General features: G+C 43.6%; 16 protein-coding genes, 1 long non-coding RNA gene and 4 pseudogenes across 56 annotated transcripts; 13 read left to right on the forward strand and 8 right to left on the reverse strand.

Annotated features, from left to right (window-relative positions):
• Positions 1–18,726: 18,726 nt before the first annotated feature.
• On the forward strand, positions 18,727–37,959 carry LOC147998951 (disks large homolog 5-like). The gene is made up of 7 exons (XM_087595390.1): positions 18,727–18,828; positions 34,050–34,155; positions 35,186–35,345; positions 35,811–35,954; positions 36,588–36,754; positions 37,466–37,571; positions 37,690–37,959. The coding sequence occupies exons 1-6, from the start codon at positions 18,727–18,729 to the stop codon at positions 37,528–37,530; spliced, it is 744 nt and encodes a 247-aa protein (XP_087451516.1). The 3' UTR covers positions 37,531–37,571; positions 37,690–37,959.
• Positions 37,960–74,148: 36,189 nt separating this feature from the next.
• Positions 74,149–78,157, forward strand: LOC147998952 (disks large homolog 5-like). The gene is made up of 6 exons (XM_087595961.1): positions 74,149–74,335; positions 75,370–75,529; positions 75,998–76,141; positions 76,775–76,850; positions 77,660–77,765; positions 77,889–78,157. Exons 1-5 carry the CDS (start codon positions 74,209–74,211, stop codon positions 77,702–77,704), a joined length of 552 nt encoding a protein of 183 aa, XP_087452087.1. The 5' UTR covers positions 74,149–74,208; the 3' UTR covers positions 77,705–77,765; positions 77,889–78,157.
• Positions 78,158–91,708: 13,551 nt separating this feature from the next.
• Positions 91,709–95,681, forward strand: LOC147998953 (uncharacterized). Its single transcript, XM_087596005.1, has 4 exons — positions 91,709–91,865; positions 92,899–93,058; positions 93,523–95,288; positions 95,414–95,681. Exons 1-3 carry the CDS (start codon positions 91,739–91,741, stop codon positions 93,668–93,670), a joined length of 435 nt encoding a protein of 144 aa, XP_087452131.1. The 5' UTR covers positions 91,709–91,738; the 3' UTR covers positions 93,671–95,288; positions 95,414–95,681.
• Positions 95,682–122,768: 27,087 nt separating this feature from the next.
• LOC147998954 (disks large homolog 5-like) lies at positions 122,769–247,623 on the reverse strand. Of its 5 annotated transcripts, XM_087595896.1 has the most exons (9): positions 246,993–247,071; positions 240,246–240,327; positions 232,919–233,085; positions 231,054–231,221; positions 228,794–228,907; positions 207,123–207,282; positions 205,810–205,953; positions 205,015–205,177; positions 203,805–204,299 (listed from the first exon to the last, which is right to left on the reverse strand). In XM_087595896.1, the coding sequence occupies exons 6-9, from the start codon at positions 207,131–207,133 to the stop codon at positions 204,270–204,272; spliced, it is 348 nt and encodes a 115-aa protein (XP_087452022.1). In that variant the 5' UTR covers positions 207,134–207,282; positions 228,794–228,907; positions 231,054–231,221; positions 232,919–233,085; positions 240,246–240,327; positions 246,993–247,071; the 3' UTR covers positions 203,805–204,269. The 5 variants fall into 5 exon arrangements, with proteins under 5 accessions (XP_087452018.1, XP_087452020.1, XP_087452021.1 ...); XM_087595895.1 differs by lacking the exon at positions 240,246–240,327 and having other exon boundaries at positions 203,800–204,299; positions 232,919–233,031; positions 246,993–247,623; XM_087595892.1 differs by lacking the exons at positions 203,805–204,299; positions 205,015–205,177; positions 205,810–205,953; ... (4 more) ...; positions 240,246–240,327; positions 246,993–247,071 and adding exons at positions 122,769–123,275; positions 123,620–123,782; positions 124,413–124,556; ... (2 more) ...; positions 141,012–141,078; positions 142,304–142,521.
• On the forward strand, positions 134,072–134,281 carry LOC147998955 (U2 spliceosomal RNA; annotated as a pseudogene).
• Positions 147,330–169,429, reverse strand: LOC147998956 (uncharacterized). Its single transcript, XR_015643862.1, has 3 exons — positions 169,310–169,429; positions 154,317–154,405; positions 147,330–151,781 (listed from the first exon to the last, which is right to left on the reverse strand). It is a non-coding gene; the product is annotated as an uncharacterized LOC147998956 (long non-coding RNA).
• Positions 176,988–180,997, forward strand: LOC147998957 (disks large homolog 5-like). The gene is made up of 6 exons (XM_087595711.1): positions 176,988–177,180; positions 178,213–178,372; positions 178,841–178,984; positions 179,618–179,784; positions 180,503–180,608; positions 180,727–180,997. Exons 1-5 carry the CDS (start codon positions 177,054–177,056, stop codon positions 180,565–180,567), a joined length of 663 nt encoding a protein of 220 aa, XP_087451837.1. The 5' UTR covers positions 176,988–177,053; the 3' UTR covers positions 180,568–180,608; positions 180,727–180,997.
• Positions 192,065–193,189, reverse strand: LOC147998958 (DNA-directed RNA polymerase II subunit GRINL1A pseudogene; annotated as a pseudogene).
• On the forward strand, positions 192,373–229,761 carry LOC147998959 (disks large homolog 5-like). 8 transcript variants are annotated; one of them, XM_087595687.1, is made up of 10 exons: positions 192,373–192,417; positions 213,293–213,451; positions 219,635–219,751; positions 222,587–222,687; positions 222,782–222,872; positions 226,253–226,412; positions 227,591–227,734; positions 228,366–228,532; positions 229,253–229,358; positions 229,476–229,761. In XM_087595687.1, exons 4-9 carry the CDS (start codon positions 222,649–222,651, stop codon positions 229,315–229,317), a joined length of 666 nt encoding a protein of 221 aa, XP_087451813.1. In that variant the 5' UTR covers positions 192,373–192,417; positions 213,293–213,451; positions 219,635–219,751; positions 222,587–222,648; the 3' UTR covers positions 229,318–229,358; positions 229,476–229,761. The 8 variants fall into 8 exon arrangements, with proteins under 8 accessions (XP_087451813.1, XP_087451817.1, XP_087451815.1 ...); XM_087595691.1 differs by lacking the exons at positions 222,587–222,687; positions 222,782–222,872; XM_087595686.1 differs by lacking the exons at positions 192,373–192,417; positions 213,293–213,451; positions 219,635–219,751 and adding an exon at positions 216,080–216,416.
• Positions 247,624–253,838: 6,215 nt separating the features above from the next.
• On the forward strand, positions 253,839–258,578 carry LOC147998960 (uncharacterized). The gene is made up of 6 exons (XM_087595767.1): positions 253,839–254,027; positions 255,065–255,224; positions 256,412–256,555; positions 257,188–257,354; positions 258,071–258,176; positions 258,300–258,578. Exons 1-5 carry the CDS (start codon positions 253,901–253,903, stop codon positions 258,133–258,135), a joined length of 663 nt encoding a protein of 220 aa, XP_087451893.1. The 5' UTR covers positions 253,839–253,900; the 3' UTR covers positions 258,136–258,176; positions 258,300–258,578.
• A 12,338-nt stretch (positions 258,579–270,916) lies between these two features.
• On the forward strand, positions 270,917–403,936 carry LOC147998961 (disks large homolog 5-like). Of its 5 annotated transcripts, none has more exons than XM_087595748.1 (6): positions 270,917–271,109; positions 272,136–272,295; positions 401,774–401,917; positions 402,549–402,715; positions 403,436–403,541; positions 403,659–403,936. In XM_087595748.1, the coding sequence occupies exons 1-5, from the start codon at positions 270,983–270,985 to the stop codon at positions 403,498–403,500; spliced, it is 663 nt and encodes a 220-aa protein (XP_087451874.1). In that variant the 5' UTR covers positions 270,917–270,982; the 3' UTR covers positions 403,501–403,541; positions 403,659–403,936. The 5 variants fall into 5 exon arrangements, 4 of the variants coding, with proteins under 4 accessions (XP_087451874.1, XP_087451873.1, XP_087451871.1 ...); XM_087595747.1 differs by lacking the exons at positions 270,917–271,109; positions 272,136–272,295 and adding exons at positions 356,220–356,376; positions 357,410–357,569; XM_087595745.1 differs by lacking the exons at positions 270,917–271,109; positions 272,136–272,295 and adding exons at positions 356,220–356,376; positions 400,434–400,593.
• Positions 273,251–275,638, forward strand: LOC134483476 (uncharacterized). Its single transcript, XM_087596051.1, has 4 exons — positions 273,251–273,620; positions 274,251–274,417; positions 275,139–275,244; positions 275,362–275,638. The coding sequence occupies exons 1-3, from the start codon at positions 273,520–273,522 to the stop codon at positions 275,201–275,203; spliced, it is 333 nt and encodes a 110-aa protein (XP_087452177.1). The 5' UTR covers positions 273,251–273,519; the 3' UTR covers positions 275,204–275,244; positions 275,362–275,638.
• Positions 280,511–282,298, reverse strand: LOC134483475 (DNA-directed RNA polymerase II subunit GRINL1A-like; annotated as a pseudogene). The gene has a single exon (XR_015643786.1). The product of XR_015643786.1 is annotated as a DNA-directed RNA polymerase II subunit GRINL1A-like, transcript variant X2 (transcript).
• Positions 281,737–319,514, forward strand: LOC134483588 (uncharacterized). 2 transcript variants are annotated; one of them, XM_087595720.1, is made up of 6 exons: positions 281,737–281,781; positions 316,740–316,899; positions 317,365–317,508; positions 318,142–318,308; positions 319,020–319,125; positions 319,244–319,514. In XM_087595720.1, exons 2-5 carry the CDS (start codon positions 316,889–316,891, stop codon positions 319,082–319,084), a joined length of 387 nt encoding a protein of 128 aa, XP_087451846.1. In that variant the 5' UTR covers positions 281,737–281,781; positions 316,740–316,888; the 3' UTR covers positions 319,085–319,125; positions 319,244–319,514. The 2 variants fall into 2 exon arrangements, with proteins under 2 accessions (XP_087451846.1, XP_087451845.1); XM_087595719.1 differs by lacking the exon at positions 281,737–281,781 and adding an exon at positions 315,517–315,712.
• Positions 292,059–307,946, reverse strand: LOC147998962 (disks large homolog 5-like). Of its 10 annotated transcripts, XM_087595837.1 has the most exons (10): positions 307,750–307,946; positions 307,178–307,245; positions 306,456–306,522; positions 299,500–299,631; positions 298,910–298,969; positions 296,693–296,798; positions 295,466–295,625; positions 294,070–294,213; positions 293,277–293,439; positions 292,060–292,560 (listed from the first exon to the last, which is right to left on the reverse strand). In XM_087595837.1, exons 5-10 carry the CDS (start codon positions 298,919–298,921, stop codon positions 292,531–292,533), a joined length of 615 nt encoding a protein of 204 aa, XP_087451963.1. In that variant the 5' UTR covers positions 298,922–298,969; positions 299,500–299,631; positions 306,456–306,522; positions 307,178–307,245; positions 307,750–307,946; the 3' UTR covers positions 292,060–292,530. The 10 variants fall into 10 exon arrangements, with proteins under 10 accessions (XP_087451969.1, XP_087451963.1, XP_087451964.1 ...); XM_087595838.1 differs by lacking the exon at positions 307,178–307,245 and having other exon boundaries at positions 307,750–307,842; XM_087595841.1 differs by lacking the exons at positions 298,910–298,969; positions 299,500–299,631 and having other exon boundaries at positions 307,750–307,919.
• Positions 327,757–332,481, reverse strand: LOC147998963 (disks large homolog 5-like). 2 transcript variants are annotated; one of them, XM_087595857.1, is made up of 5 exons: positions 332,336–332,481; positions 331,111–331,270; positions 329,772–329,915; positions 328,977–329,139; positions 327,757–328,262 (listed from the first exon to the last, which is right to left on the reverse strand). In XM_087595857.1, exons 1-5 carry the CDS (start codon positions 332,415–332,417, stop codon positions 328,233–328,235), a joined length of 579 nt encoding a protein of 192 aa, XP_087451983.1. In that variant the 5' UTR covers positions 332,418–332,481; the 3' UTR covers positions 327,757–328,232. The 2 variants fall into 2 exon arrangements, with proteins under 2 accessions (XP_087451983.1, XP_087451982.1); XM_087595856.1 differs by having other exon boundaries at positions 332,303–332,430.
• On the reverse strand, positions 373,005–454,515 carry LOC147998964 (disks large homolog 5-like). 12 transcript variants are annotated; one of them, XR_015643831.1, is made up of 7 exons: positions 426,486–427,110; positions 419,743–419,824; positions 408,237–408,403; positions 405,237–405,404; positions 402,977–403,090; positions 393,179–393,399; positions 390,850–390,918 (listed from the first exon to the last, which is right to left on the reverse strand). XR_015643831.1 is itself a non-coding variant. In XM_087595940.1 (5 exons), exons 2-5 carry the CDS (start codon positions 375,987–375,989, stop codon positions 373,468–373,470), a joined length of 348 nt encoding a protein of 115 aa, XP_087452066.1. In that variant the 5' UTR covers positions 375,990–376,138; positions 426,486–427,119; the 3' UTR covers positions 373,005–373,467. The 12 variants fall into 12 exon arrangements, 2 of the variants coding, with proteins under 2 accessions (XP_087452066.1, XP_087452065.1); XR_015643837.1 differs by having other exon boundaries at positions 390,851–390,918; positions 408,237–408,349; positions 426,486–427,118; XR_015643829.1 differs by lacking the exons at positions 390,850–390,918; positions 393,179–393,399 and adding an exon at positions 382,619–383,157 and having other exon boundaries at positions 426,486–427,128.
• Positions 409,471–410,757, reverse strand: LOC134483585 (zinc finger CCCH-type antiviral protein 1-like; annotated as a pseudogene).
• On the forward strand, positions 410,121–437,962 carry LOC147998965 (uncharacterized). 2 transcript variants are annotated; one of them, XM_087595772.1, is made up of 6 exons: positions 410,121–411,039; positions 434,448–434,607; positions 435,789–435,932; positions 436,565–436,731; positions 437,449–437,554; positions 437,678–437,962. In XM_087595772.1, exons 2-5 carry the CDS (start codon positions 434,597–434,599, stop codon positions 437,511–437,513), a joined length of 387 nt encoding a protein of 128 aa, XP_087451898.1. In that variant the 5' UTR covers positions 410,121–411,039; positions 434,448–434,596; the 3' UTR covers positions 437,514–437,554; positions 437,678–437,962. The 2 variants fall into 2 exon arrangements, with proteins under 2 accessions (XP_087451898.1, XP_087451897.1); XM_087595771.1 differs by lacking the exon at positions 410,121–411,039 and adding an exon at positions 433,222–433,414.
• Positions 454,516–460,616: 6,101 nt separating the features above from the next.
• On the forward strand, positions 460,617–465,876 carry LOC147998966 (uncharacterized). The gene is made up of 6 exons (XM_087595740.1): positions 460,617–460,788; positions 461,805–461,964; positions 463,151–463,294; positions 463,927–464,093; positions 464,815–464,920; positions 465,044–465,876. Exons 1-5 carry the CDS (start codon positions 460,662–460,664, stop codon positions 464,877–464,879), a joined length of 663 nt encoding a protein of 220 aa, XP_087451866.1. The 5' UTR covers positions 460,617–460,661; the 3' UTR covers positions 464,880–464,920; positions 465,044–465,876.
• A 14,663-nt stretch (positions 465,877–480,539) lies between these two features.
• Positions 480,540–484,543, forward strand: LOC147998967 (disks large homolog 5-like). The gene is made up of 6 exons (XM_087595967.1): positions 480,540–480,729; positions 481,763–481,922; positions 482,388–482,531; positions 483,164–483,333; positions 484,044–484,149; positions 484,273–484,543. The coding sequence occupies exons 1-5, from the start codon at positions 480,723–480,725 to the stop codon at positions 484,106–484,108; spliced, it is 546 nt and encodes a 181-aa protein (XP_087452093.1). The 5' UTR covers positions 480,540–480,722; the 3' UTR covers positions 484,109–484,149; positions 484,273–484,543.
• The last annotated feature ends 16,066 nt before the right edge of the window (positions 484,544–500,609 follow it).

The following is a 500,609-nucleotide window of genomic DNA, read 5'->3' on the forward strand; positions in this document are numbered from 1 at the left end:
TGCTGCCTACGAGCTCTCTGCGGCGGCAGCAACCAGGAAGATCTGCGCCGCCGTTTCCAGGAGCCTCTGTGCACCAGGTTTCCAGATGGCGTTTGGTGTTTTCCTCTGACGTCAGAGATGTGTGCAGAGTGCAGTCACTTCTGGTTTCCCAGGCATGTCTGCTTCTCTGTAGGTTTAGCTCTCCCTCCCACGGGATTTGGGTGCAGAGAACTGTTTGTCCGGTCTGTCCCTTCAGGTTCCGGCGGTGTCTCTACACCAGACTTCTCAACAGAGAATCCAAAAGCCAGGAAATCCTGGACATATGTAATGCAGACCCAGGATCCTATACCCAGCATAATTCTCATTCATCATGAATGGAGAAACCAAGATATTTCTTGAGAAATCCAAATTTAAACAATATTTTTCTCTAAGACAGCATAACAGATGACAATAGGAGGAAAACTTAAAGACAATGAGCTAAACGGTACCCCCAAAAAGTAAGAAATTAATCACCTCGCAATAATTTCAAAAAGAAAAAAAGACAAGCACACAAACATAATTTCACCCACAATCAGAAAAAGAAGAGAAAGCAGCAATCATTGGTCTTTAATAGTTAAGTAGTCTGTCTGTCACCAATTCCCCAGCTCCTAGGGACTACTTTTGCCAGCCAAAGTGTATCCAAGAATGGGTCTATGGTTCTAGGTCCCTGTGTAGAATAGGATTGATTGACTTACCTGGCATTAATGCAGTGGTAGGCCCTTGGCTCTTGTGAAACCTGTTGCCCACCAAATTGGGATCCTAGAGGTGTGAGGTGGGAATGGATATGTGTGGTCGGGGAGCACTGTCATATTGGCAAAGCCGAACAGAAATGGGGAGTAAGGTTTGATGAGGGGATACTGGAAAGGGGGCCACAGTTGAAATATAAGTAAATAAAATAGCAAATTAATAAAATAGCCAAAAATAAAATAAATAGTAAAAAGGTAAAAGAAAAATTAAACCAAAACAAAACAAAAGAATTCCCTGTAGTGTATTGGCCTAATTCTGCTTCTATTTTAATTCTAATTTGGAGAACTCAAGACTGGCTACCCCAAAAAAACTGACCCTGTTCCCAGATAATTGTGATTATAAAGAAGCCAACAGCCAACAGCTGCACAGCAGAGAGATGGGGGAGGTGAGCTTTGAGGGCTTTGCTAGAGAGGATCATGAGGAGGGAAGAAGGAAGAAGAAGCGGCCAGAGAATAAAGGAAGAAGGTGTGTGATGGAGAGGAGAGAGGAAGAGGACAGCAGCCATGGTTAAGGGAGAGGAGAGCCTGGTCCTGAGGGCTGTCCAAGTGCAACAAAGAGCAGCCAAGATGCTGCACAGTCAGTAAGAGTTGAGCGTTATTGTTTGGAAAGTAGATCTGATACCACGGAGGGCAGGCAGCTGCCCAGCTACTGTGCTGACTAATGCACACTAAAAATAAATTTAACACAATATGTATAACCAGTAAGACAGCTCTGTAGAGGATCCTAAAAGGAATACTTTAGTTTGAGGGAAGGATAAAATACCAGAGAACACAGGGGATAAATTTACAAAACTAGGACAGTTAATCAAAGAAGACTGTGAAAACCACAAAAATTTACATAATGACAAAATTTAATACATAACTTTATAACAATAATTACATACCACTAAACAATATCTGGGATGATGGGGCATGAATTCTGCCATGGACTGAACTCAGAAACGTGGGGTTGGGAGAAAGATGCATGGTTAAATAATCCACCAGGTTCACATTGTGTCAGCTTGATTTAATCTAAGGACAAAGAAGTGGAGTATCTCTGATGGCTTTATTCTAACCCCTTGAAAGGATCCCTGGGGATTGGCCTCAGTACATCACACTTCTTGCTGGGTCAGCGACACTCAAGGAAGCTTGAGATTGTCATAGCACAGTATTAGGCTAGATATACTGAGTAGATGATACTAAGATATTCAGATGGTGATACCTGTTTGCATGCATTTTTAATGTGGACCTAAGGAAAGAGAGATCAAGGTCCTCAGAATAGAAAGATCATTTCCAGTTCTTTTCTACCATTCCAGAGTGAAAGACTGGTAGGGAGAGAATGGTAAATAATAAAGAATTCGTAGATGATGCTTTGAATGAAGTGTGGGTTTCTGTGCTGGTTTTAGACGGGGTCTCAAGTATCACATGTTGCCTTCTACCTGGCTGGCCAGGTTCACTTTGAGCTCAGATAAACCTGCTTCCACTTTCCAATAGATAGACTTACAAGAGTGACCTCCAAGGACTGTGAGGACAGCATTAGCCTTTGACAGTTGAGGTGTGTAACCCACAACTATAGTTTTAGCCACGTTTTCCCATGTCTACCAGCTATTTCAGATTGTTGCTGTTCTATGCCTGACAATCAGGGACACAGAAAAATAACCTGAAAGAGAGCAAGGACATGGTGATCACATCCTTGCCTGTTCTGTATGTTCTGGATGAGGTTTGTTAAAATTCCAATATTGCAAAAAGCTTTATATAGGGCCCAGCACATTAAGGGTCACTATGCACTGTTCTATCTAAAATGTCTAATCAGAACTGAACACCAGACAACACTTCCTGCGAACTTCATATGAGAAGCTTAAGTTTTTTTGTGTTTTTCCCTTTCTTTTTTCTATCTTTATCTCTTTCTTCCTTTCATTCTTTCTTCCTTCGCGTTATAGGTTTAGAGGGATGTATTTTGGGCCATTGATATGCCCCTAGTATCTTAGCTGTGGATGTGATCAGTCAGTGTTAGTGTATGCATTCAATAAAATGTACATTTTTGACTAAGGTAGATGCTTCTGCATTTTGTGGGGTGACCCATTGTCAATGTCTAGTGAATTGGGGGCCCTGGGTATGGTCGCATACCACCAGGACACAGGGGGTGCAGAGCAAAGGCAGAAGCAGCTGCACACAATTGCAAGCTTTATTAATCCCTATGTAGCTGGGAATGTGCATTGCTACAATTTCCGTTTTGTCAAGATTCCATAAGATCATTATTCCCAGGATACCAGGAGCAACTGAGGGAAGACTAAACAAAGAAATACGAATAAACAAAGGCTTCTTCTCAAAATATTCATATAACAAATCACCTATCTTATTATAATCAAAATATACTCACCATTACTGAGAGAGCGTTAGAACCACTTCCACAGAAACAGGACACAGCAGAAGATAGCTTAAGGCCAAGTGAGAAAACATTTTATTCTCCAGGGTGGCATTCCAGCCCCTACGTGAATCTGTCACCAGGCCTTTCTTGACCCTGCCTGGGAGCTGCATCTCTATGTCTTAACAATTCCTTCTTTTTTCTTTTGTTTTAAAAGTAATACTTTCCATAACATAGCTACATGTCCTTGGAGGGGTTTAATCATGTAAAAATAAAGCAACATAATACATAATGTACATAAGATTATGGCAAAACTAGCTCCTCCCAAGCTATGGAAAATCCTTTGAAGCCAAGCCTTGGATCTAATCCTGTCAATTGATCAGCCAAGAATTTCACTTTTTCCATAGGGGTAGTATCTTCTAGCTATTTAACAAAAGATATTCGAACATCATATTTCAAGGCATTAATTACTTTTGTAGCACTTTCATTACCTTCTAAATAGGCTTGAATTAACTTCCAATCATGTTCGGTATCATTATCCATATATTTATTAACATAAAAGTAGTAGGATTTCAATCATATCTTAAATCCTCATATTTTTCAATGGGTAACATCTTTTGACCCAACCATTCTACTGTTTGTTTTGAAACATCTACTTGATGTTGAAGTCTAGTATCAATTTAATTTGCTCTATCCATAACTCATGCGAATCTTTAGGCCAGTCTTCAACAAAATGCTTTGTCTCCATAGATGTTTTTAATGCTATGCTGGAAATGGCTGCCGAAGTAGCAACAGAAATAAGGCTTAAAATAGTAGCTACAATGACTCCAATAATTCCTTTACTTCTCTTCAGCAGATATTAAAAAAAAACAATAATCACATGATTAAGAGGATCTTGAGACCAATGACATCCCAAATTAACAAGCATCCATATATATATTTTTGCTGCATATATTAATAGAATCTTGATTCTTAGTAAACTGAACAGATAAATTAATACATGAATACTAATGACAGTTAGTACAAGCAAATCCATTAGCAAAATTAAATCTACCTATTAAAAAGAAATATGGCATAGGAATACAAGTAGTAACCTTGTCTTTCTTAAATGTTGAAACTTATACTGAGAGGCAGATTGAGTGTCCCAGAAAAGCTTCCATTAGCAAGCACACCTTCTTTTAATGCAGTGACAATCTTCCACAAATGAGCTTGAAACGCAGTAGGATCTTCCACAGAGGCCAGTCGGTTATCACCAATGCCTCCATCTCCACATTCCATCAGCAAGCATCCATTAAGGCGTTCATTCTCCTCTCAGTTCATCCTGGTAACATTTGACAAATCACAAGTGGTAACATTCCATTCTGAACATGTATTAATAATTGGCCATAAGGACACCAATTTATTCATTTATCTTGAATAATTTTTCCAAACATGCCAGGGCAGAATTTCGAAATGCATGGGAGATATTTTAAGCCTACATAAGTAAACCAAGCACAAATAGGATATACTGGCTCGCTAACAAATGTAATGTTATTCCAATTTTGGTTATAGACCAAGCTGTCAATCCTGGAGCCTATAATAATTATTCCTGGTAATCGCCAATTTTGATAACCCATTTGTAGGCCTGGTCTCTGTCCTACACACAAAGGCATCTTTATTCCAGCATAAGGAAAATTATACAAAGCTCCATCATATCTATTCAAAAAGTCAAATTATTCCAAAGAATTGATAAAATGCTTGGGGTGGTGTATAAAACCACACCTGTCTCCTCCCAAGTAGCAGGTTCACATAAAGGTGGACAAGGAATATAAGCCTGATAACTCGCATTGGCTGCAACAGAAGAAACCGTGAGTAAAGCACACATTGCTAAGAATAAGTGCTCAGCAGGAAAGGACTTTTCTGAAGGAGACAACATTTTTTCCTTTCAGGGCTTAATCGCTTCACTTGACCCCACATAGGTAATGGGGTTGTCACTGCACGGATCCTTATCCATTGTCGTTTGTCGACACTAAGAGAAGCCAGGGCCTCAGTAATGGAGGACACCTCCTTCATCTCTGGAGAACATCCATCAGGAGAAAATGTAGCTGGTTTAACTGGATTCCTCTGAGGGTAGGGAGTGGTTCTTATCATTCTGTGCTTGGATCCATCTCCGGGAAAACCAGAAATGTCTCCCATCCTGTAATGAGACAAAACCCTCTCCCCTACATACAGTAAGGTCCCTTCCTGTCATTCAACATCTCAGTCAATTTTTATCCATACTGTCTGTTCCATGCCTTCTGGGGGGAAGTTCAACAAAGTGTCTATCGGCTATTGATATAACTTCACCTTGTGGTAAATTAAGAAAATTAATAACATATAATGCTTGTGCCAATATAGCGCTGGGACTGGTCTGCAAACTCCATTCAGGCTGTGTAAGGCCATCTCTTTTCCTCCTTTTTAATTTTATAATTTGTCATTTCAGGGTAGGGTGAACTCTTTCAACAAAATTTTTCCTTGGGGATTGTATTCTATCCCAGTAATATGTACAATATGATATCGTTGACAAAATTGTTTAAATTGATAAGAAATATATATTGATTCATTATCAGTTTTAATTTTAGAGGACAGTCCCATGACAGCAAAAGTTTCCAATAGATGCTGTATAACATGAGCAGTGCGTGAGCAGTGAGTAACATAACACTCCTGGCAATGGTGTAGCCAATACAAATTTTGAAAAATTATCTATGCTTACATGTATATATGAAAGGCGACCAAACTCAGAAAAATGGGTTCCATCCATCTGCCACGATGTATTAGGTTGCATCCTTCTGGGATTAATTTGAGATGGAATACATTTTATAAGTGAAGGCTGACACATAGGACAATTAGCAATAATTTGTTTGGCTTGAGAATAAGGAATCTTATATTTAATATGTAAATATACTGAATTGGCATGATTATGACTATTTTCTTCTGGGGTAGCAAATTACACTAATTGATCTACCATATGATTGCCAAATGTTAAAGATCCTGGCAATATTTAATGTGATCTAATATGTGTAATGAATATTCTAGAGTTTCATAGTAACAATAGTCCTTTAATATGTGAGCATAACATTTAATATCGGCTTAGATGTAGAAACAACAGCAGTCGCAATATTCTGTACTACTCCTACAACATAAGCTGACTCAGCTATAATATTTTTACATCATGAGTAAAATCCTGCAATACATTAATTACTGCTAATAATTCATTTTGTTGTTCTGACCCAAAAGAAGATTCTTGTCCCCAAAATTTATCTTTGGTCTAATAAGCATCTTGGTCTCAGAGCCATCTGTAAACACAGTAAAGGCTGATGGTAATGGATCCACAGAAATTAGGGTATTTATCAATATTTTTTTGTTTTCTAAAGCAATCCCACAATTTACTATGGGGAGGATGAAATTCAATATTTCCAGTGTAAGAAATCATGGCTAATTGAAAAACCTCAGACATCTGCATTAAATATTCCACTTTATCTTTGCTTAATGGGAAAACAAAAGCAGCACAATCATATCCCCACAGAGTAACAGGTCTTTGTATGCCTTGCTGAATACTTAAAGAAATTTGTCCCTCATAATTTGTTAATGTTTTGTTAAAGTTATATTTAATATATATATGTTAAAGACATTCTAAAGACAACTCATCCTGAGCAAAAGTGCCTGTAGGATATTCAAGATTATTTAAACATGGGGCTGGGGATTTAGCTCAGTGGTAGAGTGCTTACCTAGGAAGCGCAAGGCCCTGGGTTCGGTCCCCAACTCCGAAAAAAAAGAACCAAAAAAAAAAAAGATTACTTAAACATATAATTTAATAACTCTATCTGGATCAATACGTGCCAAATATGCATCTTTCCATTTTCAGAAAAGATATTCTTCCATGCCTTCATATAAGCATAAATATCCCCAGTTTCCTTTATAGGTAATAATGCTCTCCTGTACTCTTAATTAGCATTTTCAAAAGCAAGCATTTTCAGCAGTTGTCCTCCAGCTTCCTGTCCTACCACTGTTCTTTCCGATGTTAATTTTAGTATACATAAAAACTTAATATATGGCTCATAGAAAGCTACTGCCTTTTCAACCAACCACTATCATCCTTTATAATAAGTCGTCTAGGCCACACCTTGAACCGATGCTGGCCTAATTATAGGAAAAGGAAAAGCAGGTGAATTCGTCATCATCATTGTCTGAATCTAATCGTTAACATGCCATCCTCGGGAAATGACATAATAAAAACTGCTTCAGGCAGTGGTGCAGAAGGCCAAACTTTTATTTTCGCTGTCGTCTTAATGAAGCTGTAGCTTCTTGTTCTATATTCCTTATTACCCTGTCTGCATTCATGGCCTTGAACACAGTAAAAATAACAGCCCAAATAGACCAGGATTTGAAATCTTTTTGCCCTGCCTGACAGCCTTTTCCACCTTAGCTTTCACTCTGACCCAGATATCAGAATCCCTGGAACCCTCGTCAGGGAACCATGGGGTGTACTCTCTTGCTGTCTCTAAACACTTTTCTAAACCAGACTGAGAGACATGAATTCCCTGCACCTTTAAAAGATGCTTAAACATAGCGAGATGAAGAGAAGATTTATCTTGTCCCATTTCCTTGTAATAAAATATACTTACCTTATCTGACTGTCCTGACTTACCTTCAGGGACCCTGTTCGGGCGCCAAAAGTCAGTGTTTACTCTGTTGGGAGCCCTGGGTACGTTCCCATACCACCAGGACACAGGGGGTGCAGAGCAAAGGCAGAAGCATCTGCATGCAGTTGCAAGCATTATTAATCCTTATATAGACATGAATATGCATTACTTCAATTCTCGTTTTGGCAAGATACCATAAGATCGTTATTCCCACGAAACCAGGAACAACTGAGGCAAGACTAAACAAAGAAATATGACTAAACAAAGGTTTCTTCTCAAAATATTCATAAAACAAATCATCCCTATTCTTATTATCAAAATATACTCACCAAACTGAAGAGAGCATGAGAGCCGCATCCACAGAAACAGGACATAGCAGAACACAGTTTAAGGCCAAGTGAGAGAAACATTTCCTTCTCAAGGGTGGCATTCCAGCCCCTACTTGCACCTGTCACTCGTCCTTACTTGGTCCTGCCTTGGAGCTGCATATCTCTATGTCTTAACATAACGCCTCCCAGAGAAGACTAGAAATATCCACAGCAGTTCTATAGCAACCAGTCACGGAGACATGGCCTCACGGCTCAGGATACAGATGTATGCTCTAGTTCACCTCTTCACTGTGAAGGACGTCTTTCAGCTTATATTAACTGTCAGCGGCTACTCTGTTATTTATTTTTAAATAGGTTAGAGACCATTTTACTCCACACACAGCACAGGCAGGCTTTAAACTTGGAATAACATCCAGGATGACCAGAGCATGCTCCTGTGCTCCACCACCCAGGCCATCACAAGATAGCATCGCTCTTCCTTGAACACAGGCACTGCAGTCCAGGCCATTGGTTGAAGACTGAGTAACTCATAGGCAGGTAGACTCCATCTCTCCAGAGGAGCACTGCACTCAAATGACACCTCAGTGATGAAAACTATCTGTCCCCAAAGGCATGCACCTCTGCCCATCCCCAGTTCCTCGTGTCAGTAACTCAACCCTTTCATGAACTAGATGGCAATACTTGAGGCAGGATCATCAGTAGTTTACTGGCCAGTCTGGGCTCTATGGGACGCTCTCCCTGAAATCAGTGCCAGCAAGAAATTCAGCATGAAAGCTCTTTGTAAAGAAGCTCAATGACCCGGAGCAGAGCCTGGGACCCTGCACGGTAGGATAAAGTGACTCCCATGGCTTTTCCTCCACCTTCAACACTCATACTTTGGAATGCACACCCCTACAAGGAGATCAATATACATGGAATAAAAAATTAAACAGAAACATTAATGAAGACAATGCAGAAACTTTTTAAAGGATCCTGGGAGCCCTCACTTTGTACTGCCCTTTCTTATGTCCTGGGACCAGCACCTGCACCAGAGGCTGGAGGCTTCCTGCAAAAGAGAGAGAGGAGAGATGCACTGTTCATTCAGCTGGAGAGCTGTGCAAGGACCAGAGCCACCTGTCTTTTTCTGACAGTGGGAGCTGGGCCCAGTGTGGGCTGCTCCTACTATTGGCACCACAAGAAGAGGACCACCTTCCTCGAACCTTCCTGGAAGTCAGAGCACGGGCTATGGACTTCCCTCAATCCTCAGATGACACAATTTCAGCGATGGCTCAGAACCTCTTAGGACAGAGAGGGACCAGAACTTCCCCCCAAAGTAAGATCCCTGTCTTATCTGACAGGTATGAGGGCTTAGGGATGGGACAGAGGATTTGACAAGGTTACATGTAGCACAGGGGCTAGGTTAATAAGGCAATCAAAGAGGAAAGAGACCTGGAACATTCCTCATCTGTTCTTTTTGCTCTATTCATAGGGATGAGGAGGCAGTATGGGGTAGAGGACTATGACACAGCACAGCCTTCTCTGCTCATGGTGAGCTTTCTAGGCTGCCTGGTCACTCTGACCAGCAACTTTTCAACTGTGCCACTCTACTACCAAGGCTGCACAGCTGGTGACCATGTAGCAATAGGACTGTACTGACTTAGTGACAGCTAGAATCTCACAATGATCATGTGTCACAGAAGAGGTTTTTTTTTTTTTAAGAAAAGGATTTAACAAAATATTTATTTTGTCCATACTAGTACACTGTCTCTGTTTTCAGACACAACAGTAGAGGGTAGAAGATGAGATTAGAAATGGTTATAAGACACAGTGTGGTTGCTGGGAATTGAACTCAGATCCTCTGGAAGAGCAGTCAGTGGTCTTAACCACTGAGCCTTCCCTCCAGCCCCAGTATATTGTATTTTCAATATTGTTTGTTTTTATTTCCTTTCTCACCTATGTCTGTATAGCGTTTCTGTGAGTACAGGTACTCATGTGCTTGTGTAAAAGTCAGGGACAACCTGAGCACAGGTCCTCACCTTCTACCTCTCGTCCATGGCTGTGTATGCTAGGCTAGCCCTTCCCCCTAACCCTAGAGACTGTCCACTTTAGGCTCCTGTCTCCCTGTGGGAAGGGCTGGATGACAGACTCTACTGCATCCAGGTTTATGTGGCTTCTAGGGACCTAAACTGTTGTTAGCTTGTTCAGATGAAAATAAACACCATTTCACAGCCCTGGCTGGGCCAGGCAGCGCACAGGTCTTTGCTGCTCTTGCAGAAGACTTGAGTTCAGTCTCCAGCACCAGGGTCAGGTGGCTCACAACCACCTGAGGCTCCAGGTCCAGGGACTTTCAACCTCTTCTGGATAAACCTACATGGCAAAAGCAGGGCTGGGAGCTGGAGGCTTCTGGTGTTGGCTTCTCCCTGCAGTAGGGGGCAAATCATGGGCATATGATATAACATGTAACCCTGTAATTCTACAAAGTGCAGAAGCTCCTGATGTCCCTCATGGTGCCCCAGAGCCTGCCCATCACACATGGAGGCTTCAGTAACATGGCCTTGTCCTGACCTGTGTGCACTGTGCATCCTCACTCTCTACCCCCTGCTTTTCGTGGTTGGAAGTCTCAGGTGTAGGAGGCGCCTACCATAGGCCTCTTCCCTTAGCATTTCAGCATTTTACATTTTATGTAGTTTGTGGTGTTCCTGTACCATGATATGCACATGGAGAGCAGAGGACACAATGTGGACTCAGTTCTCTAGTTTCACCAGATGATTAAACTGAGGCCATGAGGCCGGGTGGCAGAGCCTTTACCTGCTGATCTGTACCCACTTGACCTTCACCAAGCATCCTTTGCTGTACACAGTTACATCAGCCTGTGACCCTCATCCTCCAGACTCTTATGAAGCAAACCCCATAGGTGTGGAGCTCTCATGTTAGCCAGGCCTAAAGGGGAAGGCAGAAAGCCCTTCAGGAACTCTAGAAAAATGTCTATACTGGGCCTAAACTCGTGCTGCCATGTAGGGCTACATTTTTCCTTTAAAACAGGAGGATTTGTGGTGGTGGTGGTGGCACAGGCCTTTGATCCTAACACTTGGGAGGCAGAGGCAGACAGATCTCTGTGAATTCTAGGCCAGCTTCCTCTACAGAGCTAGTTCCAGGTCAGCTACACAAAAGAAACCCTGTCTCCAAGAGTAAAACAAAGAAAGATTAAGAAAGAAAGAAAGAAAGAAAGAAAGAAAGAAAGAAAGAAAGAAAGAAAGAAAGAAAGAGAAAGAAAGGAATGATTTATATTTTGCATACAATGAGATGTCTGCATGTCTATGCCTGAACCATCATGGTAACTATAACTCTTGTCACATCTGCATTAATTCAAATACTGAGGGCTAAATGGTTAAATCTTAATGACAATACAATTGGGGGTGATGCTGAAGAGATGGATGGTTTAGTGGCTAAGAGCAGAAGACCAGGGTTCAGTTCCCAGTGCCCACATGGTGGCTCCTAATAGCCTGTAATTGCAGTTCAATGGAATCGTTCTGGACTTCATGGGCACCAGACATACCACATGGTGCAAAAGAATTTATTAGGTGAAACACTCAGGCCCATAAAAATAAGTAAATAAAATATATGGTTAACAGACACTGTGATTCTGGAAGTTCTTAGTGGCTTTGGTTATCATTTCTCTCTCCTGGAGACCTGTCTTCCTCATGCTCAGCCTCCCTGGCTTCTAGGACTTTTCCTAGCTCTGTGGAGCATGAAGTACTCAACACCATAAGCCAAGCATTGCAAAGCCATCTGCACCTTCACTGCTACACCTTCTCCATGGCTGTGTCTAAAGGGAGAGACTTGGAATCCCACAGATGCATGGCCAAACCTGTTGGGCTATGTGAGCCCAGCCACCCAATAGTCAGATCTACTCCTGTCCTTGGCTATGGCATGAGCCTCTTAAGACAAATTAATCTGAAGATCTCAACAGCTATGCTGTTAGACCTCTCATTGCTCTGCCCGACCTACAAGCTCCTTTACTGGCTCAATTTCACACCCGAACTCCTCTCCTGCCTCAGCCACCATCAGCTCTTCTACTCCTCTCCACCTGTGCTCTGAAGAATCCACACTAAGGTGGACGTTAACCTCTCCATGGACCTCCAGACGTATGCTTGTGATTACTCTTCATTGGCTGTTTTGTATGGGTAGGCGGGTTCTTCTAGTCTCATGCAGAACACTGCTCACACATTTTGGATCTTACAACACCCTCTTGATTGAGAATCCTGACTAATGAATGACTGAGCCTTCCATGCCTGAAGTCACCCTCTGTCTCCCAGTCCAAGATGAGAATCCCCACCCTAACCCCATAGTGTCCAGTTTCATCTCAGAAGCTAGGCTCTGCACTACCCAATATCATTTGGATCTCAGCCTCTAATTCTCTGTTAAATCGTTCCTCTCTTCTTTAAAACAAATTCATTTTGTTGTTTATTTTTTGAGACAGGGTTTCTCTGTTTGGCCCTGGCTATTCTGACATGCTCTCTGTAGATCAGACTTGTCAGGAAGCCAGATATCTGCCTGCCTCGGCCTCTTAAGCACTGGGATTACTGGATTGTGCCAGCATGTTTAATTAAAAATTAATTAGTGGCAGTGCATGTTGGCACATGCCTTTAATTCCATCCGTTGGGAGGTAGAGGCATTGTGAGTTCCAGGACAGCCAGGGCTATAAATTAACACCTTGTCTCAAAGAAAACAAGCCAAAAATGAAACAAAAATGTTGCAATATGGTCTTAGGTATGTAACTGAGTCTGTTCTTGAACTCTGAATCCTCCCACTTTCACTCAGGTGCTAATCAGCAGGCTTCTGTCTTGACTTTCACTGTGCACTCAGGGCTGCCAGGACTGTTACCTCTCCCAGTGTAACTCCTGACTCTCTCATCAGCATCATCACAAAACTCCTGCTAAGAATTAAGGAAACCTGAATTCTAAAGAACAGTCGGAGCTCCAGTATTTCCAAAGCTCACTCTAACACAGATGTATCCTATGCTGAAGTAAAATGGTGACAGCTGAAGGTCTTAATTCCAGGACTTGGGACAGAGGGGTTGGAGGATCTTGAATTCAGGGTTGCTTTTACGTTTCAGTGTTGGTTAAAGCAGGTTTGTGCTGCTACAAGATACCCTGTCTAAAACTATACCAAACACACCTAAAATGAGACAGAGGAGTTTGAGTGGGCACAGATGGGAAAGCTGGGCACTTTGTGGCTAAGCCACCTGCTGCCAGCACCAAAGTCCATGCACAACCCTGATTCTGAGTTGCGTCTGGGACCCTGCTCAGGAGAATGCAGCAAAGTAGCTCAGATCCAGGGCTTTTGGTCTAAAAGGAATTCAGGCAGTCACACTTTGGATGCCAGTTCTCCAGCTCAACTGCCTGTCAGCCCAGGATCTGGTCTTAGTCATGGCTTGACACCCCTAAATTCCTCCCAGCTGTGCTCTGAACTCACCCTGTGCCCCGTTCTGATGAATCTGCCATTCTCCATGGGAGCAGCCTCAAAAGTCCCTCACATCTGAAGCACCACTCTGAGTGCACTAAATACTGCAGGGGAGGGGCGTGGCCAGCAGAGCACCCACCCCTTTCAGCTGTAGAACATTTAGCTCTAGAGTGAGCACTGCTGTGCATTGTGGAACTTAAGCAGTATCCCAGCCTTGGCCTGGGAAGAGCCGTTGACACCATCACTTTCTGAGGTGACATTGTCTCCTGAGGATAGAGTCAGGTCAGGAGCAGCAACTGATGTTCACGAGAGACAAACTTTCTTCACCACCTGCCCATGCTGGCCCTAGGATCTGGGCTTTTTGGGTGACATGAGTGCTGAGCCCCCCAGGTAGACGGGTTTTCAGAGGTCAGGTGGTTATTGTCACCAAAGGTATCCACAAGTATAAGTCATACTGTTCTAATTCCCATATTAGATCCCTTCTCACGGGTCACAGAGGCCATGCTGGGTCCTAAATGTGACCCAGGTTCCTGCACACTTTTGAGGAGACTGGTCAGGGCGCAGGCTTCAGGACATTTTGTTTGAATTATTTTGGGGGATTTTATTTTTACTGTTGGGGACAAACCTAGGGCTGTCATGTGGTGGGAAAAGGCTTTGCCACAGCTGTAGATCATCCCTAATTATAAACTCCTAAATTCTCCCAATCCTGGAACTTTCTAGGTCCCTCACATGATGCAACCTTTGGGGGATTCCTCACATAGAATCATGGGGTGGATTGCATCCCAAAGAGAGACAGTGGGAAATGTTCCCCAGTGTCTCCCTCTGCCTGTGGTGATGAGAGTGGTGACCAGTGGATAGCAGGGCCCATGTGAAACCCTTTTGGTTTCCACTTGAGTGGAATCTTCACCATGCCTTTTTTTTTTTTTCTTAAAACACAGGTTGGCCTGGAACTGACAGTCTTCCATCATTCTGACTCAGTTTCCCATGACTGGGATCACAGGCTTAAATTACTATGCCCATCTTTCTTTTGTTGTATTTATAAATCTTCTAAAAGCCAGAAGGATCTAGAATTTAAAATTTTGCAGTCCAAGGCATTTCCAACAGGGGATTCTTGACCTAGGAGTGTCCAGACCAGTGTTTATTGTGTGGCTACTTCATTCCCATAACAGCTTATGTTTGACAAAGAGTTCCAAGGTGTGATGTCACTGGGCATCAGGCGGTGTCCCAAATAGCAGCACTGACTCAGGTTGTAATTTAGGCTGGAGAACCTTACTAGGACCCTGGTAATCCTAGCACCCTGGGGCCTCACATGTCCTTAGTCTGATCTAGTGATGAATCTACTGCTCTTGAGGGTGGATTGGAATTCTAGTCACTGTGAGGCAGGAGCATTAGTATCCTACAGCCACTCTGGGCTCCATAGGAAGACCCTGTTTCAATAGTAAAAGGGGTCACCTGGGAGTTCTTACTGTCTTCCCTGAGGCCTTCCTGCTGGAGTTAGAATAGCTGTCTCACCAAGTTGAAGTAGAGGGCAGAATGTTGGTGCCTTCTATAATGAGGACTAGTGACAGATAGTCTATGGAAATTCTAGAAAGATCTACAGGTATGTATGTCCTGTATATGGGAATTGCTGGCTTCCCTGTGTCCTTTCCCTTTAATTTGCAGTCCATGGGGCACCTGGGAATGTCCCAAAACCAGGCTGCACACAGGGCTTGTCCCATGATTCTCACTTGCACCCAGTGCCTGCCTGATTGTCATAAGTCTGACAGAACCACTGTATGCTCTCCTGACACCTGCAGAGAGCAGTATATGGGACCCTACAATCCCCACACTGCCCATCAGGGTCTAAATGTCCCTATATGGCACTGAGATGGTCTAAGCTGCTTCCCGCCTATATGCTGCATCAGAATCTGACCATTCCTAATTTCCTCCTCTCACACCCACACTAGAAGCCCTGTACCCACACTAGCCCCAGCTGGCCTGTTGCCTACTGACATCTCATGGACTCTGCTCCAATCCCCTGCCCTGCCCTGCCCTGCCCTGCCCTGCTGTGCCCTGCCCCAAACCCCTGCCCTGCCCCAATGCCCTGCCCTGCCCTGCCCTGCCCTGCCCTGCCCTGCCCCACCCTGCCCCGCCCCAAAGCCCTGCCCTGCCCCGCCCCAATGCCCTGCCCTGCCCTACCCAGCCCAGCCCTGCCCAGCCCTGCCCTGCCCTCACTCAGCTGAAATTGTGGACATCTCAAGACAGTCACTGGACAATGGCTGACACACTTGTCTGAAGACTGGAAATGTTTCTCGATCTTGGAGAGGAAAGAAGGACCCTCCAACTACACTGTCCTCTAAGGAAGGTTATTCAGGTGAGGGATGACAGGGACTGTTTTGTCTCACGTCACACATGTCAGTAGAAAATATCCTAGGTATTGGATGGCGCTGTTAGCATTAACAGAACAAAGCACATAGTGTTGGGAAGATTAATAAATTATGAGTAGGATTAGAAAACCCCAAGCCTCTTCCAGGTTCTAGGAGAGAAAAAAAAATACCACGGAATACAGCTTTAATGTGATAGTTTGGTTAAATCTAGTTACTAGTTTCTATTGGGATACCTATTGTCAGTGCCTGCGCCGACAGTGTGTGAATATCGGATGTAGGTTTGTGGGGTTGAAAGAAAACAGGTACACGGGTCACCCCTTTTTAGCGAGTGCCACCAAGGCTTTACTGAGATCTCCTTATATACCAGAGGCAAAGCCCTGGAAAAACAACAAGGCAGGTGAAAATCCCCAACCAGGAAAATAGGACAAGTCTGTGTGGTGAAAGTTCCAGCCCAATCAGGGGCATAAACAGCTTCTTAAAAACAAGAAGCAGGAAAGCTCAGTGGGGAGGAAGGGTGCCATGGAAAATACCCAAATCAGGGGCTAAGAGCAGCTGTCAAAGGTGTAAACAATTTCGTGCTATAACAGGCTGAAAGGCTCAGCGAGGGGGCAGGGAAACACCAAGGTAGGGCCCAACAGGAGCCTTCACTGGTGGCTCTAATGTTTCACTTTCCTCTGCCAACTGGCCTCCACACTGTTTCTAGCACCATAATGATTTCAAGTCTTCCTCCTAAGGAATTTTGTGGCAACCTTTGAATGCTAAGCACAAGGCTTCATGGGTGTTCCCCTAACACACACCCATGTTGCAACCTTCCATGCAGGCTATTTCTTGATGTGATTTCAAGCACCTGTACATAATAAGACAGGAGAACATTTTGACTGCATATTCAAACTGGTATTATTTCTCAGGAATTTTTAATGGCTAATATTGGTGAAGGAGGATAATTTGAGTTAGGATGAGACATTTTTGGGCAGGATTTGGAAGGAAACATTCATTTAGATGCATAGGAATTATTAAGGTTTTTATAATCAAGCCTTGAGGAAAATTTAACTTTGGAAGCAGGAGGTGCTCAGTGGCACTGCCCCGGGAAAGTCTCCTGGAAAGGACACCTCAGCTCATGCTCAGTACAGGGAGAACATTAGCAGGGAGTTAAAGTCTGTTCCCCATGACATCAGCTGTCCCTTCTTGGACATTCTATTGTCTCCTAGAGAGTCCTCTGCTATGTCACCAATGTTGTAGTGACAACCAGTGCCCTAGTTTGTCTCAGTCCGAGTCTGGCAGATACATCCTAAGACATGTTTTCCAGTCTTAGAAGTGTTTTGGGAGGGGGGATGTGGATTGTGGAGAGACTAGGGTGAAGGAGTCTGACCTTTCGTCTCAAAGAAATGATGGACCAAGATAGTGGTTCTGGGGAATGTGGAGTAAGTTCTGGGCAGTGTCTTTTGAGCTTTCTGTGGAGGCGGGGGGCGGGGGAGGGATGGTGGGGGTCCTGCAAGCTTAAGCTGACCTTTCTAGCAATTGGCCACAACAACTGGAGCATCTGCAAAGGAATTGAATTTCCATGAATATCACAATTCCTGAAGGTCAATGATTTCAGAACATTAATTTTCCCATCCCCAAAGAAAGGATATGGTAAGGCCAATGCTACTATTCTGTGAACTTCTGGCCTTTACTTTTAAAGTTGATTTGTGGCTTGTTTTTTGTTTGTTTATTTATTTATTTAGTGGGTAATATTATTTATTGCCAAATTCAAACATCTGGGTTACATCCTGGGACCCACATGACAGAAGGAGAGAAATGGCTCCTGAAAGTTGTTTGGTCATGTGGTGCAACAGACACACACACACACACACACACACACACACACACACACTCATACTCATACTCACAGTCATACACACACAAACTTTAAAGCAAAAGTAATTTTTCTTAGAGTCTGATATAATTGGTTCTAATAAAAAGAGAGCCTTGGGTGTAGTTACTATATAATTAAATAGTACTCATGCTCTCAGGCAAAGAGTTTAAAGTTTATAGGTACCTAATAAACTAGCATTGGGACATATAAAGAACATTTAAATGTTCAGCAGAAATACAAAGAATAGCTCATTTAATTTGTTAAAAGTGAAAGCATACATAATTGTGAAGGTTTTTATACTAGTTTTATTATACATGTAACTATGAAACGGAAAGCATACATATTTGATCAATTAAATGAGGAAGAGTGATTTAATGAACAGAAAAATGGATGGTACTTCAAAACTTCCATGATTACATATTATCTATTTAATTCCCTCCACAATAGCAAGAAACGGACATTATTATTTATGCGACATTACAGATACTTAAACCGAGAAAATAATTGTTTGGCCTGATTTTCTTAGCTTCCTTAAGATATAGTTAATTGACAGAGCTGTGCTTTAAAATTAGGGTCCATATTGTTCTGTTTTAAATGTGTGCCTTTTCTTTCTATTTTTTTCTCCATCTTTACTAAATGGGTATTTCTTATTTACATTTCAATTGTTATTACCTTTCTGGGTTTCCAGGCAAACATCCCCCTAACCCCCCCTCTCCTTTTATATGGGTGTTCCCCTCCCCATCCTCCTCCCATTGCCACCCTCCCCCCCAACAATCCCTTTCACTGGGGGTTCACTCTTGGCAGGACCAAGGGCTTCCCTTTTATTTCTAGTGGGTGCTGCTCTCCCTGCTCCGTGGGAAGTGGATGGGGGGAACGCCGGGGCCTGAGGTGAGTTGGAACTGGGGTAGAAAGGCATAGGGCCTCCTAGGTGAGAATGCCAAACCACCACTGCTGCTGCAGCCACCATGGAGAAGCCCTTGTTCCTGCTGCAGGGAGGAGAGTCTGGTGCCCACAAGATGGCTGAAGGGAAGCTGAGAGTGGACAGCTTCATCACCCGCCTGCTGGAGGTATGAGGATATCGTCCGGGAAAAATTGTGCAGATGACTGAAGCAGAAGTCCGAGGGCTGTGTATCACGTCTCGTGAAATCTTTCTTAGCCAGCCAACAGCTGTGAACAAAGGTTTCTTTTGGAGAGCAGGCCTGTGCAGGCCCAGAACCTAGGTGGGACAGTTCAAGCTACCCTTTTTTCATGGCCAATCTCAGATCATATTCAGAAAGTATTTCTTGGGCTACAGAGATGGCTTAGTGGTTAAGAGCACTGACAGCTCTCCCAGAGGTCCTGAGTTCAAATCCCAGCAACCACATGGTGGCTCACAACCATCTGTAATGAGATATGATGCCCTCTTCTGGTGTGTCTGAAGACAGTCATGGTGTACTTGTATATAATAAATAAATAAATAAATCTTTAAAAAAAAAGAGTATTTCTTCCAGGTGATGGATTTCCAATTTATGGAATTGAACTAACTTACTGATGGTGGAAGTGACACAGAGAGTTAAAGTACAGAAGGAATAATCCAGAATGTCCACCAACAGTTGCTGTCACACCAGGGCTTTTAAAAGCTCAGCTGCTAGAGAAGCAATGTACTCTTTGGTTATTCTCAAGCTTAGGTCTTCTAGTCAGTACAAGCTGACCATGACACAAAAAGAGTCATCTATATCAAAATAGAGAATAGTAACTAGATTCACAACACACTATCACATTGCTACTGTATTTGAGGTTCTCAGTTAATATCTAAGAACCTGGAAGAGGCCTGGGTCTTGCTACACATACTTATAATTTATGTCCCCATTGTCAGCTGAGATTCTTCATGCAGCCTGGGATCAAGGAGGTCATCCCACAAAGCACAAAACACCCATCTCAGATAAACATGTATGGTTTATTGAATCCAAAACATCCATGAATTTCAGGACACAATTAAATGTTGAAACCTAAGGATAATAGATAGAGAAGAGAATTAAGATTTCTAGTTCATAGATCCAGTAAACACCTTCAACAAATCATAGCAGCAAACTTCCATAAGGTAAAGAAAGAAAAGGCCATAAAGGTACAACAAGCCTACAGAACATCAAACTAATTGTACCAGAAAAATTCCTCCATTCACATAATAATTAAAAAGCTAAATGCACAGATCAAGAAAGAACATTAAAAGGGGTAAGGTATAAATATCTAGTAACAAATAAATTCAGACGTATCTGAATTGCACCAGACTTCTCAACAGAGATTCTAAAAGTCAGAAAATCTTGGGCAGATGTAATGCAGACACAGGCTCCTATATCCAGCATAATCCTCAATCACCATAAAAGGAGGAACCAGGATATTTCATGACAAAACCAAATTTAAACAATTCTTTTCTCTAAGAAAGCACAACAGAGGCTAATAGGAGGAAAACTCCAAGACAATGAACTAAACTATACCCAAGAAAAACCAAGAAATTAATCTTCTCTCAATAATTTAAAAAAAGAGAAGCACACAAACATAATTTCACCTATAACCAGAAAAAGAAGAGAATGCAGCAATCATTGGCTTTAATATCTGGACAGATCTTCTTTCCCTAATCCCCAATCTCCCAGGGGCCAAACTGCCAGCCAAAGTGTATGCAAGGATGCTCTATGGTTCAAGGTGAGGCCTGTTGCCCACCAAAGGGAGATCCTAGAGGTGTGAGGTGGGAATGGATATGTTTGGGTGGGGGAGCACTGTCACATAGGCAAAGCTGAGCAGAAAAGGGATGTAAGGTTTGATGAGGGGAGTGTGGAAAGCAGGACAACAGTTGAAATGTAAATAAATAAAATAACCGATTAATAAAAAATAGCCAAAAATAAAATAACAAGTAAAAAAGTAAATGAAAATTAAACCAAACCAAACAAACAAACAAACAAAACCCCTGTAGTGTATTGGCCTAATGCTGCTTGTATTTTAATGCTAATTGTAGAACTCAAGACTGGTTAACCCCAAATAACTGACCCTGCTCCCAGTTAACTGTGATTATAAAGAAGCCAACAGCCAACAGCTGCACAGCAGAGAGATGGGGGAGGTGAGCTATGAGGGCTTTGCTAGAGAGGATCATGAGGAGGGAAGAAGGAAGAAGAAGCTGCCAGAGAATAAAGGAAGAACGTGTGTGATGGAGAGGAGAGAGGAAGAGGACAGCAGCCATGGTTAAGGGAGAGGAGAGCCTGGTCCTGAGGGCTGTCCAAGGGGAACAAAGAGCAGCCAAGATGCTACACAGCCTGCAAGAGTTAGCGTTATTGTTTGGAAAGTAGATCTGTTACCATGGAGGGCAGGCAGCTGCTCAGCTACTGTGCTGACTAATGCACACTAAAAATAAATTTAACACAATATGAGTAACCAGTAAGACAGCTCTGTAGAGGATCCTAAAAGGAATACTTTAGTTTGAAGGGAAGGACAAAATACCAGAGAACACAGGGGATAAATTAATAAAACTAGGAAAGTTAATCAAAGAAGACTGTGAAAACCACAAAAATTAACAAAATGACAAAATTTAATACATAGGTTAAAATAATAATTACATATCACTAAACTCAATATCTAGGGTGGTGGGGCATGAATTCTGCCATGGTCTGAACTCAGAAAGGTGGGGTTGGGAGAAACATGTCTGGTTAAATAGTCCACCCACATTGTGTCAATGTGATTTAATCTAAGGACAAAGAAGTGGAGCATCTCTCACGGCTTTCTTCTAACCCCTTGAAAGGATCACTGGGGTGTGGCCTCAGTACTTCATACTTCTTGCTGGGTCAGCGAAACTCAGGGAAGCTTGAGATTGTCATAGCACAGTGTTATGCTAGATATACTGAGTAGATGATACTAAGTTGTTCAGATGGTGATACCCATTTGCATGTGTTCTTAATGTGGACCTAAGGAAAGAGAGATCAAGGTCCTTAGAATAGAAGGAACATTCCCAGTCCTTTTCTACCATTCCAGACTGAAAGGCTGGTAGGGAGAAAGTGGTAAATAATAAAGAATTAATAGATGATGCTTTGAATGAAGGGTTGGTTTTTGTGCTGGTTTTAGACAGGGTCTCACGTATCCATGTTGCCCTCTCCCTGGCTGGCCCGGTTCACTTTGAAGTCAGTGCTTCCACTTTCCTATAGACAGTCTTACAAGAGGGGCCTCCGAGGTCTCTAGGACAGCATTAGCCATTGACAGTTGAGGTGTGCAACCCACAACTATAGTTTTAGCCACTTTGTTCCATGTCCACCAGCTATTTCAGATTGTTGCTGTTCAATGCCTGACAATCAAGGACACATAAAAATAACCTGATAGAGAGCAAGGACATGGTGATCACATCCTTGCCTCTGCTGTATGTTCTGGATGAGGTTTGTTAAAATTCCAATACTGCAAAAAGCTTTATATAGGGCCCATCACATTAAGGGTCACTATGCACTGTTTCATCTAAAATGGCCTAATCAGAACTGACCGCCAGACAACACTTCCTGCGAAGTTCCTATGAGAAGCTTAAGTTTTTTGTGTTTTTTCTTCTTCCTTCCTTCCTTCCTTCCTTCCTTCCTTCCTTCCTTCCTTCCTTTCTTTCTTCCTTTCTTTCCTTCCTTCTTTCTTTCTTTCGTTCTTTCGCTTTAGAGGTTTAGAGGAATGTATTTTGGGCCACGGATTTGCCCCTAGTATCTTAGCTATGGATGTGATCAATCAGAGTTAGTGTATGCATTCAATAAAATGTCCATTTTTGACTAAGGTAGATGCTTCTGTGTTTTGTGGGGTGACCCATTGTCAATGTGTAGTGAGTTGGGGCCCTGGGTATGGTCGCATACCCCCAGGACACAGGTGGTGCAGAGCAAAGGCATAAGAAACTGCACACAGTTGCAAGCTTTATTAATCCTTATTAAGCTAAGAATATGCATTACTACAATTTTCATTGTGTTAAGATACCATAAGATTATTATTCCCAGGATACCAGGAACAATGAGGGAAGATTAAACAAAGAAAGACGAATAAACAAAAGCTTCTTCTAAAAATATTCATATAACAAATCACCTCTCATATTATAATCAAAATATACTCACCATTACCGAGAGAGCGTTAGAACCACTTCCACAGAAACGGACACAGCAGAACATAATTTAAGGCCAAGTGAGAAAAACATTTTCTTCTCCAGGGCGGCATTCCAGCCCCTACTTGAATCTGTCACCAGGCCTTTCTTGACCCTGCCTGGGAGCTGCATCTCTATGTCTTAACAATTCCTTCTTTTTTCTTTTGTTTTAAAATAACACTTTACATAACATAGCTAAAGGTCCTTGTAGGGGTTTAGTCATGTAAAAATAAAGCAACATAATACATAATGTACATAAGATTATGGCAAAACTAGCTCCTCCCATGCTATGGAAAATCCTTTGAAGCCAAGCCTTGGGATCTAATCCTGTCAATTGATCAGCCAATAATTTCGCTATTTCCATAGGGGTAGTATCTTCTGGCTGTTTACCAAAAGACATACGAACATCATATTTCAAGGCATTAATTACTTTTGAAGCACTTTCATTACCCTCTAAATAGGCTTGAATTAACTTCCAATCATGTTCTGTGTCATTATCCATATATTTACTAACAGAAAAGTAGTAGGATTTCATCATGATAAGCAATATAAGCCCGATAACTGGCATTGGCCGCAGCAGAAGAAACCATGAGTAAAACACACATTGCTAAGAATAAGTGCTGAGCAGTAAAGGACTTTCCTGAAGGAGACAAAATTATTCCTTTCAGTGCTTAATCGCTTCACCTGACCCCACATAGGTAATAGGGTTGTCACTGCACGGATCCTTATCCATTGTTGTTTGTGGACACTAAGAGAAACCAGGGCCTCAGTAATGGAGGACACCTCCTCATCTCCTGAGAACATCCATCAGGAGAAAACGTAGCTGGTTTAACTGGATTCCTTTGAGGGTAGGGAGCAGTTCTTATTATTCTGTGCTTGGATCCATCTCCCAGGTAACCAGAATAGTCTCCCATCCTGTAATGAGACAAAACCCTCTCCCCTATATACAATGGTGTCCCTTCCTGCCATTCAGCATCCCGGGCAATTTTTATCCATACTGTCTGTTCCATGCCTTCTGGGGGTAAGTTCAACAAAGTGTCTATCGGCTCTTGATATAACTTCACCTTGTGGTAAATTAAGAAAATTAATAACGTATAATGCTTGTGCCAATATAGCTCTGGGACTGGTCTGCAAACTCCATTCAGGTTGCATAAGGCCATCTCTTTTCCCCCTTTTTAATTTTATAATTTGTCATTTCAGGGTATGGTGAATTCTTTCAACAAAAGCTTGTCCTTGTGTATTGTGTTCTGTACCAGTAATATGTACAATATGATATCGTTGACAAAATTGTTTATATTGATAAGAAATATATGTTGGTCCATTATCAATTTTAATTTTAGAAGGCAGTCCCATAACAGCAAAAGTTTCCAATAGATGCTGTATAACATGAGCAGTGCGTACTCCTGGCAATGGTGTAGCCCACACAAATTTTGAAAAATTATCTATGCTTACATCTATATGTGAAAGGCGACCAAACTCAGAAATATGGGTTATATCGATCTGACACGATGTATTAAGTTGCATCCTTCTGGGATTAATTTGAGATGGAATACATTTTATACGTGAAGACTGACACATAGGACAATTAGCAATAACTTGTTTGGCTTGAGAGTATGGAAGCTTATATTTAATATGTAAATATCCTGTATTGGCATGATTATGACTGTGTTCTTCTGGGGTAGCAAATGCCACTAATTGATCTACCATATGATTGCCAAGTGTTAAAGATTCTGGAAATTTTGAATGTGATCTAGTGTGTGTAATGAATATTCTAGAGTTTCATAATAACAATAGTCCTTTAATATGTGAGAATAACATTTAATATAGGCTTAGATGTAGAAACAACAGCAGTCGCAATATTCTGTACTACTCCTACAACATAAGTGGACTCAGCTATAATATTTTTACATCATGAGTAAAATCCTGGAATACATTAATTACCACTAATAATTCATTTTGTTGTACTGACCCAAAAGAAGATTCTTGTCCCCAAAATTAATCTTTGGTCCAATAAGCCATCTTGGTGTTAGAGCCGTCTGTAAACACAGTAAAGGCTGATGGTAATGGATCAACAGAAATTAGTGTATTTATCACATTTTTTTTTGTTTTTTAAAGCAATCCCACAATTTACTATGGGGAGGATGAAATTCAATATTTGCAGTGTAAGAAATCATGGCTAATTGAAAAACCTCAGACATCTGCATTAAATATTCCCCTTTATCTTTGCTTAATGGGAAAACAATAGCAGCACAATCATATCCCCACAGAGTAACAGGTCTTTGTATGCCTTGCTGAATAATTAAAGAAATTTGTTCCTCATTATTTGTTAATGTTTGGTTAAAGTTTTATTTAATATAAACTCATTCTAAAGGCAACTCATCCTGAGCGAAAGCGCCTGTAGGATATTCAAGAGTATTTAAACATATAATTTAATAACTCTATCTGGATCAATACGTGCCAAATATGCATCTTTCCATTTTCAGAAAAGATACCCTTGCATGCCTTCATATAAGCATTAATATCCCCAGCCTCCTTTATAGGTAATAATGCTCTCCTGTACTCTTCATTAGCATTTTCAAAAGCAAGCATTTGCAGCAGTTGTCCTCCAGCTTCCTCTCCTACCATTGTTCTTTCCAATGTTAATTTTAATATACATAAAAACTTAATATATGGTTCATAGAAAGCTACTACCTTTTTCAACCAACCAGTATCATCCTTTATAATAAGTCGGTTGGGCCACACCTTGAATCGATGCTGGCCTAATTATAGGAAAAGAAAAAGCAGGTGAATTCGTCATCATCATCGTGTGAATCTAATGGTCAGCATGCCATCCTCGGGAAAGGACTTAGAAAAACCTGCTTCAGGCAGTGGTGCAGAGGGCAAAACTTTTACTTTCGTTTTGTCTTAATGAAGCTCTAGCTTCTTGTTCTGTATTCGTTATTACCCTGTCTGCATTCATGGCCTTGAACACAGTAAAAATTACAGCCCAAAGAGACCAGAAATTGGAATCTTTTTGCCCTGCCTGACAGCCTTTTTCACCTTAACTTTCACTTTGACCCAGATATCAGAATCCCTGGAACCCTCGTCAGGGAACCATGGAGTTTACTCTTGCTGTCTCTAAACACTTTTCTAAACCAGACTGATAGACATGAATTCCCTGCACTCTTAAAGATGCTTAAGCATAGCGAGATGAAGAGAAGATTTATCTTGTCCCATTTCCTTGTAATAAAATGTACTTACCTTATCTGACTGTCCAGACTTACCTTCAGGGACCCTGTTCCAGTGCCATAGGTCGACGTCTGGGGTGTTGGGAGCCCTGCATCAGGTCGCATTCCTTTCTGTGTTTCCCGATGCTCAGTGGCCATGCCACTCCAGCATGCTTTGAAATGAACCAGTCCGCAAACACCACCACCACCACCACCACCACCACCACCACCACCAGCACCACCACCAATTTGGATTTGTAAATAAAGTTTTATTGACATCGCCATACTCAGCATTTACATCCTGTTCAGTGCTGCTTCTGGCTGCGGCTTCAGGGCTTAGGAGCCACAGAGCCCTTTAGGCTCCCAGAGATGAGAGCATTGACCTTTTGCCTTGTTTGTGAAAGAGGTGACTGACCCCTGTGCTCGAGGTGGCCTTTCCGTGCCCTTTAACCCATAGCATAGGTCTCTGTGCCATCCTCTCCCTTTGCTATGGTGTGCACTTCCTGGTACATTTCCGTTAGCTCTTGACATTTCCAGAGCATTGGGTCTTGCAAATTGAATTTTCATGGCACCAGGAATAGACTTGATAGCAGGGTGTGGGACACTCCCTATGGGGACCCTGCCCAGGGGCATAAGCTTACTTTTCCACTCAACTCCCTGAACAGTGAGCCTTTGTGGGACAAGGTACTTCACGACATGACTTGACCTCTCTGCAGTGCACCCAATCCCTGCTTGGCTCAGATGTCCCCCAGAGAGGTTGTGTGAGTGTCCCCAGTAGAGGCAGCACTCTGTGTGGTGGCATTGACATGGCATCCAGGAAAGTCAAAACCAGAGGGACATGTTGGGCAGTTGGAAGCAGATGTCTGCGTCCATGGAGAGAAGGATGGACTAGACACTCCTACAGGGGGTGAGCTGAGAAGCACTTCCTTGGCTTTTTCACAACCATACATCCTGCATGCCATGCTGTGTACCCATGCTGAGCTGAAGCCCCAGGCTTTGAGTCTCCCACAGCTGCTGTGTCCTGGGTCCAGGGTAGGATTAAGCAGACTTCAGCAGGAGAAAGGTGAAAACCCTGGTTGCAGGGTCGGGATGGCACAGTCATAACGCACCTGCGCATGAGGCCCCTGACTTAGAGCCGTATAGCAGCTGTGACAAGCCAGCTCTGGTGACACTCATCTGCAATGCCAGGCCATGGGGGGTAGAGGCAGTAGGATCAGTTGTTTAATTATCCTTGGCTACACGGCAAGTTCGAGGCCAGCCTGGGCAACTTTGTCTATGAAAATAAGACAAAACAAGGTCTTGACTCTGAGCATCACTGCCTGTACCTGGCATGGTTGCCCCACCCCAGGTAAGAAACCCTTCTGTCCAGAGGCCATAACTGCAGGAGACCCCTGGCCAAGGGTCTATACAGCGCCTTGTTTGACTGGTCTGTGCTGAGGACCAACCACACTCTCCTCAACAGGAAGGACATGGGAGAGGCTGTTTCTGTGAGGTCCCGGGCCCTGAGATGGCCAAGAATAAACCCTGTCCTTGGGAAAGCCATGGAGAGTAGGAACCCACGGGATCTCTGCAAACACCAGGGCTTGCAGGGGACTGTGATCCTCTACAGCAGCTGCTATCAATCTGTGGGTTCTACATCAGAGCTCCTGCACACCAGACATTTACACTACAGTTCCTCACAGTAACAAAGTTACACTCATGAAGTAGCTCTCCAATAAGTTTATGGTTGGGATCACAACATGAGGAACTGAAATAAAGAGACACAGTGTTAGGAAGGGTAAGAACCGCCATTCTATAGGAACCCAGGCATCTGCACTCGGTGTCTGGAAGTGTGATAGGCTAGACTTCACCCTCAGCGATGCCAGCATGTGGGCACCAAGCCCAGGTTCCACCCCAATGCTTACTGGATATGTGCAGGCCTGGTTCCATCAAGAAGTAACAAAGGAAGCCTTGGCAAAAAACACTGGGTACCAAACAGGTCAGGAAAACACACCCCTCTGCTGCAACTCCTCTCAGGATGGCTAGTCTTCCCAGGAGGCCCCGGCAATAACCAAACCTTGTCTCCCAGTGCTTGCCCATTGGTGTCTTGGCCATATTCAGATTTGAGGACTTTGAACAGAATAGTTTCCAGTAGATTTGCATCAATGAATCCAACAAGTAGTTGCAGTCCTACTTCACCCAGCGCATCTTCAAGCTGAGGCAGGTGAGAGTGGACACCTATTCCCCAGCCCAGCCCAGCCATCACCCTGAATGTCAGCTGTGTCCCTCAGTATCAGCGGGATGGGGCCTGGGCACCATAGGTTCCCCAGGACCTAAAGCTATGTCCTTGAACTCAGTGCCATGCTCAGCCCTTCCAGCCTCTTTCAACCCTTCTGGAAGCTCAACTGCTCCTGCAGCAAGGCAGCAGTGTGCACATTCTGTCACGTCATTTGTGTGTGTCTACAGGAGGTCAGAGCCTGTCCCCTCTGGTCCTTTCTTTTGCTGTATTTGCCTTTCTGAGGAGGCAGCACCCACAGGTATGGGAGGCAGCCACATGCATATTCTGCAGCCATGTCTGATTCCTCTGAGGCTCAGTCCCACTTACACACCTACCCTCCAACCGCCCCACTCCATGTCACCCCTAGGGCTCTGTAAACCTTCCTGCTTTCTGTCTTTATATAATTGGTGACACTGCAGCCCTCAGTGGTGTCATACAGTGTTAGTTTGTCTTTGCACTGCCTGGAGGTCTGACTTAGGAGAATGGCTACCATTCTCATTCCTGTTCAAGGGTCAGAATCTGAATCCTATGTAAGGCTGAATAATATTCCAGCACATGGCTGGGCCATGTTGAATTTACACAGTCACCTATGGATCTTATATTTTGGCTTGTAAACACACACATATAAGACTCAAGTGACACCCAAGTGGAGAATTGCTGGAGTCCTCCATGGCTTTCTGAACCGTCTGAGAGACCATCCTGTCCACAGTGTATAGGGCACCATCTACTCATAGCTCACACAGGATGAGAAGATTAGGGAGGGTTAACCTGGCTTCTCTGTCTCCTACTTTCTGCCACACTAGCCCTAGCATCTTTCTGTATTGCAGTGAATGTTTAGAACCCAGGAGGATTCCAGCTTCCTTGCTCAAATATAGCAAGTTCCTCCTTGCCTGCTTTGAGACTGAGTCTCATGCAGCCCAGGCTGGCTTTGATCTCACCATTAGTTAAGATGGCCATGAACTCCTGGTTCTCATGCCTCAGACGTCTCTGAGTGCTGGGTGACAGGTATGCACCACTCTTAAGTCCTGCCACTGGGACAAGAGTGAGCAGAGCCAGCTCTGAAGCACACACTTTGCTGGTGTCAGTGATGACTGACTTATGTTTCCTGTCCTCCTTGCCCATGGCCCTTCTCCTTGGTGCATGCCATTCTTCCTCCCTGTGACTCATGGGGGACACCAAGCCTGAGGATGTCAGGAAGAAGTTTACTTACTTCACTGGGTTGGGGGCTGTTAGGTTCCTGCGTCAGTAGGTGAGATTCAAGCTAGAAGGTTTGTGGCATGAGAAACGGGAACAGAACTGGAATGGCAGGAACAATCGTCGCCTGGCTCTGAGAAGACCAGGTGGGCAGAAACTCATCGTTGGGCAGGTAGTGAGCTCAAGACCAGGCTGGGCATTGCTTAGCACATGTGAACAGGTGTGCTTACATGGACATGTGTTTCCCCCACATGGTCACCACTTATCAAGGCACGGTGAATACTCCAAGGAGCTTTTTATGTTTTAACATTGTGTGTGTTTGTGTGTCCATACATACATATACACACATACATTTGTACATATACACGAATACACGTACATGAAAACACATGCATATACATGACTATACACATTCATGCTCACACACACATATATTCACACCTACATGCATACACACATACACACACACACATACACACACATACACACATACACACATACACATATACATACACACATACACACATACACACATACATGCATACACACATACACATATACATACACACATACACACACATACAATACATATACACACATACAAATACACCTATACACACATATAGACAGACATATACACACATATACATATACACGTATACACATACATGCATACACACATTCATATCCACACGTACATACAGACATATACATATATACTCACATACATGTAAGCACAGGAGTGGAAGCCAGAGGACAGCTTGGCCCTTGTTTCTCTCCTTTTTACTACGTGGGTCCTGGGGATTGAGTCAAGCTCATCAGACTTGACAGCAAGCCCCTTTAACTGTAGAGCCTTCTCATTGGCTGTCAGTTGCCTCTTTCCACAAATTCTATCCATGGTGGGATGTTTAGAGTTGTTATTCTCATGATTCCTTCAGCAATAGTGCAGACATCATTTACACTGCATTAGGAGTTATAATTCATGTAGATGTCAGGAGAGCTGGAGGCGTGGATCAAGAAGAGAGCCCACTTTCAATGTCATTATGTGGTATTGCCTTAGGCCCTTTTATACACTCCCCTGGCTTTGTCTGAGTATATATTTTAGGTCTCTCTATGACTGTGCAAAGATGTAAGAGATAGGGCTGGGCCACAAAATAGGAAAGTACTTGTTCATCCAAAAACAAAAACAAAAAACAAACAAACAAACAAACAAAAATAGCTCTAGAGTGAAATATTGGTGCTAGTGCTGAACTACACAGCCAGAAGGTATTTTTCTAAGTAAATAACACAATATTGGGGATGACAATATGATCAAATATCCTACAACATAAGTTTGCAATGCTACCTACATTTTATAAATCAAGTCTGACCACCGTTTTGGTTGTTTCCAATCATGTCTGAGTGCATCATCACGGGAATCCCAAGGAAAATCAGAAATGGGTTCTTGAAGCTGTTGCACAGGGCCAGTATAGACCTAAATACCATTGAGGAAACCTTGATTCTTATCTTAAGGGATCATTCACCATCCCTCTTGTCACATAACTTATGACAAGAGGTCACCTTTCCTAAACTTAGCCTTTTTCCCAAGTGCTGCAGAAGGGAAGATCTGGTGTCAAGGGGTCTGGATTCAAACCACAGGACACTGAATTCATTTAAATAGGTGTAGTTTATTAATGCACACACCAATACAGTTCAACCAGAGCAACAGCTCACAACTGTGTACTGGACATTGCTAGGCCCCGCTCATTGCAAAATCCACATGGGCTCATGCACAAGTGTTGGAAATGCTTCGGTCTATGGGCCCTGACTCAGGCCATTTTACACATAATTGTTCCTATTTTCCTTGAATCTATTGGGTCCTATGTGAAGAATACACTTGGGGAACTTGTTAAGATTAACAAACCTCATAACATACAGAACATAACAGGGTATGTGACCAGCACCACACAGTTCAACGTCAGAGATTTTTGTTCTTTGTTAGTGTTTTTCTTGGCATCCATGATGTGGAGGCGTATTACAGAACTATAGGAAAGACCTGGCTGCTGTGTAACAAATTCGCTGCTATTAAGGTATGTAGGGGGGCAAGACCTCAGCAGTAGCCCTTAAGATGGGAAGGAGATGATGTGTTTAATAACTGAAAGGAGCTGCCTCAGCTGTGTTTCTCTGCCTGCTCAGTGCCCATTCAACATCACTCTGTCCCTGAAGAGGAACTCAAGGTCTGCCCCCAGCTGCCTGTGAGCCAGGAAGAGGCACAGAAAGGCAAGGCCACAGCACTGGTTTCCAATCCCTCAGTAATGCTGGATTTCCAATAATGTACTTGTATACACAAATACACTGTGGTAAGTTGCAATAGATACTAATCATTTCTCACATAGGGCAGCAGTTGATTGCCTACAACTAATTCTATTAAAAAAAAAGAAACCTGGCTCTTGTAGAAATATATAAAGAAATATCTAGGATGGTGGGGGATGAATTCTGCCATGGACTGAACTCGTGGAAGTGGGGTTGGGAGAAAGATGCATGGTTAAATAGCCCACCAGGTTCACATTGTGTCAACTTGATTTAATCTAAGGACAAAGAAGTGGAGTATCTCTGATGGCTTTCTTCTAGTCCCTTTAAAGCATCACTGGGGTTTGAACTCAGAACTTCACACTTCTTGATGGGGCAACTACACTCAAGGAAGCTTGAGACTGTCATAGGGACAGTATTATGCTATATATACAGAGTACATAATACTAAGATGTTCAGATGGTGATGTCCATTTGTATGCACTCTTAATGTGGACCCAAAAAAAGAGAGATCAAGGTCCTTAAAATAGAAAGATCAGTTCCAGTTGTTTTCTACCATTCCAAACAGAACGACTGGTAGGGAGAGAATGGTAAATAATCGAGAATTCGTAGATGATGCTTTGAATGAAGTGTGGATTTCTGTGCTGGTTTAAAACAGGGTCTCAAGTATCACATGTTGCCCTCTACCTGGCTGGCCAGGATCACCTTGAGCTCAGATAAACCTCCTTTCAGTTTGAAATAATTAGGCTTAAAAGAGTGGCCTCCAAGGACTGTGCACACAGCATTAGCCTTTCACAGTTGAGGTGTGTAACCCACAACTATAGTTTTAGCCATGTTTTTCCATGTCTACCAGCTATTTCAGATTGTTGCTGTTCTATGCCTGACAATCAAGGATGCAGAAAAATAACCTGATACAGAGTAAGGACATGGTGATCACATCTTTGCCTCTTCCGTACATACTGGATGAGGTTTGTTAAAATTCCAATATTGCAAAAAGCTTTATATAGGGCCCATCACATTAAGGGTCACTATGCACTGTTCTATCTAAAATGGCCTAATCAGAACTGACTCCCATATAACACTTCCTGCAATCCTCATATGAGAAGCTTGAGCTTTTAGTTTTGACTTTGTCTTTTCTCGTTCTTTCTTATTTTTTGCTATATAAGTTGAGACAAAGGTAGTTAAGGCCATGAACTTGCCCCCAAAATTTGAACTACTGATGTGATCAATCAGTGTTAGTGGGTGCATTCTATAAAGTATTCATTTTTTACTATTATAAATGTGTTTTACTATGATAAATGTGTTACTACTTTTGTGTTTGGTGTGGTGGCCATTTCCCAGTGTACAGGTGCTGGGACCTTGCTCTATCCACTTAATGATGTTTATAGCCTCATTTTAGACATTTCTGTGCACCCTCTATATCTCTTGTTTATTTTATTTTTCTGATAGAAGCTCATGGTACATCTTACTCAGGCCTGTGATCAGTGCTCCTTTAGCGACATTGGTGCAGAGAGCAGAACCCCACAAGCAGCATGAGGTTCCCTTCACTGGTGTCTCCAATATTGCATTTTCCTCTGCCAACTGGTCTCCACACTTTTCCTAGCACCTTAAAGACTTCAACTCTTTCTCCTAAGGAATTTTCTGGCAATTGTCGATTGCTAAGCACATGACTTCATGAGTGTTCCCCTAATACACACGCATGTTGTAACCTACCATGTAGACTATTTCTTGATGTGATATAAAGCACCTGTACATAATGAGACAGGAGAACTTTTGACTGAATATTCAAGCTGGTGTGAAATCTCAGGAAGGTTTAATGGCTAACATTGGTGAATGAGGACAATTTGAGTTAGGATGAGACATTTTTTGGGAAAGATTTGAAAGGAAACATTCATTTATATGCATAGGAATTAGTAAGGTTTTTATAATCAAGCCTTGAGGAAAATTTGGCTTTGGAAGCAGGAGATGCTCAGTGGCTCTGCCCCAGGAAAGTCTCCTGGAAAGGGCCCCTCTGCTTATGCTCAGTACAGGGAGAACATTAGCAGGGAGGGAAAGTCTGCTCCCCATGACATCTGCTGTCCCTTCTTGGACATTCTATTGTCTCCTAGAGAGTTCTGGAATCCTCTGTGATGTCACCAGTGTTGTAGTGACAACCAGTGCCCTAGTTTCTCTCAGTCTGAGTCTGGCAGTTACAAGCTAAGACATGTTTTCCTGTCTTCGCAAGCGTTTTGGGAGGGGGAACGTCGATTCTGGAGAGACTAGAGTGAAGGAGTCTGGCCTTTCATCTCAAAGTAATGATGGACAAAGACAGCACTTCTGGGGAATGTGGAGTAAGTTCTGGGCAGTGTATTTTGAGCTTCTTGCCAGGGTGGCTGCAGGCTTACGCTGACCTTTCTAGCAATGGGCCACAACAACTGGAGCATCTGAAAAGGAATTGAATTTCCACGAATATCACAATTCCTGAAAGTCAGGATTTCAGAACTTTAGTTTCCCCATCCCCACTGGGAGGATATGGTAAGGCCAATGCTATTATACTGTGGACTTCTGGTCTTTACTTTTCAGTTCATTTGTTCTGTTACATTGATATAATAACACCATCAGTGGTCTTGGAGGGTCCACCTTTTCTGAGTTTAGACAGGGCAGCAATGTATTTCACTATCATTGCTTCTTTAAATACAGTGGGTATCTGACAGTAGTAACAGGGAGAGATTGTGCTCCAGGCAATAACCTTATGTTCTTAGACCTTCTCTGATTTCTTCTAACTGGCACGGTCATCGTTAGCTTTATATATTAGAGTGTGTGTTACAAACATGTTTCTAAAATACCAAAACTATTTGGATCGTGTAGACCAAGATTCAGCCTGTAACCTATTCGCACTTCTGGGGCATTTGGTATTTCACATAGAGACACTGATAAGTCTGTTGAACATATCCTCCCCGGAAATGCGTTTTAAATCCAAAGTTGTTGGCTTAGAGTATCAGGGTAGGGCATCTGAGTGTCTCCAATCACTCAAGTTTTCTGGATGGTGAATTTATCATCTGAGTTCTGAAGCCACAGGAATGAGGGTCCTGAAACCAAGCTGTACCCTGTTCAGCTGATGATAATCCTGGAGAAGCCATCTCCGTGGTACATGTAAGCACGTGATGTCCGGCATAGGGAACACCTGGCTGCTTATGTCTCTTGGTATCTATAGAGTAGTGGGAGAACTGAGATCCACTGAGGAGGCCTCTTAAGCATAGACCAATCGCCTAGCAGTGACACTGGGTTCCTGGCTTATTCTCCTGTTTAGGCCTCACTGAGGTCTATGAACACTCTATGCATTCTCCCCATGCAGGTTCACTTGTGTTCTTCTACCTACAGACGCTGGGAGAGAAACATCATCCCCTGGCACTGAACTAAGCGAGAATCAGGCCAAGAAGGAAAAGGAGAGGCTGATTAAAGAGCTGCAGCTCATTACCGAGGAGAGAAATGACCTGAGAGATCGCCTGAGGTTTCTGACAGAGAGATCCATGAAGAACAGGTATGAATCGCTCCAAATGCTCTTGTTTCATTCCTGGGTCTGCAAGGTCACCTTCTTATCCTATTAAGGTTTTGGGTTCTAGAAAGCTGTGCCTCCCTAACCACCCTGTGCTAAACCTCACCTCCCATATAGTGGAGATTCAGAACCTGACCCTTCCTGAGGAGTGAGATTGAAAATGGACTCATCTGCTTCCATTTATTTTAAAGCAGAACTTGTGGTCTGAATGAAGAATTCAGGGATAAAGTCAGGGAGAGTGAGTTCCCAGTGTGCATTTGCAAAGCCCTTGACAGCTGGTGGCTTTGCAAGATTGTAATTGCAGTGAGTTTATGGTGAGTCTCTGTACTTGCTAGGCAGGTGACTGAGTGCTGGAAGATCCAGGCAGCAGCCTGGGGTAATTTAGGACCCACCCTGAGTTCATATATTCCTAAATGCCGATGTTCATTGTATTCTATCATTTGGGGCCAGGTCACACTTCAGGCCAAATCCATATTATGAAGACCTGGAGAGAATGGAGGAGGCAGTCATGTCAATTCTGCACAACTTAGAGATGGAGAACACTGAGGTCCATGAGAACAACCATAAGCTGAAGAAGGAGATTACCTTCTCTAGGTAAGTCCTGGTCAGAAAGGCTATCACTTGTGGAATGGCCATTTCTGACTTTCTTTGTTCTGGATTGGACGGTCTTCAGCTCTGGTTCTATCTCTTGTGCTATTTACCCATCAGTGTTCCAGGGTCATTAGGACTCAGTTTTCAGTTCCATAAAAGACTGTTCCTCATCCCAGGATTGTCGAGGCATCTTCAAAAGGCTCTAGAGAGAACAGCACTGATTGAAGTCAGCAGAAGTTTATTAGGCTGACCTGGACCTATGGTGTCACACCAGGTTTTACAACACTCAGTGCGTGGACCACATGGTTAGCATGACCTTCTCTTGGTTCTACTGACCTCTTTTGAGGGTGTTGGCCCAGTACTAATTCATGTTGCCCCCATGCATTGGGCTTTCATGGATAGTTGTGGATCCATGTTCTTTCTCAGAGGTGTGGACACTAATTGGTGTCAGGCCAAGCAAACAATTTATTCTTCCCCGAATTAACTCTTTATGTTTTGTGCAGCAGCCTTATATGTATCAAGATGCATTTTATTAAGTCTTCATGGGTATCTGGGACCTGGTAGAGTTAGTGGGACTTGGGAGTAGGAATGGGAGAAAGGGGCAGCATGATCTTACTATGCAGACTGTATTTCCAGAAACCTGCTCAGCCAGCTCCTGATGGAGAACACAGGTAGGAAGAAGTTGGTCCCACTGAAGCAGGAGAGCAAGGAGGTACATCTTGATTGTGCACTGAACCAGAAATATTTGGTTGACTTTAACAAGAAAGATAAAGACCATCAACGGCCAGAACCAGCATTATCAGGTAGGGACCTGTTAGCTTAACAATATCTGATAAAATTTGCCAATTTGATACATCTTTGCTTCTCTTACCACCTTTCTAATTTACACTCACAACCAGCCAACCACCTCATGTAATGGAATTGTTCATTGCTCTGCCTATGCACAAGTATTCTGGGAAGTTAACCACTTTTCAGAAACTGAATTATTGTGCAAGCATATTTTGCTGCTCCTTTTGAAGCTGCAGTCTAGAAATGGTGACAGATGAATAACATATCATATTATTGCATATCCATGTGATACATTGGATCCTATGTAGAGTTTTGAACAAGTTCTTGGTTCTTTGACAAATGACACTCTGTGGTCATGTGATCTCTTGTGTAGGAAGCACCTTTGGGATAAGAACCAAGTGCAAATGTCAAATTAGTACTTGTCATTGGCTTTATCCTTGGTGACATATGGACATCTCCTTTCTTCCTGCAACCTGATGAGGTCTCTTGCCATTGCCCTGTTCTTGTTTTGCACTGGTATAAGTCTGGGTCCCATATTGTCAGCCCACATTACTGTGAGGCTCTCTGGAGATTTTGCCCTGCCCACAGAGTTAGCAACAATGATATCACTTAAAATGTCCATGTCGACTGTCCAATAGAACTGAGGTGGTAGAAGGCAGCATTCTGACAGCTGGCTTGCATTTCCCCACCAAATCAGTGTCTGAAAAACTGCCTTCCTCTCCCAGGTCTCAGAAAGTGCAAGAGAGCTGGAATTGGACACACAGCAGTAAGAGAGCTTCCCGAAGAATAAGTTGCTTTCTCAGGAGTCCCTGATGACCAACATCCTGAATGGTAACAACATTTTTTGGATGAGTATTCATCCTCTGAGTTAATTTGTCATTTCTTAGAGACGCTAAATTTATATACCACTAAGCCAGCCTGACTGATTGAAGTCTTACTTTCTTCTCAGAAAACAGCACTTGAGAGACAACTTGGGGGACTGCCTTTCATTATGTGGGCTAGAGGAGAAACAGCAATACATCTGTGCTTCTAAATGTTCCTTAAGAATATGCTTTTAGAAATATTTTTGTTATGATTTTAATTGAAGTTTTCTTTTTGTTGTTTCATATTTATATGTTCTTGTTACTATTTTTACTTTCAAATATTTTTAAATATTTTTATTCATTTTAATCCTGTTTTGTTGTAAAAATGTATTTGTTATGAATAAAAATTGAATTCTATCTCTTGACTCTTAAGACCATCATTCTTACTCAAGGGTTCTGTCCCCTCCTGTGGACTTAGAACTGACAGCTACACATGGATCTCTGCATGTTCCATGGATCCTGGGCTAATAAGTGAATTCAAAGTCACCAAGGGGTACTCAGTGTGACAGTGTCTTTTGTGTGGAGAATGTGGCTGTTCCTCGGACACACACTTTATGATGTAATCACTGACACACTTTACCCAATTGTTAGGGTCCATGTGGTTATTCTGAGAGAGCAGCAGGTTCTCTACCCTGTGAGTCATCACCACATCTCCTGCAGGTGGCTTTTGTTATTCCACATGAGGTGCTGTATTAGGTGGACAGGATCACCTATGATTAAATAGAGAGATCTCAGGAGATGTGTGTTCACAGGGAACTTACTGAGCTGTGCGTGCTCAACGTGTTAGGTTGCCAGGCATCCCTACAGGGCTCTGGTGTCCCCACTGCTCATTGTGGGTCAGGATCGTCCTCCAGCATCACTTAGTGTCCATATTAGAGCAGATCATTCACCTGTTATCAATGATGACCATATGTATTCTGCACATCTGATAAAATACAGAATAGAAACTAGCTTCTTGTAGGCCAGCTTGGCATAATCAGTTTTTTGATTGTTAGCAAGAAAATTATTGTAATCTAAGCAGTTTAGGAAGGAACCTCAAGAGCATCCATAGTGAATGCAGCCTGCAGCTGTGAACACAGGTTTCTTCTGGAGAGCAGGCCTGTGCAAGCCCAACCTAGGTGGGACAGTTCAAGCTACCCTTTTTCCATGGCCAATCTGGGATCATATTGAGAATGTATTTTTTCCAGGTGACTGATTTCCAATTTGTGGAATTCATCTAACTTGCTCAGAGTGCAGGTGACTCAGAGAGTTAAAGTACAGAAGAACCAATCCAGTATGTCCACAAAAGCTTGCTGTCACCCCAGGGCTTTTAGAAGCTCAGCAGCTAGAGAAGCAATGTAGTATTTGGTTATTCTCATGCTTAGGTCTAGTCATTCACTATAAGCTGACCATGACACAAAAAGTGTCATCTGTGTCAAAACTAGTTGTAACTAGATTTACACCACACTATCACATCACTACCGTATTTGAGGTTCTCAGTTACTATCTAAGAACCTGGAAGAGGCCTGGGTCTTGCTACACAAACTCATAATTTATGTCTTCATGACACTGTGTGCTTTGTTCTGTTGATGCTACCATTGGCATACAATACCTTGGATACTTTGTGCTGACATCTGTGACATGAGACAATAGTTCATGTCATCCTATCCTGAATAAAATGTCCTTAGAGTACAGTGTAGTGGGAGGGGCCTTCTTTTCCTGTGAGATAGCAAAACATTTCCAGTCTTCAGTCAAGTCTGACAGCCATTGTCCAGTACCTGTCTTGAGTTGTCCACATTTTCAGCTGAGAGTCTTCATCCAGGCTGCTCTATAATTCTGTAGAAGATTAATAGGGTTCCAGCCCTAGGATTTAATTCAGTGTGACTGCACTTGCCGAACATGCTCAAAGCCCTGAGATCCACCCTAGCCCTCTGTGCTTTAGAGAAAGAAAATAAAGAACCACATTGCAGTTGAAGTTTCTCATCCAACAAAAGGAGAGCCTGCATAGGGCCTTTAAGTAACTCTAAACCCCAGCTTCTGCCCACAGCTCCCTCCATCAATTCCATGATTGGTGTGTTTTCACTACTACTCACTTTCTTCTGTGTGCAAAGAATGTGCACCATGTCAGTAAGTGTGTGTGTATGTGTGTGTTTGTGTGTGTGTGTGTGTATGTGTGTGTGTGTGTGTGTGTGTGTGTGTGTAGTCCCTAGTGAAAACTGTCGAGATACATGCAGACTCATGCTCCTACTGTCCCATGGCACCTTGCAGGGAACCCTGAAATGGTGGCTACTTTAATACAGTCTAAACCGTGTGTGCATGGTTTCTGTAAGGTCACCACTACAGAGAGCAGGAAAAGCTTCAGTAGTCACATGGATGTGATCAATCAGTGTTAGTCATGCCCTTACAGCATGGTAGACTGCAAGTTGTCTGTCCCCAGCACTTTGCTCTCTTGTGCCCAAATAATGCCAAGGTCAGGGCCGTTGAGCCGTGAGGCAGAGGCTCACCACCCTCAGTGCTGCCTAAGACCCCTAAGACTGTCTCTTTTGGGTGTGTGCGTGCTGGACACTCATGGATCCTGAGATCTCCGCAGCTGAGGTGAAACAGTACCGGAGCCATTGCAATGTGGGCACACATTTGGTTTTGGAGCTGGGCCACTCTTTGACTTTTATTGAGTGGAGAGACAACTGTTGGCTGAGCCTTTGGTGAACCGGATGGCCCCTGGCCACGTCAGCAGTCAGCAGTATCAAAGCTGAGCAACCAGTGTTTTATGTTTCATTTTGTCATCGCTGGTCAGTGTTCTGACGCCACAGCACATGGCTGGTCTCAATCTCCCCATGTGGCCACAATCCCTAATTGATATTGCCTCCACTTCCCAAGTGCCACTGGGATTTCTGTAGAACCCCTAAGGCAGCAGCAAGCAGGAGCTCCTGACTATTCCCTCCCTGCTCTCTGGATCTGCAAGTCGTTCTGTGTACATATGGCTATTCCCTCATAAACCCTTGATGCCATGATACCTTAATAAACACTTGAATCATGCCCTGATGGCCAGTTTTCAACTGCTACCTGACACCATCTATAATCGCCTGGGAAATGAGGGACAGTCTGGATCAGACTGGCCTTTGAGCATGACTATGCGTGACTGTCTTCGTTGCTGTGGGAGATGCCAGGCAACCTCTTTTCTGATCCTAGAGTCCCTATACCCAGCCACTTGTCCCCTCTACAGCCAGACCCTACTTCTGCTCCTAGGCACTGTCTTGGACTTCCTTCTCTCAGGTGGCTTCTTTCCTTTGGTTGCTACAGAAACCTGTTATGAGGAAAGGAACAGGGAGTTAAGAGTTCAAAGCCATCTTCCCACTGATGTTCTTTCTCAGAGGTCAGTGGGACACTTAAAGAGTTTTGTGTATTCATTTTATTAAGCAAGGGACAATCATGCATCAGACACAGGAAACTAACAGCACATCTACTGGACCTCCTTCAACACCTGGGCATCTCTTATGGCCTGTGCTTCTGTGTGCTGAAACCTGGGGACCAACTTCCTGTGGGGTTTCCCAGGGTGACTATGCACATTACTACACTGGCATAAATCCTCAAAACTCACAAACATCAACAGGACTGCCATAGGAACGGTTCTACATCAACAGATACCACAGATCAGCAAGCAGAAGCATGGGAGGGTGGTGCTGTGGCTCACACACTTCTCTTTCCTCACTAGGGCAGGTGACCCGCTGAAGAAAACAAGGAGGCAGCAGGATAGAACAGGAAAACTACAACCCAGTCCTTGCATTAAACACCCAAGCACATTTAGACTAGAAGAGAGAAGTTTGCCAAGAATGAGGGCCACTTTGGACATCCATCATCAATAGCCCTGGCTGTCTAGGCCAGCATCAGATCCAGCAGTCTCCAGGCAGCTTTCCGCCAGGCCCTCAAGGGTGCTAAGAGCATTAACCATGAAAAATAGAACAAGATCTCGGCCTCTTGCCTGACTGACAGCCAAGCATGTGTATGCCCTGGCTATGCTCACGCTGGGACCCCTTCTAGATATTAAGATATAGAGACCTGATAGTTGATTAGGACCCTGTTCGAAAAGGAAGACACCGGATATTTCCCTCTGGCATCCATATGTGCATGCATGGTTGTACAAGCTGGTAGAATCTCTCTCTCTCTCTCTCTCTCTCTCTCTCTCTCTCTCTCTCTCTCTCTCAAAGTTTTGAAGCACAGCAGAAGAATCTCTGGGACTCTAAGCCTGAGCAACCTCATCTGTGAGCCACAGCTTCTGTGTGAGAGCTCCTTTGTGTGAGAGGGGTAGGGTGACTGAGGAAGTTTGCTGGTGTCCATCCCTGGCCTGCATGTGCATGCATACAGAGACATGGACACATGCACATGCTGAGTACCCCTCATCCAATCCTGAAATCTGAAAACATTGAATTTCAAATCCAGGCGTTCTCCTAACCTACACCTTCCCTCAGGAATTGGAGATGAGGCCTTGCAAGAATCCTCAACCAGTGAGACTGGCCCAGACCTTCTGAGATCCATTCTGCCCCAGGAGAACACAGCAGGTGGTATCAGGACAACACAGAAACTCAAGACTCCAGCCTGATGCAGGGACCGCCTGCTGGGTTAGAAGACTCAGCATCAGGTTCCTGAAGGAAAACATCACCTCTGAACACACAGGGTCGCTGTGGCTATGCCTTCAAGGCATCTTCAGCAGCAGCTTAAATGGACTAGAAATGACTATGGGAATCTGCCTGCAGGGTGATGTGAGAATCCTTTTGCTCAGGCTTGATCGCTAGATGTTGCCACAGAAAACCTTGAACTCTTCTTGGAGTACAGTCCAGGCAGAGGCTGAACACAAAACATTCTGATTATGAACTGAGTTTAACAGGTAATCCGGATCCTGAAGGCCACAGGCCCAAAGGTCTGCACTGCAGGGGTGAGGCATCACTGCAGGGATGACCACACAGTGCAGGGGTGAGGAGTCACTGCAGGGATGACCACACAGTGCAGGGGTGAGGAGTCACTGCAGGGATGACCACACAGTGCAGGGGTGAGGTGTCACTGCGGGGATGACCACACACTGCAGGGGTGAGGTGTCACTGCAGGGATGACCACACACTGCAGGGGTGAGGTATCACTGCAGGGATGACCACACACTGCAGGGGTGAGATGTCACTGTGGGGATGACCACACACTGCAGGGGTGAGATGTCACTGCAGGGATGACCACACAGTGCAGGGGTGAGGTGTCACTGCGGGGATGACCACACACTGCAGGGGTGAGGTGTCACTGCAGGGATGACCACACACTGCAGGGGTGAGGTATCACTGCGGGGATGACCACACACTGCAGGGGTGAGGTGTCACTGCGAGGATGACCACACAGTGCAGGGGTGAGGTGTCACTGCAGGGATGACCACACACTGCAGGGGTGAGGTGTCACTGCGGGGATGACCACACACTGCAGGGGTGAGGTGTCACTGCAGGGATGACCACACACTGCAGGGGTGAGGTGTCACTGCGGGGATGACCACACACTGCAGGGGTGAGGTGTCACTGCGGGGATGACCACACAGTGCAGGGGTGAGGTGTCACTGCGGGGATGACCACACACTGCAGGGGTGAGGTGTCACTGCGGGGATGACCACACAATGCAGGGGTGAGGTGTCACTGCGGGGATGACCAGCAGTATCCCAGCCTTGGCCTGGGAATAGCCATTGACACCCACACTTTCTGGGGCAACTTTGTCTCCTGAGGATAGAGTCAGGCCAGGAGCAGCAACTGATGTTCACGAGGGACAAACTTTCTTCACCTCCTGCCCATGCTGGCCCTAGGATCTGGGCTTTTTTGGTGACATGAGTGCTGAGCCTCCCAGGTAGATGGGTTTTCAGGGGTCAGGTGGTGATTGTCACCAAAGATATCCATAAGGATAAGTCATACTGTACTAATTCCCATATTAGATCCCTTCTCACAGGTCACAGAGGCCATAGTGGGTCCTAAATGTGGAGTCAGGTTCCTGTGCACTTTTGAGGAGACTGGTCAGACATTTAGGCTTCGTGATATTTTGTTGGCATTATTTTGGGGGGATTTTATTTTTACTGTTGGGGCCAAACCTGGGGCTGCCATGTGGAGGGAAAACTTTGCCAAAGCTGTAGATCATCCCTAATAATAAACTCCTGAATTCTCCCAATCCTGGAACTATCTAGGTCCCTCACATGATGCAACCTTTGGGGCATTCCTCACATAGAATCATGGGGTGGACTGCATCCCAAAGAGAGACAGTGGGAAAAATTCCCCAGTGTCTCCCTGTGGCTGTGACGATGGGAGTGCTGACCAGTGGAATGCAGGCCCCATGTGAAAGCCTTTTGGTTTCTACTTGAGTGGAATCTTCACCATGCCTTTTTTTTTTCTAGAAACACAGGTTGCCCTGGAACTTACAGTCTTCCATCACCCTGACTCAGTTTCCCATGACTGGGATCATAGGCTTAAATTACTATGCCCATTTTTCTTTTTTGTATTTATAAATCTGCTAAAAAGCCAGAAGGATCCAGAATGTAAAATGGTGCGGTCCAAGGCATTTCCAACAGGGCATTCTTGACCTAGGAGTATCCAGACCAGTGTTTATTGTGTGGCTACTTCATTCCCATAACAGCTTATATTTGACAAAGAATTCCAAGTTGTGATATGACTGGGCAGCAGGTGATATCCCATACAGCAGGACTGACTCAGGTTGTAATTAAGGCTGGAGAAACTTACTAGGACCCTGGTAATCCTACCACCCTGGGGCCTTTAGATAGCCTTAATCTGATCTTCCCCTCTGTGCTATTAATCAATTGCTCTTGAAGGTAGATTTGAATTTACAGTCACTGTGAGGCAGGAGAATTAGGACCCTACAGTCACTCTGGGCTCCATAGGAAGAGCCTGTTTCAATAGTAAAAGAGGTCACCTGTGAGTTCTTACTGTCTTCCCTGAGGCCTTACTGCTGGAGTTAGACTAGCTGTCTCACCAATTGAAGTAGAGAGCAGAATGCTGGTGCCTTCTATAGTGAGGACTAGTGACAGATGGTCTATGGAAATTCTAGAAAGGTCTACAAGTATTTATGTCCTGTGCATGGGAACTGCTGGCTTCCCTGTGTCCTTTGCCTTTATTTTGCAGTCCATGGGGCACCTGGAAATGTCCCCAAACCAGGCTGTACACAGGGCCTGTCCCGTGACTCTCACTTGCGCTCAGAGCCTGCCTGATAGTCATAGGTCTGACAGAGCCCTGACACCTGCAGAGACCACTATAAGGGACCCTGCAATCCCCATACTGCCCATCAGTGTCTATAATGTCCCTATACGACACTGAGACGGTCTAAGCTCCTTCCCATCTTTATGCTGCATCAGAATCTGACCATTGCTACTTTTGCTCCTCTCATACCCACACTAGAAGCCCTGTACCCACACTAGTCCCAGCTGGCCTGTTGCCTACTGACATCTCATGGACTCTGCCCCAATATTCCCTCTTTGCCTGGGTCCCTGCAACTGTGTCCAGTTCTGGCTGCTTCCCTGCCTCCCCACTTCCATTTTCCAAATGGCCACATTGACACATGGGTTTCTGGGTGTCCCACTCCTCGGATGCTGGGAACAGGTTCCTTCTTTGCTGTTTGAATGGTTGTCCTAACACTGGAGGACCTTGCTTCAAGTAGTGGCAGTCAAACCTGGTGCTGATCGCGTCAGATCTGTCTAGGCTGTCTGTGTGACTGTGGCAATGCGCCTCTGTTTTGGCTGAGTGTTATTTACCTCCCTCATGGCCATGTGATAACCAGACCATGAGCATGTTCATTGTTTGGAAAGAAGGGTGTGGAGGACATATGCTCCTCATCCTAGCATTAGTGGAAAAAAGACATAGGCAGATGATGCATTCTAGACCATCCTGGGCTATAGAAACTCTGCCTCGAAGAATGCAGGTGGAGCAGGGCTGGGGTTCAGTTGGTTGCCTAGCAGCCTACCACATTGAGCAGGCACTGCTCAACCACCTGTACATACACATCTCCTGAGACTCTCTCCTAAATGGGAGGTGACCGTGTCCACCTAGTACAGCACATGCCCTGGAAGGACAAAAGCTACCTACAGGAGCTGTGGTGATGACTCCCAGGTTAGAGCACCTGCTGCTCTCTCAGAAGAACCACATGGTCCCTAACAATCATCTACAATGGGGAATGCTATTCCCTCTTTTGGATCATGAGGGAAATGCACTCAGGAGTGGCCCAGACATACATTTGAAAAAAAAAGATCCATTGAGTTAAATGATAAAAATAAATATAATCAGCAACAATAAAAAACACAGCATATGAATGATCAAGTGAAACAGCACCTATAAAAACCTATTTCCCAAAATGACGTTGATGGTCATTATCTTTGTGGTTTAATACTAATGCTGTATTGTAAGAAAAACTGAGGCACATGGTTCTCGATTAGGATTATTCTATATTCCTTTGTGAAAGTTGTCATTTTTTCTGCAGCTCTACAGGCATGAGTGTGTGTTACTCAATATCTGGTGCACACAGTCAATAAGGAATGTGTGTTGTAGACTGATATAGACTAGGATGAGCAGAACACATGACAGCATGGATACAGTATGTCAGTGATTACATCATAAAGTGTGTGTCCATAAAAAAAGTCACATTATCCACACAAAAGACACTATCACCCTGTGTACACTTTGGTGGCTTTGAATTCCCTATTTACCCATGCTGCCTGCACCATGCAAAGATCCATATCTAGCTGTCAGTTCTAAGTCTACAGGAGGGGAAAGGACCCTTGAATAAGATGGTCTTAAGAGTCAAGAGTTACAAATCAATTTTTATTCATAAGGAATACAATTTACAAAAAACAGGCATAAAATGAACAACTAAAATGGTATAAAAAATGAAAAACAGTAACAAGAATATATAAGTATGAAATAACAAAAAGAAAACTTCAATGAAAATCATAACCAAAAACATTTCTTAACAGCATTTTCTTAATGAACATTTAGAAACACAGTTGTAGTGCTGTTTCTCCTCTAGGACAAGACGTCAAGGCAGTCCCCTCAGATGTCTCTCAAATGGTGTTGTCCGTATGAGAAAGGAGAAGGACCTCAACCAGACAGGCTGGCATACGGATACATAAATTTAGGGTCTCTATACATTGAGGAAATTATCTTAGAAGAAGAATATTCCCCCAAAAAGTCTTTGACTGTGAGGATTGTCGTCACAGGGAACTCCTGAGGAAGAAACTCACTCTTCAGGGGGCTGACTTCCTGGGATCCGTCCTATGCCATGTCTCCTGCAGTTTCTGAGACCTGGGAGGAGAAGGCAGCTATTAAGACACTGATTTGGTGGGGACATGCATACCAGCTGTCAAGTTGCTGCCTTCTGTCCCCTCAGCTGCATTGGACAGAAAGCACTGATCTTTTCACTGAAATCATTGCTGATATCTCTGCAGGCTGGGAACATCACCAGCAACCCTCACAGTACTGTGGGAGAACAAGCTGCTCCTCAGACTCTACCAGTGCAAACCAAGAATGGGGAAATGGGGAGAGACCTAATTGGGGTGCAGGAAGAAAGGAGAAGGCCACATGATACCCAGATCAAAGCCAATGACCAGGACTCATTTGCCATTTGCACTTGGTTCTTATCCCTACAAGGTGCTTCCAACCATAACATGACCCCTGTATGACCTTTGTCACACGACCAAGAACTCGTTCAAAACTCTTCATAGCATCCAATCTGTGATAGGGAGATGCAGTCATATGATATGTTATTCCTCTGTCACCATTTCTGGACTGCAGTTTCAAAAAGGGCAGAGAAGTATAATTGCCAATAACTCAGTTTCTGAAGAGTGGTTAACATCCCAGAATACTTGTGCATACACAGAGCAATGAATAACTCTATCACATAAGGTGGGTGACTGACTGGGTGTGGGGAGATTAGAAAGGTGATAGGGGAAGCAAAGATGTATCCAATAGGCAAATGGTATCAGACATTGTTAATCTGACTCAGCTGCTTGTTCCTACCACATTTTGCTGGGTCTGGAGGTTGCTGGCCTTCTCCTGTTCATCTTCATCATTCGGGTTCAACTCAAACAAATATCGCTGTAACTCCTTGCTCTCCTGCTTCAATGTGACCAACTTCTTCTTCATACATGCCTGGTCCATCAGGAGCCGGCTGTGCAGGTTGCTGGAAACACACTCTGCATAGTAAGATCCTGAAGCCTCTTCCTCCCATTCCAACTGCCAAATCCCACAAAGTCCACCAGGACCCAGATACCCATAAAGACTTCATAGAATACATCTCCATACATGTAAGGCTGCTGCACAAACAGCAAATGGCCAATCCAGGGAAGAATAAATTGTTTCTGTGACCCAAGCACCAATAAGAGTCCATGTCTGTCCAAAAGAACAAGGGATCTACAACTACCCATGAGAGCCCAATGCATCGGGACAGCATCAATTAGTAGGCAGCAAATAACCACAAGAGGACAGTATGACCAAGGGAGGTCATGCAAACCATGTGGTCCACACATTGAGCTTTGTTAAACCTGGTATGACCCCAGAGCCGCAGGTTGGCCTAATAACACTCTGATGCCTGAATCAGTGTAGTTCTATCCAGGGCCTTGTAAAGATGCATAGACACTGTGGTGAGAAGTCACAGTCTCTTAAAGAACTGAAACTGAGTCCAAAAGACCCACAGCACAGTGATATTTAAACAGCAGAAGACATGGACCCAGAGCTGCAGGCTCTCCAGTCCAGAACAAAGAGAGGCAGCAATGGCCATTCCACAAGTGAGGGGCCCTTCTGACCAGTACTTACGGATAGAAGTTAATCTCCTTCTTGAGCTCCTGAAATTTCTCACGATGTTCAATGTTCTTTGTGTCTAAGTTGTGCAGTAATGACATGACCTCTTTCTCCTTTATCTTCAAGTTTTCATAAAATGGATTTGGCCTGAAGTAGGGGCTGGCCCCAGGAAGATAGAACCCAATGAACATCGAGGTTTAGGATTATATAAACTCAGGCTGTGTCCTGTACTACCCCAGTCCTGGAAGGACACTTTCTGAATTCTACATATTTGAATTCTTCAGCTTCAGAAACTTGGAATTGTGTGCCCAGGACAACAGAAGCTAAGCACCCAGATAAAGGGTTCCCTGGCTCACTTTTTTCAATCAGGAGGGCTGGATCTGCATTCAAACCTGTTATGCTGTCAAGAGCCTAGGCCACAGAGCTTACCAAACCACACACACACACACACACACACACACACACACACACACACACACACACATCCAGAAACCTCTGATTTCATTTTTCCTGTTTTGACAAGTGGAATGCTACAAGCCGAATAACTAATATTCTAGAGGCAGACAGTACACATAATTCTGGAGATGAGACCAGATATTGCCACAAACTTATAATCTGCTCAAGGCATACAAATGTATAGACAAATGTGACCACACAGGCAAAGAACTGTACTGTTGAAAGTGGGGCTTCCAAAATAAAGTACTTACACCTCCATGAAACTATTATACAGGTATATCCTGAGGTCAAAAAACAGACCCCTAAATTCCAAGGGTGGAGTGACACAGAAACATATAAAAGTTGTGCATATGCATGCAGACCTGTGCACACACAGACACACAAACTGGGACACACCCACAAGAAAAGAAAATTAAACAGACTCAGAGAATGAGAAAGAGAGACAAATATGGAAAGAGCACAATGAGAATCATTAGAAATGTATGCACCATTACTGTCTCAGTGTTTAAGGCACACAGACAAGAAGGAACAGGCCAGAGCCTCAGGCCTTCTAGTTAAGCATGGAGATGAACAATGTGGGACCTGTTACCTAAGGGTGCTGCCATGAGATGATAGCGTTCAGTCACATTCCTAGCAAGTACAAACACTGTCCACAAACTCACAGCACCTAGAACCTTGCAAAGCTGCCACTTGTCAAGGGCTTTCCAATTGTACACTGGGAACTCATGCTCCAGTGACTTTATCCCTGAATTCTTCACTCAGATCACAAGTTCAGATTTTCAACAGGCAGAATCAGAGAGTCCATGTCCAAACTCACTCCTCAGTAAGGGTCAGGTTCTGAATCTCCTCTCTATGGGAGATGAGGTTTAGAACAAGGTCCTTTGTTTGGAGCAATGCATACCTCTTGTTCATGGATCCACCTGTCACATAAAGGAGGCGATCTGTCAGCTCATTTCTCTCCTTGGTAGTTAGCTCCAGTTCTCTATTCAGCCTCTCCTCTTCCTCGTTGTCCTGCACCTTGTTTAGGATATTTTCAGGGGATGACGTCTGTCTGCAGGCCTCTGTAGGTAGAAGAACACAAGTGAACCCGCATGGGGTGAATGCATAGAGCATACACAGACCACAGTGAGGTCTAAACAGGAGAACATGCTTGGAAGCCAGTGTCACTGCAAGAAGTTTGGTCTGTGTAAGAGGCATCCTAAGTGGATCACAGTCCCCCCACTACTATATAGAGACCAAGAGATGTAAGCAGCCAGGTGTTCCCTATGCCCGCCCACACAGGCTTACAAGTACCAGAGAGATGCCTTCTCCAGGATTATTATCAGGTACGCAGGCTACAACCTGGTTTCAGGACCCTCACCCCTCTGGTTTCAGAAGTCAGATCATCAATTCAGCATCCACAATGACTTGATTGATCAGGGAAACTCAGATATCCTACACTGTTACTCTAGTCCAATAACTTTGCATTAAAAAGTCATGTAGGGGGAGGACATGGTCAACAGACTTATTAATTCCCCCTACTGAAATGACAAATGCCCCAGAAGTGCCAATAGGTTACAGGCTCTTTCTCTACCTGCTCCATATAGTTTGGCTACTGTAGAAAAATATCTGCCACACAGAACCTCTAATATATGAAGGTAAGATTGGCCCCGTCAGCCAGAGGTAGTCAGAGGAGTTCTAAGAATATAAGGTCATGGCCAGGAGCACAGTTCTCTCCCTCTTACTACTGTCAGATAGTCACTGAATTGAAAGAAGCAATGAAAGTGAAGTACATTGATGCCCTGTTTAATTCAGAAAAGTTATACCCTCCATGACTCCTGGTGGTGTTATAATATCAATTTAACATACCGAATGCACTGTAAAAGTAAAGACTAGAAGTTCACCCAATAATAGCATAGGCATTGCCATATCCTCCATGTGGTTATGGAGAAACTAATGATGTGAAAACCTTGACTTTCAGGAATTGTGATAATCATGGAATTCAATATCTGTGGAGATGTTCCAGTGGTTGTGGCCCATTGCTATAAAGGCCAGCTGAAGGCCCCCACACTCACCCCTGAGAGGAAGATCAACATAAACTGCCCAGAACTTACTCCACATTCCCCATGTGTCCATCATTACCTTTAGGTTTCGTTTGCTTCACTCTAGACTCTTCTCTATCAACATCAACTCTCCCAAAGCACCTACAAAGACGGGAAAACATGTCTGTGGATATATCCTTTGGACACTAAGAGAAAAAGTAGGGAATTGGTTGTCACAACGATACTGGTGACATCACAGGGATTCCAAGGTCTCTCTAGGAGACAATAGAATGTCCACGAAGGGACGGCTGATGTCATGGATAACAGACTTTGCCTCCCTGCTAATGTTCTCCCTGTACTGAGCAAAAGCTGATGGACCCTTTTCAGGGGACTTCCCTGTGGCATAGCCACTGAGCACCACATGCTTCCAAAGCCAAATTTGGCTCTAGGCTTGATTGGAAAAACCTAAGTCATTGCTGTGTATCTAAATGAGTGCTTCCTCCCCAATCCCTGCACAGAAATGTTTCATCCTACCTCAAATTCTCCTCAGTCAGCAATATTACCCATTAAAGATTACTGAGAAATCACACCAGTTCCTATAAGTAGCCAAAGAGGTCTCCTGTCTCATCATGTGCAGGTGCATGAAATCACACCCAGAAATAGCCTATAGGATAGGTGGCAATGTGGGTGTGTGTTATAGGTACAACCTGAAGCTTTGTGCTTAACATTTGACAGTTGCCACCAGACTCTTTAGGAGAAAGAATTGCATTCATTATGGTCCTGGCAACAATGTGGTGATCTGTTAGGAGAGGAAACTGAAATATTGGATCCACCAGTGAATGCACCCTCAGACTGAGTGTGGGGCTCTCCTCTTTGCACTTAAGTTACCAAAGCAGGATTGCTTACAGGCCTCTCTAAGGTATAACGTGTGATTTCATCTGAAAAATAAAATAGTCAGCAGATGTGGGGGGGGGGATGCAGCCAAAGGAGTAGGAGAAGCCTAGAGACATAACTCAGTGGACAGAGTAAGAAACAAGCATCTTCACTCCTGTTTCATGGATCACCCCACAAAACACAAAAGCATGTATCGTACTAAAAAAAAAAGCCAGTTATTTTATTGAATGCATACACTAATACTGTTTACAGTATTAGAGGCAAAGCTCAGATTTTGGGGGCAGATCCATGACTTGAACTATCTTCCTGACAACATATAAATCAATCAATCAATCAATCAATCAATAAATAAATAAATAAATAAATAAGAAAAAAACCACAAAAATAAAAAACACAAAAAGCACAAGCCTCTCATGTGAAGTTACAGAAGAGTGATCCAGTGGTCACTTCTGACCAGGCCATTTTAGCTATGACAGTGCATAGTGACCCTTAATTTGATGGGTCCTATATAAAGCTTTGTGCAATATTGTCATTTTAACAAACCTCATCCAGAACATACATAACGACACAGGATATGATTGCCATGTCCTTGCTGTGTATCAAGTTATTTTTCTGTGTCCTGATTGTCAGGCATATTACACCACCAATCTGAGATGGCTGGTAGACTTGGAAGAAAGTGGATATGAAAGATCCCCGTTTGATATCAGTACAGCCATTTCTTAAGCATGAGAATCTTTTAAGCTGGCCCTTGCTTAGCACCTAGACGTTAGACAATAGACCAGAAAGTACAGAAAGCACATTCCCACCCACTCTCTAGGAAGCTGCCCGACCATAAGAACAGAGGGTATAGAACATATTTACTGCAGGGCAATTACAAGACAGGAAACATCTCTGGGAAGCTGACTGACCACTATAGAACTGAGATGTCCTTGGTACTGAATGCAGCTGTGCTATAGGCTGACATCGCTATAGCCTTGTCCTGGGAACCCCAGAACAGAAACACCTGCCAAGACAGATATCCTTGGTCCTTGTCCTGGGAACCCCAGGATAAGAAAACATATATCAAGTCAGACATCCTTCCTACTGAAATAGCTACATTGATGTGGTTACCGCCTTATCCCAGGACGAGAAACATCTGCCTAGTTATCCTTGGCACTGAAATAGCTGAGCTAATGAAACTGTGTGATCATAAATGACTGTTTAAGCTGTACATTTCTGTTGTTTGAGGCTCCTCACATCCCTCCTCGTGAGGACCGTGTCGAGCCCCAGTGCATTGGTATCCCAAAGTAAACCTCTTGTTTTTACATCAAGACTGAGTCCTGTGTGTTCATGGGGTGGTGATTGTCCTCAGGACTGGAGCGAGAGTCTCCTCTGTCTGAGGGTCTTTCAGATAAAGCTATAGTTGTGGGTTACACACCTCAATTCTCATTGGCTAATGCTGTCCTCACAGTCCTTGGAGGCCCCTTTGTAAGACTACCTGTTGGAAAGTAGAAGCAGCTTTATTTGAGCTCAAAGTGAACCTGACGAGCAACGTAGAGAACAAGATGGGGTAATTGAGAACCTGTCTAAAACCAGCACAGAAACCCACCCTTCATTCAAAGCATCATCTACCAATTCTTGAATTTTTACCATTCTCTGCCAACCAGTCTTTCATTCAGGAAAGGTAGAAAAAAACTGGAAATGATCTTTTTATTCTAAGGACCTTGATCTGTCTTTCCTTAGGTCCACGTTAAGAACAAATGAAATGGGTATCACCATCTGAACAACTTAGTATCACCTACTCAGCATTTCTAGCCTAATACTGTGCCTCTGGCAATCTCAAGCTTCCCTGAGTGTTGCTGACCCAGCAAGAAGAATGAAGAACTGAGGTCAAACCCCACTTAACCTTTCAAGGGGTTAGAAGAAAGCCATCAGAGATACTGCACTTCTTTGTCCTTAGATTAAATCAAGATGATACAACGTGAATCTATTGGGATATTCAACCATACATCTTCCTCACAACCCCACCTATCTGAGTTCATTGCTTGGCAGAATTCATGCCCCACCATCCTAGATATTTCTTGATTCATTGCTGCCAAGGGCCAGGTTTCCTGAGTTTTGTTTTTTGTAGAATTGGGTGTAGTCAATCATAGTTGCCCTCTGTAAGAAATGACAAATATCTATAATAACTGACCACACTGTACTTGTGTATACAAGTACAGTGGTGGAAAATTCAGCATAACTGAGGAGTGGGAAATCACCACTGTGTCCTGGCCTTTCTCTGCCCATATCACAGCTCACAGGCGGCTGGGGCAAACCTTGAGTTCCTCTGTAGAAACAGAGTGATGTTGAATGGACACTGAGCAGGCAGAGCAACACAGCTGAGGCAACTCAATTCCAGCAACAAATGCATTATGTGTTTCCCATCTTAACAGCTCCTTTTGAGGACTTGTCCCCACACCTAGCTTAAACACAGCAATTTTCATACATGCCTGCCTGCTATTTCATATTGTTGCTGTAATACGCCTCCACATCATAGATTTCAAAAAAGAAAGAAAATAAACCTGACAGTGAGAAGGGTGATGCTTGTCAACATCTAGTGTGTTGGGGGCCCAGGTATGGTCACAAATAACCAGGACACAGGGGATGCAAAGCAAAGGCAGATGCAACTGCATGCAGCTGCAAGTTTATTAACCCTTATACAGGCATGAATATGGATTACCTCACTTTCCCTTTTGGCAAGATATAATAAGATCGTTATTCCCATGATATCAGGAACGACTGAGGCAAGACTAGGCAAAGAAGTGAGACTAAGCAAAGGCTTCTCCTTAAAATATCTGTATAGCAAGTCACCCCTCTTGCTAGTATCACAATCTACTTGTCATACCCCAGAGACCATGAGAGCTGCTTCCACAAAAAACGGACACAGTACAGCATAGTGTAAGGTAAAGTGAGAAAAACATTTTCTTCTCAAGGGCAGCGTTCCAGCCCCTGCTTGCATCTCTCAGCCGTCTTTCCTTGATCCTGTCTGGGAAGTGTATCTCAATGATTCCTCAATTTCTCTCTTTGTCCTTTTGTTTTAAAAGTAACACTTTCTATAACATAGCTAATTGTCCTTGAAGGGGTTTAATCATGCAAAAAGAAAGCAATATAATATATAATGTATGCAACCTTTAATGACTGTATCTATTTTCTTAGGGGTATTATTCAGATACCTTCCCAGATCTGGATTTAACTTTGGTAATTGTTATCTGTCTACAAAATCAACAATATCGAATGAATATTCCAGTTTTCTGGCGTAAAGTCCTCGGGAGTAAGAACTAATGATTTTGGAATTTGCTCGGTGTCTATTGTTATGTCCCTCATTTCATTTCTGATTTTTAATTCATGTATTGTCTCTCTTGTGCATTGTTAGTTTGAGGAAGGGGTTGTCTCTCTTGTGGATCTTCTCAAGAAAAAAAAAAGAGGAAGAAAAGAAAAAGACAGCTCTTGCTTTCCTTGACTTTGTATTTTTCTCTTTGTTTCTAAAGGCTTGATTTCAACCCTGAGTTTACTCCTTTCATCAGATCCTACCAGACTCTCTATGGGATGAGGCTTTGCCTCACTTGGTAACAGCAGCATGGAAAAAATGAAGCTTCTGCTGATCTCTGTTGTGGTGTTGCACATCACAATCTCACCGAAAACCATGCATAGCCTGGTTTTAGGCTCTATTAAAGCAGCCCAGTATTTCAGTGTTACCTGCAAGGTGCCATGGAACGGTAGTAACATAATTCTGCATGCACATCGACAGGTTTCTCCACGGTCTTCTGGGTCATTTGATAATAATTTATAGTGAGTTCATGGATGAACACACACACACACAAACACACACACACACACTTTACTTACATGGTGCATATTCTTTGCACACCAAAAATAAAGTGAGAATTACTGAAAATGCACCAATAGTGCAATCGATGGAGGGAGCTGTGGGGAAGCTGGGGCTTAGAGTTACTTAAAAGACCGGATGCAGATTCTCCTTCTATTGGAGGAGAAACTTGATAGACAATGTGGTTCTTTATTTTCTTTCTCTAGAGCACACAGGACTAGGGTGGCAGCTAGGGCTTTGAGCATGTTTGGCAAGTACTGTAGCACTGAATTAAATCCTAGGGCTGGAACCCCATTAATCATCTACAACAATTACAGGGCAGGCTGGATGACGACACTCAGCTGACAATGTGGACATCTCAAGACAGTCACTGGACAATGGCTGACACACTTGTCTGAAGACTGGAAATGTTTCTCGATCTTGGAGAGGAAAGAAGGACCCTCCAACTACACTGAACTCTAAGGAAGTTTATTCAGGTGAGGGATGACAGGGACTGTTTTGTCTCATGTCACACATGTCAGTAGAAAATATCCTAGGTATTGGATGGCGCTGTTAGCATTAACAGAACACAGCCCATAGTGTTGGGAAGATTAATAAATTATGAGTAGGATTAGAAAACCCCAAGCCTCTTCCAGGTTCTAGGAGAGCAAAAAAAAAAAAAAATACCACGAAATACAGCATTAATGTGATAGTTTGGTTAAATCTAGTTACTAGTTTCTATTGTGATAACTATTGTCAGTGCCTGTGCCGACAGTGTGTGAATATCAGGTGTAGGTTTGTGGGGTTGAAAGAAAACACGTACAGGGGTAACCCCTTTTTAGCGAGTGCCACCAAGGCTTTACTGAGATCTCCTTATATACCAGAGGCAAAAGCCGTGGAAAATCAACAAGGCAGGTGAAAATCCCCAAACAGGAAAATAGGACAAGTCTGTGTGGTGAAAGTTCCAGCCCAATCAGGGGCATAAACAGCACCTTAAAAACAAGAAGCAGGAAAGCTCAGTGGGGAGGAAGGGTGCCATGGAAAATCCCAGCCCCAAATCAGGGGCTAAGAGCAGCTGTCAAAGGTGTAAACAATTTCTTGCTATAGCAGGCTGAAAGGCTCAGCGAGGGGGGAGGGAAACACCAAGGTAGGGCCCAACAGGAGCCTTCAATGGTGGCTCTAATGTTTCACTTTCCTCTTCCAACTGGCCTGCACACTGTTTCTAGCACCATAATGATTTCAAGTCTTCCTCCTAAGGAATTTTGTGGCAACCGTTGAATGCTAAGCACAAGGCTTCATGAGTGTTCCCCTAACACACACCCATGTTGCAACCTTCCATGCAGGCTATTTCTTGATGTGATTTCAAGCACCTGTACATAATAAGACAGGAGAACATTTTGAGTGCATATTCAAACTGGTATTATTTCTCAGGAATTTTTAATGGCTAATATTGGTGAAGAAGGATAATTTGAGTTAGGATGAGACATTTTTGGGCAGGATTTGGAAGGAAACATTCATTTAGATGCATAGGAATTACTAAGGTTTTTATAATCAAGCCTAGAGGAAAATTTGGCTTTGGAAGCAGGAGATGCTCAGTGGCTCTACCCCAGGAAAGTCTCCTGGAAAGGGCACCTCAGATTATGCTCAGTACAGGGAGAACATTAGCAGGGAGGCAAAGTCTGCTCCCCTTGACATCAGCTGTCCCTTCTTGGACATTCTATTGTCTCCTAGAGAGTTCTTGGCGTCCTCTGTCCCCAATGTTGTAGTGACAACCAGTGCCCTAGTTTCTCTCAGTCCGAGTCTGGCAGATACATCCTAAGACATGTTTTCCAGTCTTAGAAGTGTTTTGGGAGGGCAAATGTCAATTGTGGAGAGACTAGGGTGAAGGATCTGACCTTTCGTCTCAAGGAAATGATGGACAAAGAAAGTGGTTCTGGGGAATGTGGAGTAAGATCTGGGCAGTGTCTTTTGAGCTTTCTGTGGAGGTGGGGTGGGGGGAGGGATGGTGGGCGTCCTGCAAGCTTAAGCTGACCTTTCTAGCAATTGGCCACAACAACTGGAGCATCTGCAAAGGAATTGAATTTCAATGAATATCACAATTCCTGAAAGTCATGGATTTCAGAACATTAATTTTCCTATCCCCAAAGAAAGGATATGGTAAGGCCAATGCTACTATTCTGTGAACTTCTGCCCTTTACTTTTAAAGTTGATTTGTGGCTTGTTTTTTGTTTGTTTATTTATTTATTTAGTGGGTAATATTATTTATTGCCAAAGTCAAACATCTGGGTTACATCCTGGGACCCACATGACAGAAGGAGAGAAATGGCTCCTGAAAGTTGTTTGGTCATGTACTGCACACACACACACACACACACACACACACACACACACACACACACTCACACACACACACACTCACACTCATACACACACAAACTTTTACGCAATAGTAATTTTTCTTAGAGTCTGATATAATTGGTTCTAATACAAAGACAGCCTGAGTGTAGTTACTATATGATTAAATAGTACTCATGCTCTCAGGAACAGAGTTTAAAGTTTATAGGTACCTAATAAACTTGCATTGGGACATATAAAGAACATTTAAATGTTCAGCAGAAATACAAAGAACAACTAATTTAATTTGTTAAAAGTGAAAGCTTATACAATTCTGAAGGTTTTTATGCTGGTTTTATTATACATGTAACTATGAAAAGAAAACATACATACTTGATCAATGAAATGAGGAAGAGTGATTTAATGAACAGAAAAATGGATGGTACTTCAAAATTTCCATGATTACATACTATCTATTTAATTCCCTCCACAACAGCAAGAAACGGACATTATTATTTATGCGACATTACAGATACATAAACCGAGAAAATATTGTTTGGCCTGATTTTCTGAGCTTCCTTAAAGGTTTAGTTAATTGACAGAACTGTCCTTTAAAATTAGGGTCCATATTCTTCTGTTTTAAATGTGTGACACTTTTATCTTTTTTTCTCCATCTTTATTAAATTGGGTATTTCTTATTTATATTTCAATTGTTATTACCTTTCTGGGTTTCCAGGCAAACATCCCCCTAACCCCTCCCCCTCCCCTTCTCTATTGGTGTCCCCTCCCCATCCTCCTCCCATTACCACCCTCCCCCCAACAATCCCTTTCACTGGGGGTTCAGCCTTGGCAGGACCAAGGGCTTCCCTTTTATTTCTAGTGGGTGCTGCTCTCCCTGCTCCGTGGGAAGTGGATGGGGGAAGGCCCGGGCCTGAGCTGAGTTGGAACTGGGGTAGAAAGGCATAGGGCCTCCTAGGTGAGAATGCCAAACCACCACTGCTGCTGCAGCCACCATGGAGAAGCCCTTGTTCCTGCTGCAGGGAGGAGAGTCTGGTGCCCACAAAATGGCTGAAGGGGAGCTGAGAGCAGACAGCTTCATCACCCGCCTGCTGGAGGTATGAGGATATCGTCCGGGAAAAATTGTGCAGATGACTGAAGCAGAAGTCCGAGGGCTGTGTATCACGACTCGTGAAATCTTTCTTAGCCAGCCAACAGCTGTGAACACAGGTTTCTTTTGGAGAGCAGGCCTGTGCAGGCCCAGAACCCAGGTGGGACAGTTCAAGCTACCCTTTTTCCATGGCCAATCTCAGATCATATTCAGAAAGTATTTCTTGGGCTAAAGAGATGGCTTAGTGGTTAAGAGCACTGACTGCTCTTCCAGAGGTCCTGAGTTCAAATCCCAGCAACCACATGATGGCTCACAACCATCTGTAATGAGATATGATGCCCTCTTCTGGTGTGTCTAAAGACAGTCACGGTGTACTTGTATATAATAAATAAATAAATAAATAAATAAATAAATAAATCTTAAAAAAAAAGAGTATTTCTTCCAGGTGATGGATTTCCAATTTATGGAATTGAACTAACTTACTGATGGTGGAAGTGACACAGAGAGTTAAAGTACAGAAGGAATAATCCAGAATGTCCACCAACAGTTGCTGTCACACCAGGACTTTTAAAAGCTCAGCTGCTAGAGAAGCAATGTAGTCTTTGGTTATTCTCAAGCTTAGGTCTTCTAGTCATTATAAGCTGACCATGACACAAAAAGAGTCATCTATATCAAAATAGAGAATAGTAACTAGATTCACACCACACTATCACATTACTACTGTATTTGAGGTTCTCAGTTAATATCTAAGAACCTGGAAGAGGCCTGGGTCTTGCTACACATACTCATAATTTATGTCCCCATTGTCAACTGAGATTCTTCATGCAGCCTGGGGTCAAGGAGGTCATCCCACAAAGCACAAAACACCCATCTCAGATAAACATGTATGGTTTATTGAATCCAAAACATCCATGAATTTCAGGACACAATTAAATGTTGAAACCTAAGGATAATAGATAGAGAAAAGAATTAAGATTTCTAGTTCATAGATCCAGTAAACACCTTCAACAAATCATAGCAGCAAACTTCCATAAGGTAAAGAAAGAAAAGGCCATAAAGGTACAACAAGCCTACAGAACATCAAACTAATTGTACCAGAAAAATTCCTCCATTCACATAATAATTAAAACGCTAAATGCACAGATCAAGAAAGAACATTAAAAGGGGTAAGGTATAAATATCTAGTAACAAATAAATTCAGACGTATCTGAATTACACCAGACTTCTCAACAGAGATTCTAAAAGTCAGAAAATCTTGGGCAGATGTACTGCAGACACAGGCTCCTATATCCAGCATAATCCTCAATCACCATAAAAGGAGGAACCAGGATATTTCATGACAAAACCAAATTTAAACAATTCTTTTCTGTAAGAAAGCACAACAGAGGCTAACAGGACGAAAACTCCAAGACAATAAACTGAAGTATACCCAAGAAAAACCAAGAAATTAATCTTCTCTCAATAATTTAAAAAAAGAGAAGCACACAAACATAATTTCACCTATAACCAGAAAAAGAAGAGAATGCAGCAAACATTGGCTTTAATATCTGAACAGATCTTCTTTCCCTAATCCCCAAGCTCCCAGGGGCCAAACTGCCAGCCAAACTGTATGCAAGGATGCTCTATGGTTCAAGGTGAGGCCTGTTGCCCACCAAAGGGAGATCCTAGAGGTGTGAGGTGGGAATGGATATGTTTGGGTGGGGGAGCACTGTCACATAGGCAAAGCTGAGCAGAAATGGGATGTAAATATGATGAGGGGAGTGTGGAAAGCAGGACAATAGTTGAAATGTAAATAAATAAAATAACCGATTAATAAAAAATAGCCAAAAATAAAATAACAAGTAAAAAGGTAAATGAAAATTAAACCAAACCAACCAACCAAACAAACAAAAATCCCTGAAGTGGATTGGCCTAATTCTGCTTGTATTTTAATGCTAATTTGTGGAACTCAGGACTGGTTAACCCCAAATAACTGACCCTGTTCCCAGTTAACTGTGATTATAAAGAAGCCAACAGCCAACAGCTGCACAGCAGAGAGATGGGGGAGGGGAGTTTCTGAGGGCTTTGCTAGAGAGGATCATGAGGAGGGAAGAAGGAAGAAGAAGCTGCCAAAGAATAAAGGAAGAACATGTGTGATGGAGAGGAGAGAGGAAGAGGACAGCAGCCATGGTTAAGGGAGAGGAGAGCCTGGTCCTGAGGGCTGTCCAAGTGCAACAAAGAGCAGCCAAGATGCTACACAGTCAGTAAGAGTTGAGCGTTATTGTTTGGAAAGTAGATCTCGTACCCTGGAGGGCAGGCAGCTGCACAGCTACTGTGCTTACTAATGCACACTAAAATAAATTTAACAAAATATGTATAACCAGTAAGACAGCTCTGTAGAGGATCCTAAAAGGAATACTTTAGTTTGAAGGGAAGGACAAATTACCAGAGAACACAGGGGATAAATTAATAAAACTAGGAAAGTTAATCAAAGAAGACTGTGAAAACCACAAAAATTAACAAAATGACAAAATTTAATACATAGGTTAAAATAATAATTACATATCACTAAACTCAATATCTAGGGTGGTGGGGCATGAATTCTGCCATGATCTGAACTCATAAAGGTGGGGTTGGGAGAAACATGTCTGGTTAAATAGTCCACCCACATTGTGTCAATGTGATTTAATCTAAGGACAAAGAAGTGGAGCATCTCTCAAGGCTTTCTTCTAACCCCTTGAAAGGATCACTGGGGTGTGGCCTCAGTACTTCATACTTCTTGCTGGGTCAGCGAAACTCAAGGAAGCTTGAGATTGTCATAGCACAGTATTAGGCTAGATATACTGAGTAGATGATACTAAGTTGTTCAGATGGTGATATCCATTTGCATGTGTTCTTAATGTGGACCTAAGGAAAGAGAGATCAAGGTCCTTAGAATAGAAGGAACATTCCCAGTCCTTTTCTACCATTCCAGACTGAAAGGCTGGTAGGGAGAAAGTGGTAAATAATAAAGAATTAATAGATGATGCTTTGAATGAAGGGTTGGTTTTTGTGCTGGTTTTAGACAGGGTCTCACGTATCCATGTTGCCCTCTCCCTGGCTGGCCCGGTTCACTTTGAAGTCAGTGCTTCCATTTCCAATAGACAGTCTTACAAGAGGGGCCTCCGAGGTCTCTGAGGACAGCATTAGCCATTGACAGTTGAGGTGTGCAACCCACAACTATAGTTTTAGCCACTTTGTTCCATGTCTACCAGCTATTTCAGATTGTTGCTGTTCTATGCCTGACAATCAAGGACACAGAAAAATAACCTGATAGAGAGCAAGGACATGGTGATCACATCCTTGCCTCTGCTGTATGTTCTGGATGAGGTTTGTTAAAATTCCAATATTGCAAAAAGCTTTATATAGGGCCCATCACATTAAGGGTCACTATGCACTGTTTCATCTAAAATGGCCTAATCAGAACTGACCGCCAGACAACACTTCCTGCGAAGTTCCTATGAGAAGCTTAAGTTTTTTGTGTTTTTTCTTCTTCCTTCCTTCCTTCCTTTCTTTCTTTCTTTCTTTCTTTCTTTCTTTCTTTCTTTCTTTCTTTCTTTCTTTCTTTCTTTATAGGTTTAGAGGAATGTATTTTGGGCCACGGATCTGCCCCTAGTATCTCTGCTATGGATGTGATCAATCAGTGTTAGTGTGTGCATTCAATAAAATGTCCATTTTTCACTAAGGTAGATGCTTCTGTGTTTTGTGGGGTGACCCATTGTCAATGTCTAGTGAGTTGGGGCCCTGGGTATGGTCGCATACCCCCAGGACACAGGGGGTGCAGAGCAAAGGCAGAAGAAACTGCACGCAGTTGCAAGCTTTATTAATCCTTATTGAGCTAAGAATATGCATTACTACAATTTTCATTGTGCAAAGATACCATAAGATCATTATTCCCAGGATAACAGGAACAATGAGGGAAGATTAAACAAAGAAAGATGAATAAACAAAAGCTTCTTCTAAAAATATTCATATAACAAATCACCTCTCTTATTATAATCAAAATATACTCACCATTACCAAGAGAGCGTTAGAACCACTTCCACAGAAACGGACACAGCAGAACATAACTTAAGGCCAAGTGAGAAAAACATTTTCTTCTCCAGGGCGGCATTCCAGCCCCTACTTGTATCTGTCACCAGGCCTTTCTTGACCCTGCCTGAGAGCTGCATCTCTATGTCTTAACAATTACTTCTTTTTTCTTTTGTTTTAAAGTAACACTTTACATAACATAGCTAAAGGTCCTTGTAGGGGTTTAGTCATGTAAAAATAAAGCAACATAATACATAATGTACATAAGATTATGGCAAAACTAGCTCCTCCCATGCTATAGAAAATCCTTTGAAGTCAAGCCTTGGGATCTAATCCTGTCAATTGATCAGCCAATAATTTCGCTATTTCTCTAGGGGTAGTATCTTCTAGCTGTTTACCAAAAGACATTCGAACATCATATTTCAAGGCATTAATTACTTTTGAAGCACTTTCATTACCCTCTAAATAGGCTTGAATTAACTTCCAATCATGTTCTGTGTCATTATCCATATATTTACTAACACAAAAGTAGTAGGATTTCATCATGATAAGCAATATAAGCCCGATAACTGGCATTGGCCGCAGCAGAAGAAACCATGAGTAAAACACACATTGCTAAGAATAAGTGCTCAGCCGTAAAGGACTTTCCTGAAGGAGACAAAATTATTCCTTTCAGTGCTTAATCGCTTCACCTGACCCCACATAGGTAATAGGGTTGTCACTGCACGGATCCTTATCCATTGTTGTTTGTGGACACTAAGAGAAGCCAGGGCCTCAGTAATGGAGGACACCTCCTCATCTCCTGAGAACATCCATCAGGAGAAAATGTAGCTGGTTTAACTGGATTCCTTTGAGGGTAGGGAGCAGTTCTTATTATTCTGTGCTTGGATCCATCTCCCGGGTAACCAGAATAGTCTCCCATCCTGTAATGAGACAAAACCCTCTCCCCTATATACAATGATGTCCCTTCCTGCCATTCAGCATCCCGGGCAATTTTTATCCATACTGTCTGTTCCATGCCTTCTGGGGGGAAGTTCAACAAAGTGTCTATTGGCTCTTGATATAACTTCACCTTGTGGTAAATTAAGAAAATTAATAATGTATAATGCTTGTGCCAATATAGCTCTGGGACTGGTCTGCAAACTCCATTCAGGTTGCATAAGGCCATCTCTTTTCCCCCTTTTTAATTTTATAATTTGTCATTTCAGGGTATGGTGAATTCTTTCAACAAAAGCTTGTCCTTGTGTATTGTGTTCTGTACCAGTAATATGTACAATATGATATCGTTGACAAAATTGTTTATATTGATAAGAAATATATGTTGGTCCATTATCAATTTTAATTTTAGAAGGCAGTCCCATAACAGCAAAAGTTTCCAATAGATGCTGTATAACATGAGCAATGCGTACTCCTGGCAATGGTGTAGCCCACACAAATTTTGAAAAATTATCTATGCTTACATCTATATGTGAAACGCAACCAAACTAAGAAATATGGGTTATATCGATCTGACACGATGTATTAAGTTGCATCCTTCTGGGATTAATTTGAGATGGAATACATTTTATACGTGAAGACTGACACATAGGACAATTAGCAATAATTTGTTTGGCTTGAGAATAGGGAAGCTTATATTTAATATGTAAATATCCTGTATTGGCATGATTATGACTGTGTTCTTCTGGGGTAGCAAATGCCACTAATTGATCTACCATAGGATTGCCAAGTGTTAAAGATTCTGGAAATTTTGAATGTGATCTAGTATGTGTAATGAATATTCTAGAGTTTCATAATAACAATAGTCCTTTAATATGTGAGAATAACATTTAATATTGGCTTAGATGTAGAAACAACAGCAGTCGCAATATTCTGTACTACTCCTACAACATAAGCGGACTCAGCTATAATATTTTTACATCATGAGTAAAATCCTGGAATACATTAATTACCGCTAATAATTCATTTTGTTGTACTGACCCAAAAGAAGATTCTTGTCCCCAAAATTAATCTTTGGTCCAATAAGCCATCTTGGTGTTAGAGCCATCTGTAATCACAGTAAAGGCTGATGGTAATGGATCAACAGAAATTAGTGTATTTATCAAATTTTTTTTTGTTTTTTAAAGCAATCCCACAATTTACTATGGGGAGGATGAAATTCAATATTTCCAATGTAAGAAATCATGGCTAATTGAAAAACCTCAGACATCTGCATTAAATATTCCACTTTATCTTTGCTTAATGGGAAAACAAAAGCAGCACAATCATATCCCCACAGAGTAACAGGTCTTTGTATGCCTTGCTGAATGATTAAAGAAATTTGTTCCTCATTATTTGTTAATGTTTGGTTAAAGTTTTATTTAATATAAACCCATTCTAAAGGCAACTCATCCTGAGCGAAAGTGCCTGTAGGATATTCAAGAGTATTTAAACATATAATTTAATAACTCTATCTGGATCAATACATGCCAAATATGCATCTTTCCATTTTCAGAAAAGATACCCTGGCATGCCTTCATATAAGCATTAATATCCCCAGCCCCCTTTATAGGTAATAATGTTCTCCTGTACTCTTCATTAGCATTTTCAAAAGCAAGCATTTGCAGCAGTTGTCCTCCAGCTTCCGCTCCTACCATTGTTCTTTCCAATGTTAATTTTAATATACATAAAAACTTAATATATGGTTCATAGAAAGCTACTACATTTTTCAACCAACCAGTATCATCCTTTATAATAAGTCGGTTGGGCCACACCTTGAATCGATGCTGGCCTAATTATAGGAAAAGAAAAAGCAGGTGAATTTGTCATCATCATCGTGTGAATCTAATGGTCAACATGCCATCCTCGGGAAACGACTTAGAAAAACCTGCTTCAGGCAGTGGTGCAGAGGGCAAAACTTTTACTTTCGTTTTGTCTTAATGAAGCTCTAGCTTCTTGTTCTGTAATCGTTATTACCCTGTCTGCATTCATGGCCTTGAACACAGTAAAAATTACAGCCCAAAGAGACCAGAAATTGGAATCTTTTTGCCCTGCCTGACAGCCCTTTTCACCTTAACTTTCACTTTGACCCAGATATCAGAATCCCTGGAACCATCATCAGGGAAACATGGAGTTTACTCTTGCTGTCTCTAAACACTTTTCTAAACCAGACTGATAGACATGAATTCCCTGCACTCTTAAAGATGCTTAAGCATAGCGAGATGAAGAGAAGATTTATCTTGTCCCATTTCCTTGTAATAAAATGTACTTACCTTATCTGACTGTCCAGACTTACCTTCAGGGACCCTGTTCCAGTGCCATAGGTTGACGTCTGGGGTGTTGGGAGCCCTGCATCAGGTCGCATTCCTTTCTGTGTTTCCCGATGCTCAGTGGCCATGCCACTCCAGCATGCTTTGAAATGAACCAGTCCGCAACCGCCACCACCACCACCACCACCACCACCACCACCACCACCACCACCAGCAGCAGCACCACCACTAATTTGGTTTTGTAAATAAAGTTTTATTGACATCGCCATCCTCAGCATTTACATCCTGTTCAGTGCTGCTTCTGGCTGCAGCTGCAGGGTTTAGGAGCCACAGAGCGCTTTAGGCTCCCAGAGCTGAGAGCATTGACCTTTTGCCTTGTTTGTGAAAGAGGTGACTGACCCCTGTGCTCGAGGTGGCATTTCCGTGCCCCTTAACCCATAGCATAGGTCTCTGTGCCATCCTCTCCCTTTGCTGTGGTGTGCACTTCCTGGTACATTTCCGTTAGCTCTTGACATTTCCAGAGCATTGGGTCTTGCAAATTGAATTTGCATGGCACCAGGAATAGACCTGATAGCAGGGTATGGGACACGCCCTATGGGGACCCTGCCCAGGGGCATAAGCTTACTTTTCCAGTCAACTCCCTGAACAGTGAGCCTTTGTGGGACAAGGTACTTCACGACATGACTTGACCTCTCTGCAGTGCACCCAATCCCTGCTTGGCTCAGATGTCCCCCAGAGAGGTTGTGTGAGTGTCCCCAGTAGAGGCAGCACTCTGTGTGGTGGCATTGACATGGCATCCAGGAAAGTCAAAACCAGAGGGACATGTCGGGAAGTTGGAAGCAGATGTCTGTGTCCATGGAGAGAAGGATGGACTAGACACTCCTACAGGGGGTGAGCTGAGAAGCACTTCCTTGGCTTTTTCACAGCCGTGTAGGCTGCATGCCATGCTGTGTACCCATGTTGTGCTGAAGCCCCAGGCTTTGATTCTCCCACAGCTGCTGTGTCCAGGGGCCAGGGTAGGATTAAGCAGACTTCAGCAGGAGAAAGGTGAAAACCCTGGTTGGGGGGTGGGGATGGCACAGTCATAAAACTCATGCACATGAGGCCCCTGACTTAGAGCCGTATAGCAGCTATGACAATCCAGCTCTGGTGACACTCATCTGCAATGCCAGGCCATGGGGGGGTAGAGGCAGTAGGATCAGTTGTTTAATTATCCTTGGCTACAAGGCAAGTTCGAGGCCAGCCTGGGCAACTTTGTCTATGAAAATAAGACAAAATGAGGTCTTGACTCTGAGCACCACAGTCTGTACCTGGCACGGTTGCCCCACCCCAGGTAAGAAACCCCTCTGTCCAGAGGCCATAACTGCAGGATACCCCTGGCCAAGTGTCTATACAGCGCCCTGTTTGACTGGACTGTGCTGAGTACCAACCACGCTCTCCTCAACAGGAAGGACATGGGAGAGGCTGTTTCTGTGAGGGCCCGGGCCCTGAGACAGCCAAGAATAAACCCTGTCCTTGGGAAAAGCCATGGAGACTAGGAACCCAGGGGATCTCTGCAAACACCAGGGCTGGCAGGGGACTCTGATCCTCTACAGCAGCTGCTCTCAATCTGTGGGTTCTACATCAGAGCTCCTGCACACCAGACATTTACACTACAGTTCCTCACAGTAACAAAGTTACACTCATGGAGTTGCTCTCCAATAATTTTATGTTGGGATGACAACGACATGAGGAACTGAAATAAAGAGACACAGCATTAGGAAGGGTCAGAACCGCCATTATATAGGAACCCAGGCATCTGCACTCGGTGTCTGGAAGTGTGGTAGGCTAGGCTTCACCCTCAGCGATGCCAGCATGTGGGCACCAAGCCTAGGATCCACCCCAATGCTTCCTGGATATGTGCAGGCCTGGTTCCATCAAGAAGTAATAAAGGAACCCTTGGCAAAGAACACTGGGTACCAAACAGGTCAGGAAAACACACCCCCTCTGCTGCAACTCCTCTCAGGAGGATTGGTCTTCCCAGGAGTCCCCAGCTATAACCATAGCTTGTCTCTCAGTGTTTGCCCATTGGTGTCTTGGCCATATTCAGATTTGAGGACTTTGAACAGAAAAGCTTTGAGCAGATTTGCATCAATGAATCCAACAAGTAGTTGCAGTCCCACATCACCCAGCGCATCTTCAAGCTGAGGCAGGTGAGAGTGGACACCTATTCCCCAGCCCAGCCCAGCCATCACCCTGAATGTCAGCTGTGTCCCTCAGTATCAGCAGGATGGGGCCTGGGCACCATAGGTTCCCCAGGACCTAAAGCTATGTCCTTGAACTCAGTGCCATGCCTAGCCCTTCCAGCCTCTTTCAACCCTTCTGGATGCTCGGCTCTTCCTGCAGCAAGGCAGCAGTGTGCACATTCTGTCACGTCATTTGTGTGTGTCTACAGGAGGTCAGAGCCTGTCCCCTCTGTTCCTTTCTTTTGCTGTATTTGCCTTTCTGAGGAGGTAGGACCCACACGTATGGGAGGCAGCCACATGCATATTCTGCAGCCATGTCTGATTCCTCTGAGCCTCAGTCCCACTTACACACCTACCCTTCAACCTCCCCACTCCATGTCACCCCTAGGGCTCTGTAAACCTTCCTGCTTTCTGTCTTTATATAATTGGTGACACTGCAGCCCTCAGTGGTGTCATACAGTGTTAGTTTGTCTTTGCACTGCCTGGAGGTCTGACTTAGGAGAATGGCTACCATTCTATTCCTGTTCAAGGGTCAGAATCCCATTCCTATGTAAGGCTGAATAATATTCCAGCACATGGCTGGGCCATGTTGAATTTACACAGTCACCTATGGATCTTATTTTTTGGCTTGTAAACACACACATATAAGACTCAAGTGACACCCAAGTGGAGAATTGCTGGAGGCTGCCATTGCTTTCTGAACCGTCTGAGAGACCATCTTGTCCACAGTGTATAGGGCACCATCTACTCATAGCTCACACAGCATGAGAAGATTAGGGAGGGTTAACCTGGCTTCTCTGTCTCCTACTTTCTGCCAGACTAGCCCTAGCATCTTTCTGTATTGCAGTGAATGTTTAGAACCCAGGAGGATTCCAGCTTCCTTGCTCAAATATAGCAAGTTCCTCCTTGCCTGCTTTGAGACTGAGTCTCATGCAGCCCAGGCTGGCTTTGATCTCACCATTAGTTAAGATGGCCATGAACTCCTGGTTCTCATGCCTCAGACGTCTCTGAGTGCTGGGTGACAGGTATGCACCACTCTTAAGTCCTGCCACTGGGACAAGAGTGAGCAGAGCCAGCTCTGAAGCACACACTTTGCTGGTGTCAGTGATGACTGACTTATGATCCTGTCTTCCTTGCACATGGCCCTTCTCCTTGGTGCATGCCATCCTTCCTCCCTGTGACTCATGGGGGACACCAAGCCTGAGGATGTCAGGAAGAAGTTTACTTACTTCACTGGGTTGGAGGCTGTTAGGTTCCTGCGTCAGTAGGTGAGATTCAAGCTAGAAGGTTTGTGGCATGAGAAACGGGAACAGAACTGGAATGGCAGGAACAATCGTCGCCTGGCTCTGAGAAGACCAGGTGGGCAGAAACTCATCGTTGGGCAGGTAGTGAGCTCAAGACCAGCCTGGGCATTGCTCAGCACATGTGAACAGGTATGTGTACATGGACATGTGTTTCCCCCACATGGTCACCACTTATCCAGGCACGGTGAATACTTCAAGGAGCTTTTTATGTTTTAACATTGTGTGTGTTTGTGTGTCCATACATACATATACACACATACATTCGTACATATACACGAATACACGTACATGAAAACACATGCATATACATGACTATACACATTCATGCTCACACACACATATATACACAACTACATGCATACACACACACATACACACACATACACACATACATGCATACACACATACACATATACATACACACATACACACATACATGCATACACACATACACATATACATACACACATACACACACATACAATACATATACACACATACAAATACACCTATACACACATATAGACAGACATATACACACATATACATATACACGTATACACATACATGCATACACACATTCATATCCACACGTACATACAGACATATACATATATACTCACATACATGTAAGCACATGAGTGGAAGCCAGAGGACAGCTTGGCCCTTGGTTCTCTCCTTTTTACCACGTGGGTCCTGGGGATTGAGTCAAGCTCATCAGACTTGACAGCAAGCCCTTTTAACTGTAGAGCCCTCTCATTGGCTGCCAGTTGCCTCTTTCCACAAATTCTATCCATGGTGGGATGTTTACAGTTGTTATTCTCATGATTCCTTCAGCAATAGCACAGACATCCTTTACACTGCATTAGGAGTTATAATTCATGTAGATGTCAGGAGAGCTGGAGGCGTGGATCAAGAAGAGAGCCCACTTTCAATGTCATTATGTGGTATTGCCTTAGGCCCTTTTATACACTCCCCTGGCTTTGTCTGAGTATATGTTTGAGGTCTCTCTATGACTGTGCAAACAAGTAAGCGATAGGGCTGGGCCACACAATAGGAAAGTACTTGTTCATCCAAAAACAAAAACAAAAAACAAACAAACAAACAAAAATAGCTCTAGGGTTAAATATTGGTGCTAGTACTGAACTACACAGCCAGAAGGTATTTTTCTAAGTAAATAAGACAATATTAGGGATGACAATATGATCAAATATCCTACAACATAAGTTTGCAATGTTACCTACATTTTATAAATCAAGTCTGACCACCGTTTTGGTTGTTTCCAATCATGTCTGAGTGCATCATCACGGGAATCCCAAGGAAAATCAGAAATGGGTTCTTGAAGCTGTTGCACAGGGCCAGTATAGACCTAAATACCACAGAGGAAACCTTGATTCTTATCACAAGGGATCATTTCACCATCCCTCTTGTCACATAACTTATGGCAAGATGTCACCTCTCCTGACCTTAGCTTCTTCTCCTAAACGCTGCTGAAGGGAAGATTTGGTGTCAAGGGATCTGGATTCAAACCACACCAACACTGAATTCATTTAAATAGGTGTAGTTTATTAATGCACACACCAATACAGTTCAACCAGAGCAACAGCTCACAACTGTGTACTGGACATTGCTAGGCCCCGCTCATTGCAAAATCCACATGGGCTCATGCACAAGTGCTGGAAATGCTTCGGTCTATGGGCCCTGACTCAGGCCATTTTACACATAATTGTTCCAATTTTCCTTGAATCTATTGGGTCCTATGTGAAGAATACACTTGGGGAACTTGTTAAGATTAACAAACCTCATAACATACAGAACATAACAGGGTATGTGACCAGCACCACACAGTTCAACGTCAGAGTTTTTTGTTCTTTGTTAGTGTTTTTCTTGGCATCCATGATGTGGAGGCATATTACAGAACAATAGGAAAGAGCTGGCTGCTGTGTAACAAATTTGCTGCTATTAAGGTAGGTATGGGGGCAAGACCTCAGCAGTAGCCCTTAAGATGGGAAGGAGATGATGTGTTTGATAACTGAAAGGAGCTGCCTCAGCTGTGTTTCTCTGCCTGCTCAGTGCCCATTCAACATCACTCTGTCCCTGAAGAGGAACTCAAGGTCTACCCCCTGCTGCCTGTGAGCCAGGAAGAGGCACAGAAAGACAAGGCCACAGCACTGGTTTCCAATCCCTCAGTAATGCTGGATTTCCAATAACGTACTTGTATACACAAATACAGTGTGGTAAGTTGCAATAGATACTAATCATTTCTCACATAGGGCAGCAGTTGATTGACTACAACTAATTCTATTAAAAAAAAGAAACCTGGCTCTTGTAGAAATATACAAAGAAATATCTAGCATGGTGGGGGATGAATTCTGCCCTGGACTGAACTCGTGGAAGTGGGGTTGGGAGAAAGATGCTGGTTAAATAGCCCACCAGGTTCACATTGTGTCAACTTGATTTAATCTAAGGACAAAGAAGTGGAGTATCTCTGATCGATTTCTTCTAGTACCTTTAAAGCATCACTGGGGTTTGAACTCAGAACTTCACACTTCTTGATGGGGCAACTACACTCAAGGAAGCTTGAGACTGTCATAGGGACAGTATTATGCTATATATACAGAGTAGATAATACTAAGATGTTCAGATGGTGATGTCCATTTGTATGCACTCTTAATGTGGACCTAAAAAAAGAGAGATCAAGGTCCTTAAAATAGAAAGATCAGTTCCAGTTGTTTTCTACCATTCCAAACAGAACGACTGGTAGGGAGAGAATGGTAAATAATCGAGAATTCGTAGATGATGCTTTGAATGAAGTGTGGATTTCTGTGCTGGTTTAAAACAGGGTCTCAAGTATCACATGTTGCCCTCTACCTGGCTGGCCAGGATCACTTTGAGCTCAGATAAACCTCCTTTCACTTTCTAATAAATAGGCATAAAAGAGTGGCCTCCAAGGACTGTGCAGACAGCATTAGCCTTTCACAGTTGAGGTGTGTAACCCACAACTATAGTTTTAGCCATGTTTTTCCATGTCTACCAGCTATTTCAGATTGTTGCTGTTATATGCCTAACAATCAAGGATGCAGAAAAATAACCTGATACAGAGTAAGGACATGGTGATCACATGGTGCCTCTTCCGTACATTCTGGATGAGGTTTGTTAAAATTCCAATATTGCAAAAAGCTTTATATAGGGCCCATCACATTAAGGGTCACTATGCACTGTTCTATCAAAAATGGCCTAATCAGAACTGACTCCCCTATAACACTTCCTGCAATCCTCATATGAGAAGCTTGAGCTTTTAGTTTTGACTTTTTCTTTTCTCGTTCTTTCTTATTTTTTACTATATAAGTTGAGACAAAGATAGTTAAGGCCATGAATTTGCCCCCAAAATTTGAACTACGGATGTGATCAATCAGTGTTAGTGGGTGCATTCTATAAAGTATTCATTTTTTACTATGATACATTCTTTTGTGTTTGGTGGGGTGGCCATTTCCCAGTGTACAGGTGCTGGGACCTTGCTCTATCCACTTAATGATGTTTATAGCCTCATTTTAGACATTTCTGTGCCAACCTCTATATCTCTTGTGTATTTTATTTCTCTGATAAAAGCTCGTGGTATATCTTACTCAGGCCTGTGAGCAGTGCTCCTTTGGCGACATTGGTGCAATGAGCAGAACCCCACAAGCAGCATGAGGTTCCCTTCACTGGTGTCTCCAATATTGCATTTTCCTCTGCCAACTGGTGTCCACACTTTTACTAGCACCTTAAAGACTTCAACTCTTTCTCCTAAGGAATTTTCTGGCAATTGTCGATTGCTAAGCACATGACTTCATGAGTGTTCCCCTAATACACACCCATGTTGTAACCTACCATGCAGACTATTTCTTGATGTGATATAAAGCACCTGTACATAATGAGACAAGAGAACTTTTGACTGCATATTCAAACTGGTGTGAAATCTCAGAAGTTTTAATGGCTAACATTGGTGAATGTGGACAATTTGAGTTAGGATGAGACATTTTATGGGAAAGATTTGACAGGAAACATTCATTTAGGTGCATAGGAATTACTAAGGTTTTTTATAATCAGGAAAATTTGGCTTTGGAAGCAGGAGATGCTCAGTGGCTCTGCCCCAGGAAATTCTCCTGGAAAGGGCACCTCAGCTTATGCTCAGTACAGGGAGAACATTAGCAGGGAGGCAAAGTCTGCTCCCCATGACATCTGCTGTCCCTTCTTGGACATTCTATTGTCTCCTAGAGAGTTCTGGCATCCTCTGTGATGTCACCAGTGTTGTAGTGACAACCAGTGCCCTAGTTTCTCTCAGTCCGAGTCTGGCGGTTACAAGCTAAGACATGTTTTTCTGTCTTCGCAAGCGTTTTGGGAGGGGGAACGTCGATTGTGGAGAGACTAGAGTGAAGGAGTCTGGCCTTTCGTCTCAAAGTAATGATGGACAAAGACAGCACTTCTGGGGAATGTGGAGTAAGTTCTGGGCAGTGTATTTTGAGCTTCCTGTCAGGGGGGCTGCAGGCTTAAGCTGACCTTTCTAGCAATGGGCCACAACAACTGGAGCATCTGAAAAGGAATTGAATTTCCACGAATATCACAATTCCTTAAAGTCAAGGATTTCAGAACTTTAGTTTCCCCATCCCCACTGGGAGGATATGGTAAGGCCAATGCTATTATACTGTGAACTTCTGGTCTTTACTTTTCAGTTCATTTGCTCTGTTACATTGATATAATAACACCATCAGTGGTCATGGAGGGTCCACCTTTTCTGAGTTTAGACAGGGCAGCAATGTATCTCACTATCATTGCTTCTTTAAATACAGTGGGTATCTGACAGTAGTAACAGGGAGAGATTGTGCTCCAGGCAATAACCTTATGTTCTTAGACCTTCTCTGATTTCTTCTAACTGGCAGGGTCATCGTTAGCTTTATATATTAGAGGTTGTATGTTACAAACATTTTTCTACAATACCAAAACTATTTGGAACGTTTAGACCAAGATTCAGCCTGTAACCTATTTGCACTTCTGGGGCATTTGGTATTTCACATAGGGACACTGATAAGTCTATTGAACATATCCTCCCTTGGAAATGCATTTTAAATCCAAAGTTGTTGCCTTAGAGTATCAGGGTAGGACATCTGAGTGTCTCCAATCACTCAAGTTTTGTGGATGGTGAATTTATCATCTGAGTTCTGAAGCCACAGGGGTGAGGGTCCTGAAACCAAGCTGTACCCTGTTCAGCTGACAATAATCCTGGAGAAGCCATCTCCATGGTACATGTAAGCACGTGATGTCCGGAATAGGGAACACCTGGTTGCTTACATCTCTTGGTCTCTATAGAGTAGTGGGAGAACTGAGATCCCCTGAGGAGGCCTCTTAAGCATAGACCAATCGCCTAGCAGTGACACTGGGTTCCTGGCTTGTTCTCCTGTTTAGGCCTCACTGAGGTCTATGAACACTCTATGCATTCTTCCCATGCAGGTTAACTTGTGTTCTTCTACCTACAGACGCTGGGAGAGAAACATCATCCCCTGGCACTGACCTAAGCAAGAATCAGGCCATGAAGGAAAAGGAGAGGCTGATTAAAGAGCTGCAGCTCATTACCGAGGAGAGAAATGACCTGAGAGATCGCCTGAGGTTTCTGACAGAGAGATCCATGAAGAACAGGTATGAATCGCTCCAAATGCTCTTGTTTCATTCCTGGGTCTGCAAGGTCACCTTTTTCTTATCCTGTTAAGGTTTTGGGTTCTAGAAAGCTGTGCCTCCCTAACCACCCTGTGCTAAACCTCACCTCCCATATAGTGGAGATTCAGAACCTGACCCTTCCTGAGGAGTGAGATTGAAAATGGACTCATCTGCTTCCATTTATTGAAAAGCAGAACTTGTGGTCTGAATGAAGAATTCGTGGATAAAGTCAGGGAGAGTGAGTGCCCAGTGTGCATTTGCAAAGCCCTTGACAGCTGGTGGCTTTGCAAGATTGTAATTGCAGTGAGTTTCTGGTGAGTCTCTGTACTTGCTAGGCAGGGGACTGAGTGCTGGAAGATCCAGGCAGCAGCCTGGGGTAATATAGGACCCACCCTGAGTTCATATATTCCTAAATGCCGATGTTCATTGTATTCTATCATTTGGGGCCAGGCCACACTTCAGGCCAAATCCATATTATGAAGACCTGGAGAGAATGGAGGAGGCGGTCATGTCAATTCTGCACAACTTAGAGATGGAGAACACTGAGGTCCATGAGAACAACCATAAGCTGAAGAAGGAGATTACCTTCTCTAGGTAAGTCCTGGTCAGAAAGGCTATCACTTGTGGAATGGCCATTTCTGACTTTCTTTGTTCTGGATTGGACGGTCTTCAGCTCTGGTTCTATCTCTTGTGCTGTTTACCCATCAGTGTTCCAGGGTCATTAGGACTCAGTTTTCAGTTCCATAAAAGACTGTTCCTCATCCCAGGATTGTCTAGGCATCTTCAGAAGGCTCTAGAGAGAACAGTACTGATTGAAGTCAGCAGAAGGTTATTAGGCTGACCTGGACCTATGGTGTCACACCAGGTTTTACAAAATTCAGTGCGTGGACCACATGGTTAGCATGACCTTCTCTTGGTTCTACTGACCTCCTTTGAGGGTGTTGGCCCACTACTAATTGATGTTGCCCCAATGCATTGGGCTTTCATGGATAGTTGTAGATCCATGTTCTTTCTCAGAGGTGTGGACACTAATTGGTGTCAGGCCAAGCAAACAATTTATTCTTCCCTGAATTAACTCTTTATGGTTTGTGCAGCAGCCTTATATGTATCAATATGCACGTTATTAAGTCTTCATGGGTATCTGGGACCTGGTAGAGTTAGTGGGACTTGGGAGTAGGAATGGGAGAAAGAGCCAGCATGATCTTACTATGCATACTGTATTTCCAGAAACCTGCTCAGCCAGCTCCTGATGGAGAACACATGTAGGAAGAAGTTGGTCCCTCTAAAGCAGGAGAGCAAGGAGGTACATCTTGATTGTGCACTGAACCAGAAATATTTGGTTGACTTCAACAAGAAAGATAAAGACCATCAACGGCCAGAACCAGCATTATCAGTTAGGGACGAGCAGATGTGTTAGCTTAACAATATCTGATAAAATTTGCCAATTTGATACATCTTTGCTTCTCTTACCACCTTTCTAATTTACACTCACAACCAGCCAACCACCTCATTTAATGGAATTGTTCATTGCTCTGCCTATGCACAAGTATTCTAGGAAGTTAACCACTTTTCAGAAACTGAATTATTGTGCAAGCATATTTTGCTGCTCTTTTTGAAGCTGCAGTCTAGAAATGGTGACAGATGAATAACATATCTCATTATTGAATATCCATGTGATAGATTGGATCCTATGTAGAGTTTTGAACAATTTCTTGGTTCTTGAACAATTGAAACTCTGTGGTCATGTGACCTCTTGTGTAGGAAGCACCTTTGGGATAAGAACCAAGTGGAAATGTCAAATTAGTACTTGCATTGGCTTTATCCTTGGTGACATATAGACATCTCCTTTCTTCCTGCAACCCGATGAGGTCTCTTCTTATTGCCCTGTTCTTGGTTTGCACTGGTATAAGTCTGGGTCCCAGATTGGCAGCCCACATTACTGTGTGGCTTGCTGGAGATTTTGCCCTGCCCACAGAGTTAGCAACAATGATATCAGTTAAAAGGTCCATGTCGACTGTCCAATAGAACTGAGGTGGTAGAAGGCAGCATTCTGACAGCTGGCTTGCATTTCCCCACCAAATCAGTGTCTGACAAACTGCCTTCCTCTCCCAGGTCTCAGAAAGTGCAAGAGAGCTGGAATTGGACACACCCCAGTAAGAGAGCTTCCTAAAGAATAAGTTGCTTTCTCAGGAGTCCCTGATGACCAACATCCTGAATGGTAACAACATTTTTTGGATGAGTATTCATCCTCTGCATTAATTTGTCATTTCTTAGAGACCCTAAATTTATATACCACTAAGCCATCCTGACTGATTGAGGTCTTACTCACTTTCTTCTTCAGAAAACAGCACCTGAGAGACAACTTGGGCGACTGCCTTTCATTATGTGTGCTAGAGGAGAAACAGCAATACGTCTGTGCTTCTAAATATTCGTTAAGAATATGCTTTTAGAAATATTTTTGTTATGATTTTAATTGAAGTTTTCTTTTTGTTGTTTCATATTTATATGTTCTTGTTACTATTTTTACTTTCAAATATTTTTAAATATTTTTATTCATTTTAATCCTGTTTTGTTGTAAAAATGTATTTGTTATGAATAAAAATTGAATTCTATCTCTTGACTCTTAAGATCATCTTTCTTACTCAAGGGTTCTGTCCCTTCCTGTGGACCTAGAACTGACAGCTACAGATGGATCTCTGCATGTTCCATGGAGCCTGGGCTAATAAGTGAATTCAAAGTCACCAAGGGGTACCCAGTGTGACAGTGTCTTTTGTGTGGATAACGTGGCTGTGTCTCTGTCACACACTTTATGATGTAATCACTGACACAATTTACCCAATTGTTAGGGTCCATGTAGTTTTCTGAGAGAGCAGCAGATGCTCTACCCTGTGAGTCATCACCACAGCTCCTGCAGGTGGCTTTTGTTATTCCACATGAGGTGCTGTATTAGGTGGACAGGATCACCTCCAATTAAATAGAGAGATCTCAGGAGATGTGTGTTCACAGGGAAATTACTGAGGCGTGCGTGCTCAACGTGTTAGGTCGTCAGGCATCCCTACAGGGCTCTGGTGTTCCCACTGCTCATTGTGGGTCAGGATCATCCTCCAGCATCACTTAGTTTTCATATTAGAGCAGATCTTTCACCTATTATCAGTGATGACCATATGTATTATGCACATCTGATAATATACAGAATAGAAACTAGCTTCCTGTAGGCCAGATTGGCATAATGAGTTTTTTGAAAATTATTTTAATCTAAGCACTTTAGGGAGGATCCTCAAGAGCATCCATAATGAATGTAGCCTGCAGCTGTGAACACAGGTTTCTTTAGGAGAGCAGGCCTGTGCAGGCCCAGAACCTAGGTGGGACAGTTCAAGCTACCCTTTTTCCATGGCCAATCTGGGATCATATTGAGAATGTATTTTTTCCAGGTGACTGATTTCCAATTTATGGAATTGATCTAACTTACTGAGAGTGGAGGTGAATCAGAGAGTTAAAGTACAGAAGGAATAATCCAGAATGTCCACAAAAGCTTGCTGTCACCCCAGGGCTTTAAAAGCTCAGCAGCTAGAGAAGCAATGTAGTATTTGGTTATTCTCATGCTTAGGTCTAGTCATTCATTATAAGCTGAACATGACACAAAAAGTGTCATCTGTGTCACAATAGAAACTAGTTGTAACTAGATTCACCACACACTATCACATCGCCACCGTATTTGAGGTTCTCAGTTACTATCTAAGACCCTGGAAGAGGCCTGGGTCTTGCTACACAAACTCATAATTTATGTCTTCATGACACTGTGTGCTTTGTTCTGTTGATGCTACCATTGGCATACAATACCTTGGATACTTTGTGCTGACATCTTTGACATGAGACAATACTTCATGTCATCCTAACCTGAATAAACTGTCCTTAGAGTACAGTGTGGTAGGAGGAGCCTTCTTTTCCTGTGAGATAGCAAAACATTTCCAGTCTTCAGTCAAGTCTGTCAGCCATTGTCCAGTACCTGTCTTGAGATGTCCACCTTTGCAGCTGAGAGTCTTCATCCAGGCTGCTCTGTAATTTTGTAGAAGATTAATAGGTTCCAGCCCTAGGATTTAATTCAATGTGACTGCACTTGCCGAACATGCTCAAAGCCCTGTGATCCACCCTAGCCCTCTGTGCTTTAGAGAAAGAAAATAAAGAACCACATTGCACGTGAAGTTTCTCCTCCAACAAAAGGAGAGCCTGCACAGGGCCTTTAAGTAACTCTAAGCCCCAGCTTCCCCACAGCTCCCTCCATCAATTCCATTATTGGTGTGTTTTCATTACTACTCACTTTCTTCTTTGTGTGGAAAGAATGTGCACCATGTCAGTAAAGTGTGTGTGTGTGTGTGTGTGTGTGTGTGTCTGTGTGTGTGTCTGTGTGTGTGTGTGTGTGTAGTCCCTAACGAAAACTGTCAAGGTACATGCAGACTCATGCTAGTGCTGTCCCATGGCACCTTGCAGGGAACACTGAAATGGTGGCCTGCTTTAATACAGCCTAAAACGTGCTATGCATTGTTTTCAGTAAGGGTTTCACGTCATCACCACTACAGAGAGCAGGAAAAGCTTCAGTAGTTATACGTTGCTCTTACCAAGATGAGGCCAAACCTGATCCCATAGACTGTCAGGTAGGATTTTATGGCAGGAAATTAATTTAGGGCTCAAATCAAATCAGGCAATTACAAACAAAGTGAAAAACACAAAGAGTCAAGGCAACCAAGACCTGTGGTTTGGGTTTTTTTGTTTTTTTGTTTGTTTGTTTGTTTGTTTTGTTGTTTGTTTCTTTTTTTGTATTTTTGTTGAAAAGATCCACCACATAGGCAACTCCTCCACAAACAAACTGCACACCATAGACAATACTTAAGTTGACATAATTAGAAATGGAAAGAGGGATCTAACAATAGAAAATGAACAAATTCAACAAACATTAGGTCTTATCTCAGAGGCCTTTACTCAAGAAAACTGAAAATCTATTTGATATTGGTATTTTCTAGACAGATAACAACTACGAACATAAACACAGATCTGGGAAGGTACATGGATAATTCTCAGAAGAAAATAGATACAGTCAGTATAGTTTGCCCCTCCAAAAATTAAAAAGTGAAATTTCAGGCCATATGGCTTTAATGCAGAATCCTATCAGACTTTTAATGAAGACCTAATAACAATAGTGCTTCAATTATTCCACTATATTGAAAGAGAAGGAACGATGTGAAACTCCTTCTCTGAGGCCATAATCAACCTGGTGTCTAAACCACACAAGGAACTCCCTACAGAGAGTATAAGCAAGCCAGGGTGCCAGGGGGGGGGTGCTCATGGTGGGAGGGACTAGCAGAGGTGCTGTGGCCTTGGTGTGCACAGGCTTAGGGCTGGGGCAGGGTGCGTGGTGAGTGTCTGTGGCCACTTGAGCTGGGTCCCAGTGGATGCCCAGGGAGGTCACAGGCCAGTTGTGCATCTTCTACCTGTCTGCAGGTCTTCTGGCACAGCCAAGCACAGCCTTCAACCTGGATGTCCACAAGGACAATGACATCAGGAAATCGGGGAATCCCCTGAGCCTCTCTGGCTTCTTTGGCCCTGCACTTGCAGTTGCAGCCAGAGGAAAGCAGCTGTGAGTTCCCCAACTCTTCCCAACCTCTCAGGTCTCCATGCTTTCCCACTCCAGAGAGGAGGAGGGCAGGGCGAGCTCTGCTGCTGCTTGTTCCATGCACCCAAAGCCTATCTTGTGGCTGGAGGTCACTGCTTGCCCCTGACCCTGCCCCTGACCATGAACTTGCCCCTCCCCCTACTCCTGACCCTGCCTCTGCCCTAGGCACCTAGGGGAAGTGAGGAGAGCCTAAGGGACAGACTCCAGGCCAGGACCCCCAGAGACTTGTGTCGCCCATTTCCTAGAAGTGTTATCCTCAATTCTCCACACTGGGTTTCCTTTGCAGGAAAATGGCAGGTGGAGGGCTTTGCTGAGCCTGGGATAGTGGTGGGACTTATGATTGAGGGAAGTCTTTCAGGAAGATGGAGGCCTTTCTCAAACTCTCTGAAATCAGGTACCTTCCCTGATTTGAGCGCCCTGGGGAAGTTGGGAAGCCACTTTCCCTGTCCTGTGTGACTTTCCCTGCATAGTGAGCTCTCCTGCAGGAGATGATTTCACATGCTTCTTTAAAAGCATCTGTTCCTCAGATCTAGCTCAGCTGTGAAAACAGACTTCTTCAAGTCAGGGTGAGAGCTGCCCCTCCCAGCTCAGAGCTACAACTCCATAGGATCCTCCAGTCACAATGCTGGGTGGGTCCCATGGACGAGTTAGAGCAAAGTGCCCCTTCTGAGAGTTGACTTCTGAGAAGAACAGTCCTGAGAGAACAAAGTGCATCCCAGGGGAGAAAAGAGGCCTGAATGATTTTAAATTGGAGAAAAACCCCATATCCACCATCTAACAACGTTAGGGTTTGTGCATGTGTGGACTTCAGAACCTTAAGGTCAGATTTTCTGATAACAGCTGCTAGGTGAAGCTGAAGTCTGCAGTGGGTGGGATTGTCCCAGGCAGGGAGGGAATCTGACTCTGCAGGCCTGGCCAGCTTCTTCATTCTCCTGAAACTAAATGTTGGTCAGCTGTAAATCTGAAGTGAGAGTTGGTTTTTGTCAACAAAAAGGATGACATTTCAAGTCTCACACACTATGTGAGACACATATTTACCCACGGGGGATTTGAACTCACTTCTATAGAAGTGACTGGGAGCCAACAGAGGGAAACATTCTCACCTTTAGCATTCTGTCTGTATCAGAGACGACAGGGACTGAATTCCTGGACAGACATGGCCAAGCAGACACACCGTGTAATGGGGGAAAACTGAGGTAAGAAATGTCCTGGGGACAGTGATTTCAGATTGTGCCTTTAGCCAGGAATATCTGTTGCCATTAAGGCAAGTGGCCTTGGGCCTCCTAACTTGTCACTACGTCAGGGTGTCTCTGCTCTCACACCTGCATCAGGATCTTCTTAGATGAAGGCCTCTCTTTAAAAAAAAAAAATAAAAGTGTATATAATGCAATGTTTCTCAAACTCTGGGCCATGACCACTCACAAAGATTGTATATCAGATACCTTGCATATTATGACTTATAAGAGTAGCAATATTACTTATGAAGTAGTAATGAAATAATTTCATGGTGGGAGTCATCACAGCATGAAGCGCTGTATTACAGGTGTGCAGCACTAGGAGTGTTGAGAACCAATGCCATAGAAGCTGACACATGGGAGCAGACCAGAAAATATTCCTCCATTCATATAACAATTAAAACCCTAAATGCACAGATCAAAGAAAGAATATTAAAAGGGGTAAGGTATAAATATGCAGTAACAAATGAATTCATACCTATCTGAATTACACCAGACTTCTCAACAGAGACTCCAAAAGCCAGGAAATCCTGAACAGATGTAATGCAGACCCAGGATCCTATACCCAGCATAATTCTCAATCATCATGAATGGAGAAACCAAGATATTTCATGAGAAATCCAAATTTAAACAATATTTTTCTCTAAGACACCATAACAGATGATAATAGGAGGAAACTCAAAGACAATGAGCTAAACTATACCCCCAAAAAGCAAGAAATTAATCACCTCGAAATAATTTCAAAAAGAAAAAAAGACAAGCACACAAACATAATTTCACCCACAATCAGAAAAAGAAGGGAAAGCAGCAATCATTGGTCTTTAATATCTAACCAGACCCTCTGTCACCAATCCCCCAGCTCCTAGGGACCACTTTTGCCAGCCAAAGTGTATACAAGGATGGGTCTATGGTTCTAGGTCACTGTGTAGAAGAGGATTGATTGACTTCCCTGGCATTAATGCAGTGGTAGGCCCTTGGCTCTTGTGAAACCTGTTGCCCACCAAATAGGGATCCTAGAGGTGTGAGGTGGGAATGGGTATGTGTGGCCAGGGAGCACTGTCACATAGGCAAAGCTGAGCAGAAATGGGAAGTGAGGCTTGATGAGGGGATACTGGAAAGAGGGCCACAGTTAAAATATAAGTAAATAAAATAACAAATTAATAAAATAGCCAAAAATAAAATAAATAGTAAAAAGGTAAAACAAAAATTAAACCAAAACAAAACAAAAGAATCCCCTGTAGTGTATTGGCCTAATTCTGCTTGTATTTTAATTCTAATTTGGAGAACTCAAGACTGGCTAACCCCCCAAAACTGACCCTGCTCCCAGTTAACTGTGATTATAAAGAAGCCAACAGCCAACAGCTGCACAGCAGAGAGATGGGGGAGGGGAGCTTTGAGGGCTTTGCTAGAGAGGATCATGAGGAGGGAAGAAGGAAGAAGAAGCTGCCAGAGAATAAAGGAAGAACTTGTGTGATGGAGAGGGGAGAGGAAGAGGACAGCAGCCATGGTTAAGGGAGAGGAGAGCCTGGTCCTGAGGGCTGTCCAAGGGGAACAAAGAGCAGCCAAGATGCTACACAGTCAGTAAGAGTTGAGAGCTATTGTTTGGAAAGTAGATCTGATACCATGGAGGGCAGCAGCTGCCCAGCTACTGTACTGACTAATGCATACTAAAAATAAATTTAACAAAATATAACCAGTAAGACAGCTCTCTAGAGGATCCTAAAAGGAATACTTTAGTTTAAGGGAAGGATAAAATACCAGAGAACACAGGAGATAAATTAACAAAAGTAGGACAGTTAATCAAAGAAGGTGGTGAAAACCAGAAAAATTAACAAAATGACAAAATTTAATACACAGGTTTAGATAACAATTACATATCACTAAACTCTGTATCTAGGATGGTGGGGCATGAATTCTGACATGGACTGAACTCAGAAAGGTGGGGTTGGGAGAAACATGTCTGGTTAAATAGTCCACCAGGTTCACATTGTGTCAATGTGATTTAATCTAAGGACAAAGAAGTGGAGCATCTCTCATGGCTTTCTTCTAACCCCTTGTAAGGATCACTTGGGTGTGGCCTCAGTACTTCATAATTCTTGCTAGGTCGGCGAAACTCAAGGAAGCTTGAGATTGTCATAGCACAGTATTAGGCTAGATATACTGAGTAGATGATACTAAGTTGTTCAGATGGTGATACCCATTTGCATGTGTTCTTAATGTGGACCTAAGGAAAGAGAGATCAAGGTCATTAGAATTGAAAATCATTCCCAGTCCTTTTCTACCATGCCAGACTGAAAGGCTGGTAGGGAGAAAGTGGTAAATAATAAAGAATTAATAGATGATGCTTTGAATGAAGGGTTGGTTTTTGTGCTGGTTTTAGAGAGGGTCTCAAGTATCACATGTTGCCCTCTCCCTGGCTGGCCCGGTTCACTTTGAACTCAGATAAACCTGCTTCCACATCCCAATAGATAGTCTTACAAGAGGGGCCTCTGAGATCTCTGAGGACAGCATTAGCCTTTGACAGTTGAGGTGTGTAACCCACAACTATAGTTTTCGCCACGTTTTTCCATGTCCACCAGCTATTTCAGATTGTTGCTGTTCTATGCCTGACAATCAAGGACACAGAAAAATAACCTGATACAGAGCAAGGACATGGTGATCACATCCTTTCCTGTTTTCTATGTTCTAGATGAGTTTCGTTAAAATTCCAATATTGCAGAAAGCTTTATATAGGACCCAACATATTAAGGGTCACTATGCACTGTTCTATCTAAAATGGCCTAATCAGAACTGACTACCAGCAACACTTCCTGCGAACTTCCTATGAGAAGCTTAAGTTTTTTGTGTTTTTCTCTTTTTCTTTTCTTTCTTTCTTTCTTTCTTTCTTTCTTTCTTTCTTTAGCTTCATAAGTTTAGAGGAATGTATTTTGGGCAACCGTTCTGCCCCTAATATCTTAGCTATGGATGTGATCAATCAGTGTTAGTGTATGCATTCAATAAAATGTCCATTTTTGACTAAGGTAGATGCTTCTGTGTTTTGTGGGGTGACCCACTGTCAATGTCTAGTGAATTGGGGGCCCTGGGTATGGTCGCATATCACCAGGACACAGGGGGCACAGAGCAAAGGCAGAAGAAACTGCACGCAGTTGTAAGATTTATTAGTCCTTATAATGCTAGGAATATGCAGTAATACAATTTTCATTTTGTCAAGATACCATAAGATCATTATTCCCAGGATACCAGGAACAATTGAGGGAAGACTAAACAAAGAAATACGAATAAACAAAAGCTTCTTCTCAAAATATTCATATAACAAATCACCTCTCTTATTATAATCAAAATATACTCATCATTACCAAGAGAGCGTTAGAACCGCTTCCACAGAAACGGGACACAGCAGAACATAGTTTAAGGCCAAGTGACAGAAACATTTTATTCTCCAGGGTGGCATTCCAGCTCTACTTGAATCTGTCACCAGGCCTTTCTTGACCCTGCCTGGGAGCTGCATCTCTATGTCTTAACAATTCCTTCTTTTTTCTTTTGTTTTAAAAGAAACACTATCCATGACATAGCTACATGTCCTTGTAGGGGTTTAGTCATGTAAAAATAAAGCAACATAATATACAATGTACATAAGATTATACCAAAACTAGCTCCTCCCAAGCTATGGAAAATCCTTTGAAGCCAAGCCTTGGGATCTAATCCTGTCAATTGATCAGCCAATAATTTAGCTATTTCCATAGGGGTAGTATCTTCTAGCTGTTTACCAAAAGACAGCATCGTATCGTATTTCATTGAGCATCATATTTCAAGGCATTAATTACTTTTGTAGCACTTTCATCACCTTCTAAATAGGCTTGAATTAACTTCCAATCATGTTCTGTATCATTATCCATATATTTATTAACACAAAAGTAGTAGGATTTCAATCATATCTTAAATCCTCATATTTTTCCAAAGATAACATCTTTCGACCCAACCATTCTACTGTTTGTTTTGAAATACCTACTTGATGTTGAAGTCTAATATCAATTTTAGTTTGCACTATCCATAACTCATGCGAATCTTTATGCCAGTCTTCAACAAAATGCTTTGTCTCAATAGGTGTTTTTAATGCTATGCTGGAAACCGCTGTAAAAGTAGAAACAGAAATAAGGCTAACTATAGTCGCAACAATGACTCCAAGAATTCTTTTACTTCTCTTCAGCAGAGTATTAAAAAAAAACAATAATGACATGATTAAGGGGCTCTTGAGACCAATGACATCCCAAATTAACAGGCATCAAGAGAAATATTTTTGCTGCATATAATAATAGAATCTTGATTCATACTAAACTGAACAGATGAATTAATACATGAATACAAATGACAGCTAATATAAGCAAATCCATTATTAAAATTAAATATACATATTAAAAATAAATATGGCATAGTGTTAAGCTTTTCTTTCTTAAACATCGTAAAATTATACTGAGAGGCAGATTGAGCAGTCCCAGAAAAGCTTCCATTAGCAAGCACACCTTCTTTTAATGCAGTGACAGTCTTCCACAAATGAGCTTGAAACTCAGTAGGATCTTCCACAGAGGCCAGTCGGTTATCAGCAATGCCTCCATCCCCACATTCCATCAGCAAACATCCATTAAGGCTTTCATTCTCCTCTCAGTTCATCCTGGTAACATTTGACAAATCACAAGTGGTAACATTCCATTCTGAACATGTATTAATGATTGGCCATAAGGACCCCAATTTATTCATTTATCTTCAATAATTTTTCCAAACATGCCAGGGCAATATTTCCAATTGCATGGGAGATATTTTAAGCCTGTATAAGTAAACCGAGCACAAATAGAATATACTGGCTGGCTAACAAATGTAATGTTATTCCAATTTTGGTTATAGACAAAGCTGTCAATCCTGGAGCTTGTAACAATTATTCCTGGTAATAGCCAATTTTAATAACCCATTTGTAGGCCTGGTCTCTTTCCTAAACACAAAGGCATCTTTAAACCAGCATAAGGAAAATTATACAGAGCTCCATCATATCTATTCAAAAAGTCAAATTATTCCGAAGAGATGATAAAATGCTTGGGGTGGTGTATAAAACCACATCTGTTTCCCCCCAATTAGCAGGTTCAAATAAAGGTGGACAAGGAATATAAGCCTGATAACTCGCATTGGCTGCAGCAGAAGAAACCGTGAGTAAAACACACACTGCTAACAATACGTGCTCAGCAGTAAAGGACTTTCCTGTAGGAGACAACATTTTTTCCTTTCAGTGCTTAATCGCTTCACGTGACCCCACACAGGTAATGGGGTTGTCACTGCACGGATCCTTATCCATTGTCATTTCTTGACACTAAGAGAAGCCAGGGCCTCAGTAATGGAGGACACCTCCTTCGTCTCGGGAGAATATCCATTAGGAGAAAATGTAGCTGGTTTAACTGGATTCCTTTGAGGGTAGGGTGCGGTTCTTATCATTCTGGGCTTGGATCCATCTCCCGGGTAACCAGAATTGTCTCCCATCCTGTAATGAGACAAAACCCTCTCCCCTGTATACAATGATGTCCCTTCCTGCCATTCAGCATCTCCGACAATTTTATCCATACTGTCTGTTCGATGCCTTCTGGGGGAAGTTCAACAAAGTGTCTATCGGCTCTTGATATAACTTCACTTTGTGGTAAATTAAGAAAATTAATAACATATAATGCTTGTGCCAATATAGCTCTGGGACTGGTCTGCAAACTCCATTCAGGCTGCATAAGGTCATCTCTTTTCCTCCTTTTTGATTTTATAATTTGTCATTTCAGGGTATGGTGAACCCTTTCAACAAAAGCTTGTCCTGGTGAATTGTGTTCTATATGAGTAATATGTACAATATGATATCGTTGATAAAATTGTTTAAATTGATAAGAAATATATGGTGGTCCATTATCAGTTTTAATTTTAGAGGACAGTCCCATAACAGCAGAAGTTTCCAATAGATGCTGTATAACATGAGCAGTGCGTACTCCTGGCAATGGTGTAGCCAATACAAATATTGAAAAATTATCTATGCTTACATGTATATATGAAAGGCAACCAAACTCAGAAATATGGGTTCCATCCATCTGCCACGATGTATTAGGTTGCATTCTTCTGGGATTAATTTCAGATGGAATACATTTTATAAGTGAAGGCTTACAAATACGAAAATTAGCAATAATTTGTTTGGCTTCAGAAGATGGAATCTTACATTTAATATGGAAATATCCAATATTGGCATAATTATTTCTGTTTTCTTCTGGGGTAGCAAATTCCACTAATTGATCTACCATATGATTGCCAAGTGTTAAAGATCCTGGCAATTTTGAATGTAATCTAATATGTGCAATGAATATTCTAGAGTTTCATAATAACAATAGTCCTTTAATATGTGAGAATAACATTTAATATAGGCTTAGATGTAGAAACAACAGCAGTCGCAATATTCTGTACTACTCCTACAACATAAGCTGACTCGGCTATAATATTTTTACATCATGAGTAAAATCCTGGAATACATTAATTACCGCTAATAATTCATTTTGTTGTACTGACCCAAAAGAAGATTCTTGTACCCAAAATATATCTTTGTTCCAATAAGCCATCTTGGTGTTAGAGCCATCTAAACACAGCAACAGCAGATGGTAATGGATCAACAGAAATTAGTGCATTTATCAAGTTCATGAAGTTTATAGTTGGGGAACTTGTTAAGATTAAGAAACCTCATAACATACAGAACATAACAGGGTATGTGACCAGCACCTCACAGTTCAATGTCAGGTTTTTTTGTTTTTTGTTTGTTTGTTGGCATCCATGATGTGGAGGCATATTACAGAACAATAGGAAAGAGCTGGTTGCTGTGTAACAAATTCGCTGCTGTTAAGGTAGCTATGGGGGCAAGACCTCAGCAGTAGCCCTTAAGATGGGAAGGAGATGATGTGTTTGATAACTGAAAGGAGCTGCCTCAGCTGTGTTTCTCTGCCTGCTCAGTGCCCATTCAACATCACTCTGTCCCTGAAGAGGAACTCAAGGTCTGCCCCCTGCTGCCTGTGAGCCAGGAAGAGGCACAGAAAGGCAAGGCCACAGCACTGGTTTCCAATCCCTCAGTAATGCTGGATTTCCAATAATGTACTTGTATACACAAATACAGTGTGGTAAGTTGCAATAGATACTAATCATTTCTCACATAGGGCAGCAGTTGATTGACTACAACTAATTCTATTAAAAAAAAGAAACCTGGCTCTTGTAGAAATATACAAAGAAATATCTAGGATGGTGGGGGATGAATTCTGCCCTGGACTGAACTCGTGGAAGTGGGGTTGGGAGAAAGATGCTGGTTAAATAGCCCACCAGGTTCACATTGTGTCAACTTGATTTAATCTAAGGACAAAGAAGTGGAGTATCTCTGATGGCTTTCTTCTAGTCCCTTTAAAGCATCACTGGGGTTTGAACTCAGAACTTCACACTTCTTGATGGGGCAACTACACTCAAGGAAGCTTAAGACTGTCATAGGCACAGTATTATGCTACATATACAGAGTAGATAATACTAAGATGTTCAGATAGTGATATCCATTTGTATGCACTCTTAATGTGTATGCAAGAAAATGGAGATCAAGTTCCTTAGAATAGAAAGATCAGTTCCACTTTTTTCCTAACATTCCAAACTGAACGACTGGTAGGGAGAGAATGGCAGATAATCGAGAATTCGTAGATGACGCTTTGAATGAAGTGTGGGTTTCTATGCTGGTTTTAGACAGGGTCTCAAGTATCACAAGTTACCTCTACCTGGCTGGCCAGGTTCTCTTTGAGCTCAGATAAACCTCCTTCCACTTTGCGATACATAGGCTTACAAGAGTGGCCTCCAAGGACTGTGAGGACAGCATTAGTCTTTGACAGTTGAGGTGTGTAACCCACAATTATAGTTTTAGCCACGATTTCCCATGTCTACCAGCTATTTCAGATTGTTGCTGTTCTATGCCTGACAATCAAGGATGCAGAAAAATGACCTGATTCAGAGCAAGGACATGGTGACCACATCCTTGCCTCTTCTGTATGTTCTGGATGAGGTTTGTTAAAATTCCAATATTGCAAAAAGCTTTCTAAAGGCCCATCACATTAAGGGTCACTATGCACTGTTCTATCTAAAATGGCCCAATCAGAACTGACTCCCATAAAACACTTCCTGCAATCTTCATATGAGAAGCTTGAGCTTTTTGTTTTGACTTTTTCTTTTCTCTTTCTTTCCTATTTTTGCTATATAAGTTGAGAGAAAGATAGTTAAGGCCATGAATTTGCCCACAAAATTTGAACTATGGATGTGATCAATCAGTGTTAATGTGTGCATTCTATAAAGTATTCATTATTTACTATGATAGGTGGTTTTGTGTTTGGTGGGTGGCCATTTCCCAGTGTACAGGTGCTGGGACCTTGCTCTATCCACTTAATGGATAAGCACCATTTAGCAGTTTATGTGCATCCCCTATATCTCTTGACTATTTTATTTTTCTGATAAAAGCACATGATGTATCTTACTCAGGCCTGTGATCAGTGCTCCTTTGGCGACATTGGTACAGAGAGGAGAACCCCACAAGCAGCATGAGGTTCCCTTCACTCGTGCTCCCAATATTGCACTTTCCTCTGCCAACTGGTCTCCACACTTTTCCTAGCACCATAAAGACTTCAACTCTTTCAACTAAGGAATTTTCTGGCAATTGTCGATTGCTAAGCACATGACTTCATGAGTGTTCCCCTAATACACGCCCATGTTGTAACCTACCATGCAGACTATTTCTTGATGTGATATAAAGCACATGTACATAATGAGACAGGAGAACTTTTGAGTGCATATTCAAGCTGGTGTGAAATCTCAGGAAGTTTTAATGGCTAACATTGGTGGATGAGGACAATTTGAGTTAGTGAGACATTTTGGGGCAAGATATGGAAGGAAATATTCATTTAGATGCATAGGAATTACTAAGGTTTTTTTATAATCAAGCCTAGAGGAAAATTTGGCTTTGGAAGCAGGAGATGCTCAGTGGCTCTGCCCCAGGAAAGTCTCCTGGAAAGGGCACCTCTGCTTATGCTCAGTACAGGGAGAACATTAGCAGGGAGGCAAAGTCTGCTCCCCATTACATCAGCTGTCCCTTCTAGGACATTCTATTGTCTCCTAGTGAGTTCTAGCATCCTCTGTGATGTCACCAGTGTTGTAGTGACAACCAGTGCCCTAGTTTCTCTCAGTCTGAGTCTGGCGGTTACAAGCTAAGACATGTTTTCCCGTCTTCGCAAGCTTTTTGGGAGGGGGAACGTCGATTCTGAAGAGACTAGAGTGAAGGAGTCTGGCCTTTCGTCTCAAAGTAATGATGGAGAAAGACAGCACTTCTGGGGAATGTGGAGTAAGTTCTGGGCAGTGTATTTTGAGCTTCCTGTCAAGGGGGCTGCAGGCTTAAGCTGACCTTTCTAGCAATGGGCCACAACAACTGGAGCATCTGAAAAGGAATTGAATTTCCATGAATATCACAATTCCTTAAAGTCAAGGATTTCAGAACTTTAGTTTCCCCATCCCCACTGGGAGGATATGGTAAGGCCAATGCTATTATACTGTGAACTTCTGGTCTTTACTTTTCAGTTCATTTGCTCTGTTACATTGATATAATAACACCATCAGTGTTCATGGAGGGTCCACCTTTTCTGAGTTTAGACAGGGCAGCAATGTATTTCACTATCATTGCTTCTTTAAATACAGTGGGTATCTGGCAGTAGTAACAGGGAGAGATTGTGCTCCAGGCAATAACCTTATGTTCTTAGACCTTCTCTAATTTCTTCTAACTGGCAGGGTCATCGTTTGCTTTATATATTAGAGGTTGTATGTTACAAAAATTTTTCTACAGTACCAAAACTATTTGGAACGTGTAGACCAAGATTCAGCCTGTAACCTATTCGCACTTCTGGGGCATTTGGTATTTCACATAGGGACACTGATAAGTCTGTTGAACATATCCTCCCTGGAAATGCGTTTTAAATCCAAAGTTGTTGGCTTAGAGTATCAGGGTAGGACATCTGAGTGTCTCCAATCACTCAAGTTTTGTGGATGGTGAATTTATCATCTGAGTTCTGAAGCCACAGGGGTGAGGGTCCTGAAACCAAGCTGTACCCTGTTCAGCTGATAATAATCCTGGAGAAGCCATCTCCATGGTACATGTAAGCACGTGATGTCCGGAATAGGGAACACCTGGCTGCTTACATCTCTTGGTCTCTATAGAGTAGTGGGAGAACTGAGATCCCCTGAGGAGGTCTCTTAAGCATAGAACAAGCGCCTAGCAGTGACACTGGGTTCCTGACTTGTTCTCCTGTTTAGGCCTCACTGAGGTCTATGAACACTCTATGCATTCTCCCCATGCAGGTTCACTTGTGTTCTTCTACCTACAGACTCTGGGAGAGAAACATCATCCCCTGGCACTGACCTAAGCAAGAATCAGGCCATGAAGGAAAAGGAGAGGCTGATTAAAGAGCTGCAGCTCATTACCGAGGAGAGAAATGACCTGAGAGATCGCCTGAGGTTTCTGACAGAGAGATCCATGAAGAACAGGTATGAATCGCTCCAAATGCTCTTGTTTCATTACTGGGTCTGCAAGGTCACGTTTTTCTTATCCTGTTAAGGTTTTGGGTTCTAGAAAGCTGTACCTCCCTAACCACCCTGTGCTAAACCTCACCTCCCATATAGTGGAGATTCAGAACCTGACCCTGAGGAGTGAGATTGAAAATGGACTCATCTGCTTCCATTTATTTAAAAGCAGAACTTGTGGTCTGAATGAAGAATTCAGGGATAAAGTCAGGGAGAGTGAGTTCCCAGTGTGCATTTGCAAAGCCCTTGACAGCTGGTGGCTTTGCAAGATTGTAATTGCAGTGAGTTTCTGGTGAGTCTCTGTACTTGCTAGGCAGGGGACTGAGTGCTGGAAGATCCAGGCAGCAGCCTGGGGTAATGTAGGACCCACCCTGAGTTCATATATTCCTAAATGCCGATGTTCATTGTATTCTATCCTTTGGGGACAGGCCACACTTCAGGCCAAATCCATATTATGAAGACCTGGAGAGAATGGAGGAGGCGGTCATGTCAATTCTGCACAACTTAGAGATGGAGAACACTGAGATCCATGAGAACAACCATAAGCTGAAGAAGGAGATTACCTTCTCTAGGTAAGTCCTGGTCAGAAAGGCTATCACTTGTGGAATGGCCATTTCTGACTTTCTTTGTTCTGGATTGGACGGTCTTCAGCTCTGGTTCTATCTCTTGTGCTGTTTACATATCAGTGTGCCAGGGTCATTAGGACTCAGTTTTCAGTTCCATAAAAGACTGTTCCTCATCCCAGGATTGTCTAGGCATCTTCAGAAGGCTCTAGAGAGAACAGTACTGATTGAAGTCAGCAGAAGGTTATTAGGCTGACCTGTACCTATGGTGTCACACCAGGTTTTACAAAATTCAGTGCGTGGACCACATGGTTAGCATGACCTTCTCTTGATTCTACTGACCTCCTTTGAGGGTTTTGGCCCAGTACTAATTGATGTTGCCCCCATGCATTGGGCTTTCATGGATAGTTGTAGATCCATGTTCTTTCTCAGAGGTGTGGACTCTAATTGGTGTCAGGCCAAGCAAACAATTTATTCTTCCCCGAATTAACTTTTTATGGTTTGTGCAGCAGCCTTATATGTATCAAGATGCACTTTATTAATTCTTCATGGGTATCTGGGACCTGATAGAGTTAGTCGGACTTGGGAGTAGGAATGGGAGAATGGGCCAGCATGATCTTACTATGCAGACTGTATTTCCAGAAACCTGCTCAGCCAGCTCCTGATGGAGAACACATGTAGGAAGAAGTTGGTCCCACTGAAGCAGGAGAACAAGGAGGTACATCTTGATTGTGCACTGAACCAGAAATATTTGGTTGACTTCAACAAGAAAGATAAAGACCATCAACGGCCAGAACCAGCATTATCAGTTAGGGACGAGCAGATGTGTTAGCTTAACAATATCTGATAAAATTTGCCAATTTGATACATCTTTGCTTCTCTTACCACCTTTCTAATTTACACTCACAACCAGCCAACCACCTCATGTAATGGAATTGTTCATTGCTCTGCCTATGCACAAGTATTCTAGGAAGTTAACCACTTTTCAGAAACTGAATTATTGTGCAAGCATATTTTGCTGCTCTTTTTGAAGCTGCAGTCTAGAAATGGTGACAGATGAATAACATATCCCATTATTGCATATCCATGTGATACATTGGATCCCATGTAGAGTTTTGAACAATTTCTTGGTTCTTTGACAAATGACACTCTGTGGTCATGTGACCTCTTGTGTAGGAAGCACCTTTGGGATAAGAACCAAGTGCAAATGTCAAATTAGTACTTGTCATTGGCTTTAACCTTGGTGACATATGGACATCTCCTTTCTTCCTGCAACCCGATGAGGTCTTTTCCCATTGCCCTGTTCTTGGTTTGCACTGGTATAAGTCTGGGTCCCATATTGTCAGCCCACATTACTGTGAGGCTCCCTGGAGATTTTGCCCTTCCCAAAGAGTTAGCAACAATGATATCAGTTAAAAGGTCCATGTCGACTGTCCAATAGAACTGAGGTGGTAGAAGGCAGCATTCTGACAGGTGGCTTGCATTTCCCCACCAAATCAGTGTCTGAAAAACTGCCTTCCTCCAGGTCTCAGAAAGTGCAAGAGAGCTGGAATTGGACACACAGCAGTAAGAGAGCTTCCTGAAGAATAAGTTGCTTTCTCAGGAGTCCCTGATGACCAACATCCTGAATGGTAACAACATTTTTTGGATGAGTATTCATCCTCTGAGTTAATTTGTCATTTCTTAGAAACGCTAAATTTATATACCATACTAAGCCATCCTGACTGATTGAGGTCTTACTCACTTTCTTCTTCAGAAAACAGCACTTGAGAGACAACTTGGGGGACCGCCTTTCATTATGTGTGCTAGAGGAGAAACAGCAATACGTCTGTGCTTCTAAATGTTCGTTAAGAATATGCTTTTACAAATATTTTTGTTATGATTTTAATTGAAGTTTTCTTTTTGTTGTTTCATATTTATATGTTCTTCTTACTATTTTTACTTTCAAATATTTTTAAATATTTTTATTCATTTTAATCCTGTTTTTTGTAAAAATGTATTTGTTATGAATAAAAATTGAATTCTATCTCTTGACTCTTAAGACCATCATTCTTATTCAAGGGTTCTGTCCCTTCCTGTGGACTTAGAACTGACAGCTACAGATGGATCTCTGCATGTTCCATGGATCCTGGGCTAATAAGTGAAATCAGAGTCACCAAGGAGTACCCAGTGTGATAGTGTCTTTTGTGTGGATAATGTGGCTGTGTCTCGGACACACACTTTGTGATGTAATCACTGACACACTTTACTCAATTGTTAGCGTCCATGTGGTTCTTCTGAGAGAGCAGCAGATGCTCTACCCTGTGAGTCGTCACCACAGCTCCTGCAGGTGGCTTTTGTTACTCCACAAGAGGTGCTGTGTTAGGTGGACAGGATCACCTCCAATTAAATAGAGAGATCTCAGGATATGTGTGTTCACAGGGAACTTACTGAGCCGTGCGTGCTCAACGTGTTAGGTTGTCAGGCATCCCTACAGGGCTCTGGTGTTCCCACTGCTCATTGTGGGTCAGGATCATCCTCCAGTATCACTTAGTTTTCATATTAGAGCAGATCTTTCACCATATATCAGTGATGACCATATGTATTATACACATCTGATAAAATACAGAATAGAAACTAGCTTCTTGTAGGCCAGATTGGCATTATCAGTTTTTTGATTGTTAGCAAGAAAATTATTTTAATCTAAGCAGTTTAGGAAGGAACCTCCAGAGCATCCATAGTGAATGTAGCTTGCAGCTGTGAACACAGGTTTCTTTTGGAGAGCAGGCCTGTGCAAGCCCAACCGAGGTGGGACAGTGCAAGCTATCCTTTTTCCATGGCCAATCTGGGATCGTATTGAGAATGTATTTTTTCCAGGTGACTGATTTCCAATTTGTGGAATTGGTCTAACTTGCTGAGAGTGGAGGTGACTCAGAGAGTTAAAGTACAGAAGGAATAATCCAGAATGTCCACAAAAGCTTGCTGTCACCCCAGGGCTTTTAAAAGCTCAGCAGCTAGAGAAGCAATGTAGTATTTGGTTATTCTCATGCTTAGGTCTAGTCATTCATTATAAGCTGAACATGACACAAAAAGTGTCATCTGTGTCACAATAGAAACTAGTTGTACTAGATTCACCCCACACTAGCACATCACTACCGTGTTTGAGGTTCTCAGTTACTATCTAAGAACCTGGAAGAGGCCTGGGTCTTGCTACACAAACTCATAATTTATGTCTTCATGACACTGTGTGCTTTGTTCTGTTAATGCTACCATTGGCATACAATACCTTGGATACTTTGTGCTGACATCTGTGACCTGAGACAATAGTTCATGTCATCCTAACCTGAATAAACTGTCCTTAGAGTACAGTGTGGTAGGAGGGGCCTTCTTTTCCTATGAGATAGCAAAACATTTCCAGGCTTCAGTCAAGTCTGACAGCCATTGTCCAGTACCTGTCTTGAGATGTCCACATTTTCAGCTAAGAGTCTTCATCCAGGCTGCTCTGTAATTCTGTAGAAGATTAATAGGGTTCCTGTCCTAGGATTTAATTCTGCATGACTGTACTTGCCGAACATGCTCAAAGCCCTGTGATCCACCCTAGCCCTCTGTGCTTTAGAGAAAGAAAATAAAGAGCCACTTTGCACTTGAAGTTTCTCCTCCAACAAAAGGAGAGCCTGCATAGGGCCTTTAAGTAACTCTAAGCCCCAGCTTCCCCACAGCTCCCTCCATCAATTCCATTATTGGTGTGTTTTCACTACTACTCACTTTCTTCCGTGTGCAAAGAATGTGCACCATGTCACATGTGTCACACACGTGTGTGTGTGTGTGTGTGTGTGTGTGTGTGTGTGTGTGTGTGTTTGGTCCCTAGTGAAAACTGTCGAGATACATGCAGACTCATGCTACTACTGTCCCATGGTACCTTGCAGGGAACCCTGAAATGGTGGCTACTTTAATACAGTCTAAACCGGGTGTGCATGGTTTCTGTAAGGTCACCACTACAGAGAGCAGGAAAAGCTTCAGTAGTCACATGGATGTGATCAATCAGTGTTAGTCATGCCCTTCCCGCATGGTAGACTGCAGGTTGTCTGTCCCCATCACTTTGCTCTCTTGTGCCCAAACAATGCCAAGGTCAGGGCCATTGAGCCGTGAGGCAGAGGCTCACCACCCTCAGTCCTGCCTACGACCCCTAAGACTGTCTCTTTCGGGTGTGTGCGTGCTGGACACTCATGGATCCTGAGATCTCCGCAGCTGAGGTGAAACAGTACCGGAGCCATTGAAATGTGGGCACACATTTGGTTTTGGAGCTGGGCCACTCTTTGACCTTTGGTGAGTGGAGAGACAACTGTTGGCTGAGCCTTTGTTGAACCGCATGGCCCCTGGCCACGTCAGCAGTCAGCAGTATCAAAGCTGAGCAACCAGTGTTTTATGTTCCATTTTGTCATCGCTGGTCAGTGTTCTGATGCCACAGCATATGGCTGGCCTCAATCTCCCCATGTGGCCACAATCCCTAATTGATATGGCCTCCACTTCCCAAGTGCCACTGGGATTTCTGTAGAACCCCTAAGGCAGCAGCAAGCAGGAGCTCCTGGCTATTCCCTCCCTGCTCTCTTGATCTGCAAGTCGTTCTGTGTACATATGTCTATTCCCTCATATACTCTTGATGCCATGATACCTTAATAAACACTTGATTCATGCCCTGATGGCCAGTTTTCAACTGCTACCTGACACCATCTATAATCGCCTGGGAAATGAGGGACTATGTGGATCAGACTGGCCTTTGAGCATGACTATGCGTCACTGTCTTCGTTGCTGTGGGAGATGCCAGACAGCCTCTTTTCTGATCCTAGAGTCCCTATACCCAGTCACTTGTCCCCTCTACAGCCAGACCCTACTTCTGCTCCTAGGCACTGTCTTGGACTTCCTTCCCTCAGGTGGCTTCTCTCCTTTGGTTGCTGCAGAAACCTGTTATGAGGAAAGGAACAGGGAGTTAAGAGTTCAAAGCCATCTTCCCATTGATGTTCTTTCTCAGAGGTCAGTGGGACACTTAAAGAGTTTTGTGTATACATTTTATTAAGCAAGGGACAATCATGCATCAGACACAGGAAACGAACAGCACATCTACCGGACCTCCTTCAACACCTGGGCATCTCTTCTGGCCTGTGCTTCTGTGTGCTGAAACCTGGGGACCAACTTCCTGTGGTGTTTCCCAGGATGACTATGCACATTACTACACTGGCGTAAATCCTCAAAACTCACAAACAGCAACGGGACCGCCACAGGAACGGTTCTCCATCAACAGATACCACAGACCAGCAAGCAGAAGCATGGGAGGGTGGTGCTGTGGTTCACACACTTCTCTTTCCTCACTAGGGCAGGTGACCCGCTGAAGAAAACAAGGAGGCAGGATGGAAGAGGAAAACTAAAACCCAGTCCTTGCATTAAACACCCAAGCACATTTAGACTAGAAGAGAGAAGTTTGCCAAGAATGAGGGCCACTTTGGACATCCATCATCAATAGCCCTGGCTGTCTAGGCCAGCATCAGATCCAGCAGTCTCCAGGCAGGTGTCAGCCAGGCCCTCAAGGGCACTAAGAGCATTAACCATGAAGAATAGAACAAGATCTCTGCCTCTTGCCTGCCTGACAGCCAAGCATGTGTATGCCCTGGCTATGCTCACGCTGGGACCCCTGCGAGATATTAAGATATAGAGACCTGATAGTTGATTAGGACCCTGTTCGAAAAGGAAGATACCGGATATTTCCCTCTGGCATCCATATGTGCATGCATGGTTGTACATGCTGGTAGAATCTCTCTCTCTCTCTCTCTCTCTCTCTCTCTCTCTCACACACACACACACACACACACACACACACACACATATTCAAAGTTTTGAAGCACAGCATAAGAATCTCTGGGACTCTAAGCCTGACCAGCCTCATCTGTGAGCCACAGCTTCTGTGTGAGAGCTCCTTTGTGTGAGAGGCATAGGGTGACTGAGGAAGGTTGCTGGTGTCCATCCCTGGCCTGCATGTGCATGCATACAGAGACATGGACACATGCACATGCTGAGTACCCCTCATCCAATCCTGAAATCTGAAAACACTGAATTTCAAATCCAGGCATTCTCCTAACCTACACCTTCCCTCAGGAATTGGAGATGAGGCCTTGCAAGAATCCTCAACCAGTGAGACTGGCCCAGACCTTCTGAGATCCATTCTGCCCCAGGAGAACACAGCAGGTGGTATCAGGACAACACAGAAACTCAAGACTCCAGCCTGATGCAGGGACTGCCTGCTGGGTTAGGAGAAGACTCAGCATCAGGTTCCTAAACAAAAACATCACCTCTGAACACACGGGGTCACTGTGGCTATGCCTTCAAGGCATCTTCAGCAGCAGCTTAAATGGACTAGGGATGATTATGGGAATCTGCCTGCAGGGTGATGTGGGAATCCTTTTGCTAAGGCTTGATCGATAGATGTTGCCACAGAAACCCTTGAACTCTTCTTGGAGTACAGTCCAGGCAGAGGCTGAACACAAAACATCCTGATTATGAACTGAGTTTAACAGATAATCCGGAACCTGAAGGCCACAGGCCCAAAGGTCTGCACTGCAGGGGTGACGCATCACTGCAGGGATGACCACACAGTGCAGGGGTTAGGTGTCACTGCAGGAATGACCACACACTGCAGGGGTGAGGAGTCACTGCAGGGATGACCACACACTGCAGGGGTGAGGAGTCACTGCAGGGATGACCACACAGTGCAGGGGTGAGGTGTCACTGCGGGGATGACCACACACTGCAGGGGTGAGGTGTCACTGCGGGGATGACCACACACTGCAGGGGTGAGGTGTCACTGCGGGGATGACCACACACTGCAGGGGTGAGGCATCACTCAGGGGATGACCACACACTTCAGGGGTGAGATGCCACTGCAGAGGTGACCACACACTGCAGGGGTGAGGTGTCACCGCAGGGATGACCACACAGTGCAGGGGTGAGGCATCACTGCGGGGATGACCACACACTGCAGGGTTGGGGCATCACTGCGGGGATGACCACACACTGCAGGGGTGAGGTGTCACTGCGGGGATGACCACACAGTGCAGGGTTGGGGCATCACTGCGGGGATGACCACACACTGCAGGGGTGAGGTGTCACTGCGGGGATGACCACACAGTGCAGGGGTGAGGTGTCACTGCGGGGATGACCACACAGTGCAGGGGTGGGGCATCACTGTGGGGATGACCACACACTGCAGGGGTGAGGTGTCACTGCGGGGATGACCACACAGTGCAGGGGTGAGGTGTCACTGCGGGGATGACCACACACTGCAGGGGTGAGACATCACTTCGGGGATGACCACACACTGCAGGGGCGAGGAGTCACTTCGGGGATGACCACACACTGCAGGGGTGAGGTGTCACTTCGGGGATGACCACACAGTGCAGGGGTGAGGTGTCACTGCGGGGATGACCACACAGTGCAGGGGTGAGGTGTCACTGCGGGGATGACCACACACTGCAGGGGTGAGGTGTCACTGTGGGGATGACCACACTGCAGGGGTGAGGTGTCCCTGCAGGGATGACCAGGAAGCTGACTGAGCTCCTCAGGGCTCTCCCTGTCCTGAATGTGCTTCCTTCTAGGTGAGCACTGCAGCTTTCAGGGTGCTGGAGGCCTGTGTGGGCAGCAGTAGAAACTGCTAGCCTTGTTATTCACAGCTGAAACTATCACACAGGACATTCCAGAAGTGACCACCACCAAAGTGGGGCCTTTCACAGCATTCTGGGTAGGATGGCAAAAGCCCCATGACAATTTCGCCTGCGAGCCATACCAAATGTCTGCTGTCAGTGCCTGTCTCTTAGGAGCCACCTGGATGATTCAGGGGATGGTCCTGAAGAAAAGGCTTGGCAAAATTGAGGTCTCCAAAGCAAGAGGAGCAGTGAGGAGGTGCAGGGGCCGTAGACCATGGAGACTGATATATGCTGATGCTAGATACCCAGACTCATCCCTGTGTCCAAGTCTGGATGTCACAGAGGCACCTGGCAAAGGTCCCAACAGTTTCCTTCAGGATTCAGCTGTCTCCCTACTTGCCCTCCACCTAACCCACTTCCTGTGGTTCTGGGAGTCAAGGACTTCATCACCTGTTTCGTTTTCTTGTCATATTTCAGGTACTGTGACTCGACCACTCTTCCTCCTGCAGGAGACACATCATTTGTCACAGAACAGGACTGATGCACCAGGAAGACCCATAGCATAACCAGGACGCTACAATGAAAACATGACTGGCCCTTCATGCTGAATGACAGGAAAAGCACCCGGCCTTCTCTTTGTTGCAGACTGGATTCCTCAGCCTTCCTGTTATGAACAGGGCACTAGTACCCTTCACAGGATACTTAGTGTTTATAAGACATTTATAGAATTCATCTTGTATATAGGCCATTGGGCTAGGAGCCAGCATCAAGGCATCAAGTAGGAGGAAATACAGAAACATTCTAGGAAGGGACAGCCAGGGGCCAGTGGGATGGCTCAGTGATTGAGGACCAGAGTTCAGTTTCCAGCACATGGATGTTCACAGTCATCTACAGAATCAGATCTAGGGGGTCCCATGACCTCCCCAGCTCCCAAGCAGCTACATGTGTGCGTCTTAGACACTTCTCACTCACCGTGAAACAACCTAAGCCACAAAACATCCCACACCTTCTTGGATGGGCCCATCCCTGGGGGAGTCTTGTGTGTTCTGGGCTTCAACTCTAGGAAGGCTTGGCCTTGTTTTATAGGATGTCTTATTCCTTATTTCAGCAGAGAGAAAAAAAATCCAGTCCTGGAACCCTAGAGGACACTGCCATGATGTCACTGCTGTGCTGGCATAGGCTTAGAGATATCTCCATGATCCATCCGAGTCACCTAGAGCTCAGGGAATGATGGAAAAGTACACGTGAGTCTACCCAGAGCTTGCAACCATAAGAAAGCTCGGAAAACACAGGACACTTGTGGTATTCTGATCCTGGGTCAATTCAAGCCTCTTGAGCCTGGAGCTAAGACAAACAGTTACACTGGCCTGAGTGCACAGGCCAGATCTCAGAGCCTGTTTGCCAACCACGGAACACTCTAGATCCCTCCTCTCAGCTGGACCTTGTTCCTCTACACATCTTCTGCCCAAGCTTCTCAAGAAATGAAGCTACCAGGTTAATAGGACAACAAACTGAAGGCAGCAAGAGCCTTCAGGTGCCCAGTGTCAGTGACGTCTTTCTTTCTTTCTCTCTTTCTTTCTCTCTTTCTTTCTTTCTCTCCCTCTTTCTCTCTCTCTCTCTTTCTTCCTTTCTTTCTCTCTTTCTTTCTCTCTCTCTCTCTCTCCCTCCCTCCCTCCCTCCTTCCCTCCCTCCCTCCCTTCCTTTCTTTCTTCCTTCCTTTCTTTCTTTCTCTTTCTCTGTTTTAATCTTGGAGACAGGGTTCCTTTGTGTAGCTGATCTGGAACTGGCTCTGTAGAGGAAGCTGGCCTAGAATTCACAGAGATCTGTCTGCCTCTGCCTCCAAAGTGTTAGGATCAAAGGTATGTGCCACCACCACTACTTATCCTTCTGTTTTAAAGGAAGAATGTAGCCCTACATGGCAGCGTGAGTTTAGTCCCAGGATGGACATTCTTTATCACCAGGTCTCAGGGTGGAACTGGATATGTGACCCCGTGCTATAGCACTGTCCAGAGTGGGCAATGCAGCTTCTGAAGAGGAATGCAGGCCTGGCCTCCAGACCTCCACCTTCAAGGCCTCTCTTGAGAGCCTGATGCCCTGGCAAAAGAGACTCCATCTCTCCAGAGGACCTGTGCAGTCAAATGACACCTCAGTGATGAAAAATATCAGTCCCCAAAGGCATGCCGCTAAGCAGAGATAGCCTCAGTCATGCACCTCTGCCCATCCCCAGTTCCTCATGTCAATAACTCAACATTTCATGAACTAGATGTCAATACTTGAGGCAGGAGGATCAGTAGTTTACTGGCCAGTCTGGGCTCTATGAGATGCTCTCCCTGAAATCAGAGCCAGCAGGAAATTCAGTTTGAAAGCTCTTTGTAGCCGAGCTCAACGACCTGGTTCAGAGCCTGGGACCCCGCACGGTAGGATAAAGTAACTCCCATGCTTTTTCCTCCACCTTCAACACTCATGATTTGGAATGCACACCCCTACAATGAGATCAATACACATGGAATAAAAAATTAAACAGAAACATTAATGAAGACAATGCAGACATTTTTTAAAAAGGATCCTGGGAACCCTCACTTTGCACTTTCCTTTCCTTTGTCTTGAGAACAGCACATGCACCAGTGACTGGAGACTTCCTGCAAGAGAGAGAGGAGAGATGCACTGTTCATTCAGCCGGGGAGCTGTGCAAAGACCAGAGCCACCCGCCTTTTTCAGACAGTGGGAGCTGGGCACAAGTGTGGGCTGCTCCTACTAGAGGCACCACAAGAAGAGGACCATCTTCCTCAAACCTTCCTGGAAGTCAGAGCACTGGCTATGGACTTCCCTCAATCCTCAGAGGACTCTCTTTCAGCGATGGCTCAGAGCCTCTTAGGACAGAGAGGGACCAGAGCTTCCCCCCAAAGCAAGATCCCTGTCTTATCTGACAGGTATGAGGGCTTAGGGATGGGACAGAGGATGTGACAAGGTTACATGTAGCACAGGGCTAGGTTAATAAGGAATCAAAGAGGAAAGAAACCTGGAAGATTCCTCATCTGTTCTTTTTTGCTCTGTTCGTAGGGATGAGGTGGCAGTGTGGGGTAGAGGACTAGGACACAGCACAGCCTTCTCTGCTCATGGTGAGCTTTCTAGGCTGCCTGGTCACTGTGACCAGCAACTTTTCAACTGTGCCACTCTACTACCAAGGCTGACACAACTGGTGCACCATGTAGCAATAGGACTTTACTGACTTAGCGACATTTGGAATCACACAATGATCATGTGTCACAGAAGAGTTTTTTTTTTTTTTTAAGAAAAGGATTTTTAAAAAACTATTTATTTTGTCCATATGAGTGAGTACGCTGTCCCTGTTTTCAGACACAACAGTAGAGGGTAGAAGATGAGATTAAAAATGATTATAAGACACAGTGTGGTTGCTGGGAATTGAACTCAGATCCTCTGGAAGAGCAGTCAGTGGTCTTAACCACTGAGCCATCCCTCCAGCCCCAGTATATTGTATTTTCAATGTTGTTTGTTTTTATTTCTTTTCTCACCTATGTCTGTATGGCGTTTCTGTGAGTACAGGTGCTCATGTGCTTGTGTAAAGGTCAGGGACAACCTGAGCACAGGTCCTCACCTTCTACCTCTCGTCCATGGCTGTGATTGCTAGGCTAGCCCTTCCCCCTAATCCTAGAGACTGTCCACTTTAGGCTCCTGTCTCCCTGTGGGAAGGGCTGGATGACAGACACTACTGCATCCAGGTTCATGTGGCTTCTAGGGACCTAAACTGTTGTTGGGCTTGTTCAGATGAAAATAAACACCATTTCACAGCCCTGGCTGGGCCAGGCAGCGCACGGGTCTTTGCTGCTCTTGCAGAAGACTTGAGTTCAGTCTCCAGCACCAGGGTCAGGTGGCTCACAACCACCTGAAACTCCAGGTCCAGGGACTTCCAAGCTCTTCTGGATAAAGCTACATGGCAAAAGCAGGGCTGGGAGCTGGAGGCTTCTGGTGTTGGCTTCTCCCTGCAGTAGGGGGCAAATCATGGGCATGTGAGGTAACATGGAACCCTGTAATTCTACAAAGTGCAGAAGCTCCTGATGTCCCTCATGGTGCCCTAGAGCCTGCTCACCACACATGGAGGCTTCAGTAACATGGCCTTGTCCTGACCTGTGTGCACTCTGCATCCTCACTCTCTACCCCCTGCTTTTCTGGGTTGGAAGTCTCAGGTGTAGGAGGCGCCAACCATAGGCCTCTTCACTTAGCATTTCAGCATTTTACCCACTTGACCTTCACCAGGCATCCTTTGCTCTACACAGTTACCTCAGCCTGTGACCCTCATCCTCCAGACTCTTGTGAAGCAAACACCCATGTGTGTGGAGCTCTCATAGTTAGCCAGGGCTAAAGGGGAAGGCAGCAAATCCTTCATGAACTCTAGAGCTCCTGAGGCCTAGGAAAATGTCTATACCGGTGCTAAACTCATGCTGACCTGTAAGACTACATTTTTCCTTTAAACAGAAGGATGTGTGGTGGTGGTGGTGGCACAGGCCTTTGATCCTAACACTTGGGAGGCAGAGGCAGACAGATTTCTGAATTCAGGGCAGCTTCTTCTACAGAGCTAATTCCAGGTCAGCTACACAAAAAACAACACTGTCTCCAAGAGTAAAACAAAAAGAGAAAGAAAGAAAGAAAGAAAGAAAGAAAGAAAGAAAGAAAGGAAGGAAGGAAGAAAGAAGTGAAAGGAAGGAAGGAAGGAAGGAAGGAAGGCAGGAAGGATTCATATTTTGTATACAATGAGATGCCTGCCTGTCTATACCTGAACCACCATGTTAACTATAACTCTTGTCACATCTGTATTAATTCAAATACTGAAGGCCAAATGGTTAAATCTTAATGACTATACAATTGGGGGGTGGTGCTGAAGAGATGGTTGGTTTAGTGGCTAAGAGCAGAAGACCAAGGTTCAGTTCCCAGTGTCCACATGGTGGCTCCTATTAACCTGTAATTGCAGTTCTAGGGAATCAGTCTGGACTTCACGGGCACCACACATACCACATGGTGCACAAGCATTTATTAGGTGAAACACTCAGGCACATAAAATAAGTAAATAAAATATATGTTTAACAGACACTGTGATTCAGGAAGTTCTTAGTGACTTTGGTTATCATTTCTCTCTCCCAGAGACCTGTCTTCCTCATGGCTCAGCCTCCCTGGCTTCTAGGACATTCCCTAGCTCTGTGGAGCATGAAGTACTCAACACCATAAGCCAAGCATTGCAGAGCAAACTGCACCTTCACTACTACACCTTCACCATGGCTGTGTCTAAAGGGAGAGACTTGGAATCCCACAGAGGCAAGGCCAAACCTGTTGGGCTATGTGAGCCCAGCCACTCAATAGTCAGATCTATTCCTGTCCTTGGCTATGGCATTAGGCTCTTAAGACAAATTAATCTGAAGGATATCAACAGCTATGCTGTTAGACCTCTCATTGCTCTGCCCGACCTCCAAGCTCCGTTTTATTGGCTCAAATTCACACCCGAACTCCTCTCCTGCCTCAGCCACCATCAGCTCTTCTACTCCTCTCCACCTGTGCTCTGAGTAATCCACACTAAGGTGGACGTTAACCTCTTGTGGACCTCCAGACATAGGCTTGTGATTACTCTTCATTGGCTGTTTTGTATGGGTAGGCAGGTTCTTCTAGTCTCATGCAGAACACTGCTCACACATTTTGGATCTTACAACACCCTCTTGATTGAGAATCCTGACTAATGACTGACTGAGCCTTCCATCCCTGAAGCCACCCTCTGTCTACCAGTCCAAGATGAGAATCCCCACCCTAACCCCAGGGTGTCCAGTTTCATCTCAGTAGCTAGACTCTGAACTGCCCAATATCTTTTGGATCTCTGCCTCTAATTCTCTGACAATTCGTTCCTATTTTATTTTTTTGGTTCTTTTTTTTTTTCCGGAGCTGGGGACCGAACCCAGGGCCTTGTGCTTCCTAGGCAAGCGCTCTACCACTGAGCTAAATCCCCAACCCCCCCCCCCGTCCTCTTTTCTTTAAAATAAAAACACATTTTGTTGTTTATTTTTTGAGACAGGGTTTCTCTGTTCGGCCCTGGCAGTTCTGATATGCTCTCTGTAGACCAGACTTGTCAGGAAACCAGATATCTCCCTGCCTTGGCCTCTTAAGCACTGGGATTACTGGATTTTGCCCGAAAGTTTAATTAAAAATCATTTAGTGGCAGTGCATGTTGGCACATGCCTTTAATTCAATCCATTGGGAGGTAGAGGCATTGTGAGTTCCAGGACAGCCAGGGCTATATATTAACACCTTGTCTCAAAGAAAACAAGCCAAAAATGAAACAAAAATGTTGCAATATGGTCTTAGGTATGTAACTGAGTCTGTTCTTGAACTCTGAATCCTCCCACTTTCACTCAGGTGCTAATCAGCAGGCTTCTGTCTTGACTTTCACTGAGCACTCAGGGCTGCCATGACTGTTACCTCTCCCAGTGTTAACTCCTGACTCTCTCATCAGCATCATCACAAAACTCCTGTCAAGAATTAAGGAAACCTGAATTCTAAGGAACTCCAGTATTTCCAAAGCTCACTCTAACACAGATGTATCCTATGCTGAAGTAAAATGGTGACAGCTGGAGGTCTTAATTCCAGGACTTGGGACAGAGGGGTTGAAGGATCTTGAATTCAAGGTTATTTTTATGTTACATTGTTGCTCAAAGCGAGTTGGGCTGCTACAAGATACCCTGTCTAAAACTATACCAAACACACCTAAAATGAGACAGAGGAGTTTGAGTGGGCACAGATGGGAAAGCTGTGCACTTTGTGGCTAAGCCACCTGCTGCCAGCACCAAAGTCCATGCACAACCCCGATTCTGAGCTGCGTCTGGGACCCTGCTCAGGAGAATGCAGCAAAGTAGCTCAGATCCAGGGCTTTTGGTCTAAGAGGAATTCAGGCAGTCACACTTTGGATGCCAGTTCTCCAGCTCAACTGCCTGTCAGCACAGGATCTGGTCTTAGTCATGGCTTGACACCCCTAAATTCCTCCCAGCTGTGCTCTGAACTCACCCTGTGCCCTGTTCTGATGAATCTGCCATTCTCCACGGGAGTAGCCTCAAGAAGTCCCTCTCATTTGAAGCGCCACTCAGAGTGCACTAAACACTGCTGGGGAGGGGCGTGGCCAGCAGAGCACCCACCCCTTTTAGTTGTAGAACATTTAGCTCTAGAGTGAGCACTGCTGTGCATTGTGGAACTTAAGCAGTATCCCAGTCTTGGCCTGGGAAGAGCCATTGACGCCCACACTTTCTGGGGCGACATTGTCTCCTGAGGATAGAGTCAGGCCAGGAGCAGCAACTGATGTTCACGAGAGACAAACTTTCTTCACCTCCTGCCCATGCTGGCCCTAGGATCTGGGCTTTTTTGGTGACATGAGTGCTGAGCCTCCCAGGTAGATGGGTTTTCAGGGGTCAGGTGGTGATTGTCACCAAAGATATCCATAAGGATAAGTCATACTGTACTAATTCCCATATTAAATCCCTTCTCACAAGTCACAGAGGCCATAGTGGGTCCTAAATGTGGAGTCAGGTTCCTGTGCACTTTTGAGGAGACTGGTCAGATGTTTAGGCTTCGTGATATTTTGTTGGCATTATTTTGGGGGGATTTTATTTTTACTGTTGGGGCCAAACCTGGGGCTGCCATGTGGAGGGAAAAGGCTTTGCCATAGCTGTAGATCATCCCTAATTATAAACTCCTGAATTCTCCCAATCCTGGAACTATCTAGGTCCCTCACATGATGCAACCTTTGGGGCATTCCTCACATAGAATCATGGGGTGGACTGCATCCCAAAGAGAGACAGTGGGAAATGTTCCCCAGTGTCTCCCTGTCACTGTGATGATAGGAGTGCTGACCAGTGGAATGCAGGCCCCATGTGAAAGCCTTTTGGTTTCTACTTGAGTGGAATCTTCACCATGCCTTTTTTTTTTTTTCTTGAAACACAGGTTGCCCTGGAACTTACAGTCTTCCATCACCCTGACTCAGTTTCCCATGACTGGGATCATAGGCTTAAATTACTATGCCCATTTTTCTTTTTTGTATTTATAAATCTGCTAAAAAGCCAGAAGGATCCAGAATGTAAAATGGTGCGGTCCAAGGCATTTCCAACAGGGGATTCTTGACCTAGGAGTATCCAGACCAGTGTTTATTGTGTGGCTACTTCATTCCCATAACAGCTTATATTTGACAAAGAATTCCAAGTTGTGATATCACTGGGCAGCAGGTGATATCCCACACAGCAGGACTGACTCAGGTTGTAATTAAGGCTGGAGAAACTTACTAGGACCCTGGTAATCCTACCATCCTGGGGCCTTTAGATAGCCTTAATCTGATCTTCCCCTCTGTGCTATTAATCAATTGCTCTTGAAGGTAGATTTGAATTTACAGTCACTGTGAGGCAGGAGAATTAGGACCCTACGGTCACTCTGGGCTCCATAGGAAGAGCCTGTTTCAATAGTAAAAGGGGTCACCTGTGAGTTCTTACTGTCTTCCCTGAGGCCTTACTGCTGGAGTTAGACTAGCTGTCTCACCAATTGAAGTAGAGGGCAGAATGCTGGTGCCTTCTATAGTGAGGACTAGTGACAGATGGTCTATGGAAATTCTAGAAAGGTCTACAAGTATTTATGTCCTGTGCATGGGAACTGCTGGCTTCCCTGTGTCCTTTGCCTTTATTTTGCAGTCCATGGGGCACCTGGAAATGTCCCCAAACCAGGCTGTACACAGGGCCTGTCCCGTGACTCTCACTTGCACTCAGAGCCTGCCTGATAGTCATAGGTCTGACAGAGTCCTGACACCTGCAGAGACCACTATAAGGGACCCTGCAATCCCCACACTGCCCATCAGTGTCTATAATGTCCCTATACGACACTGAGACGGTCTAAGCTCCTTCCAATATTTATGCTGCATCAGAATCTGACCATTGCTACTTTTGCTCCTCTCATACCCACACTAGAAGCCCTGTACCCACACTAGTCCCAGCTGGCCTGTTGCCTACTGACATCTCATGGACTCTGCCCCAATATTCCCTCTTTGCCTGGGTCCCTGCAACTGTGTCCAGTTCTGGCTGCTTCCCTGCCTCCCCACTTCCATTTTCCAAATGGCCACATTGACACATGGGTTTCTGGGTCTCCCACTCCTCGGATGCTGGGAACAGGTTCATTCTTTGCTGTTTGAATGGTTGTCCTAACACTGGAGGACCTTGCTTCAAGTAGTGGCAGTCAAACCTGGTGCTGATCGTGTCAGATCTGTCCAGGCTGTCTGTGTGACTGTGGAATGCGCCTCTGTTTTGGCTGAGTGTTATTTACCTCCCTCATGGCCATGTGATAACCAGACCATGAGCATGTTCATTGTTTGGAAAGAAGGGTGTGGAGGACATATGCTCCTCACCCTAGCATTAGTGGAAAAAAGACATAGGTAGATGCTGCATTCTAGACCATCCTGGGCTATAGAAACTCTGCCTCGAAGAATGCAGGTGGAGCAGGGCTGGGGTTCAGTTGGTTGCCTAGCAGCCTACCACATTGAGCAGGCACTGCTCAACCACCTGTACATACACATCTCCTGAGATCTCTCTCCTAAATGGGAGGTGATCGTGTCCACCTAGTACAGCACATGCCCTGGAAGGACAAAAGCTACCTACAGGAGCTGTGGTGATGACTCCCAGGTTAGAGCATCTGCTGCTCTCTCAGAAGAACCACATGGACCCTAACAATCATCTACAATGGGGAATGCTATTCCCTCTTTTGGATCATGAGGGAAATGCACTCAGGAGTGGCCCAGACATACATTTGAAAAAAAAAATCCATTGAGTTACATGATAAAAATAAATATAATCAGCAACAATAAAAAACACAGCATATGAATGATCAAGTGAAACAGCACCTATAAAAACCTATTTCCCAAAATGACGTTGATGGTCATTATCTTTGTGGTTTAATACTAATGCTGTATTGTAAGAAAACCTGAGGCACATGGTTCTCCATTAGGATTATTCTATATTCCTTTGTGAAAGTTGTCATTTTTTCTGCAGCACTACAGGCATGAGTGTGAGTTACTCAATATCTGGTGCACACAGTCAATAAGGAATGTGTGTTGTAGACTGATATAGACTAGGATGAGCAGAAGACATGACAGCATGGATACAGTATGTCAGTGATTACATCATAAAGTGTGTGTCCATAAAAAAAGTCACATTATCCACACAAAAGACACTATCACCCTGTGTACCCCTTGGTGGCTTTGAATTCCCTATTTACCCATGCTGCCTGGACCATGTAAAGATCCATATCCAGCTGTCAGTTCTAAGTCTACAGGAGTGGAAAGGACCCTTGAATAAGATGGTCTTAAGAGTCAAGAGTTACAAATCAATTTTTATTCATAAGGAATACAATTTACAAAAAACAGGCATAAAATGAACAACTAAAATGGTATAAAAAATGAAAAACAGTAACAAGAATATATAACTATGAAATAACAAAAAGAAAACTTCAATGAAAATCATAACCAAAAACATTTCTTAACAGCATTTTCTTAACGAACATTTAGAAACACAGTTGCAGTGCTTTTTCTCCTCTAGGACGTGAGATGTCCAGGTAGTCCCCTCAGTTGTCTCTCAAATGGTGTTGTCCGTATGAGAAAGGAGAAAGACCTCAATGAGATAGGCTGGCATATGGATACATAAATTTAGGGTCTCTATACATTGAGGAAATTATCTGAGAAGAAGAATATTCCCCCAAAAAGTCTTTGACTGTGAGGATTGTCGTCACAGGGAACTCCTGAGGAAGAAACTCACTCTTCAGGGGGCTGTCTTCCTGGGATCCGTCCTATGCCATGTCTCCTGCAGTTTCTGAGACCTGGGAGGAGAAGGCAGCTATTAAGACACTGATTTGGTGGGGACATGCATACCAGCTGTCAAGTTGCTGCCTTCTGTCCCCTCAGCTGCATTGGACAGACAGCACTGATCTTTTCACTGAAATCATTGCTGATATCTCTGCAGGCTGGGAACATCACCAGCAACCCTCACAGTACTGTGGGAGAACAAGCTGCTCCTCAGACTCTACCAGTGCAAACCAAGAATGGGGAAATGGGGAGAGACCTAATTGGGGTGCAGGAAGAAAGGAGAAGGCCACATGATACCCAGATCAAAGCCAATGACCAGGACTCATTTGCCATTTGCACTTGGTTCTTATCCCTACAAGGTGCTTCCAACCATAACATGACCCCTGTATGACCTTTGTCACAAGACCAAGAACTCGTTCAAAACTCTTCATAGCATCCAATCTGTGATAGGGAGATGCAGTCATATGATATGTTATTTCTCTGTCACCATTTCTGGACTGCAGTTTCAAAAAGGGCAGAGAAGTATAATTGCCAATAACTCAGTTTCTGAAGAGTGGTTAACATCCCAGAATACTTGTGCATACACAGAGCAATGAATAACTCTATCACATAAGGTGGGTGACTGACTGGGTGTGGGGAGATTAGAAAGGTGATAGGGGAAGCAAAGATGTATCCAATAGGCAAATGGTATCAGACATTGTTAATCTGACTCAGCTGCTTGTTCCTACCACATTTTGCTGGGTCTGGAGGTTGCTGGCCTTCTCCTGTTCTTCTTCATCATTCGGGTTCAACTCAAACAAATATCGCTGTAACTCCTTGCTCTCCTGCTTCAATGTGACCAACTTCTTCTTCATACATGCCTGGTCCATCAGGAGCCGGCTGTGCAGGTTGCTGGAAACACACTCTGCATAGTAAGCTCCTGAAGCCTCTTCCTACCATTCCAACTGCCAAATCCCACAAAGTCCACCAGGACCCAGATACCCATAAAGACTTCATAGAATACATCTCCATACATGTAAGGCTGCTGCACAAACAGCAAATGGCCAATCCAGGGAAGAATAAATTGTTTCTGTGACCCAAGCACCAATAAGAGTCCATGTCTGTCCAAAAGAACAAGGGATCTACAACTACCCATGAGAGCCCAATGCATCGGGACAGCATCAATTAGTAGGCAGCAAATAACCACAAGAGGACAGTATGACCAAGGGAGGTCATGCAAACCATGTGGTCCACACATTGAGCTTTGTTAAACCTGGTAAGACCCCAGAGCCGCAGGTTGGCCTAATAACACTCTGATGCCTGAATCAGTGTAGTTCTATCCAGAGCCTTGTAAAGATGCATAGACACTGTGGTGAGAAGTCACAGTCTCTTAAAGAACTGAAACTGAGTCCAAAAGACCCACAGCACAGTGATATTTAAACAGCAGAAGACATGGACCCAGAGCTGCAGGCTCTCCAGTCCAGAACAAAGAGAGGCAGCAATGGCCATTCCACAAGTGATGGGCCCTTCTGACCAGTACTTACCGATAGAAGTTAATCTCCTTCTTGAGCTCCTGAAATTTCTCACGATGTTCAATGTTCTTTGTGTCTAAATTGTGCAGTAATGACATGACCTCTTTCTCCTTTATCTTCAAGTTTTCATAAAATGGATTTGGCCTGAAGTAGGGGCTGGCCCCAGGAAGATAGAACCCAATGAACATCGAGGTTTAGGATTATATGAACTCAGGCTGTGTCCTGTACTACCCCAGTCCTGGAAGGACACTTTCTGAATTCTACATATTTGAATTCTTCAGCTTCAGAAACTTGGAATTGTGTGCCCAGGACAACAGAAGCTAAGCACCCAGATAAAGGGTTCCCTGGCTCACTTTTTTCAATCAGGAGGGCTGGATCTGCATTCAAACCTGTTATGCTGTCAAGAGCCTAGGCCACAGAGCTTACCAAACCACACACACACACACACACACACACACACACACACACACACACACACATCCAGAAACCTCTGATTTCATTTTTCCTGTTTTGACAAGTGGAATGCTACAAGCCGAATAACTAATATTCTAGAGGCAGACAGTACACATAATTCTGGAGATGAGACCAGATATTGCCACAAACTTATAATCTGCTCAAGGCATACAAATGTATAGACAAATGTGACCACACAGGCAAAGAACTGTACTGTTGAAAGTGGGGCTTCCAAAATAAAGTACTTACACCTCCATGAAACTATTATACAGGTAAATCCTGAGGTCAAAAAACAGACCCCTAAATTCCAAGGGTGGAGGGACACAGAAACATATAAAAGTTGTGCATATGCATGCAGACCTGTGCACACACAGACACACAAACTGGGACACACCCACAAGAAAAGAAAATTAAACAGACTCAGAGAATGAGAAAGAGAGACAAATATGGAAAGAGCACAATGAGAATCATTAGAAATGTATGCACCATTACTGTCTCAGTGTTTAAGGCACACAGACAAGAAGGAACAGGCCAGAGCCTCAGGCCTTCTAGTTAAGCATGGAGATGAACAATGTGGGACCTGTTACCTAAGGGTGCTGCCATGAGATGATAGCGTTCAGTCACATTCCTAGCAAGTACAAACACTGTCCACAAACTCACAGCACCTAGAACCTTGCAAAGCTGCCACTTGTCAAGGGCTTTCCAATTGTACACTGGGAACTCATGCTCCAGTGACTTTATCCCTGAATTCTTCACTCAGATCACAAGTTCAGATTTTCAACAGGCAGAATCAGAGAGTCCATGTCCAAACTCACTCCTCAGTAAGGGTCAGGTTCTGAATCTCCTCTCTATGGGAGATGAGGTTTAGAACAAGGTCCTTTGTTTGGAGCAATGCATACCTCTTGTTCATGGATCCACCTGTCACATAAAGGAGGCGATCAGTCAGCTCATTTCTCTCCTTGGTAGTTAGCTCCAGTTCTCTATTCAGCCTCTCCTCTTCCTCGTTGTCCTGCACCTTGTTTAGGATATTTTCAGGGGATGAGGTCTGTCTGCAGGCCTCTGTAGGTAGAAGAACACAAGTGAACCCGCATGGGGTGAATGCATAGAGCATACACAGACCACAGTGAGGTCTAAACAGGAGAACATGCTTGGAAGCCAGTGTCACTGCAAGAAGTTTGGTCTGTGTAAGAGGCATCCTAAGTGGATCACAGTCCCCCCACTACTATATAGAGACCAAGAGATGTAAGCAGCCAGGTGTTCCCTATACCCGCCCACACAGGCTTACAAGTACCAGAGACATGCCTTCTCCAGGATTATTATCAGGTACGCAGGCTACAACCTGGTTTCAGGACCCTCACCCCTCTGGTTTCAGAAGTCAGATCATCAATTCAGCATCCACAATGACTTGATTGATCAGGGAAACTCAGATATCCTACACTGTTACTCTAGTCCAATAACTTTGCATTAAAAAGTCATGTAGGGGGAGGACATGGTCAACAGACTTATTAATTACCCCTACTGAAATGACAAATGCCCCAGAAGTGCCAATAGGTTACAGGCTCTTTCTCTACCTGCTCCATATAGTTTGGCTAGTGTAGAAAAATATCTGCCACACAGAACCTCTAATATATGAAGGTAAGATTGGCCCCGTCAGCCAGAGGTAGTCAGAGGAGTTCTAAGAATATAAGGTCATGGCCAGGAGCACAGTTCTCTCCCTCTTACTACTGTCAGATAGTCACTGAATTGAAAGAAGCAATGAAAGTGAAGTACATTGATGCCCTGTTTAATTCAGAAAAGTTATACCCTCCATGACTCCTGGTGGTGTTATAATATCAATTTAACATACCAAATGCACTGTAAAAGTAAAGACTAGAAGTTCACCCAATAATAGCATAGGCATTGCCATATCCTCCATGTGGTTATGGAGAAACTAATGATGTGAAAACCTTGACTTTCAGGAATTGTGATAATCATGGAATTCAATATCTGTGGAGATGTTCCAGTGGTTGTGGCCCATTGCTATAAAGGCCATCTGAAGGCCCCCACACTCACCCCTGAGAGGAAGATCAACATACACTGCCCAGAACTTACTCCACATTCCCCATGTGTCCATCATTACCTTTAGGTTTCGTTTGCTTCACTCTAGACTCTTCTCTATCAACATCAACTCTCCCAAAGCACCTACAAAGACGGGAAAACATGTCTGTGGATATATCCTTTGGACACTAAGAGAAAAAGTAGGGAATTGGTTGTCATAACGATACTGGTGACATCACAGGGATTCCAAGGTCTCTCTAGGAGACAATAGAATGTCCACGAAGGGACGGCTGATGTCACGGAGAACAGACTTTGCCTCCTTGCTAATGTTCTCCCTGTACTGAGCAAAAGCTGATGGACCCTTTTCAGGGGACTTCCCTGTGGCATAGCCACTGAGCACCACATGCTTCCAAAGCCAAATTTGGCTCTAGGCTTGATTGGAAAAACCTAAGTCATTGCTATGTATCTAAATGAGTGCTTCCTCCCCAATCCCTGCACAGAAGTGTTTCATCCTACCTCAAATTCTCCTCAGTCAGCAATATTACCCATTAAAGATTACTGAGAAATCACACCAGTTCCTATAAGTAGCCAAAGAGGTCTCCTGTCTCATCATGTGCAGGTGCATGAAATCACACCCAGAAATAGCCTATAGGATAGGTGGCAATGTGGGTGTGTGTTATAGGTACAACCTGAAGCTTTGTGCTTAACATTTGACAGTTGCCACCAGATTCTTTAGGAGAAAGAATTGCATTCATTATGGTCCTGGCAACAATGTGGTGATCTGTTAGGAGAGGAAACTGAAATATTGGATCCACCAGTGAATGCACCCTCAGACTGAGTGTGGGGCTCTCCTCTTTGCACTTAAGTTACCAAAGCAGGATTGCTTACAGGCCTCTCTAAGCTATAACATGTGATTTCATCTGAAAAATAAAATAGTCAGCAGATGTGGGGGGGGGGGGATGCAGCCAAAGGAGTAGGAGAAGCCTAGAGACATAACTCAGTGGACAGAGTAAGAAACAAGCATCTTCACTCCTGTTTCATGGATCACCCCACAAAACACAAAAGCATGTATCGTACTAAAAAAAAAAGCCAGTTATTTTGTTGAATGCATACACTAATACTGTTTACAGTATTAGTAGCAAAGCTCAGATTTTGGGGGCAGATCCATGACTTGAACTATCTTCCTGACAACATATAAATCAATCAATCAATCAATAAATAAATAAATAAATAAGAAAAAAACCACAAAAATAAAAAACACAAAAAGCACAAGCCTCTCATGTGAAGTTACAGAAGAGTGATCCAGTGGTCACTTCTGACCAGGCCATTTTAGCTATGACAGTGCATAGTGACCCTTAATTTGATGGGTCCTATATAAAGCTTTGTGCAATATTGTCATTTTAACAAACCTCATCCAGAACATACATAACGACACAGGATATGATTGCCATGTCCTTGCTGTGTATCAAGTTATTTTTCTGTGTCCTGATTGTCAGGCATATTACACCACCAATCTGAGATGGCTGGTAGACTTGGAAGAAAGTGGATATGAAAGATCCCCGTTTGATATCAGTACAGCCATTTCTTAAGAATGAGAATCCTTTAAGCTGGCCCTCGCTTAGCCCCTAGACGTTAGACAATAGACCAGAAAGTACAGAAAGCACATTCCCACCCACTCTCTAGGAAGCTGCCCGACCATAAGAACAGAGGGTATAGAACATATTTACTGCAGGGCAATTACAAGACAGGAAACATCTCTGGGAAGCTGACTGATCACTATAGAAGTGAGATGTCCTTGGTACTGAATGCAGCTGTGCTATAGGCTGACATCGCTATAGCCTTGTCCTGGGAACCCCAGAACAGAAACACCTGCCAAGACAGATATCCTTGGTCCTTGTCCTGGGAACCCCAGGATAAGAAAACATATATCAAGTCAGACATCCTTCCTACTGAAATAGCTACATTGATGTGGTTACGGCCTTATCCCAGGACGAGAAACATCTGCCTAGTTATCCTTGGCACTGAAATAGCTGAGCTAATGAAACTGTGTGATCATAAATGACTGTTTAAGCTGTACATTTCTGTTGTTTGAGGCTCCTCACATCCCTCCTCGTGAGGACCGTGTCGAGCCCCAGTGCATTGGTATCCCAAAGTAAACCTCTTGTTTTTACATCAAGACTGAGTCCTGTGTGTTCATGGGGTGGTGATTGTCCTCAGGACTGGAGCGAGAGTCTCCTCTGTCTGAGGTTCTTTCAGATAAAGCTATAGTTGTGGGTTACACACCTCAATTCTCATTGGCTAATGCTGTCCTCACAGTCCTTGGAGGCCCCTTTGTAAGACTACCTGTTGGAAAGTAGAAGCAGCTTTATTTGAGCTCAAAGTGAACCTGACGAGCAACGTAGAGAACAAGATGGGGTAATTGAGAACCTGTCTAAAACCAGCACAGAAACCCACCCTTCATTCAAAGCATCATCTACCAATTCTTGAATTTTTACCATTCTCTGCCAACCAGTCTTTCATTCAGGAAAGGTAGAAAAAAAGTGGAAATGATCTTTTTATACTAAGGACCTTGATCTGTCTTTCCTTAGGTCCACGTTAAGAACAAATGAAATGGGTATCACCATCTGAACAACTTAGTATCACCTACTCAGCATTTCTAGCCTAATACTGTGCCTATGGCAATCTCAAGCTTCCCTGAGTGTTGCTGCCCCAGCAAGAAGAATAAAGAACTGAGGTCAAACCCCACTTAACCTTTCAAGGGGTTAGAAGAAAGCCATCAGAGATACTGATTAAATCTCTTGATTAGATTAAATCAAGATGATACAACGTGAATCTATTGGGATATTCAACCATACATCTTCCTCACAACCCCACCTATCTGAGTTCATTGCTTGGCAGAATTCATGCCCCACCATCCTAGATATTTCTTGATTCATTGCTGCCAAGGGCCAGGTTTCCTGAGTTTTGTTTTTTGTAGAATTGGGTGTAGTCAATCATAGTTGCCCTCTGTAAGAAATGACAAATATCTATAATAACTGACCACACTGGACTTGTGTATACAAGTACAGTGGTGGAAAATTCAGCATAACTGAGGAGTGGGAAATCACCACTGTGTCCTGGCCTTTCTCTGCCCATATCACAGCTCACAGGCGGCTGGGGCAAACCTTGAGTTCCTCTGTAGAAACAGAGTGATGTTGAATGGACACTGAGCAGGCAGAGCAACACAGCTGAGGCAACTCAATTCCAGCAACAAATGCATTATGTGTTTCCCATCTTAACAGCTCCTTTTGAGGACTTGTCCCCACACCTAGCTTAAACACAGCAATTTTCATACATGCCTGCCTGCTATTTCATATTGTTGCTGTAATACGCCTCCACATCATAGATTTCAAAAAAGAAAGAAAATAAACCTGACAGTGAGAAGGGTGATGCTTGTCAACATCTAGTGTGTTGGGGGCCCAGGTATGGTCACAAATAACCAGGACACAGGGGATGCAAAGCAAAGGCAGATGCAACTGCATGCAGCTGCAAGTTTATTAACCCTTATACAGGCATGAATATGGATTACCTCACTTTCCCTTTTGGCAAGATATAATAAGATCGTTATTCCCATGATATCAGGAACGACTGAGGCAAGACTAGGCAAAGAAGTGAGACTAAGCAAAGGCTTCTCCTTAAAATATCTGTATAGCAAGTCACCCCTCTTGCTAGTATCACAATCTACTTGTCATACCCCAGAGACCATGAGAGCTGCTTCCACAAAAAACGGACACAGTACAGCATAGTGTAAGGTAAAGTGAGAAAAACATTTTCTTCTCAAGGGCAGCGTTCCAGCCCCTGCTTGCATCTCTCAGCCGTCTTTCCTTGATCCTGTCTGGGAAGTGTATCTCAATGATTCCTCAATTTCTCTCTTTGTCCTTTTGTTTTAAAAGTAACACTTTCTATAACATAGCTAATTGTCCTTGAAGGGGTTTAATCATGCAAAAAGAAAGCAATATAATATATAATGTATGCAACCTTTAATGAGTGTATCTATTTTCTTAGGGGTATTATTCAGATACCTTCCCAGATCTGGATTTAACTTTGATAATTGTTATCTGTCTACAAAATCAACAATATCGAATGAATATTCCAGTTTTCTGGCGTAAAGTCCTCGGGAGTAAGAACTAATGATTTTGGAATTTGCTCGGTGTCTATTGTTATGTCCCTCATTTCATTTCTGATTTTTAATTCATGTATTGTCTCTCTTGTGCATTGTTAGTTTGAGGAAGGGGTTGTCTCTCTTGTGGATCTTCTCAAAAAAAAAAAGAGGAAGAAAAGAAAAAGACAGCTCTTGCATTCCTTGACTTTGTATTTTTCTCTTTGTTTCTAAAGGCTTGATTTCAACCCTGAGTTTATTGCCCTTCATCAGATCCTACCAGACTCTCTATGGGATGAGGCTTTGCCTCCTCTTGGTAACAGCAGCATGTAATAAATGAAGCTTCTGCTGATCTCTGTTGTGGTGTTGCACATCACAATCTCACCGAAAACCATGCATAGCCTGGTTTTAGGCTCTATTAAAGCAGCCCACTATTTCAGTGTTCCCTGCAAGGTGCCATGGAACGGTAGTAACATAATTCTGCATGCACATCGACAGGTTTCTCCACGGTCTTCTGGGTCATTTGATAATAATTTATAGTGAGTTCATGGATGAACACACACTCACACACACACACACACACACACACACACACACACACTTTACTGACATGGTGCATATTCTTTGCACACCAAAAATAAAGTGAGCGTTACTGAAAATGCACCAATAGTGCAATCGATGGAGGGAGCTGTGGGGAAGCTGGGGCTTAGAGTTACTTAAAAGACCGATGCAGATTCTCCTTCTATTGGAGGAGAAACTTGATAGACAATGTGGTTCTTTATTTTCTTTCTCTAGAGCACACAGGACTAGGGTGGCAGCTAGGGCTTTGAGCATGTTTGGCAAGTACTGTAGCACTGAATTAAATCCTAGGGCTGGAACCCTATTAATCGTCTACAACAATTACAGGGCAGGCTGGATGAAGACACTCAGCTGACAATGTGGACATCTCAAGACAGTCACTGGACAATGGCTGACACACTTGTCTGAAGACTGGAAATGTTTCTCGATCTTGGAGAGGAGAGAAGGACCCTCCAACTACACTGTCCGCTAAGGAAGTTTATTCAGGTGAGGGATGACAGGGACTGTTTTGTCTCACGTCACACATGTCAGTAGAAAATATCCTAGGTATTGGATGCCGCTGTTAGCATTAACAGAACAAAGCCCATAGTGTTGGGAAGATTAATAAATTATGAGTAGGATTAGAAAACCCCAAGCCGGATCCCGGCCCGCAGCAGCTCTCTGCTCCCAGACCCGGTGAGAGAGAGACCCAACCGCCTGGTCAGGTGGGCACTCCTGAGGCTGCAGAGCGGAAGAGACCACCAACACTGCTCACCCCTGCCCACATCCCTGGCCCAAGAGGAAACTGTATAAGGCCTCTGGGCTCCCGTGGGGGAGGGCCCAGGAGCGGCAGGACCCCTGCCGGAGACACCGCCGGAACCTGAAAGAAACAGACCGGATAAACAGTTCTCTGCACCCAAATCCCGTGGGAGGGAGAGCTAAACCTTCAGAGAGGCAGACAAGCCTGGGAAACCAGAAGTGACTGCTCCCTGCACACACATCTCGGACGCCAGAGGAAAAAGCCAAAGACCATCTGGAACCCTGGTGCACTGAAGCTCCCGAAAGGGGCGGCACAGGTCTTCCTGGTTGCTGCCGCTGCAGAGAGCCCCTGGGCAGCACCCCACGAGCGAACTTGAGCCTCGGGACCACAGGTAAGACCAAATTTTCTGCTGCAAGAAAGCTGCCTGGTGAACTCAAGACACAGGCCCACAGGAACAGCTGAAGACCTGTAGAGAGGAAAAACTACACGCCAGAAAGCAGAACACTCTGTCCCCATAACTGACTGAAAGAGAGGAAAACAGGTCTACAGCACTCCTGTCACACAGGCTTATAGGACAGTCTAGCCACTGTCAGAAATAGCAGAACAAAGTTACACTAGAGATAATCTGATGGCGAGAGGCAAGCGCAGGAACCCTATTTCCCAAAATGACGTTGATGGTCATTATCTTTCTGGTTTAATACTAATGCTGTATTGTAAGAAAAACTGAGGCACATGGTTCTCCATTAGGATTATTCTATATACCTTTGTGAAAGTTGTCATTTTTTCTGCAGCTCTACAGGCATGAGTGTGTGTTACTCAATATCTGGTGCACACAGTCAATAAGGAATGTGTGTTATAGACTGATATAGACTAGGATGAGCAGAATACATGATAGCATGGATACAGTATGTCAGTGATTACATCATAAAGTGTGTGTCCATAAAAAAAGTCACATTATCCACACAAAGACACTATCACCCTGTGTACCCCTTGGTGGCTTTGAATTCCCTATTTACCCATGCTGCCTGGACCATGCAAAGATCCATATCCAGTTGTCAGATCTAAGTCTACAGGAGTGCAAAGGACCCTTGAATAAGATGGTCTTAAGAGTCAAGAGTTACAAATCAATTTTTATTCATAAGGAATACAATTTACAAAAAACAGGCATAAAATGAACAACTAAAATGGTATAAAAATGAAAAACAGTAACAAGAATATATAACTATGAAATAACAAAAAGAAAACTTCAATGAAAATCATAACCAAAAACATTTCTTAACAGCATTTTCTTAATGAACATTTAGAAACACAGTTGTAGTGCTGTTTCTCCTCTAGGACAAGACGTCAAGGCTGTCTCCTCAGATGTCTCTCAAATGGTGTTGTCCGTATGAGAAAGGAGAAAGACCTCAACCAGACAGGCTGGCATACGGATACATAAATGTAGGGTCTCTAAACATTGAGGAAATTATCTGAGAAGAAGAATATTCACCCACAAAAAGTCTTTGACTGTGAGGATTGTCGTCACAGGGAACTCCTGAGAGAGAAACTCATTCCTCAGGGGGCTGTCTTCCTGGGATCCGTCCTATTCCATGTCTCCTGCAGTTCCTGAGACCTGGGAGAAGAAGGCAGCTATTAAGACACGGATATGGTGGGGACACGCATACCAGCTGTCAAGTTGCTGCCTTCAGTCATGTGATATGTTATTCCTCTGTCACCATTTCTGGACTGCAGTTTCAAAAAGGGCAGAGAAGTATAATTGCCCATAATTCAGTTTCTGAAAAGTGGTTAATATCCCAGAATACTTGTGCATAGACAGAGCAATGAATAACTCTATCACATGAGGAGGGTGACTGATTGGGTGTGGGGACATTAGAAAGATGATAGGGGAAGCAAAGATGTATCCAATAGGCAAATGGTATCAGACATTGTTAATCTGACTCAGCTGCTTGTTCCTACCACATTTTGCTGGGTCTGGAGGTTTCTGGTCTTCTCCTGTTCGTCTTCATCCTTCGGGTTCAACTCAAACAAATATCGCTGTAACTCCTTGCACTCCTGCTTCAATGTGACCAACTTCTTCTTCATACATGCCTGGTCCATCAGGAGCCGGCTGTGCAGGTTGCTGGAAACACACTCTGCATAGTAAGATCCTGTAGCCTCTTCCTCCCATTCCAACTGCCAAATCCCACAAACTCCACCAGGACCCAGATACCCATAAAGACTTCATAGAATACATCTCCATACATGTAAGGCTGCTCCACAAACAGCAAACGGCCAATCCAGGGAAGAATAAATTGTTTCTGTGACCCAAGCACCTAACAGTCCATGTCTCTCCAAAAGAACAAGGGATCTACAACTATCCATGAAAGCCCAATGCATCGGGGCAACATCAATTAGTAGGCAGTAAAAAACCGCAAGAGGACAGTAGAACCAAGGGAGGTCATGCTAACCATGTGGTCCACACATTGAGCTTTGTTAAACCTGATATGACCCCAGAGGCCCAGGTCGGCCTAATAACACTCTGATGCCTGAATCAGTATAGTTCTATCCAGAGCCTTCTAAAGATGCATAGACACTGTGCTGAGAAGTCACAGTCTCTTATGGAACTGAAACTGAGTCCAAAAGACCCACGGCACAGTGATATTTAAACAGCAGAAGACATGGACCCAGAGCTGCAGGCTCTCCAGTCCAGAACAAAGAGAGGCAGCAATGGATATTCCACAAGTGATGGGCCCTTCTGACCAGTACTTACCGATAGAAGTTAATCTCCTTCTTGAGCTCCTGAAATTTCTCACGATGTTCAATGTTCTTTGTGTCTAAGTTGTGCAGTAATGAAATGACCTCTTTCTCCTTTATCTTCAAGTTTTCATAAAATGGATTTGGCCTGAAGTAGGGGCTGGCCCCAGGAAGATAGAACCCAATGAACATCGAGGTTTAGGACTATATGAACTCAGTCTGTGTCCTGTACTACCCCAGCCCTGGAAGGACACTTTCTGAATTCTACATATTTGGATCTTCTTCAGCTTCAGAAACTTGGAATTGTGTGCCCAGGACAACAGAAGCTAAGCACCCAGATAAAGGGTTCCTTGGCTCACTTTTTTGAATCAGGAGGGCTGGATCTGCATTCAAACCTGTTATGCTGTCAAGAGCCTAGGCCACAGAGCTTACCCAACCACACACACACACACACACAAACACACACACACACACATCCAGAAACCTCTGATTTCATTTTTCCTGTTTTGACAAGTGGAATGCTACAAGCCGAATAACTAATATTCTAGAGGCAGACAGTACACATAATTCTGGAGATAAGACCAGATATTGCCACAAACTTATAATCTGCCCAAGGCATACAAGTGTATAGACAAATGTGACCACACAGGCAAAGAACTGTACTGTTGAAAGTGGGGCTTCCAAAATAAAGCACTTACACCTCCATGAAACTATTATACAGGTATATCCTGAGGTCAAAAAACAGACCCCTAAATTCCAAGGGACAGGGGACATAGAAACATATAAAAGTTGTACATATGCATGCAGACCTGTGAACACACAGACACACAAACTGGGACACACCCACAAGAAAAGAAAAGTAAACAGACTCAGAGAATGAGAAAGAGAGACAAATATGGAAAGAACACAATGAGAATCAGTAGAAATGTATGCACCATTACTGTCTCAGTGTTTAAGGCACACAGACAAGAAGGAACAGGCCTGAGCCTCAGGCCTTCTAGTTAAGCATGGAGATGAACAATGTGGGACCTGTTACCTAAGGGTGCTGCCATGAGATGATAGCGTTCAGTCACCTTCCTAGCAAGTACAAACACTGTCCACAAACTCACAGCACCTAGAACCTTGCAAACTGCCACCTGTCAAGGGCTTTCCAATTGTACACTGGGAACTCATGCTCCAGTGACGTTATCCCTGAATTCTTCACTCAGATCACAAGTTCAGATTTTCAACAGGTGGAATCAGAGAGTCCATTTCCAAACTCACTCCTCACTAAGGGTCAGGTTCTGAATCTCCTCTCTATGGGAGATGAGGTTTAGAACAAGGTCGTTTGTTTGGAGCAATGCATACCTCTTGCTCATGGATCCACCTGTCACATAAAGGAGGCGATCTGTCAGCTCATTTCTCTCCTTGGTAGTTAGCTCCAGTTCTCTATTCAGCCTCTCCTCTTCCTCGTTGGCCTGCACCTTGTTTAGGACATTTTCAGGGGATGAGGTCTGTCTGCAGGCCTCTGTAGGTAGAATAACACAAGTGAACCCACATGGGGCGAATGCATAGAGCATACACAGACCACAGTGAGGTCCAAACAGGAGAACATGCTTGGAAGCCAGTGTCACTGCAAGGAGTTTGGTCTATGTGTAAGAGGCATCCTAAGTGGATCACAGTTCCCCCACTACTATATAGAGACCAAGAGATGTAAGCAGCCAGGTGTTCCCTATGCCCGCCCACACAGGCTTACAAGTACCAGAGAGATGCCTTCTCCAGGATTATTATCAGGTACGCAGGCTACAACCTGGTTTCAGGACCCTCACCCCTCTGGTTTCAGAAGTCAGATCATCAATTCAGCATCCACAATGACTTGATTGATCAGGGATACTCAGATATCCTACACTGTTACTCTCGTCCAATAACTTTGCATTAAAAATTCATGTAGGGGGAGGACATGGTCAACAGACTTATTAATTCCCCCTACTGAAATGACAAATGCCCCAGAAGTGCCAGTAGGTTACAGGCTCTTTCTCTACCTGCCCCATATAGTTGGCTACTGTAGAAAAATATCTGCCACACAGAACCTCTAATGTATGAAGGTAAGATTGGCCCCGTCAGCCAGAGGTAGTCACAGGAGTTCTAAGAATATAAGGTCATGGCCAGGAGCACAATTCTCTCCCTCTTACTACTGTCAGATAGTCACTGAATTTAAAGAAGCAATGAAAGTGAAGTACATTGATGCCCTGTTTAATTCAGAAAAGTTATACCCTCCATGACTACTTATGGTGTTATTATATCAATTTAACATACTGAATGCACTGTAAAAGTAAAGACTAGAAGTTCACCCAATAATAGCATAGGCATTGCCATATCCTCCATGTGGTTATGGAGAAACTAATGATGTGAAAACCTTGACTTTCAGGAATTGTGATAATCATGGAATTCAATATCTGTGGAGATGTTCCAGTGGTTGTGGCCCATTGCTATAAAGGCCAGGTGAAGGCCCCCACACTCACTCCTGACAGGAAGCTCAACATACACTGCCCAGAACTTACTCCACATTCCCCATGTCCTGTGTCCATCATTACCTTTAGGTTTCGTTTGCTTCACTCTAGACTCTTCTCTATCAACATCAACTCTCCCAAAGCGCCTGAGAAGACGGGCAAACATGCCTGTGGATATATCCTTTGGACACTAAGAGAAAAAGTAGGGAATTGGTTGTCACAACGATACTGGTGACATCACAGGGATTCCAAGGTCTCTCTAGGAGACAATAGAATGTCCACGAAGGGACGGCTGATGTCATGGATAACAGACTTTACCTCCCTGCTAATGTTCTCCCTGTACTGAGCAAAAGCTGATGGACCCTTTTCAGGGGACTTCCCTGTGGCATAGCCACTGAGCACCACATGCTTCCAAAGCCAAATTTGGCTCTAGGCTTGATTGGAAAAACCTAAGTCATTGCTATGTATCTAAATGAGTGCTTCCTCCCCAATCCCTGCACAGAAATGTTTCATCCTACCTCAAATTCTCCTCAGTCAGCAATATTACCCATTAAAGATTACTGAGAAATCACACCAGTTCCTATAAGTAGCCAAAGAGGTCTCCTGTCTCATGATGTGCAGGTGCATGAAATCACACCCAGAAATAGCCTGTAGGGTAGGTTGCAATGTGGGTGTGTGTTATAGGTACAACCTGAAGCTTTGTGCTTAACATTTGACAGTTGCCACCAGATTCCTTAGGAGAAAGAATTGCATTCATTATGGTCCTGGCAACAATGTGGTGATCTGTTAGCAGAGGAAACTGAAATATTGGAGCCACCAGTGAATGCACCCTCAGGCTGAGTGTGGGGCTCTCCTCTTTGCACTTAAGTTACCAAAGTAGGATTGCTTACAGGCCTCTCTAAGCTATAACGTGTGATTTCATCTGAAAAATAAAATAGTCAGCAAATGTGGGGGGGGGGGAATGCAGCCAAAGGAGTAGGACAAGCCTAGAGATATAACTCAGTGGACAGAGTAAGAAACAAGCATCTTCACTCCTGTTTCATGGATCACCCTACAAAACACAAAAGCATCTATCCTACTAAAAAAAAAAAAACAGTTATTTTAATGAATGCATACACTAATACTGTTTACAGTATTAGTGGCAAAGCTCAGATTTTGGGGGCAGATCCATGACTTGAACTATCTTCCTGACAACATATAAAGCAATAAATAAATAAATAAATAAATAAATAATAAATAAATAAATAAGAAAAAAACACAAAAATAAAAAACACAAAAAGCACAAGCCTCTCATGTGAAGTTACAGAAGAGTGATCCAGTGGTCACTTCTGACCAGGCCATTTTAGCTATGACAGTGCATAGTGACCCTTAATTTGATGGGTCCTGTATAAAGCTTTGTGCAATATTGTCATTTTAACAAACCTCATCCAGAACATACATAACGACACAGGATATGATTGCCATGTCCTTGCTGTGTATCAAGTTATTTTTCTGTGTCCTTGATTGTCAGGCATATTACAGCAACAATCTGAGATGGCTGGTAGACTTGGAAGAAAGTGGATATGAAAGATCTCCGTTAGATATCAGTACAGCCATTTCTTAAGCATGAGAATCTTTTAAGCTGGCCCTCGTTTAGCCCCTAGACGTTAGTCAATAGACCAGAAAGTACAGAAAGCACATTCCCACCCACTCTCTAGGAAGCTGCCCGACCATAAGAACAGAGGGTATAGAACATATTTACTGCAGGGCAATTACAAGACAGGAAACATCTCTGGGAAGCTGACTGACCACTATAGAAGTGAGATATCCTTGGTACTGAATGCAGCTGTGCTATAGGCTGACATCGCTATAGCCTTGTCCTGGGAACTCCAGAAGGGAAACACCTGCCAAGACAGATATCCTTGGTCCTTGTCCTGGGAACCCCAGGATAAGAAAATATATATCAAGTCAGACGTCCTTCCTACTGAAATAGCTACATTGATGTGGTTACGGCCTTATCCCAGGACGAGAAACATCTGCCTAGGTATTCTTGGCACCGAAATAGCTGAGCTAATGAAACTGTGTGATCGTAAATGACTGTTTAAACTGTACATTTCTGTTGTTCGAGGCTCCTCACATCCCTCCTGCGTGTGGACCATGTCGAGCCCCAGTGCATTGGTATCCCAAAGTAAACCTCTTGTTTTTACATCAAGACTGAGTCCTGTGTGTTCATGGGGTGGTGATTGTCCTCAGGACTGGAGCGAGAGTCTCCTCTGTCTGAGGGTCTTTCAGATAAAGCTATAGTTGTGGGTTACACACCTCAATTCTCATTGGCTAATGCTGTCCTCACAGTCCTTGGAGGCCCCTTTGTAAGACTACCTGTTGGAAAGTAGAAGCAGCTTTATTTGAGCTCAAAGTGAACCTGACGAGCAGCGTAGAGAACAAGATGGGGTAATTGAGAACCTGTCTAAAACCAGCACAGAAACCCACCCTTCATTCAAAGCATCATCTACCAATTCTTGAATTTTTACCATTCTCTGCCAAACAGTCTTTCATTCAGGAAAGGTAGAAAAAAAACTGGAAATGATCTTTGTATTCTAAGGACCTTGATCTGTCTTTCCTTAGGTCCACGTTAAGAACAAATGAAATGGGTATCACCATCTGAACAACTTAGTATCACCTACTCAGCATTTCTAGCCTAATACTGTGCCTATGGCAATCTCAAGCTTCCCTGAGTGTTGCTGCCCCAGCAAGAAGAATAAAGAACTGAGGTCAAACCCCAGTGAACCTTTCATGGGTTAGAAGAAAGCCATCAGAGATACTGCACTACTTTGTCCTTAGATTAAATCAAGATGATACAACGTGAATCTATTGGGCTATTCAACTATACATCTTCCTCACAAACCCACCTATCTGAGTTCATTGCTTGGCAGAATTCATGCCCCACCATCCTAGATATTTCTTGATTCATTGCTGCCAAGGGCCAGGTTTCCTGAGTTTTGTTTTTTATAGAATTGGGTGTAGTCAATCATAGTTGCCCTCTGTAAGAAATGACAAATATCTATAATAACTGACCACACTGTACTTGTGTATACAAGTACAGTAGTGGAAAATTCAGCATAACTGAGGAGTGGGAAATCACCACTGTGTCCTGGCCTTTCTCTGCCCATATCACAGCTCACAGGCGGCTGGGGCAAACCTTGAGTTCCTCTGTAGAAACAGAGTGAGGTTGAATGGACACTGAGCAGGCAGAGCAACACAGCGGAGGCAACTCAATTCCAGCAACAAATGCATTATTTGTTTCCCATCTTAACAGCTCCTTTTGAGGACTTGTCCCCACACCTAGCTTAAACACAGCATTTTCATACATGCCCGCCTGCTATTTCATATTGTTGCTGTAATATGCCTCCACATCATAGATTTCAAAAAAATATATACCTAACACTGAGAAGGGTGATGCTTGTCAACAGCTAGTGCGTTGGGGGCCCAGGTACGGTCACAAATAACCAGGACACAGGGGATGCAGAGCAAAGGCAGATGCAACTGCATGCAGCTACAAGCTTATTAACCCTTATATAGGCATGAATATGCATTACCTCACATTCCCTTTTGGCAAGATATAATACGGTCGTTATTCCCATGATACCAGGAACGACTGAGGCAAGACTAGGCAAAGAAGTGAGACTAAGCAAAGGCTTCTCCTTAAAATATCTGTATAGCAAATCACCCCTCTTCCTAGTATCACAATCTACTTGTCATAACCCAGAGAGCATGAGAGCTGCTTCCACAAAAAACAGACACAGTACAGCATAGTGTAAGGTAAAGTGAGAAAAACATTTCCTTCTCAAGGGCAGCGTTCCAGCCCCTGCTTGCATCTCTCAGCCATCTTTCCTTGATCCTGTCTGGGAAGTGTATCTCAGTGACTCCACAATTTCTCTCTTTGTCCTTTTGTTTTAAAAGTAACACTTTCTATAACATAGCTAATTGTCCTTGAAGGGGTTTAATCATGCAAAAAGAAAACAATATAATATATAATGTATGCAACCTTTAATGACTGTATCTATTTTCTTAGGGGTATTATTCAGATACCTTCCCAGATCTGGATTTAACTTTGGTAATTGTTATCTGTCTACAAAATCAACAATATCGAATAAATATTCCAGTTTTCTGGCGTAAAGTCCTCGGGAGTAAGAACTAATGATTTTGGAATTTGCTCGGTGTCTATTGTTATGTCCCTCATTTCATTTCTGATTTTTAATTCATGTATTGTCTCTCTTGTGCATTGTTAGTTTGAGGAAGGGGTTGTCTCTCTTGTGGATCTTCTCAAAAAAAAAAAAAAGAGGAAGAAAAGAAAAAGACAGCTCTTGCTTTCCTTGACTTTGTATTTTTCTCTTTGTTTCTAAAGGCTTGATTTCAACCCTGAGTTTACTCCTTTCATCAGATCCTACCAGACTCTCTATGGGATGAGGCTTTGCCTCACTTGGTAACAGCAGCATGGAAAAAATGAAGCTTCTGCTGATCTCTGTTGTGGTGTTGCACATCACAATCTCACCGAAAACCATGCATAGCCTGGTTTTAGGCTCTATTAAAGCAGCCCAGTATTTCAGTGTTACCTGCAAGGTGCCATGGAACGGTAGTAACATAATTCTGCATGCACATCGACAGGTTTCTCCACGGTCTTCTGGGTCATTTGATAATAATTTATAGTGAGTTCATGGATGAACACACACACACACACACACACACACACACACACACACACTTTACTTACATGGTGCATATTCTTTGCACACCAAAAAGAAAGTGAGAATTACTGAAAATGCACCAATAGTGCAATCGATGCATTGAGCTGTGGGGAAGCTGGGGCTTAGAGTTACTTAAAAGACTGGATGCAGATTCTCCTTCTATTGGAGGAGAAACTTGATAGACAATGTGGTTCTTTATTTTCTTTCTCTAGAGCACACAGGACTAGGGTGGCAGCTAGGGCTTTGAGCATGTTTGGCAAGTACTGTAGCACTGAATTAAATCCTAGGGCTGGAACCCTATTAATCATCTACAACAATTACAGGGCAGGCTGGATGACGACACTCAGCTGACAATGTGGACATCTCAACACAGTCACTGGACAATGGCTGACACACTTGTCTGAAGACTGGAAATGTTTCTCGATCTTGGAGAGGAAAGAAGGACCCTCCAACTACACAGTCCTCTAAGGAAGTTTATTCAGGTGAGGGATGACAGGGACTGTTTTGTCTCATGTCACACATGTCAGTAGAAAATATCCTAGGTATTGGATGCCGCTGTTAGCATTAACAGAACAAAGCCCATAGTGTTGGGAAGGATAATAAATTATGAGTAGGATTAGAAAACACCAAGCCTCTTCCAGGTTCTAGGAGAGCAAAAAAAAAAAAAAAATACCACGAAATACAGCATTAATGTGATAGTTTGGTTAAATCTAGTTACTAGTTTCTATTGTGATACCTATTGTCAGTGCCTGTGCCAACAGTGTGTGAATATCAGGTGTAGGTTTGTGGGGTTGAAAGAAAACACTTACACGGGTCACCCCTTTTTAGCGAGTGCCACCAAGGCTTTACTGAGATCTCCTTATATACCAAAGGCAAAAGCCGTGGAAAATCAACAAGGCAGGTGAAAATCCCCAAACAGGAAAATAGGACAAGTCTGTGTGGTGAAAGTTCCAGCCCAATCAGGGGCATAAACAGCTTCTTAAAAACAAGAAGCAGGAAAGCTCAGTGGGGAGGAAGGGTGCCATGGAAAATCCCAGCCCCAAATCAGGGGCTAAGAGCAGCTGTCAAAGGTGTAAACAATTTCTTCCTATAGCAGGCTGAAAGGCTCAGTGAGGGGGGAGGGAAACACCAAGGTAGGGCCCAACAGGAGCCTTCAATGGTGGCTCTAATGTTTCACTTTCCTCTGCCAACTGGCCTCCACACTGTTTCTAGCACCATAATGATTTCAAGTCTTCCTCCTAAGGAATTTTGTGGCAACCGTTGAATGCTAAGCACAAGGCTTCATGAGTGTTCCCCTAACACACACCCACATTGCAACCTTCCATGCAGGCTATTTCTTGATGTGATTTCAAGCACCTGTACATAATAAGACAGGAGAACATTTTGAGTGCATATTCAAACTGGTATTATTTCTCAGGAATTTTTAATGGCTAATATTGGTGAAGAAGGATAATTTGAGTTAGGATGAGACATTTTTGGGCAGGATTTGGAAGGAAACATTCATTTAGATGCATAGGAATTACTAAGGTTTTTATAATCAAGCCTAGAGGAAAATTTGGCTTTGGAAGAAGGAGATGCTCAGTGGCTCTGCCCCGGGAAAGTCTCCTGGAAAGGCCACCACAGCTTATGCTCAGTACAGGGAGAACATTAGCAGGGAGGCAAAGTCTGCTCCCCATGACATCTGCTGTCCCTTCTTGGACATTCTATTGTCTCCTACAGAGTACTTGGCGTCCTCTGTCACCAATGTTGTAGTGACAACCAGTGCCCTAGTTTCTCTCAGTCCGAGTCTGGCAGATACATCCTAAGACATGTTTTCCAGTCTTAGAAGTGTTTTGGGAGGGGCGAATGTCAATTGTGGAGAGACTAGGGTGAAGGAGTCTGACCTTTCGTCTCACAGAAATGATGGACAAAGAAAGTGGTTCTGGGGAATGTGGAGTAAGTTCTGGGCAGTGTCTTTTGAGCTTTCTGTGGAGGTGGGGTGGGGGGAGGGATGGTGGGGGTCCTGCAAGCTTAAGCTGACCTTTCTAGCAATTGGCCACAACAACTGGAGCATCTGCAAAGGAATTGAATTTCCATGAATATCACAATTCCTGAAAGTCATGGATTTCAGAACATTAATTTTCCCATCCCCAAAGAAAGGATATGGTAAGGCCAATGCTACTATTCTGTGAACTTCTGGCCTTTACTTTTAAAGTTGATTTGTGGCTTGTTTTTTGTTTGTTTATTTATTTATTTAGTGGGTAATATTATTTATTGCCAAAGTCAAACATCTGGGTTACATCCTGGGACCCACATGACAGAAGGAGAGAAATGGCTCCTGAAAGTTGTTTGGTCATGTGCTGCACACACACATACACACACACACACACACACACACACATACACACACACACAGACAGACACTCATACTCATACTCTCACTCATACACACACAAACTTTAAAGCAATAGTAATTTTTCTTAATAGCTTCTCGGCCTTTTGGCTAAGATCAAGTGTAGTAATTTTTCTTAGAGTCTGATATAATTGGTTCTAATACAAAGACAGCCTGAGTGTAGTTACTATATAATTAAATAGTACTCATGCTCTCAGGCAAAGAGTTTAAAGTTTATAGGTACCTAATAAACTCGCACTGGGACATATAAAGAACATTTAAATGTTCAGCAGAAATACAAAGAACAACTAATTTAATTTGTTAAAAGTGAAAGCTTATACAATTCTGAAGGTTTTTATGCTGGTTTTATTATACATGTAACTATGAAAAGAAAACATACATACTTGATCAATGAAATGAGGAAGAGTGATTTAATGAACAGAAAAGTGGATGGTACTTCAAAATTTCCATGATTACATATTATCTATTTAATTCCCTCCACAATAGCAAGAAACGGACATTATTATTTATGCGACATTACAGATACATAAACCGAGAAAATATTGTTTGGCCTGATTTTCTGAGCTTTTTAAAGGTTTAGTTAATTGACAGAGCTGTGCTTTAAAATTAGGGTCCATATTCTTCTGTTTTAAATGTGTGACACTTTTCTCTTTTTTTCTCCATCTTTATTAAATTGGGTATTTCTTATTTACATTTCAATTGTTATTACCTTTCTGGGTTTCCAGGCAAACATCCCCCTAACCCCTCCCCCTCCCCTTCTCTATTGGTGTCCCCTCCCCATCCTCCTCCCATTACCACCCTCCCCCCAACAATCCCTTCACTGGGGGTTCACTCTTGGCAGGACCAAGGGCTTCCCTTTTATTTCTAGTGGGTGCTGCTCTCCCTGCTCCGTGGGAAGTGGATGGGGGGAAGGCCCGGGCCTGAGGTGAGTTGGAACTGGGGTAGAAAGGCATAGGGCCTCCTAGGTGAGAATGCCAAACCACCACTGCTGCTGCAGCCACCATGGAGAAGCCCTTGTTCCTGCTGCAGGGAGGAGAGTCTGGTGCCCACAAGATGGCTGAAGGGGAGCTGAGAGTGGACAGCTTCATCACCCGCCTGCTGGAGGTATGAGGATATCGTCCGGGAAAAATTGTGCAGATGACTGGAGCAGAAGTCCGAGGGCTGTGTATCACGTCTCGTGAAATCTTTCTTAGCCAGCCAACAGCTGTGAACACAGGTTTCTTTTGGAGAGCAGGCCTGTGCAGGCCCAGAACCTAGGTGGGACAGTTCAAGCTACCCTTTTTCCATGGCCAATCTCAGATCATATTCAGAAAGTATTTCTTGGGCTAAAGAGAAGGCTTAGTGGTTAAGAGCACTGACAGCTCTTCCAGAGGTCCTGAGTTCAAATCCCAGCAACCACATGGTGGCTCACAACCATCTGTAATGAGATAGGATGCCCTCTTCTGGTGTGTCTGAAGACAATCACGGTGTACTTGTATATAATAAATAAATAAATAAATAAATCTTTAAAAAAAAAGAGTATTTCTTCCAGGTGATGGATTTCCAATTTATGGAATTGAACTAACTTACTGATGGTGGAAGTGACACAGAGAGTTAAAGTACAGAAGGAATAATCCAGAATATCCACCAACAGTTGCTGTCACACCAGGACTTTTAAAAGCTCAGCTGCTAGAGAAGCAATGTAGTCTTTGGTTATTCTCAAGCTTAGGTCTTCTAGTCATTATAAGCTGACCATGACACAAAAAGAGTCATCTATATCAAAATAGAGAATAGTAACTAGATTCACACCACACTATCACATTACTACTGTATTTGAGGTTCTCAGTTAATATCCAAGAACCTGGAAGAGGCCAGGGCCTTGCTACACATACTCATAATTTATGTCCCCATTGTCAGCTGAGATTCTTCATGCAGCCTGGGGTCAAGGAGGTCATCCCACAAAGCACAAAACACCCATCTCAGGTAAATATGTATGGTTTATTGAATCCAAAACATCCATGAATTTCAGGACACAATTAAATGTTGAAACCTAAGGATAATAGATATAGAAGAGAATTAAGATTTCTAGTTCATAGATCCAGTAAACACATTCAACAAATCATAGCAGCAAACTTCCATAAGGTAAAGAAAGAAAAGGCCATAAAGGTACAACAAGCCTACAGGACATCAAACTAATTGTACCAGAAAAATTCCTCCATTCACATAATAATTAAAACGCTAAATGCACAGATCAAGAAAGAACATTAAAAGGGGTAAGGTATAAATATCTAGTAACAAATAAATTCAGACGTATCTGAATTACACCAGACTTCTCAACAGAGATTCTAAAAGTCAGAAAATCTTGGGCAGATGTAATGCAGACACAGGCTCCTATATCCAGCATAATCCTCAATCACCATAAAAGGAGGAACCAGGATATTTCATGACAAAACCAAATTTAAACAATTCTTTTCTGTAAGAAAGCACAACTGAGGCTAATAGGAGGAAAACTCCAAGACAATGAACTAAACTATACCCAAGAAAAACCAAGAAATTAATCTTCTCTCAATAATTTAAAAAAAGAGAAGCACACAAACATAATTTCACCTATAACCAGAAAAAGAAGAGAAAGCAGCAATCATTGGCTTTAATATCTGACCAGATCCTCTTTCCCTAATCCCCAAGCTCCCAGGGGCCAAACTGCCAGCCAATGTGTATGCAAGGATGCTCTATAGTTCAAGGTGAGGCCTGTTGCCCACCAAAGGCAGATCCTAGAGGTGTGAGGTGGGAATGGATATGTGTGGGTGGGGGAGCACTGTCACATAGGCAAAGCTGAGCAGAAATGGGATGTAAATTTGAAGAGGGGAGTCTGGAAAGCAGGACAACAGTTGAAATGTAAATAAATAAAATAACCGATTAATAATAATAGCCAAAAATAAAATAACAAGTAAAAAGGTAAATGAAAATTAAACCAAACCAACCAAACAAACAAACAAAAATCCCTGTAGTGTATTGGTCTAATTCTGCTTGTATTTTAATGCTAATTTGTGGAACTCAGGACTGGTTAACCCCAAATAACTGACCCTGATCCAGTTAACTGTGATTATAAAGAAGCCAACAGCCAACAGCTACACAGCAGAGAGATGGGGGAGGTGAGCTTTGAGGGCTTTGCTAGAGAAGATCATGAGGAGGGAAGAAGGAAGAAGAAGCTGCCATAGAATAAAGGAAGAACGTGTGATGGAGAGGAGAGAGGAAGAGGACAGCAGCCATGGTTAAGGGAGAGGAGATCCTGGTCCTGAGGGCTGTCCAAGTGGAACAAAGAGCAGCCAAGATGCTACACAGCCTGTAAGAGTTAGCGTTATTGTTTGGAAAGTAGATCTGATACCATGGAGGGCAGGCAGCTGCCCAGCTACTGTGCTGACTAATGCACACTAAAATAAATTTAACACAATATGTATAACCAGTAAGACAGCTCTCTAGAGGATCCTAAAAGGAATACTTTAGTTTGAAGGGAAGGACAAAATACCAGAGAACACTAAACTCAATATCTAGGGTGGTGGGGCATGAATTCTGCCATGGTCTGAACTCAGAAAGGTGGGGTGGGAGAAACATATCTGGTTAAATAGTCCACCCACATTGTGTCAATGTGATTTAATCTAAGGACAAAGAAGTGGAGCATCTCTCACGGCTTTCTTCTAACCCCTTGAAAGGATCACTGGGGTGTGGCCTCAGTACTTCATACTTCTTGCTAGGTCAGGGAAACTCAGGGAAGCTTGAGATTGTCATAGCACAGCATTAGGCTAGATATACTGAGTAGATGATACTAAGTTGTTCAGATGGTGATATCCATTTGCATGTGTTCTTAATGTGGACCTAAGGAAAGAGAGATCAAGGTCCTTAGAATAGAAGGAACATTCCCAGTCCTTTTCTACCATTCCAGACTGAAAGGCTGGTAGGGAGAAAGTGGTAAATAATAAAGAATTAATAGATGATGCTTTGAATGAAGGGTTGGTTTTTGTGCTGGTTTTAGACAGGGTCTCACGTATCCATGTTGCCCTCACCCTGGCTGGCCCGGTTCACTTTGAAGTCAGTGCTTCCATTTCCAATAGACAGTCTTACAAGAGGGGCCTCCGAGGTCTCTGAGGACAGCATTAGCCATTGACAGTTGAGGTGTGCAACCCACAACTATAGTTTTAGCCACTTTGTTCCATGTCTACCAGCTATTTCAGATTGTTGCTGTTCTATGCCTGACAATCAAGGACACAGAAAAATAACCTGATAGAGAGCAAGGACATGGTGATCACATCCTTGCCTCTGCTGTATGTTCTGGATGAGGTTTGTTAAAATTCCAATATTCCAAAAAGCTTTATATAGGGGCCATCACATTAAGGGTCACTATGCACTGTTTCATCTAAAATGGCCTAATCAGAACTGACCGCCAGACAACACTTCCTGCGAAGTTCCTATGAGAAGCTTAAGTTTTTTGTGTTTTTTCTTCTTCCTTCCTTTTTTTCTTTCTTTCCTTCTTTCTTTCTTTCTTTCTTTCTTTCTTTCTTTCTTTCTTTCTTTCTTTCTTTCTTTCTTCTTTCGCTTTATAGGTTTAGAGGAATGTATTTTGGGCCACGGATCTGCCCATAGTATCTTAGCTATGGATGTGATCAATCAGAGTTAGTGTGTGCATTCAATAAAATGTCCATTTTTGACTAAGGTAGATGCTTCTGTGTTTTGTGGGGTGACCCATTGTCAATGTGTAGTGAGTTGGGGCCCTGGGTATGGTCGCATACCCCCAGGACACAGGGGGTGCAGAGCAAAGGCAGAAGAAACTGCACGCAGTTGCAAGCTTTATTAATCCTTATTAAGCTAAGAATATGCATTACTACAATTTTCATTGTGTCAAGATACCATAAGATTATTATTCCCAGGATACCAGGAACAATGAGGGAAGATTAAACAAAGAAAGACGAATAAACGAAAGCTTCTCCTAAAGATATTCATATAACAAATAACCTCTCTTATTATAATCAAAATATACTCACCATTACCAAGAGAGCGTTAGAACCACTTCCACAGAAACGGGACACAGCAGAACATAATTTAAGGCCAAGTGAGAAAAACATTTTCTTTTCCAGGGCGGCATTCCAGACCCTACTTGAATCTGTCACCAGGCCTTTCTTGACCCTGCCTGGGAGCTGCATCTCTATGTCTTAACAATTCCTTCTTTTTTCTTTTGTTTTAAAGTAACACTTTACATAACATAGCTAAAGGTCCTTGTAGGGGTTTAGTCATGTAAAAATAAAGCAACATAATACATAATGTACATAAGATTATGGCAAAACTAGCTCCTCCCATGCTATGGAAAATCCTTTGAAGCCAAGCCTTGGGATCTAATCCTGTCAATTGATCAGCCAATAATTTCGCTATTTCCATAGGGGTAGTATCTTCTAGCTGTTTACCAAAAGACATTCGAACATCATATTTCAAGGCATTAATTACTTTTGAAGCACTTTCATTACCCTCTAAATAGGCTTGAATTAACTTCCAATCATGTTCTGTGTCATTATCCATATATTTACTAACACAAAATTGGTAGGATTTCATCATGATAAGCAATATAAACCCGATAACTGGCATTGGCTGCAGCAGAAGAAACCATGAGTAAAACACACATTGCTGAGAATAAGTGCTCAGCAGTAAAGGACTTTCCTGAAGGAGACAAAATTATTCCTTTCAGTGCTTAATCGCTTCACCTGACCCCACATAGGTAATAGGGTTGTCACTGCACGGATCCTTATCCATTGTTGTTTGTGGACACTAAGAGAAGCCAGGGCCTCAGTAATGGAGGACACCTCCTCATCTCCTGAGAACATCCATCAGGAGAAAATGTAGCTGGTTTAACTGGATTCCTTTGAGGGTAGGGAGCAGTTCTTATTATTCTGTGCTTGGATCCATCTCCCGGGTAACCAGAATAGTCTCCCATCCTGTAATGAGACAAAACCCTCTCCCCTACATACAATGATGTCCCTTCCTGTCATTCAGCATCCCGGGCAATTTTTATCCATACTGTCTGTTCCATGCCTTCTGGGGGGAAGTTCAACAAAGTGTCTATCTCCTCTTGATATAACTTCACCTTGTGGTAAATTAAGAAAATTAATAACGTATAATGCTTGTGCCATATAGCTCTGGGACTGCTCTGCAAACTCCATTCAGGTTGCATAAGGCCATCTCTTTTCCCCCGTTTTAATTTTATAATTTGTCATTTCAGGGTATGGTGAATTCTTTCAACAAAAGCTTGTCCTTGTGTATTGTGTTCTGTACCAGTAATATGTACAATATGATACCGTTGACAAAATTGTTTATATTGATAAGAAATATATGTTGGTCCATTATCAATTTTAATTTTAGAAGGCAGTCCCATAACAGCAGAAGTTTCCAATAGATGCTGTATAACATGAGCAGTGCGTACTCCTGGCAATGGTGTAGCCCACACAAATTTTGAAAAATTATCTATGCTTACATCTATGTGTGAAAGGCGACCAAACTCAGAAATATGGGTTTTATCGATCTGACACGATGTATTAAGTTGCATCCTTCTGGGATTAATTTGAGATGGAACACATTTTATACGTGAAGACTGACACATAGGACAATTAGCAATAATTTGTTTGGCTTGAGAATAGGGAAGCTTATATTTAATATGTAAATATCCTGTATTGGCATGATTATGACTGTGTTCTTCTGGGGTAGCAAATGCCACTAATTGATCTACCATATGATTGCCAAGTGTTAAAGATTCTGGAAATTTTGAATGTGATCTAGTATGTGTAATGAATATTCTAGAGTTTCATAATAACAATAGTCCTTTAATATGTGAGAATAACATTTAATATAGGCTTAGATGTAGAAACAACAGCAGTCGCAATATTCTGTACTACTCCTACAACATAAGCGGACTCAGCTATAATATTTTTACGTCATGAGTAAAATCCTGGAATACATTAATTACCGCTAATAATTCATTTTGTTGTACTGACCCAAAAGAAGATTCTTGTCCCCAAAATTAATCTTTGGTCCAATAAGCCATCTTGGTGTTAGAGCCATCTGTAAACACAGTAAAGGCTGATGGTAATGGATCAACAGAAATTAGTGTATTTATCAATTTTTTTTTTGTTTTTTAAAGCAATCCCACAATTTACTATGGGGAGGATGAAATTCAATATTTCCAGTGTAAGAAATCATGGCTAATTGAAAAACCTCAGACATCTGCATTAAATATTCCACTTTATCTTTGCTTAATGGGAAAACAATAGCAGCACAATCATATCCCCACAGAGTAACAGGTCTGTGTATGCCTTGCTGAATAATTAAAGAAATTTGTTCCTCATAATTTGTTAATGTTTGGTTAAAGTTTTATTTAATATATATCCATTCTAAAGGCAACTCATCCTGAGCGAAAGTGCCTGTAGGATATTCAAGAGTATTTAAACATATAATTTAATAACTCTATCTGGATCAATATGTGCCAACTATCCATCTTTCCATTTTCAGAAAAGATACCCTTGCATGCCTTCATATAAGCATTAATATCCCCAGCCTCCTTTATAAGTAATAACGCTCTCCTGTACTCTTCATTAGCATTTTCAAAAGCAAGCATTTGCAGCAGTTGTCCTCCAGCTTCCTCTCCTACCACTGTTCTTTCCAATATTAATTTTAATATACATAAAAACTTAATATATGGTTCATAGAAAGCTACTACCTTTTTCAACCAACCAGTATCATCCTTTATAATAAGTCGGTTGGGCCACACCTTGAATCGATGCTGGCCTAATTATAGGAAAAGAAAAAGCAGGTGAATTCGTCATTATCATCCTGTGAATCTAATGGTCAAATGCCATCCTCGGGAAAAGACTTAGAAAAACCTGCTTCAGGCAGTGGTGCAGAGGGCAAAACTTTTACTTTCGTTTTGTCTTAATGAAGCTGTAGCTTCTTGTTCTGTATCGTTATTACCCTGTCTGCATTCATGGCCTTGAACACAGTAAAAATTACAGCCCAAAGAGACCAGAAATTGGAATCTTTTTGCCCTGCCTGACAGCCTTTTTCTCCTTAACTTTCACTTTGACCCAGATATCAGAATCCCTGGAACCCTCATAAGGGAACCAAGGAGTGTACTCTTGCTGTCTCTAAACACTTTTCTAAACCAGACTGATAGACATGAATTCCCTGCACTCTTAAAGATGCTTAAGCATAGCGAGATGAAGAGAAGATTTATCTTGTCCCATTTCCTTGTAATAAAATGTACTTACCTTATCTGACTGTCCAGACTTACCTTCAGGGACCCTGTTCCAGTGCCATAGGTCGACGTCTAGGGTGTTGGGAGCCCTGCGTCCGGTCGCATTCCTTTCTGTGTTTCCTGATGCTCAGTGGCCATGCCACTCCAGCATGCTTTGAAATGAACCAGTCCGCAACCACCACCACCACCACCACCACCACCACCACCACCACCAGCACCACCACCACCACCACCACCAGCACCACCACTAATTTGGTTTTGTAAATAAAGTTTTATTGACATCGCTATACTCAGCATTTACATCCTGTTCAGTGCTGCTTCTGGCTGCAGCTGCAGGGCTTAGGAACCACAGAGCCCTTTAAGCTCCCAGAGCTGAGAGCATTGACCTTTTGCCTTGTTTGTGAAAGAGGTGACTGACCCCTGTGCTCGAGGTTGCCTTTCCGTGCCCCTTAACCCATAGCATAGGTCTCTGTGCCATCCTCTCCCTTTGCTATGGTGTGCACTTCCTGGTACATTTCCATTAGCTCTTGACATTTCCAGAGCATTTGGTCTTGCAAATTGAATTTGCATGGCACCAGGAATAGACCTGATGGCAGGGTGTGGGACACTCCCTATGGGGACCCTGCCCAGGGGCATAGGCTTACTTTTCCAGTCAACTCCCTGAACAGTGAGCCTTTGTGGGACAAGGTACTTCACGACATGACTTGACCTCTCTGCAGTGCACCCAATCCCTGCTTGGCTCAGATGTCCCCCAGAGAGGTTGTGTGAGTGTCCCCAGTAGAGGCAGCACTCTGTGTGGTGGCATTGACATGGCATCCAGGAAAGTCAAAACCAGAGGGACATGTCGGGCAGTTGGAAGCAGATGTCAGCGTCCATGGAGAGAAGGATGGACTAGACACTCCTACAGGGGGTGAGCTGAGAAGCACTTCCTTGGCTTTTTCACAGCCGTGTAGGCTGCATGCCATGCTGTGTACCCATGCTGTGCTGAAGCCCCAGACTTTGAGTCTCCCACAGCTGCTGTGTCCTGGGGCCATGGTAGGATTAAGCAGACTTCAGCAGGAGAAAGGTGAAAACCCTGGTTGCAGGGTGGGGATGGCACAGTCATAACACTCCTGCACATGAGGCCCCTGACTTAGAGCCGTATAGCAGCTGTGACAAGCCAGCTCTGGTGACACTCATCTGCAATCTCAGCCCATGGGGGGTAGAGGCAGTAGGATCAGTTGTTTAATTATCCTTGGCTACACGGCAAGTTCGAGGCTAGCCTGGGCAACATTGTCTATGAAAATAAGACAAAACTAGGTCTTGACTCTGAGCATCACTGCCTGTACCTGGCACGGTTGCCCCACCCCAGGTAAGAAACCCCTCTGTCCAGAGGCCATAACTGCAGGAGACTCGCTGTCCAAGTGTCTATACAGCGCCCTGCTTGACTGTTCTGTGCTGAGGCCCAACCACACTCTCCTCAACTGGAAGGACATGGGAGAGGCTGTTTCTGTGAGGTCCCGGGCCCTGAGACGGAAAAGAATAAACCCTGTCCTTGGGAAAGCCATGGAGACTAGGAAGCCACGGGATCTCTGCAAACACCAGGGCTGGCAGGGGACTCTCATCCTCTACAGCAGCTGCTCTCAATCTGTGGGTTCTACATCAGCGCTCCTGCACACCAGACATTTACACTACAGTTCCTCACAGTAACAAAGTGACACTCATGAAGTAGCTCTCCAATAAGTTTATGTTGGGATGACAATGACATGAGGAACTGAAATAAAGTGTCACAATTTTAGGAACGGTAAGAACCGCCATTCTATAGGAACCCAGGCATCTGCACTCGGTGTCTGGAAGTGTGGTAGGCTAGGCTTCACCCTCAGCGATGCCAGCATGTGGGCACCAAGCCTAGGTTCCACCCCAATGCTTCCTGGATATGTGCAGGCCTGGTTCCATCAAGAAGTAACAAAGGAACCCTTGGCAAAAAACACTGGGTACCAAACAGGTCAGGAAAAGACATCCCCTCTTCTGCAACTCCTCTCAGGACGGCTGGTCTTCCCAGGAGGCCCCGGCTATAACCAAACCTTGTCTCCCAGTGCTTGCCCATTGGTGTCTTGGCCATATTCAGATTTGAAGACTTTGAACAGAATAGCTTCCAGCAGATTTGCATCAATGAATCCAACAAGCAGTTGCAGTCGTACTTCACCCAGCACATCTTCAAGCTGGAGCAGGTGAGAGTGGACACCTATTCCCCAGCCCAGCCCAGCCATCACCCTGAATGTCAGCTGTGTCCCTCAGTATCAGCGGGATGGGGCCAGGGCACCCTAAGTTCCCCAGGACCTAAAGCTATGTCCTTGAACTCAGTGCCATGCTCAGCCCTTCCAGCCTCTTTCAACCCTTCTGGAAGCTCAACTGCTCCTGCAGCAAGGCAGCAGTGTGCACATTCTGTCACATCATTTTTGTGTGTCTACAGGAGGTCAGAGCCTGTCCCCTCTGTTCCATTATTTTGCTGTATTTGCCTTTCTGAGGAGGCAGCACCCACAGGTATGGGAGGCAGCCACATGCATATTCTGCAGCCATGTCTGATTCCTCTGAGGCTCAGTCCCACTTACACACCTACCCTCCAACCTCCCCACCCCGTGTCACCCCTGGGGCTCTGTAAACCTTCCTGCTTTCTGTCTTTATATAATTGGTGACACTGCTGCCCTCAGTGGTGTCATACAGTATTAGTTTGTTTTTGCACTGCCTAGAGGTCTGACTTAGGAGAATGGCTACCATTCTCATTCCTGTTCAAGGGTCAGAATCTGAATCCTATGTAAGGCTGAATAATATTCCAGCACATGGCTGGGCCATGTTGAATTCACACAGTCACCTATGGATTTTATGTTTTGGCTTGTAAACACACACGTATAAGACTCAAGTGACACCCAAGTGGAGAATTGCTGGAGTCCTCCATGGCTTTCTGAACCGTCTGAGAGACCATCCTGTCCACAGTGTATAGGGCACCATCTACTCATAGCTCACACAGCATGAGGAGATTAGTGAGGGTTAACCTGGCTTCTCTGTCTCCTACTTTCTGCCACACTAGCCCTAGCATCTTTCTGTATTGCAGTGAATGTTTAGAACCCAGGAGGATGGCAGCTTCCTTGCTCAAATATAGCAAGTTCCTCCTTGCCTGCTTTGAGACTGAGTCTCATGCAGCCCAGGCTGGCTTTGAACTCACCATTAGTTAAGATGGCCATGAACTCCTGGTTCTTGGGCGTCAGACGTCTCTGAGTGCTGGGTGACAGGTATGCACCACTCTTAAGTCCTGCCACTGGGACAAGAGTGAGCAGAGCCAGCTCTGAAGCACACACTTTGCTGGTGTCAGTGATGACTGACTTATGATCCTGTCTTCCTTGCCCATGGCCCTTCTCCTTGGTGCATGCCATCCTTCCTCCCTGTGACTCATGGGGACACCAAGCCTGAGGATGTCAGGAAGAAGTTTACTTACTTCACTGGGTTGGAGGCTGTTAGGTTCCTGCGTCAGTAGGTGAGATTCAAGCTAGAAGGTTTGTGGCATGAGAAACTGGAACAGAACTGGAATGGCAGGAACAATCGTCGCCTGGCTCTGAGAAGACCAGGTGGGCAGAAACTCATTGTTGGGCAGGTAGTGAGCTCAAGTCCAGGCTGGGCATTGCTCAGCGCATGTGAACAGGTGTGCTTACATGGACATGTGTTTCCCCCACATGGTCACCACTTATCCAGGCACGGTGAATACTCCAAGGAGCTTTTTATGTTTTAACATTGTGTGTGTTTGTGTGTCCATACATACATATACACACATACATTCGTACATATACACGAATACACATACCTGAAAACACATGCATATACATGACTATACACATTCATGCTCACACACACATATATACACACCTACATGCATACACACACACATACACACATATACACACATACACACATACATGCATACACTCATACACATATACATACACACATACACACATACAATACATATACACACATACAAATACACCTATACACACATATAGACAGACATATACACACATATACATATACACGTATACAAATACATGCATACACACATTCATATCCACACGTACATACAGACATATACATATATACTCACATACATGTAAGCACATGAGTGGAAGCCAGACGACAGCTTGGCCCTTGGTTCTCTCCTTTTTACCACGTGGGTCCTGGGGATTGAGTCAAGCTCATCAGACTTGACAGCAAGCCCCTTTAACTGTAGAGCCCTCTTGTTGGCTGCCAGTCACCTCTTTCCACAAATTCTATCCATGGTGGGATGTTTAGAGTTGTTATTCTCATGATTCCTTTAGCAATAGCGCAGACATCATTTACACTGCATTAGGAGTTATAATTCATGTAGATGTCAGGAGAGCTGGAGGCGTGGATCAAGAAGAGAGCCCACTTTCAATGTCATTATGTGGTATTGCCTTAGGCCCTTTTATACACTCCCCTGGCTTTGTCTGAGTATATGTTTGAGGGCTCTCTATGACTGTGCAAAGAAGTAAGAGCTAGGGCTGGGCCACAAAATAGGAAAGTACTTGTTCATCCAAAAACAAAAACAAAAAACAAACAAACAAACAAACAAACAAAAATAGCTTAGGGGTGAAATATTGGTGCTAGTGCTGAACTACACAGCCAGAAGGTATTTTTCTAAGTAAATAACACAATATTAGGGATGACAATATGATCAAATATCCTACAACTTAAGTTTGCAATGTTACCTACATTTTATAAATCAAGTCTGACCACCGTTTTGGTTGTTTCCAATCATGTCTGAGTGCATCATCACGGGAATCCCAAGGAAAATCAGAAATGGGTTCTTGAAGCTGTTGCACAGGGCCAGTATAGACCTAAATACCACAGAGGAAACCTTGATTCTTATCACAAGGGATCATTCTCCATCCCTCTTGTCACACAACTTATGACAAGACGTCACCTTTCCTAAACTTAGCCTTTTTCCCACGTGCTGCAGAAGGGAAGATCTGGTGTCAAGGGGTCTGGACTCAAACCACAGGAACACTGAATTCATTTAAATAGGTGTAGTTTATTAATGCAGGGAACCCTGAAATGGTGGCTACTTTAATACAGTCTAAACCGGGTGTGCATGGTTTCTGTAAGGTCACCACTACAGAGAGCGGGAAAAGCTTCAGTAGTCACATGGATGAGATCAATCAGTGTTAGTCATGCCCTTCCAGCATGGTAGACTGCAGGTTGTCTGTCCCCATCACTTTGCTCTCTTGTGCCCAAACAATGCCAAGGTCAGGGCCGTTGAGCCGTGAGGCAGAGGCTCACCACTGTCAGTGCTGCCTACGACCCCTAAGACTGTCTCTTTCGGGTGTGTGCGTGCTGGACACTCATGGATCCTGAGATCTCCGCAGCTGAGGTGAAACAGTACCGGAGTCATTGCAATGTGGGCACACATTTGGTTGTGGAGCTGGGCCACTCTTTGACTTTTGGTGAGTGGAGAGACAACTGTTGGCTGAGCCTTTGGTGAACCGGATGGCCCCTGGCCACGTCAGGAGTCAGCAGTATCAAAGCTGGCCAACCAGTGTTTTATGTTCCATTTTGTCATCGCTGTACAGTGTTCTGATGCCACAGCACATGGCTGGTCTCAATCTCCCCATGTGGCCACAATCCCGAATTGATATGGCCTCCACTTCCCAAGTGCCACTGGGATTTCTGTAGAACCCCTAAGGCAGCAGCAAGCAGGAGCTCCTGACTATTCCCTCCCTGCTCTCTGGATCTGCAAGTCGTTCTGTGTACATATGGCTATGTCCTCATATACTCTTGATGCCATGATACCTTAATAAACACTTGAATCATGCCCTGATGGCATGATGGCAGTTTTCAACTGCTACCTGACACCATCTATAATCGCCTGGGAAATGAGGGGCTGTGTGGATCAGACTGGCCTTTGAGCATGACTATGCGTGACTGTCTTCGTTGCTGTGGGAGATGCCAGGCAACCTCTTTTCTGATCCTAGAGTCCCTATACCCAGCCACTTGTCCCCTCTACAGCCAGACCCTACTTCTGCTCCTAGGCACTGTCTTGGACTTCCTTCCCTCAGGTGGCTTCTCTCCTTTGGTTGCTACAGAAACCTGTTATGAGGAAAGGAACAGGGAGTTAAGAGTTCAAAGCCATCTTCCCACTGATGTTCTTTCTCCGAGGTCAGTGGGACACTTAAAGAGTTTTGTGTATACATTTTATTAAGCAAGGGACAATCATGCATCAGACACAGGAAACTAACAGCACATCTACCGGACCTCCTTCAACACCTGGGCATCTCTTCTGGCCTGTGCTTCTGTGTGCTGAAACCTGGGGACCAACTTCCTGTGGTGTTTCCCAGGATGACTATGCACATTACTACACTGGCGTAAATCCTCAAAACTCACAAACAGCAACAGGACCGCCACAGGAACGGTTCTACATCAACAGATACCACAGACCAGCAAGCAGAAGCATGGGAGGGTGGTGCTGTGGTTCACACACTTCTCTTTCATCACTAGGGCAGGTGACCCGCTGAAGAAACAAGGAGGCAGCAGGATGGAAGAGGAAAACTAAAACCCAGTCCTTGCATTAAACACTCAAGCACATTTAGACTAGAAGAGAGAAGTTTGCCAAGAATGAGGGCCACTTTGGACATCCATCATCAATAGCCCTGGCTGTCTAGGCCAGCATCAGATCCAGCAGTCTCCAGGCAGGTGTCAGCCAGGCCCTCAAGGGCACTAAGAGCATTAACCATGAAAAATAGAACAAGATCTCTGCCTCTTGCCTGCCTGACAGCCAAGCATGTGTATGCCCTGGCTATGCTCACGCTGGGACCCCTGCTACATATTAAGATATAGAGACCTGATAGTTGATTAGGACCCTGTTCCAAAAGGAAGTCACCGGATATTTCCCTCTGGCATCCATATGTGCATGCATGGTTGTACAAGCTGGTAGAATCTCTCTCTCTCTCTCTCTCTCTCTCTCTCTCTCTCTCTCTCTCTCTCACACACACACACACACACACACACACACACACACACACACACACACATTCAAGTTTTGAAGCACAGCAGAAGAATCTCTGGGACTCTAAGCCTGACCAGCCTCATCTGTGAGCCACAGCTTCTGTGTGAGTGCTCCTTTGTGTGAGAGGCATAGGGTGACTGAGGAAGGTTGCTGGTGTCCATCCCTGGCCTGCATGTGCATGCATACAGAGACATGGACACATGCACATGCTGAGTTCCCCTCATCCAATTCTGAAATCTGAAAACACTGAATTTCAAATCCAGGCATTCTCCTAACCTACACCTTCCCTCAGGAATTGGAGATGAGGCCTTGCAAGAATCCTCAACCAGTGAGACTGGCCCAGACCTTCTGAGATCCATTCTGCCCCAGGAGAACACAGCAGGTGGTATCAGGACAACACAGAAACTCAAGACTCCAGCCTGATGCAGGGACCGCCTGCTGGGTTAGGAGAAGACTCAGCATCAGGTTCCTGAACGAAAACATCACCTCTGAACACACGGGGTCGCTGTGGTTATGCCTTCAAGGCATCTTCAGCAGCAGCTTAAATGGACTAGGGATGACTATGGGAATCTGCCTGCAGGGTGATGTGGGAATCCTTTTGCTAAGGCTTGATCACTAGATGTTGCCACAGAAACCCTTGAACTCTTCTTGGAGTACAGTCCAGGCAGAGGCTGATCACAAAACATTCTGATTATGAACGGAGTTTAACAGATAATCTGGAACCTGAAGGCCACAGGCCCAAAGGTCTGCACTGCAGGGGTGAGGCATCACTGCAGGGATGACCACACAGTGCAGGGGTGAGGTGTCACCGCAGGGATGACCACACACTGCAGGGGTGAGGCGTCACTCAGGGGATGACCACCCACTGTAGGGGTGAGGTGTCACTGCAGAGGTGACCACACACTGCAGGGGTGAGGTGTCACTGCGGGGATGACCACACACTGCAGTGGTGAGGTGTCACTGCGGGGATGACCACACTGCAGGGGTGAGGTGTCCCTGCAGGGATGACCAGGAAGCTGACTGAGCTCCTCAGGGCTCTCCCTGTCCTGAATGTGCTTCCCTTCTAGGTGAGCACTGCAGCTTTCAGGGAGCTGGAGGCCTGTGTGGGCAGCAGTAGAAACTGCTAGCCTTGTTATTCACAGCTGAAACTATCACACAGGACATTCCAGAAGTGAACGCCACCAAAGTGGGGCCTTTCACAGCATTCTGGGTAGGATGGCAAAAGCCCCATGACAATTTCGCCTGTGATCCATACCAAATGTCTGCTGTCAGTGCCTGTCTCTTGGGAGCCACTGGATGATTCAGGGGATGGTCCTGAAGAAAAGGCTTGGCAAAATTGAGGTCTCCAAAGCAAGAGGAGCAGTGAAGAGGTGCAGGGGCCGTAGACCATGGAGACTGACATAGGCTGATGCTAGATACCCAGACTCATCCCTGTGTCCAAGACTGGATGTCACAGAGGCACCTGGTAAAGGCCACAACAGTGTCCTCCAGGATTCCACTGTCTCCCTACTTGCCCTTCACCTCACCCACTTCCTGTGGTTCTGGGAGTCAAGGACTTCATCACCTTTTTCGTTTTCTTGTCATATTGCAGGTACTGTGACTCGACCACTCTTCCTCCTGCAGGAGACACATCGTGTGTCATAGGATACGACTGCTGCACCAGGAAGACCCATAGCATAACCAGGACCCTGCAGTGAAAAGCAGGACTGGCCCTTCATGCTGAATGACAGGAAAAGCACCCGGCCTTCTCTTTGTTGCAGACTGGATTCCTCAGCCTTCCTGTTATGAACAGGGCACTAGTACCCTTCACAGGATACTTAGTGTTTATAAGACATTTATAGAATTCATCTTGTATATAGGCCATTGGGCTAGGAGCCAGCATCAAGGCATCAAGTAGGAGGAAATACAGAAACATTCTAGGAAGGGAAAGCCAGGGGCCAGTGGAATGGCTCAGGGATTGAGGACCAGAGTTCAGATCCCAGCACATGGATGTTCACAGTCATCTGCAGAATCAGATCTAGGGGGTCCCATGACCTCCCCAGCTCCCAAGCAGCTACATGTGTGCGTCTTAGACACTTCTCACTCACCGTGAAACAACCTAAGCCACAAAACATCCCACACCTTCTTGGATGGGCCCATCCCTGGGGGAGTCTTGTGTGTTCTGGGCTTCAACTCTAGGAAGGCTTGGCCTTGTTTTATAGGATGTCTTATTCCTTATATCAGCAGAGAAAGAAAAAAAAAGATCCAGTCCTGGAACCCTAGAGGACACTGCCATGATGTCACTGCTGTGCTGGCATAGGCTTAGAGATCTCTCCATGATCCATCCGAGTCACCTAGAGCTCAGGGAATGATGGAAAAGTCCATGTGAGTTCGCCCAGAGCTTGCAACCATGAGAAAGCTTGGAAAACACAGGGCACATGTGGTGTTTGATCCTGGGTCAGTTCAACCCTCTTGAGCCTGCAGCTAAGACAAACAGTTACATGGGCATGAGTGCACAGGCCAGATCTCAGAACCTGTTTGCCAACCATGGAACACTCTGGATCCCTCCTCTCAGCTGGACCTTCTTCCTCTACACCTCATCCACCCAAGCTTCTCAAGAAATGAAGCTACCAAGTTAATACAACAACTAACTGAAGGCAACAAGAGACTTCAGCCGCCCTGTGGCAATGAGGTCAGTCCATAGGTCTCCTGTCCCTGCACCATCAGTACCTGTGAGACCCATGGCCACCTATTCCCTTCCGAGGTGAGAACAATTATACCCACAACCTTGCTTTCAACAAATCCTGCCTTGGCCATTGGTGGGACCCTCATGAGACTCAATCTGATGCAGGCCTCCTCAGACACTTTGGCTTCCTTTCTGGCTGCTGGAGCTTCGGCCCTCTGGCCTGGCCTAATGTAGGATCAGCAACATCCAACTCTGTCGGGCCTCAGCCATCCCACATTGGGGGCCCTGCTTCACTCCTAGGTGCATTCTTTTCCCACATCTCTCCAGTCTCTCCCTCATCCCTAATTCCCCTCTCAGGCCCAGCCCTTCAGTCTCTGATGGAGACTGTCCTGGAGGGACAGGAGCCCCTCCCCGGAGATATTCCCCTACCCCATGCTGCTGGTCTCTGACAACTCCTCCCTTGGGCTGACTCATCTCTACAGGCACAGCCTGCTACTCCCCTGCCCCTGCAACCCATTTCCTAGCTCTGCTTCACACAAACACTCTGAGATCTCTACACTGGCTTCCCATTCTATTTTGCTCCCTCTCTGTCCTCCAGAAGTTCTGCTGCTCTCTCTCACCACAGCAGGACCCACCAAGACACTGCTCCTGACCCCAGCAGCCACCAGCAGCCCAGGTCATGGGGCTACTAACAGCTTTGGCCCAGGACTCAGGGCTCCTTCCTTCTTCAGTATCGAGTCCAGGCTGAGACCATCTGGCCTGCTGCTGGGTCCTTGAAACCCTCAGTCTCACAGCCTCTGGGCACTCTGAGCCCTAGTCCTTATGGCTAACAAGTAGCTGCCCAGTCAAGCAACATGGGCCTCACTGGCTTCCTGGTGTGCCATGATGCTTTCCCTGCATGGCCGGGGATGACTGCATGCTAGGATTATGTCTGGAACTAGACCTGCAGGTAACACCTGATGGGTTGGCCAGGCTGTCCTCCTACTCCTGTTCTCAGGAGATTCTCCTGACTAAGCCTCCCAAGTGTTGGGATGAGAAGTATGTGCCACCATGCCAGCTAGGGGTCTTCAGGTGTGATGAAAGACTGGGATCTGTGGTCCTGGTTACTTCCAACAGTGGGGACACCAGTGTTCTGAGCATTCTGTCATCTAGGACTTATATTCCATGTACTTCACACGAACACTGTGAGACTTCTGCACTGGTTACCTGTTCTCTTTGAAACCTGTCTTCAGGTATCTGACAGTGGGAGTCTCCATGAAGTTTTTGTCACCCTGAGGATGTGGCTATATTAATAAGCTCAGGCAGCATGCAAACACAGCAGAGGTTACAAACAAGACTACCAGGCTGGGGCCACTAAGTCATAGAGTGCTCCTTTGGCATGGTGAGGGCCCAAGTTCTCTTGCAACCAACATCTGCTGGGGATGTAGCTCAGTGATTAGGCACTTGCCTAGCATATGTGAGGTCCTGGGCTCCATCCCTAGGACTAAACCCTCATCCCCTACCCTGAACGCACCAGGTCCAGGCATCACTGTCAATCCTGAGAGCTTGAGTTTGATCCTCAGGCCCTCTCTGATACAAAAAGAGAAAAAACTCCCTTGATTTGTGTTTGACCCCCACATGTGTCATGCCCGCCCCACTTCGAGTGTACAATTAAGGAAAGCATGAGTAAGTGGTTGAGAGGCACTCACTGCCCTTGCAGGAGACCCCAGTTTGCTTCTCAGCACAACCTGCATGTGACTCAGCAGGTCTCAGGGTGGAACTGGATATGTGACCCTGTGCTATAGCACTGTCCAGAGTGGGGACTGCAGCTTCTGAAGAGGAATGCAGGCCTGGCCTCCAGACCTCCACCTTCAAGTCCTGTCTGGAGAACCTGATGCCCTGGCCAAAGAGACTCCATCTCTCCAGAGGAGTACTGCACTCAAATGACACCTCAGTGATGAAAACTATCTGTCCCCAAAGGCATGCCACTGAGCAGAGATAGCCTCAGTCATGCACCTCTGCCCATCCCCAGTTCCTCATGTCAATAACTCAACCTTTCATGAAGTAGATGGCAATGCTTGAGGTAGGATGATCAGTAGTTTACTGGCCAGTCTGGGCTCTATGAGATGCTCTCCCTGAAATCAGAGCCAGCAAGAAATTCAGCATGAAAGCTCTTTGTAAAGAAGCTCAATGACCCAGTTCAGAGCCTGGGACCCCGCATGGTAGGATAAAGTGACTCCCATGCTTTTTCCTCTACCTTCAACACTCATGCTTTGGAATGCACACCCCTACAATGAGATCAATACACATGGAATAAAAAATTAAACAGAAACATTAATGAAGACAATACATACAATGTTTTAAAGGATCCCGGGAACCCTCACTTAGCACTTTCCTTTCCTTTGTCTTGGGAACAGCACCTGCACCAGAGACTGGAGACTTCCTGCAAGAGAGAGAGGAGAGATGCACTGTTCATTCAGCTAGAGAGCTGTGCAAAGACCAGAGCCACCCTCCTTTTTCTGACAGTGGGAGCTGGGCCCAAGTGTGGGCTGCTCCTACTAGAGGCACCACAAGAAGAGGACCACCTTCCTCAAACCTTCCTGGAAGTCAGAGCACTGGCTATGGACATCCCTCAATCCTCAGAGGACTCTCTTTCAGCGATGGCTCAGAGACTGTTAGGACAGAGAGGGACCAGAGCTTCCCCCCAAAGCAAGATCCCTGTCTCATCTGACAGGTATGAGAGCTTAGGGATGGGACAGAGGATGTGACAAGGTTACATGTAGCACAGGGCTAGGTTAGTAAGGCAATCAAAGAGGAAAGAATCCTGGAACATTCCTCATCTGTTCTTTTTGCTCTGTTCGTAGGGATGAGGGGCAGTGTGGGGTAGAGGACTAGGACACAGCACAGCCTTCTCTGCACATGGTGAGCTTTCTAGGCTGCCTGATCACTGTGACCAGCAACTTTTCAACTGTGCCATTCTACAACCAGGCTGACACAACTGGTGGACCATGTAGCAATAGGACTTTACTGACTTAGCGACATTTGGAATCACACAATGATCATGTGTCACAGAAGAGTTTTTTTTTTTTTTAAGAAAAGGATTTTAAAAAACTATTTATTTTGTCCATCTGAGTACGCTGTCCCTGTTTTCAGACACAACAGTAGAGGGTAGTATATGAGAGTAAAAATGGTTAAGAGACACAATGCGTGGTTGCTGGGGATTGAACTCAGATCCTCTGGAAGAGCAGTCAGTGGTCTTAACCACTGAGCCATCCCTCCAGCCCCAGTATATTGTATTTTCAATGTTGTTTGTTTTTATTTCCTTTTTCACGTATGTCTGTATGGCGTTTCTGTGAGTACAGGTGCTCATGTGCCTGTGTAAAGGTCAGGGACAACCTGAGCACAGGTCCTCACCTTCTACCTCTCCTCCATGGCTGTGTATGCTAGGCTAGCCCTTCCCCCTAATCCTAGAGACTGTCCACTTTAGGCTCCTATCTCCCTGTGGGAAGGGCTGGATGACAGACACTACTGCATCCAGGTTTATGTGGCTTCTAGGGACCTAAACTGTTGTTGGGCTTGTTCAGCATGAAAATAAACACCATTTCACAGCCCTGGCTGGGCCAGGCAGCGCACAGGTCTTTGCTGCTCTTGCAGAAGACTTGAGTTCAGTCTCCAGCACCAGGGTCAGGTGGCTCACAACCACCTGAGACTCCAGGTCCAGGGACTTCCAAGCTCTTTCTGGATAAGCCTACATGGCAAAAGCAGGGCTGGGAGCTGGAGGCTTCTGGTGTTGGCTTCTCCCTGCAGTAGGGGGCAAATCATGGGCATGTGAAACATGGAACCCTGTAATTCTACAAAGTGCAGAAGCTCCTGATTTCCCTCATGGTGCCCCAGAGCCTGCTCACCACTCATGGAGGCTTCAGGAACATGGCCTTTTCCTGACCTGTGTGCACTGTGCATCCTCACTCTCTACCCCCTGCTTTTTGGGGTTGGAAGTCTCAGGTGTAGGAGGCGCCTACCATAGGCCTCTTCTCTCAGCATTTCAGCATTTTACCCACTTGACCTTCACCAGGCATCCTTTGCTCTACACAGTTACCTCAGCCTGTGACCCTCATCCTCCAGACTCTTGTGAAGCAAACACCCATGGGTGTGCAGCTCTCATAGTTAGCCAGGCTAAAGGGGAAGGCAGCAAATCCTTCATGAACTCTACAGCTCCTGAGGCCTAGGAAAATGTCTATACCGGGGCTAAACTCATGCTGCCCTGTAAGACTACATTTTTCCTTTAAACAGAAGGATGTGTGGTGGTGGTGGCACAGGCCTTTGATCCTAACACTTGGGAGGCAGAGGCAGACAGATTTCTGAATTCTAGGCCAGCTTCCTCTACAGAGCTAATTCCAGGTCAGCTACACAAAAAACAACACTGTCTCCAAGAATAAAACAAAAAGAGAAAGAAATAAGAAAGAAAGAAAGAAAGAAAGAAAGAAAGGAAAAGGAAAGGAAAGAAAGAAAGAAAGAAAGAAAGAAAGAAAGAAAGAAAGAAAGGAGTGAAAGAAAGAAAGGAAGGAAGGAAGGATTCATATTTTGTATACAATGAGATGCCTGCCTGTCTATACCTGAACCACCATGTTAACTATAACTCTTGTCACATCTGTATTAATTCAAATACTGAAGGCCAAATGGTTAAATCTTAATGACCATACAATTGGGGGGTGGTGCTGAAGAGATGGTTGGTTTAGTGGCTAAGAGCAGAAGACCAAGGTTCAGTTCCCAGTGTCCACATGGTGGCTCCTATTAACCTGTAATTGCAATTCTAGGGAATCACTCTGGACTTCACGGGCACCAGACATACCACATGGTGCACAAGCATTTATTAGGTGAAACACTCAGGCCCATAAAAATAAGTAAATAAAATATATGGTTAACAGACACTGTGATTCAGGAAGTTCTTAGTGACTTTGGTTATCATTTCTCTCTCCCAGAGACCTGTCTTCCTCATGCTCAGCCTCCCTGGCTTCTAGGACATTTCCTAGCTCTGTGGAGCATGAAGTACTCAACACCATAAGCCAAGCGTTGCAAAGCCATCTGCACCTTCACTGCTACACCTTCTCCATGGCTGTGTCTAAAGGGAGACACTTGGAATCTCACAGATGCAAGGCCAAACCTGTTGGGCTATGTGAGCCCAGCCACCCAATAGTCAGATCTATTCCTGTCCTTGGCTATGGCATGAGGATCTTAAGACAAATTAATCTGAAGGATCTCAACAGCTATGCTGTTAGACCTCTCATTGCTCTGCCCAACCTACAAGCTCCTTTACTGGCTCAAATTCACACCTGAACTCCTCTCCTGCCTCAGCCACCATCAGCTCTTCTACTCCTCTCCAGCTGTGCTCTGAATAATCCACACTAAGGTGGACGTTAACCTCTTGTGGACCTCCAGACATATGCTTGTGATTACTCTTCATTGGCTGTTTTGTATAGGTAGGCAGGTTCTTCTAGTCTCATGCAGAACACTGCTCACACATTTTGGATCTTACAACACCCTCTTGATTGAGAATCCTGACTAATGACTGACTGAGCCTTCCATGCCTGAAGTCACCCTCTGTCTCCCAGTCCAAGATGAGAATCCCCACCCTAACCCCATGGTGTCCAGTTTCATCTCAGAAGCTAGACTCTGCACTGCCCATTACCTTTTGGTTCTCTGCCTCTAATTCTGTTAAATAGTTCCTCTCTTCTTTAAAACAAATTCATTTTGTTGTTTATTTTTTGAGACAGGGTTTCTCTGTTTGGCCCTGGCTATTCTGACATGCTCTCTGTAGATCAGACTTGTCAGGAAGCCAGATATCTGCCTGCCTCGGCCTCTTAAGCACTGTGATTACTGGATTGTGCCAGCATGTTTAATTAAAAATTAATTAGTGGCAGTGCATGTTGGCACATGCCTTTAATTCCATCCCTTGGGAGGTAGAGACATTGTGATTTCCAGGACAGCCAGGGCTATAAATTAACATCTTGTCTCAAAGAAAACAAGCCAAAAGTGAAACAAAAGTATTGCAATATTGTCTTAGGTATGTAACTGAGTCTGTTCTTGAACTCTGAATCCTCCCACTTTCACTCAGGTGCTAATCAGCAGGCTTCTGTCTTGACTTTCACTGAGCACTCAGGGCTGCCAGGACTGTTACCTCTCCCAGTGTAACTCCTGACTCTCTCATCAGCATCATCACAAAACTCCTGCTAAGAATTAAGGAAACCTGAATTCTAAGGAACAGTCGGAGCTCCAGTATTTCCAAAGCTCACTCTAATACAGATGGATCCTATGCTACAGTAAAATGGTCACAGCTGGAGGTCTTAATTCCAGGACTTGGGACAGAGGGGTTGGAGGATCTTGAACTCAAGGTTATTTTTATGTTACATTGTTGCTCAAAGCGAGTTGGGCTGCTACAAGATACCCTGTCTCAAAACTATACCAAACACACCTAAAATGAAACAGAGGAGTTTGAGTGGGCACAGATGGGAAAGCTCGGCACTTTATGGCTAAGCCACCTGCTGCCAGCACCAAAGTCCATGCACAGCCCCAATTCTGAGCTGTGTCTGGGACCCCACTTAGGAGCACGCACCAAAGTAGCTCAGATCCAGGGCTTTTGGTCTAAGAGGAATTCAGGCAGTCACACTTTGGATGCCAGTTCTCCAGCTCAAGTGCCTGTCAGCCTAGGATCTGGTCTTAGTCATGGCTTGGCATCCCTAAATTCCTCCCAGCTGTGCTCTGAACTCACCCTGTGCCCCGTTCTGCTGAATCTGCCATTCTCCATGGGAGTAGCCTCAAGAAGTCCCTCACATCTGAAGCACCACTCTGAGTGCACTAAATACTGCAGGGGAGGGGCGTGGCCAGCAGAGCACCCACCCCTTTCAGCTGTAGAACATTTAGCTCTAGAGTGAGCACTGCTGTGCATTGTGGAACTTAAGCAGTATTCCAGCCTTGGCCTGGGAAGAGCCGTTGACACCCACACTTTCTGGAGTGACATTGTCTCCTGAGGATAGAGTCAGATCAGGAGCAGCAACTGATGTTCACGAGAGACAAACTTTCTTCACCACCTGCCCATGCTGACATCTGGGCTTTTTGGGTGACATGAGTGCTGAGCCCCCCAGGTAGATGGGTTTTCAGGGGTCAGGTGGTTATTGTCACCAAAGGTATCCACAAGGATAAGTCATACTGTACTAATTCCCATATTAGATCCCTTCTCACGGGTCACAGAGGCCGTGCTGGGTCCTAAATGTGGACCCAGGTTCCTGCGCACTTTTGAGGAGACTGGTCAGTGCGCAGGCTTCAAGACATTTTGTTTGAATTATTTTGGGGGATTTTATTTTTACTGTTGGGGACAAACCTAGGGCTGCCATGTGCTGGGAAAAGGCTTTGCCACAGCTGTAGATCATCCCTAATCATAAACTCCTAAATTCTCCCAATCCTGGAACTTTCTAGGTCCTTCACATGATGCAACCTTTGGGGGATTCCTCACATAGAATCATGGGGTGGATTGCATCCCAAAGAGAGACAGTGGGAAATGTTCCCCAGTGTCTGCCTGTGGCTGTGGTGATGAGAGTGCTGACCAGTGGATGGCAAGGCCCATGTGAAACCCTTTTGTTTTCTACTTGAGTGGAATCTTCACCATGCCTTTTTTTTTTCTTGAAACACAGGTTGCCCTGGAACTTACAGTCTTCCATCACCCTGACTCAGTTTCCCATGACTGGGATCACTGGCTTAAATTATTATGCCCATCTTTCTTTTTTTGTATTTATAAATCTTCTAAAAGCCAGGAGGATCTAGAATTTAAAAATTTGCGGTCCAAGGCATTTCCAACAGGGGATTCTTGACCTAGGAGTATTCAGTCCAGTTTTTATTGTGTGGGCACTTCATTCCCATAACAGCTTATGCTTGACAAAGAGTTCCAAGGTGTGATGTCACTGGGCATCAGGCGGTGTCCCAAATAGCAGCACCGACTCAGGTTGTAATTTAGGCTGCAGAAACTTACTAGGACCCTGGTAATCCTAGCACCCTGGGGCCTTAGATGTCTTAGTCTGATCTAGCGATGAATCAACTGCTCTTGAGGGTGGATTGGAATTCTAGTCACTGTGAGGCAGGAGCATTAGGACCCTACGGCCACTCTGGGCTCCATAGGAAGATCCTGTTTCAATAGTAAAAGGTGTCACCTGCGACTTCTTACTGTCTTCCCTGAGGCCTTTCTGCTGGAGTTAGAATAGCTGTCTCACCAAGTTGAAGTAGAGGGCAGAATGTTGGTGCCTTCTATAATGAGGACTAGTGACAGATAGTCTATGGAAATTCTAGAAAGATCTACAGGTATTTATGTCCTGTGCTTGGGAATTGCTGGCTTCCCTGTGTCCTTTGCCTTTAATTTGCAGTCCATGGGGCACCTGGGAATGTCCCAAAACCAGGCTGCACACAGGGCTTGTCCCATGATTCTGACTTACACCAGTGCCTGCCTGATTGTCATAAGTCTCACAGAGCCACTGTATGCTCTCCTGACACCTGCAGAGAGCACTATATGGGACCCTACCATCCCCACACTGCCCATCAGGGTCTACAATGTCCCTATATGGCACTGAGATGGTCTAAGCTCCTTCCCGCCTATATGGTACATCAGAATCTGACCATTCCTAATTTCCTCCTCTCACACCCACACAAGAAGCCCTGTACCCACACTAGCCCCAGCTGGCCTGTTGCCTACTGACATCTCATGGACTCTGTCCCAATCCCCTGCCCTGCCCCGCCCCGCCCCGCCCCGCCCCAATGCCCTGCCCCGCCCCAATGCCCTGCCCTGCCCTGCCCTGCCCCACCCCAATGCCCTGCCCCAATGCCCTGCCCTGCCCCGCCCCAATGCTCTGCCCCGCCCCAATGCTCTGCCCCAATGCCCTGCTGTGCCCTGCCCCAAACCCCTGCCCTGCCCCAAACCACTGCCCAGTCCTGCCCTGCCCTCCCCCAATCCCCTGCCCTGCCCTGCCCTGCGCTGCCCTCACTCAGCTGACATTGTGGACATCTCTAGACAGTCACTGGACAATGGCTGACACACTTGTCTGAAGACTGGAAATGTTTCTCGATCTTGGAGAGGAAAGAAGGACCCTCCAACTACACTGTCCGCTAAGGAAGTTTATTCAGGTGAGGGATGACAGGGACTGTTTTGTCTCACGTCACACATGTCAGTAGAAAATATCCTAGGTATTGGATGCCGCTGTTAGCATTAACAGAACAAAGCACATAGTGTTGGGAAGATTAAAAAATTATGAGTAGGATTAGAAAACCCCAAGCCTCTTCCAGGTCCTAAGAGGGCAAAAAATACCACCAAACATAGCATTAATGTGATAGTTTGGTTAAATCTAGTTACTAGTTTCTATTGTGATACCTGTTGTCAGTGCCTGCGCCGACAGTGTGTGAATATTGGGTGTAGGTTTGTGGGGTTGAAAGAAAACACGTACACGGGTCACCCCTTTTTAGCCAGTGCCACCAAGGCTTTACTGAGATCTCCTTATATACCAGAGGCAAAAGCTGTGGAAAAACAACAAGGCAGGTGAAAATCCCCAACCAGGAAAATAGGACAAGTCTGTGTGGTGAAAATTCCAGCCCAATCAGGGGCATAAACAGCTTCTTAAAAATAAGAAGCAGGAAAGCTCAGTGGGGAGGAAGGGTGCCATGGAAAATCCCAGCCCCAAATCAGGGGCTAAGAGCAGCTGTCAAAGGTGTAAACAATTTCTTGCTATAGCAGGCTGAAAGGCTCAGCGAGGCTGGAGGGAAACACCAAGGTAGGGCCCAACAGGAGCCTTCACTGGTGGCTCTAATGTTTCACTTTCCTCTGCCAACTGGCCTCCACACTGTTTCTAGCACCATAATGATTTCAAGTCTTCCTCCTAAGGAATTTTGTGGCAACCGTTGAATGCTAAGCACAAGGCTTCATGAGTGTTCCCCTAACACACACCCATATTGCAACCTTCCATGCAGTCTATTTCTTGATGTGATTTCAAGCACCTGTACATAATAAGACAGGAGAACATTTTGAGTGCATATTCAAACTGGTATTATTTCTCAGGAATTTTTAATGGCTAATATTGGTGAAGGAGGATAATTTGAGTTAGGATGAGACATTTTTGGGCAGGATTTGGAAGGAAACATTCATTTAGATGCATAGGAATTACTAAGGTTTTTATAATCAAGCCTTGAGGAAAATTTGGCTTTGGAAGCAGGAGATGCTCAGTGGCTCTGCCCCGGGAAAGTCTCCTGGAAAGGACACCTCAGCTTATGCTCAGTACAGGGAGAACATTAGCAGGGAGGCAATGTCTGCTCCCCGTGACATCAGCTGTCCCTTCTATGACACTCTATTGTCTCCTAGAGAGTTCTGGCATCCTCTGTGATGTCACCAGTGTTGTAGTGACAACCAGTGCCCTAGTTTGTCTCAGCCCGAGTCTGGCAGATACATCCTAAGACATGTTTTCCAGTCTTAGAAGTGTTTTGGGAGGGGGGATGTCGATTGTGGAGAGACTAGGGTGAAGGAGTCTGACCTTTCATCTCAAAGAAATGATGGACAAAGAAAGTGGTTCTCAGGAATGTGGAGTAAGTTCTGGGCAGTGTCTTTTGAGCTTTCTGTGGAGGCAGGGGGAGGGATGGTGGGGGTCCTGCAAGCTTAAGTTGACCTTTCTAGCAATTGGCCACAACAACTGAAGCATCTGCAAAGGAATTGAATTTCCATGAATATCACAATTCCTGAAAGTCATGGATTTCAGAACATTAATTTTCCCATCCCCAAAGAAATGATATGGTAAGGCCAATGCTACTATTCTGTGAACTTCTGGCCTTTACTTTTAAAGTTGATTGGTGGCTTGTTTTTTGTTTGTTTATTTATTTATTTAGTTGGTAATATTATTTATTGCCAAAGTCAAACATCTGGGTTACATCCTGGGACCCACATGACAGAAGGAGAGAAATGGCTCCTGAAAGTTGTTTGGTCATGTGCTGCACACACACACACACACACACAGACACACACACTCACACACACACAGACACTCACACTCATACACACACAAACTTTTACGCAATAGTAATTTTTCTTAGAGTCTGTTATAATTGGTTCTAATACAAAGACAGCCTGAATGTAGTTACTATATAATTAAATAGTACTCATGCTCTCAGGCAAAGAGTTTAAAGTTTATAGGTACCTAATAAACTCGCATTGGGACATATAAAGAACATTTAAATGTTCAGCAGAAATACAAAGAACAACTAATTTAATTTGTTAAAGTGAAAGCTTATACAATTCTGAAGGTTTTTATGCTGGTTTTATTATACATGTAATTATGAAAAGAAAACATACATACTTGATCAATGAAATGAGGAAGATTGATTTAATGAACAGAAAAATGGATGGTACTTGAAAATTTCCATGATTACATATTAACTATTTAATTCCCCCCACAATAGCAAGAAACGAAGATTATTATTTATGTGACATTACAGATACATAAACCGAGAAAATATTGTTTGGCCTGATTTTCTGAGCTTCCTTAAAGATATAGTTAATTGACAGAGCTGTGCTTTAAAATTAGGGTCCATATTCTTCTGTTTTAAATGTGTGACACTTTTCTCTTTTTTCTCCATCTTTATTAAATGGGTATTTCTTATTTACATTTCAATTGTTATTACCTTTCTGGGTTTCCAGGGAAACATCCCCCTAACCCCCCCTCCCCTTCTCTATGGGTGTTCCCCTCCTCATCCTCCTCCCATTACCGCCCTCCCCCCAACAATCCCTTTCACTGGGGGTTCACTCTTGGCAGGACCAAGGGCTTCCCTTTTATTTCTAGTGGGTGCTTCTCTCCCTGCTCCGTGGGAAGTGGATGGGGGGAAGGCCCGGGCCTGAGGTGAGTTGGAACTGGGGTAGAAAGGCATAGGCTCTCCTAGGTGAGAATGTCAAACCACCACTGCTGCTAATTTGTAAAACCAAGACTGGTTAACCCCAAATAACTGACCCTGCTCCCAGTTAACTGTGATTATAAAGAAGCCAAAGCCAACAGCTGCACAGCAGAGAGATGGGGGAGGTGAGTTTCTGAGGGCTTTGCTAGAGAGGATCATGAGGAGGGAAGAAGGAGGAAGAAGCTACCAGAGAATAAAGGAAGAACGTGTGTGATGGAGAGGAGAGAGGAAGAGGACAGCAGCCATGGTTAAGGGAGAGGAGAGCCTGGTCCTGAGGGCTGTCCAAGGGGAACAAAGAGCAGCCAAGATGCTACACAGCCTGTAAGAGTTAGCGTTATTGTTTGGAAAGTAGATCTGGTACCATGGAGGGCAGGCAGCTGCACAGCTACTGTGCTGACTAATGCACACTAAAAATAAATTTAACAAAATATGAGTAACCAGTAAGACAGCTCTGTAGAGGATCCTAAAAGGAATACTTTAGTTTGAAGGGAAGGACAAAATACCAGAGAACACAGGGGATCAATTAATAAAACTTGGAAAGTTAATCAAAGAAGACTGTGAAAACCACAAAAATTAACAAAATGACAAAATTTAATACATAGGTTTAAATAATAATTACATATCACTAAACTCAATATCTAGGTTGGTGGGGCATGAATTCTGCCATGATCTGAACTCAGAAAGGTGGGGTTGGGAGAAACATGTCTGGTTAAATAGTCCACCCACATTGTGACAATGTGATTTAATCTAAGGACAAAGAAGTGGAGCATCTCTCATGGCTTTCTTCCAACCTCTTGAAAGGATCACTGGGGTTGGCCTCAGTACTTCATACTTCTTGCTAGGTCAGCGAAACTCAAGGAAGCTTGAGATTGTCATAGCACAGTGTTAGGCTAGATATACTGAGTAGATGATACTAAGTTGTTCAGATGGTGATACCCATTTGCATGTGTTCTTAATGTGGACCTAAGGAAAGAGAGATCAAGGTCCTTAGAATAGAAGGAACATTCCCAGTCCTTTTCTACCATTCCAGACTGAAAGGCTGGTAGGGAGAAAGTGGTAAATAATAAAGAATTAATAGATGATGCTTTGAATGAAGGGTTGGTTTTTGTGCTGGTTTTAGACAGGGTCTCACGTATCCATGTTGCCCTCTCCCTGGCTGGCCCGGTTCACTTTGAAGTCAGTGCTTCCATTTCCAATAGACAGTCTTACAAGAGGGGCCTCCGAGGTCTCTGAGGACAGCATTAGCCATTGACAGTTGAGGTGTGCAACCCACAACTATAGTTTTAGCCACTTTGTTCCATGTCTACCAGCTATTTCAGATTGTTGCTGTCTATGCCTGACAATCAAGGACACAGAAAAATAACCTGATAGAGAGCAAGGACATGGTGATCACATCCTTGCCTCTGCTGTATGTTCTGGATGAGGTTTGTTAAAATTCCAATATTGCAAAAAGCTTTATATAGGGCCCATCACATTAAGGGTCACTATGCACTGTTTCATCTAAAATGGCCTAATCAGAACTGACCGCCAGACAACACTTCCTGCGAAGTTCCTATGAGAAGCTTAAGTTTTTTGTGTTTTTTCTTCTTCCTTCCTTCCTTTCTTTCTTTCTTTCTTTCTTTCTTTCTTTCTTTCTTTCTTTCTTTCTTTCTTTCTTTCTTTATAGGTTTAGAGGAATGTATTTTGGGCCACGGATCTGCCCCTAGTACCTTAGCTATTGATGTGATCAATCAGTGTTAGTGTATGCATTCAATAAAATGTCCATTTTTGACTAAGGTAGATGCTTCTGTGTTTTGTGTGGTGACCCATTGTCAATGTCTAGTGAGTTGGGGCCCTGGGTATGGTCGCATACCCCCAGGACAGGGGGTGCAGAGCAAAGGCAGAAGAAACTACACGCAGTTGCAAGCTTTATCAATCCTTATTAAGCTAAGAATATGCATTACTACAATTTTCATTGTGTCAAGATACCATAAGATCATTATTCCCAGGATACCAGGAACAATGAGGGAAGATTAAACAAAGAAAGATGAATAAACAAAAGCTTCTTCTCAAAATATTCATATAACAAATCACCTCTCTAATTATAATCAAAATATACTCACCATTACCAAGAGAGCATTAGAACCACTTCCACAGAAACGGGACACAGCAGAACATAATTTAAGGCCAAGTGAGAAAAACATTTTCTTCTCCAGGGCGGCATTCCAGCCCCTACTTGAATCTGTCACCAGGCCTTTCTTGACCCTGCCTGGGAGCTGCATCTCTATGTCTTAACAATTCCTTCTTTTTTCTTTTGTTTTAAAGTAACACTTTACATAACATAGCTAAAGGTCCTTGTAGGACCTCATGTAAAAATAAAGCAACATAATACATAATGTACATAAGATTATGGCAAAACTAGCTCCTCCCATGCTATGGAAAATCCTTTGAAGCCAAGCCTTGGGATCTAATCCTGTCAATTGATCAGCCAATAATTTCGCTATTTCCATAGGGGTAGTATCTTCTAGCTGTTTACCAAAAGACATTCGAACATCATATTTCAAGGCATTAATTACTTTTGAAGCACTTCATTACCCTCTAAATAGGCTTGAATTAACTCCCAATCATGTTCTGTGTCATTTTCCATATATTTACTAACACAAAAGTAGTAGGATTTCATCATGATAAGCAATATAAGCCCGATAACTGGCATTGGCCGCAGCAGAAGAAACCATGAGTAAAACACACATTGCTAAGAATAAGTGCTCAGCAGTAAAGGACTTTCCTGAAGGGGACAAAATTATTCCTTTCAGTGCTTAATCGCTTCACCTGACCCCACAGGTAATAGGGTTGTCACTGCACAGATCCTTATCCATTGTTGTTTGTGGACACTAAGAGAAGCCAGGGCCTCAGTAATGGAGGACACCTCCTCATCTCCTGAGAACATCCATCAGGAGAAAATGTAACTGGTTTAACTGGATTCCTTTGAGGGTAGGGAGCAGTTCTTATTATTCTGTGCTTGGATCCATCTCCCGGGTAACCAGAATAGTCTCCCATCCTGTAATGAGACAAAACCCTCTCCCCTATATACAATGATGTCCCTTCCTGCCATTCAGCATCCCGGACAATTTTTATCCATACTGTCTGTTCCATGCCTTCTGGGGGGAAGTTCAACAAAGTGTCTATCGGCTATTGATATAACTTCACCTTGTGGTAAATTAAGAAAATTAATAACGTATAATGCTTGTGCCAATATAGCTCTGGGACTGGTCTGCAAACTCCATTCAGGTTGAATAAGGCCATCTCTTTTCCCCCTTTTTAATTTTATAATTTGTCATTTCAGGGTATGGTGAATTCTTTCAACAAAAGCTTGTCCTTGTGTATTGTGTTCTGTACCAGTAATATGTACAATATGATATCATTGACAAAATTGTTTATATTGATAAGAAATATATGTTGGTCCATTATCAATTTTAATTTTAGAAGGCGGTCCCATAACAGCAGACGTTTCCAATAGATGCTGTATAACATGAGCAGTGCGTACTCCTGGCAATGGTGTAGCCCACACAAATTTTGAAAAATTATCTATGCTTACATCTATATGTGAAAGGCGACCAAACTCAGAAATATGGGTTATATCGATCTGACACGATGTATTAAGTTGCATCCTTCTGGGATTAATTTGAGATGGAATACATTTTATACGTGAAGACTGACACATAGGACAATTAGCAATAATTTGTTTGGCTTGAGAATAGGGAAGCTTATATTTAATATGTAAATATCCTGTATTGGCATGATTATGACTGTGTTCTTCTAGGGTAGCAAATGCCACTAATTGATCTACCATATGATTGCCAAGTGTTAAAGATTCTGGAAATTTTGAATGTGATCTAGTATGTGTAATGAATATTCTAGAGTTTCATAATAACAATAGGCCTTTAATATGTGAGAATAACATTTAATATAGGCTTAGATGTAGAAACAATAGCAGTCTCAATATTCTGTACTACTCCTACAACATAAGCGGACTCAGCTATAATATTTTTACATCATGAGTAAAATCCTGGAATACATTAATTACCGCTAATAATTCATTTTGTTGTACTGACCCAAAAGAAGATTCTTGTCCCCAAAATTAATCTTTGGTCCAATAAGCCATCTTGGTCTTAGAGCCGTCTGTAAACACAGTAAAGGCTGATGGTAATGGATCAACAGAAATTAGTGTATTTATCAAAATTTTTTTTGTTTTTTAAAGCAATCCCACAATTTACTATGGGGAGGATGAAATTCAATATTTCCAGTGTAAGAAATCATGGCTAATTGAAAAACCTCAGACATCTGCATTAAATATTCCCCTTTATCTTTGCTTAATGGGAAAACAATAGCAGCACAATCATATCCCCACAGAGTAACAGGTCTTTGTATGCCTTGCTGAATGATTAAAGAAATTTGTTCCTCATAATTTGTTAATGTTTGGTTAAAGTTTTATTTAATATAAACCCATTCTAAAGGCAACTCATCCTGAGCGAAAGTGCCTGTAGGATATTCAAGAGTATTTAAACATAATTTAATAACTCTATCTGGATCAATACATGCCAAATATGCATCTTTCCATTTTCAGAAAAGATACCCTTGCATGCTTTCATATAAGCATTAATATCCCCAGCCTCCTTTATAGGTAATAATGCTCTCCTGTACTCTTCATTAGCATTTTCAAAAGCAAGCATTTGCAGCAGTTGTCCTCCAGCTTCCTCTCCTACCATTGTTCTTTCCAATGTTAATTTTAATATACATAAAAACTTAATACATTGTTCATAGAAAGCTACTACCTTTTTCAACCAACCAGTATCATCCTTTATAATAAGTCGGTTGGGCCACACCTTGAATCGATGCTAGCCTAAGTATAGGAAAAGAAAAAGCAGGTGAATTTGTCATCATCATCGTGTGAATCTAATGGTCAACATGCCATCCTCAGGAAACGACTTAGAAAAACCTGCTTCAGGCAGTGGTGCAGAGGGCAAAACTTTTACTTTCGTTTTGTCTTAATGAAGCTCTAGCTTCTTGTTCTGTGTTCGTTATTACCCTGTGTGCATTCATGGCCTTGAACACAGTAAAAATTAAAGCCCAAAGAGACCAGAAATTGGAATCTTTTTGCCCTGCCTGACAGCCTTTTTCACCTTAACTTTCACTTTGACCCAGATATCAGAATCCCTGGAACCCTCGTCAGGGAACCAAGGAGTGTACTCTTGCTGTCTCTAAACACTTTTCTAAACCAGACTGATAGACATGAATTCCCTGCACTCTTAAAGATGCTTAAGCATAGCAAGATGAAAAGAAGATTTATCTTGTCCCATTTCCTTGTAATAAAATGTACTTACCTTATCTGACTGTCCAGACTTACCTTCAGGGACCCTGTTCCAGTGCCAAAGGTCAACGTCTAGTGTGTTGGGAGCCCTTCGTCCGGTCGCATTCCTTTCTGTGTTTCCCGATGCTCAGTGGCCATGCCACTCCAGCATGCTTTGAAATGAACCAGTCCGCAACCACCACCACCACCACCACCACCACCACCACCACCACCACCAGCACCACCACCAATTTGGTTTTGTAAATAAAGTTTTATTGACATCGCCATCCTCAGCATTTACATCCTGTTCAGTGCTGCTTCTGGCTGCAGCTGCAGGGCTTAGGAGCCACAGAGCCCTTTAGGCTCCCAGAGCTGAGAGCATTGACCTTTTGCCTTGTTTGTGAAAGAGGTGACTGACCCCTGTGCTCGAGGTGGCCTTTCTGTGCCCCTTAACCCATAGCATAGGTCTCTGTGCCATCCTCTCCCTTTGCTATGGTGTGCACTTCCTGGTACATTTCCGTTAGCTCTTGACATTTCCAGAGCATTGGGTCTTGCAAATTGAATTTGCATGGCACCAGGAATAGACCTGATAGCAGGGTGTGGGACACTCCCTATGGGGACCCTGCCCAGGGGCATAAGCTTACTTTTCCAGTCAACTCACTGAACAGTGAGCCTTTGTGGGACAAGGTACTTCACGACATGACTTGACCTCTCTGCAGTGCACCCAATCCCTGCTTGGCTCAGATGTCCCCCAGAGAGGTTGTGTGAGTGTCCCCAGTAGAGGCAGCACTCTGTGTGGTGGCATTGACATGGCATCCAGGAAAGTCAAAACCAGAGAGACATGTCGGGCAGTTGGAAGCAGATGTCTGTGTCCATGGAGAGAAGGATGGACTAGACACTCCTGCAGGGGGTGAGCTGAGAAGCACTTCCTTGGCTTTTTCACAACCATACATCCTGCATGCCATGCTGTGTACCCATGCTGAGCTGAAGCCCCAGGCTTTGAGTCTCCCACAGCTGCTGTGTCCTGGGTCCAGGGTAGGATTAAGCAGACTTCAGCAGGAGAAAGGTGAAAACCCTGGTTGCGGGGTGGGGATAGCACAGTCATAACACACCTGCGCATGAGGCCCCTGACTTAGAGCCGTATAGCAGCTGTGACAAGCCAGCTCTGGTGACACTCATCTGCAATCTCAGCCCATGGTGGGTAGAGGCAGTAGGATCAGTTGTTTAATTATCCTTGGCTACACGGCAAGTTCGAGGCCAGCCTGGGCAACTTTGTCTATGAAAATAAGACAAAATGAGGTCTTGACTCTGAGCATCACAGTCTGTACCTGGCACAGTTGCCCCACCCAGGTAAGAAACCCCTCTGTCCAGAGGCCATAACTGCAGGAGACCCCTGGCCAAGTGTCTATACAGGGCCCTGTTTGACTGGACTGTGCTGAGGACCAACCACGCTCTCCTCAACAGGAAGGACATGGGAGAGGCTGTTTCTGTGAGGTCCCAGGCCCTGAGACGGCCAAGAATAAACCCTGTCCTTGGGAAAGCCATGGAGACTAGGAACCCAGGGGATCTCTGCAAACACCAGGGCTGGCAGAGGACTCTGATCCTCTACAGCAGCTGCTCTCAATCTGTGGGTTCTACATCAGCGCTCCTGCACACCAGACATTTACACTACAGTTCCTCACAGTAACAAAGTTACACTCATGAAGTAGCTCTCCAATAAGTTTATGTTGGGATGACAACGACATGAGGAACTGAAATAAAGAGTCACAGCATTAGGAAGGGTAAGAACCGCCATTCTATAGGAACCCAGGCATCTGCACTCGGTGTCTGGAAGTGTGATAGGCTAGGCTTCACCCTCAGCGATGCCAGCATGTGGGCACCAAGCCCAGGTTCCACCCCAATGCTTACTGGATATGTGCAGGCCTGGTTCCATCAAGAAGTAATAAAGGGACCCTTGGCAAAAAAACACTGGGTACCAAACAGGTCAGGAAAACACACCCCCTCTGCTGCAACTCCTCTCAGGACGGCTGGTCTTCCCAGGAGGCCCCGGCTATAACCAAACCTTGTCTCACAGTGCTTGCCCATTGGTGTCTTGGCCATACTCAGATTTGAGGACTTTGAACAGAATAGCTTCCAGCAGATTTGCATCAATGAATCCAACAAGTAGTTGCAGTCCTACTTCACCCAGCGCATCTTCAAGCTGAGGCAGGTGAGAGTGGACACCTATTCCCCAGCCCAGCCCAGCCATCACCATGTATGTGAGCTGTGTCCCTCAGTATCAGCAGGATGGGACCTGGGCACCATAGGTTCCCCAGGACCTAAAGCTATGTCCTTGAACTCAGTGCCATGCTCAGCCCTTCCAGCCTCTTTCAACCCTTCTGGAAGCTCAACTGCTCCTGCAGCAAGGCAGCAGTGTGCACATTCTGTCACGTCATTTGTGTGTGTCTACAGGAGGTCAGAGCCTGTCCCCTCTGGTCCTTTCTTTTGCTGTATTTGCCTTTCTGAGGAGGCAGCACCCACAGGTATGGGAGGCAGCCACAGGCATATTCTGCAGCCATGTCTGATTCCTCTGAGGCTCAGTCCCACTTACACACCTACCCTCCAACCTCCCAACCCCCTGTCACCCCTGGAGCTCTATAGACCTTCCTGCTTTCTGTTTTTATATAATTGGTGACACGGCAGCCCTCAGTGGTGTCATACAGTGTTAGTTTGTCTTTGCACTGCCTGGAGGTCTGACTTAGGAGAATGGCTACCATTCTCATTCCTGTTCAAGGGTCAGAATCTGAATCCTATGTAAGGCTGAATAATACTCCAGCACATGGCTGGACCATGTTGAATTTACACAGTCACCTATGGATTTTATATTTTGGCTTGTAAACACACATGTATAATACTCAAGTCACACCCAAGTGGAGAATTGCTGGAGGCCACCATTGCTTTCTGAACCGTCTGAGAGACCATCCTGTCCACAGTGTATAGGGCACCTTCTCCTCATTGCTCACACAGCATGAGGAGAATAGTGGGGGTTAACCTGGCTTCTCTGTCTCCTACTTTCTGCCACACTAGCCCTAGCATCTTTCTTTGAGACTGAGTCTCATGCAGCCCAGGCTGGCTTTGAACTCACCATTAGTTAAGATGGCCATGAACTCCTGGTTCTCATGCCTCAGACGTCTCTGAGTGCTGGGTGACAGGTATGCACCACTCTTAAGTCCTGCCACTGGGACAAGAATGAGCAGAGCCAGCTCTGAAGCACACACTTTGCTGGTGTCAGTGATGACTGACTTATGATCCTGTCTTCCTTGCCCATGGCCCTTCTCCTTGGTGCATGCCATCCTTCCTCCCTGTGACTCATGGGGACACCAAGCCTGAGGATGTCAGGAAGAAGTTTACTTACTTCACTGGGTTGGAGGCTGTTAGGTTCCTGCATCAGTAGGTGAGATTCAAGCTAGAAGGTTTGCGGCATGAGAAACTGGAACAGAACTGGAATGGCAGGAACAATCGTCGCCTGGCTCTGAGAAGACCAGGTGGGCAGAAACTCATCGTTGGGCAGGTAGTGAGCTCAAGACCAGGCTGGGCATTGCTCAGCGCATGTGAACAGGTGTGCTTACATGGACATGTGTTTCCCCCACATGGTCACCACTTATCCAGGCACGGTGAATACTCCAAGGAGCTTTTTATGTTTTAACATTGTGTGTGTTTGTGTGTCCATACATACATATACACACATACATTCGTACATATACACGAATACACGTACATGAAAACACATGCATATACATGACTATACATTCATGCTCACATACACATATATACACACCTACATGCATACACACATACACACACATACACACACATACACACATACATGCATACACACATACACATATACATACACACATACACACACATACAATACATATACACACATACAAATACACCTATACACACATATAGACAGACATATACACACATATACATATACACGTATACACATACATGCATACACACATTCATATCCACACGTACATACAGACATATACATATATACTCACATACATGTAAGCACAGGAGTGGAAGCCAGAGGACAGCTTGGCCCTTGTTTCTCTCCTTTTTACTACGTGGGTCCTGGGGATTGAGTCAAGCTCATCAGACTTGACAGCAAGCCCCTTTAACTGTAGAGCCCTCTTGTTGGCTGCCAGTCACCTCTTTCCACAAATTCTATCCATGGTGGAATGTTTACAGTTGTTATTCTCATGATTCCTTCAGCAATAGCGCAGACATCATTTACACTGCATTAGGAGTTATAATTCATGTAGATGTCAGGAGAGCTGGAGGCGTGGATCAAGAAGAGAGCCCACTTTCAATGTCATTATGTGGTATTGCCTTAGGCCCTTTTATACACTCCCCTGGCTTTGTCTGAGTATATGTTTGTGGGCTCTCTATGACTGTGCAAAGAAGTAAGAGCTAGGGCTGGGCCACAAAATAGGAAAGTACTTGTTCATCCAAAAACAAAAACAAAAAACAAACAAACAAACAAAAATAGCTCTAGGGTGAAATATTGGTGCTAGTGCTGAACTACACAGCCAGAAGGTATTTTTTTAAGTAAATAACACAATATTGGGGATGACAATATGATCAAATATCCTACAACATAAGTTTGCAATGTTACCTACATTTTATAAATCAAGTCTGACCACCGTTTTGGTTGTTTCCAATCATGTCTGAGTGCATCATCACGGGAATCCCAAGGAAAATCAGAAATGGGTTCTTGAAGCTGTTGCACAGGGCCAGTATAGACCTAAATACCACAGAGGAAACCTTGATTCTTATCTCAAGGGATCATTCACCATCCCTCTTGTCACATAACTTATGACAAGACGTCACCTTTCCTAAACTTAGCCTTTTTCCCAAGTGCTACAGAAGGGAAGATCTGGTGTCAAGGGATCTAGATTCAAACTACAGGAACACTGAATTCATTTAAATAGGTGTAGTTTATTAACGCACACACCAATACAGTTCAACCAGAGCAACAGCTCACAACTGTGTACTGGACATTGCTAGGCCCAGCTCATTGCAAAATCCACATGGGCTCATGCACAAGTGTTGGAAATGTTTCGGTCTATGGGCCCTGACTCAGGCCATTTTACACATAATTGTTCCTATTTTCCTTGAATCTATTGGGTCCTATGTGAAGAATACACTTGGGGAACTTGTTAAGATTAACAAACCTCATAACATACAGAACATAACAGGGTATGTGACCAGCACCACACAGTTCAACGTCAGAGTTTTTTGTTCTTTGTTAGTGTTTTTCTTGGCATCCATGATGTGGAGGCGTATTACAGAACAATAGGAAAGAGCTGGCTGCTGTGTAACAAATTCGCTGCTATTAAGGTAGGTACAGGGGCAAGACCTCAGCAGTAGCCCTTAAGATGGGAAGGAGATGATGTGTTTGATAACTGAAAGGAGCTGCCTCAGCTGTGTTTCTCTGCCTGCTCAGTGCCCATTCAACATCACTCTGTCCCTTCAGAGGAACTCAAGGTCTGTCCCCTGCTGCCTGTGAGCCAGGAAGAGGCACAGAAAGGCAAGGTCACAGCACTGGTTTCCAATCCCTCAGTAATGCTGGATTTCCAATAATGTACTTGTATACACAAATACACTGTGGTAAGTTGCAATAGATACTAATCATTTCTCACATAGGGCAGCAGTTGATTGACTACAACTAATTCTATTAAAAAAAAAGAAACCTGGCTCTTGTAGAAATATACAAAGAAATATATAGGATGGTGGAGGATGAATTCTGCCATGGACTGAACTCAGAAAAGAGGGGTTGGGAGAAAGATGCATGGTTAAATAGCCCACCAGGTTCACATTGTGTCAACTTGATTTAATCTAAGGACAAAGAAGTGGAGTATCTCTGATGGCTTTCTTCTAGTCCCTTTAAAGCATCACTGGGGTTTGAACTCAGAACTTCACACTTCTTGATGGGGCAACTACACTCAAGGAAGCTTAAGACTGTCATAGGCACAGTATTATGCTATATATACAGAGTAGATAATACTAAGATGTTCAGATGGTGATGTCCATTTGTATGCACTCTTAATGTGCACCTAAAAAAAGAGAGATCAAGGTCCTTAAAATAGAAAGATCAGTTCCAGTTGTTTTCTACCATTCCAAACAGAACGACTGGTAGGGAGAGAATGGTAAATAATCGAGAATTCGTAGATGATGCTTTGAATGAAGTGTGGATTTCTGTGCTCCTTTAAAACAGGGTCTCAAGTATCACATGTTGCCCTCTACCTGGCTGGCCAGGATCACTTTGAGCTCAGATAAACCTCCTTTCACTTTGTAATTAATAGGCTTAAAAGAGTGGCCTCCAAGGACTGTGCAGACAGCATTAGCCTTTCACAGTTGAGGTGTGTAACCCACAACTATAGTTTTAGCCATGTTTTTCCATGTCTACCAGCTATTTCCGATTGTTGCTGTTATATGCCTGACAATCAAGGATGCAGAAAAATAACCTGATACAGAGTAAGGACATGGTGATCACATGCTGATCACATGGTGCCTCTTCCGTACATTCTGGATGAGGTTTGTTAAAATTCCAATATTGCAAAAAGCTTTATATAGGGCCCATCACAGTAAGGGTCACTATGCACTGGTCCATCTAAAATGGCCTAATCAGAACTGACTCCCATATAACACTTCCTGCAATCCTCATATGAGAAGCTTGAGCTTTTAGTTTCGACTTTTTCTTTTCTCGTTCTTTCTTATTTTTTGCTATATAAGTTGAGACAAAGATAGTTAAGGCCATGAATTTGCCCCCAAAATTTGAACTACAGATGTGATCAATCAGTGTTAGTGGGTGCATTCTATAAAGTATTCATTTTTTACTATGATAGATGCTTTTGTGTTTGGTGGGGTGGCCATTTCCCAGTGTACAGGTGCTGGGACCTTGCTCTATACACTTAATGATGTTTATAGCCTCATTTTAGACGTTTCTGTGCCACCCTCTATATCTCTTGTGTATTTTATTTCTCTGATAAAAGCTCATGGTATATATTACTCAGGCCTGTGAGCAGTGCTCCTTTGGCGACATTGGTGCAAAGAGCAGCACCCCACAAGCAGCATGAGGTTCCCTTCACTGGTGTCTCCAATATTGCATTTTCCTCTGCCAACTGGTCTCCACACTTTTCCTAGCACCATAAAGACTTCAACTCTTTCTCCTAAGGAATTTTCTGGCAATTGTCGACTGCTAAGCACACGACTTCATGAGTGTTCCCCTAATACACACGCATGTTGTAACCTACCATGCAGACTATTTCTTGATGTGATATAAAGCACCTGTACATAATGAGACAGGAGAACTTTTGACTGCATATTCAAGCTGGTGTGAAATCTCAGGAAGTTTTAATGGCTTACATTGGTGAATGAGGATAATTTGAGTTAGGATGAGACATTTTTTGGGCAAGATTTGAAAGGAAACATTCATTTAGATGCATAGGAATTACTAAGGTTTTTTATAATCAAGCCTTGAGGAAAATTTGGCTTTGGAAGCAGGAGATGCTCAGTGGCTCTGCCCCAGGAAAGTCTCCTGGAAAGGGCACCTCTGCTTATGCTCAGTACAGGGAGAACATTAGCAGGGATGCAAAGTCTGCTCCCCATGACATCTGCTGTCCCTTCTTGGACATTCTATTGTCTCCTAGAGAGTTCTGGCATCCTCTGTGATGTCACCAGTGTTGTCGTGACAACCAGTGCCCTAGTTTCTCTCAGTCTGAGTCTGGCGGTTACAAGCTAAGACATGTTTTCCCATCTTCGCAAGCGTTTTGGGAGGGGGAACGTCGATTCTGGAGAGACTAGAGTGAAGGAGTCTGGCCTTTCGTCTCAAAGTAATGATGGAGAAAGACAGCACTTCTGGGGAATGTGGAGTAAGTTCTGGGCAGTGTATTTTGAGCTTCCTGCCAGGGTGGCTGAAGGCTTAAGCTGACCTTTCTAGCAATGGGCCACAGCAACTGGAGCATCTGAAAAGGAATTGAATATCCACGAATATCACAATTCCTTAAAGTCAGGATTTCAGAACTTTAGTTTCCCCATCCCCACTGGGAGGATATGGTAAGGCCAATGCTATTATACTGTGAACTTCTGGTCTTTACTTTTCAGTTCATTTGTTCTGTTACATTGATATAATAACACCATCAGTAGTCATGGAGGGTCCAAATTTTCTGAGTTTAGACAGGGCAGCAATGTATTTCACTATCATTGCTTCTTTAAATACAGTGGATATCTGACAGTAGTAACAGGGAGAGATTGTGCTCCAGGCAATAAACTTATGTTCTTAGACCTTCTCCGATTTCTTCTAACTGGCAGGGTCATCGTTTGCTTTATATATTAGAGGTTGTATGTTACAAAAATTTTTCTACAATACCAAAACTATTTGGAAAGTGTAGAACAAGATTCAGCCTGTAACCTATTCGCACTTCTGGGGCATTTGGTATTTCACATAGGGACACTGATAAGTCTGTTGAACATATCCTCCCTGGAAATGCGTTTTAAATCCAAAGTTGTTGGCTTAGAGTATCAGGGTCGGACATCTGAGTGTCTCCAATCACTCAAGTTTTGTGGATGGTGAATTTATCATCTGAGTTCTGAAGCCACAGGGGTGAGGGTCCTGAAACAAAGCTGTACCCTGTTCAGCTGATAATAATCCTGGAGAAGCCATCTCCGTGGTACATGTAAGCACGTGATGTCCGGCATAGGGAACACCTGGCTGCTTACATCTCTTGGTCTCTATAGAGTAGTGGGAGAACTGAGATCCACTGAGGAGGCCTCTTCAGCATAGACCAATCGCCTAGCAATGACACTGGGTTCCTGGCTTGTTCTCCTGTTTAGGCCTCACTGAGGTCTATGAACACTCTATGCATTCTCCCCATGCAGGTTCACTTGTGTTCTTCTACCTACAGACGTTGGGAGAGAAACATCATCCCCTGGCACTGACCTAAGCAAGAATCAGGCCATGAAGGAAAAGGAGAGGCTGATTAAAGAGCTGCAGCTCATTACCGAGGAGAGAAATGACCTGAGAGATCGCCTGAAGTTTCTAACCGAGAGATCCATGAAGAACAGGTATGAATCGCTCCAAATGCTCCTGTTTCATTCCTGGGTCTGCAAAGTCACCTTCTTCTTATCCTATTAAGGTTTTGGGTTCTAGAAAGCTGTGCCTCCCGAACCACCCTGTGCTAAACCTCACCTCCCATATAGTGGAGATTCAGAACCTGACCCTTCCTGAGGAGTGAGATTGAAAATGGACTCATCTGCTTCCATTTATTGAAAAGCAGAACTTGTGGTCTGAATAAAGAATTCAGGGATAAAGTCAGGGAGAGTGAGTTCCCAGTGTGCATTTGCAAAGCCCTTGACAGCTGGTGGCTTTGCAAGATTGTAATTGCAGTGAGTTTATGGTGAGTCTCTGTACTTGCTAGGCAGGGGACTGAGTGCTGGAAGATCCAGGCAGCAGCCTGGGGTAATATAGGACCCACCCTGAGTTCATATATTCCTAAATGCCGATGTTCATTGTATTCTATCATTTGGGGCCAGGCCACACTTCAGGCCAAATCCATATTATGAAGACCTGGAGAGAATGGAGGAGGCGGTCATATCAATTCTGCACAACTTAGAGATGGAGAACACTGAGGTCCATGAGAACAACCATAAGCTGAAGAAGGAGATGACCTTCTCTAGGTAAGTCCTGGTCAGAAAGGCTATCACTTGTGGAATGGCCATTTCTGACTTTCTTTGTTCTGGATTGGACGGTCTTCAGCTCTGGTTCTATCTCTTGTGCTATTTACCCATCAGTGTGCCAGGGTCATTAGGACTCAGTTTTCAGTTCCACAAAAGACTGTTACTCATCCCAGGATTGTCTAGGCATCTTCAGAAGGCTCTAGAGAGAACAGTACTGATTGAAGTCAGCAGAAGGTTATTAGGCTGACCTGGACCTATGGTGTCACACCAGGTTTTACAAAACTCAGTGCGTGGACCACATGGTTAGCATGACCTTCTCTTGGTTCTACTGACCTCCTTTGAGGGTCTTGGCCCACTACTAATTGATGTTGGCCCCATGCATTGGGCTTTCATGGATAGTTGTAGATCCATGTTCTTTCTCAGAGGTGTGGACACTAATTGGTGTCAGGCCAAGCAAACAATTTATTCTTCCCCGAATTAACTCTTTATGGTTTGTGCAGCAGCCTTATATGTATCAAGATGCATTTTATTAAGTCTTCCTGGGTATCTGGGACCTGGTAGAGTTAGTGGGACTTGGGAGTAGGAATGGGAGAAAGGGGCAGCATGATCTTAATATGCAGACTGTATTTCCAGAAACCTGCTCAGCCAGCTCCTGATGGAGAACACATGTAGGAAGAAGTTGTTCCCACTGAAGCAGGAGAGCAAGGAGGTACATCTTGATTGTGCACTGAACCAGAAATATTTGGTTGACTTCAACAAGAAAGATAAAGACCATCAACGGCCAGAACCAGCATTATCAGGTAGGGACGAGCAGATGTGTTAGATTAACAATATCTGATAAAATTTGCCAATTTGATACATCTTTGCTTCTCTTACCACCTTTCTAATTTACACTCACAACCAGCCAACCACCTCATGTAGTGGAATTGTTCATTGCTCTGCCTATGCACAAGTATTCTGGGAAGTTAACCACTTTTCAGAAACTGAATTATTGTGCAAGCATATTTTGCTGCTCTTTTTGAAGCTGCAGTCTAGAAATGGTGACAGATGAATAACATACCTCATTATTGCATATCCATGTGATACATTGGATCCTATGTAGAGTTTTGAACAATTTCTTGGTTCTTTGACAAATGACACTCTGTGGTCATGTGACCTCTTGTGTAGGAAGCACCTTTGGGATAAGAACCAAGTGCAAATGTCAAATTAGTACTTGTCATTGGCTTTATCCTTGTTGACATATGGACATCTCCTTTCTTCCTGCAACCCGATGAGGTCTCTTGCCATTGCCCTGTTCTTGGTTTGCACTGGTATAAGTCTGGTCCCATATTGGCAGCCCACATTACTGTGAGGCTCTCTGGAGATTTTGCCCTGCCCACAGAGTTAGCAAAAATGATATCACTTAAACTGTCCATGTCGACTGTCCAATAGAACTGAGGTGGTAGAAGGCAGCATTCTGACAGCTGGCTTGCATTTCCCCACCAAATCAGTGTCTGAAAAACTCCCTTCCTCTCCCAGGTCTCAGAAAGTGCAAGAGAGCTGGAATTGGACACACCCCAGTAAGAGAGCTTCCTGAAGAATAAGTTGCTTTCTCAGGAGTCCCTGATGACAAATATCCTGAATGGTAACAACATTTTTTGGATGAGTATTCTTCCTCAGAGTTAATTTGTCATTTCTTAGAGACCCTAAGTTTATATACCACTAAGCCAGCCTGACTGATTGAGGTCTTACTTTCTTCTCAGAAAACAGCACTTGAGAGACAACTTGGGGGACCGCCTTTCATTATGTGTGCTAGAGGAGAAACAGCAATATGTCTGTGCTTCTAAATGTTCGTTAAGAATATGCTTTTAGAAATATTTTTGTTATGATTTTAATTGAAGTTTTCTTTTTGTTGTTTCATATTTATATGTTCTTGTTACTATTTTTACTTTCAAATATTTTTAAATATTTTTATTCATTTTAATCCTGTTTTGTTGTAAAAATGTATTTGTTATGAATAAAAATTGAATTCTATCTCTTGACTCTTAAGACCATCATTCTTACACAAGGGTTCTGTCCCTTCCTGTGGACCTAGAACTGACAGCTACAGATGGATCTCTGCATGTTCCATGGAGCCTGGGCTAATAAGTGAATTCAAAGTCACCAAGGGGTACCCAGTGTGATAGTGTCTTTTGTGTGGAGAATGTGGCTGTGTCTCGGACACACAATTTGTGATATAATCACTGACACACTTTACCCAATTATTAGGGTCCATGTGGTTCTTCTGAGAGAGCAGCAGATGCTCTACCCTGTGAGTCATCACCACAGCTCCTGCAGGTGGCTTTTGTTATTCCACATGATGTGCTGTATTAGGTGGACAGGATCACCTCCAATTAAATAGAGAGATCTCAGGAGATGTGTATTCACAGGTAACTTGCTGAGCCGCGCGTGCTCAATGTGTTAGCTTGCCAGGCATCCCTACAGGGCTCTGGTGTTCCCACTGCTCAGTGTGGGTCAGGATCATCCTCCAGCATCACTTAGTGTCCCTATTAGAGCAGAACTTTCACCTAATATCAATGATGACTATATGTATTATACACATCTGATAAAATACAGAATAGAAACTAGCTTCTTGTAGGCCAAATTGGCATAATCAGTTTTTTGATTGCTAGCAAGAAAATTATTTTAATCTAAGCAGTTTAGGAAGGAACCTCCAGAGCATCCATAGTAAATGTACCCTGCAGCTGTGAACACACGTTTCTTTTGGAGAGCAGGCCTGTGCAATCCCAGAACCTAGGTGGGACAGTTCACGCTACCCTTTTTCCATGGCCAATCTGGGATCGTATTGAGAATGTATTTTTTCCAGGTGACTGATTTCCAATTTGTCGAATTGATCTAACCTGCTGAGAGTGGAGGTGACTCAGAGAGTTAAAGTACAGAAGGACCAATCCAGAATGTCCACAAAAGCTTGCTGTCACCCCAGGGCTTTTAAAAGCTTAGCAGCTAGAGAAGCAATGTAGTCTTTGCTTATTCTCAAGCTTAGGTATAGTCATTCATTATAAGCTGACCATGACACAAAAAGTGTCATCTGTGTCACAATAGAAACTAGTTGTAACTAGATTTACACCACACTATCACATCACTACCGCATTTGAGGTTCTCAGTTACTATCTAAGACCCTGGAAGAGGCCTGGGTCTTGCTACACAAACTCATGATTTATGTCTTCATGACACTGTGTGCTTTGTTCTGTTAATGCTACCATTGGCATACAATACCTTGGATACTTTGTGCTGACATCTGTCACATGAGACAATAGTTCATGTCATCCTAACCTGAATAAACTGTCCTTAGAGTACAGTGTTGTAGGAGGGGCCTTCTTTTCCTATGAGATAGCAAAACATTTCCAGCCTTCAGTCAAGTCTGTCAGCCATTGTCAGTGCCTGTCTTGAGATGTCCACCTTTTCAGCTGAGAGTCTTCATCCAGGCTGCTCTATAATTCTGTAGAAGATTAATAGGTTCCAGCCCTAGGATTTAATTCAGTGTGACTGCACTTGCCAAACATGCTCAAAGCCCTATGTTTCACCCTAGCCCTCTGTGCTTTAGAGAAAGAAAATAAAGAACCACATTGCACTTGAAGTTTCTCCTCCAACAAAAGGAGAGCCTGCACAGGGCCTTTAAGTAACTCTAAGCCCCAGCTTCCCCACAACTCCCTCCATCAATTCCATTATTGGTGTGTTTTCATTACTACTCACTTTCTTCTTTGTGTGCAAAGAATGTGCACCATGTCAGTAAAGTGTGTGTGTGTGTGTGTGTGTGTGTGTGTGTGTGTACTCCCTAGTGAAAACTGTCCAGGTGCATGCAGACTCATGCTACTACTGTCCCATAGCACCTTGCGGGGAACACTGAATTGGTGGGCTACTTTATGACAGCCTAAACCAGGCTATGCATGGTTTTCAGTAAGATTTTGATGTCATCACCACTACAGAGAGCAGAAACAGCTCAGCAGTTACATGTTGCTGTTAACAAGATGAGGCCAAACCTCATCCCATAGAATGTCAGGTACGACTTAATGGCAGGAAATTAACTCAGGGCTCAAATCAAATCATTCAATTACAAATAAAATGAAAAATACAAAGAGTCAAGAGAACCAAGTCCTGTGTGTTGGGTTTTTTGTTTGTTTTATTTTTTTTTGTTTCTTTTTTTGTATTTTTGTTCAGAAGATCCACCAGAGAGGCAACCCCTTCCTCAAACAAACTGCACACCAGAGACAATACCTAAATTGACACAACTAGAAATGAATGGGGGAATCTAACATGAGGCAATGAACAAATTCAACAACCATTAGGTCTTACCTCAGAGGCCTTTACTCCAGAAAACTGAAAATCTATTTGATATTGGTATTTTCTAGACAGATAACAATTACCAACATAAACACAGATCTGGGAAGGTACATGGATAATTCTCAGAAGAAAATAGGTACTGTCAGTATAGTTTGCCCCTCCCAAAATTAAAAAGCAAAATTTCTGGGCCATATGGCTTTAACGCAGAATGCTATCAGACTTTTAATGAAGACCTAATAACAATAGTGCTTCAATTATTCCACTATATTGGACGAGATGGAACATTGTTAGACTCCTTCTCTGAGGCCGTAATCAACCTGGTGTCTAAACCACACAAGGAGCTCCCTACAGAGAGTGTAAGCCAGCCAGGGGGCCAGGGTGAGTGCTCATGGTGGGAGGGACTAGCAGAGGTGCTGTGGCCTTGGTGTGCACAGGCTTAGGGCTGGGGCAGGGTGCGTGGTGAGTGTCTGTGGCCACTTGAGCTGGGTCCCAGTGGGTGCCCAGGGAGGTCACAGGCCAGTTGTGCATCTTCTACCTGTCTGCGGGGCTTCTGGCCCAGCCAAGCAGAGCCTTCATCCTGGACATCCACAAGGACAATGAAATCAGGAAATGGGGGGATCCCCTAAGCATCTCTGGCTTCTTTCGCCCTGCACTTGCAGTTGCAGCCAGAGGAAAAGCAGCTGTGAGTTCCCCAACTCTTCCCAACCACTCAGGTCTCCATGCCTTCCCACTCCAGAGAGGAGGAGGGCAGGGCGAGCTCTGCTGCTGCCTGTTCCATGGACCCAAAGCCTATCTTTTGGCTGGAGGTCACAGCTTGCCCCTGACCCTGCCCCTGACCATGAACTTACCCCTCCCCCTTCTCCTGACCCTGCCTCTGCCCTAGGCACCTAGGGGAAGTGAGGAGAGCCTAAGGGACAGATTCCAGGCCAGGACCCCCAGACGCTTGTGTCTCCCTTTTCCTAGAAGTGTTATCCTCAATTCTCCAGACTGGGTTTCATTTGCAGGGAACTGGCAGGTGGAGGGCTTTGCTGAGCCTGGGATAGTGGTGGGACTTATGATTGAGGGAAGTCTTTCAGGGAGATGGAGGCCTTTCTCAAACTCTCTGAAATCAGGTACCCTCCCTGGTTTGAGAGCCCTGGGAAAGTTGGGAAGCCACTTTTCCCTGTCCTGTGTGACTTTCCCTGCAGGGTGGGCTCTCCTGCAGGAGATACTTTCACATGCTTCTTTAAAAGCACCTGTTCCTCAGATCTAGCTCAGCTGCGAAAACAGGCTTCTTCAAGTCAGGGTGAGACCTGCCCCTCCCAGCTCAGAGCTACAACTCCATAGGATCCTCCAGTCACAATGCTGGGTGGGTACCAAGGAGGAGTTAGAGCAAAGTGCCCCTTCTGAGAGGTGACTTTGGAGAAGAACAGACCAGAGAGAACAGGGGGCATCCCAGGGGCGAAAAGAGGCCTGAATGATTTTAAATTGGAGAAAACCCCATATCCACCATCTGACAACGTTAGGGTTTGTGCATGTGTGGACTTCAGAACCTTAAGGTCAGATTTTCTGATAACAGCTGCTAGGTGAAGCTGAAGTCTGCTGTGGGTGGGATTGTCCCAGGCAGGGAGGGGATCTGACTCTGCAGGCCTGGCCAGCTTCTTCATTCTCCTGAAACTAAGTGTTGGTCAGCTGTAAATCTGAAGTGAGAGTTGGTTTTTGTCAACTCAAATGGATAACATTTCAAGTATCACACATTATGTGAGACACACATTTACCCACAGGGGATTTGAACTTACTTCTATAGAAGTGACTGGGAGCCAACAGAGGGAAAACATTCTTGCCTTTAGCATTCTGTCTGTATTAGAGACTACGGGGACTGGCTTCCTGGACAGACATGGCCAAGCAGACACACTGTATAATGGGGAAAACTGAGGTAAGAAATGTCCTGGGGACAGTGATTTCAGATTGTGCCTTTAGCCAGGAATCTCTGTTGCCATTAAGGCAAGTGGCCTTGGGCCTCCTAACTTGTCACTACGTCAGGGTGTCTCTGCTCTTACACCTGCATCAGGACCTTCTTAGATGAAGGCCTCACTTTAAAAAAATAAATAAATAAAAGTGTATATAATGCAATGTTTCTCAAACTCTGGGCCACGACCACTCACAAAGATTGTATATCAGATACCTTGCATATTATGACTTATAAGAGTAGCAATATTAGTTATGAAGTAGTACTGAAATAATTTTATGGTGGGAGTCATCACAGCATGAAGCGCTGTATTACAGGTGTGCAGCAGTAGAAGTGTTGAGAACCACTGCCATAGAATCTGACAGATGGGAGCAGACCAGAAAATATTCCTCCATTCACATAATAATTAAAACCCTAAATGCACAGATCAAAGAAAGAATATTAAAAGGGGTAAGGTATAAATATGCAGTAACAAATGAATTCAGACCTATCTGAATTACACCAGACTTCTCAACAGAGACTCCAAAAGCCAGGAAATCCTGGACAGATGTAATGCAGACCCAGGATCCTATACCCAGCATAATTCTCAATCATCATGAATGGAGAAACCAAGATATTTCATGACAAATCCAAATTTAAACAATATTTTTCTCTAAGACACCATAACAGATGATAATAGGAGGAAAACTCAAAGACAATGAGCTAAACTATACCCCCAAAAAGCAAGAAATTAATCACCTCGAAATAATCTCAAAAAGAAAAAAAGACAAGCACACAAACATAATTTCACCCACAATCAGAAAAAGAAGGGAAAGCAGCAATCATTGGTCTTTAATATTTAACTAGTCTGTCTGTCACCAATCCCCCAGCTCCTAGGGACCACTTTTGCCAGCCAAAGTGTATACAAGGATGGGTCTATGGTTCTAGGTCACTGTGTAGAAGAGGATTGATTGACTTCCCTGGCATTAATGCAGTGGTAGGCCCTTGGCTCTTGTGAAACCTGTTGCCCACCAAATAGGGATCCTAGAGGTGTGAGGTGGGAATGGATATGTGTGGTCGGGGAGCACTGTCACATAGGCAAAGCTGAGCAGAAATGGGAAGTACGGTTTGATGTGGGGATACTGGAAAGGGGGCCACAGTTGAAATATAAGTAAATAAAATAACAAATTAATAAAATAGCCAAAAATAAAATAAATAGTAAAAAGGTAAAAGAAAAATTAAACCAAAACAAAACAAAAGAATCCCCTGTAGTGTATTGGCCTAATTCTTGTATTTTAATTCTAATTTGGAGAACTCACTACTGGCTAACCCCCCAAAACTGACCCTGCTCCCGGTTAACTGTGATTATAAAGAAGCCAACAGCCAACAGCTGCACAGCAGAGATGGGGGAGGTGAGCTTTGAGGGCTTTGCTAGAGAGGATCATGAGGAGGGAAGAAGGAGGAAGAAGCTGCCAGAGAATAAAGGAAGAACGAGTGTGATGGAGAGGAGAGAGGAAGAGGACAGCAGCCATGGTTAAGGGAGAGGAGAGCCTGGTCCTGAGGGCTGTCCAAGGGGAACAAAGAGCAGCCAAGATGCTACAGTCAGTAAGAGTTGAGTGCTATTGTTTGGAAAGTAGATCTGATACCATGGAGGGCAGGCAGCTGCCCAGCTACTGTGCTGACTAATGCATACTAAAAATAAATTTAACAAAATATGTATAACCAGTAAGGCAGCTCTGTAGAGAATCCTAAAAGGAATACTTTAGTTTGAAGGGAAGGATAAAATACCACAGAACACAGGAGATAAATTAATAAAACTAGGAAAGTTAATCAAAGAAGACTGTGAAAACCACAAAAATTAACAAAATTACAAAATTTAATACATAGGTTTAAATAATAATTACATATCACTAAACTCAATATCTAGGGTGGTGTGGCATGAATTCTGCCATGGTGTGAACTCAGAAAGGTGGGGTTGGGAGAAAGATGTCTGGTTAAATAGTCCACCCACATTGTGTCAATGTGATTTAATCTAAGGACAAAGAAGTGGAGCATCTCTCATGGTTTTCTTCTAACCCCTTGAAAGGATCCCTGGGGTGTGACCTCAGTACTTCATACTTCTTGCTAGGTCAGCGAAACTCAAGGAAGCTTGAGATTGTCATAGCACAGTGTTAGGCTAGATATACTGAGTAGATGATACTAAGTTGTTCAGATGGTGATACCCGTTTGCATGCATTCTTAATGTGCACCTAAGGAAAGAGAGATCAAGGTCATTAGAATTGAAAATCATTCCCAGTTCTTTTCTACCATTCCAGACCGAAAGACTGGTAGGGAGAAAGTGGTAAATAATAAAGAATTAATAGATGATGCTTTGAATGAAGGGTTGGTTTTTATGCTGGTTTAAGAGAGGGTCTCAAGTATCCCATGTTGCCCTCTCCCTGGCTGGCCAGGTTCACCTTGAGCTCAGATAAACCTGCTTCCACTTTCCAATAGATAGGCTTATAAGAGGAGCCTCCGAGGACTCTGAGGACAGCATTAGCCATTGTTGAGGTGTGTAACCCACAACTATAATTTTAGTCAATTTTTTCCATGTCTACCAGCTATTTCAGATTGTTGCTGTTCTATGCCGGACAATCATGGACACAGAAAAATAACCTGATAGAGAGGAAGGACATGGTGATCACATCCTTTCCTGTTCTCTGTGTTCTGTATGAGTTTCATTAAAATTCCTATATTGCAGAAAGCTTTCTATAGGACCCAACATATTAAGTGTCACTATGCACTGTTCTATCTAAAATGGCCCAATCAGAACTGATCACCAGACAACACTTCCTGTGAAGTTCCTATGAGAAGCTAAAGTTTTTTGTGTTTTTTCTTTTTCTTTTCTCTTTCTTTCTTCGTTTCTTCCTTTCTTCCTTCCTTTCTTTCTTTCTCTCGCTTTATAAGTTTAGAGGAATGTACTTTGGGCCACAGTTTTGCCCATAATATCTTAGCTATGGATATGATCAATCAGTATTAGTGTATGCATTCAATAAAATGTACATTTTTGACTAAGGTAGATGCTTCTGTGTTTTGTGGGGTGACCCATTGTCAATGTGTAGTGAGTTGGGGCCCTGGGTATGGTCGCATACCCCCAGGACACAGGGGGTGCAGAGCAAAGGCATAAGAAACTGCACGCAGTTGCAAGCTTTATTAATCCTTATAAAGCTAGGAATATGAATAACTACTATTTTCATCTTGCCAAGATACCATAAGATCATTATTCCCAGGATAACAGGAACAACTGAGGGAAGATTAAACAAAGAAATACGAATAAACAAAAGCTTCTTCTCAAAATATTCATATAACAAATCACCTCTCTTATTATAATCAAAATATACTCACCATTACCAAGACAGCGTTAAAACCACTTGCACAGAAACAGGACACAGCAGAACATAGCTTAAGTCCAAGTGAGAGAAACATTTTCTTCTCTAGGGCGGCATTCCAGCCCCTACTTGCACCTGTCTCCAGGCCTTTCTTGACCCTGCCTGGGAGCTGCATCTCTATGTCTTAACAATTCCTTCTTTTTTCTTTTGTTTTAAAGTAACACTTTCCATAACATAGCCAAATGTCCTTGTAGGGGTTTAATCATGTAAAAATAAAGCAACATAATACATAATGTACATAAGATTATGGCAAAACTAGCTCCTCCCAAGCTATGGAAAATCCTTTGAAGCCAAGCCTTGGGATCTAATCCTGTCAATTGATCAGCCAATAATTTAGCTATTTCCATAGGGGTAGTATCTTCTAGCTGTTTACCAAAAGACATTCGCACATCATATTTCAAGGCATTACTTACTTTTGTAGCACTTTCATTACCTTCTATATAGGCTTGAATTCACTTCCAATCATGTTCTGTATCATTATCCATATATTTATTGACACAAAAGTAGTGGAATTTCAATCATATCTTAAATCCTCATATTTTTCAATAGATAACATCATTCGACCCAGCCATTCTACTGTTTGTTTTGAAGCATCTACTTGATGTGGAAGTCTAGTATCAATTTTAGTTTGCTCTATCCATAACTCATGTGAATCTTTAAGCCAGTCTTCAACAAAACGCTTTGTCTCAATAAGTGTTTTTAATGCTATGCTGGAAATCGCTGCCAAAGTAGCAACAGAAATAAGGCTTAAAATAGTCGCTACAATGACTCCAAGAATTCTTTTACTTCTCTTCAGCAGATTATTAAAAAAAAAAACAATAATCACATGATTAAGAGGCTCTTGAGACCAATGACGTCCCAAATTAACAGGCATCCATAGATATATTTTTGTTGCATATATTAATAGAATTTTGTTTCATGTTAAACTGAACAGATGAATTAATACATGAATACAAATGACAGTTAATATAAGGAAATCCATTATTAAAATTAAATCTACCTATTAAAAACAAATATGGCATAGGAATACAAGTAGTAACCTTTTCTTTCTTAAACATCATAAAATTATACTGAGAGGCAGATTGAGCAGTCCCAGAAAAGCTTTCATTAGCAAGCACAACTTCTTTTAATGCAGTGGCAGTCTTCCACAAATGAACTTGAAACGCAGTAGGATCTTCCACAGAGGCCAGTCGGTTATCAGCAATGCCTCCATCTCCACACTCCATCAGCAAGCATCCATTAAGGCGTTCATTCTCCTCTCAGTTCATCCTGGTAACATTTGACAAATCACAAGTGGTAACATTCCATTCTGAACATGTATTAATAATTGGCCATAAGGACCCCAATTTATTCATTTATCTTGAATAATTTTTCGAAATATGCCAGGGCAGTATTTCCAATTGCATGGGAGATATTTTAAGCCTACATAAGTAAACCAAGCACAAATAGGATATACTGGCTCGCTAACAAATGTAATGTTATTCCAATTTTGGTTATAGACCAAGCTGTCAATCCTGGAGCCTGTAACAATTATTCCTGGTAATCGCCAATTTTAATAACCCATTTGTAGGCCTGGTCTCTTTCCTAAACACAAAGGCATCTTTAATCCAGCATAAGGAAAATTATACAAAGCTCCATCACGTCTATTCAAAAGGTCAAATTATTCCAAAGAGATGATAAAATGCTTGGGGTGGTGTATAAAACCACATCTGTTTCCCCGCCAAGTAGCAGGTTCAAATAAAGGTGGACAAGGAATATAAGCCTGAAAACTCGCATTGGCCGCAACAGAAGAAACCGTGAGTAAAGCACACACTGCTAAGAATACGTGCTCAGCAGTAAAGGACTTCCTGTAGGAGACAACATAGTTTTCCTTTCAGTACTTAATTGCCTCACCTAGGTAATGGGGTTGTCACTGCATCGATCCTTCTCCGTTGTCGTAGGTCGACACTAAGAGAAGCCAGGGCCTCAGTAATGGAGGACACCTCCTTCATCTCCGGAGAACATCCATCAGGAGAAAATGTAGCTGGTTTAACTGGATTCCTCTGAGGGTAGGGAGCGGTTCTTATCATTCTGTGCTTGGATCTGTCTCCCGGGTAACCAGAATAGTCTCCCATCCTGTAAGGAGACAAAACCCTCTCCCCTACATACAGTAATGTCCCTTCCTGTCATTCAGCATCTCGGGCAATTTTTATCCATATTGTCTGTTCCATGCCTTCAGAGAGAAGTCCAATAAAGAGTCTATCTGCTCTGCATATAACTTCACCTTGTGGTAAATTAAGAAGATTAATAAAAAATAATGCTTATGCCAATATTACTCTGGGACTGGTATGCCAACTCCATTCAGGCTGTGTAAGGTCATCTCTTTTCCTCCTTTTTAATTTTATAATTTGTCATTTCAGGGTATGGTGAACTCTTTCAACAAAAGCTTGTCCTTGTGCATGGCGTTCTATGCCAGTAATATGTACAGTATGATATCATTGACAAAATGGTTTTTTTTTTTTGCTCTGATTGGTATTTTATTTCTCCTTTACAAGTTCCACATAATAGACAAAGGCTTTTTGATAACATTGTTATCTTTGCTGGAAATGATCATATAATCATTTTAAAAAGCACAAATGTGCACATACAGGACTGAGGTTTCTACAGCCTGTAAACACCTCTGTGGGTTTAACAAGGAAAAAAAGCAATATACTGACAATTCAACTGTAACTCTTAGAAAAACACCGGTTTCCTTACCAAGCACGAGTGTCCTGTACAGGGACCTATCATCCCAGATGGCAATGAGTTCAAGCCTAGGGCAGCCAGGAGCAGTTCCCCACACCAGCTCAGAAGACCCTCCCCACCCAGCACTTCTTCCAAGTGCTCCTTAACCTCATCACAGGTGACAGCAGTCGCCCCAAGAGAGGACAGAGCAGCAGACACAGTGGTGGTGGTTCCCGAGTGTTGTTTGCGGCATTTCACATCCAGCGTCTCAGGAATGTGTCCATGCAAGCATGCGTACCATTCTTTAGACTGCTCCCCTCATTTCTCGAGTGAGGGGACCAGGCCTTCCTAATTCACTTTAGGTGCCTGGGATAACAAAGTATTTCACCAGAAGGGGTGTAAGCAGTACTATCTGATAAGAATACGAAGAAGGAAAAAGCAGATATCTTAAAGAAAACGTGTGTTCTACTCACACTAAAATATCAGACCAATGCACAATATACTGCAAAACTGTAACACAATACGGCCAAACACAATGTTCAAATATTGAACTGTTCAAGCATGTGAAGATCATCTTCTGAAAGACAAACTGGGTTCTTATTTTGTAGCTACCTTTGTGTAACTTGAACTACTGTCCCTCAACAAGGTCTGACACTCTTGGTACTTGTTAGGAAGTTTGATGAGACAATGTAAGCTCAACAGTCAACTCCCGGGATCTCCCAGCGCTCATTTTCAGCATTCGTCCGAGGACTGGGCATCATCTTCATCCCTCACTTCTCGGTATCTCCCTGAAGACTCCCCTTCTGGATTGTAGCTCTGGATTGTAATATTCAGTCTCTCGGATAGTTTCTGTGCTGCGAGCTTTGCCCGCATCTCCTCATAAATCTGCTTCTGCACTTTCTGCAGAGCCAGCTACTCTTCTACGGAGAGCAGCTGTGCAGGCAGGTGGTGGAGCAGAAGAAGGCGAGCTGCTGTGACATCATCAAGATGCTGCCTACCCCTGTGTCGCTGCTCTTCTGAGGAAGCAGGAGACTGAGCCCTCTGACAATGACTTGGTGAGTCACTCTGTTGTGTGGGTAACACATTGGTCTTAAACTTATGAGGAGGGGGCACTGGGTTTCTAGCTCGCATTTCTAGCACTGTCATGTAATGAGGCTTCTTAGGAGTCTCACTCTGCAGTTCTGGAAAGTTCTCAGTGCTGGTGTTTTCTTCTGAGGGTTCAGTCTGGTCTGCAGTTGTGATCTTTTGCAATTTAGTGATAAACAGACTGTTGACGCTGCTGGAAATCTCTTCCGCTTGACTTGAATGCTGGGGGAGATGTTCATTAACTTCAGATGGGGGAGCCTGGGCTGTGATGCGGACAGATGGGCTGGTACTCACTGTGCAGCTAGTCTCCAAAGTCTCTTCATTGCCTTTGTGAGTGAGCTGTGTAGGTTCCTGTGTTTCTGAGGTTGTTTTAGATGATTCAATGTCTACTGACAAACATTCAGGAACTAATGATGAAGTATCAAGCATCAGGTCAGAATTCTGGGCCTTGTCTATGTCGGTATCAACTCTTGTGGATGCTTTATGCCTTAGCTTACAGTCAACACTGACGGGATGAAGTAGTTCCGTTCTCCCTCTGACCTCTTCACTTTCTGAAATGGCAGCTTTCAGTTTGGCAGTGGTGTCTGAGATCTTTTTACCTTTGTCGGGCAATTTGCAAATGAATTTTTCTTTGCCCAAAAGTCTCTCCTGGCGCCTCAACCTCTCCCACAGCTCCGCCAAACTCTGCCGCCCCACGTCCTCAGGAACTGGGGGCTCAAAGCCACGGGGCAGGGAGCACATTGTGCATGGGCTGAGGCTGGCCCCGCAGGCAGGGTTCCCCAGCAGGGCCCATGGAGGTCACAGGCTCCATGGAGGCAGCAACTCTGGAGCACCTGCAGGAGTCGCCATTTTCCCGGAAGAGCCGACAAAATTGTTTAAATTGATAAGAAATATATGTTGGTCCATAATCAGTTTTAATTTTAGAAGGTGGTCCCATAACAGCAGAAGTTTCCAATAGATGCTGTATAACATGAGTAGTGCATACTCCTGGCAATGGTGTAGCCCATACAAATATTGAAAAATTATCTATGCTTACATGTATATATGAAAGGCGACCAAACTCAGAAATATGGGTTCCATCCATCTGCCACGATGTATTAGGTTGCATTCTTCTGGGATTAATTTCAGATGCAATACATTTTATAAGTGAAGGCTTACAAATAAGACAATTAGCAGTAATTTGTTTGGCTTCAGAATAGGGAACCTTATATTTAATATGCAAATATCCTGTATTGGCATGATTATGACTGTTTTCTTCTGGGGTAGCAAATGCCACTAATTGATCTACCATATGATTGCCATGTGTTAAAGATGCTGGCAATCTTGAATGTGATCTAATATGTGTAAAAAATATTCTGGAGTTTCAGAATAACAATAGTCCTTTAATATGTGAGAATAACATTTAATATAGGCTTAGATGTAGAAACAACAGCAGTTGCAATATTCTGTACTACTCCTACAACATAAGCTGACTCGGCTATAATATTTTTACATCATGAGTAAAATCCGGCAATACATTACTTACTGCTAATACTTCATTTTGTTGTACTGACCCAAAAGAAGATTCTTGTCCCCAAAATTAATCTTTGGTCCAATAAGCCATCTGTCTTAGATCTTTGGTCTTGGAGCCATCTGTAAACACAGTAAGGGCAGATGGTAATGGGTCAACAGAAATTAGTGTATTTATCACATTTTTTTTTGTTTTCTTAAGCAATCCCAGAATTTACTATGGGGAAAATGAAATTCAGTATTTCTAGTGTAAGAAATCATGGCTAATTGAAAAACTTCAGACGTCTGCATTAAATATTCCACTTTATTTTTGCTTAATGAGAAAACAAAAGCAGCACAATCATATCCCCACAGTGTAACAGGTCTTTGTATGCCTTGCTGAATAATTAAAGAAATTTGTTCCTCATATGTTGTTAATGTTTTGTTAAAGTTAAATTTAATATATATCCATTCTAAAGGCAGCTCATCTTGAGCTAAAGTGCCTATAGGATATTCAAGAGTATTTCAATATATAATTTAATAACTCTATCTGGATCAATACGTGCCAAAAATGCATCTTTCCATTTTCAGAGAAGATATACTTACATGCCTTCATATAAGCATTAATATCCCCAGTCTCCTTTATAGGTAATTATGCTCTCCTATACTCTTTATTAGCATTTTCCAAAGCAAGCATTTTCAGCAGTTGTCCTCTAGCTTCCACTCCTACCACTGTTCTTTCCATTGTTAATTTTAGTATACATAAAAACTTAATATATGGTTCATAGAAAGTTACTGCCTTTTTCAACCAACCACTATCATCCTTTATAATAAGTTGGTTGGGCCACACCTTGAACCGATGATAGACATTGTCCCAGGATAGACATTCTTTATCAGCAGGTCTCAGGGTAGAACTGGATATGTGACCCTGTGCTATAGCACTGTCCAGAGTGGTAAATGCAGCTTCTGAAGAGGAATGCAGGCCTGGCCTCTAGACCTCCACCTTCCAGGCCTGTCTGGAGAGCCTGATGTCCTGGCAAAAGAGACTCCTTCTCTCCAGAGGAGCACTGCAGTCAAATGACATCTCAGTGATGAAAACTATCAGTCCCCAAAGGCATGCCACTGAGCAGAGATAGCCTCAGTCATGCACCTCGGGCCATCCCCTGTTCCTCATGTCAATAACTCAACCTTTCATGAACTAGATGGCAATGCTTGAGGCAGGATGAACAGTAGTTTACTGGCCAATCTGGTCTCTATGACACACTCTCCCTGAAATCGGAGCCAGTAGGAAATTCAGTATGAAAGCTCTTTGTAGCCAAGCTCAACAACCCGGTTCAGAGCCTGGGACCCCACACGGTAGGATAAAGTGACTCCCATGCTTTTTCCTCTACCTTCAATATTCATGCTTTGGAATGCACACCCCTACAATGAGATCAATACACATGGAATAAAAATTAAACATAAAAATTAATGAAGACAATGCAGACAAGGTTTAAAGGATCCTGGGAGTCCTCACTCTGCACTTCCCTTTCCTTTGCCTTGGGAACAGCACCTGCACCAGAGACTGGAGACTTCCTCCAAGAGAGAGAGGAGAGATGCACTGTTCATTCAGCTGGAGAGCTGTGCAAATACCAGAGCCACCCACCTTTTCCTGACAGTGGGAGCTGGGCCCAAGTGTGGGCTGCTCCTACTAGAGGCACCACAAGAAGAGGACCACCTTCCTCAAACCTTCCTGGAAGTCAGAGCACTGGCTATGGACTTCCCTCAATCCTCAGAGGACTCTCTTTCAGCGATGGCTCAGAGCCTCTTAGGACAGAGAGGGACCAGAGCTTCCCCCCAAAGCAAGATCCCTGTCTTATCTGACAGGTATGAGGGCTTAGGAATGGGACAGAAGATGTGACAAGGTTACATGTAGCACAGGGGCTAGGTTAATAAAGAAATCAAAGAGGAAACAAACCTGGACGATTCCTCATCTGTTCTTTATTGCTCTATTCATAGGGATGAGGTGGCAGTGTGGGGTAGAGGACTTGGACACAGCACAGCCTTCTCTGCTCATTGTTAGCTTTCTAGGCTGCCTGGTCACTGTGACCAGCATATTTTCAACTGTGCCATTCTACTACCAAGACTGACACAACTGGTGACCATGTAGCAATAGTACTGTACTGACTTAGGGACATTTGGAATCACACAATGATCATGTGTCACAGATGGGTTTCTTTTTTTAGAAAAGGATTAAAACAAAAACTATTTATTTTGTCCATATGAGTGAGTACACTGTCCCTGTTTTCAGACACAACAGTAGAGGGTAGAAGATGAGATTAGAAATGGTTATAAGACACAGTGTTGTTGCTGGGAATTGAACTCAGATCCCCTGGAAGAGCAGTGAGTGGTCTTAACCACTGAGCCATCCCTCCAGCCCCAGTATATTGTATTTTCAATATTGTTTGTTTTTATTTCTTTTCTCACCTATGACTGTATGGCGTTTCTGTGAGTACAGGTACTCATGTGCTTGTGTAAAGGTCAGGGACAACCTGAGCACAAGTCCTCACCTTCTACCTCTCATCCATGGCTGTGTATGCTAGGCTAGCCCTTCCCCCTAATCCTAGAGACTGTCCACTTTAGGCTCCTATCTCCCTGTGGGAAGTGCTGGATGACAGACACTACTGTATCCAGGTTTATGTGGCTTCTAGGGACCTAAACTGTTGTTGGGCTTGTTCAGATGAAAATAAACACCATTTCACAGCCCTGGATGGGCCAGGCAGCGCACGGGTCTTTGCTGCTCTTGCAGAAGACTTGAGTTCAGTCTCCAGCACCAGGGTCAGGTGGCTCACAACCACCTGAGACTCCAGGTCCAGGGACTTCCAAGCTGTTCTGGGTAAACCTACATGGCAAAAGCAGGGCTGGGAGCTGGAGGCTTCTGGTGTTGGCTTCTCCCTGCAGTAGGGGGCAAATCATGGGCATGTGAGGTAACATGGAACCCTGTAATTCTACAAAGTGCAGAAGCTCCTGATGTCCCTCATGGTGCCCCAGAGCCTGCTCACCAAACATGGAGGCTTCAGTAACATGGCCTTGTCCTGACCTGTGTGCACTCTGCATCCTCACTCTCTACCCCCTGCTTTTCGTGGTTGGAAGTCTCAGGTGTAGGAGGTGCCTACCATAGGCCTCTTCTCTCAGCATTTCAGCATTTTACATTTTATGTAGTTTGTGGTGTTCCTGTGCCATGATATGCACATGGAGAGCAGAGGACACAATGTGGACTCAGTTCTCTGCTTTCACCCATGATCAAACTGAGGCCATGAGGCTGGGTGGCAGAGCATCTACCTGCTGATCTGTACCCACTTGACCTTCACCAAGCATCCTTTGCTGTACACAGATATATCAGCCTGTGACCCTCATCATCCAGACTCTTATGAAGCAAACCCCAGAGGTGTGGAGCTCTCACAGTTAGCCAGGGCTAAAGGGGAAGGCAGCAAGCCCTTCAGGAACTCTAGAAAAATGTCTATACTGGGACTAAACTCGTGCTGCCATGTAGGGCTACATTTTTCCTTTAAAACAGAAGGATGTGTGATGGTGGTGGCACAGGCCTTTGATCCTAACACTTGGGAGGCAGAGGCAGACAGATCTCTGTGAATTCTAGGCCAGCTCCCTCTACAGAGCTAGTTCCAGGTCAGCTACACAAAAGAAACCCTGTTTCCAAGAGTAAAACAAAGAAAGATAAAGAAAGAAAGAAGGGAAGAAAGAAAGAAAGAATTTATATTTTGTATACAATGAGATGCCTGCCTGTCTATGCCTGAACCATCATGGTAACTATAACTCTTGTCACATCTTCATTAATTCAAATACTGAAGGCCAAATGGTTAAATCTTAATGACAATACAATGAGGTGGGGGTGCTGAAGAGATGGTTGGTTTAGTGGCTAAGAGCAGAAGACCAGGGTTCAGTTCCCAGTGCCCACATGGTGGCTCCTATTAGCCTGTAATTGCAGTTCAATGGAACGTTCTGGACTTCATGGGCACCAGACATACCACATGGTGCACAAGCATGTATTAGGTGAAACACTCAGGCCCATAAAAATAAGTAAATAAAATATATGGTTAACAGACACTGTGATTCAGGAAATTCTTAGTGACTTTCGTTATCATTTCTCTCTCCTGGAGACCTGTCCTAATCATGGCTCAGCCTCCCTGGCTTCTAGGACATTTCCTAGCTCTGTGGAGCATGAAGTACTCAACACCATAAGCCAAGCATTGCAAATTCACTGCTACACCTTCTCCATGGCTGTGTCTAAAGGGAGAGACTTGGAATCCCACAGATGCAAGGCCAAACCTGTTGGGCTATGTGAGCCCAGCCACCCAATAGTCAGATCTACTCCTGTCCTTGGCTATGGCATGAGGATCTTAAGACAAATTAATCTGAAGGATCTCAACAGCTATGCTGTTACACCTCTCATTGCTCTGCCCAACCTACAAGCTCCTTTACTGGCTCAAATTCACACCCGAACTCCTCTCCTGCCTCAGCCACCATCAGCTCTTCTACTCCTCTCCACCTGTGCTCTGAATAATCCACACTAAGGTGGACCATAACCTCTTGTGGACTCCCAGACGTATATTTGTGATTACTCTTCATTTGCTGTTTTGTATGGGTAGGCGGGTTCCTCTAGTCTCATGCAGAAGAACACTGCTCACACATTTTGGATCTTACAACACCCTCTTGATTGAGAATCCTGACTAATGACTGACTGAGCCTTCCATGCCTGAAGTCACCCTCTGTCTCCCAGTCCAAGATGAGAATCCCCACCCTAATCCCATTGTGTCCAGTTTCATCTCAGAAGCTAGGCTCTGCACTACCCAATATCATTTGTATCTTCGTCTCTAATTTTCTGTTAAATCGTTCCTCTCTTCTTTAAAACAAGTTCATTTTGTTGTTTATTTTTTGAGACAGGGTTTCTCTGTTTGGCCCTGGCTATTCTGACATACTCTCTGTAGATCAGACTTGTCAGGAAACCATATATCTGCCTGCCTCGGCCTCTTAAGCACTGGGATTACTGGATTGTGCCAGCATGTTTAATTAAAAATTAATTAGTGGCAGTGCATGTTGGCACATGCCTTTAATTCCATCCGTTGGGAGGTAGAGGCATTGTGAGTTCCAGGACAGCCAGGGCTATAAATTAACACCTTGTCTCAAAGAAAACAAGCCAAAAATGAAACAAAAATGTTGCAATATGGTCTTCAGTATGTAACTGAGTCTGTTCTTGAACTCTGAATCCTCCCACTTTCACTCAGGTGCTAATCAGCAGGCTTCTGTCTTGACTTTCACTGCGCACTCAGGGCTGCCAGGACTGTTACCTCTCCCAGTCTAACTCCTGACTCTCTCATCAGCATCATCACAAAACTCCTGCTAAGAATTAAGGAAACCTGAATTCTAAGGAAGAGTCGGAGCTCCAGTATTTCCAAAGCTCACTCTAATACAGATGGATCCTATGCTGCAGTAAAATGGTCACAGCTGGAGGTCTTAATTCCAGGACTTGGGACAGAGGGGTTGGAGGATCTTGAATTCAAGGTTATTTTTCTGTTACATTGTTGCTCAAAGCGAGTTGGGCTGCTACAAGATAACCTGTCTCAAAACTATACCAAACACACCTAAAATGAAACAGAGGAGTTTGAGTGGGCACAGATGGGAAAGCTCCGCACTTTATGGCTAAGCCACCTGCTGCCAGCACCAAAGTCCATGCACAGCCCCGATTCTGAGCTGCCTCTGGGACCCTGCTCAGGAGAATGCACCAAAGTAGCTCAGATCCAGGGCTTTTGGTCTAAGAGGAATTCAGGCAGTCACTCTTTGGATGCCAGTTCTCCAGCTCAACTGCCTGCCAGCCCAGGATCTGGTCTTAGTCATGGCTTGGCACCCCTAAATTCCTCCCAGCTGTGCTCTGAACTCACCCTGTGCCCCGTTCTGATGAATCTGCCATTCTCCATGGGAGTAGCCTCAAGAAGTCCCTCACATCTGAAGCACCACTCTGAGTGCACTAAATACTGCAGGGGAGGGGTGTGGCCAGCAGAGCACCCAACCCTTTCAGCTGTAGAACATTTAGAGTTCTAGAGTGAGCACTGCTGTGCATTGTGGAACTTAAGCAGTATCCCAGCCTTGGCCTGGGAAGAGCCACTGACACCCACACTTTCTGGGGTGACATTGTCTCCTGAGGATAGAGTCAGATCAGGAGCAGCAACTGATGTTCACCAGAGACAAACTTTCTTCACCACCTGCCCATGCTGGCCCTAGGATCTGGGCTTTTTGGCTGACATGAGTGCTGAGCCCCCCAGGTAGATGGGTTTTCAGGGGTCAGGTGGTTATTGTCACCAAAGGTATCCACAAGGATAAGTCATACTGTACTAATTCCCATATTAGATCCCTTCTCACGGGTCACAGAGGCCGTGCTGGGTCCTAATTGTGGACCCAGGTTCCTGCGCACTTTTGAGGAGACTGGTCAGGGAGCAGGCTTCATGACATTTTGTTTGAATTATTTTGGGGGATTTTATTTTTACTGTTGGGGACAAACCTAGGGCTGCCATGTGCTGGGAAAAGACTTTGCCACAGCTGTAGATCATCCCTAATTATAAACTCCTAAATTCTCCCAATCCTGGAACTTTCTAGGTCCCTCACATGATGTAACCTTTGGGGGATTCCTCACATAGAATCATGGGGTGGATTGCATCCCAAAGAGAGACAGTGGGAAATGTTCCCCAGTGTCTGCCTGTGGCTGTGGTGATGAGAGTGCTGACCAGTGGATGGCAGGGCCCATGTGAAACCCTTTTGGTTTCCACTTGAGTGGAATTTTCACCATGCTTTTTTTTTTTTCTTGAAACACAGGTTGCCCTGGAACTTACAGTCTTCCATCACTCTGACTCAGTTTCCCATGACTGGGCTCACGGGCTTAAATTACTATGCCCATCTTTGTTTTTTTTTTTGGTTTTTTTTTTTGTATTTATAAATCTTCTAAAAGCCAGAAGGATCTAGAATTTAAAATTTTGCGGTCCAAGGCATTTCCAACAGGGGATTCTTGACCTAGGAGTATCCAGACCAGTTTTTATTGTGTGGGTACTTCATTCCCAGAACAGCTTATGTTAGACAAAGAGTTCCAAGGTGTGATGTCAGTGGGCATCAGGCGGTGTACCAAAGAGCAGCACCAACTCAGGTTGTAATTTAGGCTGGAGAAACTTACTAGGACCCTGGTAATCCTAGCACCCTGGGGCCTCACATGTCCTTAATCAGATCTGGCTATGAATCAACTGCTCTTGAGGGTGGATTGGAATTCTAGTCACTGTGAGGCAAGAGCATTAGGATCCTACAGCCACTCTAGGCTCCATAGGAAGACCCTGTTTCAATAGTAAAAGGGGTCACCTGCGAGTTCTTACTGTCTTCCCTGAGGCCTTCCTACTGGAGTTAGAATAGCTGTCTCACCAAGTTGAAGTAGAGGGCAGAATGTTGGTGCCTTCTATAATGAGGACTAGTGACAGATAGTCTATGGAAATTCTAGAAAGGTCTACAGGTATTTATGTCCTGTGCATGGGAATTGCTGGCTTCCCTGTGTCCTTTGCCTTTACTTTGCAGTCCATGGGGCACCTGGGAATGTCCCAAAACCAGGCTGCACACAGGGCTTTTCCCATGATTCTCACTTGCACCCAGTGCCTGCCTGATTGTCATAAGTCTGACAGAGCCACTGTATGCTCTCCTGACACCTGCAGAGAGCAGTATATGGGACCCTACAATCCCCACACTGCCCATCAGTGTCTACAATGTCCCTATATGGCACTGAGATGGTCTAAGCTCCTTCCCGCCTATATGCTGCATCAGAATCTGACCATTCCTAATTTCCTCCTCTCACACCCACACTAGAAGCCCTGTACCCACACTAGCCCCAGCTGGCCTGTTGCCTACTGACATCTCATGGACTCTGTCCCAATCCCCTGCCCAGCCCTGACCTGCCCTGCCCCAGTCCCCTGCCCAGCCCTGCCCTGCCCTCACTCAGCTGACATTGTGGAAATCTCAAGACAGTCACTGGACAATGGCTGACACACTTGTCTGAAGACTGGAAATGTTTCTCGATCTTGGAGAGGAAAGAAGGACCCTCCAACTACACTGAACTCTAAGGAAGTTTATTCAGGTGAGGGATGACAGGGACTGTTTTGTCTCATGTCACACATGACAGTAGAAAATATCCTAGGTATTGGATGCCGCTGTTAGCATTAACAGAACAAAACACATAGTGTTGAGTAGGATAATAAATTATGAGTAGGATTAGAAAACCCCAAGCCTCTTCCAGGTCCTAAGAGGGCAAAAACTACCACCAAACATAGCATTAATGGGATAGGTTGGTTAAATCTAGTTACTAGATTCTAGTGTGATACCTATGACCCTTTTTGTGTCATGCTCAGCTTACAATGACTAGAGGACCTAAGCCTGAGAGTCACCAATGCCTCTCCCTTGCTTCTCCAGCTGCTGAGCATTGAAAAGCCCTAATGGGACAGCATCTGTTTGCAGACATACTGGATTATTCTTCTTCACTTTATCTCTCTGAGTCACCTCCACTCACAGTAAGTATGTTTAATTCCATAAATTGGAAATGAGGCACGTGGAACATATACTTTCTCAATACAATCACAGATTTCCATGTAAAAGGTGAAACTGAACTGTCCCACCTAAGTCCTGGGCTTGCACAGACCTGCTCTGGAAAAGAAACATGTGGTCACAGCTGCAGTCTGCATTCACTATGGATGGTCTTGAGGTCCTCCCTAAGCTGCATAGATTGAGATAATTATCTTGCTTTCTATCAAAAGAATTCATTATGCCAAGTTGGCCTGTAGAAGGATGCTAGTCTCTTCTGTATTTCAAGAGATGTGCTTAATGTATATAATCATCGATAGTAAGTGAAAGATCAGTTTGGAATTGAAACCGAGTGATGCTGGAGGGTGATCCTGAATGCACAATGAGCAGTGGAGGCACCAGAGCCCGGTGTGGATGCCTAGCAGGCTGCCACATTGAGCAGGCACTGCTCAACCACCTGTACATACACATCTCCTGAGATCTCTCTCCTTAATTGAAGGTGATCGTGTCCATCTAGTATAGCACATGCCCTGGACGGACAAAAGCTACCTACAGGAGCTGTGGTGATGAATCACAGGTTAGAGCATCTGCTGCTCTCTCAGAAGAACCACATGGTCCCTAACAATCATCTGCAATGGGGAATGCTATTCCCTCTTTTGGATCATGAGGGATATGCACTCAGGAGTGGCCCAGATACATTTGAAAAAAAAAAAGATCCATTGAGTTAAATGATAAAAATAAATATAATCAGCAACAATAAAAAACACAGCATATGAATGATCAAGTGAAACAGCACCTATAAAAACCTATTTCCCAAAATGACATTGATGGTCATTATCTTTGTGGTTTAATACTAATGCTGTATTGTAAGAAAAACTGAGGCACATGGTTCTCCATTAGGATTATTCTATATTCCTTTGTGAAAGTTGTCATTTTTCTGCAGCTCTACAGGCATGAGTGTGTGTTACTCAATATCTGGTGCACACAGTCAATAAGGAATGTGTGTTGTAGACTGATATAGACTAGGATGAGCAGAACACATGACAGCATGGATACAGTATGTCAGTGATTACATCATAAAGTGTGTGTCCATAAAAAAAGTCACATTATCCACACAAAAGACACTATCACCCTGTGTACCCCTTGGTGGCTTTGAATTCCCTATTTACCCATGCTCCCTGGACCATGCAAAGATCCATATCCAGCTGTCAGTTCTAAGTCTACAGGAGGGGAAAGGACCCTTGAATAAGATGGTCTTAAGAGTCAAGAGTTACAAATCAATTTTTATTCATAAGGAATACATTTAACAAAAAACAGGCATAAAATGAACAACTAAAATGGTATAAAAATGAAAAACAGTAACAAGAATATATAACTATGAAATAACAAAAAGAAAACTTCAATGAAAATCATAACCAAAAACATTTCTTAACAGCATTTTCTTAATGAACATTTAGAAACACAGTTGTAGTGCTGTTTCTCCTCTAGGACGTGAGATGTCAAGGTAGTCCCCTCAGTTGTCTCTCAAATGGTGTTGTCGGTATGAGAAAGGAGAAAGACCTCAAGGAGATAGGCTGGCATACGGATAAATAAATTTAGGGTCTCTATACATTGAGGAAATTATCTGAGAAGAAGAATATTCCCCCAAAAAGTCTTTGACTGTGAGGATTGTCGTCACAGGGAACTCTTGAGAGAGAAACTCATTCCTCAGGGGGCTGTCTTCCTGGGATCCATGCTATGCCATGTCTCCTGCAGTTCCTGAGACCTGGGAGGAGAAGGCAGCTATTAAGACACTGATTTGGTGGGGACATGCATACCAGCTGTCAAGTTGCTGCCTTCTGTCCCCTCAGCTGCATTGGACAGACAGCACTGATCTTTTCACTGAAATCATTGCTGATATCTCTGCAGGCTGAGGAACATCACCAGCAACCCTCACAGCACTGTGGGAGAACAAGCTGCTCCTCAGACTCTACCAGTGCAAACCAAGAATGGGGAAATGGGGAGAGACCTAATTGGGGTGCAGGAAGAAAGGAGATGGCCACATGATACCCAGATCAAAGCCAATGACCAGGACTCATTTGCCATTTGCACTTGGTTCTTATCCCTACAAGGTGCTTCCAACCATCACATGACCCCTGTATGACCTTTGTCACACGACCAAGAACTCGTTCAAAACTCTTCATAGCATCCAATCTGTGATAGGGAGATGCAGTCATGTGATATGTTATTCCTCTGTCACCATTTCTGGACTGCAGTTACAAAAAGGGCAGAGAAGTATAATTGCCAACAATTCAGTTTCTGAAGAGTGGTTAACATCCCAGAATACTTGTGCATAGACAGAGCAATGAATAACTCTATCACATGAGGTGGGTGACTGACTGGGTGTGGGGAGATTAGAAAGGTGATAGGGGAAGCAAAGATGTATCCAATAGGCAAATGGTATCAGACATTGTTAATCTGACTCAGCTGCTTGTTCCTACCACATTTTGCTGGGTCTGGAGGTTGCTGGTCTTCTCCTGTTCGTCTTCATCATTCGGGTTCAACTCAAACAAATATCGCTGTACCTCCTTGCTCTCCTGCTTCAATGTGACCAACTTCTTCTTCATACATGCCTGGTCCATCAGGAGCCGGCTGTGCAGGTTGCTGGAAACACACTCTGCATAGTAAGATCCTGAAGCCTCTTCCTCCCATTCCAACTGCCAAATCCCACAAACTCCACCAGGACCCAGATTCCCATAAAGACTTCATAGAATACATCTCCATACATGTAAGGCTGCTGCACAAACAGCAAACGGCCAATCCAGGGAAGAATAAATTGTTTCTGTGACCCAAGCACGAATAAGAGTCCATGTCTGTCCAAAAGAACAAGGGATCTACAACTACCCATGAGAGCCCAATGCATCGGGACAGCATCAATTAGTAGGCAGTAAACAACCACAAGAGGACAGTAGAACCAAGGGAGGTCATGCTAACCATGTGGTCCACACATTGAGCTTTGTTAAACCTGGTATGACCCCAGAGGCCCAGGTTGGCCTAATAACACTCTGATGCCTGAATCTGTGTAGTTCTATCCAGAGCCTTCTAAAGATGCATAGACACTGTGGTGATAACTGACAGTCTCTTATGGAACTGAAACTGAGTCCAAAAGACCCACGGCACAGTGATATTTAAACAGCAGAAGAGATGGGCCCAGAGCTGCAGACCCCCCGGTCCAGAACAAAGAGAGGCAGACATGGCCATTCCACAAGTGATGGGCCCTTCTGACCAGTACTTACCGATAGAAGTTAATCTCCTTCTTGAGCTCCTGAAATTTCTCACGATGTTCAATATTCTTTGTGTCTAAGTTGTGCAGTAATGACATGACCTCTTTCTCCTTTATCTTCAAGTTTTCATAAAATGGATTTGGCCTGAAGTAGGGGCTGGCCCCAGGAAGATAGAACCCAATGAACATCGAGGTTTAGGATTATATGAACTCAGGCTGTGTCCTGTACTACCCCAGCCCTGGAAGGACACTTTCTGAATTCTACATATTTGGATCTTCTTCAGCTTCAGAAACTTGGAATTGTGTGCCCAGGACAACAGAAGCTAAGCACCCAGATAAAGGGTTCCCTGGCTCACTTTTTTCAATCAGGAGGGCTGGATCTGCATTCAAACCTGTTATGCGGTCAAGAGCCTAGGCCACAGAGCTTACCCAACCACACACACACACACATACATCCAGAAACCTCTGATTTCATTTTTCCTGTTTTGACAAGTGGAATGCTACAAGCCGAATAACTAATATTCTAGAGGCAGACAGTACACATAATTCTGGAGATGAGACCAGATATTGCCACAAACTTATAATCTGCCCAAGGCATACAAATGTATAGACAAATGTGACCACACAGGCAAGGAACTGTGCTGTTGAAAGTGGGGCTTCCAAAATAACGCACTTACACCTCCATGAAACTATTATACAGGTAAATCCTGAGGTCAAAAAACAGACCCCTAAATTCCAAGTGTGCAGGGACATAGAAACATATAAAAGTTGTACATAGGCATGCAGACCTGTGCACACACAGACACACAAACTGGGACACACCCACAAGAAAAGAAAATTAAACAGACTCAGAGAATGAGAAAGAGAGACAAATATGGAAAGAGCACAATGAGAATCATTAGAAATGTATGCACCATTACTGTCTCAGTGTTTAAGGCACACAGACAAGAAGGAACAGGCCTGAGCCTCAGGCCTTCTAGTTAAGCATGGAGATGAACAATGTGGGACCTGTTACCTAAGGGTGCTGCCATGAGATGATAGCGTTCAGTCACCTTCCTAGCAAGTACAAACACTCTCCACAAACTCACAGCACCTAGAACCTTGCAAAGCTACCACCTGTCAAGGGCTATCAAATTGTACACTGGGAACTCATGCTCCAGTGACTTTATCCCTGAATTCTTCACTCAGATCACAAGTTCAGATTTTCAACAGGCGGAATCAGAGAGTCCATTTTCAATCTCACTCCTCAGTAAGGGTCAGGTTCTGAATCTCCTCTCTATGGGAGATGAGGTTTAGAACAAGGTCTTTGTTTGGAGCAATGCATACCTCTTACTCATGGATCCCCCTGTCACATAAAGGAGGCGATCTGTCAGCTCATTTCTCTCCTTGGTAGTTAGCTCCAGTTCTCTATTCAGCCTCTCCTCTTCCTCGTTGGCCTGCACCTTGTTTAGGACATTTTCAGGGGATGACGTCTGTCTGCAGGCCGCTGTAGGTAGAAGAACACAAGTGAACCCGCATGGGGCGAATGCATAGAGCATACACAGACCACAGTGAGGTCCAAACAGGAGAACATGCTTGGAAGCCAGTGTCACTGCAAGGAGTTTGGTCTATGTGTAAGAGGCATCCTAAGTGGATCACAGTTCCCCCACTACTATATAGAGACCAAGAGATGTAAGCAGCCAGGTGTTCCCCATGCCTGTCCACACAGGCTTACAAGTACCAGAGAGATGCCTTCTCCAGGATTATTATCAGGTAAGCAGGCTACAACCTGGTTTCAGGACCCTCACCCCTCTGGTTTCAGAAGTCAGATCATCAATTCAGCATCCACAATGACTTGATTGATCAGGGATACTCAGATATCCTACACTGTTACTCTAGTCCAATAACTTTGCATTAAAAAGTCATGTAGGGGGAGGACATGGTCAACAGACTTATTAATTCCCCCTACTGAAATGACAAATGCCCCAGAAGTGCCAATAGGTTACAGGCTCTTTCTCTACCTGCTCCATATAGTTTGGCTACTGTAGAAAAATATCTGCCACACAGAACCTCTATTATATGAAGGTAAGATTGGCCCCATCACCCGGAGGTATTCAGAGGAGTTCTAAGAATATAAGGTCATGCCAGGAGCACAGTTCTCTCCCTCTTACGACTGTCAGATATTCACTGAATTTAAAGAAGCAATGAAAGTGAAGTACATTGATGCCCTGTTTAATTCAGAAAAGTTATACCCTCCATGCCTCCTGATGGTGTTATTATATCAATTTAACATACCAAATGCACTGTAAAAGTAAAGACTAGAAGTTCACCCAATAATAGCATAGGCATTGCCATATCCTCCATGTGGTTATGGAGAAACTAATGATGTGAAAACCTTGACTTTCAGGAATTGTGATAATCATGGAATTCAATATCTGTGGAGATGTTCCAGTGGTTGTGGCCCATTACTAAGAAGGCCAGCAGAAGACCCCCACACACACCCCTGACAGGAAGCTCAACATACACTGCCCAGAACTTACTCCACATTCCCCATGTCCTGTGTCCATCATTACCTTTAGGTTTCGTTTGCTTCACTCTAGACTCTTCTCTATCAACATCAACTCTCCCAAAGTGCCTACAAAGACGGGCAAACATGTCTGTGGATATATCCTTTGGACACTAAGAGAAAAAGTAGGGAATTGGTTGTCACAACAATACTGGTGACATCACAGGGATTCCAAGAAGTCTCTAGGAGACAATAGAATGTCCACGAAGGGACGGCTGATGTCATGGATAACAGACTTTGCCTTCTTGCTAATGTTCTCCCTGTACTGAGCAAAAGCTGATGTGCCCTTTTCAGGGGACTTCCCTGTGGCATAGCCACTGAGCACCACATGATTCCAAAGCCAAATTTGGCTCTAGGCTTGATTGGAAAAACCTAAGTCATTGCTATGTATCTAAATGAGTGCTTCCTCCCCAATCCCTGCACAGAAATGTTTCATCCTACCTCAAATTCTCCTCAGTCAGCAATATTACCCATTAATGATTACTGAGAAATCACACCAGTTCCTATAAGTAGTCAAAGAGGTCTCCTGTCTCATCATGTGCAGGTGCATGAAATCAAACCCAGAAATAGCCTGTAGGGTAGGTTGTAATGTGGCTGTGTGTTATAGGTACAACCTGAAGCCTTGTGCTTAACATTTGACAGTTGCCACCAGATTCTTTAGGAGAAAGAATTGCATTCATTATGGTCCTGGCAACAATGTGGTGATCTGTTAGGAGAGGAAACTGAAATATTGGATCCACCAGTGAATGCACCCTCAGGCTGAGTGTGGGGCTCTCCTCTTTGCACTTAAGTTACCAAAGTAGGATTGCTTACAGGCCTCTCTAAGCTATAACGTGTGATTTCATCTGAAAAATAAAATAGTCAGCAGATGTGTGGGGGGGGATGCAGCCAAAGGAGTAGGACAAGCCTAGAGACATAACTCAGTGGACAGAGTAAGAAACAAGCATCTTCACTCCTGTTTCATGAATCACCCCACAAAACACAAAAGCATCTATCGTACTAAAAAAAAAAACCAGTTATTTTATTGAATGCATACACTAATACTGTTTACAGTGTTAGTAGCAAAGCTCAGATTTTGGGGGCAGATCCATGACTTGAACTATCTTCCGGAAAACATATAAAGCAATAAATAAATAAATAAATAAATAAATAAGAAAAAACAGAAAAATAAAAAAACACAAAAAGCACAAGCCTCTCATGTGAAGTTACAGAAGAGTGATCCAGTGGTCGCTTCTGACCAGGCCATTTTAGCTATGACAGTGCATAGTGACCCTTAATTTGATGGGTCTTATATAAAGCTTTGTGCAATATTGTCATTTTAACAAACCTCATCCAGAGCATACATAACGACACAGGATATGATTGCCATGTCCTTGCTGTGTATCAAGTTATTTTTCTGTGTCCTTGATTGTCAGGCATATTACAGCAACAATCTGAGATGGCTGGTAGACTTGGAAGAAAGTGGATATGAAAGATCCCCGTTTGATATCAGTACAGCCATTTCTTAAGAATGAGAATCCTTTAAGCTGGCCCTCACTTAGCCCCGTGACATTAGACAATAGACCAGAAAGTACAGAAAGCACATTCCCACCCACTCTCTAGGAAGCTGCCCGACCATAAGAACAGAGGGTATAGAACATATTTACTGCAGGGCAATTACAAGACAGGAAACATCTCTGGGAAGCTGACTGACCACTATAGAAGTAAGATGTCCTTGGTACTGAATGCAGCTGTGCTATAGGCTGACATCGCTATAACCTTGTCCTGGGAACTCCAGAAGAGAAACACCTGCCAAGACAGATATCCTTGATCCTTGTCCTGGGAACCCCAGGATAAGAAAACATATATCAAGTCAGACGTCCTTCCTACAGAAATAGCTACATTGATGTGGTTAAGGCCTTATCCCAGGAATTCCAGTATGAGAAACATCTGCCTAGTTATCCTTGGCACCGAAATAGCTGAGCTAATGAAACTGTGTGATCGTAAATGACTGTTTAAGCTGTACATTTCTGTTGTTCGAGGCTCCTCACATCCCTCCTGCGTGTGGACCGTGTCGAGCCCCAGTGCATTGGTATCCCAAAGTAAACCTCTTGTTTTTACATCAAGACTGAGTCCTGTGTGTTCATGGGGTGGTGATTGTCCTCAGGACTGGAGCGAGAGTCTCGTCTGTCTGAGGGTCTTTCAGATAAAGCTATAGTTGTGGGTTACACACCTCAGCTCTCATTGGCTAATGCTGTCCTCACAGTCCTTGGAGGCCCCTTTGTAAGACTACCTGTTGGAAAGTGGAAGCAGCTTTATTTGAGCTCAAAGTGAACCTGACGAGCAACGTAGAGAACAAGATGGGGTAATTGAGACCCTGTCTAAAACCAGCACTGAAACCCACCCTCCATTCAAAGCATCATCTACCAATTCTTGAATTTTTACCATTCTCTGCCAACCAGTCTTTCATTCAGGAAAGGTAGAAAAGAACTGGAAATGATCTTTGTATTCTAAGGACCTCGATCTGTCTTTCCTTAGGTCCACGTTAAGAACAAATGAAATGGGAATCACCATCTGAACAACTAATTATCACCTACTCAGCATTTCTAGCCTAATACTGTGCCTATGGCAATCTCAAGCTTCCCTGAGTGTTGCTGCCCCAGCAAGAAGAATGAAGAACTGAGGTCAAACCCCAGTGAACCTTTCAAGGGGTTAGAAGAAAGCCATCAGAGATACTGCACTTCTTTGTCCTTAGATTAAATCAAGATGATAAAACGTGAATCTATTGGGCTATTCAACCATACATCTTCCTCACAACCCCACCTATCTGAGTTCATTGCTTGGCAGAATTCATGCCCCACCATCCTAGATATTTCTTGATTCATTGCTGCCAAGGGCCAGGTTTCCTGAGTTTTGTTTTTTATAGAATTGGGTGTAGGCAATCATAGTTGCCCTCTGTAAGAAATGACAAATATCTATAATAACTGACCACACTGGACTTGTGTATACAAGTACAGTAGTGGAAAATTCAGCATAACTGAGGAGTGGGAAATCACCACTGTGTCCTGGCCTTTCTCTGCCCATATCACAGCTCACAGGCAGCTGGGGCAAACCTTGAGTTCCTCTGTAGAAACAGAGTGATGTTGAATGGACACTGAGCAGGCAGAGCAACACAGCTGAGGCAACTCAATTCCAGCAACAAATGCATTATTTGTTTCCCATCTTAACAGCTCCCTTTGAGGACTTGTCCCCACACCTAGCTTAAACACAGCAATTTTCATACATGCCCGCCTGCTATTTCATATTGTTGCTGTAATACGCCTCCACATCATAGATTCCAAAAAAGAAAGAAAATAAACCTGACACTGAGAAGGGTGATGCGTGTCAACATCTAGTGTGTTGGGGGCCCAGGTACGGTCACAAATAACCAGGACACAGGGGATGCAGAGCAAAGGCAGATGCAACTGCATGCAGCTGCAAGCTTATTAACCCTTATATAGGCATGAATATGCATTACCTCACTTTCCCTTTTGGCAAGATATAATAAGATCGTTATTCCCATGATACCAGGAACGACTGAGGCAAGACTAGGCAAAGAAGTGAGACTAAGCAAAGGCTTCTCCTTAAAATATCTGTATAGCAAATCACCCCTCTTCCTAGTATCACAATATACTTGTCATAACCCAGAGAGCATGAGAGCCGCTTCCACAAAAAACGGACACAGTACAGCATAGAGTAAGGTAAAGTGAGAAAAACATTTCCTTCTCAAGGGCAGCATTGCAGCCCCTGCTTGCATCTCTCAGCCGTCTTTCCTTGATCCTGTCTGGGAAGTGTCTCTCAGTGACTCCTCAATTTCACTCTTTGTCCTTTTGTTTTAAAAGTAACACTTTCTATAACATAGCTAAATGTCCTTGAAGGGGTTTAATCATGCAAAAAGAAAGCAATATAATATATAATGTATGCAACCTTTAATGAGTGTATCTATTTTCTTAGGGGTATTTTTCAGATACCTTCCCAGATCTGGATTTAAATTTGGTAATTGTTATCTGGAATATATATTGGTTATATATTCCAGTTTTCTGGCGTAAAGTCCTCGGGAGTAAGAACTAATGATTTTGGAATTTGCTCGGTGTCTATTGTTATGGCCCTCATTTCATTTCTGATTTTTAAGTCATGTATTGTCTCTCTTGTGCATTGTTAGTTTGAGGAAGGGGTTGTCTCTCTTGTGGATCTTCTCAAAAAAAAAAGAGGAAGAAAAGAAAAAGACAGCTCTTGCTTTCCTTGACTTTGTATTTTTCTCTTTGTTTCTAAAGGCTTGATTTCAACCCTGAGTTTATTGCCCTTCATCAGATCCTACCAGACTGTCTATGGGATGAGGCTTTGCCTCCTCTTGGTAACAGCAGCATGGAATAAATGAAGCTTCTGCTGATCTCTGTTGTGGTGTTGCACATCACAATCTCACCGAAAACCATGCATAGCCTGGTTTTAGGCTCTATTAAAGCAGCCAACTAATTCAGTGTTCCCTGCAAGGTGCCATGGAACAGTAGTAACATAATTCTGCATGCACATCGACAGGTTTCTCCACGGTCTTCTGGGTCATCTGATAATAATTTATAGTGAGTTCATGGATGAACACACACACAAACATACACACACACTTTAATGACATGGTGCATATTCTTTGCACACCAAAAATAAAGTGAGCGTTACTGAAAATGCACCAATAATGGAATCGATGGAGGGAGCTGTGGGGAAGCTGGGGCTTAGAGTTACTTAAAAGACCAGATGCAGATTCGCAGATTCTCCTTCTATTGGAGGAGAAACTTGATAGACAATGTGGTTCTTTATTTTCTTTCTCTAGAGCACACAGGACTAGGGTGGCAGCTAGGGCTTTGAGCATGTTTGGCAAGTACTGTAGCACTGAATTAAATCCTAGGGCTGGAACCCTATTAATCATCTACAACAATTACAGGGCAGGCTGGATGACGACACTCAGCTGACATTGTGGACATCTCAAGACAGTCACTGGACAATGGCTGACACACTTGTCTGGAGACTGGAAATGTTTCTCGATCTTGGAGAGGAAAGAAGGACCCTCCAACTACACTGTCCTCTAAGGAAGTTTATTCAGGTGAGGGATGACAGGGACTGTTTTGTCTCACGTCACACATGTCAGTAGAAAATATCCTAGGTATTGGATGCCGCTGTTAGCATTAACAGAACAAAGCCCATAGTGTTGGGAAGGATAATAAATTATGAGTAGGATTAGAAAACCCCAAGCCTCTTCCAGGTTCTAGGAGAGCAAAAAAAAAAAAAAATACCACGAAATACGGCATTAATGTGATAGTTTGGTTAAATCTAGTTACTAGTTTCTATTGTGATACCTATTGTCAGTGCCTGCGCCGACAGTGTGTGAATATCGGGTGTAGGTTTGTGGGGTTGAAAGAAAACACGTACACGGGTCACCCCTTTTTAGCGAGTGCCACCAAGGCTTTACTGAGATCTCCTTATATACCAGAGGCAAAAGCCGTGGAAAAACAACAAGGCAGGTGAAAATCCCCAACCAGGAAATTAGGACAAGTCTGTGAGGTGAAAGTTCCAGCCCAATCAGGGGCATAAACAGCTTCTTAAAAACAAGAAGCAAGAAAGCTCAGTGGGGAGGAAGGGTGCCATGGAAAATCCCAGCCCCAAATCAGGGGCTAAAAGCAGCTGTCAAAGGTGTAAACAATTTCTTGCTATAGCAGGCTGAAAGGCTCAGCGAGGGGGGAGGGAAACACCAAGGTAGAGCCCAACAGGAGCCTTCACTGGTGGCTCTAATGTTTCACTTTCCTCTGCCAACTGGCCTCCACACTGTTTCTAGGACCATAATGATTGCAAGTCTTCCTCCTAAGGAATTTTGTGGCAACCATTGAATGCTAAGCACAAGGCTTCATGGGTGTTCCCCTAACACACACCCATGTTGCAATCTTCCATGCAGGCTATTTCTTGATGTGATTTCAAGCACCTGTACATAATAAGACAGGAGAACATTTTGACTGCATATTCAAACTCGTATTATTTCTCAGGAATTTTTAATGGCTAATATTGGTGAAGAAGGATAATTTGAGTTAGGATGAGACATTTTTTGGGCAGGATTTGGAAGGAAACATTCATTTAGATGCATAGGAATTACTAAGGTTTTTATAATCAACCCTTGAGGAAAATTTGGCTTCGGAAGCAGGAGGTGCTCAGTGGCTCTGCCCCGGGAAAGTCTCCTGGAAAGGCCACCTCAGCTTATGCTCAGTACAGGGAGAACATTAGCAGGGAGGCAAAGTCTGCTCCCCACGACATCAGCTGTCCCTTCTTGGACATTCTATTGTCTCCTAGAGAGTTCTTGGCGTCCTCTGCTATGTCACCAATGTTGTAGTGACAACCAGTGCCCTAGATTGTCTCAGTCCGAGTCTGGCAGATACATCCTAAGACATATTTTCCAGTCTTAGAAGTGTTTTGGGAGGGGGGATGTCGATTGTGGAGAGACTAGGGTGAAGGAGTCTGACCTTTCATCTCAAAGAAATGATGGACATAGAAAGTGGTTCTGGGGAATGTGGAGTAAGTTCTGGGCAGTGTCTTTTGAGCATCTGTGGAGGCGGGGGGGAGGGATGGTTGGGGTCCTGCAAGCTTAAGCTGACCTTTCTAGCAATTGGCCATAACAACTGGAGCATCTGCAAAGGAATTGAATTTCCATGAATATCACAATTCCTGAAAGTCATGGATTTCAGAACATTAATTTTCCCATCCCCAAAGAAAGGATATGGTAAGGCCAATGCTACTATTCTGTGAACTTCTGGCCTTTACTTTTAAAGTGGATTGGTGGCTTGTTTTTTGTTTGTTTATTTATTTATTTAGTTGGTAATATTATTTATTGCCAAAGTCAAACATCTGGGTTACATCCTGGGACCCACATGACAGAAGGAGAGAAATGGCTCCTGAAAGTTGTTTGGTCATGTGCTGCACACACACACACACACACACACAGACACACACACACACACACACTCACACACACACACTCACACACACACAGACACTCACACTCATCACACACAAACTTTTACGCAATAGTAATTTTTCTTAGAGTCTGATATAATTGGTTCTAATACAAAGACAGCCTGAGTGTAGTTACTATATAATTAAATTGTACTCATGCTCTCAGGCAAAGAGTTTAAAGTTTATAGGTACCTAATAAACTCGCATTGGGACATATAAAGAACATTTAAATGTTCAGCAGAAATACAAAGAACAACTAATTTAATTTGTTAAAAGTGAAAGCTTATACAATTCTGAAGGTTTTTATGCTGGTTTTATTATACATGTAATTATGAAAAGAAAACATACATACTTGATCAATGAAATGAGGAAGATTGATTTAAAGAACAGAAAAATGGATGGTACTTCAAAATTTCCATGATTACATATTAACTATTTAATTCCCTCCACAATAGCAAGAAACGGACATTATTATTTATGCGACATTACAGATACATAAACCGAGAAAATATTGTTTGGCCTGATTTTCTGAGTTTTTTAAAGGTTTAGTTAATTGACAGAGCTGTGCTTTAAAATTAGGGTCCATATTCTTCTGTTTTAAATGTGTGACACTTTTCTCTTTTTTTCTCCATCTTTATTAAATGGGTATTTCTTATTTACATTTCAATTGTTATTACCTTTCTGGGTTTCCAGGCAAACATCCCCCTAACCCCCGCTCCCCTTCTCTATTGGTGTTCCCTCCCCATCCTCCTCCCATTACCGTCCTCCCCCCAACAATCCCTTTCACTGGGGGTTCACTCTTGGCAAGACCAAGGGCTTCCCTTTTATTTCTAGTGGGTGCTGCTCTCCCTGCTCCGTGGGAAGTGGATGGGGGGAAGGCCCGGGCCTGAGGTGAGTTGGAACTGGGGTAGAAAGGCATAGGGCCTCCTAGGTGAGAATGCCAAACCACCACTGCTGCTGCAGCCACCATGGAGAAGCCCTTGTTCCTGCTGCAGGGAGGAGAGTCTGGTGGCCACAAGATGGCTGAAGGGGAGCTGAGAGTGGACAGTTTCATCACCCGCCTGCTGGAGGTATGAGGATATCGTCCGGGAAAAATTGTGCAGATGACTGGAGCAGAAGTCCGAGGGCTGTGTATCACGTCTCGTGAAATCTTTCTTAGCCAGCCAACAGCTGTGAACACAGGTTTCTTTTGGAGAGCAGGCCTGTGCAGGCCCAGAACCTAGGTGGGACAGTTCAAGCTACCCTTTTTCCATGGCCAATCTCAGATCATATTCAGAAAGTATTTCTTGGGCTAAAGAGATGGCTTAGTGGTTAAGAGCACTGACAGCTCTTCCAGAGGTCCTGAGTTCAAATCCCAGCAACCACATGGTGGCTCACAACCATCTGTAATGAGATCTGATGCCCTCTTCTGGTGTGTCTGAAGACAGTCACGGTGTACTTGTATATAATAAATGAATAAATAAATCTTTAAAAAAAAAGAGTATTTCTTCCAGGTTTTGGATTTCCAATTTATGGAATTGAACTAACTTAGTGATGGTGGAAGTGACACAGAGAGTTAAAGTACAGAAGGAATAATCCAGAATGTCCACCAACAGTTGCTGTCACACCAGGGCTTTTAAAAGCTCAGTTGCTAGAGAAGCAATGTAGTCTTTGGTTATTCTCAAGCTTAGGTCTTCTAGTCATTATAAGCTGACCATGACACAAAAAGAGTCATCTATATCAAAATAGAGAATAGTAACTAGATTCACACCACACTATCACATTACTACTGTATTTGAGGTTCTCTTTTAATATCTAAGAACCCGGAAGAGGCCTGGGTCTTGCTACACATACTTATAATTTATGTCCCCACTGTCAGCTGAGATTCTTCATGCAGCCTGGGGTCAAGGAGGTCATCCCACAAAGCACAAAACACCCATCTCAGATAAACATGTATGGTTTATTGAATCCAAAACATCCAAGAATTTCAGGACACAATTAAATGTTGAAACCTAAGGATAATAGATAGAGAAGAGAATTAAGATTTCTAGTTCATAGATCCAGTAAACATCTTCAACAAATCATAGCAGCAAACTTCCATAAGGTAAAGAAAGAAAAGGCCATAAAGGTACAACAAGCCTACAGAACATCAAACTAATTGTACCAGAAAAATTCCTCCATTCACGTAATAATTAAAACGCTAAAAGCACAGATCAAGAAAGAACATTAAAAGGGGTAAGGTATAAATATCTAGTAACAAATAAATTCAGACGTATCTGAATTACACCAGACTTCTCAACAGAGATTCTAAAAGTCAGAAAATCTTGGGCAGATGTAATGCAGACACAGGCCCCTATATCCAGCATAATCCTCCATCACCATAAAAGGAAGAACCAGGATATTTCATGAGAAAACCAAATTTAAACAATTCTTTTCTGTAAGAAAGCACAACAGAGGCTAATAGGAGGAAAACTCCAAGACAATGAACTAAACTATAACCAAGAAAAACCAAGACATTAATCTTCTCTCAATAATTTATAAAAAGATAAGCACACAAACATAATTTCACCTATAACCAGAAAAAGAAGAGAAAGCAGCAATCGTTGGATTTAATATCTGACCAGATCTTCTTTCCCTAATCCCAAAGCTCCCAGGGGCCAAACTGCCAGCCAAAGTGTATGCAAGGATGCTCTATGGTTCAAGGTGAGGCCTATTGCCCCACCAAATGCAGATCCTAGAGGTGTGAGGTGGGGATGGATATGTGTGGGTGCAGGAGCACTGTCACATAGGCAAAGCTGAGCAGAAATGGGATGTAAGGTTTGATGAGGGGAGTGTGGAAAGCAGGACAACAGTTGAAACGTAAATAAATAAAATAACCGATTAATAAAAAATAGCGAAAAATAAAATTTCAAGTAAAAAGGTAAATGAAAATTAAACCAAACCAACCAAACAAACAAACAAAAACCCCTGTAGTGTATTGGCCTAATGCTGCTTGTATTTTAATGCTAATTTGTTGAACTCAACACTGGTTAACCCTGAAAAACTGACCCTGCTCCCAGTTAACTGTGATTATAAAGAAGCCAACAGCCAACAGCTGCACAGCAGAGAGATGGGGGAGGGGAGCTTTGAGGGCTTTGCTAGAGAGGATCATGAGGAGGGAAGAAGGAGGAAGAAGCTGCCAGAGAATAAAGGAAGAACATGTGTGATGGAGAGGAGAGAGGAAGAGGACAGCAGCCATGGTTAACGGAGAGGAGCGCCTGGTCCTGAGGGCTGTCCAAGGGGAACAAAGAGCAGCCAAGATGCTACACAGTCAGTAAGAGCAGCTCTCAGGCGAGCAGAGATCAGCAGAGACCCCAGACCAACAAGCTACGCAAGCATAACTCCATCCAAACTCCCTCTCAATATCCCGTGTCCTCCGTGGGCCTGGCCTCAGCGTGTGTCCTGTGTCAGCACATGTGTCTGTCTCAGCTGACATCACTCTGTCCATCAGCACGAGTCCAAGGAAACAGTGAGAAACTACACAGCCCACCAGAAGGGTTTTTGCTGTGGTTCTATGAAGTCCCAACAAATGCAGCTCAACTACAGAATGCAAGGCAGACCAATGCATGTGTGTTCTTAGTGCAGAACCCTTCATCACGTGTCCTTTCACATGTGTGCTTTAGCAGAACATCCTTTTACCTGCGTCTGCCTCAGTGAAACGTTCCTTCACACATCTGCCTTAGCCTTTCACCTGTGTCCACTTCAGAGAACCAATCCTTCAGGTGTAGAATTTCTCTAGATTAGCAAACCGCATACAGAACATTCAGAACAAAACAAGGTGTGTGGTCAGCATGTCCTTGAGCCAAGTCCCTTCTCCTCATCAGTGACAGCAGGCGTGTTACAGCAACAATATGAAATGGCTGGCAGGCATGGAACAAAATGGCAAAGGTATTCTGGGGGATGTCACACCATACCAGCCACCAGCTCAGCTGAATTTTTAAGTTTTGATGGTACAAGTGAATATACTTGACCTTCAAACGCTGAGAGAGCCCATCATAATATGAACTATATAATCTGGGCCAAGACCGCCTCTAGGGCAAAGGCCCTCAGCCTGGGGGTCGTGACCCACACAGGGTCTCCTATCAAATAGTTTACACTACAATAAAGATTCATTACAGTAGCAAATTTACAGTTGTGAAGTAGCGACAAAATAATTTGTAGTTGGGGGTCACCACAGCTTGAGGAACTGTTCTAAAGGGTTGAGGCCATAGGAAGGTTGAGAAACACTGCTCTAGGAATTTATGTTTTCTTTCTCTTTCATATTTTTCAGACAGAATCTCAAACTGTAGCTGAGGTTGGCTTGGCTTGGAACACGTGTGTAGTTCATGCTGGCATCAGACTTATGGCAATTCTCCTGCTTCAGCCTCCTACTCAGGAGCCTACCAGGGTGAGATCACAACCACGTAATGGGATTGCTGTTCTTGGTTGTCAACTTGAGTGTACCTGGAATTAACTAATGCCAAATGGCTTGACGCCCTGTGAGGGGGATCTCTCTCTCTCTCTCTCTCTCTCTCTCTCTCTCTCTCTCTCTCTCTCCCCCCTCTCTCTCTCTCCTTCCTTCTTTCTGTTTTCCTCTCTTCAACCCCCTCCTCTTGGTCCTCCTCCTCTTCTTTGGTTTTTTTGAGACAGGGTTTCCCTGTGTAGCTCTGGCTGTCCTAGAATTCATATTGTAGACCAGGCTGGCCTTGAACTCAGAGATCCACCTGCCTCTACCTCCTGGATGCTGAGGCTAAAGGCATTAGCACCATTGGATTTTTTTTTCTTAATTAAATTTTCTGAAGCAAGAAGACCTACTTGTAATCCAAATCTTGGAGATCAGAAGATAAATCTTTAATTCAGATCTTTTGAGATGGAAAGGCCCACCTCTAATCTGGACCACACCTTCTTTTTTCTTTTTATTTTTTTTTTTCATCTTTATTAACTTGAGTATTTCTTATTTACATTTCGATTGTTATTCCCCTTCCCGATTTCCAGGCCAAAATCCCTCAACCCTTTCCCCTCCCCTTCTATTTGGGTGATCCCCTCCTCATCCTTCCCCGATAAGCGCCCTCCCCCCAACAATCATGATCACTGGGGGTTCAGTCTTGGCAGGACCAAGGGTTTCCCTTTCCGCTGGTGTTCTTACTAGGCTATTCATTGCTACGTATGCAGTTGGAGTCCACCGTCAGTCCATGTATAGTCTTTGGGTAGTGGCTTAGTCCCTGGAAGCTCTGGTTGGTTGGAATTCTTGTTCATATGGGGTCTCAACCCCCTTCAAGCTCTTCCAGTCCTTTCTCTGATTACATCAACGGGGGCCCAGTTCTCAGTTCAGTGGTTTAATGATGGCATTCGGCTACGTATTTGCTGTATTCTGGCTGTGTCTCTCAGGAGAGATCTACATCCAGTTCCTGTCGGCTTGCACTTCTTTGCTTCATCCATCTTACCTAATATCTGTATAGGTATGGGCCACATGTGGGGCAGACTCTGAATGGATGTTCCTTCTGCCTCTGTTCTAAACTTTGCCTCCCTATTCCCTGCCAAGGGTATTCTTGTTCCCCTTTTAAAGAAGGAGTGAAGCATCTGCATTTTGGTCATCCTTCTTGATTTTCATGTGTTCTGTGCATCTAGGGTAATTCGAGCATTTGGGCTAATATCCACTTATCAATGAGTGCATACCATGTGTGTTTTCCTGTGATTGGGTTACCTCACACAGGATGATATTTTCTAGTTCCATCCATTTGCCTATGAATTTCATAAAGTCATTGTTTTTGATAGCTGATTAATATACATTGTGTAGACGTACCACATTTTCTGTATCCATTCCTCTCTTTAAGGGCATCTGGGTTCTTTCCAGCTTCTGGCTATTATAAATAAGGCTGCTATGAACATAGTGGAGCATGTGTCTTTGTTATATGTTGGGGCATCTTTTGGGTATAGGCCCAAGAGAGGTATAGCTGGATCCTCAGGTAGTTCAATGTCCAATTTTCTGAGGAATCTCCAGACTGATTTCCAGAATGGTTGTACCAGTCTGCAATTCCACCAACAATGGAGGAGTGTTCCTCTTTCTCTACATCCTCTCCAGCATTTGCTGTCACCTGAGTTTTTGATCTTAGCCATTCTGACTGGTGTGAGGTGAAATCTAAGGGTTGTTTTGATTTGCATTTCCCTTGTGACTAAAGATGTTGAGCATTTCTTTTGGTGTTTCTCAGCCATTCGGCATTCCTCAGCTGTGAATTCTTTGTTTAGCTCTGAGCCCCATTTTTTAAATAGGGTTATTTGTCTCCCTGCGGTCTAACTTCTTGAGTTCGGTGTATATTTTGGATATAAGCCCTCTATCTGTTGTAGGATTGATAAAGATCTTTACCCAATCCGTTGGTTGTTGTTTAGACCACACCTTCTGCTGGCAGCTCATATCAAGGACATGGAAGAAGGAAGTTTGCTTTATTAATTTGCCTACTTCTTCAGGATTCCTGCATGTACTGAAGAGCAGCTGAAATATCCAGCCTTATGGACAAAACCGTTGGGGTCCAGGAGTTGCCCCATAAACCACACAAACTCTGACCTCACTTAGAGAGGGATGGTTTTTTGAATGCCCACCCTAAGACTGATCATCAGAGACGTAGCTGAGAATTTGTCAGGCTAGGACCCTGGACATTTTTCTATGTCAGTTTATAAAGCCTAAAACTGTGAGCTCATAGGCAGGTGCTGGAAGGGCTGTCTGTTTGTCAGCCCTGACTCAAGCCATTTTAGACAACAAAGGTTCATACTGACTTTTTATCTGTTTAAAGATTTATTTATTTATATATAAGTACACTGTAGCTGTCTGCAGACACACCAGAAGAGGGCATCAGGTCTCATTACAGATGGTTGGGAGCCACCACGTGGTTGCTGGGATTTGAACTCAGGACCTCTGGAAGAGCAGTCAGTGCTCTTAACCATGGAGCCATCTCTGCAGCCCTCATATTGACCTTTAATTTTTTGGTCCTACATGAAGCTTATAATTATGAAATTTAAGATTAAGAAACCTGACAACATAAAGTATTTCCTTCCAGTATTTCGGGAATGGGTGGGTGGGGGAGCACCCTCGAGGAGGCTGGGGAAGGGGGTGGAATGCAGGGTTATTGTAGGGGAAACTGGAAAGGGGTTAACATTTGAAATCCAAATAAACAAAATAACCGATAAAAAAAAAACATACACAAGTTATGTGATCATTCCTGACCCTGCTGTGTTAAATTATTTTCAGACAACAATGATATGTGACATATTACAGCAAGAATATGAAGTATCTAGCCGGCATGGAACAAAATGGCTACAGCTATGCTAGGGGGATTGGCTTCAACAGGGGTAACTACTGCGTTTTAGACCTTCCATTCCTTGTTGAATTAGCTGTACCACAGCCTATAAGCCATTCTAATAAATTTTCTTTCTCTATATACAGAATCATTCTAGGAGGGATGATTGGTTATGCATTGTTAAATGCAATGCTGATCACGAAACCCCATCACTTCCACAGCAATATGCAAGTGTATGTAAGTTACTGAACAATTGAACAGAAATTAAAATTTACTGCATTTATTGCGTGTGTCAGCAGGCATAGGGAACACCTGGCTGCTTACATCTCTGGGTCTCTATAGAGTAGAGGGAGAACTGAGACCCACTGAGGAGGTCTCTTAAGCGAAGACCAAACTCCTTGCAGTGACACTGGATTCCAGGCTTGTTGTCCTCTTTAGGCCTCACTGTGGTCTATGTACACTCTATGCATTCTCCGCATGCAGGTTCACATGGACTGAATTCAGAAAGGTGGGGTTGGCAGAAAGATGCATGGTTAAATAGCCCACCAGGTTCACATTGTATCAGCTTGATTTAATCTAAGGACAAAGAAGTGGAGTTTCTCTGATGGCTTTCTTCTAAACCCTTGAAAGGATCACTGGGGTTTGACCTCAGTACTTCATACTTCTTGCTGGGTCAGCAAAACTCAAGGAAGCTTGAGATTGCCATAGGCACAGTATTATGCTGGATATACTGAGTAGATGATACTAAGATGTTCAGATGGTCATACCCATTTGCATGAGTTCTTAATGTGCACCTAAGGAAAGAGAGATCAAGGTCTTCAGAATAGGAAGATCATTTCCAGTTCTTTTCTACAATTCCAGTCTGAAAGACTGGTAGGGAGAGAATGGTAGATAATCAAGAATTCATAGATGATGCTTTGAAGGAAGTGTGGGTTTCTGTGCTGGTTTAGACAGGGTCTCAAGTATCCCATGTTGCCCTCTTCCTACCTGGCCAGGTTCACTTTGAGCTCAGATAAACCTGCTTCTACTTTCCAGTGGACAGTCTTACAAGAGGGGCCTCCAGGGACTGTGAGGACAGCATTAGCCTTTGACAGTTGAGGTGTGTAACCCACAACTATAGTTTTAGCCACGTTTTCCCATGTCTACCAGCTATTTCAGATTGTTGCTGTCTATGGCTGACAATCACGGACACAGAAAAATAACCTGATAGAGAGCAAGGACATGGTGATCACATCCTTTCCTGTTCTGTATGTTCTGGATGAGGCTTGTTAAAATTCCAATATTGCAGAAAGCTTTATATAGGACCCATCACATTAAGCATCACTGTGCACTGTTCTATCTAAAATGGCCTAATCAGAACTGACCACCAGATCACACTTCCTGCAATCCTCATATGAGAAGCTTGAGCTTTTTGTTTTGACTTTTTCTTTCTTTCTTATTTTTTGCTGTATAAGTTGAGAGGAAGATATTTGGGGCCATGGATCTGCCCCCAAAATCTGGGGTATGGATCTGATCAATCAGTGTTAGTGTGTGCACTCAATACAGTATCCATTTTTTACTGTGACAGATGCTTTTGTGTTTGTGGGGAAGCCCATGACCCAGAGCACAAGTGCTGGGTCCTTGCTCTATCCACGTAGTGATATGTATAGCCTCGTCCTACACCTTTATCTGCACCCCCTATATCTCTTGACTATTTTATTTTTCTGATAGAAGCTCAGCTTCTGATAGAAGGCCTGTCAGCAGTGCTCCTTTGGCGACATTGGCGCAGAGATGAGAACCCCACAAGCAGCATGAGGTTCCCTTCATTGGTGGGTCCAATATTGCACTTTCCTCTGCCAACTGGTCTCCACACTGTTCCTAGCACCGTAAAGACTTCAACTCTTTCAACTAAGGAATTTTCTGGCAATTGTCAATTGCTAAGCACATGACTTCATGAGTGTTCCCCTAACACACGCCCATGTTGTAACCTACCATGCAGACTATTTCTTGATGTGATATAAAGCACCCGTACATAATGAGACAAGAGAACTTTTGACTGCATATTCAAACTGGTGTGAAATCTCAGGAAGGTTTAATGGCTAACATTGGTGAATGAAGACAATTTGAGTTAGGATGAGACATTTTGGGGCAAGATATGGAAGGAACCATTCATTTAGATGCATAAGAATTACTAAGGTTTTATAATCAAGCCTTGAGGAAAATTTGGCTTTGGAAGCAGGAGATGCTCAGTGGCTCTGCCCCAGGAAAGTCTCCTGGAAAGGGCACCTCTGCTTATGCTCAGTACAGGGAGAACATTAGCAGGGAGGCAAAGTCTGCTCTCCATGACATCTGCTGTCCCTTCTTGGACATTCTATTGTCTCCTAGAGAGTTCTGGCATCCTCTGTGATGTCACCAGTGTTGTAGTGACAACCAGTGCCCTAGTTTCTCTCAGTCTGAGTCTGGCGGTTACAAGCTAAGACATGTTTTCCCGTCCTCGCAAGCATTTTGGGAAGGGGAACGTCGATTCTGGAGAGACTAAAGTGAAGGAGTCTAGCCTTTCGTCTCAAAGTAATGATGGACAAAGACAGCACTTCTGGGGAATGTTGAGTAAGTTCTGGGTAGTGTATTTTGAGCTTCCTGCCAGGGGGGCTGCAGGCTTAAGCTGACCTTTCTAGCAATGGGCCACAACAACTGGAGCATCTGAAAAGAAATTGAATTTCCATGAATATCACAATTCCTGAAAGTCAGGATTTCAGAACTTTACTTTCCCCATCCCCACTGGGAGGATATGGTAAGGCCAATGCTATTATTCTGTGAACTTCTGGTCCTTACTTTTACAGTGCATTTGTTATGTTACATTGTATAATAACACCATCAGGAGTCATGGAGGGTCAACCTTTTCTGAGTTTAGACAGGGCAGCAATGTACTTCACTATCATTGCTTCTTTAAATACAGTGGATATCTGACAGTAGGAACAGGGGGAGAATTGTGCTCCAGGCAATAACCTTATGTTCTTCGACCTCCTCTGATTTCTTCTAACTGGCAGGGTCATCGTTAGCTTTATATATTAGAGGTTGTGTGTTACAAACATGTTTCTAAAATACCAAAAGTATTTGGAACATGTGGACCAAGATTCATCCTGTAACCTATTGGAACTTCTCGGGCATTTGGTATTTCAAATAGGGGAACTGATAAGTCTGTTGAACATGTCCTCCATGGAAATGTGTTTTTAATCCAAAGTTGTTGGCCTAGAGTATCAGGGTAGGACATCTGAGTGTCTCCAATCACTCAAGTCTTGTGGATGGTGAATTTATCATCTGAGTTCGAACCCACAGGGGTGAGGGTCCTGAAACCAAGCTGTACCCTGTTCAGCTGATGATAATCCTGGAGAAGCCATCTCCGTGGTCCATGTAAGCACCTGATGTCCGGAATAGGGAACACCTGGATGCTTACATCTCTTGGTCTCTATAGAGTAGTGGGAGAACTGAGATCCACTGAGGAGGCCTCTTAAGCATAGACCAATCGCCTAGCAGTGACACTGGGTCCAGGCTTGTTCTCCTGTTTAGGCCTAACTGTGGTCTATGTACACTCTATGCATTCTCCCCATGCAGGTTCACTTGTGTTCTTCTACCTACAGACGCTGGGAGAGAAACATCATCCCCTGGCACTGAACTAAGCGAGAATCAGGCCAAGAAGGAAAAGGAGAAGCTGATTAAAGAGCTGCAGCTCATTACCGAGGAGAGAAATGACCTGAGAGATCGCCTGAGGTTTCTGACAGAGAGATCCATGAAGAACAGGTATGAATCGCTCCAAATGCTCTTGTTTCATTCCTGGGTCTGCAAGGTCACCTTCTTCTTATCCTATTAAGGTTTTGGGTTCTAGAAAGCTGTGCCTCCCTAACCACCCTGTGCTAAACCTCACCTCCCATATAGAGGAGATTCAGAACCTTGACCCTTCCTGAGGAGCAAGATGGAAAATGGACTCATCTGCTTAATTTATTGAAAAGCAGATCTTGTGGTCTGAATGAAGAATTCGGGGATAAAGTCAGGGAGAGTGAGTGTCTAGTGTGCATTTGCAAAGTCCTTGACAGATGGTGGCTTTGCAAGATTGTAATTGCAGTGAGTTTATGGTGAGTCTCTGTACTTGCTAGGCAGGGGACTGAGTGCTGGAAGATCCAGGCAGCAGCCCGAGGGGCCTGTTCCCAAACTGTTCATCTCAATGCTTGACGAGAAGGTCTCAGGCTCAGGCCTGTTTGTTATTGTCTGTGTGTCTTGCACTCTGAGACAGCAATGGTGCATGCATTTCTCCTGGTTCTCACAGTACTCTCTGTTTCCATATTTGTTTTTCTCTTTCTCTGATTCTGTTAACTTTTCTCTTTTTTTTGTGGGTGTGTCTCAGTCTGTGAGTCTGTGTGTGCATACATCCAAATGCATATGCACAACTTTTATATGTTTATATTTCCCTCCACACATGGAATATAGGGGTCTATGTCTTGGCCTGAGTATTTATCTGTAACACTTTCATGGTCATGTGAATGCTTTGTTCTGGGAGCCCCACTGTCAACAGTACAGTTCTTTGACTATGTGGCCACGTTTGTCTGTATATTTGTATTCCTTGTGCAGATTATAATTTTGTGTTGATATGTGGTCTCTTGTCAAAACAGGAGAAAAGAAATCACAGGTTTCTGGCTGTGTTGGGTGGGGGAGCATGGAGAGGTGTGGCCTAGGCTCTTGATAGCTCAACTGGCTTGACTGCAGATTTCCTCTTGATTGAACAAAGGGAGCCAGGGAAGCCTCCATCTGGATGCCAAGATTCTGGTGTCCTGGACGCAGAAAAACACGTTTCTGAAGCTGAAGAAGATCCAATATGTAGAATTCAGAAGGTGTCCTTCCAGGACTGGGGTAGTACAGGACCCACCCTGAGCTCATATATTCCTAAATGCTGATGTTCATTGTATTCTATCATTTGGGGCCAGGCCACACTTCAGGCCAAATCCATATTATGAAGACCTGGAGAGAATGGAGGAGGCGGTCATGTCAATTCTGCACAACTTAGAGATGGAGAACACTGAGATCCATGAGAACAGCCATAAGCTGAAGAAGGAGATTACCTTCTCTAGGTAAGTCCTGGTCAGAAAGCCTATCACCTGTGGAATGGCCATTTCTGACTTTCTTTGTTCTGGATTGGACGGTCTTCAGCTCTGGTTCTATCTCTTGTGCTGTTTACACATCAGTGTGCCAGGGTCATTAGGACTCAGTTTTCAGTTCCACAAAAGACTGTTACTCATCCCAGGATTGTCTAGGCATCTTCAGAAGGCTCTAGATAGAACAGCACTGATTGAAGTCAGCAGGTTATTAGGCTGACCTGGACCTATGGTGTCATACCAGGTTTTACAAAACTCAGTGTGTGGACCACATGGTTAGCATGACCTTCTCTTGGTTCTACTGACCTCCTTTGAGGGTGTTTGCCCACTACTAATTGATGTTGCCCCCATGCATTGGGCTTTCATGGATAGTTGTAGATCCATGTTCTTTTTGAGAGATGTGGACACTAATTGGTGCTCGGGCCAAACAAACAATTTATTCTTCCCGGAATTTACTCTTTGTGGTTTGTGCAGCAGCCTTATATGTATCGAAATGAATTCTGTTAAGTCTTCATGGGTATCTGGGTCCTGGTGGAGTTAGTGGCACTCGGGAGTGGGAATGGGAGAAAGGGGCAGCATGATCTTACTATGCAGACTGTATTTCCAGAAACCTGCTCAGCCAGCTCCTGATGGAGAACACATGTATGAAGAAGTTGGTCCCACTGAAGCAGGAGAGCAAGGAGGTACATCTTGATTGTGCACTGAACCAGAAAAATTTGGTTGACTTCAACAAGAAAGATAAAGACCAGCAACGTCCAGACCCAGCATCATCTGGTAGGGTTGAGCAGCTGTGTTAGCTTAAAAATATCTGATAAAGTTTGCCAATTTGAAACATCTTTGCTTTCTCCTATCACCTTTCTAATTTACACTCACAACCAGCCAACCACCTCATGTAATGGAATTGTTCATTGCTCTGCCTATGCACAAGTATTCTGGGAAGCCAACCACTTTTCAGAAACTGAATTATTGTGCAAGCATATTTTGCTGCTCTTTTTGAAGCTGCAGTATAGAAATGGTGACAGATTAATAACATACCTCATTATTGCATATCCACGTGATAGATTGGATGCTCTGTGGAGTTTTGAACAAGTTCTTGGTTCTTTGACAAATGACACTCTGTGGTCATGTGACTTCTTGTGTGGGAAGCACCTTTGCGGGATAAGAACAAAGTGCAAATGTCAAATTAGAACTTGTCATTGGTTTTAACCTTGGTGACATATGAACATCTACTTTCTTCCTGCAACCCAATGAGGTTCCTTCCATTGCCCTGTTCTTGGTTTGCACTGGTATAAGTCTGGGTCCCATATTGGCAGCCCATATTACTTTGAGGCTCTCTGGAGATTTTGCCCTTCCCAAAGAGTAGCAACAATGATATCAGTTAAAAGGTCCATGTTGACTGTCCAATAGAACTGAGATGGTAGAAGGCAGCCTTCCGACAGCTGCCTTGCATTTCACCACCAAATCAGTGTCTGAAAAACTGCCTTCCTCTCCCAGGTCTCAGAAAGTGCAAGAGAGCTGGAATTGGACACACACCAGTAAGAGAGCTTCCTGAAGAATAAGTTGCTTTCTCAGGAGTCCCTGATGACAAACATCCTGAATGGTAACAAATTTTTTGGATGAGTATTCTTCCTCAGAGTTAATTTGTCATTGCTTAGAGACCCTAAATTTATATAACACTAAGCCAGCCAAACTGATTGAGGTCTTACTTTCTTCTCAGAAAAAAGCACCTGAGAGACAACTTGGGGGACCGCCCTTCATTATGTGTGCAAGAGGAGAAACAGCAATACATCTGTGCTTCCAAATGTTCGTTAAGATTGTGGTGTTTAGAAATATTTTTGTTATGATTTTAATTGAAATTTTCTTTTTGTTGTTTCATATTTATATGTTCTTGTTACTGTTTTTATCTTTTCAAATATTTTTAAATATTTTAATTTATTTGTTTTAATCCTGTTTTGTTGTAAAAATGAATTCCTTATGAATAAAAATTGAATTCTATCTCTTGACTCTTAAGACCATCATTCTTATTCAAGGGTTCTGTCCCCTCCTGTGGACTTAGAACTGACAGGTGGAGATGGATCTCTGCATGTTCCATGGATCCTGGGCTAATAAGTGAATTCAAAGTCACCAAGGGGTACCCAGTGTGACAGTGTCTTTTGTGTGGAAAATGTGGCTGTTTCTCGGACACACACTTTATGAAGTAATCACTGACATGCTTTACCCAATTGTTAGGGTCCATGTGGTTCTTCTGAGAGAGTAGCAGATGCTCTATCCTGTGAGTCATCACCACAGCTCCTGCAGGTGCTTTTGTCCTTCCACATCATGTACTGTATTAGGTGGACAGGATCACCTCCAATTAAATAGAGAGATCTCAGGAGATGAGTATTCACAGGAAATTTACTGAGCTGTGCATGCTCAATGTGTTAGCTTGCCAGCCATCCCTACAGGGCTCTGGTGTTCCCACTCCTCATTGTGGGTCAGGATCATCCTCCAGTACCACTTAGTGTCCATATTAGAGCAGATCTTTCACCTATTATCAATGATGACCATATGTATTCTGCACATCTGACAAAATACAGAATAGAAATTAGCTTCCTGTTGGCCAGATTGGCATAATGAGTTTTTTGATTGTTAGCATGAAAATTATTTTAATCTAGGCAGTTTAGGGAAGAACCTCAAGGACACCCATAGTGAATGCAGCCTGCAGCTGTGAACACAGGTTTCTGTTGGAGAGCAGGCCTGTGCAGGCCCAGAACCTAGGTGGGACAGTTCAAGCTACCCTTTTTCCATGGCCAATCTGGGATCATATTGAGAATGTATTTTTTCCAGGTGACTGATTTCCAATTTATGGAATTGAACTAACTTACTGAGAGTGGAGGTGACTCAGAGAGTTAAAGTACACAAGGACCAATCCAGTATGTCCACAAAAGCTTGCTGTCACCCCAGGGCTTTTAAAAGCTCAGCAGCTAGAGAAGCAATGTAGTATTTGGTTATTCTCATGCTTAGGTCTAGTCATTCATTATAAGCTGACCATGACACAAAAAGAGTCATCTGTGTCACAATAGAAGCTAGTTGTAACTAGATTCACCCCCACACTATCACATCACTACCGTATTTGAGGTTCTCAGTTACTATCTAAGAACCTGGAAGAGGCCTGGGTCTTGCTACACAAACTCATAATTTATGTCTTCATGACACTGTGTGCTTTGTTCTGTTGATGCTACCTTTGGCATACAATACCTTGGATACTTTGTGCTGACATCTGTCACATGAGACAATAGTTCATGCCATGCCTAACCTGCATAAACTGTCCTTAGAGTACGGTGTAGTCAGAGGGTCCTTTTTTTTCTCTCTGAATTTTCAAAATATTTCCAGTCTTCAGACAAGTCTTCAGCCATTGTCCAGTGCCTGTCTTGAGATGTCCACCTTTTCAGCTGAGTGTCTTCATCCAGGCTGCTCTGTAATTCTGTAGAAGATTAATAGGGTTCCAGCCCTAGGATTTAATTCAGTGTGATTGTACTTTCCAAACATGCTCAAAGCCCTACATTCCACCATAGCCTGTGTGCTTTAGAGATAGAAAATAAAGAACCACATTGCACTTGAAATTTTTCCTCCAACAAAAGGAGAGCCTGCATAGGGCCTTTAAGTAACTCTAAGTCCCAGCTTCTGCATAACTCCCTCCATCAATTCCATTATTGGTGTATTTTCATTACTGCTCACTTTATTTTTGGTGTGCAAAGAATGTGTACCATGTCAGTAAAGTGTGTGTGTGTGTGTGTGAGAGAGAGAGAGAGAGAGAGAGAGAGAGAGAGAGAGAGAGAGAGAGAGAGAGAGAGAGAGAGAGTTTGTGTTTGTTTGTGTTTCTGTGCAGGTGTTTGTGTATGTTCATCCATGAACTCACTATCAATTTTCATAAAATGACTTAGAAGACTGTAATGAAAACTGTCGAGGTGCATGCAGACGTGTGTTACTAGTGTCCCACGGCACCTGGCAGGTAACACTGAAATGGTGGTCTACTATAATACAGCCTAAAAACAGGCTGTGGATGGTTTACACAGAGATTGTGACGTCATCACCACTAGAGAGAGCAGCAAAAGCTTCATTTATCACATGCTGCTGTTACCAAGATGAGGCAAAGCCTTATCCTACAGAGAGTCTGGTAGGATTTGATGGCAGGAAATAAACTTAGTACTAAAATCATTCAATTACAAACAAAGAGGATAATACAAAGAGTCATAAGATTATTCTCATAAGAAAATAGATAGTATTTAGACGATGCCACTACAAAAATTAAAAAATATATATGAGGGCCACTAGGCTTTAATGCAGCCTTTCTACCAGACGTTTAATGACGACCTAATAACAATAGTGCTTCAATTATTCCTCTGATTTGAAAGAGAAGGAACATTGCCAAACCCCTTCTCTGAGTTTCTCTTTTTACCTAGAATTCCTGAGTTTGTTGCTTCTTCCATTGTCACCCCATCAATAGAGCTGCAGGGCGAGTCTGTCCCGCCCCAGAGCTTATCCACCAGCTGGAACCTCAAGAGCATCCATAGTGAATGCAGCCTGCAGCTGTGAACACACGTTTCTTTTGGAGAGCAGGCCTGTGCAAGCCCAGGACCTAGGTGGGACAGTTCAAGCTGCCCTTTTTCCATGGCCAATCTGTGTTTGTATTGAGAAAGTATTTTTTTTCCAGTTGACTGATTTCCAACTTATGGAATGGAACTGACTTACTCAGAGTGGGGTTGACTTAGAGAGTTAAAGTACAGAAGGAATAATCCAGATGTCCACAAAAGCTTGCTGTCACACCAGGGCTTTTAAAAGCTCAGCAGCTAGAGAAGCAATGTAGTATTTGGTTATTCTCATGCTTAGGTCTAGTCATTTATTATAAGCTGACCATGACACAAAAAGAGTCATCTGTGTCACAATAGAAACTAGTTGTAACTAGACTTATACCACATTATCACATTATTACTATATTTGAGGTTCTCAGGTATGATCTTAGAAACTAGAAGAGGCCTGGTTCTTGCTACATATAGTCATATTCTATATCTTCACAGCACTGTGTGATTTGTTCTGTTAATGCTACCATTGGCATACAATACCTAGGATATTTTGTGCTCACATCTGTGACATGAGACAACAGTTCATGTCATCCCTTACCTGAATAAACTGTCCTTAGAGTACAGTGTAGTCGGAGGGGCCTTCTTTTCCTCTGAGATAGCAAAACATTTCCAGTCTTCATACAAGTCTGTCAGCCATTGTCCAGTGCCTGTCTTGAGATGTCCACATTGTCAGCTGAGAGTCTTCATCCAGCCTGCCCTGTAATTCTGTAGAACATTAATAGGGTTCCAGCCCTAGGAATTAATTCAGTGTTCTAGTACTTGCCAAATATGATCAAAAACTAGTTTCCACCCTAGCTCTGTGTGCTATACAGAAAGAAAATAAAGAACCCCATTGCACTTGAAGTTTAGCCTCCAACAGAAGGAGAGCCTGCACAGGGCCTTTAAATAACTCTAAGCCCCAGCTTCCCCACAACCCCGTCCATCGATTCCTTTATTGGTGTGTTTTCATTAATACTCACTTTCTTCTTTGTGTGGAAAGAATGTGCACCATGCCAGTAAAGTGTGTGTGTGCATTTGTGTTTGTGCATGTTCATCCATGAACTCACTATAAATTTTCATAAAATCACTTAGAAGTCCCTAGTGAAAACTGTCGAGGTGCAGGCAGACTCATGTTACTACTGTCTCATGGCACCTTGCAGGGAGCACTGAAATCGTGGGCTACTTTAATACAGTCTAAAACGAGGCTGTGCATGGTTTTCAGTGAAATTGTGACGTCGTCCCCACTACAGAGAGCAGCAAAAGCTTCATGTATCACATGCTGCTGTTACCAAGGTGAGGCAAAGCCTCATCCCATAGAGAGTCTGGTAGGATTTGATGGCAGGAAATAAACTCAGAACTAAAATCAATCAATTACAAACAAAGAGAATGATACAAAGAGCCAAGCAAAGCAAGAGCTGGCTTTTTTTTTTTTTTTTGAGAAGATCCACAAGACAGACAAACCACAGAGCCTATATCTAAAGTACCAAATCAGAAATGAAAAGGGGGATATAACAAAGGACACTGAGTGAATTCAACAATCATTAGGGCTTACTTCAGAGGCCTTTACTACAGAAAAGTGAAAAATCTATTTGATACTGGTGATTTTTCTAACAGATAACAAATACCAAGTTAAATACAGATCTGGGAAGGTAATGAATAATTCCCATAAGAAAATAGATACAGTCATTAAAGGCTGCCACTCCAAAAATTAAAAATAATAATAATCAGGGCCACATGGCTTTAATGCATCCTTTCTACCAGACTTTTAATGAAGACCCAATAACAATAGTGCTTCAATTATTCCACTGAATTGAAAGAGAAGGAACATTGCCAAACTCCTTCCCTGAGTTTCTACCTTTACCTAGAATTCCTGAGTCTGTTGCTTCTTCCATTGTCACCCCATCAATAGAACCATTTAAAATGGGATGTAATCGATGTCTGGAGCCTCATTCTTTCCCTTGACCTCCATGCGGTGTCCAGAAGGCATGCCTGTTCTCATGGACATGGACTCATCTCTTTTTGCTGCAGCAAGAAGAAAGCCAGCAGAGAGGGCAGGAGCTTACAAAGAATCAGTAGGATTTCTAGAAAAGAAGCCATCCAGATGTCCATTCTCAGAAAACCCCTGGCTTGCTCTCATGTGACTGGGTCCTCAGACACCAGCAGCCTTAGATGAGACCAAGGAAAGCTGTGCAGAGTCCTGGGTCCCCAGGTTCTTGACCTCCTGAGTGACAGCTGTAGACACGTCCTCCAGGGAATCCTTACAGCTGGTGACATCTGGACAAGGTGAACCAGATGCCAAAATGAGACATGGGAGAGAAATCCTAGGCTGTTTGGAAGGAATCAGTCTCTGCTATTGCTTCTGTCTCTGTGTGCCCTGCTGCTATGATGTTCATGAGGAGCTCTCATGCCAGTGGGTCTCCTCCTAATGTGTTTGTTGTTGCAGATGTCCTGGATGTTCTGGACCCCATCAGAACTCAGCCCGTGCTCAGTCACGGAGGTCAGCACCTTCCTGTCCATCAGGTCATGAGACCTGAGACAGTTGAGGTAACGGCAGTTGGCCTGGGTGAAGTGCTCACAGACTTGGACTCTCTTGCATGGCTGTGGCTTCAAGCAGATCTGTTTGTGGCTGTCTCCTTTGTAGTAACTTTTGCAGGAGAAAAGCATCCCCCTGTACCAGGAAGAAGGCCGGCTCCTCTTGGTTAAGCCCAGAAAGCTCATGATTCTTCAGGACCTGGAAGCTCTGTTCCTAAAAACTTGGTGTGGATATTTGCAGAGGTTTCTCTGGGATTTTGCATAATGACTCTGTCCCAGAAGTTTGAGCTTGCAGAGGCTTGGGCAATCTGTAGCATGGTCCCTGGATGCACTTGAGATTGAAGCCACAGGCTTCAGTAGTAGCCGCCACCTACAGCGTGATCCCTGCCTGATCTCCAGTCTCCAATAGGAATAAGCAGTCTTGCCCAGCAGCTCATAGAGCTCTGCCTCTGGAGCCTGCTCCTACTCTGCAGTTCCTTTAAGGTCATGCAGCCCCTGTGGGTCTACAGGATCTTGGTGATGAAACAGTCTGCCCCAGGATCCCCCATGGTGCACTATGGCTGCAGCTGCTCAGGCTTGTGAGCTGGACTCTGCTTCGTGGAGAAAGGAAACTGGAAAAGGGGATAACACATGAAATGGAAATGAAGAAAATAACCAGTAAAAATTAAAAGAATTAAAGTCATCATCTCAGGAGAATGAGTGGGAAGCCAGGTCCTTAAGCAGGCAGGTTCTCCACAACAATGCATGCTGGGTTCAAGACTGGACATGAGGTGCCCTGAGCTTGGGACTGCCAGGCTCCTACTGGGAAGAGAGCTTTCTTCTTCATTTCAGTAAGTCTCTCTAGTTTTCTTTTAAGGCTTTCATCTCATCATTGACTTTCCCAATGACCTTTTATGACAAGCCATTATGGTTAACAAGAATTAAGTAAGGGCTCATTGAGCTGTTGGTAGTTGGAGGTCTGGGGGAAGCCCTGGACAGAGAGATCTTGCCTGCCAGGGGTGGGATGTGCATGGTGGGAGGGACTAGTGGAGTGTCATTGGCCTCAGTATGCACAGGCTTGGGGCTGGTGCCTGGCTGCCTGGTGCGCCTCTGTGGCTACTTGGCCTGGGTCCCACCGCAGATGCCCATGGTGGTTGCTGGCCAGTTGTGCTTGCTCTCCCTGTCCTCGGGGCTTCTGGCGGGGCTGACCACAGCCTTGAACATGGACAACCATGGACAAAGTGGCCCGGGAATCGGAGGATCATGGGAGCATCTTCAACTTCCCCCTCCCCAAGCACTGGCAGTTGCAGCTGGAGGACAAGCCACTGTGAGTTTCCCCACATCCAGGCAGGTGTTCTGCACCACCAGGAGAGCAAGGGCAAGCACTGCTGCCACCAGTCCCACATGCCCAAGGCCTATTTGCTGACTGGCAGGGCTTCACTTTGCTCTGCCTGGCTCTGCTTTGCCTTGCTCTGCCCTGTGGGCTCTCACTTCTTTGGCCAAAGACTGTTGAGATCCCGGCTTGCCTCACCTTTCAATAGGCACCTCTGTGAAGTGAGGAGAACCAAAGGGACAGAAGGCTGGCCTGGCCCTGGAGACTTGTGTCTCCCCCTCCACCAAAGTGCTTTCCTCAGTTCTCCACTGTGGTTTTAATTTGCAGGGATCCCAGCAGGTGGCAGGCTTTGCTGAGCCTCCCCTGTGAGAAGGGGACAGTGGTGGGACTTATGGTTGTGGGAAGTCTTTTAGGGAGATGCAGGCTTTCTCAAACTCTCCGACCATCCATCCAGTGCCCTCCCTGGTTCCCATTCCCTGTGTTTGTTGCGAAGTCACTTTTCGCTGTCCTGTGTGACTTTCCCTGCAGACTGGGCTCTCCTGCAGGAGATACTCTCACATGCTTCTTTAAAAGCCCCTGTTCCTCAGATCTAGATCAGCTGTGAAAACAGGCTTCTCCATGCCAGGGTGAGAGCTACCCCTCCCAGCTCAGAGCTGCAACACCATAGGATCCTCAGGCCCCAGTGCTGGGTGGGTCCCATGGAAGAGTTAGAGGAAAGCTTCCCTTCTGAGAAATGACTTAACACAGAAGGTTCACAAGTGACAGTCAACCCCCAAGTATTTCTTCCAGGAGAAAGCACTCAGCTCTCCCCTTTAAACAGTTTAGGCTCCCACATGGCCCAGTTTTGTGATTGGGGAAGATTTTCTGGAGCTTAGTTGGCCAGTCAGAGTGGGGCTACATTCTTTTTTTTTTTTTCTTTATTAACTTGAGTATTTCTTATTTACATTTTGATTGTATGCTCTTTCCCGGTTTCCGGGCCAACATCCTCCTAACCCCTCCTCTTCTATATGGCTGTTCCCCTCCCCATCCTCCCTCCATTACCACCCTCCCCCTAACAATCACGTTCACTGGGGGTTCAGTCTTGGCAGGACCAAGGGCTTCCCCTTCCACTGGTGCTCTGACTAGGCTATTCATTGCTACGTATGCAGTTGGAGCCCAGGGTCAGTCTTTGGGTAGTGGCTTAGTCCCTGGAAGCTCTGGTTGGTTGGAATTGTTTTTCATATGCGGTCTTAACCCCCTTGAGCTCTTTCAGTCCTTTCTAAGATTCCTTCAACGGGGGTCCTATTCTCAGTTCAGTGGTTTGCTGCTGGCATTCGCCTCTGTATTTGCTGTATTCTGGCTGTGTCTCTCAGGAGCAATCTACATCCGGCTCCTGTCAGCCTGCACTTCTTTGCTTCATCCATCTTATCTAATTGGGTGGCTGTATATGTATGGGGCACCTGTGGGGCAGGCTCTGAATGGGTGTTCCTTCTGCCTCTGTTTTAATCTTTGCCTCTCTATTCCCTGCCAAGGGTATTCTTGTACCTCTTTTAAAGAAGGAGTGAAGCATCTGCATTTTGGTCATCCTTCTTGAGTTTCATGTGTTCTGTGCATCTAGGGTATTTCAAGCATTTGGGCTAATAGCCACTTATCAATGAATGCATACCATGTGTGTTTTTCTGTGATTGGGTTACCTCACTCTGGATGATATTTTCCAGTTCCATCCATTTGCCTATGAATTTCATAAAATCATTGTTTTTGATAGCCGAGTAATATTCCATTGTGTAGATGTACCACATTTTCTGTATCCATTCCTCTGTTGGGTTCTTTCCAGCTTCTGGCTATTATAAGTAAGGCTGCTATGAACATAGTGGAGCACGTGTCTTTTTTATATGTTGGGGCATCTTTTGGGTATATGCCCAAGAGAGGTATAGCTCAGTCCTCAGGTAGTTCAATATCCAATTTTCTGAGAAACCTCCAACTGATTTCCAGAATGGTTGTACCAGTCTGCCTCCCACCAACATTGGAGGAGTGTTCCTCTTTCTCCACATCCTGGCCAGCATTTGCTGTCACCTGAGTTCTTGATCTTAGCCATTCTCACTGGTGTGAGGTGAAATATCAGGGTTGTTTTAATTTGCATTTCCCTTATGACTAAAGATGTTGAACATTTCTTTCGGTGTTTCTCAGCCATTCGGCATTCCTCAGCTGTGAATTCTTTGTTTACCTCTGAACTCCATTTTTTAATAGGGTTATTTGACTCCCTGCGGTCTAACTTCTTGAGTTCTTTGTATATTTTGGATATAAGCCCTCTATCTGTTGTAGAATTGGTAAAGATCTTTTCCCAATCTGTTGGTGGGGCTACATTCTTAATCCATACTCATTCACACAACAGAACATCTTCCTCCCCACCCACGAGGCCTTGACTTGAACCCAGGTCCTTCCAGGATCAACAGACCTGAGAGAACAGATTGCAGCACAAGAGAGAAAAGAAGCCAGAATAGTTTAAACTGGAGAAAACCCCCATATAGGCCGTTTATCAACTTTAGGGGTTTGCATATTGTGGACTTCAGAATCTTACGGTCAGATTTTTCTGATTACACCTTATAGGTGAAGCTGAAGTCTACTGAGGGTGGGATCATCCCAGGCAGGGAGGGGATCTGACTCTGCAGACCTGGCCACCCTCTGCATTCTCCCAAAAATAATTTTTAGTCAGCTGTAAATCTGAAGTGAAATTTGTTTTTTGTCAACTCAAACGGTTGACATTTCAAGTCTCACACACCATGTGAGAGACACACATTTATCCACAGGGGATTTGAACTTACTTCTATAGAAATGACTGTGGGCCAACAGAGGGAAAGCATTCTTGCCTTTAGCATTCTGTCTGTATCAGAGACTACATGGACTGGCTTCCTGGACAGACATGTCCAAGCAGACAGACATTGTAATGAGGGAAAACTTAGGCAAGAAATGACCTGGGGACAGTGATTTCAGATTGTGCCTTTAGCCAGGAATCTCTGTTGTCATTAAGGCAAGCAGTCTTGGGCCTGCCAAAACTTGTCAGTATTTCAGGGCTCTTACAACTGCTCCAGGTACTTCTGAGGTGAAAGCCTTTCATTAAAAAAAAAAAGTTTATAGAGCAATATTTCTCCACCTGTGGGTGGCAACTGCTTCACAGAGATTGCATATCAGATACCTTGTACATTATGACTCATAAGAGTAGCAATATTATTTATGAAGTAGCAATGAAATAATTTTATGGAGGGGATCATCACAGTATGAAGAGCTGTATTAAAGGGTTGCAGCAGTAGGACTGTTGAGAACCACTGCCATAGAAGCTGACACATGGGAGCAGACTCCTCAGCTGAGTAGAGACCCACGACAAGGGATACTGTGTCCCACCCTAGAACCCAGAGGCAGAATCTACCCCAGGAGTCTGTGGGTCACCTTGTCTTAAATTCTCCCAGGGTCAAGAATAGCATTGATCATCTCAGCAGAGTCAGCTTGCACAGCCACATCAGGCCCATGGCTTCCCTTTACAGAGAAGGATGTGGGTCTGAGTGACAGCCCGTGAGACTGAGGGGACCCTGATACTCATTTGCTTTGAGCTGTGGTTTCTTCAGGTGTAAAATGGACGTGTTTCTGCTGAATTGGGTTGTTGTGGAGATTAACAGAACATACAACCTGCTCAGTGTCTGCCTGGCATGGACCCTGCTGGTTAAATGGAAGCTGTCGATGATGACGAGATTAAAAGTAGAATTTCTAGCCAGATAGTGTTAGTTGTGGGGCGCCATACAAGTGTTCTAAGTATTTTCTGATTCTAAGACCGCCTCACCTTACAACCTAAGGCTCTTGATTTAAATTTTAAAAAAAGAATAAATATAAAATACCAATATGAAAAAATCATAATGAGAAATGAGCTAATTCCTGCGAAGTCATTTAGCTTTACATTTTTCTGCTTCTATTTCCAAGGCATCTAGAGTAGCACTATCCGATATCCTAAAGCCTTCTCTTATGGTGCTACCCATTCATTCCTCTCTCCTTGAGGACTTCTCAGGTGACTTACCAGAATCAGATGGCTTTTAAGATTGTTCCCATCAGATGTGACCTCTTTGTCCATGGGCCTTGCCAAAAGCTGCAGGGCCAACCTGTTGTTTTACAATCCAAAATTCCAGACATTAATTTTACCAATGAAGTTTCAGGAGTCAGATGCTGAAGTCAAGTAAAGCTCCCAACTGTCTTTCCTGATTCATTGACCTCCCAGAAGAAGAGCAGTCCTGTTCCCTCTGAACACTTTCTTAAAAATCCTTTAACTCAAAAACTTTCCATTGGTTTAGTTATCTAGATTTCCTTTCACGTTGTGTCTTGATCTGCTGGACCTAAGTGCACTTTTTACCTTTGCCATAAATGTGTGTGGTAGGTGAGCCATACCGTAATTAAGTCCATGTTTACATGAATAAACAACTCTTGCTTTAAATGTCTGTGCCATGGCCCTGCTATACCACACACTACTTTTTCAGTAAATAATACATTCTTGGAGATCACAGTGTGATCAAATATTTTGTAACATGATTTAGTAACGTTCCCTCGATTTTATAAATCAATTTCTTTGACGAGGATTCTGGGTGTTGTCTGTCAGGTCTGAGTGCATCATCTTGGGAATCCCAAGGAACATCAAACTTGGGCTTTTGAAACTGTTGCATATGGCCAACCTGGAGCAAAAACCACCCAGGAATCTACTGATACTTGACACACATTAATTCACCTGCCTTTTTCATATAGTTTATGGCAAGAGGTCACCATTCTTGACCTTGTTCATTATAAAACGTGGTGCTAAATGTAAGAGTTGGGGTCAAGGAGATCACCTCACAAATCACAAAATACCCATCTCAGATAACCATGTATGGTTTATTGAATACAAAACATCCATGAATTTCAGGACAGAATTAAAAGTCCAAACCTAAGGATAATAGAATAGAAGAGAATTTAGATTTCCAGTTCACAGGTCCAGTAAGCATATTCAGTAAATCATAGCAGAAAACATCCATAAGGTAAAGGAAGAAAAGGCCATGAAGGTACAACAAGCCTACAGAACGTCAATTTAATCATACCAGAAACAATTCCTCCATTAACATAATAATTAAAACACTGAATGCACAGATCAAAGAAAGATCATTAGAAGGGGTAAGGTATAAATAATCAGTAACAAATAAGTTCAGACCTATCTGAATTACACCAGACTTCTCAACAGAGACTCCAAAAGCCAGAAAATCTTGGGCAGATGTAATGCGGACCAAGGATCCTATACCCAGCATAATTCTCAATCACCATAAATGGAGAAACCAAAATATTTCATGACAAAACCAAATTTAAACAATATTTTTCTCTAAGAAAGCACAACAGAGGATTGTAGTAGGGAAACTCCAAGACAATGAGCTAAACTATACCCAAGAAAAACCAAGAAATAAATCATCTCTCAATAATTTCATAAAATGAAGCACACAATCACCATTTCACCCATAACCAGAAAAAGAAGAGAAAGCAGCAACTATTGGTCTTTAATATCTAACCAGACCCTCTGTCACCAATCCCCCAGCTCCTAGGGAATAAACTGCCAGCCAAAGTATATACAGGGTCTATGGTTCTAGGTAACTGTGTAGAAGGGGACTGATTTAAGTGGCACCCATGTGGCGGGAGGCCATTGTCTACGCTGAGGCCTGTTGCCCACCAAAAGCAGATGCTGGAGTTGTGAGGTGGGAATGGATATGTGTAGGTGGGGGAACACTGTCATATAGGCAAAGCTGAGCAGAAATGGGATGTAAGATATGATGAGGGGAGTGTGGAAAGCAGGACAACAGTTGAAATGTAAATAAATAAAATAACCAATTAATAAAAAAATAGCCAAAAATAAAATAAAAAGTGAAAAGGTAAAAGAAAACTTACACCAAAACAAAACAAAAGAAATACTTGTAGTGGATTGGCCTAATTCTGCTTGTATTTTAATGCTAATATGTAGAACTCAAGACTGGTTAACCTCCAAAAACTGACCCTGCTCCCAGTTAACTGTGATTATAAAGAAGCCAACAGCCAACAGCTGCACAGCAGAGAGATGGGGGAGGTGAGCTTTGAGGGCTTTGCTAGAGAGGATCATGAGGAGGGAAGAAGGAGGAAGAAGCTGCCAGAGAATAAAGGAAGAACATGTGTGATGGAGAGGAGAGAGGAAGAGGACAGCAGCCATGGTTAAGGGAGAGGAGAGCCTGTTCCTGAGGGGTGTCCAAGTGCAACAAAGAGCAGCCAAGATGCTACACAGTCAGTAAGAGTTGAGCGTTATTGTTTGGAAAGTAGATCTGATACCATGGAGGGCAGGCAGCTGCCCAGCTACTGTGCTGATTAAGGCATATGATGAACAAATTTACAAAATATGTATAACCAGTAAGGAGCTCTATAGAGGATCCTAAAAGGAATACTTTAGTTTGAAGAAAAGGATAAAATACCAGAGCAAACAGGAAATAATTAAACAAAACTAGAACAGTCAATCAAAAGAAGCCAATAAAACCCACAAAAATTAACAAAATTAAATACATAGGTTTAAATAATATTTGCATGTCACTAAACTCAATTCCCCAGTGAACAGACATTATTTAGCCAGAAACAGGATCACCATCATGAGAGATGTAGAGGATATACTAGGGAAACAGACCTAAGACACAGGTCCCTATAGCAATTCTATGCAGTTTCTCTATCCAGCTGACAGAATAGATTTCAAACCAATCCTGTCCAGAAGATATAAGGACATTCATTTCATACTTTGCAATTACCAAAAGATACTACAATCTAAATATATACATATTAAACACAGCAGTCACAAATTTAAATATATAATTATCAGATAGATCTGAAATTACCCATTAGCTATAATAGTGGTTGTGATTGTTTTTAATAGTCTATTCTGACCACTTGGCAGATCACATGCAAATAAACAAAAGAGGAGGAGCAGAATTCAGTGACATCATCAGTCAAATGGACCTAACAAACTACACTGAACTATACATATATTTTCTATCAGCCTGTGGATCTGTCTCCAAAATTGACCACGGATTAGGACACAGAACAGCCCTCAGGAAAGATAAGAAAGCTGAAGTAGTGTCATGCATTCTATCTGAGCACAAAGGAATCAAACTGGTATCACACAATAGAAAGTGCAGTCAGTACACACTCTCGTGGAAGGTCAGCAACACAAACAACACACTACTGAAGGGGCCAAGGGAGAAACACATAAGGAAAAATTAAAATTCCTAGAAATGAGTGACAATGAAAACACAACCACCACAGATCTATGCGATACAACATAGTTTTAGGAATTATGTTGCAGTCAGCAAAGCCAGAGCAGTGGACCCATCTAATCCCTTTGTCATGCATCAGAAGTAGAGAATGTGTAGTGTGCCCTGTTGGGTTAATGCCTTGAATTGGCTCACCACATTCCCAATTTCCCTTTGCAATGATAACATATTTTTGGCATTACACATTGGATGTATGCAATTTGCCTTTTGATTTCATAGGGGAATAATTAAGGGACTTCCTGGAGGGTCGAAAAGCACTGTGGATAAACTGTGTAGAGACCGAAAGACTACAGGGGTTTTGGAAGCTGAGCTAATGTATTTTTATTATGATATGTTTAAGAACCTATGGGGAATTGGGAGTGGAATATGGTGATCTGAATGATAACGGCCCCCATAAACTCACATATATGAATGTTTGTTGCTGGTTAGTGGAAATATTCGGGAAGAATTATAAGATACGGATTTGTTGGAGGAGTGTATGGGATTGGGCTTTGAGGTTTCCAAATTCAACACCATCTATAGTTAACACTTTCTCTGTCTCCGACTTGCACATAAGATGTAAGCTCTCAGCCAGTTCTCTAGAAACATGGTGTCCTACCTGCTGCCGTGTACCCCAGCATAATATTCATAGACTCATGATCCTTGAAACTGTAAGGTGAAATAAACTCTTTCTTCTACAAGTTCCCTTGCTCATGGTGTCTCTTCACAGCATAGAAAAGAAACTAAGATCGGAAGGAACAGTTAAGTGAAAAATTTCTCAATAATATTCTGGAAAATAAAATTCAGACATTTACCAAAAGTGTCAGGTACCGTGATCAAGCTGGCTTGACTGCAGAGGTGCAAGAATGTTTCAACAAATACAAATGAATAAACAATTCACCACAGAAAACCAAGAACAGGAAACACACGATCACTGCAGTAGAGGCAGACAATCTCTTTGGCAAAATCCCACAGTGATTAATGCAAAAGTCCTGGAGAATCTGGGATATGGAGAAGACATACCTTAACATTATAAAGGCGATATGCAAGGCCAACAGCATCCTAACTGGAGGAAATCATAATGGATTTCCACTAAAATCAGGAATAAGTCACAGATGTTCATTCTTTTCATCTAATTCAACTAGTATGTGAAGTCTTATCCAAACAATATGACAATAGAGAGATGGAAAGGCATGTTAATATGAAAGAAAGCAGTCAGAGTATTCTCATTTGCCGGCGATATGATCCATATATAAAGACCACTACGAAACCACTAGCAAACTCCTATGGCTCATGGACACATTCACTAAAATCACAGTAAAATCAATAGAACTCCTGTATACCAACAATAAATATGACGAAAGAAGCCAAGAAAACAAACCCATTCAGAATAAAAATCTTGTAATATCTAAGGAAGTAACGACTTGTTAAAATGAAATCATTAGGAAAAATAAAAAAAAAACTGAAGAAACCAGAAAATGAAGAGGCCTCTCATTTTCATGTATCAGTATGATTTATATTATTATATCGAATCCTACCAGAGTCATCTACAGGTTTAAATCCATCCCATTATAATCCCAATACAGATCTTCATGGGAATGAAAAAAAAATCTCAGAACTCACATGAAAGCACAACTGAGCAGGGCAGTCAGACACTGCTAACTAATAAGACAGTAAAGCACTGCGGGAGGCATCACCTTTAATGATTTCACCTTCATTTTGGGGAATAGTAAAAAAGAAAAACCAGCATGTTAATATCATGAGAGCAGACACAGTGCCTAATGGAATAAAATTGAAGAGCCTGATATTGGCCTATGTTCTTATCAGCATTTGGGTTTTGAGAAAAAGGAAAACAAACAAACAAAACAAAAAAACTCACAACCACCCCTCCCACCACCACACACAAGTGCAGTTTTCAACCTGTGGGTTGCAACCCCTTCAGGGAACAGTCACATATGAGACATACTTTATACATGATATTTACATTACAATTTAAAACAGAAGCAACCTTACATTTATGACTGAGCAATGAAATAATTTGGTAGTTGGGGTTGGTTACCACAATGTGAAGAACTGTATTCCTTGAGTTGTTCTTGGTCATAGTATTTTTCTGCAGTAACAGAAATGTGACTGATATATAAACTGGTACCGAAGTGAGTGGAGATGTTTGTGAGGAAGCTCTTGATTTTTTGGAGGAGGGTGGGAGACTTTGGATTGGGAAAACTGTTGAATTATTTTAGGAGATCTTAACAGTTCTTTTAGTTTGCCACATGGGAGACATAAGTATTGTGAGTCTGTGCAAAATAGAGCCTCTCTGATGAGACTTCAAAGGATGGCAGGAACTCTATTGGTGACTGGCTTAGAAGCAATTGATATAATTTGGCAAACAATCTGTCTCTTTTCTGCCTGTTTACTAAGAAGTGACCTGAAGATAAATAAAAAGCTAATTGACTAATTGTTTTGAGCAAACTTCAAGGGGTAGATATCCGGTAACCTTCCTCATATAGTAGGAATGTGTGTTTGTATTTTCCATTGTTAATGTAGCCAGGACTTCAGTTAATCCTGCCACATTCAGGGTCTGGACGCATAGGAAACTGCAAGATCTCCCAGGATTTGGAAAATGTCCCAATTGTTGTAAGGTCCCCAAAACATGTTGTCCCCCCACACACATTGGGAAGCAACTTAAAGGAACATGACCCCCTCATTCTCAGGAGGAAGGGTGGGTGGGTGGTTATTTGTCTGCCGTGGGCTGTAGATGATTATTGTCTGTTAGGGGGTTGGTTGCAAGTTCTTACTGGCCATGGTCAGGGAGGAAACAGTAAAGCAGATTCGAATCAGGAATGTCTTTCTTCCTTTCTCTTTCTCTCCTCAATTCTCTGTCTAATGTTGTGGGAAATCAGGAGAAGGGACTAAAATGACAAAATCATAGATCACTGTATCTCTATTTATACTAGAAAGCAATACCAAGTCTCAAATATTTTAGGATGGCATGGATTTTTGAATGATGATAGAATTTAAAATTGTACTTGCATAAATGATTCAATTCATTTTAAAGATAGAAGTATATGCAACTTATTCACAATGTGGTGTAAAATTCTAATTTTATAAAATTACTACTGCACACTGACGTGGATAATTAAGGAATTCAAGCTAGTACTTTCCAACTATAAATAATCAGTCTTCCAGTCATGTTAGGTACTGCTTTAGTTAGGTACAGAAATAAGCTTTATTTAACTTCCTGTGTATGTTTTTAAAGTTAAGTAGGAAGTAAATCCCTTGGGAAAAAAAGCCACATTTGTCCACTGAGATAGACATTACATACAAAGGTGGTTCTCAAATCCTTTAGAGATCTGAAGAATCTGCCATTTCAGATGTCCTAATAGTTAAAGGCTTTTCACAGTGGGAGAGACCTCAACTCCTGGTAGTGTCCCCAATCTATTCTGAAAAAGATGATGGGCTCTAAAGAACCATTGGGTGAAATACTACCCACTTACCTCTACTGCTGCCAGAAAGCTGTCCAGACTGTGCAGAAGTTGATCATGGGGAAGTCTGTGTCCCAGTTTTTGGAAAAAAAAAAATAGGATAGTCCTTCAAGTGACCTGCTTCAAAGGATTGTTGTCAGAGCTCCTGGCCCAGTGAGTTGAAGGTGGATGCCACAGTGACACAGGAATATTTGCTGACTGACTCCCAGGGTAGCCAACAATTTCTGTCATTTCTTTAGATTTGGAAGCTGTTTGCTCTGAATTTCCTTTTATTCAGGCAACATTTCTCCTCCTCAGATCTTGGATGGGGTTGAAGATTAGATAGTTTAGTCTTAACCTTTTCTTGTTATGAGAATCAGAAAAACAAACTTGTTCACCATCGTGCAGAAATGTGACAGCCAGGAACCTGGACAGGAACAGGGTGGACATGGGAGGCTCAGAAAGCAGGGCTCTATGGACAGTCCACAGCAGTATCAAAACACCTGTGATAACCGCTCTGGCACCATAAGTCCTGAGAGAGGATGGGGATGCCAGGAGAGTGTGCGTGGTCTGCCCACTGCCTGGGACTTTTAAAAGCTTGTACCACCCCCGGGCACATAGAAGAGCTTGAGCAGAAAGTGGCCGATGCCCAGAAGCCGCTGCTGTGGTAGGAGGCAGTTATGGCGGTTGGAGGTGGGGGTAGAGGTGGAGGAGGGATGGGAGAAGACCGAGGAGTTTCCCCAAAAGACAAGAACAGACACCATCCTTACTACTCCAGAACCCACGCCAATCCCACCCCACCCCTAAAATGCCCAGTCCACTGCCAAACGTCCCCATGCCAAGCATTCACAGCTTCATCCCCACTGTGCTTATTTCTTATTTTTTTTTAACTTCTTATTTATTCTCTGTGAACCTCACATCCTGCAGCTCAACTCCATTCATCTGCCCTCCCCTCAGGTCTGCACTCCACCCTTGCATCCTGCTCTAAATCAGAGCAAAAATAATCTTCGTGTGGAAGCTGAATAAAGAAAAAGAAAAAGAAAATTTGTACGCAAAAAATGTGTCAAATTTTAAGGATGAAAGACATAAACGCTTAAATTGTTTGGAATTAATGAAAGTACATTTGGTCTCAGAAGACTTATTATGGTTAATAAATGCAAGTTATGATAGATAAGGGATACAAAGCTTAAAAAGTGATAGAAAATGATTTAGGTACAAAATTTTAGACTAATATAATTTAGATAATGAAGTACCTTCTCCAATTTTGGAAAATACGAATGGACAGAATATTGTGACAGTAATTCTTACCTGATGCATCTCATAAGTTTTCTTATTTTATCTAGCTTATTAATGTTAAATTAAAGGTATTTCTTGGAGTAAAAGGGGACCTCCCTTTGTACTAAGGTGTGTCAACTTTCAATTGTTAGTTCTGTACTGGCAGTGAGCCAGGTGCTGGCAGGATTTCTCTTGTCATTTCTATGTCCCATCATCAGCTTTGCTATTTTGTGGATGTTTGTCCTTCTCACCAGCTCAACACAAGCTAAGAGATGTATCAGGTGTTGTCTCACTGCCGACTGGATGTAATAAAGATCTGATGGCCAAGAGCTGCTTTAGGAAGTATGTGGGCAGAACTTCCGGGCATAGAGAGGGACATAGGCAGAGGCAAGCTGAAGCAGGAGATTCAGAATAGACATGGGCAGGAAGAGATATGGAACAGACTACAGCAGAGGGGTAAAGACCTAAGCAGCAGGTGGGTCTCAATGGTAGAAGAATAGGGTTAAATTTTAGAGAAGATGAGGGACTGCCCAGTGAAAGGCCTAAGATTCAAACTATGTTCGAATTCTCCATGTCCCATTTACACCTCAGGCAACTCTGTGAAAATAGTACACAATACAGTATTAACATGGCTTTGAGTCTGTGGTTTGGTTACTTTTGGTCACTGTTCCTCAAGACTGCAGGAGAAGGAACAACACACAGGGCAAACACATGAAAACCATGTGCAGCTTAGAGTGGAAAAGATCACTAAGAAGTTTAATGTCACAGCAAAGTCATGTGCTGAAGAGGAGGGTGACATAGTTAAGGAGATGAATGTTATTAACGATAAGCCTCCTGCCTCTGTGCTGGAGAGATGTGGAAGGTGTCCTCAAGGCAAGACTCTTACCAATTAAAGTTCCAACTTGGAAAAGGGAGCTCAATAGATTTCGTGCTCCTACAAAGCAAGTGCATAGGGAAGCTGCTGCAGTTGTCATCCAAGCAGGCTGCTGACAGTTCAGTGCACCTCATGTGGCACGGAATTTGGAGGAAAAAAGATTTTAAGATTCAGGATGACATGAACAGGACCAGGCGACTCTCGCATTTATGTTTTTATTATTTGAGGCTTGAATTAGAATGATACTCATAGTCTCATTTTTTTAGTTTTCTTTCATCACTTTATCTACATTTCCAATTTATCTCCCACTCCATGTTCCTCTACATGAGTCTCTCTTCTGTCCCCCACACCCTCTCCCTATGAGATTGCTCCTCCACCCGCCAATTCACTGCCACCTCAGAGGCCTAAGTTCCAATATCATGGTTCATGAAGCTTCCTCAGAAACAAGGTTCTCCCGTCCCAGTGATCCCAGATAAGCTGGTCCTCTGCTACATATCTACCTGGAGACATGGGCACACCCTGATTCTTTTATTAGTTACCTTAGTTAAGATGTCTCTTCACCTTAATTCCGGCTTAAATTCACTTTGCATCCCAATTGCTGTCCTTCCTCTTGTTACCTCTCTCCCACAGTTCCTCCCCAATGTCCTCACACCATCTCCTCTGAGAGAGTAGAGGAATATCCCTCAGAGTGTGCCTCCACCAAGACACATCAAGTTTTTGTAGGGCTGGTGCACCTTCTCCCACTGAGGCCAGGGAAGACACCTGAGTTAGGGTATCAGATTTCACAGACAGGCAAACCTTTGGGGATAGCCTCGGCTCCAGTTACTTACAACAGTGTATGTAATACTGTATTAAACTTAGTAAGGTTTATTTACCTTCACCTGCAACTCATCCTGAGAAACAGTGCTCTGGCCTGATGCTTTTGTTTTCAGCCCTATCTTCCTCTTTCTTCTGTGCTTACCACTGTAACACAGGAGAAGCTTCTAATATTAATGTTGCCAGATCTTTCCGGTCTTGGGGGATAATTCTATTCTGAGTTGTATATGGATTTAATATCTTCTTTACGTATGATGAATGTATACTTCAGGAAAGGACTGCTTCCTTGTTTCTATTAAGATCTAATATGACTAAAGGATTCTGATTAATATTCCAGAATCTTAGGCCACCAGGTTGGTATGTCATCACTCACTGAAGTGAGGTTAATTGTATAACACCTTTTGGCCACCCACTTTCAATGTCATTATGTGGTATTGCCTTAGGCTCTTTTCTACATTCCCCTGCCTTTGGCTGAGTATATGTTTGAGGTCTCTCTGTGACTGTGCAAAGAAGTAAGAGCTAGGGCTGGGCCACAAAATAAGAAAGTACTTGTTCATCCAAAAACAAAAACAAAAAACAAACAAACAACCAAAAAAAGCTCTAGGGTAAAATATCGGTGCTAGTGCTGAACTGAACAGCCAGACATAATTTTTTTTAAAGTAAATAACACTATCTTGGGGCTGATAATATGAATCAAATATCCTGCAACATAAGTTTGCAATGTTGCCTGCATTTTATAAATCAATCTGACCACCGTTTTGTTTCTTTCCAATCATGTCTGAGTGCATCATCACGGGAAACCCAAAGAAAATCAGAAATGGGTCCTTGAAGCTGATGCACAGGGCCAGTATAGACCTGAATATTACAGAGGACACCTTGATTCTTAACACAAGGGATCATTTCTCCATCCCTCTTGTCACATAATTTATGACAAGATGTCACCTTTCCTAACCTTAGCTTCTTTTCCTAAGTGCTGCTGAAGGGAAGATTTGGTGTCAAGAGGTCTGGACTCGGGGCTGGGGATTTAGCTCAGTGGTAGAGCGCTTACCTAGGAAGCACAAGGCCCTGGGTTCGGTCCCCAGCTCCGAAAAAAAAGAACCAAAAAAAAAAAAAAAAAAAAAAAAAGAGGTCTGGACTCAGACCACACCAACACTGAATTCATTTAAATAGGTGTAGTTTATTGAATGCACACCAATACAGTTCACCCAGAGCAACAGCTCACAACTGTGTACTGGACATTGCTATGGCCCAGCTCATTGCAAAATCCACATGGGCTAAAGCACAAGTGCTGGAAATGCTGCTGTCTATGGGCCCTGACTCGGGTCATTTTACACATAATTGTTCCTATTTTCCTTGAATCTAATGGGTCCTATGTGAAGCTCATAGTTGGGGAACTTGTTAAGATTAACAAACCTCATAACATACAGAACATAACAGGGTATGTGACCAGCACCACACAGTTCAACGTCAGAGTTTTTTGTTCTTTGTTAGTGTTTTTCTTGGCATCCATGATGTGGAGGCATATTACAGAACAATAGGAAAGAGCTGGCTGCAGTGTAACAAATTTGCTGCTATTAAGGTAGGTACGGGGGCAAGACCTCAGCAACAGCCCTTAAGATAGGAAGGAGATGATGTGTTTGATAACTGAAAGGAGCTGCCTCAACTGTGTTTCTCTGCCTGCTCAGTGCCCATTCACCATCACTCTGTCCCTGAAGAGGACCTCAAGGTCTGCCCCCTGCTGCCTGTGAGCCAGGAAGAGGCACCGAAAGGCAAGGCCACAGCGCTGGTTTCCAATTCCTCAGTAATGCTGGATTTCCAATAATGTACTTGTATACACAAATACAGTGTGGTAAGTTACAATATATACTAATCATTTCTTACATAGGGCAACAGTTGACTGACTACAACTAATTCTATTTAAAAGAGAAAGAAACCTGGCTCTTGTGGAAATATACAAAGAAATATCTACGATGCTGGGGAATGAATTCTGCCATGGACTGAACTCAGAATGGGGGGGGGGGGTTGGAAGAAAGATGCATGGTTAAATAGCCCACCAGGTTCACATTGTGTCAGCTTGATTTAATCTAAGGACAAAAAGTGGAGTATCTCTGATGGCTTTCTTTTAAACCCTTGAAAGGATCCCTGGGGACTGGCCTCAGTACTTCATACTTCTTGTTGGGGCAACAATGCTCAAGGAAGCTTGAGATTGTCATAGGCACAGTATTATGCTACATATACAGAGTAGATAATACTAAGATGTTCAGATGGTGATATCCATTTATATATACTCTTAATGTGGACCTAAGGAAAGAGAGATCAAGGTCCTTACAATAGAAAGATCAGTTCCATTTTTTTTCTACCATTCCAAACTGAACGACTGGTAGGGAGAGAATGGTAGATAATCGAGAATTGGTGGATGATGCTTTGAATGCAGGGTGGGTTTCTGTGCTGGTTTTAGACAGGGTCTCAAGTATCCCATGTTGCCCTCTCCCTGGCTGGCCAGGTTCACTTTGAGCGCAGATAAACCTCCTTCCACTTTCCAATAGATAGGCTTACAAGAGTGGCTTCCAAGGACTGTGAGGACAGCATTAGCCTTTGACAGTTGAGTTGTGTAACTACAACTATAGTTTTAGCCACGTTTTCCCATGTCTACCAGCTATTTCAGATTGTTGCTGTTCTATACCTGACAATCAAGGACACAGAAAAATAACCTGATAGAGAGCAAGGACACGGTGATCACATCCTTACCTCTTCTGTACGTTCTGGATGAGGTTTGTTAAAATTCCAATATTGCAAAAAGCTTTATATAGGGCCCATCACATCAAGGGTCACTGTGCACTGTTCTATCTAAAATGTCTAATCAGAACTGACCACCAGATAACACTTCCTGCAGTCCTCATATGAGAAGCTTGGGATTTTGTTTTGACTTTTTCTTTTCTCTGTCTTTCTTATTTTTTGCTATATAAGTTGAGAGAAAGATAGTTAGGGTCATGAATTTGCCCCCAAAATTTGAACTATGGATGTGATCAATCAATGTTAGTGTGTGCATTCTATAAAGTATTCATTTTACACTATGATAGATGCTTTTGTGTTTGGTTTGGTGGCCATTTCCCAGTGTACAGGTACTGGGACCTTGCTCTATCCACTTAATGATGTTTACAGCCTCATTTTAGACCTTTCTGTGCACCCCCTATATCTCTTGACTATTTTATTTTTCGGATAGAAGCTCATGGTATATCTTACTCAGGCCTGTGAGCAGTGCTCCTTTGGCGACATTGGTGCACAGAGGAGAACCCCACCCCCAGCATGAGGTTCCCTTCACTGGTGGCTCCAATATTGCACTTTCCTCTGCCAACTGGTCTCCACACTTTTCCTAGCACCATAAAGATTTCAACTCTTCTCCTAAGGAATATTCTGGCAATTGTCGATTGTTAAGCACATGACATCATGAGTGTTCCCCTAACACACACCCATGTTGTAACCTACCATGCAGACTATTTCTTGATGTGATATAAAGCACCTGTACATAATGAGACAGGAGAACTTTTGACTGCATATTCAAGCTGGTATGAAATCTCAGGAAGTTTTAATGGCTAACATTGGTGAATGAGGACAATTTGAGTTAGGATGAGACATTTTGGGGCAAGATATGGAAGGAAACATTCATTTAGATGCCTAGGAATTACTAAGGTTTTTTTATAATCAAGCCTTGAAGAAAATTTGGCTTTGGAAGCAGGAGATGCTCAGTGGCTCTGCCCCAGGAAAGTCTCCTGGAAAGGGCACCTCTGCTTATGCTCAGTACAGAGAGATTATTAATAGGGAGGCAAAGTCTGCTCCCCATGACATCTGCTGTCCCTTCTTGGACATTCTATTGTCTCCTAGAGAGTTCTGGCATCCTCTGTGATGTCACCAGACATCAGTGACAACCAGTGCCCTAGTTTCTCTCAGTCTGAGTCTGGCAGTTACAAGCTAAGACATGTTTTCCCGTCTTTGCAAGCGTTTTGGGAGGGGGAACGTCGATTGTGGACAGACTAGAGTGAAGGAATCTGGCCTTTCGTCTCAAAGTAATGATGGACAGAGACAGCACTTCTGGGGAATGTTTAGTAAGTTCTGGGCAGTATATTTTGAGCTCCCTGTCAGGGGGGCTGCAGGCTTAAGCTGACCTTTCTAGCAATGGGCCACAACAACTGGAGCATCTGAAAAGGAATTGAATTTTCATGAATATCACAATTCCTGAAAGTCAGGATTTCAGAACTTTAGTTTCCCCAACCCCACAGGGAGTATATGGTAAGGCCAATGCTATTATCCTGTGAATTTCTGGCCTTTACTTTTACAGTGAATTTGTTAGGTTACATTGATATAATAACACCATCAGGAGTCATGGAGGGTCCACCTTTTCTGAGTTTAGACAGGGCAGCAATGTATTTCACTATCATTGCTTCTTTAAATACAGTGGATATCTGACAGTAGTAACAGGGAGAGAATTGTTCTCCAGGCAATAACCTTATGTTCTTAGACCTTCTCTGATTTCTTCTAACTGGCAGGGTCATCATTAGCTTTATATATTAGAGGTTGTGTGTTACACACATTTTTCTAAAATACCAAAACTGTTTGGAACATGTGGACCAAGATTCAGCCTGTAACCTATTAGAACTTCTGGGGCATTTGTTATTTCATCATATAGGGGAATTGATAAGTTTGTTGAACATGTCCTCCCTGGAAATGTGTTTTAAATCCAAAGTTGTTGGCCTAGAGTATCAGGGTAGGACATCTGAGTGTCTCCAATCACTCAAGTTTTGTGGATGGTCAATTTATCATCTGAGTTCTGAAACCACAGGGGTGAGGGTCCTGAAATAAAGCTGTACCCTGTTCAGTTGATGATAATCCTGGAGAAGCCATCTCCGTAGTACATGTAAGCACCTGATGTCCGGCATAAGGAACACCTGGCTGCTTACATCTCTTGGTCTCTATAGAGTAGTGGGAGAACTGAGATCCACTGAGGACGCCTCTTAAGGATAGACCAATCGCCTAGCAGTGACACTGGGTTCCAGGCTTGTTCGCCTGTTTAGGCCTAACTGTGGTCTATGTACACTCTATGCATTCTCCCCATGCAGGTTCACTTGTGTTCTTCTACCTACAGACGCTGGGAGAGAAACATCTTCCCCTGAAACTGCCCCAAGTGAGAATCAGGCCAAGAAGGAAAAAGAGAGGCTGATTAAAGAGCTGCAGCTCATTACCGAGGAGAGAAATGACCTGAGAGATCGCCTGAGGTTTCTGACAGAGAGATCCAAAAACAACAGGTATGAATCGCTCCAAACGCTCTTGTTTCATTCCTGGGTCTGCAAGGTCACCTTCATCTTATCCTATTAAGGTTTTGGGTTCTAGAAAGCTGTGCCTCCCTAGCCACCCTGTGCTAAACCTCACCTCCCATATAGAGGAGATTCAGAACCTTGACCCTTCCTGAGGAGCGAGATGGAAAATGGACTCATCTGCTTCCATTTATTGAAAAGCAGAACTTGTGGTCTGAATGAAGAATTCGGGGATAAAGTCAGGGAGAGTGAGTTCCCAGTGTGCATTTGGAAAGCCCTTGACAGCTGGTGGCTGTGCAAGATTGTAATTGCAGTGAGTTTATGGTGAGTCTCTGTACTTGCTAGGCAGGGGACTGAGTGCTGGAAGATCCAGGCAGCAGCCTGAGGGGCCTGGTCCCAAACAGTTCATCTCAATGCTTGACTAGAAGTTGTCAGGCTCAGGCCTGTTTGTTATTGTCTGTGTGTCTGTGGGAGCCCCTCGGACACAGCAATGGTGCATGCATTTCTCCTGGTTCTCACAGTGCTCTCTGTTTCCATATTTGCTTTTCTCTTTCTCTGACTCTGTTTACATTTCTCTTTTTTTTGTGGGTGTGTCTCAGTCTGTGAGTCTGTGTGTGCATACATCCAAATGCATATGCACAACCGTTATATGTTTATATTTCCCTCCACACCTGGAATATAGGAGTCTATGTCTTGGCCTGAGTATTTACCTGTAACACTTTCATGGTGATGTGAATGCTTTGTTCTGGGAGCCCCACTGTCAACAGCACAGTTCTTTGCTTATGTGGCCACGTTTGCCTGTATATTTGTATTCGTTGTGCAGATTATAATTTTGGGTTGATATATGGTCTGTTATCAGGACAGGAAAAAGGAAATCACAGGATTCTGGGTGCGTTGGGGGTGGGGGAGCATGGGGAGGTGTGGCCTAGGCTCTTGATAGCTCAACTGGCTGGACTGCACATTTCCTCTTGATTGAATAAAGGGAGCCAGGGAACCCTCCATCTGGATGCCGAGATTCTGGTGTGCTGGACGCAGAAAAACATGTTTCTGAAGCTGAAGAAGGTCCAATATGTAGAATTCAGAAGGTGTCCTTCCAGGACTGGGGTAGTACAGGACCCACCCTGAGTTCATATCTTCCTAAATGCTGATGTTCATTGTATTCTATCATTTGGGTCCAGGCCACCCTTCAGGCCAAATCCATATTATGAAGACCTGGAGAGAATGGAGGAGGCGGTCATGTCAATTCTGCACAACTTAGAGATGGAGAACACTGAGATCCATGAGAACAACCATAAGCTGAAGAAGGAGATTACCTTCTCTAGGTAAGTCCTGGTCAGAAAGGCTGTCACCTGTGGAATGGCCATTTCTGATTTCTTTGTTCTGGATTGGACGGTCTTCTGCTCTGGTTCTATCTCTTGTGCTGTTTACACATCAGTGTGCCAGGGTCATCAGGACTCAGTTTTCAGTTCCATAAAAGACTGTTCCTCATCCCAGGATTGTCTAGGCATCTTCAGAAGGCTCTAGATAGAACAGCACTGATTGAAGTCAGCAGAACGTTATTAGGCTGACCTGGGCCTCTGGGGTCATACCAGGTTTTACAACACTCAGTGCGTAGACCACAGGGTTAGCATGACCTTCTCTTGTTTCTACTGACCTCTTTTGCGGGTGTTTGCCCACTACTAATTGATGTTGCCCCATGCATTGGGCTTTCATGGATGGATGTAGTTCCGTGTTCTTTTTGAGAGATGTGGACACTAATTGGTGCTCAGGCCAAGCAAACAATTTATTCTTCCCTGAATTAACTCTTTGTGGTTTGTGCAGCAGCCTTATATGTATCGAGATATATTTTATTAAGTCTTCATGGGTATCTGGGACCTGGTAGAGTTAGTGGGACTTCGTAGTAGGAATGGGAGAAAGGAGCAGCATGATCTTACTCTGCAGACTGTATTTCCAGAAACCTGCTCAGCCAGCTCCTGATGGAGAACACATGCAGGAAGAAGTTGGTCCCACGGAAGCAGGAGAGCAAGGAGGGACATCTTGAGTGTGCACTGAACCAGAAATATTTGGTTGACTTCAACAAGAAAGATAAAGACCAGCAATGTCCAGACCCAGCATCATCTGGTAGGGACGAGCAGCTGTGTTAGCTTAACAATATCTGATAAAATTTGCCAATTTGATACATCTTTGCTCTCTCCTACCACCTTTCTAATTTACACTCACAACCCGCCAACCACCTCATGTAATGGCATTGTTCATTGCTCTGCCTATGCACAAGTATTCTGGGAAGTCAACCACTTTTCAGAAACTGAATTATTTTGCAAGTATATTTTGCTGCTCTTTTTGAAGCTGCATTATAGAAATGGTGACAGATCAATAACATATCACATTATTGCACATGCACGTGATAGATTGGATGCTATGTGGAGTTTTGAACAAGTTCTTGGTTCTTGACAAATGACAAGTGGTCATGTGACTTCTTGTGTAGGAAGCACCTTTCCGGGATAAGAACCAAGTGCAAATGTCAAATTAGTACTTGTCATTGGCTTTAACCTTGGTGACATATGGACATCTCCTTTCTTCCTGCAACCCAATGAGGTCCCTTCCATTGCCCTGTTCTTGGTTTGCACTGGTATAAGTCTGGGTCCCATATTGGCAGCCCACATTACTGTGACAGTTGCTGGAGATTTTCCCTGCCCACAGAGTTAGCAACAATGATATCAGTTAAAAGGTCCATGTTGACTGTCCAATAGAACTGAGGTGGTAGAAGGCAGCATTCTGACAGCTGGCTTGCGTTTCACCACCAAATCAGTGTCTGAAAAACTGCCTTCCTCTCCCAGGTCTCAGAAAGTGCAAGAGAGCTGGAATTGGACACACACCAGTAAGAGAGCTTCCTGAAGAATAAGTTGCTTTCTCAGGAGTCCCTGATGACAAACATCCTGAACGGTAACAACATTTTTTGGATGAGTATTCTTCCTCAGAGTTAATTTGTCATTTCTTAGAGACCCTAAATTTATATAACACTAAGCCAGCCTGACTGATTGCGGTCTTACTCACTTTCTTCTTCAGAAAACACCACTTGAGAGACAACTTGGGGGACCACCTTTCATTATGTGTGCTAGAGGAGAAACAGCAATACATCTGTGCTTCTAAATGTTCGTTAAGTATATGCTGTTTAGAAATATTTTTGTTATGATTTTAATTGAAGTTTTCTTTTTGTTGTTTCATATTTATATGTTCTTGTTACTGTTTTTCACTTTCCAATATTTTTAAATATTTTTATTCATTCATTTTAATCTTGTTTTGTTGTAAAAATGTATTCATTATGAATAAATATTGATTTCTATCTCTTGACTCTTAAGAACATCATTCTTATTCAAGGGTTCTGTCCCCTCCTGAGGGCTTAGAACTGACAGCTAGAGATGGATCTCTGCATGTTCCATGGAGCCTGGGCTAATAAGTGAATTCAGAGTCACCAAGGGGTACTCAGTGTGACAGTGTCTTTTGTGTGGATAATGTGGCTTTTTCTCGGCACACACTTTATGATATAATCACTGACATGCTTTACCCAATTGTTAGGGTCCATGTGGTTCTTCTGAGAGAGCAGCAGATGCTCTACCCTGTGAGTCATCACCACAGCTCCTGCAGGTGGCTTCTGTTATTCCACATGAGGTCCTGTATTAGGTGGACAGGATCACCTCCAATTAAATAGAGAGATCTCAGGAGATGTGTGTTCACAGGGAACTTACTGAGCCGTGCGTGCTCAACGTGTTAGGTTGCCAGGCATCCGTACAGGGCTCTGGTGTTCCCACTCCTCATTGTGGGTCAGGATCATCCTCCAGCATCACTTAGTTTCCATATAAGAGCAGATCTTTCAACTGTTATCAATGATGACCATATGTATTGTGCACAACTGATAAAATACAGAAAAGAAGCTAGCTTCTTCTAGGCCAGCTTGGCATAATCAGTTTTTTGATTGTTAGCAAGAAAATTATTTTAATCTGAGCCATTTAGGGAGGAACCTCAAGAGCATCCATAGTGAATGTAGGCTGCAGCTGTGAACACAGGTTTCTTCTGGAGAGCAGGCCTGTGCAAGCCCAGAACCTAGGTGGGACAGTTCAAGCTACCCTTTTTCCATGGCCAATCTGAGATCGTATTGAGAATGTATTTTTCCCAGTGACTGATTTCCAATTTATGGAATTGAACTAACTTACTGAGAGTGGAGGTGACTCAGAGAGTTAAAGTACAGAAGGAATAATCCAGAATGTCCACAAAAGCTTGCTGTCACCCCAGGGCTTTTAAAAGCTCAGCAGCTAGAGAAGCAATGTAGAATTTGGTTAGTCTCATGCTTAGGTCTAGTCATTCATTATAAGCTGAACATAACACAAAAAGTGTCCTCTGTGTCATGATAGAAAGTAGTTGTAACTAGATTCACCCCACACTATCACATCACTACCGTATCACATCACTACCGTATTTGAGGTTCTCAGTTACTATCTAAGACCCTGGAAGAGGCCTGGGTCTTGCTACACAAACTCATGATTTATGTCTTAATCACACTGTGTGCTTTGTTCTGTTAATGCTACCATTGGCATACAACACCTTGGATACTTTGTACTGACATCTGTGACATGAGACAATAGTTCATGTCATGCCTAACCTAATAAACTGTCCTTAGAGTACAGTGTAGACAGAGGGGCCTTCTTTTCCTATGAGATAGCAAACCATTTCCAGTCTTCAGTCAAGACTGACAGCCATTGTCCAGTGCCTGCCTTGAGATGTCCACATTTTCACCTGAGAATCTTCATCCAGGCTGCTCTGTAATCGTGTAGAAGATTAATTGTGTTCCATCCCTAGGATTTAATTCAGTGTCCCTGTACTTACCCGACATGCTCAAAGCTGTAGGTCCTACCCTAACCCTGTGTTCCTTAGAGAGAAAGAAAATAAAGAACCACATTGCACTTGAAGTTTCTCCTCCAACAAAAGTTGAGCCTGCATAGGGCCTTTAAGTAACTCTAAGCCCCAGCTTCCCCACAACTCCCTCCATTGATTCCATTATTGATGTGTTTCATAACTGCTCACTTTATTTTTGGTGTGTAAAGAATGTGCACCATGTCAGTAAAGGCGGTGTGCGTTTGTGTGTGTGTGTGTGTGTGTGTGTGTGTGTGTGTGTGTGTGTAGTCCCTAGTGAAAACTGTCCAGGTGCAGGGACACTCATGTTACTACTGTCTCATGGCACGCAGGGAGCACTGAAATCGTGGGCTACTTTAATACAGCCTAAACCGCGCTGTGCATGGTTTGCAGTGAGATTGTGATGTCATCCCCACTAGAGAGAGCAGCATAAGCTTCATTTATTACATGCTGCTCTTACCAAGGTGAGGCAAAGCCTCATCTTATAGAGTGTGTGGTAGGATTTGATGGCAGGAAATTAATTCAAGGCTCAAATCAAATCAATCAATTACAAACAAGGAGAAAAATACAAAGAGTCAAGGGAACCACGAGCTGTTTGTAGGTTTTTTTGTTTCTTTGTTGGTTTGTTTGCTTGCTTTTTTTTTTGTTTCCTTTTTCTTTTTTTTTTCTTTTTTTGTTGAGAATATCCACCAGACACACAACCTGTTCCTGAAACAAACTGCACACCAGAGAGACAATACCAAAACTGACAAAATTAGAAATGAAAAGGGGGATATAACAATAGACAATGAACAAATTCAACAATCCTCCCTGGTTTGAGTGCCCTGGGGAAGTTGGGAAGCCACTTCTCCCTGTCCTGTGTGACTTTCCCTGCATAGTGAGCTCTCCACAGGAGATGCTTTCACATGCTTCTTTAAAAGCACCTGTTCCTCAGATCTAGCTCAGCTGTGAAAACAGGTTGGGGGGAGGGCGGCAATGGGGGAGGGTTGGGAGGGGAACACCCATAAGGAAGGGGAGGGGGGAGGGGGATGTTTGCCCAGAAACCAAAGAATTATTATTAAGTATTAAATAAATTTAAAAAAAAAAAGAAAAAATGTCCTGGGGACAGTGATTTCAGATTGTGCCTTCAGCCAGGAATCTCTGTTGCCATAAAGGCAAGCAGCCTGGGTCCTCCTAAACTTGTCACTACATCAGGGTGTCTCTGCTCTCACACCTGCATCAGGTCCTCCTCAGATGAAGGCTTCTCAAAAAAAAGTATATAAAGCAATGTTTCTCAACCTGTGGGGAGCTACCACTCACAAAGATTTATATCAGATACCTTGCACATTATAACTTATAAGAGTAGCAATATTAGTTATGAAGTAGCAATTGAATAATTTTGTGATGGGGGTCACCACAGCAAGAAGAGCTGCATTAAAGGGTTACATCATTAGGAGGGATTTGAACCACTGCCATAGAAGCTGACAGATGGGAACAGACTCCTCAGCTGAGTAGAGACCCACAGCAAGGGATACCGTGTCACACCCTAGAACCCAGAGATAGAATCTATCCCAGGAGTCTGTGGGTCACCTTGTCTTAAATTCTCCCAGGTTCAAGAATAGCATTGATCATCTCAGCAGAGTCAGCTTGCACAGCCCACATCAGGCCCATGGCTTCCCTGTACAGAGAAGGATGTGGGTCTGAGTGACAGTCAGTGAGACTGAGGGGACCCTGACACTCATTTGCTTTGAGCTGTGGTTTCTTCACCTGTAAAATGGGGGTGTTGTGGAGATTAACAGAACATACAACCTGCACAGTGTCTGCCTGGCATGGACCCTGCTGGTTAAATGGAAGCTGTCGATGGTGATGCATTTAAAAGTAGAATCTCTAGCCCGATAGTGTTAGATGCCGGGCGCCATACAGGTGTAAGCATTTTGTGATTCTAAGACAGCCTCACATTAAAACAGAAGACTCTGTTTTAATTTTTTTAAAAAAGAATCCAGTATAAATCACAACATGAAATGATCACAGTGAGGATTGAGCTAATTCCTGTGACGTCATTTAGTTTTTCATTCTCTGCTTCTATTTTCAAGGCATCTAGAGTAGCTCAGTACGCGATCCTAAGGCCTTCTATTATGGTGCTGCCCATTCATTCCTCTCTCCGTGAGGACTTCTCAGGTGACTTAAGAAAACCTGATTTCCCTTCAGATTGTCCCCAGCTGCTGTGATCTCTCTGTCCATGGCCCTTGCCAAAAGCTGCAGAGCCAATGTGTTGTTTTACAACACAAAATTCCAGACGTTAATTTTTACCAATGAAGTTTCAGGAGCCAGATACAGAAGTCAACTCCCAACTGTCCTTCCTAATTCACTGACCTCCCAGAAGAGCATTCTTCTTCCCTCTGCACACTTTCTAAAAATCCTTCAACTCAGAGATTTTCCATTGGTTTAGTCATCTTCATTTCCTTTCAAGTCCTTCCTTGACCATCTCTGAACCTAAGTGCAGTTTTAGCTTTGCAATAAAGGTGTGTGGTAGGCTAGCCTTACCAAAGTAAAGTCCATGTTTACATCAAACAAACAACCCTTGTGTTAAATGCCTGTGCCATGGCGATGCTATACCACACAATAGTTTATCAGTAAATAATACATTCTTGGAGATCACAGTGTGATCAAATATTTTGTAACATAATTAGTAATTTTCGGTCTATTATATAAATTAAGTTCTTTGATGAGGATTCTGTTGATATTTGTCATATCTGAGTGCATCATCATAGGAAACCCAAGGAACATCAAACCTGGGCTTTTGAAACGGTTGCACATGGCCAACTGGGAACCAAAACCACCCAGGAGACTACTGATACTTAACACACATAAAATTTTAACCTACCTATTTTCATATAGTTTATGTCAATATGTCACCATTCCTGACCATGTCTCATTATCCAACGTTCTACTAAATGGAAGAGTTGGAATCAAGGAGGTCACCAACAAAGCACAAAACACCCATCTCAGATAAACATGTATGGTTTATTGAATCCAAAACATCCATGAATTTCAGGACACAATTAAAAGTCCAAATCTAAGGATAATAAATATAGAACCGAATTAAGATTTCCAGTTCATAGGTCCAGTAAACATCTTCAACAAATCATAGCAGAAAACTTCCATAAGGTAAGGAAGAAAATGCCATAACTGTACAAGAGGCCTACAGAAGGCTAAATGAATTGTACCAGAAAAAACTCTGCCATTCACATAATAATTAAAACACTAAATACGCAGATCAAAGAAAGAACTTTAAAAGGGGTAAGGTATAAATAACCAGTAATAAATAATTCAGACCTATCTGAAATACACCAGACTTCTCAACAGAGACTCCAAAAGCCAGAAAAATTTGGGCAGATGGAATGCAGACCCAGGCTCCTATACCCAGCATAATTCTCAATCACCATAAATGGAGAAACCAAGATATTTCACAACAAAACCAAATTTAAACAATATTTTTCTTTAAGAGAGCACAACAGAGGAAAATACGAGGAAAACCCCAAGAAAATGAGCTAAACTATACACAAGAAAAACCAAGAAATTAATCAACTCAATAATTTCAAAAAAGGGAAGCGAACAAACATGATTTCACCTATAACCAGAAAAAGAGGAGAAAGCAGAAACCATTTGTCTTTAATATCTAACCAGATCCTCTGTCACCAGTCCCGCAGCTCCTAGGGACCAAACTGCCAGCCAAAGTATATGCAAGGATGGCTCTATGGTTCTAGGTAACTGTGTAGAAGAGGACTGACTTAAGTGGCATCATGTGGTGGGAGGCCATTGACTACCCTGAGGCCTGTTGCCCACCGAAAGGAGGTCCTAGAGGTGTGAGGTGGGAATGGATATGTGTGGGTTGGGGAGCACTGTCACATAGGCAAAGCTGAGCAGAAATGGGATGTAAGATATGATGAGGGGAGTGTGGAAAGTGGGACAACGTTTGAAATATACATAAATAAAATAACAAATGATTAAAAAATAGCCGAAAATAAAATAAAGTAAAGGGTAAAAGAAAAATTAAAACAAAACAAAGCAAAAGAAATTGATGTGGTGGATTGGCCTAATTCTGCTTGTATTTTAATGCTAATTTGTAGAACTCAAGACTGGTTAACCCCAAATAACTGACCCTGCTCCCAGTTAACTGTGATTATACAGAAGCCAACAGCCAACAGCTGCACCCCAGAGAGATGGGGGAGGTGAGCTTTGAGGGCTTTGCTAGAGAGGATCATGAGGAGGGAAGAAGGAGGAAGAAGCTGCCAGAGAATAAAGGAAGAACATGTGTGATGGAGAGGAGAGAGGAAGAGGACAGCAGCCATGGTTAAGGGAGAGGAGAGCCTGGTCCTGAGGGCTGTACAAGTGGAACAAAGAGAAGCCAAGATGCTACACAGTCAGTAAGAGCAGCTCTCAGGCGGGCAGAGATCAGCAGAGACCCCAGACCAACAAGCTACGCAAGCATAACTCCATCCAAACTCCCTCTCAATATCCCGTGTCCTCCATGGGTCTGGCCTCAGCCTGTGTTGTGCATCAGCACATGTGTCTGTCTCAGCTGACATCACTCTGCCCATCAGCCCGAGGCCAAGGAAACAGCGAGAAACCACAGCAGCCCACCAGAAGGGTTTTTGCTGTGGTTCTATGAAGTCCCAACAAATGCAGCTCAACTACAGAATGCAAGGCAGACCAATGCATGTGTGTCCTTAGTGCAGAACCCTTCATCACGTGTCTTTTCACATGCGTGCTTTAGCAGAACATCCTTTTACCTGCGTCTGCCTCTGTGAAATATTCCTTCACACATCTGCCTTAGCCTATCACCTGTGTCCACTTCAGGGAACCACTCCTTAAGGTGCAAATTTCTCAAGATTAGCAAACGGCATACAGAACATTCAGAACAAAACAAGGTGTGTGGTCAGCATGTCCTTGAGCCAACTCCCTTCTCCTCCTCAGTGACGGCAGGCGTGTTACAGCAACAATATGAAATGGCTGGCAGACATGGAACAAAATGGCAAAGGTATTCTGGGGGATGTCAGACCGTACCAGCCAGCAGCTCAACTGAATTTTTATGTTTTGATGTTACAAGTGAATATACTTGACCTTCAAACGCTGAGAGAGGCCATTGTAATATGAACTATATAAACTAGGCCAAGACCGCCTCTAGGGCAAAGGCCCTCAGCCTGGGGGTCGTGACCCACACAGGGTCTCCTATCTGATAGTTTACACTACAATAAAGATTCATTACAGTAGCAAATTTACAGTTGTGTAGTAGCGACAAAATAATTTTGTAGTTGGGGTCACCACAGCATGAGGAACTGTTCTAAAGGGTTGAGGCCATAGGAAGGTTGAGAAACACTGCTCTAGGAATTTATGTTTTCTTTCTCTTTCATATTTTTCAGACAGAATCTCAAACTGTAGCTGAGATTGGCTTGGCTTGGAACACGTGTGTAGTTCATGCTGGCATCAGACTTATGGCAATTCTCCTGCTTCAGCCTCCTACTCAGGAGCCTACCAGGGTGAGATCACAACCACGGGTAATGGGATTGCTGTTCTTGGTTGTCAACTTGAGTGTACCTGGAATTAACTAATGCCAAATGGCTTGACGCCCTGTGAGGGGGATCTCTCTCTCTCTCTCTCTCTCTCTCTCTCTCTCTCTCTCTCTCTCTCTCCTTCCTTCTTTCTATTTTCCTCTCTTCAACCCCCTCCTCTTGGTCCTCCTCCTCTTCTTTGTTTTTTTTGAGACAGGGTTTCCCTGTGTAGCTCTGGCTGTCCTGGAATTCATTTTGTAGACCAGGCTGGCCTTGAACTCAGAGATCCACCTGCCTCTACCTCCTGGATGCTGAGGCTAAAGGCATAAGCACCATTGGATTTTTTTTCTTAATTAAATTTTCTGAAGCAAGAAGACCTACTTGTAATCCAAATCTTGGAGATCAGAAGATAAATCTTTAATTCAGATCTTTTGAGATGGAAAGGCCCACCTCTAATCTGGACCACACCTTCTTTTTTCTTTTTATTTTTTTCATCTCTATTAACTTGAGTATTTCTTATTTACATTTCGATTGTTAATCCCCTTCCCGATTTCCAGGCCAACATCCCTCAACCCTTACCCCTCCCCTTTTTTTGTGTGTTCCCCTCCCGATCCTTCCCCCATTAGCGCCCTCCCCCCAACAATCATGTTCACTGGGGGTTCAGTCTTGGCAGGACCAAGGGTTTCCCCTTCTGCTGGTGATCTTACTAGGCTATGCATTGCTACGTATGCAGTTGGAGTCCAGGGCCAGTCCACGTATAGTCTTTGGGTAGTGGCTTAGTCCCTGGAAGCTCTGGTTGGTTGGAATTGTTGTTCATATGGGGTCTTAACCCCCTTCAAGCTCTTCCAGTCCTTTCTCTGATTACTTCAACGGGGGCCCCGTTCTCAGTTCAGTGGTTTAATGATGGCATTCAGCTACGTATTTGCCGTATTCTGGCTGTGTCTCTCAGGAGAGATCTACATCCAGTTCCTGTCGGCTTGCACTTCTTTGCTTCATCCATCTTATCTAATATCTGTATAGGTATGGACCACATGTGGGGCAGGCTCTGAATGGGTGTTCCTTCTGCCTCTGTTCTAAACTTTGCCTCCCTATTCCCTGCCAAGGGTATTCTTGTTCCCCTTTTAAAGAAGGAGTGAAGCATCTGCATTTTGGTCATCCTTCTTGAGTTTCATGTGTTCTGTGCATCTAGGGTAATTCGAGCATTTGGGCTAATATCCACTTATCAATGAGTGCATACCATGTGTGTTTTTCTGTGATTGGGTTAGCTCACTCAGGATGATATTTTCCAGTTCCATCCATTTGCCTATGAATTTCATAACGTCATTGGTTTTGATAGCTGAGTAATATTCCATTGTGTAGATGTACCACATTTTCTGTATCCATTCCTCTTTTGAAGGGCATCTGTGTTCTTACCAGCTTCTGGCTATTATAAATAAGGGTGCTATGAACATAGTGGAGCATGTGTCTTTGTTATATGTGGGGCATCTTTTGGATATATGCCCAAGAGAGGTATAGCTGGATCCTCAGGTAGTTCAATGTCCAATTTTCTGAGGAATCTCCAGACTGATTTCTAGAATGGTTGTACCAGTCTGCAATCCCACCAACAATGGAGGAGTTTTCCTCTTTCTCTACATCCTTGCCAGGATCTGCTGTCACCTGAGTTTTTGATCTTAGCCATTCTGACTGGTGTGAGGTGAAATCTCAGGGTTGTTTTGATTTGCATTTCCCTTGTGACTAAAGATGTTGAGCATTTCTTTCGGTGTTTCTCAGCCATTCGGCATTCCTCAGCTGTGAATTCTTTGTTTAGCTCTTAGCCCCATTTTTTAAATAGTGTTATTTGTCTCCCTGAGGTCTAACTTCTTGAGTTCTTTGTATATTTTGGATATAAGCCCTCTATCTGTTGTAGGATTGGTAAAGATCTTTACCCAATCCGTTGGTTTTTGTTTGGACCACACCTTCTGCTGGCTCATATCAAGGACATGGAAAAAGGAAGTTTGCTTTATTAATTTTCCTTCTTCTTCAGGATTCCTGCATGTACTGAAGACCAGCTGAAATATCCAGCCTTATGGACAAAACCGTTGAGGTCCTGGAGTTGCCCCATAAACCACACAAACTCTGACCTCACTTAGACAGGGATGGTTTATTGAATGCCCACCCTAAGACTGATCATCAGAGACGTAGCTGAGAATTTGTCACGCTAGGACCCTGGATATTTTTCTATGTCAGTTTATAAAGACTAAAATGTGAGCTCATAGGCAGGTGCTGGAAGGGCTGTCTGGTTGTCAGCCCTGACTCAAGCCATTTTAGACAACAAAGGTTCATACTGACTTTTTATCTGTTTAAAGATTTATTTATTTATATATAAGTATACTGTAGCTGTCTGCAGACACAGAAGAAGAGGGCATCAGGTCTCATTACAAATGGTTGTGAGCCACCACGTGGTTGCTGGGATTTGAACTCAGGACCTCCGGAAGAGCAGTCAGTGCTCTTAACCATGGAGCCATCTCTGCAGCCCTCATATTGACCTTTAATTTTATTGGTCCTACATGAAGCTTATAATTATGAAATTTAAGATTAAGAAACCTCACAACATAAAGAACTTCCTTCCAGTGGTTCGGGAATGGGTGGGTGGGGGAGCACCCTCGAGGAGGCTGGGGAAGGGGGTGGAATGTAGGGTTATTGTAGGGGAAACTGGAAAGGGGTTAACATTTGAAATATAAATAAACAAAATAACCAATAAAATAAACATACACAAGTTACGTGATCATTCCTGACCCTGCTCTGAGTTAAATTATTTTCAGACAACCATGACAGGCAGACATATTACAGCAAGAATATGAACTATCTGGCAGGCATGGAACAAAATGGCTACAGCTATGCTAGGGGGATTGGCTTCAACAGGGGCAACTACTGCGTTTTAGACCTTCCATTCCTTGTTGAATTAGCTGTACCACAGTCTATAAACCATTCTAATAAATTTTCTTTCTCTATATACAGTCATTCTAGGAGGGATGATTGGTTATGCATTGTTAAATGCAATACTGATCAGGAAACCCCATCACTTCCACAGCAATATGCAAGTGTAAGTAAGTTACTGAACAATTGAACAGAAATTAAAATTTACTGCATTTATTGGGTGTGTCAGAAGGCATAGGGAACACCTGGCTGCTTACATCTCTGGGTCTCTATAGAGTAGAGGGAGAACTGAGACCCACTGAGGAGGTCTCTTAAGCGAAGACCAAACTCCTTGCAGTGACACTGGATTCCAGGCTTGTTGTCCTGTTTAGGCCTCACTGTGGTCTATGTACACTCTATACATTCTCCGGATGCAGGTTCAGATGGACTGAACTCAGAAAGCTGGGGTTGGCAGAAAGATGTCTGGTTAAATAGCCCACCAGGTTCACATTGTATCAGCTTGATTTAATCTAAGGACAAAGAAGTGGAGTTTCTCTCATGGCTTTCTTCTAACCCCTTGAAAGGATCACTGGGGTTTGACCTCAGTACTTCATACTTCTTGCTGGGTCAGCAACACTCAGGGAAGCTTGAGATTGCCATAGGCACAGTATTAGGCTAGATATACTGAGTAGATGATACTAAGATGTTCAGATGGTCATACCCATTTGCATGAGTTCTTAATGTACACCTAAGGAAAGAGAGATCAAGGTCTTCAGAATAGGAAGATCATTTCCAGTTCTTTTCTACAATTCCAGTCTGAAAGACTGGTAGGGAGAGAATGGTAGATAATCAAGAATTCATAGATGATGCTTTGAAGGAAGTGTGGGTTTCTGTGCTGGTTTAGACAGGGTCTCAAGTATCCCATGTTGCCCTCTTCCTACCTGGCCAGGTTCACTTTGAGCTCAGATAAACCTGCTTCTACTTTCCAGTAGACAGTCTTACAAGAGTGGCCTCCAGGGACTGTGAGAACAGCATTAGCCTTTGACAGTTGAGGTGTGTAACCCACAACTATAGTTTTAGCCACTTTGTTCCATGTCTACCAGCTATTTCAGATTGTTGCTGTCTATGACTGACAATCACGGACACAGAAAAATAACCTGATAGAGAGCAAGGACATGGTGATCACATCCTTTCCTGTTCTGTATGTTCTGGATGAGGCTTGTTAAAATTCCAATATTGCAGAAAGCTGTATATAGGACCCATCACATTAAGCATCACTGTGCACTGTTCTATCTAAAATGGCCTAATCAGAACTGACCACCAGATCACACTTCCTTCAATCCTCATATGAGAAGCTTGAGCTTTTTGTTTTGACTTTTTTCTTTCTTTCTTATTTTTTGCTGTATAAGTTGAGAGGAAGATATTTGGGGCCATGGATCTGCCCCCAAAATTTGGGGTATGGATCTGATCAATCAGTGTTAGTGTGTGCACTCAATACAGTATCCATTTTTTACTGTGACAGATGCTTTTGTGTTTGTGGGGAAGCCCATGACCCAGAGCACAAGTGCTGGGTCCTTGCTCTATCCCCGTAGTGATGTGTATAGCCTCGTCCTACACCTTTATCTGCACCCCCTATATCTCTTGACTATTTTATTTTTCTGATAGAAGCTCAGCTTCTGATAGAAGGCCTGTCAGCAGTGCTCCTTTGGCAACATTGGCGCAGAGATGAGAACCCCACAAGCAGCATGAGGTTCCCTTCATTGGTGGCTCCAATATTGCACTTTTGTCTGCCAACTGGTCTCCATACTGTTCCTAGCACCATAAAGACTTCAACTCTTTCAACTAAGGAATTTTCTGGCAATTGTCAATTGCTAAGCACATGACTTCATGAGTGTTCCCCTAACACACACCCATGTTGTAACCTACCATGCAGACTATTTCTTGATGTGATATAAAGCACCTGTACAGAATGAGACAGGAGAACTTTTGACTGCATATTCAAGCTGGTATGAAATCTCAGGAAGTTTTAATGGCTAACATTGGTGAATGAGGACGATTTGAGTTAGGATGAGACATTTTGGGGCAAGATATGGAAGGAAACATTCATTTAGATGCATAGGAATTACTAAGGTTTTTATAATCAAGCCTTGAGGAAAATTTGGCTTTGGAAGCAGGAGATGCTCAGTGGCTCTGCCCCAGGAAAGTCTCCTGGAAAGGGCACCTCAGCTTATGCTCAGTACAGGGAGAACATTAGCAGGGAGGCAAAGTCTGCTCCCCATGACATCAGCTGTCCCTTCTTGGACATTCTATTGTCTCCTAGAGAGTTCTGGCATCCTCTGTGATGTCACCAGTGTTGTAGTGACAACCAGTGCCCTAGTTTCTCTCAGTCTGAGTCTGGCGGTTACACCCTAAGACATGTTTTCCCGTCTTCGCAACCGTTGTGGGAGGGGGAACATCGATTCTGGAGAGACTAAAGTGAAGGAGTCTAGCCTTTCGTCTCAAAGTAATGATGGACAAAGACAGCACATCTGGGGAATGTGGAGTAAGTTCTGGGCAGTGTATTTTGAGCTTCCTGCCAGGGTGGCTGCAGGCTTAAGCTGACCTTTCTAGCAATGGGTCACAGCAACTGGAGCATCTGAAAAGGAATTGAATTTCCACGAATATCACAATTCCTGAAAGTCAGGATTTCAGACCTTTAGTTTCCCCATCTCCACTGGGAGGCTATGGTAAGGCCAATGCTATTATACTGTGAACTTCTGGTCTTTACTTTTACAGTGCATTTGTTATGTTACATTGTATAATAACACCATCAGGAGTCATGGAGGGTCCACCTTTTCTGAGTTTAGACAGGGCAGCAATGTATTTCACTATCATTGCTTCTTTAAATACAGTGGATATCTGACAGTAGGAACAGGGGGAGAATTGTGCTCCAGGCAATAACCTTATGTTCTTAGACCTCCTCTGATTTCTTCTAACTGGAAGGGTCATCGTTAGCTTTATATATTAGAGGTTGTGTGTTACAAACATGTTTCTAAAATACCAAAACTGTTTGGAACATGTGGACCAAGATTCAGCCTGTAACCTACTGGAACTTCTCGGGCATTTGGTATTTCAAATAGGGGAACTGATAAGTCTGTTGACCATGTCCTCCATGGAAATGTGTTTTTATCCAAAGTTGTTGGCCTAGACTATCAGGGTAGGACATCTGAGTGTCTCCAATCACTCAAGTCTTGTGGGTGGTGAATTTATCATCTGAGTTCTGAAACCACAGGGGTGAGGAAACCAAGCTGTACCCTGTTCAGCTGATGATAATCCTGGAGTAGCCATCTCCGTAGTACATGTGAGCACGTGATGTCCGGCATAGGGAACACCTGGCTGCTTACATCTCTTGGTCTCTATAGAGTAGTGGGAGAACTGAGATCCACTGAGGAGGCCTCTTAAGCATAGACCAATCGCCTAGCAGTGACACTGGGTTCCAGGCTTGTTCTCCTGTTTAGGCCTCACTGTGGTCTATGTACACTCTATGCATTCTCCCCATGCAGGTTCACTTGTGTTCTTCTACCTACAGACGCTGGGAGAGAAACATCATCCCCTGGCACTGAACTAAGCGAGAATCAGGCCAAGACGGAAAAGGAGAGGCTGATTGAAGAGCTGCAGCTCATTACCGAGGAGAGAAATGACCTGAGAGATCGCCTGAGGTTTCTGACAGAGAGATCCATGAAGAACAGGTATGAATCTCTCCAAATGCTATTGTTTCATTCCTGGGTCTGCAAGGTCACCTTCATCTTATCCTATTAAGGTTTTGGGTTCTAGAAAGCTGTGCCTCCCTAACCACCCTGTGCTAAACCTCACCTCCCATATAGAGGAGATTCAGAACCTTGACCCTTCCTGAGGAGCGAGATGGAAAATGGACTCATCTGCTTCCATTTATTGAAAAGCAGATCTTGTGGTCTGAATGAAGAATTCGGGGATAAAGTCAGGGAGAGTGAGTGTCTAGTGTGCATTTGCAAAGCCCTTGACAGCTGGTGGCTTTGCAAGATTGTAATTGCAGTGAGTTTATGGTGAGTCTCTGTACTTGCTAGGCAGGGGACTGAGTGCTGGAAGATCCACGCAGCAGCCTGAGGGGCCTGGTACCAAACTGTTCATCTCAATGCTTGACTAGAAGGTCTCAGGCTCAGGCCTGTTTGTTATTGTCTGTGTGTCTTGCCCTCTGAGACAGCAATGGTGGATGCATTTCTCCTGGTTTTCACAGTACTCTCTGTTTCCATATTTCTCTTTCTCTTTCTCTGACTCTGTTTTTACATTTCTCTTTTTTTGTGTGGATATTTCCGTCTGTGAGTCTGTATGTGCATACATCCAAATGCATATGGACAACTTTTATATGTTTATATTTCCCTCCACACTTGGAATCTAGGGGTCTATGTCTTGGCCTGAGTATTTACCTGTAACACTTTCATGGTGATGTGAATGCTTTGTTCTGGGAGCCCCACTGTCAACAGAACAGTTCTTTGCCTATGTGGCCACGATTGTCTGTTTATTTGTATTCCTTGTGCAGATTATAATTTTGTGTTGATATAAGGTCCGTTATCAAAACAGGAGAAAAGTAATCACAGGTTTCTGTGTGTGTAGGGGTGGGGGAGCATGGAGAGGTGTGGCCTAGGCTCTCGATAGCTTAACTGGCTTGACTGCAGATTTCCTCTTGATTGAACAAAGGGAGCCAGGGAAGCCTCCATCTGGATGCCGAGATTCTGGTGTCCTGGACGCAGAAAAACACGTTTCTGAAGCTGAAGAAGATCCAATATGTAGAATTCAGAAGGTGTCCTTCCAGGACTTGGGTAGTACAGGACCCACCCTGAGTTCATATATTCCTAAATGCTGATGTTCATTGGATTCTATCATTTGGGGCCAGGCCACACTTCAGGCCAAATCCATATTATGAAGACCTGGAGAGAATGGAGGAGGCAGTCATGTCAATTCTGCACAACTTAGAGATGGAGAACACTGAGATCCATGAGAACAACCATAAGCTGAAGAAGGAGATTACCTTCTCTAGGTAAGTCCTGGTCAGAAAGGCTATCACCTGTGGAATGGCCATTTCTGACTTTCTTTGTTCTGGATTGGACGGTCTTCAGCTCTGGTTCTATCTCTTGTGCTGTTTACACATCAGTGTGCCAGGGTCATTAGGACTCAGTTTTCAGTTCCATAAAAGACTGTTACTCATCCCAGGATTGTCTAGGCATCTTCAGAAGGCTCTAGATAGAACAGCACTGATTGAAGTCAGCAGAAGGTTGTTAGGCTGACCTGGACCTATGGTGTCATACCAGGTTTTACAAAACTCAGTGTGTAGACCACATGGTTAGCATGACCTTCTCTTGGTCCTACTGACCTCCTTTGAGTGTATTGGCCCACTACTAATTGATGTTGCCCCCATGCATTGGGCTTTCATGGATAGTTGTAGATCCATGTTCTTTTTGAGAGATGTGGACACTAATTGGTGCTCGGGCCAAACAATTTATTCTTCCCGGAATTTATTCTTTGTGGTTTGTGCAGCAGCCTTATATGTATCGAAATGAATTCTATTAAGTCTTCATGGGTATCTGGGACCTGGTAGACTTAGTGGGACTTACGAGTAGGAATGGGAGAAAGGGGCAGCATGATCTTACTATGCAGACTGTATTTCCAGAAACCTGCTCAGCCAGCTCCTGATGGAGAACACATGTAGGAAGAAGTTGCTCCCACTGAAGCAGGAGAGCAAGGAGGGACATCTTGATTGTGCACTGAACCAGAAATATTTGGTTGACTTCAACAAGAAAGATAAAGACCAGCAACGTCCAGACCCAGCATCATCTGGTAGGGATGAGCAGCTGTGTTAGCTTAAAAATATCTGATAAAGTTTGCCAATTTGATACATCTTTGCTCTCTCCTACCACCTTTCTAATTTACACTCACAACCAGTCAACCTCCTCATGTAGTGGAATTGTTCATTGCTCTGCCTATGCACAAGTATTCTGGGAAGCCAACCACTTTTCAGAAACTGAATTATTTTGCAAGTATATTTGTCTGCTCTTTTTGAAGCTGCAGTATAGAAATGGTGACAGATTAATAACATACCTCATTATTGCATATCCACGTGATAGATTGGATGCTCTGTAGAGTTTTGAACAAGTTCTTGGTTCTTTGACAAATGACACTCTGTGGTCATGTGACTTCTTGTGTAGGAAGCACCTTTGCGGGATAAGAACAAAGTGCAAATGTCAAATTAGAACTTGTCATTGGTTTTAACCTTGGTGACATATGGACATCTCCTTTCTTCCTGCAACCCAATGAGGTTCCTTCCATTGCCCTGTCCTTGGTTTGCACTGGTATAAGTCTGGGTCCCATATTGGCAGCTCACATTACTTTGAGGCTCTCTGGAGATTTTGCCCTTCCCAAAGAGTTAGCAACCATGATATCAGTTAAAAGGTCCATGTTGACTGTCCAATAGAACTGAGGTGGTAGAAGGCAGCCTTCCGACATCTGCCTTGCATTTCACCACCAATTCAGTGTCTGAAAAACTGCCTTCCTCTCTCAGGTCTCAGAAAGTGCAAGAGAGCTGGAATTGGACACACCCCAGTAAGAGAGCTTCCTGAAGAATAAGTTGCTTTCTCAGGAGTCCCTGATGACAAACATCCTGAATGGTAACAAATTTTTTGGATGAGTATTCTTCCTCAGAGTTAATTTGTCATTGCTTAGAGACCATAAATTTATATATCACTAAGCCAGCCTGACTGATTGAGGTCTTACTTTCTTCTCAGAAAACAGCACCTGAGAGACAACTTGGGGGACAGCCTTTCATTATGTGTGCAAGAGGAGAAACAGCAATACATCTGTGCTTCTAAATGTTCCTTAAGAATGTGCTGTTTAGAAATATTTTTGTTATGATTTTAATTGAAATTTTCTTTTTGTTGTTTCATATTTATATGTTCTTGTTACTGTTTTTATCTTTTCACATACTTTTAAATATTTTAATTTATTTGTTTTAATCTTGTTTTGTTGTAAAAATGAATTCCTTATGAATAAATATTGAATTCTATCTCTTGACTCTTAAGACCATCATTCTTATTAAAGGGTTCTGTCCCCTCCTGTGGACTTAGAACTGACAGCTGGAGATGGATCTCTGCATGTTCCATGGATACTGGGCTAATAAGTGAATTCAAAGTCACCAAGGGGTACCCAGTGTGACAGTGTCTTTTGTGTGGATAATGTGGCTGTTTCTCAGACACACACTCTATGATGTAATCACTGACATGCTTTACTCAATTGTTAGGGTCCATGTGGTTCTTCTGAGAGAGCAGCAGATGCTCTATCCTGTGAGTCATCGCCACAGCTCCTGCAGGTGGCTTTTGTTATTCCACATCATGTACTGTATTAGGTGGACAGGATCACCTCCAATCAAATAGACAGATCTCAGGAGATGTGTGTTCACAGGGAACTTACTGAGCTGTGCGTGCTCAATGTGTTAGCTTGCCAGGCATCCCTACAGGGCTCTGGTGTTCCCACTGCTCATTGTGGGCAGGATCATCCTCCAGCACCACTTAGTGTCCATATTAGAGCAGATCTTTCACCTGTTATCAATGATGACCATATGTATTATGCACATCTGACAAAATACAGAATAGAAATTAGCTTCCTGTTGGCCAGATTGGCATAATGAGTGTTTTGATTGTTAGCATGAAAATTATTTTAATCCAAGCAGTTTAGGGAGGAACCTCAAGAGCATACATAGTGAATGCTGCCTATAGCTGTGAACACAGGTTTCTTTTTGAGAGCAGGCCTGTGCAGGCCCAGAACCTAGGTTGGGCAGTTCAAGCTACCCTTTTTCCATGGCCAATCTGGGATCGTATTGAGAATGTATTTTTTCCAGGTGACAGATTTCCAATTTATGGAATTGAATTAACTTACTGAGAGTGCAGGTGACTCAGAGAGTTAAAGTACAGAAGGAATAATCCAGAATGTCCACAAAAGCTTGCTGTCTCCCCAGGGCTTTTTAAAGCTCAGCAGCTAGGGAAGCAATGTAGTATTTGGTTATTCTCATGCTTAGGTCTAGTCATTCATTATAAGCTGCCCATGACACAAAAAGAGTCATCTGTGTCACAATAGAAACAAGTTGTAACTAGATTCACCCCCACACTATCACATCACTACTGTGTTTGAGGTTCTCAGTTACTAAGAACCTGGATGAGGCCTGGGTCTTTCTACACAAACTCATAATTTATGTCTTCATGACACTGTGTGCTTTGTTCTGTTGATGCTACCATTGGCATACAATACCTTGGATACTTTGTACTGACATCTGTGACCTGAGACAATAGTTCATGTCATCCTAACCTGAATAAACTGTCCTTAGAGTACAGTGTTGTAGGAGGGGCCTTCTTTTCCTGTGAGATAGCAAAACATTTCCAGTCTTCAGTCAAGTCTGTCAGCCATTGTCAGTGCCTGTCTTGAGATGTCCACCTTTTCAGCTATGAGTCTTCATCCAGGCTGCTCTGTAATTTTGTAGAAGATTAATAGGTTCCAGCCCTAGGATTTAATTCATTGTGACTGTACTTGCCAAACATGCTCAAAGCCCTATGTTTCACCCTAGCCCTCTGTGCTTTAGAGAAAGAAAATAAAGAACCACATTGCAGTTGAAGTTTCTCCTCCAACAAAAGGAGAGCCTGCATAGGGCCTTTAAGTACCTCTAAGCCCCAGCTTCCCCACAGCTCCCTCCATCAATTCCATGATTGGTGTGTTTTCATTACTGCTCACTTTCTTCCTTGTGTGCAAAGAATGTGCACCATGTCAGTAAAGTGTGTGTGTGTGTAGTCCCTAGTGAAAACTGTCGAGGTGCATGCAGACTCATGCTACTGCTGTCTCATGGCACCTTGCAGGGAGCACTGAAATCGTGGGCTACTTTAATACAACCTAAACCGGGTGTGCATGGTTTTCAGTAAGATTTTGACGTCATCACCGCTACAGAGAGCAGAAAAAGCTTCAGTAGTTACATGGATGTGATCAATCAGTGTTAGTGTGTGCATTCAATAAAATATCCATTTTTGACTAAGGTAGATGCTTCTGTGTTTTGTGGGGTGACCCACTGTCAATGTCTAGTGAATTGGGGGCCCTGGGTATGGTTGCATACCCCCAGGACACAGGGGGTGCAGAGCAAAGGCAGAAGCAACTGCACACAGTTGCAAGCTTTATTAATCCCTATGTAGCTGGGAATATGAATAACTACAATTTTCATTTTGTCAAGATACCATAAGATCATTATTCCCAGGATACCAGGAACAACTGAGGGAAGACTAAACAAAGAAATACGAATAAACAAAGGCTTCTTCTCAAAATATTCATATAACAAATCACCTATCTTATTATAATCAAAATATACTCACCATTACCGAGAGAGCGTTAGAACCACTTCCACAGAAACAGGACACAGAAGAAGATAGCTTAAGGCCAAGTGAGGAAAACATTTTCTTCTCCAGGGTGGAATTCCAGCCCCTACTTGTATCTGTCACCAGGCCTTTCTTGACCCTGCCTGGGAGCTGCATCTCTATGTCTTAACAATTCCTCCTTTTTTCTTTTGTTTTAAAAGAAACACTTTCCATAACATAGCAAAAGTCTTTGTAGGGGTTTAATCATGTAAAAATAAAGCAACATAATACATAATGTACATAAGATTATGGCAAAACTAGCTCCTCCCAAGCTATGGAAAATCCTTTGAAGCCAAGCCTTGGGATCTAATCCTGTCAACTGATCATCCAATAATTTAGCTATTTACATAGGGGTAGTATCTTCTAGCTGTTTACCAAAAGACATTCGAGCATCGTATTTCAAGGCATTAATTACTTTTGTAGCACTTTCATTACCTTCCAAATGGGCTTGAATTAACTTCCAATCATGTTCTGTATCATTATCCATATATTTATTAACACAAAAGTAGTAGGATTTCAATCATATCTTAAATCCTCATATTTTTCAATGAATAACTTCTTTCGACCCAACCATTCTACTGTTTGTTTTGAAACATCTACTTGATGTTGAAGTCTAGTATCAGTTTTAGTTTGCTCTATCCATAACTCATGTGAATCTTTATGCCAGTCTTCAACAAAATGCTTTGTCTCAATAGATGTTTTTAATGCTATGCTGGAAATGGCTGCCAAAGTAGCAACAGAAATAAGACTTAAAATAGTAGGTACAAACTCCAATAATTCTTTTACTGTTCCTCAGCAGATTATTAAAAAAATCAATAATCATATAATTAAGAGGATCTTGAGACCAATGATGTCTCAAATTAACAGGCATCCATACATATATTTTTTGCTGAATATCATAATAGAATATTGATTTATATTAAACTAAATAGATGAATTAATACATGAATACTAATGACAATTAGTACAAGCAAATCCATTAGCAAAATTAAATCTACCTATTAAAAAGAAATATGGCATAGGAATACAAGTAGTAACCTTTTCTTTCTTAAATGTTGTAAAATTATACTGAGAGGCAGATTGAGCAGTCCCAGAAAAGCTTCCATTAGCAAGCACAGCTTCTTTTAATGCAGTGACAGTCTTCCACAAATGAGCTTGAAACACAGTAGGATCTTCCACAGAGGCCAGTCGAACATCAGCAATGCCTCCATCTCCACACTCCATCAGCAAGCATCCATTAAGGCGTTCATTCTCCTCTCAGTTCATCCTGGTAACATTTGACAAATCACAAGTGGTAACATTCCATTCTGAACATGTATTAATAATTGGCCATAAGGACCCCAATTTATTCATTTATCTTGAATAATTTTTCGAAACATGCCAGGGCAGTATTTCCAATTGCATGGGAGATATTTTAAGCCTACATAAGTAAACCAAGCACAAATAGGATATACTGGCTCGCTAACAAATGTAATGTTATTCCAATTTTGGTTATAGACCAAGCTGTCAATCCTGGAGACTGTAACAATTTTTCCTGGTAATCGCCAATTTTAATAACCCATTTGTAGGCCTGGTCTATTTCCTAAACACAAAGGCATCTTTAATCCAGCATAAGGAAAATTATACAAAGCTCCATCACGTCTATTCAAAAGGTCAAATTATTCCAAAGAGATGACAAAATGCTTGGGGTGGTGTATAAAACCACATCTGTTTCCCCGCCAAGTAGCAGGTTCAAATAAAGGTGGACAAGGAATATAAGCCTGATAACTCGCATTGGCCACAACAGAAGAAACCGTGAGTAAAGCACACACTGCTAACAATATGTGCTCAGCAGTAAAGGACTTTCCTGTAGGAGACAACATAGTTTTCCTTTCAGTGCTTAATCGCCTCACCTAGGTAATGGGGTTGTCACTGCATCGATCCTTCTCCGTTGTCGTTTGGCGACACTGAGAGAAGCCAGGGCCTCAGTAATGGAGGACACCTCCTTCATCTCCGGAGAACATCCATCAGGAGAGAATGTAGCTGGTTTAACTGGATTCTTCTGAGGGTAGGGAGCGGTTCTTATCATTCTGTGCTTGGATCCGTCTCCTGGGTAACCAGAATTGTCCCCCATCCTGTAAGGAGACAAAATCCTCTCCCCTACATACAGTAAAGTCCCTTCCTGTCATTCAGCATCTCGGACAGTTTTTATCCATATTGTCTGTTCCATACCTTCAGGGAGAAGTCCAATAAAGTGTCTATCTGCTCTGCATATAACTTCACCTTGTGGTAAATTAAGAAGAGTAATAAAAAATAATGCTTATGCCAATATTACTCTGGGACTGGTATGCCAACTCCATTCAGGCTGTGTAAGGTCATCTCTTTTCCTCCTTTTTAATTTTATAATTTGTCATTTCAGGGTATGGTGAACTCTTTCAACAAAAGCTTGTCCTTGTGGATGGCATTCTATACCAGTAATATGTACAATATGATATCATTGACAAAATGGTTTTTTTTTTTTTGCTCTGATTGGTATTTTATTTCTCCTTTACAAGTTCCACATAATAGACAAAGGCTTTTTGATAACATTGTTATCTTTGCTGGAAATGATCATAAAATCATTTTAAAAAGCACAAATGTGCACATACAGGACTGAGGTTTCTGCAGCCTGTAAACACCTCTGTGGGTTTAACAAGGAAAAAAAGCAATATACTGACAATTCAACTGTAACTCTTAGAAAAACACCGGTTTCCTTACCAATCACGAGTGTCCTGTACAGGGACCTATCATCCCAGATGGCAATGAGTTCAAGCCTAGGGCAGCCAGGAGCAGCTCCCCATACCGGGTCAGAAGACCCTCCCCACCCAGCACTTCTTCCAAGTGCTCCTAAACCTCATCACAGGTGACAGCAGTCACCCCAAGAGAGGACAGAGCAGCAGACACAGTGGTGGTGGTTCCCAAGTGTTGTATGCGGCATTTCACATCCAGCGTCTCAGGAACGTGTCCATGCAAGCATGCTTACCATTCTTTAGACTGCTCCCCTCATTTCTTGAGTGAGGGGACCAGGCCTTCCTAATTCACTTTTGGTGCCTGGAATAACAAAATATTTCACCAGAAGGGGTGCAAGCAGTGCTATCTGATAAGAATACGAAGAAGGAAAAGCAGATATCTTAAAGAAAACGTGTGTTCTACTCACACTAAAATGTCAGACCAATGCATAATATACTGCAAAGCTGTAACACAATACGGCCAAACACAATGTTCAAATATTGAACTGTTCAAGCATGTGAAGATCATCTTCTGAAAGACAAACTGGGTTCTTATTTTGTAGCTACCTTTGTGTAACTTCAACTGCTGTCCCTCAACAAGGTCTGACACTGTCTTGGTACTTGTTTGGAAGTTGGATGAGACAATGTAAGCTCAACAGTCAACTCCCGGGATCTCCCAGCGCTCATTTTCAGCATTCATCCGAGGACTGGGCATCATCTTCATCCCTCACTTCTCGGTATCTCCCTGAAGACTCCCCTTCTGGATTGTAGCTCTGCATTGTAATATTCAGTCTCTCAGCTAGTTTCTGTGCTGCGAGCTTTGCCCGCATCTTCTCATAATTCTGCTTCTGCTCTTTCTGCAAAGCCAGTGACTCTTCTATGGAGAGCAGCTGTGCAGGCAGGGGGTGGAGCAGAAGAAGGTGAGCTGCTGTGACATCATCAAGATGCTGCCTAGCCCTGCATAGCTGCTCTTCTGAGGAAGCAGGAGACTGAGCCCTCTGACAATGACTTGGTGAGTCACTCTGTTGTGTGGGTAACACATTGGTCTTAAACTTATGAGGAGGGGGCACTGGGTTTCTAGCTCGCATTTCTATCACTGTCATGTAATGAGGCTTCTTAGGAGTCTCACTCTGTAGTTCTGGAAAGTTCTCAGTGCTGGTGTTTTCTTCTGAGGGTTCAGTCTGGTCTGCAGTTGTGATCTTTTGCAATTTAGTGATAAACAGACTGTCGACGCTGCTGGAAACCTCTTCCGCTTGACTTGAATGCTGGGGGAGTTGTTCATTAACTTAAGATGGGGGAGCCTGGGCTGTGATGCGGACAGACGGGCTGGTACTCACTGTGCAGCCAGTCTCCAAAGTCTCTTCATTGCCTTTGTGAGTGAGCTGTGTAGGTCCCTGAGTTTCTGAGGTTGTTTTAGATGATTCAATGTCTACTGACGAACATTCAGGAACTAATGATGAAGTATCAAGCATCAGGTCAGAATTCTGGGCCTTGTCTATGTCGGTATCAACTCTTGTGGTTGCTTTATGCCTTAGCTTACAGTCAACACTAACAGGATGAAGTAGTTCAGTTCTCCCTCTGACCTCTTCACTTTCTGAAATGGCAGCTTTCAGTTTGGCAGTGGTGTCTGAGATCTTTTTCCCTTGTCGGGCAATTTGCAATGAATTTTTCTTTGCGCAAAAGTCTCTCCTGGCGCCTCAACCTCTCCCGCAGCTCCGCCAAACTCTGCCGCCCCACGTCCTCAGGAACTGGGGGCTCGAAGCCTCAGGGCAGGGAGCACATTGTGCATGGGCTGAGGCTGGCCCCTCAGGCAGGGTTCCCCAGCAGGGCCCATGGTGGTCGCAGGCTTCGTGGGGGCCGCAACTCTGGAGCACGTGCAGGAGTCGCCATTTTCCTGGAAGAGCCGACAAAATTGTTTAAATTGATAAGAAATATATGTTGGTCCATAATCAGTTTTAATTTTAGAAGGCGGTCCCATAACAGCAGAAGTTTCCAATAGATGCTGTATAACATGAGCAGTGCGTACTCCTGGCAATGGTGTAGCCCATACAAATTTTGAAAAATTATCTATGCTTACAAGTATATATGAAAGGCGACCAAACTCAGAAATATGGGTTCCATCCATCTGCCACGATGTATTAGGTTGCATTCTTCTGGGATTAATTTCAGATGGAACACATTTTATAAGTGAAGGCTTACAAATACGACAATTAGCAATAATTTGTTTGGCTTCAGAATAGGGAACCTTATATTTAATATGCAAATATCCTGTATTGGCATGATTATGACTGTTTTCTTCTGGGGTAGCAAATGCCACTAATTGATCTACCATATGATTGCCATGTGTTAAAGATGCTGGCAATCTTGAATGTAATCTAATATGTGTAATAAATATTCTAGAGTTTCAGAATAACAATAGTCCTTTAATATGTGAGAATAACATTTAATATCGGCTTAGATGTAGAAACAACAGCAGTCGCAATATTCTGTACTACTACAACATAAGCTGACTCGGCTTTAATATTTTTACATCATGAGTAAAATCCTGCAATACATTAATTACTTCTAATATTTCATTTTGTTGAACTGACCCAAAAGAAGATTCTTGTCCCCAAAATTTATCTTTGGTCCAATAAGCCATCTGTCTTAGATGTTTGGTCTTAGAGCCATCTGTAAACACAGTAAGGGCAGATGGTAATGGATCAACAGAAATTAGTGTATTTATCACATTTTTTTTTGTTTTCTTAAGCAATCCCAGAATTTACTATGGGGAAAATGAAATTCAGTATTTCTAGTGTAAGAAATCATGGGTAATTGAAAAACTTCAGATGTCTGCATTAAATATTCCACTTTATTTTTGCTTAATGAGAAAACAAAAGCAGCACAATCATATCCCCACAGTGTAACAGGTCTTTGTATGCCTTGCTGAATAATTAAAGAAATTTGTTCCTCATATGTTGTTAATGTTTTGTTAAAGATAAATTTAATATGTATCCATTCTAAAGGCAACTCATCTTGAGCTAAAGTGCATATAGGATATTCAAGAGTATTTCAATGTATAAGTTAATAACTCTATCTGGATCAATACGTGCCAAATATGCATCTTTCCATTTTCAGAAAAGATATCCTCTTCCATGCCTTCATATAAGCATTAATATCCCCAGTTTCCTTTCTAGGTAATAATGCTCTCCTGTACTCTTCATTAGCATTTTCAAAAGCAAGCATTTTTCAGCAGTTGTCCTCTAGCTTCCTCTCCTACCACTGTTCTTTCCATTGTTAATTTTAGTATACATAAAAACTTAATATATGGTTCATAGAAAGTTACTGCCTTTTTCAACCAACTACTATCTTCCTTTATAATAAGTTGGTTGGGCCACACCTTGAACCGATGATAGACATTGTCCCAGGATAGACATTCTTTATCAGCAGGTCTCAGGGTAGGACTGGATATGTGACCCTGTGCTATAGCACTGTCCAGAGTGGTAAATGCAGCTTCTGAAGAGGAATGCAGGCCTGGCCTCTAGACCTCCATCTTCCAGGCCTGTCTGGAGAGCCTGATGCCCTGGCAAAAGAGACTCCTTCTCTCCAGAGGAGCACTGCAGTCAAATGACATCTCAGTGATGAAAACTACCAGTCCCCAAAGGCATGCCACTGAGCAGAGATAGCCTCAGTCATGCACCTCTGCCCATCCCCAGTTCCTCGTGTCAGTAACTCAACCCTTTCATGAACTAGATGGCAATACTTGAGGCAGGATGATCAGTAGTTTACTGGCCAATCTGGGCTCTATGAGATGCTCTCCCTGAAATCAGAGCCAGCAGGAAATTCAGTATGAAAGCTCTTTGTAGCCAAGCTCAACAACCCGGTTCAGAGCCTGGGACCCCACACGGTAGGATAAAGTGACTCCCATGGCTTTTTCCTCTACCTTCAACACTCATGCTTTGGAATGCACACCCCTACAATGAGATCAATACACATGGAATAAAAATTAAACAGAAAAATTAATGAAGACAATGCAGACAATGTTTTAAAGGATCCTGGGAGTCCTCACTCTGCACTTCCCTTTCCTTTGCCTTGGGAACAGCACCTGCACCAGAGGCTGAGACTTCCTGCAAGAGAGAGAGGAGAGATGCACTGTTCATTCCACTGGAGCTGTGCAAAGACCAGAGCCACCTGTCTTTTCCTGATAGTGGGAGCTGGGCCCAAGTGTGGGCTACTCCTACTAGAGGCACCACAAGAAGAGGACCACCTTCCTCAAACCTTCCAGCAGGGCTGGGAGCTGGAGGCTTCTGGTATTGGCTTCTCCCTGCAGTAGGGGGCAAATCATGGTCATGTGAGGTAACATGGAACCCTGTAATTCTACAAAGTGCAGAAGCTCCTGATGTCCCTCATGGTGCCCCAGAGCCTGCTCACCACACATGGAGGCTTCAGTAACATGGCCTTGTCCTGACCTGTGTGCACTCTGCATCCTCACTCTCTACCCCCTGCTTTTCGGCGTTGGAAGTCTCAGGTGTAGGAGGCGCCTACCATAGGCCTCTTCTCTCAGCATTTCAGCATTTTACATTTTATGTAGTTTGTGGTGTTCCTGTGCCATGATATGCACATGGAGAGCAGAGGACACAATGTGGACTCAGTTCTCTACTTTCACCAGATGATCAAACTGAGGCCATGAGGCTGGGTGGCAGAGCCTTTACCTGCTGAGCTGTGATACCCACTTGACCTTCACCAAGCATCCTTTGCTGTACACAGTTACATCAGCCTGTGACCCTCATCCTCCAGACTCTTATGAAGCAAACCCCATAGGTGTGGAGCTCTCATGTTAGCCAGGCCTAAAGGGGAAGGCAGCAAGCCCTTCAGGAACTCTAGAAAAATGTCTATACTGGGACTAAACTGGTGCTGCCATGTAGGGCTACATTTTTCCTTTAAAACAGGAGGATTTGTGGTGGTGGTGGTGTACACCTTTGATCCTAACACTTGGGAGGCAGAGGCAGACAGATCTCTGTGAATTCTAGGCCAGCTCCCTCTATAGAGCTAGTTCCAGGTCAGCTACACAAAAGAAACCCTGTTTCCATGAGTAAAACAAAGAAAGAGAAAGAAAGAAAGAAAGAAAGAAAGAAAGAAAGAAAGAAAGAAAGAAAGGATTTATATTTTGTATACAATGAGATGCCTGCATGTCTATACCTGAACCATCATGTTAACTATAACTCTTGTCACATCTGCATTAATTCAAATACTGAGGGCTAAATGGTTAAATATTAATGACAATACAATTGGGGGTGGTGCTGAAGAGATGGATGGTTTAGTGGCTAAGAGCAGAAGACCAGGGTTCAGTTCCCAGTGCCCACATGGTGGCTCGTATTAGCCTGTAATTGCAGTTCAGTGGAATCGTTCTGGACTTCATGGGCACCAGACATACCACATGGTGCACAAGCATTTATTAGGTGAAACACTCAGGCCCATAAAAATAAGTAAATAAAATATATGGTTAACAGACACTGTGATTCAGGAAGTTCTTAGTGACTTTGGTTATCATTTCTCTCTCACGGAGAAATGTCTTCCTCATGGCTCGGCCTCCCTGGCTTCTAGGACATTCCCTAGCTCTGTGGAGCATGAAGTACTCAACACCATAAGCCAAGCATTGCAAAGCCATCTGCACCTTCACTGCTACACCTTCACCATGGCTGTGTCTAAAGGGAGAGACTTGGAATCCCACAGATGCAAGGCCAAACCTGTTGGGCTATGTGAGCCCACCCACCCAATAGTCAGATCTACTCCTGTCCTTGGCTATGGCATGAGGCTCTTAAGACAAATTAATCTGAAGGATCTCAACAGCTATGCTGTTAGACCTCTCATTGCTCTGCCCGACCTACAAGCTCCTTTCCTGGCTGAAATTCACACCCGAACTCCTCTCCTGCCTCAGCCACCATCAGCTCTTCTACTCCTCTCCACCTGTGCTCTGAATAATCCACACTAAGGTGGACGTTAACCTCTTGTGGACCTCCAGACGTATGCTTGTGGTTACTCTTCATTGGCTGTTTTGTATGGGTAGGCGGGTTCTTCTAGTCTCATGCAGAACACTGCTCACACATTTTGGATCTTACAACACCCTCTTGATTGAGAATCCTGACTAATGACTGACTGACCTTCCATGCCTGAAGTCACCCTCTGTCTCCCAGTCCAAGATGAGAATCCCCACCCTAACCCCATGGTGTCCAGTTTCATCTCAGAAGCTAGACTCTGCACTACCCAATATCATTTGGATCTCGGCCACTAATTCTCTGTTAAATCGTTCCTCTCTTCTTTAAAACAAATTCATTTTGTTGTTTGTTTTTTGAGACAGGGTTTCTCTGTTTGGCCCTGGCTATTCTGACATGCTCTCTGTAGATCAGACTTGTCAGGAAGCCAGATATCTGCCTGCCTCGGCCTCTTAAGCACTGGGATTACTGGATTGTGCCAGCATGTTTAATTAAAAATTAATTAGTGGCAGTGCATGTTGGCACATGCCTTTAATTCCATCCGTTGGGAGGTAGAGGCATTGTGAGTTCCAGGACAGCCAGGGCTATAAATTAACACCTTGTCTCAAAGAAAACAAGCCAAAAATGAAACAAAAATGTTGCAATATGGTCTTCGGTATGTAACTGAGTCTGTTCTTGAACTCTGAATCCTCCCACTTTCACTCAGGTGCTAATCAGCAGGTTTCTGTCTTGACTTTCACTGAGCACTCAGGGCTGCCAGGACTGTTACCTCTCCCAGTGTAACTCCTGACTCTCTCATCAGCATCATCACAAAACTCCTGCTAAGAATTAAGGAAACCTGAATTCTAAGGAACAGTCGGAGCTCCAGTATTTCCAAAGCTCACTCTAATACAGATGGATCCTATGCTGCAGTAAAATGGTCACAGCTGGAGGTCTTAATTCCAGGACTTGGGACAGAGGGGTTGGAGGATCTTGAATTCAAGGTTATTTTTATGTTACAGTGTTGCTCAAAGCGAGTTGGGCTGCTACAAGATACCCTGTCTCAAAACTATACCAAACACACCTAAAATGAAACAGAGGAGTTTGAGTGGGCACAGATGGGAAAGCTCGGCACTTTATGGCTAAGCCACCTGCTGCCAGCACCAAAGTCCATGCACAGCCCCAATTCTGAGCTGTGTCTGGGACCCCACTTAGGAGCACGCACCAAAGTAGCTCAGATCCAGGGCTTTTGGTCTAAGAGGAATTCAGGCAGTCACACTTTGGATGCCAGTTCTCCAGCTCAACTGCCTGTCAGCCCAGGATCTGGTCTTAGTCATGGCTTGGCATCCCTAAATTCCTCCCAGCTGTGCTCTGAACTCACCCTGTGCCCCGTTCTGATGAATCTGCCATTCTCCATGGGAGTAGCCTCAAGAAGTCCCTCACATCTGAAGCACCACTCTGAGTGCACTAAATACTGCAGGGGAGGGGCGTGGCCAGCAGAGCACCCACCCCTTTCAGCTGTAGAACATTTAGCTCTAGAGTGAGCACTGCTGTGCATTGTGGATCTTAAGCAGTATTCCAGCCTTGGCCTGGGAAGAGCCGTTGACACCCACACTTTCTGGGGTGACATTGTCTCCTGAGGATAGAGTCAGGTGAGGAGCGGCAACTGATGTTCATGAGAGACAAACTTTCTTCACCACCTGCCCATGCTGGCCCTAGGATCTGGGCTTTTTGGGTGACATGAGTGTTGAGCCCCCCAGGTAGATGGGTTTTCAGGGGTCAGGTGGTTATTGTCACCAAAGGTATCCACAAGGATAAGTCATACTGTACTAATTCCCATATTAGATCCCTTTTCATGGGTCACAGAGGTCGTGCTGGGTCCTAAATGTGGACCCAGGTTCCTGGCACTTTTGAAGAGACTGGTCAGGGCGCAGGCTTCAGGACATTTTGTTTGAATTATTTTGGGGGATTTTATTTTTACTGTTGGGGGCAAACCTAGGGCTGCCATGTGCTGGGAAAAGGCTTTGCCACAGCTGTAGATCATCCCTAATTATAAACTCCTAAATTCTCCCAATCCTGGAACTTTCTAGGTCCCTCACATGATGCAACCTTTGGGGGATTCCTCACATAGAATCATGGGGTGGATTGCATCCCAAAGAGAGACAGTGGGAAATGTTCCCCAGTGTCTGCCTGTGGCTGTGGTGATGAGAGTGGATGTAGTGACCAGTGGATGGCAGGGCCCATGTGAAACCCTTTTGGTTTCCACTTGAGTGGAATCTTCACCATGCCTTTTTTTTTTTCTTGAAACACAGGTTGGCCTGGAACTTACAGTCTTCCATCACTCTGACTCAGTTTCCCATGACTGGGATCACAGGCTTAAATTACTATGCCCATCTTTCTTTTTTTGTATTTATAAATCTTCTAAAAGCCAGAAGGATATAGAATTTAAAATTTTGCGGTCCAAGGCATTTCCAACAGGGGATTCTTGACCTAGGAGTGTCCAGACCAGTGTTTATTGTGTGGCTACTTCATTCCCATAACAGCTTATTTTTGACAAAGAGTTCCAAGGTGTGATGTCACTGGGCATCAGGCGGGTGTCCCAAATAGCAGCACTGACTCAGGTTGTAATTTAGGCTGGAGAAACTTACTAGGACCCTGGTAATCCTAGCACCCTGGGGCCTCACATGTCCTTAGTCTGATCTAGTGATGAATCAACTGCTCTTGAGGGTGGATTGGAATTCTAGTCACTGTGAGGCAGGAGCATTAGTATCCTACAGCCACTCTGGGCTCCATAGGAAGACCCTGTTTCAATATAAAAGGGGTCACCTGCGAGTTCTTACTGTCTTCCCTGAGGCCTTCCTGCTGGAGTTAGAATAGCTGTCTCACCAAGTTGAAGTAGAGGGCAGAATGTTGGTGCCTTCTATAATGAGGACTAGTAACAGATAGTCTATGGAAATTCTAGAAAGTTCTACAGGTATTTATGTCCTGTGCATGGGAATTGCTGGCTTCCCTGTGTCCTTTGCCTTTAATTTGCAGTCCATGGGGCACCTGGGAATGTCCCCAAACCAGGCTGCACACAGGGCTTGTCCCATGATTCTCACTTGCACCCAGTGCCTGCCTGATTGTCATAAGTCTGACAGAGCCACTATATGCTCACCTGACACCTGCAGAGAGCACTATATGGGGCCCTACCATCCCCACACTGCCCATCAGTGTCTACAATGTCCCTATATGGCACTGAGATGATCTAAGCTGCTTCCGGCCTATGTGCTGCATCAGAATCTGACCATTCCTAATTTCCTCCTCTCACACCCACACTAGAAGCCCTGAACCCACACTAGCCCCAGCTGGCCTGTTGCCTACTGACATCTCATGGACTCTGCCCCAATCCCCTGCCCTGCCCTGCCCTGCCCTGCCCTGCTGTGCCCTGCCCCAAACCCCTGCCCTGCCCCAATGCCCTGCCCTGCCCTGCCCCAATCCCCTGCCCTGCCCTCACTCAGCTGACAATGTGGACATCTCACGACAGTCACTGGACAATGGCTGACACACTTGTCTGAAGACTGGAAATGTTTCTCGATCTTGGAGAGGAAAGAAGGACCCTCCAACTACACTGAACTCTAAGGAAGTTTATTCAGGTGAGGGATGACAGGGACTGTTTTGTCTCACGTCACACATGTCAGTAGAAAATATCCTAGGTATTGGATGGCGCTGTTAGCATTAACAGAACAAAGCACATAGTGTTGGGAAGATTAATAAATTATGAGTAGGATTAGAAAACCCCAAGCCTCTTCCAGGTCCTAAGAGAGCAAAAAATACCACCAAACATAGCATTAATGTGATAGGTTGGTTAAATCTAGTTACTAGATTCTAGTGTGATACCTATGACTTTTTGTGTCATGCTCAGCTTATAATGACTAGAGGACTTAAGCTTGAGAGTCACCAATGCCTCTCCCTTGCTTCTCTAGCTGCTGAGCATTGAAAAGCACTAATGAGACAGCATCTGTTTGCAGACATACTGGATAAGTCTTCTGCACTTTATCTCTCTGAGTCACCTCCACTCTCAGTAAGTCAGTTTAATTCCATAAATTGTAAATGAGTCACGTGGAAAATATACTTTCTCAATACGATCACAGATTTCCATGTAAAAGGTGAAACATGAACTATCCCACCTAAGTTCTGGGCTTGCACAGACCTGCTCTGCAAAAGAAACATGTGGTCACAGCTGCAGTCTGCATTCACTATGGATGCTCTTGAGGACCTCCCTAAACTGCATAGATTAAGATAATTATCTTGCTTTCTATCAAAAGAATTCATTATGCCAAGTTGGCCTGTAGAAGGAGGCTAGTCTCTTCTGTATTTTATCAGATGTGCATAATCTATATGATCATCGATAGTAAGTGAAAGCTCTGTTTGGAATTGAAACTGAGTGATGCTGGAGGATGATGCTGAATGCACAATGAGCAGTGGAGGCACCAGAGCCCGGTGTGGATGCCTAGCAGGCTACCACATTGAGCAGGCACCCCTCAACCACCTGTACATACAAATCTCCTGAGATCTCTCTCCTTAATGGGAGATGATGGCGTCCATCTAGTATAGCACATGCCCTGGAAGGACAAAAGCTACCTACAGGAGCTGTGGTGATGGCTCACAGGTTAGAGCATCTGCTGCTCTCTCAGAAGAACCACATGGACCCTAACAATCATCTACAATGGGGAATGCTATTCCCTCTTTTGGATCATGAGGGAAATGCACTCAGGATTGGCCCAGACATACATTTGAAAAAAAAAGATCCATTGAGTTACATGATAAAAATAAATATAATCAGCAACAATAAAAAACACAGCATATGAATGATCAAATGAAACAGCACCTATAAAAACCTATTTCCCAAAATGACGTTGATGGTCATTATCTTTGTGGTTTAATACTAATGCTGTATTGTAAGAAAAACCGAGGCACATGGTTCTCGATTAGGATTATTCTATATTCCTTTGTGAAAGTTGTCATTTTTTCTGCAGCTCTACAGGCATGAGTGTGTGTTACTCAATATCTGGGCAAACAGTCAATAAGGAATGGGTGTTGTAGACTGATATAGATTAGGATGAGCAGAACACATGACAGCATGGATACAGTATGTCAGTGATTACATCATAAAGTGTGTGTCCATAAAAAAAGTCACATTATCCACACAAAAGACACTATCACCCTGTGTACAGCTTGGTGGCTTTAAATTCCCTATTTACTCATGCTGCCTGGACCATGCAAAGATCCATATCCAGCTGTCAATTCTAAGTCTACAGGAGGGGAAAGGACCCTTGAATAAGATGGTCTTAAGAGTCAAGAGTTACAAATCAATTTTTATTCATAAGGAATACAATTTACAAAAAACAGGCATAAAATGAACAACTAAAATGGTATAAAAAATGAAAAACAGTAACAAGAATATATAAGTATGAAATAACAAAAAGAAAACTTCAATGAAAATCATAACCAAAAATATTTCTTAACAGCATTTTCTTAATGAACATTTAGAAACACAGTTGTAGTGCTGTTTCTCCTCTAGGGAGATGTCAAGGCAGTCCCCTCAGATGTCTCTCAAATGGTGTTGTCGGTATGAGAGAGGAGAAAGACCTCAATGAGACAGGCTGGCATACGGATACATAAATTTAGGGTCTCTATACAATGAGGAAATTAACTGAGAAGAAGAATATTCTCCCCAAAAAAGTCTTTGACTGTTGAGGATTGTCGTCAGCAGGGAACTCCTGACAGAGAAACTCACTCTTCAGGGGGCTGTCTTCTTGGGATCTGTCCTATTCCATGTCTCCTGCAGTTCCTGAGACCTGGGAGGAGAAGGCAGCTATTAAGACACTGATTTAGTGGGGACACGCATACCAGGTGTCAAGTTGCTGCCTTCTGTCCCTTCAGCTGCATTGGACTGACAGCACTGATCTTTTCACTGAAATCATTGCTGATATCTCTGCAGCCTGGGGAAAGTCACCAACAACCCTCACAGTACTGTGGGAGAACAAGCTGCTCCTCAAACTTCTACCAGTGAAAACCAAGAACGGGGAAAGGAGAAGAGACCTAACTGGGTTGCAGGAAGAAAGTAGAAGGCCACATGATACTGAGATCAAAGCCAAAGACCAGGACTCATTTGCCATTTGCACTTGGTTCTTATCCCTACAAGGTGCTTCCAACCATCACATGACCCCTGTATGACCTTTGTCACACGACCAAGAACTCGTTCAAAACTCTTCATAGCATCCAATCTATGACAGGGAGATGCAGTCATGTGATATGTTATTCCTCTGTCACCATTTCTGGACTGCAGTTTCAAAAAGGGCAGAGAAGTGTACTTGCCCATAATTCAGTTTCTGAAAAGTGGTTAACATCCCAGAATACTTGTGCATAGACAGAGCAATGAATAACTCTATCACATGGGGTGGGTGACTGATTGGGTGTGGGGAGATTAGAAAGATGATAGGGGAAGCAAAGATGTATCCAATAGGCAAATGGTATCAGACATTGTTAATCTGACTCAGCTGCTTGTTCCTACCACATTTTGCTGGGTCTGGAGGTTGCTGGTCTTCTCCTGTTCGTCTTCAGCATTCGGGTTCAACTCAAACAAATATCGCTCTAACTCCTTGCTCTCCTGCTTCAATGTGACCAACTTCTTCTTCATACATGCCTGGTCCATCAGGAGCCGGCTGTGCAGGTTGCTGGAAACACACTCTGCATAGTAAGATCCTGAAGCCTCTTCCTCCCATTCCAACTGCCAAATCCCACAAACTCCACCAGGACCCAGATACCCATAAAGACTTCATAGAATACATCTCCATACATGTAAGGCTGCTCCACAAACAGCAAACGGCCAATCCAGGGAAGAATAAATTGTTTCTGTGACCCAAGCACCTAACAGTCCATGTCTCTCCAAAAGAACAAGGAATCTACAACTATCCATGAAAGCCCAATGCATCTGGGCAACATCAATTAGTAGGCAGTAAACAACCACAAGAGGACAGTAGAACCAAGGGAGGTCATGCTAACCATGTGGTCCCCACATTGAGCTTTGTTAAACCTGGTATGACCCCAGAGGCCCAGGTCGGCCTAATAACACTCTGATGCCTGAATCAGTATAGTTCTATCCAGAGCCTTCTAAAGATGCATAGACACTGTGGTGAGAAGTCACAGTCTCTTATGGAACTGAAACTGAGTCCAAAAGACCCACGGCACAGTGATATTTAAACAGCAGAAGACATGGACCCAGAGCTGCAGGCTCTCCAGTCCAGAACAAAGAGAGGCAGCAATGGATATTCCACAAGTGATGGGCCCTTTTGACCAGTACTTACCGATAGAAGTTAATCTCCTTCTTGAGCTCCTGAAATTTCTCACGATGTTCAATGTTCTTTGTGTCTAAGTTGTGCAGTAATGACATGACCTCTTTCTCCTTTATCTTCAAGTTTTCATAAAATGGATTTGGCCTGAAGTAGGGGCTGGCCCCAGGAAGATAGAACCCAATGAACATCAAGGTTTAGGATTATATGAACTCAGGCTATGTCTTGTATTACCCCAGCCCTGGAAGGACACTTTCTGAATTCTACATATTTGGATCTTCTTCAGCTTCAGAAACTTGGAATTGTGTGCCCAGGACAACAGAAGCTAAGCACCCAGATAAAGGGTTCCCTGGCTCACTTTTTTCAATCAGGAGGGCTGGATCTGCATTCAAACCTGTTATGCTGTCAAGAGCCTAGGCCACAGAGCTTACCCAACCACACACACACACACACACACACACACACACACACACACACACATCCAGAAACCTCTGATTTCATTTTTCCTGTTTTGACAAGTGGAATGCTACAAGCCGAATAACTAATATTCTAGAGGCAGACAGTACACATAATTCTGGAGATGAGACCAGATATTGCCACAAACTTATAATCTGCCCAAGGCATACAAATGTATAGACAAATGTGACTACACAGGCAAAGAACTGTGCTGTTGAAAGTGGGGCTTCCAAAATAAAGCACTTACACCTCCATGAAACTATTATAAAGGTAAATCCTGAGGTCAAAAAACAGACCCCTAAATTCCAAAGGTGGAGGGATAGAGAAACATATAAAGGTTGTGCACATGCATGCAGAGCTGTGCACACACAGACACACAAGCTGGGGCACACCCACAAGAAAAGAAAAGTAAGGTCTCCAGCTCTGAAAAAAAGAACCAAAAAAAAAAGAAAAAGAAAAAGAAAAGAAAAGTAAACAGACTCAGAGAATGAGAGAGACAAATATGGAAAGAGCACAATGAGAATCAGTAGAAATGCATGCACCATTACTGTCTCAGAGTGTAAGGCACAGAGACAAGAAGGAGCAGGCCGGAGCCTCAGGCCTTCTACTTAAGCATTGATATGAACACTGTGGGACCTGTCACCTAAGGCTGCTGCCAGGAGATGATAGCGTTCAGTCACCTTCCTAGCAAGCACAAACACTCTCCACAAACTCACAGCACCCAGAACCTTGCAAAACTACCACCTGTCAAGGGCTTTCCAATTGTACACTGGGAACTCATGCTCCAGTGACTTTATCCCTGAAATCTTCACTCAGATTGCAAGTTCAGATTTTCAACAGGCAGAATCAGAGAGTCCATTTTCAATCTCACTCCTCAGTAAGGGTCAGGTTCTGAATCTCCTATCTATGGGAGATGAGGTTTAGAACAAGGTCGTTTGTTTGGAGCAATGCATACCTCTTGCTCATGGATCCACCTGTCACATAAAGGAGGCGATCTGTCAGCTCATTTCTCTCCTTGGTAGTTAGCTCCAGTTCTCTATTCAGCCTCTCCTCTTCCTCGTTGGCCTGCACCTTGTTTAGGACATTTTCAGGGGATGACGTCTGTCTGCAGGCCGCTGTAGGTAGAAGAACACAAGTGAACCCGCATGGGGTGAATGCATAGAGCATACACAGACCACAGTGAGGTCCAAACAGGAGAACATGCTTGGAAGCCAGTGTCACTGCAAGGAGTTTGATCTATGTGTAAGAGGCATCCTAAGTGGATCACAGTTCCCCCACTACTATATAGAGACCAAGAGATGTAAGCAGCCAGGTGTTCCCTATGCCCGCCCACACAGGCTTACAAGTACCAGAGAGATGCCTTCTCCAGGATTATTATCAGGTACGCAGGCTACAACCTGGTTTCAGGACCCTCACCCCTCTGGTTTCAGAAGTCAGATCATCAATTCAGCATCCACAATGAATTGATTGATCACGGATACTCAGATATCCTACACTGTTACTCTAGTCCAATAACTTTGCATTAAAAAGTCATGTAGGGGGAGGACATGGTCAACAGATTTATTAATTCCCCCTACTGAAATGACAAATGCCCCAGAAGTGCCAATAGGTTACAGGCTCTTTCTCTACCTGCTCCATATAGTTTGGCTACTGTAGAAAAATATCTGCCACACAGAACCTCTAATATATGAAGGTAAGATTGGCCCCGTCAGCCAGAGGTAGTCACAGGAGTTCTAAGAATATAAGGTCATGGCCAGGAGCACAATTCTCTCCCTCTTACTACTGTCAGATAGTCACTGAATTTAAAGAAGCAATGAAAGTGAAGTACACTGATGCCCTGTTTAATTCCGAAAAGTTATACCCTCCATGACTACTTATGGTGTTATTATATCAATTTAACATACCGAATGCACTGTAAAAGTAAAGACTAGAAGTTCACCCAATAATAGCATAGGCATTGCCATATCCTCCATGTGGTTATGGAGAAACTAATAATGTGAAAACCTTGACTTTCAGGAATTGTGATAATCATGGAATTCAATATCTGTGGAGATGTTCCAGTGGTTGTGGCCCATTGCTATAAAGGCCAGCTGAAGGCCCCCACACTCACCCCTGAGAGGAAGCTCAACATACACTGCCCAGAACTTACTCCACATTCCCCATGTCCTGTGTCCATCATTACCTTTAGGTTTCGTTTGCTTCACTCTAGACTCTTCTCTATCAACATCAACTCTCCCAAAGCGCCTACAAAGACGGGCAAACATGTCTGTGGATATATCCTTTGGACACTAAAAGAAAAAGTAGGGAATTGGTTGTCACAACGATACTGGTGACATCACAGGGATTCCAAGGTCTCTCTAGGAGACAATAGAATGTCCACGAAGGGACGGCTGATGTCACGGAGAACAGACTTTGCCTCCCTGCTAATGTTCTCCCTGTACTGAGCAAAAGCTTATGTGCCCTTTTCAGGGGACTTCCCTGTGGCATAGCCACTGAGCACCACATGCTTCCAAAGCCAAATTTGGCTCTAGGCTTGATTGGAAAAACCTAAGTCATTGCTATATATCTAAATGAGTGCTTCCTCCCCAATCCCTGCACAGAAATGTTTCATCCTACCTCAAATTCTCCTCAGTCAGCAATATTACCCATTAAAGATTACTGAGAAATCACACCAGTTACTATAAGTAGCCAAAGAGGTCTCCTGTCTCATCATGTGCAGGTGCATGAAATCACACCCAGAAATAGCCTGTAGGGTAGGTTGCGATGTGGGTGTGTATTATAGGTACAACCTGAAGCTTTGTGCTTAACATTTAACAGTTGCCACCGGATTCCTTAGGAGAAAGAATTGCATTCATTATGGTCCTGGCAACAATGTGGTGATCTGTTAGCAGAGGAAACTGAAATATTGGATCCACCAGTGAATGCACCCTCAGGCTGAGTGTGGGGCTCTCCTCTCTGCACCTAAGTTACAAAAGCAGTATTGCTTACAGGCCTCTCTAAGCTATAACGTCTGATTTCATCTGAAAAATAAAATAGTCAGCAATGTGTGTGTGTGGGGGGGGGGTACAGCCAAAGGAGTTGGACAAGCCTAGAGACATAACTCAGTGGACAGAGTAAGAAACAAGCATCTTCACTCCTGTTTCATGGATCACCCCACAAAACACAAACGCATCTATCCTACTAAAAAAAAAACAAGTTATTTTATTGAATGCATACACTAATACTGTTTACAGTATTGGTAGCAAAGCTCAGATTTTGGGGGCAGATCCATGACTTGAACTATCTTCCTGACAACATATAAAACAATAAATAAATAAATAAATAAATAAATAAATAAATAAGAAAAAACAGAAAAATAAAAAAACACAAAAAGCACAAGCCTTTCATGTGAAGTTACAGAAGAATGATCCAGTGGTCACTTCTGACCAGGCCATTTTAGCTATGACAGTGCATAGTGAACCTTAATTTGATGGGTCCTATATAAAGCTTTGTGCAATATTGTCATTTTAACCAACCTCATCTAGAACATACATAACAACACAGGATATGATCACAATGTCCTTGCTGTGTATCAAGTTATTTTTCTATGTCCTTGATTGTCAGGCATATTACAGCAACAATCTGAGATGACTGGTAGACTTGGAAGAAAGTGGATATGAAAGATCCCCGTTTGATATCAGTACAGCCATTTCTTACGAATGAGAATCTTTTAAGCTGGCCCTCGCTTAGCACCTACACATTAGACAATAGACCAGAAAGTACAGAAAGCACATTCCCACCCACTCTCTAGGAAGCTGCCGGACCATAAGAACAGAGGGTACAGAACATATTTACTGCAGGGCAATTAGAAGACAGGAAACATCTCTGGGAAGCTGACTGACCACTATAGAAGTGAGATATCCTTGGTACTGAATGCAGCTGTGCTATAGGCTGACATAGCTATAGCCTTGTCCTGGGAACTCCAGAAGAGAAACACCTGCCAAGACAGATATCCTTGGTCCTTGTCCTGGGAACCCCAGGATAAGAAAACATATATCAAGTCAGACGTCCTTCATACTGAAATAGCTGCATTGATGTGGTTACGGCCTTATCCCAGGAATTCCAGGACGAGAAACATCTGCCTAGTTATCCTTGGCACGAAATAGCTGAGCTAAGGAAACTGTGTAATCTTAACTGACATTTTAAGCTGTATATTTCTGTTGTTTGAGGTTCCTCACATCCCTCCTGCGTGAGGACCGTGTCGAGCCCCAGTGCATTGGTATCCCAAAGTAAACCTCTTGTTTTTACATCAAGACTGAGTCCTGTGTGTTCATGGGGTGGTGATTGTCCTCAGGACTGGAGCGAGAGTCTCCTCTGTCTGAGGGTCTTTCAGATAAAGCTATAGTTGTGGGTTACACACCTCAATTCTCATTGGCTAATGCTGTCCTCACAGTCCTTGGAGGCCCCTTTGTAAGACTACCTGTTGGAAAGTAGAAGCAGCTTTATTTGAGCTCAAAGTGAACCTGACGAGCAACGTAGAGAACAAGATGGGGTAATTGAGATCCTGTCTAAAACCAGCACTGAAACACACCCTTCATTCAAAGCATCATCTACCAATTCTTGAATTTTTACCATTCTCTGCCAACCAGTCTTTCATTCAGGAAAGGTAGAAAAGAACTGGAAATGATCTTTGTATTCTAAGGACCTCGATCTGTCTTTCCTTAGGTCCACGTTAAGAACAAATGAAATGGGTATCACCATCTGAATAACTTAATATTACCTACTCAGCATTTCTAGCCTAATACTGTGCCTATGGCAATCTCAAGCTTCCCTGAGTGTTGCTGCCCCAGCAAGAAGAATGAAGTTCTATGGTCAATCCCCAGTGAACCTTTCAAGGGGTTAGAAGAAAGCCATCAGAGATACTGCACTTCTTTGTCCTTCGATTAAATCAAGATGATACAACGTGAATCTAGTGTGCTATTCCACCACACATCTTCCTCACAACCCCACCTATCTGAGGTCATTGCTTGGCAGAATTCATGCCCCACCATCCGAGATATTTCTTGATTCATTGCTGCCAAGGGCCAGGTTTCCTGAGTTTTGTTTTTTATAGAATTGGGTGTAGTCAATCATAGTTGCCCTCTGTAAGAAATGACAAATATCTATAATAACTGAATATTCTGAAGGTTTTTATACTGGTTTTATTATACATATAACTGTGAAATGGAAAACATACATATTTCATCAATGAAATGAGTAAGATTGATTTAATGAAAAGAAAAATGGATGGTACTTCAAAACTTCCATGATTACATATTATCTATTTAATTCCCTCCACAATAGCAAGAAACGGACATTATTATTTACTTAAACCGAGAAAATATTAATTGTTTGGCCTGCTTTTCTGAGCTTCCTTAAGGTATAGTTAATTGACAGAGCTGTGGTTTAAAATTAGGGTCCATATTCTTCTGTTTTAAATGTGTGCCTTTTCTTTCTATTTTTTTCTCCATCTTTATTAAATTGGGTATATCTTATTTACATTTCAATTGTTATTACCTTTCTGGGTTTCCAGGCAAACATCCCCCTAACCCCTCCCCCTCCCCTTCTCTATTGGTGTCCCCTCCTCATCCTCCCACCATTACCACCCTCCCCCCCCAACAAGCCCCTTCACTGGGGGTTCACTCTTGGCAGGACCAAGGGCTTCCCTTTTATTTCTAGTGGGTGCTGCTCTCCCTGCTCCGTGGGAAGTGGATGGGGGGAAGGCCCGGGCCTGAGGTGAGTTGGAACTGGGGTAGAAAGGCATAGGGCCTCCTAGGTGAGAATGCCAAACCACCACTGCTGCTGCAGCCACCATGGAGAAGCCTTTGTTCCTGCTGCAGGGAGGAGAGTCTGGTGCCCACAAGATGGCTGAAGGGGAGCTGAGAGTGGACAGCTTCATCACCCGCCTGCTGGAGGTATGAGGATATCGTCCGGGAAAAATTGTGCAGATGACTGGAGCAGAAGTCCGAGGGCTGTGTATCACGTCTCGTGAAATCTTTCTTAGCCAGCCAACAGCTGTGAACACAGGTTTCTTTTGGAGAGCAGGCCTGTGCAGGCCCAGAACCTAGGTGGGACAGTTCAAGCTACCCTTTTTCCATGGCCAATCTCAGATCATATTCAGAAAGTATTTCTTGGGCTAAAGAGATGGCTTAGTGGTTAAGAGCACTGACAGCTCTTCCAGAGGTCCTAAGTTCAAATCCCAGCAACCACATGGTGGCTCACAACCATCTGTAATGAGATCTGATGCCCTCTTCTGGTGTGTCTGAAGACAGTCACGGTGTACTTGTATATGATAAATAAATAAATAAATCTTTAAAAAAAAGAGTATTTCTTCCAGGTGATGGATTTTCAATTTATGGAATTGAACTAACTTACTCATGGTGGAAGTGACACAGAGAGTTAAAGTACAGAAGGAATAATCCAGAATGTCCACCAAAAGTTGCTGTCACACCAGGGCTTTTAAAAGCTCAGCTGCTAGAGAAGCAATGTAGTCTTTGGTTATTCTCAAGCTTAGGTCTTCTAGTCATTATAAGCTGACCATGACACAAAAAGAGTCATCTATATCAAAATAGAGAAGAGTAACTAGATTCACACCACACTATCACATTACTACTGTATTTGAGGTTCTCAGTTAATATCTAAGAACCTGGAAGAGGCCTGGGTCTTGTTACACAAACTCATGATTTATGTCCCCATTGTCAGCTGAGATTCTTCATGCAGCCTGGGGTCAAGGAGGTCATCCCACAAAGCACAAAACACCCATCTCAGATAAACATGTATGGTTTACTGAATCCAAAACATCCATGAATTTCAGGACACAATTAAATGTTGAAACCTAAGGATAATAGATAGAGAAGAGAATTAAGATTTCTAGTTCATAGATCCAGTAAACACCTTCAACAAATCATAGCAGCAAACTTCCATAAGGTAAAGAAAGAAAAGGCAATAAAGGTACAACAAGCCTACAGAACATCAAACTAATTGTACCAGAAAAATTCCTCCATTCACATAATAATTAAAACGCTAAATGCACAGATCAAGAAAGAACATTAAAAGGGGTAAGGTATAAATATCTAGTAACAAATAAATTCAGATGTATCTGAATTACACCAGACTTCTCAACAGAGATTCTAAAAGTCAGAAAATCTTGGGCAGATGTACTGCAGACACAGGCTCCTATATCCAGCATAATCCTCAATCACCATAAAAGGAGGAACCAGGATATTTCATGACAAAACCAAATTTAAACAATTCTTTTCTGTAAGAAAGCACAACAGAGGCTAACAGGACGAAAACTCCAAGACAATGAACTAAACTATACCCAAGAAAAACCAAGAAATTAATCTTCTCTCAATAATTTAAAAAAAGAGAAGCACACAAACATAATTTCACCTATAACCAGAAAAAGAAGAGAATGCAGCAAACATTGGCTTTAATATCTGAACAGATCTTCTTTCCCTAATCCCCAAGCTCCCAGGGGCCAAACTGCCAGCCAAACTGTATGCAAGGATGCTCTATGGTTCAAGGTGAGGCCTGTAGCCCCACCAAAGGCAGATCCTAGAGGTGTGAGGTGGGGATGGATATGTGTGGGTGCAGGAGCACTGTCACATAGGCAAAGCTGAGCAGAAACGGGATGTAAGGTTTGATGAGGGGAGTCTGGAAAGCAGGACAACAGTTGAAATGTAAATAAATAAAATAACCGATTAATAAAAAATAGCCAAAAATAAAATAACAAGTAAAAAGGTAAATGAAAATTAAACCAAACCAACCAAACAAACAAACAAAAATCCCTGTAGTGGATTGGCCTAATTCTGCTTGTATTTTAATGCTAATTTGTGGAACTCAGGACTGGTTAACCCCAAATAACTGACCCTGTTCCCAGTTAACTGTGATTATAAAGAAGCCAACAGCCAACAGCTGCACAGCAGAGAGATGGGGGAGGGGAGCTTTGAGGGCTTTGCTAGAGAGGATCATGAGGAGGGAAGAAGGAAGAAGAAGCTGCCAGAGAATAAAGGAAGAACATGTGTGATGGAGAGAAGAGAGGAAGAGGACAGCAGCCATGGTTAAGGGAGAGGAGAGCCTGGTCCTGAGGGCTGTCCAAGTGGAACAAAAACAGTCAAGATGCTACACAGCCTGTAAGAGTTGAGCGTTATTGTTTGGAAAGTAGATCTGATACCATGGAGGGCAGGCAGCTGCCCAGCTACTGTGCTGACGAATGCATACTAAAAATAAATTTAACAAAATATGAGTAACCAGTAAGACAGCTCTGTAGAGGATCCTAAAAGGAATACTTTAGTTTGAAGGGAAGGACAAAATACCAGAGAACACAGGGGATAAATTAATAAAACTAGGAAAGTTAATCAAAGAAGACTGGGAAAACCACAAAAATTAACAAAATGACAAAATTTAATACATACGTTTAAATAATAATTACATATCACAAAACTCAATATCTAGGGTGGTGGGGCATGAATTCTGCCATGGTCTGAACTCAGAAAGGTGGGGTTGGGAGAAACATGTCTGGTTAAATAGTCCACCCACATTGTGTCAATGTGATTTAATCTAAGGACAAAGAAGTGGAGCATCTCTCATGGTTTTCTTCTAACCCCTTGAAAGGATCACTGGGGTGTGGCCTCAGTACTTCATACTTCTTGCTAGTTCAGCGAAACTCAAGGAAGCTTGAGATTGTCACAGCACAGTATTAGGCTAGATATACTGAGTAGATGATACTAAGTTGTTCAGATGGTGATATCCATTTGCATGTGTTCTTAATGTGGACCTAAGGAAAGAGAGATCAAGGTCCTTAGAATAGAAGGAACATTCCCAGTCCTTTTCTACCATTCCAGACTGAAAGGCTGGTAGGGAGAGGGTGGTAAATAATAAAGAATAAATAGATGATGCTTTGAATGAAGGGTTGGTTTTTGTGCTGGTTTTAGACAGGGTCTCAAGTATCCCATGTTGCCCTCTCCCTGGCTGGCCCGGTTCACTTTGAACTCAGATAAACCTGCTTCCACTTTCCAATAGATAGTCTTACAAGAGGGGCCTCCGAGGTCTCTGAGGACAGCATTAGCCTTTGACAGTTGAGGTGTGTAACCCACAACTATAGTTTTAGCCACTTTGTTCCATGTCTACCAGCTATTTCAGATTGTTGCTGTTCTATGCCTGACAATCAAGGACACATAAAAATAACCTGATAGAGAGCAAGGACATGGTGATCACATCCTTGCCTCTGCTGTATGTTCTGGATGAGGTTTGTTAAAATTCCAATATTGCAAAAAGCTTTATATAGGGCCCATCACATTAAGGGTAACTATGCACTGTTTCATCTAAAATGGCCTAATCAGAACTGACCGCCAGACAACACTTCCTGCGAAGTTCCTATGAGAAGCTTAAGTTTTTTGTGTTTTTTCTTCTTCCTTCCTTCCTTCCTTTCTTTCTTTCTTTCTTTCTTTCTTTCTTTCTTTCTTTCTTTCTTTCTTTCTTTCTTTCTTTCTTTCGCTTCATAGGTTTAGAAGAATGTATTTTGGGCCACGGATCTGCCCCTAGTATCTTAGCTATGGATGTGATCAATCAGTGTTAGTGTGTGCATTCAATAAAATGTCCATTTTTGACTAAGGTAGATGCTTCTGTGTTTTGTGGGGTGACCCATTGTCAATGTGTAGTGAGTTGGGGCCCTGGGTATGGTCGCATACCCCCAGGACATAGGGGGTGCAGAGCAAAGGCATAAGAAACTGCACGCAGTTGTAAGCTTTATTAATCCTTATTAAGCTAAGAATATGCATTACTACAATTTTCATTGTGTCAAGATAACATAAGATCATTATTCCCAGGATACCAGGAACAATGAGGGAAGATTAAACAAAGAAAGACGAATAAACGAAAGCTTCTTCTAAAAATATTCATATAACAAATAACCTCTCTTATTATAATCAAAATATACTCACCATTACCAAGAGAGCGTTAGAACCACTTCCACAAAACGGGACACAGCAGAACATAATTTAAGGCCAAGTGAGAAAAACATTTTCTTCTCCAGGGCGGCATTCCAGCCCCTACTTGAATCTGGCACCAGGCCTTTCTTGACCCTGCCTGGGAGCTGCATCTCTATGTCTTAACAATTCCTTCTTTTTTCTATTGTTTTAAAGTAACACTTTACATAACATAGCTAAAGGTCCTTGTAGGGGTTTAGTCATGTAAAAATAAAGCAACATAATACATAATGTACATAAGATTATGGCAAAACTAGCTCCTCCCATGCTATGGAAAATCCTTTGAAGCCAAGCCTTGGGATCTAATCCTGTCAATTGATCAGCCAATAATTTCGCTATTCCATATCTTCTAGCTGTTTACCAAAAGACATTCGAACATCATATTTCAAGGCATTAATTACTTTTGAAGCACTTTCATTACCCTCTAAATAGGCTTGAATTAACTTCCAATCATGTTCTGTGTCATTATCCATATATTTACTAACAGAAAAGTAGTAGGATTTCATCATGATAAGCAATATAAGCCCGATAACTGGCATTGGCCGCAGCAGAAGAAACCATGAGTAAAACACACATTGCTAAGAATAAGTGCTCAGCCGTAAAGGACTTTCCTGAAGGAGACAAAATTATTCCTTTCAGTGCTTAATCGCTTCACCTGACCCCACATAGGTAATAGGGTTGTCACTACACGGATCCTTATCCATTGTTGTTTGTGGACACTAAGAGAAGCCAGGGCCTCAGTAATGGAGGACACCTCCTCATCTCCTGAGAACATCCATCAGGAGAAAATGTAGCTGGTTTAACTGGATTCCTTTGAGGGTAGGGAGCAGTTCTTATTATTCTGTGCTTGGATCCATCTCCCGGGTAACCAGAATAGTCTCCCATCCTGTAATGAGACAAAACCCTCTCCCCTATATACAATGATGTCCTTTCCTGCCATTCAGCATCCCGGGCAATTTTTATCCATACTGTCTTTTCCATGCCTTCTTGGGGGAAGTTCAACAAAGTGTCTATTGGCTCTTGATATAACTTCACCTTGTGGTAAATTAAGAAAATTAATAACGTATAATGCTTGTGCCAATATAGCCCTGGGACTGGTCTGCAAACTCCATTCAGGTTGCATAAGGCCATCTCTTTTCCCCCTTTTTAATTTTATAATTTGTCATTTCAGGGTATGGTGAATTCTTTCAACAAAAGCTTGGCCTTGTGTATTGTGTTCTGTACCAGTAATATGTACAATATGATATCGTTGACAAAATTGTTTATATTGATAAGAAATATATGTTTTCCATTATCAATTTTAATTTTAGAAGGCAGTCCCATAACAGCAAAAGTTTCCAATAGATGCTGTATAACATGAGCAGTGCGTACTCCTGGAAATGGTGTAGCCCACACAAATTTTGAAAAATTATCTATGCTTACATCTATATGTGAAAGGCGACCAAACTCAGAAATATGGGTTATATCGATCTGACACGATGTATTAAGTTGCATCCTTCTGGGATTAATTTGAGATGGAATACATTTTATACGTGAAGACTGACACATAGGCAATTAGCAATAATTTGTTTGGCTTGAGAATAGGGAATCTTATATTTAATATGTAAATATCCTGTATTGGCATGATTATGACTGTGTTCTTCTGGGGTAGCAAATGCCACTAATTGATCTACCATATGATTGCCAAGTGTTAAAGATTCTGGAAATTTTGAATGTGATCTAGTATATGTAATGAATATTCTAGAGTTTCATAATAACAATAGTCCTTTAATATGTGAGAATAACATTTAATATAGGCTTAGATGTAGAAACAACAGCAGTCGCAATATTCTGTACTACTCCTACAACATAAGCGGACTCAGCTATAATATTTTTACATCATGAGTAAAATCCTGGAATACATTAATTACCGCTAATAATTCATTTTGTTGTACTGACCCAAAAGAAGATTCTTGTCCCCAAAATTAATCTTTGGTCCAATAAGCCATCTTGGTCTTAGAGCCATCTGTAAACACAGTAAGGGCTGATGGTAATGGATCAACAGAAATTAGTGTATTTATCAAATTTTTTTTTGTTTTTTAAAGCAATCCCACAATTTACTATGGAGAGGATGAAATTCAACATTTCCAGTGTAAGAAATCATGGCTAATTGAAAAACCTCAGACATCTGCATTAAATATTCCCCTTTATCTTTGCTTAATGGGAAAACAATAGCAGCACAATCATATCCCCACAGAGTAACAGGTCTTTGTATGCCTTGCTGAATAATTAAAGAAATTTGTTCCTCATTAATTGTTAATGTTTGGTTAAAGTTTTATTTAATATAAACCCATTCTAAAGGCAACTCATCCTGAGCGAAAGTGCCTGTAGGATATTCAAGAGTATTTAAACATATAATTTAATAACTCTATCTGGATCAATACGTGCCAAATATGCATCTTTCCATTTTCAGAAAAGATACCCTTGCATGCCTTCATATAAGCATTAATATCCCCAGCCTCCTTTATAGGTAATAATGCTCTCCTGTACTCTTAATTAGCATTTTCAAAAGAAAGCATTTGCAGCAGTTGTCCTCCAGCTACCTCTCCTACCATTGTTCTTTCCAATGTTAATTTTAATATACATAAAAACTTAATATATGGTTCATAGAAAGCTACTACCTTTTTCAACCAACCAGTATCATCCTTTATAATAAGTCGGTTGGACCACACCTTGAATCGATGCTGGCCTAATTATAGGAAAAGAAAAAGCAGGTGAATTCGTCATTATCATCTTGTGAATCTAATGGTCAACATGCCATCCTCGGGAAAAGACTTAGAAAAACCTGCTTCAGGCAGTGGTGCAGAGGGCAAAACTTTTACTTTCGTTTTGTCTTAATGAAGCTCTAGCTTCTTGTTCTGTATTCGTTATTACCCTGTCTGCATTCATGGCCTTGAACACAGTAAAAATTACAGCCCAAAGAGACCAGAAATTGGAATCTTTTTGCCCTGCCTGACAGCCTTTTTCTCCTTAACTTTCACTTTGACCCAGATATCAGAATCCCTGGAACCCTCGTAAGGGAACCATGGAGTGTACTCTTGCTGTCTCTAAACACTTTTCTAAACCAGACTGATAGACATGAATTCCCTGCACTCTTAAAGATGCTTAAGCATAGCGAGATGAAGAGAAGATTTATCTTGTCCCATTTCCTTGTAATAAATTGTACTTACCTTATCTGACTGTCCAGACTTACCTTCAGGGACCCTGTTCCAGTGCCATAGGTCGACGTCTAGGGTGTTGGGAGCCCTGCGTCCGGTCGCATTCCTTTCTGTGTTTCCCGATGCTCAGTGGCCATGCCACTCCAGCATGCTTTGAAATGAACCAGTCCGCCGACACCACCACCACCATCACCACCACCACCACCACCACCACCACCACTACCACCAATTTGGTTTTGTAAATAAAGTTTTATTGACATCACCATACTCAGCATTTACATCCTGTTCAGTGCTGCTTCTGGCTGCAGCTGCAGGGCTTAGGAGCCACAGAGCCCTTTAGGCTCCCAGAGCTGAGAGCATTGACCTTTGCCTTGTTTGTGAAAGAGGTGACTGACCCCTGTGCTCAAGGTGGCCTTTCCGTGCCCTTTAACCCATAGCATAGGTCTCTGTGCCATCCTCTCCCTTTGCTGTGGTGTGCACTTCCTGGTACATTTCCGTTAGCTCTTGACATTTCCAGAGCATTGGGTCTTGCAAATTGAATTTGCATGGCACCAGGAATAGACCTGATGGCAGGGTGTAGGACACTCCCTATGGGGACCCTGCCCAGGGGCATAAGCTTACTTTTCCAGTCAACTCCCTGAACAGTGAGCCTTTGTGGGACAAGGTACTTCACGACATGACTTGACCTCTCTGCAGTGCACCCAATCCCTGCTTGGCTCAGATGTCCCCCAGAGAGGTTGTGTGAGTGTCCCCAGTAGAGGCAGCACTCTGTGTGGTGGCATTGACATGGCATCCAGGAAAGTCAAAACCAGAGGGACATGTCGGGCAGTTGGAAGCAGATGTCTGCGTCCATGGAGAGAAGGATGGGCTAGACACTCCTACAGGGGGTGAGCTGAGAAGCACTTCCTTGGCTTTTTCACAGCCGTGTAGGCTGCATGCCATGCTGTGTACCCATGCTGTGCTGAAGCCCCAGACTTTGAGTCTCCCACAGCTGCTGTGTCCTGGGGCCAGGGTAGGATTAAGCAGACTTCAGCAGGAGAAAGGTGAAAACCCTGGTTGCGGGGTTGGGATGGCACAGTCATAAAACTCCTGCACATGAGGCCCCTGACTTAGAGCCGTATAGCAGCTGTGACAAGCCAGCTCTGGTGACACTCATCTGCAATGCCAGGCCATGGGGGGTAGAGGCAGTAGGATCAGTTGTTTAATTATCCTTGGCTACACGGCAAGTTCGACGCCAGCCTGGGCAACTTTGTCTATGAAAATAAGACAAAACTAGGTCTTGACTCTAAGCATCACTGCCTGTACCTGGCACGGTTGCCCCACCCCAGGTAAGAAACCCCTCTGTCCAGAGGCCATAACTGCAGGAGACCCCTGGCCAAGTGTCTATACCGCGCCTTGTTTGACTGGACTGTGCTGAGGACCAACCACACTCTCAACAGGAAGGACATGGGAGAGGCTGTTTCTGTGAGGTCCCAGGCCCTGAGACGGCCAAGAATAAACCCTGTCCTTGGGAAAGCCATGGAGACTAGGAACCCACGGGATCTCTGCAAACACCAGGGCTGGCAGAGGACTCTGATCCTCTACAGCAGCTGCTCTCAATCTGTGGGTTCTACATCAGAGCTCCTGCACACCAGACATTTACACTACAGTTCCTCACAGTAACAAAGTTACACTCATGAAGTAGCTCTCCAATAAGTTTATGTTGGGACGACAACGACATGAGGAACTGAAATAAAGAGTCACAATTTTAGGAACGGTAAGAACCGCCATTATATAGGAACCCAGGCATCTGCACTCGGTGTCTGGAAGTGTGATAGGCTAGACTTCACCCTCAGCGATGCCAGCATGTGGGCACCAAGCCCAGGTTCCACCCCAATGCTTCCTGGATATGTGCAGGCCTGGTTCCATCAAGAAGTAATAAAGGGACCCTTGGCAAAAAAACAGTGGGTACCAAACAGGTCAGCAAAAGACATCCCCTCTTCTGCAACTCCTCTCAGGACGGCTAGTCTTCCCAGGAGGCCCCGGCTATATCAAAACCTTGTCTCACAGTGCTTGCCCATTGGTGTCTTGGCCATTTTCAGATTTGAGGACTTTGAACAAAATAGCTTCCAGCAGATTTGCATCAATGAATCCAACAAGTAGTTGCAGTCCTACTTCACCCAGCACATCTTCAAGCTGGAGCAGGTGAGAGTGGACACCTATTCCCCAGCCCAGCCCAGCCATCACCCTGAATGTCAGCTGTGTCCCTCAGTATCAGCAGGATGGGGCCTGGGCACCATAGGTTCCCCAGGACCTAAAGCTATGTCCTTGAACTCAGTGCCATGCTCAGCCCTTCCAGCCTCTTTCAACCCTTCTGGAAGCTCAACTGCTCCTCTAGCAAGGCAGCAGTGTGCACATTCTGTCACGTCATTTGTGTGTGTCTACAGGAGGTCAGAGCCTGTCCCCTCTGGTCCTTTCTTTTGCTGTATTTGCCTTTCTGAGGAGGCAGCACCCACAGGTATGGGAGGCAACCACATGCATATTCTGCAGCCATGTCTGATTCCTCTGAGGCTCAGTCCCACTTACACACCTACCCTCCAACCTCTACCCTCCATGTCACCCCTGGGGCTCTGTAAACCTTCCTGCTTTCTGTCTTTATATAACTGGTGACACTGCAGCCCTCAGTGGTGTCATACAGTGTTAGTTTGTCTTTGCACTGCCTGGAGGTCTGACTTAGGAGAATGGCTACCATTCTCATTCCTGTTCAAGGATCAGAATCTGAATCCTATGTAAGGCTGAATAATATTCCAGCACATGGCTGGGCCATGTTGAATTCACACAGTCACCTATGGATTTTATGTTTTGGCTTGTAAACACACACATATAAGACTCAAGTGACACCCAAGTGGAGAATTGCTGGAGTCCTCCATGGCTTTCTGAACTGTCTGAGAGACCATCCTGTCCACAGTGTATAGGGCACCATCTACTCATAGCTCACACAGCATGAGAAGATTAGTGAGGGTTAACCTGGCTTCTCTGTCTCCTACTTTCTGCCACACTAGCCCTAGCATCTTTCTGTATTGCAGTGAATGTTTAGAACCCAGGAGGATGGCAGCTTCCTTGCTCAAATATAGCAAGTTCCTCCTTGCCTGCTTTGAGACTGAGTCTCATGCAGCCCAGGCTGGCTTTGATCTCACCATTAGTTATGATGGCCATGAACTCCTGGTTCTCATGCCTCAGACGTCTCTGAGCGCTGGGTGACAGGTATGCACCACTCTTAAGTCCTGCCACTGGGACAAGAGTGAGCAGAGCCAGCTCTGAAGCACACACTTTGCTGGTGTCAGGGATGACTGACTTATGATCCTGTCTTCCTTGCCCATGGCCCTTCTCCTTGGTGCATGCCATCCTTCCTCCCTGTGACTCATGGGGGACACCAAGCCTGAGGATGTCAGGAAGAAGTTTACTTACTTCACTGGGTTGGAGGCTGTTAGGTTCCTGCGTCAATAGGTGCGATTCAAGCTAGAAGGTTTGTGGCATGAGAAACTGGAACAGAACTGGAATGGCAGGAACAATCGTCACCTGGCTCTGAGAAGACCAGGTGGGCAGAAACTCATCGTTGGGCAGGTAGTGAGCTCAAGACCAGGCTGGGCATTGCTCAGCGCATGTGAACAGGTGTGCTTACATGGACATGTGTTTCCCCCACATGGTCACCACTTATCCAGGCACGGTGAATACTCCAAGGAGCTTTTTATGTTTTAACATTGTGTGTGTTTGTGTGTCCATACATACATATACACACATACATTCGTACATAAACACGAATACACGTACCTGAAAACACATGCATATACATGACTATACACATTCATGCTCATGCACAGATATATACACACCTACATGCATACACACATACATACACACACATACACACATACACACATACATGCATACACACATACACATATACATACACACATACACACACATACAATACATATACACACATACAAATACACCTATACACACATATAGACAGACATATACACACATATACATATACACGTATACACATACACGCATACACACATTCATATCCACACGTACATACAGACATATACATATATACTCACATACATGTAAGCACATGAGTGGAAGCCAGAGGACAGCTTGTCCCTTGGTTCTCTCCTTTTTACCACGTGGGTCCTGGGGATTGAGTCAAGCTCATCAGACTTGACAGCAAGCCCCTTTAACTGTAGAGCCCTCTCATTGGCTGCCAGTTGCCTCTTTCCACAAATTCTATCCATGGTGGAATGTTTACAGTTGTTATTCTCATGATTCCTTCAGCAATAGCGCAGACATCATTTACACTGCATTAGGAGTTATAATTCATGTAGATGTCAGGAGAGCTGGAGGCGTGCATGAAGAAGAGAGCCCACTTTCAATGTCATTATGTGGTATTGCCTTAGGCCCTTTTATACACTCCCCTGGCTTTGTCTGAGTATATGTTTGAGGTCTCTCTATGACTGTGCAAAGAAGTAAGAGATAGGGCTGGGCCACAAAATAGGAAAGTACTTGTTCATCCAAAAACAAAAACAAAAAACAAACAAACAAACAAAAATAGCTCTAGGGTTAAATATTGGTGCTAGTACTGAACTACACAGCCAGAAGGTATTTTTCTAAGTAAATAACACAATATTGGGGATGACAATATGATCAAATATCCTACAACATAAGTTTGCAATGTTACCTACATTTTATAAATCAAGTCTGACCACCGTTTTGGTTGTTTCCAATCCTGTCTGAGTGCATCATCACGGGAATCCCAAGGAAAATCAGAAATGGGTTCTTGAAGCTGTTGCACAGGGCCAGTATAGACCTAAATACCACAGAGGAAACCTTGATTCTTATCACAAGGGATCATTCACCATCCCTCTTGTCACATAACTTATGACAAGAGGTCACCTTTCCTAAACTTAGCCTTTTTCCCGAGTGCTGCAGAAGGGAAGACCTGGTGTCAAGGGGTCTGGATTCAAACCACAGGACACTGAATTCATTTAAATAGGTGTAGTTTATTAATGCACACACCAATACAGTTCAACCAGAGCAACAGCTCACAACTGTGTACTGGACATTGCTAGGCCCCGCTCATTGCAAAATCCACATGGGCTGGTGCACAAGTGTTGGAAATGCTTCGGTCTGTGGGCCCTGACTCAGGCCATTTTACACATAATTGTTCCTATTTTCCTTGAATCTATTGGGTCCTATGTGAAGAATACACTTGGGGAACTTGTTAAGATTAACAAACCTCATAACATACAGAACATAACAGGGTATGTGACCAGCACCACACAGTTCAACGTCAGAGTTTTTTGTTCTTTGTTAGTGTTTTTCTTGGCATCCATGATGTGGAGGCGTATTACAGAGCAATAGGAAAGAGCTGGCTGCTGTGTAACAAATTCACTGCTATTAAGGTAGGTATGGGGGCAAGACCTCAGCAATAGCCCTTAAGATCGGAAGGAGATGATGTGTTTAATAACTGAAAGGAGCTGCCTCAGCTGTGTTTCTCTGCCTGCTCAGTGCCCATTCAACATCACTCTGTCCCTGAAGAGGAACTCAAGGTCTGCCCCCAGCTGCCTGTGAGCCAGGAAGAGGCACAGAAAGGCAAGGCCACAGCACTGGTTTCCAATCCCTCAGTAATGCTGGATTTCCAATAATGTACTTGTATACACAAATACACTGTGGTAAGTTGCAATAGATACTAATCATTTCTCACATAGGGCAGCAGTTGATTGCCTACAACTAATTCTATTAAAAAAAAAGAAACCTGGCTCTTGTAGAAATATATAAAGAAATATCTAGGATGGTGGGGGATGAATTCTGCCATGGACTGAACTCGTGGAAGTGGGGTTGGGAGAAAGATGCTGGTTAAATAGCCCACCAGGTTCACATTGTGTCAACTTGATTTAATCTAAGGACAAAGAAGTGGAGTATCTCTGATGGCTTTCTTCTAGTCCCTTTAAAGCATCACTGGGGTTTGAACTCAGAACTTCACACTTCTTGATGGGGCAACTACACTCAAGGAAGCTTAAGACTGTCATAGGCACAGTATTATGCTATATATACAGAGTAGATAATACTAAGATGTTCAGATGTTGATGTCCATTTGTATGCACTCTTAATGTGGACCTAAAAAAAGAGAGATCAAGGTCCTTAAAATAGAAAGATCAGTTCCAGTTGTTTTCTACCATTCCAAACAGAACGACTGGTAGGGAGAGAATGGTAAATAATCGAGAATTCGTAGATGATGCTTTGAATGAAGTGTGGATTTCTGTGCTGGTTTAAAACAGGGTCTCAAGTATCACATGTTGCCCTCTACCTGGCTGGCCAGGATCACCTTGAGCTCAGATAAACCTCCTTTCAGTTTGAAATAATTAGGCTTAAAAGAGTGGCCTCCAAGGACTGTGCACACAGCATTAGCCTTTCACAGTTGAGGTGTGTAACCCACAACTATAGTTTTAGCCATGTTTTTCCATGTCTACCAGCTATTTCAGATTGTTGCTGTTCTATGCCTGACAATCAAGGATGCAGAAAAATAACCTGATACAGAGTAAGGACATGGTGATCACATCTTTGCCTCTTCCGTACATACTGGATGAGGTTTGTTAAAATTCCAATATTGCAAAAAGCTTTATATAGGGCCCATCACATTAAGGGTCACTATGCACTGTTCTATCTAAAATGGCCTAATCAGAACTGACTCCCATATAACACTTCCTGCAATCCTCATATGAGAAGCTTGAGCTTTTAGTTTTGACTTTGTCTTTTCTCGTTCTTTCTTATTTTTTGCTATATAAGTTGAGACAAAGGTAGTTAAGGCCATGAATTTGCCCCCAAAATTTGAACTATGGATGTGATCAATCAGTGTTAGTGGGTGCATTCTATAAAGTATTCATTTTTTACTATTATAAATGTGTTTTACTATGATAAATGTGTTACTACTTTTGTGTTTGGTGTGGTGGCCATTTCCCAGTGTACAGGTGCTGGGACCTTGCTCTATCCACTTAATGATGTTTATAGCCTCATTTTAGACATTTCTGTGCACCCTCTATATCTCTTGTTTATTTTATTTTTCTGATAGAAGCTCATGGTACATCTTACTCAGGCCTGTGATCAGTGCTCCTTTAGCGACATTGGTGCAGAGAGCAGAACCCCACAAGCAGCATGAGGTTCCCTTCACTGGTGTCTCCAATATTGCATTTTCCTCTGCCAACTGGTCTCCACACTTTTCCTAGCACCTTAAAGACTTCAACTCTTTCTCCTAAGGAATTTTCTGGCAATTGTCGATTGCTAAGCACATGACTTCATGAGTGTTCCCCTAATACACACGCATGTTGTAACCTACCATGCAGACTATTTCTTGATGTGATATAAAGCACCTGTACATAATGAGACAGGAGAACTTTTGACTGCATATTCAGGCTGGTGTGAAATCTCAGGAAGGTTTAATGGCTAACATTGGTGAATGAGGACAATTTGAGTTAGGATGAGACATTTTTTGGGAAAGATTTGAAAGGAAACATTCATTTAGATGCATAAGAATTACTAAGGTTTTTATAATCAAGCCTTGAGGAAAATTTGGCTTTGGAAGCAGGAGATGCTCAGTGGCTCTGCCCCAGGAAAGTCTCCTGGAAAGGGCACCTCAGCTTATGCTCAGTACAGGGAGAACATTACCAGGGAGGCAAAGTCTGCTCCCCATGACATCAGCTGTCCCTTCTTGGACATTCTATTGTCTCCTAGAGAGTTCTGGAATCCTCTGTGATGTCACCAGTGTTGTAGTGACGACCAGTGCCCTAGTTTCTCTCAGTCTGAGTCTGGCAGTTACAAGCTAAGACATGTTTTCCCGTCTTCGCAAGCGTTTTGGGAGGGGGAACGTCGATTCTGGAGAGACTAGAGTGAAGGAGTCTGGCCTTTCGTCTCAAAGTAATGATGGACAAAGACAGCACTTCTGGGGAATGTGGAGTAAGTTCTGGGCAGTGTATTTTGAGCTTCCTGCCAGGGTGGCTGCAGGCTTACGCTGACCTTTCTAGCAATGGGCCACAACAACTGGAGCATCTGAAAAGGAATTGAATTTCCATGAATATCACAATTCCTGAAAGTCAGGATTTCATAACTTTAGTTTCCCCATCCCCACTGGGACGATATGGTAAGGCCAATGCTATTATGCTGTGGACTTCTGGTCTTTACTTTTCAGTTCATTTGTTATGTTACATTGATATAATAACCTCATCAGTAGTCATGGAGGGTCCACCTTTTCTGAGTTTAGACAGGGCAGCAATGTATTTCACTATCATTGCTTCTTTAAATACAGTGGGTATCTGACAGTAGTAACAGGGAGAGATTGTGCTCCAGGCAATAACCTTATGTTCTTAGACCTCTGATTTCTTCTAACTGGCAGGGTCATCGTTAGCTTTATATATTAGAGTGTGTGTTACAAACATGTTTCTAAAATACCAAAACTATTTGGATCGTGTAGACCAAGATTCAGCCTGTAACCTATTCGCACTTCTGGGGCATTTGGTATTTCACATAGGGACACTGATAAGTCTGTTGAACATATCCTCCCCGGAAATGCGTTTTAAATCCAAAGTTGTTGGCTTAGAGTATCAGGGTAGGGCATCTGAGTGTCTCCAATCACTCAAGTTTTCTGGATGGTGAATTTATCATCTGAGTTCTGAAGCCACAGGAGTGAGGGTCCTGAAACCAAGCTGTACCCTGTTCAGCTGATGATAATCCTGGAGAAGCCATCTCCGTGGTACATGTAAGCACGTGATGTCCGGCATAGGGAACACCTGGCTGCTTATGTCTCTTGGTATCTATAGAGTAGTGGGAGAACTGAGATCCACTGAGGAGGCATCTTAAGCATAGATCAATCGCCTAGCAGTGACACTGGGTTCCTGGCTTATTCTCCTGTTTAGGCCTCACTGAGGTCTATGAACACTCTATGCATTCTCCCCATGCAGGTTCACTTGTGTTCTTCTACCTACAGACGCTGGGAGAGAAACATCATCCCCTGGCACTGAACTAAGCGAGAATCAGGCCAAGAAGGAAAAGGAGAGGCTGATTAAAGAGCTGCAGCTCATTACCGAGGAGAGAAATGACCTGAGAGATCGCCTGAGGTTTCTGACAGAGAGATCCATGAAGAACAGGTATGAATCGCTCCAAATGCTCTTGTTTCATTCCTGGGTCTGTAAGGTCACCTTCTTATCCTATTAAGGTTTTGGGTTCTAGAAAGCTGTGCCTCCCTAACCACCCTGTGCTAAACCTCACCTCCCATATAATGGAGATTCAGAACCTGACCCTTCCTGAGGAGTGAGATTGAAAATGGACTCATCTGCTTCCATTTATTTTAAAGCAGAACTTGTGGTCTGAATGAAGAATTCAGGGATAAAGTCAGGGAGAGTGAGTTCCCAGTGTGCATTTGCAAAGCCCTTGACAGCTGGTGGCTTTGCAAGATTGTAATTGCAGTGAGTTTATGGTGAGTCTCTGTACTTGCTAGGCAGGTGACTGAGTGCTGGAAGATCCAGGCAGCAGCCTGGGGTAATTTAGGACCCACCCTGAGTTCATATTATCCTAAATGCCGATGTTCATTGTATTCTATCATTTGGGGCCAGGTCACACTTCAGGCCAAATCCATATTATGAAGACCTGGAGAGAATGGAGGAGGCGGTCATGTCAATTCTGCACAACTTAGAGATGGAGAACACTGAGGTCCATGAGAACAACCATAAGCTGAAGAAGGAGATTACCTTCTCTAGGTAAGTCCTGGTCAGAAAGGCTATCACTTGTGGAATGGCCATTTCTGACTTTCTTTGTTCTGGATTGGACGGTCTTCAGCTCTGGTTCTATCTCTTGTGCTATTTACCCATCAGTGTTCCAGGGTCATTAGGACTCAGTTTTCAGTTCCATAAAAGACTGTTCCTCATCCCAGGATTGTCGAGGCATCTTCAAAAGGCTCTAGAGAGAACAGCACTGATTGAAGTCAGCAGAAGTTTATTAGGCTGACCTGGACCTATGGTGTCACACCAGGTTTTACAACACTCAGTGCGTGGACCACATGGTTAGCATGACCTTCTCTTGGTTCTACTGACCTCTTTTGAGGGTGTTGGCCCAGTACTAATTCATGTTGCCCCCATGCATTGGGCTTTCATGGATAGTTGTGGATCCATGTTCTTTCTCAGAGGTGTGGACACTAATTGGTGTCAGGCCAAGCAAACAATTTATTATTCCCCGAATTAACTCTTTATGTTCTGTGCAGCAGCCTTATATGTATCAAGATGCATTTTATTAAGTCTTCATGGGTATCTGGGACCTGGTAGAGTTAGTGGGACTTGGGAGTAGGAATGGGAGAAAGGGCCAGCATGATCTTACTATGCAGACTGTATTTCCAGAAACCTGCTCAGCCAGCTCCTGATGGAGAACACATGTAGGAAGAAGTTGGTCCCACTGAAGCAGGAGAGCAAGGAGGTACATCTTGATTGTGCACTGAACCAGAAATATTTGGTTGACTTTAACAAGAAAGATAAAGACCATCAACGGACAGAACCAGCATTATCAGGTAGGGACCTGTTAGCTTAACAATATCTGATAAAATTTGCCAATTTGATACATCTTTGCTTCTCTTACCACCTTTCTAATTTACACTCACAACCAGCCAACCACCTCATGTAATGGAATTGTTCATTGCTCTGCCTATGCACAAGTATTCTGGGAAGTTAACCACTTTTCAGAAACTGAATTATTGTGCAAGCATATTTTGCTGCTCGTTTTGAAGCTGCAGTCTAGAAATGGTGACAGATGAATAACATATCATATTATTGCATATCCATGTGATACATTGGATCCTATGTAGAGTTTTGAACAAGTTCTTCGTTCTTTGACAAATGACACTCTGTGGTCATGTGATCTCTTGTGTAGGACGCACCTTTGGGATAAGAACCAAGTGCAAATGTCAAATTAGTACTTGTCATTGGCTTTATCCTTGGTGACATATGGACATCTCCTTTCTTCCTGCAACCTGATGAGGTCTCTTGCCATTGCCCTGTTCTTGTTTTGCACTGGTATAAGTCTGGGTCCCATATTGTCAGCCCACATTACTGTGAGGCTCTCTGGAGATTTTGCCCTGCCCACAGAGTTAGCAACAATGATATCACTTAAAATGTCCATGTCGACTGTCCAATAGAACTGAGGTGGTAGAAGGCAGCATTCTGACAGCTGGCTTGCATTTCCCCACCAAATCAGTGTCTGAAAAACTGCCTTCCTCTCCCAGGTCTCAGAAAGTGCAAGAGAGCTGGAATTGGACACACAGCAGTAAGAGAGCTTCCTGAAGAATAAGTTGCTTTCTCAGGAGTCCCTGATGACCAACATCCTGAATGGTAACAACATTTTTTGGATGAGTATTCATCCTCTGAGTTAATTTGTCATTTCTTAGAGACGCTAAATTTATATACCACTAAGCCAGCCTGACTGATTGAAGTCTTACTTTCTTCTCAGAAAACAGCACTTGAGAGACAACTTGGGGGACCGCCTTTCATTATGTGGGCTAGAGGAGAAACAGCAATACATCTGTGCTTCTAAATGTTCCTTAAGAATATGCTTTTAGAAATATTTTTGTTATGATTTTAATTGAAGTTTTCTTTTTGTTGTTTCATATTTATATGTTCTTGTTACTATTTTTACTTTCAAATATTTTTAAATATTTTTATTCATTTTAATCCTGTTTTGTTGTAAAAATGTATTTGTTATGAATAAAAATTGAATTCTATCTCTTGACTCTTAAGACCATCATTCTTACTCAAGGGTTCTGTCCCCTCCTGTGGACTTAGAACTGACAGCTACACATGGATCTCTGCATGTTCCATGGATCCTGGGCTAATAAGTGAATTCAAAGTCACCAAGGGGTACTCAGTGTGACAGTGTCTTTTGTGTGGAGAATGTGGCTGTTCCTCGGACACACACTTTATGATGTAATCACTGACACACTTTACCCAATTGTTAGGGTCCATGTGGTTCTTCTGAGAGAGCAGCAGGTGCTCTACCCTGTGAGTCATCACCACATCTCCTGCAGGTGGCTTTTGTTATTCCACATGAGGTGCTGTATTAGGTGGACAGGATCACCTATGATTAAATAGAGAGATCTCAGGAGATGTGTGTTCACAGGGAACTTACTGAGCTGTGCGTGCTCAACGTGTTAGGTTGCCGGGCATCCCTACAGGGCTCTGGTGTCCCCACTGCTCATTGTGGGTCAGGATCGTCCTCCAGCATCACTTAGTGTCCATATTAGAGCAGATCATTCACCTGTTATCAATGATGACCATATGTATTCTGCACATCTGATAAAATACAGAATAGAAACTAGCTTCTTGTAGGCCAGCTTGGCATAATCAGTTTTTTGATTGTTAGCAAGAAAATTATTGTAATCTAAGCAGTTTAGGAAGGAACCTCAAGAGCATCCATAGTGAATGCTGCCTATAGCTGTGAACACAGGTTTCTTTTGGAGAGCAAGCCTGTGCAAGCCCAACCGAGGTGGGACAGTTCAAGCTACCCTTTTTCCATGGCCAATCTGGGATCGTATTGAGAATGTATTTTTTCCAGGTGACTGATTTCCAATTTGTGGAATTCATCTAACTTGCTGAGAGTGCAGGTGACTCAGAGAGTTAAAGTACAGAAGAACCAATCCAGTATGTCCACAAAAGCTTGCTGTCACCCCAGGGCTTTTAGAAGCTCAGCAGCTAGAGAAGCAATGTAGTATTTGGTTATTCTCATGCTTAGGTCTAGTCATTCACTATAAGCTGACCATGACACAAAAAGTGTCATCTGTGTCAAAACTAGTTGTAACTAGATTTACACCACACTATCACATCACTACCGTATTTGAGGTTCTCAGTTACTATCTAAGAACCTGGAAGAGGCCTGGGTCTTGCTACACAAACTCATAATTTATGTCTTCATGACACTGTGTGCTTTGTTCTGTTGATGCTACCATTGGCATACAATACCTTGGATACTTTGTGCTGACATCTGTGACATGAGACAATAGTTCATGTCATCCTATCCTGAATAAAATGTCCTTAGAGTACAGTGTAGTGGGAGGGGCCTTCTTTTCCTGTGAGATAGCAAAACATTTCCAGTCTTCAGTCAAGTCTGACAGCCATTGTCCAGTACCTGTCTTGAGTTGTCCACATTTTCAGCTAAGAGTCTTCATCCAGGCTGCTCTATAATTCTGTAGAAGATTAATAGGGTTCCAGCCCTAGGATTTAATTCAGTGTGACTGCACTTGCCAAACATGCTCAAAGCCCTGAGATCCACCCTAGCCCTCTGTGCTTTAGAGAAAGAAAATAAAGAACCACATTGCAGTTGAAGTTTCTCATCCAACAAAAGGAGAGCCTGCATAGGGCCTTTAAGTAACTCTAAACCCCAGCTTCTGCCCACAACTCCCTCCATCAATTCCATGATTGGTGTGTTTTCACTACTACTCACTTTCTTCTGTGTGCAAAGAATGTGCACCATGTCAGTAAGTGTGTGTGTATGTGTGTGTTTGTGTGTGTGTGTGTGTGTGTGTGTGTGTGTGTGTAGTCCCTAGTGAAAACTGTCGAGATACATGCAGACTCATGCTACTACTGTCCCATGGCACCTTGCAGGGAACCCTGAAATGGTGGCTACTTTAATACAGTCTAAACCGGGTGTGCATGGTTTCTGTAAGGTCACCACTACAGAGAGCAGGAAAAGCTTCAGTAGTCACATGGATGTGATCAATCAGTGTTAGTCATGCCCTTCCAGCATGGTAGACTGCAGGTTGTCTGTCCCCAGCACTTTGCTCTCTTGTGCCCAAACAATGCCAAGGTCAGGGCCGTTGAGCCGTGAGGCAGAGGCTCACCACCCTCAGTGCTGCCTAAGACCCCTAAGACTGTCTCTTTTGGGTGTGTGCGTGCTGGACACTCATGGATCCTGAGATCTCCGCAGCTGAGGTGAAACAGTACCGGAGCCATTGCAATGTGGGCACACATTTGGTTTTGAAGCTGGGCCACTCTTTGACTTTTATTGAGTGGAGAGACAACTGTTGGCTGAGCCTTTGGTGAACCGGATGGCCCCTGGCCACGTCAGCAGTCAGCAGTATCAAAGCTGAGCAACCAGTGTTTTATGTTTCATTTTGTCATCGCTGGTCAGTGTTCTGATGCCACAGCACATGGCTGGTCTCAGTCTCCCCATGTGGCCACAATCCCTAATTGATATTGCCTCCACTTCCCAAGTGCCACTGGGATTTCTGTAGAACCCCTAAGGCAGCAGCAAGCAGGAGCTCCTGACTATTCCCTCCCTGCTCTCTGGATCTGCAAGTCGTTCTGTGTACATATGGCTATTCCCTCATATACTCTTGATGCCATGATACCTTAATAAACACTTGAATCATGCCCTGATGGCCAGTTTTTAACTGCTACCTGACACCATCTATAATCGCCTGGGAAATGAGGGACAGTCTGGATCAGACTGGCCTTTGAGCATGACTATGCGTGACTGTCTTCGTTGCTGTGGGAGATGCCAGGCAACCTCTTTTCTGATCCTAGAGTCCCTATACCCAGCCACTTGTCCCCTCTACAGCCATACCCTACTTCTGCTCCTAGGCACTGTCTTGGACTTCCTTCCCTCAGGTGGCTTCTCTCCTTTGGTTGCTACAGAAACCTGTTATGAGGAAAGGAACAGGGAGTTAAGAGTTCAAAGCCATCTTCCCACTGATGTTCTTTCTCAGAGGTCAGTGGGACACTTAAAGAGTTTTGTGTATACATTTTATTAAGCAAGGGACAATCATGCATCAGACACAGGAAACTAACAGCACATCTACTGGACCTCCTTCAACACCTGGGCATCTCTTATGGCCTGTGCTTCTGTGTGCTGAAACCTGGGGACCAACTTCCTGTGGGGTTTCTCAGGGTGACTATGCACATTACTACACTGGCGTAAATCCTCAAAACTCACAAACATCAACAGGACTGCCACAGGAACGGTTCTACATCAACAGATACCACAGATCAGCAAGCAGAAGCATGGGAGGGTGGTGCTGTGGCTCACACACTTCTCTTTCCTCACTAGGGCAGGTGACCCGCTGAAGAAAACAAGGGGGCAGCAGGATAGAACAGGAAAACTACAACCCAGTCCTTGCATTAAACACCCAAGCACATTTAGACTAGAAGAGAGAAGTTTGCCAAGAATGAGGGCCACTTTGGACATCCATCATCAATAGCCCTGGCTGTCTAGGCCAGCATCAGATCCAGCAGTCTCCAGGCAGCTTTCCGCCAGGCCCTCAAGGGTGCTAAGAGCATTAACCATGAAAAATAGAACAAGATCTCTGCCTCTTGCCTGACTGACAGCCAAGCATGTGTATGCCCTGGCTATGCTCATGCTGGGACCCCTTCTAGATATTAAGATATAGAGACCTGATAGTTGATTAGGACCCTGTTCGAAAAGGAAGACACCGGATATTTCCCTCTGGCATCCATATGTGCATGCATGGTTGTACAAGCTGGTAGAATCTCTCTCTCTCTCTCTCTCTCTCTCTCTCTCTCTCTCTCTCTCTCTCTCTCTCTCTCTGAAAGTTTTGAAGCACAGCAGAAGAATCTCTGGGACTCTAAGCCTGAGCAACCTCATCTGTGAGCCACAGCTTCTGTGTGAGAGCTCCTTTGTGTGAGAGGGGTAGGGTGACTGAGGAAGTTTGCTGGTGTCCATCCCTGGCCTGCATGTGCATGCATACAGAGACATGGACACATGCACATGCTGAGTACCCCTCATCCAATCCTGAAATCTGAAAACATTGAATTTCAAATCCAGGCATTCTCCTAACCTACACCTTCCCTCAGGAATTGGAGATGAGGCCTTGCAAGAATCCTCAACCAGTGAGACTGGCCCAGACCTTCTGAGATCCATTCTGCCCCAGGAGAACACAGCAGGTGGTATCAGGACAACACAGAAACTCAAGACTCCAGCCTGATGCAGGGACCGCCTGCTGGGTTAGAAGACTCAGCATCAGGTTCCTGAAGGAAAACATCACCTCTGAACACACAGGGTCGCTGTGGCTATGCCTTCAAGGCATCTTCAGCAGCAGCTTAAATGGACTAGGTATGACTATGGGAATCTGCCTGCAGGGTGATGTGAGAATCCTTTTGCTCAGGCTTGATCGCTAGATGTTGCCACAGAAAACCTTGAACTCTTCTTGGAGTACAGTCCAGGCAGAGCCTGAACACAAAACATTCTGATTATGAACTGAGTTTAACAGATAATCCGGATCCTGAAGGCCACAGGCCCAAAGGTCTGCACTGTAGGGGTGAGGCATCACTGCAGGGATGACCACACAGTGCAGGGGTGAGGAGTCACTGCAGGGATGACCACACATTGCAGGGGTGAGGAGTCACTGCAGGGATGACCACACAGTGCAGGGGTGAGGTGTCACTGCGGGGATGACCACACACTGCAGGGGTGAGGTGTCACTGCAGGGATGACCACACACTGCAGGGGTGAGGTATCACTGCAGGGATGACCACACACTGCAGGGGTGAGATGTCACTGTGGGGATGACCACACACTGCAGGGGTGAGATGTCACTGCGGGGATGACCACACACTGCAGGGGTGAGGTGTCACTGCGAGGATGACCACACAGTGCAGGGGTGAGGTGTCACTGCAGGGATGACCACACACTGCAGGGGTGAGGTGTCACTGCGGGGATGACCACACACTGCAGTGGTGAGGTGTCACTGCAGGGATGACCACACACTGCAGGGGTGAGGTGTCACTGCGGGGATGACCACACACTGCAGGGGTGAGGTGTCACTGCGGGGATGACCACACAATGCAGGGGTGAGGTGTCACTGCGGGGATGACCAGCAGTATCCCAGCCTTGGCCTGGGAATAGCCATTGACACCCACACTTTCTGGGGCAACATTGTCTCCTGAGGATAGAGTCAGGCCAGGAGCAGCAACTGATGTTCACGAGGGACAAACTTTCTTCACCTCCTGCCCATGCTGGCCCTAGGATCTGGGCTTTTTTGGTGACATGAGTGCTGAGCCTCCCAGGTAGATGGGTTTTCAGGGGTCAGGTGGTGATTGTCACCAAAGATATCCATAAGGATAAGTCATACTGTACTAATTCCCATATTAGATCCCTTCTCACAGGTCACAGAGGCCATAGTGGGTCCTAAATGTGGAGTCAGGTTCCTGTGCACTTTTGAGGAGACTGGTCAGACATTTAGGCTTCGTGATATTTTGTTGGCATTATTTTGGGGGGTATTTTATTTTTACTGTTGGGGCCAAACCTGGGGCTGCCATGTGGAGGGAAAAGCTTTGCCAAAGCTGTAGATCATCCCTAATAATAAACTCCTGAATTCTCCCAATCCTGGAACTATCTAGGTCCCTCACATGATGCAACCTTTGGGGCATTCCTCACATAGAATCATGGGGTGGACTGCATCCCAAAGCGAGACAGTGGGAAAAATTCCCCAGTGTCTCCCTGTGGCTGTGACGATGGGAGTGCTGACCAGTGGAATGCAGGCCCCATGTGAAAGCCTTTTGGTTTCTACTTGAGTGGAATCTTCACCATGCCTTTTTTTTTTTCTAGAAACACAGGTTGCCCTGGAACTTACAGTCTTCCATCACCCTGACTCAGTTTCCCATGACTGGGATCATAGGCTTAAATTACTATGCCCATTTTTCTTTTTTGTATTTATAAATCTGCTAAAAAGCCAGAAGGATCCAGAATGTAAAATGGTGCGGTCCAAGGCATTTCCAACAGGGGATTCTTGACCTAGGAGTATCCAGACCAGTGTTTATTGTGTGGCTACTTCATTCCCATAACAGCTTATATTTGACAAAGAATTCCAAGTTGTGATATCACTGGGCAGCAGGTGATATCCCATACAGCAGGACTGACTCAGGTTGTAATTAAGGCTGGAGAAACTTACTAGGACCCTGGTAATCCTACCACCCTGGGGCCTTTAGATAGCCTTAATCTGATCTTCCCCCCTGTGCTATTAATCAATTGCTCTTGAAGGTAGATTTGAATTTACAGTCACTGTGAGGCAGGAGAATTAGGACCCTACAGTCACTCTGGGCTCCATAGGAAGAGCCTGTTTCAATAGTAAAAGAGGTCACCTGTGAGTTCTTACTGTCTTCCCTGAGGCCTTACTGCTGGAGTTAGACTAGCTGTCTCACCAATTGAAGTAGAGGGCAGAATGCTGGTGCCTTCTATAGTGAGGACTAGTGACAGATGGTCTATGGAAATTCTAGAAAGGTCTACAAGTATTTATGTCCTGTGCATGGGAACTGCTGGCTTCCCTGTGTCCTTTGCCTTTATTTTGCAGTCCATGGGGCACCTGGAAATGTCCCCAAACCAGGCTGTACACAGGGCCTGTCCCGTGACTCTCACTTGCACTCAGAGCCTGCCTGATAGTCATAGGTCTGACAGAGTCCTGACACCTGCAGAGACCACTATAAGGGACCCTGCAATCCCCACACTGCCCATCAGTGTCTATAATGTCCCTATACGACACTGAGACGGTCTAAGCTCCTTCCAATCTTTATGCTGCATCAGAATCTGACCATGGCTACTTTTGCTCCTCTCATACCCACACTAGAAGCCCTGTACCCACACTAGTCCCAGCTGGCCTGTTGCCTACTGACATCTCATGGACTCTGCCCCAATATTCCCTCTTTGCCTGGGTCCCTGCAACTGTGTCCAGTTCTGCCTGCTTCCCTGCCTCCCCTCTTCCATTTTCCAAATGGCCACATTGACACATGGGTTTCTGAATCTCCCACTCCTCGGATGCTGGGAACAGGTTCATTCTTTGCTGTTTGAATGGTTGTCCTAACACTGGAGGACCTTGCTTCAAGTAGTGGCAGTCAAACCTGGTGCTGATCGTGTCAGATCTGTCCAGGCTGTCTGTGTGACTGTGGAATGCGCCTCTGTTTTGGCTGAGTGTTATTTACCTCCCTCATGGCCATGTGATAACCAGACCATGAGCATGTTCATTGTTAGGAAAGAAGGGTGTGGAGGACATATGCTCCTCACCCTAGCATTAGTGGAAAAAAGACATAGGTAGATGCTGCATTCTAGACCATCCTGGGCTATAGAAACTCTGCCTCGAAGAATGCAGGTGGAGCAGGGCTGGGGTTCAGTTGGTTGCCTAGCAGCCTACCACATTGAGCAGGCACTGCTCAACCACCTGTACATACACATCTCCTGAGATCTCTCTCCTAAATGGGAGGTGATCGTGTCCACCTAGTACAGCACATGCCCTGGAAGGACAAAAGCTACCTACAGGAGCTGTGGTGATGACTCCCAGGTTAGAGCATCTGCTGCTCTCTCAGAAGAGCCACATGGTCCCTAACAATCATCTACAATGGGGAATGCTATTCCCTCTTTTGGATCATAAGGGAAATGCACTCAGGAGTGGACCAGACATGCATTTGAAAAAAAAAGATCCATTGAGTTAAATGATAAAAATAAATATAATCAGCAACAATAAAAAACACAGCATATGAATGATCAAGTGAAACAGCACCTATAAAAACCTATTTCCCAAAATGACGTTGATGGTCATTATCTTTGTGGTTTAATACTAATGCTGTATTGTAAGAAAAACTGAGGCACATGGTTCTCGATTAGGATTATTCTATAATCCTTTGTGAAAGTTGTCATTTTTTCTGCAGCTCTACAGGCATGAGTGTGTGTTACTCAATATCTGGTGCACACAGTCAATAAGGAATGTGTGTTGTAGACTGATATAGACTAGGATGAGCAGAAGACAATACAGCATGGATACAGTATGTCAGTGATTACATCATACAGTGTGTGTCCATAAAAAAAGTCACATTATCCACACAAAAGACACTATCACCCTGTGTACACCTTGGTGGCTTTGAATTCCCTATTTACCCATGCTGCCTGGACCATGCAAAGATCCATATCTAGCTGTCAGTTCTAAGTCTACAGGAGGGGAAAGGACCCTTGAATAAGATGGTCTTAAGAGTCAAGAGTTACAAATCAATTTTTATTCATAAGGAATACAATTTACAAAAAACAGGCATAAAATGAACAACTAAAATGGTATAAAAAATGAAAAACAGTAACAAGAATATATAAGTATGAAATAACAAAAAGAAAACTTCAATGAAAATCATAACCAAAAACATTTCTTAACAGCATTTTCTTAATGAACATTTAGAAACACAGTTGTAGTGCTGTTTCTCCTCTAGGACAAGACGTCAAGGCAGTCCCCTCAGATGTCTCTCAAATGGTGTTGTCCGTATGAGAAAGGAGAAGGACCTCAACCAGACAGTCTGGCATACGGATACATAAATTTAGGGTCTCTATACATTAAGGAAATTATCTGAGAAGAAGAATATTCCCCCAAAAAGTCTTTGACTGTGAGGATTGTCGTCACAGGGAACTCCTGACAGAGAAACTCACTCTTCAGGGGGCTGTCTTCCTGGGATCCGTCCTATGCCATGTCTCCTGCAGTTTCTGAGACCTGGGAGGAGAAGGCAGCTATTAAGACACTGATTTGGTGGGGACATGCATACCAGCTGTCAAGTTGCTGCCTTCAGTCCCCTCAGCTGCATTGGACAGACAGCACTGATCTTTTCACTGAAATCATTGCTGATATCTCTGCAGGCTGGGAACATCACCAGCAACCCTCACAGTACTGTGGGAGAACAAGCTGCTCCTCAGACTCTACCAGTGCAAACCAAGAATGGGGAAATCGGGAGAGACCTAATTGGGGTGCAGGAAGAAAGGAGAAGGCCACATGATACCCAGATCAAAGCCAATGACCAGGACTCATTTGCCATTTGCACTTGGTTCTTATCCCTACAAGGTGCTTCCAACCATAACATGACCCCTGTATGACCTTTGTCACACGACCAAGAACTCGTTCAAAACTCTTCATAGCATCCAATCTGTGATAGGGAGATGCAGTCATATGATATGTTATTCCTCTGTCACCATTTCTGGATTGCAGTTTCAAAAAGGGCAGAGAAGTATAATTGCCAATAACTCAGTTTCTGAAGAGTGGTTAACATCCCAGAATACTTGTGCATACACAGAGCAATGAATAACTCTATCACATAAGGTGGGTGACTGACTGGGTGTGGGGAGATTAGAAAGGTGATAGGGGAAGCAAAGATGTATCCAATAGGCAAATGGTATCAGACATTGTTAATCTGACTCAGCTGCTTGTTCCTACCACATTTTGCTGGGTCTGGAGGTTGCTGGCCTTCTCCTGTTCATCTTCATCATTCGGGTTCAACTCAAACAAATATCGCTGTAACTCCTTGCTCTCCTGCTTCAATGTGACCAACTTCTTCTTCATACATGCCTGGTCCATCAGGAGCCGGCTGTGCAGGTTGCTGGAAACACACTCTGCATAGTAAGATCCTGAAGCCTCTTCCTCCCATTCCAACTGCCAAATCCCACAAAGTCCACCAGGACCCAGATACCCATAAAGACTTCATAGAATACATCTCCATACATGTAAGGCTGCTGCACAAACAGCAAATGGCCAATCCAGGGAAGAATAAATTGTTTCTGTGACCCAAGCACCAATAAGAGTCCATGTCTGTCCAAAAGAACAAGGGATCTACAACTACCCATGAGAGCCCAATGCATCGGGACAGCATCAATTAGTAGGCAGCAAATAAACACAAGAGGACAGTATGACCAAGGGAGGTCATGCAAACCATGTGGTCCACACATTGAGCTTTGTTAAACCTGGTAAGACCCCAGAGCCGCAGGTTGGCCTAATAACACTCTGATGCCTGAATCAGTGTAGTTCTATCCAGAGCCTTGTAAAGATGCATAGACACTGTGGTGAGAAGTCACAGTCTCTTAAAGAACTGAAACTGAGTCCAAAAGACCCACAGCACAGTGATATTTAAACAGCAGAAGAATTGGACCCAGAGCTGCAGGCTCTCCAGTCCAGAACAAAGAGAGGCAGCAATGGCCATTCCACAAGTGATGGGCCCTTCTGACCAGTACTTACCGATAGAAGTTAATCTCCTTCTTGAGCTCCTGAAATTTCTCACGATGTTCAATGTTCTTTGTGTCTAAGTTGTGCAGTAATGACATGACCTCTTTCTCCTTTATCTTCAAGTTTTCATAAAATGGATTTGGCCTGAAGTAGGGGCTGGCCCCAGGAAGATAGAACCCAATGAACATCGAGGTTTAGGATTATATGAACTCAGGCTGTGTCCTGTACTACCCCAGTCCTGGAAGGACACTTTCTGAATTCTACATATTTGAATTCTTCAGCTTCAGAAACTTGGAATTGTGTGCCCAGGACAACAGAAGCTAAGCACCCAGATAAAGGGTTCCCTGGCTCACTTTTTTCAATCAGGAGGGCTGGATCTGCATTCAAACCTGTTATGCTGTCAAGAGCCTAGGCCACAGAGCTTACCAAACCACACACACACACACACACACACACACACACACACACACACACACACATCCAGAAACCTCTGATTTCATTTTTCCTGTTTTGACAAGTGGAATGCTACAAGCCGAATAACTAATATTCTAGAGGCAGACAGTACACATAATTCTGGAGATGAGACCAGATATTGCCACAAACTTATAATCTGCTCAAGGCATACAAATGTATAGACAAATGTGACCACACAGGCAAAGAACTGTACTGTTGAAAGTGGGGCTTCCAAAATAAAGTACTTACACCTCCATGAAACTATTATACAGGTATATCCTGAGGTCAAAAAACAGACCCCTAAATTCCAAGGGTGGAGGGACACAGAAACATATAAAAGTTGTGCATATGCATGCAGACCTGTGCACACACAGACACACAAACTGGGACACACCCACAAGAAAAGAAAATTAAACAGACTCAGACAATGAGAAAGAGAGACAAATATGGAAAGAGCACAATGAGAATCATTAGAAATGTATGCACCATTACTGTCTCAGTGTTTAAGGCACACAGACAAGAAGGAACAGGCCAGAGCCTCAGGCCTTCTAGTTAAGCATGGAGATGAACAATGTGGGACCTGTTACCTAAGGGTGCTGCCATGAGATGATAGCGTTCAGTCACATTCCTAGCAAGTACAAACACTGTCCACAAACTCACAGCACCTAGAACCTTGCAAAGCTGCCACTTGTCAAGGGCTTTCCAATTGTACACTGGGAACTCATGCTCCAGTGACTTTATCCCTGAATTCTTCCTCAGATCACAAGTTCAGATTTTCAACAGGCAGAATCAGAGAGTCCATGTCCAAACTCACTCCTCAGTAAGGGTCAGGTTCTGAATCTCCTCTCTATGGGAGATGAGGTTTAGAACAAGGTCCTTTGTTTGGAGCAATGCATACCTCTTGTTCATGGATCCACCTGTCACATAAAGGAGGCGATCTGTCAGCTCATTTCTCTCCTTGGTAGTTAGCTCCAGTTCTCTATTCAGCCTCTCCTCTTCCTCGTTGTCCTGCACCTTGTTTAGGATATTTTCAGGGGATGACGTCTGTCTGCAGGCCGCTGTAGGTAGAAGAACACAAGTGAACCCGCATGGGGTGAATGCATAGAGCATACACAGACCACAGTGAGGTCTAAACAGGAGAACATGCTTGGAAGCCAGTGTCACTGCAAGAAGTTTGGTCTGTGTAAGAGGCATCCTAAATGGATCACAGTCCCCCCACTACTATATAGAGACCAAGAGATGTAAGCAGCCAGGTGTTCCCTATGCCCGCCCACACAGGCTTACAAGTACCAGAGAGATGCCTTCTCCAGGATTATTATCAGGTACGCAGGCTACAACCTGGTTTCAGGACCCTCACCCCTCTGGTTTCAGAAGTCAGATCATCAATTCAGCATCCACAATGACTTGATTGATCAGGGAAACTCAGATATCCTACACTGTTACTCTAGTCCAATAACTTTGCATTAAAAAGTCATGTACGGGGAGGACATGGTCAACAGACTTATTAATTCCCCCTACTGAAATGACAAATGCCCCAGAAGTGCCAATAGGTTACAGGCTCTTTCTCTACCTGCTCCATATAGTTTGGCTACTGTAGAAAAATATCTGCCACACAGAACCTCTAATATATGAAGGTAAGATTGGCCCCGTCAGCCAGAGGTAGTCAGAGGAGTTCTAAGAATATAAGGTCATGGCCAGGAGCACAGTTCTCTCCCTCTTACTACTGTCAGATAGTCACTGAATTGAAAGAAGCAATGAAAGTGAAGTACATTGATGCCCTGTTTAATTCAGAAAAGTTATACCCTCCATGACTCCTGGTGGTGTTATAATATCAATTTAACATACCGAATGCACTGTAAAAGTAAAGACTAGAAGTTCACCCAATAATAGCATAGGCATTGCCATATCCTCCATGTGGTTATGGAGAAACTAATGATGTGAAAACCTTGACTTTCAGGAATTGTGATAATCATGGAATTCAATATCTGTGGAGATGTTCCAGTGGTTGTGGCCCATTGCTATAAAGGCCAGCTGAAGGCCCCCACACTCACCCCTGAGAGGAAGCTCAACATACACTGCCCAGAACTTACTCCACATTCCCCATGTCCTGTGTCCATCATTACCGTTAGGTTTCGTTTGCTTCACTCTAGACTCTTCTCTATCAACATCAACTCTCCCAAAGCGCCTACAAAGATGGGCAAACATGTCTGTGGATATATCCTTTGGACACTAAGAGAAAAAGTAGGGAATTGGTTGTCACAACGATACTGGTGACATCACAGGGATTCCAAGGTCTCTCTAGGAGACAATAGAATGTCCACGAAGGGACGGCTGATGTCACAGAGAACAGACTTTGCCTCCTTGCTAATGTTCTCCCTGTACTGAGCAAAAGCTGATGGACCCTTTTCAGGGGACTTCCCTGTGGCATAGCCACTGAGCACCACATGCTTCCAAAGCCAAATTTGGCTCTAGGCTTGATTGGAAAAACCTAAGTCATTGCTATGTATCTAAATGAGTGCTTCCTCCCCAATCCCTGCACAGAAGTGTTTCATCCTACCTCAAATTCTCCTCAGTCAGCAATATTACCCATTAAAGATTACTGAGAAATCACACCAGTTCCTATAAGTAGCCAAAGAGGTCTCCTGTCTCATCATGTGCAGGTGCATGAAATCACACCCAGAAATAGCCTATAGGATAGGTGGCAATGTGGGTGTGTGTTATAGGTACAACCTGAAGCTTTGTGCTTAACATTTGACAGTTGCCACCAGATTCTTTAGGAGAAAGAATTGCATTCATTATGGTCCTGGCAACAATGTGGTGATCTGTTAGGAGAGGAAACTGAAATATTGGATCCACCAGTGAATGCACCCTCAGACTGAGTGTGGGGCTCTCCTCTTTGCACTTAAGTTACCAAAGCAGGATTGCTTACAGGCCTCTCTAAGCTATAACGTGTGATTTCATCTGAAAAATAAAATAGTCAGCAGATGTGGGGGGGGGGATGCAGCCAAAGGAGTAGGAGAAGCCTAGAGACATAACTCAGTGGACAGAGTAAGAAACAAGCATCTTCACTCCTGTTTCATGGATCACCCCACAAAACACAAAAGCATGTATCGTACTAAAAAAAAAAGGCAGTTATTTTATTGAATGCATACACTAATACTGTTTACAGTATTAGTAGCAAAGCTCAGATTTTGGGGGCAGATCCATGACTTGAACTATCTTCCTGACAACATATAAATCAATCAATCAATCAATAAATAAATAAATAAATAAATAAGAAAAAAACCCACAAAAATAAAAAACACAAAAAGCACAAGCCTCTCATGTGAAGTTACAGAAGAGTGATCCAGTGGTCACTTCTGACCAGGCCATTTTAGCTATGACAGTGCATAGTGACCCTTAATTTGATGGGTCCTATATAAAGCTTTGTGCAATATTGTCATTTTAACAAACCTCATCCAGAACATACATAACGACACAGGATATGATTGCCATGTCCTTGCTGTGTATCAAGTTATTTTTCTGTGTCCTGATTGTCAGGCATATTACACCACCAATCTGAGATGGCTGGTAGACTTGGAAGAAAGTGGATATGAAAGATCCCCGTTTGATATCAGTACAGCCATTTCTTAAGCATGAGAATCTTTTAAGCTGGCCCTCGCTTAGCCCCTAGACGTTAGACAATAGACCAGAAAGTACAGAAAGCACATTCCCACCCACTCTCTAGGAAGCTGCCCGACCATAAGAACAGAGGGTATAGAAAATATTTACTGCAGGGCAATTACAAGACAGGAAACATCTCTGGGAAGCTGACTGATCACTATAGAAGTGAGATGTCCTTGGTACTGAATGCAGCTGTGCTATAGGCTGACATCGCTATAGCCTTGTCCTGGGAACCCCAGAACAGAAACACCTGCCAAGACAGATATCCTTGGTCCTTGTCCTGGGAACCCCAGGATAAGAAAACATATATCAAGTCAGACATCCTTCCTACTGAAATAGCTACATTGATGTGGTTACGGCCTTATCCCAGGACGAGAAACATCTGCCTAGTTATCCTTGGCACTGAAATAGCTGAGCTAATGAAACTGTGTGATCATAAATGACTGTTTAAGCTGTACATTTCTGTTGTTTGAGGCTCCTCACATCCCTCCTCGTGAGGACCGTGTCGAGCCCCAGTGCATTGGTATCCCAAAGTAAACCTCTTGTTTTTACATCAAGACTGAGTCCTGTGTGTTCATGGGGTGGTGATTGTCCTCAGGACTGGAGCGAGAGTCTCCTCTGTCTGAGGGTCTTTCAGATAAAGCTATAGTTGTGGGTTACACACCTCAATTCTCATTGGCTAATGCTGTCCTCACAGTCCTTGGAGGCCCCTTTGTAAGACTACCTGTTGGAAAGTAGAAGCAGCTTTATTTGAGCTCAAAGTGAACCTGACGAGCAACGTAGAGAACAAGATGGGGTAATTGAGAACCTGTCTAAAACCAGCACAGAAACCCACCCTTCATTCAAAGCATCATCTACCAATTCTTGAATTTTTACCATTCTCTGCCAACCAGTCTTTCATTCAGGAAAGGTAGAAAAAAACTGGAAATGATCTTTGTATTCTAAGGACCTTGATCTGTCTTTCCTTAGGTCCACGTTAAGAACAAATGAAATGGGTATCACCATCTGAACAACTTAGTATCACCTACTCAGCATTTCTAGCCTAATACTGTGCCTATGGCAATCTCAAGCTTCCCTGAGTGTTGCTGCCCCAGCAAGAAGAATGAAGAACTGAGGTCAAACCCCACTTAACCTTTCAAGGGGTTAGAAGAAAGCCATCAGAGATACTGCACTTCTTTGTCCTTAGATTAAATCAAGATGATACAACGTGAATCTATTGGGATATTCAACCATACATCTTCCTCACAACCCCACCTATCTGAGTTCATTGCTTGGCAGAATTCATGCCCCACCATCCTAGATATTTCTTGATTCATTGCTGCCAAGGGCCAGGTTTCCTGAATTTTGTTTTTTGTAGAATTGGGTGTAGTCAATCATAGTTGCCCTCTGTAAGAAATGACAAATATCTATAATAACTGACCACACTGGACTTGTGTATACAAGTACAGTGGTGGAAAATTCAGCATAACTGAGGAGTGGGAAATCACCACTGTGTCCTGGCCTTTCTCTGCCCATATCACAGCTCACAGGCGGCTGGGGCAAACCTTGAGTTCCTCTGTAGAAACAGAGTGATGTTGAATGGACACTGAGCAGGCAGAGCAACACAGCTGAGGCAACTCAATTCCAGCAACAAATGCATTATGTGTTTCCCATCTTAACAGCTCCTTTTGAGGACTTGTCCCCACACCTAGCTTAAACACAGCAATTTTCATACATGCCTGCCTGCTATTTCATATTGTTGCTGTAATACGCCTCCACATCATAGATTTCAAAAAAGAAAGAAAATAAACCTGACAGTGAGAAGGGTGATGCTTGTCAACATCTAGTGTGTTGGGGGCCCAGGTATGGTCACAAATAACCAGGACACAGGGGATGCAAAGCAAAAGCAGATGCAACTGCATGCAGCTGCAAGTTTATTAACCCTTATACAGGCATGAATATGGATTACCTCACTTTCCCTTTTGGCAAGATATAATAAGATCGTTATTCCCATGATATCAGGAACGACTGAGGCAAGACTAGGCAAAGAAGTGAGACTAAGCAAAGGCTTCTCCTTAAAATATCTGTATAGCAAGTCACCCCTCTTGCTAGTATCACAATCTACTTGTCATACCCCAGAGACCATGAGAGCTGCTTCCACAAAAAACGGACACAGTACAGCATAGTGTAAGGTAAAGTGAGAAAAACATTTTCTTCTCAAGGGCAGCGTTCCAGCCCCTGCTTGCATCTCTCAGCCGTCTTTCCTTGATCCTGTCTGGGAAGTGTATCTCAATGATTCCTCAATTTCTCTCTTTGTCCTTTTGTTTTAAAAGTAACACTTTCTATAACATAGCTAATTGTCCTTGAAGGGGTTTAATCATGCAAAAAGAAAGCAATATAATATATAATGTATGCAACCTTTAATGAGTGTATCTATTTTCTTAGGGGAAATAATTCAGATACCTTCCCAGATCTGGATTTAACTTTGATAATTGTTATCTGTCTACAAAATCAACAATATCGAATGAATATTCCAGTTTTCTGGCGTAAAGTCCTCGGGAGTAAGAACTAATGATTTTGGAATTTGCTCGGTGTCTATTGTTATGTCCCTCATTTCATTTCTGATTTTTAATTCATGTATTGTCTCTCTTGTGCATTGTTAGTTTGAGGAAGGGGTTGTCTCTCTTGTGGATCTTCTCAAAAAAAAAAAAAAGAGGAAGAAAAGAAAAAGACAGCTCTTGCTTTCCTTGACTTTGTATTTTTCTCTTTGTTTCTAAAGGCTTGATTTCAACCCTGAGTTTACTCCTTTCATCAGATCCTACCAGACTCTCTATGGGATGAGGCTTTGCCTCACTTGGTAACAGCAGCATGGAAAAAATGAAGCTTCTGCTGATCTCTGTTGTGGTGTTGCACATCACAATCTCACCGAAAACCATGCATAGCCTGGTTTTAGGCTCTATTAAAGCAGCCCAGTATTTCAGTGTTACCTGCAAGGTGCCATGGAACGGTAGTAACATAATTCTGCATGCACATCGACAGGTTTCTCCACGGTCTTCTGGGTCATTTGATAATAATTTATAGTGAGTTCATGGATGAACACACACACACACAAACACACACACACACACTTTACTTACATGGTGCATATTCTTTGCAAACCAAAAATAAAGTGAGAATTACTGAAAATGCACCAATAGTGCAATCGATGGAGGGAGCTGTGGGGAAGCTGGGGCTTAGAGTTACTTAAAAGACCCGATGCAGATTCTCCTTCTATTGGAGGAGAAACTTGATAGACAATGTGGTTCTTTATTTTCTTTCTCTAGAGCACCCAGGACTAGGGTGGCAGTTAGGGCTTTGAGCATGTTTGGCAGGTACTGTAGCACTGAATTAAATCCTAGGGCTGGAACCCTATTAATCATCTACAACAATTACAGGGCAGGCTGGATGACGACACTCAGCTGACAATGTGGACATCTCAAGACAGTCACTGGACAATGGCTGACACACTTGTCTGGAGACTGGAAATGTTTCTCGATCTTGGAGAGGAAAGAAGGACCCTCCAACTACACAGTCCTCTAAGGAAGTTTATTCAGGTGAGGGATGACAGGGACTGTTTTGTCTCACGTCACACATGTCAGTAGAAAATATCCTAGGTATTGGATGGCGCTGTTAGCATTAACAGAACAAAGCCCATAGTGTTGGGAAGGATAATAAATTATGAGTAGGATTAGAAAACCACAAGCCTCTTCCAGGTTCTAGGAGAGCAAAAAAAAAAAAATACCACGAAATATGGCATTAATGTGATAGTTTGTTTAAATCTAGTTACTAGTTTCTATTGTGATACCTATTGTCAGTGCCTGCGCCGACAGTGTGTGAATATCAGGTGTAGGTTTGTGGGGTTGAAAGAAAACACTTACACGGGTCACCCCTTTTTAGCCAGTGCCACCAAGGCTTTACTGAGATCTCCTTATATACCAGAGGCAAAAGCCGTGGAAAATCAACAAGGCAGGTGAAAATCCCCAACCAGGAAAATAGGACAAGTCTGTGTGGTGAAAGTTCCAGCCCAATCAGGGGCATAAACAGTTTCATAAAAACAAGAAGCAGGAAAGCTCAGTGGGGAGGAAGGGTGCCATGGAAAATCCCAGCCCCAAATCAGGGGCTAAGAGCAGCTGTCAAAGGTGTAAACAATTTCTTCCTGTAGCAGGCTGAAAGGCTCAGGGAGGGGGGAGGGAAACACCAAGGTAGGGCCCAACAGGAGCCTTCAATGGTGGCTCTAATGTTTCACTTTCCTCTGCCAACTGGCCTGCACACTGTTTCTAGCACCATAATGATTTCAAGTCTTCCTCCTAAGGAATTTTGTGGCAACCGTTGAATGCTAAGCACAAGGCTTCATGAGTGTTCCCCTAACACACACCCATGTTGCAACCTTCCATGCAGGCTATTTCTTGATGTGATTTCAAGCACCTGTACATAATAAGACAGGAGAACATTTTGAGTGCATATAAAAACTGGTGAAAGAGCGTACCCCTAAACGGGGAACCACGTCTCTCGCTCCGATCGCAGGGTGGGGTGCCCCCAGGAATCACGAGGAGCCATTCTTGATGTAACAGCAAGAGGTAGCTTTATTAACGAGATCCCAGGTCTTAGCGGGATCCCGGGTCAACACGTATCTCACACAGGAGACAGAGGAATCGACCCCGAGCCTCCAGACTCGGGGGTTTATATAGGGGAGGTAAGGGGCGTTCACGCGGTTGCACATGATTGGTCAATTCAAATGGTGCACAGTTACTTTCGGCGCGAAATTACATCAGCAAGGAGTACGTGCTCTCCAGCAGCTCGGCAGGCAGGTAGGGTGACTCATCTCACTCAGGGGGGTGAAGGAAGGGGAGGGGGTAGCTACGGATGGTCAGTGTCCTTGGGGCTGATAGCTGGTTTGGCAAGTCCGATCTCTGGCTCTCCCTCAGGCACGTCCCGCCCTGCACATCTGGACTCTGACAATGAGCAACCTTTATGAAACTCTAGTTCTGCACATTCGGGCTCTGACAATGAGTAACCTTTATGAAACTCTAGTTCTACATTGGTATTATTTCTCAGGAATTTATAATGGCTAATATTGGTGAAGAAGGATAATTTGAGTTAGGATGAGACATTTTTGGGCAGGATTTGGAAGGAAACATTCATTTAGATGCATAGGAATTACTAAGGTTTTTATAATCAAGCCTTGAGGAAAATTTGGCTTTGGAAGCAGGAGATGCTCAGTGACTCTGCCCCAGGAAAGTCTCCTGGAAAGGGCACCTCAGCTTATGCTCAGTACAGGGAGAACATTAGCAGGGAGGCAAAGTCTGCTCCCCATGACATCTGCTGTCCCTTCTTGGACATTCTATTGTCTCCTAGAGAGTTCTGGCATCCTCTGCTATGTCACCAATGTTGTAGTGACAACCAGTGCCCTAGTTTCTCTCAGTCCGAGTCTGGCAGATACATCCTAAGACATGTTTTCCAGTCTTAGAAGTGTTTTGGGAGGGAGGATGTCGATTGTGGAGAGACTAGGGTGAAGGAGTCTGACCTTTCGTCTCAAGGAAATGATGGACAAAGAAAGTGGTTCTGGGAATGTGGAGTAAGTTCTGGGCAGTGTCTTTTGAGCTTTCTGTGGAGGTGGGGTGGGGGGAGGGATGGTGGGCGTCCTGCAAGCTTAAGCTGACCTTTCTAGCAATTGGCCACAACAACTGGAGCATCTGCAAAGGAATTGAATTTCAATGAATATCACAATTCCTGAAAGTCATGGATTTCAGAACATTAATTTTCCTATCCCCAAAGAAAGGATATGGTAAGGCCAATGCTACTATTCTGTGAACTTCTGGCCTTTACTTTTAAAGTTGATTTGTGGCTTGTTTTTGTTTGTTTATTTATTTATTTAGTGGGTAATATTATTTATTGCCAAAGTCAAACATCTGGGTTACATCCTGGGACCCACATGACAGAAGGAGAGAAATGGCTCCTGAAAGTTGTTTGGTCATGTACTGCACACACACACACACACACACACACACACACACACACACACACACACACTCACACACACACACACAGACACTCACACTCATACACACACAAACTTTTACGCAGTAGTAATTTTTCTTAGAGTCTGATATAATTGGTTCTAATACAAAGACAGCCTGAGTGTAGTTACTATATGATTAAATAGTACTCATGCTCTCAGGAACAGAGTTTAAAGTTTATAGGTACCTAATAAACTTGCATTGGGACATATAAAGAACATTTAAATGTTCAGCAGAAATACAAAGAACAACTAATTTAATTTGTTAAAAGTGAAAGCTTATACAATTCTGAAGGTTTTTATGCTGGTTTTATTATACATGTAACTATGAAAAGAAAACATACATACTTGATCAATGAAATGAGGAAGAGTGATTTAATGAACAGAAAAATGGATGGTACTTCAAAATTTCCATGATTACATATTATCTATTTAATTCCCTCCACAATAGCAAGAAACGGACATTATTATTTATGCGACATTACAGATACATAAACCGAGAAAATATTGTTTGGCCTGATTTTCTGAGCTTCCTTAAAGGTTTAGTTAATTGACAGAACTGTCCTTTAAAATTAGGGTCCATATTCTTCTGTTTTAAATGTGTGACACTTTTATCTTTTTTTCTCCATCTTTATTAAATTGGGTATTTCTTATTTATATTTCAATTGTTATTACCTTTCTGGGTTTCCAGGCAAACATCCCCCTTACCCCTCCCCCTCCCCTTCTCTATTGGTGTCCCCTCCCCATCCTCCTCCCATTACCACCCTCCCCCCAACAATCCCTTTCACTGGGGGTTCAGTCTTGGCAGGACCAAGGGCTTCCCTTTTATTTCTAGTGGGTGCTGCTCTCCCTGCTCCGTGGGAAGTGGATGGGGGAAGGCCCGGGCCTGAGCTGAGTTGGAACTGGGGTAGAAAGGCATAGGGCCTCCTAGGTGAGAATGCCAAACCACCACTGCTGCTGCAGCCACCATGGAGAAGCCCTTGTTCCTGCTGCAGGGAGGAGAGTCTGGTGCCCACAAGATGGCTGAAGGGGAGCTGAGAGTGGACAGCTTCATCACCCGCCTGCTGGAGGTATGAGGATATCGTCCGGGAAAAATTGTGCAGATGACTGAAGCAGAAGTCCAAGGGCTGTGTATCACGTCTCGTGAAATCTTTCTTAGCCAGCCAACAGCTGTGAACACAGGTTTCTTTTGTAGAGCAGGCCTGTGCAGGCCCAGAACCCAGGTGGGACAGTTCAAGCTACCCTTTTTCCATGGCCAATCTCAGATCATATTCAGAAAGTATTTCTTGGGCTAAAGAGATGGCTTAGTGGTTAAGAGCACTGACTGCTCTTCCAGAGGTCCTGAGTTCAAATCCCAGCAACCACATGATGGCTCACAACCATCTGTAATGAGATATGATGCCCTCTTCTGGTGTGTCTAAAGACAGTAACGGTGTACTTGTATATAATAAATAAATAAATAAATAAATAAATAAATCTTAAAAAAAAAGAGTATTTCTTCCAGGTGATGGATTTCCAATTTATGGAATTGAACTAACTTACTGATGGTGGAAGTGACACAGAGAGTTAAAGTACAGAAGGAATAATCCAGAATGTCCACCAACAGTTGCTGTCACACCAGGACTTTTAAAATCTCAGCTGCTAGAGAAGCAATGTAGTCTTTGGTTATTCTCAAGCTTAGGTCTTCTAGTCATTATAAGCTGACCATGACACAAAAAGAGTCATCTATATCAAAATAGAGAATAGTAACTAGATTCACCCCACACTATCACATCACTACTGTATTTGAGGTTCTCAGTTAATATCTAAGAACCTGGAAGAGGCCTGGGTCTTGCTACACATACTCATAATTTATGTCCCCATTGTCAACTGAGATTCTTCATGCAGCCTAGGGTCAAGGAGGTCATCCCACAAAGCACAAAACACCCATCTCAGATAAACATGTATGGTTTATTGAATCCAAAACATCCATGAATTTCAGGACACAATTAAATGTTGAAACCTAAGGATAATAGATAGAGAAGAGAATTAAGATTTCTAGTTCATAGATCCAGTAAACACCTTCAACAAATCATAGCAGCAAACTTCCATAAGGTAAAGAAAGAAAAGGCCATAAAGGTACAACAAGCCTACAGAACATCAAACTAATTGTACCAGAAAAATTCCTCCATTCACATAATAATTAAAACGCTAAATGCACAGATCAAGAAAGAACATTAAAAGGGGTAAGGTATAAATATCTAGTAACAAATAAATTCAGATGTATCTGAATTACACCAGACTTCTCAAGAGAGTTTCTAAAAGTCAGAAAATCTTGGGCAGATGTACTGCAGACACAGGCTCCTATATCCAGCATAATCCTCAATCACCATAAAAGGAGGAACCAGGATATTTCATGACAAAACCAAATTTAAACAATTCTTTTCTGTAAGAAAGCACAACAGAGGCTAACAGGACGAAAACTCCAAGACAATAAACTGAACTATACCCAAGAAAAACCAAGAAATTAATCTTCTCTCAATAATTTAAAAAAAGAGAAGCACACAAACATAATTTCACCTATAACCAGAAAAAGAAGAGAATGCAGCAATCATTGGCTTTAATATCTGAACAGATCTTCTTTCCCTAATCCCCAAGCTCCCAGGGGCCAAACTGCCAGCCAAAGTGTATGCAAGGATGCTCTATGGTTCAAGGTGAGGCCTGTAGCCCCACCAAAGGCAGATCCTAGAGGTGTGAGGTGGGAATGGATATGTGTGGGTGGGGGAGCACTGTCACATAGGCAAAGCTGAGCAGAAATGGGATGTAAATTTGATGAGGGGAGTGTGGAATGCAGGACAATAGTTGAAATGTAAATAAATAAAATAACCGATTAATAAAAAATAGCCAAAAATAAAATAACAAGTAAAAAGGTAAATGAAAATTAAACCAAACCAACCAAACAAACAAACAAAAATCCCTGAAGTGGATTGGCCTAATTCTGCTTGTATTTTAATGCTAATTTGTGGAACTCAGGACTGGTTAACCCCAAATAACTGACCCTGTTCCCAGTTAACTGTGATTATAAAGAAGCCAACAGCCAACAGCTGCACAGCAGAGAGATGGGGGAGGGGAGTTTCTGAGGGCTTTGCTAGAGAGGATCATGAGGAGGGAAGAAGGAAGAAGAAGCTGCCAAAGAATAAAGGAAGAACCTGTGTGATGGAGAGGAGAGAGGAAGAGGACAGCAGCCATGGTTAAGGGAGAGGAGAGCCTGGTCCTGAGGGCTGTCCAAGTGCAACAAAGAGCAGCCAAGATGCTACACAGTCAGTAAGAGTTGAGCGTTATTGTTTGGAAAGTAGATCTCGTACCATGGAGGGCAGGCAGCTGCACAGCTACTGTGCTTACTAATGCACACTAAAATAAATTTAACAAAATATGTATAACCAGTAAGACAGCTCTGTAGAGGATCCTAAAAGGAATACTTTAGTTTGAAGGGAAGGACAAAATACCAGAGAACACAGGGGATAAATCAATAAAACTAGGAAAGTTAATCAAAGAAGACTGTGAAAACCACAAAAATTAACAAAATGACAAAATTTAATGCATAGGTTTAAATAATAATTACATATCACTAAACTCAATATCTAGGGTGGTGGGGCATGAATTCTGCCATGGTCTGAACTCAGAAAGGTGGGGTTGGGAGAAACATGTCTGGTTAAATAGTCCACCCACATTGTGTCAATGTGATTTAATCTAAGGACAAAGAAGTGGAGCATCTCTCATGGCTTTCTTCTAACCCCTTGAAAGGATCACTGGGGTGTGGCCTCAGTACTTCATACTTCTTGCTAGGTCAGCGAAACTCAGGGAAGCTTGAGATTGTCATAGCACAGTGTTAGGCTAGATATACTGAGTAGATGATACTAAGTTGTTCAGATGGTGATACCCATTTGCATGTGTTCTTAATGTGGACCTAAGGAAAGAGAGATCAAGGTCCTTAGAATAGAAGGAACATTCCCAGTCCTTTTCTACCATTCCAGACTGAAAGGCTGGTAGGGAGAAAGTGGTAAATAATAAAGAATTAATAGATGATGCTTTGAATGAAGGGTTGGTTTTTGTGCTGGTTTTAGACAGGGTCTCACGTATCCCATGGTGCCCTCTCCCTGGCTGGCCCGGTTCACTTTGAAGTCAGTGCTTCCATTTCCAATAGACAGTCTTACAAGAGGGGCCTCCGAGGTCTCTGAGGACAGCATTAGCCATTGACAGTTGAGGTGTGCAACCCACAACTATAGTTTTAGCCACTTTGTTCCATGTCTACCAGCTATTTCAGATTGTTGCTGTTCTATGCCTGACAATCACGGACACAGAAAAATAACCTGATAGAGAGCAAGGACATGGTGATCACATCCTTGCCTCTGCTGTATGTTCTGGATGAGGTTTGTTAAAATTCCAATATTGCAAAAAGCTTTATATAGGGCCCATCACATTAAGGGTCACTATGCACTGTTTCATCTAAAATGGCCTAATCAGAACTGACCGCCAGACAACACTTCCTGCGAAGTTCCTATGAGAAGCTTAAGTTTTTTGTGTTTTTTCTTCTTCCTTCCTTCCTTCCTTTCTTTCTTTCTTTCTTTCTTTCTTTTTTTCTTTCTTTCTTTCTTTCCTTCTTTCTTTCTTTCTTTCTTTCCTTCTTTCTTTCTTTCTCTCTCTCTCTCTCTCTTTCTTTCTTTCTTTCTTTCTTCCTTTCTTTCTTTCTTTCTTTCTTTCTTTGCTTTATAGGTTTAGAGGAATGTATTTTGGGCCACGGACCTGCCCCTAGTATCTTAGCTATGGATGTGATCAATCAGTGTTAGTGTATGCATTCAATCAAATGTCCATTTTTGACTAAGGTAGATGCTTCTCTGTTTTGTGGGGTGACCCATTGTCAATGTGTAGTGAGTTGGGGCCCTGGGTATGGTCACATACCCCCAGGACACAGGGGGTACAGAGCAAAGGCATAAGAAACTGCATGCAGTTGCGAGCTTTATTAATCCTTATTAAGCTAAGAATATGCATTACTACAATTTTCATTGTGTCAAGATACCATAAGATCATTATTCCCAGGATACCAGGAACAATGAGGGAAGATTAAACAAAGAAAGACGAATAAATGAAAGCTTCTTCTAAAAATATTCATATAACAAATAACCTCTCTTATTATAATCAAAATATACTCACCATTACCAAGAGAGCGTTAGAACCACTTCCATAGAAACGGGACACAGCAGAACATATTTTAAGGCCAAGTGAGAAAAACATTTTCTTCTCCAGGGCGGCATTCCAGCCCCTACTTGAATCTGTCACCAGGCCTTTCTTGACCCTGCCTGGGAGCTGCATCTCTATGTCTTAACAATTCCTTCTTTTTTCTTTTGTTTTAAAGTAACACTTTACATAACATAGCTAATGGTCCTTATAGTGGTTTAGTCAGGTAAAAATAAAGCAACATAATACATAATGTACATAAGATTATGGCAAAACTAGCTCCTCTCGTGCTATGGAAAATCCTTTGAAGCCAAGCCTTGGGATCTAATCCTGTCAATTGATCAGCCAATAATTTCGCTATTTCCATAGGAGTAGTATCTTCTAGCTGTTTACCAAAAGACATTCGAACATCATATTTCAAGGCATTAATTACTTTTGAAGCACTTTCATTACCCTCTAAATAGGCTTGAATTAACTTCCAATCATGTTCTGTGTCATTATCCATATATTTACTAACAGAAAAGTAGTAGGATTTCATCATGATAAGCAATATAAGCCCGATAACTGGCATTGGCCGCAGCAGAAGAAACCATGAGTAAAACACACATTGCTAAGAATAAGTGCTCAGCAGTAAAGGACTTTCCTGAAGGGGACAAAATTATTCCTTTCAGCGCTTAATCGCTTCACCTGACCCCACATAGGTAATAGGGTTGTCACTGCACGGATCCTTATCCATTGTTGTTTGTGGACACTAAGAGAAGCCAGGGCCTCAGTAATGGAGGACACCTCCTCATCTCCTGAGAACATCCATCAGGAGAAAATGTAGCTGGTTTAACTGGATTCCTTTGAGGGTAGGGAGCAGTTCTTATTATTCTGTGCTTGGATCCATCTCCCGGGTAACCAGAATAGTCTCCCATCCTGTAATGAGACAAAACCCTCTCCCCTACATACAATGATGTCCCTTCCTGCCATTCAGCATCCCGGGCAATTTTTACCCATTCTGTCTGTTCCATGCCTTCTGGGGGGAAGTTCAACAAAGTGTCTATCGGCTCTTGATATAACTTCACCTTGTGGTAAATTAAGAAAATTAATAACGTATAATGCTTGTGCCAATATAGCTCTGGGACTGGTCTGCAAACTCCATTCAGGTTGCATAAGGCCATCTCTTTTCCCCCTTTTTAATTTTATAATTTGTCATTATATGGTGTGGTGAATTCTTTCAACAAAAGCTTGTCCTTGTATATTGTGTTCTGTACCAGTAATATGTACAATATGATATCGTTGACAAAATTGTTTATATTGATAAGAAATATATGTTGGTCCATTATCAATTTTAATTTTAGAAGGCAGTCCCATAACAGCAAAAGTTTCCAATAGATGCTGTATAACATGAGCAGTGCGTACTCCTGGCAATGGTGTAGCCCACACAAATTTTGAAAAATTATCTATGCTTACATCTATATGTGAAAGGTGACCAAACTCAGAAATATGGGTTATATCAATCTGACACGATGTATTAAGTTGCATCCTTCTGGGATTAATTTGAGATGGAACACATTTTATACATGAAGACTAACACGTAGGACAATTAGCAATAATTTGTTTGGCTTGAGAATAGGGAAGCTTATATTTAATATGTAAATATCCTGTATTGGCATGATTATGACTGTGTTCTTCTGGGGTAGCAAAGGCCACTAATTGATCTACCATATGATTGCCAAGTGTTAAAGATTCTGGAAATTTTGAATGTTATCTAGTATGTGTAATGAATATTCTAGAGTTTCATAATAACAATAGTCCTTTAATATGTGAGAATAACATTTAATATCGGCTTAGATGTAGAAACAACAGCAGTCGCAATATTCTGTACTACTCCTACAACATAAGCGGACTCAGCTATAATATTTTTACATCATGAGTAAAATCCTGGAATACATTAATTACCGCTAATAATTCATTTTGTTGTACTGACCCAAAAGAAGGTTCTTGTTCCCAAAATTAATCTTTGGTCCAATAAGCCATCTTGGTGTTAGAGCCATCTGTAAACACAGTAAAGGCTGATGGTAATGGATCAACAAAATTAGTGTATTTATCAAATTTTTTTTTGTTTTTTAAAGCAATCCCACAATTTACTATAGGGAGGATGAAATTCAACATTTCCAGTGTAAGAAATCATGGCTAATTGAAAAACCTCAGACATCTGCATTAAATATTCCCCTTTATCTTTGCTAAATGGGAAAACAATAGCAGCACAATCATATCCCCACAGAGTAACAGGTCTTTGTATGCCTTGCTGAATACTTAAAGAAATTTGTTCCTCATAATTTGTTAATGTATGGTTAAAGTTTTATTTAATATAAACCCATTCTAAAGGCAACTCATCCTGACTGAAAGTGCCTGTAGGATATTCAAGAGTATTTAAACATATAATTTAATAACTCTATCTGGATCAATACGTGCCAAATATGCATCTTTCCATTTTCAGAAAAGATACCCTTGCATGCCTTCATATAAGCATTAATATCCCCAGCCTCCTTTATAGGTAATAATGCTCTCCTGTACTCTTCATTAGCATTTTCAAAAGCAAGCATTTGCAGCAGTTGTCCTCCAGCTTCCTCTCCTACCATTGTTCTTTCCAATGTTAATTTTAATATACATAAAAACTTAATACATGGTTCATAGAAAGCTACTACCTTTTTCAACCAACCAGTATCATCCTTTATAATAAGTCGGTTGGGCCACACCTTGAATCGATGCTGGCCTAATTATAGGAAAAGAAAAAGCAGGTGAATTTGTCATCATCATCCTGTGAATCTAAAGGTCAACATGCTATCCTCGGGAAACGACTTAGAAAAACCTGCTTCAGGCAGTGGTGCAGAGTGCAAAACTTTTACTTTCGTTTTGTCTTAATGAAGCTCTAGCTTCTTGTTCTGTATTCGTTATTACCCTGTCTGCATTCATGGCCTTGAACACAGTAAAAATTACAGCCCAAAGAGACCAGAAATTGGAATCTTTTTGACCTGCCTAACAGCCTTTTTCACCTTAACTTTCACTTTGACCCAGATATCAGAATCCCTGGAACCCTCGTCAGGGAACCATGGAGTTTACTCTTGCTGTCTCTAAACACTTTTCTAAACCAGACTGATAGACATGAATTCCCTGCACTCTTAAAGATGCTTAAGCATAGCGAGATGAAGAGAAGATTTATCTTGTCCCATTTCCTTGTAATAAAATGTACTTACCTTATCTGACTGTCCAGACTTACCTTCAGGGACCCTGTTCCAGTGCCATAGGTCGACGTCTAGGGTGTTGGGAGCCCTGTGTCCGGTCGCATTCCTTTCTGTGTTTCCCGATGCTCAGTGGCCATGCCACTCCAGCATGCTTTGAAATGAACCAGTCCGCAACCACCACCACCACCACCACCACCACCACCACTACCACCACCACCACCAGCAGCAGCACCACCACCAATTTGGTTTTGTAAATAAAGTTTTATTGACATCGCCATACTCAGCATTTACATCCTGTTCAGTGCTGCTTCTGGCTGCAGCTGCAGGGCTTAGGAGCCACAGAGCCCTTTAGGCTCCCAGAGCTGAGAGCATTGACCTTTGCCTTGTTTGTGAAAGAGGTGACTGACCCCTGTGCTCGAGGTGGCCTTTCCGTGCCCTTTAACCCATAGCATAGGTCTCTGTGCCATCCTCTCCCTTTGCTGTGGTGTGCACTTCCTGGTACATTTCCGTTAGCTCTTGACATTTCCAGAGCATTGGGTCTTGCAAATTGAATTTGCATGGCACCAGGAATAGACCTGATAGTAGGGTGTGGGACACTCCCTATGGGGACCCTGCCCAGGGGCATAAGCTTACTTTTCCAGTCAACTCCCTGAACAGTGAGCCTTTGTGGGACAAGGTACTTCACGACATGACTTGACCTCTCTGCAGTGCACCCAATCCCTGCTTGGCTCAGATGTCCCCCAGAGAGGTTGTGTGAGTGTCCCCAGTAGAGGCAGCACTCTGTGTGGTGGCATTGACATGGCATCCAGGAAAGTCAAAACCAAAGAGGCATGTCGGGCAGTTGGAAGCAGATGTCTGCGTCCTTGGGGAGAAGGATGGACTAGACACTCCTGCAGGGGGTGAGCTGAGAAGCACTTCCTTGGCTTTTTCACAACCATACATCCTGCATGCCATGCTGTGTACCCATGCTGAGCTGAAGCCCCAGGCTTTGAGTCTCCCACAGCTGCTGTGTCCTGGGGCCAGAGTAGGATTAAGCAGACTTCAGCAGGAGAAAGGTGAAAACCCTGGTTGCGGGGTGGGGATGGCACAGTCATAACACACCTGCGCATGAGGCCCCTGACTTAGAGCCGTATAGCAGCTGTGACAAGCCAGCTCTGGTGACACTCATCTGCAATCTCAGCCCATGGGGGGTAGAGGCAGTAGGATCAGTTGTTTAATTATCCTTGGCTACACGGCAGGTTCGAGGCCAGCCTGGGCAACTTTGTCTATGAAAATAAGACAAAATGAGGTCTTGACTCTGAGCATCACAGTCTGTACCTGGCAGAGTTGCCCCACCCAGGTAAGAAACCCCTCTGTCCAGAGGCCATAACTGCAGGAGACCCCTGGCCAAGTGTCTATACAGCGCCCTGTTTGACTGGACTGTGCTGAGGACCAACCACGCTCTCCTCAACAGGAAGGACATGGGAGAGGCTGTTTCTGTGAGATTCCGGGCCCTGAGACGGCCAAGAATAAACCCTGTCCTTGGGAAAAGCCATGGAGACTGGGAACCTACGGGATCTCTGCAAACACCAGGGCTGGCAGAGGACTCTGATCCTCTACAGCAGCTGCTCTCAATCTGTGGGTTCTACATCAGCGCTCCTGCACACCAGACATTTACATTACAGTTCCTCACAGTAACAAAGTTACACTCATGAAGTAGCTCTCCAATAAGTTTATGTTGGGATGACAACGACATGAGGAACTGAAATAAAGAGTCACAGCATTAGGAAGGGTAAGAACCGCCATTCTATAGGAACCCAGGCATCTGCACTCGGTGTCTGGAAGTGTGATAGGCTAGACTTCACCCTCAGCGATGCCAGCATGTGGGCACCAAGCCTAGGTTCCACCCCAATGCTTACTGGATATGTGCAGGCCTGGTTCCATCAAGAAGTAATAAAGGAACCCTTGGCAAAAAAACACTGGGTACCAAACTGGTCAGGAAAACACACCCCCTCTGCTGCAACTCCTCTCAGGAGGGCTAGTCTTTCCAGGAGACCCCGGGTATAACCACACCTTGTCTCCCAGTGCTTGCCCATTGGTGTCTTGGCCATATTCAGATTTGAGGACTTTGAACAGAATAGCTTCCAGCAGATTTGCATCAATGAATCCAACAAGTAGTTGCAGTTCTACTTCATCCAGAGCACCTTCAAGCTGGAGCAGGTGAGAGTGGACACCTATTCCCCAGCCCAGCCCAGCCATCACCCTGAATGTCAGCTGTGTCCCTCAGTATCAGCAGGATGGGGCTTGGGCACCGTACGTTCCCCAGGACCTAAAGCTATGTCCTTGAACTCAGTGCCATGCTCAGCCCTTCCAGCCTCTTTCAACCCTTCTGGATGCTCAACTGCTCCTGCAGCAAGGCAGCAGTGTGCACATTCTGTCACGTCATTTGTGTGTGTGTCTACAGGAGGTCAGAGTCTGTTGCCTCTGTTCATTTCTTTTGCTGTATTTGCCTTTCTGAGGAGGCAGGACCCACAAGTATGGGAGGCAGCCACATGCATATTCTGCAGCCATGTCTGATTCCTCTGAGCCTCAGTCCCACTTACACACCTACCCTCCAACCTCCCCACTCCATGTCACCCCTGGGGCTCTGTAAACCTTCCTGCTTTCTGTCTTTATATAACTGGTGACACTCCAGCCCTCAGTCAGTGGTGTCATACAGTGTTAGTTTGTCTTTGCACTGCCTGGAGGTCTGACTTAGGAGAATGGCTACCATTCTCATTCCTGTTCAAGGGTCAGAATCTGAATCCTATGTAAGGCTGAATAATATTCCAGCACATGGCTGGGCCATGTTGAATTTACACAGTCACCTATGGATCTTATATTTTGGCTTGTAAACACACACATATAAGACTCAAGTGACACCCAAGTGGAGAATTGCTGGAGTCCTCCATGGCTTTCTGAACCGTCTGAGAGACCATCCTGTCCACAGTGTATAGGGCACCATCTACTCATAGCTCACACAGCATGAGAAGATTAGGGAGGGTTAACCTGGCTTCTCTGTCTCCTACTTTCTCCCACACTAGCCCTAGCATCTTTCTGTATTGCAGTGAATGTTTAGAACCCAGGAGGATTCCAGCTTCCTTGCTCAAATATAGCAAGTTCCTCCTTGCCTGCTTTGAGACTGAGTCTCATGCAGCCCAGGCTGTCTCTGATCTCACCATTAGTTAAAATGGCCATGAACTCCTGGTTCTCATGCCTCAGACGTCTCTGAGTGCTGGGTGACAGGTATGCACCACTCTTAAGTCCTGCCACTGGGACAAGAGTGAGCAGAGCCAGCTCTGAAGCACACACTTTGCTGGTGTCAGTGATGACTGACTTATGATCCTTTCCTCCTTGCCCATGGCCCTTCTCCTTGGTGCATGCCATCCTTCCTCCCTGTGACTCATGGGGGACACCAAGCCTGAGAATGTCAGGAAGAAGTTTACTTACTTCACTGGGTTGGAGGCTGTTAGGTTCCTGCGTCAGTAGGTGAGATTCAAGCTAGAAGGTTTGTGGCATGAGAAACGGGAACAGAACTGGCATGGCAGGAACAATTGTCACCTGGCTCTGAGAAAACCATGTGGGCAGAAACTCATCGTTGGGCAGGTAGTGAGCTCAAGACCAGGCTGGGCATTGCTCAGCGCATGTGAACAGGTATGTGTACATGGACATGTGTTTCCCCCACATGGTCACCACTTATCCAGGCACGGTGAATACTCCAAGGAGCTTTTTATGTTTTAACATTGTGTGTGTTTGTGTGTCCATACATACATATACACACATACATTCGTACATATACACGAATACACGTACATGAAAACACATGCATATACATGACTATACACATTCATGCTCACACACACATATATACACACCTACATGCATACACACATGCACACACACACATACACACACATACACACACATACACACATACACGCATACATGCATACACACATACACATATACATACACACATACACACACATACAATACATATACACACATACAAATACACCTATACACACATATAGACAGACATATACACACATATACATATACACGTTAACACATACATGCATACACACATTCATAACCACACGTGCATACAGACATATACATATATACTCACATACATGTAAGCACATGAGTGGAAGCCAGAGGACAGCTTGGCCCTTGTTTCTCTCCTTTTTACCACGTGGGTCCTGGGGATTGAGTCAAGCTCATCAGACTTGACAGCAAGCCCCTTTAACTGTAGAGCCCTCTCATTGGCTGCCAGTTGCCTCTTTCCACAAATTCTATCCATGGTGGGATGTTTAGAGTTGTTATTCTCATGATTCCTTCAGCAATAGCGCAGACATCATTTACACTGCATTAGGAGTTATAATTCATGTAGATGTCAGGAGAGCTGGAGGCGTGGATCAAGAAGAGAGCCCACTTTCAATGTCATTATGTGGTATTGCCTTAGGCCCTTTTATACACTCCCCTGACTTTGTCTGAGTATATGTTTTAGGTCTCTCTATGACTGTGCAAAGAAGTAAGAGCTAGGGCTGGGCCACAAAATAGGAAAGTACTTGTTCATCCAAAAACAAAAACAAAAAACAAACAAAGAAACAAACAAAAATAGCTCTAGGGTTAAATATTGGTGCTAGTACTGAACTACACAGCCAGAAGGTATTTTTCTAAGTAAATAACACAATATTGGGGATGACAATATGATCAAATATCCTACAACTTAAGTTTGCAATGTTACCTACATTTTATAAATCAAGTCTGACCACCGTTTTGGTTGTTTCCAATCATGTCTGAGTGCATCATCACGGGAATCCCAAGGAAAATCAGAAATGGGTTCTTGAAGCTGTTGCACAGGGCCAGTATAGACCTAAATACCACAGAGGAAACCTTGATTCTTATCTCAAGGGATCATTCACCATCCCTCTTGTCACATAACTTATGACAAGACGTCACCTTTCCTAAACTTAGCCTTTTTCCCGAGTGCTGCAGAAGGGAAGACCTGGTGTCAAGGGGTCTGGATTCACACCACAGGACACTGAATTCATTTAAATAGGTGTAGTTTATTAATGCACACACCAATACAGTTCAACCAGAGCAACAGCTCACAACTGTGTACTGGACATTGCTAGGGCCTGCTCATTGCAAGATCCACATGGGCTCATGCACAAGTGCTGGAAATGCTGCTGTCTATGGCCCTGTCTCAGGACATTTTACACATAATTGTTCCTATTTTCCTTGAATCTATTGGGTCCTATGTGAAGAATACACTTGGGGAACTTGTTAAGATTAACAAACCTCATAACATACAGAACATAACAGGGTATGTGACCAGCACCACACAGTTCAACGTCAGAGTTTTTTGTTCTTTGTTAGTGTTTTTCTTGGCATTCATGATGTGGAGGCGTATTACAGAACAATAGGAAAGAGCTGGCTGCTGTGTAACAAATTCGCTGCTATTAAGGTAGGTATGGGGGCAAGACCTCAGCAGTAGCCCTTAAGATGGGAAGGAGATGATGTGTTTGATAACTGAAAGGAGCTGCCTCAGCTGTGTTTCTCTGCTTGCTCAGTGCCCATTCAACATCACTCTGTCCCTGAAGAGGAACTCAAGGTCTGCCCCCTGCTGCCTGTGAGCCAGGAAGAGGCACAGAAAGGCAAGGCCACAGAACTGGTTTCCAATCCCTCAGTAGTGCTGGATTTCCAATAATGTACTTGTATACACAAATACACTGTGGTAAGTTGCAATAGATACTAATCATTTCTCACATAGGGCAGCACTTGATTGACTACAACTAATTCTATTAAAAAAAAGAAACCTGGCTCTTGTAGAAATATATAAAGAAATATCTAGGATGGTGGGGGATGAATTCTGCCCTGGACTGAACTCGTGGAAGTGGGGTTGGGAGAAAGATGCATGGTTAAATAGCCCACCAGGTTCACATTGTGTCAATTGATTTAATCTAAGGACAAAGAAGTGGAGTATCTCTGATCGCTTTCTTCTAGTCCCTTTAAAGCATCACTGGGGTTTGAACTCAGAACTTCACACTTCTTGATGGGGCAACTACACTCAAGGAAGCTTAAGATTTTCATAGGCACAGTATTATGCTATATATACAGAGTAGATAATACTAAGATGTTCAGATGGTGATGTCCATTTGTATGCACTCTTAATGTGGACCTAAAAAAAGAGAGATCAAGGTCCTTAAAATAGAAAGATCAGTTCCAGTTGTTTTCTACCATTCCAAACAGAACGACTGGTAGGGAGAGAATGGTAAATAATCGAGAATTCGTAGATGATGCTTTGAATGAAGTGTGGATTTCTGTGCTGGTTTAAAACAGGGTCTCAAGTATCACATGTTGCCCTCTACCTGGCTGGCCAGGATCACTTTGAGCCTTGATAAACCTCCTTTCACTTTGCAATGAATAGGCTTATAAGAGTGGCCTCCAAGGACTGTGCAGACAGCATTAGCCTTTCACAGTTGAGGTGTATAACCCACAACTATAGTTTTAGCCATGTTTTTCCATGTCTGTCAGCTATTTCAGATTGTTGCTGTTATATGCCTGACAATCAAGGATGCAGAAAAATAACCTGATACAGAGTAAGGACATGGTGACCACATGGTGATCACATGGTGCCTCTTCCGTACGTTCTGGATGAGGTTTGTTAAAATTCCAATATTGCAAAAAGCTTTATATAGGGCCCATCACATTAAGGGTCACTATGCACTGTTCTATCTAAAATGGCCTAATCAGAACTGACTCCCATATAACACTTCCTGCAATCCTCATATGAGAAGCTTGAGCTTTTAGTTTTGACTTTTTCTTTTCTCGTTCTTTCTTATTTTTTGCTATATAAGTTGAGACAAAGATAGTTAAGGCCATGAATTTGCCCCCAAAATTTGAACTACAGATGTGATCAATCAGTGTTAGTGGGTGCATTCTATAAAGTATTCATTTTTTACCATGATAGATGCTTTTGTGTTTGGTGGGGTGGCCATTTCCCAGTGTACAGGTGCTGGGACCTTGCTCTATCCACTTAATGATGTTTATAGCCTCATTTTAGACGTTTCTGTGCACCCTCTATATCTCTTGTGTATTTTATTTTTCTGATAGAAGCTCATGGTACATCTTACTCAGGCCTGTGAGCAGTGCTCCTTTGGTGACATTGGTGCAGAGAGGAGAACCCCACAAGCAGCATGAGGTTCCCGTCATTGGTGGCTCCAATATTGCACTTTCCTCTGCCAACAGGTCTCCACACATTTCCTAGCACCTTAAAGACTTGAACTCTTTCTCCTAAGGAATTTTCTGGCAATTGTCGATTGCTAAGCACATGACTTCATGAGTGTTCCCCTAACACACACGCATGTTGTAACCTACCATGCAGGCTATTTCTTGATGTGATATAAAGCACCTGTACATAATGAGACAGGAGAAATTTTGACTGCATATTCAAGCTGGTGTGAAATCTCAGGAAGTTTTAATGGCTAACATTGGTGAATGAGGACAATGTGAGTTAGGATGAGACATTTTTTGGGAAAGATTTGAAAGGAAACATTCATTTAGATGCATAGGAATTACTAAGGTTTTATAATCAAGCCTTGAGGAAAATTTGGCTTTGGAAGCAGGAGATGCTCAGTGGCTCTGCCCCAGGAAAGTCTCCTGGAAAGGGCACCTCTGCTTATGCTCAGTACAGGGAGAACATTAGCAGGAAGGCAAAGTCAGCTCCCCATGACATCAGTTGTCCCTTCTTGGACATTCTATTGTCTCCTAGAGAGTTCTGGCATCCTCTGTGATGTCACCAGTGTTGTAGTGACAACCAGTGCCCTAGTTTCTCTCAGTCTGAGTCTGGCGGTTACAAGCTAAGACATGTTTTCCCGTCTTCGCAAGCTTTTTGGGAGGGGGAACGTCGATTCTGGAGAGACTAGAGTGAAGGAGTCTGGCCTTTCGTCTCAAAGTAATGATGGACAAAGACAGCACTTCTGGGGAATGTGGAGTAAGTTCTGGGCAGTGTATTTTGAGTTTCCTGCCAGGGTGGCTGCAGGCTTAAGCTGACCTTTCTAGCAATGGGCCACAGCAACTGGAGCATCTGAAAAGGAATTGAATTTCCACGAATATCACAATTCCCTAAAGTCAAGGATTTCAGAACTTTAGTTTCCCCATCCCCACTGGGAGGATATGGTAAGGCCAATGCTATTATACTGTGAACTTCTGGTCTTTACTTTTCAGTTCATTTGCTCTGTTACATTGATATAATAACACCATCAGTGGTCATGGAGGGTCCACCTTTTCTGAGTTTAGACAGGGCAGCAATGTATTTCACTATCATTGCTTCTTTAAATACAGTGGGTATCTGACAGTAGTAACAGGGAGAGATTGTGCTTCAGGCAATAATCTTATGTTCTTAGACCTTCTCCGATTTCTTCTAACTGGCAGGGTCATCGTTTGCTTTATATATTAGAGGTTGTATGTTACAAAAATTTTTCTACAATACCAAAACTATTTGGAACGTGTAGACCAAGATTCAGCCTGTAACCTATTCGCACTTCTGGGGCATTTGGTATTTCACATAGGGACACTGATAAGTCTGTTGAACATATCCTCCCTGGAAATGCGTTTTAAATCCAAAGTTGTTGCTTTAGAGTATCAGGGTAGGACATCTGAGTGTCTCCAATCACTCAAGTTTTGTGGATGGTGAATTTATCATCTGAGTTCTGAAGCCACAGGGGTGAGGGTCCTGAAACCAAGCTGTACCCTGTTCAGCTGATAATAATCCTGGAGAAGCCATCTCCGTGGTACATGTAAGCATGTGATGTCCAGCATAGGGAACACCTGGCTGCTTACATCTTTTGGTCTCTATAGAGTAGTGCGAGAACTGAGATCCCCTGAGGAGGTCTCTTAAGCATAGACCAATCGCCTAGCAGTGACACTGGGTTCCAGGCTTGTTCTCCTGTTTAGGCCTCACTGTGATCTATGTACACTCTATGCATTCTCCCCATGCAGGTTCACTTGTGTTCTTCTACCTACAGACGCTGGGATAGAAACATCTTCCCATGGCACTGACCTAAGCAAGAATCAGGCCATGAAGGAAAAGGAGAGGCTGATTAAAGAGCTGCAGCTCATTACCGAGGAGAGAAATGACCTGAGAGATCGCCTGAGGTTTCTGACAGAGAGATCCATGAAGAACAGGTATGAATCACACCAAATGCTCTTGTTTCATTCCTGGGTCTGCAAGGTCACCTTTTTCTTATCCTGTTAAGGTTTTGGGTTCTAGAAAGCTGTGCCTCCCTAACCACCCTGTGCTATCCTCACCTCCCATATAGTGGAGATTCAGAACCTTACCCTTCCTCAGGAGTGAGATTGAAAATGGACTCATCTGCTTCCACTTATTTAAAAGCAGAACTTGTGGTCTGAATGAAGAATTCAGGGATAAAGTCAGGGAGAGTGAGTTCCCAGTGTGCATTTGCAAAGCCCTTGACAGCTGGTGGCTTTGCAAGATTGTAATTGCAGTGAGTTTCTGGTGAGTCTCTGTACTTGCTAGGCAGGGGACTGAGTGCTGGAAGATCCAGGCAGTAGCCTGGAGTAATATAGGACCCACCCTGAGTTCATATATTCCTAAATGCCGATGTTCATTGTATTCTATCATTTGGGGCCAGGCCACACTTCAGGCCAAATCCATATTATGAAGGCCTGGAGAGAATGGAGGAGGCGGTCATGTCAATTCTGCACAACTTAGAGATGGAGAACACTGAGGTCCATGAGAACAACCATAAGCTGAAGAAGGAGATTACCTTCTCTAGGTAAGTCCTGGTCAGAAAGGCTGTCACTTGTGGAATGGCCATTTCTGACTTTCTTTGTTCTGGATTGGACGGTCTTCATCTATGAGTCTATCTCTTGTGCTGTTTACACATCAGTGTGCCAGGGTCATTAGGACTCAGTTTTCAGTTCCATATGTCACCAAGGTTAAAGCCAATGACAAGTACTAATTTGACATTTGCACTTGGTTCTTATCCCAAAGGTGCTTCCTACACAAGAGGTCACATGACCACAGAGTGTCAATTGTTCAAGAACCAAGAAATTGTTCAAAACTCTACATAGGATCCAATCTATCACATGGATATGCAATTTTAGATATGTTATTCATCTGTCACCATTTCTAGACTGCAGCTTCAAAAAGAGCAGCAAAATATGCTTGCACAATAATTCAGTTTCTGAAAAGTGGTTAACTTCCCAGAATACTTGTGCATAGGCAGAGCAATGAACAATTCCATTACATGAGGTGGTTGGCTGGTTGTGAGTGTAAATTAGAAAGGTTACTAAAAGACTGTTACTCATCCCAGGATTGTCTAGGCATCTTCAGAAGGCTCTAGATAGAACAGTACTGATTGAAGTCAGCAGAAGGTTATTAGGCTGACCTGGACCTATGGTGTCACACCAGGTTTTATAAAATTCAGTGCGTGGACCACATGGTTAGCATGACCTTCTCTTGGTTCTACTGACCTCCTTTGAGGGTGTTGGCCCACTACTAATTGATGTTGGCCCCATGCATTGGGCTTTCATGGATAGTTGTAGATCCATGTTCTTTCTCAGAGGTGTGGACACTAATTGGTGTCTCTCTCTCTCTCTCTCTCTCTCTCTCTCTCTCTCTCTGTCTCTCTCTGTCTGTCTCTCTCTCTCTCTCACACTCTCTCTCTCTGTCTCTCTCTGTCTCTCTCTCTCTGTCTCTCTCTCTCTCTGTCTCTCTCTCTCTCTCTCTCTCTCTGTCTCTCTCTCTTTCTCTCTCTCAAAGTTTTGAAGCACAGCAGAAGAATCTCTGGGACTCTAAGCCTGAGCAACCTCATCTGTGAGCCACAGCTTCTGTGTGAGAGCTCCTTTGTGTGAGAGGCATAGGGTGACTGAGGAAGGTTGCTGGTGTCCATCCCTGGCCTGCATGTGCATGCATACAGACACATGGATACATGCACACGCTGAGTTCCCCTCATCCAATCCTGAAATCTGAAAACACTGAATTTCAAATCCAGGCGTTCTCCTAACCTACACCTTCCCTCAGGAATTGGAGATGAGGCCTTGCAGGAATCCTCAACCAGTGAGACTGGCCCAGACCTTCTGAGATCCATTCTGCCCCAGGAGAACACAGCAGGTGTTATCAGGACAACACAGAAACTCAAGACTCCAGCCTGATGCAGGGACCGCCTGCTGGGTTAGGAGAAGACTCAGCATCAGGTTCCTGAATGAAAACATCACCTCTGAACACACAGGGTCGCTGTGGCTATGCCTTCAAGGCATCTTCAGCAGCAGCTTAAATGGACTAGGTATGACTATGGGAATCTGCCTGCAGGGTGATGTGGGAATCCTGTTGCTAAGGCTTGATCGCTAGATGTTGCCACAGAAACCCTTGAACTCTTCTTGGAGTACAGTCCAGGCAGAGGCTGAACACAAAACATTCTGATTATGAACTGAGTTTAACAGATAATCCGGAACCTGAAGGCCACAGGTCCAAAGGTCTGCACTGCAGGGGTGAGGCATCACTGCAGGGATGACCACACAGTGCAGGGGTGAGGTGTCACTGCAGGAATGACCACACACTGCAGGGGTGAGGTGTCACTGCGCGGATGACCACACACTGCAGGGGTGAGGCATCACTGCAGGAATGACCACACACTGCAGGGGTGAGATGTCACTGCAGGGATGACCACACACTGCAGGGGTGAGGAGTCACTGCAGGGATGACCACACACTGCAGGGGTGAGGCGTCACTGCAGGGATGACCACACACTGCAGGGGTGAGGAGTCACTGCAGGGATGACCACACACTGCAGGGGTGAGGTGTCACTGCGCGGATGACCACACACTGCAGGGGTGAGGTGTCACTGCGCGGATGACCACACACTGCAGGGGTGAGGCATCACTGCAGGGATGACCACACACTGCAGGGGTGAGGAGTCACTGCGGGGATGACCACACACTGCAGGGGTGAGGTGTCACTGCAGGGATGACCACACACTGCAGGCGTGAGGAGTCACTGCGGGGATGACCACACACTGCAGGGGTGTGGTGTCATTGCGGGGATGACCACACACTGCAGGGGTGAGGTGTCACTGCGGGGATGACCACACTGCAGGGGTGAGGTGTCTCTGCAGGGATGACCAGGAAGTTGACTGAGCTCCTCAGGGCTCTCCCTGTCCTGAATGTGCTTCCCTTCTAGGTGAGCACTGCAGCTTTCAGGGTGCTGGAGCCCTGTGTGGGCAGCAGTAGAAACTGCTAGCCTTGTTATTCACAGCTGAAACTATCACACAGGGCATTCCAGAAGTGAACACCACCAAAGTGGGGCCTTTCACAGCATTCTGGGTAGGATGGCACAAAGCCCCATGACAATTTCGCCTGTGATCCATACCAAATGTCTGCTGTCACTGCCTGTCTCTTAGGAGCCACCTGGATGATCCAGGGGATGGTCCTGAAGAAAAGGCTTGGCAAAATTGAGGTCTCCAAAGCCAGAGGAGCAGTGAGGAGGTGCAGGGGCCGTAGACCATGGAGACTGATATATGCTGATGTTAGACTACCCAGACTCATCCCTGTGTCCAAGTCTGGATGTCACAGAGGCACCTGGCAAAGGTCCCAACAGTTTCCTTCAGGATTCAGCTGTCTCCCTACTTGCCCTCCACCTAACCCACTTCCTGTGGTTCTGGGAGTCAAGGACTTCATCACCTTTTTCGTTTTCTTGTCATATTGCAGGTACTGTGACTCGACCACTCTTCCTCCTGCAGGAGACACATCATTTGTCACAGAACAGGACTGCTGCACCAGGAAGACCCATAGCATAACCAGGACGCTACAATGAAAACATGACTGGCCCTTCATGCTGAATGACAGGAAAAGCACCCAGCCTTCTCTTTGTTGCAGACTGGATTCCTCAGCCTTCCTGTTATGAACAGGGCATTAGTACCCTTCACAGGATACTTAGTGTTTATAAGACATTTATAGAATTCATCTTGTATATAAGGCCATTGGGCTAGGAGCCAGCATCAAGGCATCAAGTAGGAGGAAATACAGAAACATTCTAGGAAGGGACAGCCAGGGGCCAGTGGGATGGCTCAGTGATTGAGGACCAGAGTTCAGTTTCCAGCACATGGATGTTCACAGTCATCTGCAGAATCAGATCTAGGGGGTCCCATGACCTCCGCAGCTCCCAAGCAGCTACATGTATGCGTCTTAGACACTTCCTACTCACCGTGAAACAACCTAAGCCACAAAACATCCCACACCTTCTTGGATGGGCCCATCCCTGGGGGAGTCTTGTGTGTTCTGGGCTTCAACTCTAGGAAGGCTTGGCCTTGTTTTATAGGATGTCTTATTCCTTGTATCAGCAGAGAGAGAAAAAAAAAAAGATCCAGTCCTGGAACCCTAGAGGACACTGCCATGATGTCACTGCTGTGCTGGCATAGGCTTAGAGATATCTCCATGATCCATCCGAGTCACCTAGAGCTCAGGGAATGATGGAAAAGTCCATGTGAGATCGCCCAGCGCTTGCAACCATGAGAAAGCTTGGAAAACACAGGGCACATGTGGTGTTTGATCCTGTGACAGTTCAACCCTCTTGAGCCTGCAGCTAAGACAAACAGTTACACTGGCCTGAGTGCACAGGCCAGATCTCAGAACCTGTTTGCCAACCATGGAACACTCTGGATCCCTCCTCACAGCTGGACCTTGATCTGCTACACCTCATCCACCCAAGCTTCTCAAGAAATGAAGCTACCAGGTTAATATAACAACTAACTGAAGGCAGCAAGAGCCTTCAGCCGCCCTGTGGCAGTAAGGTCAGTCCATAGGTCTCCTGTCCCTGCACCCTCAGTACCTGTGAGAGCCATGGCCACCTATTCCCTTCTGAGGTGAGAACAATTATACACACAACCTTGCTTTCAACAAATCCTGCCTTGGCCACTGGTGGGACCCTCATGAGATGCAGCAATCTGATGCAGACCTCCTCAGACACTTTGGCTTCCTTTCTGGCTGCTGGAGCTTGGGCCCTCTGGCCTGGCCTAATGTAGGATCAGCAACACACAACTCTGTTGGGCCCCAGCCATCCCACATTGGGGGCCCTGCTTCACTCCTAGGTGCATCCATTTCCCACATCTCTCCAGTCTCTCCCTCATCCCTAATTCCCCTAGCCTCTCAGGCCCAGCCCTTCAGTCTCTGATGGAGACTGTCCTGGAAGGACAGGAGCCACTCCCCTGAGATACTCTCCCACCCCATGCTGCTGGACTCATCTCTACAGGAACAGCCTGCTGCTCCCCTGCCCCTGCAACCCACTTCCTAGCTCTGCTTCACACAAACACTCTAAGATCTCTACACTGGATTCCTGTTCTATTTTGCTCCCTCTCTGTCCTCCAGAAGTTCTGCTGCTCTCTCTCACCACAGCAGGACCCACCAAGACACTGCTCCTGACCCCAGCAGCCATCAGCAGCCCAGGTCATGGGGCTACTAACAGCTTTGGCCCAGGACTCAGGGCTCCTTCCTTCTTCAGTATCGAGTCCAGGCTGAGACCATCTGGCCTGCTGCTGGGTCCTTGAAACCCTCAGTCTCACAGCCTCTGGGCACTCTGAGCCCTAGTCCTTATGGCTAACAAGTAGCTGCCCAGTCAAGCAACATGGGCCTCACTGGCTTCCTGGTGTGCCATGATGCTTTCCCTGCATGGCCGGGGATGACTGCATGCTAGGATTATGTCTGGAACTAGACCTGCAGGTAACACCTGATGGGTTGGCCAGGCTGTCCTCCTACTCCTGTTCTCAGGAGATTCTCCTGACTAAGCCTCCCAAGTGCTGGGATGAGAAGTATGTGCCACCATGCCAGCTAGGGGTCTTCAGGTGTGATGAAAGACTGGGATCTGTGGCCCTGGTTACTTCCAAGAGTGGGGACACCAGTGTTCTGAGCATTCTGTCATCTGGGACTTATATTCCATGTACTTCACACGAACACTCTGAGACTTCTGCACTGGTTACCTGTTCTCTTTGAAACCTGTCTTCAGGTATCTGACAGTGGGAGTCTCCATGAAGTTTTTGTCACCCTGAGGATGTGGCTATATTAATAAGCTCAGGCAGCATGCAAACACAGCAGAGGTTACAAACAAGACTACCAGGCTGGGGCCACTTAGTGATAGAGTGCTCCTTTGGCATGGTGAGGGCCCACGTTCTCTTGCAACCAACATCTGCTGGGGATGTAGCTCAGTGATTAGGCACTTGCCTAGCGTATGTGAGGTCCTGGGCTCCATCCCTAGGACTAAACCCTCATCCCCTACCCTGAACTCACCAGGTCCAGGCATCACTGTCAATCCTGAGGGCTTGAGTTTGATCCTTAGGCCCTCTCTGATACAAAAAGAGAAAAAAACTCCCTTGATTTGTGTTTGACCCCCACATGTGTCATGCCCGCCCCACTTCGAGTGTACAATTAAGGAAAGCATGAGTAAGTGGTTGAGAGGCACACACTGCCCTTGCAGGACACCCAGTTTGCTTCTCAGCACAAACTGCATGTGACTCAGCAGGTCTCAGGGTGGAACTGGATATGTGACCCTGTGCTATAGCACTGTCCAGAGTGGTAAATGCAGCTTCTGAAGAGGAATGCAGGCCTGGCCTCCAGACCTCCACCTTCAAGTCCTGTCTGGAGAGCCTGATGCCCTGGCAAAAGAGACTCCTTCTCTCCAGAGGAGCACTGCACTCAAATGACACCTCAGTGATGAAAACTATCTGTCCCCAAAGGCATGCCACTGAGCAGAGATAGCCTCAGTCATGCACCTCTGCCCATCCCCAGTTCCTCATGTCAATAACTCAACCTTTCATGAACTAGATGGTAATGCTTGAGGTAGGATGATCAGTAGTTTACTGGCCAGTCTGGGCTGTATGAGATGCTCTCCCTGAAATCAGAGTCAGCAAGAAATTCAGCATGAAAGCACTTTGTAAAGAAGCTCAATGACCCAGTTCAGAGCCTGGGACCCCGCACAGTAGGATAAAGTGACTCCCATGGCTTTTCCTCCACCTTCAACACTCATGCTTTGGCATGCACACCCCTACAAGGAGATCAATACACATGGAATAAAAAATTAAACAGAAACATTAATGAAGACAATGCAGATAATGTTTTAAAGGATCCCGGGAACCCTCACTTAGCACTTTCCTTTCCTTTGTCTTGGGAACAGCACCTGCACCAGAGACTGGAGACTTCCTGCAAGAGAGAGAGGAGAGATGCACTGTTCATTCAGCTAGAGAGCTGTGCAAAGACCAGAGCCACCCTCCTTTTTCTGACAGTGGGAGCTGGGCCCAAGTGTGGGCTGCTCCTACTAGAGGCACCACAAGAAGAGGACCCCCTTCCTCAAACCTTCCTGGAAGTCAGAGCACTGGCTATGGATGTCCCTCAGTCCTCAGAGGGCTTTCAGCGATGGCTCAGAGCCTGTTAGGACAGAGAGGGACCAGAGCTTCCCCCCAAAGCAAGATCCCTGTCTTATCTGACAGGTATGAGGGCTTAGGGATGGGACAGAGGATGTGACAAGGTTACATGTAGCACAGGGCTAGGTTAGTAAGGCAATCAAAGAGGAAAGAATCCTGGAACATTCCTCATCTGTTCTTTGTGCTATGTTCGTAGGGATGAGGGGCAGTGTGGGTAGAGGACTAGGACACAGCACAGCCTTCTCTGCACATGGTTAGCTTTCTAGGCTGCCTGGTCACTGTGACCAGCAAATTTTCAACTGTGCCATTCTACTACCAAGGCTGACACAACTGGTGCACCATGTAGCAATAGGACTTTACTGACTTAGCGACATTTGGAATCACACAATGATCATGTGTCACAGAAGAGTTTTTTTTTTTTTTAAGAAAAGGATTTTAAAAAACTAATTATTTTGTCCATCTGAGTACGCTGTCCCTGTTTTCAGACACAACAGTAAAGGGTAGTATATGAGAGTAGAAATGGTTATGAGACACAATGTGTGGTTGCTGGGGATTGAACTCAGATCCTCTGGAAGAGCAGTCAGTGGTCTTAACCACTGAGCCATCCCTCCAGCCCCAGTATACTGTATTTTCAATGTTGTTTGTTTTTATTTCCTTTTTCACGTATGTCTGTATGGCGTTTCTGTGAGTATAGGTGTGTGTGTGCCTGTTTAAAGGTCAGAGACAAACTGAGCACAGGTCCTCACCTACCTCTCATCCATGGCTGTGATTGCTAGGCTAGCCCTTCCCCCTAATCCTAGAGACTGTCCACTTTAGGTTCATATTTCCCAGTAGGAAGGGCAGGATGACAGACACTACTGCATCCAGGTTTACGTGGCTTCTAGGGACCTAAACTGTTGTTGGGCTTGTTCAGCATGAAAATAAATCCCATTTCACAGCCCTGGCTGGGCCAGGCAGCACACAGGTCTTTGCTGCTCTTGCAGAAGACTTGGGTTCAGTCTCCAGCACCCGGGTCAGGTGGCTCACAACCACCTGAGACTCCAGGTCCAGGTACTTCCAACCTCTTTCTGGATAAACCTACATGGCAAAAGCAGGGCTGGGAGCTGGAGGTTTCTGGTGTTGGCTTCTCCCTGCTGCAGTGGGCAAATCATGGGCATGTGAAACATATAACCCTGTAATTCTACAAAGTGCAGAAGCTCCTGAGGTCCCTCATGGTGCCCTAGAGCCTGTCCACCACTCATGGAGGCTTCGGGAACATGGCTTTTTCCTGACCTGTGTGCACTGTGCATCCTCACTCTCTACCCCTGCTTTTCGGGGTTGGAAGTCTCAGGTGTAGGAGGCGCCTACCATAGGCCTCTTCTCTCAGCATTTCAGCATTTTACCCACTTGACCTTCACCAAGCATCCTTTGCTCTACACAGTTACCTCAGCCTGTGACCCTCATCCTCCAGACTCTTGTGAAGCAAACACCCATGTGTGTGGAGCTCTCATAGTTAGCCAGGCTAAAGGGGAAGGCAGCAAATCCTTCATGAACTCTACAGCTCCTAAGGCCTAGGAAAATGTTTATACCGGGGCTAAACTCATGCTGACCTGTAAGACTACATTTTTCCTTTAAACAGAAGGATGTGTGGTGGTGTGGCACAGGCCTTTGATCCTAACACTTGGGAGGCAGAGGCAGACAGATTTCTGAATTCCAGGCCAGCTTCCTCTACAGAGCTAATTCCAGGTCAGCTACACAAAAAACAACACTGTCTCCAAGAGTAAATCAAAAAGAGAAAGAAAGAAAGAAAGAAAGAAAGAAAGAAAGAAAGAAAGAAAGAAAGAAAGATAGAAAGGAAGGAAGGAAGGAAGGATTCATATTTTGTATACAATGAGATGCCTGCCTGTCTATACCTGAACCACCATGTTAACTATAACTCTTGTCACATCTGTATTAATTCAAATACTGAAGGCCAAATGGTTAAATCTTAATGACTATACAATTGGGGGGTGGTGCTGAAGAGATGGTTGGTTTAGTGGCTAAGAGCAGAAGACCAAGGTTCAGTTCCCAGTGTCCACATGGTGGCTCCTATTAACCTGTAATTGCAATTCTAGGGAATCAGTCTGGACTTCACGGGCACCACACATACCACATGGTGCACAAGCATTTATTAGGTGAAGCACTCAGGCCCATAAAAATAAGTAAATAAAATATATGGTTAACAGACACTGTGATTCAGGAAGTTCTTAGTGACTTTGGTTATCATTTCTCTCTCCCAGAGACCTGTCTTCCTCATGCTCAGCCTCCCTGGCTTCTAGGACATTTCCTAGCTCTGTGGAGCATGAAGTACTCAACACCATAAGCCAAGCATTGCAAAGCCATCTGCACCTTCACTGCTACACCTTCTCCATGGCTGTGTCTAAAGGGAGAGACTTGGAATCCCACAGATGCAAGGACAAACCTGTTGGGCTATATGAGCCCAGCCACCCAATAGTCAGATCTACTCCTGTCCCTGGCTATGGCATGAGGCTCTTAAGACAAATTAATCTGAAGGATCTCAACAGCTATGCTGTTAGACCTCTCATTGCTCTGCCCAACCTACAAGCTCCTTTACTGGCTCAAATTCACACCCGAACTCCTCTCCTGCCTCAGCCACCATCAGCTCTTCTACTCCTCTCCACCTGTGCTCTGAAGAATCCACACTAAGGTGGACATTAACCTCTTGTGGACCTCCAGACGTATGCTTGTGATTACTCTTCATTGGCTGTTTTGTATAGGTAGGCGGGTTCTTCTACTCTCATGCAGAACACTGCTCACACATTTTGGAACTTACAACACCCTCTTGATTGAGAATCCTGACTAATGACTGACTGAACCTTCCATGCCTGAAGTCACCCTCTGTCTCCCAGTCCAAGATGAGAATCCCCACCCTAACCCCATAGTGTCCAGTTTCATCTCAGAAGCTAGGCTCTGTACTACCCAATATCATTTGGATCTTGGCCTCTAATTCTCTGTTAAATCGTTCCTCTCTTCTTTAAAACAAATTCATTTTGTTGTTTGTTTTTTGAGACAGGGTTTCTCTGTTTGGCCCTGGCTATTCTGACATGCTCTCTGTAGATCAGACTTGTCAGGAAGCCAGATATCTGCCTGCCTCGGCCTCTTAAGCACTGGGATTACTGGATTGTGCCAGCATGTTTAATTAAAAATTAATTAGTGGCAGTGCATGTTGGCACATGCCTTTAATTCCGTCCGTTGGGAGGCAGAGGCATTGTGAGTTCCAGGACAGCCAGGGCTATAAATTAACACCTTGTCTCAAAGAAAACAAGCCAAAAATGAAACAAAAAATGTTGCAATATGGTCTTAGGAATGTAACTGAGTCTGTTCTTGAACTCTGAATCCTCCCACTTTCACTCAGGTGCTAATCAGCAGGCTTCTGTCTTGACTTTCACTGAGCACTCAGGGCTGCCAGGACTGTTACCTCTCCCAGTGTAACTCCTGACTCTCTCATCAGCATCATCACAAAACTCCTACTAAGAATTAAGGAAACCTGAATTCTAAGGAACAGTCGGAGCTCCAGTATTTCCAAAGCTCACTCTAATACAGATGGATCCTATGCTGCAGTAAAATGGTCACAGCTGGAGGTCTTAATTCCAGGACTTGGGACAGAGGGGTTGGAGGATTTTGAATTCAAGGTTATTTTTATGTTACATTGTTGCTCAAAGCAAGTTGGGCTGCTACAAGATACCCTGTCTCAAAACTATACCAAACACACCTAAAATGAAACAGAGGAGTTTGAGTGGGCACAGATGGGAAAGCTGGGCACTTTATGGCTAAGCCACCTGCTGCCAGCACCAAAGTCCATGCACAGCCCCAATTCTGAGCTGTGTCTGGGACCCCACTTAGGAGCACGCACCAAAGTAGCTCAGATCCAGGGCTTTTGGTCTAAGAGGAATTCAGGCAGTCACACTTTGGATGCCAGTTCTCCAGCTCAACTGCCTGTCAGCCCAGGATCTGGTCTTAGTCATGGCTTGGCATCCCTAAATTCCTCCCAGCTGTGCTCTGAACTCACCCTGTGCCCCGTTCTGATGAATCTGCCATTCTCCATGGGAGTAGCCTCAAGAAGTCCCTCACATCTGAAGCACCACTCTGAGTGCACTAAATACTGCAGGGGAGGGGCGTGGCCAGCTGAGCACCCACCCCTTTCAGCTGTAGAACATTTAGCTCTAGAGTGAGCACTGCTGTGCATTGTGGAACTTAAGCAGTATCCCAGTCTTGGCCTGGGAAGAGCCATTGACACCCACACTTTCTGGGGTGACATTGTCTCCTGAGGATAGAGTCAGGTCAGGAGCAGCAACTGATGTTCACGAGAGACAAACTTTCTTCACCACCTGCCCATGCTGGCCCTAGGATCTGGGCTTTTTGGGTGACATGAGTGCTGAGCCCCCCAGGTAGATGGGTTTTCAGGGGTCAGGTGGTTATTGTCACCAAAGGTATCCACAAGGATAAGTCATACTGTACTAATTCCCATATTAGATCCCTTCTCACGGGTCACAGAGGCCGTGCTGGGTCCTAAATGTGGACCCAGGTTCCTGCGCACTTTTGAGGAGACTGGTCAGGGCGCAGGCTTCAGGACATTTTGTTTGAATTATTTTGGGGGATTTTATTTTTACTGTTGGGGACAAACCTAGGGCTGCCATGTGCTGGGAAAAGGCTTTGCCACAGCTGTAGATCATCCCTAATTATAAACTCCTAAATTCTCCCAATCCTGGAACTTTATAGGTCCCTCACATGATGCAACCTTTGGGGGATTCCTCACATAGAATCATGGGGTGGAATGCATCCCAAAGAGAGACAGTGGGAAATGTTCCCCAGTGTCTCCCTGTGGCTGTGGTGATGAGAGTGCTGACCAGTAGATGGCAGGGCCCATGTGAAACCCTTTTGTTTTCTACTTGAGTGGAATATTCACCATGCCTTTTTTTTTTTTCTTGAACCACAGGTTGCCCTGGAACTTACAGTCTTCCATCACTCTGACTCAGTTTCCCATGACTGGGATCACTGGCTTAAATTACTATGCCCATCTTTCTTTTTTTGTATTTATAAATCTTCTAAAAGCCAGAAGGATCTAGAATTTAAAATTTTGTGGTCCAAGGCATTTCCAACAGGGGATTCTTGACCTAGGAGTATCCAGACCAATTTTTATTGTGTGGGTCCTTCATTCCCATAACAGCTTATGCTTGACAAAGAGTTCCAAGGTGTGATGTCACTGGGGATCAGGCGGTGTCCCAAATAGCGGCACTGACTCAGGTTGTAATTTAGGCTGGAGAAACTTACTAGGACCCTGGTAATCCTAGCACCCTAGGGCCTTAGCTGTCCTTAATCAGATCTGGCTATGAATCAACTGCGCTTGAGGGTGGATTGGAATTCTAGTCACTGTGAGGCAGGAGCATTAGGACCCTACAGCCACTCTGGGCTCCATAGGAAGACCATGTTTCAATAGTAAAAGGGGTCACCTGCGAGTTCTTACTGTCTTCCCTGAGGCCTTCCTGCTGGAGTTAGAATAGCTGTCTCACCAAGTTGAAGTAGAGGGCAGAATGTTGGTGCCTTCTATAATGAGGACGAGTGACAGATAGTCTATGGAAATTCTAGTAAGATCTACAGGTATTTATGTCCTGTGCATGGGAATTGCTGGCTTCCCTGTGTCCTTTGCCTTTAATTTGCAGTCCATGGGGCACCTGGGAATGTCCCAAAACCAGGCTGCACACAGGGCTTGTCCCATGATTCTCACTTGCACCCAGTGCCTGCCTGATTGTCATAAGTCTAACAGAGCCACTGTATGCTCTCCTGACACCTGCAGAGAGCACTATATGGGACCCTACTATCCCGACATTGCCCATCAGTGTCTACAATGTCTCTATATGGCACTGAGATGGTCTAAGCTGCTTCCCGCCTATATGCTGCATCAGAATCTGACCATTCCTAATTTACTCCTCTCACACCCACACTAGAAGCCCTGTACCCACACTAGCCCCAGCTGGCCTGTTGCCTACTAACATCTCATGGACTCTGCCCCAATCCCCTGCCCTGCCCTGCCCTGCCCTGCCCTGCCCTGCCCTGCCCTGCTCCAATGCACTGCCCCAATGCCCTGCCCTGCCCCGCCCCAATGCCCTGCCCAATGCCCTGCCCTGCCCTGCCCCAATGCCCTGCTGTGCCCTGCCCCAAACCCCTGCCCTGCCCCAAACCCCTGCCCTGCCCCAATACCCTGCCCCAGTGCTCTGCCCTCCCCTGCCCTGCCACAATCCCCTGCCCTACCCTGCCCTGCCCCAATCCCTTGCCCTGCCCTGCCCTGCCCTCACTCAGCTGACATTGTGGACATCTCAAGAAAGTCAGTGGACAATGGCTGACACACTTGTCTGAAGACTGGAAATGTTTCTCGATCTTGGAGAGGAAAGAAGGACCCTCCACCTACACTTTCCTCTAAGGAAGTTTATTCAGGTGAGGGATGACAGGGACTGTTTTGTCTCATGTCACACATGTCAGTAGAAAATATCCTAGGTATTGGATGGCGCTGTTAGCATTAACAGAACAAAGCCCATAGTGTTGGGAAGGATAATACATTATGAGTAGGATTAGAAAACCCCAAGCCTCTTCCAGGTCCTAAGAGGGCAAAAAATAGCACCAAACATAGCATTAATGTGATAGGTTGGTTAAATCTAGTTACTAGGTTCTAGTGTGATACCTATGACCCTTTTTGTGTCATGGTCAGCTTATAATGACTAGAGGACCTAAGCTTGAGAGTCACCAATGCCTCTCCCTTGCTTCTCCAGCTGCTGAGCATTGAAAAGCCCTAATGAGACAGCATCTGTTTGCAGACATACTGGATTATTCTTCTTCACTTTATCGCTCTGAGTCACCTCCACTCTCAGTAAGTCAGTTTAATTCCATAAATTGGAAATGAGTCCCGTGGAACATATACTTTCTCAATACAATCACAGATTTCCATGTAAAAGGTGAAACATGAACTGTCCCACCTAAGCTCTGGGCTTGCACAGACGTGCTATGCAAAAGAAACATGTGGTCACAGCTGCAGTCTGCATTCACTATGGATGCTCTTGAGGTCCTCCCTGACCTGCATAGATTAAGATAATTATCTTGCTTTCTATCAAAAGAATTCATTATGCCAAGTTGGCCTGTAGAAGGAGGCTAGTCTCTTCAGTATTTTATCAGATGTGCTTAATGTATATAATCATCGATAGTAAGTGAAAGATCTGTTTGGAATTGAAACTGAGTGATGCTGGAGGATGATCCTGAATGCACAATGAGCAGTGGAGGCACCAGAGCCCGGTGTGGATGCCTAGCAGGCTGCCACATTGAGCAGGCACTGCTCAACCACCTGTACATACACATCTCCTGAGATCTCTCTCCTTAATGGGAGATGATGGCGTCCATCTAGTATAGCACATGCCCTGGAAGGACAAAAGCCACCTGCAGGAGATGTGGTGATGACACACAGGTTAGAGCATCTGCTGCTCTCTCAGAAGAACCACATGGTCCCTAACAATCATTTACAATGGGGAATGCTATTCCCTCTTTTGGATCATGAGGGAAATGCACTGAGGAGTGCATACATACATACATACATTTGAAAAAAAAAAGATCCATTGAGTTAAATGATAAAAATAAATATAATCAGCAACAATAAAAAACACAGCATATGAATGATCAAGTGAAACAGCACCTATAAAAACCTATTTCCCAAAATGACGTTAATGGTCATTATCTTTGTGGTTTAATACTAATGCTGTATTGTAAGAAAAACTGAGGAACATGGTTCTCAATTAGGATTATTCTATATTCCTTTGTGAAAGTTGTCATTTTACTGCAGCTCTACAGGCATGAGTGTGTGTTACTCAATATCTGGTGCACACAGTCAATAAGGAATGTGTGTTGTAGACTGATATAGACTAGGATGAGAAGAATACATGACAGCATGGATACAGTATGTCAGTGATTACATCATAAAGTGTGTGTCCATAAAAAAAGTCACATTATCCACACAAAAGACACTATCACCCTGTGTACCCCTTGGTGGCTTTGAATTCCCTATTTACCCATGCTGCCTGGTCCATGCAAAGATCCATATCCAGCTGTCAGTTCTAAGTCTACAGGAGGGGAAAGGACCCTTGAATAAGATGGTCTTAAGAGTCAAGAGTTTCAAATCAATTTTTATTCATAAGGAGTACAATTTACAAAAAACAGGAATAAAATGAATACCTAAAATGGTATAAAATGAAAAACAGTAACAAGAATATATAAGTATGAAATAACAAAAAGAAAACTTCAATGAAAATCATAACCAAAAACATTTCTTAACAGCATTTTCTTAATGAACATTTAGAAACACAGTTGTAGTGCTGTTTCTCCTCTAGGACGTGAGATGTCAAGGCAGTCCCCTCAGTTGTCTCTCAAATGGTGTTGTCGGTATGAGAGAGGAGAAAGACCTCAACCAGACAGGCTGGCATACGGATACATAAATGTAGGGTCTCTATACATTGAGGAAATTATCTGAGAAGAAGAATATTCACCCACAAAAAGTCTTTGACTGTGAGGATTGTCGTCACAGGGAACTCCTGAGAGAGAAACTCATTCTTCAGGGGGCTGTCTTCCTGGGATCCGTCCTATTCCATGTCTCCTGCAGTTCCTGAGACCTGGGAGAAGAAGGCAGCTATTAAGACACGGATGTGGTGGGGACACGCATACCAGCTGTCAAGTTGCTGCCTTCAGTCATGTGATATGTTATTCCTCTGTCACCATTTCTGGATTGCAGTTTCAAAAAGGGCAGAGAAGTATAATTGCCCATAATTCAGTTTCTGAAGAGTGGTTAACATCCCAGAATACTTGTGCATAGACAGAGCAATGAATAACTCTATCACATGAGGTGGGTGACTGACTGGGTGTGGGGAGATTAGAAAGGTGATAGGGGAAGCAAAGATGTATCCAATAGGCAAATGGTATCAGACATTGTTAATCTGACTCAGCTGCTTGTTCCTACCACATTTTGCTGGGTCTGGAGGTTGCTGGTCTTCTCCTGTTCGTCTTCATCATTCGGGTTCAACTCAAACAAATATCGCTGTAACTCCTTGCACTCCTGCTTCAATGTGACCAACTTCTTCTTCATACATGCCTGGTCCATCAGGAGCCGGCTGTGCAGGTTGCTGGAAACACACTCTGCATAGTAAGATCCTGAAGCCTCTTCCTCCCATTCCAACTGCCAAATCCCACAAACTCCACCAGGACCCAGATTCCCATAAAGACTTCGTAGAATACATCTCCATACATGTAAGGCTGCTGCACAAATAGCAAACGGCCAATCCAGGGAAGAATAAATTGTTTCTGTGACCCAAGCACCAATAAGAGTCCATGTCTCTCCAAAAGAACAAGGGATCTACAACTATCCATGAAAGCCCAATGCATCGGGGCAACATCAATTAGTAGGCAGTAAACAACCACAAGAGGACAGTAGAACCAAGGGAGGTCATGCTAACCATGTGGTCCACACATTCAGCTTTGTTAAACCTGGTATGACCCCAGAGGCCCAGGTCGGCCTAATAACACTCTGATGCCTGAATCAGTATAGATCTATCCAGAGCCTTCTAAAGATGCATAGACACTGTGGTGAGAAGTCACAGTCTCTTATGGAACTGAAACTGAGTCCAAAAGACCCACGGCACAGTGATATTTAAACAGCAGAAGACATGGACCCAGAGCTGCAGGCTCTCCAGTCCAGAACAAAGAGAGGCAGCAATGGATATTCCACAAGTGATGGGCCCTTCTGACCAGTACTTACCGATAGAAGTTAATCTCCTTCTTGAGCTCCTGAAATTTCTCACGATGTTCAATGTTCTTTGTGTCTAAGTTGTGCAGTAATGACATGACCTGTTTCTCCTTTATCTTCAAGTTTTCATAAAATGGATTTGGCCTGAAGTACGGGCTGGCCCCAGGAAGATAGAACCCAATGAACATCGAGGTTTAGGATTATATGAACTCAGGCTGCGTCCTGTACTACCCCAGCCCTGGAAGGACACTTTCTGAATTCTACATATTTGGATCTTCTTCAGCTTCAGAAACTTGGAATTGTGTGCCCAGGATAACAGAAGCTAAGCACCCAGATAAAGGGTTCCCTGGCTCACTTTTTTCAATCAGGAGGGCTGGATCTGCATTCAAACCTGTTATGCTGTCAAGAGCCTAGGCCATAGAGCTTACCCAACCACACACACACACACACACACACACACACACACACACACACACACACTTCCAGAAACCTCTGATTTCATTTTTCCTGTTTTGACAAGTGGAATGCTACAAGCCGAATAACTAATATTCTAGAGGCAGACAGTACACATAATTCTGGAGATGAGACCAGATATTGCCACAAACTTATAATCTGCCCAAGGCATACAAATGTATAGACAAATGTGACCACACAGGCAAAGAACTGTGCTGTTGAAAGTGGGGCTTCCAAAATAAAGCACTCACACCTCCATGAAACTATTATACAGGTAAATCCTGAGGTCAAAAAACAGACCCCTAAATTCCAAGGGTGGAGGGACACAGAAACATATAAAAGTTGTGCATATGCATGCAGACCTGTGCACACACAGACACACAAACTGGGACACACCCACAAGAAAAGGAAAGTAAACAGACTCAGAGAATGAGAAAGAGAGACAAATATGGAAAGAGCACAATGAGAATCAGTAGAAATGTATGCACCATTACTGTCTCGGAATTTAAGGCACAGAGACAAGAAGGAACAGGCCTGAGCCTCAGGACTTCTAGTTAAGCATTGATATGAACACTGTGGGACCTGTCACCTAAGGGTGCTGCCATGAGATGATAGCATTCAGTCACCTTCCTAGCAAGTACAAACACTCTCCATAAACTCACAGCACCTAGAACCTTGCAAAGCTACCACCTGTCAAGGGCTTTCCAATTGTACACTGGGAACTCATGCCCAAGTGACTTTATCCCTGAAATCTTCACTCAGATCACAAGTTCAGATTTTCAACAGGTGGAATCAGAGGGTCCATTTCCAAACTCACTCCTCAGTAAGGGTCAGGTTCTGCATCTCCTCTCTATGGGAGATGAGGTTTAGAACAAGGTCGTTTTCTTGGAGCAATGCATACCTCTTGCTCATGGATCCACCTGTCACATAAAGGAGGCGATCTGTCAGCTCATTTCTCTCCTTGGTAGTTAGCTCCAGTTCTCTATTCAGCCTCTCCTCTTCCTCATTGGCCTGCACCTTGTTTTGGACATTTTCAGGGGATGACGTCTGTCTGCAGGCCTCTGTAAGTAGAAGAATACAAGTGAACCCGCATGGGGCGAATGCATAGAGCATACACAGACCACAGTGTCGCCCAAACAGGAGAACATGCTTGGAAGCCAGTGTCACTGCAAGGAGTTTGGTCTATGTGTAAGAGGCATCTTAAGTGGATCACAGTTCCCCCACTACTATATACAGACCAAGAGATGTGAGCAGCCAGGTGTTCCCTATGCCCAACCACACAGGCTTACAAGTACCAGAAAGATGCCTTCTCCAGGATTATTATCAGGTACGCAGGCTACAACCTGGTTTCAGAAGTCAGATCATCAATTCAGCATCCACAATGACTTGATTGATCAGGGATACTCAGATATCCTACACTGTTACTCTAGTCCAATGACTTTGCATTAAAAAGTCATATAGGGGGAGGACATGGTCAACAGACTCATTAATTCCCCCTACAGAAATGACAAATGCCCCAGAAGTGCCAATAGGTTACAAGCTCTTTCTCTACCTGCTCCGTATAGTTGGCTACTGTAGAAAAATATCTGCCACACAGAACCTCTAATATATGAAGGTAAGATTGGCCCCGTCAGCCAGAGGTAGTCAAAGGAGTTCTAAGAATATAAGGTCATGGCCAGGAGCACAGTTCTCTCCCTCTTACTACTGTCAGATAGTCACTGAATTTAAAGAAGCAATGAAAGTGAAGTACATTGATGCCCTGTTTAATTCAGAAAAGTTATACACTCCATGACTACTTATGGTGTTATTATATCAATTTAACATACCGAATGCACTGTAAAAGTAAAGACTAGAAGTTCACCCAATAATAGCATAGGCACTGCCATATCCTCCATGTGGTTATGGAGAAACTAATGATGTGAAAACCTTGACTTTCAGGAATTGTGATAATCATGGAATTCAATATCTGTGGAGATGTTCCAGTGGTTGTGGCCCATTACTAAAAAGGCCAGCGGAAGACCCCCACACACAAACCTGACAGGAAGCTCAACATACACTGCCCAGAACTTACTCCACATTCCCCATGTCCTCTGTCCATCATTACCTTTAGGTTTCGTTTGCTTCACTCTAGACTCTTCTCTATCAACATCAGCTCTCCCAAAGCGCCTACAAAGACGGGCAAACATGTCTGTGGATATATCCTTTGGACACTAAGAGAAAAAGTATGGAATTGGTTGTCACAACGGTACTGGTGACATCACAGGGATTCCAAGGTCTCTCTAGGAGACAATAGAATGTCCACGAAGGGACGGCTGATGTCATGGAGAACAGACTTTGCCTCCCTGCTAATGTTCTCCCTGTACTGAGCAAAAGCTGATGGACCCTTTTCAGGGGACTTCCTTGTGGCATAGCCACTGAGCACCACATGCTTCCAAAGCCAAATTTGGCTCTAGGCTTGATTGGAAAAACCTAAGTCATTGCTATGTATCTAAATGAGTGCTTCCTCCCCAATCCCTGCACAGAAATGTTTCATCCTACCTCAAATTCTCCTCAGTCAGCAATATTACCCATTAAAGATTACTGAGAAATCACACCAGTTCCTATAAGTAGCCAAAGAGGTCTCCTGTCTCATCATGTGCAGGTGCATGAAATCACATGCAGAAATAGCCTGTAGGGTAGGTTGCGATGTGGGTGTGTGTTATAGGTACAACCTGAAGCTTTGTGCTTAACATTTGACAGTTGCCACCAGATTCCTTAGGAGAAAGAATTGCATTCATTATGGTCCTGGCAACAATGTGGTGATCTGTTAGCAGAGGAAACTGAAATATTGGATTCACCAGTGAATGCACCCTCAGGCTGAGTGTGGGGCTCTCCTCTTTGCACTTAAGTTACCAAAGCAGGATTGCTTACAGGCTTCTCTAAGCTATAATGTGTGATTTCATCTGAAAAATAAAATAGTCAGCAGATGTGTGTGTGTGTGGGGGGGAGGTGCAGCCAAAGGAGTAGGACAAGCTTAGAGACATAACTCAGTGGACAGAATAAGAAACAAGCATCTTCACTTCTGTTTCATGGATCACCCCACAAAACACAAAAGCATCTATCGTACTAAAAAAAAAAAACCAAATTATTTTATTGAATGCATACACTAAAGTATTAGTAGCAAAGCTCAAATTTTGGGGGCAGATCCATGACTTGAACTATCTTCCGGACAACATATAAAGCAATAAATAAATAAATAAATAAATAAGAAAAATACAGAAAAAATACAAAAACACAAAAAGCACGAGCCTCTCATGTGAAGTTACAGAAGAGTGATCCAGTGGTCACTTCTGACCAGGCCATTTTAGCTGTGACGGTGCATAGTGACCCTTAATTTGATGGGTCCTACATAAAGCTTTGTGCAATATTGTCATTTTAACAAACCTCATCCAGAATATACATAACGACACAGGATATGATCACAATGTCCTTGCTGTGTATCAAGTTATTTTTCTGTGTCCTTGATTGTCAGGCATATTACAGCAAAATCTGAGATGGCTGGTAGACTTGGAAGAAAGTGGATATGAAAGATCCCCATTTATATATCAGTACAGCCATTTCTTAAGAATGAGAATCTTTTAAGCTGGCCTTCGCTTAGACCCTTGACATTAGACAATAGAGCAGAAAGTACAGAAAGCACATTCCCACCCACTCTCTAGGAAGCTGCCTGACCATAAGAACAGAGGGTATAGAACATATTTACTGCAGGGCAATTACAAGACAGGAAACATCTCTGGGAAGCTGACTGACCACTATAGAAGTGAGATATCCTTGGTACTGAATGCAGCTGTGCTATAGGCTGACATCGCTATAGCCTTGTCCTGGGAACTCCAGAAGGGAAACACCTGCCAAGACAGATATCCTTGGTCCTTGTCCTGGGAACCCCAGGATAAGAAAACATATATCAAGTCAGACGTCCTTCATACTGAAATAGCTGCATTGATGTTGTTACGGCCTTATCCCAGGAATTCCAGGACGAGAAACATCTGCCTAGATATCCTTGGCACCGAAATAGCTGAGCTAATGAAACTGTGTAATCTTAACTGACTATTTAAGCTGTACATTTCTGTTGTTTGAGCCTCCTCACATCCCTCCTGCGTGAGGACTGTGTCAAGCCCCAGTGCATTGGTATCCCAAAGTAAACCTCTTGTTTTTACATCAAGACTGAGTCCTGTGTGTTCATGGGGTGGTGATTGTCCTCAGGACTGGAGCGAGAGTCTCCTCTGTCTGAGGGTCTTTCAGATAAAGCTATAGTTGTGGGTTACACACCTCAGCTCTCATTGGCTAATGCTGTCCTCACAGTCCTTGGAGGCCCCTTTGTAAGACTACCTGTTGGAAAGTGGAAGCAGCTTTATTTGAGCTCAAAGTGAACAGGACGAGCAACTTAGAGAACAAGATGGGGTAATTGAGACCCTGTCTAAAACCAGCACAGAAACCCACCCTTCAATCAAAGCATCATCTACCAATTCTTGAATTTTTACCATTCTCTGCCAACCAGTCTTTCATTCAGGAAAGGTAGAAAAGAACTGGAAATGATCTTTGTATTCTAAGGACCTCGATCTGTCTTTCCTTAGGTCAACGTTAAGAACAAATGAAATGGGTATCACCATCTGAATAACTTACTATTACCTACTCAGCATTTCTAGCCTAATACTGTGCCTATGGCAATCTCAAGCTTCCCCGAGTGTTGCTGCCCCAGCAAGAAGAATGAAGAACTGAGGTCAAACCCCAGTGAACCTTTCAAGGGGTTAGAAGAAAGCCATCAGAGATACTGAACTTCTTTGTCCTTAGATTAAATCAAGATGATACAACATGAATAGATTGTGCTATTCAACCTTACATCTTCCACACAACCCCACCTATCTGAGTTCATTGCTTGGCAGAATTCATGCCCCACCATCCTAGATATTTCTTGATTCATTGCTGCCAAGGGCCAGGTTTCCTGAGTTTTGTTTTTTATAGAATTGGGTGTAGTCAATCATAGTTGCCCTCTGTAAGAAATGACAAATATCTATAATAACTGACCACACTGTACTTGTGTATACAAGTACAGTAGTGGAAAATTCAGCATAACTGAGGAGTGGGAAATCACCACTGTGTCCTGGCCTTTCTCTGCCCATATCACAGCTCACAGGCAGCTGGGGCAAACCTTGAGTTCCTCTGTAGAAACAGAGTGAGGATGAATGGACACTGAGCAGGCAGAGCAACACAGCTGATGCAACTCAGTTCCAGCAACAAACACATTATTTGTTTCCCATCTTAACAGCTTGTTTTGAGGACTTGTCCCCACACCTAGCTTAAACACAGCAATTTTCATACATGCCAGCCTGCTATTTCATATTGTTGCTGTAATACGCCTCCACATCATAGATTTCAAAAAAGAAAGATAATAAACCTGACAGTGAGAAGGGTGATGCTTGTCAACATCTAGTGCGTTGGCGGCCCAGGTACGGTCACAAATAACCAGGACACAGGGGATGCAGAGCAAAGGCAGATGCAACTGCATGCAGCTGCAAGTTTATTAACCCTTATATAGGCATGAATATGAATTACCTCACTTTCCCTTTTGGCAAGATATAATAAGATCGTTATTCCCATGATACCAGGAACAACCGAGGCAAGACTAGGCAAAGAAGTAAGACTAAGCAAAGGCTTCTTCTTAAAATATCTGTATAGCAAATCACCCCTCTTCCTAGTATCACAATATCCTTGTCATAACCCAGAGAGCATGAGAGCTGCTTCCACAAAATAGGACATAGTACAACATAGTGTGAGGTAAAGTGAGGAAAACATTTCCTTCTCAAGGGCAGCGTTCCAGCCCCTGCTTGCATCTCTCAGCAGTCTTTCTTTGATCCTGTCTGGGAAGTGTATCTCAATGACTCCACAATTTCTTTCTTTGTTCTTTTGTTTTAAAAGTAACACTGTCTATAACACAGCTAAATGTCCTCGAAGGGGTTTAATCATGCAAAAAGAAAGCAATATAATATATAATATAGGCAACCTTTAATGAGTGTATCTATTTTCTTAGGTGTATTTTTCAGATATCTTCCCAGATCTGGATTTAACTTTGGTAATTGTTATCTGTCTAGAAAATCAGGAATATCAAATAAATATTTCTGTTTTCTGGCGTAAAGTCCTCGGGAGTAAGAACTAATGATTTTGGAATTTGCTCCGTGTCTGTTGTTATGTCCCTCATTTCATTTCTGATTTTTAATTCATGTATTGTCTCTCTTGTGCATTGTTAGTTTGAGGAAGGGGTTGTCTCTCTTGTGGATCATCTCAAAAAAAAAAAAAAGAGGAAGAAAAGACAGCTCTTGCTTTCCTTGACTTTGTATTTTTCTCTTTGTTTCTAAAGGCTTGATTTCAACCCTGAGTTTATTGCCCTTCATCAGATCCTACCAGACTCTCTATGGGATGAGGCTTTGCCTCACTTGGTAACAGCAGCATGGAATAAATGAAGCTTCTGCTGATCTCTGTTGTGGTGTTGCACATCACAATCTCACCGAAAACCATGCATAGCCTGGTTTTAGGCTCTATAAAAGCGGCCCACTATTTCAGTGTTCCCTGCAAGGTGCCATGGAACGGTAGTAACATAATTCTGCAGGCACATCGACAGGTTTCTCCACGGTCTTCTGGGTCATTTGATAATAATTTATAGTGAGTTCATGGATGAACACACACACACACACACACACACACACACACACTTTACTGACATGGTGCATATTCTTTGCACACCAAAAATAAAGTGAGCGTTACTGAAAATGCACCAGTAGGGCAATCCATGGAGGGAGCTGTGGGGAAGCTGGGGCTTAGAGTTACTTAAAAGACCGATGCAGATTCTCCTTCTATTGGAGGAGAAACTTGATAGACAATGTGGTTCTTTATTTTCTTTCTCTAGAGCACACAGGACTAGGGTGGCAGCTAGGGCTTTGAGCATGTTTGGCAAGTACTGTAGCACTGAATTAAATCCTAGGGCTGGAACCCTATTAATCATCTACAACAATTACAGGGCAGGCTGGATGACGACACTCAGCTGACAATGTGGACATCTCAGGACAGTCACTGGACAATGGCTGACACACTTGTCTGGAGACTGGAAATGTTTCTCGATCTTGGAGAGGAAAGAAGGACCCTCCAACTACACTGAACTCTAAGGAAGTTTATTCAGGTGAGGGATGACAGGGACTGTTTTGTCTCACGTCACACATGTCAGTAGAAAATATCCTAGGTATTGGATGGCGCTGTTAGCATTAACAGAACAAAGCCCATAGTGTTGGGAAGATTAATAAATTATGAGTAGGATTAGAAAACCCCAAGCCTCTTCCAGGTTCTAGGAGAGCAAAAAAAAAAAAAACCATGAAATACAGCATTAATGTGATAGTTTGGTTAAATCTAGTTACTAGTTTCTATTGTGATACCTATTGTCAGTGTCTGCGCCAACAGTGTGTGAATATCAGGTGTAGGTTTGTGGGGTTGAAAGAAAACACGTACACGGGTCACCCCTTTTTAGCCAGTGCCACCAAGGCTTTACTGAGATCTCCTTATATACCAGAGGCAAAAGCTGTGGAAAAACAACAAGGCAGGTGAAAATCCCCAACCAGGAAAATAGGACAAGTCTGTGTGGTGAAAGTTCCAGCCCAATCAGGGGCATAAACAGCTTCTTAAAAACAAGAAGCAGGAAAGCTCAGTGGGGAGGAAGGGTGCCATGGAAAATCCCAGCCCCAAATCAGGGGCTAAGAGCAGCTGTCAAAGGTGTAAACAATTTCTTGCTATAGCAGGCTGAAAGGCTCAGCGAGGGGGGAGGGAAACACCAAGGTAGGGCCCAACAGGAGTCTTCACTGGTGGCTCTAATGTTTCACTTTCCTCTGCCAACTGGCCTCCACACTGTTTCTAGGACCATAATGATTTCAAGTCTTCCTCATAAGGAATTTTGTGGCAACCGTTGAATGCTAAGCACAAGGCTTCATGAGTGTTCCCCTAACACACACCCATGTTGCAACCTTCCATGCAGGCTATTTCTTGATGTGATTTCAAGCACCTGTACATAATAAGACAGGAGAACATTTTGAGTGCATATTCAAACTGGTATTATTTCTCAGGAATTTTTAATGGCTAATATTGGTGAAGGAGGATAATTTGAGTTAGGATGAGACATTTTTGGGCAGGATTTGGAAGGAAACATTCATTTAGATGCATAGGAATTACTAAGGTTTTTATAATCAAGCCTTGAGGAAAATTTGGCTTTGGAAGCAGGAGGTGCTCAGTGGCACTGCCCCGGGAAAGTCTCCTGGAAATGACACCTCAGCTTATGCTCAGTACAGGGAGAACATTAGCAGGGAGGTAAAGTCTGCTCCCCATGACATCAGCTGTCCCTTCTTTGACATTCTATTGTCTCCTAGAGAGTTCTTGGCGTCCTCTGCTATGTCACCAATGTTGTAGTGACAACCAGTGCCCTAGTTTCTCTCAGTCCGAGTCTGGCAGATACACCCTAAGACATGTTTTCCAGTCTTAGAAGTGTTTTGGGAGGGGGGATGTCGATTGTGGAGAGACTAGGGTGAAGGAGTCTGACCTTTCGTCTCACAGAAATGATGGACAAAGAAAGTGGTTCTGCGAAATGTGGAGTAAGTTCTGGGCAGTGTCTTTTGAGCTTTCTGTGGAGGCGGGGGGGGGGAGGGATAGTGGGGGTCCTGCAAGCTTAAGCTGACCTTTCTAGCAATTGGCCACAACAACTGGAGCATCTGCAAAGGAATTGAAATTCCATGAATATCACAATTCCTGAAAGTTATGGATTTCAGAACATTAATTTTCCCATCCCCAAAGAAAGGATATGGTAAGGCCAATGCTACTCTTCTGTGAACTTCTGGCCTTTACTTTTAAAGTTGATTTGTGGCTTGTTTTTTGTTTGTTTATTTATTTATTTAGTGGGTAATATTATTTATTGCCAAAGTCAAACATCTGGGTTACATCCTGGGACCCATATGACAGAAGGAGAGAAATGGCTCCTGAAAGTTGTTTGGTCATGTGCTGCACACACACACACACACACTCACACACACAAACACACACAGACACACACACACACTCACACACACACACATTCACACACACTCACACACATACACACTCACATTCACACTCACACTCACATACACACAGACACACACATACACTCACACACACACACTCATACACACACATTCACATACACACACTCATACTCATACTCACACTCACACTCATACACACACAAACTTTAAAACAAAAGTAATTTTTCTTACAGTCTGATATAATTGGTTCTAATAAAAAGACAGCCTGAGTGTAGTTACTATGTAATTAAATAGTACTCATGCTCTCAGGCAAAGAGTTTAAAGTTTATAGGTACCTAATAAACTAGCATTGGGACATATGAAGAACATTTAAATGTTCAGCTGAAATACAACGAATAGCTAATTTAATTTGTTAAAAGTGAAAGCATACATAATTCTGAAGGTTTTTATACTAGTTTTATTATACATATAACTATGAAACAGAAAACATACATATTTGATCAATGAAATGAGGAAGATTGATTTAATGAACAGAAACATGGATGGTACTTCAAAATTTCCGTGATTACATATTATCTATTTTATTCCCTCCACAATAGCAAGAAACGGACATTATTATTTATGCAACATTACAAATACTTAAACCGAGAAAATATTAATTGTTTGGCCTGCTTTTCTGAGCTTCCTTAAAGATATAGTTAATTGACAGAGCTGTGGTTTAAAATTAGGGTACATATTATTCTGTTTTGAATGTGTGCCTTTTCTTTCTATTTTTTTCTCCATCTTTATTAAATTGGGTATTTCTTATTTACATTTCAATTGTTATTACCTTTCTGGGTTTCCAGGCAAACATCCCCCTAACCCCCCTCCCCTTCTCTATGGGTGTTCCCCTCCTCAATCCTCCTCCCATTACCACCCTCCCCCCAACAATCCCTTTCACTGGTGGTTCAGTCTTGGCAGGACCAAGGGCTTCCCTTTTATTTCTAGTGGGTGCTGCTCTCCCTGCTCCGTGGGAAGTGGATGGGGGGAAGGCCCGGGCCTGAGGTGAGTTGGAACTGGGGTAGAAAGGCATAGGGCCTCCTAGGTGAGAATGTCAAGCTGCTGCTGCAGCCACCATGGAGAAGCCCTTGTTCCTGTTGCAGGGAGGAGAGTCTGGTGCCCACAAGATGGCTGAAGGGGAGCTGAGAGCAGACAGCTTCATCACCCGCCTGCTGGACGTATGAGGATATCGTCCGGGAAAAATTGTGCAGATGACTGAAGCAGAAGTCCGAGGGCTGTGTATCACATCTCGTGAAATCTTTCTTAGCCAGCCAACAGCTGTGAACACAGGTTTCTTTTGGAGAGCAGGCCTGTGCAGGCCCAGAACCTAGGTGGGACAGTTCAAGCTACCCTTTTTCCATGGCCAATCTCAGATCATATTCAGAAAGTATTTCTTGGGCTAAAGAGATGGCTTAGTGGTTAAGAGTACTGACAGCTCTTCCAGAGTTCCTGAGTTCAAATCCCAGCAACCACATGGTGGCTCACAACCATCTGTAATGAGATATGATGCCCTCTTCTGGTGTGTCTGAAGACAGTCACGGTGTACTTGTATATAATAAATAAATAAATAAATAAATAAATAAATAAATAAATCTTTAAAAAATAGAGTATTTCTTCCAGGTGATGGATTTCCAATTTATGGAATTGAACTAACTTACTGATGGTGGAAGTGACACAGAGAGTTAAAGTACAGAAGGAATAATCCAGAATGTCCACCAACAGTTGCTGTCACACCAGGACTTTTAAAATCTCAGCTGCTAGAGAAGCAATGTAGTCTTTGGTCATTCTGAAGCTTAGGTCTTCTAGTCATTATACGCTGACCATGACACAAAAAGAGTCATCTATATCAAAATAGAGAAAGTAACTAGATTCACACCACACTATCACATTACTACTGTATTTGAGGTTCTCAGTTAATATCTAAGAACCTGGAAGAGGCCTGGGTCTTGCTACACATACTCATAATTTATGTCCCCATTGTCAGCTGAGAGTCTTCATACAGCCTGCTCTGTAATTTTGTAGAAGATTAATAGTGTTCTAGTGAGCACAATGTGATTAGGAAATCGGGGGATCCCAGGAGCCTCTCTGACTTCTAGCACTCCATGCACTGTCAGATGCAGTCAGAAGACAAGGGGCTGTCGGTTCCAGGACTCTCCACATCCCTGCTGGGGTGCCATGCCCAGCCTGGAGAGTGAGGGTCGGTCCTGCTGTCCCCAGTCCCTCATGCCCAGAGCCTATCCACTGGCTGGCTGGGCTTGGCTTTCCTGTGCCTGGCCCTCCTTTGCCCATCCCTGCCCTGCCTTGCCCTGCCCTGTTGACTCTCACTACTTAGGCCAAAGAATTTGAGATTTGGGCTCCCTGGCCCTGCACTCAGAGCCTCTGGGAAGCAAGGAGACCCAAAGGGACAGACCCCAGGCCTGGCCCTGGACTCCTGCATCTCCCCCTACCCAGAGGTGTATTCCACAGTTCTCCACTCCAAGTTTAGTTTCAGGGACCCCAGCAGGTGGCGTTCTTTGCTGAGCCTCACATGTGAGCCTGGGATAGTGGTGGGATGTAAAGTGCTGGAAGTCTTTCAGAAAATTCAGGCTTTTCTCAAACTCTCTGACCATCCAGTGCCCTCCCTGGTTCACCCACCCTGTGGAAGGTGGGAATCCACTTTTCGATGTCCTGTGTGACTTTCCCTGCAGACTGGGCTCTCCTGCAGGAGATGCTTTCACATGCTTCTTTAAAAGCACCTGTTCCTCAGACTTAGATCAGCTGTGAAAACAGGCTTCTTCAAGTCAGTGTGCGAGCTCCCCCTCCCAGCTCAGAGCTGCAACACCATAGGATCCTCCAGCCCCAGTGCTGGGTGAGTCCCCCAAAGGACTTAGAGCAAAGTGCCCCTTCTGAGAAGTGACCTTAGAACAGAAAGTCCAGAAGTGACAGTCAACCCCCAAGTGCTTCTTCCAGGAGAAAGCAACCAGCTGTCCCTTTGAAACAGTGATGGCTCCCACATGACCCAGTTCTGTGATTGGAGAAGATTTTCTGGTACTTTGTTGCCCAGTCACAGTGGGGATACATTCTTGATCCATGCTCATTCCTACAAGAAAAGGTCCTCCTCCCCACCCAGGCCTTGAGGTGAACCCAGGTACTTAAAGATCAACGGACCAGAGAGAACAGAATGCAGTCCAGGGGAGAGGAGAGGCCAGAATGATCTTAAAGCAGAGAAAAGCCCCATATCGGCCATCTAACAACTTTAGGGTTTGTGCATATTGTGTACTTCAGAACCTTAAGGTCACATTTTCTGATAACACTTTTAGGAGAAGCAGAAGTCTACTGTGGGTGGGATTGTCCCAGGCAGGTAGGGGATCTGACTCTGCAGGCCTGGCCACCCTCTGTGTTCTCCTGAAAATAATTGTTGGTCAGCTGTCAATCTGAAGTGAGAATTTTTTTTAAATTTATTTAATACTTAATAATAATTCTTTGGTTTCCGGGCAAACATCCCCTCCCCCCTCCCCTTCCTTATGGGTGTTCCCCTCCCAACCCTCCCCCCATTGCCAACCTCCCCCCAACAGTCTAGTTCACTGGGGGTTCAGTCTTAGCAGGACCCAGGGCTTCCCCTTCCACTGGTGCTCTTACTAGGATATTCATTGCTACCTATGAGGTCAGAGTCCAGGGTCAGTCCATGTATAGTCTTTAGGTAGTGGCTTAGTCCCTGGAAGCTCTGGTTGCTTGGCGTTGTTGTACATATGGGGTCTCGAGCCCCTTCAAGCTCTTCCAGTTCTTTCTCTGATTCCTTCAACGGGGGACCTATTCTCAGTTCAGTGGTTTGCTGCTGGCATTCGCCTCTGTATTTGTTGTATTCTGGCTGTGTCTCTCAGGAGCGATCTACATCCGGCTCCTGTCAGTCTGCACTTCTTTGCTTCATCCATCTTGTCTAATTGGGTGGCTGTATATGTATGGGCTACATGTGGGGCAGGCTCTGAATGGGTGTTCCTTCAGTCTCTGTTTTAATCTTTGCCTCTCTCTTCCCTGCCAAGGGTATTCTTGTTCCCCTTTTAGAGAAGGAGTGAAGCATTCACATTTTGATCATCCGTCTTGAGTTTCATTTGTTCTAGGCATCTAGGGTAATTCAAGCATTTGGGCTAATAGCCACTTATCAGTGAGTGCATACCATGTATGTCTTTCTGTGATTGGGTTACCTCACTCAGGATGATATTTTCCAGTTCCAGTGAGAATTGTTTTTTGTCAACTCAAACGGATGATATTTCAAGTCTCACACACTATGTGACTTTACACACAGGGGACTTGAACTTACTTCTAGAGAAGTGACTATGGGCCGTCAGAGGGAAACCATTCTTGACTTTAGCATTCTGTCTGTATAACAGTCTACAGGGACTGGCTTCCTGGACAGACATGTTCAAGCAGACTCACATTGTTATGGGGAAAACCTGAGGCAAGAAATGTCCTGGGGACAGTGATTTCAGATTGTGCCTTTAGCCGGGAATCTCTGTTGTCATTAAGGCCTGCTAAATCATGTAACTAGTTCAGGGCATCTCTGCTCTAACAACTGTTCCGGGTTCTCCTGAGAAGAAGGCCTTACTTTAAAAGTATTTCACAGAGCAATGTTTCTCAACCTGTGGGTCACGACCCCTTCCCAGCCCCTTTTTTTCTGATACTTTCCCTATCAGATATGTTGCATATTATGACTTACAAGAACAGCAATATTAGTTACAAAGTCGTAATGAAATACTTTTATGGTGGGGGTGACCACAGCATGAAGTGCTGTATTAAAGCGTTTCATCATTAGGAGTGATTTGAGCCACTGCCATAGAAGCTGACACATGGGAGCAGACTCCTCATGTGAGTAGAGACCCATGGCAAGGGATACCGTGTCACACCCTAGAACCCAGAGGCAGAATCTACCCCAGGAGTCTGTGGGTCACCTTGTCTTAAATTCTTCCAGGGTCAAGAATAGCATTGATCATCTCAGCAGAGTCAGCTTGCACAGCCATATCAGGCCCATGGCTTCCCTGTACAGAGAAGGATGTGGGTCTAAGTGACAGCCAGTGAGACTGAGGGGACCCTGAATCTCATTTGCTTTGAGCTGTGGTTTCTTCACCTGTAAAATGGACGTGTTTCTGCTGAATTGGGTTGTAGTGGAGATTAACAGAACATACAACCTGCTCAGTGTCTGCCTGGCATGGACACCTGCTGGTTAAATGGAAGTTGTTCATGGTGATGCATTTAAAAGAAGAATCTCTAGCCCCATAGTGTTAGATGCCGGGTTGTGGGGAGCGGGTGTGGCGGCAATCCCAAGATGGTGCCCGGGACAGCTGCCAAGTCTTATGACTAGCACCTGACTTCCTCATACAACCAAAAGTAAGCCACGCCCATCGTGAGAGCTGCGCAGGTGCACCATGACACAAGATCAGGCCATTTGGCGTGGACCTATGAACTGAGACTATGTAGACTGGACTGATGGGGCGTGGTTACTGGTTTTTTAGTAGGGAGTGTCCTTGGGGGTAGGAGACTGCTGCTTGCATGCAGAAAGAAAGGTTCCTGAATAAACTACTTTGAGAAGAACTTCGTGGTGTCTCTCCTATCTGCAGGACGGAGACGGAGACGACACCGGTGCCATACAGGTATTGTAAGCATTTTGTGACTCTACGACCACCTCAGATTAAACCCGAAGGCTCTTGTTTAAAATTAAAAAAAAAAAAGAATCAAGTATAAATTACTAATATGAAAAAATCATAATCAGAATTGAGGTAATTCCTGTGAAGACATTTAGTTTTTCATTATTTTCTCCTTGAGGACTTCTCAATTGTCTTTCCAAAATGTGATGGCCACACAAATGGTTCCCAGTGGGTGTGATCTCTCTGTCCATGGGCCTTCCCAAAAGCTGCAGAGCCAATGTGTTGTTTTACAACACAAAATTCCAGACATTAAGTTTACCAATGAAGTCTCAGGAATCAGATGCTGAAGTCAAGTAAAGCTCCCAACTGTCCTTCCTAATTCACTGACCTCTCAGAAGAAGAGCATTCCTGTTCCCTCTGCACACTTTCTTAAAAATCCTTCAATTCAAAGACTTTCCATTGCATTAGTCATCTTCATTTCCTTTCAAGATATGCCTTGATCTCCTCTGGACCTAAGTGCACGTTTTACCTTTGCAATGAAGGTGTGTAGTAGGTGAGTCATATGGTAATAAAGTCCATGTTTGCAGTAAACAAACAACTTTTTCTTTAAATGTCTGTGCCATGGCAATGCTATACCACACACTAGTTTTTCACTAAATAATACATTCATAGAGATCACCGTGTGATCTAATATTTTGTAACATAACTTAGTAATGTTCTCTCTATTATAGAAATCAAGTTCTCTCATGTGTATTCTGGTCTTTTTTCTGTCCTGTCTGAGTACATCATCATGGGAATCCCAAGGAACATCAAACCTGGGCTTTTGAAACTGTTGCATGTGGCCAACCGGGAACCAAAACCACCCAGGAGACTACTGATACTTGACACACATCAATTCCCCTCCCTATTTTCATATAGTTTATGGGAAGAGGTCACCATTGCTGACCAAGTCTCATTATCCAACGTGCTACTAAATAGAACAGTTGGGGTAAAGGAGGTCACCCACAAAGCACAACACACCCATCTCAGATAAACATGTATGGTTTATTGAATCCAAACATCAATGAATTTCAGGACACAATTAAATGTCGAAACCTAAGGATAATAGATAGAGAAGAGAATTAAGATGTCTAGTTCATAGGTCCAGTAAACACCTTCAACAAATCATAGCAGAAAACTTCCATAAGGTAAAGAAAGAAAAGACCATAAAGGTACAACAAGCTTACAGAACATCAAATTAATTATACCAGAAAGAATTCCTGCATTCACACAATAATTAAAACACTAAATGCACAGATCAAAGAAAGAACATTAATAGGTGTAAGGTATTGAAGAGTTAAATTTCAAAAAGTCAGTCACAAACAAAGTCCTGACATGCCTAAGAGATTTTGAGATAGGGTTCACTGACCCGGCTATCAGCCCCCAAGGACACTGGCCATCTGAAGCCACCCTTTCCCCTTCCTTCACTCCCTGAGGATTAGTCATCCCCCTGCTGAGTGAGATGAGTCACCCTACACACATTGCTGAGATGCTAGATTACACGTATTCTCTGCTGATGTAACTCCGCGACAAAAGTAACTGTGCACCATTTGAATCAGCCAATCATGTGTAACCACGCGAAATCCCCTGGCTTTCCCTATATAAACCCCTGCCTTTAGAGGCTCAAGGTCGGCTCCATGAGATACATGTCGGCCCGAGATCTCTTTAATAAAGCTACCTCTTGTTGTTACATCAAGATCGGCTACTCGTGTTTCCTGGAGCACGCCATCCCGAGACTGGAGCAAGAGTCTCCCCAAATTTGGGGTTCTTTCAGTATAAATATCCAGTAACAAAAAAATTCAGACGTATCTGAATTACACCAGACTTCACAACAGAGACTCTAAAGGTCAGAAAATCTTGGGCAGATGTAATGCAGACGCAGGCTCCTATATCCAGCATAATCCTCAACCACCATAAATGGAGAAACCAAGATATTTCTTGTCAAAACCAAATTTAATGAATCATTTTTTTTCCGGAGCGGAGGACCGAGCCAAGGGCCTTGAGCTTGCCAGGCAAGCGTTCTACCACTCAGCTAAATACCCAACCCTACAAAACCAAATATAAACAATACTTTTCTCTAAGAAAGCACAACAGAGGATAATAGGAGGAAAACTCCAAGACAATGAGCTAAACTATAACCAAGAAAAACCAAGAAATTAATCATCTCTCAATAATTTCAAAAAAGAGAAGCACACAAACATAATTTCACCTACAACCAGAAAAAGAAGAAAATGCAGCAATCATTGGCTTTAATATCTGATCAGATCGTCTTTCCCTAATCCCCAAGCTCCTAGGGGCCAAACTGCCAGCCAAAGTGTATGCAAGGATGCTCTATGGTTAAAGGTGAGGCCTATTGCCCCACCAAACACAGATCCTAGAGGAGTGAGGTGGGGATGGATATGTGTGGGTGCAGGAGCACTGTCACATAGGCAAAGCTGAGCAGAAATGGAATGTAAGGTATGATGAGGGGAGTGTGGAAAGTAGGACAATATTTGAAATGTAAATAAATAAAATAACCGATTAATAATAAATAGCCAAAAATAAAATAACAAGTAAAAAGGTAAATAAAAATTAAACCAAACCAACCAAACAAACAAACAAAAATCCCTGTAGTGTATTGGCCTAATGCTGCTTGTATTTTAATGCTAATTTGTAGAACTCAAGACTGGTTAACCCCAAATAACTGACCCTGCTCCCAGTTAACTGTGATTATAAAGAAGCCAACAGCCAACAGCAGCACAGCAGAGAGATGGGGGAGGTGAGCTTTGAGGGCTTTGCTAGAGAGGATCATGAGGAGGGAAGAAGGAAGAAGAAGCTGCCAGAGAATAAAGGAAGAACATGTGTGATGGAGAGGAGAGAGGAAGAGGACAGCAGCCATGGTTAAGGGAGAGGAGTGCCTGGTCCTGAGGGCTGTCCAAGGGGAACAAAGAGCAGCCAAGATGCTACACAGTAGTAAGAGCAGCTCTCAGGCGAGCAGAGATCAGCAGAGACCCCAGACCAATAAGCTACGCAAGCATAACTCCATCCAAACTCCCTCTCAATATCCGTGTCCTCCATGGGCCTGGCCTTAGCGTGTGTCCTGTGTCAGCACATGTGTCTGTCTCAGCTGACATCACTCTGCCCATCAGCCCGAGTCCAAGGAAACAGTGAGAAACTACACAGCCCACCAGAAGGGTTTTTGCTGTGGTTCTATGAAGTCCCAACAAATGCAGCTCAATTACAGAATGCAAGGCAGACCAATGCATGTGTGTCCTTAGTGCAGAACCCTTCATCACGTGTCCCTTCACATGCGTGCTTTAGCAGAACATCCTTTTACCTGTGTCTGCTTCAGTGAAACGTTCCTTCACACATCTGCCTTAGCCTTTCACCTGTGTCCACTTCAGGGAACCACTCCTTCAGGTGTAGAATTTCTCAAGATTAGCAAACCGCATACAGAACATTCAGAACAAAGCAAGGTGTGTGGTCAGCATGTCCTTGAGCCAAGTCCCTTCTCCTCGTCAGTGATGGCAGGCGTGTTACAGCAACAATATGAAATGGCTGGCAGACATGGAACAAAATGGCAAAGGCATTCTGGGGGATGTCAGACCATACCAGCCAGCAGGTCAACTGAATTTTTAAGTTTTGATGTTACAAGTGAATATACTTGACCTTCAAACACTGAGAGAGCCCATTATAATATGAACTATATGAACTAGGTCAAGACCACCTCTAGGGCAAAGGCCCTCAGCCTGGGGGTCGTGACCCACACAGGGTCTCCTATCAGATAGTTTACACTACAATAAAGATTCATTACAGTAGCAAATTTACAGTTGTGAAGTAGCGACAAAATAATTTTGTAGTTGGGGTCACCACAGCATGAGGAACTGTTCTAAAGGGTTGAGGCCATAGGAAGGTTGAGAAACACTGCTCTAGGAATTTATGTTTTCTTTCTCTTTCATATTTTTCAGACAGAATCTCAAATTGTAGCCAAGATTGGCTTGGCTTGGAACATGTGTGTAGTTCATGCTGGCATCAGACTTATGGCAATTCTCCTGCTTCAGCCTCCTACTCAGGAGCCTACCAGGGTGAGATCACAACCACGGGTAATGTGATTGCTGTTCTTGGCTGTCAACTTGAGTGTACCTGGAATTAACTAATGCCAAATGGCTTGATGCCCTGTGAGGGGGAGATCTCTCTCTCTCTCTCTCTCTCTCTCTCTCTCTCTCTCTCTCTCTGTCTCTCTCTCTCTTACTCTCTCTCCTTCCTTCTTTCTGTTTTCCTCTCTTCAACCCCCTCCTCTTGGTCCTCCTCCTCTTCTTTGTTTTTTTTTGAGACAGGGTTTCCCTGTGTAGCTCTGGCTGTCCTGGAATTCATTTTGTAGACCAGGCTGGCCTTGAACTCAGAGATCCACCTGCCTCTACCTCCTGGATGCTGAGGCTAAAGGCATAAGCACCATTGTATTTTTTTTCTTAATTAAATTTTCTGAAGCAAGAAGACCTACTTGTAATCCAAATCTTGGAGATCAGAAGATAAATCTTTAATTCAGATCTTTTGAGATGGAAAGGCCCACCTCTAATGTGGACCACACCTTCTTTTTTCTTTTTATTTTTTTCATCTTTATTAACTTGAGTATTTCTTATTTACATTTCGATTGTTATTCCCCTTCCCGATTTCCAGGCCAACATCCCTCAACCCTTTCCCCTCCCCTTCTATTTGTGTGTTCCCCTCCCCATCCTTCCCCCATTAGCGCCCTCCCTCCAACAATCATGTTCACTGGGGGTTCAGTCTTGGCAGGACCAAGGGTTTCCCCTTCCACTGGTGCTCTTACTAGGCTATTCATTGGTACGTATGAACTTGGAGTCCAGGGTCAGTCCATGTATAGTCTTTGGGTAGTGGCTTAGTCCCTGGAAGCTCTGGTTGGTTGGAATTGTTGTTCATATGGGGTCTTAACCCCCTTCAAGCTCTTCCAGTCCTTTCTCTGATTACTTCAACGGGGGCCCGGTTCTCAGATCAGTGGTTTAATGATGGCATTCAGCTACATATTTGCCGTATTCTGGCTGTGTCTCTCAGGAGAGATCTACATCCAGTTCCTGTCGGCTTGCACTTCTTTGCTTCATCCATCTTATCTAATATCTGTATAGGTATGGGCCACATGTGGGGCAGGCTCTGAATGGGTGTTCCTTCTGCCTCTGTTCTAAACTTTGCCTCCCTATTCCCTGCCAAGGGTATTCTTGTTCCCCTTTTAAAGAAGGAGTAAAGCATTCCATTTTGGTCATCCTTCTTGATTTTCATGTGTTCTGTGCATCTGGGGTAATTCAAGCATTTGTGCTAATATCCACTTATCAATGAGTGCATACCATGTGTGCTTTTCTGTGATTGGGTTACCTCACTCAGGATGATATTTTCCAGTTCCATCCATTTGCCTATGAATTTCATAAAGTCATTGTTTTTGATAGCTGAGTAATATTCCATTGTGTAGATGTACCACATTTTCTGTATCCATTCCTCTGTTGAAGGGCATCTGGGTTCTTTCCAGCTTCTAGCTATTATAAATAAGGCTGCTATGAACATAGTGGAGCATGTGTCTTTGTTATATGTTGGGGCATCTTTTGGTTATATGCCCAAGAGAGGTATAGCTGGATCCTCAGGTAGTTCAATGTCCAATTTTCTGAGGAATCTCCAGACTGATTTCCAGAATGGTTGTACCAGTCTGCAATCCCACCAACAATGGAGGAGTGTTCCTCTTTCTCCACATCCTTGCCAGCATTTGCTGTCACCTTAGTTTTTGATCTTAGCCATTCTGACTGGTGTGAGGTGAAATCTCAGGGTTGTTTTGATTTGCATTTCCCTTGTGTCTAAAGATGTTGAACATTTCTTTCGGTGTTTCTCAGCCATTTGGCATTCCTCAGCTGTGAATTCTTTGTTTAGCTCTGAGCCCCATTTTTTAAATAGTGTTATTTGTCTCCGTGAGGTCTAACTTCTTGAGTTCTTTGTATATTTTGGATATAAGCCCTCTATCTGTTGTAGGATTGGTAAAGATCTTTACCCAATCCATTGGTTGTTGTTTAGACCACACCTTCTGCTGGCTCATATCAAGGACATGGAAGAAGGAAGTTTGCTTTATTAATTCGCCTACTTCTTCAGGATTACTGCATGTACTGAAGACCAGCTTAAATATCCAGCCTTATGGACAAAACCGTTGGAGTCCAGGGGTTGCCCCATAAACCACACAAACTCTGACCTCACTTAGACAGGGATGGTTTATTGAATGCCCACCCTAAGACTGATCATCAGAGACATAGCTGAGAATTTGTCAGGCTACGACCCTGGACATTTTTCTATGTCAGTTTATAAAGACTAAAACTGTGAGGTCATAGGCAGGTGCTGGAAGGGCTGTCTGGTTGTCAGCCCTGACTCAAGCCATTTTAGACAACAAAGGTTCATACTGACTTTTTATCTGTTTAAAGATTTATTTATTTATATATAAGTACACTGTAGCTGTCTGCAGACACACCAGAAGAGGGCATCAGGTCTCATTACAGATGGTTGTGAGCCACCACGTGGTTGCTGGGATTTGAACTCAGGACCTCCGGAAGAGCAGTCAGTGCTCTTAACCATGGAGCCATCACTGCAGCCCTCATATTGACCTTTAATTTTATTGGTCCTACATGAAGCTTATAATTATGAAATTTAAGATTAAGAAACCTCACAACATAAAGAACTTCCTTCCAGTGGTTCCGGAATGGGTGGGTGGGGGAGCACCCTCGAGGAGGCTGGGGAAGGGGGTGGAATGCAGGGTTATTGTAGGGGAAACTGGAAAGGGGGTTAACATTTGAAATGCAAATAAACAAAATAACCAATAAAAAAAAACATACACAAGTTATGTGATCATTCCTGACCCTGCTCTGAGTTAAATTATTTTCAGACAATCATGACAGACAGACATAGTACAGCAAGAATATGAACTATCTGGCAGGCATGGAACAAAATGGCTACAGCTATGCTAGGGGGATTGGCTTCAACAGGGGCAACTACTGCAATTTGGACCTTCCATTCCTTGTTGAATTAGCTGTACCACAGCCTATACACCATTCTAATAAATTTTCTTTCTCTATATACAGTCATTCTAGGAGGGATGATTGGTTATGCATTGTTAAATGCAATGCTGATCATTAAACCCCATCACTTCCACAGCAATATGTAAGTTACTGAACAACTGAACAAAAATTAAAATTTACTGCATTTATTGCGTGTGTCAGCAGGCATAGGGAACACTTGGCTGCTTACATCTCTTGGTCTCTATAGAGTAGTGGGAGAACTGAGACCCACTGAGGAGGTCTCTTAAGCATAGACCAAACTCCTTGCAGTGACACTGGATTCCAGGCTTGTTGTCCTGTTTAGGCCTCATTGTGGTCTATGTACATACACTCTATGCATTCTCCCCATGCAGGTTCACATGGACTGAATTCAGAAAGGTGGGGATGGCAGAAAGATGCATGGTTAAATAGCCCACCAGGTTCACATTGTATCAGCTTGATTTAATCTAAGGACAAAGAAGTGGAGTTTCTCTGATGGCTTTCTTCTAAACCCTTGAAAGGATCACTGGGGTTTGACCTCAGTACTTCATACTTCTTGCTGGGTCAGCGAAACTCAAGGAAACTTGAGATTGCCATAGGCACAGTATTATGCTAGATATACTGAGTACGTGATACTAAGATGTTCAGATGGTCATACCCATTTGCATGAGTTCTTAATGTACACCTAAGGTAAGAGAGATCAAGGTCTTCAGAATAGGAAGATCATTTCCAGTTCTTTTCTACAGTTCCAGTCTGAAAGACTGGTAGGGAGAGAAGGGTAGATAATCGAGAATTGGTGGATGATGCTTTGAATGCAGGGTGGGTTTCTGTGCTGGTTTAGACAGGGTCTCAAGTATCCCATGTTGCCCTCTTCCTAGCTGGCCAGGTTCACTTTGAGCTCAGATAAACCTGCTTCTACTTTCCAGTAGACAGTCTTACAAGAGTGGCCTCCAGGGACTGTGAGGACAGCATTAGCCTTTGACAGTTGAGGTGTGTAACCCACAACTATAGTTTTGTTATAGCCACTTTGTTCCATGTCTACCAGCTATTTCAGATTGTTGCTGTCTATGCCTGACAATCACGGACACAGAAAAATAACCTGATAGAGAGCAAGGACATGGTGATCACATCCTTTCCTGTTCTGTATGTTCTGGATGAGGCTTGTTAAAATTCCAATATTGCAGAAAGCTTTATATAGGACCCATCACATTAAGCATCACTGTGCACTGTTCTATCTAAAATGGCCTAATCAGAACTGACCACCAGATCACACTTCCTGCAATCCTCATATGAGAAGCTTGAGCTTTTTGTTTTGACTTTTTTCTTTCTTTCTTATTTGTTGCTGTATAAGTTGAGAGGAAGATATTTGGGGCCATGGATCTGCCCCCAAAATCTGGGGTATGGATCTGATCAATCAGTGTTGGTGTGTGCACTCAATACAGTATCCATTTTTTTACTGTGACAGATACTTTTGTGTTTGTGGGGAAGCCCATGACCCAGAGCACAAGTGCTGGGTCCTTGCTGTATCCACGTAGTGATGTGTATAGCCTCGTCCTACACCTTTATCTGCACCCCCTATATCTCTTGACTATTTTATTTTTTTGATAGAAGCTCAGCTTCTGATAGAAGGCCTGTCAGCAGTGCTCCTTTGGCGACATTAGCGCAGAGATGAGAACCCCACAAGCAGCATGAGGTTCCCTTCATTGGTGGCTCCAATATTGCACTTTCCTCTGCCAACTGGTCTCCACACTGTTCCTAGCACCATAAAGACTTCAACTCTTTCAACTAAGGAATTTTCTGGCAATTGTCAATTGCTAAGCACATGACTTCATGAGTGTTCCCCTAACACACACGCATGTTGTAACCTACCATGCAGACTACTTCTTGATGTGATATAAAGCACCTGTACATAATGAGACAGGAGAACTTTTGACTGCATATTCAATCTGGTGTGAAATCTCCGGAAGTTTTAATGGCTAACATTGGTGAATGAGGACAATTTGAGTTAGGATGAGACATTTTGGGGCAAGATATGGAAGGAAACATTCATTTAGATGCATAAGAATTACTAAGGTTTTTATAATCAAGCCTTGAGGAAAATTTGGCTTTGGAAGCAGGAGATGCTCAGTGGCTCTGCCCCAGGAAAGTCTCCTGGAAAGGGCACCTCAGCTTATGCTCAGTACAGGGAGAACATTACCAGGGAGGCAAAGTCTGCTCCCCATGACATCAGCTGTCCCTTCTTGGACATTCTATTGTCTCCTAGAGAGTTCTGGCATCCTCTGTGATGTCACCAGTGTTGTAGTGATGACCAGTGCCCTAGTTTCTCTCAGTCTGAGTCTGGCGGTTACAAGCTAAGACATGTTTTCCCGTCTTCGCAAGCATTTTCGGAGGGGGAATGTCGATTCTGGAGAGACTAAAGTGAAGGAGTCTAGCCTTTCGTCTCAAAGTAATGATGGACAAAGACAGCACTTCTGGGGAATGTTGAGTAAGTTCTGGGCAGTGTATTTTGAGCTTCCTGCCAGGGGGGCTGCAGGCTTAAGCTGACCTTTCTAGCAATGGGCCACAACAACTGGAGCATCTGAAAAGGAATTGAATTTCCATGAATATCACAATTCCTGAAAGTCAGGATTTCAGAACTTTAGTTTCCCCATCCCCACTGGGAGGATATGGTAAGGCCAATGCTATTATTCTGTGAACTTCTGGTCTTTACTTTTACAGTGCATTTGTTATGTTACATTGTATAATAACACCATCAGGAGTCATGGAGGGTCCTCCTTTTCTGTGTTAGACAGGGCAGCAATGTACTTCACTATCATTGCTTCTTTAAATACAGTGGATATCTGACAGTAGGAACAGGGGGAGAATTGTGCTCCAGGCAATAACCTTATGTTCTTAGACCTCCTCTGATTTCTTCTAACTGGCAGGGTCATCGATAGCTTTATATATTAGAGGTTGTGTGTTACAAACATGATTCTAAAATACCAAAAGTATTTGGAACATGTGGACCAAGATTCATCCTGTAACCTATTGGAACTTCTCGGGCATTTGGTATTTCAAATAGGGGAACTGATAAGTCTGTTGACCATGTCCTCCATGGAAATGTGTTTTTAATCCAAAGTTGTTGGCCTAGAGTATCAGGGTAGGACATCTGAGTGTCTCCAATCACTCAAGTCTTGTGGGTGGTGAATTTATCATCTGAGTTCGAACCCACAGGGGTGAGGGTCCTGAAACCAAGCTGTACCCTGTTCAGCTGATGATAATCCTGGAGAAGCCATCTCCGTGGTCCATGTAAGCACCTGATGTCCGGAATAGGGAACACCTGGCTGCTTACATCTCTTGGTCTCGATAGAGTAGTGGGAGAACTGAGATCCACTGATGAGGCCTCTTAAGCATAGACCAATCGCCTAGCAGTGACACTGGGTTCCAGGCTTGTTCTCCTGTTTAGGCCTAACTGTGGTCTATGTACACTCTATGCATTCTCCCCATGCAGGTTCACTTGTGTTCTTCTACCTACAGACGCTGGGAGAGAAACATCATCCCCTGGCACTGAACTAAGCGAGAATCAGGCCAAGAAGGAAAAGGAGAAGCTGATTAAAGAGCTGCAGCTCATTACCGAGGAGAGAAATGACCTGAGAGATCGCCTGAGGTTTCTGACAGAGAGATCCATGAAGAACAGGTATGAATTGCTCCAAATGCTCTTGTTTCTTTCCTGGGTCTGCAAGGTCACCTTCTTCTTATCCTATTAAGGTTTTGGGTTCTAGAAAGCTGTGCCTCCCTAACCACCCTGTGCTAAACCTCACCTCCCATATAGAGGAGATTCAGAACCTTGACCCTTCCTGAGGAGCAAGATGGAAAATGGACTCATCTGCTTCAATTTATTGAAAAGCAGATCTTGTGGTCTGAATGAAGAATTCGGGGATAAAGTCAGGGAGAGTGAGTGTCTAGTGTGCATTTGCAAAGCCCTTGACAGCTGGTGGCTTTGCAAGATTGTAATTGCAGTGAGTTTATGGTGAGTCTCTGTACTTGCTAGGCAGGGGACTGAGTGCTGGAAGATCCAGGCAGCAGCCTGAGGGGCCTGTTCCCAAACTGTTCATCTCAATGCTTGACTAGAAGGTCTCAGGCTCAGGCCTGTTTGTTATTGTCTGTGTGTCTTGCACTCTGAGACAGCAATGGTGCATGCATTTCTCCTGGTTCTCACAGTGCTCTCTGTTTCCATATTTGTTTTTCTCTTTCTCTGATTCTGTTAACTTTTCTCTTTTTTTTGTGGGTGTGTCTCAGTCTGTGAGTCTGTGTGTGCATACATCCAAATGCATATGCACAACTTTTATATGTTTATACTTCCCTCCACACCTGGAATCTAGGGGTCTATGTCTTAGCCTGAGTATTTACCTGTAACACTTTCATGGTCATGTGAATGCTTTGTTCTGGGAGCCCCACTGTCAACAGCACAGTTCTTTGCCTATGTGGCCACGATTGTCTGTACATTTGTATTCCTTGTGCAGATTATAATTTTGTGTTGATATGTGGTCTCTTGTCAAAACAGGAGAAAAGAAATCACCGGTTTCTGGGTGTGTTGGGGTCGGGGAGCATGGAGAGGTGTGGCCTAGGCTCTTGATAGCTTAACTGGCTTGACTGCAGATTTCCTCTTGATTGAACAAAGGGAGCCAGGGAAGCCTCCATCTAGATGCTGAGATTCTGGTGTCCTGGACGCAGAAAAACACGTTTCTGAAGCTGAAGAATATCCAATATGTACAATTCAGAAGGTGTCCTTCCAGGACTGGGGTAGTACAGGACCCACCCTGTGCTCATATATTCCTAAATGCTGATGTTCATTGTATTCTATCATTTGGGGCCAGGCCACACTTCAGGCCAAATCCATATTATGAAGACCTGGAGAGAATGGAGGAGGCGGTCATGTCAATTCTGCACAACTTAGAGATGGAGAACACTGAGATCCATGAGAACAGCCATAAGCTGAAGAAGGAGATTACCTTCTCTAGGTAAGTCCTGGTCAGAAAGCCTATCACCTGTGGAATGGCCATTTCTGACTTTCTTTGTTCTGGATTGGACGGTCTTCAGCTCTGGTTCTATCTCTTGTGCTGTTTACACATCAGTGTGCCAGGGTCATTAGGACTCAGTTTTCAGTTCCACAAAAGACTGTTCCTCATCCCAGGATTGTCTAGGCATCTTCAGAAGGCTCTAGATAGAACAGCACTGATTGAAGTCAGCAGGTTATTAGGCTGACCTGGACCTATGGTGTCATACCAGGTTTTACAAAACTCAGTGTGTGGACCACATGGTTAGCATGACCTTCTCTTGGTTCTACTGACCTCCTTTGAGGGTGTTTGCCCACTACTAATTGATGTTGCCCCCATGCATTGGGCTTTCATGGATAGTTGTAGATCCATGTTCTTTTTGAGAGATGTGGACACTAATTGGTGCTCGGGCCAAACAAACAATTTATTCTTCCCGGAATTTACTCTTTGTGGTTTGTGCAGCAGCCTTATATGTATCGAAATGAATTCTATTAAGTCTTTATGGGTATCTGGGTCCTGGTGGAGTTAGTGGTACTTGGGAGTAGGAATGGGGGAAAGGGCCAGCATGATCTTACTATGCAGACTGTATTTCCAGAAACCTGCTCAGCCAGCTCCTGATGGAGAACACATGTAGGAAGAAGTTGGTCCCACTGAAGCAGGAGAGCAAGGAGGTACATCTTGATTGTGCACTGAACCAGAAATATTTGGTTGACTTCAACAAGAAAGATAAAGACCAGCAACGTCCAGACCCAGCATCATCTGGTAGGGTTGAGCAGCTGTGTTAGCTTAAAAATATCTGATAAAGTTTGCCAATTTGATACATCTTTGCTCTCTCCTACCACCTTTCTAATTTACACTCACAACCAGCCAACCACCTCATGTAATGGAATTGTTCATTGCTCTGCCTATGCACAAGTATTCTGGGAAGCCAACCACTTTTCAGAAACTGAATTATTTTGCAAGTATATTTGTCTGCTCTTTTTGAAGCTGCAGTATAGAAATGGTGACAGATTAATAACATACCTCATCATTGCATATCCACGTGATAGATTGGATGCTCTGTAGAGTTTTGAACAAGTTCTTGGTTCTTTGACAAATGACACTCTGTGGTCATGTGACTTCTTGTGTGGGAAGCACCTTTGCGGGATAAGAACAAAATGCAAATGTCAAATTAGAACTTGTCATTGGTTTTAACCTTGGTGACATATGGACATCTACTTTCTTCCTGCAACCCAATGAGGTTCCTTCCATTGCCCTGTTCTTGGTTTGCACTGGTATAATTCTGGGTCCCATATTGGCAGCCCATATTACTTTGAGGCTCTCTGGAGATTTTGCCCTTCCCAAAGAGTAGCAACAATGATATCAGTTAAAAGGTCCATGTTGACTGTCCAATAGAACTGAGATGGTAGAAGGCAGCCTTCCGACAGCTGCCTTGCATTTCACCACCAAATCAGTGTCTGAAAAACTGCCTTCCTCTCCCAGGTCTCAGAAAGTGCAAGAGAGCTGGAATTGGACACACAGCAGTAAGAGAGCTTCCTGAAGAATAAGTTGCTTTCTCAGGAGTCCCTGATGACAAACATCCTGAACGGTAACAAATTTTTTGGATGAGTATTCTTCCTCAGAGTTAATTTGTCATTGCTTAGAGACCCTAAATTTATATAACACTAAGCCAGCCTGACTGATTGAGGTCTTACTTTCTTCTCAGAAAACAGCACTTGAGAGACAACTTGGGGGACCTCCTTTCATTATGTGTGCAAGAGGAGAAACAGCAATACATCTGTGCTTCTAAATGTTCGTTAAGATTGTGCTGTTTAGAAATATTTTTGTTATGATTTTAATTGAAATTTTCTTTTTGTTGTTTCATATTTATATGTTCTTGTTACTGTTTTTATGTTTTCAAATATTTTTAAATATTTTAATTTATTTGTTTTAATCCTGTTTTGTTGTAAAAATGAATTCCTTATGAATAAAAATTGAATTCTATCTCTTGACTCTTAAGACCATCATTCTTATTCAAGGGTTCTGTCCCCTCCTGTGGACTTAGACCTGACAGGTGGAGATGGATCTCTCCATGTTCCATGGATCCTGGGCTAATAAGTGAATTCAAAGTCACCAAGGGGTACCCAGTGTGACAGTGTCTTTTGTGTGGAAAATGTGGCTGTTTCTCCGACACACACTTTATGAAGTAATCACTGACATGCTTTACCCAATTGTTAGGGTCCATGTGGTTCTTCTGAGAGAGTAGCAGATGCTCTATCCTGTGAGTCATCACCACAGCTCCTGCAGGTGCTTTTGTCCTTCCACATCATGTACTGTATTAGGTGGACAGGATCACCTCCAATCAAATAGAGAGATCTCAGGAGATGTGTATTCACAGGAAATTTACTGAGCTGTGCATGCTCAATGTGTTAGCTTGCCAGCCATCCCTACAGGGCTCTGGTGTTACCACTCCTCATTGTGGGTCAGGATCATCCTCCAGCACCACTTAGTGTCCATATTAGAGCAGATTTTTCACCTATTATCAATGATGACCATATGTATTCTGCACATCTGACAAAATACAGAATAGAAATTAGCTTCCTGTTGGCCAGATTGGCATAATGAGTTTTTTGATTGTTAGCATGAAAATTATTTTAATCTAGGCAGTTTAGGGAAGAACCTCAAGGACACCCATAGTGAATGCAGCCTGCAGCTGTGAACACAGGTTTCTGTTGGAGAGCAGGCCTGTGCAGGCCCAGAACCTAGGTGGGACAGTTCAAGCTACCCTTTTTCCATGGCCAATCTGGGATCATATTGAGAATGTATTTTTTCCAGGTGACTGATTTCCAATTTATGGAATTGAACTAACTTACTGAGAGTGGAGGTGACTCAGAGAGTTAAAGTACACAAGGACCAATCCAGTATGTCCACAAAAGCTTGCTGTCACCCCAGGGCTTTTAAAAGCTCAGCAGCTAGAGAAGCAATGTAGTATTTGGTTATTCTCATGCTTAGGTCTAGTCATTCATTATAAGCTGACCATGACACAAAAAGAGTCATCTGTGTCACAATAGAAGCTAGTTGTAACTAGATTCACCCCCACACTATCACATCACTACCGTATTTGAGGTTCTCAGTTACTATCTAAGAACCTGGAAGAGGCCTGGGTCTTGCTACACAAACTCATAATTTATGTCTTCATGACACTGTGTGCTTTGTTCTGTTGATGCTACCATTGGCATACAATACCTTGGATACTTTGTGCTGACATCTGTCACATGAGACAATAGTTCATGCCATGCCTAACCTGCATAAACTGTCCTTAGAGTACGGTGTAGTCAGAGGGTCCTTTTTTTTCTCTCTGAATTTTCAAAATATTTCCAGTCTTCAGACAAGTCTTCAGCCATTGTCCAGTGCCTGTCTTGAGATGTCCACCTTTTCAGCTGAGTGTCTTCATCCAGGCTGCTCTGTAATTCTGTAGAAGATTAATAGGGTTCCAGCCCTAGGATTTAATTCAGTGTGATTGTACTTTCCAAACATGCTCAAAGCCCTACATTCCACCATAGCCTGTGTGCTTTAGAGATAGAAAATAAAGAACCACATTGCACTTGAAATTTCTCCTCCAACAAAAGGAGAGCCTGCATAGGGCCTTTAAGTAACTCTAAGTCCCAGCTTCTGCATAACTCCCTTCATCGACTCCATTATTGGTGTATTTTCATTACTGCTCACTTTATTTTTGGTGTGCAAAGAATGTGTACCATGTCAGTAAAGTGTGTGTGTGTGTGTGTGTGAGAGAGAGAGAGAGAGTGAGAGAGAGAGAGAGAGAGAGAGAGAGAGAGAGAGAGAGTTTGTGTTTGTTTGTGTTTCTGTGCAGGTGTTTGTGTATGTTCATCCATGAACTCACTATCAATTTTCATAAAATGACTTAGAAGACTGTAATGAAAACTGTCGAGGTGCATGCAGACGTGTGTTACTAGTGTCCCACGGCACCTGGCAGGTAACACTGAAATGGTGGTCTACTATAATACAGCCTAAAAACAGGCTGTGGATGGTTTACACAGAGATTGTGACGTCATCACCACTAGAGAGAGCAGCAAAAGCTTCATTTATCACATGCTGCTGTTACCAAGATGAGGCAAAGCCTTATCCTACAGAGAGTCTGGTATGATTTGATGGCAGGAAATAAACTTAGTACTAAAATCATTCAATTACAAACGAAGAGGATAATACAAAGAGTCATAAGATTATTCTCATAAGAAAATAGATAGTATTTAGACGATGCCACTACAAAAATTAAAAAATATATATGAGGGCCACTAGGCTTTAATGCAGCCTTTCTACCAGACGTTTAATGACGACCTAATAACAATAGTGCTTCAATTATTCCTCTGATTTGAAAGAGAAGGAACATTGCCAAACCCCTTCTCTGAGTTTCTCTTTTTACCTAGAATACCTGAGTCTGTTGCTTCTTCCATTGTCACCCCATCAATAGAGCTGCAGGGCGAGTCTGTCCTGCCCCAGAGTCTTTCTGCCAGCTGACAGGGCTGGGTTTTGCTCTGCTTGCCCCTGCTCCTGCCCCCGCCCCTGCTCTTGCCCCTGCCCACACCCCCGCCTCACACCCGCACTCGACATCGCCTCCGACCAATCCCCCCTCCCAGTCCCACCACCGCCCTCGACTCAGACCCGTCCCAACCCCCGCCCCCAGCCTGCCCTCGCCCCTACCCTGCCCCCGCCCCACCCCCCCCACATCCATCCTCTCCTTCGCCCCCCCCCCCCCCCGCCTCCGCCCTCGCCACCGCTGCTTGCGTTGCTACCATTCCGTCTTCGACTCCCCTGTGGACCCCACCGCCACTGCTGCTACCTTCTCCCACTTCTTCAGCCCAAGACTTTTGAGATCCCGGCTTGCAGCGCTCTGCACTAGGAGGCTAATGGAGGTGAGGAGAGCCTAAGGGACAGACCCCAGGCCTGGCCCCAGAGACTTGTGTCTCCCCCTCCCTGGAAGTGCTTTCCCGCAGTTCTCCATTCTGGGTTCAGTTTGTGGGGACCCCAGCAGGTGGCAGGCTTTGCTGATCCTCAGGTGTTAGTCTGGGACAGTGGTGGGACTTATGGTTGAGGGAAGTCTTTCAGGCAAATGCAGGCTTTTCTCAAACTCTTGGACCATCTGGTGCCCTCCCTGGGGTCACAGGACCTGTGGACATTGGGAAGCCACTTTTCCCTGTCCTGTGTGACTTTCCCTGCAGAGTGAGCTCTCCTGCAGGAGATACTCTCACATGCTTCTTTAAAAGCACCTGCTCCTCAGATCCAGATCAGTTGTGAAAACAGGCTTCTCCTTGTCAGTGTGCCAGCTCCCCCTCCCAGCTCAGAGCTGCCACACCTAAGGAGCCTCCAGCCCCAGTACTGGTTGGGTCTCATGGAGGAGTTAGAGCAAAGTGCCCCTTCTGAGAAGTGACTCAGAACAGGAGGTTCCTACAACCCAATGAGGTCTCTTCCAGTTGCCCTGTTCTTGGTTTGCACTGGTATAATTCTGAGTCCCAGATTGGCAGCCCACATTGCTGTGAGGGTTGCTGGAGATTTTGCCCTGCCCACAGAACAGAAGATTCAGAAGAAAGGCCAGTTTGGCATAATGAATTCTTTTGATAGATGGCAACAAAATTATCTTAATCTAAGCAGTTTAGGGAGGAACCTCAAGAGCATCCATAGTGAATGCAGCCTGCAGCTGTGAACACACGTTTCTTTTGGAGAGCAGGCCTGTGCAAGCCCAGGACCTAGGTGGGACAGTTCAAGCTGCCCTTTTTCCATGGCCAATCTGTGTTTGTATTGAGAAAGTATTTTTTTTCCAGTTGACTGATTTCCAACTTATGGAATGGAACTGACTTACTCAGAGTGGGGTTGACTTAGAGAGTTAAAGTACAGAAGGAATAATCCAGATGTCCACAAAAGCTTGCTGTCACACCAGGGCTTTTAAAAGCTCAGCAGCTAGAGAAGCAATGTAGTATTTGGTTATTCTCATGCTTAGGTCTAGTCATTCATTATAAGCTGACCATGACACAAAAAGAGTCATCTGTGTCACAATAGAAACTAGTTGTAACTAGACTTATACCACATTATCACATTATTACTATATTTGAGGTTCTCAGGTATGATCTTAGAAACTAGAAGAGGCCTGGTTCTTGCTACATATAGTCATATTCTATATCTTCACAGCACTGTGTGATTTGTTCTGTTAATGCTACCATTGGCATACAATACCTAGGATATTTTGTGCTGACATCTGTGACATGAGACAATAGTTCATGTCATCCCTTACCTGAATAAACTGTCCTTAGAGTACAGTGTAGTCGGAGGGGCCTTCTTTTCCTCTGAGATAGCCAAACATTTCCAGTCTTCATACAAGTCTGTCAGCCATTGTCCAGTGCCTGTCTTGAGATGTCCACATTGTCAGCTGAGAGTCTTCATCCAGCCTGCCCTGTAATTCTGTAGAACATTAATAGGGTTCCAGCCCTAGGAATTAATTCAGTGTTCTAGTACTTGCCAAATATGCTCAAAAACTAGTTTCCACCCTAGCTCTGTGTGCTATACAGAAAGAAAATAAAGAACCCCATTGCACTTGAAGTTTAGCCTCCAACAGATGGAGAGCCTGCACAGGGCCTTTAAATAACTCTAAGCCCCAGCTTCCCCACAACCTCGTCCATCAATTCCTTTATTGGTGTGTTTTCATTAATACTCACTTTCTTCTTTGTGTGGAAAGAATGTGCACCATGTCAGTAAAGTGTGTGTGTGCGTTTGTGTTTGTGCATGTTCATCCATGAACTCACTATAAATTTTCATAAAATCACTCAGAAGTCCCTAGTGAAAACTGTCGAGGTGCAGGCAGACTCATGTTACTACTGTCTCATGGCACCTTGCAGGGAGCACTGAAATCGTGGGCTACTTTAATACAGTCTAAAACGAGGCTGTGCATGGTTTTCAGTGAAATTGTGACGTCGTCCCCACTACAGAGAGCAGCAAAAGCTTCATGTATCACATGCTGCTGTTACCAAGGTGAGGCAAAGCCTCATCCCATAGAGAGTCTGGTAGGATTTGATGGCAGGAAATAAACTCAGAACTAAAATCAATCAATTACAAACAAAGAGAATGATACAAAGAGCCAAGCAAAGTAAGAGCTGGCTTTTTTTTTTTTTTTTGAGAAGATCCACAAGACAGACAAACCACAGAGCCTATATCTAAAGTACCAAATCAGAAATGAAAAGGGGGATATAACAAAGGACACTGAGTGAATTCAACAATCATTAGGGCTTACTTCAGAGGCCTTTACTACAGAAAAGTGAAAAATCTATTTGATACTGGTGATTTTTCTAACAGATAACAAATACCAAGTTAAATACAGATCTGGGAAGGTAATGAATAATTCCCATAAGAAAATAGATACAGTCATTAAAGGCTGCCACTCCAAAAATTAAAAATAATAATAATCAGGGCCACATGGCTTTAATGCATCCTTTCTACCAGACTTTTAATGAAGACCCAATAACAATAGTGCTTCAATTATTCCACTGAATTGAAAGAGAAGGAACATTGCCAAACTCCTTCCCTGAGTTTCTCCTTTTACCTAGAATTCCTGAGTCTGTTGCTTCTTCCATTGTCACCCCATCAATAGAACCATTTAAAATGGGATGTAATCGATGTCTGGAGCCTCATTCTTTCCCTTGACCTCCATGCGGTGTCCAGAAGGCATGCCTGTTCTCATGGACATGGACTCATCTCTTTTTGCTGCAGCAAGAAGAAAGCCAGCAGAGGAGGCAGGAGCTTACAAAGAATCAGTAGGATTTCTAGAAAAGAAGCCATCCAGATGTCCATTCTCAGAAAACCCCTGGCTTGCTCTCATGTGACTGGGTCCTCAGACACCAGCAGCCTTAGATGAGACCAAGGAAAGCTGTGCAGAGTCCTGGGTCCCCAGGTTCTTGACCTCCTGAGTGACAGCTATAGACACATCCTCCAGGGAATCCTTACAGCTGGTGACATCTGGACAAAGTGAACCAGATGCCAAAATGAGACATGGGAGAGAAATCCTAGACTGTTTGGAAGGAATCAGTCTCTGCTTTTGCTTTTGTCTCTGTGTGCCCTGCTGCTATGATGTTCATGGGGAGCTCTCATGCCAGTGGGTCTCCTCCTAATGTGTTTGTTGTTGCAGATGTCCTGGATGTTCTGGACCCCATCAGAACTCAGCCCGTGCTCAGTCACGGAGGTCAGCACCTTCCTGTCCAACAGGTCATGAGACCTGAGACAATTGAGGTAACGGCAGTTGGCCTGGGTGAAGTGCTCACAGACTTGGACTCTCTTGCATGGCTGTGGCTTCAAGCAGATCTGTTTGTGGCTGTCTCCTTTGTAGTAACTTTTGCAGGAGAAAAGAATCCCCCTGTACCAGGAAGAAGGCCGGCTCCTCTTGGTTAAGCCCAGAAAGCTCATGATTCTTCAGGACCTGGAAGCTCTGTTCCTAAAAACTTGGTGTGGATATTTGCAGAGGTTTCTCTGGGATTTTGCATAATGACTCTGTCCCAGAAGTTTGAGCTTGCAGAGGCTTGGGCAATCTGTAGCATGGTCCCTGGATGCACTTGAGATTGAAGCCACAGGCTTCAGTAGTAGCCGCCACCTACAGCATGATCCCTGCCTGATCTCCAGTCTCCAATAGGAATAAGCAGTCTTGCCCAGCAGCTCATAGAGCTCTGCCTCTGGAGCCTGATCCTACTCTGCAGTTCCTTTAAGGTCATGCAGCCCCTGTGGGTCCACAGGATCTTGGTGATGAAACAGTCTGCCCCAGGATCCCCCATGGTGCACTATGGCTGCAGCTGCTCAGGCTTGTGAGCTGGACTCTGCTTTGTGGAGAAAGGAAACTGGAAAAGGGGATAACACATGAAATGGAAATGAAGAAAATAACCAGTAAAAATTAAAAGAATTAAAGTCATCATCTCAGGAGAATGAGTGGGAAGCCAGGTCCTTAAGCAGGCAGGTTCTCCACAACAATGCATGCTGGGTTCAAGACTGGACATGAGGTGCCCTGAGCTTGGGACTGCCAGGCTCCTACTGGGAAGAGAGCTTTCTTCTTCATTTCTGTAAGTCTCTCTAGTTTTCTTTTAAGGCTTTCATCTCATCATTGACTTTCCCAATGACCTTTTATGACAAGCCATTATGGTTAACAAGAATTAAGTAAAGGCTCATTGAGCTGGTGGTAGTTGGAGGTCTGGGGGAAGCCCTGGACAGAGAGATCTTGCCTACCAGGGGTGGGATGTGCATGGTGGGAGGGACTAGTGGAGTGTCATTGGCCTCAGTATGCACAGGCTTGGGGCTGGTGCCTGGCTGCCTGGTGCGCCTCTGTGGCTACTTGGCCTGGGTCCCACCGCAGATGCCCATGGTGGTTGCTGGCCAGTTGTGCTTGCTCTACCTGTCCTCGGGGCTTCTGGCGGGGCTGACCACAGCCTTGAACATGGACAACCGTGGACAAAGTGGGCCAGAAATCGGAGGATCATGGGAGCATCTTCAACTTCCCCCTCCCCAAGCACTGGCAGTTGCAGCTGGAGGACAAGCCACTGTGAGTTTCCCCACATCCAGGCAGGTGTTCTGCACCACCAGGAGAGCAAGGGCAAGCACTGCTGCCACCAGTCCCACATGCGCAAGGCCTATTTGCTGACTGGCAGGGCTTCACTTTGCTCTGCCTGGCTCTGCTTTGCCTTGCTCTGCCCTGTGGGCTCTCACTTCTTTGGCCAAAGACTGTTGAGATCCCGGCTTGCCTCACCTTTCTTTTTTTTTTTTTTTTTTTTTTTTTTTTTATTAACTTGAGTATTTCTTATATACATTTCGAGTGTTATTCCCTTTCCCGGTTTCCGGGCAAACATCCCCCTCCCCCCTCCCCTTCCTTATGGGTGTTCCCCTCCCAACCCTCCCCCCATTGCCGCCCTCCCCCCATAGACTAGTTCACTGGGGGTTCAGTCTTAGCAGGACCCAGGGCTTCCCCTTCCACTGGTGCTCTTACTAGGATATTCATTGCTACCTATGGGGTCAGAGTCCAGGGTCAGTCCATGTATAGTCTTTAGGTAGTGGCTTAGTCCCTGGAAGCTCTGGTTGCTTGGCATTGTTGTACTTTTGGGGTCTCGAGCCCCTTCAAGCTCTTCCAGTCCTTTCTCTGATTCCTTCAATAGGGGACCTATTCTCAGTTCAGTGGTTTGCTGCTGGCATTCGCCTCTGTATTTGCTGTATTCTGGCTGTGTCTCTCAGGAGCGATCTACATCCGGCTCCTGTCGGTCTGCACTTCTTTGCTTCATCCATCTTGTCTAATTGGGTGGCTGTATATGTATGGGCCACATGTGGGGCAGGCTCTGAATGGGTGTTCCTTCAGTCTCTGTTTTAATCTTTGCCTCTCCCTTCCCTGCCAAGGGTATTCTTTTTCCTCATTTAAAGAAGGAGTGAAGCATTCACATTTTGATCATCCGTCTTGGGTTTCGTTTGTTCTAGGGATCTAGGGTAATTCAAGCATTTGGGCTAATAGCCACTTATCAATGAGTGCATACCATGTATGTCTTTCTGTGATTGGGTTAGCTCACTCAGGATGATATTTTCCAGTTCCAACCATTTGCCTACGAATTTCATAAACTCGTTGTTTTTGATAGCTGAGTAATATTCCATTGTGTAGATGTACCACATTTTCTGTATCCATTCCTCTGTTGAAGGGCATCTGGGTTCTTTCCATTTTCTGGCTATTATAAATAAGGCTGCGATGAACATAGTGTAGCACGTGTCTCTTTTATATGTTGAGGCATCTTTTGGGTATATGCCCAAGAGAGGTATAGCTGGATCCTCAGGCAGTTCAATGTCCAATTTTCTGAGGAACCTCCAGACTGATTTCCAGAATGGTTTTACCAGTCTGCAATCCCACCAACAATGGAGGAGTGTTCCTCTTTCTCCACATCCTCGCCAGCATCTGCTGTCACCTGAGTTTTTGATCTTAGCCAATCGCACTGGTGTGAGGTGAAATCTCAGGGTTGTTTTGATTGGCATTTCCCTTATGACTAAAGATGTTGAACATTTCTTTAGGTGTTTCTCAGCCATTCGGCATTCCTCAGCTGTGAATTCTTTGTTTAGCTCTGAACCCCATTTTTTAATAGGGTTATTTGTTTCCCTGCGGTCTAACTTCTTGAGTTCTTTGTATATTTTGGATATAAGGCCTCTATCTGTTGTAGGATTGGTAAAGATCTTTTCCCAATCTGTTGGTTGCCATTTTGTCCTAACCACAGTGTCCTTTGCCTTACAGAAGCTTTGCAGTTTTATGAGATCCCATTTGTCGATTCTTGATCTTAGAGCATGAGCCATTGGTGTTTTGTTCAGGAAATTTTTTCCAGTGCCCATGTGTTCCAGATGCTTCCCTAGTTTTTCTTCTATTAGTTTGAGTGTGTCTGGTTTGATGTGGAGGTCCTTGATCCACTTGGACTTAAGCTTTGTACAGGGTGATAAGCATGGATCGATCTGCATTCTTCTACATGTTGCCCTCCAGTTGAACCAGCACCATTTGCTGAAAATGCTATCTTTTTTCCATTGGATGGTTTTGGCTCCTTTGTCAAAAATCAAGTGACCATAGGTGTGTGGGTTCATTTCTGGGTCTTCAATTCTATTCCGTTGGTCTATCTGTCTGTCTCTGTACCAATACCATGCAGTTTTTATCACTATTGCTCTGTAATACTGCTTGAGTTCAGGGATAGTGATTCCCCCTGAAGTTCTTTTATTGTTGAGGATAGCTTTAGCTATCCTGGGTTTTTTGTTATTCCAGATGAATTTGCAAATTGTTCTGTCTAACTCTTTGAAGAATTGGATTGGTATTTTGATGGGGATTGCATTGAATCTGTAGATCGCTTTTGGTAAAATGGCCATTTTTACTATATTAATCCTGCCAATCCATGAGCATGGGAGATCTTTCCATCTTCTGAGGTCTTCTTCAATTTCTTTCCTCAGTGTCTTGAAGTTCTTATTGTACAGATCTTTTACTTGCTTGGTTAAAGTCACACCGAGGTACTTTATATTATTTGGGTCTATTATGAAGGGTGTCGTTTCCCTAATTTCTTTCTCGGCTTGTTTCTCTTTTGTATAGAGGAAGGCAACTGATTTATTTGAGTTAATTTTATACCCAGCCACTTTGCTGAAGTTGTTTATCAGCTTTAGTAGTTCTCTGGTGGAACTTTTGGGATCACGTAAATATACTATCATGTCATCTGCAAATAGTGATATTTTGACCTCTTCTTTTCCGATCTGTATCCCTTTGATCTCCTTTTGTTGTCTGATTGCTCTGGCTAGAACTTCAAGAACTATATTGAATAAGTAGGGAGAGAGTGGGCAGCCTTGTCTAGTACCTGATTTTAGTGGGATTGCTTCAAGTTTCTCTCCATTTAGTTTAATGTTAGCAACTGGTTTGCTGTATATGGCTTTTACTATGTTTCGGTATGGGCCTTGAATTCCTATTCTTTCCAGGACTTTTATCATGAAGGGGTGTTGAATTTTGTCAAATGCTTTCTCAGCATCTAATGAAATGATCATGTGGTTCTGTTCTTTCAGTTTGTTTATATGATGGATCACGTTGATGGTTTTCCGTATATTAAACCATCCCTGCATGCCTGGGATGAAGCCTACTTGATCATGGTGGATGATTGTTTTGATGTGCTCTTGAATTCGGTTTGCCAGAATTTTATTGAGTATTTTTGCGTCGATATTCATAAGGGAAATTGGTCTGAAGTTCTCTTTCTTTGTTGTGTCTTTGTGTGGTTTAGGTATAAGAGTAATTGTGGCTTCGTAGAAGGAATTCGGTAGGGCTCCATCTGTTTCAATTTTGTGGAATAGTTTGGATAATATTGGTATGAGGTCTTCTATGAAGGTTTGATAGAATTCTGCACTAAACCCGTCTGGACCTGGGCTCTTTTTGGTTGGGAGACCTTTAATGACTGCTTCTATTTCCTTAGGAGTTATGGGGTTCTTTAACTGGTTTATCTGTTCCTGATTTAACCTCGATACCTGGTATCTGTCTAGGAAATTGTCCATTTCCTGAAGATTTTCAAATTTTGTTGAATATAGGTTTTTATAGTAAGATCTGATGATTTTTTGAATTTCCTCCGAATCTGTAGTTATGTCTCCCTTTTCATTTCTGATTTTGTTAATTTGGACACACTCTTTGTGTCCTCTCATTAGTCTGGCTAAGGGTTTATCTATCTTGTTGATTTTCTCAAAGAACCAACTTTTGGTTCTGTTGATTCTTTCTATGGTCCTTTTTGTTTCTACTTGGTTGATTTCAGCTCTGAGTTTGATTATTTCCTGCCTTCTACTCCTCCTGGGTGTATTTGCTTCTTTTTGTTCTAGAGCTTTTAGGTGTGCTGTCAAGCTGCTGACATATGCTCTTTCCTGTTTCTTTCTGCAGGCACTCAGCGCTATGAGTTTTCCTCTTAGCACAGCTTTCATTGTGTCCCATAAGTTTGAGTATGTTGTATCTTCATTTTCATTAAATTCTAAAAAGTTTTTAATTTCTTTCTTTATTTCTTCCTTGACCAGGTTATCATTGAGTAGAGCATTGTTCAATTTCCACGTATATGTGGGCATTCTTCCCTTATTGTTATTGAAGACCAGTTTTAGGCCGTGGTGGTCCGATAGCACGCATGGGATTATTTCTATCTTTCTGTACCTGTTGAGGCCCGTTTTTTGACCAATTATATGGTCAATTTTGGAGAAAGTACCATGAGGAGCTGAGAAGAAGGTATATCCTTTTGCTTTAGGATAGAATGTTCTATAAATATCCGTTAAGTCCATTTGGCTCATGACTTCTCTTAGTCTGTCGACATCACTGTTTAATTTCTGTTTCCATGATCTGTCCATTGATGAGAGTGGGGTGTTGAAATCTCCCACTATTATTGTGTGAGGTGCAATGTGTGTTTTGAGCTTTACCTTTCAATAGGCACCTCTGTGAAGTGAGGAGAACCAAAGGGACAGAAGGCTGACCTGGCCCTGGAGACTTGTGTCTCCCCCTCCACCAAAGTGCTTTCCTCAGTTCTCCACTCCGGTTTTAGTTTGCAGGGATCCCAGCAGGTGGCAGGCTTCGCTGAGCCTCCCCTGTGAGAAGGGGACAGTGGTGGGACTTATGGTTGTGGGAAGTCTTTCAGGGAGATGCAGGCTTTCTCAAACTCTCCGACCATCCATCCAGTGCCCTCCCTGGTTCCCATTCCCTGTGTTTGTTGCGAAGTCACTTTTCGCTGTCCTGTGTGACTTTCCCTGCAGACTGGGCTCTCCTGCAGGAGATACTCTCACATGCTTCTTTAAAAGCCCCTGTTCCTCAGATTTAGATCAGCTGTGAAAACAGGCTTCTCCATGCCAGGGTGAGAGCTACCCCTCCCAGCTCAGAGCTGCAACACCATAGGATCCTCAGGCCCCAGTGCTGGGTGGGTCCCATGGAAGAGTTAGAGGAAAGCTTCCCTTCTGAGAAGTGACTTAACACAGAAGGTTCACAAGTGACAGTCAACCCCCAAGTATTTCTTCCAGGAGAAAGCACTCAGCTCTCCCCTTTAAACAGTTTAGGCTCCCACATGGCCCAGTTTTGTGATTGGGGAAGATTTTCTGGAGCTTAGTTGGCCAGTCAAAGTGGGGCTACATTCTTTTTTTTTTTTTTCTTTATTAACTTGAGTATTTCTTATTTACATTTCGATTGTATTCTCTTTCCCGGTTTCCCTGGCCAACATCCTCCTAACCCCCCCTCTTCTATATGGCTGTCCCCCTCCCCATCCTCCCACCATTACCACCCTCCCCCCAACAATCACGTTCACTGGGGGTTCAGTCTTGGCAGGACCAAGGGCTTCCCCTTCCACTGGTGCTCTGACTAGGCTATTCATTGGTACGTATGCAGTTGGAGCCCAGGGTCAGTCTTTGGGTAGTGGCTTAGTCCCTGGAAGCTCTGGTTGGTTGGAATTGTTTTTCATATGCAGTCTTAACCCCCTTGAGCTCTTTCAGTCCTTTCTAAGATTCCTTCAACGGGGGTCCTATTCTCAGTTCAGTGGTTTGCTGCTGGCATTCGCCTCTGTATTTGCTGTATTCTGGCTGTGTCTCTCAGGAGCGATCTACATCCGGCTCCTGTCAGCCTGCACTTCTTTGCTTCATCCATCTTATCTAATTGGGTGGCTGTATATGTATGGGCCACATGTGGAGCAGGCTCTGAATGGGTGTTCCTTCTGCCTCTGTTTTAATCTTTGCCTCTCTATTCCCTGCCAAGGGTATTCTTGTTCCTCTTTTAAAGAAGGAGTGAAGCATTTGCTTTTTGGTCATCCTTCTTGATTTTCATGTGTTCTGTGCATCTAGGGTAATTCAAGCATTTGGGCTAATAGCCACTTATCAATGAATGCATACCATGTGTGTTTTTCTGTGATTGGGTTACCTCACTCTGGATGATATTTTCCAGTTCCATCCATTTGCCTATGAATTTCATAAAATCATTGTTTTTGATAGCCGAGTAATATTCCATTGTGTAGATGTACCACATTTTCTGTATCCATTCCTCTGTTGGGTTCTTTCCAGCTTCTGGCTATTATAAGTAAGGCTGCTATGAACATAGTGGAGCACGTGTCTTTTTTATATGTTGGGGCATCTTTTGGGTATATGCCCAAGAGAGGTATAGCTCAGTCCTCAGGTAGTTCAATATCCAATTTTCTGAGAAACCTCCAACTGATTTCCAGAATGGTTGTACCAGTCTGCCTCCCACCAACATTGGAGGAGTGTTCCTCTTTCTCCACATCCTGGCCAGCATTTGCTGTCACCTGAGTTCTTGATCTTAGCCATTCTCACTGGTGTGCGGTGAAATCTCAGGGTTGTTTTGATTTGCATTTCCCTTATGACTAAAGATGTTGAACATTTCTTTTGGTGTTTCTCAGCCATTCGGCATTCCTCAGCTGTGAATTCTTTGTTTACCTCTGAACTCCATTTTTTAATAGGGTTATTTGACTCCCTGCAGTCTAACTTCTTGAGTTCTTTGTATATTTTGGATATAAGCCCTCTATCTGTTGTAGAATTGGTAAAGATCTTTTCCCAATCTGTTGGTGGGGCTACATTCTTAATCCATACTCATTCACACAACAGAACATCTTCCTCCCCACCCACGAGGCCTTGACTTGAACCCAGGTCCTTCCAGGATCAACAGACCTGAGAGAACAGATTGCAGCACAAGAGAGAAAAGAAGCCAGAATAGTTTAAACTGGAGAAAACCCCCATATAGGCCGTTTACCAACTTTAGGGGTTTGCATATTGTGGACTTCAGAATCTTACGGTCAGATTTTTCTGATTACACCTTATAGGTGAAGCTGAAGTCTACTGAGGGTGGGATCATCCCAGGCAGGGAGGGGATCTGACTCTGCAGGCCTGGCCACCCTCTGCATTCTCCCAAAAATAATTTTTAGTCAGCTGTAAATCTGAAGTGAAATTTGTTTTTTGTCAACTCAAACGGTTGACATTTCAAGTCTCACACACCATGTGAGAGACACACATTTATCCACAGGGGATTTGAACTTACTTCTATAGAAATGACTGTGGGCCAACAGAGGGAAAGCATTCTTGCCTTTAGCATTCTGTCTGTATCAGAGACTACATGGACTGGCTTCCTGGACAGACATGTCCAAGCAGACAGACATTGTAATGAGGGAAAACTTAGGCAAGAAATGACCTGGGGACAGTGATTTCAGATTGTGCCTTTAGCCAGGAATCTCTGTTGTCATTAAGGCAAGCAGTCTTGGGCTTGCCAAAACTTGTCAGTATTTCAGGGCTCTTACAACTGCTCCAGGTACTTCTGAGGTGAAAGCCTTTCATTAAAAAAAAAGTTTATAGAGCAATATTTCTCCACCTGTGGGTGGCAACTGCTTCACAGAGATTGCATATCAGATACCTTGTACATTATGACTCATAAGAGTAGCAATATTATTTATGAAGTAGCAATGAAATAATTTTATGGAGGGGATCATCACAGTATGAAGAGCTGTATTAAAGTGTTGCAGCAGTAGGACTGTTGAGAACCACTGCCATAGAAGCTGACACATGGGAGCAGACTCCTCAGATGAGTAGAGACCCACGACAAGGGATACTGTGTCCCACCCTAGAACCCAGAGGCAGAATCTATCCCAGGAGTCTGTGGGCTCACCTTGTCTTAAATTCTCCCAGGGTCAAGAATAGCATTGATCATCTCAGCAGAGTCAGCTTGCACAGCCCACATCAGGCCCATGGCTTCCCTTTACAGAGAAGGATGTGGGTCTAAGTGACAGTCAGTGAGACTGAGGGGACCCTGATACTCATTTGCTTTGAGCTGTGGTTTCTTCACCTGTAAAATGGACGTGTTTCTGCTGAATTGGGTTGTAGTGGAGATTAACAGAACATACAACCTGCTCAGTGTCTGCCTGGCATGGACCCTGCTGGTTAAATGGAAGCTGTCGATGATGATGAAGTTAAAAGTAGAATTTCTAGCCAGATAGTGTTAGTTGTGGGGCGCCATACAAGTGTTCTAAGCATTTTCTGATTCTAAGACCGCCTCACCTTACAACCTAAGGCTCTTGATTTAAATTTTAAAAAAAGAATAAATATAAAATACCAATATGAAAAAATCATAATCAGAAATGAGCTAATTCCTGCGAAGTCATTTAGCTTTACATTTTCTGCTTCTATTTCCAAGGCATCTAGAGTAGCACTATCCGAGATCCTAAAGCCTTCTATTATGGTGCTACCCATTCATTCCTCTCTCCTTGAGGCCTTCTCAGGTGACTTACCAGAATCAGATGGCTTTTAAGATTGTTCCCATCAGGTGCGATCTCTTTGTCCATGGGCCTTGCCCAAAGCTGCAGGGCCAACCTGTTGTTTTACAATCCAAAATTCCAGACATTAATTTTACCAATGAAGTTTCAGGAGTCAGATGCTGAAGTCAAGTAAAGCTCCCAACTGTCTTTCCTGATTCACTGACCTCCCAGAAGAAGAGCAGTCCTGTTCCCTCTGAACACTTTCTTAAAAATCCTTTAACTCAAAAACTTTCCATTGGTTTAGTTATCTAGATTTCCTTTCACGTTGTGTCTTGATCTGCTGGACCTAAGTGCACTTTTTACCTTTGCCATAAATGTGTGTGGTAGGTGAGCCATATCGTAATTAAGTCCATGTTTACATGAATAAACAACTCTTGCTTTAAATGTCTGTGCCATGGCCCTGCTATACCACACACTACTTTTTCAGTAAATAATACATTCTTGGAGATCACAGTGTGATCAAATATTTTGTAACATGACTTAGTAACGTTCCCTCGATTTTATAAATCAATTTCTTTGACGAGGATTCTGGGTGTTGTCTGTCAGGTCTGAGTGCATCATCTTGGGAATCCCAAGGAACATCAAACTTGGGCTTTTGAAACTGTTGCATATGGCCAACCCGGAGCAAAAACCACCCAGGAATCTACTGATACTTGACACACATTAATTCACCTGCCTTTTTCATATAGTTTATGGCAAGAGGTCACCATTCTTGACCTTGTTTCATTATAAAACGTGGTGCTAAGTGTAACAGTTGGGGTCAAGGAGATCACCCCACAAATCACAAAATACCCATCTCAGATAACCATGTATGGTTTATTGAATACAAAACATCCATGAATTTCAGGACAGAATTAAAAGTCCAAACCTAAGGATAATAGAATAGAAGAGAATTTAGATTTCCAGTTCACAGGTCCAGTAAGCATATTCAGTAAATCATAGCAGAAAACATCCATAAGGTAAAGGAAGAAAAGGCCATGAAGGTACAACAAGCCTACAGAACGCCAATTTAATCATACCAGAAACAATTCCTCCATTAACATAATAATTAAAACACTGAATGCACAGATCAAAGAAAGATCATTAAAAGGGGTAAGGTACAAATAACCAGTAACAAATAAGTTCAGACTCATCTAAATTACACAAGACTTCTCAACAGAGACTCCAAAAGCCAGAAAATCTTGGGCAGATGTAATGCGGACCAAGGATCCTATACCCAGCATAATTCTCAATCACCATAAATGGAGAAACCAAAATATTTCATGACAAAACCAAATTTAAACAATATTTTTCTCTAAGAAAGCACAACAGAGGATTGTAGTAGGGAAACTCCAAGACAATGAGCTAAACTATACCCAAGAAAAACCAAGAAATAAATCATCTCTCAATAATTTCAAAAAATGAAGCACACAATCACCATTTCACCCATAACCAGAAAAAGAAGAGAAAGCAGCAACTATTGGTCTTTAATATCTAACCAGACCCTCTGTCACCAATCCCCCAGCTCCTAGGGAATAAACTGCCAGCCAAAGTATATACAGGGTCTATGGTTCTAGGTAACTGTGTAGAAGGGGACTGATTTAAGTGGCACCCATGTGGCGGGAGGCCATTGTCTACGCTGAGGCCTGTTGCCCAACAAAAGTAGATGCTGGAGTTGTGAGGTGGGAATGGATATGTGTAGGTGGGGGAACACTGTCATATAGGCAAAGCTGAGCAGAAATGGGATGTAAGATATGATGATGGGAGTGTGGAAAGCAGGACAACAGTTGAAATGTAAATAAATAAAATAACCAATTAATAAAAAAATAGCCAAAAATAAAATAAAAAGTGAAAAGGTAAAAGAAAACTTACACCAAAACAAAACAAAAGAAATCCTTGTAGTGGATTGGCCTAATTCTGCTTGTATTTTAATGCTAATATGTAGAACTCAAGACTGGTTAACCTCCAAAAACTGACCCTGCTCCCAGTTAACTGTGATTATAAAGAAGCCAACAGCCAACAGCTGCACAGCAGAGAGATGGGGGAGGTGAGCTTTGAGGGCTTTGCTAGAGAGGATCATGAGGAGGGAAGAAGGAGGAAGAAGCTGCCAGAGAATAAAGGAAGAACATGTGTGATGGAGAGGAGAGAGGAAGAGGACAGCAGCCATGGTTAAGGGAGAGGAGAGCCTGGTCCTGAGGGCTGTCCAAGTGCAACAAAGAGCAGCCAAGATGCTACACAGTCAGTAAGAGTTGAGCGTTATTGTTTGGAAAGTAGATCTGATACCATGGAGGGCAGGCAGCTGCACAGCTACTGTGCTGATTAAGGCATATGATGAATAAATTTACAAAATATGTATAACCAGTAAGGAGCTCTATAGAGGATCCTAAAAGGAATACTTTAGTTTGAAGAGAAGGATAAAATACCAGAGGAAACAGGAAATAATTTAACAAAACTAGAACAGTCAATCAAAAGAAGCCAATAAAACCCACAAAAATTAACAAAATTAAATACATAGGTTTAAATAATATTTGCACGTCACTAAACTCAATTCCCCAGTGAACAGACATTATTTAGCCAGAAACAGGATCACCATCATGAGATGTAGAGGATATACTAGGGAAACAGACCTAAGACACAGGTCCCTATCGCAATTCTATGCAGTTTCTCTATCCAGCTGACAGAATAGATTTCAAACCAATCCTGTCCAGAAGATGTAAGGACATTCATTTCATATTTTGCAATTACCAAAAGATACTACAATCTAAATATATACATATTAAACACAGCAGTCACAAATTTAAATATATAATTATCACATAGTTCTGAAATTACCCATTAGCTATAATAGTGGTTGTGATTGTTTTTAATAGTCTATTCTGACCACTTGGCAGATCACACGCAAATAAACAAAAGAGGAGGAGCAGAATTCAGTGACATCATCAGTCAAATGGACCTAACAAACTACACTGAACTATACATATATTTTCTATCAGCCTGTGGATCTGTCTCCAAAATTGACCACGGATTAGGACACAGAACAGCCCTCAGGAAAGATAAGAAAGGTGAAGTAGTGTCATGCATTCTATCTAAGCACAAAGGAATCAAACTGGTATCACACAATAGAAAGTGCAGTCAGGACACACTCTCGTGGAAGGTCAGCAACACAAACAACACACTACTGAAAGGGCCAAGGGAGAAACACATAAGGAAAAATTAAAATTCCTAGAAATGAGTGACAATGAAAACACAACCACCACAGATCTATGCGATACAACATAGTTTTAGGAATTATGTTGCAGTCAGCAAAGCCAGAGCAGTGGACCCATCTAATCCCTTTGTCATGCATCAGAAGTAGAGAATCTGGAGTGTGCCCTGTTGGGTTAATGCCTTGAACTGGCTCACCACATTCCCAATTTCCCTTTGCAATGATAACATATTTTTGGCATTACACATTGGATATATGCAATTTGCCTTTTGATTTCATAGGGGAATAATTAAGGGACTTCCTGGAGGGTCGAAAAGCACTGTGGATAAACTGTGTAGAGACTGAAAGACTACAGGGATTTTGGAAGCTGAGCTAATGTATTTTTATTATGATACGTTTAAGAATCTATGGGGAATTGGGAGTGGAATATGGTGATTTGAATGATAATGGCCCCCATAAACTCACATATATGAATGTTTGTTGCTGGTTAGTGGAAATATTCGGGAAGAATTATAAGATACGGATTTGTTGGAGGAGTGTATGGGATTGGGCTTTGAGGTTTCCAAATTCAACACCATCTATAGTTAACACTTTCTCTGTCTCCGACTTGCACATAAGATGTAAGCTCTCAGCCAGTTCTCTAGAAACATGGTGTCCTACCTGCTGCCGTGTACCCCAGCATAATATTCATAGACTCATGATCCTTGAAACTGTAACCTGAAATAAACTCTTTCTTCTACAAGTTCCCTTGCTCATGGTGTCTCTTCACAGCATAGAAAAGAAACTAAGATTGGAAGGAACAGTTAAGTGAAAAATTTCTCAATAATATCCTGGAAAATAAAATTCAGACATTTACCAAAAGTGTCAGGTACCGTGATCAAGCTGGCTTGACTGCAGAGGTGCAAGAATGTTTCAACAAATACAAATGAATAAACAATTCACCACAGAAAACCAAGAACAGGAAACACATGATCACTGCAGTAGAGGCAGACAATCTCTTTGGCAAAATCCCACAGTGATTAATGCAAAAGTCCTGGAGAATCTGGGATATGGAGAAGACATACCTTAACATTATAAAGGCAATATGCAAGGCCAACAGCATCCTAACTGGAGGAAATCATAATGGATTTCCACTAAAATCAGGAATAAGTCACAGATGTTCATTCTTTTCATCTAATTCAACTAGTATGTGAAGTCTTATCCAAACAATATGACAATAGAGAGATGGAAAGGCATGTTAATATGAAAGAAAGCAGTCAGAGCATTCTCATTTGCAGGCGATATGATCCATATATAAAGACCACTACGAAACCACTAGCAAACTCCTATGGCTCATGGATACATTCACTAAAATCACAGTAAAATCAATAGAACTCCTGTATACCAACAATAAATATGACGAAAGAAGCCAAGAAAACAAACCCATTCAGAATAAAAATCTTGTAATATCTAAGGAAGTAAAGACTTGTTAAAATGAAATCATTAGGAATAATAAAAAAAAAAAAACTGAAGAAACCAGAAAATGAAGAGGCCTCTCATTTTCATGTATCAGTATGATTTATATTATTATATCGAATCCTACCAGAGTCATCTACAGGTTTAAATCCATCCCATTATAATCCCAATACAGATCTTCATGGGAATGAAAAAAAAATCTCAGAACTCACATGAAAGCACAACTGAGCAGGGCAGTCAGACACTGCTAACTAATAAGACAGTAAAGCACTGCGGGAGGCATCACCTTTAATGATTTCACCTTCATTTTGGGGAATAGTAAAAAAGAAAAACCAGCATGTTAATATCATGAGAGCAGACACAGTGCCTAATGGAATAAAATTGAAGAGCCTGATATTGGCCTATGTTCTTATCAGCATTTGGGTTTTGACAAAAAGGAAAACAAACAAACAAAACAAAAAACTCCCAACCCCCCCTCCCACCACCACACACAAGTGCAGTTTTCAACCTGTGGGTTGCAAGCCCTTCAGGGAACAACCACATATGAGACATACTTTATACATGCTATTTACATTACAATTTAAAACAGAAGCAACCTTACATTTATGACTTAGCAATGAAATAATTTGGTAGTTGGGGTTGGTTACCACAATGTGAAGAACTGTATTCCTTGAGTTGTTCTTGGTCATAGTATTTTTCTGCAGTAACAGAAATGTGACTGATATATAAACTGGCACCGAAGTGAGTGGAGATGTTTGTGAGGAATCTCTTGATTTTTTGGAGGAGGGTGGTAGACTTTGGATTGGGAAAACTGTTGAATTATTTAAGGAGATCTTAACAGTTCTTTTAGTTTGCCACATGGGAGACATAAGTATTGTGAGTCTGTGCAAAATAGAGCCTCTCTGATGAAACTTCAAAGGATGGCAGGAACTCAATTGGTGACTGGCTTAGAAGCAATTGATATAATTTGGCAAACAATCTGTCTCTTTTCTGCCTGTTTACTAAGAAGTGACCTGAAGATAAGTAAAAAGCTAATTGACTAATTGTTTTGAGCAAACTTCAAGGGGTAGATATCCAGTGACCTTCCTCATATGGTAGGAATGTGTGTTTGTATTTTCAATTGTTAATGTAGCCAGGACTTCAGTCCCTCCACATTCAGGGTCTGGACGCATATGAAACTGCAAGATCTCCCAGGATTTGGAAAATATCCCAATTGTTGTAAGGTCCCCAAAACATGTTGTCACCCCACACACATTGGGAAGCAACTTAAAAAAACATGACCCCCTCGTTCTCAGGAGGAAGGGTGGGTGGGTGGTTATTTGACTGCCGTGGGCTGTAGATGATTATTGTCAGTTAGGGGGTTGGTTGCAAGTTCTTACTGGCCATGGTCAGGGAGGAAACAGTAAAGGAAATTCGAACCAGGGATGTCTTTCTTCCTTTCTCTTTCTCTCCTCAATTCTCTGTCTAATGTTGTGGGAAATCAGGAGAAGGGACTAAAATGACAAAATCATAGATCACTGTATCTCTATTTATACTAGAAAGCAATACAAAGTCTCAAATATTTTAGGATGGCATGGATTTTTGAATGATGATAGAATTTAAAATTGTACTTGCATAAATGATTCAATTCATTTTTAAGATATAAGTATATGCAACTTATTCACAATGTGGTGTAAAATTCTAATGTTATAAAATTACTACTGCACACTGCCGTGGATAATTAAGGAATTCAAGCTAGTACTTTCCAACTATAAATAATCAGTCTTCCAGTCATGTTAGGTACTGCTTTAGTTAGGTACAGAAATAAGCTTTATTTAACTTCCTGTGTATGTTTTTAAAGTTAAGTAGGAAGTAAATCCCTTGGGAAAAAAGCCACATTTGTCCACTGAGATAGACATTACATACAAAGGTGGTTCTCAAATCCTTTAGAGATCTGAAGAATCTGCCATTTCAGATGTCCTAATAGTTAAAGGCTTTTCACAGTGGGAGAGACCTCAACTCCTGGTAGTGTCCCCAATCTATTCTGAAAAAGATGATGGGCTCTAAAGAACCATTGGGTGAAATACTACCTACTTACCTCTACTGCTGCCAGAAAGCTGTCCAGACTGTGCAGAAGTTGATCATGGGGAAGTCTGTGTCCCAGTTTTTGGAAAAAAAAATAGGATAGTCCTTCAAGTGACCTGCTTCAAAGGATTGTTGTCAGAGCTCCTGGCCCAGTGAGTTGAAGGTGGATGCCACAGTGACACAGGAATATTTGCTGTCTGACTCCCAGGGTAGCCAACAATTTCTGTCATTTCTTAGGTTTGGAAGCTGTTTGCTCTGAATTTCCTTTTATTCAGGCAACATTTCTCCTCCTCAGATCTGGGATGGGGTTGAAGATTAGATAGTTTAGTCTTAACCTTTTCTTGTTATGAGAATCAGAAAAACAAACTTGTTCACCATCGTGCAGAAATGTGACAGCCAGGAACCTGGACAGGAACAGGGTGGACATGGGAGGCTCAGAAAGCAGGGCTCTATGGACAGTCCACAGCAGTATCAAAACTCCTGTGATAACCGCTCTGGCACCATAAGTCCTGAGAGAGGATGGGGATGCCAGGAGAGTGTTAGTGGTCTGCCCACTGCCTGGGACTTTTAAAAGCTTGTACCACCCCCGAGCACATAGAAGAGCTTGAGCAGAAAGAGGCCGATGCCCAGAAGCCTCTGCTGTGGTAGGAGGCAGTTATGGCGGTTGGAGGTGGGGGTAGAGGTGGAGGAGGGATGGGAGAAGACCGAGGAGTTTCCCCAAAAGACAAGAACAGACACCATCCTTACTACTCCAGAACCCACGCCAATCCCACCCCACCCCTAAAATGCCCAGTCCACTGCCAAACGTCCCCATGCCAAGCATTCACAGCTTCATCCCCACTGTGCTTATTTCTTATTTTTTTTAACTTCTTATTTATTCTCTGTGAACCTCACATCCTGCAGCTCAACTCCATTCATCTGCCCTCCCCTCAGGTCTGCACTCCACCCTTGCATCCTGCTCTAAATCAGAGCAAAAATAATCTTCGTGTGGAAGCGGAATAAAGAAAAAGAAAAAAAAATTGTACGCAAAAAATGTGTCAAATTTTAAGGATGAAAGACATAAACGCTTAAATTGTTTGGAATTAATGAAAGTACATTTGGTCTCAGAAGACTTATTATGGTTAATAAATGCAAGTTATGATAGATAAGGGATACAAAGCTTAAAAAGTGATAGAAAATGATTTAGGTACAAAATTTTAGACTAATATAATTTAGATAACGAAGTACCTTCTCCAATTTTGCAAAATACGAATGGACAGAATATTGTGACAGTAATTCTTACCTGATGCATCTCATAAGTTTTCTTATTTTATCTAGCTTATTAATGTTAAATTAAAGGTATTTCTTGGAGTAAAAGGGGAAATGCTGAGGTGACCTCCCTTTGTACTAAGGTGTGTCAACTTTCAATTGTTAGTTCTGTACTGGCAGTGAGCTAAGTGCTGGCAGGATTTCTCTTGTCATTTCTATGTCCCATCATCAGGTTTGCTATTTTGTGGATGTTTGTCCTTCTCACCAGCTCAACACAAGCTAAGAGATGTATCAGGTATTGTCTCACTGCCGATTGGATGTAATAAAGATCTGATGGCCATGAGCTGCGTCAGGAAGTATGTGGGCAGAACTTCCGGGCATAGAGAGGGACATAGGCAGAGGCAAGCTGAAGCAGGAGATTCAGAGTAGACATGGGCAGAAAGAGATATGGAACAGACCACGGCAGAGGGGTAAAGAGCTAAGCAGCAGGTGGGTCTCAATGGTAGAAGAATAGGGTTAAATTTTAGAGAAGATGAGGGACTGCCCAGTGAAAGGCCTAAGATTCAAACTTTGTTCGAATTCTCCATGTCCCATTTACATCTCAGGCAACTCTGTGAAAATAGTACACAATACAGTATTAACATGGCTTTGAGCCTGTGGTTTGGTTACTTTTGGTCACTGTTCCTCAAGACTGCAGGAGAAGGAACAACACACAGGGCAAACACATGAAAACCATGTGCAGCTTAGAGTGGAAAAGATCACTAAGAAGTTTAGTGTCACAGCAAAGTCATGTGCTGAAGAGGAGGGTGACATAGTTAAGGAGATGAATGTTATTAACGATAAGCCTCCTGCCTCTGTACTGTAGAGATGTGGAAGGTGTCCTCAAGGCCAGACTCTTACCAATTAAAATTCCAACTTGGAAAAGGGAGCTCAATAGATTTCGTGCTCCTACAAAGCAAGTGCATAGGGAAGCTGCTGCAGTTGTCATCCAAGCAGGCAGCTGACAGGTCAGTGCACCTCATGTGGCACGGAATTTGGAGGAAAAAAGATTTTAAGATTCAGGATGACATGAACAGGACCAGGCGACTCTCGCATTTATGTTTTTATTATTTGAGGCTTGAATTAGAATGATACTCATAGTCTCATGTTTTTTAGTTTTCTTTCATTATTTTATCTACATTTCCAATTTATCTCCCACTCCATGTTCCTCTACATGAGTCTCTCTTCTGTCCCCCACACCCTCTCCCTATGAGATTGCTCCTCCACCCACCAATTCACTCCCGCCTCAGAGGCCTAAGTTCCAATATCATGGTTCATGAAGCTTCCTCAGAAACAAGGTTCTCCCGTCCCAGTGATCCCAGATAAGCTGGTCCTCTGCTACATTTCTACCTGGAGACATGGGCACACCCTGATTCTTTTATTAGTTACCTTAGTTAAGGTGTCTCTTCACAGCAATAGAGCAGTGACTGATAGGCTTAAATTCACTTTGCATCCCAATTGCTGTCCTTTCTCTTGTTACTTCTCTCCCACAGTTCCTCCCCAATGTCCTCACACCATCTCCTCTGAGAGAGTAGAGGAATATCCCTCAGAGTGTGCCTCCACCAAGACACATCAAGTTTTTGTAGGGCTGGTGGACCTTCTCCCACTGAGGCCAGGGAAGACACCTGAGTTAGGGTATCAGATTTCACAGACAGGCAAACCTTTGGGGATAGCCTCGGCTCCACTTACTTACAACAGGGTATGTAATACTGTATTAAACTTAGTAAGGTTTATTTACCTTCACCTAGCAACTCATCCTGAGAAACAGTGCTCTGGCCTGATGCTTTTGTGTTCAGCCCTATCTTCCTCTTTCTTCTGTGCTTACCATTGTAACACAGGAGAAGCTTCTAATATTAATGTTGCCAGATCTTTCTGGTGTTGGGGGATAATTCTATTCTGAGTTGTATATGGATTTAATATCTTCTTTACGTATGATGAATATATACTTCAGGAAAGGACTGCTTCCTTGTTTCTATTAAGATCTAATATGACGAAAGGATTCTGATTAATATTCCAGAATCGTAGGCCACCAGGTTGGTATGTCATCACTCACTGAAGTGAGGTGAATTTTATAACACCTTTTGGCCACCCACTTTCAATGTCATTATGTGGTATTGCCTTAGGCTCTTTTCTACATTCCCCTGCCTTTGGCTGAGTATATGTTTGAGGTCTCTCTGTGACTGTGCAAAGAAGTAAGAGCTAGGGCTGGGCCACAAAATAAGAAAGTACTTGTTCATCCAAAAACAAAAACAAAAAACAAACAAACAACCAAAAAAAGTTCTAGGGTAAAATATCGGTGCTAGTGCTTAACTGAACTGCCAGAGGTAATTTTTTTTACACTATCTTGGGGCTGATAATATGAATCAAATATCCTGCAACATAAGTTTGCAATGTTGCCTGCATTTTATAAATCAAGTCTGACCACCGTTTTGGTTCTTTCCAATCATGTCTGAGTGCATCATCACGGGAACCCCAAAGAAAATCAGAAATGGGTCCTTGAAGCTGATGCACAGGGCCAGTATAGACCTAAATACCACAGAGGAAACCTTGATTCTTATCACAAGGGATCATTCACCATCCCTCTTGTCCCATAACTTATGACAAGACGTCACCTTTCCTAAACTTAGCCTTTTTCCCGAGTGCTGCAGAAGGTAAGACCTGATGTCAAGGGGTCTGGACTCAGACCACAGGAACACTGAATTCATTTAAATAGGTGTAGATTATTGAATGCACACGCCAATACAGTTCACCCAGAGCAACAGCTCACAACTGTGTACTGGATATTTCTAGGCCCAGCTCATTGCAAAATCCACATGGGCTAAAGCACAAGTGCTGGAAATGCTGCTGTCTATGGGCCCTGACTTGGGTCATTTTACACATAATTGTTCCTATTTTCCTTGAATCTAATGGGTCCTATGTGAAGCTCATAGTTGGGGAACTTGTTAAGATTAACAAACCTCGTAACATACAGAATATAACAGGGTATGTGACCAGCACCACACAGTTCAATGTCAGGTTTTTTTGTTTTTTGTTAGTTTGTTTGTTGGCATCCATGATGTGGAGGCGTATTACAGAACAATAGGAAAGAGCTGGCTGCTGTGTAACAAATTTGCTGCTATTAAGGTAGGTATGGGGGCAAGACCTCAGCAACAGCCCTTAAGATGGGAAGGAGATGATGTGTTTGATACCTGAAAGGAGCTGCCTCAGCTGTGTTTCTCTGCCTGCTCAGTGCACATTCACCAACACTCTGTCCCTAAAGAGGACCTCAAGGTCTGCCCCCTGCTGCCTGTGAGCCAGGACTAGGCACAGAAAGGCAAGGCCACAGCACTGGTTTCCAATTCCTCAGTAATGCTGGATTTCCAATAATGTACTTGTATACACAAATACAGAGTGGTAAGTTACAATATATACTAATCATTTCTTACATAGGGCAACAGTTGATTGACTACAACTAATTCTATTTTAAAAAAAGAAAAGAAACCTGGCTCTTGTGGAAATACACAAAGAAATATCTACGATGGTGGGCAATGAATTCTGCCATAGACTGAACTCAGAAAGGTGGGGTTGTGAGAAAGATGCATGGTTAAATAGCCCACCAGGTTCACATTTTGTCAACTTGATTTAATCTAATGACAAAGAAGTGGAGTATCTCTGATGGCTTCCTTCTAATCCCTTGAAAGGATCCCTAGGGATTGGCCTCAGTACATCACACTTCTTGATGGGGCAACAACACTCAAGGAAGCTTGAGATTGTCATAGGCACAGTATTATGCTACATATACAGAGTAGATAATACTACGATGTTCAGATGATGATATCCATTTGTATGCACTCTTAAGGTGAACCTAAGGAAAGAGATATCAAGGTCCTTAGAATGGAAAGATCAGTCCCAGTTTTTTTTTTTTTTTCTACCATTCCAAACTGAACGACTGGTAGGGAGAGAATGGTAGATAATCGAGAATTGGTGGATGATGCTTTGAATGCAGGGTGGGTTTCTGTGCTGGTTTTAGACAGGGTCTCAAGTATCCCATGTTGCCCTCTCCCTGGCTGGCCAGGTTCACTTTGAGCTCAGATAAACCTCCTTCCACTTTCCAATAGATAGGCTTACAAGAGTGGCTTCCAAGGACTGTGAGGACAGCATTAGCCTTTGACAGTTGAGGTGTGTAACCCACAACTATAGTTTTAACCACGTTTTCCCATGTCTACCAGCTATTTCAGAGTGTTGCTGTTCTATGCCTGACAAGCGGGGACACAGAAAAATAACCTGATAGAGAGCAAGGACATGGTGATCACATCCTTACCTCTTCTGTATGTTCTGGATGAGGTTTGTTAAAATTCCAATATTGCAAAAAGCTTTATATAGTGCCCATCACATCAAGGGTCACTGTGTACTGTTCTATCTAAAATGTCTAATCAGAACTGACTACCATATAACACTTCCTGCAGTCCTCATATGAGAAACTTGGGATTTTGTTTTGACTTTTTCTTTTCTCTGTCTCTCTTATTTTTTGCTATATAAGTTGAGAGAAAGATAGTTAGGGCCATGAATTTGCCCCCAAAATTTGAACTATGGATGTGATCAATCAATGTTAGTGTGTGCATTCTGTAAAGTATTCATTTTTCACTATGATAGATGCTTTTGTGTTTGGTGTGGTGGCCATTTCCCAGTGTACAGGTGCTGGGACCTTGCTCTATCCACTTAATGATGTTTTTAGCCTCATTTTAGACCTTTCTGTGCACCCCCTATATCTCTTGACTATTTTATTTTTCTGATAGAAGCTCATGGTATATCTTACTCAGGCCTGTGAGCAGTGCTCCTTTGGCGACATTGGTGCAGAGAGGAGAACCCCACCACCAGCATGAGGTTCCCTTCACTGGAGGCTCCAATATTGCACTTTCCTCTGCCAACTGGTCTCCACACTATTCCTAGCACCATAAAGACTTCAACTCTTTCTCCTAAGGAATATTCTGGCAATTGTCGATTGCTAAGCACATGACTTCATGAGTGTTCCCCTAACACACACCCATGTTGTAACCTACCATGCAGACTATTTCTTGATGTGATATAAAGCACCTGTACATAATGAGACAGGAGAACTTTTGACTGCATATTCAAGCTGGTGTGAAATCTCAGGAAGGTTTAATGGCTAACATTGGTGAATGAGGACAATTTGAGTTAGGATGAGACATTTTGGGGCAAGATATGGAAGGAAACATTCATTTAGATGCATAGGGATTACTAAGGGTTTTATAATCAAGCCTTGAGGAAAATTTGGCTTTGGAAGCAGGAGATGCTCAGTGGCTCTGCCCCAGGAAAGTCTCCTGGAAAGGGCACCTCTGCTTATGCTCAGTACAGGGAGAACATTAGCAGGGAGGCAAAGTCTGCTCCCCATGACATCTGCTGTCCCTTCTTGGACATTCTATTGTCTCCTAGAGAGTTCTGGCATCCTCTGTGATGTCACCAGTGTTGTAGTGACAACCAGTGCCCTAGTTTCTCTCATACTGAGTCTGGCGGTTACAAGCTAAGTCATGTTTTCCCGTCTTCGCAAGCGTTTTGGGAGGGGGAACGTTGATTGTGGACAGACTAGAGTGAAGGAATCTGGCCTTTCGTCTCAAAGTAATGATGGACAAAGACAGCACTTCTGGGGAATGTTTAGTAAGTTCTGGGCAGTATATTTTGAGCTCCCTGTCAGGGGGGCTGCAGGCTTAAGCTGACCTTTCTAGCAATGGGCCACAACAACTGGAGCATCGGAAAAGGAATTGAATTTTCATGAATATCACAATTCCTGAAAGTCAGGATTTCGGAAGTTTAGTTTCCCCAACCCCACAGAGAGTATATGGTAAGGCCAATGCTATTATCCTGTGAATTTCTGGCCTTTACTTTTACATTGAATTTGTTAGGTTACATTGATATAATAACACGATCAGGAGTCATGGAGGGTCCACCTTTTCTGAGTTTAGACAGGGCAGCAATGTATTTCACTCTCATTGCTTCTTTAAATACAGTGGGTATCTGACAGTAGTAACAGGGAGAGATTGTGCTCCAGGCAATAACCTTATGTTCTTAGACCTTCTCTGATTTCTTCTAACTGGCAGGGTCATCATTAGCTTTATATATTAGAGGTTGTGTGTTACACACATTTTTCTAAAATACCAAAACTGTTTGGAACATGTGGACCAAGATTCATCCTGTAACCTATTGGAATTTCTGGGGCATTTGTTATTTCATATAGGGGAATTGATAAGTCTGTTGAACATGTCCTCCCTGGAAATGTGTTTTAAATCCAAAGTTGTTGGCCTAGAGTATCAGGGTAGGACATCTGAGTGTCTCCAATCACTCAAGTTTTGTGGATGGTGAATTTATCATCTGAGTTCTGAAACCACAGGGGTGATGGTCCTGAAACCAAGCTGTACCCTGTTCAGTTGATGATAATCCTGGAGAAGACATCTCCGTAGTACATGTAAGCACCTGATGTCCGGCATAGGGCACACCTGGCTGCTTACATCTCTTGGTCTCTATAGAGTAGTGGGAGAACTGAGATCCACTGAGGACGCCTCTTAAGGATAGACCAATCGCCTAGCAGTGACACTGGGTTCCAGGCTTGTTCTCCTGTTTAGGCCTAACTGTGGTCTATGTACACTCTATGCATTCTCCCCATGCAGGTTCACTTGTGTTCTTCTACCTACAGATGCTGGGAGAGAAACATCTTCCCCTGAAACTGCCCCAAGTGAGAATCAGGCCAAGAAGGAAAAAGAGAGGCTGATTAAAGAGCTGCAGCTCATTACCGAGGAGAGAAATGACCTGAGAGATCGCCTGAGGTTTCTGACAGAGAGATCCATGAAGAACAGGTATGAATTGCTCCAAATGCTCTTGTTTCATTCCTGGGTCTGCAAGGTCAACTTCTTCTTATCCTATTAAGGTTTTGGGTTCTAGAAAGCTGTGCCTCCCTAACCACCCTGTGCTAAACCTCACCTCCCATATAGAGGAGATTCAGAACCTTGACCCTTCCTGAGGAGCAAGATGGAAAATGGACTCATCTGCTTCAATTTATTGAAAAGCAGATCTTGTGGTCTGAATGAAGAATTCGGGGATAAAGTCAGGGAGAGTGAGTGTCTAGTGTGCATTTGCAAAGCCCTTGACAGATGGTGGCTTTGCAAGATTGTAATTGCAGTGAGTTTACGGTGAGTCTCTGTACTTGCTAGGCAGGGGACTCAGTGCTGGAAGATCCAGGCAGCAGCCCGAGGGGCCTGTTCCCAAACTGTTCATCTCAATGCTTGACTAGAACGTCTCAGGCTCAGGCCTGTTTGTTATTGTCTGTGTGTCTTGCACTCTGAGACAGCAATGGTGCATGCATTTCTCCTGGTTCTCACAGTGCTCTCTGTTTCCATATTTGTTTTTCTCTTTCTCTGATTCTGTTAACTTTTCTCTTTTTTTTGTGGGTGTGTCTCAGTCTGTGAGTCTGTGTGTGCATACATCCAAATGCATATGCACAACCGTTATATGTTTATATTTCCCTCCACACCTGGAATATGGGAGTCTATGTCTTGGCCTGAGTATTTACCTGTAACACTTTCATGGTGATGCGAATGCTTTGTTCTGGGAGCCCCACTGTCAACAGCACAGTTCTTTGCTTATGTGGCCACGTTTGCCTGTATATTTGTATTCGTTGTGCAGATTATAATTTTGGGTTGATATATGGTCTGTTATCAGGACAGGAACAAGGAAATCACAGGATTCTGGGTGCGTTGGGGGTGGGGGAGCATGGGGAGGTGTGGCCTAGGCTCTTGATAGCTCAACTGGCTGGACTGCAGATTTCCTCTTGATTGAATAAAGGGAGCCAGGGAACCCTCCATCTGGATGCCGAGATTCTGGTGTGGTGGACACAGAAAAACATGTTTCTGAAGCTGAAGAAGGTCCAATATGTAGAATTCAGAAGGTGTCCTTCCAGGACTGGTGTAGTACAGGACCCACCCTGAGTTCATATCTTCCTAAATGCTGATGTTCATTGTATTCTATCATTTGGGGCCAGGCCACACTTCAGGCCAAATCCATATTATGAAGACCTGGAGAGAATGGAGGAGGCGGTCATGTCAATTCTGCACAACTTAGAGATGGAGAACACTGAGATCCATGAGAACAACCATAAGCTGAAGAAGGAGATTACCTTCTCTAGGTAAGTCCTGGTCAGAAAGGCTGTCACCTGTGGAATGGCCATTTCTGATTTCTTTGTTCTGGATTGGACGGTCTTCAGCTCTGGTTCTATCTCTTGTGCTGTTTACACATCAGTGTGCCAGGGTCATCAGGACTCAGTTTTCAGTTCCATAAAAGACTGTTACTCATCCCAGGATTGTCTAGGCATCTTCAGAAGGCTCTAGATAGAACAGCACTGATTGAAGTCAGCAGAACGTTATTAGGCTGACCTGGGCCTCTGTGGTCATACAAGGTTTTACAACACTCAGTGCGTGGACCACATGGTTAGCATGACCTTCTCTTGGTTCTACTGACCTCTTTTGCAGGTGTTTGCCAACTACTAATTGATGTTGCCCCATGCATTGGGCTTTCATGGATAGATGTAGATCCGTGTTCTTTTTGAGAGATGTGGACACTAATTGGTGCTCACGCCAAGCAAACAATTTATTCTTCCCTGAATTAACTCTTTGTGGTTTGTGCAGCAGCATTATATGTATCAAGATGCATTTTATTAAGTCTTCATGGGTATCTGGGACCTGGTAGAGTTAGTGGTACTTGGGAGTAGGAATGGGAGAAAGGGGCAGCATGATCTTACTATGCAGACTGTATTTCCAGAAACCTGCTCAGCCAGCTCCTGATGGAGAACACATGCAGGAAGAAGTTGGTCCCACGGAAGCAGGGGAGCAAGGAGGTACATCTTGAGTGTGCACTGAACCAGAAATATTTGGTTGACTTCAACAAGAAAGATAAAGACCAGCAACGTCCAGACCCAGCACCATCTGGTAGGGACAAGCAGCTGTGTTAGCTTAACAATATCTGATAAAGTTTGCCAATTTGATACATCTTTGCTCTCTCCTACCACCTTTCTAATTTACACTCACAACCAGCCAACCACCTCATGTAATGGAATTGTTCATTGCTCTGCCTATGCACAAGTATTCTGGGAAGTCAACCACTTTTCAGAAACTGAATTATTTTGCAAGTATATTTTGCTGCTCTTTTTGAAGCTGCATTATAGAAATGGTGACAGATCAATAACATATCACATTATTGCACATGCACGTGATAGATTGGATGCTATGTAGAGTTTTGAACAAGTTCTTGGTTCTTGACAAATGACAAGTGGTCATGTGACTTCTTGTGTAGGAAGCACCTTTGCGGGATAAGAACAAAATGCAAATGTCAAATTAGTACTTCTCATTGGCTTTAACCTTGGTGACATATGGACATCTCCTTTCTTCCTGCAACCCAATGAGGTCCCTTCCATTGCCCTGTTCTTGGTTTGCACTGGTATAAGTCTGGGTCCCATATTGGCAGCCCACATTACTGTGACGGTTGCTGGAGATTTTGCCCTGCCCACAGAGTTAGCAACAATGATATCAGTTAAAAGGTCCATGTCGACTGTCCAATAGAACTGAGGTGGTAGAAGGCAGCATTCTGACAGCTGGCTTGCGTTTCACCACCAAATCAGTGTCTGAAAAACTGCCTTCCTCTCCCAGGTCTCAGAAAGTGCAAGAGAGCTGGAATTGGACACACAGCAGTAAGAGAGCTTCCTGAAGAATAAGTTGCTTTCTCAGGAGTCCCTGATGACAAACATCCTGAACGGTAACAACATTTTTTGGATGAGTATTCTTCCTCAGAGTTAATTTGTCATTTCTTAGAGACCCTAAATTTATATAACACTAAGCCAGCCTGACTGATTGAGGTCTTACTCACTTTCTTCTTCAGAAAACACCACTTGAGAGACAACTTGGGGGACCACCTTTCATTATGTGTGCTAGAGGAGAAACAGCAATACATCTGTGCTTCTAAATGTTCGTTAAGAATATGCTGTTTAGAAATATTTTTGTTATGATTTTAATTGAAGTTTTCTTTTTGTTGTTTCATATTAATATGTTCTTGTTACTGTTTTTCACTTTCCAATATTTTTAAATATTTTTATTCATTCATTTTAATCCTGTTTTGTTGTAAAAATGTATTCATTATGAATAAATATTGATTTCTATCTCTTGACTCTTAAGACCATCATTCTTATTCAAGTGTTCTGTCCCCTCCTGAGGGCTTAGAACTGACAGCTAGAGATGGATCTCTGCATGTTCCATGGAGCCCGGGCTAATAAGTGAATTCAGAGTCACCAAGGGGTACTCAGTGTGACAGTGTCTTTTGTGTGGATAATGTGGCTTTTTCTCGGCACACACTTTATGATATAATCACTGACATGCTTTACCCAATTGTTAGGGTCCATGTGGTTCTTCTGAGAGAGCAGCAGATGCTCTACCCTGTGAGTCATCACCACAGCTCCTGCAGGTGGCTTCTGTTATTCCACATGAGGTCCTGTATTAGGTGGACAGGATCACCTCCAATTAAATAGAGAGATCTCAGGAGATGTGTGTTCACAGGGAACTTACTGAGCCATGCGTGCTCAACGTGTTAGGTTGCCAGGCATCCGTACAGGGCTCTGGTGTTCCCACTCCTCATTGTGGGTCAGGATCATCCTCCAGCATCACTTAGTTTCCATATAAGAGCAGATCTTTCAACTGTTATCAATGATGACCATATGTATTGTGCACAACTGATAAAATACAGAAAAGAAGCTAGCTTCTTCTAGGCCAGCTTGGCATAATCAGTTTTTTGATTGTTAGCAAGAAAATTATTTTAATCTGAGCCATTTAGGGAGGAACCTCAAGAGCATCTATAGTGAATGTAGCCTGCTGCTGTGAACACAGGTTTCTTCTGGAGAGCAGGCCTGTGCAAGCCCAGAACCTAGGTGGGACAGTTCAAGCTACCCTTTTTCCATGGCCAATCTGAGATCGTATTGAGAATGTATTTTTTCCAGTGACTGATTTCCAATTTATGGAATTGAACTAACTTACTGAGTGTGGAGGTGACTCAGAGAGTTAAAGTACAGAAGGAATAATCCAGAATGTCCACAAAAGCTTGCTGTCACCCCAGGGCTTTTAAAAGCTCAGCAGCTAGAGAAGCAATGTAGAATTTGGTTATTCTCATGCTTAGGTCTAGTCATTCATTATAAGCTGAACATAACACAAAAAGTGTCCTCTGTGTCATGATAGAAAGTAGTTGTAACTAGATTCACCCCACACTATCACATCACTACCGTATTTGAGGTTCTCAGTTACTATCTAAGAACCTGGAAGAGGCCTGGGTCTTGCTACACAAACTCATGATTTATGTCTTATTGACACTGTGTGCTTTGTTCTGTTAATGCTACCATTGGCATACAACACCTTGGATACTTTGTACTGACATCTGTGACATGAGACAATAGTTCATGTCATGCCTAACCTAATAAACTGTCCTTAGAGTACAGTGTAGACAGAGGGGCCTTCTTTTCCTATGAGATAGCAAACCATTTCCAGTCTTCAGTCAAGACTGACAGCCATTGTCCAGTGCCTGCCTTGAGATGTCCACATTTTCACCTGAGAATCTTCATCCAGGCTGCTCTGTAATCTTGTAGAAGATTAATTGTGTTCCATCCCTAGGATTTAATTCAGTGTCCCTGTACTTACCCGACATGCTCAAATCTGTAGGTCCTACCCTAACCCTGTGTTCCTTAGAGAGAAAGAAAATAAAGAACCACATTGTACTTGAAGTTTCTCCTCCAACAAAAGTTGAGCCTGCATAGGGCCTTTAAGTAACTCTAAGCCCCAGCTTCCCCACAACTCCCTCCATTGATTCCATTATTGATGTGTTTCATAACTGCTCACTTTATTTTTGGTGTGTAAAGAATGTGCACCATGTCAGTAAAGGCGGTGTGCGTTTGTGTGTGTGTGTGTGTGTGTGTGTGTGTGTGTGTGTGTGTGTGTAGTCCCTAGTGAAAACTGTCCAGGTGCAGGGAGACTCATGTTACTACTGTCTCATGGCACGCAGGGAGCACTGAAATCGTGGGCTACTTTAATACAGCCTCAACCGCGCTGTGCATGGTTTGCAGTGAGATTGTGATGTCATCCCCACTAGAGAGAGCAGCATAAGCTTCATTTATTACATGCTGCTCTTACCAAGGTGAGGCAAAGCCTCATCTTATAGAGTGTGTGGTAGGATTTGATGGCAGGAAATTAGTTCAAGGCTCAAATCAAATCAATCAATTACAAACAAGGAGAAAAATACAAAGAGTCAAGGGAACCACGAGCTGTTTGTAGGTTTTTTTGTTTCTTTGTTGGTTTGTTTGCTTGCTTTTTTTGTTTGTTTGTTTCCTTTTTCTTTTTGTTTTTTCTTTTTTTGTTGAGAATATCCACCAGACACACAACCTGTTCCTGAAACAAACTGCACACCAGAGAGACAATACCAAAACTGACAAAATTAGAAATGAAAAGGGGGATATAACAATAGACAATGAACAAATTCAACAATCCTCCCTGGTTTGAGTGCCCTGGGGAAGTTGGGAAGCCACTTTTCCCTGTCCTGTGTGACTTTCCCTGCATAGTGAGCTCTCCACAGGAGATGCTTTCACATGCTTCTTTAAAAGCACCTGTTCCTCAGATCTAGCTCAGCTGTGAAAACAGGTTGGGGGGAGGGAGGCAATGGGGGAGGGTTGGGAGGGGAACACCCATAAGGAAGGGGAGGGGGGAGGGGGATGTTTGCCCGGACACCAAAGAATTATTATTAAGTATTAAATAAATTTAAAAAAAAAAGAAAAAATGTCCTGGGGACAGTGATTTCAGATTGTGCCTTCAGCCAGGAATCTCTGTTGCCATTAAGGCAAGCAGCCTGGGTCCTCCTAAACTTGTCACTACATCAGGGTGTCTCTGCTCTCACACCTGCATCAGGTCCTCCTCAGATGAAGGCTTCTCAAAAAAAAGTATATAAAGCAATGTTTCTCAACCTGTGGGGAGCTACCACTCACAAAGATTTATATCAGATACCTTGCACATTATAACTTATAAGAGTAGCAATATTAGTTATGAAGTAGCAATGGAATAATTTTGTGATGGGGGTCACCACAGCAAGAAGAGCTGCATTAAAGGGTTACATCATTAGGAGGGATTTGAACCACTGCCATAGAAGCTGACAGATGGGAACAGACTCCTCAGATGAGTAGAGACCCATGCAAGTGATACTGTGTCCCACCCTAGAACCCAGAGATAGAATCTATCCCAGGAGTCTGTGGGTCACCTTGTCTTAAATTCTCCCAGGTTCAAGAATAGCATTGATCATCTCAGCAGAGTCAGCTTGCACAGCCACATCAGGCCCATGGCTTCCCTTTACAGAGAAGGATGTGGGTCTGAGTGACAGACAGTGAGACTGAGGGGACCCTGATACTCATTTGCTTTGAGCTGTGGTTTCTTCACCTGTAAAATGGGGGTGTTTCTGCTGAATTGGGTTGTTGTGGAGATTAACAGAACATACAACCTGCTCAGTGTCTGCCTGGCATGGACCCTGCTGGTTAAATGGAAGCTGTCGATGGTGACGAAGGTAAAAGTAGAATATCTAGCCCAGTAGTGTTAGATGCCGGGCGCCAGGCAGGGTTTGTAAGTAAGGATTTTGTGATGCTAAGACAGCCTAGTATTAAAACAGAAGGCTCTTATGTTAAATTTTTTAAAAATGAATCCAGTATAAACTACCAATATGAAATAATCATACTCAGAATTGAGCTAATTCCTGTGAAGTCATTTAGTTTTTCATTTTCTGCTTCTATTTTCAAGGCATCTAGAGTAGCACTATACGAAATCCTAAAGCCTTCTCTTATGGTGCTACCCATTCATTCCTCTCTCCTTGAGGACTTCTCAGGTGACTTAAGAAAACCTGATTTCGGGCTGGGGATTTAGCTCAGTGGTAGAGCGCTTGCCTAGGAAGCACAAGGCCCTGGGTTCGGTCCCCAGCTCCGAAAAAAAAGAACCAAAAAAAAAAAAAAAAAAAGAAAGAAAACCTGATTTCCTTACAGATTGTCCCGAGCTGGTGTGATCTCTCTGTCCATGGGCCTTGTCAAAAGCTGCAGAGCCAATGTGTTGTTTTACAACACAAAATTTCCAGACATCAATTTTACCAATGAAGTCTCAGGAGTCAGATGCTGAATTCAAGTAAAGCTCCCAATTGTCCTTCCTAATTCATTGTCCCCCCAGAAGAAGAGCGTTGTAGCTCCCTCTGCACACTTTCTTAAAAATCCTTCAACTCAAAGACTTTCCATTGCCCTAGTCATCTTCATTTCCTATCAAGTTGTGCCTTGATCTGCTCTAGACCTAAGTGCCCTTTAGCTTTGCAGTAAAGGTGTGAGGTAGGTGAGGTGAACAGTAATAAAGTCCATGTTCACAGTAAACAAAGAGCTCTTGCATTAAATGTCTGTGCCCTGGCGATGCTATACCACACAATAGTTTTTCATGAAATAATACATTCATGAAGATCAGAGTGTGATCAAATATTTTGTAACACAACTTAGTAATGTTCTCTCTATTACATAAGTCAAGTACTATCCTGTTTATTCTGGTCTTTTTCTGTCATGTCTGTGTGACTCACCATGGGAATCCCAAAGAATATAAATCCTGGGCTTTTGAAAATGTTGCATACAGCCAACCGGGGACCAAAACCACCCAGGAGACTACTGATACTTGACACACATAAAGTCACCTCCCTATTTTCATATAATTTATGGCAAGAAGTCACCATTGCTGACCATGTGTCATTATCCAACGTGCTACTAAATGGAAGAGTTGGGGTCAAGGAGGTCACCCACAAAGCACAAAACATCCATCTCAGATACATATGTATGCTTTATTGAATCCAAACATCCATGGATTTCAGGACACAATTAAAAGTCCAAACACAAGGATAAGAGACATAGAAGAGAATTGAGATTTCTAGTTCATAGGTCCAGTAAACATCTTCAACATATCATAGCAGAAAACTTCCATAAGGTAAAGAAATTAAAGGCCATAAAGGTACAGGAAGCCTACAGAACGCAAATTAATTTAACCAGAAAAATTTGCTCCATTCACATAATAATTAAAACACTAAATACACAGATAAAAGAAAGAATATTATACAGGGTAAGGTATAAATATCTACTAAGAAATGAATTCAGACCTATCTGAATTACACCAGACTGCTCAACGGAGACTGAAAGAGCCAAAAAATCCTGGACAGATGTAATGCAGACCCAGGTTCTTATTCCCAGCATAATTCGCAATCACCATGAATGGAGAAACCAAGATATTTTATGACAAATACAAATTTAAACTAAGAAAGCATAACCGAAGATAATAGGAGGAAAAATCCAAGACAATGAGCTAAACTATACCCAAGAAAAAACAAGAAATTAATCACCTCACAATAATTTCAAAAATAAGAAGAGAAGCACCCAAACATAATTTCACGTACAACCAGAAAAAGAAGAGACAGCAGCAACCATTGGTCATTAATATCTAACCAGACCCTCTGTCACCAATCCCCCAGTTCCTAGGGACAAAACTGCCAGCAAAAGTGTATACAAGGATGGGTCTATGGTTCTAGGTAACTGTGTAGAAGAGGACTGACTTAAGAGGCATCCATGTGGGGAGAGGCCATTGACTACACAGAGGCCTGTTGCCCCACCAAAAGGAGATCCTGGAGTTGTGAGGTGGGAATGGATATGTGTGGGTGGGGGAGCACTGTGATATGGGCAAAGCTGAGCAGAAATGGGATTTAAGATTTGATGAGGGGAGTCTGGAAAGCAGGAAAACATTTGAAATATAAATAAATAAAATAACCAATTAATAAAAAAAATAGCCTAAAATAAAGTAGAAAGTGAAAAGATAAAAGAAAACTTACACCAAAACAAAACTAAAGAAATCCCTGTAGTGTATTAGTCTAATTCTGCTTTTATTTAATGCTAATTTGTAGAACTCAAGACTGGTTAACCCCCAAACGCTGACCCTGCTCCCAGTTAACTGTGATCATAAAGAAGCCAACAGCCAACAGCTGCACAGCAGAGAGATGGGGGAGGTGAGCTTTGAGGGCTTTGCTAGAGAGGATCATGAGGAGGGAAGAAGGAAGAAGAAGCTGCCAGAGAATAAAGGAAGAACGTGTGTGATGGAGAGGAGAGAGGAAGAGGACAGCAGCCATGGTTAAGGGAGAGGAGAGCCTGGTCCTGAGGGCTGTCCAAGGGGAACAAAGAGCAGCCAAGATGCTACACAGTCAGTAAGAGTTGAGCGTTATTGTTTGGAAAGTAGATCTGATACCATGGAGGGCAGGCAGCTGCCCAGCTACTGTGCTGACTAATGCACACTAAAAATAAATTTAACACAATATGTATAACCAGTAAGACAGCTCTGTAGAGGATCCTAAAAGGAATACTTTAGCTTGAAGGGAAGCATAAACTATTAGAGAAAACAGGAAATGATTTAATAAAACTACAACAGTCAATCAAAAGAATCCAATAAAAACCACAAAAATTAACAAAATGACAACATTTAATACATAGGTTTAAATAATATTTGCACGTCACTAAACTCAATTCCCCAGTAAACACACATACATTTAGCAAGAAACATGATCACCATCATGATAGATATAGAGGATATACTAGGGAAACAGACCTAAGACACAGGTTCCTATGGCGATTCTATGCAATTTCTCTATCAATAAAAACCACCAAGCTCTAGAGGTAAATGTCTGTGTTAGTGCTGACCTACACCACCAGATGTACATTTTTTTAAGTAAATAACAAATCTTGGGGCTTACAATGTAATCAAATATCCTGAAACATGAGTTTGCAGTGTTCCCTACATTTTTTAAATGAAGCACTTTGACTACCATTTTGGTTGTTTCCAATCCTGACTGAGTGCATCATCACGGGAATCCCAAGGAAAATCAGAAATGGGTTCTTGAAGCTGTTGCACAGGGCCAGTATAGACCTAAGTGCCACAGAGGAAACCTTGATTCTTATCACAAGGGATCATTTCACCATCCCTCTTGTCACATAACTTATGGCAAGGTGTCACCTCTCCTGACCTTAGCTTCTTCTCCTAAATGCTGCCAAAGGGAAGATTTGGTGTCAAATCATTTGTCTGTGAGTTCCCCAACTTTTCCCATCACACCTTGGTTACTTGCCGAACCAGAGAGAACAAGGGCACTCTCTACCACAGCACTTCTTCATGCCCATAGCCTATCAGTCTGCTGGCAGGGACTTGAATTTTTTCTGCCTGACTCTGCCTGACCCTGACCCTGACCCTGACCCTGACCTGTCCCCAGCCCTGGCCCCGGCCCCGGCCCCTGACCCTGACTCTGACATCTCCTACTTCTTCAGCCCAAGACATTTGAGATCTGGAGTAGCCATTCCCTGCACCGGCCCTGCCATTAGAGTCTAAAGGCAGTGAGGACAGGCCCAGCTGACACTTATGTCTCCCCATCCCCAGATGTGTTTTGCACAGTTCTACACTCACTGCTTAGTTTGAGGGACCCCAGCAGGTGGCAGGCTTTGCTGAGCCTCAGGTGTGCCCCTGGGGCAGTAGGGGGACTTATGATTGAGGGAGGACACTCAGGGAGGTGCAGGCCTTTCTCAAACTCTCTGATCATCCATCCAATACCCTCCCTGGTTCTTGCCCAGTGGAAGTTGGGAAGCCACTTTTCGCTCTCCCGTGTGACTTTCCCTGCATTGTGAGCCCTCCTGCAGGAGATGCTTTCACATGCTTCTTTAAAAGCACCTGTTCCTCAGATCTAGATCAGCTGTGAAAACAGGCTTCTTCATGTCAGTGTGCTAGCTCCTCCTCCCAGCTCAGAGCTGCAACACCAGAGGATCCTCCAGCCCCAGTGCTGGGTGGGTCCCACAGAGGACTTAAGGCAAAGTGTTTCTTCTGAGAAGTGACTTAGAACAGAAGGTTCAGAAGTGACAGTCAACCCCCAAGTGCTTCTTCCAGGAGAAAGCAACCAGCTCTCCCTTTGAAACAGTGTTGGCTCCCACATGACCTAGTTCTGTCATTGGAGAAGATTTTCTGCAGCTTAATTGCCCAGTCAGAGTAGGACTACATCCTTGATCCATGCTCATTTCCACAACAAAAAGTCCTCCTCCACAACCCAGGCCTTGAGGTGAACCCAGGTCTTTCCAGGACCAACAGACCTGAGAGAACAGAGGGCAGCCCAGGGGAGAGAAGAGACCAGAATGATTTTAAGCTGGAGAAAACTCCCATACTAGCCATTTAACAACTTTTGTCCAGACCGTGGACTGCAGAATCTTAAGATAACATTTTTCTGATATCAGCTGATAAGTGAAGCTGCAGTCCAACCTGGGTGGGATCATCCCAGGCAGGGAGGGGATCTGACTCTGCAGGCCTGGCCACCCTCTGTGGTCTCCTGAAAATAATTATTGGTCAGCTGTTAATCTGAAGTGAGAGTAGGTTTTTGCTAACACAAACAGATGAGATTTCAAGTTTCACACACTATGTTAAAGACACACATTTACACTCGGGGATTTGAACTTACTTCTGTAGAAGTGACGGTAGGCCAACAGAGTGAAAGCATTCTTGCCTTTAGCATTCTGTCTGTATCAGAGACTACAGGGACTGGCTTCCTGGACAGATATGTCCAAGGAGACAGACATTGTAATGGGGGGGGGTTGAGGTAAGAAATATCCTGGGGACAGTGATTTCAGATTGTGCCTTTAGCCAGGAATGTCTGTGTCATTAAGGCAAGCAGCCTTGGGCCTGCTAAAACTTGTCACTACTACAGGGCATCTGGTCCAGGTCCTTCTGAGACGAAGGCCTCTCTTTATAAAAGAAAAAAAAAGTTTATTGAGTAATGTTGCTCAACCTGTGTGTCATGACCCCTTCTAGGAGAGTGTATGTCAGATACCTTGCATATCAGATACTTAGCATGCTATGACATATAAGAGTAGCAATATTAGTTATGAAGTAGCAATGGAATAATTTCCTGGTGGAAGCCATCACAGCATGAAGAGCTGTATTAAAGGGTTGTACCACTAGGAGTGTTTTGAGCCACTGCCATAGAAGCTGACAGATGGGAACAGACTCCTCAGATGAGTAGAGACCCATGGCAAGGGATACTGTGTCACACCCTAGAACCCAGAGATAGAATCTATCCCAGGAGTCTGTGGGTCACCTTGTCTTAAATTCTCCCAGGGTCAAGAATAGCATTGATCATCTCAGCAGAGTCAGCTTGCACAGCCCACATCAGGCCCATGGCTTCCCTTTACAGAGAAGGATGTGGGTCTGAGTGACAGACAGTGAGACTGAGGGGACCCTGGTACTCATTTGCTTTGAGCTGTGGTTTCTTCACCTGTAAAATGGACGTGTTTCTGCTGAATTGGGTTGTTGTGGAGATTAACAGAACATACAACCTGCTCAGCGTCTGCCTGGCATGGACACCTGCTGGTTAAATGGAAGCTGTCGATGGTGATGCATTTAAAAGTAGAATCTCTAGCCCGATACTGTTAGATGTAGGTGTTGTAAGCATTTTGTGATTCTAAGACAGCCTCGCATTAAAACAGAAGGCTCTTTTTTTAATTTTTTAAAAAATGAATCAGGTATAAAATGCCAATATGAAATAATCATACTCAGAATTGAGCTAATTCCTGTGAAGTCATTTAGTTTTTCATTTTCTGCTTCTATTTTCAAGGCATCTAGAGTAGAACTATCTGAGATCCTAAGGCCTTCTATTATGGTGCTACCCATTCATTCCTCTCTCCTTGAGGACTTCTCAGGTGACTTAAGAAAACCTGATTTCTTTTCAGATTGTCCCCAGCTGGTGTGATCTCTCTGTCCATGGCCCTTGCCAAAAGCTGCAGAGCCAATGTGTTGTTTTACAACACAAAATTCCAGACGTTAATTTTTACCAATGAAGTCGCAGGAGTCAGATACAGAAGTCAACTCCCAACTGTCCTTCCTAATTCACTGACCTCCCAGAAGAGCATTCCTGTTCCCTCTGCACACTTTCTAAAAATCCTTCAACTCAAAGACTTTCCATTGGTTTAGTTATCTTCATTTCCTTTCAAGTCCTTCCTTGACCATCTCTGAACCTAAGTGCAGTTTTAACTTTGCAATAAAGGTGTGTGGTAGGTTAGCCTTACCAAATTAGAGTCCATGTTTGCATCAAACAACCAACCCTCGTGTTAAATGTCTGTGCCATGGCGATGCTATACCACACAATAGTTTATCGGTAAATAATACATTCTTGGAGATCACAGTGTGATCAAATATTTTGTAACATAATTAGTAATTTTTGGTCTATTATATAAATTAAGTTCTTTGACAAGGATTCTGTTGATATCTGTCATATCTGAGTGCATCATCATAGGAAAACCAAGGAATATCAAACCTGGGCTTTTGAAACTGTTGCACATGGCCAACTGGGAACCAAAACCACCCAGGAGACTACTGATACTTGACACACATAAATTAACCTACCTATTTTCATATAGTTTATGTCAAGAGGTCACCATTCCTAACCATGTCTCATTATCCAACCTGCTACTAAATGGAAGAGTTGGCATCAAGGAGGTCACCCCACAAAACACAAAACACCCATCTCAGATAAACATGTATGGTTTATTGAATCCAAAACATCCATGAATTTCAGGACACAATTAAAAGTCCAAATCTAAGGATAATAGATATAGAACAGAATTAAGATTTCCAGTTCATAGGTCCAGTAAACATCTTCAATAAATTATAGCAGAAAACTTCCATAAGGTAAGGAAGAAAATGCCATAACTGTACAAGAGGCCTACAGAAGGCTAAATGAATTGTACCAGAAAAAACTCTGCCATTCACATAATAATTAAAACACTAAATACGCAGATCAAAGAAAGAACTTTAAAAGGGGTAGGGTATAAATAACCAGTAATAAATAAATTCAGACCTATCTGAATTACACCAGACTTCTCAACAGAGACTCCAAAAGCCAGAAAAATTTGGGCAGATGTATTGCAGACCCAGACTCCTATACCCAGCATAATTCTCAATCACCATAAATAGAGAAACCAAGATATTTCACAACAAAACCAAATTTAAACAATATTTTTCTTTAAGAGAGCACAACAGAGGATAATATGAGGAAAACCCCAAGAAAATGAGCTAAACTATACACAAGAAAAACCAAGAAATTAATCAACTCAATAATTTCAAAAAAGGGAAGCAAACAAACATGATTTCACCTATAACCAGAAAAAAGAGGAGAAAGCAGAAACCATTTGTCTTTAATATCTAACCAGATCCTCTGTCACCAGTCCCGCAGCTCCTAGGGACCAAACTGCCAGCCAAAGTATATACAAGGATGGCTCTATGGTTCTAGGTAACTGTGTAGAAGAGGACTGACTTAAGTGGCATCATGGGGTGGGAGGCCATTGACTACCCTGAGGCCTATTGCCCCACCAAAAGGAGATCCTAGAGGTGTGAGATGGGGATGGATATGTGTAGGTGGGGGAACACTGTCACATAGGCAAAGCTGAGCAGAAATGGGATGTAAGATTTGATGAGGGGAGTCAGGAAAGCGGGACAACATTTGAAATATACATAAATAAAAAAACTAATGATTAAAAAATAGCCAAAAATAAAATAAAGTAAAAGGTAAAAGAAAAATTAAAACAAAACAAAGCAAAAGAAATCCTTGTGGTGGAGTGGCCTAATTCTGCTTGTATTTTACTGCTAATTTGTAGAACTCAAGACTGGTTAATCCAAAAAAAACCTGACCCTGCTCCCAGTTAACTGTGTTTATAAAGAAGCCACCAGCCAACAGCTGCACAGCCAAGAGATGGGGGAGGGGAGCTTTGAGGGCTTTGCTAGAGAGGATCATGAGGAGGGAAGAAGGAAGAAGAAGCTGCCAGAGAATAAAGGAAGAACGTGTGTGATGGAGAGGAGAGAGGAAGAGGACAGCAGCCATGGTTAAGGGAGAGGAGCACCTGGTCCTGCGGGCTGTCCAAGGGGAACAAAGAGCAGCCAATATGCTACACAGTCAGTAAGAGTTGAGCGTTATTGTTTGGAAAGTAGATCTGATACCATGGAGGGCAGGCAGCTGCACAGCTACTGTGCTGACGAATGCACACTAAAAATAAATTTAACAAAATATGTATAACCAGTAAGACAGCTCTGTAGAGGATCCTAAAAGGAATACTTTAGTTTGAAGGGAAGCATAAAATACCAGAGGACACAGGAAATAATGTAACAAAACTATGACAGTCAATCAAAAGAGGCCAATAAAAACCACAAAAATTAACAAAATGACAAAATTTAATACATGTCACTAAACTCAATTCCCCAGTAAACAGACATACATTTAGCCAGAAACAGGATCACCATCATGAGAGATGTAGAGGATATACTAGGGAAACAGACCTAAGACACAGGTCCCTATAGCAATTCTATGCAGTTTCTCTATCTAGCTGACAGAATAGATTTCAAACCAATCCTGTCCACAACATGTAAGGACATTCACTTCATACTTTGCAATTATCAAAAGATACCACAACTCTAAATAAATACATATTAAACACAAGCTTCCTAATTTTAAAAGTACATACTATCAGATAGATATGAAACTACAGATTAGCTATAACAGTGGTTGTAATTGGTTTTAATAGTCCATTCTGACCAGTTGACAGATCACATGCAAATAAACAAAAGAGGATGAGCAGAATTCAGTGACATCATCAGTCAAATGGACCTAACAAACTACACAGAACTATACATATATTTTCTATCAGCCTGTGCTTCTGTCTCCAAAATTGACTACGGGTTAGGACACAGAACAACCCTCAGGAAAGATAAGAAGGTTGAAGTAGTGTCGTGCATTCTATCTGAGCACAAAGGAATCAAACTGATATCACACAATTGAAAGTACAGTCAGTGCACACACTCATGGAAAGTCAGCAACACAAACAACACACTACTGAAAGGGCCAAGGGAGAAATCCATAAGGAAAAATTAAAATTCCTAGAAACGAATGACAATAAAAACACAAGCACCACAAATCTCTGTGATACAACATAGTTTTAGGATTTATGTTGCAATCAGCAAAGCCACGGGAGTGGACCCATCTAATCCCTTTGTCATTCATCAGAAGTAGCAAATTTGGCGTGCGCTCTTTTTGGTTTATGCCGTGAATTTACTCACCACATTCCCAATTTCCCATTGCAATGATAACATTTACTTTTGGCATTACACATTGGATGTGTATAATTTGCCTTTTGATTTTGTAGGGGGAATAATTAAGGGACTGCCTGGAGTATCATAAAGCACTGTGGATAAACTGTACAGAGACCGAAAGACTACAGGAGTCTTGGAAGCTGAGCTAATGTATTTTTTTATTATGATATGTTTAAGAACCTATGAGGAATTGGGAGTGGAATATGGTGATCTGAATGATAATGGCCCCCATAAACTCATATATAGGAATGATTATTCCTGGTTTGTGGAAATGTTCGGTAAGAATTATAAGATATCGATTTGTTGGAGGAATGTTATGGGATTGGGCATTGAGGTTTCCAAATTCAATACCATTTATAGTTAACAGTCACTTTCTGTGTCCAACTTGCAGATAAGATGTAAGATCTCAGCCAGTTCTTTAGAAACATGGTGTCCTACCTGCTGCCATGTACCCCAGCATAATAATCAAAGACTCATGATCTTGAAACTGTAAGCTGCAATAAACTTTCTTCTATAAGTTCCCTTGCTCATGGTGTCTCTTTGCAACATAGAAAAGAAAATAAGATTGGAAGGAACATTTAAGTGAAAAATTTCTCAATAAAATACTGACAAATAAAATTCAGGAAAATACCAAAAGTATCAGGTACCATGATGACGCTGGCTTGATTCCAGAGGTACAAGAATGTTTCAACAAATACAAATGAATAAACAATTTACCACATAAAACCAAGAACAGGAAACACATGATCACTGCACTAGAGGCAGACAATTTCTTTAGCAAAATCACACAGCGATTCAAGAAAAAGTCCTGCAGAAGCTGAGATATGGAGAAGACATAACTTCACAATACAAAGGCAATATACAAGGCCAACAGCATCCTAACTGGAGAAAAATCTTAATGCATTTCCACTAAAATCAGGTATAAGTCACAGATGTTCAATGCTGAACTTCATGGGAATGAAAAAAAAATCTCAGAACTCACATGAAAGCACAACTGAGCAGGGCAGTCAGACACTGCTAACTAATAAGACAGTAAAGCACTGCGGGAGGCATCACCTTTAATGATTTCACCTTCATTTTGGGGAATAGTAAAAAAGAAAAACCAGCATGTTAATATCATGAGAGCAGACACAGTGCCTAATGGAATAAAATTGAAGAGCCTGATATTGGCCTATGTTCTTATCAGCATTTGGGTTTTGAGAAAAAGGAAAACAAACAAACAAAACAAAAAACTCACAACCCCCCCTCCCACCACCACACACAAGTGCAGTTTTCAACCTGTGGGTTGCAAGCCCTTCAGGGAACAACCACATATGAGACATACTTTATACATGCTATTTACATTACAATTCAAACAGTAGCCACCTTATATTTATGACTTAGCAATGAAATAATTTGGTAGTTGGGGTTGGTTACCACAATGTGAAGAACTGTATTCCTTGAGTTGTTCTTGGTCATAGTATTTTTCTGCAGTAACAGAAATGTGACTGATATATAAACTGGTACCGAAGTGAGTGGAGATGTTTGTGAGGAATCTCTTGATTTTTTGGAGGAGGGTGGGAGACTTTGGATTGGGAAAACTGTTGTATTATTTAAGGAGATCTTAACAGTTCTTTTAGTTTGCCACATGGGAGACATAAGTATTGTGAGTCTGTGCAAAATAGAGCCTCTCTGATGAAACTTCAAAGGATGGCAGGAACTCAATTGGTGACTGGCTTAGAAGCAATTGATATAATTTTGGCAAACAATCTGTCTCTTTTCTGCCTGGTTACTAAGAAGTGACCTGAAGATAAATAAAAAGCTAATTGACTAATTGTTTTGAGCAAACTTCAAGGGGTAGATATCCGGTGACCTTCCTCATATGGTAGGAATGTGTGTTTGTATTTTTCATTGTTAATGTAGCCAGGACTTCAGTTAATCCTGCCACATTCAGGGTCTGGACGCATAGGAAACTGCAAGATCTCCCAGGATTTGGAAAATGTCCCAATTGTTGAAAGGTCCCCAAAACATGTTGTCACCCCACACACATTGGGAAGCAACTTAAAGGAACATGACCCCCTCATTCTCAAGAGGAAGGGTGGGTGGGTGGTTATTTGTCTGCCGTGGGCTGTAGATGATTATTGTCAGTTAGGGGGTTGGTTGCAAGTTCTTACTGGCCATGGTCAGGGAGGAAACAGTAAAGCAGATTCGAATCAGGGATGTCTTTCTTCCTTTCTCTTTCTCTCCTCAATTCTCTGTCTAATGTTGTGGGAAATCAGGAGAAGGGACTAAAATGACAAAATCATAGATCACTGTATCTCTATTTATACTAGAAAGCAATACCAAGTCTCAAATATTTTAGGATGGCATGGATTTTTGAATGATGATAGAATTTAAAATTGTACTTGCATAAATGATTCAATTCATTTTTAAGATATAAGTATATGCAACTTATTCACAATGTGGTGTAAAATTCTAATTTTATAAAATTACTACTGCACACTGCCGTGGATAATTAAGGAATTCAAGCTAGTACTTTCCAACTATAAATAATCAGTTTTCCAGTCATGTTAGGTACTGCTTTAGTTAGGTACAGAAATAAGCTTTATTTAACTTCCTGTGTATGTTTTTAAAGTTAAGTAGGAAGTAAATCCCTTGGGGAAAAAAAGCCACATTTGTCCACTGAGATAGACATTATATACAAAGGTGGTTCTCAAATCCTTTAGAGATCTGAAGAATCTGCCATTTCAGATGTCCTAATAGTTAAAGGCTTTTCACAGTGGGAGAGACCTCAACTCCTGGTAGTGTCCCCAATCTATTCTGAAAAAGATGATGGGCTCTAAAGAACCATTGGGTGAAATACTACCCACTTACCTCTACTGCTGCCAGAAAGCTGTCCAGACTGTGCAGAAGTTGATCATGGGGAAGTCTGTGTCCCAGTTTTTGGAAAAAAAAAATAGGATAGTCCTTCAAGTGACCTGCTTCAAAGGATTGTTGTCAGAGCTCCTGGCCCAGTGAGTTGAAGGTGGATGCCACAGTGACACAGGAATATTTGCTGACTGACTCCCAGGGTAGCCAACAATTTCTGTCATTTCTTTAGATTTGGAAGCTGTTTGCTCTGAATTTCCTTTTATTCAGGCAACATTTCTCCTCCTCAGATCTTGGATGGGGTTGAAGATTAGATAGTTTAGTCTTAACCTTTTCTTGTTATGAGAATCAGAAAAACAAACTTGTTCACCATCGTGCAGAAATGTGACAGCCAGGAACCTGGACAGGAACAGGGTGGACATGGGAGGCTCAGAAAGCAGGGCTCTATGGACACTCCACAGCAGTATCAAAACTCCTGTGATAACCGCTCTGGCACCATAAGTCCTGAGAGAGGATGGGGATGCCAGGAGAGTGAGCGTGGTCTGCCCACTGCCTGGGACTTTTAAAAGCTTGTACCACCCCGAGCACATAGAAGAGCTTGAGCAGAAAGAGGCCGATGCCCAGAAGCCGCTGCTGTGGTAGGAGGCAGTTATGGCGGTTGGAGGTGGGGGTAGAGGTGGAGGAGGGATGGGAGAAGACCGAGGAGTTTCCCCAAAAGACAAGAACAGACATCATCCTTACTACTCCAGAACCCACGCCAATCCACCCCACCCCTAAAATGCCCAGTCCACTGCCAAACGTCCCCATGCCAAGTATTCACAGCTTCATCCCCACTGTGCTCATTTCTTATTTTTTTTAACTTCTTATTTATTCTCTGTGAACCTCACATCCTGCAGCTCAACTCCATTCATCTGCCCTCCCCTCAGGTCTGCACTCCACCCTTGCATCCTGCTCTAAATCAGAGCAAAAATAATCTTCGTGTAGAAGCTGAATAAAGAAAATTTGTACGCAAAAAATGTGTCAAATTTTAAGGATGAAAGACATAAACGCTTAAATTGTTTGGAATTAATGAAAGTACATTTGGTCTCAGAAGACTTATTATGGTTAATAAATGCAAGTTATGATAGATAAGGGATACAAAGCTTAAAAAGTGATAGAAAATGATTTAGGTACAAAATTTTAGACTAATATAATTTAGATAACGAAGTACCTTCTCCAATTTTGCAAAATACGAATGGACAGAATATTGTGACAGTAATTCTTACCTGATGCATCTCATAAGTTTTCTTATTTTATCTAGCTTATTAATGTTAAATTAAAGGTATTTCTTGGAGTAAAAGGGGAAATGCTGAGGTGACCTCCCTTTGTACTAAGGTGTGTCAACTTTCAATTGTTAGTTCTGTACTGGCAGTGAGCTAAGTGCTGGCAGGATTTCTCTTGTCATTTCTATGTCCCATCATCAGGTTTGCTATTTTGTGGATGTTTGTCCTTCTCCTCAGCTCAACACAAGCTAAGAGATGTATCAGGTGTTGTCTCACTGCCGATTGGATGTAATAAAGATCTGATGGCCAAGAGCTTCGTCAGGAAGTATGTGGGCAGAACTTCCGGGCATAGAGAGGGACATAGGCAGAGGCAAGCTGAAGCAGGAGATTCAGAGTAGACATGGGCAGGAAGAGATATGGAACAGACCACGGCAGAGGGGTAAAGAGCTAACCAGCAGGTGGGTCTCAATGGTAGAAGAATGGGGTTAATTTTTAGAGAAGATGAGGGACTGCCCAGTGAAAGGCCTAAGATTCAAACTATGTTCGAATTCTCCATGTCCCATTTACACCTCAGGCAACTCTGTGAAAATAGTACACAATACAGTATTAACATGGCTTTGAGCCTGTGGTTTGGTTACTTTTGGTCACTGTTCCTCAAGACTGCAGGAGAAGGAACAACACACAGGGCAAACACATGAAAACCATGTGCAGCTTAGAGTGGAAAAGATCACTAAGAAGTTTAATGTCACAGCAAATTCATGTGCTGAAGAGGAGGGTGACATAGTTAAGGAGATGAATGTTATTAACGATAAACCTCCTGCCTCTGTACTGTAGAGATGTGGAAGGTGTCCTCAAGGCAAGACTCTTACCAATTAAAGTTCCAACTTGGAAAAGGGAGCTCAATAGATTTCGTGCTCCTACAAAGCAAGTGCATAGGGAAGCTGCTGCAGTTGTCATCCAAGCAGGCAGCTGACAGTTCAGTGCACCTCATGTGGCACGGAATTTGGAGGAAAAAAGATTTTAAGATTCAGGATGACATGAACAGGACCAGGAGACTCTCGCATTTATGTTTTTATTATTTGAGGCTTGAATTAAATGATACTCATAGTCTGATGTTTTTTAGTTTTCTTTCATCACTTTATCTACATTTCCAATTTATCTCCCACTCCATGTTCCTCTACATGAGTCTCTCTTCTGTCCCCCACACCCTCTCCCTATGAGATTGCTCCTCCACCCACCAATTCACTCCCGCCTCAGAGGCCTAAGTTCCAATATCATGGTTCATGAAGCTTCCTCAGAAACAAGGTTCTCCCGTCCCAGTGATCCCAGATAAGCTAGTCCTCTGCTACATATCTACCTGGAGCCATGGGCACACACTGATTCTTTTATTAGTTACCTTAGTTAAGGTGTCTCTTCACCTTAATTCAGGCTTAAATTCACTTTGCATCCCAATTGCTGTCCTTTCTCTTGTTACTTCTCTCCCACAGTTCCTCCCCAATGTCCTCACACCATCTCCTCTGAGAGAGTAGAGGAATATCCCTCAGAGTGTGCCTCCACCAAGACACATCAAGTTTTTGTAGGGCTGGTGGACCTTCTCCCACTGAGGCCAGGGAAGACACCTGAGTTAGGGTATCAGATTTCACAGACAGGCAAACCTTTGGGGATAGCCTCGGCTCCAGTTACTTACAACAGTGTATGTAATACTGTATTAAACTTAGTAAGGTTTATTTACCTTCACCTAGCAACTCATCCTGAGAAACAGTGCTCTGGCCTGATGCTTTTGTTTTCAGCCCTATCTTCCTCTTTCTTCTGTGCTTACCACTGTAACACAGGAGAAGCTTCTAATATTAATGTTGCCAGATCTTTCCGGTCTTGGGGGATAATTCTATTCTGAGTTGTATATGGATTTAATATCTTCTTTACGTATGATGAATATATACTTCAGGAAAGGACTGCTTCCTTGTTTCTATTAAGATCTAATATGACGAAAGGATTCTGATTAATATTCCAGAATCGTAGGCCACCAGGTTGGTATGTCATCACTCACTGAAGTGAGGTTAATTGTATAACACCTTTTGGCCACCCACTTTCAATGTCATTATGTGGTATTGCCTTAGGCTCTTTTCTACATTCCCCTGCTTTTGGCTGAGTATATGTTTGAGGTCTCTCTGTGACTGTGCAAAGAAGTAAGAGCTAGGGCTGGGCCACAAAATAAGAAAGTACTTGTTCATCCAAAAACAAAAACAAAAAACAAACAAACAACCAAAAAAAGTTCTAGGGTAAAATATCGGTGCTAGTGCTGAACTGAACTGCCAGAGGTAATTTTTTTTAAAGTAAATAACACTATCTTGGGGCTGATAATATGAATCCAATATCCTGTAACATAAGTTTGCAATGTTGCCTGCAATTTATAAATCAAGTCTGACCACCATTTTGGTTCTTTCCAATCATGTCTGAGTGCATCATCATGGGAACCCCAAAGAAAATCAGAAATGGGTCCTTGAAGCTGATGCACAGGGCCAGTATAGACCTGAATATTACAGAGGACACCTTGACTCTTAACACAAGGGATCATTTCTCCATCCCTCTGGTCACATAATTTATGACAAGATGTCACCTTTCCTAACCTTAGCTTCTTTTCCTAAGTGCTGCTGACGGGAAGATTTGGTGTCAAGAGGTCTGGACTCAGACCACAGGAACACTGAATTCATTTAAATAGGTGTAGTTCATTGAATGCACACACCAATACAGTTCAACCAGAGCAACAGCTCACAACTGTGTACTGGACATTGCTAGGCCCAGCTCATTGCAAAATCCACATGGGCTAAAGCACAAGTGCTGGAAATGCTGCTGTCTATGGGCCCTGACTCGGGTCATTTTACACATAATTGTTCCTATTTTCCTTGAATCTAATGGGTACTATGTGAAGCTCATAGTTGGGGAACTTGTTAAGATTAACAAACCTCGTAACATACGGAACATAACAGGGTATGTGACCAGCACCACACAGTTCAATGTCAGGTTTTTTTGTTTTTTGTTAGTTTGTTTGTTGGCATCCATGATGTGGAGGCGTATTACAGAACAATAGGAAAGAGCTGGCTGCTGTGTAACAAATTTGCTGCTATTAAGGTAGGTACGGGAGCAAGACCTCAGCAACAGCCCTTAAGATGGGAAGGAGATGATGTGTTTGATACCTGAAAGGAGCTGCCTCAGCTGTGTTTCTCTGCCTGCTCAGTGCCCATTCACCATCACTCTGTCCCTGAAGAGGAAATCAAGGTCTGCCCCCTGCTGCCTGTGAGCCAGGACTAGGCACAGAAAGGCAAGGCCACAGCGCTGGTTTCCAATTCCTCAGTAATGCTGGATTTCCAATAATGTACTTGTATACACAAATACAGTGTGGTAAGTTACAATATATACTAATCATTTCTTACATAGGGCAACAGTTGACTGACTACAACTAATTCTATTTAAAAGAGAAAGAAACCTGGCTCTTGTGGAAATATACAAAGAAATATCTATGGTGGTGGGGAATGAATTCTGCCATGGACTGAACTCAGAAAAGAGGGGTTGGAAGAAAGATGCATGGTTAAATAGCCCACCAGGTTCACATTGTGTCAGCTTGATTTAATCTAAGGACAAAAAGTGGAGTATCTCTGATGGCTTTCTTTTAAACCCTTGAAAGGATCCCTGGGGACTGGCCTCAGTACTTCATACTTCTTGCTGGGGCAACAATGCTCAAGGAAGCTTGAGACTGTCATAGGCACAGTATTATGCTAGATATACAGAGTAGATAATACTAAGATGTTCAGATGGTGATATCCATTTATATATACTCTTAATGTGGACCTAAGAAAAGAGAGATCAAGGTCCTTACAATAGAAAGATCAGTTCCATTTTTTTCTACCATTCCAAACTGAACGACTGGTAGGGAGAGAATGGTAGATAATCGAGAATTGGTGGATGATGCTTTGAATGAAGTGTGGGTTTCTGGGCTGGTTTTAGACAGGATCTCAAGTATCCCATGTTGCCCTCTCCCTGGCTGGCCAGGTTCACTTTGAGCTCAGATAAACCTCCTTCCACTTTCCAATAGATAGGCTTACAAGAGTGGCTTCCAAGGACTGTGAGGACAGCATTAGCCTTTGACAGTTGAGGTGTGTAATCCACAACTATAGTTTTAGCCACGTTTTCCCATGTCTACCAGCTATTTCAGATTGTTGCTGTTCTATGCCTGACAATCAAGGACACAGAAAAATAACCTGATAGAGAGCAAGGACATGGTGATCACATCCTTACCTCTTCTGTACGTTCTGGATGAGGTTTGTTAAAATTCCAATATTGCAAAAAGCTTTATATAGGGACATCACATCAAGGGTCACTGTGCACTGTTCTATCTAAAATGTCTAATCAGAACTGACCACCAGATAACACTTCCTGCAGTCCTCATATGAGAAGCTTTGGATTTTGTTTTGACTTTTCCTTTTCTCTGTCTTTCTTATTTTTTGCTATATGGGTTGAGAGAAAGATAGTTAGGGCCATGAATTTGCCCCCAAAATTTGAACTATGGATGTGATCAATCAATGTTAGTGTGTGCATTCTATAAAGTATTCATTTTTCACTATGATAGATGCTTTTGTGTTTGGTGTGGTGGCCATTTTCCAGTGTACAGGTGCTGGGACCTTGCTCTATCCACTTAATGATGTTTATAGCCTCATTTTAGACCTTTCTGTGCACCCCCTATATCTCTTGACTATTTTATTTTTCTGATAGAAGCTCATGGTATATCTTACTCAGGCCTGTGAGCAGTGCTCCTTTGGCGACATTGGTGCAGAGAGGAGAACCCCACAAGCAGCATGAGGTTCCGTTCACTGGTGGCTCCAATATTGCACTTTCCTCTGCCAACTGGTCTCCACACTTTTCCTAGCACCATAAAGATTTCAACTCTTTCTCCTAAGGAATATTCTGGCAATTGTCGATTGTTAAGCACATGACTTCATGAGTGTTCCCCTAACACACACCCATGTTGTAACCTACATGCAGACTATTTCTTGATGTGATTTAAAGCACCCGTACATAATGAGACAGAAGAAATTTTGACTGCATATTCAAGCTGGTATGAAATCTCAGGAAGTTTTAATGGCTAACATTGGTGAATGAGGATAATTTGAGTTAGGATGAGACATTTTGGGGCAAGATATAGGAGGAAACATTCATTTAGATGCATAGGAATTACTAAGGTTTTTTTATAATCAAGCCTTGAAGAAAATTTGGCTTTGGAAGCAGGAGATGCTCAGTGACTCTGCCCCAGGAAAGTCTCTTGGAAAGGGCACCTCAGCTTATGCTCAGTACAGGGAGAACATTAGCAGGGAGGCAAAGTCTGCTCCCCATGACATCTGCTGTCCCTTCTTGGACATTCTATTGTCTCCTAGAGAGTTCTGGCATCCTCTGTGATGTCACCAGACATCAGTGACAACCAGTGCCCTAGTTTCTCTCAGTCTGAGTCTGGCAGTTACAAGCTAAGACATGTTTTCCCGTCTTCGCAAGTGTTTTGGGAGGGGGAATGTCGATTGTGGACAGACTAGAGTGAAGGAATCTGGCCTTTCGTCTCAAAGTAATGATGGACAAAGACAGCACTTCTGGGGAATGTTTAGTAAGTTCTGGGCAGTATATTTTGAGCTCCCTGTCAGGGGGGCTGGAGGCTTAAGCTGACCTTTCTAGCAATGGGCCACAACAACTGGAGCATCTGAAAAGGAATTGAATTTCCATGAATATCACAATTCCTGAAAGTCAAGGATTTCAGAACTTTAGATTCTCTATCCCCACTGGGAGGATATGGTTAGGCCAATGCTATTACACTGTGAACTTCTGGCCTTTACTTTTCAGTTCATTTGGTATGTTACATTGATATAAAAACACCATCAGGAGTCATGGAGGGTCCACCTTTTCTGAGTTTAGACAGGGCAGCAATGTACTTCACTATCATTGCTTCTTTAAATACAGTGGATATCTGACAGTAGGAACAGGGAGAAAATTGTGCTCCAGGCAATAACCTTATGTTCTTAGACCTTCTCTGATTTCTTCTAATTGCAGGGTCATCCTTAGCTTTATATATTAGAGGTTGTGTGTTACAAACATTTTTCTAAAATACCAAAACTATTTGGAATATGTGGACCAAGATTCAGCCTGTAACCCATTGGCACTTCAGGGGTTTGGTATTTCAAATAGGGGAATTGATAAGTCTGTTGACCATGTCCTCCCTGGAAATGCATTTAATCCAAAGATATTGGCCTAGAGTATCAGGGTAGGACATCTGAGTGTCTCCAGTCACTCAAGTCCTGTGGATGGTGAATTTATCATCTGAGTTCTGAAGCCACAGGGGTGAGGGTCCTGAAATAAAGCTGTACCCTGTTCAGTTAATGATAATCCTGGAGAAGCCATCTCCGTAGTACATGTAAGCACCTGATGTCCGGCATAAGGAACACCTGGCTGCTTACATCTCTTGGTCTCTATAGAGTAGTGGGAGAACTGAGATCCACTGAGGATAGACCAATCGCCTAGCAGTGACACTGGGTTCCAGGCTTGTTCTCCTGTTTAGGCCTAACTGTGGTCTATGTACACACTATGCATTCTCCCCATGCAGGTTCACTTGTGTTCTTCTACCTACAGACGCTGGGAGAGAAACATCTTCCCCTGAAACTGCCCCAAGCGAGAAGCAGGTCAAGAAGGAAAAGGAGAGGCTGATTAAAGAGCTGCAGCTCATTACCGAGGAGAGAAATGACCTGAGAGATCGCCTGAGGTTTCTGACAGAGAGATCCAAAAACAACAGGTATGAATCGCTCCAAACACTCTTGTTTCATTCCTGGGTCTGCAAGGTCACCTTCATCTTATCCTATTAAGGTTTTGGGTTCTAGAAAGCTGTGCATCCCTAACCACCCTGTGCTAAACCTCACCTCCCATATAGAGGAGATTCAGAACCTTGACCCTTCCTGAGGAGAGAGATGGACAATGGACTCATCTGCTTCCATTTATTGAAAAGCAGAACTTGTGGTCTGAATGAAGAATTCGGGGATAAAGTCAGGGAGAGTGAGTGTCTAGTGTGCATTTGCAAAGCCCTTGACAGCTGGTGGCTGTGCAAGATTGTAATTGCAGTGAGTTTATGGTGAGTCTCTGTACTTGCTAGGCAGGGACTGAGTGCTGGAAGATCCAGGCAGCAGCCTGAGGGGCCTGGTCCCAAACAGTTCATCTCAATGCTTGACTAGAAGTTGTCAGGCTCAGGCCTGTTTGTTATTGTCTGTGTGTCTGTGGGAGCCCCTCAGACACAGCAATGGTGCATGCATTTCTCCTGGTTCTCACAGTGCTCTCTGTTTCCATATTTGCTTTTCTCTTTCTCTGACTCTGTTTACATTTCTCTTTTTTTTGTGGGTGTGTCTCAGTCTGTGAGTCTGTGTGTGCATACATCCAAATGCATATGCACAACTGTTATATGTTTATATTTCCCTCCACACCTGGAATATAGGAGTCTATGTCTTGGCCTGAGTATTTACCTGTGACACTTTCATGGTGATGTGAATGCTTTGTTCTGGGAGCCCCACGGTCAACAGCACAGTTCTTTGCTTATGTGGCCACGTTTGCCTGTATATTTGTATTCGTTGTGCAGATTATAATTTTGGGTTGATATATGGTCTGTTATCAGGACAGGAAAAAGGAAATCACAGGATTCTGGGTGCGTTGGGGGTGGGGGAGCATGGAGAGGTGTGGCCTAGGCTCTTGATAGCTCAACTGGCTGGACTGCAGATTTCCTCTTGATTGAATAAAGGGAGCCAGGGAACCCTCCATCTGGATGCCGAGATTCTGGTGTGCTGGACGCAGAAAAACATGTTTCTGAAGCTGAAGAATGTCCAATATGTAGAATTCAGAAGGTGTCCTTCCAGGACTGGTGTAGTACAGGACCCACCCTGAGTTCATATCTTCCTAAATGCTGATGTTCATTGTATTCTATCATTTGGGGCCAGGCCACACTTCAGGCCAAATCCATATTATGAAGACCTGGAGAGAATGGAGGAGGTGGTCATGTCAATTCTGCACAACTTAGAGATGGAGAACACTGAGATCCATGAGAACAACCATAAGCTGAAGAAGGAGATTACCTTCTCTAGGTAAGTCCTGGTCAGAAAGGCTGTCACCTGTGGAATGGCCATTTCTGATTTCTTTGTTCTGGATTGGACGGTCTTCAGTTCTGGTTCTATCTCTTGTGCTGTTTACACATCAGTGTTCCAGGGTCATTAGGACTCAGTTTTCAGTTCCATAAAAGACTGTTACTCATCCCAGGACTGTCTAGGCATCTGCAGAAGGCTCTAGATAGAACAGCACTGATTGAAGTCAGCAGAACGTTATTAGTCTGACCTGGGCCTCTGGGGTCATACCAGGTTTTACAACACTCAGTGCGTGGACCACAGGGTTAGCATGACCTTCTCTTGGTTCTACTGACCTCTTTTGCGGGTGTTTGCCAACTACTAATTGATGTTGCCCCATGCATTGGGCTTTCATGGATAGTTGTAGATCCATGTTCTTTTTGAGAGATGTGGACACTAATTGGTGCTCGGGCCAAGCAAACAATTTATTCTTCCCTGAATTAACTCTTTGTGGTTTGTGCAGCAGCATTATGTGTATCGAGATGTATTTTATTAAGTCTTCATGGGTATCTGGGACCTGGTAGAGTTAGTGGGACTTGGGAGTAGGAATGGGAGAAAGGGGCAGCATGATCTTACTCTGCAGACTGTATTTCCAGAAACCTGCTCAGCCAGCTCCTGATGGAGAACACATGCAGGAAGAAGTTGGTCCCACTGAAGCAGGGGAGCAAGGAGGGACATCTTGAGTGTGCACTGAACCAGAAATATTTGGTTGACTTAAGCAAGAAAGATAAAGACCAGCAACGTCCAGACCCAGCATCATCTGGTAGGGACAAACAGCTGTGTTAGCTTAACAATATCTGATAAAATTTGCCAATTTGATACATCTTTGCTTCCTCCTACCTCCTTTCTAATTTACAATCACAACCAGCCAACCACCTCATGTAATGGAATTGTTCAATGCTCTGCCTATGCACAAATATTCTGGGAAGGTAAACACTTTTCAGAAATGGAATTATATTGCAAGTATATTTTGCTGCTCTTTTTGAAGCTGCAGTCTAGAAATGGTGACAGATGAATAACATACCTCATTATTGCATATCCATGTGATAGATTGGATCCTATGCAGAGCTTTGAACAAGTTCGTGGTTCTTTGCCAAATGACACTCTGTGTTAATGTGACTTCTTGTGTAGGAAGCATCTTTCCGGGATAAGAACCAAGTGCAAATGTCAAATTAGTACTTGTCATTGACTTTAACCTTGGTGACATATGGACATCTCCTTTCTTCCGGCAACCCAATGAGGTCTCTTCCCTGTGCCCTGTTCTTGGTTTGCACTGGTATAAGTCTGGGTCCCATATTGTCAGCCCACATTACAGTGAGGCTTGCCGGGGATTTTGCCCTACCTGCAGAGTTAGCAACAATGATATCAGTTAAAAGGTCCATGTCGACTGTCCAATAGAACTGAGGTGGTAGAAGGCAGCATTCTGACAGCTGGCTAGCATTTCCCCACCAAATCAGTGTCTTAAAACTGTGTTCCTCTCCCAGGTCTCAGAAAGTGCAAGAGAGCTGGAATTGGACACACCCCAGTAAGAGAGCTTCCTGAAGAATGAGTTGCTTTCTCAGGAGTCCCTGATGACAAACATCCTGAATGGTAACAATATTTTTTGGATGAATATTCTTCCTCAGAGTTAATTTGTCATTTCTTAGAGACCCTAAATTTATATAACACTAAGCCAGCCTGACTGATTGATGTCTTACTCACTTTCTTCTTCAGAAAACACAACTTGAGAGACAGCTTGGGGGACCGCCTTTCATTATGTGTGCTAGAGGAGAAACACCAATACGTCTGTGCTTCTACATGTTCGTTAAGAATATGCTTATGTTTAGAAATTTTTTTGTTATGATTTTAATTGAAGTTTTCTTTTTGTTGTTTCATATTTATGTGTTCTTGTTACTATTTTTCACTTTCAAATATTTTTAAATATTTTTATTCATTTTAATCCTGTTGTGTTGTAAATTATTTTGTTATTCCACATGAGGTGCTGTATTAGGTGGACAAGATCACCTATGATTAAATAGAGAGATCTCAGGAGATGTGTGTTCACAGGGAACTTACTGAGCTTGCCTGCTCAACGTGTTAGGTTGCCAGGCATCCCTTCAGAGCTCTGGTGTTCTGGACAGCTTCATCACCCGCCTGCTGGCGGTATGAGGACATCATCTGGGAGAAATTGTGCAGATGACTGAAGCAGAAGTCCGAGGGCTGTGTATCACGTCTCGTGAAATCGTTCTTAGCCAGCCAACAGCTGTGAACACAGGTTTCTTTTGGAGAGCAGGCCTGTGCAGGCCCAGAACCTAGGTGGGATAATTCAAGCTACCCTTTTTCCATGGCCAATCTCAGATCATATTCAGAAAGTATTTCTTGGGCTAAAGAGATGGCTTAGTGGTTAAGAGCACTGACAGCTCTTCCAGAGGTCCTGAGTTCAAATCCCAGCAACCACATGGTGGCTCACAACCATCTGTAATGAGATATGATGCCCTCTTCTGGTCTGTCTGAAGACAGTCACGGTGTACTTGTATACTATAAATAAATAAATAAATAAATCTTTAAAAAAAAAGAGTATTTCTTCCAGGTGATGGATTTCCAATTTATGGAATTGAACTAACTTACTGATGGTGGAAGTGACACAGAGAGTTAAAGTACAGAAGGAATAATCCAGAATGTCCACCAACAGTTGCTGTCACACCAGGGCTCTTAGAGAGCTCAGCTGTTAGAGAAGCAAGGTAGTCTTTAGTCATTCTCAAGCTTAGGTCTTCTAGTCATTATAAGGTGACCATGACACAAAAAGAGTCACCTATATCAAAATAGAGAATAGTAACTAGATTCACACCACACTATCACATTACTACTGTATTTGAGGTTCTCAGTTAATATCTAAGAACCTGGAAGAGGCCTGGGTCTTGCTACACATACTCATAATTTATGTCCCCATTGTCAGTTGAGATTCTTCATGCAGCCTGGGTCAAGGAGGTCATCCCACAAAGCACAAAACACCCATCTCAGATAAACATGTATGGTTTATTGAATGCAAAACATCCATGAATTTCAGGACACAATTAAATGTTGAAACCTAAGGATAATAAATAGAGAAGAGAATTAAGATTTCTAGTTCATAGGACCAGTAAACACCTTCAACAAATCATAGCAGCAAACTTCCATAAGGTAAAGAAAGAAAAGGCCATAAAGGTACAACAAGCCTACAGAACATCAAACTACTTGTACCAGAAAAATTCCTCCATTCACATAATAATTAAAACGCTAAATGCACAGATCAAGAAAGAACATTAAAAGGGGTAAGGTATAAATATCTAGTAACAAATAAATTCAGACATATCTGAATTACACCAGACTCCTCAACAGAGATTCTAAAAGTCAGAAAATCTTGGGCAGATGTAATGCAGACACAGGCTCCTATATCCAGCATAATCCTCAATCACCATAAAAGGAGGAACCAGGATATTTCATGACAAAACCAAATTTAAAGAATTCTTTTCTGTAGGAAAGCACAACAGAGGCTAATAGGAGGAAAACTCCAAGACAATGAACTAAACTATACCCAAGAAAAACCAAGAAATTAATCTTCTCTCAATAATTTAAAAAAAGAGAAGCACACAAACATAATTTCACCTATAACCAGAAAAAGAAGAGAATGCAGCAATCATTGGCTTTAATATCTGAACAGATCTTCTTTCCCTAATCCCTAAGCTCCCAGGGGCCAAACTGCCAGCCAAAGTGTATGCAAGGATGCTCTATGGTTCAGGTGAGGCTTGTTGCCCACCAAATGGAGATCCTAGAGGTGTGAGGTGGGAATGGATATGTGTGGGTGGGGAAGCACTGTCACATAGGCAAAGCTGAGCAGAAAAGGGATGTAAGGTTTGATGAGGGGAGTCTGGAAAGCAGGACAACAGTTGAAATGTAAATAAATAAAATAACCATTTAATAAAAAATAGCCAAAAATAAAATAACAAGTAAAAAGGTAAATGAAAATTAAACCAAACCAAACAAACAAACAAACAACACCCCTGTAGTGTATTGGCCTAATGCTGCTTGTATTTTAATGCTAATTTGTAGAACTCAAGACTGGTTAACCCCAAATAACTGACCCTGCTCCCAGTTAACTGTGATTATAATGAAGCCAACAGCCAACAGCTGCACAGCAGAGAGATGGGGGAGGTCAGCTTTGAGGGCTTTGCTAGAGAGGATCATGAGGAGGGAAGAAGGAAGAAGAAGCTGCCAGAGAATAAAGGAAGAACGTGTGTGATGGAGAGGAGGGAGGAAGAGGACAGCATCCATGGTTAAGGGGGAGGAGCGCCTGGTCCTGAGGGCTGTCCAAGGGGAACAAAGAGCAGCCAAGATACTACACAGTCAGTAAGAGTTAGCGTTATTGTTTGGAAAGTAGATCTGGTCCATGGAGGTCAGGCAGCTGCACAGCTACTGTGCTGACTAATGCACACTAAAAATAAATTTAACACAATATGAGTAACCAGTAAGACAGCTCTTTAGCGGATCCTAAAAGGAATACTTTAGTTTGAAGGGAAGGACAAAACACCAGAGAACACAGGGGATAAATTAATAAAACTAGGAAAGTTAATCAAAGAAGACTGTGAAAACCACAAAAATTAACAAAATGACAAAATTTAATACATAGGTTTAAATAATAATTACATATCACTAAACTCAATATCTAGGGTGGTGGGGCATGAATTCTGCCATGGTCTGAACTCAAAAAGGTGGGGTTGGGAGAAACATGTCTGGTTAAATAGTCCACCCACATTGTGTCAATGTGATTTAATCTAAGGACAAAGAAGTGGAGTTTCTCTCACGGCTTTCTTCTAACCCCTTGAAAGGATCACTGGGGTGTGGCCTCAGTACTTCATACTTCTTGCTAGGTCAGTGAAACTCAGGGAAGCTTGAGATTGTCATACAACAGTATTAGGCTAGATATACTGAGTAGATGATACTAAGTTGTTCAGATGGTGATATCCATTTGCATGTGTTCTTAATGTGGACCTAAGGAAAGAGAGATCAAGGTCCTTAGAATAGAAGGAACATTCCCAGTCCTTTTCTACCATTCCAGACTGAAAGGCTGGTAGGGAGAAAGTGGTAAATAATAAAGAATTAATAGATGATGCTTTGAATGAAGGGTTGGTTTTTGTGCTGGTTTAAGAGATGGTCTCAAGTATCCCATGTTGCCCTCTCCCTGGCTGGCCAGGTTCACTTTGAGCTCAGATAAACCTGCTTCCACTTTCCAATAGATAGTCTTACAAGAGGGGCCTCCGAGGACTGTGAGGACAGCATTAGGCATTGACAGTTGAGGTGTGCAACCCACAACTATAGTTTTAGCCACTTTGTTCCATGTCTACCAGCTATTTCAGATTGTTGCTGTTCTATGCCTGACAATCACGGACACAGAAAAATAACCTGATAGAGAGCAAGGACATGGTGATCACATCCTTGCCTCTGCTGTATGTTCTGGATGAGGTTTGTTAAAATTCCAATATTGCAAAAAGCTTTATATAGGGGCCATCACATTAAGGGTCACTATGCACTGTTTCATCTAAAATGGCCTAATCAGAACTGACCGCCAGACAACACTTCCTGCGAAGTTCCTATGAGAAGCTTAAGTTTTTTGTGTTTTTTCTTCTTCCTTCCTTCCTTCCTTCCTTTCTTTCTTTCTTTCTTTCTTTCTTTCTTTCTTTCTTTCTTTCTCTCTTTCTTTCTTTCTTTCTTTATAGGTTTAGAGGAATGTATTTTGGGCCACGGATCTGCCCCTAGTATCTTAGCTATGGATGCGATCAATCAGTGTTAGTGTATGCATTCAATAAAATGTCCATTTTTGACTAAGGTAGATGCTTCTGTGTTTTGTGGGGTGACCCATTGTCAATGTGTAGTGAGTTGGGGCCCTGGGTATGGTCGCATACCCCAGGACACAGGGGATGCAGAGCAAAGGCAGAAGAAACTGCACGCAGTTGCAAGCTTTATTAATCCTTATTAAGCTAAGAATATGCATTACTACAATTTTCATTGTGTCAAGATACCATAAGATCATTATTCCCAGGATACCAGGAACAATGAGGGAAGATTAAACAAAGAAAGACGAATAAACGAAAGCTTCTTCTAAAAATATTCATATAACAAATCACCTTTCTTATTATAATCAAAATATACTCACCATTACCAAGAGAGCGTTAGAACCACTTCCACAGAAATGGGACACAGCAGAACATAATTTAAGGCAAGTGAGAAAAACATTTTCTTCTCCAGGGCGGCATTCCAGCCCCTACTTGAATCTGTCACCAGGCCTTTCTTGACCCTGCCTGGGAGCTGCATCTCTATGTCTTAACAATTCCTTCTTTTTTCTTTTGTTTTAAAGTAACACTTTACATAACATAGCTAAAGGTCCTTGTAGGGGTTTAGTCATGTAAAAATAAAGCAACATAATACATAATGTACATAAGATTATGGCAAAACTACCTCCTCCCAAGCTATGGAAAATCCTTTGAAGCCAAGCCTTGGGATCTAATCCTGTCAATTGATCAGCCAATAATTTCGCTATTTCCATAGGGGTAGTATCTTCTAGCTGTTTACCAAAAGACATTCGAACATCATATTTCAAGGCATTAATTACTTTTGAAGCACTTTCATTACCCTCTAAATAGGCTTGAATTAACTTCCAATCATGTTCTGTGTCATTATCCATATATTTACTAACAGAAAAGTAGTAGGATTTCATCATGATAAGCAATATAAGCCCGATAACTGGCATTGGCCGCAGCAGAAGAAACCATGAGTAAAACACACATTGCTAAGAATAAGTGCTCAGCAGTACAGGACTTTCCTGAAGGGGACAAAATTATTCCTTTCAGTGCTTAATCGCTTCACCTTACCCCATATAGGTAATAGGGTTGTCACTACACGGATCCTTATCCATTGTTGTTTGTGGACACTAAGAGAAGCCAGGGCCTCAGTAATGGAGGACACCTCCTCATCTCCTGAGAACATCCATCAGGAGAAAATGTAGCTGGTTTAACTGGATTTGAGGGTAGGGAGCAGTTCTTATTATTCTGTGCTTGGATCCATCTCCCAGGTAACCAGAATAGTCTCCCATCCTGTAATGAGACAAAACCCTCTCCCCTATATACAATGATGTCCCTTCCTGCCATTCAGTATCCCGGGCAATTTTTATCCATACTGTCTGTTCCATGCCTTCTGGGGGGAAGTTCAACAAAGTGTCTATCGGCTCTTGATATAACTTCACCTTGTGGTAAATTAAGAAAATTAATAACGTATAATGCTTGTGCCAATATAGCTCTGGGACTGGTCTGCAAACTCCATTCAGGTTGCATAAGGCCATCTCTTTTCCCCCTTTGTAATTTTATAATTTGTCATTTCAGGGTATGGTGAATCCTTTCAACAAAAGCTTGTCCTTGTGTATTGTGTTCTGTACCAGTAATATGTACAATATGATATCGTTGACAAAATTGTTTATATTGATAAGAAATATATGTTGGTCCATTATCAATTTTAATTTTAGAGGGCAGTCCCATAACAGCAAAAGTTTCCAATAGATGCTGTATAACATGAGCAGTGCGTACTCCTGGCAATGGTGTAGCCCACACAAATTTTGAAAAATTATCTATGCTTACATCTATATGTGAAAGGCGACCAAACTCAGAAATATGGGTTCCATCCATCTGCCACGATGTATTAAGTTGCATTCTTCTGGGATTAATTTCAGATGGAACACATTTTATACGTGAAGACTGACACATAGGCAATTAGCAATAATTCGTTTGGCTTGAGAATAGGGAAGCTTATATTTAATATGTAAATATCCTGTATTGGCATGATTATGACTGTGTTCTTCTGGGGTAGCAAATGCCACTAATTGATCTACCATAGGATTGCCAAGTGTTAAAGATTCTGGAAATTTTGAATGTGATCTAGTATGTGTAATGAATATTCTAGAGTTTCATAATAACAATAGTCCTTTAATATGTGAGAATAACATTTAATGTAGGCTTAGATGTAGAAACAACAGCAGTCGCAATATTCTGTACTACTCCTACAACATAAGCAGACTCAGCTATAATATTTTTACATCATGAGTAAAATCCTGGAATACATTAATTACCGCTAATAATTCATTTTGTTGTACTGACCCAAAAGAAGATTCTTGTCCCCAAAATTAATCTTTGGTCCAATAAGCCATCTTGGTGTTAGAGCCATCTGTAAACACAGTAAAGGCTGATGGTAATGGATCAACAGAAATTAGTGTATTTATCAAATTTTTTTTTGTTTTTTAAAGCAATCCCACAATTTACTATGGGGAGGATGAAATTCAATATTTCCAGTGTAAGAAATCATGGCTAATTGAAAAACCTCAGACATCTGCATTAAATATTCCCCTTTATCTTTGCTTAATGGGAAAACAATAGCAGCACAATCATATCCCCACAGAGTAACAGGTCTTTGTATGCCTTGCTGAATAATTAAAGAAATTTGTTCCTCATTATTTGTTAATGTTTGGTTAAAGTTTTATTTAATATAAACCCATTCTAAAGGCAACTCATCCTGAGCGAAAGCGCCTGTATGATATTCAAGAGTATTTAAACATATAATTTAATAACTCTATCTGGATCAATACGTGCCAAATATGCATCTTTCCATTTTCAGAAAAGATACCCTTGCATGCCTTCATATAAGCATTAATATCCCCAGCCTCCTTTATAGGTAATAATGCTCTCCTGTACTCTTCATTAGCATTTTCAAAAGCAAGCATTTGCAGCAGTTGTCCTCCAGCTTCCTCTCCTACCATTGTTCTTTCCAATGTTAATTTTAATATACATAAAAACTTAATATATGGTTCATAGAAAGCTACTACCTTTTTCAACCAACCAGTATCATCCTTTATAATAAGTCGGTTGGGCCACACCTTGAATCGATGCTGGCCTAATTATAGGAAAAGAAAAGGCAGGTGAATTCGTCATTATCATCGTGTGAATCTAATGGTCAACATGCCATCCTCGGGAAAGGACTTAGAAAAACCTGCTTCAGGCAATGGTGCAGAGGGCAAAACTTTTACTTTCGTTTTGTCTTAATGAAGCTGTAGCTTCTTGTTCTCTATTCGTTATTACCCTGTCTGCATTCATGGCCTTGAACACAGTAAAAATTACAGCTCAAAGAGACCAGAAATTGGAATCTTTTTGCCCTGCCTGACAGCCTTTTTCACCTTAACTTTCACTTTGACCCAGATATCAGAATCCCTGGAACCCTCGTCAGGGAACCATGGAGTTTACTCTTGCTGTCTCTAAACACTTTTCTAAACCAGACTGATAGACATGAATTCCCTGCACTCTTAAAGATGCTTAAGCATAGCGAGATGAAGAGAAGATTTATCTTGTCCCATTTCCTTGTAATAAATTGTACTTACCTTATCTGACTGTCCAGACTTACCTTCAGGGACCCTGTTCCAGTGCCATAGGTCGACGTCTAGGGTGTTGGGAGCCCTGCGTCCGGTCGCATTCCTTTCTGTGTTTCCCGATGCTCAGTGGTCATGCCACTCCAGCATGCTTTGAAGTGAACCAGTCCGCCGACACCACCACCACCACCACCACCACTACCACAACCACCACCACCACCACTACTACCACCAATTTGGTTTTGTAAATAAAGTTTTATTGACATCGCCATACTCAGCATTTACATCCTGTTCAGTGCTGCTTCTGGCTGCAGCTGCAGGGCTTAGGAGCCACAGAGCCCTTTAGGCTCCCAGAGCTGAGAGCATTGACCTTTGCCTTGTTTGTGAAAGAGGTGACTGACCCCTGTGCTCGAGGTGGCCTTTCCGTGCCCTTTAACCCATAGCATAGGTCTCTGTGCCATCCTCTCCCTTTGCTGTGGTGTGCACTTCCTGGTACATTTCCGTTAGCTCTTGACATTTCCAGAGCATTGGGTCTTGCAAATTGAATTTGCATGGCACCAGGAATAGACCTGATAGCAGGGTGTGGGACACTCCCTATGGGGACCCTGCCCAGGGGCATAAGCTTACTTTTCCAGTCAACTCCCTGAACAGTGAGCCTTTGTGGGACAAGGTACTTCACGACATGACTTGACCTCTCTGCAGTGCACCCAATCCCTGCTTGGCTCAGATGTCCCCCAGAGAGGTTGTGTGAGTGTCCCCAGTAGAGGCAGCACTCTGTGTGGTGGCATTGACATGGCATCCAGGAAAGTCAAAACCAGAGGGACATGTTGGGCAGTTGGAAGCAGATGTCTGCGTCCATGGGGAGAAGGATGGACTAGACACTCCTACAGGGGGTGAGCTGAGAAGCACTTCCTTGGCTTTTTCACAACCATACATCCTGCATGTCATGCTGTGTACCCATGCTGAGCTGAAGCCCCAGGCTTTGAGTCTCCCACAGCTGCTGTGTCCTGGGTCCAGGGTAGGATGAAGCAGACTTCAGCAGGAGAAAGGTGAAAACCCTGGTTGCAGGGTGGGATGGCACAGTCATAACACTCCTGCACATGAGGCCCCTGACTTAGAGCCATATAGCACCTGTGACAAGCCAGCTCTGGTGACACTCATCTGCAATGCCAGGCCATGGGGGGTAGAGGCAGTAGGATCAGTTGTTTAATTATCCTTGGCTACACGGCAAGTTCGAGGCCAGCCTGGGCAACTTTGTCTATGAAAATAAGACAAAACAAGGTCTTGACTCTGAGCATCACTGCCTGTACCTGGCATGGTTGCCCCACCCCAGGTAAGAAACCCCTCTGTCCAGAGGCCATAACTGCAGGAGACCCCTGGCCAAGTGTCTATACAGCGCCCTGTTTGACTGGACTGTGCTGAGGACCAACCACGCTCTCCTCAACAGGAAGGACATGGGAGAGGCTGTTACTGTGAGATTCCGGGCCCTGAGAAGGCCAATAATAAACCCTGTCCTTGGGAAAGCCATGGAGACTAGGAACCCAGGGGATCTCTGCAAACACCAGGGCTGGCAGAGGACTCTGATCCTCTACAGCAGCTGCTCTCAATCTGTGGGTTCTACATCAGAGCTCCTGCACACCAGACATTTACATTACAGTTCCTCACAGTAACAAAGTTACACTCATGAAGTAGCTCTCCAATAAGTTTATGTTGGGATGACAACGACATGAGGAACTGAAATAAAGAGTCACAGTGTTAGGAACGGTAAGAACCGCCATTCTATAGGAACCCAGGCATCTGCACTCGGTGTCTGGAAGTGTGGTAGGCTAGACTTCACCCTCAACGATGCCAGCATGTGGGCACCAAGCCTAGGTTCCACCCCAATGCTTACTGGATATGTGCAGGCCTGGTTCCATCAAGAAGTAATAAAGGAACCCTTGGCAAAAAAACACTGGGTACCAAACTGGTCAGGAAAACACACCCCCTCTTCTGCAACTCCTCTCAGGAGGGCTAGTCTTTCCAGGAGGCCCCGGCTATAACCAAACCTTGTCTCCCAGTGCTTGCCCATTGGTGTCTTGGCCATATTCAGATTTGAGGACTTTGAACAGAATAGCTTCCAGCAGATTTGCATCAATGAATCCAACAAGCAGTTGCAGTCCTACTTCACCCAGCACACCTTCAAGCTGGAGCAGGTGAGAGTGGACACCTATTCGCCAGCCCAGCCCAGCCATCACCCTGAATGTGAGCTGTGTCCCTCAGTATCAGCGGGATGGGGCCTGGGCACCATAGGTTCCCCAGGACCTAAAGCTATGTCCTTGAACTCAGTGCCATGCTCAGCCCTTCCAGCCTCTTTCAACCCTTCTGGAAGCTCAACTGCTCCTGCAGCAAGGCAGCAGTGTGCACATTCTGTCACGTCATTTGTGTGTGTCTACAGGAGGTCAGAGCCTGTCTCCTCTGTTCCTTTCTTTTGCTGTATTTGCCTTTCTGAGGAGGCAGCACCCACAGGTATGGGAGGCAGCCACATGCATATTCTGCAGCCATGTCTGATTCCTCTGAGGCTCAGTCCCACTTACACACCTACCCTCCAACCTCCCCACTCCATGTCACCCCTGGGGCTCTGTAAACCTTCCTGCTTTCTGTCTTTATATAATTGGTGACACTGCAGCCCTCAGTGGTGTCATACAGTGTTAGTTTGTCTTTGCACTGCCTGGAGGTCTGACTTAGGAGAATGGCTACCATTCTCATTCCTGTTCAAGGGTCAGAATCTGAATCCTATGTAAGGCTGAATAATATTCCAGCACATGGCTGTGCCATGTTGAATTTACACAGTCACCTATGGATCTTATATTTTGACTTGTAAACACACACATATAAGACTCAAGTGACACCCAAGTGGGGAATTGCTGGAGTCCTCCATGGCTTTCTGAACTGTCTGAGAGACCGAGACCATCCTGTCCACAGTGTATAGGGCACCATCTACTCATAGCTCACACAGCATGAGAAGATTAGGGAGGGTTAACCTGGCTTCTCTGTCTCCTACTTTCTGCCACACTAGCCCTAGCATCTTTCTGTATTGCAGTGAATGTTTAGAACCCAGGAGGATTCCAGCTTCCTTGCTCAAATATAGCAAGTTCCTCCTTGCCTGCTTTGAGACTGAGTCTCATGCAGCCCAGGCTGGCTTTGATCTCACCATTAGTTAAGATGGCCATGAACTCCTGGTTCTCATGCCTCAGACGTCTCTGAGTGCTGGGTGACAGGTATGCACCACTCTCAAGTCCTGCCACTGGGACAAGAGTGAGCAGAGCCAGCTCTGAAGCACACACTTTGCTGGTGTCAGTGATGACTGACTTATGTTTCCTGTCTTCCTTGCCCATGGCCCTTCACCTTGGTGCATGCCATCCTTCCTCCCTGTGACTCATGGGGGACACCAAGCCTGAGGATGTCAGGAAGAAGTTTACTTACTTCACTGGGTTGGAGGCTGTTAGGTTCCTGCGTCAGTAGGTGAGATTCAAGCTAGAAGGTTTGTGGCATGAGAAACTGGAACAGAGCTGGAATGGCAGGAACAATCGTCGCCTGGCTCTGAGAAGACCAGGTGGGCAGAAACTCATCGTTGGGCAGGTAGTGAGCTCAAGACCAGGCTGGGCATTGCTCAGCGCATGTGAACAGGTGTGCTTACATGGACATGTGTTTCCCCCACATGGTCACCACTTATCCAGGCACGGTGAATACTCCAAGGAGCTTTTTATGTTTTAACATTGTGTGTGTTTGTGTGTCCATACATACATATACACATACATTCATACATATACACGAATACACGTACATGAAAACACATGCATATACATGACTATATACATTCATGCTCACACACACATATATACACACCTACATGCATACACACATACACACACACATACACACACATACACACATACACACATACATGCATACACACATACACATATACATACACACATACACACACATACAATACATATACACACATACAAATACACCTATACACACATATAGACAGACATATACATATACACGTATACACATACATGCATACACACATTCATATCCACACGTACATACAGACATATACATATATACTCACATACATGTAAGCACATGAGTGGAAGCCAGAGGACAGCTTGGCCCTTGGTTCTCTCCTTTTTACCACGTGGGTCCTGGGGATTGAGTCAAGCTCATCAGACTTGACAGCAAGCCCCTTTAACTGTAGAGCCCTCTCATTGGCTGCCAGTTGCCTCTTTCCACAAATTCTATCTATGGTGGGATGTTTAGAGTTGTTATTCTCATGATTCCTTCAGCAATAGCGCAGACATCATTTACACTGCATTAGGAGTTATAATTCATGTAGATGTCAGGAGAGCTGGAGGCGTGGATCAAGAAGAGAGCCCACTTTCAATGTCATTATGTGGTATTGCCTTAGGCCCTTTTATACACTCCCCTGGCTTTGTCTGAGTATATGTTTGAGGTCTCTCTATGACTGTGCAAAGAAGTAAGAGATAGGGCTGGGCCACAAAATAGGGAAGTACTTGTTCATCCAAAAACAAAAACAAAAAACAAGCAAACAAACAAACAAAAATAGATCTAGGGTTAAATATTTGTGCTAGTACTGAACTACACAGCCAGAAGGTATTTTTCTAAGTAAATAACACAATATTGGGGATGACAATATGATCAAATATCCTACAACATAAGTTTGCAATGTTACCTACATTTTATAAATCAAGTCTGACCACCGTTTTGGTTGTTTCCAATCCTGTCTGAGTGCATCATCATGGGAATCCCAAGGAAAATCAGAAATGGGTTCTTGAAGCTGTTGCACAGGGCCAGTATAGACAAAATACCACAGAGGAAACCTTGATTCTTATCTCAAGGGATCATTCACCATCCCTCTTGTCACTTAACTTATGACAAGACGTCACCTTTCCTAAACTTAGCCTTTTTCCCAAGTGCTGCAGAAGGGAAGACCTGGTGTCAAGGGGTCTGGATTCAAACCACAGGACACTGAATTCATTTAAATAGGTGTAGTTTATTAATGCACACACCAATACAGTTCAACCAGAGCAACAGCTCAGAACTGGGTACTGGACATTGCTAGGCCCCGCTCATTGCAAAATCCACATGGGCTCATGCACAAGTGCTAGAAATGCTTCGGTCTATGGGCCCTAACTCAGGCCATTTTACACATAATTTTTCCTATTTTCCTTGAATCTATTGGGTCCTATGTGAAGAATACACTTGGGGAACTTGTTAAGATTAACAAACCTCATAACATACAGAACATAACAGGGTATGTGACCAGCACCACACAGTTCAACGTCAGAGTTTTTTGTTCTTTGTTAGTGTTTTTCTTGGCATCCATGATGTGGAGGCGTATTACAGAACAATAGGAAAGAGCTGGCTGCTGTGTAACAAATTCACTGCTATTAAGGTAGGTATGGGGGCAAGACCTGAGCAGTAGCCCTTAAGATGGGAAGGAGATGATGTGTTTGGTAACTGAAAGGAGCTGCCTCAGCTGTGTTTCTCTGCCTGCTCAGTGCCCATTCAACATCACTCTGTCCCTGAAGAGGAACTCAAGGTCTGCCCCCTGCTGCCTGTGAGCCAGGAAGAGGCACAGAAAGGCAAGGCCACAGCACTGGTTTCCAATCCCTCAGTAATGCTGGATTTCCAATAATGTACTTGTATACACAAATACAGTGTGGTAAGTTGCAATAGATACTAATCATTTCTCACAGAGGGCAGCAGTTGATTGACTACAACTAATTTTATTAAAAAAAAGAAACCTGGCTCTTGTAGAAATATACAAAGAAATATCTAGGATGGTGGGGGATGAATTCTGCCATGGACTGAACTCGTGGAAGTGGGGTTGGGAGAAAGATGCATGGTTAAATAGCCCACCAGGTTCACATTGTGTCAACTTGATTTAATCTAAGGACAAAGAAGTGGAGTATCTCTGATGGCTTTCTTCTAGTCCCTTTAAAGCATCACTGGGGTTTGAACTCAGAACTTCACACTTCTTGATGGGGCAACTACACTCAAGGAAGCTTAAGATTTTCATAGACACAGTATTATGCTACATATACAGAGTAGATAATACTAAGATGTTCAGATGGTGATGTCCATTTGTATGCACTCTTAATGTGGACCTAAAAAAAGACAGATCAAGGTCCTTAAAATAGAAAGATCAGTTCCAGTTGTTTTCTACCATTCCAAACAGAACGATTGGTAGGGAGAGAATGGTAAATAATCGAGAATTCGTAGATGATGCTTTGAATGAAGTGTGGATTTCTGTGCTGGTTTAAAACAGGGTCTCAAGTATCACATGTTGCCCTCTACCTGGCTGGCCAGGATCACTTTGAGCTCAGATAAACCTCCTTTCACTTTGCAATAAATAGGCTTAAAAGAGTGGCCTCCACGGACTGTGCAGACAGCATTAGCCTTTCACAGTTGAGGTGTATAACTCACAACTATAGTTTTAGCCATGTTTTTCCATGTCTACCAGCTATTTCAGATTGTTGCTGTTATATGCCTGACAATCAAGGATGCAGAAAAATAACCTGATACAGATAAGGACATAGTGATCACATGGTGCCTCTTCCGTACGTTCTGGTTGAGGTTTGTTAAAATTCCAATATTGCAAAAAGCTTTATATAGGGCCCATCACATTAAGGGTCACTATGCATTGCTCTATCTAAAATGGCCTAATCGGAACTGACTCCCATATAACACTTCCTGCAATCCTCATATGAGAAGCTTGAGCTTTTAGTTTTAACTTTTTCTTTTCTCGTTCTTTCTTATTTTTTGCTATAAAAGTTGAGACAAAGATATTTAAGGCCATGAATTTGCCCCCAAAATTTGAACTACGGATGTGATCAATCAGTGTTAGTGGGTGCATTCTATAAAGTATTCATTTTTTACTATGATAGATGCTTTTGTGTTTGGTGTGGTGGCCATTTCCCAGTGTACAGGTACTGGGACCTTGCTCTATCCACTTAATGATGTTTATAGCCTCATTTTAGACGTTTCTGTGCCACCCTCTATATCTCTTGTGTATTTTATTTTTCTGATAAAACTCATGGTATATCTTACTCAGGCCTGTGAGCAGTGCTCCTTTGGCGACATTGGTGCAAAGAGCAGAACCCCACAAGCAGCATGAGGTTCCCTTCACTGGAGTCTCCAATATTGCATTTTCCTCTGCCAACTGGTCTCCACACTTTTCCTAGCACCATAAAGACTTCAACTCTTTCTCCTAAGGAATTTTCTGGCAATTGTCGATTGCTAAGCACATGACTTCATGAGTGTTCCCCTAACACACACGCATTTTGTAACCTACCATGCAGACTATTTCTTGATGTGATTTAAAGCACCTGTACATAATGAGACAGGAGAACTTTTGACTGCATATTCAAGCTGGTGTGAAATCTCAGGAAGTTTTAATGGCTAACATTGGTGAATGAGGACAATTTGAGTTGGGATGAGACATTTTGGGGCAAGATATGGAAGGAATCATTCATTTAGATGCATAGGAATTACTAAGGTTTTTTATAATCAAGCCTTGAGGAAAATTTGGCTTTGGAAGCAGGAGATGCTCAGTGGCTCTGCCCCAGGAAAGTCTCCTGGAAAGGGCATCTCAGCTTATGCTCAGTACAGGGAGAACATTAGCAGGAGGCAAAGTCTGCTCCCCATGACATCTGCTGTCCCTTCTTGGACATTCTATTGTCTCCTAGAGAGTTCTGGCATCCTCTGTGATGTCACCAGACATCAGTGACAACCAGTGCCCTAGTTTCTCTCAGTCTGAGTCTGGCGGTTACAAGCTAAGACATTTTTTCCCTTCTTCGCAAGCTTTTTGGGAGGGGGAACGTCGATTCTGGAGAGACTAGAGTGAAGGAGTCTGGCCTTTTGTCTCAAAGTAATGATGGACAAAGACAGCACTTCTGGGGAATGTGGAGTAAGTTCTGGGCAGTGTATTTTGAGCTTCCTGTCAGGGGGGCTGCAGGCTTAAGCTGACCTTTCTAGCAATGGGCCACAACAACTGGAGCATCTGAAAAGGAATTGAATTTCCATGAATATCACAATTCCTGAAAGTCAAGGATTTCAGACCTTTAGTTTCCCCATCCCCAATGGGAGGATATGGTAAGGCCAATGCTATTATACTGTGAACTTCTGGTCTTTACTTTTCAGTTCATTTGTTCTGTTACATTGATATAATAACACTATCAGTAGTCATGGAGGGTCCACCTTTTCTGAGTTTAGACAGGGCAGCAATGTATTTCACTATCATTGCTTCTTTAAATACAGTGGGTATCTGACAGTAGTAACAGGGAGAGATTGTGCTCCAGGCAATAACCTTATGTTCTTAGACCTTCTCTGATTTCTTCTAACTGTGAGGGTCATCGTTTGCTTTATATATTAGAGGTTATATGTTACAAAAATTTTTCTACAATACCAAAACTATTTTGAACGTGTAGACCAAGATTCAGCCTGTAACCTATTCACAGTTCTGGGGCATTTGGTATTTCACATAGGGACACTGATAAGTCTGTTGAACATATCCTCCCTGGAAATGCGTTTTAAATCCAAAGTTGTTGGCTTAGAGTATCAGAGTAGGACATCTGAGTGTCTCCAATCACTCAAGTTTTGTGGATGGTGAATTTATCATCTGAGTTCTGAAGCCACAGGGGTGAGGGTCCTGAAACCAACCTGTACCCTGTTCAGCTGATAATAATCCTGGAGAAGCCATCTCCATGATACATGTAAGCACGTGATGTCCGGCATAGGGAACACCTGGCTGCTAACGTCTCTTGGTCTCTATAGAGTAGTGGGAGAACTGAGATCCCCTGAGGAGGTCTCTTAAGCATAGACCAATCGCCTAGCAGTGACACTGGGTTCCTGGCTTGTTTTCCTGTTTAGGCCTCACTGAGGTCTACGAACACTCTATGCATTCTCCCCATGCAGGTTCACTTGTGTTGTTCTACCTACAGACGCTGGGAGAGAAACATCATCCCCTGACACTGACCTAAGCAAGAATCAGGCCATGAAGGAAAAGGAGAGGCTGATTAAAGAGCTGCAGCTCATTACGGAGGAGAGAAATGACCTGAGAGATCGCCTGAGGTTTCTGACAGAGAGATCCATGAAGAACAGGTATGAATCGCTCCAAACACTCTTGTTTCATTCCTGGGTCTGCAAGGTCACCTTCTTATCCTATTAAGGTTTTGGGTTCTAGAAAGCTGTGCCTCCCTAACCACCCTGTGCTAAACCTCACCTCCCGTATAGTGGAGATTCAGAACCTGACCCTTCCTGAGAAGTGAGATTGAAAATGGACTCATCTGCTTCCATTTATTTAAAAGCAGAACTTGTGGTCTGAATGAAGAATTCAGGGATAAAGTCAGGGAGAGTGAGTGCCCAGTGTGCATTTGCAAAGCCCTTGACAGCTGGTGGCTTTGCAAGATTGTAATTGCAGTGAGTTTATGGTGAGTCTCTGTACTTGCTAGGCAGGGGACTGAGTGCTGGAAGATCCAGGCAGCAGCCTGGGGTAATATAGGACCCACCCTGAGTTCGTGTATTCCTAAATGCCGATGTTCATTGTATTCTATCATTTCGGGCCAGGCCACACTTCAGGCCAAATCCATATTATGAAGACCTGGAGAGAATGGAGGAGGCGGTCATGTCAATTCTGCACAACTTAGAGATGGAGAACACTGAGGTCCATGAGAACAACCATAAGCTGAAGAAGGAGATTACCTTCTCTAGGTAAGTCCTGGTCAGAAAGGCTATCACTTGTGGAATGGCCATTTCTGACTTTCTTTGTTCTGGATTGGACGGTCTTCAGCTCTGGTTCTATCTCTTGTGCTATTTACCCATCAGTGTTCCAGGGTCATTAGGACTCAGTTTTCAGTTCCATAAAAGACTGTTCCTCATCCCAGGATTGTCTAGGCATCTTCAGAAGGCTCTTGAGACAACAGTACTGATTGAAGTCAGCAGAAGGTTATTAGGCTGCCCTGGACCTATGGTGTCACACCAGGTTTTACAAAACTCAGTGGGTGGACCACATGGTTAGCATGACCTTCTCTTGGTTCTACTGACCTCTTTTGAGGGTGTTGGCCCACTACTAATTGATGTTGCCCCCATGCATTGGGCTTTCATGGATAGTTGTAGATCCATGTTCTTTCTCAGAGGTGTGGACACTAATTGGTGTCAAGCCAAGCAAACAATTTATTCTTCCCCGAATTAACTCTTTATGGTTTGTGCAGCAGCCTTATATGTATCAAGATGCATTTTATTAAGTCTTCATGGGTATGTGGGACCTGGTAGAGTTAGTGGGACTTGGGAGTAGGAATGGGAGAAAGGGCCAGCATGATCTTACTATGCAGATGTATTTCCAGAAACCTGCTCAGCCAGCTCCTGGTGGAGAACACATGTAGGAAGAAGTTGGTCCCACCGAAGCAGGGGAGCAAGGGGGTACATCTTGATTGTGCACTGAACCAGAAATATTTGGTTGACTTCAACAAGAAAGATAAAGATAAAGATCAATGGCCAGAACCAGCATTATCAGGTAGGGACTGTTAGCTTAACAATATCTGATAAAATTTGCCAATTTGATACATCTTTGCTTCTCTTACCACCTTTCTAATTTACACTCACAACCAGCCAACCACCTCATGTAATGGAATTGTTCATTGCTCTGCCTATGCACAAGTATTCTGGGAATGTAACCACTTTTCAGAAACTGAATTATTGTGCAAGCATATTTTGCTGCTCTTTTTGAAGCTGCATTATAGAAATGGTGACAGATCAATAACATATCACATTATTGCATATCCATGTGATAGATTGGATCCTATGTAGAGTTTTGAACAATTTCTTGGTTCTTTGACAAATGACACTCTGTGGTCATGTGACCTCTTGTGTAGGAAGCACCTTTGGGATAAGAACCAAGTGCAAATGTCAAATTAGTACTTGTCATTGGCTTTAACCTTGGTGACATATGGACGTCTCCTTTCTTCCTGCAACCTGATGAGGTGTCTTGCCATTGCCCTGTTCTCGGTTTGCACTGGTATAAGTCTGGGTCCCATATTGGCAGCCCACATTACTGTGAGGCTCTCTGGAGATTTTGCCCTGCCCACAGAGTTAGCAACAATGATATCACTTAAAATGTCCATGTCGACTGTCCAATAGAACTGAGGTGGTAGAAGGCAGCATTCTGACAGCTGGCTTGCATTTCCCCACCAAATCAGTATCTGAAAAACTGCCTTCCTCTCCCAGGTCTCAGAAAGTGCAAGAGAGCTGGAATTGGACACACAGCAGTAAGAGAGCTTCCTGAAGAATAAGTTGCTTTCTCAGGAGTCCCTGATGACCAACATCCTGAATGGTAACAACATTTTTTGGATGAGTATTCATCCTCTGAGTTAATTTGTCATTTCTTAGAGACCCTAAATTTATATACCACTAAGCCAGCCTGACTGATTGAGGTCTTACTAACTTTCTTCTTCAGAAAACAGCACTTGAGAGACAACTTGGGGGACCGCCTTTCATTATGTGTGCTAGAGGAGAAACAGCAATACGTCTGTGCTTCTAAATGTTCGTTAAGAATATGCTTTTAGAAATATTTTTGTTATGATTTTAATTGAAGTTTTCTTTTTGTTGTTTCATATTTATATGTTCTTGTTACTATTTTTACTTTCAAATATTTTTAAATATTTTTATTCATTTTAATCCTGTTTTGTTGTAAAAATGTATTTGTTATGAATAAAAATTGAATTCTATCTCTTGACTCTTAAGACCATCATTCTTACTCAAGGGTTCTGAAACCTCCTGTGGACTTAGAACTGACAGCTACAGATGGATCTCTGCATGTTCCATGGATCCTGGGCTAATAAGTGAATTCAAAGTCACCAAGGGGTACTCAGTGTGACAGTGTCTTTTGTGTGGAGAATGTGGCTGTTCCTCGGACACACACTTTATGATGTAATCACTGACACACTTTACCCAATTGTTAGGGTCCATGTGGTTCTTCTGAGAGAGCAGCAGATGCTCTACCCTGTGAGTCATCACCACAGCTCCTGCAGGTGGCTTTTGTTATTCCACATGAGGTGCTGTATTAGGTGGACAGGATCACCTATGATTAAATAGAGAGATCTCAGGAGATGTGTGTTCACAGGGAACTTACTGAGCCGTGCGTTCTCAACGTGTTAGGTTGCCAGGCATCCCTACAGGGCTCTGGTGTTCCCACTGCTCATTGTGGGTCAGGATCATCCTGCAGCATCACTTAGTGTCCATATTAGAGCAGATCTTTCACCTGTTATCAATGATGACCATATGTATTCTGCACATCTGATAAAATACAGAATAGAAACTAGCTTCTTGTAGGCCAGCTTGGCATAATGAATTCTTTTGATTGTTAGCAAGAAACTTATCTTTATCTAAGCAGTTTAGGGAGGAACCTCAAGGGCATCCATAGTGAATGTAGCCTGCAGCTGTGAACACAGGTTTCTTTTGGAGAGAAGGCCTGTGCAAGCCCAACCTAGGTGGGACAGTTCAAGCTACCCTATTTCCATGGCCAAACTGGGATCGTATTGAGAATGTATTTTTTCCAGGTGACTGATTTCCAATTTGTGGAATTGATCTAACTTGCTGAGAGTGGAGGTGACTCAGAGAGTTAAAGTACAGAAGAACCAATCCAATATGTCCACAAAAGCTTGCTGTCACCCCAGGGCTTTTAAAAGCTCAGCAGCTAGAGAAGCAATGTAGTATTTGGTTACTCTCATGCTTAGGTCTAATCATTCATTATAAGCTGACCATGACACAAAAAGAGTCATCTGTGTCACAATAGAAACTAGTTGTAACTAGACTCACACCACACTATCACATCACTACCGTATTGAGGTTCTCAGTTACTATCTAAGAAACTGGAAGAGGCCTGGGTCTTGCTACACAAACTCATGATTTATGTCTTCATGACAATGTGTGCTTTGTCCTGTTAATGCTACCATTGGCATACAACACCTTGGATACTTTGTGCTGACATCTGTGACCTGAGACAATAGTTCATGTCATCCTATCCTGAATAAAATGTCCTTAGAGTACAGTGTAGTGGGAGGGGCCTTCTTTTCCTGTGAGATAGCAAAACATTTCCAGTCTTCAGTCAAGTCTGACAGCCATTGTCAGTGCCTGTCTTGAGATGTCCACATTTTCAGCTGAGAGTCTTCATCCAGGCAGCTCTGTAATTCTGTAGAAGATTAATAGGTTCCAACCCTAGGATTTAATTCTGCATGACTGTACTTGCCGAACATGCTCAAAGCCCTGTGTTCCACCCTAGCCCTCTGTGCTTTAGAGAAAGAAAATAAAGAACCACATTGCACTTGAAGTTTCTCCTCCAACAAAAGGAGAGCCTGCATAGGGCCTTTAAGTAACTCGAAACCCCAGCTTCCGCCCACAGCTCCCTCCATCAATTCCATGATTGGTGTGTTTTCACTACTACTCACTTTCCTCTGTGTGCAAAGAATGTGCACCATGTCAGTAAAGTGTGTGTGTGTGTGTGTGTGTGTGTGTGTGTGTGTGTGTGTGTGTGTAGTCCCTAGTGAAAACTGTCGAGATACATGCAGACTCATGCTACTACTGTCCCATGGCACCTTGCAGGGAACCCTGAAATGGTGGCTACTTTAATACAGTCTAAACCGTGTGTGCATGGTTTCTGTAAGGTCACCACTACAGAGAGCAGGAAAAGCTTCAGTAGTCACATGGATGTGATCAATCAGTGTTAGTCATGCCCTTCCAGCATGGTAGACTGCAGGTTGTCTGTCCCCATCACTTTGCTCTCTTGTGCCCAAACAATGCCAAGGTCAGGGCCGTTGAGCCGTGAGGCAGAGGCTCACCACCCTGAGTGCTGCCTAAGACCCCTAAGACTGTCTCTTTCGGGTGTGTGCGTGCTGGACACTCATGGATCCTGAGATCTCCGCAGCTGAGGTGAAACAGTACCAGAGGCATTGCAATGTGGGCACACATTTGGTTGTGGAGCTGGGCCACTCTTTGACTTTTGTTGAGTGGAGAGACAACTGTTGGCTGAGCCTTTGGTGAACCGGATGGCCCCTGGCCACGTCAGCAGTCAGCAGTATCAAAGGTGAGAAACCAGTGTTTTATGTTCCATTTTGTCATCGCTGGTCAGTGTTCTGATGCCACAGCACATGGCTGGTCTCAATCTCCCCATGTGGCCACAATCCCTAATTGATATGGCCTCCACTTCCGAAGTGCCACTGGGATTTCTGTAGAACCCCTAAGGCAGCAGCAAGCAGGAGCCCCTGACTATTCCCTCCCTGCTCTCTGGATCTGCAAGTCGTTCTGTGTACATATGGCTATTCCCTCATATACTCTTGATGCCATGATACCTTAATAAACACTTGAATCATGCCCTGATGGCCAGTTTTCAACTGCTACCTGACACCATCTATAATCGCCTGGGAAATGAGGGACAGTCTGGATCAGACTGGCCTTTGAGCATGACTATGCGTGACTGTCTTCGTTGCTGTGGGAGATGCCAGACAGCCTCTTTTCTGATCCTAGAGTCCCTATAGCCAGCCACTTGTCCCCTCTACAGCCAGACCCTACTTCTGTTCCTAGGCACTGTCTTGGACTTCCTTCTCTCAGGTGGCTTCTCTCCTTTGGTTGCTACAGAAACCTGTTATGAGGACAGGAACAGGGAGTTAAGAGTTCAAAGCCATCTTCCCACTGATGTTCTTTCTCAGAGGTCAGTGGGACACTTAAAGAGTTTTGTGTATACATTTTATTAAGCAAGGGACAATCATGCATCAGACACAGGAAACTAACAGCACATCTACCGGACCTCCTTCAACACCTGGGCATCTCTTCTGGCCTGTGCTTCTGTGTGCTGAAACCTGGGGACCAACTTCCTGTGGTGTTTCCCATGATGACTATGCACATTACTACACTGGCGTAAATCCTCAAAACTCACAAACAGCAACAGGACCGACCGCCACAGGAACGGTTCTCTATCAACAGATACCACAGACCAGCAAGCAGAAGCATGGGAGGGTGGTGCTGTGGTTCACACACTTCTCTTTCCTCACTAGGGCAGGTGACCCGCTGGAGAAAACAAGGAGGCAGCAGGATGGAAGAGGAAAACTACAACCCAGTCCTTGCATTAAACACCCAAGCACATTTAGACTAGAAGAGAGAAGTTTGCCAAGAATGAGGGCCACTTTGGACATCCATCATCAATAGCCCTGGCTGTCTAGGCCAGCATCAGATCCAGCAGTCTCCAGGCAGGTGTCAGCTAGGCCCTCAAGGGCACTAAGAGCATTAACCATGAAAAATAGAACAAGATCTCTGCCTCTTGCCTGACTGACAGCCAAGCATGTGTATGCCCTGGCAATGCTCACGCTGGGACCCCTGCGAGATATTAAGATATAGAGACCTGATAGTTGATTAGGACCCTGTTCAAAAAGGAAGACACCGGATATTTCCCTCAGGCATCCATATGTGCATGCATGGTTGTACAAACTGGTAGAATCTCTCTCTCTCTCTCTCTCTCTCTCTCTCTCTCTCTCTCTCTCTCACACACACACACACACACACACACACACACACACACACACACATTCAAAGTTTTGAAGCACAGCAGAAGAATCTCTGGGACTCTAAGCCTGACCAGCCTCATCTGTGAGTCACAGCTTCTGTGTGAGAGCTCCTTTGTGTGAGAGGCATAGGGTGACTGAGGAAGGTTGCTGGTGTCCATCCCTGGCCTGCATGTGCATGCATAGAGACATGGACACATGCACATGCTGAGTACCCCTCATCCAATCCTGAAATCTGAAAAAACTGAATTTCAAATCCAGGCATTCTCCTAACCTACACCTTCCCTCAGGAATTGGAGATGAGGCCTTGCAAGAATCCTCAACCAGTGAGACTGGCCCAGACCTTCTGAGATCCATTCTGCCCCAGGAGAACACAGCAAGTGGTATCAGGACAACACAGAAACTCAAGACTCCAGCCTGATGCAGGGACCACCTGCTGGGTTAGGAGAAGACTCAGCATCAGGTTCCTGAACGAAAACATCACCTCTGAACACACGGGGTCGCTGTGGCTATGCCTTCAAGGCATCTTCAGCAGCAGCTTAAATGGACTAGGGATGACTATGGGAATCTGCCTGCAGGGTGATGTGAGAATCCTTTTGCTAAGGCTTGATAGCTAGATGTTGCCACAGAAACCCTTGAACTCTTCTTGGAGTACAGTCCAGGCAGAGGCTGAACACAAAACATTCTGATTATGACCTGAGTTTAACAGATAATCCGGAACCTGAAGGCCACAGGCCCAAAGGTCTGCACTGCAGGGGTAAGGCATCACTGCAGGGATGACCACACAGTGCAGGGGTGAGGTGTCACTGCGGGGATGACCACACACTGCAGGGGTGAGGCATCACTGCAGGGATGACCACACACTGCAGGAGTGAGGAGTCACTGCAGGGATGACCACACAGTGCAGGGGTGAGGTGTCACTGCGGGGATGACCACACACTGCAGGGGTGAGGCATCACTGCAGGGATGACCACACACTGCAGGAGTGAGGAGTCACTGCAGGGATGACCACACACTGCAGGGGTGAGGCATCACTGCAGGGATGACCACACACTGCAGGAGTGAGGCATCACTGCAGGGATGACCACACACTGCAGGGGTGAGGCGTCACTGCAGGGATGACCACACACTGCAGGGATGAGGTGTCACTGCGGGGATGACCACACACTGCAGGGTTGAGTTGTCACTGCAGGGATGACCACACACTGCAGGGGTGAGGAGTCACTGCGGGGATGACCACACACTGCAGGGGTGAGGTGTCACTGCGGGGATGACCACACACTTCAGGGGTGAGGTGTCCCTGTGGGGATGACCACACACTGCAGGGGTGAGGTGTCACTGCGGGGATGACCACACACTGCAGGGGTGAGGCATCACTTCGGGGATGACCACACACTGCAGGGGTGAGGTGTCCCTGCAGGGATGACCAGGAAGCTGACTGAGCTCCTCAGGGCTCTCCCTGTCCTGAATGTGCTTCCCTTCTAGGTGAGCACGGCAGCTTTCAGGGTGCTGGAGGCCTGTGTGGGCAGCAGTAGAAACTGCTATCCTTGTTATTCACAGCTGAAACTATCACACAGGGCATTCCAGAAGTGAACACCACCAAAGTGGGGCCTTTCACAGCATTCTGGGTAGGATGGCACAAAGCCCCATGACAATTTCGCCTGTGATCCATACCAAATGTCTGCTGTCAGTGCCTGTCTGTTAGGAGCCACCTGGATGATCCAGGGGATGGTCCTGAAGAAAAGGCTTGGCAAAATAGAGGTCCCCAAAGCCAGAGGAGCAGTGAAGAGGTGCAGGGGCTGTAGACCATGGAGACTGACATATGCTGATGTTAGATACCCAGACTCATCCCTGTGTCCAAGTCTGGATGTCACAGAGGTACCTGGCAAAGGTCCCAACAGTGTCCTTCAGGATTCAGCTGTCTCCCTACTTGCCCTCCACATAACCCACTTCCTGTGGTTCTGGGAGTCAAGGACTTCATCACCTTTTTCGTTTTCTTGTCATATTGCAGGTACTGTGACTCGACCAGTCTTCCTCCTGCAGGAGACACATCGTTTGTCACAGAACAGGACTGCTGCACCAGGAAGACCCAGAGCATAACCAGGACCCTGCAGTGAAAAGCAGGACTGGCCCTTCATGCTGAATGACAGGAAAAGCACCCGGCCTTCTCTTTGTTGCAGACTGGATTCCTCAGCCTTCCTGTTATGAACAGGGCACTAGTACCCTTCACAGGATACTTAGTGTTTATAAGACATTTATAGAATTCATCTGGTATGTAGGCCATTGGGCTAGGAGCCAGCATCAAGGCATCAAGTAGGAGGAAATACAGAAACATTCTAGGAAGGGACAGCCAGGGGCCAGTGGGATGGCTCAGTGATTGAGGACCAGAGTTCAGATCCCAGCACATGGATGTTCACAGTCATCTGCAGAATCAGATCTAGGGGGTCCCATGACCTCCCCAGCTCCCAAGCAGCTACATGTGTGCGTCTTAGACACTTCTTACTCACCGTGAAACAACCTAAGCCACAAAACATCCCACACCTTCTTGGATGGGCCCATCCCTGGGGGAGTCTTGTGTGTTCTGGGCTTCAACTCTAGGAAAGCTTGGCGCTGTTTTCTAGGATGTCTTATTCCTTATATCAGCAGAGAAAGAAAAAAAAGATCCAGTCCTGGAACCCTAGAGGACACGGCCATGATGTCACTGCTGTGCTGGCATAGGCTTAGAGATATCTCCATGATCCATCCGAGTCACCTAGAGCTCAGGGAATGATGGAAGAGTCCATGTGAGTTCGCCCAGAGCTTGCAACCATGAGAAAGCTTGGAAAACACAGGGCACATGTGGTGTTTGATCCGAGGTCAGTTCAACCCTCTTGAGCCTGCAGCTAAGACAGACAGTTACACTGGCCTGAGTGCACAGGCCAGATCTCAGAACCTGTTTGCCAACCATGGAACACTCTGGATCCCTCCTCTCAGCTGGACCTTCTTCCTCTACACCTCATCCACCCAAGCTTCTCAAGAAATGAAGCTACCAGGTTAATACAACCACAAACTGAAGGCAACAAGAGCCTTCAGCCACCCTGTGGCAGTAAGGTCAGTCCATAGGTCTCCTGTCCCTGCACCATCAGTACCTGTGAGAGCCATGGCCACCTATTCCCTTCCGAGGTGAGAACAATTATACCCACAACCTTGCTTTCAACAAATCCTGCCTTGGCTATTGGTGGGACCCTCATGCGACTCAATCTGATGCAGGCCTCCTCAGACACTTTGGCTTCCTTTCTGGCTGCTGGAGCTTGGGCCCTCTGGCCTGGCCCAATGTAGGATCAGCAACATCCAACTCTGTCTGGCCTCAGCCATCCCACATTGGGGGCCCTGCTTCACTCCTAGGTGCATTCTTTTCCCACATCTCTCCAGTCTCTCCCTCATCCCTAATTCCCCTTGCCTCTCAGGCCCAGCCCTTCAGTCTCTAATGGAGACTGTCCTGGAAGGACAGGAGCCCCTCCCCTGCTGGGCTGTGACAACTCCGCCCTTGGGCTGACTCATCTCTACAGGCACAGCCTGCTGCTCCCCTGCCCCTGCAACCCACTTCCTAGCTCTGCTTCACACAAACACTCTGAGATCTCTATACTGGTTTCCCATTCTATTTTGCTCCCTCTCTGTCCTCCAGAAGTTCTGCTGCTCTCTCTCACCACAGTAGGACCCCACCAAGACACTGCTCCTGACCCCAGCAGCCACCAGCAGCCCAGGTCATGGGGCTACTAACAGCTTTGGCCCAGGACTCAGGGCTCCTTCCTTCTTCAGTATCGAGTCCAGGCTGAGACCATCTGGCCTGCTGCTGGGTCCTTGAAACCCTCAGTCTCACAGCCTCTGGGCACTCTGAGCCCTAGTCCTTATGGCTAATAAGTAGCTGCCCAGTCAAGCAACATGGACCTCACTGGCTTCCTGGTGTGCCATGATGCTTTCCCTGCATGGCCGGGGATGACTGCATGCTAGGATTATGTCTGGAACTAGACCTGCAGGTAACACCTGATGGGTTGGCCAGGCTGTCCTCCTACTCCTGTTCTCAGGAGATTCTCCTGACTAAGCCTCCCAAGTGCTGGGATGAGAAGTATGTGCCACCATGCCAGGTAGGGGTCTTCAGGTGTGATGAAAGACTGGGATCTGTGGTCCTGGTTACTTCCAACAGTGGGGACACCAGTGTTCTGAGCATTATGTCATCTAGGACTTATATTCCATGTACTTCACACGAACACTGGGAGACTTCTGCACTGGTTACCTGTTCTCTTTGAAACCTGTCTTCAGGTATCTGACAGTGGGAGTCTCCATGAAGTTTTTGTCACCCTGAGGATGTGGCTATATTAATAAGCTCAGGCAGCATGCAAACACAGCAGAGGTTACAAACAAGACTACCAGGCTGGGGCCACTAAGTGATAGAGTGCTCCTTTGGCATGGTGAGGGCCCAAGTTCTCTTGCAACCAACATCTGCTGGGGATGTAGCTCAGTGATTAGGCACTTGCCTAGCGTATGTGAGGTCCTGGGCTCCATCCCTAGGACTAAACCCTCATCCCTACCCTGAACGCACCAGGACCAGGTATCACTGTCAATCCTGAGGGCTTGAGTTTGATCCTCAGGCCCTCTCCGATACAAAAAGAGAAAAAACTCCCCTGATTTGTGTTTGACCCCCACATGTGTCATGCCCGCCCCACTTCGAGTGTACAATTAAGGAAAGCATGAGTAAGTGGTTGAGAGGAACTCACTGCCCTTGCAGGAGACCCCAGTTTGCTTCTCAGCACAAACTGCATGTGACTCAGCAGGTCTCAGGGTAGAACTGGATATGTGACCCTGTGCTAAAGCACTGTCCTGAGTGGGGACTGTAGCTTCTGAAGAGGAATGCAGGCCTGGCCTCCAGACCTCCACCTTCAAGTCCTGTCTTGATGCCCTGGCAAAAGAAACTCCTTCTCTCCAGAGGAGCACTGCACTCAAATGACACCTCAGTGATGAAAACTATCAGTCCCCAAAGGCATGCCACTGAGCAGAGATAGCTTCCCCCATGCACCTCTGCCCATCCCCAGTTTCTCATGTCAATAACTCAACCTTTCATGAAGTAGATGGCAATGCATGAGGTAGGATGATCAGTAGTTTACTGGCCAGTCTGGGCTCTATGAGATGCTCTCCCTGAAATCAGAGCCAGCAAGAAATTCAGCATGAAAGCTCTTTGTAAAGAAGCTCAATGACCCAGAGCAGAGCCTGGGACCCCGCACGGTAGGATAAAGTGACTCCCATGCATTTTCCTCCACCTTCAACACTCATGCTTTGGCATGCACACCCCTACAAGGAGATCAATACACATGGAATAAAAAATTAAACAGAAACATTAATGAAGACAATGCATACAATGTATTAAAGGATCCTGGGAACACTCACTTAGCACTTTCCTTTTCTTTGTCTTGGGAACAGCACCTGCACCAGAGACTGGAGACTTCCTGCAAGAGAGAGAGGAGAGATGCACTGTTCATTCAGCTGGAGAGCTGTGCAAAGACCAGAGCCACACGGCTTTTTCTGACAGTGGGAGCTGGGCCCAAGTGTGGGCTGCTCCTACTAGAGGAACCACAGGAAGAGGACCACCTTCCTCAAACCTTCCTGGAAGTCAGAGCAAGGGCTATGGACGTCCCTCAATCCTCAGATGATTCTCTTTCAGCAATGGCTCAGAGCCTGTTAGGACAGAGAGGGACCAGAGCTTCCCCCCAAAGCAAGATCCCTGTCTTATCTGACAGTTATGAGGGCTTAGGGATGGGACAGAGGATGTGACAAGGTTACATGTAGCACAGGGCTAGGTTAGTAAGGCAATCAAAGAGGAAAGAATCCTGGAACATTCCTCATCTGTTCTTTTTGCTCTGTTCGTAGGGATGAGGGGCAGTGTGGGGTAGAGGACTAGGACACAGGACAGCCTTCTCTGCACATGGTTAGCTTTCTAGGCTGCCTGGTCACTGTGACCAGCAACTTTTCAACTGTGCCACTCTACTACCAAGGCTGACACAACTGGTGCACCATGTAGCAATAGGACTTTATTGACTTAGCAACATTTGGAATCACACAATGAGCATGTGTCACAGAAGAGTTTTTTTTTTTAAGAAAAGGATTTTAAAAAACTATTTATTTTGTCCATCTGAGTACGCTGTCCCTGTTTTCAGACACAACAGTAAAGGGTAGTATATGAGAGTAGAAATGGTTATGAGACACAATGTGTGGTTGCTGGGGATTGAACTCAGATCCTCTGGAAGAGCAGTCAGTGGTCTTAACCACTGAGCCTTCCCTCCAGCCCCAGTATATTGCATTTTCAATGTTGTTTGTTTTTATTTCCTTTTTCACGTATGTATGTATAGCGTTTCTGTGAGTACAGGTGTGTGTGTGCCTGTGTAAAGGTCAGGGACAACCTGAGCACAGGTCCTCACCTTCTACCTCTCGTCCATGGCTGTGTATGCTAGGCTAGCCCTTCCCCCTAATCCTAGAGACTGTCCACTTTAGGCTCCTATCTCCCTGTGGGAAGTGCTGGATGACAGACACTACTGCATCCAGGTTTATGTGGCTTCTAGGGACCTTAACTGTTGTTGGGCTTGTTCAGATGAAAATAAACACCATTTCACAGCCCTGGCTGGCCAGGCAGCGCACAGGTCTTTGCTGTTCTTGCAGAAGACTTGAGTTCAGTCTCCAGCACCCGGGTCAGTTGGCTCACAACCACCTGAGACTCCAGGTCCAGGGACTTCCAAGCTCTTTCTGGATAAACCTACATGGCAAAAGCAGGGCTGGGAGCTGGAAGACTCTGGTGTTGGCTTCTCCCTGTAGCAGGGGGCAAAACGTGGGCATGTGAGGTAACATGGAACCCTGTTATTCTACAAAGTGCAGAAGCTCCTGATGTCCCTCATGGTGCCCCAGAGCCTGTCCACCACTCATGGAGGCTTCAGGAACATGGCCTTTTCCTGACCTGTGTGCACTCTGCATCCTCACTCTCTACCCCCTGCTTTTCTGGGTTGGAAGTCTCAGGTGTAGGAGGCGCCAACCATAGGCCTCTTCCCTTAGCATTTCAGCATTTTACCCACTTGACCTTCACCAGGCATCCTTTGCTCTACACAGTTACCTCAGCCTGTGACCCTCATCCTCCAGACTCTAATGAAGCAAACACCCATGTGTGTGGAGCTCTCATAGTTAGCCAGGGCTAAAGGGGAAGGCAGCACATCCTTCATGATCTCTAGACTCCTGAGGCCTAGGAAAATGTCTATACCGGTGCTAAACTCATGCTGACCTGTAAGACTACATTTTTCCTTTAAACAGAAGGATGTGTGGTGGTGGTGGCACAGGCCTTTGATCCTAACACTTGGGAGGCAGAGGCAGACAGATTTCTGAATTCTAGGCCAGCTTCCTCTACAGAGCTAATTCCAGGTCAGCTACACAAAAAACAACACTGTCTCCAAGAGTAAAACAAAAAGAGAAAGAAAGAAAGAAAGAAAGAAAGAAAGAAAGAAAGAAAGAAAGGAAGGAAGGAAGGAAGGAAGGAAGGAAGAAAGAAGTGAAAGAAAGAAAGGAAGGAAGGAAGGAAGGAAGGAAGGAAGGATTCATATTTTGTATACAATGAGATGCCTGCCTGTCTATACCTGAACCACCATGTTAACTATAACTCTTGTCACATCTGTATTAATTCAAATACTGAAGGCCAAATGGTTAAATCTTAATGACTATACAATTGGGGGGTGGTGCTGAAGAGATGGTTGGTTTAGTGGCTAAGAGCAGAAGACCAAGGTTCAGTTCCCAGTGTCCACATGGTGGCTCCTATTAACCTGTAATTGCAATTCTAGGGAATCAGTCTGGACTTCACGGGCACCACACATACCACATGGTGCACAAGCATTTATTAGGTGAAACACTCAGGCACATAAAATAAGTAAATAAAATATATGGTTAACAGACACTGTGATTCAGGAAGTTCTTAGTGACTTTGGTTATCATTTCTCTCTCCCAGAGACCTGTCTTCCTCATGGCTCAGCCTCCCTGGCTTCTAGGACATTCCCTAGCTCTGTGGAGCATGAAGTACTCAACACCATAAGCCAAGCATTGCAAAGCAAACTGCACCTTTACTACTACACCTTCACCATGGCTGTGTCTAAAGGGAGAGACTTGGAATCCCACAGAGGCAAGGCCAAACCTGTTGGGCTATTTGAGCCCAGCCACTCAATAGTCAGATCTATTCCTGTCCTTGGCTATGGCATGAGGCTCTTAAGACAAATTAATCTGAAGGATCTCAACAGCTATGCTGTTAGACCTCTCATTGCTCTGCCCGACCTCCAAGCTTCGTTTTACTGGCTCAAATTCACACCCGAACTCCTCTCCTGCCTCAGCCACCATCAGCTCTTCTACTCCTCTCCACCTGTGCTCTGAATAATCCACACTAAGGTGGACGTTAACCTCTCCATGGACCTCCAGACGTATGCTTGTGATTACTCTTCATTGGCTGTTTTGTATGGGTAGGCGGGTTCTTCTAGTCTCATGCAGAACACTGCTCACACATTTTGGATCTTACAACACCCTCTTGATTGAGAATCCTGACTAATGACTGACTGAGCCTTCCATCCCTGAAGCCACCCTCTGTCTACCAGTCCAAGATGAGAATCCCCACCCTAACCCCAGGGTGTCCAGTTTCATCTCAGAAGCTAGACTCCGAACTGCCCAATATCTTTTGGATCTCTGCCTCTAATTCTCTGACAAATCGTTCCTATTTTTTTTTTTCCGGAGCTGGGGACCGAACCCAGGGCCTTGGGCTTCCTAGGCAAGCGCTCTACCACTGAGCTAAATCCCCAAACCCCCCCACCCCGTCCTCTTTTCTTTAAAAAAAAAAACAAAACACATTTTGTTGTTTATTTTTTGAGACAGGGTTTCTCTGTTCGGCCCTGGCAGTTCTGATATGCTCTCTGTAGACCAGACTTGTCAGGAAACCAGATATCTCCCTGCCTCGGCCTCTTAACCACTGGGATTACTGGATTTTGCCCGAAAGTTTAATTAAAAATTATTTAGTGGCAGTGCATGTTGGCACATGCCTTTAATTCAATCCATTGGGAGGTAGAGGCATTGTGAGTTCCAGGACAGCTAGGGCTATAAATTAACACCTTGTCTCAAAGAAAACAAGCCAAAAATAAAACAAAAATGTTGCAATATGGTCTTAGGTATGTAACTGAGTCTGTTCTTGAACTCTGAATCCTCCCACTTTCACTCAGGTGCTAATCAGCAGGCTTCTGTCTTGACTTTCACTGCGCACTCAGGGCTACCAGGACTGTTACCTCTCCCAGTGTAACTCCTGACTCTCTCATCAGCATCATCACAAAACTCCTGCTAAGAATTAAGGAAACCTGAATTCTAAGGAACTCCAGTATTTCCAAAGCTCACTCTAACACAGATGGATCCTATGCTGAAGTAAAATGGTGACAGCTGGAGGTCTTAATTCCAGGACTTGGGACAGAGGGGTTGGAGGATCTTGAATTCAGGGTTGCTTTTACCTTACAGTGTTGGTTAAAGCAGGTTTGTGCTGCTACAAGATACCCTGTCTAAAACTATACCAAACACACCTAAAATGAAACAGAGGAGTTTGAGTGGGCACAGATGGGAAAGCTGGGCACTTTGTGGCTAAGCCACCTGCTGCCAGCACCAAAGTCCATGCACAACCCCGATTCTGAGCTGCGTCTGGGACCCTGCTCAGGAGAATGCAGCAAAGTAGCTCAGATCCAGGGCTTTTGGTCTAAGAGGAATTCAGGCAGTCACTCTTTGGATGCCAGTTCTCCAGCTCAACTGCCTGTCAGCACAGGATCTGGTCGTAGTCATGGCTTGACACCCCTAAATTCCTCCCAGCTATGCTCTGAACTCACCCTGTGCCCCGTTCTGATGAATCTGCCATTCTCCATGGGAGTAGCCTCAAGAAGTCCCTCTCATGTGAAGCTCCACTCAGAGTGCACTAAACACTGCTGGGGAGGGGCGTGGCCAACAGAGCACCCACCCCTTTTAGCTGTAGAACATTTAGCTCTAGAGTGAGCACTACTGTGCATTGTGGAACTTAAGCAGTATCCCAGTCTTGGCCTGGGAAGAGCCGTGGACACCCACACTTTCTGGAGCGACATTGTCTCCTGAGGATAGAGTCAGGCCAGGAGCAGCAACTGATGTTCACGAGAGACAAACTTTCTTCACCTCCTGCCCATGCTGGCCCTAGGATCTGGGCTTTTTTGGTGACATGAGTGCTGAGCCTCCCAGGTAGATGGGTTTTCAGGGGTCAGGTGGTGATTGTCACCAAAGATATCCATAAGGATAAGTCATACTGTACTAATTCCCATATTAGATCCCTTCTCACAGGTCACAGAGGCCATAGTGGGTCCTAAATGTGGAGTCAGGTTCCTGTGCACTTTTGAGGAGACTGGTCAGACGTTTAGGCTTCGTGATATTTTGTTGGCATTATTTTGGGGGGATTTTATTTTTACTGTTGGGGCCAAACCTGGGGCTGCCATGTGGAGGGAAAAGGCTTTGCCATAGCTGTAGATCATCCCTAATTATAAACTCATGAATTCTCCCAATCCTGGAACTATCTAGGTCCCTCACATGATGCAACCTTTGGGGCATTCCTCACATAGAATCGTGGGGTGGACTGCATCCCAAAGAGAGACAGTGGGAAATGTTCCCCAGTGTCTCCCTGTGGCTGTGACGATGGGAGTGCTGACCAGTGGATGGCAGGCCCCATGTGAAAGCCTTTTGGTTTCTACTTGAGTGGAATCTTCACCATGCCTTTTTTTTTTTCTTGAAACACAGGTTGCCCTGGAACTTACAGTCTTCCATCACCCTGACTCAGTTTCCCATGACTGGGATCATAGGCTTAAATTACTATGCCCATTTTTCTTTTTTGTATTTATAAATCTGCTAAAAAGCCAGAAGGATCAGGAATGTAAAATGCTGCGGTCCAAGGCATGTCCAACAGGGGATTCTTGACCTAGGAGTATCCAGACCAGTGTTTATTGTGTGGCTACTTCATTCCCATAACAGCTTATATTTGACAAAGAATTCCAAGTTGTGATATCACTGGGCAGCAGGCGATATCCCACACAGCAGGAATGACTCAGGTTGTAATTAAGGCTGGAGAAACTTACTAGGACCCTGGTAATCCTACCACCCTGGGGCCTTTAGACAGCCTTAATCTGATCTTCCCCCCTGTGCTATGAATCAATTGCTCTTGAAGGTAGATTTGAATTTACAGTCACTGTGAGGCAGGAGAATTAGGACCCTATGGTCACTCTGGGCTGCATAGGAAGAGCCTGTTTCAATAGTAAAAGAGGTCACCTGTGAGTTCTTACTGTCTTCCCTGAGGCCTTCCTGCTGGAGTTAGACTAGCTGTCTCACCAATTGAAGTAGAGGGCAGAATGCTGGTGCCTTCTATAGTGAGGACTAGTGACAGATAGTCTATGGAAATTCTAGAAAGGTCTACAAGTATTTATGTCCTGTGCATGGGAACTGCTGGCTTCCCTGTGTCTTTGCCTTTATTTTGCAGTCCATGGGGCACCTGGAAATGTCCCCAAACCAGGCTGTACACAGGGCCTGTCCCGTGACTCTCACTTGCACTCAGAGCCTGCCTGATAGTCATAGGTCTGACAGAGCCCTGACACCTGCAGAGACCACTATAAGGGACCCTGCAATCCCCATACTGCCCATCAGTGTCTATAATGTCCCTATACGACACTGAGACGATCTAAGCTCCTTCCCATCTTTATGCTGCATCAGAATCTGACCATTGCTACTTTTGCTCCTCTCATACCCACACTAGAAGCCCTGTACCCACACTAGTCCCAGCTGGCCTGTTGCCTACTGACATCTCATGGACTCTGCCCCAATATTCCCTCTTTGCCTGGGTCCCTGCAACTGTGTCCAGTTCTGGCTGCTTCCCTGCCTCCCCTCTTCCATTTTCCAAATGGCCACATTGACACATGGGTTTCTGGGTCTCCCACTCCTCGGATGCTGGGAACAGGTTCCTTCTTTGCTGTTTGAATGGTTGTCCTAACACTGGAGGACCTTGCTTCAAGTAGTGGCAGTCAAACCTGGTGCTGATCGTGTCAGATCTGTCCAGGCTGTCTGTGTGACTGTGGAATGCGCCTCTGTTTTGGCTGAGTGTTATTTACCTCCCTCATGGCCATGTGATAATCAGCCCATGAGCATGTTCATTGTTTGG

This window comes from Rattus norvegicus, chromosome 19 (genome assembly GCF_021556685.1).
Source record: "Rattus norvegicus strain SHRSP/BbbUtx chromosome 19, alternate assembly SHRSP_T2T, whole genome shotgun sequence".
Lineage (NCBI taxonomy): Eukaryota > Metazoa > Chordata > Mammalia > Rodentia > Muridae > Rattus > Rattus norvegicus.

Coding starts and splice junctions, on each gene's coding strand:
- LOC147998967 (XM_087595967.1), top strand. Junction 481,923..482,387: donor GAGAGATCCATGAAGAACAG/GTATGAATCGCT, acceptor ATTTCGGGCCAG/GCCACACTTCAGGCCAAATC. Junction 483,334..484,043: donor GCCAGAACCAGCATTATCAG/GTAGGGACTGTT, acceptor TTCCTCTCCCAG/GTCTCAGAAAGTGCAAGAGA.
- LOC147998957 (XM_087595711.1), top strand. CDS start 177,054: ATGTTTTCCCATCTTCGCAAGCGTTTTGGGAGGGGGAACGTCGATTCT. Junction 177,181..178,212: donor GCACTTCTGGGGAATGTGGA/GTAAGTTCTGGG, acceptor TTCTACCTACAG/ACGTTGGGAGAGAAACATCA. Junction 179,785..180,502: donor GCCAGAACCAGCATTATCAG/GTAGGGACGAGC, acceptor TTCCTCTCCCAG/GTCTCAGAAAGTGCAAGAGA.
- LOC134483588 (XM_087595719.1), top strand. CDS start 315,586: ATGTTTTCCCGTCTTCGCAAGCGTTTTGGGAGGGGGAACGTCGATTCT. Junction 316,900..317,364: donor GAGAGATCCATGAAGAACAG/GTATGAATCGCT, acceptor ATTTGGGGCCAG/GTCACACTTCAGGCCAAATC. Junction 317,509..318,141: donor AAGGAGATTACCTTCTCTAG/GTAAGTCCTGGT, acceptor CTGTATTTCCAG/AAACCTGCTCAGCCAGCTCC.
- LOC147998963 (XM_087595856.1), bottom strand. CDS start 332,417: ATGTTTGCCCATCTTTGTAGGCGCTTTGGGAGAGTTGATGTTGATAGA. Junction 329,916..331,110: donor GGTGGATCCATGAACAAGAG/GTATGCATTGCT, acceptor TCCTGGGGCCAG/CCCCTACTTCAGGCCAAATC. Junction 328,263..328,976: donor TCCAGACCCAGCAAAATGTG/GTAGGAACAAGC, acceptor TTCTCCTCCCAG/GTCTCAGAAACTGCAGGAGA.
- LOC134483476 (XM_087596051.1), top strand. CDS start 273,520: ATGGAGGAGGCAGTCATGTCAATTCTGCACAACTTAGAGATGGAGAAC. Junction 273,621..274,250: donor AAGGAGATTACCTTCTCTAG/GTAAGTCCTGGT, acceptor CTGTATTTCCAG/AAACCTGCTCAGCCAGCTCC. Junction 274,418..275,138: donor TCCAGACCCAGCATCATCTG/GTAGGGATGAGC, acceptor TTCCTCTCTCAG/GTCTCAGAAAGTGCAAGAGA.
- LOC147998961 (XM_087595748.1), top strand. CDS start 270,983: ATGTTTTCCCGTCTTCGCAACCGTTGTGGGAGGGGGAACATCGATTCT. Junction 271,110..272,135: donor GCACATCTGGGGAATGTGGA/GTAAGTTCTGGG, acceptor TTCTACCTACAG/ACGCTGGGAGAGAAACATCA. Junction 272,296..401,773: donor GAGAGATCCATGAAGAACAG/GTATGAATCTCT, acceptor ATTTGGGGCCAG/GCCACACTTCAGGCCAAATC.
- LOC147998959 (XM_087595687.1), top strand. CDS start 222,649: ATGGCTACAGCTATGCTAGGGGGATTGGCTTCAACAGGG. Junction 222,688..222,781: donor GGGGATTGGCTTCAACAGGG/GTAACTACTGCG, acceptor CTCTATATACAG/AATCATTCTAGGAGGGATGA. Junction 222,873..226,252: donor ACAGCAATATGCAAGTGTAT/GTAAGTTACTGA, acceptor TTCTACCTACAG/ACGCTGGGAGAGAAACATCA.
- LOC147998954 (XM_087595892.1), bottom strand. CDS start 127,051: ATGTTTGCCCGTCTTCTCAGGCGCTTTGGGAGAGTTGATGTTGATAGA. Junction 123,783..124,412: donor AAGGAGATTAACTTCTATCG/GTAAGTACTGGT, acceptor GTGTGTTTCCAG/CAACCTGCACAGCCGGCTCC. Junction 123,276..123,619: donor TCCAGACCCAGCAAAATGTG/GTAGGAACAAGC, acceptor TTCTTCTCCCAG/GTCTCAGGAACTGCAGGAGA.
- LOC147998966 (XM_087595740.1), top strand. CDS start 460,662: ATGTTTTCCCGTCTTCGCAAGTGTTTTGGGAGGGGGAATGTCGATTGT. Junction 461,965..463,150: donor GAGAGATCCAAAAACAACAG/GTATGAATCGCT, acceptor ATTTGGGGCCAG/GCCACACTTCAGGCCAAATC. Junction 464,094..464,814: donor TCCAGACCCAGCATCATCTG/GTAGGGACAAAC, acceptor TTCCTCTCCCAG/GTCTCAGAAAGTGCAAGAGA.
- LOC147998952 (XM_087595961.1), top strand. CDS start 74,209: ATGTTTTTCTGTCTTCGCAAGCGTTTTGGGAGGGGGAACGTCGATTGT. Junction 74,336..75,369: donor GCACTTCTGGGGAATGTGGA/GTAAGTTCTGGG, acceptor TTCTACCTACAG/ACGCTGGGAGAGAAACATCA. Junction 76,851..77,659: donor TAAAGCAGGAGAGCAAGGAG/GTACATCTTGAT, acceptor TTCCTCTCCCAG/GTCTCAGAAAGTGCAAGAGA.
- LOC147998965 (XM_087595771.1), top strand. CDS start 433,288: ATGTTTTCCCGTCTTCGCAAGCGTTTTGGGAGGGGGAACGTTGATTGT. Junction 433,415..434,447: donor GCACTTCTGGGGAATGTTTA/GTAAGTTCTGGG, acceptor TTCTACCTACAG/ATGCTGGGAGAGAAACATCT. Junction 436,732..437,448: donor TCCAGACCCAGCACCATCTG/GTAGGGACAAGC, acceptor TTCCTCTCCCAG/GTCTCAGAAAGTGCAAGAGA.
- LOC147998953 (XM_087596005.1), top strand. CDS start 91,739: ATGTTTTCCCGTCTTCGCAAGCTTTTTGGGAGGGGGAACGTCGATTCT. Junction 91,866..92,898: donor GCACTTCTGGGGAATGTGGA/GTAAGTTCTGGG, acceptor TTCTACCTACAG/ACTCTGGGAGAGAAACATCA. Junction 93,059..93,522: donor GAGAGATCCATGAAGAACAG/GTATGAATCGCT, acceptor CTTTGGGGACAG/GCCACACTTCAGGCCAAATC.
- LOC147998960 (XM_087595767.1), top strand. CDS start 253,901: ATGTTTTCCCGTCTTTGCAAGCGTTTTGGGAGGGGGAACGTCGATTGT. Junction 254,028..255,064: donor GCACTTCTGGGGAATGTTTA/GTAAGTTCTGGG, acceptor TTCTACCTACAG/ACGCTGGGAGAGAAACATCT. Junction 257,355..258,070: donor TCCAGACCCAGCATCATCTG/GTAGGGACGAGC, acceptor TTCCTCTCCCAG/GTCTCAGAAAGTGCAAGAGA.
- LOC147998964 (XM_087595939.1), bottom strand. CDS start 377,263: ATGTTTGCCCGTCTTTGTAGGCGCTTTGGGAGAGCTGATGTTGATAGA. Junction 376,139..377,181: donor GAAGCAAACGAAACCTAAAG/GTAATGATGGAC, acceptor TTCTACTTACAG/AGGCCTGCAGACAGACGTCA. Junction 374,005..374,636: donor AAGGAGATTAACTTCTATCG/GTAAGTACTGGT, acceptor GTGTGTTTCCAG/CAACCTGCACAGCCGGCTCC.
- LOC147998951 (XM_087595390.1), top strand. CDS start 18,727: ATGGAGAAGCCCTTGTTCCTGCTGCAGGGAGGAGAGTCTGGTGCCCAC. Junction 35,955..36,587: donor AAGGAGATTACCTTCTCTAG/GTAAGTCCTGGT, acceptor CTGTATTTCCAG/AAACCTGCTCAGCCAGCTCC. Junction 36,755..37,465: donor GCCAGAACCAGCATTATCAG/GTAGGGACCTGT, acceptor TTCCTCTCCCAG/GTCTCAGAAAGTGCAAGAGA.
- LOC147998962 (XM_087595837.1), bottom strand. Junction 295,626..296,692: donor GAAGCAAACGAAACCTAAAG/GTAATGATGGAC, acceptor TTCTACCTACAG/CGGCCTGCAGACAGACGTCA. Junction 292,561..293,276: donor TCCAGACCCAGCAAAATGTG/GTAGGAACAAGC, acceptor TTCTCCTCCCAG/GTCTCAGGAACTGCAGGAGA.